This window comes from Schistocerca serialis, chromosome 2 (assembly GCF_023864345.2).
Source record: "Schistocerca serialis cubense isolate TAMUIC-IGC-003099 chromosome 2, iqSchSeri2.2, whole genome shotgun sequence".
Lineage (NCBI taxonomy): Eukaryota > Metazoa > Arthropoda > Insecta > Orthoptera > Acrididae > Schistocerca > Schistocerca serialis.
Genome location: NC_064639.1, coordinates 1091963995 through 1092454532, shown reverse-complemented (window position 1 = coordinate 1092454532; position 490538 = coordinate 1091963995). Strand labels below are relative to the sequence as shown.

General features: G+C 43.3%; 1 protein-coding gene and 2 non-coding genes across 3 annotated transcripts; all 3 read left to right on the top strand.

Moving 5' to 3' along the window:
- Positions 1 to 133706: 133706 nt before the first annotated feature.
- Positions 133707 to 133780, top strand: Trnat-ugu (transfer RNA threonine (anticodon UGU)). Its single transcript has one exon. It is a non-coding gene; the product is annotated as a tRNA-Thr (tRNA).
- Positions 133781 to 134144: 364 nt separating this feature from the next.
- On the top strand, positions 134145 to 134218 carry Trnat-ugu (transfer RNA threonine (anticodon UGU)). Its single transcript has one exon. It is a non-coding gene; the product is annotated as a tRNA-Thr (tRNA).
- Positions 134219 to 203534: 69316 nt separating this feature from the next.
- LOC126456641 (uncharacterized) lies at positions 203535 to 488337 on the top strand. Its single transcript, XM_050092385.1, has 4 exons — positions 203535 to 203597; positions 203709 to 203990; positions 331544 to 331590; positions 488091 to 488337. The coding sequence occupies exons 1-4, from the start codon at positions 203535 to 203537 to the stop codon at positions 488335 to 488337; spliced, it is 639 nt and encodes a 212-aa protein (XP_049948342.1).
- The last annotated feature ends 2201 nt before the right edge of the window (positions 488338 to 490538 follow it).

The window sequence follows — 490538 nt, the reverse complement described above, 5'->3', positions numbered from 1 at the left end:
ATTATTATTAATCTTTTTTCCCCTTCCCCGTCCGCCACTCGTGGTCTCATGGTAGCGTTCACGCTTCCCAAGCGCAGGGTCCCGGGTTTGATTCCCGTCGGGGTCAGGGATTTTCACCTGCCCCAAGATGACTAGGTGTTGTTGTGCCGTCTTCATCATCATCATTCATCCCCATTACGGTGGGGAAGGCAATAGCAAACCACCTCTATTAAGACCTTGCCTAGTACGGCAGTGCGGGTCTCCCACGTCATTCCCCTACGCTTCTGTCAAGGATCATGGGACTTCATTTCCATTTCCTCCCGCAATTCTTGAAGAGCACCAGGTTGATGTTGTGATCCCCATAGACATTCTTTCAGAACATGTACTTCAGTTTTATCATTTCTAAATTCGAGTGTTTCTTCACAGAAATATTTGCAGCAATATACACTTGAGTGCAAAACTTAAGGAAGAAACTAAGTTTCATATGAAATGTGTCTTGTCAAGTAACATAGCTCGCTGGCCACAAGGTTGGTATGGAGTTCTTGTGGTAGGGCGATCCATTACTCCACCAGCATGGTTGATAACTGCTGGATGTTCATTGGTGCATGCGGACATTGCGTAATACATCTCCCCAATGCACCCCACATGTGCCTGATGGGATTTAAGGTGGATGAATGGGCAGGCCAGTCCTTTCACTGAATATTCTCTCATTCAAAGAGCTGCTCCACCTGCTCTGTTTGATGTGGTGGTGAAGAGTCACCTATAAAAATGAAGTCATGGCCAAAAGCACCCTTAAAAAGATGCACATGGGGAAGGAGTACAGTGTCATAGTAATGTTTACTGATGAGTGTACTATGTTCAAAGGTTTGGAGGTGTGTACATCCATGCAACATTATGCTTCCCCGCACCATAACACCTGGATCACCAAAACAATCATGTTTGACAATGTTCGTGTGTTTGCTACATTTTCCCCTTTTCTCACCTCATGAAGAACATTGTCAAACACGATCGTTATGGTGTCACAAGGTGCTTAATGCGAGAAAGAAAGACAACAATAAGCATCACTGTGAGTCCCTTCACACCGCACAGTTTTGGTGAGCTGGACAACAGTGCAAGGAAGCAACTCATTGTGACACTGAAGGGTAACAAGTAATTTTGAGACAGGAAAAAGTCATGACATAGACCTCCTGCCTGTACTTCAAAGGCATTAAAATTAATTACTACGTGTTTCAGGCAATTAATTGTAGAGTGCTGATGATGAGCAATATTCAACTGATATGGCATTATGAACAGTTTACGAGGTTGCACAAGTGGTGCATCATTTTCAGGAGTGCCCCTGTTCAAATCGTATTTGCAGACCACCATAGTACACTTAACTCCGGGAGAGGGAAAGAATTTTGAAGGAGAGTGTCTCTCGAAGCAAACAGTTTCTCATTGGATCCAAGATATAGGTGCAGATCTGGAAAATCAACTGAAGAAAAAGGTCAGACTTTTGTTGCTTATTCATTACTGATTATAATCCACTGATATAACAGACTAAGGGCAGCTTGCAATATTTGTGCAGGTTGTTGACTTGGAAATAAATGTTTTTGAGGATCTATTAAATATGATACCTATGGATTACAAAATCACAGTTTGCAATATACTGGAGGTGGTGTGTAAATCCACTGAAAATGTGCTTGCTATGGGACAGGCTCTGTTCTGTGGTGACAGATGGAGCACCACAGGTAGTTGTGAGTCAGCAAGATTTTGTGTCTCGTATAAGAGGGGGGAAAAAATCAAGACCAAATTTGGGAAGACATATTAAGTATACAGTGTTTTGTCCATCAGGTGGCCCTTTGCACAGAAAATGTGCAGTATGGCAATATCATGGAGGTCATGGCGCAGTGTGTGAATTCTGTAAGGTGCCATGATTTCAGTCATCGCCAGTTCAAGGAATTTTTGCAAGATCTTGAAGCAATATACGGTGACATACATCACCATGGCTTATAAGAGGCAACATTTTTGACGTATTCTTGCAATTCAGGACAAGATCATCCTATGCAGGGAAATGGAAGGAGATATGCAGCCAGGAGTCAATGATGACGCATAGGTTTCGGACTTGGCCTTTCACACTATATAATGGGACACTTAAATTTGTCACTTAAAGATGTAAGGATCTGCTGCTTCCTAACATGTATGCTAAAATCATTGCATTCACGGACAAACGCTATTTATTTCAAAGGCAGCTTGCAACAGGAAGCCTGATGTTCACTGAAAGCCTTTCATTGCTACAATCACCTCAGACTCATGTTTTGCAGCTTATCAAGAAAATTTCATGCGAGTGCATCAGTCTTTTGAGGCAAAGTTTAAGGACTTACAAAATGAACTTAAACTATTTTGCATTCCATTTTCCGCTCCATCAGACACTGTATTTTTAGAAATGCAATTAGAACAGATGGATTTGCAAAACTACACTCTGCTCAAGGACAGATATTACAACACAACCAGTCTGTTAAGATGGTATCATGATGTTCATGTGGAAGGGTTTTGGAAATTATACAGGAATGCTGCTAATGCTATATCTATGTTTGGTAAAGTCATGAACTATTGTTTTTCATAATGGAGAGGATTAAAACTGCAGAAAGGTCCTAGCTCTATGACCATATACTGAAGAGCATTCTCTGTCTTAAAGCAGTAAGGGGTCTCACTCCAAATAATGTGTCACTCGTAATAAGAAAGAAACGTCTTGTTTCACAAATGCAATAAAATATTAGTATTTTTCCATTGGCTTGAATGCTTATGTTAAGCATATCCTGTTACAATGCATTTGCTTGGTCACGTTCTTAACATTACTCATTTTTGTTTAGTGCACAGTGTCGACTATCACACACGGTCCATTTGCCCCTCTCTGCCCACGTGCAGCAGACTCCCTGACTGTGCAGCAGACTCCCTGACTGCCCACATCTGAGCACTTTGCACACCCCTGCCCAGCTGTGCCTGTGGGTACACCACTGCTCACCAGTGGACATGTGTGCTGAAACAGCCTACTTGAGGGAAATGGCAGCAAGGGATGGGAAACATCACCTTGCCCACCCAGTGTATATGCCTAGAGGCCACATTCAGTATGCTATAGAGGCTGTTTGAGGAAACAGGTTTTAACCAACTTCAGGCTGTGATGCAAATTGTAACATACAATGCCTGTTGACTGGGCTCCGGGATTGTACTTGAATCATTCCAGCAACTCTCATGAAAGTTTAAGAAGACCAGACTCACTCATGGAATTTCAACAAACCTCACAATTTGCAAAATTGTCCACAGCATTGTTTGTAATCCCCTGGATCTGAACTGAGTGGAAGGCTTCAACCAGACACTTCAAAGGTCATAGGTTTCAGTACTGTAAGGCTCCTCTAAGTGAGTCACAGCTGGTACACAGGCAGTTGACTGTGTGTTGGATACACACCAACCTTTTTAAATGAGGCGACTCTCCAGCCAGTCCAGCTGTAGGAGACCTCAATGTATTAGTGTAAGGGTTAAAATCCTAATGATCAGCTGCTGAAGAATTCACAACAGAGTGCCAGAGTTTGATGCACTCCTAAAAAGCAGTGGAGCTTACATAATATTATGTACAGAAAAGTTGCTAACAGGTGAAATTGTCATCAGTAAGATTTTTGAGATAAATCTAACTCTACAGTAAGTGGATAGCTTAATGGGAAATGGAGATCATGTATTTGCTGCAGAAAATAAAAACTGAAATTTGCCAAGACAGAAATTTAAGCTTTAGGTCATTTAGATAAGAGGCAGTATGAAGGGTGGGCATAAACATATAATTTGGCCCTTCCATTGACCACCAGCTGTAACAGAATACTCACTTGCTGGTATGTGTGTTTCCAAATCAAATTGTTGTTACTGGAGGAGACTAATCATCCAGCAATCAATTGGGACAATTACATTTTTTAAGGGGCGGCACTCTAGGGAAAAAGAAAAAAAGTCTTCTCTGAAAAATACTGGTCAGTAATACCTCCAACTGATTCAGTCTAGAATCTTCATGAATTCCAGATAACATGGAGCATCTTGAAAATACTTAAAGATCACTGGCTGCAGATGGGCTGGGATGATAAGCAACCATTTCATCCCCGTTGGATCATATTTCCTCTTATACAATTTCCCATTAAGTAACTGGAATCCTCCTTTAGTACTTTCTGCATTCTTTAACGCTTCTATGGTTTTCAGCAATACTGGGTCTTCCCTCTGTTCAGCAGCAATGTCATTTAAGGCACTGACAACTAAGATTTCGTCCATGCTCCTGTGTTCTGTTAAAGGATTCCTTGAAAGGCAATCAACATCCTTGTGTTGCATTCATTTTTGTATACCACTGCACTCCTGAAGCCTCAGTGCCCATCTCGCCAGTTGACTTCACGGATCCTTCAGGCTAGCCAGCCAGCATAGAGAACGGGGATCCATCACAACCATAATTGTTTTGTTAAATAAATACAACCAGAACTTGTTGATGCCCCACAGAACTGCAAGGCTCTCTTTGTGTTAGTAATAGAGCAGTTCTTCATGGACTTTCTAGAGTATGGAAGCATAAGCTATCAATTTCTCAGCATCTTCCCGAATTTGTGCTAGAACTGCCCCTGCCCCTATCCCAAAACTGCTGGTGTCAGTGTGAAGTTTTTTCTTGGTGTTCTCATCATACAATGCTAGAACTGGAGAAAATGTTAGTGCCTCCTTAAGGACACTGGACAATCTTTCTTGCATCTCATTCCAGGGAAATTTGCCATCTCCGTACAGTAGCTCATTCATGGGACATGCCTTGGTACAGAACTCCTTTGTGGGGTTTTGCCCACTCGTTGCTTATAGGGTGCCTAGAAGATGCTGCATTCTCAGAATGCTATACAACAATTCAAATAATAACATTAGTAGTTTTATTTCCAGAAAACAAATTGACAATACTTAACTTGACTACTGCAAATGTCACTAGCAAGAGGCTACATGAAAACAGTACAGTTCTTGCTATACACCAAGTCCAAGGAAACCCTTGATACGGATTACGACAATCTGACAGCGTACCACTAATGTTGCAGACTCGGGCCGATCAGAGCCGCTGAGGCTAGCAGCAGTGGCGTAATATTCACGTCTTCTAGATGTCGCTCTTGGCTTGGTGCGGTCCAATTCCGTGTACCATTGGCCTATGTTTCCTCACCGCCTTCTCAGCATCTTCGTTCTGGAGCTTGTGGTTATGCCAGAACATTCTTTATGAATCACTGCGAGTGTGAGCACATTCTGAGAACATTTCTCACATGACGAACGCACTGAGGAGTTGAGAAAATCTGTGACTGCTCTTATTTTCTTTGAATTGAGAGGCGTACTCCATTGCCATTTACTAGGTACCCAAGATTTTTATTCCTTGGGTGATGGAGGCACTTTTTTGGATTCAAGTTGAGACCTACAATCTGAACATATTTAAACATAGTTGTCAGGTGGCTTAGATGTCTTCAAAAATTGACATTGTCATCCAGATAGCAAAGACAGTCATTCACTTAAGGTGCCGAACCAGGTTATCTGTCATATGTTTGAAGGTGACTGGAGCATTACATAGTCCAAGCAGCTTAACTTTGAACTCATGTAGGGCGTCAGGAGTTATGAAGGCAGTTTTTCCCAGGCAGCCTTATCAACTTTGACTTGCCAGTTGCATGTCTCGGCGCCCATATAAGAGAAATACTTTGCTCCTTTCAAGCATTCCAGGGTGTCATCAGTGCATGCAATGGACAGACATCTTTCTTTGTGATTTTCTTCATTCATCACTTGTCAATACTTAAATGCTGTGTGCCAACCTACCTCTTCATGAGGATCACCAAAGAGGGCCACAGACTCTCTCAAGGTTCAGTGATGTCATCTTGTAACATCTTCTCCAGTTCCTCATGAATTATTCGTCATTTAGCCAGCAATAATATATATGATCACTGGCTAATTGGTAGGTGATCCCCTGTCTTCATACAGTGCTGGATCATGGGTCACTTGGTCTGTCTTTTCTCCATTCCAGATTTGAAAGCACCCAAAAATTGATGCAAAATGGCTATTACTCGCTGACATTGTTCCTTGGTCAGGCCAATCCTGTTTGTAGTTTGACAGTAACTTCCTTCCCTACATTTATCTGTAATGGCTGTGGAGCACGATTCTTTATCGATGACACTAAGCTGCTCTTCCTGGACTGGTTCAGCTAGCTGTCCCTGCACACATACCTTTAGGAATGAGTTGTTGTTGCTCATGACAATTAGCAATCCAGAGTTCTCCTTGACCATCTACAGTGCTTATGATGATCGTTGGCACATAGATTTCTTTGTAAGCCTGAGTAACTTTTACATTTGACAGAAGCTTCACAGTTTAAAGGTACATGTCAATAACTCTTCTGCTTGATGATGTTATTGTTGTTGTTGTGGTCTTCAGTCCTGAGACTGGTTTGATGCAGCTCTCCATGCTACTCTATCCTGTACAAGCCTCTTCATCTCCCAGTACCTACCGCAACCTACATCCTTCTGAATCTGCTTAGTGTATTCATCTCTTGGTCTCCCTCTATGATTTTTACCCTCCATGCTGCCCTCCAATACTAAATTGGTGATCCCTTGATGCCTCAGAACATGTCCTACCAACCGATCCCTTCTTCTAGTCAAGTTGTGCCACAAACTTCTCTTCTCCCCAATCCTATTCAATACTTCCTCATTAGTTATGTGATCTACCCATCTAATCTTCAGCATTCCTCTGTAGCACCACATTTCAAAAGCTTCTATTCTCTTCTTGTCCAAACTATTTATCGTCCCTGTTTCACTTCCATACATGGCTACACTCCATACAAATACTTTCAGAAATGACTTCCTCACACTTAAATCTATATTCAATGTTAACAAATTTCTCTTCTTCAGAAACACTTTCCTTGCCATTGCAAGTCTACATTTTATATCCTCTCTACTTCGACCATCATCAGTTATTTTGCTCCCCAAATAGCAAAACTCCTTTACTACTTTAAGTGTCTCATTTCCTAATCTAATTCCCTCAGCATCACCCGACTTAATTCGACTACATTCCATTATCCTCGTTTTGCTTTTGTTGATGTTCATCTTATATCCTCCTTTCAAGACACTATCCATTCCGTTCAACTGCTCTTCCAAGTCCTTTGCTGTCTCTGATACAATTACAATGTCATCGGCGAACCACAAAGTTTTTTTCTCCATGGATTTTAATACCTACTCCGAATTTTTCTTTTATTTCCTTCACTGCTTGCTCAATATACAGATTGAATAACATCGGGGATAGGCTACAGCCCTGTCTCACTCCCTTCCCAACCACTGCTTCCCTTTCATGCCCCTTGACTCTTATAACTGCCATCTGCTTTCTGTACAAATTGTAAATAGCCTTTCGCTACCTGTATTTTACCCCTGCCACCTTCAGAATTTGAAAGAGAGTATTCCAGTCAACATTGTCAAAAGCTTTCTCTAAGTCTACAAATGCTAGAAATGTAGGTTTGCCTTTCCTTAATCTAGCTTCTAAGATAAGTCGTAGGGTCAGTATTGCCTCACGTGTTCCAATATTTCTACGGAATCCAAACTGATCTTCCCCTAGGTCGGCTTCTACTAGTTTTCCCATTCATCTGTAAAGAATTCACATTAGTATTTTGAAGTCGTGACTTATTAAACTGATAGTTCGGTAATTTTCACATCTGTCAACACCTGCTTTCTTTGGGATTGGAATTATTATATTCTTCTTGAAGTCTGAGGGTATTTCGCCTGTCTCATACATCTTGCTCACCAGATGGTAGAGTTTTGTCGGGACTGGCTCTCCCAAGGCCGTCAGTAGTTCTTATGGAATGTTGTCTACTCCCGGGGCCTTGTTTCGACTCAGGTCTTTCAGTGCTCTGTCAAACTCTTCACGCAGTATCGTACCTCCCACTTCATCTTCATCTACATCCTGTTCCATTTCCATATTGTCCTCAAGTAAATCGCCCTTGTATAGACCTTCTATATACTCCTTCCACCTTTCGGCTCTCCCTTCTTTGCTTAGAACTGGGTTTCCATCTGAGCTCTTGATGTTCATGCAAGTGGTTCTCTTATCTCCAAAGGTCTTTAATTTTCCTGTAGGCAGTATCTATCTTACCCCTAGTGAGATAAGCCTCTACATCCTTACATTTGTCCTCTAGCCATCCCTGCTTAGCCATTTTGCACTTCCTGTCGATCTCATTTTTGAGACGTTTGTATTCCTTTTTGCCTGCTTCATTTACTGCATTTTTATATTTTCTCCTTTCATCAATTAAATTCAATATATCTTCTGTTACCCAAGGATTTCTACTAGCCCTCATCTTTTTACCTACTCGATCCTCTGCTGCCTTCACTACTTCATCCCTCAAAGCTACCCATTCTTCTTCTACTTTATTTCTTTCCCCCATTCCTGTCAATTGTTCCCTTATGCTCTCCCTGGAACTCTGTACAACCTCTGGTTTAGTCAGTTTATCCAGGTCCCATCTCCTTAAATTCCCACCTTTTTGCAGTTTCTTTAGTTTTAATCTACAGGTCATAACCAATAGATTGTGGTCAGAGTCCACATCTGCCCCAGGAAATGTCTTACAATTTAAAACCTGGTTCCTAAATCTCTGTCTTAACATTAGATAATATATCTGAAACCTGGCTTCTTCCATGTATACAGCCTTCTTTTATGATTCTTGAACCAAGTGTTAGCTATGATTAAGTTGTGCTCTGTGCAAAATTCTACCAGGCGGCTTCCTCTTTCATTTCCTAGCCCCAATCCATATTCACCTACTACGTTCCCTTCTCTCCCTTTTCCTACTACCAAATTCCAGTCACCCATGACTATTAAATTTTCGTCACCCTTCACTATCTGAATAATTTCTCTTATTGCATCATACATTTCTTCAATTTCTTCGTCATCTGCAGAGCTAGTTGGCATATAAACTTGTACTACTGTAGTAGGCGTGGACTTCGTATCTATCTTGGCCACAATAATGCGTTCACTATGCTGTTTGTAGTAGCTTACCCGCATTCCTATTTTCCTATTCATTATTAAACCTACTCCTGCATTACCCCTATTTGATTTTGTGTTTATAACTCTGTAGTCACCTGACCAGAAGTCTTGTTCCTCCTGCCACCGAACTTCACTAATTCCCACTATATCTAACTTTAACCTATCCATTTCCCTTTTTAAATTTTCTAAACTACCTGCCCGATTAAGGGATCTGACATTCCACGCTCCGATCCGTAGAACGGAGATCCGAATGGGGGACTATTTTACCTCCGGAATATTTTACCCAAGAGGACGCCATCATCATTTAACCATACAGTAAAGCTGCATGCCCTCGGAAAAAATTACGGCCGTAGTTTCCCCTTGCTTTCAGCCGTTCGCAGTACCAGCACAGCAAGGCCGTTTTGGTTAGTGTTACAAGGCCATATCAGTCAATCATCCAAACTGTTGCCCCTGCAACTACTGAAAAGGCTGCTGCCCCTCTTCAGGAACCACATGTTTGTCTGGCCTGTCAACAGATACCCCTCCGTTGTGGTTGCACCTACGGTACGGCCACCTGTATCGCTGAGGCACGCAAGCCTCCCCACCAAAGGCAAGGTCCATGGTTCATGGGGGGGGGGGGGGGGGGCCTAGATGATGATGGGATAACAATGGCTTCAGTGGCAAAGAACTGCCCAGAGTAATGCTTTTTATGTATGCTTGTTGGAGTAACTTCATCAACTTGGAGCTCTGATCTGCCACAGACTATGATAGCTTGTGATGCCACAAGAAGTTCCATCCGGAAATAACATCATGACTATATTCTGTTAAAAGATAAATTCAAAGGGCTGCGTTCTTTCACTGATAGTTATTCTTGCAATACATGTTCCTGTCATCTGGACGTATTTCCCATGTGTGACATTCAGCACAGTTGCTTTCATAATATGGAACATAACATTAACTAACAATGATAAGCATTTGGCATTGCAGAAAAAATCTCCAGAGTTGATTAATACCCAGAATGGTTGACTGTCAATGGTGGCATCAATGAGATTTCCTGTCAGCTTGGTAACTACCATCTGGAGGATTTTCATTTGGGGTGACATCATCTCTGTAGATGGGAGCCTCATTTAGGTTTCCTGAATGAGGCAGCTAGGCAAATGGCTGCAGGGCAATGGGGAATGGGTATGACATGTTGGGGAGTGACCTTGTCCAGGATACGGCGATGAGCTTAGGACCACAAGTCAACTATAATCACCTGCAGACAACTAGCATGAAAATAGGAGTGTTGTGACAATTGACTACTTGAGGCATAACAGCTGGCAAACACTCATTTTCTTTCTCTACAGTAGTGCACAATGTGTCTATGGCATCCATAGTGAAAATAGACTCAATCTGTTGGCAACACTTGATGAATTCCTCCTTCATTGTGACATCCTTTACCAGAAGAGCTCAGTATGTGTCTTCTGAGACTGCTTTCATCAAGTGTGAGATTTTCTCAGTGTCTGTCACTTTAGGATTCATGATTTGGCATAGGGCCAATCATTTCTGTATGTACAACTGTGTAATTTCCCCATAATGTTGGACCCTGTTCCTAAATTATTCTTATGCTGTACAGACTTGCTGCTGTATCTCACCAAATGTTTTCTTCAGTTTAGCCTGCCATTTGTGCCAGGTATTGTGCTCCTTTTCATCATTCTTGAATTACTGCTTGGCTGTGCTATCCAATGAAAAGTACACATTTGCCAAATACATTGTGTCATCTCACCTGTTTTATTTGTGACTTATTCAAATTCTTTCAGTCATCTTGTTGGGCCTTGATCATCATCTCCAGAGAACACTGGTGCATGATTGATGTGCAGCTGACTTACTGCTGGCTTGGATTCCGTTGGTTTCCTGAATGCCGCACTGCATGTATTCTAGTTCCTGTCCATGTTGGTGACAATTTTTATATTGCCTAATTGGAGCCACAGCGATTTAAATGTTATGAAGAATCTGATGCCTCCACCAAAAAATATCCTTTCATAAGCACACTGAATGAATGTTTATTAAGAACACCAATATACAGCCAGAATATAACTGATCTCCAGGACAAAGAGGGCAGTTATTTATACCAACAGAGAATAATCCAGAAAGCTAGTATTTATGCACTCATCAAATAGTCAAGATGTACAAGCATTACAAACATAAGATATTCCAAGAATCTTGTAGAAATGATAAACACCAAATAATAAATAACTGTTGGTTGTACATTTTGAACCAGCAACCCATAGCATGCTGGTCAGTAACACTAACCACAGTACCACACTTATGGCACCAGAACTTGTGGCAATATAATGCGAACATTCTAGCTTAGGCTCTTCCTGACTGTTACTGATATAAATTGAAATTACAAGTTTATTGTTACCAATACCCCCTCCCTCCCTGCCCCATTTATGTTCTACCATAAATAAGACTGTTGTCTGTGATTCGGGCTCCTTAGGAAAAGGGAAGGCATGCCACTAGGTGTTAAATTTGATTAACCAATAACTGTATTAGTTTCAACATAATTACTGATATTGCCGGATTATCTTTGACAACACAACATATAGGAGCATTACATACAGTGTTTCTGATGTGGACCATAATACAATCAGAAAAGCACATTTCATGTTAAAAATTGATATTCTTGAAGTCTCTCTGTTTATGCCCTGGAAATTTGTGTTGAAATTCTAATGCAACCTGGATCAGATACTGCTTTTGTTTCTCTTTAATGAAATAAGTCCTCCATGAACTTGACACCTCTCTCACCTGTATAACTTTCAAATTCCAGTTTTTGGAATTAGGTGTTGATTATTGACAAAATCTTGAATTTTTTTTATGAGTATTAAAGATCTGTCGTAAGGAACTTGTCACTCAAGTCAGATTTTGTAAAGAATAGTCTTATTATGTTACAAACAAACAGTTCAGACCAGTTATTGACCATTTCTGATACTTGACTATTTACTACCTGAATCCTTTAAATGTCTTCATCTTGTCCTTCTGTCACATAATTCAATGCATTGGGCATGTTTATTTTCTATTCAGAGGGCAAATTTAGGTCACAGACCATGAAGGGAACAAATTCTTCAGTTGGATACCATAAATTACTTTCAGTTTTTGTGAAGCCACACAAGAAATGTCAAAATCAAAACCTTGATATTGAAGGAATTTTGAAAAAATAGTGAAATCCAAATATGGTGCTTTTGCTGCTGAAGCAACACAGAACCACATTTGGATACGTATGATGACAAGGAAAATGCCTATATTGCAAACTGCATGCTCATCTTGTGGTGATAATTCAAATTCATCATAGGACACAAACATTTTTGAGCAATAAATAGCTTTTATCGCCCACCTTGCATGATGCATTTCTCTGGAGCACAGAAATATACTCTAAGGAGATTTTGGTTTACCAAGAAGGTTTTGCAGTGAAATCTAAATATTCAGCACAATTTTATTGAGCCTCCATTGTTGAAACAAAATTTCTTATTCTGGTATCCAGTTTCTCAGCTTTTGTGTCTGAATTCCTACTTTTATAACAAATCATCACTTCACATGGAACTATAGTCCAACCCATGAACGATGGCAGTTTGCGCATGTCATGGCACTAATGGGGAATGCATTGTTGATGACTCCAAGTGACAGTTGCAGTATGCGCATGTGCATGTGTTCTGCTTGAAGAAAGCGTATATCCTGAAAATTATGTCCCTCACTTGTTTCTGCAGAATTTATTACTTACAACTCGCAATACGTGATATAGGTGTGCAGAACAAGCATAAAACTTGACCACCATCGTTCGCGACTCCAACTATAGTGTGTTACTTTGAAGCACAGTAAGTTTATAACCTCACAGACAGTAAAAGAAAACTACTAACAATTCATGTGGTCAGAAAAAAAAAAAAAAGTTGGCTCGGCCTGCTCTCCACTGGGTGTAGCCCAAGAAAGAAAATGAAAACTTTACAAAACACTTCCCCACTCTCTATCCATCTTCTCCGCCCTCTCTGTCCATCTTCTTCTCTCCACTCTGTCTCCTTAACACTGCTTTTATCTTTTCTTTGTCAATGTCCTTCTTCCTCCTCTCTCTCTCCATCTTTTCTTCCCTTTCTCTGCCCATTTTGTCCTCCCCATGTCTCTGTCCATCTTCGCCCGCACTTTCTTTCAGCCCACCTCCTCCTCTTCCCCTTCCCCTCCCTCTGTCCAACTTTTCCTCCTATCTCTCTCCGTCTCCTCCCCCTTCTCTCTCCATCTCCACCTTCCCACCTCTCTGTCCACCTCCTCTTCCCCACTATTTGTCCACCTCCCCCTCCCCCATCTGTATCCATGTCCTCCTTTCCCGTTCTCTATCTATCCAGATACTCTTCTCCCAATCTTCTCTGTACATTATCTCACCCCAAAAGGAGGCTGCTGGCTCTTCTCGCACAGTATTTCTTTCCAGATGGTAAGTATTACATGTACGAAGTTTGACTAAAATTGATCCTGGGGTTTAGACAGAGCTTTTTACTCATGGCTTTGCCCAATTAGGCACATATCACACATCTTTCGCACATATTTAACATACTTCACATACACATGTATTTCAACTGTATCTCTAGGAAATTTCACCCTGCAGTATTGTTTCCATGTAGCTCAATGTTTATGACATATCTCCCAAAATATGTCATACAGTGATATAATTTTGCCGGTACATTCAGTGGCAAATGTTCATTCATTTATTCACAAGTCCATAAAACAGCTTTCAAACTCATAAAAACCACCTAAAATTCCATACATATAGATGATGTGTTTTGAAGTAAAGATTGTATTGCACAGTATGCAACTGTACAATTTTATAACAATGGAAAATTTGGAATGGAATGTTGCAATATTAACGCTACTTTCTACTCACCATATAGCGGAGATACTGAGTCGCAGATAGGCACAACAAAGACTGTCACAAAATAAGCTTTCAGCCAAGAAGGCCTTTGTCAACAATAGATGACAGACACACAAACACAAATGCAACTCACACACACATGACCACAGTCTCTGGCAGCTGAAGCCAGACTGGTTTCAGCTGCCAGAGACTTTGGTTTGTGTGTGTGTGTGTAGAGAGGGGGGGGGGGGGGGGGAATTATTATGCATGGGACTGAACTGGGGGAGGGTAGATGAATACAGAAATCAAAGAGTGCATAGTGTTCAAGGATTTGGAGAATGGTAGAGTTATATGTAGAGAGGAAATCCAGGTGAAATTGGCAAAGGGAGGACAGTTTGGAACAAGGCTTTGTAGGTGTGGAGTTCATTACTCATATTTCATTGATTATTAGCCTACTCTAGTGTGTTTTAGTCGTAAGTTTAGTATGGAAGGCTTCCGTGTTAGTCCATAGCATTTTAATGTATTAGTTAGTCAAAAAGTATGGTTGTAAATGCTGAAGTATGAATTATGGAAATGGAATTTGTTGGTTGTTTTGGAAGGGTTGATCTTGAGGAACCACTGGTTGCACCAGGATGTAAAGTGGTTGAGATTTATTTGAGGGGATTGTTGGGATTTCTAGGAAGGCGGTGTTGTGGACATGGTGGAGTAGAGTGTAGGGGATGCAAGGGCACCCACACATGGGGGGCAATGGGGGGCCATGGACCAATATCCCCTACCTCTCAGGGAAAGCGAAAAATGTGTACGCAAGTGGTTTTTTTTTTTTTTTTTTTTTTTTTTTCAAGAAAATGATTTAAAGTAGATATGATGCATGCAGAGTGCTCTCGCTTCGGGAGTACTGGTTATTCTTCGAGTTTTACAGTCCCTGGTAATACATACCGATAAAACGAATACTGCGTTAGACTAATCTGGGACCGCTCTATCGAAAGGGCCTTTAAAATTCCACTTTCAAAATCATTTAGTTTGTAAAGGGAAAAACCGACATTGGGCGTCACATGAAACACGTAATTAATAATATTTGTTTCGGTAGACTCCAGCTACACAATGCAAAAACGAAATTGCGAATATCTGCTGTAACAACAGAGAAAATACGCCTGATGATTCTTAGAAGTACGTGTAACTACAAGATTGAAATGCGAAGTTGTAAACAAATAAGTGAAAAAATACTATATCATTGTGGCTCCGGACCTAAACAAGTGAAAATTTTTAGTTTAATTCGTTACAGCAAGAATCTTCTTCACTATAAACGTTCGAAACATCAAAGTGAGTTGTAAATACTCGGAGATTTTCCATTTCTCTTGGATACAAAAATTTATGCATTCGAATCAAGGGCAGCTTTTTAATCAAACTCGGATAGTTTTCACAAGGCCACCGAGAGATAACACGTGAGAATAGAAGTCGCACCTTGTGACGTGTTCGCCATGACTACATGGCGCACCGGGACTGTCATTTCCAGTAGAGGAAGTACATTTTTAAAGGCTTTTTGTTCTTTCACGACGCAAGGCCGTCTCATTGCAACACAGTAACAACGGCGACGAAGTGTACTGTGATGGGACAACTTGGTGGTAATGCTTTCGAAGAGATGAAGAACCAAATGACCTCTTGCCAAACACATTCCACAGACCAGCACAAACACACAGACAACTTCTGAATCACTTCCTTATTAATCTACCGGTAGGCGTAAATGACAGAAATGAGGTTTTAAACACAAATAAAAAATATATAAAATGAGAGAAGTTGAGTGGAAACTCGTCGAAGCACAGGGTGTTACATGCATCGGATTTCACAACATATATTTTCTACATAAATGAAGCCAGAAACACGGGATAAACTTTCATTTACGCAGTAGAACTCGTATGTTGTATTAGTTTTTTCCACAATTACGAGATCAAACAAAAAATTTCGTTTTTTTAGCAGGTCGGAATACCATCACCGAACTGCCTCTCAGCCGGTAGGGACGTAAGGCTATCGCATTGCACAACTATAATCTGTTCTCACCTTATGTTATTTTTTTCTTTTTAATAGGGGTTTGTGAAGGAAGACTATGTGCTCCTCCTCCAAAAACTTTGGGTCAGCAACGACGCCGCCATAACAAGGACAATAACTCTTAGACGTGCTAGCAAAAGTATGGGAAGAGTTTGGCGATAGTCTGGATGTTGGCTGCGTGCACAGTGGAGGGAATATTGAACATTTGTAGAAAGTAATGAAAACTTTGATCCCAAACGTAATTTTAAAAAGTACACCGAGGTTATTAAATGCATGCATACAAATGAAAGCTTTGCAGTTCTACACATAAGTTAGAATCGACCGAAGTTTCTATTTTCATTCATTTAGAAGACACAGTATTGTGATATTGAATGAATCTTTTCAAACATCTTGTATATTTCAAAATAACCACACATATCCGAATGTTCTGAAAGACATCGTAATCGCGATGCAACCATAATGCGAGGTGGCCTCTTACACACACTATAGCCATGCTTCTTGAACCTCTTACACAAACGCACACCCACACACTCACCCAGGCGTCGTTCGTATTTTATGATTCATGCTACCTTCTCAGATTCCCAGTACATAGAACCTACGGTCGTTGTGTACTGTCTCCCTGTCTGTCAATATCGTTGGAGTTGCTGGCGTTTTTTGCGATCTTTCGACATTGTAAACCATGCCTTGCTTATCTACAAATTAGATTAAGGGCAATACTCTCAAATGGCTTACATCGTACCTGCAGAACAGAAAACAAAGAGCAACTATCACTTCAAATGTAGTGAATTATTTTTCGAAGTGGAGTACTGTATCATAAGGTGTGCAAGGCTCCATTTTGGGGCTAATCTTGTTCCTATTCTATGTAAATGACATATCCACAAATATCAATTCCCCATCAGTTCTGTTTGCAGACGATACTTCTGTTTTAATTGAAGATGGTGATGCAGAAAAAATTCCAAGCTTCATTGTGAGCACAAAACTGGCTCCAGTTAAATGGATTGAAATTGAACATTGCAAAAAGCCATATGGTACATTTCCAAACAAAACACTCAAAATGTGCAGAGCTTAAAATACAGCGCAATAATCAACTTATAGAAGAAGTTGACACTGTCAAATTCCTGAGACTAAATGTTGACAAGAACTTGAACTGGAACACACATATTGACTCCTTATCAAATAAACGAAGCAGGTTTGCTTTGCAATGCAGATACTTGCCAGTTCTACCGACATGAGTACACGAAAAATAGCATACCATAGCCATTTTGAATGTGTCATTAGATATGGTATAATTTTCTGGGACGTTCAAGTAGAGTATCTCATATACTGAAACTTCAGGAAAAAAAAGTCAGATACATGTGAACTGCACAGAAAACAGAATCTTGTCGCCCATTATTTCGACAACTACAAATCCTATCTGTACGCTCCATATACATTTATGAAATTATTAGCTTTCTAAACAGCAGGCAAAAATTATTTGAGGAAAATCATTTAACCACACATACAACATAAGAAATAAAAATAATTTTATGCTTCCCATATAAAAATTGAAATTATATGAATGGCCTCCACAGTATATGGTGATGACAACATATAACAAATTAATGGGCAAAAATATATTTAATGTTAAGCCAGAGATCCTAAAAATAAGGCTACATCAGATTCTGGGGGGAGAAATTCTACTACTCAATAGGAGAATTTTTAGAGGATGACATGATAATTTGAGCTACGTTAATTTAGTGTTAGATTTGTAGATACTATTTTTATTATTGTTATTATTTTTATCTCTGCCAATTGTGTGTATAAAACAAAATTGTATTATTATTATGTTGCTGTATATAAACATCAGCTTTCTATGTTTATGGTAAATTTTACCAAACTTTTGACGTGTTTCCTGTACCTGAATCAAATGATTTTGATTATGTATTTTATGAGACTAATAAACCACAATTCAAATTCAATGCTTTCGCGAAACGTGCATGCTACTTATTCGAGTTGTAAATTTTCTACTCACTTAGAAATCACTATGTTCAACTGTATGGGATTCATGTGACTCTTTCTCAAGCGACACAGTTCCCATTGGACAGAATATTCGTAAAACAGCACAAAAATGATATAACGTGCTGATGAAGAGTAAACGACTTTCTCTATTTCTTGAGGGTGTTTTTGTTCTGTTGTTGCAACTACAAAAATGATTTTTTCACCAGAAGCGTTTCTCTTTATTGAAGTAAATCGTCATCAGTGGTGGTGATTTTCGCTTGATTTCTCGCTTCCATCGGGAAATGCCGTCTGCTAGCACTGGTGATGCTTTACCTCAATAAAGCGAAATGCGTCTGGTGGAAAAAAATCACGCATTTTTGTAGTTGCAACGACAGAACAAAAATACCTTCAAGAATTGTAAAGCAACTGCGGATAATGTGGCGAAACAAATGAAAACTTTTTTTTAGTTTACTAATTCATTTGCGTCAAACGCGTGTAGCACGTTGGCATAGAGATAGTAAAAATTTGGACAGCTCACTAGAGTCCTTACTGCAGACAATATGCTGTTGAAGGTAACTGTGAAAAAATTCACGTTAACCACCTACCCCTAAGGGATACTGTTAACTTGAAGAAACCCATTTCTAGCTATATACCCTAAATGGTAGGACTGTAGAAAAATGTAGAGACGACCACAAAATCCTCATTTGTGTAACTGATAGATGATATTGTGTTTACAATTGGTGTCGTATGACTTTTCGATTTTGAGAAAGATTGATATTAAATGCTTATTACTTAGGAATGCATCCCTTATGACTGCCTACAGTAGGGTTAGGTTATGAACGGAATGATACCTTCAGAATTCGTAGCGCTACGTGACTTGTGAGCTCTGTGACTTCTGGAGTTCATACCAGGAGGATGCTGAACATCTACTCTAGTGTCTTCTCTATGCAACTGAAGAAAGCGACGCTGCAATAGCTGGGTGTGCTCAGTCCTTCCCTGATTTAAGAAGTGGGGCCACTATTGATTTTTTACAAGGGTCATGGCACTGACCGTCATCGCATATCTTACCAAAAAATCGTAGAATGTGTCGTAGCATGCCAGAATGATTTCTGTTCAGCGAGCTGCAGTTGGTTCTGTGTCCAATTCGCACACAGAGAAGGGTAAGTTAAAGTTCTTTTCTCTACTGGAGACGAAATTAATTGATCCCCTCTCCCTAACTTCTCAATAGGTCCGAAAACCTCGAACTGTAGTCATGTATGAAGTTATGTCATACAAGTACCGTACCATGATCTGGACTGTCTCCATTGCTGTGACTTTCAGGACTCAACTCTCCCGTGTGGCACCTAATGGACATGATGCCCTTTTCCAAGACATATTCCTTACTAATTCCTATACTACATCAGCAAATGTCGATCGGTTAACGGACTTATGCTACTCATGCCACGATTGCTTTTTGCTCTCCTTAACTATCTGTTTGACTTTCTGTTGTGTCTGTTGGTTTAACAAGCTGGATGAGCACTCTAGAACACGTCAAACTCAACAGAAAGACTAAAACATAAATGTATTTATTTACAACATATAAAATATTAAGCACACATAATTGTATCCTGGAGTCTCTCTGCAGTCTCCCCCTGTCCCACTAGTATTGGATACAATATTCAATTGCAGTCAGAGTAGCAATACTTCATGCTAGGTTCGTCAAGTCTCACTGCACTGTCTTCCACAAGCTCGGTATAATCTGGAAGTGGTCAAATGATAATCTGAGGCGGCTTAAAAAGACAACTGCAGGCAGTGAGGTGATGTGAATTCGGCGTCCCCTGGTTGTGTGTGTAGCGCCATCTGGTGACATCTGCCGAACTCTGGATAACAGCTGGTCGCGGCGATTGGTTTAAATGTTTCTTCTGCGGAGATGTGAGTGGCGGATAATGCACCGTGTTCCACTGGTGAAGACACAGTCGATAACGCACTTTCACGGTCATTAGCCGAAATGCTTCAAGATTCTCTGCAGATGGACTGCACTTGAATCTTTGCAGCCCTGAGATATTGTCCCTCACTGCGGAACGACACTGATCTCTCCACCAAGGAACAGGTTGTTTCCTTTAATGGCTCGAAGATTTTGCCATAAGTACATCAGTGACAGAGTGTGTCACATTATAGCCTGATAAAAATTACTTGATAGTTGACATTTCACTTGTTGGGGGTGTCTTCCTCCAATCAGAGCGCTCAATGTCATGCCCGAAGTGTTCGTCATTGCCAAACTGCAACAGCAAATGGTCTATCACTTCCAATTCCTTGTATGGTTTCTTTCTTGATGTGTCTGGATCCCGAATCCTGGGTCAAGCTCTTTTATTTCGATTTCATCACAAATGGTAAACACACCCAAAATAACAAGCACAAAACTATGGAAAAGAAACAACACATACTTCGTGCATACCACTAATCAAAGACTGCTGGGTTCTTTCACACAAGTGGGGATTCGGCTTCACATATTCAGTTATGATCGATCAGCACAGAGATCGGCTTACAGTAGTTAAACTTCATACGACATGGCGTGAAACCGAACGTTTTGAAGGTAGCATCTGATCGTTGCAGCTGGTTCTGTAGATAAAAAAATATAACGATACGACATAAAGGTCTTTTGTAGTACAGTGGTAAATCTATAGATTGAGATGCAGAATATCGTGAGATTTGTATCAATACGACTCTGATTATTATTGCTTTCAGTTGACTGGTTTCAATGTAATTCCTATCATTTTTAATCTTTTATCGTATCATTTTCTGCATGGAATTGACTTTGTTATTTGCTCTTATTTTTCTTCCTACAATTCTTTTCTCGTCTGGAATCTGCCTGTGTCGCCTATAACCTGCAAATGAGTTTCAGTCAAGACTGCTCATCAGTTGGTACCGCGTAACAAACGCGAGATGTTATAGTTCTCTTTTAGCGCTGAAATTGATTTTTTTCTGCCTTGAGTTTGCTCATACAGGTCAGCTGTAATGGCCGTGAGCAAAGTTTGCCTCAGGTTGACGACCGCCGTTTTTCAGAGACATTGCACATCAAGTCTGCATCCATCCATTTATAATTTCCTTGTAAGTTAAATTTTTTCCACATCTTTTCTTTAAGTGTTCTATTAAATCTTTCAACAACAGATACTTTTAATTCAGTGAAAGTTGATCTTCATCTTTTTCTTGTGCCTTTGTCCAACATTTTCACAGGGCCGGAATGGTTATGGTCAGATGTGGCAGGGTTAATTTAAGGGTTGGCGGATGCCCTTCTTGTCGCCACCCTGTTACGCGAATGATGATGATGATGACAATGAAATGATGAGGACAACACAAACACCCAGTCCCAGGCAGAGAAAATCCCCAACTCGGCTGGAAATCGAACCCGGTATCCTGTGATCCAGAGGCAGCAACTCTACGGACAATTCAGTAAAAGTTGAATAATGATTAATGTTATATTTTTTCATCAATTCTTAAAAATCTTTATTTTAATTTTTTTACCATTATCTGTTTGTAAATTTTTGGTATTTCTATCTCTAAATATTTTTTTCAAAAGCATCAACTACATTCTTACCTGTTTTATCTTTGACTGGAATAGCCCAAGAAAATTTTGAAAAAACATTGTAACAGTTAATAAATTTCAGTAGCCTTTATTTATTTTTGAAGATCCTTTCAAATTACCTGTAACCATTTCCACTATATCTGCTTGCCATAAATCATCCATACTGAGAGAAATAACATCACATCTTTTAAAAATTTTCTCGTCGGTTTATGTAATTCATTAATAATTTCTACAAGGGTGAACGAATCGTTCACTCTAACACCTGCTGCAGCCTTTTTAAGGGCGTTTTGGGGATGCTGATCAGATTTTCATCAGGTACATTTACAAAATGTTGTTAACAAACTTACTCTTTTTAGTTTTACATGCTGTAAAAAGACCTTTGATTCTTTGTCTTCCATTTTTAGTTGTTAATCTAAGAGGATTATGTGTTTCAGTAATTTTTTTACACTTCAAACAGAAAATGTGATTCTCCAGTTATATAGATGAAAACTTTAAGGTTGAGATGCATGGTCTGCCTTAGTTCAGTCATCGGTCATTTAAAATCAGCTGTAGACAGAGCATCTCGCATTGCCTGATGACAGCAGCTTCCAGCATCGCTCTGCGTTACACGAGCAGCATTTCAGCACTTGTGAAGTGATCCGCCATGTTTGTGTGTCGCTTTTAACCGAGCAGTAGCCGATTGGCAACACTGCAGCGCCAAGTGATAGACATCGACTATCAAGTAATTTTAAATGGGCTATAGTAAAGTGATCAACCCAATTTTGGACACTGAGCCACTGCTCAAGTATGGATAACTCTCTGTACAGTGTCCAGCTTACCTTCATAAGCAACCACTTGGGTGATTTTTTTCCAGGCTCTTTTCTCTGTATAGACAAAGCTCTGCCATTCTGACCACAAATGAGCCAATTGGGTTCGACCAACTGCTGTGTCATCTGGATGGAGGGCGTTGGGCCTGCACACTGTTATCCAGACTGTTGTAGGACTAGCAGAACTGGAGCCGCTACTATTCGGTCGAGTAGCTGCTCAGCGGACATCACGAGGCTGAGTGAACCCCGTTCCAGTCCTGCCACCAAGGAAAAAACGGTGGCTGTACTGGAAATCGAACACTGGCCCTGTGCTTGACACGTACAGCACAGAAGTGTAGAGGCCGACCTCGTCTGTTGACTGACAGAGACCACCGACAGTTGAAGAGAATCGTAATATGTAATAGGCAGACGTCTATCCAGACCATGACACAGGAATTCCAAAGTGCATCAGGATCCACTGCAAGTACTATGACAGTTAGGCGGGAGGTGAGAAAACTTGGATTTCATGGTCGAGCGGCTGCTCATAAGCCACTCATTATGTCGATTAGCGGCAAACGACGCCTTGCTTGGTGTTAGGAGCGTAAATATTGGATGACTGAACAGTGGAAAAACGTTATATGGAGTGACGAATCACGGAACACAATGTGGCGATCCGATGGCAAGGTGTGGGTATGGCGAATGCCCGGTGAACGTCATCTGCCAGCGTGGGTCGTGCCAAAAGTAAATTTCGGAGGCGGTGGTGTTATGGTTGGTCGTGTTTTTCATGGATTCGGCTTGTACCCCTGTTGTTTTGCGTGGCACTATCTCAGCATAGACCTTCATAGATGTTTTAAGCACTTTCTTGCTTCCCACTGTTGAAGAGCAATTCGGGGATGGCGATTGAATCTTTTAGCACGATCGAGCACCTTTTCACAATGCACGGCCTGTGGCGTGGTGGTTACACGACAATAAGATCCTTGTAATGGAGCGACCTGCACAGAGTCCTGACCTGAATCCTATAGAACACCTTTGGGATGCTTTGGAACGCCGACTTCGTGCCAGGCCTCTTCGACCGACATCGATACCTCTCCCCATTGCAGCACTCTGTGAAGAATGGGCTGCCATTCCTGAAGAAACCTTCCAGCACTTGATTGAACGTATGCCTGCGAGAGTGGCATCTGTCATCAAGGCTAAGGGTGGGCCAACACCATACTGAATTCCAGCATTACCGATTGAGAACGCCACGAACTTGTAAGTCATTTTCAGCCAGGTATCCAGGTACTTTTGATCACATAGTGTATGAGATCTATAGTGGAGAAAGATACCTTTGCAGTGCAAAGTGTCTTTGCTACCGTGAAACATATCTCTTCGACTAAACAACTGCTCATAGCTCTTAAGTTATGCAATTTTTGAACCCATGTTTACTAGACTTTTTTCTTCCAATGGTCGTTACTGTCATGTCCCTGAGTATTGACTACTTCTCTTTCGACACCGTGTAAACAGGGGGCTGATATTTCCAACCATCGATCCTTGGGGCCGGTGGAGTTACAGCCGCATAAACCACTACGTACACTGAAGTCTCCTAAAAGGAGAAGCTGTGAGGGAAGCTGATTGGTCAGTTCGGAAAGTACTTTCGTATCTAGTGGTTCATATGGCGAGACATAATGGACACTTTGTTACCTGGAACATGCAAAATGTACTGTGATAACAATTGCTTGTAGCGCAGGCGTAGCTTGGACTAGGTTTCGTGTTTCGTGGGCGGGGGGAGGGGGGTTCAAATGGTTCAAATGGCTCTGAGCACTATGGGACTCAACTGCTGAGGTCATTAGTCCCCAAGAACTTAGAACTAGTTAAACCTAACTAACCTAAGGACATCACAAACATCCATGCCCGAGGCAGGATTCGAACCTGCGACCGTAGCGGTCTTGCGGTTCCAGACTGCAGCGCCTTTAACCGCACGGCCACTTAGGCCGGCGGGGAGGGGGGGGGGGGGGGCGTATGTCAACGTATGGAGTAGGACTTGTAATAGAACACAAAATTTAGTGATGGCAGTGAACATTTAATCATACATGCCGGCAGCCCAAATCTTTCCAACTAGTGGTATAGTTTCAAACAGTAAGCGGGAGAAGCATCGCTATGACTGTTACAAAGAAAGGAGAAGTACATCGTAAGGAATTTCTATCTTGCTCAATACTGACAACACACACGATTTCCCATCGATTATCTGCTATGGTAGAGGTAAGGAAGAAAGTATAGTGTTTATGTCTTACCGACAGCTAAGGTCACTAGGGACTGAGTTTTGCTCGGATTCTTCGTTATTGGAGGGAAGGAAGCGGCGTGTCCTTTGTGAGGGGAATCCCAGTATTGACCTAGAGTGAACTGCAGAACCACGGAAAACCCAGATGTGGATGGCTGGCTCTGGGGCTGAACCCGATTCTCCTAAATGCGAGTGTGGTGCATTAGGTGCTGCACGTCCCATCTCAGTGCTATGCTAGAAACGACAGATGAAATTTATAAGATTTCGTGAAAGCGCGGAGGAGGAACTTTAATATTCAAATGTGGTATTTATTAATAGTAATCAATATTAAATTAAATTAAGCATGTTGTAACAATGTCAGATCGCTAAGGTCGGCAATAGCCGGCTACTGCACAAAGTTTGACGGCTTTTGCCGACACATACGCCTACTGATTTTAACTACAGCTTGCAAGAGTTTTCTTGGAAGTTTAGTCCCCTATTTCTGATCGGTGCTTGTCGCTAGGAATCTTACGTCGTCATGCCGTTTGTTTTAGACCGAGATCAAATGGTTCAAATGGCTCTAAGCACTATGGTACTTAACATCTGTGGTAATCAGTTCCCTAGAACTTAGAACTACTTAAACCTAACTATCCTAAGGACATCACACACATCCATGACCGAGGCAGGATTCGAACCTGCGACCGTAGCAGCAGCGCGGTTCCGGACTGAAGCGCCTAGAACCGCTCGGCCACAGCGGTCGGCAGACCGAGATCCTCCGTTTCTGCTGCACAGCTACGTCTTGAGAAAATGATGTATAAAAACATGGATCAAGAGATTTTGTAGATATGCTGTCATTTTTTAATTAACCCTGTAATGATATCAGACAGTTTGAAGTATCCAATATGCAAAGAACAGTAGAAACTCTTAAGACAGTTCTTTTATACAATTTTTGTTCAACATGCGGATGCCCATATATATATAAAATTAATAATGAACACAACCAGTAACGATGTAGAAAAGCTTTTTGTCCTTTATTTTATGCTATTTACTTAATTTTATTTTTTCCGAAACTATTACCTTGATGGTTCAAAAAATGGTTCAAATGGCTCTGAGCACTATGGGACTTAACTTCTAAGGTCATCAGTCCCCTAGAACTTAGAACTACTTAAACCTAACTAACCCAAGGACATCACACACATCCATGCCCGAGGTAGGATTCGAACCTGCGACCGTAGCGGCCACGCGGTTCCAGACTGTAGCGCCTTTAACCGCTTGGCCACACCAGCCTTACCTTGATGCATTCGATTTCTGGTGAACTGATAAATGACGAAATATACTGACCAGCTAGGTTTTTCGTCACTTTTTTTTTTTACGTTTTGAAAACTCACTTTGATGCCCTACAGCTTTACTCTTACACAGTTTTGTGTCAAAATAGTCAGTTCTTAGAAAGTGCATGTATGATGTTGAGAGGGTACAAGATTTCGCGCTATTTTATTGTAAAGAATTTCAAACAAGGAAACAATTTCGTTAATGGAAAATCCCGTACTAACTTGATATATAAATGAAAAAGTGTCAAAAAAATGGTTCAAATGGCTCTGAGCACTATGGGACTTAACATCTGAGGTCATCAGTCCCCTAGGACTTAGAACTACTTAAACCTAAGTAACCTAAGGGCATCACACACATCCATGCCCGAGGCAGGAACGGAACCTGCGACCGCAGCAGTCGCGCGGTTTCGAGCTGAACCGCCTAGAACCGCTCGCCCACCGCGGCCGATAAACAGTGTCATAGTTGTGCGTTTTGATAAAGTTGATCAGATATATGAAGACAGTAACTGTCTTCATATATATATAGTTAAGGCTACCCAGCCATTGACCTTCATCTGTGCGAATGCTCACAGGTTGCCCAAACTCCTGCGGGAATCGCTAAAGCTTGCGCGAGTAATGAGTGAATGGGCAAATGTCTATAAGGTACATTACATATGTAGAATTGTGGACAGTTGGGAATGTGAGTCTCACGGGAAGCGTGCAAGGGATAAGTCCCTGCAGTCGCGCTATACGTCTGTGTCCTCGGTGGCTCAGATGGATAGAGCGCCTGCCATGTAAGCAGTAGGTCCCGGGTTCAACTCCCGGTCGGGGCACACATTTTCAGCTGTCCACATCGAGGTATATCAACAACACCTGTCGGCAGCTGAGGGTTTCAGTTAGTCATCATTTAAAGTTGATTAGAAAAGTCATTTCAATATGTATGTGGGTTTGCTACAGAGCGCGTTCTGTCGTGACTGTTCTATTTACTTGCTTGAGACATTCCTAATGGCCTTCGTGCGGAGGCGAGAACTGTAGTGTTGCGCTCGAAGTCATCACAAGTGCAGCGAAGAGACTGCTGTGCCGTGAGCAGCTCTAAGGAATATCAACGACTCTAATATGATACATAGCCACAATGTCGATATATGTTGAATCTTTTTGTAATAGCATTTTGTTTAATTGATCGAATGTTATAACCTGAATTGTATGTCAAACGTAAAGAAACATGCTAATATGGTCTCCCATGTATAGTCAACGTGTAATAATGTCCGATTGGAACTCCAAGTTGTCGGAGTACTGATTTAATAGACACTGAAGTTGAATCAAGATTTAAGAACATTTCATCTAGTCGGAAATTCGACGAATACAACAGGGCAAATACACTCCTGGAAATTGAAATAAGAACACCGTGAATTCATTGTCCCAGGAAGGGGAAACTTTATTGACACATTCCTGGGGTCAGATACATCACATGATCACACTGACAGAACCACAGGCACATAGACACAGGCAACAGAGCATGCACAATGTCGGCACTAGTACAGTGTATGTCCACCTTTCGCAGCAATGCAGGCTGCTATTCTCCCATGGAGACGATCGTAGAGATGCTGGATGTAGTCCTGTGGAACGGCTTGCCATGCCATTTCCACCTGGCGCCTCAGTTGGACCAGCGTTCGTGCTGGACGTGCAGACCGCGTGAGACGACGCTTCATCCAGTCCCAAACATGCTCAATGGGGGACAGATTCGGAGATCTTGCTGGCCAGGGTAGTTGACTTACACCTTCTAGAGCACGTTGGGTGGCACGGGATACATGCGGACGTGCATTGTCCTGTTGGAACAGCAAGTTCCCTTGCCGGTCTAGGAATGGTAGAACGATGGGTTGGATGACGGTTTGGATGTACCGTGCACTATTCAGTGTCCCCTCGACGATCACCAGTGGTGTACGGCCAGTGTAGGAGATCGCTCCCCACACCATGATGCCGGGTTTTGGCCCTGTGTGCCTCGGTCGTATGCAGTCCTGATTGTGGCGTTCACCTGCACGGCGCCAAACACGCATACGACCATCATTGGCACCAAGGCAGAAGCGACTCTCATCGCTGAAGACGACACGTCTCCATTCGTCCCTCCATTCACGCCTGTCGCGACACCACTGGAGGCGGGCTGCACGATGTTGGGGCGTGAGCGGAACGGTGTGCGGGACCGTAGCCCAGCTTCATGGAGACGGTTGCGAATGGTCCCCGCCGATACCCCAGGAGCAACAGTGTCCCTAATTTGCTGGGAAGTGGCGGTGCGGTCCCCTACGGCACTGCGTAGGATCCTACGGTCTTGGCGTGCATCCGTGCGTCGCTGCGGTCCGGTCCCAGGTCGACGGCCACGTGCACCTTCCGCCGACCACTGGCGACAACATCGATGTACTGTGGAGACCTCACGCCCCACGTGTTGAGAAATTCGGCGGTACGTCCACCCGGCCTCCCGCATGCCCACTATACGCCCTCGCTCAAAGTCCGTCAACTGCACATACGGTTCATGTCCACGCTGTCGCGGCATGCTACCAGTGTTAAAGACTGCGATGGAGCTCCGTATGCCACGGGAAACTGGCTGACACTGACGGCGGCGGTGCACAAATGCTGCGCAGCTAGCGCCATTCGACGGCCAACACCGCGGTTCCTGGTGTGTCCGCTGTGCCGTGCGTGTGATCATTGCTTGTACAGCCCTCTCGCAGTGTCCGGAGCAAGTATGGTGGGTCTGACACACCGGTGTCAATGTGTTCTTTTTTCCATTTCCAGGAGTGTATATGGTTTATTGGGGACACATATTGACTGAACTCTCGCGATCTAAATGTGGAAGAATAAGCGTAAAAAAAAAAAGATTTTATCATGTTGCACCCACCAGGTGTTCCTCTCTCGTACAAAACATTTCTAGGCAAAGCTATAGTTTACCGTGGACATGCTGACATTCAAACAAACACACGTTATGTAGTGAATTCTAATGCCACAGTGTTTCCCGTTGCATTCGGCTTTGATGAATCTTAAGTAAATTAAAAGTGGAGGGGGGAGAAAGGAAATGACGTCAGCTGCCTCGGGACTTTATGCGGTATCAGCGGCAATGAGTGAAAATGCGTGCCGGAGTGGGATTCGAACATGTGAGCTCCTGTTGACTAGCCAGTAGCGTCAACCACAACGCCAGCCGTACACAGTGTTTAGTGGCACTGCACAGACTAGCTCACCACACCTCTCGGCCACTCCCACCCAGAGCAACCTGTCCGCAGTTCTCGTCCGTGTCCTACATGCTCGCTACTTTGAGATTCCCACAGGAGGTCGGACATAATGGTGCATTCGCACTGTAAGTCGTAGGTTCATTGTCCATCGAGGCGAATAAATGAAATACCAATTTGTATTGTCAGTTCTTCCACACATTTTCGAAAGAAGAGACGCCACGCTTTCATATATAACCGCTAAATATGTTATTTAGTAGTAGTTGTTGTTGTGGTCTTCAGTCCTGAGACTGGTTTGATGCAGCTCTCCATGCTACTCTATCCTGTGCAAGCTTCTTCATCTCCCAGTACTTACTGCAACCTACATCCTTCTGAATCTGCTTAGTGTATTCATCTCCTGGTCTCCCTCTACAATTTTTCCCCTCCACGCTGCCCTCTAATGCTAAATTTGTGGCCCCTTGATGCCTCAGTATCATATACAATTATTTCTAGAACAGAATGAGAACTCTCTAATGAATAAGGAGTCTGTGACCCAGGTTGTAGGAAGGAGCAAATGTACGCTGGTGCCCCCTCCCTCTCATTCACGGGCATCCATGGTGGGCACATCAATATATCAATGTATATGCAAAGGTTACAGCAATGGATGATGTCCCAGGAACAAATGTCAGTTTCCAGGGATATAACAAGAAAGCTTATTTGAAGCAAAGAAACTTCATATGGACATATGCCCTATTCCGAATGGTTTCTGGGACAGAACACATTTAATGTACATTTGTTCTTGGGCTAGTGGCATCATCGTGCACATGTGTGTCTTACACACCAGCCTATTCAACGTTTTATTCTAGCTCAAGCTCCCTTGTTGCTTTCAACCTCTTTTTTCAGGATGTATTTCTGCGGTGAAACTAGCCTGTTGAACGCGCAGGCAAAGTGTCGGGTTCTCTAGCTCACTCTCATCTGTTACTGCTGCTACTGCTCGATAATTCCACCAACTGTCTTTCTGGGCAGAAATTTCGAATATTCTTCAGCCACCTGCGTATATATTCCATAAAGATAGCGTGGATAAAATTAGGCAAACAGCAGATCGCACAGGAGAGTCAAGTAGGCCTTCCTCCCACAATCAATGGAACGCGAAGAAACCGTGAGATATGGTTACAATAAAAAATAGCCTCTGCCATATGCTTCACAGTCATTCGCAAAGCATAGACACAGGAGTAGATACAGATGTACTGGTCTTCTAGTTTGTTTGTTTGTATAAATGCAAATGAGATTGGATCACTTCAAGTAATCCGTCGGGAAAGCTTATTGTACAGGCAGACGATTTGTGTTAACTTGTGTACAAATGAAACAAAAGCTACCTGTCGACCATTAGCTGCATCAGTGCGAGCGCAACAGGTAGCATCTGATTTAATAGTTGTGATGGTTAGGAGCATATGCTGATAAAGGTTTTTCTCCAATGATAAAATAAAATAGCGTATAGTACTGGTGTTTATAATTAAAGTGTAGCTAGTCACAGAAGTCCAATGTGTGCTTTAACTATCGTGTGGCAGCGAAACTTGGTAGAAATTGTAATGTGCTGATGGTGAACCAATTTACGCTGGAAAAAATTAGTTACAATTGTGGCCACCAGGTGCAAATCTATCGCTGTGAATGTAATATAGATGTGTAGAAAGGTTGGCTTAGGAATGAGATGTGGGCAGAAAAGATCAAGCAAGTAAGAACGACATAATGTTGATTTTATTATTGACCACCATCTACACAGTTTGTTCAATATGAGAACCGGAGACGTCGACGAGATGCTGTACACCTCGAGATTTGTACCTGGTGGCCAAAACTGAAACTACATTTTTCCAGCATTAATTGACTCTGTACTAACGCATTAGCATATCTACCAAGTTTCGCTGCCATACGATTATTACAGCCCACAGTGGACCTCTGTGAGTAACTGCACTCAAATTATAACCACTCGTACTTGATTCAAGCAGTTTAACTGAAATGGAAACTTGTGCATGCTTATGAGTCACAGTGATAGAAAGTGCCACATGTTTAAACGCTCACAGCCGTGTCTACATCTATTTACATGATATCAGTAGTGCAGCTATGTTCGTTCTGGGCCATTTTGATAGTGCGGGTTGCCTACATCAGGGGCAGGTATGCACTCAGGGGCAAACCTATTGTTCTCCTCTGATTAACGGGTACTTAACCTATTGTTCTCCTTTCATTGACAGGTCTTTAGCCTACTGTTCTGTTAAGTGGTTTTCCATGTCACTGCACTTAACCTATTGTTCCCCCACTCCCTCCCACTCCCCTCCCCCTCAGGATGGGAGTGCTGGGCCATTTTGTTAGTGCAGGTTGCCTACATCAGGGGCAGGTATGCACGCAGGAGGAAAACCTATTGTTCTCCTTTGATTGGCAGATACTTAACCTATTGTTCTGTTAACTGCTTTTCCATATCACTCCCATTTCCTTTTGATTGACGGGCACTTAACCTATTGTTCCCCTCTCCCGCTCTTCCTCCCCCAACTATTCCCCCCCCCCCCCCCCCCGTTGCTACAGGTACACTTTCAGGTCTGAGTTATTGGAATAGGTCCCCCTCTCACTCATCAATTTGACTGACTACTTAATTAAATTGATCAATTAGTTAATCTCTCTGGTGGTAAAATGCCATGCCCCCCTGCCACAACTCTCAGGAGGGAAATTCAAATTTTGTCAGAATTTCGCGAGTGCCACACCTACCTCTACTTGGAATCAATTTTCGCGAGTGCCACGCCCACCTGGACTTGGAAGGAAATAGTTAGTATCCACCATGATCCTCAACTGACTGAATGTCCCCCTACCAATCCATGTTGGTGGGCTAAAATGCACTAACGTGTACTAACATGCACAGCGCATGACATCATCCAAGATGGCGGCCGTGACGTCAGTTCATGACGCAAGTGCCACAACCCCCTGGCGTAGTTTGAATTTTGGCGGGAAGATAGGTCAGTTGGGCTACCTCTGCTACCCTAAGAAAATGGCGCGAAAGATAGGACACTTGGACTACCTCCACTAACCTAAGTCACCCAACTGCCACCTCCTCCAAGGCATTCGTGGGAGAAGAACTCAGCTTGGTCTGGGCTGCTGGGGAGAGGAAGGAGTGTACTTTATGTATTTTGGAGCAATTTATTTAGGGATGGAGTACATTTATCACACTGACACAAAACACTCGCCCTGATGTGCTTGGGGTCATAATACACAGTCCGCAGACATGCAAACTACTCGTAAATAACGCTACAGACACGCTTGCTAATTGTAGCCTACACACATGCAAACTACTACACCGAAATAATTTCACTACAGACCTGAAAACTCCTCCTAAATAATGCAGCACAGTGGTGTGCAGCCACGAAATCGTAAAATGTCCAAATAACACATAGCACAGCCTACAGATCTGCTCACAAAATAATGCAATCAATACACGCAAGCACCCTCCACCACCACCTGTCCACTAGACCACACAGGAGGTTAACGGTAGCCCCCACAATGTGACGTGGTCGTCAGCTGTCAAAACACACACAGACGCATGTTAAGGTCCTGCACACGTGAGGCGGTGGCGCCCCTTTCATACTTGACACCTGAGGAATTCCTCACAAAATACATGTTCACCTAGGCACCAGTGCTGACGTGACCCAACGCACACGCCGTCACAGTCACAAGCTGCCGCTGGACGCATGTGCAAGTTGCCTCTATTATCGAGTATAAAGTCACTGTTATACTGACGTCACAGAACTTCAAGGTGCGCTCATGCAGTCCACATATGCGAGACTCCTCCGGGCAGCACGTGTCTTTACCATTGATGACAGAGTAGCTACAAACCTTCGCAAACGAATCTAACAATATTCTCAATCTTATCCTCATGTCACGTGACTATGTAAAAAATAAGAACTGAGTCGACCTCGTGGAAATTTTATAGTGTCCCAGAAATAGTTAACGCTCGCTTTCTTGATGGCTCAGCTTGCATACATGAAAATTCTTGCCGTAACATAACCTATTTACGAAAATAACGCAGAATAAAGCCGAATGCAGTCTTCCTCGTGGACCTAACGCGGTACCCAGTCCATCATGTGTTACCCTTCCTGCTTTCAACACACACAAACGGTCCCTCTGCTATGTAGAGGCTCCTATGTCCCAGCACAAAGGATGTGAATGAATTGAGCATTATGATTGGCTCTTATCGAATTTACCCGCCGATGTACTGATGCCGCAGGTATCGAAGCACCATCCAATGGTGGTCTGGTGGGGGAAAATGGTGCGAAAATGACTCAACCTGCGCTGGGCTGCTGGGGAGAGTAAGGAAGGAGTGTACTCTATTTATTTTTGAACATTTTACTTAGAGATGGAGTATATTTATCACACTGACACAAAACACTCTCACTGATGTGCTTGGGGACACAATACACAGTCTGCAGACCTATAAACTACTTCTAAATAACAGTCTCCACACATACAAACAACTCCTAATTTTCGAAAAGAATTTCAGTACAGACCTGCAAACTGCTCCTAAATAATGCAGTACATGGATGTGCAGACGCGAAATCGAAAAACTGTCCAAATACCGCATACCACAGCCTACAGATCTGTTTGCAAAATAAGCCAACAGACACACAATCAGTGCGCGCAAGCACCGTCTGCCACCCCCCTGTCCACTAGACTGCACAGGAGGCTACAGGCAGCCCCAGTGAAGTGACGTGGCCATCAGCTGTCAAGCCACACACAGACGCCCGTTAGGGTCCTGCGCGCATGAGGCTGTGACATCCCTTTCAAACTTGACACCTGAGAAATTCCTCTCAAAATATGTGTTCACCTAGACACCGGTGCTGACGCGACCGGGCAGGAGATCAGACCCTCCAGGACCATGCACATCATCACAGATGCGAGCCACCACCAGATGCAGGTGAAAGTTGCATTTATTTTCAGGTATACAACCGGTGTTATACTGACATCACAGAACTCCAAGGCGCGCTCACGCAGCCCTCATATGCGAGACACCTCCAGGCAGCACTTGTCTTTACCGTTGATGACAGAGTAGCACAGAGCGCATTGTTCCTAGCATGACATTAGAGATGCATCTAACTGTGCTTAACCGCCCAGCGTGACTAACACCTCGCCACAAAACGTCCACATGGCGACTCACCATCTAAAAGGTTCTCAATGTTATTCTTATGTCACATGGCTTTGTAAAAAATAACAGCCAAGTCGATCTCTCGGGAGTTGTATAGTGTTCCAGAAATAGTTAACGCTCACTTTCTTGATGTCTCGGCTTGGATGCATGGAAATTCTTGCCCTAACAGAACCTGTTAACGAAAATAGCGAGGAATAACGCTGAATGCAGTCTTCCTCGTGGACCTAACGTGGTACCCAGTCCATCACGTGTTACCCTTCCTGCTTTCAACACACACAAACATTCCCACCACTATGTAGAGGCTCCTATATCCCAGCACAAAGAACGTGAATGAATCGAGCATTATGATTGGCTCTTATCGAATTTACCTGCTGAATTACTGATGCCGCCGGTATCGAAGCACCGTCAGCCTTTTTTTCCTTCTGCAGACGAGACTTTCAGTGGCAATAAACTATTTTACACTGATCACCATATTGCACTGACAATTAAACCTCACTAAGTGCTATACACATCGTCAAATATGGAAAGACTCTTAGTTATTTACACTGCTCTCCCACCAAGAACAGGAGCTTGAATATTAATCCCTGAAACCGATCTCCAACCCAGCAATATATCACTGCATATAGTGTCGATGTAGCAAATATACAATTTATATCCTCTGCCATACAAAATCATCTCTTTTACATAATTTGTACATATACCACAAAGACGGACAGTACCGTATATATACTCCTCCCAGCATTAGGCCATCTACGCCCGACGGGTGCCCACAGCACCTCAGTGGACCGAAGTTGCTCTCAGAACTGTTCTACAAATTCGGGATCGTTTCCCCTTGCCACAAACGCCTTACTGTTTCTGCTCCAAACCTGCTTCCTTGCTTGCTCGCTTTTCTACGCACGTCTCCAGACTTGGGGATTACAAGAACACATGTATTTTCGCATGGGTCGCCATAATATTATACCATTTTCAAGGTACTTCTCAATATCAAGCACTAGGCAGCATCCTATCGATCGCTAGCGGAACATAATTCCCAGGATATAGGATAGAAATTATTTCTCTACAAACCCCAAACTTTAGCCAGGTAACCACTGAGTAACTAGAAACATAGAGGAAAATGATATTTCCACTCTCGAATGGTTCAAATGCCTCTGAGCACTATGCAACTTAACTTCTGAGGTCATCAGTCGCCTATAACTTATAACTAATTAAGCCTAACTAACCTAAGGACATCACACACATCCATGCCCGAGGAAGGATTCGAATCTGCGACCGTAGCGGTCGCTCTGCTCCAGACTGTAGCGCCTAGAACCGCATGGCCACTCCGGCCGGCCCACTCTTGAATACCGATGTCGGAGATGTAACAGATTCCAAATCATTCCTGTAATTTATAACCCAAGTAAGGTCTTTCCGATGTCAAGAGAACAAGCAAACATGTCTTCCACAAGCTAGATGCACACACCACAGTCGATCTTCTCTCAACTAAATAAACGCATGAAATTTGCAGAAGCAGTCAACTGAACAATTTATATTGCCGGGAATAACGGTCCAGCACAAACTCAACTCCATACAGAATCTTGTCAAATTTCCACTTGATCACAAAAGCTGCCCAACACATACTTAGTATTAGTTCGCTATTCGGTCGTCTAGAGGACGGCAAAGTTAACTCAGATACATTCCTACACTCCAACAGGCCTCTGTATTCAGACGGATGCTGCCGTTAACAGGAAACATGAATCACTCCCACCACAGACCATGCACACACAGAATCATTCTAGAAAACCAGTCACATATCACTTTTATCATTATACTTACAATTAAACTTTATGATCGTGGTCTCAACTGAACAGCATTCGACAATGAGAGAAGTATCTGAAATACACCCTGCTGAAGGTTGTAGCTCTGGAAATGGAAACATCTGTACCTTCCTTACGACTGGACATAGTCATTTTCTTTCCACAAACACATACATTATAAACCTGATACTCAAATGCGAACATATCACACATACTCCCACTACTACTGAGTGTAATACTTCGTCAATAGCTGATTGCCTACAATACGAAATAATACTGGCCGAAAATCAACTATGGGTGGGCATGTCTCTTAGATTTTTCTTGCCAGTGCTACCTCTGTGTCTTAGAAAGAGAGACGTAATCGGGCAGATGTTAAAAAAACCCGATCGCAACAACTACTGCATGTTGCTGTCGCAAGCGATCTTCGTTCTACAGGTGCATACAAGTATCCATGTTAAAAGCTATACCTGCTTTACAAATCGAGGTATGACATTACCTCTGAATGAAGCGGTTTTTTTTTTCTGGACAAATACCGTGACAGTGATCGTAGGAATGTGTATCATCAGATCAACACATAGCCCACGATGCAACCTCATGATAAAATTAACGCATTGTAAAAGTGATTCAGCTATGGAACGTGGTATGTAAGCGGTATTTGCGACTCCCTCACACCGCCCCATAGTATTTGTAGCGCATTCTGTCTCGATACCATATCAGAGTTTCTGAGATATATCCACTGAGTTATAGGCGATGATGATTGAGAAGGAACACAAGCAGTAGTAGTAGATGATATGCTGATTGAGGTTGTAAGAAAAAAAATGTACACTAGCCTCTCAGATCTCTAGTGTTACGCTATCCGCTAGAAATGATGTCCATGATTTGGAATCGGGTCTTTCCATTCACGCACATACCTGTGTTGGATCCTATTGACAATTCCTTTAATGGTTACAACCACTACTCAGTCATATTTCTGGCACTCTCATATCTCGAAATGAGTCACCTTCCCTGAACCTAGCTGCTACAGTAAAATTCCAACGTGGTTCTAGTCAGCCCCTACGCATCTTGCAACTGCTCCCATTTGTACAGCTTTCCGCATGTGATCATTCCAACTTAAGTCGGAACTGAACAGAAGTCGGAGAAAGACATATCCACCACCTTCTGCAACTCATGTAGAAACAGAACGACCTGAGTTACTGCAACAGGACCGTGTTTTGACCATTCGGTGGAAATGCGCGCAGTGTGGTACGTCTCCAAACTAGATACAGATACTACAGTCCGAAGCAGATGCGCGTCCATTCAAATCAATCAGCCCAACATGCTATCATCGTCGTTATTCTCTACCCCCCCCCCCCCCACACACAGAGAAAAATTACGAACTATAAAAGCTCAACTAATTTCATCCGATATAGAAGTCACCTAGGCACTGATGCTGGGGTGATGACGCAAAGCTGTGATGTGGTTCCAGCACAGAGAAAGAGATTTCGCAATGCTCTCCAGAATAGCGCAGCGTGCAACCATCCAAGCATTCCTAACGGTATACACTGTCCCTCACCGAATTTTCTCCTCAAACTGCAGCTGCTACTGCCGGCTGTGTGGCATGATACTATTAAATATACAGGCAATGCAGAGGCCACTTTAAAGTTTGTTCACCTATACTCTAGGCGAATGATCGTATCCCAAAGACTACACTAAGTCGGAAATGACGCTCCCTCTGGTCCTGTTTAGTTGTTTGGAACACTGTTTTCTAACACGACTTCGAGGACTGTACCAGTTCTAAACTGACATTAAGAAGTTCTGATCCACAGCTTTTCGCAGGAAACTAGACGTTGCACAGTGTAAATCACGTTCTTATGGCGGATACCACAGCATGCAACACATTGGCAGATTTTAAATAAAAGACACTTACAACATAAGGAAACCGAAAGAGATTACTCAGGTTGTGTAGAGTCTTCAAACTACAGTCCAAACCTGATTCACGAGCTCTACATTTGGACTCGTCTCTCTCACTGACGGAATAGTTGATAACTCTACGTTCCGTTTCGACTGATTCCTCATATTGCAGCCATGTACGCGATCACTGTTTTGGTGCAATCCACCCCAGAAGATATAGCCCAGCCGCCAAAACTCTCTCTCCAACTCAAACAAGCGATGCCAGTTAATCATTATGTGATGACCAACAGCGCACCAGTGCACAGATGGGATGGAAAAGACAACATCGATGTACTCTAATAATAAACATCACAGTTGATAGTGCGAACAATTTTAGCAATTTTACACTAATTTCAACACCAACCAATGATGTGACAGCATGTTTCCCAATTTTAATGTCATAGCTAAAGCACCCATTCTCCACTTTACGAGTATCATTACGAATGTAGATAGATTACTGCTCAGTACGTCCATTCAGAGTTAATTCTCGAACACACAAATCATCAAAGTATACCAGACAGCACTCTACATATTTCTAATACCTCGAGCATAGCGCTTAGTTTACGATCTATCTCTCTGCACATGAGAGTCACAGAGCATTCTCGCTGTCTTAGGATAAAAATAGAGAGTGAAAGGCCGGCCCGAGTGGCCGAGCGGTTCTAGGCGCTACAGCCTGGAGCCGAGCGACCGCCTGCGGTCGCAGATTCGAATCCTGCATGGATGTATGTGATGTCCTTAGGTTAGTTAGGTTTAATTACACTCCTGGAAATGGAAAAAAGAACACATTGACACCGGTGTGTCAGACCCACCATACTTGCTCCGGACACTGCGAGAGGGCTGTACAAGCAATGATCACACGCACGGCACAGCGGACACACCAGGAACCGCGGTGTTGGCCGTCGAATGGCGCTAGCTGCGCAGCATTTGTGCACCGCCGCCGTCAGTGTCAGCCAGTTTGCCGTGGCATACGGAGCTTCATCGCAGTCTTTAACACTGGTAGTATGCCGCGACAGCGTGGACGTGAAACGTATGTGCAGTTGACGGACTTTGAGCGATGGCGTATAGTGGGCATGCGGGAGGCCGGGTGGACGTACCGCCGAATTGCTCAACACGTGGGGCGTGAGGTCTCCACAGTACATCGATGTTGTCGCCAGTGGTCGGCGGAAGGTGCACGTGCCTGTCGACCTGGGACCGGACCGCAGCGACGCACGGATGCACGCCAAGACCGTAGGATCCTACGCAGTGCCGTAGGAGACCGCACCGCCACTTCCCAGCAAATTAGGGACACTGTTGCTCCTGGGGTATCGGCGAGGACCATTCGCAACCGTCTCCATGAAGCTGGGCTACGGTCCCGCACACCGTTAGGCCGTCTTCCGCTCACGCCCCAACATCGTGCAGCCCGCCTCCAGTGGTGTCGCGACAGGCGTGAATGGAGGGACGAATGGAGACGTGTCGTCTTCAGCGATGAGAGTCGCTTCTGCCTTGGTGCCAATGATGGTCGTATGCGTGTTTGGCGCCGTGCAGGTGAGCGCCACAATCAGGACTGCATACGACCAAGGCACACAGGGCCAACACCCGGCATCATGGTGTGGGGAGCGATCTCCTACACTGGCCGTACACCACTGGTGATCGTCGAGGGGACACTGAATAGTGCACGGTACATCCAAACCGTCATCGAAACTATCGTTCTACCATTCCTAGACCGGCAAGGGAACTTGCTGTTCCAACAGGACAATGCACGTCGCATGTATCCCATGCCACCCAACGTGCTCTAGAAGGTGTAAGTCAACTACCCTGGCCAGCAAGATCTCCGGATCTGTCCCCCATTGAGCATGTTTGGGACTGGATGAAGCGTCGTCTCACGCGGTCTGCACGTCCAGCACGAACGCTGGTCCAAGTGAGGCGCCAGGTGGAAATGGCATGGCAAGCTGTTCCACAGGACTACATCCAGCATCTCTACGATCGTCTCCATGGGAGAATAGCAGCCTGCATTGCTGCGAAAGGTGGATATACACTGTACTAGTGCCGACATTGTGCATGCTCTGTTGCCTGTGTCTATGTGCCTGTGGTTCTGTCAGTGTGATCATGTGATGTATCTGACCCCAGGAATGTGTCAATAAAGTTTCCCCTTCCTGGGACAATGAATTCACGGTGTTCTTATTTCAATTTCCATGAGTGTAGTTCTAAGTTCTAGGCGACTGATGACCTCAGAAGTTAAGTCGCATAGTGCTCAGAGCCATTTGAACCATTTTTAGAGAGTGAAAGACCCTCCTCACACTGTCAGTGTCCAACCCATCCTGCAGCATCGTTACCGAATTAATCTGCAGCCGATCAGAAGAAGACCACTACACTCCACATCTCGTGAATGAATAGAGATTTCTGAGTCCTAACCCATCCAAGTGCCCGAGATTTCTCGAGATGTGCCCATGTCTAGGAGCTTAGCACTCCTTATCGATGTGTACTAACAGATTTCAAAGTGTCGTGATGTAATAACAGGCGTTTAAGAAGAACAAGAAACGAATGATTTTTATGCTCGATGGAGCTCCAGATGGATGGAGTTCGACACATTTTTATGTAAATCAACCCGGCTATCAACTCTAAAGTATTTCTCTAGAGTCTAGGATCGGTACCTGGAAGATATTGGTCGTCTGTGTGCGTTTTGACAGCTGACGACCACGTCACTTTGTGGGGGCTGCCGTTAACCTCCTGTGTGGTCTAGTGGACAGGTGGTGGTGGAGGGTGCTTGCGTGTATTGATTGCATTATTTTGTGAGCAGATCTGTAGGCTGTGCTATGTGTTATTTGGACATTTTACGATTTCGTGGCTACACACCGCTGTGCTGCATTATTTAGGAAGAGTTTTCAGGTCTGTACTGAAATTATTTCGGTGTAGTAGTTTGCATGTGTGTAGGCTACAATTATCAAGCGTGTCTGTAGCGTTATTTACGAGTAGTTTGCATGTCTGCAGACTGTACATTGTGAAAAATAGCTTCTACCTGAAACACAGTTACACCAAGCGGAGGAGTATGATTTGCTTTGACCATCTGCAATAAAAAAATAAACAGAAATGACAATATGATTTATTTAAAATATTGGAAGAGCATAGCCATGGCCTTGAAATTTTTATATCAGCCTTATTGAAATACGAGCAATGACTGGCTGAAAAACATCGCTTTGTTTCTGGACCCTTTGGAAACAGTCCTTGTGGTTTAAATGGGTCCAATTTAAAAACTGTTTTCCGTTCGCGCTCAGTAAGCCTATCACCAAAATTTTCTCTATCTGACGAAGATATATTATGAAGTTCCTCAGACTTATTAGGATCTTCGGTATGGGTTTAACTTCTATTTCCCGAACCTCTGGCAGACAATGTGTTCCAGATGAATCTAAAAATAAAATGAAGTAAAATTAATATTGAGAATTATTCAGAACTATAGGGTTAAAATATCAATGAAGCGAATTTTTAATTTTTCAAGAAGTCTTTTAACTAGGCTCGGCGAACCCAAATTGTTTCCCGGCCTGCTTGATGACGTGCAACGTCAAAGCGGACCATATTGTACGCTGCGGTGTGGGGGATGCGAGGTGCAGAAGGCGAATGAACAACGGTGCTGTCTCCTGCACTCATCTTTTGCTTTCCCCTCTTTGGGGAAGTGTGAGGGGGAGTCTGTAGCCTTTCGGCTTTTACTCCCCTGTGAACGTGTGTGTGTGATTTTTCTATAGTTTTTGGTGTCTGTGATTTGTGATGATTGTTGTGAGTGTGTCTGGTACTTGCCTGAGGTAGGCGAGAAGTTTGGTGTTATATGGGAAGGAACAGGATGATGGATTGGGTGTTGGGATTTTCTCTTCGACTTAGTCGTCGAAGATCGTCATAGGGCGCTTGTGCTTATCGCGGGACATGTCATACCGACCTAGGGAGTGGATGAGTGCGTTTCCGGATCTGGAAGAACCCTCGTAGAAGGCCCTTGCCAGATCCTGGAAACGCTCTCTCAGGAGTGGGATTTCGGCTGCGGCGTGCAAGTCGTCTGTAGGGAACCCAAGAGGTAAGTGTAGTGCCGTTCTGAGGGCACGGTTCTGCAGCCTCTGGAGTTTGTCCAGGTGCTGCTTTGCCGCGTATCCCCAGACAGGGCACGCATACTCCATTACTGGCCGGATCAGGGCCTGGTAGACATTTATTGCTACTGGGCAGGGAAGGGAGCTGGTTGTGTTCAGGATAGGATATAGGATGGACATTCTGGCGCAGGCCTTCCTGTGGACCTCGTCTATGTGGGGTTTCCACGTAAGACGAGAGTCCAAGGTTACGCCAAGGTACTTGGCGGTTCTGCGCCAGGGGAGTTGGGTTCCATTTAGGTGGAGGTGGAGGGGGGGACGTTGAGGAGGTTCGCGCCTTCCGAGCCTGCGGGTAATCAGCATTGCCTGCGTCTTCTCCGAATTGATGGTGATGCGCCAGCGACGGGCCCAGGTTTCTGTGTCGTCTAAAACCCTTTGTAGCCTACGAATGACCAGGTCCTTGTTCGCATTTCTCGTGTAGAAGGCTGTGTCGTCTGCGTACTGCGCGGTGTGCACCAGGGGGGCCGTCGGAGTGTCCGCAGTGTACAAGCTGTACAATACGGGCCCCAGGACCGATCCCTGTGGCACCCCCGCACGAATACGCCTTCTGGTGGAGGTGGCAGTTTCTGCTTTGACGGAGAAAGTCCTATTCGCGAGGTAGCTCTTGATTAGCTGAACTATGGTCCCTGGAAACCCTTGTGAGTACCACTTGTAGAGTAGCCCTCTATGCCATATTGAATCAACGGTGCTGTGGAAGGAGTGAAATATATAGGCCTAGCTTGCGTCATCTTATTCAGTGCAAGCAACACACACACACACACACACACACACACACACACACACACACACCATATTCCTGTCGTGCAGCACGACTGCTATGGTAAGATTCGACGAGTGGTATTTCGTGGAAGCACTTTCTTTGCAGAGTCATTGACATTCGTATGTGGTACATTTTTCCACCAAAGAATATAATATTAAAGTAAGCCGGTTCTGATACAGATATTTCATGAGTGAGAGAAGAGTGACATTTAAAATACGGTACTTGATAAACTTACACGATCCTGTTACGTGTCCTTGAGGCGTTGAAAAAGTAATAGATAATGTGCCAGGAAAACTTTCCTCGCCCATCTTAGTCCAGTCAAATAGTAGATATACCTTGCAAAAGGTGGGGTAGAAGAGTTTAGTTTTTCAACTCGTTCATATGGTTGGAAAGATTAGAAAACCGAGTTTTGCCAACAAAATTTAACTTGGGAAAACTTCCTGCAGTCAAAAAACTTCGAAAATTTCGGACTTTTTTCAGTTTTTTCAAAATATCTCAGTCTCATTTGCTCCTATCGCTTTAACGTCTATTTTCGTTTTTAAAGAGCACAAAATTCTCTACAAATTTGATTCTTGCCATTTTTTTCTACTCCCAATATCTAAGACGCTACAGCGCCTCAAAAAATACCAATTTTTCAAATTTTGAGCACAGTGGCAAGATACCTTATTTTTGAACACTATTTTTTCGGTTTCTGTTTGTGTAGTATAAATACATTATACATCATGTTATAAGTTGGAATTTACCACCTCACTTTCAGGTATTCAATTTCTCTGTATGCAACATGAGGATTGCTGGGCACCCAATTATTGTGATTCTTACATCACTACCTGCAGTTCACTATGGGCCACCTCAGCCCTGGTATTTGTAAAACTATAAATATAAAAATACATCATTAACACACACACACACACACACACACACACACACACACACACGCACACAAAATAAATTGTCTCAGGAAACTGAACTATTATTAGCTGCAATAGGCAACCTAATTAGGTAGGTAATAATTCTTGTGTATAAAAGCCACACAGTTGACATTAAAAATAAGTAGCTTTATTACAATTAAAATGCATTTTCAGTTACTAAAAAATGTTGACAGTTCTGGGTGTGTAATACTTGTAATATCGCACTTAAGGCACTTGAGACAGACATGAGCATCACTAACAACGTTTTGATGGGCCAGGTTCCTCAGTGTCACCAGAAATACCTTGAGTTACGGATTCAGGGTCTGTACATAGAGTTGATCCCAGATTGACCTCTTCTTTAAACAGCGAGTCAGCCTCAGCAAGTTCGTTGGTTTCGTCAGCGGTTTCCTCAACATCCTCCATAACATCTTCTACACTGTCTTCACATAAAACTTTTGGCACGTTTTCACAGTTGACCCCAATACATTTCTTGCAAATTGAAGAACATTTCAAACCCACTTTTCTGCAGGAGCACGCTCCGCCACAGTTCAGCTTGCATGAGCATGAAACAATGTGAAGAAGTGCTTCAGGTCCTGGATCTTGGCTCATTATAACGGGTATTGGACCGTGGTCACTGTGATTCCAGCCCCATTTCTCAGGAGGTTCCCAGTTTCCCATCCAACTTTGGACTTGTTGGTAAGTCCGCAACGAATGATGTTGTGCAGCATCTTGTGTAGGTGGAAACCGTGCAAGATTCAGTTTGCTTTTTGTGGCAGACTTGGCGAGTAACTGGTACCGCAAATGGTCTAGTGTGTGGGTACTGCTGACACCTCCACTATACACTGCGATAGTAACCTGTTCTCCAGCAGTTATTATTTCTTCACGGGTAGCACGTGGTTTATTGAACGTGCAAAGCGCTGAGGTTAGGTGTTCATTTTTCGCAACAATATTGCAGCACTTAATTTTTCCTTGACCAAAAAAAGCAGATGTATCACATCCGCTGAAGACGTGAGTGAACAGAATATATTCACTGTCAAACTTGTAAAATGCAGTGGAAAGCCACTTGTCTTCTAAATTTCCTCTTCCTGGCTTTAAGAAAAATAAGTTTTCAATGCCTTGCCCCAAACCGGTCATGAGCACAAGCAGGTCAACATCTTCTCCTACAATGACAACACTTCCCAAATCATTGGTTCTTGAAATGGCAGATGTTACAATTATAACGTCAGCATCTTCTTGTGCCTGGTGCACTTCCATGCTACACTCCAGAAATTCCATTTTAAGAAGTGTGATCAAACGCATCTTGTTTCGTTCGTTGTACAAGAACTTGTCCTGAGGGACTTGGTTCACCATCTCTGATTCAACCACAAAATCAACCGAAGAATGTTGTTTGGACCCACGAATCCTCTCAGCACTCTTTGTGCTACATTTGTCTCCCTCACATGGATACCCATCAAATACAATAGCAAATTGAGAACCAAAATGACGTTGCAGGTAAGAAACATAGCTTTGGGCTATTGACTTGAAGCAAACATTTCGAGTCCAAGTTACTTTGTGGATAAGGTATCCTCCATCAATGACAAAAAATTTACTCGGTCCACCTGACTTCACATCATCCACAGGAACGAAGGCATTGTAGAATGAAGATTTTGTTCCTTTTCGCATGCCTTTTTCTGAGAATAGCGACATTGGGTAAGGAGCAAGTTCATATTTCAGAAAGGCTTTTAACTCTTCTTCACTTTGTTTCATTAAACAAATCCTTTGGAAAAGAGTTAAAGGATCCACAGGAGTAATTTTAGTGCTCCCAGCTTTTAGAGAATTGAACGCAAAAAGGAGAGTCACATCTTTATCTTTTCTACGGAACTTTACATCGTGGAAATTGTCACCAACTATTCTTTGCTCGAAATTTGCAAAATTGGTATTTTTTGACGCGCTGTAGCGCCTGAGATACTGGGAGTAGAACCAAATTTGTAGAGAATTTTGTGGTCTTTAAAAATGAAAATAGACTCAAAGCGATAGGAGCAAATGAAAGTGAGATATTTTGAAAAAATTGAAAAAAGTCCGAAATTTTCGAAGTTTTTTGACTGCAAAAAGCTTTCCCAAGAGAAATTTTGTTGTCAAAACTCGGTTTTCTAACCTTTCCAACAATATGAACGAGTTAAAAAATAAAATCTTCTACCAACCTTTTGCAAGGTACCGGCTTTTTTTCTGACAGTTTCACTGGACTATCTGGTAATATTAGAAATTCAGCTTAGCGCTCAACAAAGCAATAATAACAACAATAAAACATAAACTGACACTGCAGCGCAACACAAATGATCACTACATAGATTGGCTGGTGTTTCAAAGCAGCACGAAAAGTTCTAAGCATCACGTGCGAGATTCCTTCAGGAGATAGGGGGATAGTCAAAATATGACGAAAATTGTGGAGAACAGGGCTTAATTTGGGCCTGAAAGGCGTTTCGGCATCTCCGAGGGAACATTTTTTTGGAACCAAGTGGACCATGTTCGCATCGAAGAAGGAAAGTAGTACATTTACTTTAAAACGTAACGCAAAATAGAATTCGCCGCTTCGCAGGCACCGGTGAACGTAAGTGATTGGCCTGTGTGATCCGAAAGAGTTTTACCGATTTGTATGCAAAACTACAATGTGCGATGACTGACCTCTCTGTATTTGTGCTCTTCCCATTTGTAATCCTCTGAGAGCTTGGTATATATCGAGAGATATTTCTGTTCGTTCATCTACCAACTTGAATACATAATAATGTTGGGTGGAGAGTTCACCACATGTCGAAAACACGCGTGGTCTAATTCAGATAACAAACACAAAGTAAAACACAGAACTCGTGAAAGATATTCATGTTAAATAAAATTACACTTACACGTAAAATTATTAAAAAGTTCTTCGTGAGAGAAGATGAATTAGCAGAGGTGAAGGCTGAGTACACCACATGATAAGCACGTGGTTGCGATCTCCACATAAGACGCTTTAAGGAACACGACACTCGCGAAATGAAATACAATGGGACCAAAGAAAATGAAGTCTAACACAAACATACGAAAAAAGCACAGCACATTCACACATAAGACACACACGCTGATTGAAATGAGATACAGATGGCTTAAAGCACTCTTCCATCGCTAAGACGCGTAGAAAAAAGAAACAAGTTAAAGAAATAAATTATCAAAAAACATTATGGTACTTCCTGACTGAAGTAAATGTTACTGTATAATTTACAATCGTTACACCTGAAGAAACGCATTAGAATCTCGAGCTAAACTAAGTCTTGTACACTCCGACTTCCTAACTTACATTATTAGAAATAACCTGAAAGGGCACCTTCGCTTACCATAGCCCAAGAACATAGCACCCACTCCACGCTACTGGACCAAAGTCCATATGTACACTCCTGGAAATTGAAATAAGAACACCGTGAATTCATTGTCCCAGGAAGAGGAAACTTTATTGACACATTCCTGGGGTCAGATACATCACATGATCACACTTACAGAACCACAGGCACATAGACACAGGCAACAGAGCATGCACAATGTCGGCACTAGTACAGTGTATATCCACCTTTCGCAGCAATGCAGGCTGCTATTCTCCCATGAAGACGATCGTAGAGATGCTGGATGTAGTCCTGTGGAACGGCTTGCCATGCCATTTCCACCTGGCGCCTCAGTTGGACCAGCGTTCGTGCTGGACGTACAGATCGCGTGAGACGACGCTTCATCCAGTCCCAAACATGCTCAATGGGGGACAGATCCGGAGATCTTGCTGGCCAGGGTAGTTGACTTACACCTTCTAGAGCACGTTGGGTGGCACGGGATACATGCGGACGTGCATTGTCCTGTTGGAACAGCAAGTTCCCTTGCCGGTCTAGGAATGGTAGAACGATGGGTTCGATGACGGTTTGGATGTACCGTGCACTATTCAGTGTCCCCTCGACGATCACCAGTGGTGTACGGCCAGTGTAGGAGATCGCTCCCCACACCATGATGCCGGGTGTTGGCCCTGTGTGCCTCGGTCGTATGCAGTCCTGATTGTGGCGCTCACCTGCACGGCGCCAAACACGCATACGACCATCATTGGCACCAAGGCAGAAGCGACTCTCATTGCTGAAGACGACACGTCTCCATTCGCCCCTCCATTCACGCCTGTCGCGACACCACTGGAGGCGAGCTGCACGATGTTGGGGCGTGAGCGGAAGACGGCCTAACGGTGTGCGGGACCGTAGCCCAGCTTCATGGAGACGGTTGCGAATGGTCCTCGCCGATACCCCAGGAGCAACAGTGTCCCTAATTTGCTGGGAAGTGGCGGTGCGGTCCCCTACGGCACTGCGTAGGATCCTACGGTCTTGGCGTGCATCCGTGCGTCGCTGCGGTCCGGTCCCAGGTCGACGGGCACGTGCACCTTCCGCCGACCACTGGCGACAACATCGATGTACTGTGGAGACCTCACGCCCCACGTGTTGAGCAATTCGGCGGTACGACCACCCGGCCTCCCGCATGCCCACTATACGCCCTCGCTCAAAGTCCGTCAACTGCACATACGGTTCACGTCCACGCTGTCGCGGCATGCTACCAGTGTTAAAGACTGCGATGGAGCTCCGTATGCCGCGGCAAACTGGCTGACACTGACGGCGGCGGTGCACAAATGCTGCGCAGCTAGCGCCATTCGACGGCCAACACCGCGGTTCCTGGTGTGTCCGCTGTGCCGTGCGTGTGATCATTGCTTGTACAGCCCTCTCGCAGTGTCCGGAGCAAGTATGGTGGGTCTGACACACCGGTGTCAATGTGTTCTTTTTTCCATTTCCAGGAGTGTATATAACAAATTTGCACCAAGCATTCCATAACTAAATTGTGTCAATATCAAAATAATCAGCATCCAGTTGCATAAAAGAAATTTAATTTCTTGGTCGGTTTCAGGCACTTAGTGTCATTCTTCAGAAGACTGTACAGAAAAATACACCACAAATATACAGAAGTTAGGAGAGAATATTAAAATTAATGACGAAAAGTTTAAAATATTTTGAAAATTCGAAGATAAAAATGATACATACTTATCCTATCTCATTATTTACAAGTGTCGACAATAAGATGTATACAGCATCTTGCCATGGTCCTAAAAAAATACAAGAGTAATAAGCAATACAATAATGAATCCATTAACACTATAAGAGATCGTAAATGCTTACATGTAGTTCATAGTTCTTGTGCACAAATGGTATAAAGAACCCAAATAACAAGTGCAGATTTCACGCCAGAACTGGAGCTAATCAGGTAATGACACGCATATCTGAAAGCTGGTCTCTGGGTGCGGGTGAAACTACGATAAAGTAGTAAAACAAAACCGTACACAACTAAAGCTATCATTAGGCATAATCAAAAGTGCACATAAGTAATATAAAAACCTAATGATAAATAAAATAAGTTAATATCAACGACATGTGGCGCAATGAATGGGAAATTTGGGAGCTAATCTCCAAACACCTGTAGTGAGGTTAGTAGCAGGCTAGTAGGGAAATTGTTAACAAAAAAAAAAGTGCGAAGCACAATCATGGGGCTGGAACCTGTGAATCGAGTAAGTGGAGAGACAATTAGTACACCTTTTACTATAGGTACCTTTGTTACATGTAGTCAGTTTCTTTTAACCTTTTTACACAATTTTTGGTTGTACATCTATAGCTACAGATTGTTAGAATCTACAGTTTTGAGTAGTGAAGCATTTTCATTTCTAAGTGGTTAGCAACTTATATTGCCAGGTAGTTTAACCATTTATTTTTGCGAATACTAAGCCATCTACAACCTACAGGTGGTGGTGTATTTTGGTGTAGATAGTAAGCTCTATGTAAACAGACGTAAATAGACGTTTTGTTATTAAAGTTACAGATGCTCTGCTCTACAGTTACGAGTAGTGTTTATGGTTATGAAGCACTTTTAGTCGTTCACGGTGAGGTAGTAAAATGCACTGCACTTATTTCATACACCTCATGTAAGTGTCGCTAATTATATTTACTTCAAGAAGCATATTTACACTGATGCGCCAAAGAAACTGGCATAGGCATGCGTATTCAAATACAGAGATATGTAAACAGGCAAAATATGGCGCTGCGGTCGGCGATGCCTATATAAGACAAGTGTCTGGCGTCAGCAAGATCGTTGAGAAGGTAATATTAAAACTACTCACCAGGCACTGTATCACAAACGACACCCTGAGACCGGAGCAATTCGGTTTCAGGAATCACCACTCAACAACACAACAACTCCTCCGCGTCGTTGAATACATAACACACGGATACAACACAAACAAAGCTACTGGGGCGGTGTTCCTGGACATCGAAAAGGCTTTCGATCGTCTATGGCACAACGGCCTAATACGCAAACTCAGTGACGCAGGGTTCCCCGACGGGCTCGTACGTCTCATACACTCATATCTCACGGACAGGAGTTTCAACACCGACGTGCAGGGCAAACAATCGACACGACATGGTATCAAGGCAGGAGTACCCCAAGGAAGCATCCTAGGGCCCTTACTGTTTAACCTCTACATTAACGACCTCCCAGCTACACACAACATGACGGTGGCAATCTACGCTGATGACACCGCCATCCTTGCGCAAGATTGGAAGCCGTCTAACATTAACTCACGACTACAGACTGCACTCAGAACGGCGGAGCCTTGGCTGGTGAAATGGTGTGTTAAAGTAAACGTCGACAAGTGCGAAGCCGTTCTGTTCACTAGAAGAACAAAGCAACTGCGCAAACATCAGCACTGCAACCCAATAACACTACACACACGCCCAATACGTTTCCGCGAGAAGGTCAAATACCTCGCTGTCTGGTTGGACAGGAAACTACTCTGGGGAGACCACATTCAACAAGTGACCAACAAAGCAAACGCGGGCTCAAACAACTCTACCCTATGCTTAACAGGCGTAGCACACTGAATAGGAGGGTGTCTAGGTCCATGTACATGACACTTATTCGACCCCTGATGACGTACGCAGCCCCTGTCTGGCGATACGCTGCGCCCACTCGCCTGCGCCGTCTGCAGCTCATACAGAACAAAGTACTCAGAATCATAAGCAACGCTCCGCGCCACACACGCATCGCGGACCTTCGCCGGGAATACCGGCTAGATACTATCTTACAGGTATTCCAAAAACTCTCCACACGACTGTACAATAACACGAGACACTCGCGCAACCCGTTTATCCTTTCTCTGGGTAACTACGACCACAACCATAGATGGAAGCATAACAGACCAAAGACACTATTGGCTAGGAACTACACATCTATGGTCCATAGCACGCTAACACGACAGTACTGGCGAGCCCCTGCAACACAGCTACTACTGGTAACCCCAGATGTTCGACCAGCCGAAAAACAGGCAACCGCAGGGAAACCGTACTGTACACAGCACGCAAACCAACCACACACACACCCCCTACACTGTCTGTGAGCCGATCTATGACCGATCGCCTACTAGTGTACGAGGTGCATTCAAGTTCTAAGGCCTCCGATTTTTTTTCTAATTAACTACTTACCCGAAATCGATGAAACTGGCGTTACTTCTCGACGTAATCGCCCTGCAGACGTACACATTTTTCACAACGCTGACGCCATGATTCCATGGCAGCGGCGAAGGCTTCTTTAGGAGTCTGCTTTGACCACTGGAAAATCGCTGAGGCAATAGCAGCACGGCTGGTGAATGTGCGGCCATGGAGAGTGTCTTTCATTGTTGGAAAAAGCCAAAAGTCACTAGGAGCCAGGTCAGGTGAATAGGGAGCATGAGGAATCACTTCAAAGTTGTTATCACGAAGAAACTGTTGTGTAACGTTAGCTCGATGTGCGGGTGCGTTGTCTTGGTGAAACAGCACACGCGCAGCCCTTCCCGGACGTTTTTGTTGCAGTGCAGGAAGGAATTTGTTCTTCAAAACATTTTCGTAGGATGCACCTGTTACCGTAGTGCCCTTTGGAACGCAATGGGTAAGGATTACGCCCTCGCTGTCCCAGAACATGGACACCATCATTTTTTCAGCACTGGCGGTTACCCGAAATTTTTTTGGTGGTGGTGAATCTGTGTGCTTCCATTGAGCTGACTGGCGCTTTGTTTCTGGATGGCATCAACGTCTCATCCATTGTCACAACCGATGAAAAGAAAGTCCCATTCATGCTGTCATTGCGCGTCAACATTACTTGGCAACATGCCACACGGGCAGCCATGTGGTCGTCCGTCAGCATTCATGGCACCCACCTGGTTGACACTTTTGGCATTTTCAGGTCGTCATGCAGGATTGTGTGCACAGAACCCACAGAAATGCCAACTCTGGAGGCGATCTGTTCAACAGTCATTCGGCGATCCCCCAAAACAATTCTCTCCACTTTCTCGATCATGTTGTCAGACCGGCTTGTGTGAGCCCGAGGTTGTTTCGGTTTGTTGTCACACGATGTTCTGCCTTCATTAAACTGTTGCACCCACGAACGCACTTTCGACACATCCATAACTCCATCACCACATGTCTCCTTCAACTGTCGATGAATTTCAATTGGTTTCACACCACGCAAATTCAGAAAACGAATGATTGCACGCTGTTCAAGTACGGAAAACGTCGCCATTTTAAGTATTTAAAACAGTTCTCATTCTCGCCGCTGGCAGTAAAATTCCATCTGCCATATAGTGCTGCCATCTCTGGGACGTATTGTCAATGAACGCGGCCTCATTTTAAAACAATGCGCATGTTTCTATCTCTTTCCAGTCCGGAGAAAAAAAATCGGAGGCCTTAGAACTTGAATGCACCTCGTACAACGACCTTGAACTGTTGCAGAGACGCAGCAACTGCAGCAAGCCCCACAACGAGCTCCAGCAACGACAAAGGTAACGATACACGATACCTCGCACTAACATAACCACACCTTGCATGCACTGTCGCAGATAGCAAGCCGTTACTGCCCTTACTACCCGTCCTACTGTCGCAGAGTTTTTTTTTTCCTTTGGCGCTTGCCTTGGCACTTTTTTCCTCTGCCCTTAAAACCGCCACCCTTCGATTGCTTTCGTCCACATTCTGTCTCCTGATGGACCATGTTAATGAGTAGTCTTACCCAGATGCATGGATAACATTGTACATTGTAGATTGCAGAACTTTTGGTTTGGTTACCACGTTGGTGTGGGCGTGGAGGGGCCCCATCCTTTGTAGTTGTTAGATCGGTTACTGCTGCTACAATGGCAGGTTGTCAAGATTTAACTGAGTTTGAACGTAGTGTTATAGTCGGCGCACGAGTGATGGTGTAAGTAGGCTGTTTAGGTTTTATGTTGGTAATGCCACATAGCGCTCTGTATGAAAATCACTGACTGCTGTGGGGAGTCTGGGGCTGATTGGCATTGTTGGAATATTCGCTATTGTGGTGTTGAGCAGTTGGATGTGAACAGCGCGTAGCGTTGCGCAGTTGGAGGTGAGCTGCCAGCAGTGGTGGATGTGGGGACAGAAATGCCAGAGTTTTGAGAGCGGACGATGTGGACGTGTGTCCGTCAGAAAGAGGAAATTTGTAAGACTGGATACCATGGACTGATATATATATATATATATATATATATATATATATATATATAATGACTTTTGAACACTATTAAGGTAAATACATTGTTTGTTCTCTATCAAAATCATTCATTTGCTAACTATGCCTATCAGTAGTTAGTGCCTTCAGTAATAAGAATCTTTTAAAAAAATGGTTCAAATGGCTCTGAGCACTATGGGACTTAACTGCTGTGGTCATCAGTCCCCTAGAACTTAGAACTACTTAAACCTAACTAACCTAAAGACATCACACCCATCCATGCCCGAGGCAGGATTCGAACCTGCGACCGTAGCGGTCACGCGGTTCCAGACTGAAGCGCCTTTAACTGCACGGCCACACCGGCCGGCTAGAATCTTTTATTTAGCTGGCAGTGTTGGCGCTCGCTGTATTGCAGTAGTTCGAGTAACGAAGATTTTTGTGAGGTAAGTGATTCATGAAAGGTATAGGTTATTGTTAGTCAGGGCCATTCTTTTGTAGGGATTATTGAAAGTCAGATTGCGTTGCGTTAAAAATATTGTGTGTCAGTTTAGTTCAAATGGTTCAAATGGCTCTGAGCACTATGCGACTTAACTTCTGAGGTCATCAGTCGCCTAGAACTTAGAACTACTTAAACCTGACTAACCTAAGGACTTCACACACATCCATGCCCGAGGCAGGATTCGAACCTGTGACCGTAGCGGTCGCTCGGTTCCAGACTGTAGCGCCTTGAACCGCACGGCCACTCCGGCCAGCGTCAGTTTAGTGACCAGAATAAGTAAAGAGAGAAATGTCTGAGTACGTTCAGTGTTGGTCAGCTGCTTGAAAATCAAATAACGTAGAAATTTATCAGCACAGTCATTCATAATTTTTCAAAGGGGACGTTTCAATGGGGCACAGCATCTCCGAGGTAGAGATGAAGTGGGGATTTTCCCGTACGATCATTCCACGAGTTTACCTTGATATCAGGAATCCGATAAAATTTCAAATCTCCGACATCGCTGTCGGCGGAAAAGATCCTGCAAGGACGGGACCAATGACGATTGAAGAGAAATCGTTCAACGTGCTACCTTTCCGCAAACTGCTGCAGATTTCATAGTTGGACCATTAACAAGTGTCAGCGTGGGAACCGTTCAACGAAACATCGTCGATATTGGCTTTGAGAGCCGAAGGCACGCTCGTGTACCCTTGATGACTGCAGACACAAAGCATCACGCCTCACCTGGACCCTCAACACCGACATTGTACTGTTGATGACTGGAAACATGTTGCCTGGTCGGACGAGTGTCGTTTAAAATTGCATCAAGTGGATGGACGTATACGGGTATGGAGACGCCCTCATGAATCCACGAACCCTGCTTGTCAGCAGTGTATTGTTCGCACTGGTGGAGGCTCTGTAATGGTGTGGGGCGTGTGCAGTTGGAGTGATATGAGTTCCCTGATTCGTCTAGATACGACTCTGGCGGGTGACACGTAGTCGTGTCCCACTGACGAGGCCTGAGAAGGAGTGGAAGGACTGCAAGAATGAGTGTCAAAGACCTTACTTGGCAGGAGGTCTAGTGGTCGTGGGCTGCCTTCTGTGCACTTGCTCCACTGAAAAGAGGGCTGTAGGGTGAGTCAGAATACGGAACACGGCTGGGATCTCAGGGTACACTGGATGAAATCATAAATCATTGCATGAGGGTATATACACTGGAAGCACCCCTGGTACATCCGTTTTAGAAACAGTTCTATACAGGGTGAAAAGTATGTAAACCGACAAACTTTGGGAGATTGTAGGGCACATCAAAACAAATATTTTTCCCTAATGTCATTTTTTCCTATGAGAATTATTTAAACCGGTGGAGGCCGTATTACGTACTACGTAGCGCACCACAACGGACGAGCTGCACAGCGAGTTTATCAACAACAATATCCTAATCGCCGTATCCGGAACCATACGACCCTTGCTGCTGTGTACCAAAGTCTGCGTGAGACCGGGTCATTTAGCAGATTACCTGGACAGGGACGCCGTCGGACGGTAAGAACGCTGCAATTTGAGGAAGCTGTCTTGCATCACTTCTATCAGCACTCGTGCAATTTCACGTAACATGGGGCGAACCAGACGAATGTAAGAACAGTCCTTCGAGAGCAAATGTTACGTCCATTTCACTTACAACGTGTTCACAACCTGGGACCAGTTGATTATCCACTCAGAGCACAGTTTTCGCAGTGGTACCTGGAACAGTGTGAAATGCATCCTTCAGTTACATCTTCTATGTTGTTTACCGATGAAGCAACGTTCGGGCATGATGGAGTCTTCAATATGCACAATTCGCATGTTTGGAGCGAGGATAACACACATGCCACAGTTACTAGCGCTCATCAAGTGCGGTTCTTCGTTAATGTGTGGGTCGGTGTTGTTGGGGACTGTTTAATTGGGCCGTATCTGCTAACTAGGCCATTAAATGGCAGGCACCATTACAATTTTCCCACCAGAGCATTGCCAGAATTGCTGGAAGACCTCTCGCTCCCTACAAGACAACGCAAGTGGTTCCAATACGACGGGCCGCCGGCACATTTCAGCCGTCGTGTGCGTCGATTCCTGGACCGACGGTTCCCAGAAACGTGGATTTGCAGAGGTGGTCCTGTAGCATGGCCTGCTCGATCCCCAGAAATGTCCCCTCTGGACCTTTTTTGTGGGAAGAGATGCGCAACCTTGTTTACGCAACTCCTGTTGCATCAGAAGAAGATCTGGTTGCCCGGATAGTAGCAGCAGCAGGAACAATTCAGGATACTCTACCCGTGTCAGACAGAACATGATTCGAAGGTGTATCCTTTGTTTACATGTCAATGGAGGCATTTCTGAAAATCTACTGTAATAGAAATTGGGTTGTGTTAATGTGTTGCCTCTTGGTCATAAAAAATGGGTTGGTTTAAATAACTTGCCGCCAGAGAAATCTTCCTCTACCGGTTTAAATACTCCTCATAGGAAAATTGACATTAGGGGAAAATATTTGTTTTGATGTCCCCTACAACCTCCCAGAGTTTGTCGGTTTAAATACTTTTCACCCTGTATACAAAGTCTACTAACTGCCTTCTTAGTAGCGTAACTTCTCATAGCTCCCTGAGTCTAAGTCCCACTATAGCAGAGGGGGGCGCACCAGACTAAGTGTTGACTAAATAGAAATGAGTCCCCTCGTGGTTACGCAGCACTACACTACAACCCCACAGCATCATAACTCAGCTAAGCCATATCTGACCGACTGACCAGCTGCTCCATCACTGCCATCACTGCCCCAACACTATGGCGGCTAGCCTTTTTATAGGCGGTAGTGCACCCGGCACCACTTGTTCTAGAAGTTTCCAGTACTCTCGATCATTGCGTATGTGTCATGCGGCAGCACGTGATGCCTACATGACGGACAGGCCGTATTCCGCTATGTTCGCTGTGTCCAACGGTTGCGGCTTGTAATGGCTGTCGAGCCTCGTGGAGTGGCATAGTCCGCTCTTGTTAGCAGAGTAAACATTACACATAAGCTACGTCCGGTCACGTCCGCCTCGCTGGTAGCAAAACTTTCCGAGCCTACATCTTACTTGATTTTTAACCCTGTTTTCTATCATTCGCGACAAAGTACTTAAGTATCCTGTCCGACCATCTGCATCCATTCATGTCCATTGTGCATTCCGACGGACCTGGTCAATTCCTGCAGGACAATGCGACACCCCACTCGACCAGAGTTGCTACAGAGTGGCTCCAGGAACACTCTTCTGAGTTTAAACACTTCCACTGGCAACCGAACTCCCCAGACATGAAGATTATTGAGCATATCTGGGATGCCTTGCAACGTGCTGTTCAGAGGAGATCTCCACCCCTCGTACTCTTACGGATTTATGGACAGCCCTGCAGGATTCATAGTGTCAGTTCCCTCCAGCACTGCTCCAGACATTAGTCGAGTCCATGCCACGTCGTATTGCGGCACTTCTGCGTGCTCACTGGGGCTCTACACGATATTAGGCAGTTGTACAAGTTTCTTTGGCTCTTTAGTGTAATTTAGGACATTCCAATATATCAAAAATATACAAGGATGCCCACGTTTCCTTTCTCCTATAATTAATTTTGAGTCTTCTTTTTAGCTATTGACCACGAAGTGTCTCTCCATTTGCTTCAGTATTGCTTTTCGCCCCTTGGTGCAACTAGCGCGTTTTTTTATCTAGAACAGAAGTTGTACACAAAGGTATGTCAGTCTTCATCACGCTTGGGAATGATGGATGCCGAAGTCTTCGCATCACTCCACTGGATTATGTCGTTTAAAAAACCGTATTTAATTAAGTATTCAGTCAGAAGGACTCAAGAATAATCAAACAGTTTAATATCGAGAGTGAGATTTTCACTCTGCAGCGGAGTGTGCGCTGATATGAAACTTCCTGGCAGATTAAAACTGTGTGCCGGACCGAGACTCGAACTCAGGACCTTTGCCTTTCGCGGGCAAGTGCTCTAGAGCACTGCTCTAGAGCCAGGAAGTTTCAGTTTAATATCGGTTAAAAGTCAGTACAAAAAACAAACATACAGACAAAATCTCTATTGGTAGGACTGACCTAAGTTCATCAAACACACGGCCAAAAAAATGTTAATGAAAACAGTCACAGATAATGAATAACCAGTCCTTCTGAAAGAGAAACGCACACAGACTCTTCCACATTCATAAGGAGTGTCCAGTCTCGCTGCAGTGTTATATTAATATCTATTTCTTCCACATTCACTACAGACCCGTTTCGGCTAACTTTGCCATTATCGAGTTACCTGCAGTACAATGTGGGTGACATTACACTGAGGTGACAAAAGTCACGTAATACTTCCTAATATCGTATCGGACCTCCCTTTGCGCGGCTTACGCAGCACTCTACGTGGCATGGACGCAAAAAGTCGTTGGAAGTCCCCTACAGAAATATTAAACCATGCTGCCTCTATAGCCGTCCAAAATTGCGAAATTGTTGCTGGTGCAGGAATTTGTGCACGAACTGACCTCTAGATTATGGCGACATAAATGTTCAATGGGATTCGTATCGGGCGATCTGGGTGGTCAGATCTGAAGAGCACTAAGAGAGTCGGAACAGACGAGAAATTCAGCAGACATGGTACATCTCATCTGCTCCATCATCCTCAAGATCGCAGATAGTTCGCCATCAAATACAGTGAACGCTGAAGGCAACCAAATCTTGAGGACACAGTCTGGGAAAACAGCAGACCAACCAACAGAGTCCCGCTATTTAGACCCATCCTTGAAGACAGCTACATAATTATCATGCTCATTTAAAATGCTGGAAAATATCACGTTAAAAACAGAAGCAAGAATGCAGTCTCTCTTGTGCTGCGCTAAATCTAGGGGACTGATGACCTCAGAAGTTAAGTCCCACAGTGCTCAGAGCCATTTGTACACGACGTTCAAAGTCGTCGACATGCAATTCCTGGTGCATAGAAATATAGTACGGGTGCAATCGATGTTGATGTAGCATTCTCAACACCGACGTTTTTGAAATTCCCGATTCTCGCGCAATTTGTCTGCTACTGATGTGCGGATTAGCCGCAACAGCAGCTAAAACACCTACTTGGGCATCATCATTTGTTGCAGGTCGTGGTTGACGTTTCACATGTGGCGAACACTTCCTGTTTCCTTAAATAACGTAACTATCCGGCGAACGGTCCGGACACTTGGATGATGTCGTCCAGGATGCCGAGCAGCATACATAGCACACGCCCGTTGGGCATTTTGATCACAATAGCCATACATCAACACGACATCGACCTTTTCCACAATTGGTAAACGGTCCATTTTAACACGGGTAATGTATCACGAAGCAAATACCGTCCGCACTGGCGGAATTTTACGTGATACCACGTACTCATACGTTTGTGACTATTACAGCGCCATCTATCACAAAGCGAAAAAAGTGGTCCAACTAAAACATTCGTATTTCTTCACGTACCACACGAATATGTAATAAAATGGGGGTTCCTACTAAAAAACGCAGCTGATATCCGTTTGACCTATGGCAGCGGCATCTAGTAGCGGGCCAAACATAGCGCCATTGGTTTCCCCCTTCAAGCTAGACAAGTTTCGTTCTTTGTAGTCTTTTCGTTTGACGCTTACTTCGTGAGATATTTGGCCTGGTCGCTATCAATGGACCACCCTGTATAGGCTCTTAGGAGAGGGGCGTAAGACACTTTCAAATGCGTTTGCTGCAAACACAAGAATATGGGGCGTTCCTGTGCTAGCAGTTGCAGTTCCTCCATAGGTGTCCTGAACCCGTTTATGTTCCACTGCAGTATGGAAGCCATTTTAACGGTGAGGTTGTACTCTGTCTTTCCCTTTCTCGTTCCGCCATGGTGGTGAAATGGCAGCAGAGAGTGGGTCACTTGAAGACTCGCTGTTACCCTCTGGCGAACTTCGACATCAATACCAGCGATGGTATGATCTTCATCAGATCCATTACACAGCAGTAATGTCGCATGGCCCGATGGCTTTGGAGCAGATCGTTTTGGCCATTTGGCCTTCAACCACCATCTTGGATTTTGGGGACGTTTGCAAGGCTGATGGAACAGAAGCACTCTGCAGCCTCTCTTCTGATGTCTGCCATGAGGGTTTGCTGTCTATGCTGACATTATGTTCAGCAACATTCAATACTTCAGTGATAGGATGACTGGTCTCCAGATCCAGCGGTGCAGGTTGGCAGCTGCATTTACAAGTGCAAGTAGATGTGCCTTGCTCAACAGTCATAGTTTGGGTGCTAACACTGACCTTCTGGACAGGCTGCTTCAACACCAAGACAAAAGACTTGACGCAACTTGGTGGCTTAGTGGCCTTACATTCCTTCTTTGCATCAGAGTATGAGATAGGTTGGGTGACTTAAATTTACTGAATTTTCTTTTCATCACTGAATACAGGACAATCCCTACTCCGAACCAGATTGGCCTGGGAGCAATTAACACACCTAGGAGGCACAGTGCACTGGAAACCCTATTTGTGTGCTCCACTGCCACAGCATCCACATGTAGCCTGACTGTCACAGCCCATAGGGGTGTGACCGAGGCGTTGGCACTTGAACCAGCGCATTGGATTTGGGACATACGGTCTTACATTAAGGCAGATAAATCCGTCTGCAATGTGGTCCAGCAACTTTGGCAGACTGAATGTTAGAATAAATTATGATGACTTTTGGAACTCCCCATGAAACATTTTCACAACATTTTGGACTTCAGTCACCAGTGCACTCTCCTATTCCTGTTGCAGTTTCTTTGTTTCTATATCCATAATGTCCCTGTATGTTACAACACCTTTAACACTATTCAACCCACTGCATAGCTCACTGTTGATGGGATAGTCTCCAAATAGCTTGAAATTCCACAGCTTCTGTACTTGGGGAGCCTTCATAGTCTCAAGCAGGAGAGTACCATTCCGTAGCCTCTTGATAAATTTGAGTTTCCCTGCAAGTCCCTCGAAAGCTTTATGGATATAGAACTGCGAGAATTAAAAAAAAAAAAAAAAACATCTACACCCTTCATCACAACAAAAACGTTATCCACCACAGGGTATGATCTATTACTTGCTTACTGTTGTTGACATCAGAGATGACCCAGGTGGATTAGCCACATGAGGCCTTTTAGGATTTTGGGTGTTAATACTACCCAATGGCCCACCTGAGGTGCCAGGGGTAGAAACATGAGATTTAAGCTTCAAGCTCCAAGTTGTTTCCTTGAGCAGCTAGGGAAGAAAGTCCACCCAGACCCCACTTGCCTGAGTAAGCCTTATACAAATGAGGTGCGACAGGTTCCCCAGAGGTTACCTGCTAACGACTATTCCACCTTAACAACCATGTATCTCATTGGCAAACAGCACATCTTGAGATTTAGCGCTTTTTTTATAGAGGTTTGTACCATCCTCACGATCTGGGTGGTCAGGCTAAGATCCACATTCCCAGTGGCACACACCGTTCCACTGCCGTGACACATAGTGGCTGCTGAAGCATGCCCAGAGCTTACGGTGACAGGGGTTGGTGGCGTTTACCAGTCCCCAGTCCAGGAAACCTACGGTCGCCGAGTCCATACTCAGCAAATGAATGCTGAACGCCTGAGGCTTCGTTATTTACAACTGCCAGCATAAAGTCGAAAATTCCAAATTCCCCTCAGTCCCACCATTACCAACAATGCCTTGCTTATAATGACCACATAACTCCTGATTGTAAGAATCACTCCACCTGTCCTCTCCAAAAGGTCTTCCAGTTACACAAACACTGTCCCAATCTCATCTCCCCTCCCACCTACAATGATGCACACCATACCTCCTCTGCCAAGTGCAAGGCTAAACCTCCCTCCCCCTCCATCAGAACAGAATTAACAGTATCTGCCCATGTTATTGATCATCCTATCCATTCCAATAATTCACTCCACCCAGCTCCCACTGCCAAAGACACCATCAGATTCCTCACCATTGTCCTCCAAAATATCCACCCCTTCCACTGACTGCATACCCTACAGCAAATTTTTTTTGCCACCTGCTCTATTTTCCATCTCAGCACCCAGGCAATCTACTCTCAAAACCAAGTCCATTTCATTTTCCCCCATCTTGATACTCTTGTTTAAACTTCTCCACCCCTCACCCACACAACACACTCTCTAAGCTCCCATCTTGGTGTGACAGCAATACAGCATCCTATACCACAACATCAGCTCCCTATCTATGAATAAGCCCCTTTTCATGCATAATCTCTCCCAACACAACATCGACGCCTTTGTCCTTAATGAAACATTCCTCCAACCACACCACATCATCCAAATTTCTCCCTATATCCTCCATCGTACCGACAACCCCCTTCCCCCCAGCCAGAGGTGGAGTTGCAGTTGGCCACAACAGAAACATTCCTGCTCGGTCACAACACATACTCAATAGTCCCACTGAACACCTTATCCTTAGTCTCTTCTTCAAAACTCTGACTGTTACCTGTGCTACTATCCACATCTGACCTAATGCCATCCACTATGATTTCCTCACCCATGTCGACCATATTTTTTCCACGTATATTTTGCTGCTAACCTTAACATCCATAGCAGATCCACTGCAGAACTCCGATGGTGGCACCAGTTTACAGACTCCTTCCAAGGTGTCATTGCCCCATCCCTAAGAACACCTGACCTGAAAGCAACACCACTGCAGATGTCATCCATGCATCTCCCAACCCCCTGGGATACATCACTGTAGAAGTACTTGACCCAATTGGAAGCAACTACCTATGTGTCCTCCTCACCATATCCTACACACTATCTTGTCCTTATGTGCCCCATCACTGTTTCTGTCTGAAAATGGTCCACAACTACACCCATGCCAACTGGAATGCCTACTGGGAATCCTATGATACTGAGATATGAAGTCATCCCTAACCTCCCAGCAATCCAACAATATCACCCAAACCACAGCCTTCCTGCAGCAGAGCTTGGCAGATGCTACCTTCCCCCATATCCATACTAAAGCCATACATCCACATTGCCCTACTCTCCCACAATAACTTGTACTCCTTCTCCATGAATCTCATTGTTTATATTGCTCCTTCCTCTGGACTAGTGACCAGAATACACTTACAAACCACTGGAAAATACAGCGACACATTAGAAATTTAATCCATGCCAAAATACGCTGGGACTGGCGCCAGACATGCACCAGACTTGATGCTACACTCCTATTTACCTTTTCCAAGTATTGGAAACCATTCAAATGACTTACTGGCAGCCATCCCATCCCTCACTATCCGATCCTTCACAAAACCTCCTATTACCTGACACCCTGAGCAAAGCGTATAGCTTTGCATCCTATCTCTCTCTCTCTCTCTCTCTCTCTCTCTCTCTCTCTCTCTCTCTCTCTCTCTGACATCTTCTCCATCCCTAACGACCCTCACTTTGACTACTCACAATTCCGTACTGTCCTTGAATGCACAGATATCACAGTCCCATTCCTGGCTCCCAGCTTCCAGTACTTAAAGAACATACCAGAAACAGAATTATACACCCCAATGACAGCACAGGACATAAAACAAACACTTCACAGGAAATGCAACACAGCCTCAGGACATGACCGTAATACCTATCACCACCTCAAAGAAAGCCCTGTTCCTTATTTCATTACCCTTGCAACCTGTATCACACTGTCCTCTCCTCATGCTGCTATCCTGACCTATTGAAAACCTCCAAAATTCTGCTTTTCCTCGAGCCAAATAACCCCTCTCCCCACCTGATCGCCTCATACTGCCCCATCTGCCTCATCTCAGTGTTTAGCAAAGGTCTTTATATTCATCCTCTCCAGTCACATCCACCACCATCTGCACCAACATCATCTGCTTACTATTACCCATTGTGACTTCTTTCCCTCTTTCTCTGCTGATGATTACCTCCCGAATCTCACCGATCTCCTATCCCATAAGTTCAACAACCAGAAGTCCGCCATCTTTGTCTCCCTTGATCTATAGAATGCATGTGGACATTTACGGCATTTTGGTCTCCTTTTCTAACTCCAGACTTATGAACTTCCCATCAACTATATCCAACTTATTTCATCCTTCCTCTCCAATCGCCCATCCTATGTCATTGTTAACAACACCAACCTTCCAACCCACTGCGTAAGTGTCCCAAGGTTCTGTTCTCCCCTCCATCCTTCACCTCTTATATGCTGCTGATATGCCCCAATTACCTCCTCTCAACCACCTCCTTCAATATGCTGATGACACTGCTTTCCTCGCCCCCCAACCTAGTATCCAGAAATTCCAATAATCCTCAGTCACTTCACTTCCTGGTGTAACCAATGGCTCTTTAATATTATTTCCTCCAAAATCCAGACAATAATTATAGGATGCACTAAGCACACTTTCCATCTACGTGATGTCTAGCTCATCGTTTATGACCATACCATCCACCTAACAAACTCACTAAAATATCTTGGACTAGCCTTTGACCAGCAACTAATGTGGAAACTCCACCCACGAACCATCCAACATAAAGCCCACAGTAGACTAAAACTACCAAAACAACTAAGTGGCTAACATGGGGACTACATCCCTCCACTGTCCCTCACACTTACAAATTCCTATTCCACCCTATTCTTTGCTATGCAAATGCTGCATGGATATCCACCCCTCCCAAGTTCTATAAGTCCCTCCAGATCCTCAAACACCATGCACTTCACCTTACTTTCTGCATCCGTTTACCTTCCCCCACAAGGATCCTCTACCACATTCCCACCTCTCCTCACTCACACTGAATACCTCTGAACAAACTACACCAGCCACAAACTCGACTCCAATAATCTTATCGCTTCTCCTCTACTTTCCAATCCTCATTTGCTGCCACCCCTTTACCAACACATTCCGCCAACCCTCCACAGACACACCCACCACATGCTGTCCCAAAGAAACCTCAACCATCTCTCCTTCCAGATCATAAACTCCACCATGACATTTAGCCATCCCACTAGCTATAGGCCCACCCCGTCAGGGCTTCCTCTCCCTCCACTTCCCACATACCCTTACCCTGTTTTTCCCTTCTATCGTTTTTTCCCCACATTCTATTCCCAACGACTGTCTGTGTCACCAGTTGCCCCTTCTACGCGACCCCCCCCCCCTTTCCCTTCTGTCTCAACAGCCACTCCCTCCCCATCGCTGCAATGCACCAGTCCTCCAGCCTAATACCACCGCATTCCTACCCTCTTAGCTGGCCAACCTTTTCCCCTTCAACAACTGACCCCCTGTCCCATGGCAGGTACTTCCAATTTCTAGTGATAGCGAAGTGCAGCCTTTACATATCACTGTTACATAAACACATTTTAAATGTTTTAAATGTGTGCTTATCGTATTTCATTTTACCTTGTATTATTACTGTTTTTGACTACAGGTGCAAAAAGTCAGATGGTTCAAATGGCTCTGAGCACTATGGGACTTAACATCTGTGGTCATCAGTCCCCTAGAACTTAGAACTACTTAAACCTTACTAACCTAAGGACATCACACACATCCATGCCTGAGGCAGTAGTCGAACCTGCGACTGTAGCAGTCGCGCGGTTCTGGAATGAAGCACCTAGAACCTCTCGGGCACCATGGCCGGCTGCAAAAAGTCATCAACCATATAACTGAAAATTTCCATTTCATTTTTCACCTTTAAAATCTTTTAAATTTAGTGTAAAATCTCCACTGTCTGTTTTTTACTTTTTCATCTACTTTACTGTTTTATTGTCCTTTGGCTGAACAGTGGGTTGCCTACATGGGGAACAGAGGGATGAAATAACAATAAAGAAAGATAAATATCCTCACTGAAGCAGTGGGTCACTGTTCTAATATTATTACCCATCCTTAACTTCCTCCAAGCAGTTATTCACTTGTAGATTGGCAGGAGCCACTGCCTTGTGCTTCAGTGATAGTTTGCTGTCCTATTATTATTATCCATCCTTCCCACTTAGGTCTGCTGCGTAGACTGGCCATAAAAACTCTCTAGTGCTAGACTAATAGCAAAAACATCATCTCTACAATCAGCAGTTATTGACAAGAGTGGCTCAAATGGTTGGTTCCAATGGCTCTGAGCACTATGTGACTTAACTTCAGAGGTCATCAGTCGCCTAGAACTTAGAACTAATTAAACCTAACTAACCTAAGGACATCACACACATCCATGCCTGAGGCAGGATTCGAACCTGCGACCGTAGCACAAGAGTGGATAGAGCTACTCTCTAGGGCTCCATCGATGTCAAACCCCTCCTCTGATGGGCTGGGGATTTCCCATAGTGGGAGATGGTAATTAATTGATCAATTTAATTATTTAGTCAATTAATTTGTTATCAAAAGTGAGCTCATATCAGTGAGGGGGAAGGGGGTTGGAGATTTTCCAGAGAGGTGGAAGTGGGGAAGGGTTAGGAGTGGGGTATTTCTTTGAAGGACAGATTAACTTCTTGGGGTCATAAATTAATTAACATAATAATAGGTTAAGGGGAGGGGGAGGGCTAATTAATTGATCGCTTTAATTAATTAGCATGTATCAAAAGTGGCACTGTTCTCTCTTTGCTCCACTACTAGTAGCATGCTGGCCCACCATAGGTAAACAATACAGCAGCTTGAAATGTGGCAATGTGAAGAGCACAAACACCCACACTGTAGTTAAGTACTACTTTTAATCTGTAATAACTGCAAGTAAAAGTAATCGACTGTTATAGAAGCAAACACAGTTGCTGTACGGGCAACGAAGCAGAAGTCGTAGTGAGTTTAACTAAGGGGGGTGAATCAGAATTCTGTTTCATATCGAGCGTGACGCGAGGCAGCGCGGCCGCGTGCCGGCCGTGCCGAATGCTTCTGGAGCGAGCCGAGTTGCGCGTCGGCGAGCGGTCGCAGTGACTCACACGAGCAAGGAGGCGGGGGAACACAGCCGCGGTGGAGGCGAGCGGAAACTGAAACGCAGTACCTATAGGCGGACACCCCTCCACATTGCGAAAGGTGGATTGGTCCTACCACTGACCTCCAGCCAAGACAAAATAGTTCTGTCGTTAAACAATTAAGGTACAGCAGGAGACAGTGACAGAAATTACACTACTGGCCATTAAAATTGCAACACCAAGAAGAAATGCAGATGATAAACGGGTATTCATTGGACAAATATATTATACTAGAACTGACATGTGATTACATTTTCACGCAATTTCAGTGCATAGATCCTGAGAAATCAGTACCCAGAGCAACCACCTCAGGCCGTAATAACGGCATTGAAACGCCTGTGCATTGAGTCAAACAGAGCTTGGATGGCGTGTACAGGTACAGCTGCCCATCCAGCTTCAACACGATACCACAGTTCATCAAGAGCAGTGACTGGCGTATTGTGACGACCCAGTTGCTCGGCCAACATTGACCAGACGTTTTCAATCGGTGAGACATCTGGAGAATGTGCTGGCCAGGGCAGCAGTCGAACATTTTCTGTATCCAGAAAGGCCCGTACAGGACCTGCAACATGCGGTCGTGCATTATCCCGCTGAAATGTAGGGTTTCGCAGGGACCGAATGAAGGGTAGAGTCACGGGTCGTAACACATCTGAAATGTAACGTCCACTGTTCAAAGTGCCGCCAATGCGAACAAGAGGTAACCGAGACGTGTAACCAATGGTACTCCATACCATCACGTCGGGTGACACGCCAGTACGGCGATGAAGAATAGACACTTCCAATGTGCGTTCACCGCGATGTCGCCAGACACGGATGGCTGCACGATCCGTTACAGCCATGTGGATAAGATGCCTGTCATCCCGACTGCTAGTGATACGAGGCCGTTGGGATCCAGCACGGCGTTCCGTATTACCCTCCTGAACCCACCGATTCCATATTCTGCTAACAGTCATTGGATCTCGACCAACGCGAGCAGCAATGTCGCGATACGATAAACCGCAATCGCGATAGGTTACAATCCGACCTTTATCAAAGTCGGAAACGTGATGGTACGCATTCCTCCTTCTTACACGAGGCATCAAAACAACGTTTCACCAGGCAACGCCGGTCAACTGCTGTTTGTGTATGAGAAATCGGTTGGAAACTTTCCTCACGTCAGCACGTTGTAGGTGCCGCCACCGGCGCCAACCTTGTGTGAATGCTCTGGAAAGCTAATCAATTGCATATCACAGCTTCTTCTTCCTGTCGGTTAAATTTCGCGTCTGTAGCACGTCATCTTCGTGGTGTAGCAAATTTCAATAGCCAGTAGTGGAGATAAAAGCATAATTTCGTGATTCGAGTGATAGATAATCAACAAGGGAGAGTTAAACTTGGCAAGTTCAATTTTAGTAGAAAGATGATGGCTGACGTCACAGTGGCGCAGAGAGAAGGAATGAGGTAAGAACGCCATTGTTAGGAGTTGGGAGTTCAGGCGGCGATAGGAACGAATGGGCGTCAGGGTCGCTCGCCCTAATCTCGTTAAATAAGCTTTGCGCTTTGCTCAAACAGAAATAAAGAGCGTGAAGTAATTTGTGTGTAGGTTGTGCAATTTTATAATACTGAATTATAGGCTGATTTGGACTGTGACGAACATAGTTCACTTAGCAAAGCTTATTCTACGCAACAACGTAGATGCCATCTGATATGGTAAGTCGACTGCCGTACTTCTCTTTTGCGGTCAAGCAGCTATCGACGATAACCTGTTGGTTGCTTTAGCTACTAATTTTAACTGTGGGACTTTAGTGGGGCATGACTCTGTTATTCTGTATCGTTCCTTTGGAAAAGATCCTGGCATTGTGTAGAGAAGACCCAAGTGGCAGAAAGAGCATTATACTCATGAGGGCGCATTTGGGATTAGCGTAATTGTGACACGATTTATTACAACTTTCACTCGATGGGTGGTTGCACCACCAGCGTAAGCGTCACACAAAGGGAGATAACCAAATGGCCGCCATCGTCCTGGGTTCTGAGTCGCACAGAAGGGGTGTGGTGGGGTTTGTAAAAACCTTGTAATAGGGTTTTATAGAGGTCAACACGTCTCAAGAATATACATCATTTTTACAAGGCCTTAGTTACTTTCTTTAGTCGTGGCAAACCTTCACTTCTGCATATGAACGTTATGGTTTTGTAGGAGTACAGAATTCACAGGGTGACGCACAACACGAGTGTATACTTATATGGATAGGGAGCACTACGAATGTAGTGTGTGGACATATACGGTGAGAATTTGGGTCTCGCAGGAGGCGTGCGCGAAACAGTCCCTGCAGTCATACTATCGTCTGTGCCCTCGATGGCTCAAAAAATGTGTGTGTGAAATCTTATGTGACTTAACTCCTAAGCTCATCAGTACCTAAGTTTACACACTACTTAACCTAAATTATCCTAAGGACAAACACACACACACACACACACACCCATGACCGAGGGAGGACTCGAACCTCTGCCGGGATCAGCCGCACAGTCTCTATGGCTCAGATGGATAGAGCGTCTGCCATGTAAGCAGGAGATCCCGGGTTCGAATCCCAGTCGGGGCACACATTTTCACCTGTCCCTGTTGATATATATCAACGCCCGTCAGGAGCTGAAGGTATTAATATATAATTCTAACACATGAGTGAGTCCAGTGCAGGTACAGCCAGGAAGTTTACAGGTCGAGAAAGTGCGGACGCTGACTATGCTGCTAATGTGATGTAGGTCATAGACAGGACGCACCACGCACCCCTGTAACGCTATCACTTACCATACCAGTCAGCCAGGTTGGTCTGGGTATGTTGTTATGCAGGGAGTGCCATTCATGGCTTCTCCTGTTGGGATACCGATGTTAGTTCTTATTTTGTTTTAGCTACCGAGGATGAGTAGGTGTTCTCCTTCAGAGCGCGGGCTGTGATGGGATGTTACAAGCGATTCTGCTCCGCATGGATTCGACATATCCTTGGTATGTTTCCGGAGGTATCTGGCACTAGATATTCGCGCACAAGTCACGCAATTCCCGTAAATTACGTGTCAGTGGTTTATTGGCGCGGAAGTGGCGCCCATTAGCATCCGAGATGTCTCCTGTTGGCTTCATAATAGAACAGGCGAATCTGGTGTCGAAAATATGAACATGAGTTCACTAACGTATTTGTCAAACCACTATAGCTCGTTTCTGGCTTTGTGACACACACACTTATCCTGCTGGAAGAATGCACCGCTGCTGAGTAAGACATAAGGCATGAGGGGATACAGGTGATCTGCAATAATGTTCGCGAAGTCCACAGTTGTTACAATGCCTTCGATTAGTACCGCATGTCCGACGGAATCAGAGATGAATGTCATCCATAGCACAGTATTCCCCCAGCAGCCTGCATACGTTGCACAGTGCATGTTTTAACCAGCCTGATTCATCCGACCAGGCCACACGTTTTCTGTGATCCACTGTCCAATCTCGGTGAATCCTGTCCACTACAATCGTAATTGATGATATTGTTGGGTCAAAATGTAGGTGTCGTCTTCTGTGGCGCCCTACATTCAGCAGTGTAAACTGAGTTGATAAAATTCATCTGATAACGATATGCACACATACAAATGGCGGTAGTACAGCGTACACAAGATATGAATGGACAGTGCATTGACAGAACTGCCATTTGTACTCAAGTGATTCATATGAAAAGGTTTTGGGCACCCAACAGGTATGGACAGTGCATTGACAGAACTGCCATTTGTACTCAAGTGATTCATATGAAAAGGTTTTGGGCACCCAACAGGTATTAACAGGCTTTGAATGCGGAATGCTTGTTGGAGCTCGACACATGGGACATTCCACATTGGAAATTGTTAAGGAATTCAATATCCGCAGACCAACACTGTCCAGGGTGTGCCAGATTTTAGGTATTACCTCGTACCACACACAATACAGTGCACGACGACCCTCACTTCACAACCGAGAGCAGCAGCATTTGCATAAAGTTGTCAGTGCTAACAGACAAGCAACACTGCATGAAATACTCCCAGAAATCAACACAGAACGTACGATGAATGTATCTGTTAGGACAGTGTGGCGGTGCTTGCTGTTAATGGGCCGTGGCAGCAGATGACTGACACAAGTGCCTTTGCTAACAGCACCACTTCGCCTGCAGCGCCCTCCTGAGCTCTTGACCATGTCGATTGGACCCTAGATTACTGGCGAATCGTTGTGTCGTGAGATGGGTCGCGATTTCAGGTGGTAAAAACTAATGGTATGGTACGAGTGTGTCGCAGACCCCACAAAGCCATGGACCAGTTCTCAATAAGGCACTGTGCAAACTGGTGGAGGCTCCTTAATGACGTGGGCTGTGTTTAGATGGAATTGATTGGGTCCTATGGACCAACTGAACCGACCATTGAGTAGAAATGGTTATGTTCGACTACTTGGAAACTATTTGCAGACACGGCGGAGTTTCGAGTCCTCCCTCGGGCATGGGTATGTGTATGTCCTTAGGATAATTTAGGTTAAATAGTGTGTAAACTTTGGGGCTGATGACCTTAGCAGTTAAGTCCCAAAATATTTCACACACATTTGAACATATCTGCAGACATTCATAGACTTCATGTTCCCAGACAACGATGTTATTCACTGGGCAAGAATTGTTCGTGATTGGTTTGAAGAACATTCTGGACAATTCGAGCTAATGATTTGACCACCAAATCGCCCGATATGAATCCCATCGAAGGTATATATGACATAATGGAGAGGTCAGTTAGTGAGCCGGCCGAGCAGTTCTAGGCGCTTCAGTCCGGAACCGCACTGCTGCTATGGTCCCAGGTTCGAATCCTCCCTCGGGCATGGATGAGTGTGATGTCCTTAGGTCAGTTAGGTTTAAGTAGTTCTAAGTCTAGGGGACTGATGATCTCAGGTGTTAAGTCCCGTAGTGCTCAGAGCCATTTGAACCATTTTTGTCAGTTAGTGCACAACTTTCGCAATTTTTTGGACGGCTATTTCTGCAGGAGGACTTCCGACGACTTGTTGAGTCCACTCCACGTCGAGTTGCTGCACTACGCCGGGAAAAAAAGGTGTCCGACACGATATTAGGAGGTATCCCACGTGTTTTGTCTCCCCGATGTGCGTTGAAAGGTGTGGTCCGAAACACTTGCACCTGCTCCAACAACATATTCTGTCGTTTGATCAGCCACGGACCACTATCTCTCGTGCTTTACAGAGCGGGCAAGCCTCCACGTTCTGTGATGAGGCGTGGACGTCCACCACCTTGTCACCTACTCGTGGCTGCACCGTCCTTCAACCACTTTCCATAGATGCTTAAGACAGTAGTACGCTAACAGCCGACCAGCTCCGCCATTTCAGAAACGCTCGTTCCCAGGCATCGGGCCATAATGATCCAACTTTGTCAAAATCGGTTTCAGACCATATCGTCGCTCAAATGGTTTCCGTTCGCCCTTGCGCCGCTTATAACCAGTGCTATCCAATCCTGTCACGTGCCCATAAAGCCACCAGGTGGCATTCACTTTCGCGGTGGGCAGTGGCCATAATGTGTGTGTGTGTGTGTGTGTGTGTGTGTGTGTGTGTGTGTGTGTGTTTTGCCAGCTCGTCACTGATACAAAGAGTACTGGACAAGACTTTTACTCTGTTACATAATCGACCAATATACAGAGCAGTTCTGTCATCACGCAGAATTCCAGAACATGCCGCATACTCATGTTATTTTTATCTGAAATATCACGTCACTTCCTTAGCCAAGGTCGAGTGACCGGTTAGACAAATAAATAACAAATTATGTGAGTGTACGCTTCTGCGGCACATGTTATCCTCAGTAAAGCGTTCGAGTTTGTGATCGCGTCGTAATGTTGTTTTGAAAACCGAAGTTTCGGCCACTAGTGCAAGTTGCCTTCTTCAGGGTGATGTTTTACTATTCATTAAGTACGTCACCCTCACTCACTCATTGTAATGCAGATACCGGCCCATTTCATCATGAGTGTCTTAGCTGAGCTTCAATTTAGTAAACCACCACTCTGTCGAAGGCCACGAGCGGCACTGGTCGAAACGTCGATTTATGAAACAACATGTCGCGCCCACATACCCGGAGAAGTTTTGTGAAGATGAAAGCTATTATAAAGAAGCGTAACACCAAAGACACCGCAAGATGATTAGTCCCCTCACCGAAGTAGAGGGAAACTGATGATACATCTGTCTTCTATCAGAGTACAGAATGCTACGTATTGTGTTCTGGTAAAGGACGTAAGCTCTTCTTCCGGCTTTTATCGGACAATAATTTACATCGTTCTATCAGCACTGGTTTCCTCTTCCCACTACTCATCGTTAGAAAACATCAATAAAACTATAAGATCATTCTACACTCAGTGAAAATACAATAGAAAAGGTAGGTTTGTGTGTAATGTCAGCGTCTTGCTAATGGAGTAGTTTATAGTTACTTTGAGGAATGGGAAGAAAATGGGGCACCCTCAGGCCAAAGAATAGTAACGCTATGCGTATGGAATTTTCAGGAACACATCAGAAGGACTATAGATGCGTGATTGACGTGATATGAGGTTCTGTGGAGTACGACCCCCGTTCATTAACCACAACTGAACCTACACCGTCCAGTCACATGAAAGTGACCACCTACTAAGAGATTGAATAATAACACTGAACATTGCATGATTTTGAGTTAGTTATTTCGGTATAAAATGATACGAAATCATCATCTTCATAAATATTTAGCTCTAGTTTTTTTTTTAAAAAAGTAATCCACATTTTTGTATAAATAACTTACTAACTAAAATATGCATTCATGTTCCAAGATTCAGCATAATAAATTTTAAGTGAATAATTACTTGAATTATGTTATGTGTTATGCATTGATAAATTTCAGTGCCATTCTGGAAGTACAAAAGTGAAATATTAAGAAAACGTGAAGATAACATTACATGAATGAAAATACTTTGTAAGTCTACTTTGTACCAGAACTATGTAAAGGACAAAAGAACATATATAAATCAACTGGTCACAAATGTATGTAAAGGATTACAAATTAATGTTAAATGTCCATATGTGTACAGTATATACAATTACACATTTTGTTCAGAGATAACTTCGGAAAATGACCGTTTTCGCTTGGCTTGACGTTTATACACATACTCGGGAACATCCCTTGTGACAGTCGAGCAATAATCTGCTAAAATAGTAGGGCTCCACTTTCCAGCATACTTCTCAAATGTGGCAATATCTTGATAAAATCGCTCCCTATGTTCATCACTTACTGCACCACGTGCTTTGGGAAAGAAGTCAAGATGACTATGTAAGAAATGCATTTTCAATGACATGTTGCAACCAAGTTTTTCATAAGATGACAACATGTTATCTACAATCTCCATGTTATTTATTGCTCGTTTGTTACCTAAGAACTGTAAACAGACTGTCTTAAAAAATAGTTCAAATGGCTCTGAGCACTAAGGGACTCAACTGCTGTGGTCATCAGTCCCCTAGAACTTAGAACTACTTAAACCTAACTAACCTAAGGACATCACACACATCCATGCCCGAGGCAGGATTCGAACCTGCGACCGTAGCGGTTGCGCGGTTCCAGACTGTAGCGCCTAGAACCTCTTGGCCACTCCGGCCGGCAGACTGTCTTAAAACATTCACATCCATGCTTCTCATCACCTTGTATGATTCCATCAAAACTATGGTCTCTAAAAAGTTCTCGGATCTGTGGGCCTACAGACATGTCCTCATTTACTTTGCCATCATTTAAATAAGGGAATTTTTGCCTTAAGTGTTTAAACGCGTCACCATCTTTGTTCATTCCCTTAACAAAGTTCTTCATGAGACCCAACTTGATGTGCAAGGGCGGGAGCAGTATCTTTTAAGTGTCTATTAGAGGTTCACTGTTAATGTTCTTTACACCTGGTTGAAGAGATTTTCTGGTGGGCCATTCACGTTTACTGTAATGAGAAGCACGAGCTCAGGTATCCCATTCACAGAGAAAGCAGCACTATTTGGTATACCCTAACTGCATACCAAAGAGCAGTGCAACCACTTTCAAGTCACCACAAATCTGCCATTGTGATGGCTTCTAGTAAAATTTTCATGTTTTGGTATGACTCTTTCATATGCACACTATGCCCAACTGGAATAGACGGATGCTCATTACCAATATATAAAAGCACTGCTTTTAAGCTCAACTTTGACGAATCAATGAAGAGCCTCCACTCATCAGGGTTGTAATTAATTCTGAGAGCCTTCATTAGACCATTTATGTCGACAAATGCCACAAGAAGGAGTGAATTCTTGTTCTTTTCTGCTGTAGAATGAAACATTTAAATTGCTTTCCAGAAAATTGCGCTGCTGCAATCTTGATGCAAATATCTCAGCCTTAGCTTTAGAGAGCTCCAAATCTCTAATGAGATCACTTAACTCATTTTGAGACAATTTTTGTGGATCATCTGTTGATGATATATTTGGAAGAAACTCTGCATCTTGTGCTGTACATGGTTCAGGACATTCTGAATCCCCATTAGAAATAATCTCTTACTCACTGAAGTCGACGAGGAGGGAGACAAAAAGATCACTAAAATTGGTATCAGAATGTTTATAGCCAAAATATTGCACACAAGTAAGACCAGGGACAATAATATAATCCATTGTTACTAGTTTTTATTATTCTGAAGGTGGCCGGGGTAAAATACAGGAAGCGGAAGGCTATTTACAATTTGTACAGAAACCAGAAGGCAGTTGTAGGAGTGGAGGGGCATGAAAGGTTCAAACGGCTCTAAGCACTATGGGACTTAACATCGGCATGAAAAGGAAGCAGTGGTTGGGAGGAGAGTGAGAAAGGGTTGTAGCCTCTCCCCGATGTTATTCAATCTGTATATTGAGCAAGCAGTAAAGGAAACAAAAGAGAAATTTGGAGTAGGAATTAAAATCCATGGAGAAGAAATAAAAACTTTGAGGTTCGCCGATGACATTGTAATTCTGTCAGAACAGCAGAGGACCTGGAAAAGCAGTTGAACGGAATGGGCAGTGTCTTGAAAGGAGGATATAAGATGAACATCAACAAAAGCAAAACGAGGATAGTGGAATGTAGTCGAATTAAATCAGGTGATGCTGAGGGAATTAGATTAGGAAATGAGACACTTGAAGTAGTAAATGAGTTTTGCTATTTGGGGAGCATAGTAACTGACGATGGTCAAAGTAGAGAGGATATAAAATGTAGACTGGCAATGGCAGGGAAAGCGTTTCTGAAGAAGAGAAATTTGTTAATATCGAGTATAGATTTAAGTCAGGAAGCCGTTTCTGAAAGTATTTGTGTGGAATGTAGCCATGTATGGGTGTAAAACATGGACAATAAATAGTTTGGACAAGAAGAGAATAGAGGCTTTCGAAATGTGGTGCTACAGAAGAATGCTGAAGATTAGATGGATGGACCAAATAACTAATGAGGAGGTACTGAATAGAATTGGGGAGAAGAGGAATTTGTGGCACAAGTTGACTAGAGGAAGGTATCGGTTGATAGGACATGTTCTGAGGCATCAAGGGATCACCAATTTAGTACTGGAGAGCAGCGTGGAGGGTAAAAATCGTAGAGGAAGACCAAGAGATGAATACACTAAGCAGATTCAGAAGGATGTAGGTTGCAGTAGGTACTGGGAGATGAAGAACCTTGCACAGGATAGAGTAGCATGGAGAGCTGCATCAAACCAGTCTCTGGACTGAAGACCACAACAACAACAACAACAACAACAACAACAACATGACTTTGACAAACCATTCTCATATTTGATTTTAACCTTAACATAAAGTGTTAAATGTAAAATGAAAATCAGAGGTAATTTTGAATTGTCTTTGTGATATTCGCCATCAGCACATTAGAATTGATAGGAGTTGGCTATTTTCATTCGATTTACATTTTCGTTGTTGCATCGCAGACCACTGCGAGGCGTGCAGGAAGAGAGGAGGCGAGGGCCTGGAAGGGACCGACAGGGCTGTGGCTCCATCCGACTTCACTGCCGTGGTCAGCTGCGCTATGTTTCACGGTTGAGGATCCATAACACGAACAGGCCGCTCAAGGTAGTCCCACAGATTCTCCATTAGGTTTAAATCCGAAGAGGTCAGTGGCTAGTGGAGTAAGTAAAATCATCGAGGTGCTCTTCGAACAACGCACGTACAGTGGGAGTTGTGTGACACGTTGCATTGTCCTGCTGGTAGATGCCGTCGTGCCGAGGAAAAACAAAATGCATGTAGGCATGGTTACGGTTCCCAAGGGTAGATGCGTACTTGCCTACCAGAATGACAAGATTACCCAGGGAATACCACGACACCATTCCCCAGACCATTACGCTCCGACGATTGTAGCAGAGTGTTTGCTTCCATACGTTGTACGCCATACACGTCAACGACCATCTACATCTATGTATATACTTCGCTACCCACCAAGCTGTGTGTGGCGGAGGGCACAATTCGCGCCCCTCTGTTCCACTTGCGGACCGCGCTAGGGAAAGACGACTGTCTGAACGCCTCAGTACGAGCTCTAATTTCCCCTATCTTTGAATGGTAATCATTGCGCGATTTGAAAGTTTGTGGTAATAATATATGCTCTACATCCTCGGTGAAGATCGAATTTCGGAATTTAGTGAGCAGCCCCTTACGTTTAGCGCGTCGTCTATCTGCAAGTGTGTCCCACTTCAAACTTTCTATGAGATTTGTAACGTTCTGGTGATGGCTAAATGTACCAGTCACGAATCTTGCCGCTCTTCTTTGGACCTTCTCAATCTCTTGAATCAGACCCAACTGGTAAGGGTCCCATACAGACGAACAATACTCCAAGACTAGACGAACTAACGTATTGTAAGCTATTTCCTTTGTTGAAGGACTGCATCGCTTCAGGATTCTACCAATAGACCGCAATCTAGAGTTCGCCTTACCCGTTACTTGTGTAATCTGATCATTCCATTTGAGATCATTTCGAATAGGCACACCCATATACTTGACGGACGTTACCGCTTCCAAAGACTGGGCATTGATTTTATACCCGTACATTAATGGGGATTTTCGCCTTGTTATACGCACTAGGTTACACTTACTAACATTGAGAGATAACTGCCAGTCATTATACCACGCATTAATTTTCCGCAAATCCTCACTGATTGTTCACAACTTTCGTGTGATACTACTTTCCTGTAGACTACAGCATCATCGGCAAACACTCTAATGCCGCTGTCAATACCATCAACCAGATCATTTACGTAAATCGTAAAAAACAGCGGACCTATTATGCTGCCCTGGGGCACACGCTTGTTTCTGTTGAAGACACCTCGTTCAGGACGACATACTGCTCCCTGTCTGTCAGAAAACTTTCTATCCAACCGCATATGTCATCGGATAGACAATAAGCGCGCGCTTTTTGGAGCAAGCGGCAGTGCGGAACTGAGTCGAACGCCTTTCGAAAGTCGAGGAATATGGCATCAACCTGGCAGCCTGTATCTAGAGCCTGTTGTATATAATGCACAAAGAGGGGCAGCTGTGTTTCGCACGACCGTCGTTACCTAAAACCGTGCTGGTTTCCGCAGATGAGCTTCTCAGAGTCTAGAAAGGTCCTTATGTCTGAACACAAAATATGCTCCACGATTCTGCAACAAGTCGATATCAGTGAAGTTGGCCAATAATTTTGTGCATCCGATTTTCTACCCTTTTTTTGTGCATCCGAGTTTCTACCCTTTTTATAGATTGCTAAGACCTGCGCCTTCTTCCAGTCCCGTGAAATTTTCCGATGTTCCAATGATCTCTGATAGATGATGGATAAGAATGGTGCTATACTTGTAGCATAGTCAACATATAATGTTACGGGGATACCGTCTGGGCCAAATGCCTTTCTGGCGTCTAAGGATCTTAACTGTTTTACAATCCCAGACACACTAAACACTATGTCAGCCATACTTGCGTTTGTTCGATAATTGAAAGGTGGAATGGTGCTGCAGTCCTGTACCGTAAACGAGTTTTTGAAAGCTAGGTTTAGAATATCTGGCTTCCGTTTATCAACATCAGTTACATTACCCGTACTGTCAGCAAGAGAAGGTATTGAATTATTTGTAGCGTTCTTAGATTTTTACGTACGACAAAAATTTTTGGGGTTATTTTTAGAATCTTCAGATAAAATATTGCTTTCAAATTCGTTAAAAGAACCTCTCATTGTCCTTCTGACAGCTGCTTTCATTTCGCATAATTTCTGTTTGTCAGCAATGCAGTGACTACGTTTAAAACGACGGTGCAAAATTCTCTGCTTTCTCAGTAACTTCCTAATATGTTGTACCAAGGTGGATACTTTCCCTCCCCTATGTTTTCGCCAGGCACATACTTCTCTAGCACTTGGTGGACAATACCTTTAAATTTCGACCAAAGATGCTCAAAATGTTTATGTCCCGCGGTGAATGCTTGGAGCTGACTATGAAGATATTCATTAATGACACTTTTATTTGCTTTCCTAAACAAGAAAAATCAACCTTTTTTTTTTTTGCAACTTCCACGACATAGAAGCCACGGCATTATGGCCGCTAATACCTTCTTCTAGATCAACTTCCTCAAAAACATCACGCGTATTTATCGACATGATATCTACACTACCGGCCATTAAAACTGCTACACCAAGAAGAAATGCAGATGATAAACGGGTATTCATTGGACGAATATATTATACTAGAACTGACATGTGATTACATTTTTACGCAATTTGGGTGCATAGATCCCGAGAAATCAGTACCCAGAACAACCACCTGTGGCCGTAATAACGGTCTTGATACGCCCAGGCATTGAGTCAAACAGAGCTTGGATGGCGTGTACAGGTACAGCTGCCCATGCAGCTTCAACACGATACCACAGTTCATCAAGAGTAGTGACTGGCGTATTGTTACGAGCCAGTTGCTCGGCCACCATTGGCCAGACGTTTTCAATTGGTGAGAGATCTGGAGAATGTGCTGGCCAGGGCAGCAGTCGAACATTTTCTGTATCCAGAAAGGCGCGTACAGGACCTGCAACATGCGGTCGTGCATTATCCTGCTGAAATGTAGGGTTTCGCAGGGATCGAAGGAAGGGTAGAGCCACGAGTCGTAACACATCTGCAACGTAAAGTCCACTGTTCAAAGTGCCGTCAGTGCGAACAAGGGGTGACCGAGACGTGTAACCAACGGCACCCCATACCATCACGCCGGGTGATACGCCAGTATGGCGATGACGAATACACGCTTCCAATGTGCGTTCACCGCGATGTCGCCAAACACGGATGTGACCATCATGATGCTGTAAACAGAACCTGGATTCATCCGAAAAAATGACGTTTTGCCATTCGTGGACGCAGGTTAGTCGTTGAGTACACCATCGCAGGCGCTCCTGTCTGTGATGCAGCGTCAAGGGTAACCGCAGCCAAGGTCTCCGAGCTGATAGTCCATGCTGCTGCAAACGTTGTCGAACTGTTCGTGCAGATGGTTGTGGTCTTGCAAACGTCCCATCAGCTGACCCAGGGATCGAGACGTGGCTGCACAATCCGTTACAGCCATGCGGATAAGATGCCTGTCATCTCGACTGCTAGTGATACGAGGCCGTTGGGATGCAGCACGGCGTTCCGTATTACCCTCCTGAACCCACCGATTCCATATTCTGCTAACAGTCATTGGATCTCGACCAACGTGAGCAGCAATGTCGCGATACGATAAACCGCAATCGCGATAGGCTACAATCCGACCTTTATCAAAGTCGGAAACGTGATGGTACACATTTCTCCTCCTTACACGAGGCATCGCAACAACGTTTCACCAGGCAAGGCCGGGTCAACTGCTGTTTGTGTATGAGAAATCGGTTGGAAACTTTCCTCATGTCAGCACGTTGTAGGTGTCGCCACCGGCGCTAACCTTGTGCGAGTGCTCTGAAAAGCTAATCATTTGCATATCACAGCACCTTCTTCCTGTCGGTTACATTTCGCGTCTCTATCACGTCATCTTCGTGGTGTAGCAATTTTAATGGCCAGTAGTGTAATATGTTCCCATCTCGAGTTTGTTTTTCTAACCAATTGCTCAAGGTTGTATGTTGAGAGCGCTCCTAGAATAACATCACACAGCCGGCCGCGGTGGTCTCGCGGTTAAGGCGCTCAGTCCGGAACCGCGCGACTGCTACGGTCGGAGGTTCGAATCCTGCCTCGGGCATGGATGTGTGTGATGTCTTTAGGTTAGTTATGTTTAAGTAGTTCTAAGTTCTAGGGGACTGATGACCACAGATGTTAAGTCCCATAGTGCTCAGAGCCATTTGAACCAATAACTTCACACGAATCTTTGCTTCTGCCCCCTGTGATAAACGTGTAATTTTCCCAGTCAATGGATATTTATTTCCTATGTTCTCAAGGCTTTCCCTGAAACGTTCTGTCCGACGGAGCATTAAACGTGATGCATCTGAAAAGGCCATCTGTCGCCACTGAGTGCACGTTTAGTTGCGCTGCTGGCGTACAGACTCCATCCTTATTCGCCGATGAACAGCAGACAAATGATCAGCAGTCAGCATGGGTGCATGAACCAGGCCTCTGTAACGGAGGCCCATATGCAGCCACATTCGCTGAACGGTCGACGAGGAGACACTGTTGCTGGCTCCTTGGTTCATCTGGGTTGTCAGCTGCTCAACAATTGCGCGTCTATTCACCTGTACATACGTCCACAGCCATCGTTCACCCCCCTCATCTTCGGTCCGTGGCGCATCATAGTCGCCTCGGCGCCGGTTTTGGATAGCTCTATTTTGCCGTGGACGGTATGCTTTACCCACGGTGGCACGCGAACAGTTTCCAAGCGTAGTCCTTTCGGAAATGATTTCATCCCTGGCCTTTTGAACGTCAGATAAATCGCTCCGTATCCGCATTACGACAACAACTGCATTGTTTTCCGCGTCCCACCCACGCTTTACATACCCTGCACCGCTAGTGCTGCCACTTGCCTTCTGTGACTGGTTATTGAACTCTGATGTCGAACATTCAACAACTTTGCACTGTCAAAGAATACGAGACTTTGCTCGACGATGTTCGCTCACAAAGATATGCACAAAAATACATGGTGCTCTCCAGATGGCAAAACAGTAAATCAGATTGATCATGTTATCACAGATCAACGTTTCACTTCATTTATAAGAGATGTCAGAACGTATAGAGGAGCTGAAATTGGCTCGGATCATTTCCTAGTGGCAGGAAAGATGAGAATCAAGATGATTTGGAATCAACAACCAAAAGCCACACCAAAACCTAATTCAGACATCGAACGACTGAAGGAACTGTCTGTTAAAGAAGCCTATGTGATTGAAATAAATAACCGATTTACAGCATTGCAAGAAGTTGAGGAGGAAAATAGGGTCGAGAAGGCTTGGGAAAGAATAAAGACTGTAGTAACAGATGCAGCTGAAAAAACACTGGGCAAGAAAAAGAAAACGAAGAAACAGGAATGGTTCAACGAAAAGTGTCAGAGAGCAGTAGAAAGGAGGAAAGAAGCCAGGATGCTGTGGCTGCATAATAGGGAGAGTGAGGACAGGAGGGACACGTTCAATGCGGTTAGAAGAGAAACAACAAGAGTTCCGCGAACAGAGAAAAGGAAATATCTAACTGGAGACCTAGAATCTATAGAAGTGGAAAGCAGGAATGGAAACTCAAAGAAGTTGCTTCAGTATACAAAGAAAAGTAAGAGAGGTTATCAAAGTGAAAACCTATTCATAAAAGATAAAAATCAAAATATGCTAACGCAGCTGGAAGGTATCCTAGAAAGATGGAAAGAGTGTTTCTCAGAAATGTTAAATTGCACTGATCCGCACATAACCTTCAATTACGCAATATCTGAGAGTGACAGCATTAATAATGACGAATGTAGAATCGGTAACAGGAAGTGATCCACTCCATTCAAAAGCTCAAAAACAACAAGGCAGCAGGCGAGGACCAGATATCAGCAGAGATGTTAAAAGAGAGCGGAGGCAAACTACACAAAGAAATTTATAACCTTATCACAATGATCTGGAAAACTGAAACGCTGCCTGAAGATTGGAAAACTGCAATAATTTGTCCCATACACAAGAAAGGAAGCAGAATGGAACGTGGAAATTATAGACGAATCAGTTTGCTGAACATAACATACAAAATCCTGTCAATGACCATTCTGGAAAAACTTAAACCTTAGGCGGAAAACATTATTCAAGATTACCAGGCTGGATTTAGAACAAACCGCTCCACAAATGATAATTTGTTTACTATACGACAGATCTTTGAGAAATACTGGGAAATTAACAAAAACATCCACTGTCTCTTCATTGACTTCCAGCGAGCCTACGACAGCATTCACAGAAGCAGCCTCTACAACACCTTACGAGAATTTATTATACCCAGTAAAATCATTAGGATGATGCAACTGTGCATGGATGGCTCCCAGGCAGCAGTGAAGTTCAGAGGATCCATATCCCCCACCTTTCCAATTAAAACAGGCTTACGACAGGGAGACGCTCTTTCATGTGTCCTCTTCAACCTTGCATTAGAGAAAGTGGTTCGGGAGAGTAATTTACACCTATACAACGGTCTCCGATTCGAACACAGTGAAGTAAAACTCCTGGCTTATGCAGATGATATAGTGTTGCTGAGTGAAACTGAAGAAGAACTGAAAGACATGTACAGATCTCTCAGGCCGAGTGCCAGCAAAATCGGGCTTTTGATTAACCAAGAGAAAACCGAATATATGGAAATAGGTCGAGTCATAAATTACTTTGAAATTGACCAACATATTAAATTAAAAAAAGTTCTCCAGTTTAAATGCCTTGGATCACGTTTCAACAGTAAAAATATCATAACAATGGACATAAATGAAAGAATAGCCTCAGGGTCAAGATGTCTGTACTCACTAATCAACCCACTGAAAAATTAAAGCTTTGTCAATCACCACAAAGACGAAGATATACAACACTATTATCTGCCCCATAGTACTGTACGGTTCAGAAAGCTGGACGCTTACAAAGAACGGAGGAGAAAAACTGAATGTTTTTGAAAGAAAAGTAATGAGAAAAATCTGGGGATCTGTGTTGGAAAATGGCGTACGGAGAATTCGAAAGAACAATGAAATTTATCAGTTAATGAAGCAACCCACTATCATACAGAAATTAAAAAGTAGGAGACTGCAATGGGCTGGACATGTGGCCAGAATGGAAAACAACAGAATCACCAATAAAACATTTGAAGGAACTCTCCAGGCAACAGGACCATTTGGCCGACCTCGTACAAGGCGGAAAGATAACATAGAGAAGGACATCGCAGCATTAGGAATTTCCGCAGGGTGGAGGCTGCGAGAGATAGAAGGCGGTGGAAGCAGATCGTTGATGCAGCGCGTAGTCTACAGGGCCTGTGATCGCTGAGAAGAGAGAAGAAGAGAGAGAGAGATGTCGAACATAGGTGGTGGTCACATTAACGTGACTGCACCGTATCGTTCCCCATATCAGTGAAGACAGAATGTAGTGCCGGCGGAAATTCAGTTATTACGACATATTGTACATGATCGGGAAACACACGAAAATGTGACGATCCTCCGTTTTCTCTACTTGAACGTGCCACTGCTTGCTCGGCAGGTGGATCAAGTTGATATTTTGAGGCTTCGGAGAGGTTTTCACTGCTGCAGTCGACACGCATGTGTCATCAAATTCCTCACGAGTATGCTGCGACAGAACGTCAGCTAATAGCTGGGCGTCCTTAGACGATAGGGTGTGTGGCGAGCGCTGTCGTTAAGGCCCACGCAACGCTCGGCTGATGTCACGAGCCATTAGAATGCCTTCAGTGTGTGGCGCGTCGTTAGCAGACGGACTGGCGCGTGACCTCAAGAATCTCTTATGCAACGCCACTCCACTTCGACAGCAGTGCCTTCGCTTGCCCTTGCTGGAAAGTGAAACACGATCCTCGAACACACACCGGTTGACTTATCGCTTCGCACAAGCTTATGACAGACCTGTGAACAAGTACAATAAAACGAGGCAGGAATATCGCCATTTTTTAATAACCGTTCAGGAGTGAATATAATTGCTTCATCTTCACGTTTACGACTGTGAAACATCATTCATTCAGTTCATCCAACAGATCGATTGCGGATTGAACCCCAGACACATTACATCTGACCTAGATTAGGGAGTTGCTGTATGGATGACACAGAAAGTAGTCGGTCCAAATAGTTGCCTTTTACGCTCAGATTTCTGTTTCTCTTTGTGGGACGAGAAGATACCTTCAGTAGAATTACACAGAAGTAGTTAGTTATTCACGGGTTTGTCCGTAAGCATACAATCATAGCAGTGCTTACCAATATAAAATTTCTAAACTCTGGCGAGAAATGTTCTAACACTCATTAAAGAGCGTAAAAAGTAAATATGATGATGCAGTGAGCACAAAATTCATCGTTTCGTTACTGGAACCCGTAACTATTTGAACAAAAGGCGCTTCAGCTATAGGAATTCTCCATAATTCAACCCTTTCATACTCCGATCTTGAGCCAAAGCCCAAGAACATAGCAAGAAAAACTGTGTGTTCTCTAGAACTATGAAACGCAGGTGGTATGCCATTATCGAGCCGTGTATCCCTCTGAAACCTTGGTTCACGCGCCGCAAGATTAGTAGAGTGTGAGATCGTGCCTTTGCTCATCTGTTATTTGGCTTTGTTGATCAATTGACACGTAGTCCTTGCCTTTACGATTAGATAAGCTGCAGTTTGTAATATTTGGATGCTAAATTATGGAGAATGCACTGGTATGCAAAACTTAAAGACGAAAGTAACTTTCGCGCGATGTGTGAGTGCCACAGTCACTGAAAGAAATACGCAATGAGATGAACAGAAGTGACACTTTTATTCAAAAACAATAATTGCTCTGTAGTCATCACGATTTATGAAGGTCCGCTGGACATAACAAACGGTGGGACATGGTTCTTAAGGGGGGACGTTGATGAAAAACGCACACTATTTCAAATGCACAAAATCCGCAGCTTTGGAGATATGGCAACGAAATTTTGTATCACGCTTTACATGAAAGTAACACATTTCCATATAAAATCCTTTGATTATATATATTCAACTCTTTTTTAATCAAATTTGAAGTTTTATTTTCAAAAAATAATGTATGTTCCTTTTTCTCAGAAAGTATTCAAGAGATTTCTACTAAAATTTCTCTGTTTCATGTCTTTATACGTTGTAAGCTTCTCTCATGAGGTTTTTGGAATAGGTCAAACAGAAGAATTTTCATAATTTTTTAATTATAATGCCACAAGTACGGTTCTAAATTCATGCAAAATTCCAAGCACTTTGCCGCATATCTCAGCTTGCAATTAGAATTTCAAAATTTTCTCTTGAGACAACGTTTCTTAGGTTTACAGAAATTTGTGTACAAAGTTTCATAATTCTAGCATTCATAGAATCTGAGGAAAAGGTACATAAACTTTAAAAAACAAACTTTTCAGGAAACGCAATTTAAAGTTCAACCTAACTTTTTTCCTTATGTCACTTCTTCAGAAGGCACCACATTTGTACTCTGGGTCGTCTTTCCCTTCAAGGCTTCTCTTCTTATTTCTTGTTGTCTGTCTTCTTTCCTTTCCCGGATCTTCAATTGACTTTTCAGCTGCAGAGACGCGCTGTAAATCTATTTTTCTGAGGATGTCTTGAGTAAAATTTCCTATCTTGAAGCCCATTCTTTCTAATGCCTTCATCCTCCCGTCGCTCCCATCATTAATAAATGCATCATAAGTTGCAATTCTGACAACTGTAGCAGATGCAAATGTGTTTTTAGGCCATCGTTTCCATATGAGTGAATTTAGAGTCATAGATGATCTATAAAACCAATGAGTACGTATCACGGCCTTCTAGATGTATCCCGCACACGTTTGGTTGAAAGTAATGCACAGAATCGTTGTTCACTGAGCTGGTATTGAGGTGCTGCTTCAAAACGTGGGCGTGGCAGGGAGGCCGCGTCACACTTTTAATTAATTTTCAGGCACTTCGGACGCGATTTCAACATTGAAACTTTGCGAACTTATTGTCCAGGAGTTGTACTAACAAATAAAAAATAAATCGAAAATTGACATTTTATTGTCAATTTCATCCACGTCCCCCCTTAATGGAGTGTGTGATCATCATGGAGGGCAGTGCATACTGTACAACGTACTCACATTGTGGCCAAAAGGTTGCTAAGGAATTCTTCTTGTAGAGCCTCCCCATTCTTCCACCACCAAGACTGACAGATGCTGGATGGTCGTTGCGGGATGTGGACGCGCTGTAATACGTCTACCCCAGCGCATCCCACATGTTCTGGATGGGATTTAAGTATGGGCAAACGGTAGGCCAGTCCGTTCCCCGGAAAAGACGTACACAGAGAAGGAGCAGAGGGTCACAATAACGTTGATCATTGATTGTACCATGTTCAAGGATTTGGAGGCCAGTACACCCATACAACATTACGCCTCCTTCACCGTAACACTAGACCTTCAAAACGATCTCATTTGATAATGTTGGAAGTACACTCACATGTCGAGAAGTGGGGACACATAATGCACCCAAGAACATCATCGAACAGGGTCGTCTCAGTGATCAAGGTATTATCGTATGGGGAGGCATGATGTTGCACGGGCGTACTAACCTCCAGATTTTTGAACACGGAACACTCGCCGGTAAACATTATTGTGACACCCTACTACTTCCCCATATGCGTCTTTTCGGGGGTGCATACGGCCATAACTACATTTTTATGGGTGACGCGAGGATATTGGGCGAATGGTCTGGCGTGCCTGTCACCCCGACTTGAATCCCACCGAGCACGTATGAGATGCGCTATGGAGGCGTATTACAACAAGTCCACATCCATCGATGACCATCCATTAGTTGTGAATCGCGCTGGTGAAGGAATGGAACACCTTGCCAGAACAATTCCTTACCAAACTTATGGCTACAAAGGGATTACGTTGCATAGCACGCATTGCCGACACATACCTCATGAGATCCACGCCCCGCTGTTCGTAATGTCCAGCGGACCACCATAAATCGCGGTGACTTCAGTATAAATATTGTCTTTGAAAAAGTTTCGTTTCTCTGTAGCCGAGCGGTTCTAGGCGCTTCAGTCTGGTTCAAGTCCCGCTTCGGGCATGATGTGTGTGATGTCCTTAGGTTAGTTAGGTTTATCTAGTTCTAAGTCTAGGGGACTGATGAAATTGTTCAAAGGGCTCTGAGCACTATGGTACTTAACAGCGGAGGTCATCAGTCCCCTAGAACTTAGAACTACTTAAACCTAACTAACCCAAGGACATCACACACATCCATTTCCGAGACAGGATTCGAACCTGCGACCGTAGCGGTTGCGCGGTTCCAGACTGAAGCGCCTAGAACCGCTCGACCACTCTGGCCGGCGGGGACTGATGACCTCAGATGTTAAGTCCCATAGTCCTCAGAGCCATTTGAACCATTTGAAGTGTCGTTTCTGTTCAACTTATAGCGTATTTATTTCAGTTACCTTCCACACGGTAGTGTAAGAGTTCTTTCTACACACGGTCTAAGTTACATAGAGCTATGTTACGTGGCATTGACAAGTCATGCGAAAGTTACTTTCGTCCATAAGTTTTGCACATCAGTGTATATATGTTTTGTTTGTAGTGTTAAACTGTCAAATTGTTCATTACACACTGAAGCACCAAAGACACTGGTATAGTCATGCGTATTCAAATACAGAGATATGTAAACAGGCAGAATGCATGGCCGCAGTCGGCAACGCCTATATAACACAAGTGACTGGCGCAGTTTTTAGATCAGTCACCGCTGCTACAATGGCAGGTTATCAAGATTTAAGTGAGATTGAACGTGGTGTTATAGTCGGCGCGCGAGCAATGGGACACAGCATCTCTGAGGTAGCGATAAAGTGGGGATTTTCCCATACGACCATTTTACGAGTGTACCGTGAATATCAGGAATCCAGTAAGACATCAAATGTCCGACATCGCTGTCGTCAGAAAAAGATCCTGCAAGAAAGGGACCAACGACGATTGAGGAGAAATCGTTCAACGTGACAGTAATGCAACCCTTCCGAAAATTTCTGCAGATTTCGGGTGTTGGGCCATCAACAAGTGTCAGCGTGCGAACCATTCAACGAAACATCATCGATATGGGCTTTCGGAGCCGAAGGCGCTCTCGTGTACCTTTGAAGACTGCACGACACAAAGCTTTACGCCTCGCCTGGGGCCGTCAACACCGACATTGAACTGTTGATGATTTTGAACATGTTGCCTGGTCGGACGAGTCTCATTCCAAACTGTATCGAGCGGATGGACGTGTATGGGTATGGAGACAACCTCATGAATCCATGAGTCCTGCTTGTCAGCAGGGGACTGTTCACGCTGGTGGAGATTCTGTAATGGTGTGGGACATGTGCAGTTGGAGTGATGTGGGACTCCTGATAGGTCTACATACGACTCTGACAAGTGACACGTAAGTATGCTGTCTGATCATCTGCAGCCATTCATGTTCATTGTGCATTCCGACGGACTTGGGAAATTCCAGCAGGACAATGCGACACCCCACACATTCATATTTGCTACAGAGTGGCTCCAGGAACACTCTTCTGAATTTAAACACTTCCGCTGGCCACCAAACTCCCCAGATATAAACATTATTGATCCTATCTGGGATGCCTTGCAACATGCTGTTCAGAAGAGATCCACACCCCCTCGTAATCTTACGGATTTATGGACAGCCCTGCAGGAGTCATGGTGTAAATTCCCTCCAGCACTACTTCAAACATAAGTCGAGTCCATGGCACGTCCTGTTGCGGCACTTCTGTGTGCTCGTGGGGCAGGTGTACCAGTTTCTTTGGCTTTTCGGTGTAAATTGTGAACTAAAATATTCACCTTATATTTGTAAATTCTGTCAGATGTGCTTCTCTGAGTCTGTAGTTGATTTCGAATTTGTTTGTCAGTGCCCACGAATCGTAGGGCATGCGGGATACAGTCGAGTTCCGTTCCATCAGGTCAACACCAACAGAGGTGAGCAAGTTTGCTGCGATGAACATACTGGAAACTCTCCTCGGTCTGTTAACAATGTCCAAGCCACTACAAAAACACATTCAAGATCGTTTAAATGACGGACGGCTTGCTCATAATTATTCACCACATCTGCATTGGTAACGCGTCAGCGTTGTTTGTGCAACTTCAGATAGGTCGTAACTTGCTTGCGAACCCAAACTTCTCGATTAGAATCAATGTTTCTGCATAAAGCAGATGATTTTAAGTAAAAGTCTTGTTCAGCCGTATTACTCTCTTCTTGTCCCAGATACTAAGCTCAGAGTAATTAAGTAGCGCCTAACCTTTAAAGAATGAAAATATTTGACAGTAATATTCTCTTATAAAAAGCACTTTGTTTAAATATGGTTCCGCCGTCCGTTGCACTGAACAGCTTATTTAAATTATTTTGATTATTTTGCGTATATGTGCTGATTGCCAATTGCAGAATCATGGCCGAGTTACCGTTATACGATTGCAGTGGTTGCTAAAACTTATGGCGATCCCCTTTATGAATCGGTCTTGTGGCTTCGGGAGTAGTTACTCTGTCCGCTGTCCGACCTAATTGAGACTCGAAGGCTTCTAGTTGTAGTTATCGCCTCAGGGGGAACACGTTCAACCAAGAGTTAAACACCAAGAGTTAAACAAACAAGTGCAGTCCCGTGCAGATTAACAATTCTTCGCTAATTGGGGACGGGCCCTGACTAACTCTAAGTAATTAGAAGAAGTCGAGTGTAGTACTTTCCTATTTGAACTACACGTGAGGGAAAATTCACAAAAGTCAAGGAATAATTTGCCTTCTCAGAATAAATCAAATACAGTTCGTAAATAATCACTAATTTCAGTATCATCACTAAATTCATCAGAACCGCACTGAATAATCCTAACGTAACAAATCACGCAATTCGTTCAGTCCAATGCGTCCAATTCATTTATTTTCACTCATATTAATATTCGCACTTACGAATATGTTATGTTCTCTGATAGATGGAGCACAGAATACTGAACTAAATCAAGAGTCAAAGTATAATACATAGAATTGGAGGGTAATGCTCCTTTCACACTACTTCCCGCAAACGTGATGCCATTTTGACGTCACATGCAATTATCTACGACCTCATGATCGGCTATCGACTTTCGTTACCGTTCGATACCCGCCTCTCACAAGACTTCATATGCGCGTACCGGAGATTTACAAAAATACATCATTCTTAGAATGATTTATTATAATTATTGCTATAATAAAATGTCACATAACGGTTTATCGACGGTTAATTCCTTCACATAAGAGCGTTCTCTCAGGAATGAGTTATTATCGTCAGTAATTTACAGACTAAGCACGACACACTCTTGTTTTATAATTTGCAGTATGCCGTTTCAAGGTAAATTTATCACAAGCACGTCACCATTATCATTAAACGTCGTCTAACAACGCATCAACGATATAAGCCTACAAGAGACAATACGATAACGAAGACAGGGGATTAAATATCACATGATTGAGTGCTAGCGGAATGTATAACGTCGTGCTTTCAGCAGTCAATAGTTGTGGATTCGCATCCTGTCATACACAATCTTTTTTCTTTGTTAACGTTGATAACACGTTCAGTGACTTTATTATGAATGTAATACAAGTATGTTCTGCAATATTCTATGTTATTTACAGTCAGTATGATCTGAGAAAGAAGGATGAAATAAATATTTAGCGATTTTCGGGTAGGTTGTTAGGCAGGAATCTAAGAGGACAGCTTAAATTGCTGCAGCTAAAACGAGCAACAATAAAATTCATGTTGTTCCTTCTCAAGAATATTTGGCCCTTTATTTATGAATATGTACTGCCTATCGCGTGTGTGATTAGACAGGAACATAAGAGAACAATTTAAATTGCTGTGATTGAAACGAGGAGCATTAACATTCGTATTCTTCCTTGTGACGAATGTTTCGCTGTTCATTTACGAATGAGCAGCGTTTTCCGAGGGTATACTTAGACAGGAACGGAAGATTACAGTTTTAATTGCTGCGACTGAAACGAGCAGCAGTAAAATTCATATTCTGCCTTTTCACTAATATTTGGCTCTTTATTTACGAATATGTGATGATTTTCGAGTGCATGGTTAAGCTGGAACCTAAGAGTACAGCTTTAAATGCTGCGACTAAAAGGAGCTGCAATAAAATTCGTATTTTTTCACAAATATTTTTCTCTTTATTTCAGAATATGTAGCTTCGGGAGTAGTTACTCTGTACGCCGTCCAACCTAATTGAAACTCTAGGGCTTCTAGTTGTAATTATCGCCTCAGACAGGAAACTAAGAGGACAGCTTAATTTGCTGCGAGTGAATTGAGGAGCAATAATATTCATGTTCTTCCTTGTCACAAAGTCGATAGCCGATACTGCGCGTAACGTCAAAATGAAGTCACGTTTGTGGGAATTGTTAAAGCGAGCATTACCTTCAATCAAGAGTCAAAGAATAGCGCATAGAATCAGAGGGTGACGCTCGTTTCTTACGTGGAGGTAAAACAAAGAAGCGAGGTGGCACTACAGACTGACGCTGTACGTTGTTTGGAAGCCAGAGTGAGCGGGGCCTGCCGGCGTTATAAGTAGCCCACAACATTAGCAGACTACTGTTTACGAGTGCTTCTTGTTCATCATTTCTGTCGTGTGCGCGCAACAACTGTTTTAAATACCAGAATTTATAAAGGTTATGTGAATAACATGGCGTCAGAAAGGCAATTTCGAACCTTTTTCTGTTCTTGAATGCGTTTTCACTCTAGCAATACAACACAGAGTTATCTCGCAAGGAACTGTCACCGCTGTGAATTGTGAGGGTATAAATGCTGTGAACCTAGTGTTTTGAGCTAGCTAAGAAGGCGGGCAACGGCTACCTCCTTTTTCTTTATCTCCATAGTTTCACACTATTTCCCGCAACGTGACGTCATTTTAATGTTACACGCAATGTCGACGACGACCTCATGATCGGCTATCGACTTTCGTTAGCGGTCGACGGGCCTCTCACAAGACTTCATGCGCGCGTACCGGAGATTTACAAAAACACATCTTTCTTGCACTCATTTATTATAATTATTGCTATAATAAAATGCCACACAATGATTTATCGACGGTTAATGGTTTCCAATAAGAGTGCTCTCTCAGGAATGATTTATTATCGTCAGTAATTTACAGATTAAGCATGAAACTGGCTTGTTTTATAATATGCAGTATGCCGTTTCAAGGTAACGGAGCACCGCAAATTTATCACAAAAAGTCACCATTACCATTAAATGTTACTTAATAACGCAACAACGATATAAGCCTTCAAGAAAGAATACGATAACGAAGACAGGAGATTAGGTATCACATGATTGAGTGCTTGCGTAATGGATAACGTCCTGCTTTCAGTTAATGGGTTCGCATCCTGTCAGGTGCAATTTTTTTCGTATTAGCGTTGTTAACGCTTTCTGTGACTTTATTATGAACGTAATACAAGTGTTTTTGCAATATTCGATGGTATTTACATTCAGTCGGCTCTGAGAACGAAGGATGAAATATATATTTAGCGATTTCCGAGTATGTTGCTAGGCAGGAACCTAAGAGGACAGCTCAAATTACTGCGATCGAAACGAGCAACAATAAAATTCATATTCTTCCTTCTCACAAATATTTGGCTCTTTATTTCCGAATATGTGCCGCCTATCGCGTGTGTGGTTAGGCAGGAACCTAAGAGGACAGTTTTAAATGCTGTGACTAAAGCGAGCTGCAACAAAATTCGCATTTTTTCTTCTCATCTTACCCTTTATTTCCGAATATGTGGCTACTTCCAAGTGTGTGTTTAGGCAGAAACCTGAGAGGATAGCTTAAATTGCTGCGAGTGAATCGAGGAGCAATAACATTCATATTCTACCCTAGCGTGACACCGAAGGGCTGACCTGAGTTGGCGATGCATGCGTTCTACAATTTAACTGTTGGATGACAAGCGGTGGCGCGAATGCGCTTAGTGCCCAACAAGCTTGTCAATGCTTTGAACAGGTACGCTTCGAACTGGTGTCCTGCATTTGCTGTAATGCGTATCTGTATAGGAAACCGGTCGATCCATCCGCGGAAAAACGTTTGTGCTACTGACTCAGCAGAAATGTCTTTCATAAGGAAAGCTTCAGGCCATCTTGGAAATCGATCCAAGACCGTGAGGCAGTAGTCTTCTGACATTGGAAGGGGGCCCATAATGTCTGTGTGCACGTATCCAAAGAAACTTGGTGGTAGGAATGTACCTAATGGTACCTTGACGTGAGAAGTGATTTTATTTTTCTGGCACGCCATGCAGTGTCTGACAAATGTCTTACAGTCTACATCCGATGCTGGCCAGACGAAAACCTGTTGGACTAATTTCACCGCGCCTCAGACCCCGGGATGAACCAGGTTGTGTACAGACGCAATTGCTTGTAATCGAAATTGGTGAGGTATGAATGGTCGCACTTTTGCTCCAGACATTTCATGGTACAATACGACATTTGTTTCTGGTACAGTCATGCGTTGTAACTTTAATCCCCTGGGTGATCTGATAACGTGCGTAACTCATCATCGTACTGCTGGGTTGGACGAGGACCTCAATCAGTTGCAGTGGTTAAAGTTTCAACACCTGAAAGAGCGTTTGCTGGTACATTAAACTTCCCTTGCACGTAGACTATGTGAGTCGTAAACTGACTGATACAGTCCAAATGTCGAAGTTGCCTTGGTGAAGCTTTCTTTGGTTTTGTATTGAAAGCGTATGTCAGTAGTTTACGGTCCGTGTTAATGGTGAAGTGTCGACCTTCGAACGCGTGCTGGTACTTCCTAACCGGAGCATATGCAGCGTACAGTTCTCGATTGCAAGTTGTCCAGCGTTGCTGCGACTGTGGTAGCTTGTGACTAAAGAACACGAGTGGTTGCCATCTATGTTCAACCTGTTGCTGAAGTACAGCACTGATAATAGTAGTAGATGCATCTAATATGAGCGCGAGTGGAGGCTGTGACATTGAGTGAGCCTTTGATGTTGCCGTTTTTAAAGCTTGGAAAGCAGTACCTGCCATTTGGCTTTTTCGGGCCCTTCGGAAGCTCATTCAGTGGGCACGATTGAATATGAATCGATGATAAAAATTAATGGTGCCGAGAAAAAGTCGCGACTCTCTAACTGTAACAGTAACTGCATACTTGACTATGGCTTCCACCTTATCTTTAGGAGGTCGGAGGCCATGGGCATCGATTGTATATTCTGATGCAGATATCACTAAAATGTCGCATACGTAGACGTAACAGTCCGAAAGGTATTCTCACAAACTCTAAAAGACCGATAGGCTTTGTTACAGCCATCTTGTGTATGTCGTCTTATGCGACAGGAATATGATATACACTCACACTAAATCACAATTAGAGAATTTTTTCTACCATGTACGAAAGTCACTCCAAAAGAAATGCACACTACTTTTTTTAAAAAAAATCCATCTTTTATTCTACATGTTTGAAAGTTTTACGGTGTGTAGATACAACCTTTAGGAACAATATTTTCATTTCTCCATATAATTTCCATCCCTCTCAACTGCATTACGCCATCTTGGAACCAGCGCCTGTATACCCACACGGTAAAATTCTGGATCAACCTGTTGGGGCCACTGTTTGGCAGCGTGCACAAGGGAGTCACCATCTTCAAACCTTGTTCCACGAAGAGGGACTTTCAGTTTCCCAAAGAGATGATAGTCACATGGAGATAGGTCAGGACTGTAAGGCGGGTGTTTCAGTGTTGCCCATCCGGGTTTTGTGATGGCTTCCATGGTTTTTTGACTGACATGTGGCCGTGCATTGTCGTGTAACACCAAAACATCCTGCTTTTACCGATGTGGTCGAACACGACTCACTCGAGCTTGAAGTTTCTTCAGTGTCGTCACATGTGCATCAGAATTTATGGTGGTTCCACTTGGCATGATGTCCACAAGCAAGAGTGCTTCGGAATCGAAAAACACAGTAGCCATAACTTTTCCAGCAGAAGGTGTGGTTTTGAATTTTTTTCTTGAGTGAATTTGCATGATGCCACTCCATTGATTTCCTCTTCGTCTCTGGTGAAAAATGATGGAGCCATGTTTCATCACCTGTCACAATTCTTCCAAGAAATTCATCCGCATCATTCTCGTACTGTTCAAAAAGTTCGCTGCATACCGTCTTTCGTGTTTCTTTGTGAGCCACTGTCAACATCCTGAGAACCCACCTATAACAAACCTTTTTTAACGTCAACAGTATTCTGCAAACACTTCCTTCCCTTGTCCCAACGTAGCGTGACAATTCGTTCACTGTGATATGTCTGTCAGCAGTCACCAATACGTTAACTCTCTGCACATTGTCTGGAGTGTGTGCACTACGAGGCCTGCCGCTGTGAGGACAATCCTCAATATTCCCGTGCCCGCTTTCATCACGTAACCTGCTTGACCACCGACTAACTGTACTGCGATCGACAGCAGCATCTCCATACACCTTTTTCAACCTCTTGTGAATGTTTCACACTGTCTCGTTTTCACAGTACAGGAATTCTATGACAGCACGTTGCTTCTGGCGAACGTCAAGTGTAGCAGCCATCTTGAAGACATGCTGTGACGGCGCCACTCACGGGAACAGGTTGAAATAAGTTTGAAAACAAGCGGGAAGGAAGTATCTACACACTGTAAAACTTTCACACATGCAGAATGAAAACTGTATTTTTACAAAAATAGTGTGCATTTCTTTTGGAGTGACCCACGTATGTTGAAAGCAGAGATTTCTATATGTGGCACCTAATACCCACCAAGATGGTCTTCGCATTGATTTGGTGATAATCGTCACATGGCCATCATCCATTATTCCTCTTCGGCACCACGTCTAACTGGGCTGGCCAACTGCTACGGGAAACTGAACAGATACCTTGTATCAGCACGCCACAGAATTCCTGTTTCACGACTTCTAATTTTTCTGGCATTAGATGCCTAGGACATACATAGACTGGTGTGGTAAGGATATCATGTTCTGTGGTGCGCTGCATTGGTTTTGGAACTTCCGTAACAGGTGTATGTACAGAATACTTCCCGAAATCGTGTGCAATGTCATCGGGGTGACACAACATACCTTTTCTCGGCTATCCAGGTTAGTGCTGGGATCTATCAGTCACTGATGTCGTAGATAGGGGACAAGCCCGTCGAAAGACAAGACATTACCTCCTAGAAGTGGCTGTGATAGATCTTCACCGTGAACTGCCATTCGAATCTGCTACGTAATATGAGCTTGAGCAATAGTGTCACGCGCCCATATGTGCAAATGGTTCAAATGGCTCTGAGTAGTATGGGACTTAACTTCTGAGGTCATTAGTCCCCTAGAAGCTAGAACTACTTAAACCTAACTAACCTAGGGACGTCACACACATCCATGCCCAAGGCAGGATTCGAACCTGCGACCGTAGCGGTAGTGCGGTTCCAGACTGTAGCGCCTAGAACCGCTAGGCCACCCCGGCCGGCCGCCCGTATGTCCTGATCTTGGAGTCGTTAGCGGCGAGTAGGTAGTAATCATCGCATCTGCAGTGTGGTAGTGTGGTACACTTCAGTTTCCGCCCCCATGTCTACTGTAGTATCCTCGTCGCCACTGTGGAGTCTTGCACTGTAAGGTAGCAAAGTAGAGGGTGTTGTTATGGGTCGTCAATATCCTCTTTCTACAACACAAATGCGCACGTGGATTAATACAGTTCATTACTTACAAGAAGATGCTATTTATCTTGAATAGAGTCCATGTGTCGTGGTACAAGCTCATCAGTAAAAGTCCTCTTGCAGACAATATCGGTAGTCTTGCTGTCACAAACTTTACTCACTAATCTCGTCCCTATGCAATGTCGCAGCCTGAGTGAGCCAGTGAGTCGGTGAGGCCCTCCGGTCAGAACCAGCGACCTAAATACATGCTGTCGAGAGGGCGTTGGTGGAATGTTGCTTGTCAGTGTGTCTCTGGCATCTCACATGATCCAGCGCCAACTATCGATCTTCGCGCTACATCTTTTGCGACCGGTGTGCTGGCGACGGCTTACGCCAGCACATCTACCAAATATTGAATTTTCGTGTCACGGTCTGTGACGAAAAGGTGATATGTGTTATTGGTAGAAGTAGCTACTGCCGATAAGGACTCTGGGTCATGCTTCCACTTGCATGGTGGTGTACACGTCCGGGTGTCGTTGGTGAATTTTTTATGATACCAAGAGATATTGGACGTAGCAGGTGATCGATTACGGCTTCGCAGTGATCGAATCGACGACGTTGCTGTTGACGAGTGTGCGTCATTTACGGTGCAGCGCTTTGTAGAGTCAGCTCAGCTAACTGCGACTGCAGGGATGGGAGACTCCCTGCGGGCACGTTACCTTGTAGTGAAACTAACGCTGACAAACTCGCTAAGAGGTACATTTCCACAGCTCTGTCTGCTGTCTATGCTAGCGCGTTTAGATCACCGGAGAAAATCGTTAAAATTTTCTGTGTATCGGAAGGTGGGAGGGACAACCACATGTTTCTTAGTTCGTCGCCCCTAACTGCAAGCTCGCCAACGTCCGTAGAAGTCGTAGAAGCTGCGATAGGGTGTGATCGCAGAGTTCTTTCGTTCGTAAAGTTTTTCCAATCGTTTCGTCTTTGACTAAGATTGGTGTGTCAAATGGTTCAAATGGCTCTGAGCACTATGGGACTTAACTTCTGTGGTCATCAGACCCCTAGAACTTAGAACTACTTTAACGTAACTAACCTAAGGACATCACAAACATCCATGCCCGAGGCAGGATTCGAACCTGCTACCGTAGCGGTCGCGCGGTTCCGGAATGCGTGTCACTGAAGCGTTTTTCCTGAGACATGTCGCTCGGTCTTGGGCGGTGCGGCGAGGGCGTCTTACACTTCTGCGGCTAAATCTTAATTTAGTGCTTCGACGACATAGCTGCATCTGGTTTCATATGACGATATCTGTGCTAACACGAACTGGCTTTAGAGTTGTGCAAACCAAACATCGGATTATGTAGCAATAACGGTGGCGGTTTGATCGTGATTCTGCTGACCCCAATGCTTGCAGCCGGTTCTGGGGAGTCTGTCATTTCCTACGCGAGAATAGCGCTTCGCGGCTGGCGCTGAAGGAACGAGGCGGTCTTCGTTGCGACGCAAGGCGAACGGTGCATCGGAGCTGGTGCGCTTGTGCTCAGGTAATGGCACGTCGGCAGTCACAAAATATGCGGTTATCTGTTGAGACTTAATAATTTGTTTTCACATATATTACTTTAATACTCGCACGTATGAATACGCTTCTTTCTCTAATACATGGAGCATAGAATATTAAACTTGAAGAGATGAAGAATAACACATAGAATCATGAGTGTCATGGAATATTTATGAACACTGCCACTGCGCTTGTCGTCGTGGTGTGACACCTTACGTACTAAATCATCTTCAAAGACGGTTCATAATAACAAGTTATATTTGCACGTAAGTCACACAATGATGCCATTAAATCCCTGACTATTTTGAAAGTAATTAATCTCAATCATAGTTCAGTTGAAGAAAACTCGTTGGTGTTAGGAATAACGATATAAAAGAACTGTCTCTGCATTTTCTGATGTTTTGTTATTCATTGTCAACGGCGGCCGTCGGTAATCTCTCATTTTGGCGTCTTTGGCATTCTCGAACGGCTGTCGGTTATACGCCACCAGCGTCCAGGTACTCAATCCACTGGTCGCAGCTGCTACCGCTGCTCAAAAATATCCAACCACTTTGTAACATATTTCATAACGTTATAACAAGGAAATTTCCTCTCTTGGACTGTATCTGTATACTCAGTTGCCCATTTGCCACTCACATCATTCAACCAGTCCCTTCATTAGAATGTTACGTAAAACGTAACAACGCGTCGGCAATGGGCGGACGCTCACAAACTATGTGCTATGATTTATGGCTACATGTCTGCAGTATGGGTGTGCTGGCACGCTTCTTTGAGTGAAACCGATGTTTTGCTATTCGCTGATTTCTAGGTGAAACCTGTATGTATGTGTGTGTGTGTGTGTGTGTGTGTGTGTGTGTGTGTGTGTGTCTGTAAGGGAGCATGGACTACTTTCATAGATAAACAAGCCCTTCTACTTAGAAGATATGCAGAATGTAAATTTCTGATGTCCAGAAGAACAGCCGGCCGTTGTCACCGAGCGGTTCTAGGCGCTTCAGTCCGGAACCGCGCTGCTGCTACGGCCGCAGGCTCGAATCTTGCCTCGAGTATGGATGTGTGTGATGTCCTGAGGTTAGTTAGCTTTAAGTAGTTCCAAGTCTAGGGGACTGATGACCTCAGCTGTTAAGTCCCATAGTGCTTAGAGCCATTTGAACCATCCAGAAGAACAAACTTAGTAACGCGATTTGACTCGAGAACAAGTAGTAATAGTCACATAGCACACACGTTCATAAATTTAGCGCAACGAAAACAAATGAGAGCCTGTATATCTAAGATGTGTAAAGAGTACATGATTCAGCAGGTCCGTGAATGTAGTAGATTAGTTTGAACATATGTTAGATTTCTGTCTACAGTGTTCAGCTGTGTTGCAACCTACATCCTTCTGAATCTGCTTAGTGTATTCATCTCTTGGTCTCCCTCTACGATTTTTACCCTCCACGCTGCCCTCCAAAGCTAAATTTGTGATCCCTTGATGCCTCAGAACATGTCCTACCAACCGGTCCCTTCTTCTTGTCAAGTTGTGCCACAAACTCCTCTTCTCCCCAATTCTATTCAATACCTCCTCATTAGTAATGTGATCTACCCATCTAATCTTCAGCATTCTTCTGTAGCACCACATTTCGAAAGCTTCTATTCTCTTCCTGTCCAAACTATTTATCGTCCATGTTTCACTTCCATACATGGCTACACTCCATACAAATACTTTCAGAAACGACTTCCTGACACTTAAATCTATACTCGATGTTAACAAATTTCTCTTCTTCAGAAACGCTTTCCTTGCCATTGCCAGTCTACATTTTATATCCTCTCTACTTCGACCATCATCAGTTATTTTGCTCCCCAGATAGCAAAACTCCTTTACTACTTTAAGTGTCTCATTTCCTAATCTAATTCCCTCAGCATCACCCGACTTAATTCGACTACATTCCATTATCCTCGTTTTGCTTTTGTTGATGTTCATCTTATATCCTCCTTTCAAGACACTGTCCATTCCGTTCAACTGCTCTTCCAAGTCCTTTGCTGTCTCTGACAGAATTACAATGTCATCGGCGAACCTCAACGTTTTTATTTCTTCTCCATGGACTTTAATACCTACACCGAACTTTTCTTTTGTTTCCTTTACTGCTTGCTCAATATACAGATTGAATAACATCGGGGACAGGCTACAACCCTGTCTCACTCCCTTCCCAACCACTGCTTCCCTTTCATGCCCCTCGTCTCTTCTTACTGCCATCTGGTTTCTGTACAAATTGTAAATAGCCTTTCGCTCCCTGTATTTTACCCCTGTCACCTTCAGAATTTGAAACAGAGTATTCCAGTCAACATTGTCAAAAGCTTTCTTTAAGTCTACAAATGCTAGAAATGTAGGTTTGCCTTTCCTTAATCTTTCTGCTAAGATAAGTAGTAGGTCAGTATTGCCTCACGTGTTCCAACATTTCTGCGGAATCCAAACTGATCTTCCCCGAGGCCGGCTTCTACCAGTTTTTCCATTCGTATGTAAAGAATTCGCGTTAGTATTTTGCAGCTGTGACTTATTAAGCTGATAGTACGGTTATTTTCACATCTGTCAACACCTGCTTTCTTTGGGATTGGAATTATTATATTCTTCTTGAAGTCTGAGGGTATTTCACCTGTCTCATACATCTTGCTCACCAGATGGTAGAGTTTTGTCAGGAGTGGCTCTCCCAAGGCCGTCAGTAGTTCCAATGGAATGTTGTCTACTCCCGGGGCCTTGTTTCGACTTAGGTCTTTCAGTGCTCTGTCAAACTCTTCACGCAGTGTCGTATCTCCCATTTCATCTTCATCTACATCCTCTTCCATTTCCATAATAATGTCCTCAAGTACATCGCCCTTGTATAGACCCTCTATATACTCCTTCCACCTTTCTGCTTTCCCTTCTTTGCTTAGAACTGGGTTTCCATCTGAGCTCTTGATATTCATACGCCGGCCGAAGTGGCCGTGCGGTTAAAGGCGCTGCGGTCTGGAACCGCAAGACCGCTACGGTCGCAGGTTCGAATGCTGCCTCGGGCATGGATGTTTGTGATGTCCTTAGGTTAGTTAGGTTTAACTAGTTCTAAGTTCTAGGGAACTAATGACCTCAGCAGTTGAGTCCCATAGTGCTCAGAGCCATTTGAACCAATTTTGATATTCATACAAGTGGCTCTCTTTTCTCCAAAGGTCTCTTTAATTTTCCTGTAGGCAGTATCTATCTTACCCCTAGTGAGATAAGCCTCTACATCCTTACATTTGTCCTCTAGCCATCCCTGCTTAGCCATTTTGCACTTCCTGTCGATCTCATTTTTGAGACGTTTGCATTCCTTTTTGACTGCTTCATTTACTGCGTTTTTATATTTTCTCCTTTCATCAATTAAATTCAATATCTCTTCTGTTACCCAAGGATTTCTACTAGCCCTCGTCTTTTTACCTACTTGATCCGCTGCTGCCTTCACTATTTCATCCCTCAGAGCTACCCATTCTTCTTCTTCTGTATTTCTTTCCCCCATTCCTGTCAATTGTTCCCTTATGCTCTCCCTGAAACTCTGTACAACCTCTGGTTCTTTCAGTTTATCCAGGTCCCATCTCCTTAAATTCCCACCTTTTTGCCGTTACATAGGTTAGTATTACTAGCTTTTTTTTTTTTTTTTTTTTTTCACGGCCACTTACGTGTTAGTGTTGGCCGGTGTGGCCGAGCGGTTCTAGGCGCTTCAGTCTGGAACCGCGCGACCGCTACGGTCGCAGGTTCGAATCCTGCCTCAGGCATGGATGTGGGTGATGTCCTTAGGTTAGTTAGGTTTACGTAGTTCTAAGTTCTAGGGGACTGATGACCTCAGATGTTAAGTCCCATAGTGCTCAGAGCCATTTGAACCAACCTCAACAGCGTGGACCTCGGCTGGACAAAAGTGGCTTCCTTCTCAACATCAGAAACACAGCACCAAGTGGTTCTTCTCCTATGCCGTACCAAGTCCAGGCAAGAAATGACCAAGAGAAAAGGAGAAATGCTGTCAGACAACCAAGCCCATGCGTTCCTCACTCATGGAATTATTACAATAGGTAGCCAAAGACTTAAGGTTGTCACAGTGATCACGCAAAGAGGTTACTAAAGAGCTGGTATCGATGTATCGAAACTGGTTAAAGGAAGAGCTCATTGATTACAGCCATTAAGTCAAAATGTTGCTCAAGTTTTCAGAACATTAATGGTGCCAAGACCCCAGCAGTGCCGAACGTCAAACCACATTTAGAGTTATTTTGTCAGCCACACTCAACAAATTAAGGGCAAATTTATCTTCTTCCAGCCCTCTGTGGAATATTTTTTATTCTATGTCATAAACCAAGCAATAACGTATTTTTAAACAATTTATGAGCAACTTCTTCTTATTCATGCCCACTGTTGATGTTTTAATCCACTGTTTTAATTACACTTCTCCAACGATAAATTTATCTACTTCAAGTAGTTTTTCTCAAGTATTGTTCTCGAATAAGAATATATTCGATCGGAATTTCAGCAGAGAGGATGGTTTGGGCAGTGTTCAAGTAGAAAAATACGCGTAGTAACTAATATATCGGTTGTTTGTATACGCTGTTGTAACAGTAAGTAGGGTTGTGGAGAAATATGCCTGTATGACAGACATCGCCGACGAAAATATTTGAGATGCTGTGGTTTACAATGAGTGAATTGTTGTGAAAAATTTTCATCTTATCAAATTTTTAAATGAAGTCGGTTTCATCTTCATATCTGTACTCTCGATCCAAAACAGATCACTGGATTAAAACATCTTTTCTCAGATACATAGTATCAAAGCCGGCCGGAGTGGCCGAGCGGTTCTAGTCGCTACAGTCTGGAACCGCGCGCCCGCTACGGTCACAGGTTCGAATCTTGCCTCGGGCATGGATGTGTGTGATGTTCTTAGGTTAGTTAGGTTTAAGTAGTTCTAAGTTCTAGGGGACTGATGACCTCAGAGGTTAAGTCCCATAGTGCTCAGAGCAATGTGAACCATTTATTATCAAAGACGACAAAAATAAATGATATGGATCGCAGTGTCGTTTGGCAGTGACAATCCCAAATATATGACTGGCCCCATTTCATCTCCTGTAAACGTCCGCCAAACGAGAACATGTCGATCACCAGCCTGAACTTTGTTCTTTGGCAAGCACATTGGTTTTCGAAATAACAGAAGACTATCAGCAGCGTATTCCAATATGTGCTGTGATTCCTCAATCCACACGAACTTTCTGCCCACTTCGGGGAAGGCTGTGTTTGTACACCCATGATAATCGTTGTCTCCTGTGATAGGCAGTGAGCAGAGGAGCATGGGCGGAGCAGTAGTTTCTGTATACCATACTAATGAAGTGGCTATGGATGCGCCGCGCGGTATTAGCCGAGCCGTCATGGACTGTGCGGCTGGTCCCGGCGGAGGTTCGAGTCCTCCCTCGGGCATGGGTGTGTGTGTTTGTACTTAGGATAATTTAGGTTAAGTAGTGTGTAAGCTTAGGGACTGATGACCTTAGCAGTTAAGTCCCATAAGATTTCACACACATTTGATATATTTTTTTTTTTTTTTTTTTTTTTTTGCTGGTCTGGCTACTCACTGGTAATTGTCCAGAATTGAATGGAACTAGGGAGTGGTTTGGTGCACGCTGGCGGCCCCTGCGAAAGGCATTAGACTCGGCTGCTGTTTTCTCGAAAACAAAAAAAAAAAAAACAAAAAAAGAGTTCAAATCTGTGTGAAATCTTGCGAGACTTAACTGCTAAGGTCATCAGTCTCTAAGCTTACACACTACTTCACCTAAATTATCCTAAGTACAAACACACACACCCATGCCCGAGGGAGGACACGAACCTCCGCCGGGACCAGCCGCACAGTCTATGACTGCAGCGCCCCTAGACCGCTCGGCTAATCCCGCGCGGCCAAAGTACAGCAGCGCGGGCTCACTTGGCAAGTCTGGAGCCTGCGTGACCTCAGCAGTGGACTGTCTCAAGTGTCGGGCACCTACAGTCTAGCGGTGATCAAACATGGCGGTGTCGTACATCTTCCCAGTTTTGTGCCTAACTGCCACTTCGACAGCCAGCACAAGGAGTGCTGACACCAGTATTCAGATGGGCAGAACACATTGTTATCAAAGCCATTTGACTCTGTGGTATGTACTGTACATGTTGGGAGTTAACGTTCTTTACTTACGAGGCATTCCTAGGCAAGCGCACGTTCCAAAATCAGTTCTTTCGAGGTGCTCTGTTTTGTTATGGCGTTCTTTTTTTGGGATGACAATTATTCTTCCTCAGTTTTCGGTATCTCAACCCTGTAGTTATTCACAGCAGTTTCTTCCATTTTCTCTGCCCATCTCCCTGTCTGTGTGGTCCAATGCGAAGTGTCTTCTGTTTCTTTTTGGCTCGTGATGATCTGACATTGTGCGTAGAGTTGGTCATCCGATCATGTCGGCAAGAGACTTTTGGTGAGAACTCATTGGGGGTGAATCTGTCACATCGACATCCATTGGATCTGACGCGTGTTGGCTCAAGTCAGAATTTTGAGAAGTTATCAGGATCGATTGCCTACTAATCCTCTTTGCTTTTTCTACAAATTAGCATGCTGGTGTGCCAGATCTCCGCTTCTTTTTAGAGGAGCTCCATTTTGAACTTTCCTTTTCTCCATTTTTCGAAGTGGACTGTTTTGTCGGGGATCATTCATCTGTAGTTGCTTGTCTGATTCTTCCTGGTTCCTGAAAAACTTGATCGTCATGAAAAATATCAATTGTTTCTGTTTTCTTTGGTTCGGAACCGTTGACTCTGCGTCATCATTCATTTCCATCAGAGTTTCCACGTTAATATCGTCACTTAAAGTGACATCTGTGGTTTCAGTACGGGTTTGAATCCAGTGTCTGCTGTTGCATATGTCGGAGGTAGTGTCATTGTCACAGGGCAGGGCTTGTGGCTTCACCAGTAGGTATATGTGTCACTCGCTATTGTATGCACTCAATGTGAACATGGCCTGGCGAGCCACGGGCAGCGCAAGACTGTGGTTGTACATCATATATTACTATAGGACGCTGTCTGCCAGCAGGAGTATAAGAAGGTACGTAATTCTGAATATCTATCTTAATCTTCTTCAACCTGGACAGCGCCTGCAATTTGTGGGAGTTAGACTATCTTTCCACAAAATTATTGGTTGCCTTGCCATAAAGCGATACTGCAGAATTTATCTGTTCTTGTGTAATTCGAAGAGCACTTCGAATACCCGGACTGAGCAGATGTCATGTCCCACATGCATAACTGCTACGTCACTAACATGATCTCTACGTTTAAATTTCAAATCCCTCAATAAGATTCTATTCTTCCATCACACGTTACAGCACTGCTCGCTATAGAGAAATTAATATCCACAATGTCAGTGAAGGTGAAACAACTTCTAGGCATGATAATACTTCATATGAGTTTGGCCCAGGAAAATGCTTGTCGCACATGAACTTCAAGGTATCTTTTCTGCAAGTCTGGACCATTATTCCATGTTAGTCCCTACAGGAGATGTCACAATTGCAGCTGAATGGCGCACCGACGCAAACTCTTCCTGCCCCAGAAAACTGCACACCAGGAAGTCTGCACACCACTGCTGCCGCAGGCAGACTGAGTCACTAAACCGCGAATGCACATCAACATAATGTGCCGTTTTTATTCACTAGATGCTACTAGAATTCTGAATCGTAGACAGACGAAGCTTAACAGATAAGACAATAATTGTCATTACCCTGGCCTGCCAACAGACCGCCGACGACTGTGCCGATCTTGGGCAGCGTACACAGCAACTGTTTCTGTTTAGGGCACTATAAGCTGTTTATAACTAATTCTTTCTTTGCAATTTGGTATTTACCACACTATACTACCATCTTTCCTAAACAATTTATGATTAAACAAAACCAACGTAGAACATAATAAAGGATGTACAGTACGTTTAATATACAGGGTGTCCTATTTTGTAGAAATAGTGATGGCACTTGCTACAGTATCAATTTATTTGTGATTGCTTTAAACATGTTCACTATCAGTATCACGACACACTTTCCATTTTTCAGCAGCGGCACGAAACACATTCTCAGTCATAATTAGTGATATGGCAGCAGCACCTTGTATAATGCAGTTCCTGAGCTCCTGCAATGTGGTAAAGCATCGGGTGAACACACGCCCTTTGATAAATCCCTACACAAAAAAGTCCTTCGACGTGAGGACAGGGGAACGTGCAGCCCACGGCAAGGGGCCTGCGAATCCAACCCTTCTCCCAGTTAACTGTGAATTCACCAACGTGCGAACACCTAAAGCACAATGACGTGGAACCCCATCTTGCTGAAAGCAAACAGTATCCCGTCGCCCATCCTGGATAAGCTGTGCCAACAGAAAATTTGTGAGCATGTGTAGGTACGTTACTCCATTTACGGTTTTTTCAGAAAAGACAAACGGTTCGTAAACCTTGTCACACGTGATACCCATCCACATGTTAATCTTGGGAGAGTCTCGCATGACTTAAACGTATCCCACTGATTGTGTGTTAGACCAGCTAACGCAGATATTTCTGTTAATCTTTCCACAAATGTGGAAGGTCGCTTCATCGCTGAATAAGATGTGATTCAGGATGTTGCGCCCGTCAAGTGCAACGAGCAGGCCGACACACATGCCTACACGTTCTGCAAAATCTTCTTCGTGCAGATGGTGCAGGTTCAAAATGGTTCAAATGGCTCTGAGCACTATGGGACTCAACTTCTGAGGTCATTAGTCCCCTAGAACTTAGAACTAGTTAAACCTAACTAACCTAAGGACATCACACACATCCATGCCCGAGGCAGGATTCGAACCTGCGACTGTAGCGGTCTCGTGGTTCCAGACTGCAGCGCCTAGAACCGCACGGCCACTTCGGCCGGCAGATGGTGCAGGACCAGCATATGGTACCGCTTCTTCTTTAGGGTAAACCGTAACTCCTTGTGTACCGTCGAATGGGGAATGTTCAGTTCCAATGACAGTAGCCGCACCGATTTTGTACTCCATTCAATGGATGTCCTGATGGCTTCAATCCTTTAATTGGAGGTTAACGGAAATCCTTGTCCGCCCCCGGTAGGTGAGTGGTCAGCGCCACAGAATGTCAATCCTACGGGCCCGGGTTCGATTCCCGGCTGGGCCGGAGATTTTCTCCACTCAGGGATTGGGTGTTGTGTTGTTCTAATCATCATCATTTCATCCCCATCGATGCGCAAGCCGCTGAAGTGGCGTCAGATCGAAAGACTTGCACCCGGCGAACGGTCCACCCGACGGGAGGCCCTAGTCACACAATATTTACATTTAACGGAAATCCTTGTCCGCGCCTCCTTACCAGCGATCCAGTGCGTCTGAACTCTTTTACCAATGTGCGGATTGTTTTATCAGTGGGAAAACAGTGATGGAATTTGCGGTGAAATCTCATCCGAATGTCATCGTATGACGACCTCTGTAACCACCTTCTCTTCTCCGGTAAGCATCATGCACATTCACCCTATAAACAATGAAGCACATGTTTAATTGTTAGCATGAAATTAACGTAAGATATCTGGCAACAAGGTATACTCAAAATACACACACCAAAAAACTTTTGCATCACCCCGGTTCCCAGAACTCCTGAGGATACATATTGACTGTGGATATTGTTTCACAGACACAGTACCTTTGACTGTTCAGAGATGTCACTAAACACGCCCAAAGATGAAAACAACCATGCATGAGCAGCGCCTATTAGACGGCGGGGCCGACAGCCAATCAGTTCCAGTCGTTCCACCAGGAAGGAGGTGCATTGCTCGCGTTGTCTGTAGTTCAACCATGCATAGACGGTCAATACCGCGGTTGGATCGGGTCCGCATTGTTACTTAGTGCCAGGAAGGGCTCTCAACAAGGGAAGTGTCCAGGCGTCTCGGAGTACCAAAGCGATGTTGTTCGGATACGGAGGAGATACAGAGAGACAGGAACTGTCGATTATATGCCTCACTCAGGCCGCCCAAGGGCTACCACTGCAGTGGATGACCGCTACCTACGGATTATGGATCCGAGAAACCCTGACAGCAACGCCATCACGCTGAATAATGCTTTTGGTGCAGCCACAGGACGTCGTGTTACGACTCAAACATTGCACAATAGGTTGCATGGTGCGCAACTTCACTCTCGACGTCCATGGCGAGGTCCATCTTTGCAACCACGACATCATGCAGCGCAGTACATATGGGACCAACAACATGCCGAATGGACCGCTCAGGATTGGCATCACGTTGTCTTCACCGATGAATGTCGCATATGCCTCAACCAGACAATCGTCGGAGATGTGTTTGGAGCAACCCGGTCAGGCTGAACGCCTTATACACACTGTCCAGCGAGTGCAGCAAGGTGGAGGTTCCCTGCTGTTTTGAGGTGGCATTATGTGAGGCCGATGTACGCAGCTGGTGGTCAGGGAAGGTGCCTTAACGGCTGTACGATACTTGAATGCCATCCTCCGACCGATAGTGCAACCATACCGGCAGCATATTGGCGTGGCATTCGTTTTCAAGGACGACAATTTGCGCCCCCATCGTGCACATCTTGTGAACGACTTCCTTAAGGATAACGACATCGCTCGAGTAGAGTAGCCAGCATGTTCTCCACACATGAACCCTATAGAACATGCCTGGGATAGATTGAAAAAGGCTGTTTATGGACAACGTGACCCACCAACCACTCTGAGGGATCTACGCCGAATTGCAGTTGAAGAGTTGGACCATCTGGACCAACAGTTCCTTGATGAACTTGTGGATAGTATGGCACGACGAATACAAGAATGCATCAATGCAAGAGGACGTTCTACTGGATATTAGAGGTACCGGTGTGTGCAGCAATTTGGACCACCACCTCTGATGGTCTCGCTGTACGACGATACAACATGCAATGTGTGGTTCTCATGAGCAATAAAAAGGGCGGAAATGATGTTTATGTTGGTCTCTATTCCACTTTTCTGTACAGGTTCCGGAACCGAGGTGATGCAAAACTTTTTTTGATGTGTGTATGTTAAATATACCAAAATGATCTATCATATATATCCTAGTCATAAAGTATTTACTTCTACCAAAGATACTGAACTTCTGGACTCGCCGTATACAACACAAACAAATATCATGAAATTCTCTCCACAATGCACATTTTAAAGTCACACAAGTGTAATTTCCGATTAGTTTTGTCGCAAAATGAGCAGCATAACTAGACTACAAAAACAGCTACAAGCTTAGTTGACATACGATGGTAACCTTGTATAACATTGGAAGGTACTGAATAACGTGAAGGTATGCCACAAAGAAATTGGATTTCTTGTGTATCTTCAAGTTTCGTGGCGCAATGACCACTCCATTAAATTTCGGGCGCGTAGACGCATAATTTCCGCTTCTTCTTCTAACGTTCGGGCTTTATTACAGAAAGCGCAGAACGCCAAGACTTATCCGGACTGAAGCCGCTACCTCTATTAATTAAATTCGTAGCCAAACGTATTTTAGTTGTTTCTTTAACTATCGAGTCCCAAAAAGATAAATACACGCTACAATTTCGACGTTTTCGTACAATACAGCGTGACCGGTATCAATACAGTGCTTTGTCACAGCCGATTTATTCGCTTGTAAGAGCCGAGTGTACCAGCAGTCTTCGTGCATCTTTCATAGACTACATGGATCATCTGTCCGATGTATGAAACGCCACATTCGCAGGGGATCTCGTAAACCCAGCCTTCTGGAGGTTCAAATCATGCTTAATAGAACCCAAGAGTGCTGCTGTCTTCAGTGGAGGGCGAAAAATCACTTTTACTTTGCTCTTGCTGAGCGTCCGTCCTATTTTTGACGATGGGCTTCCCGCATATAGCAGGAAAAAATGGTTCAAATGGCTCTGAACACTATGGGACTTAACTTCTGAGGTCATGAGTCCCCTAGAACATAGAACTACTTAAACCTAACTGACCTAAGGACATCACACACATCCATGCCCGAGGCAGGATTCGAACCTGCGACCGTATATAGCAGGAAAGCAAAATCTTTCTGTATCTTCATCTGTATTCATTGTACCTGCCTTTGGTTTCATTCGTAGCGCCTTATATATCTGCTGTGGAGAATATCCAAGGGCTTCAAAAACTCTCTAAGGGTAGGAGCTCGTTTTGAAGACTTCTCTCGTCAACAATGATGTGTGCACTGTGAACCAACGTCTTGGGAACACTCACCGACTGTGAGGAATGGTGGCAGCTATTTACTCATAACACTTCGCACGTATCAGTTTCCGGTATACCAAATGTCCGAAGGTGCCATCATGTATGCGTTATTCATGAAGGTTCCTCTCTCAGAATACTTTAAATTCCAAAAGTTTTGATAAAGAGATTTTCAGTCTTGTTCAGACTTGTTATGATTTCGACATACGTTTTATTTAATAACGAATTTTTTGAACAGAATGACGGTGTCACCATGGGTAGTCCCTTGTCGCCCCTGGTGATCACTTTCTTTATGGAGAAGTTCGAGGTAAAGGCGCTGGAATCTCTTAGATTGAAGCCCACAGTGTTTTGAAGATATGTTGAGTGTGACCCCACGGTAAAGATAAATTACAAGAATTTTCAAATCAGCTGACTTGCATCCATGGACAAATCTCGTTTACAATGGAAAAGGAAAAGGAGGGATGCTTTCCGTTTTTGGATGTTTTGGTTCAACAAAAGATGACGGCACCTTGGGACATGCAGTATGTCAGAAACTGACGCATACGGATTTATATTTACGTGTAAACAGCTGCCGCCATCCTTCACAGACGATGAGGTTCTCAGAACTTCGGTTCACAGAGCATGCTGATGAGGACAGTCTTCAGAACGAGCTCCTACACTTAAGGAGATTTTTTTAAGTCTATAAGTGTTATGCGCAACACGTAGATAAGGCGCTACGAATGGAACCAAAGGTGGGTATTAGGAATATAGAAAAAGACACAGAAAGATTTAAATCTGTGGCTTTTCTCCCATGTGTGGGAAGCTTATAGTCAAAAATGTGATGGATTCTGAGCAGGCATAAAGTAAATGTGATTTTTCGCTCTCCACCGAAAACAGTAGCACTTTTCGGTTCCATTCAAGATGATATGACGCTCCGGTGAGCTGGGATTCCATGCACCGAACAGACGACTTGTAAAGTTCATGAAACATACAGCCCAATAAATAGGCTGTGACAGAGCACTGTACTGATACTGATCATTCTATGTTGTAAGAAAACGTCAAAATTTTAGGGTCTGCTTCATATTTTTGGAACTCTGTGGCAAAAGAAGCAACTGAAATTCTGTAAATAAATGACACTGTCGGCTGGAGAGCGATCAATTAATTTAATGTAAAGAAAGCTCCTGATAATATGAAGTTTTTTATTGCCTTGACAGTGTGTATGTACACCGGATTACTAGTTTCGACAGAACTAAGCTGCCATCTTCAGATCCACAGAGTACAGGTTATGAAATCATGCTGTATGATAAACCACGCATTTGCATTTGTACCATCGTAATGGACTCATCATAATAAGAGAATAGAACACTAAAAAATGTAGTTTGTCTTTATGGCAAGACAGAGTCATACAAGTGTGGTACATCTTGCACCCGACTCATGCATCTCCCCCTCCTCCCCTCTCTCTGTTCATTTCCTTCTCTTCCTCACTCTCTCCATCCACCTCAACCTGTCCGCAGCCATACTCATCAGCACAATTAGCCCCTGCAATACAGTTCAGTAAAGCAGACTCTTCCCACAACATGCCTGTCATGCAGGGCAGGCTACAAATCAGGGACTTCAAAATCATTTATTTGCCCCTGATCCACAAGCTACCAGGAAAAACAGGTTGATAAAGCAGGCCAAGACTACTCCAGCAGCACAGGCCTGTCATGCAGAGCAGCCAACATTTCGCAGCCCAAATACTGTTTCTTGTCCCTGACATGTAGGCTGCCAAGTTGATTTTTCAGGCCAATACGCCAATACTATTCCCACACAATATGCCTATTGTGCAGAGCAGCCTGTACACCGGGGCAGGAAAAACACAGTTTTGCTCAAATCTCTGCTCCAGACAGATGTGACTACTTCCATTGACTCTCAGTCTGGTAAACATTCAATGACAGCTCTTTTGTGAAGTATGATATGTTTGTTTACATTGGGGATAAAACGTCAACCCCTCCCTGCATCAGGGGGGTCTTCTCACACTTCTCTACAATTTTCTAATTTGCAGCTTTTACCATCCACAACATTATCTACTTAGTCACTATTATCTACTTAGAACACTCTCTTGGGGTATGCCCGAACTTACTTTTATACCTGAGGACTTTTTGAGAATGATGTACTCGTAAACGAAAGCAGACGGAACACAGAGTGCTAAATTTAACAGACATGTTATAGGTAATTAAATTTTAAATGGTTCAAATTTATTGATACATTCAATAAAGACATTCTTTGGACACAATTTTCAAAGCTAAGTGTAGAAGTGTAGAATATCAGTCTGAAATCACACACAGCCTTTCGATTTCTATCGAAACAGCTACTCCCATCAGCTACTGCTCCGAGAGTCTTCTTAGCGTGAACTATTAACACTAGTTGTATCAAATCAGGGGCTACAGAGATTTCAAATTACACTTCTACAAATTACTTATTAGCGAAATGAAACACAGAATTAAACAATGAAGACTATAGTGCCAGGTCTGCTGCGCACAGTGTAATTTGCTCGTCAAAGTTGGCAGCGAGACGAATCAGCATATTAGCAGCTCGAATTATAATCTATCAATTCAGTACTACACATATGAGAAGCCAAGAAAATGTGGACGCACTGTACCGGAATTAAGGATACGAACTGCACTCGCACAAAGACGAAAACCAACCCACCTTATTTAATCACTTGTAAGCGGAAACAACTATTTTAACTCACATTTCATTCCGTTGATAAAAACTCATGACTTGAAAGTCAAATTTGTTTTCTGACAAAAATACAGCCTAATGTTTGAAATTCGTTTATGATCGTTAGGAATTCTTACAAAAATGTATCGTTTCTTGTGACACCCATATTTAAAAAGCGTATTTCAAGGCAGTATGCTGACATACTCCAATTGTTGAACAATGCCTACACAAGAGAATACAGAGGTCACTTGGCACGGAAACTTCATAGGAGAATTTAAATTCCGCAATATTCCCATTTTCCTGTAATTACAAAAGATATATACATATATAAAATTCGTGATTTTCCAACACAAACAGACGCAAAGCTTAATGAAGAGTCTGGCTGACTGGTTTACAGAATCAAATGACCCTGTACATAACTGCATTGTCAAAGAACCCCATGTTCATTAAATATATATGCCTGTGAGAATTTATGTCATGCGTCTCGAGAAAGGTGCAATCGTTTTAACGCATATGCTTTGGTTGCCACGGACGGGAGAAAAAGTGATGGTTTACCTTCTGACTGCTATCAGTGCAGTGTATATACATGTACAAGTAGTGTCTATTCTGTCAGACATGTCCAAGTGAACAGACGCGACTGGTGTATATATTGTATATGAAATACAGTGATGGGAAGGAAACGGAAACCGTGGGTGGGAAACTAGTGACTTCCAGCGACACAGGGCGTTGTGGAAATGCAATAACTGTAGTTGAAAATTTGTACCGGAGTACCGAACCGGGACCCGAACCCGAATTTACCGCGTCTTATGAGGGGTTCCTTAACCACTTCGACCATTTAGACACGAACCCTAGTCGACCATAATTTCCGATTTATGGGACTCTGCAATGCAGGCTTCTTCATCCATTAATCCCCTACTAGAAAAATATTGATGCCCATAGGAGTTCGGACAGTACTAGTATACCTGCAGTGAATCAAATATCGTGGAGCTGTCACGCTATCACAAAAATGTACACACATCAAAAAACGTTTTGCATCACCCCGGTTCCCAGAACTCCTGATGATAAACGTTAACTGTGGATATTGTATCACAAATACAGTCCCTTTGACTGCTCAGAGATGTCACTAAACCCGCCCAAAGATGTAAACAACCATGCATGAGCAGCGCCTATTAGACGGAGAGGGTCCGACAGCCGAACAGTTCCAGTCATTCCACCAGGAAGGTGGTACACGGCTCGTGTTGTCTGTAGTTCATCCATGCCTAGATGGTCAATACCGCGGTCCGATCGCGTCCGCATTGTTACTTTGTGCCAGGAAGGGCTCTCAACAAGCGAAATGTCCAGGCGTCTCGGAGTGAAGCAAAGCGATGTTGTTCGGACAGGGAGGAGATAGAGACAGGAACTGTCGATGACATGCCTCGCTCAGGCCGCCCAAGGGCTACTACTGCAGTAGATGACCGCTACCTACGGATTATGGCTCGGAGGAACCCTAACGGTAACGCCACCATGTTAAATGATGCTTTTCGTGCAGCCACGACTCAAACTGTGCGCAAACGGCTGTGTGATGCGCAACTTCACTCCCGACGTTCATAGCGAGGTCTGTCTTTGCAACTACACCATGCAGCGCGGTACAGAAGGGCCCAACAACATGCCGAATGGAGGATTGGCATCAATTTATCTTCACCGATGAGTGTCGCATATGCCTTCAACCAGACAATCGTCAGAGACGTGTTTGGTGGCAACCCGGTCAGGCTGAACGCCTTCGACACACGGTCTAGCGTGCGCAGCAAGGTGGAGGTTCTCTGCTGTTTTGGGGTGGCATTATGTGCGGCCGACGTACGCCGCTGGCGGTCATAGATGGTGCCGTAACGGCTGTGCGATAAGTGAATGCCATCCTCCGACTGATAGTGCAACCATATCGGCAGCGTATTCGCGAGGCGTTCGCCTTCATGGACAACAATTCGCGCCCCCATCATGCACATCTTGTGAATGACTTCCTTCAGGATAACGATATCGCTCGACTAGAGTGGCCAACATGTTTTCCTGACATGAACCCTATCGAACAAGCCTGAGATAGATTAAAAAGGGCTGTTTATGGACGACATGTCCCATCAACCACTCCGGGGGATCTACGCCGATTCGTCGTGTTGGACCAACAGTGCCCTGATGAACTTGTGGATTAGATTAGATTAGATTAGATTAATACTAGTTCCATGGATCATGAACACGATATTCCGTAATGATGTGGAACGAGTCAAATTTTCCAGTACATGACATAATTAAGTTAATTTAACAACATACTTGAGTTAATATAACAGCTTTTTATTTTTTGTTATTTATTTTATTTTTTTATTTTTTATTTGTTTAAATTTTTTTCTTTTTTTCTTAATTTATATCTAAAAATTCCTCTATGGAGTAGAAGGAGTTGTCATTCAGAAATTCTTTTAATTTCTTCTGAAATACTTTTTGGTTATCTGTCAGACTTTTGATACTATTTGGTAAGTGACCAAAGACTTTAGTGCCAGTATGATTCACCCCTTTCTGTGTCAAAGTTAGATTTAATCCTGAATAGTGAAGATCATCCTTTCTCCTAGTATTGTAGTTATGCACACTGCTATTACTTTTGAATTGGGTTTGGTTGATAATAACAAATTTCATAAGAGAGTATATATACTGAGAAGCTACTGTGAATATCCCTAGATCCTTAAATAAATGTCTGCAGGATGATCTTGGGTGGACTCCAGCTATTATTCTGATTACACGCTTTTGTGCAGTAAATACTTTATTCCTCAGTGATGAATTCCCCCAAAATATGATGCCATATGAAAGCAATGAGTGAAAATAGGCGTAGTAAGCTAATTTACTAAGATGTTTATCACCAAAATTTGCAATGACCCTTTTTGCATAAGTAGCTGAACTCAAACGTTTCAGCAGATCATCAATGTGTTTCTTCCAATTTAATCGCTCATCAATTGACACACCTAAAAATTTGGAATATTCTACCTTAGCTATACGCTTCTGTTTAAGGTCTATATTTATTAATGGCGTCATACCATTCACTGTACGGAACTGTATGTACTGTGTCTTATCAAAATTCAGTGAGAGTCCGTTTACAAGGAACCACTTAGTAATTTTCTGAAAGACAGTATTGACAATTTCATCAGTTAATTCTTGTTTGTCAGGTGTGATTACTATACTTGTATCATCAGCAAAGAGAACTAACTTTGCCTTTTCATGAATATAGAATGGCAAGTCATTAATATATATTAAGAACAACAAAGGACCCAAGACTGACCCTTGTGGAACCCCATTCTTGATAGTTCTCCGGTTTGAGGAATGTGCTGATCTTTGCATATTATGAGAACTACTTATTTCAACTTTCTGCACTCTTCCAGTTAGGTACGAATTAAACCATTTGTGCACTGTCCCACTCATGCCACAATACTTGAGCTTGTCTAGCAGAATTTCATGATTTACACAATCAAAAGCCTTTGAGAGATCACAAAAAATCCCAATGGGTGGTGTTCGGTTATTCAGATCATTCAAAATTTGACTGGTGAAAGCATATATGGCATTTTCTGTTGAAAAACCTTTCTGGAAACCAAACTGACATTTTGTTAGTACTTCATTTTTACAGATACGTGAAGCTACTCTTGAATACATTACTTTCTCAAAATTTTTGGATAGATCTGTTAGAAGGGAGATTGGACGGTAATTGTTGACATCAGATCTATCCCCCTTTTTATGCAAAGGTATAACAATAGCATATTTCAGTCTATCAGGGAAAATGCCCTGTTCCAGAGAGCTATTACACAGGTGGCTGAGAATCTTACTTATCTGTTGAGAACAAGCTTTTAGTATTTTGCTGGAAATGCCATCAATTCCATGTGAGTTTTTGCTTTTAAGCAAGTTTATTATTTTCCTAATTTCAGAGGGAGAAGTGGGTGAGATTTCAATTGTATCAAATTGCATAGGTATGGCCTCTTCCATTAACAGCCTAGCATCTTCTAATGAACACCTGGATCCTACTACATCCACAACATTTAGAAAATGATTATTAAAAATATTTTCAACTTCTAACTTTTTGTTCGTAAAGTTTTCATTCAATTTGATGGTGATACTGTCTTCCTGTGCTCTTGGTTGACCTGTTTCTCTTTTAATAATATTCCAAATTGTTTTAATTTTATTATCAGAGTTGCTGATTTCAGACATGATACACATACTTCTGGATTTTTTAATAACTTTTCTTAATATAACACAGTAGTTTTTATAATGTTTGATAGTTTCTGGGTCACTACTCTTTCTTGCTGTCACATACATTTCCCTTTTCCAGTTACAAGATATTTTTATACCCATAGTAAGCCATGGTTTGTTACAAGGTTCACGATAAAGGATGACAGCCAAAAACAGTTGCAGGATAAAAATTTATTAAAATTCTTGACCAAGGTTTCGGTACATATAAATATACCTTCATCAGAAGTAAAAAATCTAAAATTACATCATGCAATGGAGATTAATAAAACAATTGTGCCAAAGGCGTCGTCAATAATTAAGACATCTTCTCCATTTCTACAACATGACGAGAGACGCTGCGTAGGAAGTCCGCGTGTGAAGGAATAGCGACTTTTCACTGCATGCAATTAGAGAGGAAAATCATAAGATAGAAATATGAAAGGGGGCTCATGCCACCTCTCAATGCAGAGAGCTTATATCCACTTACATTTACCTTATCCATATCAGTAACAATGTGATGCTCAGACAGGCATAGTATATCTATTTCATCCTAAGCTTCTAAATCTTCTAAACAAACCAGAAGCTCATCTATTTTATTCTTTAAACTCCCAATATTTTGATGAAATATACTTACATTATTTTTAATTATATTTTTATGAGACCCTTTCCTTATTCTAACATTTGCAGTACTCTCCTGTCTGAGTTTCTCATTGTGCTTAGGCCTAGTTCCTATACCAGTGGTCACATGGTGTTCAGAGAGGCAGATTATGTCAACTGGGTTGGGTGACTTTAATTCATCAATGCAATTACCTAGGACTGAGATACAACTTGGTGGAGATAAAATTTCTGGTGATTGGTGAAAATTTATAATTGACAGCTGTGATTGGTGATCCAATGTGCTAGAATTGTGTTGTTTAATTTCTTTCCTAAACTGAAGATTTGTTTCAATCCTGACCTCTCGTAGAACTTGACATCTTTCTGTCTTACTTATCCTAAAAAAGGTGCTGCTCCAACACCTGTAACCTCTGGTATTTTACCATTCATGGCAGTGCCTCCCCCCCTTAAATTTCCTGCTAATACCCCAGCCAGTTTCCCCTTCCCTTTCCTGTTGAGATGTAGGCCGTGCCTGGTATAGTCCCACCTACTGAGAGAACCAACAGGAACCACACCAATATGAGCCCCCACACCCGACCCAAGCAGCCGTTCCAACTCCAAATTAACTCTCCCAACAGAAGAGTTCAAATGAGGCCAGTCATGGCGTCTCAGGACAGATACAAACTCAACATTGGTGTGTCTCGATGCCGACGCAATCTTTACCAGGTCACACTCTATACTGTACCCAGGATCTCTGTTGATGCTGTTCCCTGGCCCTCCCACAATAACCACGGTGTCTTCCCTGGTAAATCCTTTACAGAGTGAACCTAAATCCTCTGCTACCCGATCCAGACTAGCACTTGGTTTGAAAAAATTTGTGACCTTGTATTCTGGTCCTAATTCCTCCTGCAGAAGTTGTCCTACACCTCTGGCATGAGAACTGCCTAACAACAAAACTTTCTTCCTTTTCGATGACTTTCCTACATTCTTTTTCAATTTACTATTGAAAGTTTGTTGTGTCCTGTCTACACCTACCTCTGCTTGAGGCTCATCAGTTTCTAACTGAAGCAACAGGTCAAACTTATTTTTGACATTCACCACAAAACTGTCAGACTTAGTTCTAGTCCTGTTCCTTCTGCTACCTGTTGCCACTTCCCACCTCTCTTTGCCCTTCTCCCTCCTTAACCTGTCCAGATCTTCCCTAGCCTGATAGGATGCCACGATGAATACAAGCATGCATCAATCCAAGAGGACGTGCTACTGGGTATTAGAGGTACCGATGTGTACAGCAATCTGGACCACCACCTCTGAAGGTCTCGCTGTATGGTGGTACAACATACAATGTGTGGTTTTCATGAGCAATAAAAAGGGTGGAAATGATGTTTATGTTGATCTCTATTCCAGTTTTCTGTACAGGTTCCGGAACTCTCGGAACCGAGATGATGCAAAACTTTTTTTGATATGTGTATATATACCGAGTGATATACAGGTATAAACCTGAATCAGCGACGTAGATATTGCTGCGACAGGCAGTTTAAGACACACGGGGTCGCAGATATCACGAAATACGCCAAAAATGGATGGCTGATGATGATCATATCACTACATGACTTACCTCGCCACACATGCAGCGGTTGGACTTGCTATGCATCGCTGCACACTGGTGTAAATTTCGATTATCTTTTGTAAATGTGATCTTTTGTAAAGGCAGCAGTTAAAAAAGTGCAATCGGCGCTGTAATCAAATAAAAGTTGTTCTTACTTTGTGTTTCTTTCCTTTTGTCCCTTCTTTTTTTGTTTACAGATATTATTTACTCGTAGTAAAGAAAAGGTCATTTACTGGTAACGACGAAATTCGAAAGCTTATACTCATTTACTTGTGACGCAATACGGTAGGTTTTTGTTGTATTGTACTTTCCAATAAGCTGGCGTAGGCCGTGAGACAAGTAAATAAAATAACAAATCTTACCTAAATGTAAACAAATATCTGTCTACCACAATGAAAAAACAATACTTCCTGCCAGACGCAAGACTTGAACCTGAGACCCACGCCCTAAAATCGCGCAAGTAGGCCCGGAGTCACACCGAAGTGAATACTTGACTTGGATTGGGATAATCAGGTGCGACAGACCATTAGGCTCAACCACTGCATGTGTGCCGAGGTATGTCACTGGTGACATCACATGTTCAACATTTGTCATCCACTTTTGGTAAATTTTGCGACATTTGCGGCCCCATGTGTCTTGTATTAAATTACTTGTCTCTGCGTCATCTACGTCCTTCAGAGGTTTTTAAACGTTAACGAGAATCACTCGATATATGAGTAGTATCTGTTCTGTCGGACGTTCCTTGAAGTAGACTGATGACATATTCTTTCGAATTGTTCCAATAAATTATTGGAAGAAGTTGACTGTGAGCTCTGATCAGTAGATGTTGTTTCCTGAGATTCATTCTTTGAATTAGAGTGATAGCTGCCTGTAGGGGAAGGTAGTTCAGAATGCACTGGTATAAAATGACTTGAAAAGCGAAACGACTCCGGAAATTTCCGGCGGCCCATACATATTTTAAACGCATATTTTTGAACGGCAGGAAATACAAGTGCTTTAGCATAATACCATTTACGTGGGGACAAGCTTTCAAAGCTGGAACTATCCAGATAAAAAAAGGCGTCAACGGGATGGTGGCGTGAAGACCAGCTCATACTTTCTTTTTAATGAGATACTCCGTTGCAGTAGCAGCGGCGGTTTTTGTGAGAGTAGTGTTTGCCACCAGCTGTTTTGTTGATGAATGACGGTTGGTGAATGAACCATCCAGCCACAACTACTTTTTAATTTTTTTATTTTAGTGCCATAACTGGTTTCAGGGTACCATGCCCATCTTCAGATGGCTAATATTTTTCATTACGTAAATGTTTTGAACAACAGCATGTCGTATACTCCACAATGCGTTCCCACAGGTGGCGATTTGTTTTGTTGTTGTCCATGTGGTTTTCTAGCTCTACGTATATGTTCTTGAATTCCACGACAGATTACGTTATGTAAATAAATTACAGTGGCGCACTTCATAATATTCTTCAAATGCGCGTTGATCATCGCACATGTTTTTTTCTTTACAATTTTGTTTTCTTTAGGGGCACAACACACTGAATTGAGGCTGTTGGTTTTCGACTGTGCGGAATGAGACTTTGTGATTCTACAGTTTCAGGATTATTGGCTGCTGTTGTGCAATCTTGTGCGTTGTTTTCATCATTTTCGCACGATATTGGTTCATTGCCCCTAATACCAGCTGTGAAACCTTCGTTCGCGATTTAGACACCAATGTTAGTCTTGATCTTCCGCTCTTCTCCTGAAAACAGCTGCTCCAAATGTTTCTAAAGCTTCACTTGTTTGCTCCTTCGGTCACTTTAAAATTTTCTCCAATATTTTCCCGTCTGGTTTTACACAACGTTCCGGAAACATAAAAAAGCCTTTTTAGGTATCAGAAGTTTCTGTATTTTCAATTTGTCATTAAAATCAAGTATTTACCTCTACAGTCCTGTTTTTGAAGATATTTGGCCATTGGAGACGCGCTAAACCCGTTTTCATTTAGATATCACATTGGGCACAGAGCAGTTCACAAGACGTACGACAGAACGTAAACTCCGTCCACAGGGCCTAGTACGACCATCGGTACCGACCGACCCCTTGTCATCCTCTGCCAATGGCATCATAGACGCGGTACGGAGGAGCCTGGGATCAAAACACCGCTCTCCGGGCCGTTGTCAGTTTTCGTGACCTGGAGCGGTTGCTGCTCGGACAAGCAGCTCCCCAGGAGGCTGAGTGCATACTATTCCAACCCCCCCCCCCTCCCCCCCCCCCCACACCGAGGTAACATCCCTGGAAATACAAGGAATCGAACCTGGGTCCTCTCCATAGCAATCAGCCAAGCTGACCACTCACCTATGGAGGAGATCGCACGAGATACCTGCAAGATAATTACAGACATTGTGATGGACGGTTGGGGAAAGTATTGGCATGGAAATGGGCCGTATCCTTTTCAAAGGAACCATGCCAACATTTGAGGAGATACCACGGAAAATCTCCATCTGGAAGGATGGACTGGGGTTTGAATCGGAGTCCTCCCGAATGCGAGTCCAGTGTCTGTGTTACTACTGCGATATATTGCTCGGTTGCTGTCGAAATATCTGGAATCAGCGAATCAAGCGACAAACTACTTGACAAAACTTTCAACATCTGTGAAACGTGGACCACTGAGTGCTAATTAGCTAACAAACGCATTAAAACAGTAATGAAACGCTTCGAAGAACTTATGCGTTGATGAGATGCTGACAGAGCATCTCGTAACTGTGTTGAAAGTAACACCTTTTTTCCAATGACTGGCACCATTTATATCCAGCTAAATACTTGGTTTTAAGGAATGATGTAGGTTAGATGCATGGCAATACAACTTTTTTCACATCTAACGCCTAAAAAGAATATTTTAAATGAGATGCACTTAAGTCTTTCTTACGACATTTCCTTCTGTTTCCAGCACAGCTAACGCTGGTAAGAATTTTATCTAAAGAACGAATATAAAAATGCCAAGTGCACAAGACTTACAGTTAGCAGAGCTGATGTCGAGTAAGTGTCACCTATGCACAGCCGTCTTGATGTGTGAACAAAAGCTACGGTTGTTGGAAAAACTGAGCGTTCTTTCACGCTAAATGTTATTTCTTTAAAATTCTTATGTTCTGCAGTGTATCAGGTTTGGCAGTAGTATCATTAAGAGAAGGGTGGCGCAAATGGTCCTGTTTGACTGGTAAGAGACTGTGACAGTAATGCTAGCAGGATTCGAAAGAAGCCGTCGTACATATCTCAAGAACGTGCTTCGAAGACCTCAAACACATGTTTTAGCGCACAGACAACGAATGTTTAGCCTTCTATCTAGTTTTTCCGTAGAGGTTGTGCAGATGAAAATAGGCTCGCACAGAGGCAATCGTTCTTCACACGACCCTCACACGAATGGAACAGGAACAGGCTTCAGTCTATGGTTCAATGGAAATGGAAATGTCGTGTGGCTAGGGCCTCCCGTCGGGTAGACCGTTCGCCTGGTGCAGGTCTTTCGATTTGACGCCACTTCGGCGACCTGCGCGTCGATGGGGATGAAATGATGATGATTAGGACAACACAACACCCAGTCCCTGAGCGGAGAAAATCTCCGACCCAGCCGGGAATCGAACCCGGGCCCTTAGGATTGACAGTCTGTTACGCTGACCACTCAGCTACCGGGGCGGACTATGGTTCAATAAAAAGCCTCCTCCACCGCGCAGTTTAGAATGCTCCACAGAGTAAAGATGAAAATGTAGGTGTATACATTTGTGTTGAAAATGACAGAGCACGAAATATTGTTTTATCTAAAATAATTGATTGCTTTGCACAAAACACGAGAACGAAGAAAAACTCTTCAGGCTTAGTTTTTAGTACTGATACAGAACTTTCTATTATATGTTCTAAGCTTTTTAATATCTGATGATAACGCTAACCGAAATGTCATAACAACGAAAGAAAGTTTAATTAGCTATTTAGACGGTTTTATTTACAAAAATCTCATTCACGTGATTTTTGTTTTACGTGCATTACGCTGTGATCCAAGGTATGCTTCAGTGCACAGGATTTGGTCTCCTAATGCTGGGGACATACTCAAAGGGTATGAAGACCCGAGCTGCAGTTCCATCCTCAAACAAGCTCAGGAAGCTGAAATGTTACGCTCATGTAATCGCGCCGACGTGTTTTACGGCTTTGGCAGTGAGGAATGGCGCTGTTTGCTTTATTTAGCGCTATGGTCCAGAATTCGTCTAATTTCAGTTCTTCAAAATGCACGAAACCACCTGAACAGAAAAGAATTCTTCAAAAGCACAAAAAACTTTAATAAAGAAAAGGAGGACAGTTTGTGGGCCTTAGCACTAAATAAAGCCAAGAGCAGCAACTCTTCCCCACTATAAGCCCCGTAACACACATCGGCGCGACTCCGCGTTCTGATGACGCCACGATCCTAAATTTGCTCGGATTCGTACGAACAGTTCGGCTTGCTGAGGTTGATTACGTATGAATCTGTTATCTGAGTCTTTATAGCTTCTAATGGTGTCTATGGTGTCTCTAGCATTAGGAGGTGAAATGCTAGACACAGAAATGCCTTGAGCCACGGTCTAATACGCATAAAACAAAAGCCACAAGGACGCAAATTCCGGCCGTGAAATCCTGTATTATACGATCGTTTAAGAAAGAAATCAATTAGGATCACTAATTACGTACATTTCATTAGCACGAATGATACGACCCCCTGCAGTTTAATTTTTTTTTTTTTTATTTCGCAAAGGAAAGCACAGCCCGATTTCGGGACCTGTGCCCAACATCAGGTGCACATTAAACGTGAGTCCATAAAAGTAGAATAACAGAGGTTAACTCGTTACACAATGAGTATTCACGCATGCCTGTAGATGCACAGAGTATATACCAACCCCCCCCCCCCTTTTCTTTGTTCATTTCAGTGTTTGAGAGACGGCCGGTCTGCCTTATACGGGTCTATGTTTGGCATGCTCTTAAACCCGGACCTTTGCACTCGATTGCGAGAAGGTTTCCGGCAGTCTTAGGAATTGAGAGGACCACCTGATCTATGCCAAGCACCACCCCTCACGTATAACGTCTGTTATTCGGCTTTTATGGACTCGCATTTTATGTGCACCGGAAGATGGAACACAGGTACCGAAACCAGGTTGTGCTTTCCTTTTAGGAAATAAAAGTTGTACAACTGTTGCTCATCTTATCATTCGCGATGAATATCAACAGTTGCGGATGTCCAGTCAAGAAAAATACGTGTAAAAGGTTTCATTGGCAGTTTACATTTTTATGTAGACATACAAATTTACGCACTCCTTTGAAATTATCTATTCGTTCTTGTTTTGTTCTGCAGTACAGTATTAGATGTTGTTTCTCATTATGTGGCATTATTAGGAGTTTAGTTAATTAATTGTTGATATTTCTTATTTCTAACGTAATACGATCGTCTAGCTAGCTAAATATAGGTTCTTGTAAGAAACGGTTTGATTTAGTATTTAATTAGTAAACCGGCCAGCGTGTATATTTGTCATGTACGATGCAGGAAAGAATAAGAGTTCCAGATGTGGATAGATCAGGCAAAAATTGCTGATCAGTTGATACCACGCGTTGCGAAATCGCACCATAACCTACCAAAATGAGGATAATAAATGGAAGCTTAATGGTTTCTGAATGCCAGTGACGGTAGGTGCAGATTCTACTCGGAGCTACCGACGCCTCTGACATGTGCTTTCGTCTCCTGAGTGTGTTGGATATTTCTAGAGCGCCTTTCTTTCCGCGTCTTTGTTCACGACACACACACGAGATGTGATGTAAATCACAATTTGATGTAATAAACTAGTTGCACATGCATGTCAATTCGAAAATACTGTCTGTATAAAATACACCTTTGCGGGCACGTGCAACAGATGAAATCAAGTGAAGTGAAAGCAAATGTTTCCGATGATTTGTGGCAACAAAATACTTCAGTGACGAATAGTGTTCATTTACGCATATATATTGGGTTGGCGCTTATGTTCGTAGTGTTTTTTCCATAAGTTTAATGAAATCACCACACACACATAACAGAGACTTCAGTAATCAATAATACATGCTCCTACAATGGCTCTGAGCACTATGGGACTTAACATCGGTGGTCATCAGTCCCCTAGAACTTAGAACTACTTAAACCTAACTAACCTAAGGACATCACACACATCGATGCCCGAGGCACGATTCGAACCTGCGACCGTAGCGGTCACGCGGTTCCAGACTGAAGCGCCTAGAACCGCACGGCCACACCGGCACACCGGCATTCTCCTACACTACTTACAACAGTCTGCCATCGCTGGGGTAACTTTACGAATCCACAACTATGCGAATTATGTGGCTTTGAGGCGAAGAACTCGTCGAGCGATTTTCAGAGCACATTTTCATCCTGAAAGGAGGTTCCTTGAATGTTCTTTTATAGAGAGCGGAAAATGTGAAAATCTGAGGGCGCAAGATCAGGTGAATAAGTGGGTGCGGAATGACTTCCCAACCCAACTTTTTGCCAGTCCAGAAGAATGCTGCCGAGAGCTATCGTGGAGTAGCATCACTTCTCGTTGTCTTCCTGGTTTTTCTTGGATTGCGCCTGCAAGACGTCTGAGCTGATGACGATAGATGTCAGCAGTGATGTTACACCTCGGGGAAGCAATTCGTAGTACACCACAACCGTCGCAGTTCCACCAGATGCATAGCATTATCTTTTGTGGATGTGCACAGGTGTTTGAAGTGGGAAGTAATACTTTGCTTGGGCTCAACCATTCGTTTCTCTTCCTTAAGCCGTTGGCACACGGACCGTGCATCCGAACGTTGAGCGTAGAGCGTGCCGAGTTTCTGACGTCATAGCGCGGAATAGCACGTTCGGGAGTCTTTCTGAACGTGCAGAGCAATACCTGGCATGTAAGATATTCTGAGCGTGCGTCTGAGCGTTGACCAATGAGATGGCACAACGCCACCTACGTCACACGCACGCCGTCTCCCTTCAGTACAGAGTTGTGAGGCGCCATATTGGCATCCATTTCAAGCCTATATGTATATATGCCGTTTCTGACCACCAGCAAATTGAGAATCACTGGAAAACCCGTTGTTAATTGTGTGATTCGATCCAATAAATTAATGAGAAACATCATATTCGAAGCCAAAGAATTATTGTAACTTGTGTATTATGAGAGTAGGCTATTTGAAGGCAGCGACACACTGAAGATCCACCCAAAACACATTGTTCTTGGTACAATTTGTATTAATTAAATTTCAATTAGTTACATAATTACCTACGATTAACATTTTTAACAATGACTAAGATAAAATGATGAAGCACAGGGGTATTGTTGGTTTAGCATAGTGAGTAGCGTCTCTGTCCAATAATGGGTTTATAATGGGGCGGTGGTTCGCGTCAAAACACTTCAAAATTTTTTTCCTAACATTCGCGTTTTTATTAGGTTCTGATGCTTTATTATTAGTTTAATATAAGTATATACTATAATATTTGATTTTATGTAAATATAAGTTCACCTTTTTTTGAGGGGTGACTTTGTCCGATTGGCTTAATCTATAGGACAGCTTGCACTGCTTGTATAAAGATATTTTGCTCCTTTTACGCTTCGTAATTCACATGCTGCAAAGATTCTGCTACTGGGTAGGAACAGTGATCAAGTAAGACTGAGCTTGGTGTTTTACTAAAATGTGGGAATGATGAAATAATGTTTATCTTATGCAGAGAAGTATTCCAAATTTGTACCACACTGTTTGTAATGGAACTTTTATAAGCCTGTGTCCTTATTGATTGGACATGGTACTTTCCTTTCCGTGGACGATGAAGGAAATGTGCGTTTTAATAGAGCTAACGCGGGAATTTTACGCGCACCCATTGAGTAAACAGTGTGATTTACGAACTAGAAACGTCCCTCAACTGCCACTGGGGTGCGTTGCGATCGCGTATATCACGTTGGGACTCACGTACCGTATGCACAAGTCGCATCGTTCCTGAGCATTCAGCAGCACGTTGAACTTGGCACGCTCAACGTTAACGTTCGACAGCACGGTCCGTGTTGCGACGGCTTTACGTTAGCAGAAAGATCCCATTTCTTGTCACCAGTAACCATGCGGGGTAGGAATGGTCGCTGTTGTTCACGAGCCAATTGATGACAAGTAAGCAGAGATGCACATATGGCTACCCGCTGACCTTAGTGATTTTTGGCTTAGGGCATGCGGTACTCGTACACCCCATTGCATGCACATGTCGCAAGATGGCGGAATCATCACAGTTCATCACATTTGCCAGTTCTCGAGTAGACTGACGTGGCTCATTGTGGATTAATGCGTTTAAACTATTTTCATCAAACTCTGAATGTCTTCCTACCCATGGAGAGTCCGCCTTAAATCGAGAAAATCATTTTTTGCCGTGCTCTATCCAATGGAATTATCCTCATATACGGAGTAGATGTTTCTGACTGCCTCGAACAGAAGAATATGTTGGAAATGTTCCGATTTTTCCACTTGGCACTCCATTTTCTAGCGTCCTCAGCTCCATTCACTATTTCCGAAGGACAAAATGGCAATATGTAAAATCAAACAGCAAAAGTGGACTACAAATAAAAAATGACAATCGATAAATAAACTCAAGGCAATCGGAATACAAACATGTAAAACAAAAACGCTATGAACTTATGCACAAACCCAATACTTTAAATGATTGCAAGTTTCCCGTGATAAATATGAACATTGCAGTCACCACTGTTTTGACTAATTACATTCCAGCTTAATTGCTATGAGAAAATTCTAATTAACTGCTAATACTCTACTTCTTTTATTTTATTAGCTATGGACCTCCGAGGTTTTACACACCACGAAAAGCAAATGGGAATTTTAAGGCTCATGCATCACCTATGAAGAGGAATATAACAGTTTCAAAATTGAAATGATAGTTAAATCGACACCCTATCTGCAAACAGGCATTAATATACATCATTTGGGACATGTTGAAAATGTGTGCCCCGACCGAGACTCGAACCTGGGATCTCCTGCTTGAATGGCAGATGCTCTATCCATTTGAGGATAGTGCGCCTGCAGGGACTTATCCCTAGCACACTCCCTGTGAGACCCACATTCCCAACATGTCCACACCACTGCATTCGTAGTGTGCCTAATAGATGTTTGCCCATCACACTAATTACTCGTGGCAGATTAATCTACTAAGCCCTGTATGCATTGGGGTATAGCGTGTGCGTTTGCACGAGAAGGTCAGTGGGCGGGTAGCCATAATTTAACTATATATGAAGGTAGTATCTGTTCCCGAAGGAGCAGACACTCTGTACCCTCGTTGGCTCAGATGGATAGAGCGTCTGCCATGTAAGCAGGAGATCCCGGATTCGAGTCCCGATCGGGGCACACATTTTCAACATGTCTTCAATTATGTATATCAATGCCTGTTTGCTGCTAGGGTGTCGATTTCACTATCATTTCAGTCTAGAGAAGGTGCACGGTCATCAATGGTATATGTTCTTTCGGGAACAGATACTACCTTCATATATACTTTCAAAATTCCCTGTAATAAACAAAATGATTGACAAGAATTCAAATCCAGAATACGAGGGTTGTTTTTTAAGTAAGGGCCGTTTTTATTTTTAAAAAAATATACAAATACTTTTGTAAAAAAACTTTTATTTTCTGATTCTACACATTTTTACCTATTTTTCTACATAGTTCCCTTGTTTATTTAAGCACTTGTCATATCGTACAACTAAGTTTTTAATTCCCTCTTCAAAGAATTCGGCCGCCTGCTCTGACAGCCAAGAGTTCACGGCCGCTTTCACTTCATCGTCGTCATTGAAGAGCTGCCCGCCAAGATGGTGTTTCAGGTACCAGAAAAGGTGAAAATCGCTAGGAGCAAGGTCGGGGCTGTATGGTGCATGGTCCAAAACTTCCCAGCCAAAAGAATCAATCAAATCGCGAGTCTTTTGAGAGGTGTGAGGCCTAGCGTTATCATGCAGGAGCAAAACTCCTTTTGTCAGCATGCCGCGCCTTTTGTTTTGAATTGCTCTGCGGAGCTTCTTTAGAGTTGCACAGTAGGCATCTGAGTTGATTGTCGTTCCTCATGGCATAAAGTCCACTAGCAAAACACCGCGCCGGTCCCAGAACACAGTTGCCATAATCTTGCGCTTTGACAGCGTCTGTTTGGCTTTGACCTTGACGGGTGAGGTTGTGTGTCGCCATTCCATCGATTGTCGCTTGCTTTCGGGAGTGATATGGGATACCCATGTTTCATCTCCAGTTGCAATTTGACTCAACGTGTCATCCCCTTCTTCCTCGTAGCGAATCAAAAAGTCCAATGAAGTGGCAAATCTCTTCCCTTTGTGGTCCTCTGTGAGGAGTCTGGGTACCCACCGAGAACACAATTTCTTAAAGTTTAGGTTTTCAGACACAATTTTGTACAAAACCGATCTTGAAACTTGTGGAAATTCCAAAGAAAGAGTGGAAATTGTGAATCTTCTGTCCTCACGAATCTTTGTTTCGACTGCAGCCACCAAATCATCAGTGATCACAGAGGACCGGCCTGAGCGTTCTTCGTCATGGACGTTTTGACGGCCATTTTTAAACTCTCTAACCCATTGACGCACTTTACCTTCACTCATTGCATTCAAGCCATAAACTTCTGTTAACTGACGATGAATTTCTGCAGCTGATAGGCTTCTCGTGGTCAAAAAACGTATCACTGACCGTATCTCACACGCAGCGGGCGATTCAACAATCGTAAACATTATAAAGTAGCACAGCGATGCGTACACGTCAGCTACAGAGCTGCAACTTGCATGAGTGTGAACGGGAAGGTTGCCGGCAAGTGGCGCGGTGGCTTGTTGCGGCGTCCGCGCGAACTACGGGACTATACGCGCGAACGGCCCTTACTTAAAAAACAACCCTCGTAGTAGAGCACTCTGGAAGCAGAGGAAAAAAACATGGCAAATAATGACATAGGCCTTCAGCCAATATAGAGGAAGAATTACTATGCAAGAAGTATTAGGGTCCACCAAAACTGCTTCCAGATAAGTTTACCCGAACTGATGCCGTAGGTCTTTAGTCTCAGCTTACACACACAAGACAACGATGTAAAAGATCAGATCGTAGAGGACAGACAGTATTCATGAGTAGTAGGTATATCGTCCATCTGTGTCTAAACAAGAGATAAACTGTTTCCAAGAATTTCACAAATAAAACTATATTACATTATATACAATTATTTGGAATTTGTGGCACCACGTATTTTTCCCTTTTAATCATGTAAATCCTATCAATACGCCATGAAAATATTACATAAAATATTTTATTGAATGAAGTGAAACAAGTATTAAACCTCTCAATGTTGTCACAAGTATGCGTCATACCCTATTATACCTGACAGGTAGAGCATATAGTGACGGAAAAAATTGCAATAAAAAGAAGGAGTTGTGCGACATTAACGAAAGTTGGTAGGAGTGCTTTAACAGCTGAAAGATGACGTCTATTCAGATTTTGTGCGTCTCGCATAACAGTGACGCTAGCAGCGCCATTATGAGGAGGCAAATCAGGTTTGCTTTAAATACACGCCGTAACGATCGAGAGCATTAGCTGGAGCCCACGCAGAATGCAGTGGCCGATGCCCAGCGATAAGCTTTCGACCAAAGCACTGAGAGAGTTTGTTTGTTCGGAAGGGTAGGCCGACACTGTCTGCCGCCTTTCAGCCCGTCGGTGAGGACAGAATCGAGGCGCAATGCCTACGATCTGTCTCAACCGATTTTACAGAAACTATTTGGTAAAAAACTTTCATTTTAGTTTTACTTGTAGCTTCATATGTCAAGTTCATTATACCGTGCCCATCACTTCGTTAATGGTCATAATTACTGTGGTATTTATGTGGAAGTCAGACATTGCGCGAAATTCGAAAAAAAGTTTGCCATGAAAAATACGGATCGCTATGGTTTTGCGTTTGGTGCATATTTAATATGTTCCTGCATATGAAATATAGCTAACATATTGAATTTTTCTTTAGACTTAGGCGGAGGTCTCTATCTGTCACAAGTCTCGAGAACATTGATCTGATGTAGCACACTCATTTGTATCGCGCCGCGCCAGCGATAAAGCTAGCATGAAAATCCACACATTCCTCATATTTCATAAACGATTTGAAATATCGAAACGATATTTTGCCAAATGATCGCACGTAAAGAGGACATTATTTTGCCATATGGTTATTATGCAAAACTTCATTGTCTGCCGTGTTACGCCAATAACTATAGACTTTTTTGATGAAAGAATGTAATTTTTAAGGGCCATCGGTAGCTGGTGGAACTAGAAATGCTATTGGTTTTGGAATAACATAAGTGAAGGCAATACATGATCATTTTATACCGAAAATGTGCTTTTTCATAAATACTGCCCTAACTTTTCTCAATAAACGTAATAAAGCACTGTTTCAGAATTCTCTCTCAATTGCGTCTGCACAACGTGTTAGTGCGGTGAGGCTGTGTAGACTCTGCTATGTTTTGGCAAAAGAAGCAAAGTTTGATATGGCAACAAGATAAATGTGGCGGTTTTACTCAAAATTCGCCGTTCAGGACACTTCTCTAAGAAACATGAATGCTTAACGAGCCAAGCGAAAATAAATCTCTGCGTTTTCGGCGAAATTCTTTTTACATACTAACCAAAGCAGAGGTGACAGATCTTTTTGAATGCTCACCGTGAAAGTGTGGGCTTGGAGGGGTCCCAGTTAATATTTACAAAAAATGTGAGTGTAGAGTTCAGTTTAGAACGGCACTTCCCCTCTCGCACTCGGTATTTCCCCTACAGCACCCATCTGCAGCCCTCACCACTACTGCTCTCTCCACATGTGCCTTGCCATGTGCACACCTACCAGCCATGGTATTCTGCGCGGACTCTACCTTTGAGGTCTGACATTGTGAATTGATGTTACTCAAAAATGCTTTTAAGGTGACAAAGATTCCATTATCAACACCTCACTGAGTTTGAACAAAGCTGTGTAATAGGGCTACAAGATATTGGATGTTTCGACTGCGATACTGCAGCAAGACTTGGTAGAAATGTAGCTACTGTGTACGTCTGATGGTAGCAGTGGTCACAAGAATGTACGGTTGCATGAAGACTGGGCTCCAGACAGCCCGTGGCACTACTCAGGGGGAAGACCACCGTGTTCGGCGAATAGCCCTGGCGCATTGAACTGCATCTGCGGCAATAGTTGGAGCACCAGTTGGCATCACAGTGATACAAATAACTATATATACGAAACAAGTAACTTGTTCTTGAAAGAACAGTTACTGTTGATGACATTTGCCCAGGTTGCCCAAACTCTTACGGGAATCGCCAAAGCGTGCGCGAGTAATGAGTGGTTGGGCAAATGTCTGTAAGGTACAATACATATGTAGAATTGTGGACAGTTGGGAATGTGAGTCTCACGGGAAGCGTGCAAGGGATAAGTCCCTGCAGTCGCGCTATTCGTCTGTGTCCTCGGTGGCTCAGATGGTTAGAGCGTCTGCCATGTAAGCAAGAGATCCCGGGTTCGAGTCCCGGTCGGGGCACACATTTTCAGCTGTCCACATCGAGTTATATCAACAACACCTGTCGGCAGCTGAGGTTGTCAGTTAGTTATCGTTTATTCCAGGGAAAAGCTGCACGGTCATCACCAGTAACTGTTCTTTCGAGAACAAGTTACTGTCTTCGTATATATAGTTAAAGGCTATCCAGCCATTGACCTTCGTCTGTGCGAATGCGCACAGGTTGCCCAAACTCTTACGGGAATCGCCAAAGCGTGCGCGAGTAATGAGTGGTTGGGCAAATGTCTGTAAGGTACAATACATATGTAGAATTGTGGACAGTTGGGAATGTGAGTCTCACGGGAAGGGTGCAAGGGATAAGTCCCTGCAGTCGCGCTATTCGTCTGTGTCCTCGGTGGCTCAGATGGTTAGAGCGTCTGCCATGTAAGCAAGAGATCCCGGGTTCGAGTCCCGGTCGGGGCACACATTTTCAGCTGTCCACATCGAGTTATATCAACAACACCTGTCGGCAGCTGAGGTTGTCAGTTAGTTATCGTTTATTCCAGGGAAAAGCTGCACGGTCATCACCAGTAACTGTTCTTTCGAGAACAAGTTACTGTCTTCGTATATATAGTTAAAGGCTATCCAGCCATTGACCTTCGTCTGTGCGAATGCGCACAGGTTGCCCAAACTCTTACGGGAATCGCCAAAGCGTGCGCGAGTAATGAGTGGTTGGGCAAATGTCTGTAAGGTACAATACATATGTAGAATTGTGGACAGTTGGGAATGTGAGTCTCACGGGAAGGGTGCAAGGGATAAGTCCCTGCAGTCGCGCTATTCGTCTGTGTCCCCGGTGGCTCAGATGCTTAGAGCGTCTGCCATGTAAGCAAGAGATCCCGGGTTCGAGTCCCGGTTGGGGCACACATTTTCAGCTGTCCATATCGAGGTACATCAACAACACCTGTCCGCAGCTGAGGTTTTCAGTTAGTCATCGTTTATACAAATAACTGTTACAAATCGGTTATTTAAAGGACAGCTCCAAGCCAGACATCCTGACACGTGCCTTCCGCTGATTCTAAACCACCGCCAGTTACGACTTCAGTAGTGTCAAGCGACAGCTCATTGGAGGGCAGCCGGCCGGGGTGGTTCAAATGGCTCTGAGCACTATGGAACTCAACTGCTGTGGTCATAATTCCCCTAGAACTTAGAACTACTTAAACCTAACTAACCTAAGGACATCACACACATCCACGCCCGAGGCAGGATTCGAACCTGCGACCGTAGCGGTCGCGCGGTTCCAGACTGTAGCGACTAGAACCGCTCGGCCACTCCGGCCGGCCGGAAAAAAATTTTTCGTGGTACCATTTTCAATACCGAATTCATATGGGCGTGTAGGTAATAACAGAAAAGCTGCACCGAGAACGAAATAAGAATTAGAGGAAAAGCTAATGCTAGGACCTAAACTGGATTACATGGCAAAACAGGGTAAGTGTTAAATACGCTGATAAACATGGAGATTAATAATACCAGATTACGGGTATCATGGTTTGTGAAAGTTAATAAAAATAAAACTTCACACATTCATTCTGTCATTAAGTATCAACTGATGCACAACTTTGACTTTAATACACTACTGGCCACTAAAATTGCTACACCAAGAAGAAATGCAGATGATAAACGGGTATTCATTGGAAAAATATATTATACTAGAACTGACATGTGATTACATTTTCACGCAATTTGGGTGCATAGAGCCTGAGAAATCAGTACGCAGAAAAACCACCTCAGGCCGTACTAACGGCCTTAATACGCCTGGGCATTGAGTCAAATAGAGCTTGGATGGCATGTACAGGTGCAGCTGCCCATGCAGCTTCAACACGATACCACAGTTCATCAAGAGTAGTGACTGGCGTATTGTGACGAGCCAGTTGCTCGGGCAACATTGACCAGACGTTTTCAATTGGTGAGAGGTCTGGAGAATGCGCTGGCCAGAGCAGCAGTCGAACATTTTCTGTATCCAGGAAGGCCTGTACAGGATCTGCAACATGCGGTCGTGCATTATCCTGCTGAAATGTAGGGTTTCGCAGGGATCAAGTGAAGGGTAGAGCCACGGGTCGTAACACATCTGAAATGTAGCATCCACTGTTTAAAGTGTCGTCAATGCGAACAAGAGGTGACCGAGACGTGTAACCAATTGCAGCCCATACCATCACGCCGGGTGATACGCCAGTACGGCGCTGACGAATACACGCTTCCAATGTGCGTTCACCGGGATGTCGCCAAACACGGATGCGACCATCATGATGCTGTAAACAGAACCTGGATTCATCTGAAAAAATGACGTTTTGCCATTCATGCACCCAGGTTCGTCGTTGAGTACACCATCGCAGGCGCTCCTGTCTGTGATGCAGCGTCAAGGGTAACCACAGCCATGGTCTCCGAGCTGATAGTCCATAATGCTGCAAACGTCGTCGAACTGTTCGTGCAGATGGTTGTTGTCTTGCAAACGTCTCTATCTGCTGCCTCAGGGATCGAGACGTGGCTGCACGATCCGTTACAGCCATGAGGATAAGATGCCTGTCATCTCGACTGCTAGTGATACGAGGCCGTTGGGATCCAGCACGGCGTTCCGTATTACCCTCCTGAACCCGCCGATTCCATATTCTGCTAACAGTGATTGTATCTCGACCAACGCGAGCAGCAATGTCGCGATACGATAAACCGCAATCGCGATAGGCTACAATCCGACCTTTATCAAAGTCGGAAACGTGATGGTACGCATTTCGCCTCTTTACACGAGGCATCACAACAACGTTTCACCAACCACGCCAATCAACTGCTGTTTGTGTATGAGAAATCGGTTGGAAACTTTCCTCGTGTCAGCACGTTGTAGGTGTCACCACCGGCGACAACCTTGTGTGAATGCTCTGGAAAGCTAATCAGTTGCATATCACTGCATCTTCTTACTGTCGGTTAAATTTCACGTCTGTAGCACGTCATCTTCGTGGTGTAGCAATTTTAATGGCCAGTAGTGTACGTTCATTTCGTAATAACAAGAAAACAAAATTTATTGAGATGTTCGGTTTTTTCCAAAATAATAACTGCTTCAAACATCTTTCGAGCGATGCGACGGGCGCTGCATCTGACGCCACGCCTGAGAACCCTTCAAGCACATTCATTGAGCCTATAACCTACAGAAATTCGCTCCTGTAGCTAACACACGCCTGTCCGTGGCACTCGACTCGGAGGGAACTCAGTACGAATTCTAGTGGTGGAAAATTTTTCACCGCCATTATTTAGCCGTCAAGCGGAGGAGAGGTGGTGAGATAAGGTTCGTAATCATCAGTGTTTGCGCTGATGTCACAGGTTAACTTCCGAACCTCATCGGAGCGCCTCGCGAGGTAAGGACATGTGACACTGTTGATGGTAATTCGCCCATCCGGATCTTTTCGAGAGGAGTTCGCTTTCTTTCTTTCCTTCATTCACAACTACACAAATCCGACACCACACCGTACGAGCACTCATCACAATATCCACACGACACAGACACATCTTGACACTTCATAACAGGCCGGGGGAAGGCAAAAGCAAACCGCCTCCATTAGGAGCTTGCCTATAATGGCGATTCAGGATCCCTACATACATTTCCTTGCTCTAATTCCTTGAGTATTGGACTGTCAGAACGATTCAACTGCCCCTACCTATGGGTTTTATGCAACCTGCAACACCTTCAAGAACCATAAGATTTTCACAATCTCTCGTTCGCTAAGCGCAAACTATTATCCCTACAGTAAAAATGAACAGGACCTTTTTTTGTAGGAAATTTAATGCAGTTAAATTTTGTGCTGGGATACGTTTTCCCTGAGGCAATGGTTCTCGAGTTATTCAAGAAAAACGTGTTTGAAGGTGATTGTTGTAAGTTTCTCTTGAATAACTCGAGAACTATGATCCCAGCGAAAACGTATCCCAGTACAAAATTTAACTACATAAAGTTTCCTACGAAAAGATGCTGTTCATTTTCTCGTATAACTAATAGGCCGCTTGCACGGTACATAAAATCCATAAGTAGGGGCAGCTGAATCACCTCCAGTTTTAAGGCATTTAAATGCAATTATAAAAAGATTATGCTGTCATTGCTAGGATCTGAATAAGCTACTATTGGTGAACATAGTTTCTCATCAATCTCAGATCCTTCGTTTTTTCCATTTTAAGTATGAAGTACGCAGCCGGAAAACTAACCCTCTATTATTAATTAATTGGCTATACTACACGTAAAAAGTAATTGACAGACAAAGGAAACGAACAAGTATCAGATAAGAAGAACCTCGTGCACTTTCAGTGTATAAACGTGTAATTGAGCGCTCATACGATAATGATAAAACTCGTAACTATCATCAGTTTGTAAATACTATGTTCATAGGTAGTAGCATAGATATGTAAACATACACTCTATTATTTTGTTATCATGATTATTGGGATTTTTTTTTCTTTATTGAATTTCAATTCCCCCCGAAGGGGGGCGGGCTGGCAGCAGCGTAGTATGCCGCTCTTCAGCCTACAGACTTTGTGAGAAAGATGAAGAGAATAAATAATGAAAACAGGCGATAAAATCGGAGACTTAAAGAGTAACATGGCGAAAAGAAATCGTGGGACTTCAAACAAAGAACAGAGGGATGATGAAGCTAATAAAATACATACGAAGCAGACAGGGAAAACAATAGACAGACAATTAAAAAACACGGCGACAGTCTGGATTCTGTTCGCAAAAGACATAAAATTCACACCTAGCGACAGCATGGTTTCTGTTCGCAACATGAGAAAGACGAACAACACTGAATAGTCACTGAAACACTGCACGAAAAAGTTGGCAAATGCGACATACCACAGCCGAGTGCAGGTGGGGGGAAACTGGACAGAGGATGGGAAAACAAAAATGGGGGGAAAGGAGAGTAAAAGCGAAGGGGAGAAGCCGGCGGAAGTGGCCGTGCGGTTAAAGGCGCTGCAGTCTGGAACCGCAAGACCGCTATGGTCGCAGGTTCGAATCCTGCCTTGGGCATGGATGTTTGTGATGACCTTAGGTTAGTTAGGTTTAACTAGTTCTAAGTTCTAGGGGACTAATGACCTCAGCAGTTGAGTCCCATAGTGCTCCGAGCCATTTGAACCATCTTTTGAAGGGGAGAACCGGGAAAGGAGCTGATGGAGGAGGAGGACCCATAAGAGGGGTGGGGGGCAGATGCGACAGGGAGTGGGGTAGGCAGAGGAGGGGAATACAAAATGACTTGGGGGGGGGAAGGGAGGTTGGGAGAGGTTTAGTGGGGAGAAAACAGGACGGAAGGGGGGGAAGAGGGAGCCCAGGGAAAGGACAGAGGAAAGGAGGGGGAGTGAGGATCAGGGTTGATAGGAGGGATAAATGGAGGGAGAGAGGGCATCATCCAGGAGGGGGAGTTGACGGAAGCCACGATTATTGGGATATTGTAATGCAACAATACAACGTCAAATACTCGCATTAAGTAATGAGAACGACTACAGCAACAACAAATTAAATGATTATCCAACTCATGTAAATTATCTCACTTGTACACTAATGGCCATTAAAATTGCTACACCACGAAGATGACGTGCTACAGACGTGAAATTTAACCGACAAGAAGAAGATGCGGTGATATGCAAATGATGAGCTTTTCAGAGCATTCACAAGTTTGGCGCCGGTGGCGACACCTACAACGTGCTGACGTGAGTAGAGTTTCCAACCGATTACTCATACACAAACAGCAGTTGATCGGCGTTGCCTGGTGAATCGTTGTTGTGATGCCTCGTGTAAGGAGGCGAAATGCGTACCATCACGTTTCTGACTTTGATAAAGGTCGGATTGTAGCCCATCGCGATTGCGGTAAATCGCATCGCGACATTGCTGCTCGCGTTGGTCGAGATCCAATGACTGTTAGCAGAATATGGAATCGATGGGTTCAGGAGGGTAATACGGAACGCCGTGCTGGATCCCAACGGCCTCGTATCACTAGCAGTCGAGATGACAAGCATCTTATCCGCATGGCTGTAACGGATCGTGCAGCCACGTCTCGATCCCTGAGTCAACAGTTGGGGCCGTTTGCAAGACAACAACCATCTGCACGAACAGTTCGACGACGTTTGCAGCAGCATGGACTATCAGCTCGGAGACCATGGCTGCGGTTACCCTTGACGCTGCATCACAGACAGGAGCGCCTGCGATGGTGTACTCAACGACGAACCTGGGTGCACGAATGGCAAAACGTCATTTTTTCGGATGAATCCAGGTTCTGTTTACAGCATCATGATGGTCGCATCCGTGTTTGGCGACATCGTGGTGAACGCACATTGGAAGCATGTATTCGTAATCGCCATAGTGGCGTATCACCCGGCGTGATGGTACGGGGTTCCATTGGTTACACGTCTCGGTCACCTCCTGTTCTCATTGACGGCACTTTGAACAGTGGACGTTACATTTCAAATGTGTTACGACCCGTGGCTCTACCCTTCATTCGATCCCTGCGAAACCCTACATTTCAGCAGGATAATACACGACCGCATGTTGCAGGTCCTATAGGGGCCTTTCTGGATACAGAAAATAATCTACTGCTGCCCTGGCCAGCACATTCTCGAGATCTCTCACCAACTGAAAACTTCTGGTCAATGGTGGTCGAGCAACTGGCTCATCACAATACGTCAGTCACTACTCTTGACGAACTGTGGTATCGTGTTGAAGCTGCATGGGCAGCTGTACTTGTGCACGCCATCCAAGCTCTGTTTGACTCAATGCCCAGGCGTACCATGGCCGTTATTACGGCCAGAGGTGGTTTTTCTGGGTACTGATTTCTCAGGATCTATGCACACAAATTGCGTGAAAATGTAATCACATGTCAGTTCTAGTATAATATATTTGTCCAATGAATACCCGTTTATCATCTGCATTTCTTCTTGGTGTAGCAATTTTAATGACCAGTAGTGTATTTTAATAATCTGCTAATACATGTCGAAGAAAGAGTGTAATACAAGCTTCCCTGAAAGTATAATCTATTCTGTATACAACGTTGCGTAACAGAACGTTTAGATTGTCTCATGCCAGCCGCAAGTAATATTCGTTTTCCGTGACTGTTGTGCTGCCCAGCAAAAACATAAGCAAATTGGTTTTATTTTGAAATGCACACGCGAGCGCAAATCGGCAGTGGAGGAAGACTGGTTGATACGACTTTAACTTTTATTGGCGTGGCAAAATGTGGCGTCACCCGAGTAACGATACCGGAATTTGGATGTCTCCACAAGCAACTTCTGTGACAATTGAATGAGGAAAGTCAGGTGAATCGTCTGGAGATTGATTTTACGTCTTAGTGAGTCCGCCAACCAGTAGATGAAGTTGAATAAAATGTTCTCGGACTTCCAGCCGCGTCAAGTGGTTAAAATACCACGAGATTTCGACCAGGCACTCGTTGGCCACTTTTGGTACACCCTTATACGAGCAATAGCGTATAAAATAGCTGCCGCCTGCGGTGTTAAGCCCGAGAACATTTTATACAATGAAACCGCAGCGAGACGGTGCGTTCTAACAGTATGCGGTATCGCTGTCTTCGACTACGCTGCAGGGTGATTTTTAACGTTTTTGTTGTGGTGTCAGTGTTTCTCCAGTGCTGTGTGCAGTGTTACGTTTCATCGCCACCAACGGTGTCGCCAGTGTCACTCATGTGCGTTCCCACTGTGGTGCTTCTTTGTTTTCGCTTCAGTCTACAGCGATCATTCTCTGCACGTGTGTGTGGCTCTCATCTATGTTTTTTTTAACCTACCTTTTATAATCATCTGTTTTTGCCATCGTTTATTTACCCATTTTTACCATTTCTGTTTATGTATGCTTTTCTCATGTGCTTATGCTTTTTGTGACTCCCTTGGCTGAATTTATTATGGGAAGTGAAATGACAATAAAGAAAAAAAAATTACACTGCAGGCTTGATCCCCCACTCCATCCCACTTCCTCTCCATCCCCCCCCCCCCCCACGCCTGTTGCCGCGCCTCTATCGCTGTATCCCTCCCTCTCTCCACCTCGACATCCTCCATCTCCTTCATCAGGGCAATTTCCAGCACCTCCCCCTCCGAGAACTTGAACATCACCGTGACATCTACCCTTCCTTCCAAATGTAACCTGGCCTTGTTCCCCTCCCCGTCCTAAAGGCCCCCCTTTTCCTCTCCCCTCCTTCTCCCAGAGCGGATTTTCCTCCTTTCCCCCCTTAGTCCCCGCACCCTCTCCTCGACTGTTTCCCTCCCGCGTTCTTCCCTCTGCGGCCCTCTTCGGCGCCGCCCCCCCCCCCCCGGGCTGTCTCCCCCCTTCCACCCCTCCCTTCCTTCTTCCCTTCTCCCTCATCTCCATGCCTCTGGCAGATCTTCTGTTTCTTCATCATCATCAGTGTTGTGTTTGGTGCTGTTCTCTCGTGCATCAAGAGCTGTGATTTTATTTGTGTGCTGGACTTGTACATAGTGCTACAGTCAGTGACTGTTATGTGCTACGCCATCCGTCGATCCTTTCATGCACCAGTCATACTTTTCTTTGTGTTCTTTAATGGCCTCAGTGTGTGTTTTTTTGTGTGCACTACTTTTTTACAGTTTTTCTCCATTTTACAGTAGCCCCCCTATCCGCCTGTTCTCTTCCGTACTGTTCCCCCTTTTTATATCCATGTACGCCATATTTTCTCCATTCTGTTATTTTAAATCTCTTCTTTTGTATGATTACTGTCTTTTGGCTGAGGAGCTGCGCATATGCTGCTGCCATCCTGCCCCAGTTGGGGCACTGAAATACAATAAAGGAAAAAAATCGATTACGACAGATCTCAGCCTTAATAGCTCAGCTCGCTTTGCGTTGTTGAGATGTACACATAGCTGTGCCGTCCTTGGTTTGCGCCAAGGAAGAACAACTTTTGTTACTTTGAATCTAGTTTTTATGGTCTGTGGTAATTCACAGACGACAATATGAGGGCAACGCTTTCCTTGGCGAAATGTTTTCCAGTGGATTGAACAGCTCAAAAGTCGAACTAGCACGGAAAACGAGAAAAGAGCTGGACACCCTCCCACATTCACTACTGTTGCCTACGGGTAGCAATCCCATATTCTGAAGCTGGGTGGCTGATGAGTGGCCGCTGATGAAGTAGCAAACCGTCTGTACAGTAGACATAACTCAGCATGTCACTTCATTGCCAACCCTCATGAAGTCTGGACGATCTGCGTGCCACAACACCTCAGTGTAATGCACATGAGTGATCCACTGAGAGTGCGTGAGAACTTGAGCATCACGCAAACGAAGTTGAAAATTATCTTGAATGAATGATCACTGTAGATAAGACGTGGAATCATCACTTCGAACCAGAGAGCAACCGCATGAGCGTGGAATGGAAATATAACTCCAGCTGTAAAGAAATTTAGGAGCCAACTCTCTGTGGGAAAAGTGATGTTCACATTTTTTGGAGCTCACATGTGTATGATTTCGTACACGATGATAAGAGCAAGTGGGCTACAGAGCGGTGTGGCATCTGTCGCCGTAGGAAAGCTGGACGGGAGCAGCAATGACTAATGAACAAGTAACACAGCAAACAGAAGATTTACTTAAATTGTATTTCTCCAGGTGAACGAAGACATTATAAATAACGCAGTCAGAAACAGAGTCCAGCTATTACAACAGCAACAGTGATGGAGTCGGAGCAACGACTAGGTGGCTTCTGCGTAACGCCCCAAAGTGATGTGACTCCAAGTGCGTTGGGGCAACGTCGCTGCCGCCGGCCGTCCTATATTGTAGCGGCAGAGGGCGCTCTTAATCCAGAGTTACTGGAGTCGTGGATCAATGGGGATGCTCTATTGGTCTCCTGGATCCCGCATGACCGCTATCGGTATCTAATGGAAACTTGCTATTCCATTATCAACTGTGGGGCGTCCGTGAGATGATATCGGTGCATGCTACCACATCATAGGAGAATTCTATCGCCTGGAAACAGAAGAGATTGTAAGTTGCAGTGATTTGCGTTGCTCTGCAAAATGGTTCAAATGGCTCTGAGCACTATGGGACTCAACTGCTGATGTCATTAGTCCCCTAGAACTTAGAACTAGTGAAACCTAACTAACCTCAGGACATCACAAACATCCATGCCCGAGGCAGGATTCGAACCTGCGACCGTAGCGGTCTTGCGGTTCCAGACTGCAGCGCCTTTAACCGCACGGCCACTTCGGCCGGCGTTGCTCTGCAAGCTGACGTCGATTATGGGAACGATAGTCCCGGAACTGTTGCGACAAACTTCGGGGGGTTCTAGATGATGTCTTGAGGAACAAATGGAGGATAGGAACCAGTGTCCAGAAGCGTCACCCAACGACACAACAGAGTGTCTAAGTTATAAGCACTGGCGCCTGCAAGGCCACCCCTCCAGTAGCAAACATGATTTTGTGGACTGATGGACTGTAGGGGAAACATCTCACGATGTTGTTTGCTAGCCAATGATCGTGACTGATTGCCATGGTCATCAATGGAGAAGATGCAGCTCTGCTGTGTGGACAAGCCTCGTCTGTTATGAATGATGCTCTGTTGCCTCGATGGATGACAGTTTCGGACACAGTTTATTTTTCTCCTATGTACCGGAAAACACTGGAGATTTTAGAGGTTTTCAGGAGAAAAATAAACTGCGTATTGAAACCTGTGTCCGAAACCGTCATCCAACGAGGCAACAGATCATCAAATTCATAGCACACGAGGCCTTTCTACGCAGCAGGTAGCTCCATCTCCTCCAGTGGCGATCGTAGCAGTCAGTCGAGATCAGAGAATAACAAACATCATTGCGAGACGTTCCGCCTGTGATCCGTCGGTGAACAAAGTTACGATTCCTGCCGAAGCGATGGCCTAGCGGCAGGCGCCGGCGCCCGTAAATTCGACGTTCTGTGGCGTCATTGGATGACTTTTACGGACACGGGTTCCTATTCTAGATATGTTCCCCAAGACACCCTGTACAACACCTAGAAGATTGTCGCAACATTTCTGGGACAGCCTGTCTACGCCGCTCACGCTCTTCGCAATTTCATTCATAGGTGTTGGAGCATCCTCCACACATTCCCTATCTCGTTCTATCGAATTACCATTTATGTGGCACATTCAAATTTGCGTTAAGAGGCCAAGAATTCGCCTCCGATTTAGCTGATTAGGAAGTGGTGCCCGTATGGCTTTCCGATCATCAGAATTTTTTTTTTCCTCTGTGCAATCATCGACCGCATACATTGAAAAACAGGGTGACTGTCGAAAAATAACGTCATTTTTAATTTTGTACTGTTGTTGTAATAAATTACAAAAACTGAATGCAGATACTTACTTATACCCAATTATTCCTCTTTGTGCTTAGTGTTTACAACAGTAAAGCACAGTTCATTTATTTATTTAAAGTCAACACCGCCATTAGACTGTTTTTTATTTGCAGTGTTACATTTACACGATCATGATTTCGGCTTCAAAGTGTCATTATCAAGTGTTTTCTGAAAGCATATTAGACAATAACAGTGAAATAGATAACAAGTGATATAACCATAAGAATCCATATTTGTAATACTTACTTACAAATGTTTTACAGTGCCTAAGATGGCATACTGTCATATTTAAAATACACTATTAGACACATTGTCTAAGGGTCGATATATCTGGTAAAGCCAACTGCTTTGTTTTATCACTGAGTATACCACACAGAACACCAATATAGTAGAAGTGCAAAGACCAAATTATTATACGGAAACACAGAACGACACCAGCGCTACTTGTGGCCTGGCTGTGAACTTCAATACGAAAAAATATGGTCCGAAAATCTCTTATGTTTATTTCTAAATACGCGAATTAGAGGACAATATTTTTCATTTAATCTTTGAATGTGGGCCGCATAGTGCAGTAATAAAGGTTTTTGAGATCTTGCAAAGTAATATATAAAAGAAATCTCAACCAAAAACGAACATTAACTACTCGTAGCTGCAGTTTACATTGTGAAAATTTTCGTAAATTACGTCACCTTTTGACTGTGAAATTTTTTTGTAAAACTCAATATTGCGATTTTGGCCGTGTGGCCATTATCATGTGGAAATAAACGAGCTTCAGCACATGGCAGACAAAAATCATCTGACATTGCATGCATATATAAATGATTTTTACGTTTCCACATATCATAAAGCACATTATGTCCACTCGCATGATCGAAAGTGGAATAGTAGGTTACACAAATAAATAACTACACAGCTAATGGATAACCAAGAGGTCATTTACAAAAAAATCTGTGCTACAAACCAAGGATGTACTGTAAAGTCCACAAAATCCGATTTATTATTTTTTCTGTTGATTGTTATTTATGGATATTCAGTCATCTGAAATTGAACTTCTGCACAGTTCAAATAAATTTATGAAACACAAAATACTACTTTACAAAACTGAAAAACAAATTGGGAGCAGAGCAGGTAGACACTCCATGAATGTAGCCAAAATGTTTTTGCCAATGAGACATACAAAGAAAATGAACTGCAACACAACATTTTTTTTCTTTTTTTCACAACTTGGCTGTTATTTTGGCAACACCCATCATGTTTAAATAATGAAAGAAGACACTGGTACAACATTTATTTTTAACATTTTTATTTATTTACTTCCTCTTTGAAAACACTGTTTGGTACACTACTGAAAATTAACACAAATTCCCCGAATGAGATTTTCACTCTGCAGCGGAGTGTGCGCTGATATGAAACTTCCTGGCAGATTAAAACTGTGTGCGCGACCGAGACTCGAACTCGGGACCCTTGCCTTCCGCGGGCAAGTGCTCTACCACTGAGCTACCGAAGCACGACTCACGCCCGGTACTCACAGCTTTACTTCTGCCAGTACCTCGTCTCCTACCTTCCAAACTTTACAGAAGCTCTCCTGCGAACCTTGCAGAACTAGCACTCCTGAAGGAAAGGATATTGCGGAGACATGGCTTAGCCACAGTCTGGGGGATGTTTCCAGAATGAGATTTTCACTCTGCAGCGGAGTGTGCGCTGATATGAAACTTCCTGGCAGATTAAAACTGTGTGCCCGACCGAGACTCGACCGAGACTCGAACTCGGGTCCCAAAATGAGACAGAACAAATGTTTTTTTTTTAATTATCATGTAGTTTTGTTGTGTGACCATGACTATTTAGATACTCATACAGCTGATCATGGAGTGCCCTTAGGAAAATCATGACTCTTTCACTTGCATATTTCAAATGAGAATGCTCCTCACTATTCTCTTTAAATGAGGTAAACAAATGATTTTCAGTCACAACAGAGGAGTAGAGACTGGTATTACATGTTTCACAATCATCTGGTACATCTATGGCTTTTAGTACATAGCCTGCTACATAGGCTAAGGATTGTTGATCTTTTACATACTTGATGATACCATCTGAGTAAGAATAAATTTGCTCAGGTGTATCAGTGTCTTTCATCTCACAGTCACTTAAATGTTCACTCCTACCACTAGCTGCCAAAAAGTGACACAAACTGCTCAAGGGAGTGTAATCATCATTTTCACAGTTACTTACACTCATGGCTTTGAAAGGCAAAGTCATATGATTGACAACACAAGTCTTCAGAGCTTGTACAAACTGAAAACAAGGTGGGTTTGTATTAGCAATACCATGTTGTCTTATACAACAAAAGAAATTTTCTAAAGCATCTTGATTGAGCGCCTTTAAATTTAAGTACTTAAAGCCAACCACTTTCAAGGTCTTCCACAAGAAAATAATAGACTGTAATGTAATCTGCCAACCTTTTATGAAGCCAAACATATTAGTCTTGTTTCTTCACGTTTTTAAAACTATTATTTGCCAGCTGCCTATTTCCCTCAATATGCTATACCACATTTCTAAATGTGGCGAATTTTCTGATAAAGCACACCTAAATTGTTTTCCATCCCTGGGATATTGCTCATTACTGTTGAGTGAATCAAAGAGATTATCTACCTTTTCCACAAACTCTGCTGTGTGTATAGCTTCAGATGGTAATGTGTGAGTAGAAACATATGTTTCAATTGCAGCTGCAACAGTATGGCTCATTTGTGCAGCAGCAACTTTTACCTTCATTTTGACATGGGAATCAGAAAAGTTAAAGTGTTCTGCTTTTAATTTGGGCAGAGTTTTGAACCGTTTTTTTATCCAAAAAGAACACTGTACTGATGTACTCAAACTTTGCTGCTTTGTGAGGTTCAAATTGAATTTTATTATCTATCAAAGCATTTCTAGTGTTTTTGAGCAGATGTGGTACATCATAAATGGTAACAATTGGTTGATTATTGACGACAAAATGAAATATACTGGGCTTCAACAAATTTGCTTCACACAGTTGCTTAAGGGCCTTTCGGTTTGTTGCATTCTGGTCACATACAGTACAAACCACTTTGAACCCAATATTCTGTAGTTCACTTATGATGTGAACAATGAGTGATTTCAAATGGGTGTAGTGGAAAGTGGTTGCAGTAAAGTAATATGCTAGAACTTTTTTCCAAGTTCTGTGAATGCCTTTCAGCATAAAAACCAATGCTTGACTTGCAGCTACAGGTGAACGTCCTAAATGACCCAAGTCCTGATTCCCATAGATTAGCTGTTTGTGTGCATCATAGTACATACCATCATCCAGAGACATTTCATCAAAAAGTAGAGCACAATACTTGTCATTTTCATGCATATTACTTATTTCCCTTGCTAAAAAGTTTAATAAACCTGGATTAAGTCCTGTATCAAATGGTATGTGGGAAAGCACTCCCTTGAGCAGCCTGGCAGATGGAAGGGAGAAGTATGCGGCCAAATATCTGTACAACCGGGGACTACGCTTATAAATAGATAAAGCAAATGCCGTATCTTGTATAGACCACCGTACTGCTGTGGGCTGCATATTGGCATTTCTTAACTGACTATTAATAAAAGTTTTAGTCACATCATTCAACTCTTCTTCAATTAACTGAAATTTCCTGTCATTATACAACTCTTTTAGAATTTTCAATTTATTCCTCTCATTCTGTAGCTGTTTTTTCAATTTACACACTCTGGAAACTGTAATTCTATGCAATTTATACATTTTGTGTTTTCTTGGAGTTAAATCACGTTTAGAAACGCCAGATCCCATTACACCTGCACTACTTTCAACATCATAAACAGGTGAGGATAAAAAGCTGTACTCACCATCATCTGTGCTCTGTAAAGGGGGACTACTTCGTTGTATTACTGTAGATTTTGCATTGTGACCTGTCTCTTGCACACTTATACGAGGGCCGTTCAGAAAGTAACCTCCAGTTGATTTAAAAAAATACACCAAGTGAAATAAAAATATTTTAATATATACATCTTACAACTACATCTTTGCACTATTTTTCTACATAGTCTCCATAGCGATTGAGGCACTTATCGTATCTCTTCACAAGCTTTGAAATTCCTTCTGCATAAAAATCACCCGCTTGTGCCTGGAGCCAGCCTGTGACCGCATCTTTGAGCTCTTCGTCGTCATCAAACCGCTGTGACCCGAGCCATTTCTTCAAATGCATGAAGAGGTGATAATCACTTGGCGCCAGGTCTGGGCTGTAAGGTGGATGGTTGATAACGTCCCACTTGAAGGACTCAAGAAGGGCCGTTGTTCTGCGAGCAGAGTGAGGACGGGCGTTATCGTGCAAAAAAACGATACCGGAAGTCAGCATACCACGGCGTTTGTTCTGTATAGCCCGTCGTAACTTTTTTATTGTTTCACAGTACACGTCTTGATTAATGGTCGTACCACGTTCCATGAATTCAACCAACAACACCCCTTTGGCATCCCAAAACACCGTTGCCATCAGTTTTCTGGCAGAAAAATCTTGCGAGGCTTTTCTTGGTTTGGTAGGCGAATTTGAATGTGCCCACATCTTTGATTGTTCTTTTGTCTCAGGGTTCACGTACTTAATCCAGGTTTCATCACCGGTCACGATTCTGTTTAACAATGGTTCTCCTTCGTCCTCATAACGTGACAGAAAGTCTAATGCAGAGGCCATTCTTTGAGTTTTGTGGTGGTCGGTAAGAATTTTGGGCACCCATTGTGCACAGAACTTACGGTAACCCAATCTTGCTGTCACTATCTCGTACAAGAGAGTCTTAGAAATCTGTGGAAAACCAATAGACAACTCCGACATTGAGAAACGTCGATTTTCACGAACTTTTGCATCAACTGTCTGAACGAGTTCGTCAGTCACCAATGATGGTCTACCACTCCTCTCTTCATCATGAACGTTTTCTCGTCCACTTTTAAATAAACGTACCCATTCACGGACAACTCCTTCACTCATAACTCTTGGTCCGTACACGGCACAAGGCTCACGATGAATAGCTGCTGCAGAATATCCTTTGGCTGTAAAAAACCTTATGACAGCATGCACTTCACATTTGGCGGGGTTTTCTATTGCAGCACACATTTCAAACGGCCACAAAAACTAAACTAGCGCAGGTACGACGTTCACTCGACCACGGCTTGATGCCGACTGACCTGTTGAGTGCGTGAACGCACACATGGCGTCGCTACTCCCCCCACAACCCGCACTGTGACCAATTGGAGGTTACTTTCTGAACTGCCCTCGTATTTGCACCCGATGTGGTGAAACCGCCGCCACCACCACCAGTGTAACACAGATGGGTGGGGGGAGGATGATACAACACCAATTCCATGTGCTTTGGTATAACACCAGGATTTAGCCTGTGTCTAGTAAAGTTCACAAAATCTCCTTCACAGAAATTACCCCCACACACATAATAACTACAGTTGACACCTTCATCTATATTACAGATCAATTTCCACTTCTTTAAAGTCTCACTTTTTGATGCAGCTGGAAATTTATAGAAATGTTTATTCTTGTGTTTGGAATTTATTTTTACATAATAACTACTCCTGCATCCAGGAAACTTGCACGAGTATTTCAATTTCAATCTCAAACTGGATTTTTCTCTTCCTGTATGATCCATCCTCATGTGTCTGAAATGTTATTCAAACCAAAAATTAGGAACGAGAAAAAAGATCAGTTATGGTTTACATTGATTAATGTTAAAGAAAATTCAATGTGAAATTAATTTCACTATCAAAAATCATATTAGCTTATGTCTAAATGCAGCTATCCTGTACTGAAGTATTGATAACTGCTATCATGGCTTGTAATCTGATGTGTTATTGCTACAAAATAGTGAAAAAACGAAACAAATTCTCATTTCTACTACGGATATGCACATCACTCTATATATAACTGCGTGAGCGTAGTTGCACTATATTCTATATTCAACACTACTTCGCTAAACAGTGCTATCAGGTGGTAGAAACACTGCTTATTGTACCATTTCAGTATATTTCAGCATCTAGATACCATGGTAGATACCAAATTCAACTGTACATTATCAGTAACAGTTACAGCTGTAAATCTGTATTACATTGTGTTGAGCATTAAAGTGCGAGAAGATTTCTACTGCATTGGATATTGCCACAATAATACGTGTAAATATTCAACTGCTTGAAGGACCTGCTTTGTGTGACTTAGAAACAAATGTCTTATTATGTGAGAACACAACCTTTGTCGATACAACAGCAACAAACACTTTTTACCTGGATAGAGTGTTATGTACCGTACAGAATATTTACTGTCGAAAATGGGAAATAGAACACACTCAAGGCATTACGAATCAATTGTAACACGTCCAATATTTGGTATGTAGTAAACGGCACAATAAATGATACTTATTATGTCACTTTGTGGCAAAAAGGAAGATGAATCAAAGCCAGAATTATATTCCATTACAGGATTCGGAAAGTTGAATACAAACTATGTCAAAAGCTGCTAGCATGGGATTCTCTATGAAATACAAGGAAATATTAACAGAAATAAGAAATATACTTACCCTTTAAGGAAACTGAGCAACGGAAATTGTATTTCTTTGCAGGAACAAATATACAAGAGTCCACAGAACGTAATGTGATGATACAACCTCGTGTTTTATATGAAACAAAAGTAAAAAAGTAAATACTGAATCATCACACCATCAAATATTACGAATGCATCCAAAAATTAAGCAGAATAATAGCAACATACTTACACTGCAATTTAAACGAAAAATCACGATCACGTTGCTATGATACCAAAACAATTATGGAAGACTACGTCATCCAATAGGAACACAAGACTATAAATTGCTAAACTTGCAGCGCTCCAAGTGGCCTGGGACCAAACCAACGTCGTGTTACCGGGAATCCCTATATGAGTTTCACGCCCCTGGTATACCATCTTGACTGAATGACAGTTGCCTAAGTGTCAAATTGTCTTGGTCAAAGAAATTCCTGTTACAATCAGGTGACTTTTAATCTTTGGACTCAGTATCCGGTAGGATAGGAAAGGTTAGGAGCAATTTATTTTCTTTGGTAGTCGTTACATCTTTGCAGTACCTGTTTATCTTAGTATACAATAAAGTTGTCTGCTCATAAACATAAACAGTAACAATCCTCTCGATAATATTAGCTGCGTCCATAAATATAACAGTCCAGCTACTCACTGACGTTGTTTAAAGTACATTTTAGTAGGTAAATATACAGCTTTGTACGTGAAATTAACACATGGCCAACTCTAAGTTGTGTCATTTTGCCTCAATTCAGAATTAATATAATACAGTGTAATTACTTATTCTACTCACTCATTAATTAACCAGTGAGGTTTGAGGCGATATTTATGATGTACACATCATCAGGCATGTAAATCCTGTTATATGTGGTAGAACATTACTGTGGAATAAGTGCAAATAACACAGGTATGTGAACCATGTCTTGTACTTAAAAGCATTTAACGAAACAAAAGAATCAAACGATTTCATGTTAAACAGCACATTTAAATATAACATAATACAAAGGATAGAGATAGCCTAATATTTGTTAATGGTTGGCAAAATACAATTACAAACTTGAGTGCACCGTGGTGTTGAGACATATGGCTGCAATCTTGGTGCTATAAATCTTATTTACATGTTATAGTTGTGGCATCTTACTTATATGATTTAAAGATGACATAGTAATGTTAACAACTTAATCAGCTACCACATATGAAAGCACCATTCCTATTTCTTAACAACAAAGATAAAGGTAACATTATTGCTCATAGTTACTTCTTAGAGAGGTAATAAACAATTAAGAAGAAACACAAGGTCAAGAATACTATGAATCAATCACTGAAGACTGTAGACATATGGAGTGGAAGTGTAAGGCAGGGGGAGGGGGGGGAGAGATTGTAGAAGGATGGATGGGGAGGGGGGTTACAAAACGACTAATAAAAAGAAGAAGAAGACATTATAGTTGGGGGGGGGGGGACAAAAGGGTAACTAAAAAAGGAACAAGAATAGACATGTGAAGTCTATGACTTTTTTATGTTAAAGCTAGGACCAAATATAGCATATATTAGGGCATTGTGTGGGAATGATGTGTCCATTTCGCGATAATACGAAACGTGCTGTCCTTCTTTGAACTTTTTCTATGTACTCCGTCAACTCTATCTGGTAAGGATCCCACATCGTGCAGCAGTAGTCTAAAAGAGGACGGACAAGCGTAGTGTAGACAGCCTCCTTAGCAGGTCCGTTACATTTTCTAAGTTCCTGCCGATAAAACGCAATCTTTGATTCTATGTTCCTACCAGTTTAAGTTGTTCATAATTGTAATTCCTAGGTATTTAGTTGAATTAACGGCCTTTAGATTTGAATGATTTATCGTGCAACCGAAGTTTGATGGATTCCTTTTAGTACTTATGTGGAACACCTCACACTTTTCGTTATTTAGGGACAAATGCCAATTTTCGCACAGGACACTGGGAATACTATTCACAAGTATCAAGTACACATTCGTAACACTTTACCGTACAACGAACACACCTCCAACAGAAAGTACCTACCTGCAACTTTCCGACTTCTCTGAGGTGTCTCTCAATGGCCGCTAACGCGGAGTGATGTCGACTACGTCTGTTTGGAAAATGTCCCACATACAATCATGCAGCAGCTCTCTCACTGGAATCCTTTTTGCTGTATTCAAGCACCATATCGGTCATTTACGCAGCTGTGTGTGCACTGGTATATTTCGCACTGCTGTCAACAACGACACTGCACTGAAAGACCGCACATGGTCCGCACCAGGATGCGCATAAGGGCTGTGTGGAGGAACGTAGCGCTTGCGCAGAAATGTTACTGGGCTAGGTCGTCCATGTGCAGTTCAAATGGTTCAAATGGCTCTGAGCACTATGGGACTTAACATCTATGGTCATCAGTTCCCTAGAACTTAGAACTACTTAAACCTAACTAACCTAAGGACATCACAAAACAACCAGTCATCACGAGGCAGAGAAAATCCCTGACCCCGCCGGGAATCGAACCCGGGAACCCGGGCGCGAGAAGCGAGAACGCTACTGCACAACCACGAGCTGCGGACAATTCGCCATGTGCAGTATGCAGACAGCTAAAGGGTTGCATATACCAAAACGAATAGGAGCTAACCGTCACAACCGTTCATTCTCAGACTACGACAGCCGGCCGCTGTGGCCAAGCGGTTCTAAGCGCTTCAGTCCGGAAGTGCGCTGCTGCTACGATCGAATCCTGCCTCGGGCAATGGTGTGTGTGATGTCCTTAGGTTAGTTAGGTTTAAGTAGTTTTAAGTCTAGGGGACTGATGACCTCAGATGTTAAGTCCCATAGTGCTCAGAGCCATTTGAACCAGACTACGAAGCACGCCGCAGTGACCGAGCGGTTCTAGGAGCTTCAGTCTGGAACCGCGCGACCGCTACGGCCGCAGGTTCGAATCCTGCCTCGGCCATGGATGTGTGTGATGTTCTTAGGTTTGTTAGGTTTAAGTAGTTCTAAGTTCTAGGGGACTGATGACCTCAGATGTTCAGTCCCACAGTGCTCAGAGCCATTTGAACCAGCCAGACTACGACGCTCTCCAGAACACAAGCAGTACGTTTCGAGATACGGGTTTCCTCAGCGTAGCCGATCATTTTGCCTTTCCGCGCAACGTACTAAGCATTGTCGCTTTTGGGGGTGATGGATCACATCATGAGGAACACCTTCTGTTAGAGACAACATGTCCACTGACCCTTCCCGGCGACGCTAGGTGTCTGTTTGCACTGGTTATGCCCCTCAGAGGCGGCAGGATACTGTCACCTTCAGCGGGCTATGCAATGTGTGTTGCCTGTAAGCCAATCATCTGCTCTGCGTTGAAGGGCTTTGATCGAGTCAAACAGAGCACCTCATTCGCTTCTAAAATATCTTTCTTCGCTTAGAAGTATTCATTCTTAAGGGTTTCTTGTTGAAAATCTCTCTATCACTTTACTGGGGTACGTAGAATGCAAATGGTTCAAATGGCTCTGAGCACTATGGGACTTAACTTCTGAGGTCATCAGTCCCCCAGAACTTAGAACGACTTAAACCTAACTAACCTAAGGACATCGCACACATCCATGCCCGAGGCAGGATTCGAACCTGCGACCGTAGCGGTCGCGCGCTTCCAGACTGTAGCGCCTAGAACCGCTCGGCCACCCTGGCCGGCACGTAGAATGCATCGCAGCTTGTTAGTAGCCCAATCAGTTCGGTGAAATTCCTTAGTTCCAGGGCCGGCAAATACTAAAGGACGCCTAGCATCGCCGGGAAGCGTCAGAGGACGTTTTGTCTCTAACAGATGATATTCCTCAGGATGTGATATCTCACCCCTCAGATGCTTGGTGCAGAGACATTGAAACAGCCTGTATTTTATTTACAAAGTGAATCAATAGTTATGCCGGCCGGTGTGGCCGTGCGGTTGTAGGCGCTTCAGTCTGGAACCGCGTGACCGTTATGGTCGCAGGTTCGAATCCTGCCTCGGGCATGGATGTGTGTGATGTCCTTAGGTTAGTTAGGTTTAAGTAGTTCTAAGTTCTCGGGGACTGATGACCACAGATGTTAAGTCCCATAGTGCTCAGAGCCATTTGAACCATTTCAATAGTTATATGGCTACATGCTGGCCATTTACAGGTTTTTTCTCTAAAAATGACTGATTATTTCAATGAAAGATTTTCGTGTTGGTATAGAAGGTATTGTTAAGGACAAAAATCTTTAACCTATATTTCAAAACATGTCTGCTGCTACCCAGACTTTTTATTCCCATGGGCATATTGTCAAAGAGTTTTATAGCAGCTTATTGCTCCCCCTTCTGCACCAAAGTTAGGTTATTAAAGGGTAATGCAGATCATTTTTCGTTCATAAGTTGTACTAGTGAATAGATCTGTTCCTTTCAGATTCAGATGGACTGTTGATAACATAAATGAATAAATACATTGCGACGCTGTAGTTAATATTTTCAGCTAGCTAAATACTTTCATACAAGGTGTACGTACCTATGCGAATCCTAGACATAACTGTATCTCACTTTCTTTTGTGCCATGAATACTTTTTGTCTGATGGCGTGTCGCAAAATATAAAGTATGAGAGTTTTACTTTCTTGTTTTGTAGTGCCATGTCCCTGACAAGCTCGTCACACATCAGAAAGAGTACGTGTGCGTTCGCGCAGGCCATTAAAACAGAAAGAAACTCCAGATAATGAAAAATCAGTCATTGCAGATTCCGTACCCATTTTTAACGATTGACTCACTGGTGAACTTGCCATTATGTTATCAGTTTTTTAGAAGTTTCCCAATCATTAATTACAAATTTACGCCATTTAAAAATTTATGGGCTGTGCCACATTGTTTCCTGTCATACTGCGAAACAGTGTGCCGGAATCTAAATTCAGATGCAATATTTCTGAAAAGATGTGGTTATTTGCTCAAGATGGTGGCAACTCTAATTCAGACGAAAATTTCGATGGTTCTTCTTCGTACAGGAGGCGCAGTGCTGCAAAAACGACTGTTTCGACTGCTGAAATCAAGGCAGGAGGGCAAACCTCTGGTTACAAAGACGGTGTGTGTTATTTAAGTCCCAGCTGGAGGCCTTGACCACGGCCCGTCACAGCAGTTGGTACTAGCCCTACTTTTTGAGGTCAGAAGCGCACCGGTGTATGGACGTTCAGAAACCATGGAACTTCAGAGCACAGGCGCCCCAAGCCCCAGTTCGACAGCTTCTCGTCGGACCAATGGTGGCAGCAGGACGACGCCGACGCTCACGCGATATACTCTCGACACTTGCTACCTTGAGTCAGAGTAATGTCTGCCTACTCATTATCTTGAGCAGACTTATAGGAGCCACCGCTTTCAATCGGCGAGGGTGACTATGTCGTGTCCTTGGAGTGAGACGATACACTCTGCCATGTTGCAAAACGTCATCACAAAGACCTCCGTTTCATCACTTGGATCGCTGCGGCATGGATTTACGATTCTCACATTAATACAGCCCTCTTTTACTATTTATGGGGACGTTTAAATTATTTTCATAATACAGGAATATTCAAAATGATCTAGACACTTTCAAGTGATCGTAATTTTATTTTTTAATTTTTTTGAAGTGAGGTATTATGATTACATATATGGATATAGCAGTTCAAGAGGTTTTTTTTTTTTTTACAATGGTCGGCAGCAACATGGCTCCCAGACCAACGGAGAAGCCGTTATTCGTAATGGAGTTCTGCAAGAGCGAGCTCGTAACTGAAATGCATCAGGAAAATTCAGAACGACATTTAACAAGGCTCCACTTACCAGACAATACATTTACGAGAGGATACACAAGCTTAACTAAACAAGACGTCTCTGTGAAAGCGGATGTGTCAGGGCCTCTGTGACTGATACCTATGCGAACATTTTAGGGCGAGTGTGGGCCGAAACAGCAAATATATTGGACGTATGTCGTTCGACTAACGGTTCACGAACAGAACATTTGCTAACATGACACAAAATACTCCTTCAGTTGCTATCATGTAATACTTTACATCAGTAGAATATTTCTACAATCACTTGAAAGTCTCTTCAGTCTTCATTATTGTGAATAACAATCTATTATAAATATTGATTTTGGTATTCACTGATTACTGTCTCTGTATGTCAGTAGTTTGCCTGGACATTGATGACTGCTGTCGGAGATATGATTGCGCGTATTTTAGTCCCTAAGTAACTGACATTTCTTGCATACCGGATCAATGTTGATTTTCTTCCACAGCGAGGACTGATTTACACAGTAAACACGACTCTAGGATTAGGCCTTATGCTTGTTACGACTGGCCGACTGCCTCTTACAAGACAGTACAAGGAGTGGTGTATGGTCGTGGGATATGTGATAAGCATGTCGCCAATCCCTCCAGCCATTACAGCTAGGAGATGAATCCTGAGGATGATGCTGTTTCTTTATTTCTTTATTCAAGCAGGTCCTCGTTTTGTCTAAAAAAAAAAACTGAGAAGGTAACAGCAATCGAACTCAGGTCCTTCCACATCGATGGCAGCGACGCTAACCGCTCGGTTGCGAAGGCAGTAGTAAAACTCCTGGCACTTTGTAAATACCCACTCGAGACGCAGTGTCAGTTTGCTATGGCAGGAGGATTCTGTGGCGAGCCATTTACGCACGGCTGCCCTGCATTTAAGTACACATCAGGGGAGGGAAAAAACATATCTTTGTAACTGACATTTCAGTGACTGATGTAGTAGGTGTGAGCGATCAGCTAGCCACCCTAGTTCTTTTTGATGGTCATATGTTCGCTGTGTTGCCTCTCGCTTACTGCTAACCACCATAGTTCTTTTTGATGGTCATATGTTCGCTGTGTTGCCTCTTTTGTAGATACATCTTTAGTCATAAAAGTGGTGACTGTTCATAACAAGAGTCTACTACATCGGCTTCCAAGATGGCAACAGTCCTGTTCACAGGGATGCAGCCATATGTTCCTGGTTTTATGAACACTCAGACAGCCTATCGAACATCTAATGGTCCGCAAAATCAGCCATCTCAATACCACAGGAAACGTCTGGAGCTTTTTGGAACAGTGTGTAAACGCAGCAATCGACATCATCTGAATTGGTAACTCTATGGCAGGGCTACCACGGCGTGCCAAACCCCACGCGTGCCCAATGTGCGGGCTGCATGCGACGCAAGGGTCCGTCTGTCTCGGATTCGCTCGGTCTTTCTCGGAAGTACTCGGTACAAATGGCTTGGCTCTGAGCACTATGGGACTTAACTGCTGTGGTCATCAGTCCCCTAGAACTTAGAACTACTTAAACCTAACTAACCTAAGGACATCACACACATCCATGCCCGAGGCAGGATTCGAACCTGCGACCGTAGCGGTCACGCGGTTCCGTAGTCGGTACAGCGCGACGTTTCATTTGGTATTACGGAGCGGCATTTTCCGTCTTGCGGAGCTCTCTTCGATTCGACAGAATCTTGGTGTCAGCATTGTTTATCCTTCATTGTTTGTTCAGAGTATGAAGAACGTTTTCAGGTGCAGCGGCAGTTCGCACAAAAAGAGGTAAGCTAACACTATATGGCCACATGTCTAAAAATGAATGGAAATGACGGAAGAGGGGCATGAGAATTTTCAATATGTATTACACAATCACATCATTGTTGGGTACTCCAGATTTGCTATGAAACAACGTTACATAGCCATGCAGAAAATATTTAAACATTTAACTGACGAAGAAAGAGCAAAAATTACTACGATTAACAGACGGAATTCATTTTTCAGTTTTATCAAGAAGCACTTTGTGCTAAATTTGCAGGCATGGAGCTGTGATGAAATTGGCGGTACGAACAGTAAAATGCAAGTGTTTTCGACGTAATTCAATGAAAAGTACGGAGGAGGAGGAGGAGGATATTAGTGTTTAACGTCCCGTCGACAACGAGGTCATTAGAGACGGAGCGCAAACTCGGGTGAGGGAAGGATGGGGAAGGAAATCGGCCGTGCCCTTTCAAAGGAACCATCCCGGCATTTGCCTGAAGCGATTTAGGGATATCACGGAAAACCTAAATCAGGATGGCCGGAGACGGGATTGAACCGTCGTCCTCCCGAATGCGAGTCCAGTGTGCTAACCACTGCGCCACCTCGCTCGGTAAAAGTACGGAGACTTTATATGTTACTTCGAGATGCGTTGATTAAGTCAAGAGGCACGCCTGGTACGATTTTTCGATTTAAAAGACACAACTGTTGAATTTATGAAAGAAGAAGTAGCGCAAGAACAAAAATTAGAAAATCAGGAATGGATTGCAGACTTCGCATTTTAAGTTGACTTGACTGCACACTGCCCACAATAAGACACTGCAAGGTGAGAATTTCTGATTTGGTAGAGATGCATTTAAACGGAGAATCACATTGCAGAAGGCAAATATTCTGAAAAATACAGCTCTCTTCTCTAAGCTCACTGGCGTTAAAGAAAACGCGAGATCTGAAGAATTCATTATGATCCTAAAAGAATTACAAGGATAGTTTCCTAAACGTTTTGAGAACACTCAAAATCCCACATCTATTTTCGAGGGCGTTTGCTGTTACAGTTGAAAGCACTCATTTGTATGTGCGAATGTAACTGATTGATGTGCAGTGTAATTCCCATTTTAAAGACAAATATTTTTACGTAAAACTGTCCATGACTTCTATTTTGTTTTCCTCAGCTAGAGCTTCCATATCTATGTAGTGAGGTTGCAAAAGCGCTACAGTATTTCTATCATCATATGTCTGTGAAGGACACTTTTTCGATTATGAAACGTCTGTGTCTGTCCGTATGCCGAAATTTTATGCTACATAAAAATTACCTAACGCCTTCAACGCGCACAAAGTTACTAAATAGTATCGACAATTCGTTTTGTTTGTGGTACTTGTTGTTCATAAATGTGCAATATAAAATCAAGTCGTATGCAGTGTAACTGCATTGCAGTTTAAATGCGGCACGTTCGCATTTCCCTCTCTTCAACCTCCAGACAGCGTGTCATGGCGGTGGGGGAAATGCGCAGTCTCATTGAACTCTGTGGCACTCATGCCAGGGCAAGGCTTGTGAGCCGAATTCTTGGCCGCCCCTGCTTTTTGGGATTTAAACATCAATGAGTGGCTACAGATGGATATTGCATAACTGATACAGCTTGTCGGCTCTGTTCCTGATCGAAGTGAGGTACCCATCAAAGCTAGGGATGCTATTACACGATTAGAGCGTGATGGCTCTAGTCAGTAGCTAAGTTTTTTATTGGTTGATTGGTTTGGGGGAGAGCACCAGACAGCGACGTCATCGGTCCCATTGAAACGTCCCCCTTGAACAATTATACAAGACTGTGCTTAAACTGACATACAATATTTTTAGCGAAACGCAATCTGACTTTCAAAAATCCCTACAAAAGAATGGCCCTGACTAACATTAAACTATACCTTTCAGAAATCACTTACCTCACAAAAATCTTCATTACTCGAACTACTGCAATACAGCGAGCGCCATATTGCCAGCTAAATAAAAGATTCAAACTACGGAAGGCACTAACTACTGATAGGGATAGTTAGCAAATGAAAGATATTAATAGAGAACAAACAATGTATTTATCTTAATAGTCATAATATATGTAGCAGTTCATGACAAATTATGCACACAGCACAGCCAGTGATTCTCACACAGAGCGCTATGTAACGTTGCCAATAGGAAAACATAAACAGCCTACTTACATAGCCCCCATGCTCCCCACAAAAAATTTTACAAATTGTTTTGGGCAGTGGCCAAGAATGATTTGATAAAATTTTTCATAATTACAATAACAAAGATATCAAATGCACACACTTATTGATACAATGTTGGTCAAAAGCTAAAATTTTCTCACAGTCCATAAAGATAGTCCTGATTCATCACAGTAAAATAGCAGTGTTTTTCTCAAAGTCTGAGCAGTAAAAGAAAATGCACACAGAAGTAGTGGATTTCCATGCAATCTTGAAGAAGCAGTGTTCTCCTTCCAACGGAAAGACAGTGCTGACTCTTGACATGCTGACAGGTAATGGGCCACAACAGAGCAAACCCACAGCAGAGTCAGTCGAAGTTTTGAAGAATATTGGTAGGTAGTTCATCACAGAGCAGACCACTGTAGTCCTGGTAGAGACTGTGGTATTGGTGGGCCACCAGAGGTGCAGACCCACTGCAGTCCTTGTAGAAATAATGGTATTGGTGAGTCAGCAAAGGTGTAGACCCACTGTAGTCCTTGTAGAAATAATGGTATTGGTGGGTCACCAAAGGTGCAGACCCACTGTAGTCCTTGTAGAGACGGCCAGCAGCCATCTGTTGCAAATGTGCAGGTGCACAATCACCATCGAAGAGTCTTGCGGACAATATAGCAAGTCCATAAACCACCACTTGTGCACTCACAAAGTTTCTGGAATTGTCCTTAGAACCAGCAATGCTGTTATCCAGTCCCTTGCTGAATCATTAACACACATGCAAACACTATCAGTCCCTACTTCTCACATATTGTCCATGTACTATGACCAACAGAAACGTGTGCAGTGAAATGTATCTTAATTTGAAGAACTGGTGTCTATACAATTATAAATTTACAACATGAAAATACAATTACAAAGGTACAAAATACACCATTAAAGAACATAATAGTACAGATAACATTTGTAGTAATATGGGCTTTACAAAAGAATCGAAATAACATATACATCAGTGTTACAGGATTTATGAGATAAGTAGATACATAAAAGATCAGAATAAATTTTGAAACATCAACTTCACACATGAGCATTAAAACAAAACAGAACAAATAATGTCTAAGCATATTTACAAGGTAAATAACATATTATTAATGCCAATTATATTTGAGGATAACAGTATTCCTCATCATAGTGAATGTAGCTTAGTACTAGAAAAATTCTACAACATAAGTCTTATCAGATAAACACATAAAGACAGGAAGTACACAAATACACAAGGGTACACAAACACATAGCATAATAATACAAAAGGAAAGGACAGGGTTTGTTTTACTGCAGTATTTTGCAAACAAAACTTTCTTTACTTCTTGGAGATCTCCCTTCATTCATCATTATTCCCAAAAGTCCTATCTATACCTGCTTTCTGCATTCTATTCATATTTCTTTCAAAATAATTATTTCTCAGTGTACAATACTCATTTTGGCCCAAATCTTTTTCATATAACTTCTCAATGCATTTTTTTCCTATTGTCCATAGTCAGTTTCTTATGTAGTCTACCTCCACTTAAGCTAACTTAAATCTACTGAGCTCAGATGCTAAACTAAGGGACGAGGCAATGCGGCAGCACAAAACAATTAACACAAAAATCAATGACAAAAAATTCAAACTGGCAAAGCAATTGCAATATTACCACTAATATAAGGCACTGTGCAGCAAACAAGAAAAATAAATGGGTAGTAAACTTGCTTAACAGCGTAATACAAAGTCAAATTCAGTAACATTATGCCTGGCAAACAGCAGCAGCAAATAAAAAAAACATATATCTAAACATGACATAGCTCAAGCACAAAAAAATAGTACACTAAAAATGGCCATGTCTAATACCTATGTCACATCTTAACACTAGAGTGCTGCATCACAATTTATTCTACAAAAGAAATTACCAAGTACTTGAAAAGAAAATTATGAATGCAGTTCCTGTGAAGGTAAATGTCTTTTTGTGCTCCCTCATTTTTTTGAAAAAATTATTATTTACTCGATCTGTAGACAGAAAATATTTATATTAGTACATCTATAAAATTCTATTTTAACCAATGCTGCAGTGCAGCTAGAAACTAGATATTAAACAAAATGGGCAAAGCAAGGCGTCAAACGTCATTCACTAGCCATATGGCATTTCATAATGCAGTAAACAATCTTTCAACTAGCAAGACAATAGACATAAAATGTTTCTCAACATTTCATTTCAGTAAATATCATAAATTAAGAACTCCACAGTGTAATCACATGTTTTCAAGTTCGAGCGTGTCATATTTGCGATGCTTTCTACAAAGGAATGTCAATAGCGAGGAAATGGCCTCCCTTTTTCTTTTTTTTCTCCACCTAATGGCTTTCTTTTGTCAGGTGACACCCTCTCAGCTGGGCGCCCAAAACGCATTACGTCAAGGTCACTTACCTTTCTTACTGAAATATTTACGACAGCAGTTTCCGCTACAGTGACAGTCTCATATAAAAATTTCACAGGTCGAAAATTCGCGTTACAAATGTGTAGAAACAAAATCCTGTAAATATAACAGCGTCCAAAAAATTTTCGCCAGCATTGTGATACATTCACGCATATACACACATTTCATAACTCTTAAAGTACGATTCTTGGTTTCCAACAACCTTTTTCACAAACCAGAGTCACCACTACTCATTATTCCTTACCTTATTCGTCGACACTTCTTCAATATTTCATGATAACAGATACATAGCATACTCAAATAACTCATATAGCATCAGCTTATTGATCATAAACATACCTCAACAGCATAATACACATCGTCGTCATAATAATAACATCATAACAGATCAATCACATCTCAAAATCGTCGTAGCTTTCTGAATATTTTAAACCTACAAAAAAAATCTCTGCTCATTTCAAAAGTGTCATCTACCTCAAATGTACTTTAAAAATCATGATCCCATACCAAATACATAGTATCACAATGTTTCCGGAAAAATATGAACAGTTCACAAAGTACAGACAAAATACAATTTCGTAAGTGTGAAGTTATCCAACGGTCTAATTACGTAAACATCTGTCACTGCCGTAGTAAAGAGGTTTGTCTCTCTCAGTTAAATGATCAGATAGCTGTGTAATTATGTGTTAGAGAAATATGGTACCGATGTGTAAAGTTGTGCAAGCATATACCATATTAGCTAGGGCTCCTTGTGCTTGCCAAACACATGATACACAAAGTAAGCGTGTACCCCCCTGAGGATTAATGTAATTATACCCTCAGGTGTTACAGATTACAACAATGGAATGAAATGTATCACGGAAAACTTTCTTTGTAATTCAAAAATCTTGAAAAATAAATGGTTTAAGTACAAAATTGATCACTCAAATGCGTGTTCTGTAGCGCTAAATGTGCGTCTTGCTGTAAGATAATTCTGTGGAAGTGTCGTAGTTATCGTCCTCTGTAAGCAAAGTTCTGCTGAAGTCAATGTACTTACCTCATCATAAACGAAAGTGAAATGCTTTGCAAATAGATATCGTAGTTATTATGTTTATTGGCGTGATGAAGAAATTACTGTACAGTAACGTATTGTTGTGCCACGAAAAAGGCTGTCTCATTGTTGCTGTACCACAAAAGTTACTACTAAAACATGTTTTACTTTCCAGAAGAATTCAGAAAAACTGTGCAGATATAAAACAGATACACCGCAAAAGCAACGAGGTAAATTGTGTCACACATTAGTAACATCGTGATATAGTCGTGTAGCTGTCACATAAACTAACCACTGTGTCATCTGGTATCTCACAGAAAGTACTTTAAATCCAGAATGTATTTTCAAGTAAACCAAAATGTTGCATTAAAATCTCATTAGCAGTACCAGTATATGTTTTAAGTATGTGAGCCTTATGGTTGTTACGTAATCGTGCCACTAACAAGCAAGAATGTACACACACAATAACGCTGTGTCGTCAGTTCACAATAACAATGCATTCATAATTTCTGTTTAAATAAGTTCTCTTGGTTCTTGATTGGATATTTAACTTCAAACATTGTTGCATATTAACAGATTCTAAGTATGACAAAGCATACTAGTAATGTAAAGTGAAAAGTTATATGGCAAAGACAAAGTTAAAAAGCAGATTATCTTTCAATAAACGGTTTTACACGTTAAATGTGGTGTAAACCTTTACTCTTCCTAGTACGCAGAGTTTCAACTTCAACGCAATTATCATGTGGTATACGTCGGTAAAGAATACTGGAATTTTTCTCAAGGTTAGCGTCTATGTAATTTTTCTCTGAGCCAGCTGGCGCACGCGGCTGCCTGCTGTGCGAGTCATTGTCTGTCTCTTTGTTGGCGCACGTCGTTATTGGGATTAGGAGACCTAGCTTCTACAAATTCACGTTGTCGAAAGTGCCCTGCTCTGTTTGAATCCCGCCAGTTCTGATGAAATTCAGGTCTGTCGTTATGATTATCTCGTCTGTCGTCATGTCGGTAGATTTCATAATTTCTTTCATGTCGGTCATGTGGTGGAGAGTTTCTCCCTGAATCGTAACTGCGCGCTGAACTGTTGCGTCTGAAGTTATTCTGTCTCCCGTGATAATAATAGTTCTGGTTGCCATATTGTCTGTTTCTATGATTGTCTCTGTCATATTCATTACTACGGAAATGTGATCTTTCTTTGTAACTATTATTACTCTGCCAGTGGTTGTCATATGGGTGGTGTCTGTTTTGGTCACGATTTGCGTTGTAAGAATAGCCTTGTCGTGTCCAGTTATTGTTTCTGTCATCACGGAATTGTGACGTATGTGACCTGTAGTGATTGTTTTCCTGTTTTCGCATCCGGCGACTGCCTGTGTCAATTTCTAATTCTTGTAACAGTCCCTGAAAAGCTTCAATGTCGTCTTTGCAACGCCCTGCCAAAATAATATTTCTTAAATGTTCAGGCAATTTCATTAAGCAAATGCGGATGAGTTCTGAGGGGCCGTATGGGTTTGAAAGATACTGATTCTTATGCAACATGTCTTCAAAATATTTCATAAGACTGGAAAATTCAGATTGTTCGAAACGTTTCATCATTATGATGCTATGTTTTACTCGGTCTTGTGTAGCTTGAGACCAATATGCTGAGAGGACGGCATAGCAAAACTCTCCTTCACTGTGGCAATCGTGAATGACCGATCGCATTCTTACAGCTGGTTCATTCTCTAAGTAGCCACACATAAATTCTAATCTGTGCTCTAATGAGCAGTTCGGAGGAAAACAATGAGAGAATTGATGGAGCCACGCTTGTGGATGAATGTCGTTGCCAGAATTCTTAAATGTTTTGAATTTACGTGTAGTAATGAACAGCTTATAGTCAAAGTCATCATGTCGGCGAGTCGCATATCGGTTATTGTTACGTCGTTTCGGCGGTTCCATTTCAAAATTCGGTGCACCTTGCCAATTTCTTTCATAATTTCCGAAATGCGCTGTGTTATTATTTTGTGGCTGTTCCGTATTTGTGTGTCCCTCTTCCCGTATTGGGCCGCGAGTGTCCTCTGAAATACGTAATTCTTGTATTACCTGTGTCAGCTGATCTTGTACTTCCTGGATTTCTCTTTCGTGTTGCGTATTAATTTGATTCTGATTTTGTTTGAATTTCCTAATTTGTTTGCACTCTTCTGTGTCATTCAGATTATCATCTACCTTCGTAGATAAATTAGTGACCTGATCCGAAAGTTCGGCTACTTTCTCCGATAGTGAACGCATTTCCTCAGTGTGTTTTTCTGAACCAAGTTTCAGAGTGTCCATTTGTGTTGAAATCGAATCTACTGTGTCCTTTAAGTTTTCTTGAGTTTTTGCAAGTTGCGTAACCGAATCGGTAGATGCAACTGAGTCAATTTTAGCTTGCAAGGTGTCGTGATTTTCATGAACAATAGTTTGCAGTTCTTTTATGGCTGCTTTGTGATTCTGTAATGCATTTTCATGACGCGAAAAAATAGGTTGGAAATGCTCACAAATTTGTGTTTTTACGTCATTACAGACTTTTTGACATTTCGATTCGATGTTATGTAACTCAGTAGTTAAATCTTCACGTGTGTGTTCAAGCGTGGTGTCTAACTTTTTAAGATTTTGTTCCACTGTGTCTAACTTTTGAAGCTTTTGCTGTGTTTGTCTCTGATTTTGTTCCATTGTGTCTAACTTTTGAAGATTTTGTTCCATTATGTCTAACTTTTGAAGATTTTGTTCCATAGTGTCTAACTGTAGCTGTGTTTGTCTCTGATTTTGTTTCATTTGTTGCATTAATTGCAATAATAATGTATTAGTGTCTGGAAACTTTTCCTCTATGCTTTTCGGCAGTGCATTTGCACCGGCAACATTCACATTTTGACAAACAGAAAATGTGTCTTGACTTATATGAGAAAACGGTGAGGACCCAAAACCTGAATCTACAGTATTTGCGAGATTGTTTCCTGTCATTTCGGATTCCTGAGGCGAGCTGTTGCCGACCGATCGATCGATAATGGTTCCCTGTTCACTAATTATTTCACTGTGTACACCATTGTTTGCAGCCCGCTCCATTTCCCTAATTACTACTTTGAGCATCAGTTAATTCATTACTCGGTGACGCTGACACACTGCTTTCGTTTTCACTGTCATTTCTCAGTTTACTTTGAAGCCTAGTATTACGTTTTTCACACGCCATTATTGTCACAATATTTCACACGATAACACAGAAAAGCACAATTTGAAGAGCAAAATAAAATAACATAGCAATGGAAATAATGTCTACTTAATTACAAGCGCAGCTGCGAAATACTTGGTGCAAATCTACATGCATGCCACAACTGTTTTACTGTACAACAATGAAAAACTACAACTACAATGGAAACTCTCTCTATAATTACGCGCTAGCAATAAAAAAAAGCTACACTAATTCTAATTACACAAACTACAAGAAAAAAATCAGAAGATTCCAGTGAGGTATCCTCGGCTAAGGGTCGACATATGAAACGTCCCCTTTGAACAATTATACAGGACTGTGCTTAACCTGACATACAATATTTTTAGTTCAACGCAATCTGACTTTCAAAAATCCCTACAAAAGAATGGCCCTGACTAACATTAAACTATACCTTTCAGAAATCACTTACCTCACAAAAATCTTCATTACTCGAACTACTGCAATACAGCGAGCGCCACTATTGCCAGCTAAATAAAAGATTCAAACTACGGAAGGCACTAACTACTGATAGGGATAGTTAGCAAATGAAAGATATTAATAGAGAACAAACAATGTATTTACCTTAATAGTCATAATATATGTAGCAGTTCATGACAAATTACAAAACTCCGCCATTTCTCTCCCCACATCCACCACTGCTGGCGCCTCACCTCCAACTGCGCAATGCTACGCGCTGTTCACATCCAGCTGCCGCTGCTCAACACTACAATGGCAGACAACAATGCAAACCAGCCACAGACTGCTCACAGCACAGCCAGTGATTCTCACACAGAGCGCTATGTAACGTTGCCAATAAGAAAACATAAACAGCCTACTTACACCATCGGGTGAAGGAAGGATGGGGAAGGGGAAGGAAATTGGACGTGCCCTTTCAAAGGAACCATCCTGGCATTTGCCTGAAGCGATTTAGGGAAATCACAGAAAACCTAATTCAGGGTGACTGCAAAATACTAGGTTAGAGTTTGCAACGTAATTCGTACTAGCCGCCTAGTAGAGAACAGCCTCTTCCAGCCCCGTTTCTTAGTGCAGGGGAGGATCATGGAACCGTTTTTCCCATGAGGTTACAAACGGTCTGGCATTTTTCGTCGAATTTTAACATTTGAAACTGGGTACAGTCAACTAGATTGTTAAAATCATAGGTATATGTAGCATATACAGTCACAGACTGACATTAAGATATACTTGGGGAGGCGGGGAGGGGGGGGGGGGGGGGGCAACACCAAGAATCTTAAAATTGATTCATAATCTGCACGAGATTTACAAAAAGCCACAAATGCTATTTTTTTGTAAAAATCAGGGGTTATGTATTCAAACGGTTGTACTAATTTCAGATAACAGCATGAAAAACACTACATTTATTTATGAGGAACTGTTTGAAAACGAAATGCTCCAAACCAAACAGTTTTATATATTTATCGCAGAGCTGTCTGACATATTAAAAATATTCATATATCATAGCAATAACAGACCGTAGAATGTAGTACATATACTATTGAATATCACAAACGAACATTTACGGTATTTATGTAGTGTGTCCACTCTGGGGTCGCCAGTCAGAAATCTTCTGTTCTGCCATCGAATGATTTTGTGCGGATTCTTCTGTAATGTGTCTGATGGTCTGTGATTGTCCTCCATTAAAGAGTGAGAATGCTTGCTCACCTCATTTGTATTTTTAAAAAATGCACATTTGCCATCTTAGGTTCTTATTCATTTTCTGCATTGCTCATTTTTTGCGTGGTATTTCAAAGCGGGGTTACTTCTCGGTGAAAAAGGGCGTGTTATTATTTTGTTGTCTATTCCATTCTCGAGTCCATGCGTGGGTAAGGTTTAATTTGTAGGTAGTGGGAAGCGGGCGTGGTAAATAATAATCACTCGCACTCACGTCACTCAATATAAATACTTTTATTCTCGTAGCGTACACACAACGCGTGTAGCATAGAGCGCGTACTAAAGAGAACTGATCTGGCAAAGACATAGCTGTTCTTGCTGCGGTAGTGCAGCGATATTATTGCGAGGGGATGAGGTGGGGGAGGTAGAGCCAGTGATTCTACATCCCCGCAAACTTTTCTTCCACAGCGATCCTTGCTGTTTTTGTAGTTGGTCGTCTAGAGGGGGTCGATTGTGATTAGCATCATCGAAATGTTGATGGATTGGTAGATTTCTATTATCCACGATCTTTTTGTAGTTGTTGGTGAGAGAATTTATGCGTTGTATTTGAGGGTATTTGAGGGAGTAGAATGCGTCTTAGTATTGTAGCCATACGTTGGAGTTGATTTGGTACCACCGTGCTAGTCTGCTTGTGACTGTTACGTAAGCATCTTGTAACCTTTGTATCTACGTGCAGCATGCTGCTCTGAAGGTGACTCATTCCGAAACGCGTTATATTACGAGCAATAATGTAATTCTATTTCTGAAGCTTGACTTTTTGATTAGCGTTCAATCCAGCTTTATGTCTTCGCGAATGTCGAGAGAAAGGGAATCACATATTCTGATTAACCCACATTAATGAATCTGAAGGCGTGTTGAGGAGCTCCGTACTTCTGTGTGAAACCTGCAGTGATAAATACCAAGCAAACTGATCGAGAAATGACTTACGAATTATCAAATAATTACGGACTTGTACACTATAATCACGACACTAATACAAATGAACAACACGCACATTCTGTTTACACTGCAAAGAATTACACAGTTTTCTAGAGAAAGTACCAGAACCTGTGTTTCTCAGTATTTGAGGAGACCTTGTGAGCCTTTGTACACTGTTGGTCCTTAGGTGCTAGTTTATTGGTGTTTAAGGTTGTCATTTGTAGCTCTTGTAAGTCGTAACAAGGAAAATTCGCTGTGGAAGACAGGAAATTGAAGTGTTCAAATGGCTCTGAGCACTATGGGACTTAACTTCAAAGGTCATCAGTCCCCTAGAACTTAGAACTACTTAAACCTAACTAACCTAAGGACATCACACTCATCCATGCCCGAGGCAGGATTCGAACCTGCGACCGTAGCGGTCGCGTGGTTTCAGACTGTAGCGCCTAGAACCGCTCGGCCACATCGCCCGACAAAAATTAAAGTGTCTCGCAGCTAATGCTATGTGCATTGTATGGTATAAATGCAGAAGATATTGTTTGAATTTCGAAACAATATAACATGAATTTGTAAACGCAGTAAGATGCTCTTGAGAATAAAATTAGAACACTTGCAGACGACTGCGCAAGAGGAATGCCCGTGATTACTTTTCAACGAGATAGCTGACAATTGGCAGCACACTGCATAGTTGCCTCCGCTGCACCGCGCCCATCCTTTGGCAAGAAATCACTTTAAGGAGTATCTGAATTTTCCACTGTGTTCAGAAGTTTTCTGAACTCTTTGTTGTATGTTTTAATAATGCCCCAATATTTATCATACTACAAAGTGGATTAACGTGACGAAATAATGTTTGTTGCCACTATGCTCTTCTGACACTGGACCTAACTTCCTGTTTGGAATAATATGACACACATGCGAAAACAGAAGAACTGCCCCTCCCGGATAATGCCCTCTCTTCCCTCCATTTATCCCTCCTATCAACTACGATCCTCACCTCCCCCTCCCTCCCTCTGTCCTTTCCCGGGCTCCCTCTCCCCCTCCTCCCTTCCATCCTGTTTGTTCTCCACCTACCCACTCCTTGACTCCATTCTCTCCCACTGAGTCCTTTTTATTTCCCCTCCACTGACTTTCCCACTCCTTTCTCGCGTCCGCCCTCTCCCTCCCTCCCTCTTTCTGTGCCCTCTCCCTCCATCGGCTCCCCCCTCCCCCCCCCCCCCCATCTGTCCGAGTCCTCTATAGTGCAGTGTTTTCCACGAGTGTTCAGTGTTGTGCGTCTCTTAAGTGCTGCAAACACAAACAAGACTGTCGCCGTATTTTTTAATTGTGCCTGTCTATTTCCTAAGTGTTTTTAATCAGCATCACTGACCTCTTTGTTTTTTTATGTTTTCTTCACAACTTTTTCGCCATGTGCCAGTTTTAAACAGTCACCATTTTATCACCTCTTTCTATTGTTATATCTCCTCATTATGTTTTTTAGCTTTATCTCTAAGCTGCAGAGCGGCGTATTATGCTGCTGCAGAAAAAAACAGAAGAACTGTTACAGGCAGATACAGAGAAATGAAATTTGATACAAACATTTTTACTGAAGTATAAAACAGATGACAAAAAAATTTATTTATGAAACAGAATTTAATATGCCTGGAGACACTGGACAAGTTTCAGATTGATTATACACTGGTAAGACAGAGATATAAGAACCAGGTTTTAATTTTTAAACATTTCCAGGGGCACATGTGGTCTATGGCCACCATTTATTGGTTATGAACTGTAGATTAAAACTGAAGAAACTGCAAAAAGGTAAGAATTTAAGGAGCTGGAGCCTGGATAAACTAAAAGAACTAGAGGTTGTAGAGAGTTTCAGATGGAGCTTTAGGGAATGATTGACAAGAACAGCGAAAAGGAATACAGTAGAAGAAGAACGGGTAGCTTTGAGAGATGAAATAGAGAACGCAGCAGAGGATCAAGTAGGTGAAAAGACGAGGGCTAGTAGAAATCCTTGGGTAACACAAGAAATACTGAATTTAATTGATTAAAGGAAAAAAAATATATATAAATGCAATAAATGAAGCAGGCGAAAGGGAATGCAAACGTCGCAAAAATGAGATCGACAGGAAGTGCAAAATGGCTAAGCAGGGATGGCTAGAGGACAAATGTAAGGATGTAGAAGCATACATCACTAGGGGTAAGGTAGATGCCACCTACAGAAAAATTAATGAGACCTTTGGAGAAATATCAAGAGCTCAGACGGTAAACCAGTCCCAAGCAGATAAGGGAAATCCGAAAGGTGGAAGGAGTATATAGAGGATCCATACAATGGCGATGTACTTGAGGGTAATATTATGGAACTGGAAGAGGACGTAGATGAAGGTGAGATGGGAGATATGATTCTGCGTGAAGAATCTGACAGAACACTGACAGACCTAAGGAGAAACAAAGCCCTAGGAGTAGACGACATTCCGTTAGAACTACTGATAGCCTTGGGAGAGCCAACCATGACCAAACTCTTCCGTCTGGTGGGCAAGATGTGAGACAGCCGAAATACTTCAAGAAGAGTATAATAATTCCAATCCCAAAGGAAGCAGGTGCCGACAGGTGTGAAAATTGGTGAACTATCAGTTTAAGAAGTCACGGTTGCAAAATACTAACACGAATTCTTTACAGACGAGTGGAAAAACTGGTAGAAGCCGACCTAGGGGAAGATCAGTTTGAATTCCGCAGAAATGTAGGCGAGCCAACACTGACCCTACGACTTATCTTCGAAGCTAAGTTAAGGAAAGGCAAACATACGTCTATATCATTTGTAGGCTTACTGTTAGAGAAAGCTTTTGACAATCCTGACTGGAATACTCCCTTCCAAATTCTGGAGGTGGCAAGAAAAAAATACAGGGAACGAAAGACTATTTATAATTTGTACTGATACCAGACGGCAGTTACAGAAGTCAAGGGGCATGAAAGGGAAACAATGGTTGAGAAGAGAGTGAGACAGGATTGTAGCTTATCCTTGGTGCTATTCAATCTGTACATTGAACAAGCATTAAAGGAAACCAAAGAAAAATTTGAAGTGGGTTTAAAATCTAGGGAGAAGAATTGAAAACCTTGAGGTTTCTCGATGACATTGTAATTCTGTCAGAGACTGCAAAGGACTTGGAAGAACAGTTGAACGGGATGGACCATCTCTTGAACGGTGGATGTAAGATGAACAACAACAAAAGCAAAATGAGGATAATGGAATGTAGTCGAATTTAATCGGGCGATGCTGTGGGAATTAGATTAGAAAATGAGGCACTTAAAGTAGTAAATAAGTTTTGCTATTTGGGAAGCGAAATAACTAAGGATGGTCGAAGTAGAGAGGATATAAAATATAGACTGGCGAGGGCAAAGAAAGCGTTTCTGAAGAAGAGAGATTTGTTAACATCGAGTATAGATTTAAGTGTCAGGAAGTCTTTTCTGAAAGTATTTGTGTGGAGTGTAGCTATTTATGGATGTGAAGCATGAACGATAAACAGTTTAGTCAAGAAGAGAATAGAAGCTTTTGAAATGTGGTGCTACATAAGAAAGCTGAGGATTAGATGGGTAGATCACTTAACTAATGAGTTGGTACTGAATAGAATTGGGGAGAATAGGTAATTTGTGGCACAACTTAACTAGAAGAAGGGATTGGTTGGTAGGATACGTTCTGAGCCATAAAGGGATTACCAATTTAGTACTGGAAGGTAGCGTGAAGGGTAAAAATCGTAGAGGGAGACCAAGAGATGAATACACTAAGTAGATTCAGAAGGATGTAGGTTGCAGTAGTTACTGGGAGATGCAGAAGCTTGCACAGGATAGAGTAGCATGGAGAGCTGCATCAAACCAGCCTTTCGACTGAAGACCACAACAACATGTATTTTTAGAAACTAATACAGGTGTAGAAATACAGTAATGTTTGACACTGTGTGTGTGTGTTTAGTAAATATTTTGCCACTTCACGAGAACTTGTCACTTCCACACATCGGTTTATTCCTACATTGTGTCTGGCTGGAGAGGAACAGGGGAAGGCAGAAAGCAGGTATGGCTTTTTTTTTAATTTTCACACTAGCACAGTTGGATTAGTTCTACCATGCCACATTTTTCATCGGTTGTCTTAACTTATTCCTATGCTCTGATTGGCTGGAGGGAGAGGGGAGGAGAAGGGAGGGGAACGAGTGGCAGAAAGGGGGTGGGGCTTGGTCACATCGTAGATCGTAATGTCATCATCGAGAAGTCGGTGACCTTGGACACATGATGTGAAGAAATTCTGGGGAATTCCCTGTGTGAGTGTTAGTGTGTGTGTGTGTGTGTGTGTGCGCGTGTGTGCGTGTGTATTAGAATGAGATAAGAAGTTTTAAGAATTCCTTGTGATGATGTCAACAAAAGGTCAGTGACCTAGACAAAATGTAAACAAAGTCGGCCAAGATCCAAGTCAAGGTCATTGGCGTAGGTCACAAATGTAAACAAAGTGATCCAGGAGCCCCACAGCCATATTACTTCTGGATCATAGTATAACTACGAAGACTGTCTTCAGACATAACCTGTTTTGCAATAGACATAAGATCATGTTGCTACCGATAAATAAATGTGATTATTGATTTTATTACATCTGATGTTATCATTACCGTCACCTTAGGAACCCACCGAACATCCATCTGCTCATTCCGGTGTGATCAAGGTGACAGAAATTTGGAAGTGTTAATCTAATGTCGATAGTTTGCTGTCCATCATCCAACTCACGGAATTCCATGTGATGTACGCACTGTTTCTTTTCAGTGTGTCATAAATGTTAGGTAATGTGTCTCAATTGCAGTATCTCGAGTCATATTGCAGAATCTCAAGTCATATAGCAGTCTCCATTCACAACGATTGTTGCAGATACTTATTGTTCAAAAATGATTCAAATGGCTCTAATCACTATGGGACTTAACAGCTGAGGCCATCAGTCCCCTAGAGTTAGAACTACTCAAACCTAACTAACCTAAGGACAGCACACACATCCATGCCCGAGGCAGAATTCGAAGCTGCGACCGTAGCAGCAGTGCGGTTCCGGGCTGTAGCGCCTAGAACCGCTCGGCCAGAGCGGCCGGCATACTTATTGTTCTTCCACTTTTTATGACTGAGAAAAACGTGCCTTTTCATTAAACCTTTTACTGCTTAAAATTCGATTTTTCTTAACTTCTATCTTCGGTCCAGCTGGCATCTTAATTTTTGTTTGCTATACACTATATACTCATGTGTCTCCTTGAACGTCACTCTGTGCAACAGACAGTAAAGCTTTGCATTTCGGCATAAGGAAAAGACGAGGGGTTGCAAAATCCCACTGTGTGTGGATGTCAAATCGTACCAGAATAATGGAACTGTCCAGACTTCGTCACTTATCCCTTAAGAACCGATGATAAGTTTTAATTGTCAACAGTATCGCTATCTCAGAAATGACCCTAACATGGAATCCTAAGGCGGGGAACTGCTATGAAATCCTACTGAATCACAATTTTTAGTCAGACGACAAATAATAATGATAATGAACTGAAGGAAACTACAAGCTACTCCAAATGAATTTCAAATAAAATTAAGCTGAATTTTCATTATATTAAAAGCAATGACGTAGCATGAGATTCAGTGACAGGACTATTAGAAAAAGTGATTGCAATAAAGGTATTAAGCGACTGGGGGGTTGGGGTTGTTTTGGGGGGGGGGGGGGGGGGAAGAGACCAAACAGCGAGGTCATCGGTCTCATCGGATTAGGGAAGGACGGGGAAGGAAGTCGGCTGTGCCATTTGAAAGGAACCATACGGGCATTTGGCTGGAGCGATTTACGGAAATCACGGAAAACCTAAATCAGGATGGCCGGACGCGGAATTGAATGGTATCCTAGCTGCACACTCAATCACTAATACGATTGCAACCTACCAAATGTTTCAGTCGCTCCAGTGGTTGACTGAATAATAAATGAAAACGATACTACCACTGGCAACGGTACGTACCCTTTGCGAAAATCAGCGCCCACGTATCGATGATGCTGATGCATACTCTCACCAATCTGCAGCGGCTGTAACTCAGCCATTCGTGGTCGTACGTGAAGATCCAGCATCACGCCCGTCAGGACACGGATACCATGAAGTAACTGTGGCGGAGCCCAATCCACCGTCTGGACTCAGAGTCCTCAACGTCTAAAACCAGTGACCTTCCAATCTCCACATCCAAACCAAGAGTGTGTATCTTCGCGTGTCCCTGATCCCCACTCTGCTGTTTGCTTAGTTCTAGACGCAACTACCAATCAGGAAAAATATTCCTCTTTTACGCCAATAGCGAGAAAACAGCCACGTTTATTAAATTCCCCTCTCAGAATATCTTCAGTTGCGGGTCAATGAGAGCACATCTTCGTCGCCAGTTTGCTCTAGAAATTCTCGTATGGCGTCATTAGGCGATGGTGGGTCAGGGCGCTGTTGACACACTTCTGAATTTCCAGAAGCCTAACCAGCGTGAAGGGAACTCCGTGAGGCTCCTCTACCCACCGCGCAGGCCCAGACATCCCAAGACTCACCAGGAGTTACTAGGTGCCAGACTGCACTTGAGACTACCCCCCCCCCCCCCCTCGGTCTTCTAAAGAGCCGAACCCCGTCTTAGCTTGATTGACAGGGAAGTTCCATGACCCCCCTCAAGTGGATACTTGACTCGCGTACGGCGAAAACAAAGCCTCTGAATGCCGTGTGGTCTCCCCTGTCGCTCTCACAGTTCTCTGTGGACTGAACGGTTCTTCTCACGCATTGTTAGAATAAAACTGCAAGCTTTGAGACTTTTAGCATGGCGAAGCTAAAGTATCGTGCCCATGGTCGGTCGTGACAAGGGGCAGATGAATTTAGCATATAAATGGAAGGAGGGAAGAAAGATGGCCAGTAACCTTTCAGTGCGTCGCAAGATCTGTCCACTATTGAACGTCTTTGCTGTTTCATATAATTAATCAAATAATCGCACCAAGGCCTTGAGAGTTATTTTCTGCACACATTGTGAAGATAACAGTACGACGCTATACAGGGTGGTCCATTGATACTGACCGGGCCAAATATCTCACGAAATAATCATCAAGCGAAAAAACTACAAAGAACGAAACTTGTCTAGCTTGAAGGCGGAAACCAGATGGTGCTATGGTTGGCCCGCTAGATGGCGCTGCCATAGGTCAAACGAATATAAACTGCAGTTTTTTCAATAGGAACCCCCATTTTTTATTGCATATTCGTGTAGTACGTAAAGAAATATGAATGTTTTAGTTGGACCACTTTTTTCGCTTTGTGATAGATGGCGCTGTAATAGTTGCAAACATGTAAGTACGTGGTAGCACGTAACATTCCACCAGTGCGGACGGTATTTGCTTCGTGATACGTTACCCGTATTAAAATGGACCGTTTACCAATTGCGGAAAAGGTCGATATCGTGTTGATGTATGGCTATTGTGATCAAAACGCCCAACGGGCGTGTGCTATGTATGCTGCTCGGTATCCTGGACATCATCCAAGTGTCTGGACCGTTCGCCGGATAGTTACTTTATTTAAGGAAACAGGAAGTGTTCATCCACATGTGAAACGTCAACCGCGACCTATAACAAATGATGATGCCCAAGTAGGTGTTTTAGCTGCTGTCGGGGCTAATCCGCGCATCAGTAGCAGACAAATAGCGCGAGAATCGGGAATCTCAAAAACGTCGGTGCTGAGAATGCTACATCAACATCGATTGTACCCGTACCATATTTCTATGCACCAGGAAATGCATGGCGACGATTTTTACCGTGGTGTACGGTTCTTCCACTGGGCACAAGAGAAATTACGGGACGATGACAGACTTTTTGCACGCGTTCTATTTAGCGACGAAGCGTCATTCACCGGCAGCGGTAACGTAAACCGGCATATTATGCACTATTGCTCAACGGAAAATCCACGATGGCTGCGACAAGTGGAACATCAGCGACCGTGGCGGGTTAATGTATGGTGCGGCATTATGGGAGGAAGGATAATTGGCCCCCATTTTATCGATGGCAACCTCAATGGTGCAATGTGTGCTGATTTCCTACGCAATGTTCTACCGATGCTACTACAAGATGTTTCACTGCAAGACAGAATGGCGATGTACTTCCAACATGATGGATGTCCAGCACATAGCTTGCATGCGGTTGAAGCGGTATTCAATAGCATGTTTCATGACAGGTGGATTGGTCGTCGGAGCACCATACCATGGTCCGCACGTTCACCGGATCTGACGTCCCCGGATCTTTCTGTGGGGAAAGTTGAATGATGTTTGCTATCGTGATCCACCGATAACGCCTGCCAACATGCGTCAGCGCATTGTCAATGCATGTGCGAACACTACGGAAGGCGAACGTCTCGCTGTTGAGAGGAATATCGTTACACGTATTGCCAAATGCACTGAAGTTAACGGATATCATTTTGAGCATTTGTTTCATTAATGTGGTATTTACAGGTAATCACTCTGTAACAGCATGCGTTTTCAGAAATGATAAGTTCACAAAGGTACATGTATCACATTGGAACAACCGAAATAAAATGTTCAAACGTACCTACGTTCTGTATTTCAATTTAAAAAACCTACCTGTTACCAACTGTTTGTCTAAAATTGTGAGCCATATGTTTGTGACTATTACAGCGCCATCTATCACAAAGCGAAAAAAGTGGTCCAATTAAAACCTTCATATTTCTTTACGTACTACACGAATATGTAATAAAAATGGGGGTTCCTGTTTAAAAAAAAAACGCAGTTGATATCCGTTTGACCTATGGCAACGCCATCTAGCGGGCCAACCATAGCGCCATCTGGTTTCCCCCTTCAAGCTAGACAAGTTTCGTTCTTTGTAGTTTTTTCGTTTGACGCTTATTTCGTGAGATACTTGTCCCGGTCACGATCAATGGACCACCCTGAACAGATATATTTCCTTTTAATTTTATGAAATCCGTAATGCCTTTTGTTGTATTTGTTTTCTTTTTACAATTGGCGTATTTTATTCGTTTTCAAGTTGTAACATTTACCAATTATGCACGTTACATTTGAAACTGTTTGTACATTATTGCAAATCTGTACAATGATGCCGAAGCGATCAATGGACCACCCTGTATAATACCGTTTTCGTGTACTTTCTTTTTCCTTATTTCCGTTTTATTTTCTTGATACATCGAAACAGTTACTTTGGAATGTATTTTGTGAATTTACTTCTTCGTAGGAATTTGTTTCCGTTTATGTGATGTCGGGTGTAATGAATGCAATTTTTATTTTCATTTTTCTGAATGCTTGGCCAAGCGGTTATAGGCGCTTCAGTGTGGAACCGCGCGACCACTACGGTCGCAGGTTCGAATCCTGCCTAGGGCATGGATGTGTGTGATGTCTTTAGGCTAGTTAGGCTTAAGTAGTTCTAAGTTCTAGGGGACTGATGACCTCAGATGTTAAGTCCCCTAGTGCTCAGAGCCATTTGAACCATTTTTTTTTTTCTGAATGCTGCATGTTCTTGCGTTTAATTACATGTTCTTTGAAATCATTGTTCATTAACAGAATAATGTGATGTAATTTTGAATGAAACTGTAAATCGTCGCATTCGGCATAGTGCTGAGCAGCATGTGTTGAGTGGTCCAGAAATACACTGCAGCGCCAAAGAAACTGGTATAGGCATGCGTGTTCAAATACAGAGATACGTAAACAGGCAGAATACGGCGCTGCGGTCGGCAACGCCCATATAGGACAACATGTGTCTGGCGCAGTTGTTAGATCGGTTGCTGCTGCTATAGTGGCAGGTTATCAAGATTTAAGTGGGTTTGAACGCACGAGCACGATGGGACACAGCATCTCCGAGGTGGCGATAAAGTGGGGATTTTCCCGTACGACCATTTCACGAGTGTACCGTGGATATCAGAAATGCGGTAAAACATCAAATCTCCAGCACTGCTGCGGCCGGGAAGAGATCCTTCAAGAACGGGACCAACGACGACTGAAGAGAATCGTTCAACGTGACACAAGTGCAACCCTTCTGCAAATTGCTGGAGATTTCAATGCTTGGCCATCAACAAGTGTCAGCGTACGAAACATTCAACGAAACACCATCGATGTGGGCTTTCGGAGCCGAAGGCCCACTCGTGTACCCTTGATGACTGCACGACACAAAGCTTTACGCCTCGCCTGGGCCCGTCAACACCGACATTGAACTATTGATGACTGGAAACATGTTGCCTGGTCGGACGAGTTTCGCTTCAAAGTGTATCGAGTGGATAGACGTGTACAGGTATGGAGACAGCCTCACGAATCATGGACGCCGCATGTCAGCAGGGGACTGTTCAAGCTGGTGTAGGCTCTGTAATGTTGCGGGGCGTGTGCAGTTGGAGTGACATGGGCTCCTGATACGTCTAGTTATGACTCTGATAGCTGACGCGTACGTAAGCATCCTGCCTGATCACCTGCATCCATTCATGCCCAGTGTGCGTTACGACGAACTTGTGGAATTCCAGAAGGACAATGCGACACCCCAGACGTCCAGAATTGCTACAGAGTGGCTCCAGGAACACTCTTCTGAGTTTAAAGACTTCCGCTGGCCACCAAACTCCCAAGACTTGAACATTGTTGAGCATATCTGGGATGCCTTGCAACGTGCTGTTCAGAAGAGATCTCCACCCCCTCGTACTCTCACCGATTTATGGACAGCCCTGCAGGATTAATGGTGTCAATTCCCTCCAGCACTACTTCAGACAGTAGTCGAGTCCATGCCACGTCGTGTTGCGGCACTTCTGCGTGCTCGTGGGGACGCTACCGATATTGGGCAGGTGTACCAGTTTCTTTGGCTCTTCAGTGTATATCGATAGGTCGACAGAGAGAAGCAACAGCAAAGAGTCTGGACCGAGAACAAGAAAGTGAATGTCCTGTTGCGTAAGTGCGAATGTACTGTGTCGTGACCGATGTAAAATAATTATTTGGTCAGTAATGCTCATTGGTGGTTTCGACGTGTATTGCGGAAAAGGAATTAATGACCATAAGTGCCGCGTTGCTTTCATCGGAGCTACTACTCGACACGTTAATCTTAAAAACTACGATGTGCAGATCGCCAAGCTGCGTGAACGTTGTTAAGTGCACGGTTTTGATTATAACAGCACAGACTGTTTAGAGCATACCGCGGAATATACAGATTTAACAGAAATATGGTAACACATTTTTTGTCGTGAACTGATATTTAGAACATTAATCTTGAGCGTACGGTGCATGGATCGCGGTGAGATTGATCTGGATGGACGGTGACTACTGTGCGTAGTACGGATTGTTTGATGCCCCGCAGACTTTTAATTCAAATTATATACGTATATTAACGAACTTTCTTATTGCGGACGGTAGTACTGTGAAATATGCCGATACGCGGTCAAACGTAAAACCATAGATCTAAAACTGTAACTCGTAACATTTAACCGAACCTTATGACGTCGGGATACGTCACGCTTTAATTGAATGAAGCGTGTCTTATTTTCGTTATCGCATGTAGACGCGCTAAAGGCGGTAGTTCTACAGACTTCGAGCGTTCTTGATGCAATCACAACGGGTACTTAACGATCAAGAGGAACAGCAAGGCGACTGTAATTACTTAACTACACGGTGAAGGATTATGGATCAACAAAGCGGACATCTACGACTCACCGACACCAACAGCTAAGCGAAGATTAAACGACCACAAAAGCTCAACCCACGCGCATGCGCTGAAAAGAACTTTACATTCAAATTATTAACTGTATTAAAACTACGTTAAATATTTTTAGTCACTGTCTTTGAGTAAATTTCACTCAGTTCTGAACTGCATTTCTCAGTATGGTGCAGAATAATGATTAACAGTTATTTCGTTCATTAAACAACTTTTTTATATAAGCACTATAATTTTAAAAGCTGTTATTCTCCGACATATCCTCATCATTATAAATAACTACTACTATTGTCAGTGAGACGTATGGCATACAGTCTTTATTTTTTATTTGCCTTTAACCGCTTCTGCATAATTTGTTTATTTGCTAGTGTTACTTTTGCATTTGAATGTCAGTTTGTTGTTGTGCCACATTCTCAAATGCATTATTCGCGTGTGTTGAGCAAATTCGCACGCTGTGCAGTGTCCGCCATTAACCTATCAGGTAGCAGCCAGCTAGATACATCTGGTGTGTTCACATCAGTGAAGTATTTTGGTATGGGGAAACTTTTGATGTTGGCTGGCGTGCGATGATTTGTGTGTGTGGGTGTAAATTCGGTTAATCCTGGGAGAAGTTATATATTCTTGGTTTCAGTTATCTTTAAACTTGCATACAATAGATATCGGGCGGTTCCCGTCAGTTCACCAAAGTTAAGCGCTGTTGGGCTTGACTAGCACATGGATGGGTGACCGTCCGGGTCTGGCGAACGTTGTTGGCAAGCGGACTGCTCTCAGCCCCTCTGAGGCCAATTCGGGAACTACCTGACTGTGAAGCGTTGGCTCAGGTCACAAAAACCCTCAACGACCAGGAGAGCGGTGTGCTGATCACATGTCCCTCCAAATCCGCATCCACTGACGCCTAACAGCAGAGGATGACACGGCGGTCGGTCCGTACCGTTGTACCTACCGGGGCCTGTTTGGACCAAGTTTAGTTTTAATACATGCAAGGGAGACTTATCAGGATAGATGAACACGGTCACTTCCAGTTAGATTAACATTAGAGGGGGTCCTATTTCTGCACAGCATTCGTCTGGTCACAATACAGCTTACATTAATTATCTTTACTTGTATGTTGCTGTAAATCTGTGACATGTCATTTGAATATCTCATTGTGTAGTATGACTGAGAAAGAGTGTATGCGTTTTATGTGTGCAAGATATGCTTAGCTTTGTTAGGTAGAAAGTGAATCCATCATTAGGCTTTACTTGAAGTGCTGTAACACACTAGATAGTACAGCAAGTACATTAGGAGGGAGGATCGAAATATCAGTGACTTACGCTCTGATAGCGAGGGAAGGCTGTCAGTACTAGTCGAGAGTCTTGGATTTGTTTCGGTTAAGCTAGTTCCAAAAGATACCATATCCAATGTTTTCAGGAAGCGCGCAAAAAGTAAAAAATGGTTCAAATTGCTCTGAGCACTATGGGACTTAACATCTTAGGTCATCAGTCCCCTAGAACTTAGAACTACGTAAAGCTAACTAACCTAAGGACATCACACACATCCATTTCCGAGGCAGGATTCGAACCTGCGACCGTAGCAGTCCCGCGGTTCCGGACTGCAGCGCCTAGAAGCGGCAAAAAGTAAACTGGCTCTTCCAGATGACGAACGTTTTTGCTAGACTAGGTCATTATAAAACATGACGAATTTTTTTATACCTTTGGACCCTTTCAGATTCTTTTTATGCTCTTGTCTTTGAAATCAAGTTCACAACAACTTTCATTGCAACGAGAGCAAGGTCCAGTTCATAAAAAAAGGGGCGAAGCATCAAGAAAGAGAGGAAGAAATGAAAATAAGCTTCACAAGTTCAGAGGGTGTGTGATATTACGTCAGTGATTAGGATGTCGTGTCAGATTTACAAAGTATTTGGTAGTGTGAGCCCAATTATCAATATGACGTTGCAACCCCTCTGGTCTTGATGTGTATACTTATTCGATTGGGAAGGGTATCACTGAGTCTTTGTATCCTTTCCTGATGCAAGCTGGTGCACAGCTGTTGTAAATGGCCCTTGATATCCAGGTACACACACTATGATGGAGTGTACGTCCGAGTTGATTCCACACTTGCTCAACTGAAGAACGATCAGGGGATCATGCCGGCGACAGGAGTATCTCAACATCACGCAGATAGTTCTGTGATTCATCGCTGAACACAATGCGACGTCATTCATCAGCATTCTATGTTTCCTGGTACCAGCACCGCTCCATACTCAGCCGTTTGCGTTGTATTGCTAACGACAGCTCATGCATAGGGTGGTAATTGCTTACTCCTGCTGCTGCTAATCTCCAAGCAATGGTAAGGGATTTCGCAGGGAGTCTATTACCAGCCGCAGATGTGAAGGGTTACGATGTTCTTGGTACACGTTACTGGCAATCTTCCTTTGTGGTGGGCAGACGCGGTCGACCGGAACCTTGATAACGAGTATGTATGCACCCACTTTCCCAAGCAGTTCACCATCAGGTTACTGTCACAACCAGAAGCCCTCCACAAATTTGGACATCGCACTATTCGACCAGCCGGCCAAAATGAGACACCAACGAGGTCCCTTTGAAACTCTATCAGGTGCTGATAGTGCTGCCTCACACAAATACATGGCAATTCCGTGTCCTTCACTCTGGTAACACCTGACTCTATTTAAGCCCTGGTAACAACACTAAACACGAACAACACAAATACTCTCCAGGGCAGGCTCTACGGGTATTGCCGTCCAGTGCACAATTTTCAAGCTCCGACTCCCCCTCTCCACGCCTCCACTCCCCCCCCCCCCCACCGATTTTCCCCTGCCCCTGCGCCTGCTCCCCTCCTTGCATTTTCAGACACTGCCAGCCTTTTTTATGTCATTCCTCCATGACATCTCATTTTCACATACCACACTCAGTCACAAGTATTTTTAATGCGAATATGCCTGTCAGTGAAACAGAAGTGAAAGCTTTACAGTGTAACATATATTGAATTATGACTCCAAAATTACATACGCAACCAAAATTAAGTTATGTCACTAGCAAAGTACATAACTACAGTATGCCAACTTTTTTTTCGTTCTCTGAGCAGAGCGGAGAGGGCGAGACCTGTAGCAACCAGAAAATCTGAGTACTGTTGCGGGGTGTCGGTGGTCGAACCCGGGACTCCAGTGGGCCGAGCCGAAGCCGGGGCCCATTGCATCGCTTCTCTTCAGAAGGTCAAGCAAGTTCAATAACGTGAAGGGGCAGTGCAGAGTGATACAACAGTATTCGGAAGTATTCCTTCATTCACATAATTTACAATACTACAATGGATTCAGCGTAGTGTCGATGTACCACTCGCAGCGCTCTTCCGCGAGTCCAGGTATGCCGACGCCGCTTCTCTGTCATCAAAGCCGCTCAGCTGGGAGTCGGCCGCGCTCTGCCCGGTCGACTCTCGACTGACCTGGCACACCCCTCAAGCTAAAAGTGCCTGACTATTTGTAATGTTTTTCCCCTCACTTCTGACATAGTGTCAGAGAGAGACAGAAACTGTGTATGGCAGGGGTAAATTACCATACATCTACATCTACATTTATACTCCGCAAGCCACCCAACGGTGTGTGGCGGAGGGCATTTTACGTGCCACTGTCATTACATCCCTTTCCTGTTCCAGTCACGTATGGTTCGCGGGAAGAACGACTGCCTGAAAGCCTCCGTGCGCGCTCTAATCTCTCTAATTTTACATTCGTGATCTCCTCGGGAGGTAGAAGTAGGGGGAAGCACTATATTTGATACCTCATCCAGAAACGCACCCTCTCGAAACCTGGACAGCAAGCTACACCGCGATGCAGAGCGCCTTTCTTGCAGAGTCTGCCACTTGAGTTTGCTAAACATCTCTGTAACGCTATCACGCTTACCAAATAACCCTGTGACGAAACGCGCCGCTCTTCTTTGGATCTTCTCTATCTCCTCTGTCAATCCGACCTGGTACGGATCCCACACTGATGAGTAATACTCAAGAATAGGTCGAATGAGTGTTTTGTAAGCCACCTCCTTAGTTGATGGACTACATTTTCTAAGGACTCTCCCAATGAATCTCAACCTGGCACCCGCCTTACCAATAATTAATTTTATATGATCATTCCACTTCAAATCGTTCCATACGAATACTCCCAGATATTTTACAGAAGAAACTGCTAACAGTGTTTGTTCCGCTATCATATAATCATACAATAAAGGATCCTTCTTTCTATGTGTTCGCAATACATTACATTTGTCTATGTTAAGGTTCACCTGCCACTCCCTGTACCAAGTGCCTATCCGCTGCAGATCTTCCTGCATTTCGCTGCAATTTTCTAATGCTGCAACTTCTCTGTATACTACAGCATCATCCGCGAAAAGCCGCATGGAACTTCCGACACTATCTACTAGGTCATTTATATATGTTATGAAAAGCAATAGTCCCATAACACTCCGCTGGGGCACGCCAGAGGTTACTTTAACGTTTATACGACAGCCATTTACACATCGCCACTCCCGGCTCTGGCCTACTGCCTCGCCTCATACATCGCAATAACTTAAAGCAATGCTGTAGTTCCCTGCCTCGCTGTTGCTTCATACCAAACAAATCGTACACGCAATACGCCGCTACAGTTCCGTGGCATGTCTATCCTGTCTGGCCTACTGGCTGCCCATTATTACCACACACTGCCAGCGGCCCCAAACTTCATCGCCAAACCTCGCCTTTACTAAATGTTAAGGGGATACGGAATCGGATTTTGGGTTAAAAAATCGAATTTTTTTTTTATTGGCGTATTATATTCTGCCATGTTTCCTCTTTAAAATGACGTATCATACATAGCTCTACTACAATTATAACTATTTTATTTTTATATATTTGTGAGATCGGGTATTGCGCTTTAGTTATACACGTCTCTCGTGGCTGACCATGAACTTTTTGGCAGTACCTTTAAAGTGACATGAATTCAAATATCCCGGTTTCCAGCGACTATTTATACACTAGTTGCCCGAAAATGTTTCTCTCTGGTTTCCTCAAGTTACTCTTTGACTTTGTGGCGGGACTGTTTTGTAAACAGTGTGATATAAGAAAGTAGTTGTTGTTAAGTTATTTCGTATTTAGTGCTTCATTTTTCGCAGTGAAAATGCCTAGAGCTAAAGCAAAAGTATTTAAAAAGCGTGTGAACTGGCAAAAGAAAAGAAATAATGATTCATTAGCAAAGCAAAGCAGTTCATCATCATCACTGTTGGAAAATGTGAATCCACTTATTACTGATTTGCCGAACGAACTTACACCAAATGAAAACAGTGCTTCTCATAAAAAACTAAGAGATTTGGAAGAGAAATATAATTTACTTGATAGAGGGAATGAAGTTTTTGAACTCATTGATACGAATATATTGTGTGAAGCTCTTGAAAACAGTTTGTGCTGCAAAAAATGTCATGGAAACGTTTCTCTGAAAGTAGAATCCCATGTTGGCCTGGCTGCCCAGTTTAATTTAATATGCAGTGTTTGTAAATACAGCTGTAAGTTTCCAAGTTCGGTTTCAGTAACTGTAAATAATGGATACAAGAAAACTGAACTTTATAGTGTAAATATTAGGTTAGTTTATGGATTGCGAGCAATTGGTAAGGGCAAAGCAGCTGGTGATATGCTATGTGGTGTTCTAAATCTTCCAAGTGCACCTTCAAAGTTTGAAGCTTACAATTATGTACTAGGATCTGCAGTTGAAGATGTAGCACAGAAGTCAATGCAGGTTGCTGTGGAAGAAGCAGTGGAAGAAAATGACGGCAGTCGTGACCTCACAGTGGCGTTTGATGGCACGTGGCAGAAAAGGGGCCACACCTCCAACAATGGTGTTGTAACAGCAACTAGTGTTGATACTGGCAAGGTTATTGATGTTGCAATAATGTCTAAATACTGTAGGTGCACAGGCAGGCTGAAAAATGAACACAGTGATGACTGTATTGCTAATTATTATGGTAGTAGTGGTGGCATGGAGGTTGCTGGGGTGAAGAAAATTTTTCATCGCTCTTCACAGTGGTATAATGTTCGCTATGTCAAATATCTGGGAGATGGTGACTCTAAAGCATTCAAAGAAGTTTTGGAAAGCAAACCATATGGGAACAGTGTAAATATAAGCAAACTTGAATGTATAGGACATGTGCAGAAGAGAATGGGTGCCAGGCTGAGAAGGTTAAAATCAGTTATGAAAGGGAAAAAACTAGATGATGGGAAAACCTTGGATGGCAGAGGAAGATTGACTGATTCCATAATAGACCACATTCAGAACTGCTATGGCCTTGCAATCAGGCAAAATACAGGCAATCTTGAAGAAATGAGGAGAGCTATATGGGCTTTATATTTCCACACCGCATCCACGGATGAGCATCCACAACATGGTTTGTGCCCCAAAGGTGAAAACAGCTGGTGTAAATACAATAGGGGACTAACAACAGGAGAGAAATACATTCACCACCACAGTCTACCATCAGCCATCATGGCAGAAATAAAGCCCATTTTCAGAGATCTGGCTGACAGAAGTCTTCTGATGAAATGTCTTCACGGAAAAACGCAGAACCCCAACGAGTGCTTGAATAGTGTGATATGGCATCGTCTCCCAAAAACAGTGTTTGTCGGAATTAATACACTACATTTTGGTGTGTATGATGCTGTGGCAACCTTCAATCTTGGAAATATAACTAAATGCCAGGTCCTTCAAAAGTTAGGTATGTGTGTTGGTTCCCGTACGGTACGTGCTATGTTCTTTTTAGATCAGCACAGACTAAGGCATGCTGATAATATAATCAAGACATTAGTGAAAAAAGCAAGACAGGTGCAGAGGGGTGCCAAAAGAAGACTTGAAGATGATTATGAAGACTGTGAAGGGGGTATTAGCTACGGATCAGGAATGTTTTAATCTTCTTTCTCCGTTTCCCGTAAGTTTACTTTTTACTTCATCTAGGAACATTATCTCAGGTACTGGTCAACCTAGAAGTCTGAAATTTTTATGACGTAGTGACATAGGTCCCTATTACATACTGAAACAATGATTTTTTAATTACTTGATTTACAAAAGACTTAGGGGTGATAGTCTAGTAAAAAGCGATGGAAAAAATTTACTTAAAAATAAATGTACAATATCTCTGTAAGAAAATACTTTGACAATAAACTGTTGTTTCAGTATTGTTGTAACATATGAATGCACATACAGTAAAATTTTTACCTCTCTGTCTCCAGTAGTTTGTGAGAAAATGTTCCCTATAGTAGGCATATATTAACATTGCGGGGATAGGTGATTCCGTATCCCCTTACAAAATTCCCCTTTTCTACGACTAAGACTAATACTTGCGCAGCAGTACTGCATTGTCGGCGATATCGTCGTCGCTTCTGCTGTACAAAGTGGAAGGACGTAGGACAGCGAGTGACTTACATATAAAAGCTTTATTTGTTGAAAAAAGTTTATAAATCGCCAGTGCCTGTTTAGTGTGTCCACAGTACGTAAAGGATAAACGGCCATGGTCGAATATCGATAAGGCATGCTTTCCGAAATGCAATGGTCATAGTTTATGGCACGAAACAAGCATTTCTGAAAGTACTTCCATTTATTGGTGCGAAAAGTAAGCGTTATTTGCAAAATAAAGTTGCCGGAACGCAAACAGTCTGAAAAATGACGAAACTGGACAAATGGTTCGTGCATTTTAGTTGCATAAACTCCAACATAAGATTAGACAGATTTTTTCCGTGTTATCTTACATATTAATATCTATTGATTATGCCCTTAATACCGAGAAAAAAGGGGAATGTGTGGAAAACTTAAAACAAGTTACAGACAAAGCAGAAAAAATTAGCTTAGGGGACCGTGAGAAGAAGAAGAGCAATGTAAATAACATAGTACTAATGATAGATCCAAAGGAGAGTGGTGGGGGGAGGTTCAAAAATGGCTCTGAGCACTATGGGACTTAACATCTGTGGTCATCAGTCCCCTAGAACTTAGAACTACTTAAACCTAACTAACCTAAGGACACCACACACATCCATGCCCGAGGCAGGATTCGAACCTGCGACCGTAGCAGTCCCGCGGTTCCGGACTGAGCGCCTGAACCGCTAGACCACCGCGGCCGGCGGTGGGGGGAGGATAACATAAATTTTTCCACATGTAAATGTTCCTTAATCACAACATCTGGATTCAAAAGACTATGGTATGTGACGGGCAATGCATAGGTTACTTATGTTTTCTCTTTATATTAAAAAGTGTTTCTCTCGGCGGTACCCCTTAGTGTGTTTAAGAATTTGTTAGGTCATCATACGCTGACACTCATCTTTCTTTCTTTATTACGAAGTTTTTCCCTCCTTACGGGATTTCAAATTGAGGTAGTTACATTTCAAGTGTTCCGTAGACGCGTGGTACATTCATGTTCAGAAGAAACAGAACACCTTGAATGACTAAAGACAGAACATTTCACTACTGTACGGCTACACTATTGATGACAAACAGCTGGAGACAGTGTCTGCCGTAAAATATCTAGGCGGAACTATCCAGAGCGACCTTAAGTGGAATGACCATATAAAACAGACATTGGGAAAAGTAGACAGCACACTCAGATTCGATGGAAGAATCTTGAGGAAATGTAACTCATCCACGAAAGAATTGGCTTATAAGGCGCTTGTTCGCCCGATTCTTTAGAATTGTTCATCTATCAGGGATCCCTATCAGGTAGGACAGATAGACGAGATGGAGAAGATCCAACGAACAACGGCCCGCTTCGTCACGCGATCCTTTAGCTGGCGAGAGAACGTTACGGAGATGCTAAACAAACTCCGCTGGCAGACGTTACAAGAGACGCGTTATGCATCACGGAGAGATTTAGTATAGAAATTTCGGAACAGCACTTTTCAGGACGAGTCAGACAACATATTACTCCCCCCCACATACATCTCGCGTATTGACCGCGAGGAGAAAATTCGAGAAATTAGAGCCAATACAGAGGCTTACCGGCAATCATTCTCCTCACGCACTATTCGCGGGTGGATCAGGGTTGGAGGGATCAGATGATGGTACCGAAAGTACCCTCCGCCACACACCATTAGGTGGCTTGAGGAATATGATGTAGTTGTAGATTCATAGGACATGTATAGTAGTATGTTCTGCAGAAATGATTAGCATTTCAGTCACTTCGGTTCAGTATGTGTCCTGTTGCCAAGAAGGCATAGGGTCCGCTATGGGCCCTGATAACTTGATCCTTGCGTGATGGCATCGAAGCGAACAAGGCGCGAATGGCGCGTCCTATGGCATAGCCACCCACGTTACATTCACCTGGTTCCAAAATTCATCTGTGCTGGTCGACATTGCGTCACAGCGTTGCCCCAGTCATTTCTCCATATCCCAAATGGACAGGTCTGGTGATTTGGCGGGTCAGGGAAAAAAACTGACATCCTTTGACACCAAGAAGGCACGTGTTCGTGCAGCAACTGGTGGTCGTGCATTGTCCTGCTGAAAAATGACGTTGTGGAAAGGGTATGGCTACAGGACACAGGATATCATTCATGTAGGTCACATTGGTCACAGTTCCTTGGAAACGCACCAGCTGTGATTTGTAGTTGTACCCAATAGCACCGCACATCATAAGGCAACGAGTTGGCGCTTTATGGCTTGTGGGGATGCAGTCACCGTGACGCCACTCACCCTGTCTGAAGCACACCAAAATGTGGGTATCATTTTCAAACAAGCAGAACCCGGATTCGTCCGAAAATACTATCTGATGCCATTCCTATCCACAGTGAGGTCGTTCCACATACAACTGCTGTCTATCAGGTTTCTGCGCACTCGTCAAAGGTAGGAGAAGAGGTGGACGACGAGCAAGTAACCTGTGCCATAATAAACGGCGACGGTCTGTCACCCCTGATGGCGTACGATGTGTTACACTTCTCCACCGCTGCGCCAGAGTCAAGGAGAACGCAGATCTGTCCTGCAATGCCATTAAAATGAGGTGTCGATCTTCACTGGGGGTGGTCTAGGTGGTGCGACCTGACCCATCTCGTCGTGTTCTACGGCCTTCCGTGAACCATTCTGCACACACCCGTTGCACTGCCACAACACTTGTTCCTACACGAGCAGTAATTTCCCGGATGGATGCATCACATTCTCTCATGCCAACAACGCTCCCTCTTTCAAACTCACTGATTTGACGATATGGTTTGGGCATACATCTGCGGGGCATCCTGCACGTCTGCTCAACTCACACTGATCCGTTACCTTCGTTTTAAAGCGACAACGAGAGCAGCAGGCACATTTTATCGGTTGATGGCATTGTGCTGCGATATCGATGTTGAGCTTGAACCCGCGGATCGACATGGTTCAATGCGAGACATTTCCGCAGAACATACTAATGTACATGTCCTGTGAATATGAACGTCCTATCTCTTGCCGTTCAAGGTGTTCAGTTTTTTCTGAACATGAGTGTTGAAATGGTGTTTCCAACACTGTCAGCTGCAGTCTTTGCCATATTGGAGGACGCAGACAAGTTGATAAACTCCATAGCTTCACAATAACGTTGAAAATTTCTAACGAGACACTAGAATTTGTGAATACTTTATATTTACAATTTATACTCACACTTCTTGATTTACTCATATCTTTCACTGTCTTGTTTAATTCGTCCTTTTGGAACCATATTAAAAGTTTAGATTTTGCCGCTGCCAGAATTCTGCCGCCCTGGTCAGTGGCACTGTTCTAGCCACTGTGTAGGTGTGGGGTTTTCTTTTTGCTTATTCTTGAATTGAGAACGACTGTGTGAGGTGAAATGACAAGTTTAATATCGCAATATTTCTCACCAAATTATATCTTTTCACACAGTCTTCAACTCGCCAACATAAAAACAGCGCAATGGATAACGCATCTTGCCAACATCAAAAAGTTAAGTAAGTTCATACAGAACAATGTTAAATATTAACTCTCTGAAAGCACATTAATCCTAAACACAATATTATGAAAGTTTAATTGAAAGTTTCCTTTATATTAATCCTAAGCACAATAATATAAACGTTTAATTGGAAGTTTCTTTACAAAATTGCTCCTACACATACATTATGATGTTGGTCAGTACTACGAAAATCGTCCGACTCCGGTTCAAAGTTCGGTACTGTTTAGGGTGACAATCAAGTCTACGGTGGAAGGTTAGTCAGGTGACAAATTTGAGCGCAATATTAACCTAGGCCATTCGAGTTTACAGTGGACGCAAGCTGGTGAATGAACAAAGTTTACGCCTCTGCACGCGGTATTTACCTTCAGCTGTGACGTGCTGCTGTTTGCAAGGACGCTCTCTCCCACTGAATTTCCTGCAAAACTAATCTGCCCTTTCCTGAACTTTCCAGCAGAAACTTTCCCTACGATTCTCGTTATGCGAGAAAAGATGTACTCAGCCCTAGTCTTATTATGTGGTAGTATACATGCGCATGGTTGGAGCAGCGTGCATATTATAGTGCCCTTTCAGTTCTCGCAAGAACAAGTAACTAATATGGCTGATTTCGAGAACATACCTTTACCGAAGAGCCAAGCAGTATATTGCTCCCACCTACGTATTTCTAGCGAAGAGACCATGAGGATAAAATCAGAGAGATTAGAGCCGACACAGAAGCATACCGACAATCCTTCTTTCCACGAACAATACGAGACTGGAATAGAAGGGAGAGCCGATAGAGGTACTCAGGGTACCCTCCACCACACACCGTCAGCTGGCTTGCGGAGTATGGTTGTAGATGTAGATTCGTTTCTCCACAGTTGGAGCTAAACGTTGCTACAGCTAATTTTTTAGCTGGAGTGCAGCCGGTGTGAATGCAGTGTCCACACAAATTTCTTCTCTGCGCCGTACGGGGCGTTAAGCGCTCCGTTCTGCACTTGACGCCAGTTCAGAGAAGAATCCCCACTCAATTTCTCTCTTGTCCTACTCATGGTAGAACTGCCTATCTCCAATTGGGTTCCTTTTTCACGCCACAGCTTTTTTCGACCAATAGGAGCGTTCTTCTTATTTTGTAGAAACTCTCTCTACCAATCACAATGTCCCTTCTATTAAACTGCGTCGAAACTTAAGTATTTTTCTCCTTCCTAGTGCGTTTCCGGCAATCGGACGTCTTGTGCCCGTTCTAGACGCCTAAAGTACGTTGACCTTTCCGTGCGTCGCACTTGCTGCACGAAAATGCGTCACTCTTTTGTTCGTATCCCATTAGAACTCCGAAATGCAGTTTTCTAAAGCTTCTTCTCCGCTCTTGTGCAGATGCCCCACTACAGGCTGTGCTCCGGCTTGTATCATCTGGCCCGGGGGCGCTGTCCTCCCTCCTGCCACCCCTTTAAGTGGTTGCCAGCATAACTCCTGCAGTGCGGCTTCGCTAGGCCATTGTGGAGCTGGCTTTTCAGAACTAAAAGCGACTCGACTCACATTCAATGTTCTACCTTCCGCTCAAAGACATGCATTGTATAGGAATGGTGTGTTAATTAATGTCAATTGACTGTCATCCCTTTCTGCATCACATATTGAAAGGCAAATGTTCTCATAACTGTCAATTTACATTAGGTGTCATCTTCACCTTCTCATTATGATTTGTATAGGTCTCATGTAAGGTGCGAATCTGACCATTTACTCTACCACCTTACAACTGGACCAGCACCTTCCCCCCGGCCCCCCTGATGCTCTCTGGTGGCCACTCTACTGATCATGGAAAATTTCAGCTCTGACCATTTACATTCCCACTGATGACGTGTAGTTGTACAAAGTGAAAATGACATCTGACTATGTCTTCTGGGTGCTTCACATTTTTGTCAGGCAGTACAGATTGTTATATTTCCTTGTTGGAGCTGTCATATCACTTTATCTGTCTGGCTGTTCCTATTAGTAGTTGAAGCATGAAGTATTTTCCTCAGACTTGGGGGCTAAAGGTTCTTAACCTGCTGCAAAGGCCCGGGGGGGGGGGGGCTAATTTCCAAGTTTTTCATTTACAAGAAAATGCCTTCACTATGGCTGACAAATCCTCTTCTAGAGGGATAGGTTTTACCACATCCCTGTTCTCCTCTCTTTTCATTTCGAGCTGCTCTCTTCCTCCCTCCTGCCACTTGACTGGTTTACAAGAAACCTCTTGAGTCCGAGGTTGCAAAGCGCCAATGATGTTTACGGAATTCGACTCGCTCCATATCGTCTATTATGCAACCACAATATTGGCTGCTAAGGGCAACAAGAGGCGGGCTGGAGGCATCCAATTGTGAGCACAGCATGAGAGTACTGAGAGTAATTGAACTGCTTAGTCGACGAGTGACACACAACAGTGCTGCAGTGTTAGTGGTGTTGACTCAAAGCAGAGCAATGGCAATGATAAACAAAGCCAACATTGCATTATAATCTACAACAACAGCTGTTGAAGTTCGCATTTTGTCAGAAAGGAACCCAAGGAATTTTGCAGAGTGAGAAAGAAGTGGCAGATGACACATAAGCATTTCTGCGAGATGAGTCAGTGGAATGTGTGGTGTCGTATACGCTCGACAGTGCGGGCATTGTACATGAGGAGTACAATAATAACGATACGTGCTTAACAAGTGAAAGTGATACCGAAGTAGTTGTCGAGCCGTGAAGTTCATCGTCTTATCGGACAGGGAGCCACAAACCTGTCTCCAGTGAAACGTAGTAAAGGACAATCGTTGTCCAAGGAGCGGATACTGAACATAATTACGTGCATGGAAGATCATCCGCAGCATAGTAAAAAAACAATTGTGAACAGATTTCGAATAAGTTCGCAGCAATATGACTGTGTAGTGCATAAAGGAAACTACAAATATTCAAGGGAGGATAAGGCGCACATTTTACAAAAACTGGTGTTTGCGCGTTTCAAGGATGTTAGACACAATTTACAAGATCTGCATGATGGTGACCTACTACGTCACGCACATCCAACTGCGCGCAACATAGATACAGTGATTTCAACGGAAGCAGTGGATGGCGGCATAACTTCCAACAGTGCTACAGAACTGGAAGACATTGGATATCGAAAATTCCATCAGAGCATCAACCTGATGATACACAGAAAAACTGCGGAATCGGCCCGAAAATCTGTAGATGAGATAGACAAATTTACTCCATCGTTCAGTAAGGAATTTGTTTTCAACTCCGACCAATCGGGATTTGAAGAGGAAATGCATATGGAAGGTATCAAGAGAGTTGTATCAAGATCAACTAACAACAGTGCGTTGACACGTTCGTAGACAAATATAAAGACAGTTAATCTGGATGGTAAATTGGCTGGAAAGTTATTTATTGTGCTGCGAGAAGTTGGAGGTGCTCTACCCTCTACGATTCTCTCTCGTGTGCGTGATCTTGCAAGGGTAGTAGGGAATATTTACGTCATAGCAAGCAATAGTGGGAAAATGAGTGTAAGAGAACTACAACTATGGTATGAGCACTGCTTTTGGCCAATAGATGGTCAAAATAACTCGCTTTTGCTTCCTTCCTGGTCTGCGAATAAAAATCATACTCCCTTAAAGCAAACTGTGTTGTTGTGGTCTTCAGTCTAGAAACTAGTTTGATGCAGCTCTCCATGCTTCTCTATCCTGTGCAAGCCTGTTCATCTCCGAATAACTACTGCAACTCACATCCTTCTGAATCTGCTTAGTGTATTCATCTCTTGGTCTCCTTTTACGATTTTTACCCTTCACGCTGCCCTCCAATGCTAAATTTGTGATCCCTTGATGCCTCAGAACATGTCCTACCAACCGACCCCTTCTTCTAGTTAAGTTGTGCCACAAACTTATCTTCTCCCCAATCCTATTCAATACCTCCTCATTAGTTATATGATCTACCCATCTAATCTTCAGCATTCTTCCGTAGTAACACATTTCGAAAGCTTCTATTCTCTTCTTGTCTAAACTGTTTATCGTCCATGTTTAACTTCCATGCATGACAAATTTCTCTTCTTCAGAAACTATTCCAATGCCATAGCCAGTCTACGTTTTATATCCTCTCTAACTCCGACCATTATCAGTTATATTGCTCCCCAAATAACAAAACTAATCTGCTACTTTAAGTGTCTCATTTCCTAATATGATACCCTCAGCATCACCCGACTTCATTCGACTACATGACGTTATCCTCGTTTTGCTTTTGTTGATGTTCATTTTACGTCCTTCTTTCAAGACACTGTCCATTCCGTTCAGCTGCTCGTCCAGATCTTTCGCTGTCTCTGACAGAATTCCAATGTCACGGCGAACCTCAAAATTTTCATTTTTTCTCTATGGATTTTAATTCCTACTCCAAATTTTTCTTTTGTTTCCTTTACTGCTTGCTCAATATACAGATTGCATAACATCGGGAATAGGTTACAACCCTGTCTCACTCCCTTCTCAACACTGCTTCCTTTTCATCCCCTCTTCTCTTATGACTGCCATCTGGTTTCTGTGCAATTTGTAAATAGCCTTCCGCTCTCTGTGTTTTACACCTGCCACCTTCAGAATTTGAAAGGGAGTATTCCAGTCTACATTGTCAAAAGCTTTCCCTTAAGTCTACAAATGGTATAAATGTAGGTTTTCCTTTCCTTAACCTATCCTCTAAGATAAGTCGTAGGGCCAGTATTGCCTCACGTGTTCCAAAATTTCTACGGAATCCAAATTGATCTTCCCCGAGGTCGCCTTCTACCAGTTTTTCCATTCGTCTGTAAGGAATTCGTATTAGTATTTTGCAGGCGTGACTTATTAAACTGATAGTTCGGTAATTTTCACACTTGTTGACACCTGCTTTCTTTGGGATTAGAATTATTATACTCTTCTTGAAGTCTGAGGGTATTTCGCCTGACTCATACATCTTGCTCACCAGATGGAAGAGTTTTGTCAAAACTACCTCTCCCAAGGCTATCAGTAGTTCTAATGGAATGTTATGTATTCCTGGCACCTTGTTTCGACTTAGGTTTTTCAGTGCTCTGTCAGATAATCCAGACAGTAACATATCTCCCATTTCATCTTCATCTACGTCCTCTTCCATTTCCATAATATTGCTCTCAAGTACATCGCCCCTGTATAGACGCCCTATATACTCCTTCCACCTTCCTGCTTTCCCTTCTTTGCCTAGGACGGGTTATACATCTGAGCTTTTGATACTCTTACAGGTGATTCTCTTCTCTCCAAACTAAAAGCTCCGTCCGAACAGGCCATAGATCTCTTTAATATTCCTATACGTAGTATCTATCTTAACTCTACTGATACATGCTTCTACATCCTTACATTTGTCCTCTTGGCATCCCTGCTTAGCCATTTTGCACGCCGGCCGCGGTGGTCTAGCGGTTCTGGCGCTGCAGTACGGAACCGCGGGACTGCTACGGGCGCAGGTTCGAATCCTGCCTCGGGCATGGGTGTGTGTGATGTCCTTAGGTTAGTTCGGTTTAAGTAGTTCTAAGTTCTAGGGGACTTATGACCTAAGATGTTGGGTCCCATAGTGCTCAGAGCCATTTGAACCATTTTGCACTTCCTGTCGATCTCACTTTTGAGACGTTTGTATTCCTTTTCGCCTGCTTCATTTACTGCACGTTTATATTTTCTCCTTTCATCAATTCAATTCAATATCTCTTCTGTTACCCAAGGATTTCTACTAGACCTCTTCTTTTTACCTACTTGATCCTCTGCTGCCTTCACTACTTCATCTCCCAAAGCTATCTATTCTTCTTCTACTGTATTTCTTTTCCCTGTTCTTGTCAGTCGTTCCCTAATACTCTCTCTGAAACTCTCTATAACCTCTGGGTCTTTCAGTTTATCCAGGTCCCATCTTAAATTCCTACCTTATTCCGTTTCTTCAGTTTCAATCTAACCTTCACGATCAATAAACTGTGGTCAGAGTTCACATCTGCCCCTGGAAATGTCTTACAATTTAAAACCCGGTTCGTAAATCTCTGTCTTACCATTATATAATCTATCTAAAACCTTCCAGTGCCTCCAGGCCTTCTTTCATGATTCTTAAACCAATTGTTACCTATGATTAAGTTATTCTCTGTGCAAAATTCCATCAGGCGGCTTCCCCTTTCATTCCTTACCCCCCGTCCATGTTCACCCACTACTTTTCCTTCTCTTCCTTTTCCTACAGTCGCATTCCAGTCCCCCATGACTATTAAATTTTCGTCTCCCGTCACTATCTGAATAATTTCTTTTATCGCATCGTACATTTATTCAATCTCGTCATCATCTGTGGAGCTATTTGGCATATAAATTTGTAATACTGTGGTAGGCGTGGGCCTCGTATCTATCTTGGCCACAATAATGCGTTCACTATGCTGTTTGTAGTAGCTAACCCGCACTCCTATTTTTTTATTCATTATTAAACCTATTCCTGCATTACCCCTGTTTGATTTTGTATTTATAACCCTGTAATCACCTGACCAAAAGTCTTGTTCCTCCTTCCACCGAACGTCACTAATTCCCACTACATCTAACTTTAACCTATCCATTTTCCTTTTTAAATTTTCTAACCTACCTGCCCGATTAAGGAATCTGACATTCCACGCTCCGATCCGTAGAACACCAGTTTTCTTTGTCCTGATAACGACGCCCTCCTGGGTAGTCCCCGCCCGGAGATCCAAATGGGGGACTATTTTACCTCCGGAATATTTTACCCAAGAGGACGCCATCACCATTTAACCATACAATAAAGCTGCATGGCCTCGGGAAAAATTACGGCAGTAATTTCCCCTTGCTTTCAGCCGTTCGCAGTGCCAGCACAGTAAGGCCGTTTTGGTTAGTGTTACAAGGCCAGATCAGTCAATCATCCAGAATGTCCCCCTGCAACTACTCAAAAGGCTGCTGCCCCTCTTCAGGAACCACACGTTTGTCTGGCCTCTTCACAGGTACCCCTCCATTGTGGTTGCAGTTACGGTAAGGCAATCTGTATCTCTGAGGCACGCAAGTCTCCCCATCAACGACAAGGTCCATGGTTCATGGAGCAAACTATCCTTCCTGAAAAGAGTGTGATATTGCAATTTATACTACCTGGAACTACTGGATAAATTCAGCCTCTGGATATTTGGTTTTTTTCATGCCAACAAAATATATTATCGCACTTTAATTATTTATTTCAAGTTTCTGCTACCAGTCACTTTATATTTTATGCTTAATCTAACATAATGCAACGCGTTTCCAGCATGTTCTGTTTATCTTCAGGCGTTTATACATACATACATACATATAGAGAAATGTTACTTAAAAATAAACAGTCTTAAACTAGATTAATCTAGAATTCTTTGTCCTTTGTTTACCAAATGCCACACCAGCAGCTACAGTAAAAAACAATGGACAAAGAGTTCTAGATTAATCAAGTTTAAGATTGTTTATTTTTAAGTAACATTTCTCTATATGTATGTATAAACGCCTGAAGATGAACAGAACATGTTGGAAACGCGTTGCATTATGTTAGATTATGTATAAAGTAAAAAGTGACTGGTAGCAGAAACTTGAAATAAATAATTATCCCACAGAGTCACGGTGCACAAACATAGCCATTATGGCTGAAAATAATTATTATCGCACTGTCTGCAGCTACTTCTTAAAGGATAGCCTCTTTCATGTTAAACTCCACGACAGACTGTTTCCCACGCGGTTGCATGTGATCACAGTCTGCCAGTTCTCATCATCCCATTACACCAATATGATTGTATATGCACTCTTTAAGAGTGGATAGCTGACCGTCCTGCTCGGTTTGTTATCTCCCAATGTGTTCGCCTTCGATCTTAAGGGTGCGAAACTTTGTGATCAGTGTGGCGCACCATTTCTCATTCGTTGTCCTTGGTGTAAGTTAGTGGTTTCTTTCGAACATTTCTTGAATGTCGACGATGTCCGTTTTATGAACTGTAATAAAGACACTACTGGCCATTAAAATTGCTACACCACGAAGATGACGTGCTACAGACGCGAAATTTAACCGACAGGAAGAAGATGCTGTGATATGCAAATGATTAGCTTTTCAGAGCATTCACACAAGGTTGGCGCCGGGGGCGACACCTACAATGTGCTGACATGAGGAAAGCTTCCAACCGATTTCTCATACACAAACAGCAGTTGACCTGCGTTGCCTGGTGAAACGTTATTGTGTAAGGAGGAGAAATGCGTATCATCACGTTTCCGACTTTGATAAAGATCGGATTGTAGTCTATCGCGATTGCGGTTTATCGTATCGCGACATTGCTGCTCGCGTTGGTCGAGATCCAATGACTGTTAGCAGAATATGGAATCGGTGGGTTCAGAAGGGTAATACGGAACGCTGTGCTCAATCCCAATGGCCTCGTATCACTAGCAGTCGAGATGACAGGCATCTTATCCGCATGGCTGTAACGGATCGTGCAGCCACGTCTCGATCCCTGAGTCAGCAGATGGGGACGTTTGCAAGACAACAACCATCTGCACGAACAGTTCGACAACGTTTGCAGCAACATGGACTATCAGCTCGGAGACCATGGCTGCGGTTACCCTTGACGCTGCATCACAGACAGGAGCGCCTGCGATGGTGTACTCAACGACGGACCTGGGTGCACGAATGGCAAAACGTGGTTTTTTCGGATGAATCCAGGTTCTGTTTACAGCATCATGATGGTCGCATCCGTGTTTGGCGACATCGCGGTGAACGCACATCGGAAGCGTGTATTCGTCATTGCCATACTGGCGTATCATCCGCCGTGATGGTATGGGGTGCCATTGGTTACACGTCTCGGTCACCTCTTGTTCGCATTCACGGCACTTTGAACAGTGGATGTTACATTTCAGATGTGTTACGACCCGTGGCTCTACCCTTGATTCGATCCCTGTGAATCCCTACATTTCAGCAGGATAATGCACGACCGCATGTTGCAGGTCCTGTACGGGATTGAGAAAATGTTCTACTGCTGCCCTGGCCAGCACATTCTCCAGATCTCTCACCAATTGAAAACGTCCGGTCAATGGTGGCCGAGCAACTGGCTCGTCACAATACGCCAGTCACTACTCTTGATGAACTGTGGTATCGTGTTGAAGCTGCATGGGCAGCTGTACCTGTACACGCCATCCAATCTCTGTTTGACTCAATGCCCAGGCGTATCAAGGCCGTTATTACGGCCAGAGGTGGTTGTTGTGGGTACTGATTTCTCAGGATCTGTGCACTCAAATTACGTGAAAATGTAATCGCATGTCAGTTCTAGTATGATATGTTTGTCCAATGAATGCGCGTTTATCATCTGCATTTCTTCTTGGTGTGGCAATTTCAATGGCCAATAGTGTATATACCATAGAAGGTCGATCTCTGCACCTCCCGGACACTCATTTTCTGTCGCCCTCGTGATTCACATGGTGAGTCATCAGCAGCTATAATTTTCGCTGCCATAATTTTTAATGTGGTGTCACCGCCAGGCACCACACTTGCTAGGTGGTAGCCTTTAAATCGGCCGCGGTCCATTAGTACATGTCGGACCCGCGTGTCGCCACTTTCAGTGATAGCAGACCGAGCGCCACCACACGGCAGGTCTAGAGAGACGGACTAGCACTCGCCCCAGTTGTAAGGACGACGTAGCTAGCGATACACACTGACGAAGCCTCGCTCATTTGCAGAGCAGATAGTTAGAATAGCCTTCAGCTAAGTCAATGGCTACGACCTAGCAAGGCGCCATTAGCAGTATATTGTCTGAAACTATAGAGTCTCACTTGTATCGTATGAAGCATGTCTCATCAAGAACGATGTATACAAAGGATGGATTAAAGTTAAGTATTCCAGAAGCTACGTACTTTTCTTTATAGCATTCATTACGTATCCTGTTTCAGACCTCACTCCATCCTTTGAGAGTTAGCGCGTGCATCTTGGCCGCCTCTTTCAATTAGTGTGCGTAGTGTTGGCAAGTCTGCCGACCTGCATCATTTAACACAACATTTTCAATTGAGTATTATTAAAGATTGAACTTGCGACCTCGCAGTCAAGGAATTCCATGTTAGACGGTTGCGTCGAGAGTTTGTGTTCCTGTTTGCATAACTCTCAGGGTCATAGAGCATGCACGTCTCCGCCCGGGTGGAGGGGGGGGGGGGGAGTATTGGTGAGATAGACTATTAATTAAAGAATAAACAGACGACGCGTCATGACAGACGACCTTGCCAGCAAAGGGCACACTACAACACCTCCAAACAAGCCGCCCGCCTCACTAAGTGGCGGGAATGAATAGTGAAAAAAAAGTGTCATCGCAGACGAGCGCGCCGGCTTTTCGGCAGACGGGCCCCGTTTCCCCGGGAGGCGGTGTCCTTGCGATGCGGCCGTGATTCGGCAGGTCTGGCGACCACCGGCAGTGTGCAGCAAACCGTCGAGCCCCCGCCCAGCCGCCGCCTCATTAGCATACTAACGCGCCGTGTTCTCCTCGCGGACGCCGGCAGGCCGAGTCGCTACGATTGCCCTCCTCGCGGAGCTTTCTCACTTTATTCGCCTTTCTCTGCGAAGCAAGTCGTCGGTGCCGGATCGCGCCGGCTCTCGATCGGTCGCGAGGCAAAGCGCGCGCCGCCAACGGGGACTCCAGGCGCCGGCAGCGGCCGTGTTTCGCGCAACGCGAGGAGAAGAGGAGGAGAAGGAAGGCGCGCCGAGCACATGGCCGGCCACGTGCGCATGCGCGGCAGGAGGGGGTGAGTACTGGCGCCACGCAACCCCTACTGGCGCCACCGGCGTCTGCCCGCCGCCGCCGCCGTTTCCAAAGCCCGTGCCGCACACGCAGCACATAATGCGAATAGGAACAGGAAAAAAATATATTACTTTATGGACACCTTAGGTTATTTTTTGTACATTTCTGGTGTCTTTTTTGCCATTATTTTTTTTTGTCGATTTTCATGTTATTTTTCGCCAGTTCCTTATTTTCCCCTTAATTTATAGTTTTTCAGTGTTACGTTCAAATGAAAATAAGCCTATCAGTTGCATGAAATTTATTGATATCACAGATCACATTTATTTAGATTACTGAACGAAACGTTGTTGTTGTTGTGGTCTTCAGTCTTGAGACTGGTTTGATGCAGCTATCCATGCTACTCTACCCCGTGCAAGCTTCTTCATCTCCCAGTACCTACTGCAACCTACATCCTTCTGAATCTGCTTAGTGTATTCATCTCTTGGTCTCCCTCTACGATTTTTACCCTCCACGCTGCCCTCCAGTACTAAATTGGTGATCCCTTGACGCCTCAGAATCCGCCCTACCAACCGATCCCTTCTTCTAGTCAAGTTATGCCACAAATTCCTCTTCTCCCCAATTCTATTCAACACCTCATCATTAGTTACGTGATCGGCCCATCTAATCTTCAGCATTCTTCTGTAGCACCACATTTCGAAAGCTTCTATTCTCTTCTCGTCCAAACTATTTATCGTCCATGTTTCACTTCCATACATGGCTACACTCCATACAAATACTTTCAAAAACGACTACCTGACACTTAAGTCTATACTCGATGTTAACAAATTTTTCTTCTTCAGAAACGCTTTCCTTGCCCTCACCAGTCTACATGTTATATCCTCTCTACTTCGACCACCATCAGTTATTTTGCTCCCCAAATAGCAAAACTCCTTTACTACTTTAAGTGCCTCGTTTCTTAATCTAATTCCCTCAGCATCACCCGACTTAATTCGACTACGTTCCATTATCCTCGTTTTGCTTTTGTTGATGTTCATCTTATATCCTCCTTTCAAGACACTGTCCATTCCGTTCAATTGCTCTTCCAGATCCTTTGCTGTCTCTGATAGAATTACAATGTCACTGGCGAACCTCAAAGTTTTTATTTCTTCTCCATGGATTTTAATACCTACTCCGAACTCTTCTTTTGTTTCCTTTACTGCTTCCTCAATATGTAGATTGAATAGCATCGGAGAGAGGCTACAACCCTGTCTCACTCCCTTCCCAACCTCTGCTTCCCTTTCATGTCCCTCGACTCTTATAACTGCCATCTGCTTTCTGTACAAATTGTGAATAGCCTTTCGCTCCCTGTGTTTTACCCCTGCCACCTTTGGAATTTGAAAGAGAGTATTCCACTCAACATTGTCAAAAGCTTTCTCTAAGTCTACAAATGCTAGAAACGTAGGTTTGCCTTTCCTGAATCTTTCTTCTAAGATTAGTCGTAAAGCCAGTATTGCCTCACGTATTCCAAGATTTCTACGGAATGTAAACTGATGTTCCCCGAGGTCGGTTTCTACCAGTTTTTCTATTCGTCTGTAAAGAATTCGCGTTAGTATTTTGCAGCTGTGACTTATTAAACTGATAGTTCGGTAATTTTCACATCTGTCAACACCTGCTTTCTTTGGGATTGGAATTATTATAAAAAAATTATTACTTTATGCGCAACTTAGGTTATTTTTTGTTCATTCTTGGTGTCGTTTTTGCCATTATTTTTTTGTCAATTTTGATGTTATTTTTCGCCAGTTCCTTATTTTCGCCTTAATTTATTGTTTTTCAGTATTACGTTCAAAATGAAAATAAGCCTATCAGTTACATGAAATTTTTGATATCACAATTCACATTTGTTTAGACTATTGATCGAAACGTTAAACGCACTAAATACAGACGGGTCCAAAAAAATTTATCCACTGTTTAAAAGTCCATAACCTGCGAACTAATTGACGGAGTTGTCTCATTTTTGGTGAAAGTGTAGCGTAAAGTCCAACTTAAAGATATCACTGTAGGTGTTCGAAATAGTCACCATTAACATCCACACACAAACAATGCCGCCGAACTGCAGCACGAACTACTGACTGGAACGTGTTCAGCTGGATATTTGCACATTAATGTACGATGGATTCTCGAAGTTCATCCAATGTGCGTGGCTTTAGTCGGTAAACGACGACCTTTAGTGTTCTCCTTAGATAAAAGTCCAGAGGAGTTAGGTCTGGGGAACGTGGTGGATGCTCCAGCAGCTCTACGGCGTATCCATCTTCCTGCTAGATTTTCGTCGAGATACGCCTTAACACGATTTTGGTAGTGGGCTGGGCACCATCTTGTTGAAAGTAAACTCTTCCGTGTCCATACAAGTGTCGGATGGCAGGTAAAATGGATGTCTGAGGCTTCTGAAGGTTCACCTCACCGGTAACTGTGCCGTCAAAGAAGAACGGCCCAATCAAGCCCCGGTAAGATAACCCACACCACACATTTACTTCTGGCAAATTCGCGGCTTTGTCTACATGGACGTTCGGATTTTCGGCGGCCCAGTAGACGCAACTGTGGCGATTTTCTGTACCATTGAGTTTGAACTGTGCCTCATCAGACCACACAATCATCTCTGCAAACTCTTCATCGTTGCGCACCATGTTAGTAAACCACTCACAGTACTCCATTCTACGATCTGGGTCGTCCTCGTTCATTGCTTGTAGCAGTTGTGGGATGTAGCACTTCCACGTTGCTGCCTTCAAAATTCGCCGAACACTTGAGCGACTCACTCCAGTTTCACGGGCACACTGTCTCACAGACTTCTGTGGTGAGCGAGTGAATTGTTGTAACACACGACGGGAGTTAGCTGGACTTCTTACTGTTACAGGTCGTCCAGATCGTTGTTTGTGTATATCTTTAACACAGCCTTCCGCTTCAAATTTGTCTCGAATGCGACGAATCGTTAAACGTGTCGGTGACTCTGTATGATACTCATTTCGCCATTGCCGTTGAACCTCATTAATGTTTTCGTGCTTAAAATACTACTTCAGAACTGACTTCCTTTCATCGAAAGTAAGCCTTGCGCCCGTCCTGTTTACTCGAGTAACTAGGTGCAACTAAGAACAAAACACTGACTATCTGGCGACTGTCATCCGACAAAACAAAACAACGCAATACAACGCTTGTGTGGCGATTGCCGGAACTATTACATTACCAAAGATGAGACAGCTCCGTCAATTAGTTAGCCAGTTATGGACTTTTAAACAGTGGATACATTTTTTTGGACCCCTCTGTGTATTGGGTTGGTGTATAAGTTCGTAGCGCTTCTCTGTAAGTTTAATGACCACAGCAGATACACATAACAGAGATCTTAATCATCAATAACATATTCTCCTTCACTATTTACAACAGTCTGTCGACGGCAGGATAACTTTACGATTCCACGACAATAGAAGTCACGTTGTTTTGAGGCAAAGATCTCGTCAAGCCTGTTCGGAGCGCATTTTCATCCGGAAAGAAAGTTCGACAGAGAGTGAAAACGGTGGAAATCTGAGGGCGCAAGATCATGTGAATAAGGTGCGTGCGGAATGACTTCCAAACACAACTCGCGTATAGTGTTTCTTGTCAGTTTCGTCAGAGCTCTTTGCGGGCACGTTAGGGACATGTGATTGCATTGGAGACAACACTGTATCGAATATAGACTCCTGATGTAACCTAAACCACGTGTGCTAGTGGACCCCACAGTAAATGCGCCAAGGAAATCAAATACTCTTTTGGTAGTGGTGAGGCCTCAGGATGGCGGTAATATGCTGCCGAAACTAGTCGTATGATAGAATAAAAAGAGTCTCAAGATAAAGCTGTGGTGGTACTTTTTCACACTTATAAAATTATCTTTTGTAGACGCGCTCAGGTCCTTGTACGGGGACTTAACACTTTGTTTGGGCTCAGCCATTCCTTTCTTTTCCTTCTGTCAGCATAAAAATGTTGTTTCTCGTCACTAGTAATGATGCAGGATAGGTATCATCGGTGTCATTCACGAGCAAGATTTTGGCTTAGAACATGCGGTACCCATTCGCTCGATTTTTGAACCTTCCCCATTGCATGTAAATGTTGCACGCTGGTAGAATAACCACACTTCTTCACATCTGCCAGTTCTCAAGTACAACGACGTGGACCATTGTCGATTAATGTGGTTAAAAGATCTACATCAAACCCCCAAGGTCCTCCTGAACGTGACGAGTCACTAATGTAAAACAATTCTCTTTAAAACGAGAAAACCATTTTCTTGCCTTGCTCTGTCGAATGGCATTATTCCCATACAAGTCGCAGATGTTTTTTGTCTGCCTCCACTGTTGTCACCCCCTGCTGAACTCAAACTGAAGAATATGTCGGCAAGTGTTTCATTTCTCCACTTGGCACTCCATTTTATAGCGCCCTCAGCTCCACTCACTATCTCCAAATGACAGAACGACGATATCTAAATTGAAATTAGCAACAGTGAACTAGAAACAAAAAATGACAATCCATAAATAAACCCATAGCAACCGGAATACCAACGTGCAAAGCAAAAACGCTACGAATTAATCACCAACTTAATAAATTAAAGAAAAAAATGACTGTGCAACGATACACTCACAAAAGTTTTCACAAAGTTCTGTTCTAGGACACTATTCCGCTGATCCTTCAAAGCTCAAATCTAGTGTAAAAGCATCTGGCCAGAAGTTTACTGTTATCAGTCGCTATTTATTCACATCCAAGACGCATTTCGGATGCTTAAACGTCCATCATCAGGTTCATTTATGTCGACTAATGTGGCATAGACTTGTGTTAACGACTGTGAATGGCTGTTAGAGAAAAACAAAATAAAACACTTTTTAAGTACATGGCTCATTGTTTTGTGGAGGGCTGTGACTCAAAGGGTGTACGAAAATACATGGTATCCCACATGAAACCGGTACACTTCAGACCCGAGATTCAAGTAACAATGAACTAACTAAAAAGGAATGGACAGTAGTAATGTTAAAAATATGTAGTTACCTGTTTATAGGAGATGCTGGAACTGGTGAGCATCGGCATTTCTAGGTAATGTTGCCACTTCATAAGCAATTCGACTAGATTTAATTGGTCCGCGAGTACCGGTTTTATGTGGGGCACTCTGTGTAAATACGACAGTAAAAATAAAAGTAAAACTACCTCCAGTGATTGGGAACGGTAAACTGTTGTTTTATTCGATATCAATAAGTCATAATGTGTGTGTGCGTGTGTGTGTGTGTGTGTGTGAATTCATAAGGGACCAAACTGCTGAGGTCATCGGTCCCTAGACTTACACACTACTTAAACTAGCTTATGGTAAGAACAACACACACACACGCCCATGCCCGAGGGAGGACTCGAACCTCCGACGGGAGGGGCCGCGCAATCCGTGACATGGCGCCTCAAACCGCCCGGCCACCCCGCTCGACAACAGTCACAGTAAAGCGTGAACAAAAATGTTCGCATTTAAAGCTCCTTTTGCACTAATTTGTGAAACGATCATTAAAGTATATCCACATGGCTGAGACCTGCCACTGTAGATGCACCCAATAGTTTCTGTGCCATGTCAACATTAATGGAGTTCGTTATTATGATCCTATGGGCAAAAGAAGAACCTATGGTTGTGAAGTTTGAATGCGTAATTCCGTGCGTTTCGGAATTCCCTTCACCTTTGCCTGAGGATCTGCCGTTTTACATTTCTGAAAGGCTTGCTGGTTTCGTTACCGAAAATTACTGTTCCCTCAATAAAGAAACAATCTTACGGCTCTTTTAACTTAGAAAAGAGTTAATAGTTTTATCAGGCTAGTACAATTATTACCAGAATACAGTGTATTGTAAGTAGCATGTTTTCCTTTGACAGCACATCTAGAGCCATATTTCTTTACCCTGGAAATGAACTCTCATTTTAAAATTATACACGTACGTCAACGGTGAGAGAAAAAACTGTAAATTCAATGTTTTAATGTTCAGTAACTATCAGTTACCAACATAAGTAAACTGCTGCTCTCAGATCAATGACATTCATACATGGGAACGAGGGAAACGCAAATTTTCACGATATTTTTGAAGACAGCCGAATTTGCGTTAGCTCACTATTTTTTGCATAATTGTTATCGCGAATAGCTGCGAGGCCCTAGCTGTGAGGTGCCCCGCAACACTAAGCTACCAATTTTGCGGGTAGGGGGGGATGGGAATTCAAGGGTTAGTAGCAGCATTCAACAGAAAATAATAGAAAATAATAATGCTATGAATTATGAGTGCATGATCGTGGAATTTATTTATTTTATTTAGCGTATGGCAAGTACAAATCACGTATGAAAAATCATCGTGGAATATTATTAAAACACGTAATAGACGACAGTTAAAATAATGTAAATTTCACACATTTCAAGAATTCCATCGTTGGAGTTGTACTTTATTAAACAATATTTCACGTATTACGAATTGGCACTTTTTATTTACGCCTTTTGTTCCTCTTTGTTCTGCTGCGCATTTTTATAAATTTGCGACACAATATTGTCGATAGAGAGTCGTTGCTTTACATTGTTAACAAAGCTCTCCTAGAAACGGATTACTGATATATCCCAGCACCAAACGACGTAGGCTGAGAAATATTCTGAAAAACAGAACACTTCCAAAGCCCGACAGTTATTCGTCTGGCTTGAGGCAAGTGATGATTTAGTTCGCTTAGCGATTTTAACTTTATATTAGTTGTTATATCGCCAACAGCTTTGCTGCAGTGGTAACAGTAATTCCCGTGGGATAACAGCAGCGAAGCGGTGTCGGGCTCGGCTAGTGCTTGGATTGGTAACCGTCCAGCTCCACCGAGCGCTGTTGGTCAGCGGGCTGCTCTCAGCCCCTATGAGACCAATGAAGGACCTACTCGATCTGATGCACTGACAGCAGCCGGGAGAGAAGTGTGCTGACCCGCCGGCCGTTGGTGGCCGAGCAGTTCTAGGCGCTTCAGTCCAGAACCGCGCGACGGTTGCTACAATCTTATTAACTTTCATTTTAATTGAATCCATCTGATTTTAAGTGTTAAGTTCCCCCGTACTTGAAGGATCAGATTCAGAAGTGTCTGCAGTTTGTTTTGTTATATTGTTGACTCCTACTTCAGAGCCAGAGAACTGTTGGTTTCCAGTCGTCCTTAGGTTAGTTAGGTTTAAGTAGTTCTAAGTTCTAGGGGACTGATGACCTCCGATGTGAAGTCCCATAGTGCTCAGAGCCATTTGAACCATTTTTGTGTTGACCCCATGCCCTTCTTTATCCGCAACTTGCGACGCCTATGAGCTGAGAATGACACGGCGTTCGGTGGGTACCGTTGGCGCTTTCGTGCCTGTTCGAATGGACTTAAGTTTTTTTTTTATTGGCATACACTGAAGAGCCAAATACGCTGGTACACGTGCCTAATACTGTGTATGCCCCCCCCCCCCCACCGCCCCCGAGCACGAAGAAGTACCGCAATACTCGAGTAATGTCTGAAGTAGTGCAGGAGGGAATTGACACCATGAATCCTGCAGGGCTGTCCACAAATCTGTAAGAGTACGATGGGGTGGAGGTCTCTTCTGAACAGCACGTTGCAAGGCATCCCAGATATATTCAATAATGTTCATGTCTCGGGAATTTGGTGGGCAGCGGAAGTGTTTAAACTCAGAAGAGTGTTCCTGGAGGCACTCTTTAGCAATTCTGGACGTCTTGGGCGTCGCATTGTCCTGCTGGAATTGCCAAAGTCCGTCGGAATGCACAATGGACATGAATGGATGCAGGTGATTACACAGGATGCTTACGTGCGTGTCATCTGTCGGAATCGTATCCAGACGTATCATCGGTTCCAAATCACTCCAACTGCACACGCCCCATATCATTACAGAGCCTCCATCAGCTTGAACAGTCCCCTGCTGACATGCAGGGTTCATGGTTTCATGAGGTTGTCTCCATACCCGTACTCGTCCATCCACTCAATGCAATTTGAAACGAGACATCCGACTAGGCAACGTGATTCCGGTCACAAACAGTCCAATGTCGGCGTTGACGGGCCCAGGCGAGACGTAAAGCTTTATGTGGTGTAGTCATCAAGGGTACACCTGTGGGCCTTCGGTTCCGAAAGCCCACACCGATGATAGTTCGCACGCTGACACTTGTTGATGGCCCAGCAGTGAAATCTGCAGCAGTTTGCAGAAGGGTTGGTTGCACCTTTGTCACGCTGAACGATCCTCTCCAGTCGTTGTTGGTGCCGTTCTTGCAGAATCTTTTTCCGACCGCAGCGATGTCGGAGATTTGATGTTTTACCGGATTCATGATATTCGCGGTACAATCGTGAAACGCTCGTACGGGAAACACCACGTTCAAACTCACTCAAATCTTGATAACTTGCCATTGCAGCAGCTGTACCCGATCCAACAACTGTCATATAGGCGATGCCGACCGCAGCGCCGTATTCTGTTTACATATCTCTGTATTTAAATACGCAAGCCTATACCAGTTCTTTGGCGCTTCAGTGTGTAAACGACGTTGAAGCTTGTTCCGCACGCGGCTTCATAATTTTAAACGTTTATTTCAATGAAATATTTGGGGGCGCTACAAGGGAGAGGAGGCGGATACTTAGCAGAGTGCTGACAAGGGAACCTCCCCATCGCACCCCCCTCAGATTTGGTTATACGTTGGCACAGTGGATAGGCCTTGAAAAACTGAACACAGATCAATCGAGAAAACAGGAAGAAGTTGTGTGGAACTATGAAGAAATTAGCAAAATATACAAACTGAGTAGTCCATGTGCAAGATATGCAACATCAAGGACAATATTATTCCACGTGCACAGTGGTCCCGTGGTTAGCGTAAGCAGATGTGGAACGAGAGGTCCTTGGTTCAAGTCTTCCCTCAAGTGACAACTTTAATTTTTTATTTTCAGTTTATGTGACAAACTCTTATGTTTTCATCACTTTTTTGGGAGTGATTATCACATCCACAAGAAAACGTAAATCGGGCAAGGTAGAAGAATCTTTATACCCATTCGCCAAGTGTACAAGTTAGGTGGGTCGACAACATATTACTGTCATGTGACGCACATGCCGTCACCGGTATCGTATAGAATATATCAGATGTGTTTTCCTGTGGAGGAATCGGTTGACCTATGACCTTGCAATGAAATGTTTTAGGTTCCCATTGGAGAGGCACGTCATTTCGTCTAATAATCGCACGGTTTTGCGGTGCGGTCGCAAAACACAGACACTAAACTTATTGCAGTGAACAGAGACGTCAATGAACGAACGGACAGATCATAACTTTGCGAAAATAAAGAAAGTAAAAGTTTCAGTTGAGGGAAGACTTGAACCAAGGACCTCTCGTTCTGTAGCTACTCACGCTAAACACGGGACCACGGCGCTCCTGAGCTCACTTTTGCCTTGAAGTTGCCTATCTTGCACATGGACTACTCAGTTTGTATATTTTACTAATTTTTTTCACGGTTCCACACAACTTCTTCCTGTTTTCCCGATTGATCTGTGTTCAGTTTTTCAAGGCCTATCCACTGAGCCAACTTATAACTAAATCTGAGGGGGGCGGGGGGGTGCGATGGGGAGGTTCCCTTGTGAGAAACATGGCGCAAACAATATGTGGTCTGGCGAAGTTCAGTAGCTAGTGCGACCAATTACAGAGCATTGTGCCTCTACTTGGAGTCCTTAGCAAGAGCGTACGAAAACACGCATCAGAGGAATTCAGGGAAGCGCTGCCAGGGTCGTAATGGGTCGGTGTAGCCCTTGCGAAGGGGTGAGAGAAATGCTTGAAGAACATAAATGGGAGGCTTTGGAAGAAGCACGATGTAGTTCTCGCGAAACCCTGCTCGGCAAACAGCCAAAGAAGAGTGCGCGACCATCGTGGTGCCACCATCGTATATCTTGCATAGGTATAAGAGACATAAGTGCGCACTCAGAGGTACGTAGACCGTTTTTTTTTCCTTTGCTGAATACTCGAGTAGAACAGGAAAGAAAATCGATAATATTGGTACAGTGGCTTGCGGAGTGTACATAATATTTGTTTTAACTTGGCACAACCTTACTCATAGCAGAAAATAGAAGTTTTAGGTGAAAAGTTAATATTAGTAAAGGGAACGTATGTGTGCTAAAATTGGCCAACCCCTAGCCACCCCTCCTGCGTGAGCGGGGTCAACGTACTGTTTTCAAACGGGGAACCCCCATTTTTATTGCATATTCGAATACTACGCCAAAAACTACTTACGCTTTTCTCAAACCATTGTTTCCCATTAGTGGTAGATAGCGCAGTAATCGACAAGCGTCAAGTGTGCCTGTTTTTGCACTTACTGAACCGACGCATTTGATTCTACATTTCATTTACCATGTAAGTGTAAACCTTTGCGTTCGAACGGTTGACATTTATGTTCGAGATTTACTTTAGTGTTGCAGATTGATTGTACACTACAAATAAAATGGCTATACGTGACATTTCTGGCAAATTGGCTACTTGTGTGGTAATTTAGTCTTCTGTTCCTTACGAGGTTGATTGCGTTCAGTCCCCAAATCATCGGAATACTTGATTCCTGTGGCCGTCCTGGAACCCCACCATTAGGGTGACTGATTTTGGTGCGTTTCCAGCCAACTGCCGTTAACTCTCGCTCTGGCCGCTTCGTGGCTACCTGCGGAATGCAAACCACAGCCACTGTACGAGGGTGGTTTGAAAAGTTCTCGTAATCACGACCAGAGGTCAGCGCTAGCGCAACGAGTTGTTCTCATGATATTCATTTGAATGTTGCCTGTAAACACGTGCCACGTCAGTGCACTTGGAAGAGAGGTGTGGCGGTGACGTGGCTCTGTTGTTGTTCCCGCGTAGTGGTTTACGAAGATGGAAAAAAATCGAGATTCGAGCAGTGATTAAGTACTTCGTAAAGAAAGGTTTGAAAGCAAAGGACATTCATGCCGATTTCCAGAATACACTGGGGGACTCTGCTCCTTCATATTCAATTGTTGCCAAGGAGACAAATGAATTTAAATTTGGTCAGGGCAGCTTAGATGATGATCCGCGCAGTGGTCGGCCAAGATGTGTCACTACTCCAGGAATCTTTGCAAAAGTGCACAAAATGGTCATGGAGGATCGCCGATTGAAAGTGCAGGAAATTGCTCACGCTTGCCAGATGTCATCTGAAAGGGTATATCACATTTTAACTGAAGAATTAGAAATGAAAAAATTATCTGCAAGATGGGTGCCGCGACTCTTGTCGCTGGATGAAAAACACATGAGAATGGGCATATCGGAACAATGTTTGGCCCGTTTTAGGAGAAACGAACAAGGTTTCTTGCGCCGGTTTGTAACCACAGATGAAACTTGGGTGCGCTACTATACCCCAGCGACAAAACAACAGTCAGAGCAGTGGAAACATGCTGATTCTCCGCCACCAAAGAAGCAAAGACAATTTCTTCGGCGGTTAAGATCATGGCATCAAATGGTTCAAATGGCTCTGAGCACTATGGGACTCAACTGCTGTGGTCATAAGTCCCCTAGAACTTAGAACTACTTAAACCTAACTAACCTAAGGACATCACACACATCCATGCCCGAGGCAGGATTCGAACCTGCGACCATAGCGGTCGTGCGGTTCCAGACTGTAGCGCCTTTAACCGCTCGGCCACTCCGGCCGGCCATGGCATCAGTGTTCTGGGATGCGAAGGGGATTCTGTTTGTAGATTATCTCCCCACTGTGAAAACAATTATTGGAGAATACTATGCTAACGTCTTGGACAAATTACAACAAAAGATACGCGAGAAGAGGCCAGGTTTAGCAGGGAAGAAAGTCATCTTCCACCACGACAATGAGCGCCCGCACACACGTGTCGTCGCCATAGCAAAATTACACAAACTAAGGTATGAATTGTTGCCACATCCGCCTTGTTCACCTGATATGGCTCCGTCAGACTCCAATTTCTTCCCAAAACTGAAAATGTTTCTTGGTGGACGAAGATTCACTTCAAACGAAGAATTGATAGCTGGAGATGACATCTATTTTGCAGGCCTGGAGGAAACTCATTTTCGAGATGGGATCAAGGCACTGGAACATCGTTGGTCCGAGTGCATTAATCTACAAGGAGACTATATTGAAAAATAAAAGAAGTATCAGTGATGTAAGTACATTTTTTCTATTCCGTTCCGAGAACTTTTCAAACCACCCTCGTAATAAGGTGAAATGACCATGAACTGATATTGACAGTCACACGTGCCCTGGATATTCACCGAAATCAAGCACCCTAATGGTGGGAGGCAAGGGGAGTCACAGAAATCAAGTACCTCAAAGGCAAAATGGATCAAATGGCTCTGAGCACTATGGGACTTAACTTCTAAGGTCATCAGTCCCCTAGAACTACTTAAACCTAACTAACCTAAGGACATCACACACATCCATGCCCGAGGCAGGATTCGAACCTGCGACCGTAGCGGCCGCGCGGTTCCAGACTGTAGCGCTCAAAGGCAAAAAGCAAGAGGACTATTATATCCACACTGTTGTTCCTCGATCACGCTTAACGTTGTTTCTAACCAGACACTGAAACAGCTAACCATACTGTACTGCACAATAATATTTGCAACACTGAAGTAAATTTCCAACATAAATATCAACGGTTCGAACACAAAGGTTTACATTTACATCGTAAATGAAATGTAGAATCAAATTCGTCAGTTCTTAATTGCAACAGCAAGCATACTTGACATGTGTCGATTGCAGTGATATTTACCAAGCATGGAGAACATTAGTTTGGTAAACCGTAAGTATTTTTTGCCATAAAATCCGAGTATGCAATAAAAATGGGGGATTTACATTTGAAAATAAAAATTTGACCCGGCCCAGGCAAGAGGTGTGGTTAGAAGGTGGCCAGCTGCAGCAAAGACAGGTGTTCTCTTTACTAATGTTAACTTTTCACCTGGAACATTTATCTCGTACTGTGCCTAGTTTTCGAGATATTTATTTGTCTCAAGTAAAAATAAATACTCTGTTTATGGTAGATGTAGTTGCAGACACAAGACAGCGTGCATGATAATCTGACAGTCCTGACACGTTACTGATTAGCCACCTCATTGAATAAACGTTTTCCTTATTAAAAAGGGAGAAAAACGACGCAGTGTCATTCACTATTTTCTAGTATGTGAATAGACACAATAAAAGTCAACTATGCTGACTAGTTTTAGTGCCTTGACTAATTATAATTTTGTAGATCGGATCTACATTTGCATCTACATCTACATGGATACTCTGCAAAACACATTTAAGTGCTTGACAGAGGGTTCATCGAACCACCTTCACAATTCTCTATTACCCATATCTCGTATAGTGCACGGAAAGAACGAACACGTGTATCATTCTGTGCGAGCTCTGATTTCGCTCATTTTATCATGGTGAGCGTTTCGCCCTATGTAGGTCGGTGTCAACAAAATATTTTCGTATTCGGGGAAGAAAGTTGGGGATTGAAATTTCGTGAGAAGATTCCGTCGCAACGAAAAACGCCTTTGTTTTAAAGATGTCCACCTCCAAATCCTGTATGATTTCAGTGACACTCTCTCCCCTATTTCGCGGTAAAACAAAACGTGCTGCCCTTTTCTGACCTTTTCCGATGCTTCCGTCAATCCCATCTGGTAAGGACCCCTTACACCGCGCAGTAGTATTCTAAGAGGACAGACAAGCGTAGTGTAGGCTTTCTCTTTAGTAGATCTATTACATTTTATAAGTGTCATGCCAATAAAAGGCATTCTGTGGTTAGCCTTCCCCACAGCATTTTCTATGTGTTCCATCCAATTTTCTTTATTGACTACCAGTTTCGACCCACTGACGAGCCATGTTCAGGTCAATCTAAAGTGTTGTTCAGTATGTGACAATCATTACACATCGTCGTACCTTTAGAGCAAAGTCGCCCGAAAATGAAATATCGTAGTTGGTCAATTTACGTAACCAACAACGATTTTTCGTTTTAGATCGACTTAGCTCTAAGAATATGACGATGTGTAATGATTGTCGCACTCTGAAAAACATTTTATATTGATTTGAAGATGGCTCGTCAATGAGCCGAAACCAACAATCAACAAAGAAAAGTTACTATCTTGGTGTAGGATTTTTACCCACACGTATTTTATTTCACGCAAGGCTGAGAAAAGGTTAATTTACGTTCAACACGCTGTACACTATCTCATCAAATGTATCTGGTTCAAATAGCTCTGAGCACTACGGGACTTAACATCTGAGGTCATCAGTCCCCTAGAACTTAGAACTACTTAAAACTAACTATCCTAAAGACATCACACACATCCATGCCCGAGGAAGGATTCGAACCTGCGACCGTAGCGGTCGCGCGGATCGAGACTGAAGAGCCTAGAACCGCTCGGCCACACCGGCCGGCCAAAAGTATCTGGACACCTATTAGTGGACACCAATCAGTGTGTGTCGACCTTTCGCCTCTATGACGGCTTGAACTAAACTGGGAAAATTTTCAGCGAACTGTCTTAATTGTCTATGGAGGAATGACAGCCCGTTCTTCTTCAAGGACGCGAAACCAGAGAAGGTTTGTTGGACACTGGGATCCGGAAGGAAGTCGACGTTCCAAATCATTCCAAACGTGTTCCGTCGGGATCAGGTCGTTACTCTCGGCAGGCCAGTCCATTTCTGATATGTCCTTGTCCACAACCACTGCCTTACTGATGGTGCTTTATGACTGGCTGCAATGTCATGCTGATGCAGTCATCGTCTCCGAACTGTTCCTCTACTGTAAGCAGTGCACACTGCCGTAAAATGTCTTTATATCTTTCTGCATTTTGCGTTTTCTTAAGCGCAATAAGGGGACTACAGCGTACTTGACTGCAGACAACGTTCTCCAGGCATCCACCAAACAAAACCCTTTCCATCTGATTGTCGCAGGACATAGCGTGAGCCATCACTCCAAATCACTCGTTCCCAGTCATCCATTGTAAATTGGAGTGTCTTTCACACCACTACAAGTGTCCCTTAGCTCGACCATCGTACCCCGTTCTTTTTATCTCCCTGCGCACAGTCTTTGCGCTAGCTAGATCGCTGGTAGCAAATTGAAACTCACGAGTGATTGCTTCCACATATTTCATACGAATTATCACAACTACCTTCCGCAATCCCTGTTCGTCAGTACCGAGATCTGCCTGGCGTTGGTTTATCTGTGGTTTTTTCTTCCGCTTCACCAACAGACGACTTGGGTAACTTTAGAAAGGTTGAAATGGCGCTGGTGGACCTGTTACTCAGGTGACATCCAACGACCAGCTCATGTTCGAAGTCACTGACTCTCCTGCCGACACCTTCTGCTGATGCATGTTCTCTGCTGACAACACCACACTCCCTGCTCCTTTTAGACTAACACGTCCACCACTTGCGACATCTACACTACTGGCCATTAAAATTGCTACGCCAAGAAGAAATGCAGATGATAAACGGGTATTCATTGGACAAATATATTACACTAGAACTGACATGTGATAACATTTTCACGCAATTTGGGTGCATAGATCCTGAGAAATCAGTACAAAGAACAACCACCTCTGGCCGTAATAACGGCCTTGATACGCCTGGGCATTGAGTCAAACAGAGCTTGGATGGCGTGTACAGGTACAGCTGCCCATGCAGCTTCAATACGATACCACAGTTCATCAAGAGTAGTGACTGGCGTAATATGACGAGCCAGTTGTTCGGCCACCATTGACCAGACGTTTTCAATTGGTGAGAGCTCTGGAGAATGTGCTGGCCAGGGCATCAGTCGAACATTTTCTGTATGCAGAAAGGCCCGTACAGGACCTGAAACATGCGGTCGTCCATCACCCTGCTGAAATGTAGGGTTTCGCAGGGATCGAATGAAGGGTACCGCTACGGGTCGTAACACATCTGAAATGTAACGTCCACTGTTCAAAGTGGCGTCAATGCGAACAAGAGGTGACCGAGACGTGTAACCAAGGGCGCCCCATACCATCACGCCGGATGATACGCCAGTATGGCGATGACGAATACACGCTTCCAATGTGCGTTCACCGCGATGTCGCCAAACACGGATGCGACCATCATGATGCTGTAAACAGAACCTGGATTCATCTGAAAAAACCACGTTTTGCCATTCGTGCACCCAGGTTCGTCGTTGAGTACACTATCGCAGGCGCTCTTGTCTGTGATGCAGCGTCAAGCGTAACCGCAGCCATGGTCTCCGAGCTGATAGTCCATGCTGCTGCAAGCGTCGTCGAACTGTTCGTACATATGGTTGTTGTCTTGCAAACGTCCCCATCTGTTGACTCAGGGATCGAGACGTGGCTGCACGATAGGTTACAGCCATGCGGATAAGATGCTTGTCATCTCGACTGCTAGTGATACGAGGCCGTTGGGATGCAGCACGGCGTTCCGTATTACCCTCCTGAACCCACCGATTCCATATTCTGCTAACAGTCATTGGATCTCGACCAACGCTAGCAGCAATGTCGTGATACCACAAACCGCAATCGCGACAAGCTACAATCCGACCTTTATCAAAGTCGGGAACGTGATGGTGCGCATTTCTCGTCCTTACACGAGGCATCACAACAACGTTTCACCAGGCAACGCCGGTCAACTGCTGTTTGTGTATGAGAAATCGGTTGGAAACTTTCCTAGTGTCAGCACGTTGTAGGTTTCGCCACCGGCGCCAACCTTGTGTGAATGCTCTGAAAGCTAATCATTTGCATATCACAGCATCTTCTTCCTGTCGGTTAAATTTCGTGTCTCTAGCACGTCATCTTCGTGGTGTAACAATTTTAATGACCAGTAATGTAGTAACCAATCCCGCATTATACAGAGGTTGGAAGTTTAGTGTAATGTTTCTAAACTCGTGTTTGTAACTTTCCAGTTGGTATCTGAGAAATGTGTAAAATTCATCTTGATATCAAAAGATGTAATAATCAGTGCGTCAGAACTGTGTTAAAACTAAATTTTGAACGGAAGTATGTGAAGCTCACGCTACACGAAGCGGAATTCAGCCTAGCAGGTACATCAAACAATTCGGCTACGAGGGAGCAATCCGTGTTCAACGAAATTTACATATGCTGCCTGACAGCAAAACAAATGAATCAGATTACAATATTGGCCCTGAATATAGCTAATCTTTATCTTTGTCTTGTAAGTAATCACTGTACCAGAACGGTTACTGTAATTACACAGCAAATGAAGATAAAAATTAACGCTTCTGACACTCTGATAAAACTGCTTGAAACTTCACACGATAGCACTTTATTGAGCTCTTCTACTGGTATTAAGCATCTGAATTTATATTTTTTTCACAGATAAGTCTGATAATCACTGTATGTTACAATGGACATGAATTTTGATGGGAATTAAATCTATTGGCATACCTGTACTCACGGAATGCTCGTATGCTCTGCAACCTCTCACTACGAAGAATATCCTGAGACTGTAAAAAATCGAGTTGCATTTCCCGTACTTGCGATGTGCAGTGCACGACGGTATCTTACCTCTTTTCATAAAATTACTTTTCAGTACGTAACTCGCGATGTGAAATGCGAGGATGTAAAGACAGTCATGAAAGTAAATGAACACTGGGAACGAATCTTAACGACTGATAAAAGAGAACAAAGACTCCCAAGTTTAACTATCCTTCTCTAGGCCATGACAACAATACACCCTTTTCATAAAGTTCTCACACCTAGACAAATTAGCAAAATATTTCTTAATGACTTTCTTGTATACAAGTGCTTTCCTTGACACTAGTTTCAACTATAAGACAATACTATATGTTACAATATAAAATTTATACCGCAAACTTCAGCCGTACGCAATGTTCTATCAATAAGAAAATATACAGTTACAAAAATACAAAAAAACTGGATTATCTTAAAAAATTCCCATTTGACATTCTTGAATCCATGTTATCTCATTTCCAGAAAATTTTTCCTCAAAACATATTATTATGAATTCATTGTTCTGCTTTCTCCTACATGGCAGGCCAGCTTCCTACCTTTGCAAACTAAGCACACAGCAAATTGACCACACACACTATGCGCTGCTACTCTCTTCAAAATTGAGTAACCTCTCTGACCAACATCTGTGGTCTCAACCTCAAAAACAGACTTACGAAGAATATGATTATATCGATACTACAGAGTTTAGTACATTTATCAGATTCACAACCCACTCACAATGATAGCGAAAATTACCTGAAAATCGTCGTGGCAAATAGGGCAGTCCCCTTTCAAGGTGATCGGATAATTTTGATCAGATAGTGTATGTGACTGCTTCCTCTGCAAAACAGCTCGAAGTGTGATGTAACGTCCATCACTGCTCGTCGCAAGGCACTTTCGTTGTTCTGCAGCCTTGGGTGATCTTTTGATTTAATGGACACTAGTATTCAAAATGATGAATTACACAATTAAGAAGTAGCAAAGTGGCCGAAGAACTATCATTCCAAAATCTGACAGTATTAGAAATTCTCTCTGAGCACCAAGGAAAAATCTGTTCAAGACTTTTCCTGAAAATTAAAGTTTCTGGTTTGACTCGAAGGACAGTTCTATAAATTCTCCTGAGATGTAAGCGAGTACCATTACAACGCAAAAGAATCCTGAGTCCAATGTAACCGATTACTGTGGTTTTCCAAAGAGGCAAGGGAGTGGCAAACGCCACAACTAACGAACATGAACGTTTGTCGCTACTGACGACTCTTATTGTTTGCAATAAAATATGAAAACTGCTACCTATAACTGTTGCCAGCTTGGCAGCGTGTGGTTACAGTTATTCATCATTTACAGCCCCACAAACAGTATTGTCGAAAACGAATAATAAGATGAAAAACCACGAAAAGTGTTTCTTCCAAAACATCACGCGACCCACAAAAATGTTCATCCAATCCTAAAACCCTCCACACCCGGAGCGACTCAAAGGAAACCCGCTGGCGATGCCAGTTGGTCACCGGTCGATTGCGAATCACTTCCTGCATACGGCTCCTAGGATGGCGCGACTGTATATGACTTCTCAGTAAATCGTTTGCAACGTGCCAGCGACTCGAAGTCTGCGTTGCCAAGCGATCTGAGTTGTGTCGTGTCTTGTAACACAGGTCTATATTGGTTTAATTTAAATGGAACAATTAGATTATGAATACTAACTTTATTCTGGAGGACTACGGTTCAGTCCCGCGTCCGGCCATCCTGATTTAGGTTTTCCGTGATTTCCCTAAATCGCTCCAGACAATTGCCGGGACGGTTCCTTCGAAAGGGCACAACCGACTTCCTTCCGCGTTCTTCCCTAATCCGATGAGACCGATGACCTCGCTGTTTGGTCTCTTCCCCCAAACAACCCAGCCCCAACCCCTTTATCGGGGAAGGGGAAAACATTTCATTTCATTCGACTGCAATCTTCCAGGCTACTGCAAGAGGGGTTTAATAGAGAAAGTGTGATGTAAAGTTGGAAAGGAATTCATATGACATGTATGTTGTTGTTGTTGTGGTCTTCAGCACTGAGACTGGTTTGATGCAGCTCTCCATGCTACTCTATCCTGTGCAAGCTTCTTCATCTCCCAGTACCTACTGCAACCTATATCCTTCTGAACCTGTTTAGTGTATTCATCTCTTGGTCTCCCTCTACGATTTTTACCCTCCACGTTTCCCTCCAATACTAAACTGGTGATCCCTTGATGCCTCAGAACATGTCCTACCAACCGATCCCTTCTTCTAGTCAAGTTGTGCCACAAACTCCTCTTCTCCCCAATCCTATTCAATACGTCCTCATCTAATCTTCAATACGTCCTCATCTAATCTTCAGCATTATTCTGTAGCACCACATTTCGAAAGCTTCTGTTCTCTTCTTGTCCAAACTAGTTATCGTCCACGTTTCACTTCCATACATGGCTACACTCCATACAAATACTTTCAGAAACGACTTCCTGACATCTGAAATTTTCCCGGCGTATTTATTCTTCTAATAATTTCCGGGTATGCAGCCGGATCCCGTCGACATTCTGCCACGATATTTCGGCCCAGAGACGTCAGGCCATCATCAGGTGAGTACACAACTACTGAAGAGCCCAGGTGCAGTCGCGGTATTTATGCCGAATCTCACCTGATGATGGCCGGACGTCTCTGGGCCGAAATATCGTGGCAGAATGTCGACGGGATCCGGCTGCATACCCGGAAATTATTAGAAGACTTCCTGACACTTAAATCTATACTCGATTTTAACAAATTTCTCTTCTTCAGAAACGCTTTCCTTGCTATTGCCAGTCTACATTTTATATCCTCTCTGCTTCGACAATCATCAGTTATTTTGCTCCCCAAATAGCAAAACTCCTTTACTACTTTAAGTGTCTCATTTCCTAATCTAACTCCCTCAGCATCACCCGACTTAATTCGACTACATTCCATTATCCTCGTCTTGCTTTTGTTGATGTTTATCTTATATCCTCCTTTCAAGACACTTTCCATTCCGTTCAACTGCTCTTCCAAGTCCTTTGCTGTCTCTGACAGAATTACAATATCATCGGCGAACCTCAAAGTTTTTATTTCTTCTCCATGGATTTTAATACCTACTCCGAATTTTTCTTTTGTTTTCTTCACTGCTTGCTCAATATACAGATTGAATAACATCGGGGAGAGGCTACAACCACGTCTCACTCCCTTCCCAATCACTGCTTCCCTTTCATGCCCTTCGACTCTTATAACTGCCATCTATGACATGTGTAGTGCATCCATAATTAAAGTTTTAGTTTCAAAACACTGAAGAAACAGAACCACCTCTCAGAGTGACGTCAAATTTGAACAGCATATTATTGACGCAGGGGGAAACGTCCCAAAAAAAAAAAATTAAAATTTCTCCAATAGTTGATGCTTTAAGCTTCAGAATATGCACACAGACAAACGAATGGCACAAGGCTGTTCCTCAGTTTGTGACCGAGAAACATCATAACTGTCTCCATGAAGGATCACGTGCTAGTAACCCTGTTAAAAGTTCCGGACACTCAGCGGTATGAAAAAAAGCATTGGTCCAATGTCTCCTAACGGTCTAGAGAAAATGATTACAAAATTCGAAAGGAGAGGTTCGTTTGAAATGCAATGTGGCAGAGGGAGCAAAACAGTTGATCCGGCGTCTGTCGAAGATGTAGCCACAGCATTGCAGGAGGGGTTGAGCGGTGGTGTGCAAATATGCAGATATGCAGTACACGGGTAACTGCCCGAACGTTGGATGTACCTGCGAGCACGGTACATAAGATCCTACGAAACATTCTGCAGTGCTATCCACAAAAAATTACCCAGTTTCAGGAGTTGCTTCCTGCTGAACTGCCAGCAAGACAGATGTTGGCTCTGGAATTTCTTGCTCGCTTGGAAGAGAAAAACGAATGGCCATGTAACATTCTGCCTACAGACGAAGTCCATATCCATCACTATGGACATGTCAATACGCAGAATAGAGGAATAGGGACAACGGAAAACCCGCACGTACATCAACCGGTATTATTTCACTCAGCCGACCCCATTTACGTTAACACGCTTACAGCTCTTTCTATTGGTCAAATTTTCGTTAACTTTTTTCTTTTGTTCCATGACGCTTCCCCTTGCTTCAATAGTATGCTGTTCAAATTTGGCGTCATTCCGAGCAGCAATTCTCTTTCTACAGCGTTTTTGAAATTGGAATTTTAATTATGGGTGCCCTGTATGTAGCGTACATACATCTATTGTTTGAAATAAAATTTCCGGTACGTCAGTGGGAGCACACGTACAAAAAATTTAAATCATACGGAAAAATTCTCTTGTGTACCTAGCAGCGTGTGTCCTTTTGTAGAATTAAAGCCACAAATCTCCGATACGCGTAAACACAGTTGTGTTCACATACAAATGATTTAACGAACGCAAACCACCATCACCACATGTCCATGTACATAAATCTCAAGACATTTGTGTTTTCAAAACAAAAGTAACGCTGCGCTGTGACGCAAGAAATCAAGTGTGCCAAATCATTGTGTAACTGTTTAGTCGTTCTATAAAAAGCTACGAATTTCGAATCTGCTCGTTACAACTCCTCGGCAGCAACATACAGCCTACAGTTTATGTTTCTTTGGATCTACGCATGAATCCAGAATTTTCTTCGTCTGTAGTACTAATCAGAGAACCACATCTTCCTCTGAGCTTCAATCTGTGTTCTCGACACGCAGAATGTAACAAGAAGGTGCTCGGTCGCGACAAAGCCATGACGGATTGTTCTATCGCCGTCTATCGATCGTTGCTGCCGTTCCAGCAGTAGTACACTGAAGTAAATTGGAGCTTGCACATTAAGCGGAAAAAACACGAGCGGTAAATTTGCCGTCGGCAGTAGCTATGCGACCAATGTTAGCTTTACCGTACTACTGGCGCTCGTGACTAAATGCGCGTGTACACATACAGCGGGTTTTCGACCGTAGAGAATTGTTTTGTCCAGTATCAGTTGAGCTTTCATGAGAGTACACAGTTGTTAACTGTTTTTTTTTCTTTCGCGTACATGAATAATCTAAATAGAGCTAATAAAATTTTAATTATATTAATTCAAGAAACGCCTCTGTTTTGGGATAAAACCCTCGACATATTCGAGGACCGAGACGCTACCGGAAACGCTTGGTGTGTAGTATACCTGCTAATTCCTAGCGACATCGATGTGTTGGACGAAAGAGAAAGAAATGATTTTGGTAAGTACGCACTTTTTGATATAAATTCAGAGCTTCTAGAAGTTGTAGGGCTCACACTCTGTTGTGGTAAGGATTTTTACACTGCAGGTTTTTCCTAATTTAATTAATTGTTTATTTACCTACTTATTTTTGTGTTATCGTAACAACCAAGGTAGGCTATGATTAATGAATGTTTCATTGTAGGAATATAAACATTATTGGTAAATTTAACAATGTTACATTTTTCAAGAAGTTTTATTGCACTTGCAGCCTTGTTACAGTAATAGAAGACAAAAAGTTCTGTATTGGAATATTTGTCTCCAATAAGAAAGCGGCCAATTCGTCAGGCATCTGTTGTCGAAATTTATTTTTGTAGAAATTTGTGGTAAGTTTCTATGGAACCAAACTGCTCAGGTCATCGGTCCCTAGGCTTACACACTACTTAATCTAACTTAAACTAACTTACGCTAAGGACAACACACACACCCATACCCGAGGGACGATTCGAACCTTAGCGGGGGGAGGGAGAGGGGGGGGGACCACGCGAACCGTGGCAAGGCGCCGAAGACCGCGCGTCCTTTTGTCGACGTCCTGCGTTAGAAATGTTCCTATATCCTGAATATCAACCAAGAAAGGCCACCCATAAGTAAAAAAATATTTACATAAAACGTTTCTCACGTTGTTTCCTCCGAGGCCTCCACCTGTGTGTGGTATTCTCTCCTTGAATAACTCCCAGCCCCGTAATTGACGTTGGCCGAGCGGTTCTAGGCGCTTCAGTACGGAACCGCGCTGCTGCTACGGTCGCAGGTTCGAATCCTGCCTCGGGCATTGATGTGTGTGATGTCCTTAGGTTGGTTAGGTTTAAGTAGTTCTAAGTTCTAGGGGACTGATGACCTAAGGTGTTAAATCCCATACTGCTCAGAGCCATTTGAACCATATCCCTAACATAACTATGAGAATAATGCGGTCTTCAACAACATCTTTAGCAAGTTGTGTATTAAAGTGTATATTTATTTAAAAAAAGGTCTGATAGTACAGGTGTTTTGTATGTTCTTACAGAACTGTATCTATGAATACCTGTACCTTTAAAACTAGTTTGAAAACGATTATCCCACACTTATCTCAGCGATATTGCGCGCATTAGTACAGGCTGAAAACAATTTCTAATTCTGGTATTTTTGCGCTTAATGGTATCTTTCAACGGTCCTTGGAGTGTGTCAAAGGAAGTCGCCGACATTCTGAAGTAATTGAAGAATTTTTTGCATCCTGCGTCAGCTGTTCCAGACGTGTAGAAAGCTACAGCTCACCTTTTCTTTCATTAATTGCATGGACACAAATTAGTCGAGATTTGAAACATACTGGCAGATTACAACTATGTGCCGGACCGAGACTCGAAATCGGGACCTTTGCCTTTCACGGGCAAGTGCTCTACCGCGGGTCGTGAGTCGTGCTTGGGTACCTCAGTTGGTAGAGCACTTGCCCGCGAAAGGCAAAGGTCCCGAGTTCGAGTCTCGGTCCGGCACACAGTTTTAATGTGCCAGGAAGCTTCATATCAGCGCACACTCCGCTGCAGAGTGAAAATTTCATTATTGTCGAGATTTCTTGGAAAAATTTGCAAATTTGTGGTAAGGTCTTATGGGACCAAACTGGTCAGGTCATCGTTCCGTAAGCCTACACACTACTTAATCTAACTTACCCTATGGACAACACACACACACCCATGCCCAAGGGAGGACTCGAACCTCCGACGTGGGGAGCCGCACGGACCGTGGCAAGGCGCCCCAGACCGCTCGGCTACTCCGCGCGGCCGAGATTTCTTCTTCTCTTCATTCGTCGACGTTATGCAATAGACCTAGAATTTGCTCTCTGTTCGTTTCAGACAATACTGTGCGCTTAAAGGGAAAAATAACTTAAATAAAACAGCAAAATTAAGTGAACTGATGAAAGTACACTGCCAGTAATCGGCTGACTCGTACGACACCGACGGAGATTTTGCCGGCGTGAGTGCAAACGCTACATTTCTGCGGGCGGTGACGGCCAGTTGACCGCTCCGAGAAAAAATCCGTCGTGTGTGCGACTTAATTCGACTACATTCCATTATCCTCGTTTTGCTTTTGTTGATGTTCATCTTATATCCTCCTTTCAAGAGACTGTCCATTCCGTTCAACTGCTCTTCCAAGTCCTTTGCTGTCTCTGATAGAATTACAATGTCATCGGCGAACCTCAAAGTTTTTGTTTCTTCTCCATGGATTTTAATACATACTCCGAGCTTTTCTTTTGTTTCCTTTACCGCTTGCTCAATATACAGATTGTATAACATCGGGGAGAGGCTACAACCCTGTCTCACTCCCTTCCCAACCAATGCTTCCCTTTCATGCCCCTCGAATCTTATAACTGCCATCTGGTTTCTGTACAAATTGTAAATAGCCTTTCGCTCCCTGTATTTGCCCCTGCCACCTTAAGAATTTGAAAGAGAGTATTCCAGTCAACATTGTCAAAAGCTTTCTCTAAGTCTACAAATGCTAGAAACGTAGGTTTACCTTTCCTTAATCTTTCTTCTAAGATAAGTCGTAAGGTCAGTATTGCCTCACGTGTTCCAATATTTCTACGGAATCCAAACTGATCTTCCCCGAGGTTGGCGTCTACCAGTTTTTACATTCGTCTGTAAAGAATTCGTGTTAGTATTTTGCAACCATGGCTTATTAAAGTGACAGTTCGGTAATTTTCACATCTGTCAACACCTGCTTTCTTTGGGATTGGAATTATTATATTCTTCTTGAAATCTGAGGGTATTTCGCCTGTCTCGTACATCCTGCTCACCAGATGGTAGAGTTTTGTCAGGACTGGCTCTCCCAAGGCCGTCAGTAGTTCTAATGGAATGTTGTCTACTCCCGGGGCCTTGTTTTGACTCAGGTCTTTCAGTGCTCTGTCAAACTCTTCACGCAGTATCGTATCTCCCATTTCATCTTCATCTACATCCTCTTCCATTTCCATAATATTGTCCTCAAGTACATTGCCCATGTATAGACCCTCTATATACTCCTTCCACTTTTCTGCTTTCCCTTCTTTGTTTAGGACTGGGTTTCCATCTGAGCTTTTGATATTCTTACAAGTGGATGTCTTTTCTCCAAAGGTCTCTTTAATTTTCCTGTAGGCAGTATCTATCTTACCCCTAGTGAGATAAGCCTCTACACCCTTACATTTGTCCTCTAGCCATCCCTGCTTAGCCATTTTGGACTTCCTGTCGATCTCATTTTTGAGACGTTTGTATGCTTTGAGATTCTCTGAAATTCATTTTTTTTAATTTACTGTGGAAAATATGATTTAGTCTCAACACCAAAGTCAAATTTTAAATCTCACAGGCACCCAGGAGAAGTAATAGAACACTCATCTCTCCTCCTATTGGGTTACCACTCAGATTCTCTCTTCTTCGACTATGGCGGGCTCCTGAGTTTGGGGCTGCCGTTGCTAGGACACTATTGACGCGCGTCCGTCACTTTCGACCAGCGCCGCATGTAGCCAGTGTTTTTTTTTATTTTTATTTTAATTTATTAGCTTCCGGGTCGTACCCATTCAGCCTTCTCCGTACTGGAAAGACGATAAGACAGCGTATTGGAGACGATTTTCTTGTCAGTTACGACGATATGAACGCTAGGACAACACTCCGATGCGGCCGGGAATTGAGCCCGGGTCCCTTCGTTTAGCAATCTATCGTGCTGACCGCGCGTCTGTCTAGGCGGGATGGCGAGTGCTTGCGGCGCCGGAGCGGGAGAGGGGGGGGGGGGGGGAAGAGAAGGGGGGGGGTCGAGCTACCACCCTACCTCCCTAGCGCTCATGCAAAACACGGGTTCCCAGGTAGATGCCGTGTTTCTTAACTTCCGCAAGGCGTTCGATACAGTTCCCCACAGTCGTTTAATGAACAAAGTAAGAGCATATGGACTATCAGACCAATTGTGTGATTGGATTGAAGAGTTCCTAGACAATAGAACGCAGAATGTCATTCTCAATGGAGAGACGTCATCCGAAGTAAGAGTGATTTCGGGTGTGCCGCAGGGGAGTGTCGTGGGACCGTTGCTATTCACAATACATGTAAATGACCTTGTGGATAACATCGGAAGTTCACTGAGACTTTTTGCGGATGATTCTGTGGTATATCGAGAGGTTGTAACAATGGAAAATTGTACTGAAATGCAGGAGGATCTGCATTCAGCGAATTGACGCATGGTGCAGGGAATGGCAATTGAATCTCAATGTAGACAAGTGTAACGTGCTGCGAATACATAGAAAGAAAGATCCCTTATCATTTAGCTACAATATAGCAGGTCAGCAACTGGAAGCAGTTAATTCCATAAATTATCTTGGAGTACGCATTAGGAGTGATTTAAGATGGAATGATCATATAAAGTTGCTCGTCGGTAAAGCAGATGCCAGACTGAGATTCATTGGAAGAATCCTAAGGAAATACAGTCCGAAAACAAAGGAAGTAGGTTACAGTACACTTGTTCGCCCACTGCTTGAATACTGCTCAACAGTGTGGGATCGGTACCAGATAGGGTCGATAGAAGATATAGAGAAGATCCAACGGAGAGCAGCGCGCTTCGTTACAGGATCATTTAGTAATCGCGAAAGCGTTACGGAGATGATAGATAAACTCCAGTGGAAGACTCTGCAGGAGAGACGCTCAGTAGCTCGGTACGGGCTTTTGTTGAAGTTTCGAGAACATACCTTCACCGAGGAGTCAAGCAGTATATTGCTCCCTCCTACGTATATCTCACGAAGAGACCGTGAGGATAAAATCAGAGAGATTAGAGCCCACACAGAGGTACACCGACAATCTTTCTTTCCACGAACAGTACGAGACTCGAATAGAAGGGAGAACAGATAGAGGTTTCCATCAAGGAACTCTCCGCCACACACCGTCAGGTGGCTTGCGGAGTATGGTTGTGGATGTAGATGTAGAAATATGTAGTCAGGTGTTTTACTTTCACGAGAATGATTTAAATGTCGGTTTTACGTCTGTTTTTAACTGGATCATTAATGGAACTTTTTATAGCTACTTACAAGTCGGCATTTGTCTTCCCGAATATTAGAATACTCCGTATCTCCAGGTCTAGCGCCCCCCCCCCCCCCCCTCGCCCTCCTCTACAAACTATCGTATGGGCGCCCTTGCTACCAAGAGTAATACCTTCAAATTATGCTTCTCAAGAGCAAAAAATTTTAACGACACAAAAGGACAGAGGACACAGCTTTTTTTAAATTTACTCCCCCCGCCCCCAATTTTAGGCATTCTAGGCGACTCCCTAGTTTCCTAACTTAAGAGTCGACCGTGGAGGAGAAAACATATTTATTTAATAACTTTATGTTATCATTCAGTCCATTCGTAGTGTGTAATTTTTAAAATCAACGTAATTTACGTTGCATTTATTGCCACCTACATAATACTAACATTAGTACAAGTGTTTATGGCTGACACCACTAACAAAGGAAGCAACATAAAGTATCTCTATCTGTACCAAACGAAGAAGCACACAGTCCCATGAACTCGTGAGCGATGGACTCGCAGGACGTCTTCCTCAACGCTTGTGAGATGGTGGATAGTTGTCTTGCTCCATTGCTGTTGGTTTTCTCTACCGAGGAACAGTTCGCGGCATAATCGTTTTAATACAAACCACTAAACTCCTAATCCTGATTCTTTAAAGAACTGAGCTTCCATGTATAAAACGTTATATCTCCGGAACTATGTACCGTACATTGAGATAATTTTGTAGGTACATATAGTGATATATTTGGATACTGTCTGCAAATTCAGTTGCGAATAGAGCTGGTTGAATAAAATAAATAAATTTTAGCGCCGTACCTGGTGCAGCAGTTGTACTGCACGAACAGCAAGTGTAGCAAGCGAGAAACTTCTTTCCTTTCGTCATTTTGTGGGAAGGGGCCGGGAGGTATTAGCGAGAAAAAGTTTCCGTAAGTTTTGACATTATGTGTAAAGTTTATTGCAAGTCGCTAAGTGTTCTCCGTTTCCAATACTGAATGAATATAATCCGGGTAATTTGCACCTTTGCACTGAGTAAACAAATCTCTTCTGTCAGTCAAAGGATCAATCAGAGGAACGAGACTCAAGTATCGTGAGTTTAGTAAGCGTCCTCCAACGTGAATGAATCTCACTTCTGTAGGAGCTCCCATTGTTATGTCGTTCATTACGTACTTTTCCCAAAATTTTATTTATGCGGTCTTGCCAGCTCCGTCGGTCTGAATGTATATTTCCAGATAACTGAAGGCTGTGACTGATTTTATTAATTTGCCGGCTATGGTTTAGTCAAACAATGTCACACTTTTCACAAACTTGGACGCGGAATATCGCATTTATAATTTAGCGTTTCTCCTCATCGCTCGTAGATCAATTTGAAGCATTCTCACATGACAATCAAGGATATGTTGGCTCAAAATGATTCACTGTATCTAATGGTAGTATCCATACTTTTATATCTCCAAATATTCTAAGCGCCAGACCGTAAATAACCTCTTTGCCTACCCTGGCAGTAGTCGCAGACTGTTCTCTCTCGTGTACAGAGAAGCTATTCTTATCTCGCTATGAGAATATTTTTCTCTTGGAATGTTGCCTTGGTCGTGTAATCGTTACGTAATGTAACCTGTCGTTTCGCTCTCGGTTCTGACTTCGTTCGCCTATTCCTCTGCTTGGTTTCTTTTGGAACAAATACAATGAAAAAAATCCTTACAGTGACATTTAGTTGTCACTTCAGCCCATAAGACCGAAAAGCGCCAAGTTCCCAGTTTCGATCTAACACCACATGGGTAAGAGTCAAGTTTTGCAGATAAATCCCACCAGCTAAAAGCACGTGTGTGAACTGTTTTTAGATATTAACATCATTCTTACTTTTTTACGCTCAGATTTCTTGTCCTGCGAATTCAAAAAGCACGTATGTCGCTACTAAGAACCATCACATTCTTAGGTTAAGTGACCACGGCACATTTTGCTCAACAATTTTCGAATCCTGAAATGCTGTTACAGGATGCCTACAAATACCCATAAATGACTCCCATAACAGTTTTGTTGAACTTAAAAGATAGTCTGCGTACGAATTTGTTCAAATGTGGGAGCGTGCGGAAATCGAAAGGTGAACAGAGTGAACGTTTCATCAGTTCGTACTTCAAATACCACAGTTTTCATGTTACCCAAGTGATTTTGTGCGTAGGTACACTGTCTCGAAGAATTGACGATATTTTCCCAATCGAAGCATATAACAGTGTGGTTTCAGGTCTTCAGGCTGGATGTCAATTTCATGTATTATGAATGGCTAACATATTATTTGCAAGTTATTGTTTCACTTTTGCAAGCTAATGAATCTAATCAATAAGAATTGGTTTTGCATTCAACGAAACGTTTAATATAATATTTCCTACAATTGAAATCGACTTTGCCTTTTTTATATAAGCGGGTGCAGGCAATTCACTATCTGCTTCAGATTCTTAACTGGCTTGTTTTTCTCTGTAGTTAGGTGCGACGCGCGCAGCTGTTTTTTGTCACTAAGACTGCGGAGGACTGTGGCTATCAAGAATGATTCCCTGATGTCGTTAGCAAAGAACACATCCTATGTTAAGTTCGGAAATACTTGGGGTGTCTTTTCCCTAATGCGATTATAGAGCCTTCAGACATATTCCAAGTGATGACAGCATTTTGTAGACTGGTCTACATGTCAGACGGTTTGCCATTACGCCATGATCCAAGTCTAGTGCATCACGTTAGAAACTCCATGAGAGCCATCACAGATGATGCGATTGTCTATAAGAATTCGGCAACGCCAAAACGCATTGGCGAAGTGTAGTGGCCTGAGTATTTGTGCAGGGATTGGCCATTGACCTTGAACGTAAATAGATGTAACATATTGCGCATAACAGGCGAAAAAACAAATCCACTACGGTACGATTCCGCTGTTATTGTGGTCTTCAGAACAACTGGTTTGAAGCAGCTCTCCACGCTACTCTGTCCAGTGCAAGCCTCTTCATTCCTGAATAACTACTGCAACCTATATCCTTCTGAATCTGCTTAGTGTATACATCTTTTTGAATCTGCTTACGGTGCTCATCTCTTGCTTTCTCTCTACGATTTTTACCCTCCACACCTAAATAGGTGATCCCTTGATATATGAGAGTGTATCCTGTCAACTTATCGCTTCTTTTGGTCAAGTTGTGCCACAAATTTCCTGTCTCCCCAATTCAATTCAGAGTTTCCTCATTAGTTATGTGATCTACCCATCCAATCTTCAGCATTCTTCTGTAGTACCACATTTCGAAAGCTTCTGTGCTCCTTTTAACTAAATCCTTTATCGTCTACGTTTCAAACCCCTGCATGGCTGCACTCCAGGCATCTCCAGATAAGACTTCCTAACACTTAACTCTATATTCGAAATTCTTACTGAGCAATTTTGCACTTTCTGTCAATCCCATTTTTCAAGGGTTTGTATTCCCTTTCGTCTGCTTCATTTGCTGTGTAATGTTGTAACTTTAATTTTCTTAGCTGCTGTGTAATGTTGTAACTTTAATTTGGTATGCTGATATCGGTGCTAATTGACAATGAAAGTGGGTTAAAAGCCGTGATCTGTCTGGGGACGTTAACCGTGGATTACTGGGCAACTGTTTCATCAGATATTTAGTCTAGGTTTACCAAGCAGACTAACATTAATGATAATCTTTTAATAGTCATACAAAACCGGTAATATATATATATAAAAAGAGAATTTAAATAAAAAGAAAGAAATCAGTTTATATTTGGAAATTTATTTTAAGATTGTTCATTGAAATCTCAGCATATTATACGTGAGTTATAACTCAGCTGGTGCCTTATTTACGATTGAAAAATGTGAGATTGTAATCTTACGGAACACATAAAATATGGAGCCAAGATTGGGAGACTGCATACGACACTGCATTCATAAAATAACTCACGAAGAACATTGAAACATAAGCAAGAAGAAATTAACCACAACCAACAGATTCAGTTTTTACCCAAAGAAATTACGTTCATACCACAATCCTGTCCGTCATGTAATTACCACACACTGGTATACTAAATTCATATTAACTCTTTGTGAAGTCTTCGCAAAAAGAATAGCTGAGGGCTACTTTGATGATTACACCACATGCTCCACGTGGTCAACTTGGTTTACACAAAGCGTACAACTCCACAATAATTTTGATAGTTAAAATACATTAGATCGAAAAGCAATTGACAAAAGCAAAACCTTGAACTGGTTACTAACGTCTTACTATTAACCTGATGGGTCAAACAGTTATATAAGCACGTGGTAGTGGTCTCGCAAAGTACACCCCACGTGGGCTGAACATAAAGAAAAGTTGCTATATTGAAAATATAGTCAAGACGAGACGTTATAATCACACAAGCATTCGCATTTAAGATTGATGAACTTAGTTAGAGTTACTGATCAACACGTGGTTCCACTTTACTCACAAAGTAGTAACAAAGCAACAACCGGAAAATAATATGAACTTCACATGAGAATTACACTACGCTGCAATTTAAGATAACCTTAGATATTTTAGAGTTAAAACCGAAATAAAGATGATTAAATTTTCAGTTAGGCTGAACTTAACAAATCCATTGTCCTATGGACTTAGCAGACACGCGCTTAGCCGGAGATCTTACCACTTCAGACGCTCGCCACGGCCACCCTGCAACTGCCCTACTACCGAGTGTGCTTCCTGAGGGTGGCTCACAAAGACAAACGGAAGTGGCCAGAGGGGCAGCTTCCTATACCAACATGACAACGGACGGACAGAACCATACGAAGGACATAAACCTCTTTGCTTTTAGGAAGCGTAGCTACCTGTTCCGACGTTGGTCCTACTGTTCTCTAGCAGACAGCCTTGTCTGCTACCCTCAAGCATGCAACTACAAACACATTTGATCATTCATCCTCTCACACAGAAGGGAAGGGGGATGACAGTATCTTATCATATACAGTATATAACAGAACGCGGATGTAGGTTCCGTATGAGACTGTGTGACATGAATTACATATAAACTGTGTTTTAAAGTGTCGTAGTGTGACAGATCGTTCTTGTTTACGTGTAAAGGTAACACGTTCCACTACTCAGTCTCCTCCCAGATAGTCAGAAACGCCACAGTAAATTTAGAAGAGGAATTTATTCCTTAAATGACAACAGATTTAAGAAATCAAACATGAAAGGAATCCAACAGAGACCTTTCATAACCCCAACGCTCCGGGAAAAGACTGTGCAGGGAATTTTCTGGCCATGCTAGGACATTCCCAAGCAGGCTTCTCACACCCTACTTAAACCAAAAGTGTAAAGAAAAGGCAAAAGGTCACCAGCTACTTGCTAAAACACAATAATTTCAACAAATCTTTAAAATCTACTAATTTCAAACAGAAAAAAAGAACACAATCTGTGACACCTATTTAAAAGATAGTGTAGACCTAATTCGGTCAGCAAGTAAAAACAATGGTTCCTGTGTCATTAACATGAAAACAATTTCTGGTTGTTACCCTTATGGAGTTCACCAGTATTTGCTCATTGCAAGAGCCAACTGATCACAGGCAAATTTATGACTGTTTATTAACAAGCAAAATTTATGAAAATAGCAAAGGTGCCACAGCAATTAATAAAGAACATGAAATAACATCAGTATTATAAAGCAGAACATTACAATGCACAATCCGCAAAAGCAAAAATTGATAAGAAAAAAAAACATGTTTTACAAAGTGGTTATCAAAAAAAAATTCTATATCTTATAAAACTAATAATTTGTAGAATTAACATAACTATGTGGCATTAATTTAATCACTCTACTATATTTCAGTTAGTTAGCAAACAATGAGCACTGTGTCATTATACTGAAAATACAATTAATTATGTGATTGTTTCCCTTAAGGGGTTCCTCACTATAAATATGCCCCATGCAAAGGCTAATCGATCACAGTCCAATGAGAATGAATAGCAATCTGACTGATAAACGAAGCAATGCCACATGAATGAATTTACGAAACAAAATAACACAAATCTAATACATCACACAAGAACAAACATTGAACAATAAAACAGTACAATAGTCAATATCTAATAAAAAAACACCAATAAATAAAACACCTGCAAAATACAAGAGTCAAAGTCTAAAAAAAACAATAAATAGAACACCTGCAAAATACGAGAGTCAAAGTCTAATAAACACCAATAAATCGAACTCCTGCAAAACACACGAGTCAGAGTTTCTCCGACAGAAACACAGGTATATGCACTGGACTAAGAACCGTATAATCACTGTTCACTGACACACTCAGTAGTTCCACTGTTCCGAGGCACAATATAGGGGAAAGAGGGGGGGTTCGTCGCCGCAGCTGTCAGTAGGGATTTTTTTTTTTTACATCTGTTGCGTGCGATCCGGCCGTCTCTGCCCTCTCATGAAGTTTCTCCCGTGTCACGTCATCTCGATTTGGTTCCATGTTTGTGTTGTCAAATTCGTGCGGTATCCTCGTTTGACACGCCAGGTTGATATTCCTGGGCAAGGATGACACTTAATGGCTCTTCTTTTGTGCCACCCTTAGCGACCAGAGAACATCGAACCATGATTTACTGTCGCTTGACAGTGGGCATCCGTCAGGAGATGTTGATAGGCGTCATTGAAGTCTGCCAGTTACTCTGGACAGTATGTGTCAAAAGGCTACACGCTCTTTGTGTTGTTACCTTCTTGGGTTATCCTCAATTGGCTCGCCGGTTTTATATTCCTGGGCAAGGATGACACTTAATGGCTCTTCTTTTGTGCCACCCTTAGCGACCAGAGAACATCGAACCATGATTTACTGTCGCTTGACAGTAGGCATCCGTCAGGAAATGTCGATAGGCGTCGTTGACGTCTGCAAGTTTCTCTGGACAGTATGTGTCAAAAGGCTCCACGCCCCTTGTGTTGTTTCTCCGCGGCCGTCTCGTCACGGTCGCGTGCGTGTGGTGCGTTGCCAGCAGATGGATTTCCGCGCGGTGGACCGCTCGCCCATCTCAGGTCATCGCCTCGAGGAAGGGTCGCCCGGGGCGGCCGCCCATTAGCTCCAGGTGCAAGGGAAAGTGTTTGCCGCATGCCCTTCTTTTGTTGTCGACCGCGCTCCCGAAGTGGCCCGGCTGACAGCGTCCCCCGCTGGGAAACCCGCCAGTTTACAACTAGTCCGGCTGCTCCCGCTGTCTCTTAAGAGTTTTGCCGGTTCGCTTTCACGTTCTCAACTGCATTCACAGAAATTTTTCATCATCCTTATGTGATTACACAATATCATACATATTACCACTTAGTATTGTCTTTCACAATTTTTAAGAACAAAGTGAGACTTAATTTTTTTTTTTAAATAATTAGATGAATCGACAATATAAAATAAAATTTAAATGACTTGACAATGTAAAAAAATAAAAGTGAAATGACTTTACAATGTAAAAAAAATAAAAAATTAAATGAACTGACAATATAATATTTAAATCCACATCACTAATGTGGTTCACTTACGTTTTAATAAATCCAATGCTACTTATTAATTCACTAAAATGAATAGAATTATGCCTTGTGCAAGTATAGGTCAGGACAGCATAGGGTTCACATGTTACTTACACACACATACATGCACACCTGTTGTCTATTCTACAAACTAACTACCCATAAACATGCATTACTCAATATTCTACTTCACTCCACTACTAGTTAAGCCCACAAGCTACTTCAATGCTATTTCAACACCGTGTATATACCACTACAACATTGTTCTAATTCGTCCTCTTCTTGACGCTCGTGGCATACGTCTTGTCACATGATAAATATGGAGAAACTTTCCTTAAACATACACAGTAAAAAGAACAATGGTTATTTACACGCCAAAACATTTATACCAGTTCGCACACCTGAAAAGAGACTCGCAATTATACATTTATCATACTCATATATTCACACATAAAACAGTAAGAAAATTTCATCTAAAATTACGTTATCACAAGAATTAATCACACAGATGGCTCTGAGAAGGGTACAAATATTTTAATTATACAGGTTATACTACATTTTCTTACCCATTTAGTCCCTTCTTTAAGTTACCTCTCGCTTCCAAATCAGTCATTTCGCCTGTGGTGGTTATTCTGGACTCATTTCTCATGAATGGCAAAATTGTGGTCACCTCTATTCTGTAAAACAGTGTCATCTTAACATATTGAACTTACAACAGACACAAAAGATCCGAATCCTCCTGCAGTTTAAATGACAAATGTTTTGCTTCATCCTTATTACCTTAAACCAAGCTTTCCTTCGTTCCCATAATCAAAATTATTTAATCATCCTCTACCTTCAAGAGGGAAATTTCCTCAGTACAAATCATATAGGCTGCAGTGCATCCCGCACCAGCGAAAACGGTAAGCTGTAATGCTCACAGCATCAGCAAAAATACATAAACGTCGCTTTTCTAGGACAAGTATTAACGTAGAATAAGTTTTCAGGCTCTGGCTCAACATCAATCAAGAGTACAGAAAGGATCCATATTTCTGTTCCATTCTCCATTTGCTGAAAAACTGCTCGTATTTGACTACCACAATAATATTTCAGGGCCACGTAAATTACACAAACCACAATTCTTCTTTCACCTTGAAGGGAATCAATACACTTACGAAATTCACAGACAGCACTTTACGTACTCAGCTATAAAGAACAAAAAAAACATATATCATCAATATTAACATATCATCGCATATTGGGAAGCCAATGGTTAAACAATCGTATTATCGCGTCCTGTTTTCAAGATTCCAGATTTACTCATTCCTTTCTCAGAGTTCTCCTGTCTTAAAATATTCATACAGCACGCATACTATAGTAAGAGATCCTCATTTATACTGACAGATATAGAATAGTAATAGATAGATAGTAGCACTGAAAGCAGAAAATCGGAAACAAGGCTACTAACAGCTGGGGACCTGGGTTTGCCAGACCCATAATACCCACAGATCGGATATTCCCCTGAGTTTTTCATTAATTCAACACAGATCTTGCTTCCCTCAGGAGCGACTCTTTTCAATTAACACAAAAAAAAAACAGCATTTCACTCGTTCACAAGGAAACCTTTTATGTTCACATTAGAACCAACCTAAATCCTAATTGCACAAGGAAAAAAAAAAAGCTAGAAACATCACATAGAAACATCTTTATCATTATTTTTACCAACGTATTATTCAAAATGCATATGTCACAAATTTAAACTAATCAATTGTTTCGCTTCACTATAAACCCTATGTACTCATTTGCCATGTCGCTCATTTGTTCCGATTGGCGCCTTCTGGGCTGATCATTTGTCATTGCCGGTTTCGTTCATTTCCATTTACTGGATTATGTCTAGGGTTGGCCGGCCGAATTTCAACATCATGAGGTGATCCGCCTACAATCCTATTCCCACCGTGTTCACCGTAGTATCGATTCTGGTTGCCGTACCTGTAGCGTTCACGATCCTGTCCACGTCCTCGATCATTTCTGTTGTTCCACCTGTGTTCGCGACTGTTACCCCAGTTTCTATACGGCCTGTCCCGATTATTGTTTCGTTCGCGTCGCGACGACCAGTCACGCCGTTGATTAGTAATACGGCCACGACTGCGATCGCGCTGCTGTGCCCCGTAATAACTTTGTGCCTGATTAGGCGGGCATTCTGCTGTATTATATTCCAACTCTTGGAGAAGTGTTTTAAACGTTTCCACGTCCTCTTTGCATCGTCCCGCAAGAATGACGTGCCGCAAGTGCATCGGCAATTTGGTGATGCATATCCTAATGAGTTCCGCAGGCCCGTATGGATCGTATAAAAATTGATTTGCCTGCAGCATGTGGTCGAATAGGCGTGCAGGGCTGCCGAAACCAGACTGGTTCAAATTTGGCAGCATAATTATGCCATGTTTGACCCTATCTTGTGCCGCTTCCGACCAATAGGCGGACCTCATGCGAATCGCCGGTTCGCCTTCCAAATAGCCACACATATATTCTATCTTATGTGAACTTGCCCAGTCGGGAGGAAGACAGAACTCAAATTGCTCGAGCCATGCTCGTGGATGTATTCCTTTTTGCGAATTTCGGAATATCTCAAACTTTCTCACCGTAAGGAAATGTTTGAAATCAAATCGCCGCATTTCCTCCTGGCGAGGCCGTTGAATGTTTCTATTATTCTCATGTCTGCCCCTCAAATTACATTCTTCCCTGTCGTCAAAATCTCCCTCGTGGCCGGAGTCCCTCTCTGCACTGTTCGTACGGCTATTTTTAATGCTATTGACGAGTTCGGAATCACACGCCATGCGGTTTTCCAGATGCGCCACGCGTTCTTTTAATTCGCCTGTTACAGCTCTGTTTTGCCTGTTCACTTCGAACTGTCCCTTCTGAAATCTCAGAAGCGAACGCACTTCTTCGGTCTCTGCGGCCGCTACCGGTGTAGTATTGTTCTCGTTTTCCGTCAGCTTCATCGTGCCTACAATGTCCGCTAATGCCGCAATCTTATCATCAATTTGTCTCTTGTCCTCCGCCCCAGTCTGCTTCAATTGTTCTATTTGCTGTTCCAGCGCGTGGATCGCTAAACTGTTGTCCGCTATTGTGTTGCTAACGGACGTGGGACAATGCGTTTCTGCCTCTTGGACCCTCGAGAGTACCTGCTGGTGCTCCCTTTGGCATTCTTCCCTCAGCTCTTGGAAATTCCTAAGTAGCCGTTCTTCGCTTTCTTTAGATTCGGCATCGCCCCTCCGCTTGCTCTGTTCTAAGGCTTGCAGACGATCATCGATTTGTTCAAATGTACGGCCTAATTCTTTCATAATATCACTTTTTATCTCACTTGCCAGATTGTTTATTCTTTGTGAGATATCATCGGACACTCTCTGCATCGACTTGTCGACTTTATTTGTCTGCTGGATTAGTTTTTCGTCTATTTGTTCGGCTAGCTCTCGGATCGATTTTTCGGATGATTCTTTTTGTTCTCGGAACGATTTTTCTGATTTCTGCGTCATTTGTTCGAACGATTTTTCTGATTTCTGCGTCATTTGTTCCCCTAGCTCGCGGATCGATTTCTCTGTGTTTTCTTTATTTTGTTGCAATAAGGCTTTCATGAGTTCTGCTAAATCAATTTGGTTAGTTGGAGGCAAATTAATTTCTGGCTCTGCTGTGAGCCCGTTCGTGCTGTTTTGCATTTCGTCTGAAGTATTCCCCATTGCATTTTCGGAACCGCCCGACGCGTTAATATTGGAAATCAAATTATCCCCTTGGTCCATGTTGCTTAAGTTGTTGGACCGCTTACTTTTAGCTTGGTTACGTGTTTGCATTAGTGCAATTTATACTCAGTACGCAACACACTAATCACAATAAATGTGTCCCCCAAAAATTACGACAGTCACACGAAAGATACCCAACCTAGTACACACTTTTTCACACGCAAAACAAATTTTTATCTTTGATCTAAACAGTGGAATATACAAGCGAGAATAAAAAACACACAGACATATAAAACACACAAATATAAAAAACAAAACAAGACAAACAACGCAACGCCGATCAACAACGCCGTGAATCTTTTGAAAGTCTGCTCGGAAACAACACAGAAGTTGTTTGAGCGCTGTAGGAAAAAAATTAAGATTATAACACGCTCGCAATCTAACGTTTCAGAGATTCCAGAGTCTAGCGGAATCACAGAACAGGGTCGCCATGTGTAATGTTGTAACTTTAATTTTCTTAGCTGCTGTGTAATGTTGTAACTTTAATTTGGTATGCTGATATCGGTGCTAATTGACAATGAAAGTGGGTTAAAAGCCGTGATCTGTCTGGGGACGTTAACCGTGGATTACTGGGCAACTGTTTCATCAGATATTTAGTCTAGGTTTACCAAGCAGACTAACATTAATGATAATCTTTTAATAGTCATACAAAACCGGTAATATATATATATAAAAAGAGAATTTAAATAAAAAGAAAGAAATCAGTTTATATTTGGAAATTTATTTTAAGATTGTTCATTGAAATCTCAGCATATTATACGTGAGTTATAACTCAGCTGGTGCCTTATTTACGATTGAAAAATGTGAGATTGTAATCTTACGGAACACATAAAATATGGAGCCAAGATTGGGAGACTGCATACGACACTGCATTCATAAAATAACTCACGAAGAACATTGAAACATAAGCAAGAAGAAATTAACTACAACCAACAGATTCAGTTTTTACCCAAAGAAATTACGTTCATACCACAATCCTGTCCGTCATGTAATTACCACACACTGGTATACTAAATTCATATTAACTCTTTGTGAAGTCTTCGCAAAAAGAATAGCTGAGGGCTACTTTGATGATTACACCACATGCTCCACGTGGTCAACTTGGTTTACACAAAGCGTACAACTCCACAATAATTTTGATAGTTAAAATACATTAGATCGAAAAGCAATTGACAAAAGCAAAACCTTGAACTGGTTACTAACGTCTTACTATTAACCTGATGGGTCAAACAGTTATATAAGCACGTGGTAGTGGTCTCGCAAAGTACACCCCACGTGGGCTGAACATAAAGAAAAGTTGCTATATTGAAAATATAGTCAAGACGAGACGTTATAATCACACAAGCATTCGCATTTAAGATTGATGAACTTAGTTAGAGTTACTGATCAACACGTGGTTCCACTTTACTCACAAAGTAGTAACAAAGCAACAACCGGAAAATAATATGAACTTCACACGAGAATTACGCTACGCTGCAATTTAAGATAACCTTAGATATTTTAGAGTTAAAACCGAAATAAAGATGATTAAATTTTCAGTTAGGCTGAACTTAACAAATCCATTGTCCTATGGACTTAGCAGACACGCGCTTAGCCGGAGATCTTACCACTTCAGACGCTCGCCACGGCCACCCTGCAACTGCCCTACTACCGAGTGTGCTTCCTGAGGGTGGCTCACAAAGACAAACGGAAGTGGCCAGAGGGGCAGCTTCCTATACCAACATGACAACGGACGGACAGAACCATACGAAGGACATAAACCTCTTTGCTTTTAGGAAGCGTAGCTACCTGTTCCGACGTTGGTCCTACTGTTCTCTAGCAGACAGCCTTGTCTGCTACCCTCAAGCATGCAACTACAAACACATTTGATCATTCATCCTCTCACACAGAAGGGAAGGGGGATGACAGTATCTTATTATATACAGTATATAACAGAACGCGGATGTAGGTTCCGTATGAGACTGTGTGACATGAATTACATATAAACTGTGTTTTAAAGTGTCGTAGTGTGACAGATCGTTCTTGTTTACGTGTAAAGGTAACACGTTCCACTACTCAGTCTCCTCCCAGATAGTCAGAAACGCCACAGTAAATTTAGAAGAGGAATTTATTCCTTAAATGACAACAGATTTAAGAAATCAAACATGAAAGGAATCCAACAGAGACCTTTCAGCTGCATTTTTAAATTTTCCCCTTTTATAAATGAAATTCATATCTCTTGTGTTATCAAAGGATGTCTATTAGGTCTTGTCTTTTTACCCATTTGGTCCTCTATTGCCTTCATTATTTCATTCTTAAAACTACTCATTCGTCTTTCACTGTATCCCTTTCTCCTGTTACAGTCAACCGTTGCCTAATGGTCACTCTAAAGCTCTCAACAACTTCTGGCTCTTTCAACTTATCCAGGTCCCATCTCCTTAATAACCAACCTTCTTCCAATTTCTTAACTTTTAATCTACAGTTCATTCCATTGTTGGTGGCAGATCAGTCGATACAGTAACTACCGTAAGTACCTAGGAGTAATCATCTAGAGCGAGCTCAGGTGGAATGACTACGTATAACAAATGGTAGGATAAGCAGATGCCAGGCTGAGATTTAGAGGACGAATGTTAAGGAAGTAAATTAATTCACGAAAGTTGCGGCTTACCAAATGCTTGTTCGAGCGACAGCGGTACTTGAGCATTGCTGACGCCTGGGACCCTTACAAGGATGGATTCATTGAACAGGTAGAGAAGATCCAACGAAGAGCGACGTGTTTCGTGGAGCGATCGTTTCGTCGGCGCAAGAGCACTGCGGACGTCCTCAACAAACGACAGTGGCACACGCTACAAGAGAGGCGTTGTGCATCGTGGAGAAGTTAACTGCTGAAGTTCCGAGAGAGTGCACTCCGGGAGGGGTCGTACAACACATTACTTCCTCCCATATACCCCTCGCTAAATGACCACGACTAGAAAATCGCAGAGATCAGAGCTAATACGGCGGTTTACCGATAATCACTCGCCAGCCGGAGTGGCCTAGCGGTGCTAGGCGCTTCAGTCTGGAACCGCGCGACCGCTACAGTCGCAGTTTCGAATCCTGCCTCGGTCATGGATGTGTGTGCCGTCCTTAGGTTAGTTAGGTTTAAGTAGTTCTAGGGGACTGATGACCTCAGAAGTTAAGTCCCATAGTGCTCAGAGCCATTTGATAATCACTCTTCTCATGCGTGATTTGTAAATAGGGCAAGGAAGGGGGAAGCAGAGTGTGGTGTCAGGTGTACTCTCTTCCACACACCGAAAGGTGCCTTGCGGAATATTGGCGTGGATGTAGATTAGAAACTTATTCTACACTCCTGCAAATTGAAATAAGAACACCGTGAATTCATTGTCCCAGGAAGGGGAAACTTTATTGACACATTCCTGGGGTCCGATACATCACATGATCACACTGACAGAACCACAGGCACATAGACACAGGCAACAGAGCATGCACAATGTCGGCACTAGTACAGTGTATATCCACCTTTCGCAGCAATGCAGGCTGCTATTCTCCCATGGAGACGATCGTAGAGATGCTGGATGTAGTCCTGTGGAACGGCTTGCCATGCCATTTCCACCTGGCGCCTCAGTTGGACCAGCGTTCGTGCTGGACGTGCAGACCGCGTGAGACGACGCTTCATCCGGTCCCAAACATGCTCAATGGGGGACAGATCCGGAGATCTTGCTGGCCAGGGTAGTTGACTTACACCTTCTAGAGCACGTTGGGTGGCACGGGATACATGCGGACGTGCATTGTCCTGTTGGAACAGCAAGTTCCCTTGCCGGTCTAGGAATGGTAGAACGATGGGTTCGATGACGGTTTGGATGTACCGTGCACTATTCAGTGTCCCCTCGACGATCACCAGTGGTGTACGGCCAGTGTAGGAGATCGCTCCCCACACCATGATGCCGGGTGTTGGCCCTGTGTGCCTCGGTCGTATGCAGTCCTGATTGTGGCGCTCACCTGCACGGCGCCAAACACGCATACGACCATCATTGGCACCAAGGCAGAAGCGACTCTCATCGCTGAAGACGACACGTCTCCATTCGTCCCTCCATTCACGCCTGTCGCGACACCACTGGAGGCGGGCTGCACGATGTTGGGGCGTGAGCAGAAGACGGCCTAACGGTGTGCGGGATCGTAGCCCAGCTTCATGGAGACGGTTGCGAATGGTCCTCGCCGATACACCAGGAGCAACAGTGTCCCTAATTTGCTGGGAAGTGGCGGTGCGGTCCCCTACGGCACTGCGTAGGATCCTACGGTCTTGGCGTGCATCCGTGCGTCGCTGCGGTCCGGTCCCAGGTCGACGGGCACGTGCACCTTCCGCCGACCACTGGCGACAACATCGATGTACTGTGGAGACCTCACGCCCCACGTGTTGAGCAATTCGGCGGTACGTCCACCCGGCCTCCCGCATGCCCACTATACGCCCTCGCTCAAAGTCCGTCAACTGCACATACGGTTCACGTCCACGCTGTCGCGGCATGCTACCAGTGTTAAAGACTGCGATGGAGCTCCGTATGCCACGGCAAACAGGCTGACACTGACGGCGGCGGTGCACAAATGCTGCGCAGCTAGCGCCATTCGACGGCCAACACCGCGGTTCCTGGTGTGTCCGCTGTGCCGTGCGTGTGATCATTGCTTGTACAGCCCTCTCGCAGTGTCCGGAGCAAGTATGGTGGGTCTGACACACCGGTGTCAATGTGTTCTTTTTTCCATTTCCAGGAGTGTATAATGGAATGAGTTATTATCTGTCCTACCAAACGGCTAAAATGGTCACCCAGTCACCTGGGAACCATATCCCTGTTTCAGGTTGTCTATCTAACGGCATCCAGGGCAATAAAATTTTGATTCTCTTCATCCAGTCAAATTATAAAGGTGTGTGTATGTATGTGTGTATCTTCCATATCACCTCCTAAACCACTTTACCGATTTCAACTAAACATGGTACACATATCACTTACTGTCGGACAACAATCGCTGTGCGGGTAAGAACCACCCACCTATCACAGTTCAGGAGATACGACGTCGTAAACAGTTAGATGTGTGAGAAACTGCAGTATCATGCATGACGTTTAAATTTATTACTTCTTTGATACTACCTCCGTTCGCAACACATTTTGCAGACAGTATCCACATATGCCGCTCATTGTACTTACAAAATTACATAATTGTATGACACATAGATCAGGTGATATGACGTCATAAACACTGACATGCGTGAGAAAATGCCGCATCAAGCATGAAGTTTTAATATCTTTATTCTTTACTACTAAAATACAGTCGTCTATAGGAAACCCCGACAGTTGCCACCACTTATGACAGCTTGCAATGGCGAAGCGCAAACGGCTGTATGCGAAAACAGTAGCCTCTTACACAACTATGAAGAGGGGTTCTCATATAGACGTTTACAAAACCGCGTCGTAGACACGCGAAGTAGCTCTTCTCCGCGTACAGAAACTTTACTATGAAACCGCGATCCGCCATAACTATGCAGTGGCACAGGGCTGTGTATTAGGAAGATGTTGGGTAATGTACTTGAGGCTATCACCTTAACAGGAAAAGGAGAGAATAAAACTGTGCCCATTCCTCGGATGCCCCTAATAACTCCAACAGATCTCCCCTTTCGCTTCAAGACACTGCAGTTTCCAGTAAGCGTTGCATTTCCAATTAAAATTAATAAGACGCAGGGGCAGTCTATTGGTCTTACGTCTCCATGTTTTTCTCAGGGACAACTTTATGTCGCTTGCTCAAAGGTGGGCTCAGACAAGAATTTGTTCATCGTAGCTCCTGCACATGTAACCAGAAATATTGTTTATAATGAAGTTGTGAGTTAAATAAACATTACGAAGAATTTCTATTTTGCATACTATGTTTCTTAATTTGGATACTGTACTTACACATTTGTCCAGTATGCATTTTTCTTCGTGCGACTGTTTCATAATTTCAAAGGTGTTCCTCATGAATACTTGAAATTGAAATTTTTTCAGTATTACACTACAAACGCAGTTCTTCTTCTGTTTTCGTTTCTAATAGAAAATTGGCAGAATGAATACCCGGGCAATACCGGGTTTGGCAGCTCGTTTCATATAATTATTGGGTCAATTTAAAATTTTAAAATGTGGTTATAATTTATTAAGATTATAATTTTGCGTTATAAAGATTTAACACAATAAGTCAAGTATTAAGTTAGAAACTGTGTACCAGGTGTAGAAGTATGAAACCGGAATTTGGTTGCAATAATTACGTATCTATTATTTGAAACTGATAACCAATATTTTATTCAAAATAATCTCCATTGCTACTAGTACATTTCTTCCGCCTCTCCGAAAGGCTATGAATGCCACGCAAAAAAAAAAAAAAAAAAAAAAAAAAAAAAAAAAAAAAAAAAAAAAAAAAAGGTTCTTCTTCTGAAGCGAACCCGTCAGCGAGACATTTCCGTACATTTTCATACGAACTGAAGCGTTGTTCAGCGAGAGCGTGTCTCAGTGATGCAAATAGATGACAATCGGACGGAATGAAGTCTGGAAAATAAGCCGCATGCCCTAGTATTTTCCAACTGAACGCCTCGATCGTTTTCCTGGCCAGTTTTGCTGTGTGTGATAGGGCGTTATCATGGAGCAATACGACTTTGTGTTGTCTTTTCCCATATTCCGGTCGTTTTTCACGTAATGCTCGATTTAAGTAGGTCATTTGCTGTTGGTAGCGATCAGTGTTAACGGTTTCACCAGGTTTTAGCAGCTCATGATAGATGACACCCTTCTGGTCCCACCAAATACAGAACATTATCTTCTTTCCAAAGCGATTTGGTCTTGCAGTGGATGTCGATGGTTTGTCTGGATACACCCATGATATACGACGCTTAGGATCCATTTTTCATCACCTGTCACTATTCGATGGAGAAACGACTTTCTTTTGAATCTGGCGAGCAGCGTTTCACAAGTGGTCTTTCGAGTTGCTTGCTGTCTTTCATTCACTTCATGCGGAACCCTTTTTCCCACTTTCTGCACTTTTACGATAGCATTCAACCGAAGAGAAACGGCTTTCTGCGTCACATTCCATGGTTCCGCGAGGTCCTGTTGAGTTCGAGTATCAGCTTCATCCAATAAGGCCTGCAATTCGTTGTCTTGGAATTTTTTCGGTGGTTTCCCGCGCTCCTCGTTTCCCACGTCGAAATCACCACTTTTAAATTTTTTGAACCACTCGAAACACTGTGATTTCCCAAGAGCATGTTCGCCGAAAGCTTCGACAAGCATTCGATGCGATTCTGCAGCAGCTTTCTTCAAATGGTAACAGAAAAACAATGCTGTCCGCGTCCGCAGCTCGTGGTCTAGTGGATGGCGTTGCTGCCTCTGGATCATTGGGTCCCGGGTTCGATTCCCGGCCGGGTTGGGGATTTTCTCTGCCCGCGGACTGGGTGTTTGTGTTGTCCTCAACATTTCATCATCATCATCATAATTCGTGAGGTTCGGTAGATTAGACTATGTAAAAAATTGGCCTGTGTAAAAATTGGGACTTTGTCCGGGTGCTGATGACCGGCGCAGTTGAGCGCCCCACAAACCAAACATCACCATCATCATCATCATCATCATCATCAGTGCTGCCCGCAAATCGTAGTTTGTAGGCACTAAACTCGACAAGTTTACGGGTTTGAAAGAGATACCGATGTATGGGACTTGAGTTACTGTGTGTTGACATTCGTCGCCAGCCGTTAGAGGAAGCAGATGGCGCTGCAGACGCAATCTTACGGACTCTTTAGACAGGTAACACCGTCTATAGTGAAATTCTGGTTTCATACCTCAACGTCTGGTATATGTCTCGGGGCAGTGTAACTCACAGTGCTTATATTACCAAGACTATATTCATCTAATATTTGAGAATGAGAGCACTCAGCGCCTTCCAACAAACTTTACACATAATTTCAAACCTTTTCGAAATTCATTCTCGCTTCATCCCTCAAAAAGCAATGAGAGGAAAAAAGTTTATCGCTTACTACATTTCCGCTGTTCACTGAGTACAACTTCAGCATCGGGCATAACATTTTAATTTAGTACTCTTTATTGCTGACTCTGTTCGCAACAAGATAGTATCCACATATGTTGCTGAATGTACGAGCGAAATTATATCATTGCAAGACACATGGTTCAGGATGTATGACATCATAAACATTAAAATGCATTAAAAATTAGCTTTTCTAAACATAGAGTACAAATTACCCATACTACACTCATTTAGTTTTCGATTCTTTAAACAATCTGATTTGGAGAGCGGGGGAAAGGGGGGGGGGGAGTTGGTGGAGGAGGATACTGGTTACTGGTTGTAACTACAAGTCGTACCAGCAGGTAGCATCACTTCACAGAGTTGCATAATTAGCGGCAGAAGGGCATAACCAATGAGAATGCCGATGAGCTAAGGAAGAGCCAGTCATTCTGTGATAACTGTGACTCGCTTTTTACACAGTCGGTCGTGGACATCCGTCGACGTTATGAGTTTTATCTTCGCGTCATGCAGGATTTTAGAATTGAGGACATAATTTCCTCAAGACGAAGATTGTAGATGGCAGAGATCAGATGGTTTTACGTTTCACAAGCAGTGAGTTGAGATGAAAATGATTTTAGATGTCCTTTAGCGACAGCGTAGTTTTACTAGCAGTTCTAAATTTTGAAGTCTAGTATTGTGATTTAGACTAGGTAGTCTTGTGTTACGAGGCACACTGACAGCTAACTATTTACGTTCCTGGTTAAAGAAAAGAACTTTTGCATGTACGGATACACAGTCGCTGTAAAATTCTTAACAGAAGATATTTTCCTGTGTAGGTTGTTCCATTGAACATTGTATGTTGAAATAAATATTGTAAGTGATCGACTGTCATATAAAAGCCTTGCACATTATTTTCATAACACATAACTGATGCAAATCTGTCTGCATCCGATACAGGTTGTGATACACATAGTCAACCACAAAGAAGAAAACCAGCAGAAGACGTCACGATTTCTAGCCATACACTGCCCCCCCCCCTCCTGCCCCCCAAATGCCACACCAGCAGCTACAGTAAAAAACAAAGTGTTCTAGATTAATCTAGTTTAAGACTGTTTATTTTTAAGTAACATTTCTCTATGTATGTATGTATTTATAAACGCTTGAAGACGAACAGAAAATGTTCGAAACGCATTGCATTATGTTAGATTCAGCATAAAATAAAAAGTGACTGGTAGCAGAAACTTGAAACAAATAATTATCCCACACAGTCACGGTTCACAAACATAGCCATTATGGCTGAAAATAAGAATATAACACAGTTTATCCATTAGAGAATTTCGCCCCATTGAGCATGAACAAGCAGCCTAGTGGCAAAACAATACTAAAGTTACAAAAAAATTTAAAATATAAGAAATATACGTCTCAGTTACTTACATCACAACAAAAATTATTATGCTTATATCATCTTATATTTCACACGTCAATGTGGAGGAAAACAACATTGTTATTTTTAGCATAACTTTCATACTCTGCGTAGAGTCAAGGACTTTTCACCTGAATAAAAGGCAAACTAGTAGTGGGGCAGAGTAAATCCCAGTGGTGAATGTTTGGGAGAGGGTTTCCACTTCTGGCACTTAACTTACAACCAAGTCAAACCCAAACCAAATCTTGGTAGATCTGCAGGGATGGGAACTATTTATAATTGAATTTTGGGACAGTAAGTTATAGACACAAGACTGAAAGCCCAATTAATGTGAAAACGTCTTTTTTTCATGAATATCCAGGGTAAGGTCGATGACTTGGTCGACATGTGCTGCGTGCCTGTGTCCGTATGAATACCAGGCGATGCGAACACAAGTGTCGAACAGCCACACGACTACGGCTTTTACAAGGAATGCAACGAAAGGTAGGAAAATATTTTTTTCTTAGCAACAGTGACAGGGTACAAACTGCAGAGTTTCTGAGAGGTCAGCATCAAATATTCAGTGCGGCGGACGATGATGTGGACACAAATGGGAAAAATTCAAAAGCGTCTTTCAAATATGCCTTAGACAAGTATGTTCCGAGCAAGGATGGTAAAGACCCACCGTGGTTTAGTAAAGAAAACTGTTACGTAAACAAAGTGAGCTTCATCGCAGATTCAAGAGAAATCAAAACCTAGCAGACTAACAAAAGCCGAACGAAGCGAAAATATCCGCAAGGAGAGCAATGAAGGAAGCATTCAATGACTCTGAAAGTAAAATTTTGTCACCTGAACTACAATCGCTTAGTAACGGGAAGGCATCAGGACCAGATGAGATACGTATACGATTTTACAAAGATTATCCGAAAGAAGTCGCTCTCCTAATAGGAGCAGTTTATCATAGATCGTTGGAACAACGAAAGGCCTCTAGCGACTAGAATAAACCGCAGGTCACTCCCCTTTTCAAGAAGGGTCGTAAGCCAGGTGCACATAATTATAGGTCTATATCGTTCAGATCAATCTGTTGCAGACTTAATGGAAGATACTTTACGCTTATGACGTCCTTGGAGAATGAAAATATCTATAAAAATCAATATGGATTCTGCAAACAGAGGTCTTGCGAAAATCAGCACGCTTTGTCCCTCCATGAGATCCATGACGCTGCAGACAACGGTGCTCATCTTGATACGGTGTCCCTTGACTTCCGGAAGGCATCTGACACCAACCTGCACCGTCGTTTAGTGAAAAAAAAAAGGCTTCTCGAGTATCGGACCACATTTGCTATTGGATTCAAGACTTCACTGCAGCTAGATCTCAACACGTCGCTCTTAACGGAACAAAATCGACAGATGTAAATATAATTTCCGCAGTACTCCAAGGAAGTGTGTGACACAGTACTGTCGAAATAGTTCACGGGTGAACTGCTGAATGAATGAAGGAATTTACTGACGGTTTTTTTTTCAATTTTTTTATTTTAATTTTTTTTATACTTTGCATTCCCGCCCCTGTAGGGTGACAGCTGGCTGCTTGAGAGCAGGGCACGATATTTCAGCAAACTACCATGTTGCCATCATCAGGTGCGCTGAGTAATTTACTGACGTTTTTTTTCAATTTTTTAATTTTAATTTCTTTTATACTTTGCATTCCCGCCCCTGTAGGGTGACCTGGCTGCTTGAGAGCAGGGCACGATATTTCAGCAAACTACCATGTTGCCATCATCAGGTGCGCTGAGGAATTTACTGACGGTTTTTTTTTTCAATTTTTTAATTTTAATTTTTTTTATACTTTGCATTCCCGCCCCTGTAGGGTGACAGCTGGCTGCTTGAGAGCATCTAGCTCTATTGGGCCTTAGCTTAACATCTTTTATTGTTTTTTATTTAATTTTCTTTAGTGACAGTTATCTTACATCTAATTTATATTTTACAACACTTCATATACACTTTAGTATTTTTCTCCAGGTTTCCATGATTAACACAGTACAATGAAATATAAGAACATAGAAATATTTAAGTGTGCAGTCATTAGCACTTTTGTGGGTATAAAAGTATACGGGGCATGATGTATGCTATGCCGATGATTTTTATAATGTTTGGGGGGGGGCCTTTGTTGGTCAATCCTAGTAACAAAAATATTTGGGTTTTCTTAACAAAATAATTGTGTTAATTCTACACAACTTAAAGTAACTGGACAAATTTGTATTGAAAATACGAGTTTAAATAGTACGAGGGTGAGTCAAATAAAAACATTAAATATTTTTTAAATATTATTTATTGTGCAGAAGTGGTACAAAGCTGTATCACTTTTCAACATAATCTCCCCCACCCTCAATGCAAGTCTTCCAGCGCTTACAAAGTGCACAAATTCCTTTAGAAAAAAATTCTTTTGGTAGTCCGCGCAACCACTCATGCACTGCATGGCGTACCTCTTCATCAGAACGGAATTTCTTTCCCCCCCTTGCGTCTTTGAGTGGTCCAAACATATGGAAATCACTTGGGGCAGGGTCTGGTGAGTATGGTGGATGAGGAAGACACTCAAAATGCAGGTCTGTGATTGTTGCAACTGTTGTACGGTCAGTGTGGGGCCTTGCATTGTCATGTTGCAAAAGGACACCTGCTGAGAGCAATCCGCGTCGCTTTGATCTGATTGCAGGCCGCAGATGATTTTTTAGGAGATCTGTGTAACAACTCGTTATGCCTGACCTGGACGAGGAGCATCTCCCACTGAAGCCACACCATTTGCGAACTTCCATTCGTAGACTTAATGCTGTGACAAACATGCGTCACCGTACTGAGCCTTCATTCGTCGATGAATTTCAATAGGTTTTACACCTTCACTACGCAAAAACCGAATAACAAAACGCTGTTCTTCTCTGGTGCAAGTCGCAAGCGGGGCGGCCATCTTTATACTGATACTGCGACGGTATGTGTGCATCTGCACTATGCTGCCACCTACAGGCCATTCTGCACGCTGTTTGTAGCACCGTTACCAACTTACAGGATAGTGTCGCGAAATTTCGATTTGTTACTACAAATTTAAGGTTTTCATTTGACTCACCCTCGTATAAAAATGTGGATGACAGGATGTGGATAATAGTAACCTGAAGCTACACAGTTTCTTTGGTGTTTGGAAACTCCGGTATACAGTTTCTTGGAGTTTGGAGACTCTTTGTTTGGTGATGTAAGTTTGGTGCTGCATACAAGCTCATGCGACTGAGGATCGTTGTGAAACAAAACCATTATGGTATTTTGTACTTTTCTTTGTATTTTCTGTGAGGCGGGAGATAACGCTGGGTAGGGATCCGGCTCCAGTGCGGTGGCGTTGGTATTTCCTGTGCTACGATCATAATCTGTGCTGAAAGTTCATGGTTGTGTACCGTGTCTGGGTGCGTTGTTAGTGTGTTGTGTATTATTGTTCGAGAGGGGAATGTGTATTTGAATTTGAGTTTGTTGTTGTGTTTTGGTTTGTTTGTGAGAATCTGTGTGAGGTCAGGGCGACTTGCTACTGTGCGCCGGTCATAAAGAGCACGGAGGGTGGCGAGTCTCGTCGGTGGGGGGGGGTGACTTTCGCTTCATCGTGTGCTTCTTGTCTGGGGGTTGTGGGTCGGAGTCTTAGTAGGCTTCATAATATTCGTCTTTCAGTCTGATAAAGTCTTTCGGTTTTTGTTTGTGACATATAGGCTAAGGGGGCAGCCGCATACTCGAAAAGGGGTCGTACAAAATTGTTGTGTTTATATACATCGCTGTTTTATCATTGTAGCTTTGGAATTTCCCCTGAACCTGTCTTATTAGGGATTGACGTTGCCTAACTTTGTTTAACGTTTGTCTGATGTGTTCGTCCAGGTTTAAGTACTTATTTAGAGTCACCCCTAGGTATTTCGCTTTGTTAGTCATGTTTACTCTGGTTCTCCACAGCGCGAGTGTGATGTTTTCTGTGTGTTGTTTCGTCTTTTTGGGTATGTTGCTATGTTTAAACAGGATTCGCTGTGTTTATTTCGGGTTTGGTTTTATACGCCATTTCTGCATTCACTCTTTTAGTTTCGTCGTGTATGTCATTGTTCCTCGGTTGATGGAGGTTGTTGAGGGCCATGAATTCTCGTAGGCAGCGTCGTCCGCGTAGAGTGGAACTTATTTGTTAGGTCTGCTGGTGGTTGGTATGTATGTGGTGTATAGTGAGTAGAGCAGGGGAGATATTATACCATCCTGCGCTACTATGTCTGGTAGTAGGGGTTGTATGAGTCTTACTGTTTTGGAAGGAAATCCTAATTTTATTAATTTGTATAATAGTCCGTTTACAGTAGCTCAAAACACCTCCAAAATATTCCCCGATGTAGCATCAACAATGAAACAACTGACTCATCCTGAAACAACCCCACCTCACCTAGACGAAAGACCATAACAAAAGCCCATGACATGAAGTATGACGCACCAAACCCCATATCCAAAACACCGCAACGGCTCCACACCGCACAAAACACACAAGTATCGCACAGAAAAGCACAACATCAACACACATAAAACATGACAAAAGAGAACAAAAACAATCATAGACTAAGGAAAATATTGTAATACCCAACTCCGAGTACTGTAGTAACAGGAAAGGAGAACCTGTAACGTAGAAGTAAGCGAAAACACAAAAGTACGAACACCACAACACATACCACTCCTGCACAAGATACCAGGGGAAAAAAAACTATGTAAACCATTACTCGATGATACATCACTTATCTATTTTTATTTATATTTCAATTATTTTATTTTATAATGTTACCAATCACTTATTTATATGTTAATGAACAAAAAACAATATTATGTATAGCATGTATTCAAAAATATAAGGTATGTACAATAAATAAAATAAAGATGTAAACCTCTGGCTGATGAAGGGCACTGAGATAAGCCTTAAAACAGCCCGCCCTCTCCCCTCAGGAGAAGGAATGAAACGGGCTAAAAAAAATTTAAAAAAAAATAAATAAAAAAGTCCGTTATGTCAAATCTTATCGAATGCACACTCAATGTGTAGAAAGACCGCGATCGTGCATTGTCCCAGATTCTGATGCCTTATTATGTCTGTGGATAGTCTTAGTAGAGTGGTTTTTTCTGAAGCCTGGCAGGAGATGGAAGATTATTTGTAGTTTGTCTGTGTAGTTGGTTAGTCTGTCGGTAATTATTCTTTCGAAGGTCTTTCTGAGTACGTCTATTAAGGATATGGGACGGTAGGACTTCGTGCCTGTTTCCGGTTTTCTCGGGTTGTGTATCATTATTGTTTTTGTTTTATCCACTCTGCGTGGATGATTTCGTGACTGGAGACCGGAGCTGATGGGGGGAGGGGGGCGGCGCCGTTCTTTTATCTCCTCCCCCTATCCCTCTCCCTCTGATCGTCCGCTCCATCGGCAGTCCGCGCACAGCATCCCCAGCCACACTGCTCCCGCCGACACCCAGAGTTCCGTCCTAGGTTCGTGCCCAGCTGCCCTCTGCTATTCCTCCGCGTGCCCCTGAAGTCAGTTTGTTGCCTAGTATTTCATTCCTCTTCTTGACTATTCTAATAGCGGGTCCCATGCCTTGCTAAGTACGTACCCACTATCACGATTTATCAGCGGTTCCTTTACTCAAATCTCAATAGATTCCTTAATGACACAGTCCCAGAATTTGACGTCTATGTCAGAACATTGATGTGGTTATAGTCTATTCCATTCCGTCAGGCAATATTCCCCGACAGTCGACTTGTTATGTATGTTTATCCTTTTAGCAGGAGGTCTCTGGGACGACGGCCGTTTACTATCGTGACAAGTAAATAGAAACACCTACAGCCGTCCTTATGATTTTATCTTATTTTGTCGCTACCAGTTTCAACGCTTCATTGAGTCATCTTCAGGCTGTTTTTGATGCGACACAAGTTGATATGGTCCCCTTGCATACCACATCTGTTGCCAGCATTACTGGATACGCAGATAATGTGTCAGCACCACAACCATCAACCGTCAGTTGTAGCTCACAATAATTTTTTTCCCCTGGTATTGCAGCAGGAACGTTAGTATTTCACGACGATATATTTTGATGTTTGCTCAATAAACAGTATTTCGTTTTCATGTGCAACTCTAGAGAGAAAAGCCTGAACTACGAATCAAACATCGCGCGCATTTTACTGTTGTCAGCTTGTGAAGAGCAGCGAAGTGTAATTCGGTATTTGTGCGCCAAAGGGCATAAACCAGGTGAAATGCACAGGGATATACGTGGCGTGTATGTACGGCCCGCAGTAATCTGTCTAGGTGGTGGGCATTTTTCCAAGAGGCTCGTGTGAACCTCAGCGATTCGCCACGCTCCGGCCAGCCGGTAACACCAGCAACTCCGCAGGCTGTCGGTGCCATTGAGGGACCAATTTTGAACGCTCGTCGTGTGCAACTGGGAACCTCATCGCAGTAGTTCAACGTTTCCTACGGTGCTGTGTACGATACTGTTCATGATACGTTAAAATTTCTTAAAGTTAGTGCTTGTTGCGTGCCTAAGAAGCTGACAGACAACCAGCGAATAATGACAGGTTTGAATCACTTTACGCGCTACGCCGCAGAAGGCGTGACTTTCTGCAAGGTATCGTCAGTGTGTTGAGTCGTCAGCGTACCACTATACGCCCGAAACTAAACAGGCCTCTATGGGGTGTTAGGTTAGGTTAGACATTCTGGTAACAAAGAAATTAAAAGTGACTCAACCTGCTAGGAAAGGGCTTGTGACAATGTTCTGGTGTGTTATTGGTGGACTTTGGTGAGCCGGCCGCGGTGACCGAGCGGTTCTAGGCGCTACAGTCTGGAACCGCGTGACCGCTACGGTCGCAGGTTCGAATCCTGCCTCGGGCATGGATGTGTGTGATGTCCTTAGGTTGGTTAGGTTTAAGTAGTTCTAAGTTCTAGGGGACTCATGACCTTCGGAGTTAAGTCCCATTGTGCTCAGAGCCATTTGAACCATTTGACTTTGGTGAACACGGGACCATTGTGAATGCTGCAGCCTACATTGAAACTTTGGTTAAGTTGCGTCGTCCGCCTCGTGATAAACGCCACAACATTAGTGTTGACGGTGTCAAACTTCTTCATTACAATGCTTGCCCCCATGTTGCTGCTCCTGTTCGTGAGAAAATAGCCAAATTTATGTGGGACGAGCTCCAGCATCCACCATACAGTACGGACCTTGCACCATCGGACTTCCATCTCTTTGTTCCCACGAAGAAATTCTCGGCCGGCCAACGCTTTGCGACGGGTGCGGAAGTGAAATGGACTTCTACGAACAGTGCATACTGAAACTGGTATCACGATGGGAGAAGTGTGTTGAGAACGTTGGTGACTATGTAGAAAAGTAGATAAAAGATGTTTTGTTACCTATTAAACTTTTTGGTAGTAAAATTATTATGCATTATTTTACAATCTTCTCTCATAACTAACCAACTAACATTTCTTTTCCTCTTCCATTTTCGAATAGAGAGAGTGCAACTTGGCAGTCTGTACGCCTTCTTGCACACCTTAGCCTAACTGGTACCTCCGCCCTGACCGACCTTGCGATGGAACGCACTGCGCCGTGTGTCGTTCACAGGATCCCGGTCGGGGGGGGGGGTGGGGAGATTTTTTGGTACCTGCCTTCCAAAAAATTAATTCCAAATAAAAGCATAAATACCCTATATACGCACACACACACACACACACACACACACACACACACACATATATATATATATATATATATATATATATATATATATATATATATATATATATCAGGGTGTTTCAAAAATGACCGGTATATTTGAAACGGCAATAAAAACTAAACGAGCATCGATAGAAATACACCGTTTGTTGCAATATGCTTGGGACAACAGTACATTTTCAGGCGGACAAACTTTCGAAATTACAGTAGTTACAATTTTCAACAACAGATGGCGCTGCAAGTGATGTGAAAGATATAGAAGACAACGCAGTCTGTGGGTGCGCCATTCTGTACGTCGTCTTTCTGCTGTAAGCGTGTGCTGTTCACAACATGCAAGTGTGCTGTGGACAACATGGTTTATTCCTTAGAACAGAGGATTTTTCTGGTGTTGGAATTCCACCGCCTAGAACACAGTGTTGTTGCAACAAGACGAAGTTTTCAACGGAGGTTTAATGTAACCAAAGGACCGAAAAACGATACAATAAAGGATCTGTTTGAAAAATTTCAACGGACTGGGAACGTGACGGATGAACGTGCTGGAAAGGTAGGGCGACCGCGTACGGCAACCACAGAGGGCAATGCGCAGCTAGTGCAGCAGGTGATCCAACAGCGGCCTCGGGTTTCCGTTCGTCGTGTTGCAGCTGCGGTGCAAATGACGCCAACGTCCACATATCGTCTCATGCGCCAGAGTTTACACCTCTATCCATACAAAATTCAAACGCGGCAAACCCTCAGCGCCGCTACCATTGCTGCACGAGAGACATTCGCTAACGATATAGTGCACAGGATTGATGACAGCGATATGCATGTGGGCAGCATTTGGTTTACTGACGAAGCTTATTTTTACCTGGACGGCTTCGTCAATAAACAGAACTGGTGCATATGGGGAACCGAAAAGCCCCATGTTGCAGTCCCATCGTCCCTGCATCCTCAAAAAGTACTGGTCTGGGCCGCCATTTCTTCCAAAGGAATCATTGGCCCATTTTTCAGATCCGAAACGATTACCGCATCACGCTATCTGGACATTCTTCGTGAATTTGTGGCGGTACAAACTGCCTTAGACGACACTGCGAACACCTCGTGGTTTATGCAAGATGGTGCCCGGCCACATCGCACGGCCGACGTCTTTAATTTCCTGAATGAATATTTCGATGATCGTGTGATTGCTTTGGGCTATCCGAAACGTACAGGACGCGGCGTGGATTGGCCTCCCTATTCGCCAGACATGAACCCCTGTGACTTCTTTCTGTGGGGACACTTGAAAGACCAGGTGTACCGTCAGAATCCAGAAACAATTGAACAGCTGAAGCAGTACATCTCATCTGCATGTGAAGCCATTCCGCCAGACACGTTGTCAAAGGTTTCGGGTAATTTCATTCAGAGACTACGCCATATTATTGCTACGCATGGTGGATATGTGGAAAATATCGTACTATAGAGTTTCCCAGACCGCAGCGCCATCTGTTGTTGAAAATTGTAACTACTGCAATTTCGAAAGTTTTTCTGCCTGAAAATGTACTGTTGTCCCAAGCATATTGCAACAAACGGTGTATTTCTATCGCTGCTCGTTTAGTTTTTATTGCCGTTTCAAATATACCGGTCATTTTTGAAACACCCTATATATATATATATATATATATATATATATATATATATATATTTTTTCTGCTTTTAGTTTAATTGTGTATCGCTATGTGTTAAGTGTGTTTAATGAAATAACTTACGGCATTACCTAAAAAATATTCTTCAAATACGACACGTGCACTTGGAAAACTCCGTGTTTGTCTGCTAATGTAAAATAATCTATAAAAATGCTAATGTTCGTTCCATTCTTAAATCTTCGAAATTAGTTCACCAATCGCTTTCATATGACAAAATGTTGCCATCGAATTCGCGCATGTGTTTATACGCAGAAATGACGATACGACTGCGAAAAGTTATAATAGGGTATTTGAGTGTGTTCAGGAAATCATCTTATATTGTTAATTACGTCAGTATCTGTTTGAATCTGCTGACCGTAACATTTATATTCTTACTGTATGAGAGAATGGATTGTGAATGAATCCATAGGCGTTATTTTCGTGTACATTATTACAGTTGGCTAATTAATGTTTGTTCAATTCCGCACATCAAAAGTGAGAAGAAAGCCAAAATGGGGGAGAAGCGTTCATCCAGATCGAAAACGTGCAATTGCAGAATGAAAGGGACTGTCGTAAGGTTCTCACTATTTGCAACTAATGAGAATATTTTCAAGTATTCCTTCGGTGTTCATCGCTTAATTATCAACACCATCTCTTTGCAAATTGCCACTAGAAACAAAATCTTACATACGCACTGCAGGGAAAGTGCTAAAAATGGGACACAGATCGCTCATGCCTCAGTGAATATTATCATTTTATACGTACGTATAGTAGTTTATTCACTAAATGGAAGAGGCTTCAAGGTCTGTTTTTGAATTGTTACATCAAACTGCGTGCCATTGTTTACATCTTCGACTTCAAGTAAAACATACTAGATTGTTGTTATGTTGTTGTTGTGGTCTTCAGTCCCGACACTGGTTTGATGCAGCTCTCCATGCTACTCTATCCTGTGCAAGCTTCTTCATCTCCCAGTACCTACATCCTTCTGAATGTGCTTAGTGTATTCAACTCTTGGTCTCCCTCTACGATTTTTACCCTCCACGCTGCCCTCCGGTACTAAACTGGTGATCCCTTGATGCCTCAGAACATGTCCTACCAACCGATCCCTTCTTCTACTCAAGTTGTGCCACAAACTTATCTTCTCCCCAATCCTATTCAGTACTTCCTCATTAGCTATGTCATCTATCCACCTAATCTTCAGCATTCTTCTGTAACACCACATTTCGAAAGCTTCTATTCTCTCCTTGTCCAAACTGTTTATCGTCCATGTTTCACATCCATACATGGCTACACTCCATACAAATACTTTCAGAAACGACTTCCTGACACTTAAATCTATACTCGATGTTAACAAATTTCTCTTCTTCAGAAACGCTTTCCTTGCTATTGCCAGTCTACATTTTATATCCTCTCTACTTCGACCATCATCAGTTATTTTGCTCCTCAAATAGCAAAACTCGTTTACTACTTTAAGTGTCTCATTTCCTTAACTAATTCCCTCAGCATCACCCGAATTAATTCGACTACATTCCATTATCCTTGTTTTACTTTTGTTGATGCTCATCTTATATCCTCCTTTCAAGACACTATCCATTCCGTTCAACTGCTCTTCCAAGTCCTTTGCTGTCTCTGACAGAATTACAATGTCATCGGCGAACCTCAAAGTTTTTTTTTCTTCTCCATGGATTTTAATAGCTACTCCGAATTTTTCTTTTGTTTCCTTCACTGCTTGCTCGATATACAGATTGAATAACATCGGCGAGAGACTACAACCCTGTCTCACTCCCTTCCCAACCACTGCTTCCCTTTCATGTCCCTCGACTCTTATAACTGCCATCTGGTTTCTGTACAAATTGTAAATAGCCTTTCGCTGCCTGTATTTTACCCCTGCCACCTTCAGAATTGGAAAGAGAGTATTCCAGTCAACATTGTCAAAAGCTTTCTCTAAGTCAACAAATGCTAGAAATGTAGGTTTGCTTTTTCTTAATCTTTCTTCTAAGATAAGTCGTAGGGTCAGTATTGCCTCACGTGTTCCAACATTTCTACGGAATCCAAACTGATCTTCCCTGAGGTCGGCTTCTACTAGTTTTTCCATTCGTCTGTAGAGAATTCGCGTTAGTATTTTGCAGCTGTGACTTATTAAACTGATAGTTCGGTAATTTTCACATCTGTCCACACCTGCTTTCTCTGGGATTGGAATTGTTATATTGTTCTTGAAGTCTGAGGGTATTCCGCCTGTCTCATACATCTTGCTCACCACATGGTAGAGTTTTGTCAGGACTGGCTCTCCCAAAAGGCCGTCAGTAGTTCTAATGGAATGTTGTCTACTCCCGGGGCTCTGTTTCGACTCAGGTCTTTCAGTGCTCTGTCAAACTCGTACATACTAGATAGGCCGACGTAATCAGCCCCTAAAGCAGTCGAAAAAAAAAAGATCGGTCACGCACCAGGGGAGCGGGGCGGCAATTGCCCCCACTGCCCCCCCCCCCCCCCCCCCCCCCCCGCCGCCCACCGCCTGGATCGCCCCTGGCCGTTCATTAGCCATTACGTCGAGTGCCCGGCGGCTGACGGCAGCGCGGGAAGGGAGCGGCCTGCCGCCGGCGTGAACACACAGTGGGCACCCACTACGTCACGGTGGCCGCGCCCGCGCCGCCACAACACCGACACCTGTGGCCCTGGAAGGAGGCTCGCCGGCCGCCCAGCCCAGCGCGGGTCACGTGCCCTGCCTCGTGGGCCTCCTTCCAGCTGCCGTCGAGCCCTGCACTTACTCCCACTGCACTGCGCCGCGCTTTCCACTCCTCGAAAAACCATTACGATCCTTCTTTGCTCTTTGTAAAAACGATTGTGAAATCTTAGAATACATTCTGAGCTCCAACATATTGAGATGTCTCGAACAGAACTACGTCCACCGTGCCAACTACCGTGGATTTCGAAAACGCAGATCATGTGAAACCCAACTCGCACGTTTCTCTCCCAGCCTCCTGAAAGCCATGGGTCACGGCAGTCAAGTAGGTGCAGTATTTCTTGATTTCAGAAAAGCATTTGACTCACAACTAACCTACCCAAGGGATGGCCTTTAATATTGATCGGCTTTGCATATATCGCAGTGTAGAGCAAAATAAGAGACACATAGTTCTTTATGCGTGCCCATACGACCATTAAAGCGGTGGAACACTTCCTTAAAAGAAACTGAGTTTCGTATTTTGAAAGGTAACTCTGATGGGACTATTTAAATGATTGCGAATGTAGGCAAAATTTAGTGTACTAATAACATTTTTTTTTTTTTAACCATGTAACCTTCCCGTCTCCTCTATACCTCTTTTGTTAATGATAACCTTCCCTTTTACAGTAACTTATGTAACCTTCCCTTAGCATTTCTTTCTCATGCTTAATAATAACAAATGAAATCTTCCCTTTGAAATTTATTCTCTTTCTCTACCTTCGCATATACATTTAATTGCTGCTTATTAAAAGTGATTTTCTGATATTTCGACGAAACATAGAATGTGTCGTCGTCGTGGCCCTCAGTCGTTACCTGCAATAACCCAAAACTGTTCCTTGCCGTTTTTACTGTTACTGGATCGCCATCTGACTGCTACATCGAACTGCGACATGAATATACTTATTCTATTAGCTGCTGGTGGGCTTTCATAATAAGTGGCTGTATTTATTACCAAAGCTGACGTTATTCTTTAATTAATTTCACTGAGGTTACGTAATTCATAGTTAAACTTTTTCTTGACAACAATAAAATTTTGCAAAGTTTTGCGTTGATGGTTTTTGGGATGGATTATAATTAGAAATGCAATATGGCTGGCAAAAGTTAATTATATTCTGAATGAAATGATTTTACAGACATTCAAATGGGACTTACTTTTGACAATAATCTTACAACTAGCAATGCGCAAACATACCTTCAGTAGCCTTGAGTTTCTCAAAAAAATTAATCCAATAATATTAGTTCCTCTTATTATAATAGTTAGCTGATGTCTCTGTACATCCGTTTATAATCTCTTGTAAATCATAGCTCGTGGCTGGCAGGCACACCGCTCCTCTCAACCTCTCGCTTCAGACCTGCTACCGACTCGCTTCACTTCTCGCTTACTACTGACTTCCTACGAACGCCAAAGTGCGGTCTCTCCTGCCAACAATGCTTTCTGGTGCAGACAATCCCTGCTAACATTACAAAATGTATCAATGCGCGGTCTTTCCCGCTCTTTTTTTAAAATGTATCCATAGGCGGTCTCTTCCGCCCTTTTTAAAATTATATCAATTTGCGGTCTCTCTTGCCAACAATACTTTGGTGCAGACATTCCCAGCTACCACAATTATTTCCAACATGGCAAATATTAATTATTCCTACTTAATCCTATTAATAAAATATAAACATCTTTCATAAATGGTGATTTGACAATAAACAATAGAAATATACACGTCTTACAACCAGACATAAATTTTGCTGAACAAGTTATAGATTGAATACCATAAACAACTAAAGGAAGAGATAAGATGAACATCAACAAAAGCAAAACGAGGATAATGGAATGTAGTCGAATTAAGTCGGGCGAAGCTGAGGGAATTAGATTGGGAAATGAGACACTTAAAATAGTAAAGGAGTTTTGCTATTTGGGTAGCAAAATAACTGATGATGGTCGAAGTAGAGAGGATGTAAAATGTAGACTGGCAATGGGAAGGAAAGCGTTTCTGAAGAAGAGAAATTTGTTAACATCGAGTATAGATTTAAGTGTCAGGAAGTCGTTTCTGAAAGTATTTGTATGGAGCGTAGCCATGTATGGAAGTGAAACATGGACGATAAATACTTTGGACAAGGAGAGAATAGAAGCTTTCGAAATGTGGTGCTACAGAAGAATGCTGAAGATTAGATGGGTAGATCATATAACTAAAGAGGAGGTATTCAATAGAATTGGGGAGAAGAGAAATTTGTGGTACAACTTGACTAGAAGAAGGGATCGTTTGGTAGTACATATTCTGAGGCATCAAGGGATCACCAATTTAGTATTGGAGGGCAACGTGAAGGGTAAAAATCGTAGAGGGAGACCAAGAGATGAATACACTAAGGAGATTCAGAAGACTGTAGGTTGCAGTAGGTACTGGGAGATGAAGAAGCTTGCACAGGATAGAGTAGCATGGAGAGCTGCATCAAACCAGTCTCTGGACTGAAGCCCACAACAACAACATATGTTATATGTGAAACTGTTTGTACAGTACTGTTAATCTGTACAATAATGTGGAAGCGCAAAATTATTCCGGCCAAAAAAATGCTTAATGCACATTGATTTTGCGCACCGAGCACTTTGGACAATGGCAGTTTCATGATAGGAGTCACAAACAGGATAACAGTTTTTAAAGCGGAAGTGAACAGATGTCTCACATTTAGGTGGTTGCTGTTGAACGTTAACACAGTACATTGCGTGTCTAACGCTCGGCCTGTCGGCGTCACAATCAGTTATTCGTGTGAACCAGGCTTACCGGCCTGCAGGGCCCCCTCCTCCATTCACACACAGCTCGTCCCTGCCCCGGGGGACTGATGACCTTCGCTGTTTAGTCCCCCTTAAACATACCAACAACCACCACCACCACCGTCCCTGCCCTGCCGCCCGTGTGCTTGGGTAATGATGGGCGAGGGAAACACACGAGGAATTGTCTCTTCTTTCGCGCTACTGTGTTGAAATTGTAACTGTCCGATGTGCTCGGTGCACAAAGTCGAAGTGCATCCGGCATTTTTTGACACGAACCATTCTGCACTTCCTCATTATCGTACAGATTTGCAACAATGTTAAAACAATAATGAACGATCTACGCATATAATCTTCAGCATTCTTCTATACCACCACATTTCGAAAGCTTCTATTCTCTTCTTGTCCAAACTATGTATCGTCCATGTTTCACTTCCATACATGGCTACACTCCATACAAATACTTTCAGAAACGACTTCCTGACACTTAAATCTATACTCGATGTTAACAAATTTCTCTTCTTCAGAAACGATTTCTGCCAGTCTACATTTTATATCCTCTCTACTTCGACCATCATCAGTTATTTTGCACCCCAAATAGCAAAACGCATTTACTACTTTAAGCCTCTCATTTCCTAATCTAATTCCCTCAGCATCACCTGATTTAATTCGACTACATTCCATTATCCTCGTTTTGCTTTTGTTGATGTTCATCTTATATCCTCCTTTCAAGACACTGTCCATTCCGTTCAGCTGCTCTGCCAGGTCCTTTGCTGTCTCTGAAAGAATTACAATGTCATCGGCGAACCTCAAAGTTTTTATTTCTTCTCCACGGATTTTAATTACTACCCCGAATTTTTCTTCTATTTCCTTTACTGCTTGCTCGATATAGAGATTGAATAACATCGGGGACAGGCTACAACCCTGTCTCACTCCCTTCCCAACCGCTGCTTCCCTTCCATGCCCCTCGACTCTTATAAATGCCATCTGGTTTCTGTACAAATTGTAAATAGCCTTTCGCTCCCTGTATTTTACCCCTGCCACCTTCAGAATTTGAAAGAGAGTATTCCAGTCAATATTGTCATAAGCTTTCTCTAAGTCTACAAATGCTAGAAACGTAGGTTTGCCTTTCCTTAACCTATTTTCTAAGGTAAGTCGTAGGGTCAGTACTGCCTTACGTGTTCCAACATTTCTACGGAATCCAAACTGATCTTCCCCGAGGTCGGCTTTTACCAGTTTTTCCATTCGTCTGTAAAGAATTCGTGTTAGTATTTTGCAACCATGGCTTATTAAAGTGACAGTTCGGTAATTTTCACATCTGTCAACACCTGCTTTCTTTGGGATTGGAATTATTATATTGTTCTTGAAGTCTGAGGATATTTCGCCTCTCTCATACATCTTGCCCACTAGATGGTAGAGTATTGCTAGGCCTTGCTCTTCCAAGACTCTCAGTAGTTCTAATGGAATGTTGTCTACTCCCGGGGCCTTTTTTCGACTCAGGTGTTTCAGTGCTCTGTCAAACTCTTCACGCAGTATCGTATCTCCCATTTCATCTTCATCTGTGTTCTCTTCCATTTCTATAATATTGTCCTCAAGGACATTGCCCTTGCATAGACCCTTCCACCTTTCTGCTTTCCCTTCTTTACTTAGAACTCGGTTTCCATCTGATCTCTTGATATTCAAGTGGATCTCTTTTCTCCAAAGGTCTCTTTAATTTTCCTGTAGGCAGTATCTATCTTACCCCTACTGATATGCGCCTCTACATCCTTATATTTGTCCTCTAGCCATCCTTGCTTAGCCATTTTGCACTTCCTGTCAATATCACTTTTGAGATGTTTGTATTCCTTTTTGCTTGCTTCATTTACTGCATTTTTGTATTTTCTCCTTTCATCAATTAAATTCATTATCTCTTCTGTTACCGAAGGATTTCTAGCAGCCCTCGTCTTTATGCCCACTTGATCCTCTGCTACCTTCACTATTTCGTCTCTCAAGGCTACCCATTCTTCTTCTACTGTATTTCTTTCCCCGATGTTGTCAATCTTGTCCTAATGCTCTTCCTGAAGCTCTCTACAACTTCTGGTTATTTCAGTTTATCCAGGTCCCATCTCCTCAATTCCCCATTTTCTTGCAGTTTCTTCACTTTTAATCTACAATTCATAACCAATAGATTGTGGTCAGAGTCCACATCTGCCCCTGGAAATGTCTTAAAATATAAAACCTGATTCCTAAATCTCTGTCTTACCATTATATAATCTATCTGAAACCTGTCAGTATCTCCAGGCTTCTTCCATGTATACAACCTTCTTTTATGATTCTTGAACCAAGTGTTAGCTATGATTAAGTTATGCTCTGTGCAAAATTCTACCAGGCGGCTTCCTCTTTCATTTCTTAGCGCCAATCCATATTCACCTACTACGTTTCCTTCTCTTCCTTTTCCTACCATCGAGTTCCAGTCACCCATTACAATTAAATTTTCGTCTCCCTTCACTATCTGAATAATTTCTTTTATCTCATCGCCGGCCGCGGTGGTCTCGCGGTTAAGGCGCTCAGTCCGGAACCGCGCGACTGCTACGGTCGCAGGTTCGAATCCTGCCTCAGGCATGGATGTGTGTGATGTCCTTAGGTTGGTTAGGTTTAAGTAGTTCTAAGTTCTAGGGGACTGATGACCACAGATGTTAAGTCCCATAGTGCTCAGAGTCATTTTTATCTCATCATACATTTCATCACTGCGCGTATCCGTAGTTATTACGCTGGCCTTTCTTTGCTCTGAGATTTCTATGACTTTCCTGGTTTGCCGAAAGAGGCTATGATCGAGGAATGTGATTTATTCGGTTCTACTGGCGAGAGGTAGAAAGTTGCCAACTGCAGTGACTATGTATAGTTTTCCTCGTGGCTGCTGGCTGGTCACAACACGAGACTTCGGCATAGCTAATGACTGCGTGTGAGGCATCCTACATTCGTGTTGATTTTCAAGCGGCCCGGTTATATGGAACTGTCTCTCAGAGAGGCTGGCAGCCTGGAATTATGAATTAGGTTAGCTTCTGTAGCGAAGGCCGGATTGTCGGCGAGACAAGATTTCATACTGCGCAATGAGTGAACTTTATACTCCTCTGTGTCGAAGATGGTTAACGAGGCTGATAAGTAATATTCGGCACGCAAGAGGGGGTTGGGATGTTTTGGGGAAGGAGACCAGACAGCGAGGTCATCGGTCTCATCGGATTAGGGAAGGACGGGGAAGGAAGTCGGCCGTGCCCTTTGAAAGGAACCATCCCGGCATTTGCCTGGAGCGATTTAGGGAAATCACCGAAAACCTAAATCAGGATGGCCGGACGCGGGATTGAACCGTCGTCTTCCCGAATACGAGTCCAGTGGCACGCAAGACAGTAGTAGTTACCGTCAGGTGAAGAGCAGTTGACTCACCTTCAATATCGAGTGCTAAGGCAAAGTAATACTGCAGTTCGGCTATTCTGATAGTACTATTTTCTTCTGGGTGGACTTAATAAAATTTGCGTACTTAGTGGATATACAGGGTGATTATGATTAAAGTTAAACTTTCAAACCTCTGTAAAAATAACAGCTCTGGTCAGAATGACGTCAAATAGCAACTAGATATTATCGGACAAGGGGGAAAACGTATGGCAGAAGAAAAATAAATAGTTACAAAATGTAGCAATAGATGGCGCTGTAACCATCATAATTTAATAGTGGGCGACTACAAATGACAAATGAATCATCCATCCAACAATGCCTAAGTTGTACGTCTGACGTTAAACAAACTGTACTACTCAGTGTGCATGGGTGTACAGGTGTGATACTGCTAGTTACGTAAGCCCATCTACGACGGCAAGGTCGTATCACATCGGACGGGAAAAATCGGTTTTTAATTGTCCTGAGGCCAAAAACCGCATAAAAAGCATCAATCAAAATCAAATCCGATTATTAATTTCCGTGTGACCGGCGCAAAACATGTTCAATATGCTGTCCACCGTTTTCTGCAACAAGTTGAAATCGAGAAACAGCATGTTCCACAACTGGCCGAAGTGTTTCCGGGGTCACGTTCAGAATGTGTTGCGCAATGCGTGGCTTCAATGCAGCTAAGTTTGGAATCGGAACACTGAACACAACATCTTTCAGATAGCCCCACAGCCAGAAGTCACACGTATTAAGATCAGATGATCGGGACGGTAAGGCTGTAAGGAAGTGGCGGCTGATAATTGTAGCTTTTCCGAAATGATGCTTCAGCATCTGCTTAACTGGATTTGCAATGTGCGGAGGTGCGCCATCTTGCATAAAAATGATCCCATCCACACATCAACGGTGTTGGAGAGCTGGAATGAAGTGGTTGCGCAAAAGACACTCATAGCGCTTAGCAGTGACGGTACAGGTAACAGGACCGGAAGCACCTGTCACTTCGAAAAAATATGGCCCTATGATAAATGATGCCGTAAATCCGCACTACACAGTGTCCTTTTCAGGATGAAATGGTACTGGTTGATTTCCGTGTTGAGTTTCCGGTTACCTATATTTGACAATTCTGTGTATTGACATATCCTGTCAGATGGAAGTGGACTTCGTCTGTCCACAAAATCTTCCACGGCCAATCATTATTCACTTCCATGCGAGAAAGAAATTCTAAATCAAAGGTCTCTCTTGCTGGCAGGACAACAGGAAGCAACTCGTGCACATGGGCAATTTTGAATGGATAGCAAAGAAGGATGTTTCATAGGATTTTACGCATCATGCTCACGAGTATGTCCAATGTTCGGGCAATTGTCCATGCACTATACGTTTGCACACCACCCCTCGTCTCCTCCTGCATTGCTGTGGCCACTGCTTGCACTAACTTCGAATCAATTCGTTTCCTCCCTCTACCAGGTTGCACACCAAAAGATCCCGTCTTTTCGAATTTCCGAATCATTTTCTACAGATCCACAGCAGTGATCGGACTAACGCCTTTTTTCAAACCCTTCAGTGTCCGGAACTCCTGCAGAGCGACGTGTGCCCAGTCATCATTCTTGTAATGCAGCTTTACAAGCAGAGCGCGAGCCTCACAGTCATGGCGAACGCCGCAGATGCGAAAGGAGGAAAAACCGTGTACCCGGCATGTTTATACCAACTTCAATGGGTCGTGCGCATGACAAGCGTTTTCATTTACGTATTCTGACACATACAGCGCCATCTGTTGATCAATTTTCACACTATTTTTTTTCTTCTGCCATACGCTTTCCCCCTTCTCCGACAATATTCCGTTGCAATTTTATGTCATTCTGACCACTGCTGTTATTTCCACAGCGTTTTGAAAGTTTAATTATAATCACCCTGTATATACAGGGTGGTCCATTGATCGAGACTGGGCCAAATATCACACGAAATTAGCGTCAAACGAAAAAACTACAAAGAACGAAACTTGTCTAGCTTGAAGGGGGAAACCAGATGGCGCTATGGTTGGCCCACTAGATGGTGCTGCCATAGGTCAAACGGATATCAACTGCGTTTTTTAAAATAGGAACCTCCATTTTTATTACATATTCGCGCAGTACGTGAAGAAATATGAATGTTTTAGTTGGACCACTTTTTTAGCTTTGTGACAGATGGCGCTGTAATAGTCACAAACATACGGCTCACAATTTTAGACGAGCAGCTGGTAAAAGGTAGGTTTTTTAAATTAAAATACAGAACGTAGGAACGTTTGAACATTTTATTTCCGTTGTTCCAATATGACACATGTACCTTTGTGAACTTATCCTTTCTGAGAACGCATGCTGTTACAGCGTGATTACCTGTAAATACCACATTAATGCAACAAATGCTAAAAATAATGTCCGTCAACCTCAATGCATTCGGCAATACGTGTAACGACATTCCTCTCAACAGCGAGTAGTTCGCCTTCCGTAATGCTAGCACATGCATTGACAATGCACTGACGCATGTTGTCAGGCATTGTCGGTGGATCACGATAGCAAATATCCTTCAACTTTCCCCACAGAAAGAAATCCGGGGACATCAGAACGTGCGGGCCATGGTATGGTGCTTCGACGACCAATCCAACTGTCATTAAATATGCTATTCAATAACGCTTCAACCGCACATACATCATGTTGGAAGTACATCGCCATTCTCACATACAGTGAAACATCTTGTAGTAACATCGGTAGAACATTACGTAGGAAATCAGCATACATTGCACCATTTAGATTGCCATCGATAAAATGGAGGCCAATTATCCTTCCTCCCATAATGCCGCACCATACATTAACACGCCAAGGTCGCTGATGTTCCACTTGTTGCAGCCATCGTGGATTTTCCGTTGCCCAATAGTGCATATTATGCCGGTTTACTTTACCGCTGTTGGTGAATTACGCTTCGTCGCTAAACAGAACACGCGCAAAAAATCTGTCATCGTCCCGTAATTTCTCTTGTGCCCAATGGCAGAACTGTACACGAGGTTCAAAGACGCCGCCATGCAATTCCTGGTGCATAGAAATATGGTACGGGTGCAATGGATGTTGTAGCATTCTCAACATCGACGTTTTTGAGATTCCCGGTTCTCGCGCAATTTGTCTGCTACTGATGTGCAGATTAGCCGCGACAGCACCTAAAACACCTACTTGGGCATCATCATTTGTTGCAGGTCGTGGCTGACGTTTCACATGTGGCTGAACACTTCCAGTTTCCTTAAATAACGTAATTACCGGCGAACGGTCCGGACACTTAGATGATGTCGTCCAGGATACCGAGCAGCATACATAGCACACGCCCGTTGGTCATTTTGATCACAATAGTCATACATCAACACGATATCGACCTTTTCCGCAATTGGTAAACGGTGCATTTTAGCGCGGATAAACGTATCACGAAGCAAATACAGTCCGCACTGGTGGAATGTTACGTGATACCACGTACTTATACGTTTGTGACTATTACAGGGCTATCTATCACAAAGCTAAAAAAGTGGTACAACTAAAACATTCATATTTCTTTACGTACTACACGAATGTGTAATAAAAAACGAGGGTTCCTATTTTAAAAAACCCAGTTGATATCCGTTTGACCTTTGGCAGTGCCATCTAGCGGGCCAACCATAACGCCATCTAGTTTCCCTCTTCAAGCGAGACGAGTTTCGTTTTTTCTAGTTTTTTCGTTTGATGCTTATTTCGTGAGATATTTGGCCCGGTCACTATCAATGGACCACCCTGTACTTCCCCGGATTTGCTGTCTTAATTCTACAGAGTATAATGGTCTCTGTTGTAAGTCTGTGTGTGTGTTTTTATCTCTTGTAGTACTGGCCACTGTTATGTGGCCTGTAATTATGATATTGAGGGTTTTGCTAGCCAGCCATTTCAACCACAGTTAAACTGATGTTACTGGAGCGGAGAAGCGCGTGAAAGGGTATCAGCTGGGGGCCAGATGCTTGATTCAATTGTCGTCAATTAGCGGAAGCAATCTATGATGACTGCGTTTTGAACGTCCTTGCAGCTAAAATAAAATTAATTTTATGTAAGATATTCAACATTCAGTTCGCTGAAACTTGGCATTTCGTCAGATTTGGTATTTCTGTTTTATTCCTTACGAAATAACATAATTTCTTAGTGCTGTAAGTTGGCTTCTGCGCAATTCGAGCAATCTCACATTTCAGCGAAATGAATTACAGAGTAGTAAAGCCTTCACCTGATCAGTCGCTGTGTTTTCTTTTCATCGACTTGCAAGTTTGTTAAATTGTTTAGTTATTATGGATGCACGTTGACTAAAATTGTATAAGCGTATTAATCTACAAATGCAATAAGTCGACTTCTGCGCAGTCTTGCCAAATACTGATGGAATGTTAATTCCATTGCCTTTGGGCTCCTGATCACCTTCCGCGAATTCTGTTTTGCTGTTTTTGAATTTTACTGTTTTTATTAAAACAAATTTTGCAACTTGTGTTAAAACTCCTTCTACGTCTTCTGTTATCATTTTGGAATTTTCAGTGATTTTAAGAAATGGGGAATCTGTTGATCTTTGGATTAAAAACATTTTGCAACTGCATGTTAATGAACTATCAATAAAATCCTGTGGGACATTCCTGCCGAATAAATTTAGCCTTGGCAATTTCCAATCAATTTCTGCACCCCCCTTCCCCCCATTTTTAATATTCATAGTTCAGATAACTTAAAAAATAACTTTAAAACATCACTTTCAATACTAAGTGAAGCCAAAATGTTGAGATTTGAAACCTATTCTTAATCTTCAGTTTTGAAAGTGACTTTTAGACACTTACTATTTGTGATCCCGTCATTGATATTAGGTACGTTAGAAATCGACTATCCACGAAATCGGACTCATTGCAAGCAGTCAAAATTTCACTAAGCATGCTATTAAAAGTCTTACCGATTTTGCCACCTGTAATGTCGCACGTTGGCGGGATGCCACAGGGAATCTGATGCGACGGAGCGCGCGGTTTGTGATATGAATGCTGTCTTAATCACATCACATCTCCATTGAAAATACAGCTAATTAAATCCATTCAAAAAAGATACGTCTGTGTTTTAATAGTAAAGATGTGATTGCTTATCACACTTTTCGAGTGAACGAGATGTGCAACCGGGACACCGGTCGTCCGTATTTCACGTCTACGATGCCATTTGGTTTTAGGGCCAGGAATCGTAAAATAAATGACTATGAGTCCGTTGCTGTATGGTTTAAACTGCAGGGGCCTCCAAACGTTTTAGTCCGCGGGCCACATTGACTCCTCCACGAAGTCATAAGGGCCAAGATCTACCTAGTGGGATTAAAGCACGCTAGCACTCTACGATCATCGTCATGTAAGGCTAAAGAGAAGTTACAGTTACATAAAAGTCACTAATTATCACTAACATGTTAAATTTCTTTACGTGAATACTCTGTGGCTTTTCAAGACATAAATTAATTACAGTTATTTTTATATATCAGTTACAACTAAAATATCCAATAGCATTATGTACACCAGGTATTGTATTTTCTTTAAATTGCCTTTAAATAAAAGTATTTTATACGATTTACTTGCTATGTGTATTTTACGGCGTAATCAAAAGAAAGTGAAACTTCGCTTAGGAAGCATCTTCCATAATGTTTGATTACTAAGGCTAGTCGCCCAAGTAGCGTCCATTTGAAAGACTTGCACCAGAGTCGTGAGTAGAATAAAATGCAAAGAATTTTTTTAGTTAAAATGTTTTCGCCAAACTTGTCAGTTAACCGATTTTTTTTTTTTTCACTATCGCACGGTGAATGGTCTGCCTGTTTATTGTGGATAGCCACAAGTTTAACCATGACCTTCTGCTTTGTAAAGATAGAGCTCCGACAATGTCGTGGTGTACTGGTCGCGATAGGCCTCGAAACCCAATTGTTGGCAGTATGGGTAACACCTCAAATATTTGGCCGGCCGGATACTGGGGATGTCCGGCCAGCTAACGCGGGCCGGTTTGCCGGCCCTCGCGGGCCCGCGGGCAGTAGTTTGGAGACCCCTGGTTTAAAGGAGATGCAGTTTGTGTCCAAACGCCTGGAACACTGGCTTTTTGGGGGCCAAGGATGGAAGTATTTCCCAAACGGCTAAATTTGTAAATTATTCGTGTCCCGATGTGGTTAAACTATACTTTTCATGGCGAAATAGTGCTATCCAAAACCGGCGTCGAGGCAACTGTGGTGCAAATTGGACCATAAATGACAGGGCTGAACGAAGGCTGCAGGGATGTACAGGCAAACAGACGTACAACCTGTAACGCCGGAAATGCATATCCTCCTATTTCCGTCTATTGTACTATAATTTTTTTCCTTATTTTGTTACCGGAAGATATAACATTTCTATGTCTTTATATATTGTAATTGTTTTGTTATTTGTATATTTATGCATTTATGTCGATGTATAATTGGTTTATTTTGTAAATATTATTTGTAATTTTACGCTGGGGGTGGTCTAGGGAAAACTATGCTATCGAACGATTACATCGATAGGTCGTGTAGAGAACCAAAGTGTTTAGGATCTTTGGTACTGTTAACTCTGCCGCAAGGAGCGCGGGCAGAGCTGAGTGCGGCTGGAGTAGGGCGGTGGAGCAGGTGTGTGGTGTGACGCTCCCGCGAGTTGCCGCGCTTTCGGGGTTTGGCAGCATGTAATTGCGCTCGACATGCTATGATAGTTTCTGAGACGGTGTCGCGGACGGGAAGCATTAGCTGGCGCACATCAAGAATCCGTTTCGCATGGTGACCGTGTCGAGAAGAAGGCGCGCCAACATCCAGCTTCTGCAACAGCGACGGCCGACAATGAGTGATTGTCGCCGCCTCCTCGATCGACGAGTTCAAACCTTCAATCAACCAACAAGGAAGACTAAAAGCACGTAAAGTTTTAGAACTGTATGGCAGACCTCAGCTTTTCAAACTGTTCCATTTGCGTCACTAAAAATACAGCAACTTAGCATGAACCTTTGTTGCTCATTGTCCCAATTGCATTACCAAGCAGGCTCCCTTCCTTTTCTGGAATGAACCCGAGTGTCGTTGAAATTCATACGCCAGCATTAAAGTAATATCATTCGATTTCACTGCTTTAATTTCAAAGTTCAGTTAAGGTATTCATAGCTGGCTACAGTATTTAGATTACACAAGCACAAATTAAGAGTGCGAGTTTGTTACCGTATTTTAGCTTACCTGTGACTGCAGCTCAGCTTGGTACGTACTAAATTTTATTATTGTTAATTGTTCAGACTCATTTAATTCAAGTTCAAAGTTAAATCTCTTATTTCTAAATTGCGTAGATTGAAGTAGTTTTTGAAATGATTGTTGAGGTAGCCCAAGACTAACCTTATTTTATTGAATTTCGTAGTGCTTCAGAAACAAAGTTCACTATTAATTTCAGTCACTAAATTAACTTTCAATTTTCCGGTTTTATTAATTCTTTTGCTAAATTAAGTCAGAGTGTAGCGAAATTTATTGCTTCTGACAAACATTCAGTTTTCACACAATACGTGTCAACCTTCAGTTGCCACGCCTTTAGTGCTACTTATATGTGCGTTAATCTTTCATTTTCAGTTATTACAGTAGTTGTCCATAGGACTGGCGACCGTAATTTTCTCCTAGTCTCAAATATTTAATTAACGCCAATTAATTGTTAACGTAACGACCGCAAATTTACTTTCTTTATTAACTTTACCCTTTTCAAAATTAATTTCCACCAATTTCATTTGCATTTTTCCTTTAATTTAGATGTAACCCTTTCCTCCCTCTTTACCGACAGATTAACTTCGGTGACGATTGCTTTTCTCAAATTTCCATTAGGTACACGCGGTTTAATTTTTCACTGTCATTAAGGTCGATAAGTGAGGGGGACGTTACAAACCCTTGAGCGAATGACCAACGAGATGAACCAAGAGGCTACCAACGGTGTCTCCTGAACGACTGTTCACAAACATTGCCACGTATGGGCCTCCGTAGCAGGCGCCTCGTTCATGCACCCGTACTGACTGCTGTTCATTGGCGACGAAGACTGGAATTTGCTCGCCATACCGCAGCTGGACGTCCACCGAGAGGCGACAGGTGGCCTTTTCAGACGAATCACGTTTTATGCTCCATTGGACAAATGGCCGTTGGCGTGTATCTCGTGAAATATCTGAAAGCAAAGTCCCTGGACAACTGTCGAAAGGGTCCATACGAGACGGAATTCCCTGGGCGATCTCGATATTTTGAACGGCACAATGGATCAATCTAAATATACATCTATCCTTGGCGACCATGTCCACCCCTTTTTGTTTTTCCATGGCACGATGGCATCTACCATCAACCCGCCAGGGTAGCCGAGAGCGCTAATGCGCTGCTTCCTGGACTCGGGTAGGCGCGCCGGCCCCGGATCGAATCCGCCCGGCGGATTAACGACGAGGGCCGGTATACTGGCCAGCCTGGATGTGGTTTTTAGGCGCTTTTCCACATCCCACTAGGTGAATACTGGGCTGGTCCCCAAGTTCCGCCTCAGTTCCACGACTCACAGACATTTGATAGCGTTCGCACTATTTCGTGACTTACACTAGATGCAGACAGCTGGGGTACCCTACTTCCGTCCCGTGTGGATCGAGGAGGTGTCAGGAAGGGCAACCAGCCACCCTCTGCAATTAACACTGCCAAGCCCGTACTAGCAACGCCGACCCCACGTTGGAGCGGGATAAAGGCCCCGGGAAAGAAAGAAAGAAAGATGGCATCTAGCATCAGATCAATGCAATGTTTCACACAGCTTGCGGTGTACATGCGTGGTTCTAAGAGTACCAGGATGAATTCACGGTACTCTCCTGCCCATCAAACTCCCAGGATTTAAACCCAACGAAAATCTGTGGCGCTACCTCGATCAGGATGTTAGCGCCATGGATCCTGAAGCAGGAACCTAGCGTAGCTAGACACGGTATTAAGGTTTGAAAATGAGTTTGTAATTCTGTCAGAGACGGTAAAGGACTTGGAAAGGCACTACACCGGAATGTATAGTATCTGCAAAAGTGGTTCTAAAATATAATCTTAGATCTCCTGATTGCAAAAAGGCCAGAACATTCCGAATCAGTTAACGTGTACAAGGAGTCAGTAATCTGAAGGCTGTTATACCATCACTGATTATGGATATCAACAGGGATGTAAATACACTACTGGCCATTAAAATTGCTACACCACGAAGATGACGTGCTACAGACGCGAAATTTAGCCGACAGGAAGAAGATGCTGTGATATGCAAATGATTAGCTTTTCAGAGCATTCACACAAGGTTGGCGCCGGTGGTGACACCTACAACGTGCTGACATGAGCAAAGTTTCCAACCGATTTCTCATACACAAACAGCAGTTGACCGGCGTTGCCTGGTGAAACATTGTTGTGATGCCTCATGTAAGGAGGAGAAATGCGTACCATCACGTTTCCGACTTTGATAAAGGCCGGATTGTAGCCTATCGCGATTGGGGTTTATCGTATGGCGACATTGCTGCTCGCGTTGGTCGAGATCCAGTGACTGTTAGCAGAATATGGAATCGGTGGGTTCAGGAGGGTAATACGGAACGCCATGCTGGATCCCAACGGCCTCGTATCACTAGCAGTCGAGATGACAGGCATCTTATCCGTATGGCTGTAACGGATCGCGCAGCCACGTCTCGATCCCTGAGTCAGCAGATGGGGACGTTTGCAAGACAACAACCATCTACACGAACCGTTCGACGACGTTTGCAGCAGCATGGACTATCAGCTCGGAGACCATGGCTGCAGTTACCCTTAACGCTGCATCACAGACAGGAGCGCCTGCAATGGTGTACTCAACGACGAACCTGGGTGCACGAATGGCAAAACGTCATTTTTTCGGATGAATCCAGGTTCTGTTTACAGCATCATGATGGTCGCATCCGTGTTTGGCGACATCGCGGTGAACGCACATTGGAAGAGTGTATTCGTCATCGCCATACTGGCGTATTACCAAGCGTGATGAAATGGGGTGCCATTGGTTACACGTCTCGGCCACCTATTGTTCGCATTGACGGCACTTTGAACAGTGGACGTTACATTTCAGATGTGTTACGACCCGCGTCTCTACCCTTCATTCGATCCCTGCGAAACCCTACATTTCAGCAGGATAATGCCCGACCGCATATTGCAGGTCCTGTACGGGCCTTTCTGGATACAGAAAACGTTCGACTGTTGCCCTGACCAGCACATTCTACAGATCTCTCACCAACTGAAAACGTCTGATCAATGGTGGCCGAGCAACTGGCTCATCACAATACGCCAGCCACTACTCTTGATGAACTGTGGTATCGTGTTGAAGCTGCATGGGCAGCTGTACCTGTACACGCCATCCAAGCTCTGTTTGACTCAATGCCCAGGCATATCATGGCCGTTATTACGGCCAGAGACAGTGTTCTGGGTACTGATTTCTCAGGATCTGTACACCCAAATTGCGTAAAAATGTAATCACATGTCAGTTCTAGTATATTTGTCCAATGAATACCTGTTTATCATCTGCATTTGTTCTTGGTGTAGAAATTTTAATGGCCAGTAGTGTAAAGCTAGGAGGATATTTTGACTTTGTTAGTACGACAAGAAACAGAAGTAAGATTAACCGAACTATCAACATGAAACATTTATCTGTGAGACTGCAAATGTTGGGTGTGAATGGCCAGATTTCAAAAGTATTGCTCAGTACATCTTGTGATGGATGGGAAACACTCAGTGTAGTACAACAGACCTGTTAAAAGTTGCTCCGAATGCAAAATGACCTTTGCCGCAGTTTTAAACGTAACCAAAACCTTTTGGAGAAACAAAAGCTGAACGACACCAAAATGAGTATAAGACACACATGTGTGAAGCATTCAACAAATTCGAAAGTAAAATTATTCTGTCCACCGATCTTATGGAAAACCCTAACAAATTTTGGTCTTACGTAAATTCAGTAAACGGTACAAATCCGTCTGTCGAAACACTGTTTGACCATAATGGCACTGAGGCACAGAGGATGAGAGAGCGAAGACCGAAACACGTTAAGTCCTTCGTACAGAATTGTTTCACTGAACAAGATCGTAATTTGGTCTCACATTTAAATCGCCACACGAATTCAAAATTACGGAAATCGAAATAACTGACCAGGGTTTACAAAATCAATTGAACCCGTTCAGTGGAGGAACCTGATAGGGTACTCATACGATTATACATAAAATATACGAAAGAACTTGCTCCTCTTCCAACAGCAGTGTACCGTGGGTCGCTGCAAGAACGATGCGTCCCTAATGGTTGCAAAAATGGGCAGTTTGTCTGCCAAACCCAGAACGCAGTAAATATCAGCTCTCAGAATGATGCCGTGTTCCCTGACTTCCAGAACGCGTTCGGTACAGTCCCGCAATGCAGCCTAATCAACAAAAGAGCAGCGTACGGAATATGGGACCAACTTTGTGATTAGGCTGAACCGTTCCTAACAATTAGAACACTTCATATCATTCTTAATGGAGAGAAACCTTCAGACGTTAAAGTAACTTCGAGTGTCCCCTAAGGGAAGAGTATGGCGTGGTCTGGTGTTCCAAATTCTGAGAGCGTACATACCTAAAGAAGTAAACCATCATCTTACTTCCTCCTCCGTATATCCCGTGAAAAGATCAAAACACTAAAATTAGAGCGATTAGGACAAACACGGAAATTTACCAATAACCGTTCTTCCCGCGCGCCATTTATTACTTGAACAAGAAAAAACAATGGTGTACACGGTTCCCTCCGCCACGCATCTTAAGGTGACGTGCGGCACACAGATGTTGATATACACTCCTGGAAATGGAAAAAAGAACACATTGACACCGGTGTGTCAGACCCACCATACTTGCTCCGGACACTGCGAGAGGGCTGTACAAGCAATGATCACACGCACGGCACAGCGGACACACCAGGAACCGCGGTGTTGGCCGTCGAATGGCGCTAGCTGCGCAGCATTTGTGCACCGCCGCCGTCAGTGTCAGCCAGTTTGCCGTGGCATACGGAGCTCCATCGCAGTCTTTAACACTGGTAGCATGCCGCGACAGCGTGGACGTGAACCGTATGTGCAGTTGACGGACTTTGAGCGAGGGCGTATAGTGGGCATGCGGGAGGCCGGGTGGACGTACCGCCGAATTGCTCAACACGTGGGGCGTGAGGTCTCCACAGTACATCGATGTTGTCGCCAGTGGTCGGCGGAAGGTGCACGTGCCCGTCGACCTGGGACCGGACCGCAGCGACGCACAGATGCACGCCAAGACCGTAGGATCCTACGCAGTGCCGTAGGGGACCGCACCGCCACTTCCCAGCAAATTAGGGACACTGTTGCTCCTGGGGTATCGGCGAGGACCATTCGCAACCGTCTCCATGAAGCTGGGCTACGGTCCCGCACACTGTTAGGCCGTCTTCTGCTCACGCCCCAACATCGTGCAGCCCGCCTCCAGTGGTGTCGCGACAGGTGTGAATGGAGGGACGAATGGAGACGTGTCGTCTTCAGCGATGAGAGTCGCTTCTGCCTTGGTGCCAATGATGGTCGTATGCGTGTTTGGCGCCGTGCAGGTGAGCGCCACAATCAGGACTGCATACGACCGAGGCACACAGGGCCAACACCCGGCATCATGGTGTGGGGAGCGATCTCCTACACTGGCCGTACACCACTGGTGATCGTCGAGGGGACACTGAATAGTGCACGGTACATCCAAACCGTCATCGAACCAATAGTTCTACCATTCCTAGACCGGCAAGGGAACTTGCTGTTCCAACAGGACAATGCACGTCCGCATGTATCCCGTGCCACCCAACGTGCTCTAGAAGGTGTAAGTCAACTACCCTGGCCAGCAAGATCTCCGGATCTGTCCCCAATTGAGCATGTTTGGGACTGGATGAAGCGTCGTCTCACGCGGTCTGCACGTCCAGCACGAACGCTGGTCCAACTGAGGCGCCAGGTGGAAATGGCATGGCAAGCCGTTCCACAGGACTACATCCAGCATCTCTACGATCGTCTCCATGGGAGAATAGCAGCCTGCATTGCTGCGAAAGGTGGATATACACTGTACTAGTGCCGACATTGTGCGTGCTCTGTTGCCTGTGTCTATGTGCCTGTGGTTCTGTCAGTGTGATCATGTGATGTATCTGACCCCAGGAATGTGTCAATAAAGTTTCCCCTTCCTGGGACAATGAATTCACGGTGTTCTTATTTCAATTTCCAGGAGTGTAGATGTAACTCATGCTTTGGAAACTGTACCTCTTTTTAGTTTCCGCTCTTTCTACGAAGGATTATGCCGAACATTACGTCTTATGTAAGACATGTTATTTCTTTTACCCATACAGACCTCATGACTATTTGTGTTACTGTCCATTACGTGTAAAACAGTGACTCGTCCACTTTTTATACACACCATGAACAGTCACCTGAAGGGGGATGTGAACAAGTAACAACACAAGTGTTTGCTTACCTGTTACAATTGGAAATACCTCAGCCTCCGTAAAAAAAAAAAAAATGTGTTTACGAACAAACTGTGTTGCGTAACTGAAAGCACGATGCGTATCTGGAAAACATAGACAGGCGCCAACCTTAGAGGCCTACCTCCTAACGACTTGTGCGTCAGCAGTAACTACCCAGCTGCTTGTAAACACTGGCCAGACAGCAATACATACAGACGAAACGAACTGCTGTAATAGATTAAGACGGCATAATATTACGTGTAAGTGTAGACAGATTTATTCTGCGGAAAACATAGATGTAATGAGGCACCAGATGATTTTCAGAATGAATTTCAAAACAGTCAAATACAAATATAACCGGTAAAAATACACACTAAGACAGAAAACGACGCACCACGAAGGGATTATCCGAATGGGACGAAAACTGCAAGGCAATGCCAGCCCGCATACGGCGACAGTTTCTGCTGCTTGTCTTCTTGCTTGCCAAACCCTTCTTTAGCCAATAAGGTCGCCGGATCTCTCCCCAATTGAGAACGTTTAGAGCATTATGGACACGTCCATCCAACCATCTTGGGATCTTGACGATCTGACGCTCCAGTTGAACAGAATTGGGCACGATATTCCTCAGGACGACGTCCAACTACTCCATCAATCAATGCCAAGCCAAATAACTGTTTGAATGAGGGCCAGAGGTGGAGCAACGCGTTAGTGACTTACTCAGTTTGTGAAGCACTTACTCTTGAATAAATCATCCAATTTTTCTGAAACTGTAATAATTTGCTTGTATGTATTTGTACATTAGATCTACAGAATCCCATCCCATTCGATAATTCCTTCGTGATGTGTTGTGTTTTTTATCTTAGAGTGTATATCAAACAATAAGCAATGAATATTTATTAAGTTGTTCCAGGCTCAAGTGTAAGCACATTCGAGACAACATTTTAGGTTCAAATGGTTCAAATGGCTCTGAGCACTATGGGACTTAACAGCGGAGGCCATCAGTCCCCTAGAACTTAGAACTACTTAAACCTAACTAACCTAAGGACATCACACACATCCATGCCCGAGGCAGGATTCGAACCTGCGACCGTAGCGGTCGCGCGGATCCAGACTGTAGCGCCTAGAACCGCTCAGCCACTCCGGCCGGCCAACATTTTGGGGTTGAGGTGTTAAACTACGTGTTGCTACCGTTCGTTTCATATCATACATTTCTTGTAATACGTTATTTCGAACGTGAATATAGCATCTCAATTGTTCTGGCAACGCCAAAGGGTGCACTTTAATAGCTTCTCACGTGCAACAAGAAATATGTTTTCTTTTTCCGTCAGGCTGAACTGCTGTTGCACATTAGTGTATGACCAAAAGTGCTAACGTGTCACTGCTTAGGCTGTAGTACATAAATAAACTAAAAATCCTGTGGATTATTCATTTGCTAAACCATAGATTGCATGATTCACCACGTGATATGGAAACAGGCGTGTAAAAAATCGGATGAACGACTACAAAGCCATTATTACTGAATGAAAATACTGTGTCTTCTCACTGTCGCATACTTTAATTCTACACATGTTAGACAATTACAAATTTATCCTATGGTGTAAAAATATCTGAGGTCTAATTTTGAAAATACACTAAAATCGTGCAAATACACCAAAATCGTAGCATATCTATCATTTCAGTGAATAAGCTAAGCTACTGTTAAAAGCATGGGGGAAATTGAATGAAATACAGTAGGAAAATACTTTGCTATCACTATTTACATTTCAGAACGTCATCTATTCTACCCAGCGTTTTATAGGGGATCTCTGCTTCGAGCCAGTTGTATATGCAGGAACTGTGATAAGGGGCGGGAGGCCTGGGAATGGCAGCTGTTTGTTACTTTCGCGATGAATGACGAAATACTTTTTGAGACGTCACGACATCATGTACACTTCCTCTTACTTGTTAGTCAATATCCATTACTGGTTATGGTTTTCTTAAAAAAATAACTGTTTGTAAGGCGGGGGTAGGATGCAAGTTCGGTTTGCGAATATATTTTGTTTTTTTCGAGAGAGAGAGAGAGAGAGCGGGGCAAAGGGGTCAGCTGTCCTTCTCTGGGTACGCCCTTGCCTCCACTCATGTGGTACGTCTGGCTTATCGAATGCCACGGATATGACGAACATAATACTTTGCCCTTCACGCAACTGATCATGAATGTTGTTCCTTTGAAAACAAATTGAATGTGGGACGCATGACTAGAGAATGAAACGATGTAGCAGTACCCATGAAATATCAATATTTTGTGGAAATAATGTCGGCATTCATGACATTATACTATTGATATGTCGACGACATGGATACATTTCCCCGACATTAACCTTTCATAATTCTACTTTATAAATACTTTTACTGTTTATTGCTTGTAAGTAATCACTAGTTTTCACGGATCCTGTCATACAAAATTAAAAAAAAAAAAACGAAGATTCATTAAGTATTTCTAGTATCACCTTGACACTGGATACTTAATAAAGAAGATTTAGCGTAGTATAAAATTCATGAAACGCTCATTAAATGCCAGTGACCATGTTGGACAAAAGCAAAAAGTGAGGTGTTCTTGAAGATGCAGATTCGAAAATTCGCTGTGTGTGAGGATGCGTTGGAACTCCAAATTCTACATGATTCAGTCAAACATTCTCAGCAGCGTTCTTGTTTCTAGATTGTAGTCCCTGCCTGGTCTGCCTCGATATGGAGCTGGAAAGAGCTAAAGAGGTAGTGATGGGAACAATCGAATGAATGAATTTATTGCCGTTTTACGGAGCGTCGCCATGACTATTCATTCGTTCTTTTGAGTGAAATCAGTCTGTGGGAGCAACCGAGAAGAAAAAGTCTGTGCAGTCAGTTCTGAGCGGAAACATTCAATCGTTTTGCGTTTGTTAAATCACTATTGTTGACTTCACTCTGTTGTCGAGTGTAATAACTGTTACTACCGGTCTGAAATTTTCTCTTCATTGAATGCCAATAAGTAACTTTTAGCTCAGTTTTTCGCCGATGTTTATGGATAGGTTTTTTCTTAATAGTGAACTTTGTGGCTGGTTGAGAATACCGAAATGCTCAATGGAGTGGGAATGGAAGAAATAGATGACTGGATAAAAAGTGATCCTTAAGATAAATTCAATGTGATATACAGCATCAGCAAGGATGATTCGTATAATGAAACGATATCAATTAAGGAAATTCAAAGAAAATTCTCGAATGATAAGCTTCGCAACAAAAAGAATTCAAAAGGTGACAGTAAATTCTTAAAAAGCAAATGATTAAGTCACGAACAGTTAAACAAGTGTATGGTAGATGCTTTCTGTTCACGTCATTTCAGCATTTAAGGAAACAGAATTATTGGTGAAGGGCGCAGACCAGCGGGAAGAGAGAGAGAGCTTCAATAAATTTAAATAAAAAAGTAACTGTTCATTTATTTAAAAATAAATTTACAGTGCAGCGACACTTATTGGCCTTTTAAAAACAAGCAAAAATCCGTATTTAATTCCAAAAGTACGAGAAATTCGTATTTAAGTAAATAAATATATAAATTTTAAAAATATTTAATGTTTAGAAATATACTTCTTATTCGCCTCACCTTGAAATAAGGTACGTTATTTGTCAATAAAAAAAGTTGGCAACACTAGTCTCATGTATAACCGTAAAGGCTTAATATCTAAATGAAATCACTCGCACCTGGAGACTGAGTGAAAGCATTAATACAACTGCCGTGGCTGTTAGAGTTGGGTCAGTCTTATTGTTTCACATTAAGTATCAAGCCGGGAAAGTGAGTGAAAACGTTCATACAGCGACATGGCCGTAGAGACTACTTTCATTCGGTTGTTTTTCTTCCACTGATGAAACCGACTGAATGAAGAAAACAATCGACTGACTAATCGGTTGTTAAAACCCGTCGCTTGTTGCATCACTATAAAGAGAAGAACGTATCATGGTAAGAGAGTTTGACAAGAGAATTATCAGGAGAAACCTTTGTCTGAGCTATTAAATTGTTACCTCCAGTTAGTAAATTAATAGTCTTCTAAATTAAGCTCTGTCATGAGATCGAAATCTGAGTTACTGAAAGAATTTTACAGGAGATATGAAGACAGAGCCGACTCATTCTCTAAGACCCAAGGCTCTTAAACATACATTTTTTTGTTCCAAATTCATCACCATGAGCTCTTAACAAAATCAAAACCCTGTCCTCAGGGTTGTCAGAAAAGGAATCACCATCGAAGTCAGAGACTGAATTGGACACAAAACAGATTCTTCGTATGATAACACCACAATATGCACCGAACACAACCTAGAAAAAGGAGCACATGAAATGTATTCGCAGTTGTGGATATTGACAACCATCAGCTATGTAATGGTATAACGACAATGAAAATTTATGCCAGAGACTGGACTCGAACCCGGATTTCCCGCTTATCGCGAGTGGCCACCTTCTCAGTTTTTTTAAATCTCATTTTGTTCGTTGTTAGTCATTGCATTTGTTCAGGGTGGACATCCTATGACCCCTGTTCAAATTCATCGTTGATCCATTAACTCAGTTTTTTATTTATTTATTTATTTTTTTTTATTACAGAGGGTAGCTAAACCCTCTGACCGAACACGCCGAGCCACTTTGCTGGCTATTATTTGGCCATCTGACCTCGACTCACGGCCACACCTAAACTTCCACATGTCAAACATGCGTCTACAACCTATACTCGTACATCCATAACTTATATCCCCCGTATAGGGGACACATTTTACTGGAAGTCGCTTTACCGATGCCGGCGGGTAAATACCGTATTGCAATACTTGAGTTGTTCCGAATTACGATGCAATGCATGTCCGAAGGAACAGGCACTGCGACGACTACATCCGTTATGAAATACGTTAAATGTATTCGCAGCTGTCGTTATCATACAGCTGATGATTATCCATATGCATGAATGTCCGAAGGAACATTGCATCGTATTTTGGAATAACAAAGGCACTGCAATATGGTGTAAAAAAAGGAGAGCCTTTGAACTGCGCTACGAAACTTAACTCAGCTGTAATATCCCTATATTTGTCACCAGCTATAACCGCCAATCAAAGATCTAGTGCTTTAGACATATTTAAAAATTTCAAACATTTGTACAATTTTTTTCTCACTGTTGAAAAACAGTTAACAATTTCTTAGAACTAGAGTCCACAACTGATACGAAATTATTAAATAACATTATTTTTCCTTATTTACAATGTATTTTTAGTTCATCCCGATCAATGGCATCCATGGCTGTTATTAATATGTAGAAAAATGCGTATGGAACACAATTTAAATCACTCTGCGCGTACTGTCAAAAAAAAAGTGAAGATCGTAATATTGTTTGGAGAAAATTGGGCATATATCTTCTATCCCATTAGTACAGTCTCGTCAGGAAAAAATGACGCCGTGTAGTAAATCAAAGAGAGTGCTAGACGATTTTTATGCATATCTTGAAATTTTTTAGAGTGAACGTATTCTTGAACTGATGATTGCTGTTAATGTTTAAATTTACATCATTTTTGACTGGTATTTCTTTGAGCCAACAAAACTAAGATAGGACGTTGTAATCTTCCCCTTCCTTCCTAATTCCAAGGAAAGGCTTTTATGAAAAATTTGAGAGGAGCGAAGATTACAATAAACTTTCTAATTTACAGGCTTTTCGTATAGATTTGGCTCCAGTTCTTCTTGTCTAGGGGTCTGATTCTTGAAGCTGAAATTCTCAAATTTTAGATCCTCATGGTTGAACTGATGTAAATAATTTTGACGGTTGTTGTTACAAAATTTTTATTGTTACATTAACGTATTTTGTCACATTTTAGTATTATCATACAGACTTTTGAATTTTCATAATAACAAAGCCGAAATTACATTGTTGGCCCAAAATACAAGAATACGTCCAATCACATCAGAGGCATGCTTACACTCTGCGGTAATAACCATATTCAAAAGGTTTTACAGCTTTTCTTGACAAATGAATTTCTGTTAATTTCGATTATTACTTCATAAATGAATCCAGAAATAAAGCCGGCTGGAGTGGCCGAGCGGTTCTAGGTGCTTCAGTCTGGAATCGCGCGACCGCTACGGTCGCAGGTTCGAATCCTGCCTCGGGCATGGATGTGTGTGTTGTCCTTAGGTTAGTTAGGTTTAAGTAGTTTTAAGTTCTAGGGGACTGATGACCTCAGATGTTAAGTCCCATAGTGCTCAGAGCCATTTGAACCTTTTTTTTACAATAAACATAGTAAACAGTACTAGACTGCATAATTAATAGCAGAAATTTTAAGAGTGACAAATAACTCGTAATTTCAAATATTTCTAAAAAAAAAAAAAAAAAAAAAAAAAAAAACCTTCTACTGTACATTCACAGCTAGTACTTATCGATTGTAACATCGAAAATAAAGTAACTCCTTTTCATAAATTTTAGCTTGAAATATAACGTATTGTGCATAAAATTATATGAAAGTTTGCAGAAAGGCAGATGAGACAATACTGACCTATCCAAAATTCGAAAAATAATACTGGTATCGATAACTACTGTTGAGGAAAAGTAATACTAGAGGAGGATGTCCCGTTACAACGTGAAAGAATATTAATGTTCCTGATTTCTAAATATTATAGGCTATACAGTTTAGAACAAATATTTTCTCACTGATGTCTACGAGTATAGTAAAATATACTTATTATTAACAACTTTATAAATATTATTTTACTGGTAATGAAAATGTTAAACTGTTTACCTGTAAAATTTAATCAAATTTCTTGACAAAACCTGAATGTAAATAAACTATAACAAACCTAAATAATAACAGTTTCTTGTAACAACTTTTTTCGAATAAGAATCATTTCGACATTTCGGAAATCTTACAAATCGAAAATACTGATATTTTACCTCCGAAATATTATAGTCATCATCAGTGTCACTCAGTGGAACTATCGAATTTCTCAAGTCAGACAGTCATATATGGACGTTAATGTAGATTACGTCTTAAACTCGGTATGTTGTAGGTATCAGCCGTGCTTATGCTGTTTTTTTTGCATTTATTTATTATTTATATAGAAACTCGCATCCACCATGTTCACTTATTCCACAAGCTTAATGAAGCGTATGGGGGAATAAGAATGATATCGATATGGAATGAAATCGTCTGTTTGTTTTTCTGTTTAGCGAGTCAGTCAGTTATGCCCAACGACAAGTAAATAGCACAAAATTTAAATTCGCAGTAGTGCCAAAATATTTGATTATCATTCAAATTGCTTATCCAACGGCTTCCAGGGGCAACAAAAATTTTCACGTAAAAATAGACCGAATTTAAAATTTTAAAATGCTGTTATAATCTACTCATGAAACGCTATAATCTTATGTTTGTATCTGAACGCAGTATGCCAAGTGTTGCAGTTAGGAGCTGTGTCTTTGTCTTGAAGCACCGTAACTCACAGTGTGCAAATGTCTGGACTTGGTTCATCTAGTATTTGAGAATGAGAGCACTTATAAACTTCTGTCAAACTTTGCATGTAACTTCAAACTTTTTCTCGCAGACTCCAAAAGTTTATTGCCTACTACATTTTCGCTGTGCATGCACTCAAGCTTCGGCTGAGGCATAATGTTTTAACTTATTACTTATTTACTACCGACTCTATTAGCAATACAGTTTGCAGTCAGTATCCACGTATACCACTGAAAGTACCTCAAAATTGCGTATATCGTTTTACGATACCTATTTCAAGAGATATAACGTCATAGATGCGTGTAAAACTAGCTTCTGCGTAAACTGGAGCGCAGTAAAATTTCAGCATCAGGCTTTATTTTTCAATTTATTACTTCTTTACTATTAACTTTATTCTCAACATATTTTGTAGACAAATGTAGGTACATTACTGAATTTAGCTCCACAATTATACCATTGCACAACAAATAGTTCAGGAGATATGACTCCATAAACATTGAGATGCGTAAAAAACTACCTCCTGATTGAAATAGAGCGCAAACTACCGACACTATATTCATCCAGTGTTTCATTACGAGACACGTAGCGACTTCCATCAAACTTCAAGCAATAATTCAGATCTTTCCTAAACTTTTTCTCGCTTGCATGATTAAAGTCAAATATTTAATACATTGACTCATTTGTAAAGGACTCAGACGTTTGAAGCTGTTTTACAAACAGGAGTTCGATTCTTTAAAGAACTGAGGTTTATTGGCGCTATACGAAGCCAGTTTCTTTATCACTACACCACCTCATTTCATGCATCACATCTCTTACGTTTCCTCGGTATGATGACATCTTCAGCATAGAAATCTCATAATAAAAAGTAGTTAGTGAAATGGGCCGATGTAGAATGTAATCTCTATACATAACTTATGCCGGGCGTATGTAAGCAGTACGAATCGAGCAACGCAAGTCGCTAACATGAGACCAATAAACCAACTTGTTAGTGGAGCACCATAAGACTGTTAAAAAATACATTGTGTAAATACTCTGATGCTACTTATGCCTGATTTGTCGACGGCTTTTTTATACAGGTCTCTGGACTATAATATCCAGCGATACTATGTACAACAGGCTATGATGCATTTTTATGTGTGTAGCAGATATTTACAAGAAGTAACAAGAAAGCAATTTCTGTTTCTGTTCTTAATTTGTACCGCAGACGGGTTTGAAAAACAAGTGAGCACATTTATGCCTCTTTATTATGGTGTACAGTCAGGATCGCAAATAAATTGCACAACTTTCCTAAATTACTAGTTTTTGTCAGTAGTCATTTTCAGATTTAAGTCGATAATATACATCTTTGACACAAACTATTTTGTCAGTCGTATGCTACAGATACGATACTCAAGCACTCAAGTTAATTCGATATTTCTGTTAAATATTACCACGTACTCTTATGCAGGCTTGATATCTCCAAAGGGTACATCTGTGCAGGAGATGCACCAAAATTGCTGAGTGTCAGACAAGCTGAAAGATAGCTTGTTACAGCTCTTTGAGAATGTGTAATAATTCGCAGCCAACTATTAAAGTAAATCTGAATACACATGCGATCTCAGAAAAACGAGGTGCATCCAATAACACAGCGATATTTCCAATATCTTTGTAACTACAGAAGTTGACATTTCACAGTGAATAAACATTTTCACAATGAACTTCTCAATTAACAACTTTTAAATGCTTCATGCCATTTCAACGAACAATACTTCAGATGATGGAATTGCATGATAGCTACCATCTCAGAAAGCTGCTCATCTCCATCTATTTCATTTATTGACTTGTGACGTCTTTAGTACCTTTTTTATTACGCATATGTTTGTCAGGACATCATTTTCTTCACAATTACACAGTAAATGAACATAGCATGAGTACCTCACAAATTTCCATACTTGTGCAGTTATTTAATGAACAGTTTACTACTTTGCCAGTACCTTTATTTCAATGTTGCTTGTAACTGCTATTACGAAACTGTACTAATTTAAAAGTAGTCGGTCTCATGTGTTATCGAACATCACAAATGAAAAGAGAACCAAAAGACGCTTCAAGAAGGCGTAAAAAACTGTTTAAAAAATATTTAACGACAATTTGTTGTAGTTTAACGCGAGCAACCGTGCACAAGAACATTGGCTTAATTATTTATGATTGCCCTTTATTTGTAATTATGGTGAAAGATATGAGTGTGGCCAAATATTTATATATTACTTTATTTAAATATTGTTGTAACATGTTAGTTTAGTCCAGGAAGTGGTAAAGTTGAGGCAAATCATGTCTGCAGAACTTAAGAAAGATGTATTTTTGAAGGAGACGGCCTTCAGCCAATGGAAAAGCAGACAATAGTGGAACAACACGTGAGTCAAGTGGAGTCCGAGACATTCCAAATGAAGAGCTCAAAGGAGCGATTCTGAACGGTTGGATGTTCGTTTTGGAAGAGGGCAGAGCCTGCCTGTGGTATTCTGTGGTTTCTGATGGAGTGGGTGATAGATTCTGTGTCATGAAAGTCTGCTACCGTACTTTAATTTCTCAAGGGACTTTATACACTCCTGGAAATTGAAATAAGAACACCGTGAATTCATTGTCCCAGGAAGGGGAAACTTTATTGACACATTCCTGGGGTCATATACATCACATGATCACACAGACAGAACCACAGGTACATAGACACAGGCAACAGAGCATGCACAATGTCGGCACTAGTACAGTGCATATCCACCTTTCGCAGCAATGCAGGCTGCTATTCTCCCATGGAGACGATCGTAGAGATGCTGGATGTAGTCCCGTGGAACGGCTTGCCATGCCATTTCCACCTGGCGCCTCCGTTGGACCAGCGTTCGTGCTGGACGTGCAGACCGTATGAGACGACGCTTCATCCAGTCCCAAACATGCTCAATGGGGGACAGATCCGGAGATCTTGCTTGCCAGGGTAGTTGACTTACACCTTCTAGAGCACGTTGGGTGGCACGGGATACATGCGGACGTGCATTGTCCTGTTGGAACAGCAAGTTCCCTTGCCGGTCTAGGAATGGTAGAACGATGGGTTCGATGACGGTTTGGATGTACCGTGCACTATTCAGTGTCCCCTCGACGATCACCAGTGGTGTACGGCCAGTGTAGGAGATCGCTCCCCACACCATGATGCCGGGTGTTAGCCCTGTGTGCCTCGGTCGTATGCAGTCCTGATTGTGGCGCTCACCTGCACGGCGCCAAACACGCATACGACCATCATTGGCACCAAGGCAGAAGCGACTCATCGCTGAAGACGACACGTCTCCATTCGTCCCTCCATTCACGCCTGTCGCGACACCACTGGAGGCGGGCTGCACGATGTTGGGGCGTGAGCGGAAGACGGCCTAACGGTGTGCGGGACCGTAGCCCAGCTTCATGGAGACGGTTGCGAATGGTCCTCGCCGATACCCCAGGAGCAACAGTGTCCCTAATTTGCTGGGAAGTGGCGGTGCGGTCCCCTACGGCACTGCGTAGGATCCTACGGTCTTGGCGTGCATCCGTGCGTCGCTGCGGTCCGGTCCCAGGTCGACGGGCACGTGCGCCTTCCGCCGACCACTGGCGACAACATCGATGTACTGTGGAGACCTCACGCCCCACATGTTGAGCAATTCGGCGGTACGTCCACCCGGCCTCCCGCATGCCCACTATACGCCCTCGCTCAAAGTCCGTCAACTGCACATACGGTTCACGTCCACGCTGTCGCGGCATGCTACCAGTGTTAAAGACTGCGATGGAGCTCCGTATGTCACGGCAAACTGGCTGACACTGACGGCGGCGGTGCACAAATGCTGCGCAGCTAGCGCCATTCTACGGCCAACACCGCGGTTCCTGGTGTGTCCGCTGCGCCGTGCGTGTGATCATTGCTTGTACAGCCCTCTCGCAGTGTCCGGAGCAAGTATGGTGGGTCTGACACACCGGTGTCAATGTGTTCTTTTTTCCATTTCCAGGAGTGTATTTCGAGAGATCTCAGTGTGCTCCAGAGTTGGAATAACTTTTTCTGCTTGCATTATGCAAATTAACATAGACAGAGTATGAGTTGCCACGTCTCATCTCGGGTTTGTTAATTTGTAAACCGTGTTGAACTCTGAACTGTTTTGAGCTGGTGTATATTTCGTGTATTGTCGTTGTGAAATGACTTACTCTTCGAGTGATCTGGAGTGTTTTATTTATAAAATAATAACAATGCTTTTTTTAGAAATATAGTAGCCACTACAGCAGATAAAGAATGTCACGTTGTGATATCAGACTTATTAGTTGCAAAATGTATGATGAAACAGTTCTAGGGTCATCGTGAGAGCTACTAAGATCGCACAGAGGTTTGTTAGAATAAAAAGTGAAGCGATGAAAACAATCAAGAATACTGACGAATGCTGCTCTTGACAACTGATACGAAATTTGGACCAATAAATGTAATTAGGGAAAGAAAGATTTAACTTCTTCCTCTTCAATCTAACACTTCTTCGTTGGTACTGACTTTCGGTGCGCAATAAGCACATAGGACAAAAAAACTAGTCAGTCCCCAGGAGATATCACATTAACAACACCGTCTCTAGTTCTAATAATGACCAAAATTTGACAGGGAAGAGAGTTCACAAATATCTTCAGTTATGCTACATCCAGCTCATCAAAGACAAGATCGCATAGAGCTGCCAAATTACGCGGATGTTGATTGATAAATGTCACCTGCTGTTCCAATTAGTCTCAGCCATTTTCAGCGGGATTAAGAGCGAGTGATTTTGCGGGCCAGTCGAGATGCGAAACATTGCCTTGCGATTCGTCAAACCAGAAACACGTGCGGACAGCCTTGTGAACACGGCTCTTGCTCTGTTGGAAGATGGGAGTATTCACAATATACTCATCATGAAGATGTGGAAGAAAAAGTAACACATCGTTATCGAGACTCTTTAAATAAACATCCACATTCATATTGCTAATATTTGCAGCCAGTGTTCTTCAACTGCTACTTCAATTTTGCTTTATCATACAAAGAAAAAAATGTGAATCTTTTTTTTGTGGCTACCAAACATGTTTCCCCTATTCATGCAACTAATCATCTGTGGTATTCGTTTCTACGTACTTTTCATAACATGTTTCACCTATTCATGCAACTAATCATCTGTGGTATTCGTTTCTACGTCCTTTTCATATATCTATGTGTTTTTTGTATGTACTTGATGTCCAGGCTCACAGAAAGACTGCACGTAGTGCACAACAAGATATGTTAGTACAATCAAATGTTTAAATGTGGCCTATCAGATAGAAGCAGGTACTAAGTGCACCTAGTACGTACAGAAGAACACGTAGAAACATGAAAAGGACATTGTGCAATAACCACTCACACACAGCGGGTGGCACCAGTAACAGTGGGGGGTATATATGGCATGGCGGGGGGGGGGGGGGGGGGGGCAGCAGAGCAGCCGGAAACAATGCATTGATGATGGTTAAAAACGAATACCACTAATGATACCTAATGTGAATAAACGAAACACGTTTGGTAGACACATCATGCAATTCCAAAAGACGAAATTTTTCTTATCCACATCAATATTATAAATGCGAAAGTAGGGCTGTCTTTTCATAACTAAACTGTTGAAATGAGTTGCCACGTGTCATCTCGGGTTTGTTAATTTGTAAATCGTGTTGAACTCTGAACTGTTTTGAGCTGGTGTATATTTCGTTTATTGTCGTTGTGAAATGACTTACTCTTCGAGTGTCTTTGATGACTATTTAGTTTGGGATTTTGTTGCCATTCTCATAATGTTCTCAACGTAACTACTGCATTTGAGATGGGTAGTTTTTGAACCCATGTTATTAAATTGTTCATTCAACTTTTATGTGTATTTCTGTGCATTTTATTAACTCGCTGTTCTAGCCAATGCCTAGAGTATTTGACTGCGGGATCACAGCTACAGTTTATTCTTTGCAGCGAATTAGCTGCAGGGCATGAAGGCAGACGTGCGCATCTTGACTCAGTGACTACATCGAGATATTCTTTTTAAACAGAGCCGTGCATAGCCCAAGTACATATAATGTACGTAACTGCACGAAAAGACGCAACTGGTTTCCTCGCTTGGGATGCTGTTTCGAAGAACGACTACACTAGCAATAACCAATAGGTACCGTCGCAATACAAAGGAGCAAATTTGGAGGGGGGAGGGAGTTGCAGCACTGTTTTTGGCACGAGTCTGTAGCGAGAATAATATCTCTCTGACTCGAAATGCGGTAGGGAACGGGACAAGATTGTTACATGAGACGTCTGAAATTAAACACCAGGCAGTGTAGTAGAGGTTCACGCCCTCTCCACAACGTCAACGCCAGAGGGGTTCGCTCTGTTCATAGCGATTTGTGAGGAGAGGTACACTGTCTTTTCAAAAGCAGGTGTAATCGTCAACGCCAACACCTGTTATGCAACACAGCGCAAATTTCGTTGCGGCATCCAATACAAGCGACTCAACATTCTGAGAAGACTGGTTGTTTTCGTCTATGTCAATGCTCATTCACGTACTGCAGATTCAACGCAGCGATTCATTACAACCTTGCCTGGAATATATGTGCTGATGTTCCCCGCACTCCTTCACCACCTCGCCCCTACTGTCGGAAGATGCCAGCATGACAGTTCTCAAAGGCAACTGTCACGACTCCGTTATTATTGCAGGGAATATTGTTCCATGGCATGGGGTACAAAATGTTATGTCTTTACATGACAAGTGTTTCAAGGCGGGTGGTAATTCTGTTAAAACATAGTCAAAGGCCAGTACTTCAGTTTACAATGATTTTTTCTTTACCTACTTTTGTCTTTTAACTGGATAATAAAACCACAGTCTAACATAGCAGTCGCGACACTCACTGCTGTAAAAGTTGTTACCGTCTGACAGATGGAGCGACACTAGCGCTCCAAGCGGCGAGTAAGGGGAACGTCAGACGCATCGTAATCATAATGTTTGTTTTGCATCCATTCTCTACTTAATTTACAAAATATTTTAGTTATTTTCTTGTCTCCAAGGGTTTGTGTAGTATCAGAAGGCATGTATGTTTCGAAAAATGATTCTAAAATAAGCGCAAGTATGGACAAAAACCATGAATCGAGTGGCAAGCTACAACACATTCGTGAAGAAACACTTGTGACGTTGGATAGAATTGCAGCTTACCACGTTGATATCAAAAGAATATAAACATACAGATTCACGCGTAAGAAGCACAGACGTGTTCCTCTACATACAAAAGCGATCGACAGCTCATTTATCGTCCTGTAGGCCTACTGTGTTTGTCATTGCCGCCTGTTGCCACAAGTACGACCCTCATCTTTTATTATTAGAAGTGGGACAAGCAACTGCCAAATAGTGGGAAAAATATGCTGAAAACATTATAATCAGCTGATTACATTACATTTCATGCAAAACCAAATATTTGAATAATTTTCAAACAATCTGTCAGTGAACAAAGTGCTAACAAAATAATGTCATCACACGAAGGAAGCAAGGAAAATTATGTGACTAACAACAGAAGTGAATGAAATACATAACAAACATTACACTTTTGTAAGACACGAATAATTGCACTTAATCTAACCACTTTATCGTCAGAGCAGGTCTGTGTTGACGATTCACACGAATTTGGCACTGATACATGGAGAGTTGAACTGGCTGCTTCTGTGTCATAGGACTGTTTTACAGCTTAAGATGGAATGTCGAATCTTTGTGGCAGTTTCCTCTTCATCGTCAGTTAAATTGGCTTATTTGGGATGTCAAATAGTGTGGGTACTGCAATCCACAAAAGTTTATTATTGTCTGCGCTCATGAACTGGTTTTGTTCGAAATGTAGCGAACAAAACCTAATATTATTATACAAGTAAACTGCGTCTTTTTTCAAAATGTCTTCTCGTCTGCTATTAACTAGCCATTTTCTGCTTTTAAAACGTAACATTAATCATTACACACAAGTAGTTTGCAAGTGAATCCCGTCGATACAGTTTAGTAACGTGATGGTATATATCTCTCAGGATCCTTAGGAAACCTAAAAAAGACAGCTGCGGTGTCTTCTAACTGTTGCTGCCGCAATTTATTGTGCTACAAACGCTCCCGCTTGTAAAAACCATTGTAGAAATCAAAATACACAACCACTATTCACTATCACTATCGCGCCGAACTCACGCGCCGGCACGGTAGCTCAGCGTGTTCGGTCAGAGAGCTGTGCGCTCTCTGTAATAAAAGAACTGAGTCAAGGAATCAACGATCAACTTGAACAGATGTCTTGTGACGTCCGCCCAGAACAAACGCAACGAACTATATCGAACAAAATGAATTAATAAAAAAAAACAAATCATAGTTTAAGTTGCTGGCCGCTTGGAGCGCTGTTGGCGCGGTAGGCAACAAAATCGAGGCGAAGTGTCGTGACTGTTATGTTAAACTGTGGTAAAACTTACATTTCATTTCTGCCAACATAACAAGTGTCTCAAGCCGTGTAGTAACCCTGTTAAAACATAGTCCAAGGCCAGTACTTCAGTTTACAGTGCTTTTTTCCATTACGCACTGCGCTACTTTAATTGGTTAGCGAAACTTAACTTCTTTCGACATCTGTTGCATTTCATTTCTGTCAGCGTTTCAGAGTTCCTGCAGCAATTATGGTTCTGATTCCTAGTCTAGCAATCAGTTTAAGCGATTGCTGAAAACTGATTTAATTATCGCCTAGACGAACAGTTCGTGTGATAAGGAATAGTTATCATCTTCCAGTGCCTCTTTGTCGTAGAAACAGAAGAAAGCCTAGCCACATTTTAGATGTGAGTAATAAAGATTTCAAGCTAATGTTATAATGTCTATATAACACGTAAAACCATAACCTACACAAAGTAACAAAAGTTACAAGAAACCTCTGCCATTGTAATTATTTAGCTCGTCAGAGAATATCCATTGTAATGTTGTAAATGGATACATTACCGCGTTTGCTTGTTGTGAGAAAATTTACCGTGTCCTACCAGGCTTTTGGCTTCAGATCAATAAGAAAACTTACCTCTTTAGAAAATATGACTTTAATAAAGTCTTTCAGCAATCACCTCTAGAAAATTACTGACTACTGACGACGCCATCAACTTTCTCCAGGTGTTGTTGCTGTTGTTATTTTGTGTGTATGTGTGTGTGTGTGTGTGTGTGTGGAGCTAGTTAAGTGTGTTATGTCATGAATAAGTGTTGCTTATTGGTTTTTTTATTTTTAACACTTAACTTCTGCAGCTGAGTCTCATAATTGCTTATTATTCGTCTTTAGACGACAGGAATGGCTGCACGGAAAAGACAGGTTCTGAGACAACCTGTGTGAATCACTCCTCACGATATGAGCTTTGCAGAAATGCTTAGTAAACACCAGTGGAAGAACTTTCAAGTATGTCATCATGCACAGGCTGTTTTATAGCTCAAGAACCAATCTACTCTGAGCACTCGAAGGAAATAAAATTGTCACCCTACAAACCAATGCGCAGAACACACATTAAAATTTAATACAACGTAAGAACAATCTTAAACCATTTTTTACGCTGTTGAGGTTGGGGCTGTGAGAGAATGATAATACTTTTCGTAGACTTTTTCTCGATTCCTTGGTTCCCTAGTCGTCGATCGTCAAACTTATGATGACTGGGTTCCCTAGTCCTGAACCGGTAGAAGTCAAAAGACTTCGGGCTGCTTGTGTTTTGCGTACAGCCACTGTCAATGTTGGGTTTCTAACAGTACGGTAACGTTATTACAGAAAGGCAGCATTGTGTCGCAAGAGACTTCTGTGATCTTCTTCATTATTTTCTGAAGAAAACTGTCTAGATGAAGTTATTAATCAACTGTTACGACCGGTTTCGGCGGAATTACGCCTACTTCAGACGGTTAAATTCTAACGACGCACACTAGCTGGAAACGGTTTAACAGTTAAGTGAAAGGTGATCTGGAGTGTTTTATTTATAAAATAATAACAATGCTTTTTTTAGAAATATAGTAGCCACTACAGCAGATAAAGAATGTCACGTTGTGATATCAGACTTATTAGTTGCAAAATGTGTGATGAAACAGTTGTAGGGTCATCGTGAGAGCTACTAAGATCGCACAGAGGTTTGTTAGAATAAAAAGTGAAGCGATGAAAACAATCAAGAATACTGACGAATGCTGCTCTTGACAACTGATACGAAATTTGGACCAATAAATGTAATTAGGGAAAGAAAGATTTAACTTCTTCCTCTTCAATCTAACACTTCTTCGTTGGTACTGACTTTCGGTGCGCAATAAGCACATAGGACAAAAAAACTAGTCAGTCCCCAGAAGATATCACGTTAACAACACCGTCTCTAGTTCTAATAATGACCAAAATTTGACAGGGAAGAGAGTTCACAAATATCTTCAGTTATGCTACATCCAGCTCATCAAAGACAAGATCGCATAGAGCTGCCAAATTACGCGGATGTTGATTGATAAATGTCACCTGCTGTTCCAATTAGTCTCAGCCATTTTCAGCGGGATTAAGAGCGAGTGATTTTGCGGGCCAGTCGAGATGCGAAACATTGCCTTACGATTCGTCAAACCAGAAACACGTGCGGACAGCCTTGTGAACACGGCTCTTGCTCTGTTGGAAGATGGGAGTATCCACAATATACTCATCATGAAGATGTGGAAGAAAAAGTAACATATCGTTGTCGAGAATCTTTAAATAAACATCCTCATTCATATTGCTAATATTTGCAGCCAGTGTTCTTCAACTGCTACTTCAATTTTGCTTTATCATACAAAGAAAAAAATGTCAATCTTTTATTTGTGGCTACCAAATATGTTTCACCTATTCATGCAACTAATCATCTGTGGTATTCGTTTCTACGTCTTTTTCATCAACTAATCATCTGTGGTATTTGTTTCTACGTCCTTTTCATATATCTACGTGTTTTGATGTCCAGGCTTACAGAAAGACTGCATGTAGTGTACAACAAGATATGTTAAGTACAATCAAATGTTTAAATGTGGCCTATCAGATAGAAGCAGGTACTAAGTGCACCTAGTACGTACAGAAGAACACGTAGGAACATGAAAAGGACATTGTGCAATAACCACTCACACACAGCGGGTGGCACCAGTAACGGTGGGGGGGGGGGGGGGGGTATATATGTATATATGACATGTCGGGGCGGGGGGGGGGGGGCGGAAGCCGGAAACAATGCATTGATGATGGTTAAAAACGAATACCACTAATGATACCTAATGTGAATAAACGAAACACGTTTGGTAGACACATCATGCAATTCCAAAAGACGGAATTTTTCTTATCCACATCAATATTGTAAATGCGAAAGTATGGCTGTCTTTTCATAAGTAAACCGTTGAACTGACGCACTTTAGAAAGTGTGTAGCATATTTATTGATTTGAAGAACGTAATTGTGATGTAATGTGAATTATGGACAAGCTACTTACTCTTTGAAAAAGCTATTTATCCTCTCACTTTTGAACTTTGTCATATATATGAAAATCGTTTTATTGGTTGAGATGTACGTATTATGCTATCCAACCATATTAATGTGACCATCTGTCAAAAGCCTCAATAACCACGTTTCGCAGCGCAGACCACTGAGAGATTCGCAGGAAGAGGCTCAGTAAGGTTCTGGTAGGCATGTGGAACCGTGCCGACACCAATGCTGTGGCCAGCTGTTGAGGATTCATGGCGCAACAGCCCGATCGAGATAATCCCACAGATTTTCGATTGGGTTTAAATCTGTGAAGTTTATGGGCCAGGGGAGTACGGTAATCTCCTCTCAGTACTGTTTGAGCTGCACATGTACACTGCAAGCTGTGTGACATGTTTCATTGTCCTCCTGGTAGATGCTACCGCGCCGAGGAAAAACAAATCGCATGCAGCGCTGGAATTGGTCTCCAAGGATAGATGCATAATTGTGTTGATCCATTACGCCTTCCAGAATGACGAGATCACCCATAGAATACGACATAAACATTCTCCAGACCATGTTAGCTCCCTCCTCCGGCCCAGATCCTTCCAACGATTGTTGGAGGATATTTGCCTTCGAAGTTTCATGCTGTACACGTCAACGGCCATCTGTCTGATGAAGCGTAAAACGTGATTCATCTGAAAAGGCCACCTGTCGCCAATCAGTGGACATCCAGTTGTGGACATCGCCTATGGACAGCAGTCAGCATAGGTGCATGACCCAGGCAGCTGCTGCAGAGGCCCATAGGCAGCAATGTTCGCTGAACCGTCGTTGAGGAGATACCGTTGTTAGCCCCTTGGTTCATCTGGGCAGTCAGTTGCTCAACAGTCGCATGTCTATTCACCTGTACACACCTCTGCAACAACTGTTCACTCTTGTCATCAGGGCCCATGGAGCTGCACGGGTTTAGCCAAGCAGTCTAGGGCGCTGCAGTCATGGACTGTGCAGCTGGTCCCAGCTGAGGTTCGAGTCCTCCCTCGGGCATGGGTGTGTGTGTTTGTCCTTAGGATAATTTAGCTTAAGTAGTATGTAAGCTTAGGGACTGATGACCTTAGCAGTTAAGTCCCATAAGATTTCACACACATTTGAACATTTTTAGGGTCCGTGGCGCATCAAAGTTGCCCTGGCGCCAGTTCTGGATAGCACCATATTGCCATGCACGATATATTTCAACAATGGTACTATGCGAAAACTTTACAAACTTAGCCATTTCGTAAATCCTTCCATCCTTAGCCCAAAGGCCAATGCTCATGCCATATTGGACTTTCTGAATTACGACAACGACTGCACTGTTTCCCGCGTCCCCCCGGTATGTTATATACGAGCTGTGACAATAAAGTAATGAGACTGTTGATGTGAAATAAATGTTGCTTACCGCTTTAGTCAAGTTTAGTGTTGTCTCCTTCAAAGTAGTTCCCTTCTGATTGCACACACTTTTTCCAGCGCTTCTGCCATGGATGGTAAGTCATCTTCTGTAATATCCTCCAAGACCCTCGTCACAGCTTTTCGGACATCTTGTGTTGTTTGAAAATGGTGTGCCTTGACCGCCGTTTTGACTCTTCGAAACAGAAAAAAGTCGCACGGAGCGATATGTGGTGAATAAGGTGGCTGTGGTAGTACTGAAATTTGTTTTGAGGTTAAAAATTGCTGTACTGACAGAGCAGTATGGGATGGCACATGATCGTGATGCAGAATCCAATTATCAGCAATGTTGGCACGGACACGAAGAACTCTTTTACGAAGTCTTTCTACAATTTCTTTGTAGTAATATTGGCTAACTGTTTGTCCAGGAGGCACCCACTTTTCATGAACAATTCCCTTGGAATCAAAGAAGCACACAAGCAACCATTTCACTTTTGACTTTGACATGCGAGCTTTTTTTAGCCTGGGTGATCACTTTGAGCACCATTGCGAACTTTGGCGTTTTGTCTCTGGATCGTACTGAAAAACAAACTTCCATCACCAGTGATAACACAGCTCAACAATTCTGGACTGATTTCCGATTGCTCTAACATATAGGCTGCCATATTTTTCCGTGTTTCTTGCTGCTGTGGTGTGAGATTTTTGGGGACCATTTTTGCACAAATCTTTCTCATACCAAGATCTTCAGTTATTATTAGACGAACCGTTTCTCAATTGATGTTCAGTTCTTCTGCAATCATTTTCATGGATAATCTTCGATCAGATCATACGAGCTCACGCACCCTGGCCAAGTAGACATCCGTCCGTGAGGTTGATGGTCGTCCACTGCGGTCTTCATCTTCAACATTCGTTCTGCCTTCATTAAACATTTTATGCCAACGAAAAACTTGAGCCCTTGACATAACCTCCTCTCCAAAAGCCTTCTGAAGCTTACCGTAAGTTGTCTTCGCGTTTTCACCCAATTTAACGCAAAAATAAATGGCATACTGTTGCACAATATTATGTGGTTCCATTTCCGTGACGAGAGACGCAAACACTAATTAACTTATTACAGCACAACTCACGACTGAGCAGTTGCATCGATGTGCCGCTTGGACTAGAAGGAGCTTATAGACCAAGGTCAAAGATATTGGGCCTATGCAAGCCTGCAGGATTGCCACATCTTGCAAAGAAAGTCAGTCTCATTACTTTATTGTCACACCTCGTATAAGCTCCACTGCTACTACTGCCACCCGCTGTGTGTGAGAGGTTACTGCACATTGACGATGAACAATGTGACTGGACCATGTACGATTCAATGTATTGAATACAATGCTAATACAACCTAAATGTGTTTAATGCATACCAATATTACAACTCTCTCTGTTACGTTTTCACGACTAAACCGCTGAACCTATTTCGATGAAATTTGGTGTGCAGATAACTTGAACCACGAGGAAGAATATAGCCTACTTTAGAAAAAAATCTGACCCTAAGAGGGCAACGTATGGGACGGAACATCTTTTTGTACATAAATTATGGAAAAAATATTAAACTGTTGCATAATGTACACATTGTAAAACGCTCCTGCCCATGCCCTTCCACATGCACTGCACAGCAGTTACACTGCACATGTTGTGTCGTAGTGCACTGGTGCAGTTAGAGGGTATGGGTGAGGGGGAAAGGGGGGGGGGGGGTGCACGTCACGAGCTATGCTTAGCCAAACAGGCTGCCACGTGAGGGTAGCTGATATTATTGTGTGTACCAGGTGGCTAAAATTCAAGTGCAGCTACTCACAGAGATCCAGTGTGGGCTCTAATCATTCTATAGGAGCGAAACCTGATAGGTATGCCAAATGCATTAATGTGGAACCGATTTATGCTGGAAAAAAATTAGCTTGAGTTTTGGCCACCAATCGCAAATCTGGCGTTATACAGCATCTCGTCAACGTCTCTGGTGCTCGCATTGAACAAATTATGTGAGTGGTGGTTAATAACAAAATCAACATTATGCCTTTCTCACGGTTACAGTTTCGTCCACATTTAGGTCCACACAGTTGTTATGTGATTGGAGTCTCTGTTTTTCACGTAGTGTATAATAGCTTTCGTGATGTTTTCCCGTAGTTTGGTATTCTTTTAATTATTCAAGTTTAATTTTTGATTTAAGGATCATTTCTGCTGCTTGTGAGCGACGGAGTTTTGTAGGTGGATGCGACTATGTAAGAATCATCTTTCCCTTTCTTTTAGTGTATGGCACCACTAATTATTTTCCACTGAAATATAATTAGAAACTCGCCCCTATGCTATCTTTCTATCCACGTCCTATTCCTAATCCATTACATATGGAAACGTTTCTGTACATCTTTCTTGCATTCACAGTGCCGTATTCGCACCTTGTGACCAAAACTGGAACCAATTTTTTCCAGCGTAAATCGGTTTAGCATTAATGCATTAGAATATCTACCAAGTTTCGCAGCACTACGATAATTGCAGCTCACACTGGACCTCTATGAGTAGCTTCATTTTAATTACAACCACTCGGTACAATAGCTTACTACTCGCCATCACTCATCATAAAAAAATAGTGATATGCGAGCGCAACCGCAGGTAACAGCTAATCTATGTCATAAAGCATACTCTTGATTGACGTTCACGGTAACCCGAAGAAGCGAAACCTGTCGTGGTACGAAAAACATCCCAAAAATATCTCAGATCCACCTCTGTCTTCAGTTACGCCCTTCACGATCTACGGGTTAAATTCGTCATTGTGTCAACGAAGCGCTCGACACCTAGCGTTATGTGAAAACAGCCAAAATCGCCAGTCGTCGGACCCCAGTAAGCCACTGCCCAGTTTTCGTGTTGTTTGGCCCACTGCAGAGGCTCAGTTTTATATGCTGTTGCGGCCTCTTGCGAGGTATCCGACGTCACATGTACAATGCGTGCAGTTCTCTTCACAATTTTCGCCCAGGAACTGGTTGAGTTGTGTTTGCATTCACTGATATCACCAATTTCTGTCGAGTTTCAAACTAGGTTCTTGTTACAGCTGGTCTTACGCCATGCTACATTGCTGCGAGCGGTATGCCATTCATTGTAGACACGCTGGGCACGAACATATAGACCAGTTACGTTCACGATGTGGTCATGGGCACGTCCATTCCGTTACGTCATCAGGGCGATTCATCTTACTGCGCTGATTCCGTCCAACCGACTGGTAACAACATATCACTTCACTCTCATCAACGGTGAAGGGGCCATGTCCATCTATCATCGGTTTTACATTATTTACAGTATTTCAATGCGACCACTGTGGTATTTTTAAAAAAGTGACTAATATTTTGCCTGGGGAGCCTGCATAACACATATTTGCCCACCCTAGCAACCAAGAACAGTACAACAAATTATAACTCTATAGCTGAACTGCACAAAGTTATTTGTGTGTGGGATAACTTTCCAGAAAATCTCTTTCTTTTGAGCCAATGTTATGTATTATTCATGTTTATAGCACATGAATAACTATAGAGAAGAGTCAGACGGGTAGTATATGGCCAAACACTATAATTCACCGGTCTTTCCGATGCCATTCGCGTGTAGTGCACGGGTAGAAACACCATCAGGCTCCCTTCGAATGTGCTCGATATTTTCTAATATTTCTTTCATGTAAGAACGACGCAGTAGGTTCTATGTATTTGGAAGTTTTCAATCTAGTCACATACCTGTTCTCCTTCCTGTGACTCTTTTAATTGGGCCTCAAGAAAAAATTCGCTCCCAGTAGCACATACCACCATATACCACACCTCATGAGAAGGTACACACAGACTTTATTACGTTAACTTGGTTAAATACTGAGGCAGAGGAATCTGTCACTATATTGCTTCCTTGGAGACTTTACTTCTGTGACAGTATAGGGGCGAGTTTCTTATTATATTTCAGTGGAAAATACTCAGTGATGCCACACACTAAAAGGAAGAAAAAGCTGATTGTTCCATAGTCACTACCAGCTGCAAAATTCCGTCGCCGAAAAGCAACAGAAATGATTCTTAAACCAAAAATTAACACTGCATGATTAAAAGAAGACCAAACTACTATGTTATATTAAAACGGGAAAACATCGCGAAAGTTATTATACACTACGTAAAAAACGGTGGCTCCAATCACATAATAATTGTGTGACACTAAATATGAACGAAACTGTCACTGTGAAATGTGCCTTACGGTCAGTAGACTATTCCAAAATGCATCTTGTTAAAATCTATATTTCATTGTCTCTTTTTCACAACAGCTCTTTACATCTGTCATCTCGAGCGTTTTCCAGATTCACGGAGCGTAAAAAGTATCATAAAATACATTATCAGTTCATCCTGAAACTTTACTAACGCATTTGTTCTGATCAAGAGTTACGTTAATGTGGGAAAGAGAAAGTCAAAAGCGATGAGATAAGGCACAACGAAACGCAATTAATAATTTGATTAACACTAAATATTCACACCATATCGTACAACAAGAAAAATAAAACAAAATATGAAAAATAATACACATCGGAGCATTAATCAGACTGTTGGCGTATACTTTATACATGAAAAGCCTGTCAGCATCAAACATTATAGAAGGCTCATTTACTCACTGAAACTGTAGCAAAACTGCAAAGCAAAAAATTACGCTGATACATTAATCATGGATGAATGAAGTTAAATTTATGTATTCTACAATTTGTACAATCTATATGAACGTAGGGTCACACACATCTACACTACTGGCCATTAAAATTGCTACACCAAGGAGAAACGCTGATGATAAACGGGCATTCATTGGACAGATATATTATACTAGAACTGACATGTGATTACATTTTCACGCAATTTGGGTGCAGAGATCCTGAGGAATCAGTACCCAGAACAACCACCTCTGGCCGTAATAACGGCCTTCATTCGCCTGGGCGTTGAGTCAAACAGAGCTTGGATGCCGTGTACAGGTAGAGCTGCCCATGCAGCTTCAACACGATACCACAGTTCATCAACAGTAGTGACTGGCGTTTTGTAACGAGCCAGTTGCTCGGCCACCATTGACTAGACATTTTCAGTTGGTGAGAGATCTGGAGAATGTGCTGGCCAGGGCAGCAGTCGAACATTTTCTGTATCCCGTACAGGACCTGCAAAATGCGGTCGTGCATTATCCTGCCGAAATGTAGGGTTTCACAGGGATCGAATGAAGCTTAGAGCCACTGGTCGTAACACATATGAAATGTAAAGTCCACTGTTCAAAGTGCCATCAGTGCTAACAAGAGGTGACCGAGACGTGTAACCAATGGCACCCCATACCATCACGCCGGGTGATACGCCAGTATGGCGATGACGAATACACGCTTCCAATGTGCGTTCACCGCGATGTCGCCGACCACGGATGCGACCATCATGATGCCGTAAACAGAACCTGGATTCATCCGAAATAATGACGTTTTGCCATTCGTGTCCCCAGGTACGTCGTTGAGTACACCATCGCTGGCGCTCCTGTCTGTGATGCAAGGTCAAGGGTAATCGCAGCCATGGTCTCCGAGCTGATAGTCCATGCTGCTGCAAACGTCGTCGAACTGTTCGTGCAGGTGGTTGTTGTCTTGCAAACGTCCCCATCTGCTGACTCCGAGATCGAGACGTGGCTGCACGATCCGTTACAGGCATGCGGATAAGATGCCTATCATCTCGACTGCTAGTGATACGAGGCCGTTGGGATGCAGTACGGCATTCCGTATTACCCTGCTGAACCCACCGATTCCTTATTCTGCTAACAGTCACTGGATCTCGACCAACGTGAGCAGCAGTGTTGCGATACGATAAACTGCAATCGCGACAGGCTACAATCCGACTTTTATCAAAGTCGGAAACGTGATGGTACGCATTTCTCCTCCTTACACGAAGCATCACAACAACGTTTCACCAGGCAACGCCGGTCAACTGCTGTTTGTGTATGAGAAATCGGTTGGAAACTTTCCTCATGTCAGCACGTTGTAGGTGTCGCCACCGGCGCCAACCTTGTGTGACTGCTCTGAAAAGCTAATCATTTGCACATCACAACATCTCCTTCCTGTCGGTTAAGTTTCGCGTCTGTAGCACGTCATCTTCGTGGTGTAGCAATTTGAATGGCTAGTAGTGTACATCTAAAAACAGACTGGCCTGACAACTGTTCCCTGCGTAGATTCGTTGAGCTACAATGTAGTCGCATAGTGTTGTATTGTGGCGATGATACAGACGTTTTATAACTACTCGGAGATAGTATTCCATGGTTCTGTCAACAGTGGTGGGCGTGGTTTGCATTGTTACCAGATTTCTGATGACATCACCCAATGATATCTTGCGCTGTTGCCAGGTTTCTCCTCACAATCCTTTGATGTCACAGTAGACCTATGCCAATTGTCCTATGAATAAAATGGCAGGAAATTCAAAACACATCAGTTGTCCTTACCGTAATTTGGCGCGAAATTAAAAAGAACCTGTTTTTCAACATTCCTATGATGTACAGAACACTTGGGATAGGTATAAAATCCAAGATGGAGGACGTATGCCACTTGTCCTGCTGGTTTCTCCCTGGGTCTCTGTTGTCACAATCGAGGATGGTCACCTGTCGAATCCAAGAGGGATGACCTGAGAATACTGGCAAACTTTCATGATTGGCCGATCATGTGTCCTGAGTTTAAAACTGTGACATCACAGCTCACTGGTGCAGCCTGTATGGTTTCCAGATCACGTCAGCTAGGTTTAGAATCCAATATGGCCACATCTGATAAGTAGAAAATCTAAGAGGCCACTTATCCTAAGTTAAAAACTGTGGGAGACCCAAAATCCAACAAGTAGTTCCAATTTCCACCACTAGTATTCCATTTGTGATAGATCTCGAGTTACCTCCTCCACTCCTCTGACTTCGCAATTCAAATGTCCTAATTCAAAGAGGCACGGAAATTTGCAAATGCAAGAAGCACTTTTATGCTTTAGCCCATACTGAAACATAGCGGGTAATGGCGGCAGCTGTGCAATGGATCGCCCTTATATCCTATAGCACAGTATTATTTCAGTTGCTTTTGTTAGAATTCCAGATGCACACACGTCCTGTCGAATGGACTTGCGCTGTGTCTCTGGAACTGGAAGATTTACATGATTTTTAAAAGATTCTACATCTACATACATACTCCGCAATCCACCATACGGTGCGTGGCGGAGGGTACCACGTATCACAACAACCATCTTCTCTCCCTGTTCCACTCCCAAACAGAACGAGGGACAAATGACTGCCTATATGCCTCTGTACGAGCCCTTATCTCTCTTATCTTATCTTTGAGGTCTTTCCGCGAAATATAAGTTGGCGGCAGTAAAATTGTACTGCAGTCAGCCTCAAATGCTGGTTCTCTAAATTTCCTCAGTAGCGATTCACGAAAAGAACGCCTCCTTTCCTCCAGGGACTCCCACCCGAGTTCCTGAAGCATTTCCGTAACACTCATGTGATGATAAACCTACCAGTAACAAATCTAGCAGCCCGCCTCTGAATTGCTTCTATGTCCTCCCTCAATCCGACCTGATAGGGATCCCAAATGCCCGAGCAGTACTCAAGAATAGGTCGTATTAGTGTTTTATAAGCTGTCTCCTTTACAGATGAACCACATCTTCCCAAAATTCTACCAATGAACCGAAGATGAGTATCCGCCTTCCCTACAACTGCCATTACATGCTTGTCCCACTTCATATCACTCTGCAGTGTTGTTGTTGACAGTGAAACATTAAACCGCGTGTACCTAATGGAAATTTGGGAAAAGCAATCGTCACCGAAGTTAATCAGTCGGTAAAGAGGGAGGAAAGGGTTACATCTAAATGAAAGGAAAAATGCAAATGAAACTTTTGGAAATTAATTTTGAAAAGGGGTAAAGTTAATAAAGAAAGTAAATGTGCGGTCGTCATGTTAACAATTAATTGGCGTTAATTAGATATTTGAGATTTGGGGAAAATTACGATCGCCAGTCCTATGGTCAACTACTGTAATAACTGAAAAAGAAAGGTTATTGCACATATAATTAGCACTAAAAGCGTGGCAACTGAAGGTTGACACGTGTTGTGTGAAAACTGAAAGTTTGTCAGAAGTAATAGATTTAGCTACACTCTGACTTAATTTAGCAAAAGAATTAATAAAACCGGAAAATTGGAAGTTAATTTAGTGACTGAAATTAATAGTGAGCTTTGTTTCTGAAGAACATCGAAATTCAGTAAAATACGGTTAGTCTTGGCCTACCTCAACAATCATTTCAAAAGCTACTTGAATCTACGCAATTTAGAAATAAGAGATTTAACTTTGAACTTGGATTAAATGATTCTGAACAATTAACAATAGTAAAATTTAATACGTACCAAGCTGAGCTGCAGTCACAGGTAAGCTAAAATACGTTAACAAAACTCGCACTCTTAATTTGTGCTCGTGTAATCTAAATATTGTAGCCAGCTTGAATACCTTAACTGAACTTTGAAATTAAACCAGTGAAATGGAATGATATTACTTTAATGCTGGCGTTTGAATTTCAACGACACTCGGGTTCATTCCGGAAAAGGAAGGGACCCTGCTTGGTAATGCAATTGGGACAATGAGCAACAAATGTTCATGCTAAGTTGCTGTAATTATAGTTACGAAAATGGAACAGTTTGAAAAGCTGAGCTCTGCCATACAGTTCTAAAACTTTACGTGCTCCCAGTCTTCCTTGTTGGTTGATTGAAGGTTTGAAATCGTCGATCGAGGAGGTGGCGACAATCACTCACTGTCGGCCGTCGCTGTTGCAGAAGCTGGATGTTGGAGCGCCTTCTTCTCGACACGGTCACCAGGCGAAACGGGCTCTCGATGTGCGCCAGCTAATGCTTCCCGTCCGCGACACCGTGTTAGAAACTATCATCGCAAGTCGAGCGCAATTACATGCTGCCAAACCCCGAAAGCGCGGCAACTCGCGGGAGCTTCTCACAACACACCTGCTCCACCGCCCTACTCCAGCCAGACTCTCTCTGCTCTGCCCGAGATCCACGCGACAGCGTTAACACTGCCACCCCATTTCTACGGCATAAATCGCCAAATACATTGGATGTACTTCTACTTCCGGCCTAAGTTTAGGAAACTGCTAAGTGCAACTAACTCAATTTCCTGTTTGTAATTCTTCTAATAATTTTGGTGATAATCCTATGTTAGGAGCAGCTGTTTTGCTTCTAAGTCCCTGTTTAGCCTGTTATAATTATTTCCATAATTTCTGTAACCCACTCTTATTACTAACCGTATCGTCCATGGAACTAGAAATAGCGCTGTTGGTATCTACTTTTTCGTGTACTTTTTGCTCTAGCATTTCTTCTAGACGTTTCTCCAAATAAGTTTAAGTATTTGGAACGCTAGAAATTTCAATAAGTTTTTTTAATTTAGTTCTAATATTTCTACCCAATCTTGAGTCTTGGATTTGACTGCGTAGATTTTCATAACTGCTCGAAGATGATTTCTCTAACTGTGTCGTCTTATCATTTACATTCTTAAACTGTATTTTCACTTCTTGTCTACGTATATCACAATGCTGGACTATTTTCGTTTCGAACTCCTTAGGTAATTAGCTCAGATTTCCCATAATCTAGAAGTTTTATCTAATTTTGTAGCCAAATCTACAAATTTTTTTATTATATTGAGATAGTTCCTGCAGTTTACCTGCTTGACTTTTGCTGTTTTCAGACAGTTCATGTAATTATTCTAATGCTTTAAGTTTATCTATAATTTCCGCTAAAACCATACTATCCACACTTCTGGCTGTGATAGGCATCTAATCTACACTACTGCACAACTTAAGGCTTAGATCAATTTAAGAACCTTCGTTGTTTATCAACGTGTTTACACCATCACCGAATGTTATTGAATGTCGTTCACAATCAGTTCTTTCAGATTAAATAACTACACACAAATTCTGAGGCGGTACACAGTACATCTCACCAACTGTGCGGCGCCAGCTGCTGTGGCGGACAGCGCATGCCGTCGTGTGTGTAGCGCAGTCTCCGACAGTCGCCGTGTAGCCGATGCCGTAAACAGCTGCTCTGCCACCGACTGCGCAGCGATGGAGTGTTGCCGCCGGAAGTCGTCGCAGCACTCGACAACCGCTTGCCGAAAATCTTCTCTGTAGTCGGCTTATCCTCTCGTGATTTGCGTACCTAGAACGCATTCCAACACCTGAATAATATTCGTTGTTGACCTGGCTGCTATGACCAACTGGTATGCCCTTTGTTAAAGATCGCGACAATCTAAATTGTTTGGGTTTGATAAAAGCAACAATCCATTTAGTTTGAATAATGTTGCTGTTGTTTGTACCGTTCTAGCGTGATTACGATACAGTTCTTGATAGCTTGTTTACTTCTGTCGCCCTAGACAACGACGTACATCTTCCCGTTTTTCGTAAAATTTTAGTTTTAATTTGTTGTTATAAATCTCTTGTTCCGGCTCCTCTCTTCAGTGTCCTTCACTTAGGACGCCACACGAGGTATTTTTCACCTTGTGGGTTGATTTTCAGTGATCGATATATTTCGTATTGCCAAGTCTTTATTCGTTCCTTGTAATAATAGTTACCTTGTTGTTGTTGTTGTTGTTGTGGTCTTCAGTCCTGAGACTGGTTTGATGCAGCTCTCCATGCTACTCTATCCTGTGCAAGCTTCTTCATCTCCCAGTACCTACTGCAACCTACACCCTTCTGAATCTGCTTAGTGTATTCATCTCTTGGTCTCCCTCTACGATTTTTACCCTCCACGCTGCCCTCCAATGCTAAATTTGTGATCCCTTGATGCCGCAAAACATGTCCTACCAACCGATCCCTTCTTCTAGTCAAGTTGTGCCACAAACTTCTCTTCTCCCCAATCCTATTCAATACCTCCTCATTAGTTACGTGATCTACCCACCTTATCTTCAGCATTCTTATGTAGCACCACATTTCGAAAGCTTCTATTCTCTTCTTGTCCAAACTGGTTATCGGCCATGTTTCACTTCCATACATGGCTACACTCCATACAAATACTTTCAGAAACGACTTCCTGACACTTAAATCTATACTCGATGTTAACAAATTTCTCTTCTTCAGAAACGATTTCCTTGCCATTGCCAGTCTACATTTTATATCCTCTATACTTCGACCATCATCAGTTATTTTGCTCCCCAAATAGCAAAACTCCTTTACTACTTTAAGTGTCTCATTTCCTAATCTAATCCCCTCAGCATCACCCGATTTAATTTGACTACATTCCATTATCCTCGTTTTGCTTTTGTTGATTTTCATCTTATATCCTCCTTTCAAGACACTGTCCATTCCGTTCAACTGCTCTTCCAAGTCCTTTGCTGTCTCTGACAGAATTACAATGTCATCGGCGAACCTCAAAGTTTTTACTTCTTCTCCATGAATTTTAATACCTACTCCGAATTTTTCTTTTGTTTCCTTTACTGCTTGCTCATATATTGAATAACATCGGGGAGAGGCTACAACCCTGTCTCACTCCCTTCCCAACCACTGCTTCCCTTTCATGCCCCTCGACTCTTATAACTGCCATCTGGTTTCTGTACAAATTGTAAATAGCCTTTCGCTGCCTGTATTTTACCCCTGCCACCTTCAGAATTTGAAAGAGAGTATTCCAGTTAACGTTGTCAAAAGCTTTCTCTAAGTCTACAAATGCTAGAAACGTAGGTTTGCCTTTTCTTAATCTTTCTTCTAAGATAAGTCGTAAGGTTAGTATTGCCTCACGTGTTCCAACATTTCTACGGAATCCAAACTGATCTTCCCCGAGGTCCGCTTCTACCAGTTTTTCCATTCGTCTGTAAAGAATTCGCGTTAGTGTTTTGCAGCTGTGACTTATTAAACTGATAGTTCGGTAATTTTCACATCTGTCAACACCTGCTTTTTTGGGATTGGAATTATTATATTCTTCTTGAAGTCTGTGGGTCTTTCGCCTGTCTCATACATCTTGCTCACCAGATGGTAGAGTTTTGTCATGACTGGTTCTCCCAAGGCCATCAGTAGTTCTAATGGAATGTTGTCTACTCCCGGGGCCTTGTTTCGACTCAGGTCTTTCAGTGCTCTGTCAAACTCTTCACGCCGTATCTTATCCCCCATTTCATCTTCATCTACATCCTCTTCCATTTCCATAATATTGTCCTCAAGTACATCGCCCTTGTATAAACCCTCTATATACTCCTTCCACCTTTCTGCCTTCCCTTCTTTGCTTAGAACTGGGTTTCCATCTGAGCTCTTGATATTCATACAAGTGGTTCTCTTCTCTCCAAAGGTCTCTTTAATTTTCCTGTAGGCAGTATCTATCTTACCCCTAGTGAGACAAGCCTCCACATCCTTACATTTGTCCTCTAGCCATCCCTGCTTAGCCATTTTGCACTTCCTGTCGATCTCATTTTTGAGACGTTTGTATTCCTTTTTGCCTGCTTCACTTACTGCATTCTTATATTTTCTCCTTTCATCAATTAAATTCAATATTTCTTCTGTTACCCAAGGATTTCTATTAGCCCTCGTCTTTTTACCTACTTGATCCTCTGCTGCCTTCACTACTTCATCCCTCAGAGCTACCCATTCTTCTTCTACTGTATTTATTTCCCCCATTCCTGTCAATTTTTCCCTTATGCGCTCCCTGAAACTCTCTACAACCTCTGGTTCTTTCAGTTTATCCAGGTCCCATCTCCTTAAATTCCCACCTTTTTGCAGTTTCTTCAGTTTCAATCTGCAGTTCATAACCAATAGATTGTTGTCAGAATCCACATCTGCCCCTGGAAATGTCTTACAATTTAAAACCTGGTTCCTAAATCTCTGTCTTACCATTATATAATCTATCTGATACCTTTTGGTATCTCCAGGATTCTTCCAGGTATACAACCTTCTTTTATGATTCTTGAACCAAGTGTTAGCTATGATTAAGTTATGCTCTGTGCAAAATTCTACAAGGCGGCTTCCTCTTTCATTTCTTGCCCCCAATCCATATTCACCTACTATGTTTCCTTCTCTCCCTTTTCCTACTGACGAATTCCAGTCACCCATGACTATTAAATTTTCGTCTCCCTTCACTACCTGAATAATTTCTTTTATCTCGTCATACATTTCATCAATTTCTTCATCATCTGCAGAGCTAGTTGGCATATAAACTTGTACTACTGTAGTAGGCATGGGCTTTGTGTCTATCTTGGCCACAATAATGCGTTCACTATGCTGTTTGTAGTAGCTAACCCGCACTCCTATTTTTTTATTCATTATTAAACCTACTCCTGCATTACCCCTATTTGATTTTGTATTTATAACCCTGTAATCACTTGACCAAAAGTCTTGTTCCTCCTGCCACCGAACTTCACTAATTCCCACTATACCTAACTTTAACCTATCCATTTCCCTTTTTAAATTTTCTAACCTACCTGCCCGATTAAGGGATCTGACATTCCACGCTCCGATCCGTAGAATGCCAGTTTTCTTTCTCCTGATAACGACGTCCTCTTGAGTAGTCCCCGCCCGGAGATCCGAATGGGGGACTATTTTACCTCCGGAATATTTTACCCAAGAGGACGCCATCATCATTTAATCATACAGTAAAGCTGCATGTCCTCGGGAAAAATTACGGCCGTAGTTTCCCCTTGCTTTCAGCCGTTCGCAGTACCAGCACAGCAAGGCCGTTTTGGTTAGTTACCTTATTTTCCGAATTTCCCGGTCATGCAGAGGGGTGAGAGCTTTAAGAGAGCTTCTGATTTAAACCGAGCCCGAAACCACTAAACACGGATTCCGTAATTCTTCTATATTCAAATAAGTTCTCAACTCACAACTGATAATTAGCAAAGCTTTTCAGACAAAATGTTCATCACCCGTCATGCTTCAATGCTTGACCAAAACTGTAAGTTGATACTTAACTCGACACAGCATAGCACACAGTCTATGTAACAACAAACATTTTTCTTTAGTGCTCCGCCATTGGCGTCAGGCCCCTTCTTTCTTTGTAGTCCACAGGACTCCAAAAGCACGACTGCAAAGTGCAAGTGAACCCTCACTGGTTACTCCAAATTACACATCCGCCGTCGCTTTCTGCGCTGTTCAAAAAATTGTGTGTGAAATCTTATGGTAATTAACTGCTAAGGTCATCAGTCCCTAAGCTTACACACTACTTAACCTAAATTATCCCAAGGACAAACACACACACCCATGCCCGAGGGAGGACTCGAACCCCGCCGGGACCAGCCACACAGTCCATGACTGCAGCGTCCTAGACCGCTCGGCTAATCCCGCGCGGCTCTGCGCTGTGGCCACATTATTCTTTCTGATAATTGCACATAAATTCCAACAAACCTGGGCGCAGTAGGTGCTCCGTATGCTACTACTGATTAACACACATGTTTCATCGGAGAAGTAAAAGCGAAGTGAGACGTTTTGCTGTCCTTTATAGCAATATGACCACTAAAACTCCGAATCTACAAATGATAAGTGGTACACAGATCATGGTGCAAAAAGTTAAGTTACAAATGACAGAAATTTTTTGAAGACTTTGCAGTCTTTTTCATGAAGACACTCAGTAACTACAGATAATGGTGACATAATTGAAGCAACTGGGAAAGATGCAATAGGCATTGACGCAGCAGCTGGAGGAAAATGGCACACAACTACTTTGTCAGCTGTAAGATATGTATCTCGTATTCACAAGACCCTTTTCCTTGTTCTTGCACCACAGGATAACCATCGAGAAAGCAAATTCATATCAACTACAGAAATTTGTAATTCCAAGATTGATAAAGTAGTTGTCCGTGGTCATTTTGGAGAACTTTTTCAACTGGCTGTGAAAAATATGAAACATAGCTCCCTCAGTGAAGTCAGTGTGACTAGCACAGACAAACTTTTGCAGCTTCATCATGAGAAATTTGGACACCAGAACAAGAGTTATGTGAAGTCCTTACTTAGCAGTGAGCTAATATCAAGGTGGAAATGGACAGTGAACTATGTCAAGCCTGTATTTATGGCAAGGCTCATAGTTTACCATTTGGCACCAGGACAGTGGAGCCGGGTGTGGTCCGCTACACGATTCAGTGTTGGAGTATAGGTATTTTGTACTTTTTATACAAAGTTTAATGCAGCATATTTCGTCAAAGAAAAATCTAGAGTTGCAGAAAAATGAAGTCAGCTGATAGTTGCAGCAAAAGCTGCTGGACATACTACCAAGGAACTTCTCAGTGACAATGGAAAATTGATAACAAATTCTCCGGAAAGACGATATAATACAGCGCCTCACAATCACTATGTTTACATGAGACTCATCTTCAGAAAGACGAAAACCGAATTTGGGAAACCGTTTTCCGCTGTCGTGTTTACACGCTAAGGTCTGAAGCGGATTTGCTATCACTATTAAATATGGCATAGGGAAAACAGCTGTTCCAGTTTCTGATTTAATCAGCACAATCGTTATTTCTCTTCACTGAAATATAAGAGGTTAGCAGTTTCATGCTCAGCCTAATATTTCTGCTTCTCCTTCACTGCACAATACGTCACCCCGTCCATATTAATTAAATGTTTTCAAAACAAGACGAAGTCTGACAGTCCAAGCACGTCTCAAAAACATTTATACGGTTACATGGAGCGAAAATCGATTGTGGAACTGGAAAACCGGCAGCTAGAAACGGATTTCCAGTATCGATTTTAGACTGTTTACATGATAGACCAGAAACGGTATTGTGAAATCGGTTTACAAAATCGAGTTGGGGGAGCCCCATGTAAATATAATGAATGCTGTACACCCTGAAACAGAATGAATGCAGTGAAAGAGAGAACTAAGCAGCAGTGGGAACTGAATGCATGCACATGGAAGTATTCCTCGAAAAGTTTTCGTGGAGATGGAGAACACTGCAACCTACACTCTGCACCGAACAGGGCCTTCCAATATTCCAGGACCAGCTTCATATGAAGTGCCGTAAGGCAAGACGCCAAAGACTGAAACATTTGCGGGTGGATATTATATTCAGAAAAACAGAGAAGGAAGATGGTTCGGAAAGCAGTGAAAGGAATTCTTACTAGGTATGGTCACAATGATGATTACAGAATTTATTGTGAAAAGAAGTGAAAACTCATTAGATGACGAAATGTCATCTTTCAGGAGAGGCCACTGAGAGCGATAAAAGTTCAGTTTTTCCAATGCACGTTTTTAAAGCATCAGCACTTCAGATTGTGGGCCAGTCTGTCATCTGAGAGTGATGAAGATAACAGTTTCTTGATGGAGATCGATATCCTCAGGATGAAAATAAGGAAGAGACAAGAGAAGAAGCCTTACCAAGTCTACGTGATCCATTAACTCTCAAAGTTTCACAAAGATTTAGAGATTATGTGATATATTTCTCAACATTTTTCCAGGAACCAGTGAGTCCATGAAGTCTGTTCAGAAGGATTTCTGAAAGGGAGCCATGGATTGTGAAGTAAAGGCTCTTCAAGAAATATCACCTAGAAAGCGGGCCACATCCAACAAAGTGAAAACAAATGCTGATGGCTCAGTTAATAAATTCAGGGCAAGATTGGTGGTTAAATGCTAGGCAGCTCGCAGTGCGGAGGAGTTTACTATGACCAAATTTTTGCAGTTCCAGCACCACTTAGTGTTGTCGCAAGTAAGAGCATGAAATTTGCACAGATTAATGTTTCAACTGTTGTTCTTTAGATGGTGTGAGATAAAACATATATAGGCAGCAACCTGGAGGATTTTATGATGGGTCTGGGAGAGTACGTAGCTTCAAGAAATGTTCGTACGAGCTGAAGCAGGCTCCTCACTATCGGAATGACAAGTTCAATAATCATCTCACTAAGAGGGGCTTCCAGAGGAGCGAAGGTGATCTTTGTCTTTTCATGAGACAGAAAAGGTGTAAGGAAATATTCTTCATGCTTTATGTTGATGATGGTTTGATTGCAGCTCACACTGGAAAAGAACTTCGAGAATTTATCAGTGACGAAATTACTTCAACGCCTGCATCATTTCTCTTTGGTGTTAAAACTGATCGACAAGAAGATGGAATTGTATGTGCAAGTCAAAATCACTGCACAGAGAAAATATCTGACCAGTTCAGCACGAGTAACTGTAATACTGTCGTTACTCCTGCTATAAAGGACAATGATACAGAAGAACGTACTCGCAGCTCTGCATTTCCACACAGGCAAGCCATTGGAGCACAAATATTTGTGATGTGTGAGCCCGTCCTGATGTTGCATATCTTGTCAGTGTTGTATTTAGAAGTCTTCAAAACCCAAGAGATCATAATACAGTCAGACATGAAAGGAGCCTACTATACCTGAGAGGAACTACTAATTTTGCACTTGTTTACAAAAATAGTACTAAAGAGGTGATTTTAGAACGCTGATCATGCTAGTGATTCTGCCTAAGGGCCCTCAAAATCAGGTGTTCTTTTGTCTGTATTCTGGAGAACCTATTTCCTGGGTTTGTCAAAGGCAATCGTCTGTTACCACATCCACGACTGAAGCGGGGTTGTGGCTGCCAGCGAAGATGCTCGAGAAATTGTCAGGATCAAGAACTTTTTGACAGAATTGGACCAGTTGAAAGCAACGCCAAATTTACAGATCGACAATGAAGCTACTGCCCGACTTGCACAACATCCTGAGTTTCATACATAACATAATATATTACCGGGTGATCAAAAAGTCAGTATAAATTTGAAAACTTAATAAACCACGGAATAATGTAGATAGAGAGGTAAAAATTGACACACATGCTTGGAATGACATGGGGTTTTACTGGAACAAAAAAAAAATTGCTAGACGCGTGAAAGATCTCTTGCGCGCGTCGTTTGGTGATGATCGTGTGCTCAGCCGCCACTTTCGTCAATGCTTGGCCTCCCAGGTCCCCAGACCTCAGTCCGTGCGATTATTGGCTTTCGGGTTACTTGAAGTCGCAAGTGTATCGTGATCGACCGACATCTCTAGGGATGCTGAAAGACAACATCCGACGCCAATGTCTCACCATAACTCCGGACATGCTTTACAGTGCTGTTCACAACATTATTCTTCGACTACAGCTATTGTTGAGGAATGATGGTCGACATATTGAGCATTTCCTGTAAAGAACATCATCTTTGCTTGGCCTTACTTTGTTATGCTAATTATTGCTATTCTGATCAGATGAAGCGCCATCTGTCAGACATTTTTTGAACGTTTGTATTTTTTTGGTTCTAATAAAACCCCATGTCATTCCAAGCATGTGTGTCAATTTGTACCTCTCTATCTACATTATTCCGTGATTTATTCAGTTTTCAAATTTATACTGACTTTTTGATTACCCAGTATATAATATATTCGTAAAAGACATTACTTTACTTGTAAATTAGGGAATGTTGGTGAAATTACAGTTTCAAAAGTAGACTCTGAAGAACAATTTGCTGGTATTCTAACAAAACCATTGTTTTCCATTAGATTTCAGTATTTGCGTTATAATATTGGAAATTGCTAGTTATTAAAAAAGGGAGAGAGTTAATGTACTTGACATCTTTGGTGTCATTTAATAACGGAAGCAATTTTTTTGTTATTCAGCGGTTGGCAATACGTATGTGTGTAGTCTTTAAGAATCTGTGGTGTGCAGTTTGTGTTATTTAATGAAGTGAGTGTTTTTCAGGTGTGTAAAATGTTCGTCTTTTACTAAATCCCAGCACATTATGGTTAAATCTCAGCGATCTAAAAATTGAAGACATTGTGTTAGGTGAGTGGCTTACGTCCGAAGACCAAAAAAATGTGATACGCCCTTGGAAAAGAAAGCAATTTACTCTTTTTTTAAATTGCATAACATATAGGAAGTCAAGAAAAATCGTTATGAGATCATGGAGAATGGTTCCTTTAGCTCTAGGATAAATGTTTTATGTGCACATGCTCCTGTAGCATTTAGTAAGTGTACGTTCCTGCTATACCTCACAGAAGTAGTTGTCCTTGAGGAAAGGCACCCAAAGATGCCAGAGCGCGCAGTTACTTATTCTGTGAGATCCTACGCTTTCCGGATTCCTCAAGGTCGTGGGCAGTGCGCCGTAGAAGCACTACACCACTGCGTTTCTTCTACATGAATACCGCATTTCCTAACCTACAGGTCACATAGCCATAGAACACTGAAACAAGCTGAGCTTCAATAATTCTTGGTTGCTCAACTAAAAACAACATGATTTCACTGGTGTGAAAGTTCATGACTGTTGAGATCACCCACAGAGAAATGATACCTTAGCTGATTTGTGCGCAATACTAATTATGTCACACAAAAAGAGTGATTATTTGTTGTTAGTTCTCAGACTCACAGACAATGATTTTCATGACGTGCCTCTGGCTCGGTGTCACTTGGCATCAGCGGTCAGTCGCTTAACTTCACCTCATCAGTAAGTCACTGCACCTATACAGGAGAAAACTGATTTATTTACGTACAGTTCAAATTAATAGACCACATTTACTCCACTTCTGAAAATAAATGAGGTAGCGAAATACTGAATACACTGAAATCGTCTTCGGAAGGAAATTGTTCGTTTTCCTGTTCGCTTATCAAGATTCAAGCTTTTGTTGTTTCCGAAAACAACTTTAGGAGAATGCTGTGATGATTTCCTCAATACAGGGATGCAGCCGAATTCCAGAAACGACTAGAGCCTTTGTTTATTCCGAGTCTGCTCTCCGTTTCTCACGTTACTGATTTCGATTGGATATAAAGCCACATAATTCTTTTCTGCTGTTGACAGCGACAGCTGTGATATTTCGTACCAGCGAAACCTCATATTCTTAAGCATACCTAATTAGCTTTGTTAAGGATATGTATCTTGTCAGCCATAAATGCCGAAATGGAACGATGTTTTGCCGTTAGATCGAGGCACTATAATTAGACGCTCTGATACCTAAATCCACAGAGACGTTTCAGAACGTTCTGTTCAAGATATGAGTCCAGGAGTACAACACTCTCTTATAATAGCTAACTTTGAGATCTATTTTTGTTCGTATTTATCTGAACAACTGAAAGTAAATAACATATTTGAAACATGTGATTAATGATGACTAAAATTACAGGGTGGGGTGCTGACCTATACAAATAATAAACCTCCATTATAGGTCCTGATTAGGAAGTGGATGTAGATGAGACGTGCAGAGTAACACTGCGAGAAGAATTTGACAGAGCACTGAAAGATCTGAGTCAAAACGAGGCACCTGGAGAAGCCACATTACCAAAGGACTATTAAAATTTTTGGGAGAACCAATAAAGAAAAATCTGTTCCACCTTCCGTGCAGGAAACATGGAACAGGTGAAATAGCCTGAGGCTTAAAGAACAGTGCAATAATACCGACACCAAACAGCGTAGGTGCTGACAGGTGTGAGCCAATTTATTAAGTTGTGGTTGCAAAGTGTTAACACAAATTATCTACAAAAGGAGGAAACGAGTGGTAGAACCCGACTCTGGGGACATTAGTTTCGGTTCTGAAGAAATGTAGGAACACGTGAGGCAATTCAGACGACCTAATTACAAAACAGGTAGAAGAAAAGCAAACCCTCATTTATAGCATTTGTATATTTAGAAAAAGCTTTTCTCAATATTAATCCTTTAAGTCTCTGAAGTTACAGGGCATAAAATGCATAAAGCGAAATGTTATTTACATCTCATGCAGAAATCAGACTTCAGTTATAGAACTCGAATGAGGTGGAGGCGTATTTGAGAGGTGAGTGCGGGAAGATTGTAGCCTATTCGTCATGTTATTCGCTGTGTACACAGAGAAAGCAATAAAAAAGCCAAGATGAAATTTGGAAAAGGAATCGTAGTTCAGGGGCAAGAAATTAAAAAAAGAAACTGTATGGTTTGTCGAACATATTGTAAATCTGTCAGAGACGGTAAGCGCTTACAGAACAGATATTGTCTTAAAATGTCTCTTATCTTTAGTGCCTTTAGAATTTGAAACAGTGTATTCCAGTCAGCACTTTCAATAGCTTTTTCGAAGTCCTCAACTGAGATGAGTGTATGTTTGCCTATTTTCGATCTGTCTAAGTCTTAGAGTCAGTTTAAATGCGAACATTTTTAGGTTAGGCTTTACCGTGACTGTTACTGACATTAAATGAAACAACAATTTCACTGTTACCAGTCACCGTTTTTTATTTCCACGACGCGTTTCGAAGGTTTAAACCTCCATCATCGGGTGGGTTTACATTAGTAAGTATTACATTTGTGTGTGTGTTGTGTTACGATTTTTGGGGGAACTTGTGGCACTGCCTAGTGGAGAAACGAGACACTATTTCAGAATATGGTTTAGGATAACTTTTATGAAAAATTAAACTGATATCTAATGGTAAACATGAAATAAGTAAACTACAGTACCTTCAGTGATCACAGGTTCCTTTTGCTGTCGTAACACATCACATGTATACTGCCACATTTGTAAACAAATATGGCGTCTGGAATCAGCTGGGTGCAAAGTTCGTATAGCAGAAGTGAAGACATAATCGCAAAGCGCAAAGAATATACATCATAACAATATAATAACAGAATGATTGCTTTAAGCATTTGGCGGTGTTTGTTTTCAGGTGTCAAATATATGTGTGTGTACTTCAGGTGGTATATAAATCCAATTCTGACAAGTTAAAACAGCAAACATTCGTACTTGTTTATGCAAACAGGTGAAATGTTAAAATGGCTTAAACATCATACTTATTGATAACAATTAGGTGAAATGTTACAGACTATAATTTCAATGACCATATTGGCTACAACAGTAAAATCATACATACATTACACTCTTTGATTGGGGTTAATAAACAGGTGTGAAGTGAGGGGCTGGAGGCAGAAGGAGAGGTAGAGAGAGAAAAAGTGTGTGTGTGTGTGTGTGTGTGTTTGTGAAATGGTGAGGGAGAGGGGGGGGAGAGAGGGAGAGAGGGAGAGGGAGAGAGAGAGAGAGAGAGAGAGAGAGAGAGAGAGGAAAGAGTGATTATTAAGAGGAAACATTTACATGGCAAGGAGTCTTATGATTGCATGTTGCATATAGTAGTTGCCTAAAGGTTGGGGAATACATTGGTTAATGCTATGAAATATGCAGATAGATATACATTTGTGCCATTAGTTGATGTACATACAGTTTTAAGCTGACAAGGGGTACAAGCTGTTGGTGTGATGAATTATCTTTGAATGAGGTCAGTCTCTTGTACTCTTGGCAGCTGTCAATATTTATGGTAAATATTAGGTGTGTGTGTGTGTGTAAGTGTGTGTGTGCATTTTTATGAGTGTAGGCAGTTGCTGAAAACGGAGATGATACTATTGTAAATATTGTCATTTTTGTCATTTAAGATAGATTCTGGTTGTTTCATTTGATGTTTGTATATTTGGAGTGTTTCAAGGATGTCTAGTTTTCTGCCTTTTGGTTGGGTGTGTAGGATGCTAATGCTTGTGTTGTTAACATGGTGTTTTGTTTCATGCAAGTGTGTAGCTATTGCTGATGTGTGATATTTTTTGTTTTTTAGTGCTGCCATGTGTTCCTTGAACCTAATCTCAAATGATCTGCCTGTCTGGCCTATGTAGAAGCAGTCACAGTCCAAACATTCAATTTTGTACACACCTGTGTGATGAAGTGGGTTTCGTGTGCCAATGTTGTGGGGTAACTTCTGTCCAATCTTGTTGTCTGTTGTAAAGGATATGCTTATGCCTTTCCGTTTGAAGACATTGGCAATCTGGTATGAAATGTTACCCAGAAAGGGGATTGTATGGAAGACGTTATTTTCTTTTTGTTTTTTGTGTTGTGATTCCTTTGCCATTATTGAGTGTTTTAGGGTGTCTACTATGGAGCTGTTATAATCATTTTCAATAGCTGTTTGTTTTATTATTTCAATTTCTTGATCACATTTATCTTCTGAGAGTGGTAGTTGGATAGCTCTATTAATCATGTACCGGAATGCTGCCATTTTGTGTGCTGCGGGGTGGCAAGAGGAGTTGTGGATTGTGGTATGTGTTGTGGTAGGCTTCCGATAAATTTCAAATTGATGTCTGTTATTCTTTATTCTAATGGTAAGGTCTAGGAAATTTATACTGTCGTCTTTTTGGTGTTCAACTGTGAATTTTATGTTTTCATGGAAGTTGTTGAAAAACTGATTCAACTCACTGATGTCATCTTTAGTGCCTTTGATTAAAATGATGGTATCATCTACATATCTGTAGTAGTAGATGATATTTTTGAGGAGATGGTGATTGGAATTCAGGATTTTGTCTTCTAGGTTACTTATAAATATTTCTGCTAGCAACCCGGAAAGATTTGAGCCCATTGCCAGACCATCTGTTTGTTGGTAGATTTTATTGTAAATTTAAAATAGTTGTGTGAAAGTGTGAATTCAAGTAGGTCCATTAGTTCATTAATGTGAGTTGAAGGGATATTTTTGTGTTTATGTAGGTTGGCATTAATTATCTGTAGTGTGGGATCTATTGGCACAGAGGAATATAGGTTTTGTATGTCAAATGAGGCAAGTGTGGCTCCCTCAGGTACTTGTATGTTTTTGACATATTGTGTAAATTCTGTTGTGTTTCTAAGTGTTCTCTCATTATTGAATGTGTATGCTTGTTTGAGAATTCTGAAGAGTATTTTATTGAGCTTGAATGTTGGGCTGTTGCTACAGTTCACTATGGGCCTGATGGGGGTCCCGTTTTTGTGGATCTTTGGTTGTGATCTAAGGCAAGGTGGTTGTGGGCTCATTGTTACAATGTTTCTTGCTTCTTGGATGGTGAGTAGAAAGTTAATGTTGTTTGAAATGTGTTTAATCTCCTTTTGTATTCTGGCTGTTGGATCTTTGTGTATTTCAGTTATGTTGCTGGTTTGGAAGAAGTCTAAAGTTTTTTCTATGTATGTTGTTCTGTCCATTACAACAGTTGTGTTGCCCTTGTCAGCTTTTACAATTATAGCATTATTCACATTTAATTTAGTCTTAATGGTACGTGTAAGGGCTTCTTCTCTTTTCTTGTATGCTGGGAAAGGTTTTGCAATCTCCTTTTCAATGATTTCGTTAATTTTGTGGCAGGCTGATATTCTGTCAGTTTGCTTCTTAAGGGCGATGGTCGAGATCTGTGTTGCACAAGCGATGAGCTTTTCTTGGTTCTTTTGATCCAGCGGAGCTTGAACATTGTGCTTTAAGCCTTTGCAGAGTAGTGCCTCTTCTTCTGCAGTGAATGTTATGTTCGTGTTGTTGAGGAAGGGTGTGTAGAATGTGTGTTTCTTTTGGCTGTTTTGGTTCGGTTTGGGAGGTAGTTGTTGCTTTATAAGACTGGCTAGTTTTTTCTTCTGTGTAGTTTTCGTTTTCTGTACGATGAACTCGGTGTACTCTTTGACTTTTTTGGTTATGGAATCATATTCTAATCTATGAAGCAACTTTCCCAACTGTAATTCTGCATTATAAAGCTGTGTATTGAACATTTGTTTTTTAATATAAAGCTCTTTCAGTTCATTTTTCACCCAGAGTTTTCGTGCGATTTCCAGTGTTTTCTTCGCAGTTGTTGTGTTTGTTTTGATGTCAATCTTGACATAATTTGGGATGACGTTATTCTTGAGACAATTCCTATTGAAGTGTATGTGTTGTGTCGTCATTGCGACCTTTTCTGCACTGTTTTTGTACTCGAAAATAGCCTTGATTGCCTGACTGGGCAGATTAACTTTAAATGCGAACATTTTTAGGTTAGGCTTTACCGTGACTGTTACTGACATTAAATGAAACAACAATTTCACTGTTACCAGTCACCGTTTTTTATTTCCACGACGCGTTTCGAAGGTTTAAACCTCCATCATCGGGTGGGTTTACATTAGTAAGTATTACATTTGTGTGTGTGTTGTGTTACGATTTTTGGGGGAACTTGTGGCACTGCCTAGTGGAGAAACGAGACACTATTTCAGAATATGGTTTAGGATAACTTTTATGAAAAATTAAACTGATATCTAATGGTAAACATGAAATAAGTAAACTACAGTACCTTCAGTGATCACAGGTTCCTTTTGCTGTCGTAACACATCACATGTATACTGCCACATTTGTAAACAAATATGGCGTCTGGAATCAGCTGGGTGCAAAGTTCGTATAGCAGAAGTGAAGACATAATCGCAAAGCGCAAAGAATATACATCATAACAATATAATAACAGAATGATTGCTTTAAGCATTTGGCGGTGTTTGTTTTCAGGTGTCAAATATATGTGTGTGTACTTCAGGTGGTATATAAATCCAATTCTGACAAGTTAAAACAGCAAACATTCGTACTTGTTTATACAAACAGGTGAAATGTTAAAATGGCTTAAACATCATACTTATTGATAACAATTAGGTGAAATGTTACAGACTATAATTTCAATGACCATATTGGCTACAACAGTAAAATCATACATACATTACACTCTTTGATTGGGGTTAAACGGTGACTGGTAACAGTGAAATTGTTGTTTCATTTAATCTTAGAGTCAGCCTCGTGTTTTCCTGCGTTTCTCCAGAGTGCGAATAGATCTTTCCTCAAGAAGGGCTTTTACTAGTCTTTCCCTTCTTCCACAAATAAATTAAGGTCGAATTTTTCAACCATGACTTAAACTCATGATTGGGTTATGTCTACACCTTTCAGCACCTGTCTGTCCGCCCGCGGTAGCTGAGAGGTCAGCCGGCACGGTAGCTCAGCGTGTTCGGTCAGAGGGTTAGCTACCCTCTGTAATAAAAAAAAACTGAGTTAATCGATGAGCAACGAACTTAAATGGATGTCTTACTACGTCTGCCCCGAGAAGATGCAACGAACGAAACCGAAAAAAATGAGATTTAAAAAAAAAAAAAAAAGGCGTGTTCGGTCAGAGGGTAACGTACCCTCTGTAATAAAAAAACTGAGTTAATCGATCATCAACGAGCTTAATCGGATGTTTTACGACGTCCGCCCCGAGCAGATACAACGAACAAAAGCGAACAAAATGAGATTTAAAAAAAAAAAAGAAAAAAAAAGAAAAAAAGTGGTCAGCGCGACAGAATGTCAATCCTAAGGGCTCGGGTTCCATTCCCGGCTGGATCAGAGATTTTTCTCCGCTCGGGGACTGGGTGTTGTGTTGTCTTAATCATCATCATTTGATCCCCATCGACGCGCAAGTCGCCGAAGTGGCGTCAAATCGAAAGACTTGCACCCGGCGAACGGTCTATCCGACGGGAGGCCCTAGTCACACGAAATTTTTTTTAGCACATATCTTCTTTGGAAATGGGACTTTTATGTTCCTGAAGTCGGAGGATATATGTTTTGTGTAATAGGCGGAATAGATTTGTCATTCTGAGGGAATGTCACTTACTCCAGGTGCCTTATTTAGAATTAAGTCATTCAGTTTGGGATCTTCGATATCATCTTCATCCTTTTCCATTTCTATACTATAACCAGCAAATTTCTTTCCTTTGCAGCACTATTGATTGTACACAGGGTGTTAACTTCTGTAATAAGGGGGAAATACTATAACCAGCAAATTTCTTTCCTTTGCAGCACTATTGCTTGTACACAGAGTGTTAACTTCTGTAATAAGGGGGAAACCTCTAGGAAATGGAGAGAGGACTTTAAAAGAAGCAAAAATGTTCGTATATATATATATGATCACTTTTTATTTTCTTAGTTACAGAAACATTTTTTTTTCAAATTTACAGCTTGGTTCTACAGGTATTTTTTTTTTCAATTGTGTCTACTGATAACTGTATGAAGTGCTCAAAGTGTCTACCATTAGTTCCAACACGACATTATAAACGCAGCGTCATGTATTGTCTTACTCGCTCCCATATTTCAGGTGTTTGTTGTATCTGCTTAAATCTTTCCTGAACACGCTGGCGAAGAAGGTCAACATTTGTATGAATGCTCTACGTTGTTTAAAAGCCCCCAGAAATAAAAATCCAATGGATTGAGATCAGGACATCGAGCATGCAAAGATGTTTCTGTTCCACGGCCTATTCTTTTATTTGGGAAACGCTGATTTAAAATTGTTCTTTCTTGCAGGGCAAAATGTGGCGGAGCGCCATCGTGCATGAACCACATGTTCTGGTGTAAGTGTACTGGAACGTTTACATGTTCCGTAAAAAATTCGCTGTATGATGCTCAAGTAAATGTTCCATGCGAGCGGTCTAAGGCGCTGCAGTCATGGACTGTGCGGCTGGTCCCGGCGGAGGTTCGAGTCCTCCCTCGGGCATGGGTGTGTGTGTTTGTCCTTAGGATAATTTAGGTTAAGTAGTGTGTAAGCTTAGGGACTGATGACCTTAGCAGTTAAGTCCCATAACATTTCACACACATTTGAACAATGTTCCATGCAAAATAAAAGGTCCAGTTACTCTGTCTCCAATAATACCAACCCAGACATTAATGCTAAACTGTTGATAATGTCTTGTTTCCAAAATTACAAAGGGATTCTCACCCGCTTTTAGGGAGGTGCAAAGAATCTGCATTCCATTACTGGTAAACTTTGCTTCATCAGTGAGTAATGTGCTAAACAAAAAGTGTGCGTCGTGAGCACACATCCCCAGCAACCAATTACAAAAAAGCTTTTCTGGACTGTATATCTGTTTCAGTAAGACTTTGCACTCTCTGAAGATGGTATGGATAAAAGAACTGCTCTCGCAACACTTTCCATCCTGTCATATGACTCACATTCTGGGTGTACTCTTTCTCTGGCTTGCTGCCATTATTGATCTCGATATGATGAAGTATTCGATCTTCTAAACGAAGTGTTCTAGCACTATTTAGTCTTCATCTTTTCCCAAAAGAGCCTGTCTTCAAAAATGTTCGTTTGTTCTTTGAAAGGTCTTATTGTTTGGTAAATGTCTAGTGAGAAATCTTTCAGCATACAAATATCTGGCTTCAGATCTTCAGACGCATTGCAGACTGCAAGCCCACCGTCAGGTGCATCTCCGCCGTGCGCTGATTAGCGTACATTTTCGCCAGAAATGTACAGCAGACACTAGCCCAAAAAGATTTCGGCCGATCAGGCATCACGCTCGTGACTGGAGGTCAGACACAACACGTCGCTCTCCGGCTGAGTAGGTCGCTAAAGCAAGCTTACTCTGTGGAGCACCTCTCCGAAATCGCCGATTCGATTCCTGGTAGGGGAAGAACACTACTCTGGTCTAATAAAAACTGTAGAGTAAGCTTCCCCTACTGATTGTGTATTCAATACTAAAAAGATTTGTTCACTTACTAGTACCACGGCAACTACGATAAGCATAAGAACGCCTTGACTGGACACTTCCCGAAACAAACAACATTTGAAAACAAAAAATACCTGTAGAACTAAGCTGGAAATTCGAAAACAAAAAGATACAAACAAAACAAATGTGTTATAAGATAAAAGTGTTACTACGAAAATAAAAAAAATGAGCATATGTGCATATGAACTTTCTTGCACCTTGTTAAGTCCTATCCACTCCCCAGAGGTTTCTTACACATTAGTTAACAGCCTGTATATTTCTTCGACCTTTCAGCCTTCGTTTTAAAGAACGCCATCATAAAGCTATCAACAGGTGTTGCAATGTGCATTTATTTGCGGAGGCCCAGTTTCGGTGAAGAGACCATATTCATGTAACGGATACCATACCATTACATCGGGTCAAAGGAAGGTTCATTGGTGTCAACTACACAATTAATGTCGGCTCCAGCATCTACCAGTTGTACATGCAGCAACCATCTAATATATTTTTCTGTTAACGGCTAAATATCAAACTGACTGAGCATTGCACTGGCAACATACTACGTCACCAAAGTTGCATCACAATGCAAACAGTGCGGAAGGAGAACGATTGTCGGTAAGACTCGAAAGAGCTCTAATTTCGCTGGGGTTTCCCGGCTTAATGTCGCCAGCCATTTGAAGGAGGAAGTAATGTGCTGCCTGACACTTACTCAAACGAACGCTCTCTGAATTTTAATAACAAGCCTCCCCGTGCTGCTCAAAGCTTTCGTCCTTTTTGCCTCTGCAGCTTGATGAACATCTCCGTGATGCTCTTTCGCGAACAAACTGACTCATTAGGAAACGTGCTGCTCTTCTCTGGTTCTTTTCAATCGCCCCTATTAACTCTACTTGTTACCTACCCTAGACTGGCGAGCTGGGTTTTGTAAGGTACCTCTTTCCTGGGTGAACTCCATTTCTTTGCGTTTCTTCTAGTATATCTCAATTTGGATTTTGCTTTTCCTAGTTTTACCTAGTCATTCCATTTTATGTTGCTCCCGACGCAAACGCGTAGATATTTTAATCTCGCCACTTTTCCAGTGGCTGAGCATCAATCGTAGAGTCTAGCAATAAACAGCTGAAGCGCCTAGAACCGCCCGGCCACAGCGGCCGGCCCGTTCAACATAACTAGATTTTAGAACTCTTACAGTTGTCACTATCAAATGAGCATTGATGTTACTGATCTTCTCACGATGTGGTTGGTGGCTGATTTACACTCTGCTCGCACCATTTGTAGTCGATTTTGACCAGAAATTCATTCCTGTATGTAGGGCTTTAGTCCACTTTTACAAGAGGGGCTTTCTGCTCAAAATCGACTACTCGTTTTGTGTGCACTTCACGAGCTTCCCAGTAAATCTGCTGCTAACCACGTCGCATGTGGAACATGGATGTCAGTGTTCAATTGACTGTGACGAGTGCGGAGTTCTGCATATGCTGCAGACTGCGCAAGCGCAGAAACAGGGGACGGTGAGTTAGCTGTCATCGGAAATTCAGCTATTCTCGCAGAGCTCAGTTCTGTTATAGTAGATGCACTATAACAGGACTGAGCTACCCGATTACTCCGTAATTCACAAGTAAGTGCCTGGCAGGGGGTTCATCTAACAACTTTCGAGCTATTTCTCTACCGTTCTACTCTCGAACAGAGCACGGGAAAAACAAACACTTACGTCTTTCTGTGTGGGCTCTGATTTCTCTTATTTTATTATGACTACCATTTCTCCCTATGTATATGGCCGCCAACAAAATATTTTCACACACTGAGGTGAGTGATAATTCATGAGAAGATCATGCTGCAAAGAAAAACGTCTTTGTTTTAATGATTGCTGCCCCAATTCACGGGTCGCTCTCTCCCCTATTCCAACAAATTACAAAACGAGCTACCCTTCCTTGTACTTTCTCGATATCCGCCGGTGATCCTATCTAATGCAGATCCCACACTGCATAGCAGTACTCCAGAAGAGGACGTACAGGCGTAGTGTTGGCAGTCTCTTTAGTTGACCTGTTGCATTTTTTCAGTGTTATGCCAATAAATCGCAGTCTTAGATTTGCCTTACCCACAACATTATCTACGTGATCGTTCCAACTTACTCGTAACTGTAGCACCTGAGTATTTAGTCGAGTTTACAGCTCTTAGATTTGTTTGATTTATAGTGTAACCGAAATTTAACGGATTCCTTTTGGTACTCATGTGGATGGCTTCTCACTTTTCATTACTTAGAGTCAATTGCCACATTTCGCACCATACAGATATCTTGTCTAAATCGTTTTGCAATTTCTTTTCATCATCTGATGACTTTATAAGATGGTAAATGACAGCATCATATCCAATCTTAAAGTGCTACTCAGATTGTCTCCTAAATTTTTTATGTAGATCGTGAGCAGGAGAAGGCCTACAACACTTCCTAGGCGAACGCCAGATATTACTTATGTTTTACTCGATGACTTTCCGTCAATTAATGCGAACTGTGATCTTTCTGACGGAAATCACGAATCCTGTCGCACAACGGTGACGATACTCCATAAAAGAAATCGCTCGTGAGGTACCGCGTCAAAAGCCTTCTGGAAATCTAAAAATATGGAATCAGTTTGGCATCTCCTGTCAATAGCACTCACTATTTCGCGAGAATAAAGAGCTAGTTGTGTTTCACAAGGACGATATTTTCTGAATCCGTGTGGGCTGCTTGTCACAAATGTTCGAATACAGTATACGTTTCAAAACCCTACTGCATATCGACGTTAACGATATGAGTCTGTAATTCAGTGGATTACTCCCATTTCCTTTCTTGGGTACTGGCGTGACTTACGCAACTTTCCAGTCTTTAGGTAGGTATCTTTCAACGAGCGATCGGTTGTATGCGACTGCTAAATATGGAGCTATTGTATCAGCACAATCTGAGAGAAACCTAACTGGTATATAATCAGGACCGGAAGTCTTGTCTTTATTAAATGATTTAAGCTGCTTTGCTGTACAAATGATATTTACTTCTAAGTTACTCATGTTGGCAGTTGTTCTTGGGTCGAATTCTGGAATATTTACTTTGTATTCTTTAGTGAAGGAATTTCGGAAAACCATATTTGGTAACTCTGCTTTAGTGGCACTGTCGTCAGTAACAGTACTGTTGTTACCGCTTAGTGTAGGTCTTGATAGTGTCTTTCCGCTGGTGTACTTTACACACAACCAGAATGCCTACGAATTTTCTGCCAGATTTCGAGACAGAGTTTCACCTTGGAAAGTATGAAAAGTATCTCGCTCTACATTTCGAGCTTCTGTAAAATTTCTCCAATCTTGAGAACTTTGCGTTCTTCTAACTTTGGCATGCTTTTTTCTTTGCTTCTGTAAAATTGTTCTGACCTGCTTAGTGTACTACGGGGGATCAGTTCCATCTCTTATTAATTTATTTGGAATATGTCTCTCAATAGCCGTCGATACTATTCCTTTGAAATGAAATCACATTCGGTGAACGCTTATGTATGAAAATTGGAAGGAGTGGAGACTGTGTCTTAGGAAGGCCTCAGGCGAATTTTTTTTTATTTTATTTTTTTTAACAGCTATATTTTTCGTTTATTTTTGTTGGGTTCCGATGTTCAGATGTTCAGTTTTATATCCACCTTCACTAATCCCCGTGTTCGTCATGAAGCTCACTATTTGTTCAGGATTATTTGTTGCTAGGAGGTCAAGTATGTTTTCGCAGCCATTTACACTTCGAATGGGCCCCTGAACTAATTGTTCAAAATAATTTTCCAAGAACGCATTCAGAACCATTTCGGACGACATTTTTTGCCTAACTCCGGCTTTAAACAGGCATTTTCGTTAACATATCAAGGGTAGACTGAAGTCACCACCAACTATAAATGTATAAGTGGGGTATCGATTTGAAATGAGACCTAAGTTTTCTTTGAACTGCTCAGCAACTGTATCGTCTGATTCGGAATGTCGGTAAAAGGAACAAATTGTTAATTTATTCCAGTTGCCAAGTATAACCTCTACCCATACTAACTGACAGGAACTATCTACTTCGATTCCACTTCAAGGTAAACTACTTCTACAGCAATAAACTTTCCTCCACCGCCAAATGTATTTAATCTGCCCTTTCTGAAGAAGGTTAGGTCTTTTGTAAAAATCTCGGCTGGACTTACTTCCAGCTTTAGACAGCTTTCCGTACCTATAACGATTTTAGCGTCAGTGCTTTTTGTTGGCATTTCGGGCGCTGGTTCTTTTCCGACACGGCTATGATAATTTACAACAATACCGATTGTTTCTAGGTCTACATTCCTGCACCCTTTTAGACTGGTGCCCTTTCTGCAGTTTCCTGAGACCCTTTAACCTAAAAAAAAATGGATCTTCTGTATTCCTGATATTTATTTTGTTGTTTGTTTTGCTTTTGTGCCGGTCGCGGTGGCCGAGCGGTTCTAGGCGCTTCAGTCCGGAACAGAGCGACTGCTACGGTCGCAGGTTCGAATCCTACCTCGGACATGGATGTGTGTGATGTCCTTAGGTTAGATAGGTTTAAGTAGTTCTAAGTTCTAGGGGACTGATGACCTCAGATGTCAAGTCCCATAGTGCTCAGAGCCATTTGAAGCATTTTGCTTTTGTGACAAATTACAAATATTGCACGAGGGCCTGCTACCTTTTCTAATAGTGGTCTTCCACAAGGGAGACGAAATACTTGAAAGCGAAAAACGTATTTAATGTTTTGCAGTACCTGGCCAAAGAAAATTCCAGCACTTTGCAAAAATGAGAATGAAAATGCTTAAGAAGAAAAATAAATTTCGGCGTTATTTGGCACTCAGAAGGAAACCATGGTACAAAGGATAAAGTAAAAAAGCACTATGAATGAAAAATCACAAGACACTAATGTAATATTCTAGAATATTAACTATGTTACAAGACGGTTTTTGGGTGTTACATTGCTAGCCGGCCGTGGCGGCCAGCGGTTCTAGGCGCTACAGTCTGGAAGAGCGCGACCGCTACGGTCGCAGGTTCGAATCCTGCCTCGGGCATGGATGTGTGTGATGTCGTTCGGTTAGTTAGGTTTAAGTAGTTCTAAGTTCTAGGAGATTGATGACCTCACAAGTTAAGTCCGATAGTGCTCAGAGCCATTTGAACCATGTGTTACATTACCATTTGTTATCTTTCAAAAACAGTTGAGATAATCTGTAGATGCATCATGTTTAAAATCTTTGATCCGACAAAAATGAAGAAATATTTATCACTCTACCTGACGATGGCGTAACAGTCGGAAACTGGTTTGTAAAATAATTATTAGTGCGGAATTCTTCATAATGTATGAAATATTCTACCAAGAAGAAACGAAACAGTCAATTACTGTAAAAAAGCGCAATTTATTCCCTTCTGAATGTTATTTGATGCGTTTGTACATACACTCCTGGAAATTGAAATAAGAACACCGTGAATTCATTGTTCCAGGAAGGGGAAACTTTATTGACACATTCCTGGGGTCAGATACATCACATGATCACACTGACAGAACCACAGGCACATAGACACAGGCAACAGAGCATGCACAATGTCGGCACTAGTACAGTGTATATCCACCTTTCGCAGCAATGCAGGCTGCTATTCTCCCATGGAGACGATCGTAGAGATGCTGGATGTAGTCCTGTGGAACGGCTTGCCATGCCATTTCCACCTGGCGCCTCAGTTGGACCAGCGTTCGTGCTGGACGTGCAGACCGCGTGAGACGACGCTTCATCCAGTCCCAAACATGCTCAATGGGGGACAGATCCGGAGATCTTGCTGGCCAGGGTAGTTGACTTACACCTTCTAGAGCACGTTGGGTGGCACGGGATACATGCGGACGTGCATTGTCCTGTTGGAACAGCAAGTTCCCTTGCCGGTCTAGGAATGGTAGAACGATGGGTTCGATGACGGTTTGGATGTACCGTGCACTATTCAGTGTCCCCTCGACGATCACCAGTGGTGTACGGCCAGTGTAGGAGATCGCTCCCCACACCATGATGCCGGGTGTTGGCCCTGTGTGCCTCGGTCGTATGCAGTCCTGATTGTGGCGCTCACCTGCACGGCGCCAAACACGCATACGACCATCATTGGCACCAAGGCAGAAGCGACTCTCATCGCTGAAGACGACACGTCTCCATTCGTCCCTCCATTCACGCCTGTCGCGACACCACTGGAGGCGGGCTGCACGATGTTGGGGCGTGAGCGGAAGACGGCCTAACGGTGTGCGGGACCGTAGCCCAGCTTCATGGAGACGGTTGCGAATGGTCCTCGCCGATACCCCAGGAGCAACAGTGTCCCTAATTTGCTGGGAAGTGGCGGTGTGGTCCCCAACGGCACTGCGTAGGATCCTACGGTCTTGGCGTGCATCCGTGCGTCGCTGCGGTCCGGTCCCAGGTCGAGGGGCACATGCACCTTCCGCCGACCACTGGCGACAACATCGATGTACTGTGGAGACCTCACGCCGCACGTGTTGAGCAATTCGGCGGTACGTCCACCCGGCCTCCCGCATGCCCACTATACGCCTTCGCTCAAAGTCCGTCAACTGCACATACGGTTCACGTCCACGCTGTCGCGGCATGCTACCAGTGTTAAAGACTGCGATGGAGCTCCGTATGCCACGGCAAACTGGCTGACACTGACGGCGGCGGTGCACAAATGCTGCGCAGCTAGCGCCATTCGACGGCCAACACCGCGGTTCCTGGTGTGTCCGCTGTGCCGTGCGTGTGATCATTGCTTGTACAGCCCTCTCGCAGAGTCCGGAGCAAGTATGGTGGGTCTGACACACCGGTGTCAATGTGTTCTTTTTTCCATTTCCAGGAGTGTATATATGTTCTCGAGGAGTTAATTGTAGATGCTTCAAAATGTTCAGACGATACTTTTCCTATTCTTTCAGGAGTACAGAGAATCTAACGTATGACCTTTATCAAGAACATCCACCACTAATTGTATTATCACTGATTGTTTCTACATTCTGATACTATATTTCCATTTTTTCGTAAAAAGGATGTTCCCCCAAATCTGTGCCACCGTTCAGGTGCCAAGCTCCACAACAGATGGCTTTCACAAAACGTGGAATTTTGGTGTTGACGTGTAAACGAATACGACCATTCGCCGTGCTAGTAAAGGAATAGGACTCCAGGAGCGCTGCAGTAGACTCACTCATCATAAGTAGTCGATTGAGACAAGGAAGTCACTTGGGTGTGAGCATACCCTGCGGCGCGTATTCTCAACGTTAAAACTGGGTTAGTCACGTGACTTTGGGACGACGCTGTTGTCTACAGTTTGCGGCAATAACGAAATTTGGATAGTACACGTAAAATGTTCCGTTGCAAAATCACGTTACTTGAGCTCCAGGAGGTGTTGCGGACAGAATCGCCATTCTATGCATCCGAATACTCGCTCCCTAGGTATTTGTAGTCTACGGTGTATTGAGGTGTGACGTCTCGGCACGCCTTCGCGCCAGTGCAGCGCCGCCGCCGGCTGCCATGTTTACGGGCAGGATGTGGTGCGCAACAGGCGGTAGTCCGCGTGCGAGTCAAGGTCGCGACCTCGAGCGCTGTGAGCCGCGACGGCGCGCCAGCCCCGTCTACTTCTGGCCGCGGCTGCTGCGGCAGTTCCGCAGCGCGGGCTGCGGCCCGCAAGCCAATCTACCTACCACTGCTCGGGGGGCATGCGTATCGCCGCGGTCTGGGACTGAGATCTCGCGATTTCGCAGCCGGAACACATTTAAAAAAAGAAAGAAATGCATCACGAAGGAATGGAAATGGAAATGTCGTGTGGTTAGAGCCTCCCGTTGAGTACACCGTTCGCCTGGTGCAAGTCTTTCGAGTTGACGCCACTTCGGCGACTTGCGTGTCAATGGGGATGAAATGATGATGGTAAGGACAACACAACACGCAGTCCGTGATCGGAGAAAATCTCCGACCCAGCCGGGAATCGAACCCGGGCCGTTAGGTATGACAAAAAGCTGGCATACTACGCTTACTTTCATTCCATAATGTCATATGGGAGTATTTTTTTGTATCAAGGCAAGCTAAACTTTTCCGGGCACAAAAAAATGGTTCAAATGGCACTGAGCACTATTCGACTTAACTTCTGAGGTCATCAGTCGCCTAGAACTTAGAACTAATTAAACCTAACTAACCTAGGGACATCACACACATCCATTCCCGAGGCAGGATTCGAACCTGCGACCGTAGCGGTCGCTCGGCTCCAGACTGTAGCGCCTAGAACCGCACGGCCACTCCGGCCCGGGCACAAAAAGGAGCAGTAAGAGTTATATGTGGTGTGAACTCGAGAACATCCTGCAGAAGCCTGTTTAGGGAACTAGGGATACTAACTACTGCTTCCCAACATATTTATTCCTTAACGAAATTTGTCATTAAAAATATATCACTTTTTCAAACCAGCAGCTCAATTCATAGAATCAATACTAGAAATAAGAATAATCTTCACAAGGATTTAAAGTCACTTAGTCATGTACAGAAAGGTGTGAATTATTCAGGAACACACATTTTCAATAACTTGCCAGCAGCCATAAGAAGCTTCACAACCAATGAAATTCAGTTTAAGAGAAGCCTAAAGGATTTGTTGGTGGCCAACTCCTTCTACTCCATTGACGAATTTCTCAGTAGAACCAACTGATTTGTGTGCATTTCACAATTTCAGTGCAGTAATGTGTACATTGTAAATAAGTGTGTGTGTGTGTGTGTGTGTGTGTGTGTGTGTGTGTGTGTGTGTGTGTGTGTAAGTACAATCTAACTTCTGCACCAGTTCAGTGAAGTAATGTGTCATTGTAAATAAGTATTTAGTAGATATATTACACATTTATTACCTTATAAATAAATAAAAAACTTTTTTATTTTAAATTCAGGGCATTAGTATTTGTAAAATGATTCTTTCACATAGTGTTCAGTAAAAATTGACGACCATGCCACTTGGGACCTGTGGAATGGTACATTACCTTATATAAGAATATACAACCTACAGTTGCATAACCTGCAACTGTAGGCTGTATATTCTTATATAAACAATACCAGTTGCTCTCACTGCATAAAAATGTTAAAAATTATGTACATTAGCTTATTTGTTTGAGTTGTAAATATTTGTCATGTATTGTTGTTTTTCTGACATGTTCTACATCCTGGAGGACCTCCTCACTACGGATCAATTGGAATGAAAGTAAATCTAATCTAATCTAATTCCGTCGCGCTGGCCAATCAGTTACCAGGGGCGGACACGAAGGAATCATTCGAATGGGACGAAGGTGGGTCGATGTAAGCAAATGATTACAATTGCAGGAAAAGTGGTCGATTTCTTCAAGAGAAAGGGTTTAACAAATCAAGCAAGTCAATAACGCGCTGGTCCACCTCTGCCTGTTATGCAAGCAGTTACCCGGCGAGGCACTGATTGACATAATTGTTGGATGTCCTTCTGAGCAATATCGTGCTGAATTCTCTCCGATTGGCGCGTTAGATCGTCAAAATTCCGAGTGGGTTGGAGGGTCCTACCTATTACAGGGTGGTCCATTGATCGTGGCCGGGCCAAATATCTCACGAAATAAGCGTCAAACGAGAAGACTACAAACAACGAAACTTGTCTAGCTTTGGTTGGCCCGCTAGAGGGCGCTGCCATAGGTCAAACGGATATCAACTGCGTTTATTTTTTACATAGGAACCCTCATTTTTTATTACATATTCGTCTAGTACGTAAAGAAATACGAATGTTTTAGTTGGACCACTTTTTTCGCTTTATGATAGATGGCGCTGTAATAGTCACAAACATGTGGCTCACAATTTTAGACGAACAGTTGGTAACAGGTAGGTCTTTTAAATTAAAATACAGAACGTAGGTACGTTTGAACATTTTATTTCGGTTGTTCCAATGTGATACATGTACCTTTGTGAACTTATCATTTCTGAGAACGCATACGATTACAGCGTGATTACCTGTAAATACCACATTAATGCAATAAATGCTCAAAATGATGCCCGTCAACCTCAATGCATTTGACAATACGTTCAACGACATTCCTCTCAACAGCGAGTAGTTCGCCTTCCGTAATGTTCGCACATGCATTGACATGCGCTGATGCATGTTGTCAGGCGTTGTCGGTGCATCACGATAGCAAATATCCTTCAACTATCCCCACAGAAAGAAATCCGTGGACGTCAGATCCGATGGACGTGCGGGCCATGGTATGGTGCTTCGACGACCAATCCACCCGTCATGAAATATGCAATTCGATACCGCTTCAATCGCACGCGAGCTATGTGCCGGACATCCATCATGTTGGAAGTACATCGCCATTCTGTCTTGCAGTGAAACATCTTGTAGTAGCATCGGTAGAACATTACGTAGGAAATCAGCATGCACCATGCACCATTTAGATTGCCATCGATAAAATGGGGGCCAATTATCTTTCCTCCTATAATGCCGCACCATACATTAACCAGCCGGCCGGTGTGGCCGTGCGGTTAAAGGCGCTTCAGTCTGGAACCGCGTGACCGCTACGGTCGCAGGTTCGGATCCTGCCTCGGGCATGGATGTGTGTGATGTCCTTAGGTTGGTTAGGTTTAATTAGTTCTAAGTTCTAGGCGACTGATGACCTCAGAAGTTAAGTCGCATAGTGCTCAGAGCCAAGCCATACATTAACCCGCCAAGGTCGCTGATGTTCCACTTGTCGCACCCATCGTGGATTTTCCGTTGCCCAATAGTGCGTACTATGCCAGTTTACGTTACTGCTGTTGGAGAAAGACGGTTCGTCGCTAAATAGAACGCGTGCAAAAAGTCTGTCATCGTCCCGTAATTTCTCTTGTGCCCAGTGGCAAAACTGTACACGACGCTCAAAATCGTCGCCATGCATTTCCTGGTGCATAGAAATATGGTACGCGTGCAATTGATGTTGATGTAGCATTCTCATCACCGACGTTTTTGAGATTCCCGATTCTCGCGCAATTTGTCTGCTACTGATGTGCAGATTAGCCGAGACAGCAGCTAAAACACCTACTTGGGCATCATCATATGTTGCAGGCCGTGGTTGACGTTTCACATGTGGCTGAACACTACCTGTTTCCTTAAGTAACGTAACTATCCGGCGAACGGTCCGGACACTTGGATGATGTCCAGGATACCGAGCAGCATACATAGCACACGCCCGTTGGGCGTTTTGATCACAATATCCATACATCAACACGATATCGACCTTTTCCACAATTGGTGAACGGTCCATTTTAACACGGGTAATGTATCACGAAGCAAATACCGTCCGCACTGGCGGAATGTTACGTGATACCACGTACTTATGCGTTTGCAACTATTACAGCGCCATCTATCACAAAACGAAAAAAATGGTCCAACTAAAACATTCATATTTCTTTACGTACTACACGCATATGTAATAAAAATGGGTTTCCTATTTTAAAAAATGCAGTTGATATCCGTTTGACCTATGGCAGCGCCATCTAGCGGGCCAACCACAGCGCCATCTGGTTTCCCCCTTCAAGCTAGACGAGTTTCGTTCTTTGCAGTTTTTTCGTTTGATGCTTATTTCGTGAGATATTTAGCCCGGTCACTATCAATGGACCACCCTGTACGCTCCAAACAATCTCAACTGGGAGCGATACGACGACGTTGATGGCCAAGGACGTTTTGGCTGTGTGCAGGTGGACATCAATTTACTGAAATGTAAGCCTAGGATGGCATGTCACGAAGGGCAACAAAACGGTGCATAGAATGTCGACGACGTGCCGGTTTGCTGTAGGGATACCGCGAATGACAACAAGAGAGGTCCTGCTATGAAAAGAAATGGCATCCCAGATCACTCCTGGCTGTAAGTCCATATGGTGGTCGACAGTCAGGCTGGTATCCCATCAACGTTCGTCGCGTCTCCAGACACGTCCTTGCTTGACGCCGGGGCTCAGTTCGAAGTGAGACTCATCACTGAAGACAGTTCTATTCCCGTCAATGAGATTCCAGGCTGGAGACGATTCAGAATCGGACACCAACCTGATCGTCACCCGCGATACGGCCCGACAACCAGGAGTGATGGATGGCCTGGGATGCCGTTTCTATTCATAGCAGGACCCCTTTGGTTGCCAACCGCTTACAGCACTGTGGTACGTCGACGATATTCTACGCCACATTTTGTTGCCCTTCGTGGCAAGCCATTTCGGGCTTATATTTCAGCAAGGTAATGTCCGCCACTACATGAAGAGGGTATCTACTTCTTGTCTTCGTGGTTGCCAAACCCTACCTTGGCTAGCACGGTCGCCGAATCTTTCCCCAACTGAGAACATTTGGAGCATTATGGGCACGTCCAACTAACCATCCCGGGATGACTATCTAACGCGCCAGTTGGACAGAATTTGGCACTGTATCCCTCAAGATCATGTCCAACAACTGTCAGTCAATGCCAAGCAGAATAACTGCTTGCATAAGGGCCAGAGGTCGACCAACGTGTTATTGATTTGCTTAATTTGTGGAGCTCATTTTCTTGAATAAAACATCCACTTTTTCTGAAATTTTATTCATTAGCTTGTCTGTACATGCACATCACATCTACCGATTTCCGTCCGATTCGGATATTTCCTCTGTGATGCGTCGTCTTTTTTGTCTTAGAGTCTATATCAAATAATAAGCAATAATTATTTATTAAATTGTTCCAGGCCTAAATGTAACCATGTCTGTGACAACATTTTGGGGTTGTGGTGTTGAGCTACACACTACTCTTAGATGTAAACACATATGGTACACAGATCTGGTGGGACGGGGGGCGGTGAATAAGAGACTGATGACAGTTCCTTCAAACTCTTATCAGCAACAGCAGCGCATTGTTAAAATATTATCGTTTTGGACACCCGCACACCGTCAGCCCAACTAAAGCCACCTCCAAAAACGGTGGAAACATTTGAGTACGTTAAACCGTGACATGGTCTGTCGTTCTGCTTCAGAGTGCTTGCTAAGGATATGACACTACTTTTGTTTAAGGGGAGACTCCACCCTAAAACTTCAATTTTTTTCAAAAAAATTTTAATAGCTCTTTCACATTTTTGGCGTGTACTCTTACATGCCAAAACGAATTGGCTCTATTCGAACTACAAGTACGTCTAAGAAATATTTGAAATATGGAGTGTGTGAGGGGCTGTCGCACCCTGACAACTGTCAAAGTAGTTAAGATTGTAACGGTCAATAAGAGACTTACATCTGATGCGCTATTGGCAAAATGCACCGATGGCAAGACAAAAAATACAAATGAAAGTTTGCACAGTGTTATTTGGTCCGAGTATCCCAAAGAAGAAGACAAATGAAAAAAAATATTTTTTTGGGCCTGGAGAAGCCGTTTCTCAGTTCAGTGTGGGATGTCTGAAGACTGAAGAAAGCAGGTGTCCCAGAATACCCTTATCACCCTCGCAGAAAAAGATATGCTTATATAGATATCAACGACGAAACAAGCAGTCCACAAAATGCTTACTGGAGAAGAAAAAATTCAAGAAAAATGCTGGTCTTGTTATTACAAGAAGTTCAAGCTATACACGAGCAGGAAGGGAAAACGTATGGTGCTGTTAAATTTAGATGGGTGTGTTCTTGTATAAGTACTCATTTTTTTATAAAATTACAAAAGTCTTTTTCTCATAAGGTTGCTTTTCTAAATACGATATCAGTTTTTTATCCTAAATATTAAATTTAAATTCAAAACTTGAAAATAATTCTGAAAAGAAATTAATAACATGTCTTGTGAATCTACCTAAAGCTCTGGAATGTGAAACTGAGGTCTGAGTACCCAAAATTGGTTTTCAGAAATACCGTTGAAATCATTACAGTTCGAAACTCTGAAACCAATGAGGTTCTGGACGTCAGAGCTTGGGTATCTTTACGTGACAGACATGATTTTAAAATTCGACTGAAACTGGTAAAGTAGAAGAAAAGTTAAATTTTTGAATAGAGTCTCTCCTTAAACGCCGCACCAAACATTTGTGAGTGGCTGCTGAGCAAGCATCTTCCAGAGCACTGACAGTTTTTGGGAGTAAGTCCATGTCACGTTAGCTTCCATAAAGATACATCGATCACTGACGCTACGAACCAGCCTCTCCAACTTTTAGACAGGCCACATAATAAGTGCTGAATAGCAATTATGATAGACATCGCAGGTGCCTATGACGATTTATGGTGGCCCTGTGATGTTCGGTCACCTAAGAAGTCTCCGGAACCCAAATGCTTGTGATTTAGATATTTTGAGAACTTTGTTATCTGCTCGTGATTTTCTCCTATTTGTTTCTACAGAGCAGTTTTTAGTGCCTGCTCAATATTATAAACAAACTTATAGTATAAATACAGAAAAAAACTATTTTTAAATCCCCAGGTTTTACATTTTCCCATCATTTACGTTACTTTCTATTGGTTCCGTCTTAATTCCTATTCTCACAATCAACCGTTTCCTTACTATTAAAAATTTCGTATATATAACATTTTCCACATTATGTGCTTTTGTATTACTACCACAACCTTCAAATCGATTTATGTGGGCACTATACCATGTTCGCGCTCGCACACAATCTATAGGATAATGTTAAACATAAAACTATACAATTTGTTTCGGAACCGAAGTAATTTTGGTTTTTTATGAGAAATATGTAAGGGGCAGTTAAATAAAAACGAGATAGATGGAAAAAGTCAGTAAATTGTTTACTATTTCAAAAGCAATCGTCGTAACTGTTAATACATTTATCCCACTGGTCACACCGTCACGGAAGAATGTTTCCGGTTTGCGTGTACATCATCGTCCGAAGCAAGTTGACAGTCATGGATGTCTTTCTTCAGGGCTCCAAAAATACGAAAACCGTATGGGGAGAGATGTGTAAGGGCTTCCAAGCGAAACTTCTGTAGCGTACTCGAAATAACCTTCCAAGTTTGTTTAGAGTACGCTTCAGAAGTTTCGCTGGGAACCCTTACACATCCTTCATACAGTGCCGATTTGTCTCCATGCGATTTCCGTTTTTTTGGAGCCCTGAAGAAAGACGTTCGTGACTGTTGATGTGCTTCGGATGAAAAGGCGCGCGCCTGGGTTCACCCATAGTTCCGTAGGCAACCGCAAACATTTTCCATGGAGGCAATGACCATCTTGTCTCACTGTGGGTCAAATGCATTAGCGTTATGGCGATTACTTTTGAAATGTTGGTGTTGTGGTCTTCAGTCCAGAGACTGGTTTGATGCAGCACTCCATGCTACTCTATCCTCTACAAGCTTCTTCATCTCCCAGTACCTACTGCAACCTACATCCTTCTGCATCGGTTTATTGTATTCATCCCTTGATTTCCCTCTACGATTTTTACCATTGACGCTGCCCTCCAATACTAAATTGGTGATCCCTTGATGCCTCAGAACTTGTCCTACCAACCGATCCCTTCTTCTCAAGTTGTGCCACAAATTTCTCTTCTCCTCAACCCTATTCAATACCTCCTCATTAGTTGTGTGATCTACCCGTCTAATCTTCAAAATTCTTCTGTAGCTCCACATTTTGAAAGCTTCTATTCTCTTCTTGTATAAACTATTTATTGTCCATGTTTCACATCCCTACATGGCTACACTCCATACAAATACTTTCAGAAACGACTTCCTGACGCTTAAATCTATACTCGATGTTAACAAATTTCTCTTCTTCAGAAACGCTTTCCTTGCCATTGCCAGTCGACATTTTATATCCTCTCTACTTCGACCATCATCAGTTATTTTGCTCCCCAAATAGCAAAACTCATTTACTGCTTTAAGTGTCTCATTTCCTAATCTAATTCCCTCAGCATCACCCGACTTAATTTGACTACATTCCATTATCCTCGTTTTGCTTTTGTTGATGTTCATCTTATATCCTCCTTTCAAGACACCATCCATTCCGTTCAACTGCTCTTCTAGGTCCTTTGCTGTCTCTGACAGAATCACAATGTCATCGGTGAACCTTAAAGTTTTTATTTCTTCCCCATGGATTTTAATACCTACTCCGAATTTTTCTTTTGTTTTCTTTACTGCTTGCTCAATATACAGATTGAATAACATCAGGGATAGGCTGCAACCCTGTCTCACTCCCTTCCCAACCACTGCTTCCCTATCGTGCCCCTCGACTCTTATAACTGCCATCTGGTTTCTGTACAAATTGTAAATAGCTTTCCGCTCCCTGTATTTGACCTCTGCCAACTTCAGAATTTGAAAGAGAGTATTCCAGTTAACATTGTCAAAAGCTTTCTCTGTGTCTACAAATGCTAGAAACGTAGGTATGCCTTTCCTTAATCTATATTCTAAGGTAAGTCATAGGGTCAGTATTGCCTCACGTATTCCAATATTTCTACAGAATCCAAACTGATCTTCCCCGAGGTCTGCTTCTACCACTTTTTCCATTCGTCTGTAGAGAATTCGCGTTAGTATTTTGCAGCCGTGACTTATTAAACTGATAGTTCGGTAATTTTCACATCACTTTTGAAATAATAAATAGTTTACTTACTTGTTTCCATCTGCCTCATTTTCATTTGTCTGTCCCTTGTGGGTGGCAATTTCAGGGACAGTTTCAAAACGTTCACATCACGTGACTGAACTTTAAACTGCAATAAATCATCAAAAAAACTAATTCAGTTTGTTTTCCCTCTTATAGGCAAGTCATATAATGCATAAAATAATGTACAAGGAACTAATGATTACAAGTTATTGTGATTAGTTTATGTAAAGTCGCAAGATTGTAATTAATGAGTTCTTCTTCACTCTTAGTTTTGTTTGACATAATATTAACGTTACTTGACTTTTCAACTGCATCTTTATGCCATTCCAAATTAATATGCTTTTCTGCAGATTCATGAAACTTTTTGAAACTGATGAATGGCTGGCTAACGAATGCACCATGATAGCTGCCATGAATTATACATGGACGTAAAAACACAGAACTTACAAAACGCACCTTTCATAGCTTTAAAATACATCAGCCATGAATATAATGACAGCCTGTCCAATCGAAATGTTCCCTTTATGGCGCCTACATTATTCTTGAAATTATAAGTCCTGTTAGGTATGAAGGACAGGAGCGTGGTGCAGGCAATGAAATACTTAACGAACCACATACAAGACACATTAAGACACCAAAGGGGAACGTACTGTGCAGTCTTCGAAGATCTTAAGGAAGTATTCGACTAACTATTAGGTCGACAACTATGCTTCTGCCGTTTTGCGATAGATGGCAGTAGCGGCAAGTGGGGGTCAGGTGGTTGGTCATAGGTGTAATACAATAAGCTTAGGCATCTATAAACATAATGCCATAAAAATATTAGTCGATTTGTGATTGCATCATAAGGTTATTCTCGGTTACGTGCAACTTACGTACCCATTTCTCACCATTTGCGGGAAGTTTTAATTTTCTGCTTTAACGTAAAGATATCTGCGGCTGTGGCTCTTAAAATGCTGCTTAAGACAAATGGTGAGGGAACTATTATTGGAAGAACGTGCAGAGAATTTTTTTCAACGCCTTAAGAACGGTGATTTTGATTTCGAAGACCGGCATGGCGTGAGAAGACAGAACGTTTTCGTAGGTACTGAAACAGACGAAGACAGTCACAGGACATCATTATCGAAAGCAACTGACGCGTTCGAGCCCAGCACTGAAACACAAACGGCCACAATACAGCGTTAGACACGTAAAGGTAATTTTGCAGTAGGTCAGTGCTCGACCCCATGTATAAAACCCTTCAAAATATACATGGAAACGTTGAAATGAGAAGTCCTATCCCTCCCGCAGTATTCTCCATACGTTGCTCTCTCTGAATACCAACTTTTTCAATCAGAGGCATACAGTCTGGCTGACCAGTACTTCCGATCATATGAACAAGTGAAAAATTGAATCGATTCATGGATCCCCACAAAAGACGCCCAGTTCTTCCTCCACGGTATTCGTATGCTACCCGAAAGATGGGATAATGTAGTGACCACTGATGAGCATTACTATGAATCATAATTTTTTGTAAGTTTTTCACAATAAATTCCTGAACTTCGAGAAAAAACGGCGGAAGCAAAGTTATAGACCCAGTAATCACAGGAAAATTAGTGGTGAAACTGAAAGCAATGGCCAGAGAAGCAGACACGCTGTGATAGCATATAAAATTATACGGACAAATTGAGTTCTCCAAGGAGACTGCATGAGTCCAAAGGTCTTCAACATCTGTACATCAGATATGAAAAACACAACAGAGCAAGGCTCAATAGCAGAAATGATTCTGTATGCAGACAGCACGATGATAGGATCAGCAGTAAGGGAGGAAATACAAAAGGCATTACTAGAAACTTGGGCAAAGGAAAATGACCTAAAAGTAAACCAAGAGGAGACAGTTTAAATGAGATTCAGGAAGGGAGGAAAAATAACAAAGAGACAGTGTAACTACATACAATGAACCACTACAAGTAGTATATGAATATAAATACCTGGGAATTCATTACAGACAACGGTAACATCTATCAGTTTGCATATTCTGCAAAGACCAACAGCAGTCACCAAAGGCTCATAAAATATCCCAAACATAATCTATCGACAAGCAGAGCGATGAGACTTTTGAAAGTGGCAGTGGTACCAAACGTAATGCACGCAACAGAGATCGTATGGGAAAATCTTCAGATCGTCAATATGAAAAGTATGGAAAAAGTCAAGACGATGTTCTTGAAACGGATACTAGGAGTGGGAAAAACATTGTCATCCTGACTTACATATGAACTCATGGAAGAGACGTGTTTCACAGAGGACGTCATATCACAACACTGGGTACCTGCCACAGAACCATATTAGGAACTGATTAACGTCATGGGCTGGAAGGAGAATGAGACAGGCCTAGAGATTTGTAACACACCAGCCGTACTCGATGACGTCTAAACCAGAGAATTTAGGAAATTGAGTAATATAACAACAAGCTTCACTATGCAAGGGTTTCATCATAGAGTACGTGCCACCAACAAATTCCAAGAACCGATTGAAGAGTGTAAATACGTGCTATGTGGACTTGTGTATTAACGATCTGAGCGCACTTTTCTCGTTAATAATAATAAAGTTTTTCATTACTCTAGTTCATTTTATAACTCACTTTATATTATAAGTCATTTTATCGGTATGGCCGGCCGGAGTGCACCAGCGGTTCTAGGCTCGACAGTCTGGAACCGCGAGACCGCTACGGTCGCAGGTTCGAATCCTGCCTCGGACATGGGTGTGTGTGATGTCCTTAGGCTAGTTAGGTTTAAGTAGTTCTAACTTCTAGGGGACTGATGACCTCAGAAGGTAAGTCCCATAATGCTCAGAGCCATTTGAACCATTTTTATCGGTATCTACAGGTCATTTCAACGATAATTTTCGAGATACTTTAGGTCACAAAAATCTGGGTCCTACGGCTACAGGTCCTTTTTGATATTCAAGAATAAATGAACTCTCACTACAGGCAGCTGTTTGAATAATGTAAATAAGGAAATTTGTGTAGCTTATAAAACTGTCGAATAGCTCTTACACACAGTACATTGTGTAACATTTTCCGGTCGAATCTTCAATGGCGCGAATCTTCAATGGCGCGAATCTTCAATGGCGTGATTGGCCAACATATTCAGGTGCTAACGAGGTACCGAAATCTTCCACAGACTGATGCTGCCAGGTAAAGAGATATGTTTCTATACGTTCCAACAGAGTTTTTGAGTCTCACTTCTCTCTCATCGTCGTCCTCAACAGCGCAAACACAAATCTAATCACCATAATCTACACTACGAGTAGAAAGTTATATTGAAGACACAGCATAGTTCCCCTTTGGAACAAATGGTAAGCGTCAATTCTGCTTGTTAGTCCTCCTGAAGCAATATCACACGACTTTATCTCCGCATAATATCTTGACACATAAATCATAGTAGTATACAAAGCTCTAGAAAAGATGGCTTCTGAGCAACGAAGCCTTTGATGAAATTCACTATGCCCATATCGTTCAAGTTACGTCATAGTTTTTCTTATAAGTTATCGGGTCATTAATTAATACCATTTTCCTTGGAATGAGTGATGAAGCAAACTACCGTATACGTTACGTGTCACTCATAAGATAGCTGTTTCTTTTTCCCCAGGTTCAAATAACTTCAAGCCTTGCAACTGAGACAACGATTTCTTCAGATTTTTTTACTGCTCCGAGAAAATATCAGCTAGCCGATGCATTATCACTTGTAGATATAAATCTTTCTCAGTCTCCACGATCAGTGTATCTGCTTATAGATATCAGCCACTCTGATTAGATTATAATTTCTGATGAACGAAGGTATTACGCCCCCACTGCCACAAGCAGGCCAAAAATCCCTGTCCGAATTACCGAGAAAAGTGACACATTGATAAGACGTTGGACTTGAACTCGTGAGGATGGCAGTTCAAACTTTTACCCGGCCATCCAGTGTTAGATTTTGCGTGATTTTCCTTGAGGCAAAAGCCGGGATGGTTCCTTTGATAGGGCACTGCCTACTTTCTTCCCTATTCTCCCCACTACGATCTTGTGCTTTCTCTCTGATGACCTCATCGCCTATGAGATGTTAAATTCTAATCTTCCTTCCTTCCCACGGGGTTTGAAATAGAATCTTCAGACGAATAAATCGCACAGAACGGAACTATTGTATTTTAAACGCAAAAACACAAATCGTTATTTATGAATGTTCCATATTTTCTGACTTAAGAACATACGTACCAGTTCAAAATGAATATAGCGATTATAGACAGCTGTAACTATGTAATGCATAGAGGTACATCTGTAAGGATTACAGAGAATATAAAACAAAGTTCAAAGTTTTTTCCATACTTTCTTTATACGTGTACTGTATGACTCGTCTTTGTCACAAGGAAAATATATAAGCGATAATTCTTTTCACTCCAAACGGTCTATAGTACGTGGAGTCGCCGAAGCACATGTTGAGTTTTTGATTTGTTTTCGGCAAAGAAGGCACATACACCACATCTTTCACATAACCCCATAAAAAGAAATCCGTGGGCTTCCAGTCCGGAGATTAGATGCTCAAGAGCAGAACACGGCATTGTAATGTCCAGTAAGACCAATCCAACGGTTTGGAAAATGTTGATTTAAAAATACACGGACCCTCATATTCCAATGTGGCTGTGTTCCATCATGCACAAAGATGCAAGCCGTTGCTTGTGACATATGTACGAGGGCAGTTCAATAAGTAATGCAACACATTTTTTTTCTCGGCCAATTTTGGTTGAAAAAACCGGAAATTTCTTGTGGAATATTTTCAAACATTCCCGCTTCGTCTCGTGTAGTTTCATTGACTTCCGACAGGTGGCAGCGCTGTACGGAGCTGTTAAAATGGCGTCTGTAACGGATGTGCGTTGCAAACAACGGGCAGTGATCGAGTTTCTTTTGGCGGAAAACCAGGGCATCTCAGATATTGATAGGCGCTTGCAGAATGTCTACGGTGATCTGGCAGTGGACAAAAGCACGGTGAGTCGTTGGGCAAAGCGTGTGTCATCATCGCCGCAAGGTCAAGCAAGACTGTCTGATCTCCCGCGTGCGGGCCGGCCGTGCACAGCTGTGACTCCTGCAATGGCGGAGCGTGCGAACACACTTGTTCGAGATGATCGACGGATCACCATCAAACAACTCAGTGCTCAACTAGACATCTCTGTTGGTAGTGCTGTCACAATTGTTCACCAGTTGGGATATTCAAAGGTTTGTTCCCGCTGGGTCCCTCGTTGTCTAACCGAACACCATAAAGAGCAAAGGAGAACCATCTGTGCGGAATTGCTTGCTCGTCATGTGGCTGAGGGTGACAATTTCTTGTCAAAGATTGTTACAGGCGATGAAACATGGGTTCATCACTTCGAACCTGAAACAAAACGGCAATCAATGGAGTGGCGCCACACCCACTCCCCTACCAAGAAAAAGTTTAAAGCCATACCCTCAGCCGGTAAAGTCATGGTTACAGTCTTCTGGGACGCTGAAGGGGTTATTCTGTTCGATGTCCTTCCCCATGGTCAAACGATCAACTCTGAAGTGTATTGTGCTACTCTTCAGAAATTGAAGAAACGACTTCAGCGTGTTCGTAGGCACAAAAATCTGAACGAACTTCTCCTTCTTCATGACAACGCAAGACCTCACACAAGTCTTCGCACCCGAGAGGAGCTCACAAAACTTCAGTGGACTGTTCTTCCTCATGCACCCTACAGCCCCGATCTCGCACCGTCGGATTTCCATATGTTTGGCCCAATGAAGGACGCAATCCGTGGGAGGCACTACGCGGATGATGAAGACGCTATTGATGCAGTACGACGTTGGCTCCGACATCGACCAGTGGAATGGTACCGTGCAGGCATACAGGCCCTCATTTCAAGGTGGCGTAAGGCCGTAGCACTGAATGGAGATTACGTTGAAAAATAGTGTTGTGTAGCTAAAAGACTGGGGAATAACCTGGTGTATTTCAATGCTGAATAAAACAATCCCTGTTTCAGAAAAAAAATATGTTGCATTACTTATTGCACTGCCCTCTTAGTTCCCTAGTGGCTTTGTACGTGGATTTCAGTCGACTACATTAAAACTAAAGGCGAATTCTTTCAACGTTTTGTTCTGAAACACGGGGCCTGCTACTGTGTTTTCCTTGGCACAAATTTCCTATTTCTTCAAGCTGCTGATAGCCCACGCCAGTGTTGGTGGCATTTTCAGGTGCGTGATTGTATCACTGACGAAAACTGCTCTGCGCTATGTTGACGGAACGGCAATTGCTAAATCCTCCTGCACGAGATCCGCCATTTTCATTAATGATACGAAACTTTTCTCTTATGCACTGCCGCGTATGCGTGTGCTTCCTATTCACTGCGCTTGCGCAATAATTGGTATTTTGAATTTTCTTTTACACACTACGTAATTCTTGTCGATGTGCAGTATTACTATGCATTTGATAGCTGGAGCCGTTTGTAATCAGTATATTTACTCTGAACTGCCCTGGACAATGACGGAGTTACATCAGTCTTCTTGCGTCAGCCTTTATTGGAAGACGGGGCGTCCTGGATGCAGGCTGGCTGAGGCGGGATGGGAATGCTTCAGCCTCTGAATCACACTCGCCCTTTTGAATTCATAATTTTAGAGATCCTGTGGAATGCTGGAAAGGGACGAAAATTTTCCGACCGGTCCCCAGCGTTAACAAAGTAGTAGTACAAAAATGACATTGAGTGACTCGGTAAACTAAATAGAGTTTTCGCAGTTAAGCTTCTGGTAACGCCTGTATATAAGAAGGGTAGAAGGACGGATCCTCAAAATTACACACCAATATCCTTAACATCGGTTTGTAGCACAATTCTCGAACATATTCTCAGTTCGAATATAATGAATTTCCTTGAGACAGAGAAGTTGCTGTCCATGCATCAGAACGGCTTTAGAAAGCATCGCTCCTGCGAAACGTAACTCGCCCTTTTTTCACATGATATCATGCGAACCATGGATGAAGGGTATCAGACGGATACCATATTCCTTGATTTCCGGAAAGCGTTTGACTCGGTGCCCCACTGCAGTCTCCTAATTAAGGTACGAGCATATGGCATTGGTTCCCAAGTATGTGAGTGGCTCGAAGACTTCTTAAGTAATAGAACCCTGTACGTTGTCCTCGATGGTGAGTGTTCATCGGAGGTGAGGGTATCATCTGGAGTGCCTCAGGGAAGTGTGGTAGGTCCGATGTTGTTTTCTATCTACATAAATGATCTTTTGGATACGGTGGATAGCAATGTGCGGCTGTTTGCTGATGATGCTGTAGTGTACGGGAAGGTGTCGTCGTTGAGTGACTATAGGAGGATACAAGATGACTTGGACAGGATTTGTGATTGGTGTAAAGAATGGCAGTTAACTCTAAATATAGATAAATATAAATTAATGCAGATGAATAGGAAAAGGACACAGTCACGTAGATTACATAGTTGGGCGTAACATTGCAGAGCGATATGAAGTGGGACAAGCATGTAATGGCAGTTGTGGGGAAGACGGATAGTCGTCTTCGGTTCATTGGTAGAATTTTGGGAAGATGTGGTTCATATGTAAAGGAGACCGCTTATAAAACACTAATACGACCAATTCTTGAGTACTGCTCGAGCGTTTGGGATCCCTATCAGGTCGGATTGAGGGAGGACATAGAAGCAATTCAGAGGTTTAATCATCACGCGAGTGTTACGGAAATGCTTCGGGAACTCGGGTGGGAGTCTCTGGAGGAAAGAAGGCGTTCTTTTCGTGAATCGCTACTGAGTAAATTTAGAGAACCAGCATTTGAGGCTGACTACAGTACAATTTTACTGCCGCCAACTTACATTTCACGGAAAGACCAGAAAGATAAGAGAGATTAGGGCTCGTACAGAGGCATATAGGCAGTCACTTGTCCCTCGTTCTGTTTGGGAGTGGAACAGGGAGACAAGACGCTAGTTGTGGTACGAGGTACCCTCCGCCACGCACCGTATGGTGGATTGCGGAGTATGTATGTAGATGTAGATGTAGATGTCTGAAATGGAAAGTTTACTCTGTGTATTACCAGTTTGGACCTTAGGGAAGTGAGACGTGGACTTTAATCGCGAAAGAATTTCGAAAACTGGTAGTTGCTCACCGGAAAATGCAGAGATATGCGCTAGAATTTACTAGGACAGAAAAAAAACAAACACACAGACAAACAAACAAACAAACAACAAATGGTTCAGGTAACAGATGGGAGCGAAAAGCATAATTATGGCAGCAATTACAATGAATTGGAAATAGGTAGAACGTGGGTCCGACGAAATTCTTTGCTGGATTTGAAGATCTAAGCGGAGGCCTAGAGGACGGCCTAATGAAAGTGGGCGGATAACAATAAACAATCTGCAGGAGCAAAGCTAAGGACAACAGGCCTAATGTGGGGGAAAGTGTGGAGGAGACCTTTACCAGAATGGGTGCCGGATAACTGTCGATGATGGTGATGATGATGAAAGAGTTGATTCTGAGGTTGGTTCCATCATATTTTGGACATAAAATAAAAGTAAAAATTGACCTTATTCACTACCGCAGTTTTAGAATCTGGGGAAAATCTCTCAGAGATTTTAGCGTTTCCAAAGAGTAAATCTCATACATCGCTCATATTGATTTGTCCCTCAGTGAAATAACACTGTTCACTACTAAAGTTCAAATAAGTGATCACTTCCCAGTACGAAATCTAAAAGTTTAAGTTCTCTCCGAATATTTACAACATCCATAGAATAAATAGCTTTCTCTTCTCGTAATTGATTTTTCACGTTAAATAGATCTCACATTGCACATTAAAGTGCAAATCAATGCTCACATTTCCAACTAACACATAACTACGTTCAAACTTATCCTCTCTTCCTTGTGCCTTTTTCCAGCACATACAAGGTGCATTCAAGTTCTAAGGCCTCCGATTTTTTTCCTCCAGACTGGAAAGAGATAGAAGCATGCGCATAGTTTTAAAATGAGGCCGCGTTCATTGTCAATACGTCCCAGAGATGGCAGCACCGTATGGCAGATGGAATTTTACCACCAGCGGCGAGAATGAGAACTGTTTTAAATACTTAAAATGGCGACGTTTTCCTTACTTTAACAGCGTGCAGTCATTCGTTTTCTGAATTTGCGTGGTGTGAAACCAATTGAAATTCATCAACAGTTGAAGGAGACATGTGGTGATGGAGTTACGGATGTGTCGAAAGTGCGTTCGTGGGTGCGACAGTTTAATGAAGGCAGAACATCGTGTGACAACAAACCGAAACAACCTTGGGCTCACACAAGCCGGTCTGACGACATGATCGAGAAAGTGGAGAGAATTGTTTTGGGGGATCGCCGAATGACTGTTGAACAGATTGCCTCCAGAGTTGGCATTTCTGTGGGTTCTGTGCACACAATCCTGCATGACGACCTGAAAATGCGAAAAGTGTCATCCAGGTGGGTGCCACGAATGCTGACGGACGACCACATGGCTGCCCGTGTGGCATGTTGCCAAGCAATGTTGACGCGCAACGACAGCATGAATGGGACTTTCTTTTCATCGGTTGTGACAATGGATGAGACGTGGATACCATTTTTCAATCCAGAAACAAAGCGCCAGTCAGTTCAATGGAAGCACACAGATTCACCGCCACCAAAAAAATTTCGGGTAACCGCCAGTGCTGAAAAAATGATGGTGTCCATGTTCTGGGACAGCGAGGGCGTAATCCTTACCCATTGCGTTCCAAAGGGCACTACGGTAACAGGTGCATCCTATGAAAATGTTTTGAAGAACAAATTCCTTCCTGCACTGCAACAAAAACGTCTGGGAAGGGCTGCGCGTTTGCTGTTTCACCAAGACAACGCACCCGCACATCGAGCTAACATTACGCAACAGTTTCTTCGTGATAACAACTTTGAAGTGATTCCTCATGCTCCCTACTCACCTGACCTGGCTCCTAGTGACTTTTGGCTTTTTCCAACAATGAAAGACACCCTCCGTGGCCGCACATTCACCAGCCGTGCTGCTATTGCCTCAGCGATTTTCCAGTGGTCAAAGCAGACTCCTAAAGAAGCCTTCGCCGCTGCCATGGAATCATGGCGTCAGCGTTGTGAAAAATGTGTACGCCTGCAGGGCGATTACGTCGAGAAGTAACGCCAGTTTCATCGATTTCGGGTGAGTAGTTAATTAGAAAAACAATCGGAGGCCTTAGAACTTGAATGCACCTCGTACTCATGGTCAGCGTGGCTATTTACGGATTTGGCACGGTTAGTGGCCCTTCCTGTCGCTACCCCGTTACCCTCTGGGGCGGGATATGTGTACCACGACTGTCTGTGTGTTGTGTTGTTCATGCGATAGTGGCCGAGAGTTTTCTAAATGTATGCGAATAGTGTAACTGAGGCGGGATTTGTATACCAACCTGGTATTCACGTGGTGAGATGTGTGTTACCGCCTAAAAACCACATTCAGGCTGGCCGGCACACCGACCCTCATCGTTAATCCATCGTGTGGATACGATTCGGCGTCGGTGCATCTCCCCGTCCCGGAAGCGGCTGTTTAACGCGCACGGCTATCCGGGCGGTAGACAACTAACAACGGAAACTCCCCATCGCATTAAGCGGTAAGAGGGTCCATGGACAGCCGGTCAAAAACTGAATACAGACTGTGGCAGTGATATTTTTCATGTCTGGTGCAAAGTGATATCAAAAGTGAGCGAGAGTTTTTTTCTAGTCATGTGTTGTTTTTTTATCTTTGCCGTAAGGCTATAGAGTCTCCTACTTTTTGTTACTTCTCTGTTGTTTTTTTAGTTTCTTCTCATTGTGAGTTTTTGCGAATAAATATTTTTTCGTTAACACATTATACCGGACGGCTATGCAATTATTTGTTGTAGGCAAGTCGCCTACATAATTGGTGACCTCCGATTAAGGAACTTTAAACCTTTCGTTAGCTACGTCGAACATTAACTGCAAAAGCAATGAACGACGGCGGCTAACGATACGGTTCGATAACGGAAGAAATCCATAGCCTTCAGAATGAGATAGAAACTTTACAGTTGCACATTTCGAAAGATATGAATTTCAAACATATACCGGACCAAAGTAATGACGTTGGTTCAACAACCGTGGCACACACCAGCAAGGCAACATCATCGGAAACTGGGACTACTGCAGCACAACCACAGCAAGTAACAGCAATGGAACTACCCGCTGGTTTCAACGCTTCACCAACTCAACGGTTGCAATTACGAGCGCCCCCATTCATGCCTTCTCAGCCACACACATGGTTCGCGGTAATGGAAGATATATTTCTACAACAAAGAATAGTCAGTGATCACGAGAAGTTCACCTTGGTGATAAGTAATTTGGGCCATCAGACCTCGGCTATGATATCTGACATTATAGTGAACCCGCCCACAGAAGGAGCACACTGTAGACTGAAAGAAGAATTAATTTCTCGGTGTGTGAAGTCAGTCGACATCAGAGTCAAACAAGTACTGTACCAAGAGAAACGGGGAGATAGGATCCCGTCAGGATACTGGCCCCATTTACGCAGCCTGGTAGATAGTTCGACAGTCTCTGATAGACTGTTACTCCACGTATGGCAACAACAACTACCAACGCAAGTAAGAACTACACTAGCTATATACGACGAAAGATCAGTTGACAAACTGCTGCTCGCTACAGACAGAATCTACGAGACGCACGAGCGTACTGCAACAGTCGCAATGACGTCGACAGATGCCACGTACGGTAACTAATATTACCAGCAAGACCAAACTGACGATATAACAGTAAACTGTGCCACGGTCGCAACGCGACAAACAACAAAAAGTTCAAACGAAATTAGAGATTTAAAAACTGCAATAGAGGATTTGCGAACGCAGCTACGCACGCTACAGCGACCACAAGTTATCTTCAAGCGCAAGAGAGGCCGGGCTGGGCGTGAAACACGAAGTCAACAAGAGGACGAGCGTAAGGTGTGTTGGTACCATAAACGTTTTGGGAGAGATGCTACAAGATGTACATCACCGTGCGCCTACTCAGACAACCAAGGTATGTACAGAAACAGTGCTGTCAGCGACAGCAATCGTCAGTAAACATGCCTCCTCCTTCGAAAGGATTGCATGTATCAGACGTACTTACGGGTACAAGGTTTTTGGTGGTTACCGGGTCAGACATTAGTTCGCTTCCTGTCAGCCATGCGCCACACAACGAAAAAGACATACAGCCACGTTTCAAGGCAGTGAATAACTCGGTGATTAGCACGTACGGATGTAAAGCGTGCAAGATTGATGTGGGTTTTTCCAAACAGTTTACCTGGTCTTTTGTGATAGCTGGTATATCAGAACCTATTTTGGGCGCTGATTTTCTGGCACATTTCGAGTTGGCGGTCGACTTACAAGGAAAACGTTTGTTAAATCTGACAGACAACAGTGCAATATCAAGCACTAAAGGGCATACAATTTGTGAGAAGCTACAGGCGATTGGCAACTCTGTAGCCGAAAAGCTACATGACAAAGGGAAGAATCGGAGATGTTCTGACAGACAGACAAAAGAAGTTAAACATAGTACGGTTCACTATATTCGTACCACGCCAGGACAACCAGTTTCACGACGAGCACGTAGAATCGCACCAGAGAGACTGACAGAAACAAAGGCGATATTCGAGGAAATGTTACAGTCGGGAATAATTCGCCGGTCAGACAGTCCGTGGTCTTCACCCCTACACTTAGTACGTAAGAAAGATGGATCATGGAGACCGTTTGGGGATTACCGAGCATTAAACTCAAGAACCATTCCAGATACATACCCAGTACCTAATATACAGGACTTCACATGTGCTTTGGCCGGCGCGAAAATTTTTAGCGTCCTCGATTGCAAGAAAGCATACAACCAGATACCGGTGGCTCCAAGAGATGTTCAGAAGACAGCAGTGATTACACCATTTGGATTATTCGAGTTTTTATTTATGCCTTTTGGCTTTAAGAACGCAGCACAGACTTGGCAGCGATTTATCGACGAGGTGATAAAGGGATTAACATTTTGGATTGCTTATCTTGATGACATCTTGGTTTTCTCTCCGGATAGTCAAACACATGAACAGCATCTGTGTCAACTTCGCAAGCGTCTATCTAACTACGGAGTCGTTTTAAACGAAAATAAATGCGTCATGCACAAGAACCAAGTCACTTTCCTCGGCCATACTGTGTCATCAGAAGGTCTATTGCCTCTGCCAGGGAAGATCGCGGCGATCAGGCCCTTCCGAAACCGACAAACTACGAAGAGCTACGACGATACATGGGAGTAATAAATTTTTATAGACGCCATCTGCCAGCAACGGCTACGGTGCAAGCACCACTCAAGAGACGCGACGCCAAAGGTCGAGGAATAATTAAGTGGACACAAGAAATGGACAAAGCATTTAATGATCTTCAAGCAAGCCTCAGCAAAGCAGTGTTGCTCGCTCACCCAGTTCACTACGCACAGCTAGCTATTGTTCTAGACGCGAGCCAGTCAGCAATTGGGGCGGCGCTGCACCAGCGTGTAGAAGGGCAATGGCAACCACTACGGTTTTTCTCTAAAAAGTTACAGACTGCACAGCAGAAGTGGAGCGCATATGACAGAGAATTGCTCGCGATCTACGAAGCAATTCGATACTTCCGCCCACAAATAGAGGTTAGACCAGTGACTGTTTACAGACCACAAACCCATAACATCGGCTTTTAAAAACACCAGTGATAAGTGCTCACCAAGACAGTTCCGTTATATTGAGTTCGTAAGTCAGTTCACGACCGATATACGCCATTTAAGAGGCGCAGAAAATTTTGTGGGTTACTATTTTTCACATATTTGCGGGATTTCAGAAACTATAGACTTTGGTAAACTTGCAGTGGAACAGACCAAGGATGCAGAGCTACGACAGCTGTTAAACGACCCGTCTACAGATCTGAAGTTCGAGCAAATTCTGGTGCCTAACTCCAAGCTGAAGCTGTGGTGCGACTTTTCTCAAGGCAGACCAAGACCATTCATTTCAGAAATGTTGCGCAAGTCGGCATTCGGCAGTGTCCACACACTATCGCACCCAGGAGCCAACGCTACAATAAAGCTGCTGAGAGACCGCTATGTGTGGCCTTCTATGAAAAGAGACGCGCGCCTTTGGGTACGTTCCCGCATTCCTTGTCAACAAAGTAAAGTAGGACGACATGTGCGTGCTGATATTGGAGATTTTCAAGGTACCTCTGCTAGATTCGCACACGTTCACGTGGACCTCGTTGGACCTCTCCCACAGTCAGAGGGTTACAGATATTTGTTTACGGCCATAGATAGGTGCACAAGATGGGCAGAAGCAACTGCAATAGACGATATTTCAGCCGAAACTACTGCGAAGACGTTTCTGTGTACGTGGGTTGCCCGTTTTGGATGCCCCCTTCATGTCACAACTGACCAAGGACGTCAGTTCGAATCCTGCCTCGGGCATGGTTGTGTGTGATGTCCGTAGGTTAGTTAGGTTTAAGTAGTTCTAAGTTCTAGGGGACTGCTGACCACAGAAGTTAAGTCCCATAGTGCTCAGAGCCATTTTTGATTCTACGTGGTTCCTCGAGCTATCCAAAATGTGCGGTTTCCAACGCCACCACACGACTGCCTATCACCCTGCCAGTAATGGTATGGTCGAACGATGGCACAGAACACTCAAAGCAGCATTGTTGTGTCATCAAGAGAGATGGAAGGAAGCATTACCATTAGTGTTGTTAGGCCTGCGGACAGCTCATAAACCCGATATTGGTGCATTAGTTGCCGAGATGGTTTACGGCGAGCCGCTACGGATTCCTGCAGATTATTTAGTACCAACTTCACTACCTGGATCATAGAGCCTCACACACTGGGTGCAGCAGCTAAAGACGTCACTGCACAAATATACGTTGCCCGCCACCTTCTCGCCATGGCAACCGTGAGGTGTTTCTACACAAAGATTTATACGATTGCTCTCACGTAATGTTGCGAACAGACTCTGCCAAATCGCCTTTACAACCACCATATACGGGCCCATTTCAGGTGCTGAGTAGAATTAGCATACCTTGGACATAATGTACAATGGTGTTCCGACAAAGGTATCGATTGAACGTGTCAAGCCAGCATGGGTTTTACCCTCTCCGACCTCTGACACCACGCCTGTGCATCAACACATGATGGACGCAGAGCATACCGAAACACCGCTCAGTACATCGTCCGAGACACGTGAAACACCACCACAAACAACAACGTCACCGCCCGCGAGACACCCGACGCACACCAGAGCTGGACGTCGAATAAAATTCAAGTATCAAGATATCCCTGGGGCTCCGCACTCCGCACTTTAAGAGGGGAAGGGGGGGGGGGCTGTGTGGCAGTAATATTTTTCATGTCTGGTGCAAAATGATATCAAAAGTGCGCGAGAGTTTTTTTCTAGTCATGTGTTGTTTTTTTTAATCTTTTCCGTATGGCTGTAGAGTCTCCTAGTTTTTGTTACTCCTCTGTTGTTTTTTTAGTTTCTTCTCATTGTGAGTTTTTGTGAATAAATATTTTTTCGTTACCACATTATACCGGACGGCTATGCAGTTATTTGTTGTAAGCAAGTCGCCTACAAATCAAGCATAAAAACAGGAAAAAAGTGCCAGAATGAGATTTTCACTCTGCAGCGGAGTGTGCGCTGATATGAAACTTCCTGGCAGATTAAAACTGTGTGCCCGACCGAGACTCGAACTCGGGACCTTTGCCTTTCGCGGGCAAGTGCTCTACCATCTTTTTTTTCTTTTTTTTTTCAATGTCAGGCTTACCACCTTTGCTGACATACATTTTGTTGTACTACCGCATAAATAGTGTCTACAATGTTCATATGTTGACAAGTAGTGCCTAAATAGAAAATTAATGAATTAAGGAAATGAATAAAACTGAAAATGCCCAAATGAAAGACATGAGGACATTGCGGATAGTACAAATGCAAAAGAAACATGCTCCTGTAGCAATGAAATTCAATTCGTGTCGGGGGCGACACCTGCTCACGACCCGACGTTCGGTAGAGCAAGAGAGCCATCTATCGACTCGTTCTCCAGACGTTGGTGTAAGACTGGGTCGTCTTCTCGAAATTAACTAAGGGTCCGTAAGTGTGATCGATGTCTATTTCGGCTTCTTCGTCTATCTCATCTCTCACCCGTCACACCCCATCTGGCCGGCGGGTCGGTAAATGTAAGTCGCAAGTAATTAGCGAAGTCTTGCCCATATTTCTTATGCTGTTGCAGCTTCGTGTGTCGATCCAGGAGAAAATGCCAAAAATCAATTTTGTCCTTTTCCGATTCGTTATACACGTAGCCCACCACCATTCCCCGTACCCATGTCACTGCATTGGTTGTTTGGACCGTAAAATAAGATTCTTGAGGAAAAAAAAGTGTGTCTGATGAAATTGTGTGAGGGGCGGAGCGTAACAGGAACGCCAATATCTGTTGTGCCAAGTTCCACACTGGAGCCGTCCCACTACATGCTAAACGATGTTCATCAGTGTCCTCTGTTGCGCAGCCTAAACATAGTGGAGTGTCTGCCAAATGAATCGCGTGCCGCCGCTGATTCGTTGCGAACTCCCTATTTACCACCACATACCATGCTGAGCGTACCGGCGTTGGGAGGTAAACGTTCCGTATAACGCGCCATATCTGTCGCCAGTTCTTGTCTGGGTACTTCTTTTCCAGGGTATTCCTGGGACACCGGCGCAGTAAGAGTTGGTATACATCTCGCGTCGTCGGTAGTCGTGTTGTTGGGAAGGAATCTCTGACATAGCTAACCTCCAAAAAAAAAAAAAAAAAAAAAAAAAAAGACTTGAAATGTGACAGCTTCGGTGAAATATGGTCCACATTGACTGGGGGCAGCATTGAAGTGGGAGCTAGTACATCGGCCAACGCACCCGAGATATTGCGAAATTGACCGCGCCACTGTCGGAAAATCGTGCTGACGAATAACGCCCGTGCCTTTTCATATACGTTCACTAGACCAAGTCCACCCTCTCCAGGTGGTAGCGGAAGCGTTGTGTTTTGGATCTTAAACAGGTGTCCCACACTGACGTAGGTTCCGAAAGTTGCTTGTATCCGTGATGCCATTGTGCGCGTTAAAGGCAGGACATGCGCTACGTGAGTGAGTCTCGGTGCTAGGTATACGTTAACATAGGTCACCCTCTGAATCATATCCAACGCTCTTAATTTCTGTTACAGCACCATTGTCCGCATCAGCTTCAATATGCGTCGGTAGTTATCCGCTGCTGTCCGCTGCACATCCGTGTGGAACGTAATACCTAGGCATTTTATGGTCTTAACTAACATGAGCGGGCCTTCCTCCCCCGGTTGTAATCCTCGACCGACATTCATGCAGCGTGATTTTTGTAGATTAAGCACGCTTCCCGCCGCCATCCCGTATCGCTGTATCCATGCCAACGCCGTACGTACTTCTTCGCCTGTTCGTGCCACCAGCATCACATCGTCAGTATAAGCGCGGCAATGAAAGGTCAGTTGTGGCAACGGCACTCCCTCCAACCGTCTTCGGAGACCATATATACAGGGTTCCAAAGCCATTGCATACAAAAATATCGAAAGGGGGCAACCTTGACGAACTGACCTTGAAATAACAATGTAGTCAGTGCCCCGCCCATTCATCGAGACCTTTGATCGCACGCCGTGTAACAGTCGCATGATCACTAGAACGAAGGCCTGTGGGATTCCCAATCTAACCATCACCGCATGCAAAAAGTTATGATCCACTATGTCGAACGCATGATCGAAGTCAATAGCGACGAGTGCCCCACGCACTCGGCATGCCGCTGCTAATGCGATGATATTTCGGTAGTCACCGAGCGCCGTATGTACGTTACTCTTACCGCCAAGGCAAGTTTGATCGATGAGGAGTCCATCAGAAATTGAAGACCGCAGGCGAGCCCCAAGGACGCGCACGAAAATCTTATAGTCGCAGTTCAAGAGAGTGAGTGGTCTATAATCTCCTGGCCTTCTGCCACCGCGTGGTTTGTGTATTGGGATGATGATACCCTCCGTGAATTCGGCAGGTATCTCAGTCTGCGGTAACAGGAGTTCGTTGTACATCTGAATCCAGGTCCGTCCCATGAGGTATGCAAAGGCGCGGTAGAATTCAATTGGGAAGCCGTCCTGTCCTGGGGACTTGTTCGGAGCCCCCCTGGCAATTGCATCCGTCAGCTCGTCCTCTGTTATCGCTGTGATGAAAGTCTCTGCATCCAGTGGTGGTCCTCTATCTGGCATTTCCGAGATGACATCATGTAGTGTCTCATGGTTCACTTGTACTGGTCCATATAACTAGCGGAAATAGTCAGTAAACACATGCGCAATATCACGCTGGTGCACAACTTGCTGGCCAGTTTCAGAGATTAGTTCCCTGATCAATGTCCTGCGTCGTCGTTGGCGTTCACGTACTACGTGGTACATGGAGGGGGTTTCGGCAGCAACTGTGTCCGCCAATCTCGCCGGGACCATTATATCTTCCATTCTTAGTCTCGTCAGCTGTAATAACTTGGCTTTTATCCTGCGCATGGCCCTGTGCCTTTCCGGCGATGGTTGTTGGGTCATCAGCTCCCTCAGGGCTGTAAAATAAAAATCAGCCGTCGTGCGGTTCCACTGCGATTTGTCCTGCCCGTATCGTATCAACGTTCTCCATAACGTTGGTTTTTCGCATTTAATCCACCACTGGAGAAACGAGGTGTATGCTCGTTGGCGGCGAACGCAGGTCTCCCAGGCCGCCTCTATCGTCCGGCGACATTCAGTATCACGTAAAAGTGCACAATTCATTTTCCAGTGACCCTTACTCCGCCATATCTTCTGACGCGTTAGTGAAATCGTACAGACGTACGCCATATGATCCGTAAAAGCCGCTGGCCAGATTTCGGCATCCAGTATCGCCGTCCGTAGAGCTCGTGTCACGTACACTCTATCAAGTCTACTCGCCGAGTGTCCCGTTACAAACGTATAACCCGGTCTGTCCCCATGCTGCAGTTCCCAGGTATCCAGAGGCGCCATTTCGGTAATCAACGCACGCAGTTCCATTCATGGCACGTAATGAGGTACTTGGTCCTTTTTGTCGACGGCACAATTAAAGTCGCCGCCCACTATATAGTTATCATAGCGTCCAGCGAACAACGGTGCTATCTCTTCGGTGTAAAAGGTCGCCCTTTCTCTTCGTTTTGTGGAGCCAGATGGCGCGTATAAATTGATGAAACGAACGCCGTCGACAGTGATCGCTATGCCACGTGCCGAAGGGAGAGACATGACGTCCTCCAGTCCTATTGCTTCCCTGGTGAGAATCGCCACACCGCATCCACTTTCATCGTGCACTGAATAATGTGCCTCGTAGCCGTAGAACTCTGGCGGCGATGTGAAACGCACTTCTTGTAGGAATACAATATCCACGTCCGCAGCGCGTAACATATCTTTCAGCATTTGAATTTTAAGCGGTGTCCGAATGCCATTAATGTTTATCGTGGCAATGCGGTACGCCTGGCGTGTGTTCATCAGTTGTAGGGCGGTGTCATTAAGCGTCTATCTGCACCCCCGGCGCTCCTCACCACACTAAGTTGTTCAACATTTCCCGACCCCTCCCGGCCTCTGGCCAGGACTATCCTCAATCGTCGCGTTCGTAGTTTCATTCTGTTCCTGCTGGTCCATTTCTTGCGCCCAGTGCCCCAGCATATTTCCGGAACTGGTCGAAGGATGGGAGGCAACGTCGTCACCGCTCTGATGTTGGACAGTTGTCATCCCCACTTCTGCCTTCCGGTCACCAGAAGGAGAGTTCAAGTTATCGTCGCTGTGAAATTCCTGCATCGTCATCTCGTTATCTGTTGAATCCACTGGTCTCAGGTCGATACTGTCGTTGTCGTCCACTGTCCCCTCGGGACTATGGCTATCGTCAGCAGAAGTCAGTCGACGCTTCTTTCTTCTCTTCGGTGAACGCTGTTTCCGTTGCCTTGCTTCCGCATCGGCTGTTTGGGTTGCGTGTCCTCCGTCTTGGGCCTGGCCTATCACGCTCTCGGTGGAAGCACTGGCAGCCACCTCGGATGAGCCTGGAGCGGCCGTCAGCTGCATCTCTTGTATGGTGTCCTGTGGTGGAACCGGTGGTCGGAGTTCCAGTCCGTTGGTGTCCATGTTCTCTATAGGGGGCAGCTGCTGGTGCCCATCGGAAATCTCCCTCAAATCGCCTCTCAAGGCTTCCACAAAGGTCAACGGTAAGACAGTCATCTGTTGTGACGCCTGAACGTCATCCCATGGAGTTTGCACTAAACGTCGCTGGAGGCATTCCGAGCGGACGTGACCTTCTTTCCCGCACCCCGAGCAAGTGCGAGGTTGCCCATCATAGATTATAATCGCTCGACAACCTCCTATGTACAAATAAGAGGGGACGTGCTTTCGCAGTTCTATCCGTATTTGTCTCACCCCATTTAAAACGGGGTACGTGGTAAAACTCGTCCATTTTTCGGCCACATGGGATAGAACTGTACCGTATGGTCGAAAGGCATCGGTAACAAGTTCAGACGGGACCTCAAACGGAAGTTCGAAGACTCGTATAGTGCGGATCCCCATTCCCGCGTGATCGACCGTAACTGCACCAACATTCCCGTTGGCATGACAGAAACGATACCCGTTCGGTGATCGTTGTAGAAGTCTTTCGCAAGCAGCCTCGTCAACAAGTTTGACATAGACGACGCTAGAAACGATCGATAAATTGATTCCCACGATTTCCTGTGGATCGATTTTTAACTCTTCTTTTAAGAAACGTTCAATCTCGTGTGCCTTTGGTCGTGTGTAGTCGTTCGCAAAACTGAACTTCAAAGTCGTTTATCTGTGCGAGTATGCCATCTCGTTCTAGACTCACAACACCGCACACGCGAAGCTGCTCCGGCGTAAAAAAACAGGCGCGCACCACAGCGCGGCCGGCAGGCAACACGGTCCGCACTGTGTCACTGCCGAAGGCAGACTGCCCAACTGAGCTACCGAAGCACGACTCAGGACCGGTACTCACAGCTTTACTTCTGCAAGTACCTCGTCTCCTAACTTCCAAACTTTACAGAAGCTCTCCTGCGAATGTTGCAGAACTAGCACACCTGAAAGGAAAGATATTGCAGAGACCTGGCTTAGCCACAGCCTGGGGGATGTTTCCAGAATGAGATTTTCACTCTGCAACGGAGTGTGCGCTGATATGAAACTTCCTGGCAGATTAAAACTGTGTGCCTGGCCGAGACTCGAACTCGGGACCTTTGCCTTTCGCGGGCAAGTGCTCTACCATCTGAGCTACCGAAGCACGATTCACGCCCGGTCCTCACAGCTTTACTTCTGCCAGTATCTCGTCTCCTAACTTCCAAACTTTACAGAAGCTCTCCTGCGAACCTTGCAGAACTAGCACTCCTGAAAGGAAGGATATTGCAGAGACCTGGCTTAGCCACAGACTGGGGGATGTTTCCAGAATGAGATTTTTACTCTGCAACGGAGTGTGCGCTGATATGAAACTTCCTGGCAGATTAAAACTGTGTGCCTGACCGAGACTCGAACTCGGGACCTTTGCCTTTCGCGGGCAAGTGCTCTACCATCTGAGCTACCGAAGCACGACTCACTCTCAGATAGTGCATGTGAAACTTTCCTGACAGATTAAAACTGTGTGCCCGCGAATGGCAAAGGTCCCATCGAGTCTCGGTTCGGCACACAGTTTTAATCTGCCAGGAAGTTTCATATCAGCGCACACTCCACTGCAGAGTGAAAATCTCATTCTGGAAACATCCCCCAGGCTGTGGCAAGGCCATGTCCCTGCAATATCCTTTCTTTCAGGAATGCTAGTTCTGCAACATTCGCAGGAGAGCTTCTGTAAAGTTTGGAAGGTAGGAGACAAGATACTGGCAGAAGTAAAGCTGTGAGGACCGGGCGTGAGTCGTGCTTCGGTAGGTCAGATGGTAGAGCACTATGCCCGCGAAAGGCAAAAGTCCCGAGTTCGAGTCTCAGTCGGGCACACAGTTTTAATCGGCCAGGAAGTTTCAGGAAGAAACTGTATTGGACTGTGAAAAAAAAAAAAAAATGATACGGTGAACGGTCCAAGAAAAAGAAGTGCAATATAGAGCAACCTGAAGTAGGAATGATGGCGTGGTAATGTGGTTACGGTGTTGAGCTGCTAAGCGACTGAGCTGTGTTCAAGCAGATAAAGGCATCTTATCTAGACACAAGCAACATATCAACGATATTCTGTTTTTCTTGTACGTTATAAATGAATTGTTGCAAAATTTTTAATTTTTTATTGATACCATAATTTCCTTCCTCTTCTTTCATAGAAATGGCAGACGAATCTTTAATCCCTTAAAGCAAATGAAGCATTGTACTTCGTTGCTACGTCACTTCATAAAAATGTTTCCAGACTAGGGTTGGTGCCGATCTGTAATGGAACGGGTGTCCGGTGACGACAGCGATAAACTGTCGTATAGGCCGGGTGGGGGCAAATACTGCACATTGCTTAACAGGCATACCACACCCACGACACACGGCAACAGGGATATCGTTTACTTAGCAGTGCCGTACCAATTTGTCACGTGTTTCTGGCTCGTTTCTGTCGACGTTGCCACTGAAGTAGCACTGGGGTGATCGCTTATCCCATTTTCATATTTCAAACGAATGCAAAAAAACAGATGTTAAAAACGAAAAGTTTTAGCACTTCTACTATGGCTAACGATATTTCGCTTATTTTACTGGGATAGCAGTAAAAAAATAGAAAACGCCCGTTATTAACTGAGACCACACAGGTACCCAAAATACCGGTTATTCAGAACTAAAGTATCTGTATCGGCTTTAACCGGTCGGTTTTTCCCATCCCTAGGCGGATCTGCCACATCCGCGAGCGCTACCGTTGCCGGCCGCGGCGCCACACACCGTTCTGGCGGCCAATCACAGCTCGTAGCCGCCTTATAATGTATGCCGCGCAGCGACACCGTGGTGCGATTATGTCGCTGTCGTCTGATTGTGGGAACGCACTGTCGGTTCCTGGTCTCCCGCTTTCGATACGGCTCAATTTTCTCTCTCTCCGCGTTACCCGTTAAGCTTTGTTTACCAGTAGTGGCGTTTCCACTTGGCAGCTGCCTCATTGCTTGTCTTTCTGCTCGTCCTCGCAGGTGGACTGCTGATAGCCTCAGACCGGTCGAACCAGTCTCAGTGGGTTTGTATTGAGTCGTTTCTGACATTCGGTCGAATTCCGGTCACAATACCAACAAACACTGTCTACATCTACATCTACGTGAGTACTCTGCTTTTCACAATAAAGTACCTGGCAGAGGGTTCAGTGAACCACCTTCAAGCTGTCTCTCTACCGTTCCACTCTCGAACGGCACGCGGGAGAAACGAGCACTTAAATTTTTCTGTGCGAGCCCTGATTTCTCTTATTTTATCGCGATAATCATTTCTCCTTACGTAGGTGTGTGCCAATAGAATGTCTTCGCAATCAGAGGAGAAAACTGGTGATTGAAATTTCATGAGAAGATCCCGTCACAACGAAAAAGTCTTTGTTTTAATGATTGCCACTCCAATTCACGTATCATGTCTGTGACACTACCTCCCCTATTTCGCGATAATACAAAACAAGCTGCTCTTCTTTGTCCTTTTTCGATGTCATCCGGCACTCTCATCTGATGCGGATACTCCAGAATAGGGCGGACAAGCGTGGTGTAAGCAGTCTCTTTAGTAGACCTGTTGCACCTTCTAGGTGTTCTGCCAATGAATCACAGTCTTTGGTTTGCTCTACCCACAATATTATCTATGTGATCGTTCCAATTTAGTTTATTTGTAATTGTAATCCCTAGATATTTTGTTGAATTTACAGCATTCAGATTTGTGTGACTTATCGCGTAATCGAAATTTAGGTGATTTCTTTTAGTAGTCATCTGAATAGCTTCAAATGCTCAAATGTGTGTGAAATCTTATGGGACTTAACTGCTACGGTCATCAGTCCCTAAGCTTACACACTAGTTAACCTAAATTATCCTACGGACAAAAACACACACCCATGCCCAAGAGAGGACTCGAACCTCCGCCTGGTACCAGCCGCATGAGTAACTTCACACTTTTCCTTCTTCAGGGTCAATTGCCACTTTTCGCACCATACATATTTCTTATCTAAATCATTTTGCAAGGCGTTTTGATCATCTGATGACTTAACAAGACGGTAAATGAGAGCATCATCTGCAAACAATCTAAGACAGCTACTCAGATTGTCTCCTATGTCGTTAATATAGATCAGGAACAATAGAGGGCCTATAACACTTCCTTGGGGAACGCCGGATATTATTTCTGTTTTACTCCATGACTTTCCGTCTATTACTACCAACTATGACCTTTCTGACAGGAAATTTCGAATCCAGTCGCACAACGGAGGCGATACTTTGTAGGCACGCAGTATGGTTAGAAGACGCTTGTGAGGAACGGTGTCGAAAGCCTTCTGGAAATCTAAAAATGTGGAATCAATTTGACATTTCTGTCGGTAGCACTTATTACTTCATGAGTATAAAGAGCTACTTGTATTTCACAAGAACGATATTTTCTGAAACCGTGCTGACTATGTGTCAATAATCGTAGACAGAGTTGCACTCGTTGTCATATCAAAATAATTTCAAACTGAATCGCTAGGCCACTGCCACACACAAGCCACTACAGGCAAGACATGGCAATTCTGCCATATCGGTCGCCGGATGTCAGAAGCTGTGTTCCGGCCATACCGAGGAAACCGTAGCGGGTGACAAGAAGAAGCTGGAGGGTTACGAATACTGCCGAGTCCGCCCGAGGTGGACACGATTTGCATCCAGGGAATACAATATTTCAGCCTCGGCGGAGCACGTCATTAGTGAAACCGAGTGCCGAATACATTTTGTCACTCGCCATAAGAAACTGCATTAATGCGAAAAGTACCGCGTCTACACCACCGTGCGAGAAAGGAGGTACATCTACATCTACATGGATACTCTGCAAATCACATTTAAGTGCCTGGCAGAGGGTTCATCGAACCACCTTCACAATTCTCTATTATTCCAATCTCATATAGCGCGCGGAAATAATGAACAACTATATCTTTCCGTACGAGCTCTGATTTCCCTTGTTTTATCGTGGTGATCGTTCCTCCCTATGTAGGTCGGTGTCAACAAAATAGTTTCGCATTCGGAGGACAAAGTTGGTGATTGGAATTTCGTGGGAAGATTCCGTCGCAAGGAAAAACGCCTTTCTTTTAATGATGTCCAGCCCAAATCCTGTATCATTTCTGTGACACTCTCTCCCATATTTCGTGATAATACAATACCTGCTGTCTTTCTTTGAAGTTTTTCGATGTACTCCGTCAGTCCTATCTGGTAGGGATCCCACACCGCGCAGCAGTATTCTAAAAGAGGACGGACAAGCGTAGTGTAGGCAGTCTCCTTAGTAGGTCTAAGCGTCCTGCCAATAAAACGCAGTCTTTGGTTAGCCTTCCCAACAACATTTTCTATGTGTTCCTTCCAATGTAAGTTGTTCGTAATTGTAATAGCTAGGTATTTAGTTGAATTTACGTCTTTTAGATTAGACTGATTTATCGTGTAACCGAAGTTAAAGAGTTCGTTTTAGCACTCATGTGGATGACCTCACACTTTTCGTTAATTAGGGTCAACTGCCACTTTTCGCACCATTCAGATATTTTTCGAAATCGTTTTGCAGTTTGTTTTGATCTTCTTATGACTTTATTAGTCGGTTAACGACAGCGTCATCTGCAAACAACCGAAGACGGCTGCTCAGATTGTCTCCCAAATCGTTTATATAGATAAGGAACAGCAAAGGGCCTATAACACTACCTTGGGGAACGCCAGAAATAACTTCTGTTTTCGTCGATGACTTTCCGTCAGTTACTACGAACTGTGACCTCTCTGACAGGAAATCACAAATCCAGTCACATAACTGAGATGATATTTCGTAAGCACGCAATTTCACTACGAGCCGTGTCAGACAGTGTCAGAAGCCTTCCGGAAATCTAGAAATAAGGGAGACGATTAACGAAACGTTTCCTTCACTACGGTTCCTCTGAGGGTAACGAACTGCAGGAATAATATAACTACTAACTCGGCGTTAGTCGAGCACGATAAGCGAGAGTGAATGAAAACATGCGCATAACGAAGTGTGTCAGCTGCAACAAAACGGTACTTCGATTTCGTGGATTACTCGTTACTCAGTAACGACTACATAGGATATGCAGACCAGACATAGTCTCCTAGACAGTGTGTTACTGCACTATGTTGACTCATTAGAGGCTAACTAATTCGCATCTGTGATGGCAGAAATAGACACATTTCAATGGCGTCAGTATACCTGAGATTAAAAAGCAACCGTAGCAGCTGCAATGTTTCCCGCGCCTCTGCTATGAGTACTGGTCCCTTGGGTGGGTCTCGCCTGACATACAGTTCTGAAACAAGACAGGATGTTTCATTTCCGCTTGATTAAGCAAGCAACTGTTATGCTTTGCAGGCGTAATTAGACAGTGCGACTATTGACATACAATGTTCTCCCGCTTGTAACTAGACGAGTACAGGCCTCTTTCACGCTCCAACAGCAGCTTGGGGAAAAAATAATCCTTTGTAACTTCCCCTTTGTATGTAAATAATGACAGTGCTGGAAAAACTCTTACGTTATTTCATTTTCAAACAGCTGAGCAAAACTCAACGTACTCACACAGTTTTCTCTTTACTTATTCAGATCATCACTAAACTGACACACAATATTTTTAGCTCAACGCAATCTGACTTTCAATAATCCCTACAAAAGAATGGCCCCGACTAACAATAACCCATACCTTTCATGAAGAACTTACCTTACAAAAATCATCGTTACACGAAGTACTGCAATACAACGAGCGCCAATACTGCCAGCTAAATAAAAGATTCTAACTACTAGACTTGGCCACTGTTTCTATGTTTCGATACAGTGTATCGATACGTGGAACTGTTTCAGTGTTTCGGAACGGCTGTGGTTCACTGTTTCGAAACAGCGGTGTTTCATTCCGCCCTTGTCTCGATCTCGAGCCAGACACAGAAACTGTATCGTTGTTTCAAAATAAGGCTGTTTCAGTCCACCTGTGCTTGGAACGGACTGATTGTATCGAAACAGTGATGTTTCATTCCGCTCTGTGTCGGACGAGATTCGGGCTCGGCACAGGTACTGAAACACAACATACCACTTCGTGAAACACTTTCAAGAGTGTCGAAATCTTTTTGACAAGCAATAGCATGAAGCTTAAGATGTCCGAAAATAAAGCTTCGTTTCTAGCTGACTGTCCTATTCCGAAATGGCGTAACATCTGCTTAATAAACACTAACCAAACAATAAAACAACGCGTACTATTAACATTCAAAATACTAAAATATGTGAAAATCTTTCAGTTAAATTACACTTTTTTATAACATATCCTTCTCTGTTCATGTACTGTAATCATATTAAGAAACGCAAGTAAGCCTACAACATTTTGAATAAAAAAGGCATAGAGTGACAGTTATTAGACATATACATAAATTTGATGTAGGTATAATAGCAAGCACCTGTTTGACATATCACTGATAGTGTAATGGTGAACGGGAAGGACTAGGATGCATGGTGAATGTATAGTAACGGTTCGAAACACCTTGAAAGACAAAATTTTTTTGTTATATTTTGTTATTTATTCGAATTATTTGGCGTTATTTGTGAGTCTATAGTGACTGTGCCTATTATCCTCAATGATTCCCTTTGTGTGCATGGAAATAAGCAGGATGGGTATATTACCCATACTAATGGAATGTGGGAACCCCAGTAGCATATCCGTTGTTTCTGCAGTTTGCTCCCACTTCCAGTTCCGTTCGTGGTGGTTCTTCTGTCTTCAGCTATGGCTGTCCTCAGCCAATTGAAAAGTATGAAAGTCACACGACACGAAAGCAGCGCATTTGCTGCAGGAAATACGAAACTGCCAAGACGCCTAAGTGATAGTTTCATACTTTCTGCGACATGATTACTGCTCTCGCACCTCATTTGTGTTTATATGGACATTCTTATACAGTAGACATTCAAGGTGATAAAATGTGTAGGTTTATTAGATTACAAAACACAAATTGTTTCACTGTTTCGAAACATCGTATCGAAACATTACATTGTACTGTTTCATTTGTTTCGAAACAGTTACGTGTTTCAGTTTGCCTATCTCTACTAACTACTGAAGGCACTAACTACCGATAGGCATAGTTAGCAAATGAAAGATTTTGATAGAGAACAAACAATGTATTTACGTTAATAGCGTTCAAAAGCCATATATAATTTTGTGACATCCAATTAAACAAATTTACTTTTTCTGACGGACACACGTCCAGATCGTCCGCTCAAAACTCTTGCATCTCTCTCCCCACCTCCACCACTGGTAGCGCACCTCCAACTGCCCAACACTACAAATGTTCCAACAATGAGTCCAACCAGCCACAGACTGCACACCAACGAGTTGAAATTTTAACTCGTTGCTGCACACAGCGCAGTCAGCGATTTTCATACACAGCACTACATGGCATTACCAACATAAAACCTAAACAGCCTACTTACACCTTCTACCATTTCCATACTCTTACCTAACATACGTGGAGTCTTACCTACATGCACACATGCGACAGTGGACGGGTTTGACGAAGTTGTCTAGATAGCCTACAAATTTTATCTGTATTCTGTTTAGGGAGAAACGCTGCATTAATTCAGTTATCAATTTATTCATTCATTCAGTCAGTCAGTCTTTTTTTCACCGGGTCCGGTATAACCTTCAGGAAAGTGAAATGAGCCAAGGTGTACTTAAAAAAAAAAAGACAAGATGCCACGTTAAGCCATATTGAAAATATGAGAACGAACTCTCTCGCGATGGCACTGTTGTATAAAACATTCTCTGCCTTTATGCTGCGTCAGTTCAGTGTAAAACCTCAAGCTTTCATCGAGTACCTCCATCGTTTGACTGCCAAAACTACTCCTGTGGTGGCCTTATACAGTCCATAGACGGCTTCTGATTGGTTGGATATTCCATAACACTGCTGCAAATAGTGTCAACGCTTGCGTTGGTTGCGCCTCCGCTTCCGTAGTGGCGTAATATAACGACGAATATCTCTGCCTCTTCTCTGCACCGAGAGCTCGCCTTCATGCGCCGCTAAGATTACATCCTGTCGTACATTCTGCTCATTTCTACAGCGTCTTTAATTACAGAATCCGGATATGTAGTAGCCTGGGACAAAGCTTTTGTTTCGTCAACGTGTTAAAAATAGCCAGCCACTTTACTGCTTAGTGCTGTTCGTGCTTATGGCAGCCAAATTTAAATTTAATCAAGTAAATTTGGGAGAAAGTTGCTACCCTGAAAAAGCTGCTGCTTCGTCAGTTATACTACGTAGCTCCTATTTATCTGCTATTGGTGGCTTAATATTTACTTAATTACTATGGTATTTTTCAAAGAAAATAACACCTCCCTCTGTAAATACTGAGTCCTACTTACATTAGAACTTACTTAAACTGTTAGCTGTGAATCATTTGTAGGCGAGCTGAGCCGCCATCTCAGCTGTCTCCAAATTTGAGGTTGTACCATTGAGTAATATACTTGCAATATCAGTAAACGGTACAGCTTTTGAACCACCTTCTAAAGTCGTTGGAGGATATTTCTTTGGGTTAAGAATTAGAATGGGTCCAGTGCAGATTCTTGAGGGACCTCGTGAGTTACGTTCTTCCATCCTGAGGTGACTTTCAGCCCTGGAACGTGATCTGTCGATGAAACCTTCAGTTTTCTGTTATGAAGCTAAGATTCTATCCATAAAAAGGGAGTTGACATTACTGTCACAACATTTTGGTTTGCCAGGTAGAATTTTGTGATCCACACTGTCAAAGGCTTTGACAAGTACATAGATCATAATAAATGGGGACTTTTTCTTGTTTAGCTCTGCCAGGGCTTCATTTGTGAGGTTTTGTACCGCTTTTCTGCTTTTACTGTGTTCAATCTTCCATGAAAACCAAACTAAGAGATACGTAACAATTTCCGGTTTGTTAAACGAGTCAGTAATCTACCACAGACCTCTTTACGCACTCATTTCAACAATCTGGAAGGAATGGAATAGGTTAGAAATTGGGGTGAGTTGCTTTTCTCCAGTTTAATAAATGAGTAATCCTTTCAGTACAAGATTTTAATATGCCGCTGGAAACACCGTAACAGTCAGCAGTACTGGTATTTTGTAGATATTAGTTGAATTTTGCCACTTCCCTGGGGTTGAGTGTTTGAGACTAATGTCTGTTAGTGGTCAATGCAGTGTCTGTGAAATAAAATGTATTTGTTTGTTTCTTACAAGGGAACCTCCCCATCGCACCCCCCTCAGATTTAGTTATAAGTTGGCACAGTGGATAGGCCTTGAAAAACTGAACACAGATCATTTGAGAAAACAGGAAGAAGTTGTGTGGAACTGTGAAAAAATAAGCAAAATATGCAAACTGAGTAGTTCAAGGGAAGATAGGCAACATCAATGACGATGGGAACGCGGGAGCGACGTGGTCTTGTGGTAACGTGAGCAGCTGCGGAACGAAAGGTCCTTGGTTCAAATCTTCCATCGAGTGAGAAGTTTAACGTTTTATTTTCAGTTTATGTGACAAACTCTTACGTTTTCATCACTTTTTTGGGAGTGATTATCACATCCACAAGAAAACCTAAATCGGGCAAGGTAGAAGAATCTTTTTACCCATTCGCCAAGTGTACAAGTTAGGTGGGTCGACAACATATTCCTGTCATGTGACGCACATGCCGTCACCAGTGTCGTATAGAATATATCAGATGTGTTTTCCTGTGGAGGAATCGGTTGACCTATGACCTTACGATCAAATGTTTTCTGTTCCCATTGGAGAGGCACGTCCTTTCGTCTGCGGTCGCAAAACACAGACACTAAACTTATTACAGTGAACAGAGATGTCAATGAACGAACGGACAGATAATAACTATGCAAAAATAAAGAAAGTAAAATTTTCAGTCGAGGGGAGACTTGAACCAAGGACCTCTCGTTCCACAGCTGCTCACGTTACCACGGGACCACAACGCTCCTTACCTCACACACTCCAATATACGAGGGTTATTCCAAAAGTAAGGTCCGATTCGCCGTAACTATTGAAATTTGGCGCCAATGACAAAACACGCATGCGCGCCGACTCCCGGCAAGCCTTGCGCGTCAAACGCCGCCATTCGCTTTGTTACTGTTGCTGAGTGTAGTTCACAGTGTCACTTTACAATGTTTAAGACAATTGATCAGCCCGCCGATTGTGAAGTAAGGGCAGTGATACGGTTTTTGTCTGCAAGAAACAATTCAGCGGCGGAAATCCATCGGCAGATTACTGAAGTGTACGGTCCTAACATAATGAGCGACAGTAAAGTGCGCAAGTGGGTGCGAGCTTTTAATGAAGGACGGGATAATGTGCACGATGAACCACGGTGTGGCCGACCATCAGTGATTTCAGACGATTTGGTCAATGCGGTTGACAAAAAAATTCGTGAAGATCGCCGATTCACTATTACAGACGTAGACATGCATTTTCCGAATGTGAGTAGAACAACTTTGTACAGAATTGTGTCTGAACATTTGAAGTTTCACAAATTGTGTGCCCGTTGGGTTCCCAGGCTGCTTACTGAGCCCCAACGAATGAAAAGAATGGCTTTTGCTCTTGATTTTTTGGAGCGATATCATAAGGAAGGTGACAGTCTTTTAGACAGTGTTGTCACAGGGGATGAGACATGGGTTTCTCACATCACTCCAGAGTCTAAACGTCAGTCAATGCAATGGCGTCACACGTCATCGCCAGTAAAGGTCAAGGCAAAGCAGACAATCTCAACACGTAAGGTTATGGCGACTGTGTTCTGGGATAGACGTGGAGTATTGTTAGTCGACTTTATGGAGAGAGGAACAACGATTAATAAAGCCGCCTACTGCGCTACCCTGACTAAACTTCGACGTGCAATCCAGAATAAGCGACGTGGTCTTTTGTCGTCTGGAATCTTGTTGTTGCATGACAATGCCAGACCCCACACTGCAAATGAAACGCAAGCTCTGATCAAGAAATTTGGATGGGAACAGATGGACCATCCTCCTTACAGTCCGGACCTGGCGCCAAGTGATTTCCACCTGTTCCGTTACTTAAAGGAGTTTCTCGGCGGAAAGCGCTTCGACACAGATGATGAAGTGAAAGAAGCAGTTAAGGACTGGTTATCGTCACAGGCGGCCGATTTCTATAACATGGGCATTCAAAAGCTTGTTGAACGATGTGACAAATGTTTAAATAAGTATGGAAGTTATGTAGAAAAATAGATAAAGATGTAAGGAATGTAAATAAAACAATTGTTTTGAAAAAACATTTTAGTTTGGATTTTTTTTTTTATAACCGGACCTTACTTTTGGAATAACCCTCGTATTACTTATGTTGCGCATGGACTACTCAGTTTGTATATTTTGCTTATTTTTTCACAGTTCCACGCAACTTCTTCCTGTTTTCTCAATTGATCTGTGTTCAGTTTATCAAGGCCTATCCACTGTGCCAACCTATAACTAAATCTGAGTGGGGTGCGATGGGGAGGTTCCCTTGTTAGTGGGTGCATTTTTGCTACCACTTCTAGGAAGTAATCATACACTCACAAAAAAAGTCGCAACACTAAAAAATAATTAATTTAGAGTAATGAAATTTCTGGAATACATTTGTCTACATAACTGAATAACATTGCAAGTTCACAGGTTAATGTAAGCGCTAGGTAAGCCATTGCAAATGTGAAATGCTGGTACATTAATGACCGGTGTAACCGCCAGAATATTGAACGCAAGCACGCAAACGTACATGCAATGTGTTGTATAGGTGCCGGATGAGAGTTTGTGGAATGGAGTTCTACGACTGCTGCACTTTGTCGCTTGGTCGGTCAGTAGAGGGACCGTTAATGCTTTTTCTGGATGACGATGATGTCCCATATGTGCTCGATTGGAGACAGTTCTGGTGATCGAGCAGGCGAAGGCTACTTGTCGACTCTCTGCAGACCATGTTAGGTTACAACAGCGGTACGTGGGCGGGAGTTATCCTGTTGGAAAATACCTTTCGGAATGCTGTTCATGAGTGGCAGCACAACAGGTCGAAATACCAGACTGAAGTAAAATTTTGCTGTCGGTGTGCGTGGGATAACCACGAGAGTGCTACTGCTGTGATACGAAATCACAGCCTGGACCGTAACTCCAGGTGTAGGGCCAGTGTGTCTAGCACCCAGAGAGGGTGGTTACAGGCCCCCAACTGGCCCACTCCTAACTAACATACAGTCATCACTGGCACCGCGGCACAACCAGCTTACATCAGAAAACACAGGAGACCCACACCTTGCCCTCCACTGAGCTCTCGTTTGACACCATTGACGTCGCATACGGCGTTGGTTTGGGGTCAGTGGAGTGCACGCTACACGACATCTGGTTCGGATCTATCCTTGCAGTAACAGATTTGTAACAGTTCGTTGTGTCACTGTGGTGCCAACTGATGCTCAGATTGCTGCTGCAGATGCAGTACAGTGCGCCGGAGCCATACGCCCAACACGATTATCTTACCTGTTGGTAATGTCACGTAGTTGTCCGGAGTCCGGTCTTCTTGCGACCGTACATTCTTGTGGTGATCACTACCAGCCATCATACACATTGACAAAATTCCTGCCAAGTCTTTCTACAATATCGCAGAAGAAACATCCAGCTTCTCGTAGTCCTATTACACGACCTTTTTCAATGTAATGTCACGTAGTTGTCCGGAGTCCGGTCTTCTTGCGACCGTACATTCTTGTGGTGATCACTACCAGCCATCATATACATTGGCAATATTCCTGCCAACTCTTTCTACAATATCACAGAAGAAACATCCAGCTTCTCGTAGTCCTATTACACGACCTTTTTCAATGTAATGTCACGTAGTTGTCCGGAGTCCGGTCTTCTTGCGACCGTACATTCTTGTGATGATCACTACCAGCCATCATATACATTGACAAAATTCCTGCCAAGTCTTTCTACAATATCGCAGAAGAAACATCCAGCTTCTCGTAGTCCTATTACACGACCTTTTTCAATGTAATGTCACGTAGTTGTCCGGAGTCCGGTCTTCTTGCGACCGTACATTCTTGTGATGATCACTACCAGCCATCATATACATTGACAAAATTCCTGCCAAGTCTTTCTACAATATCGCAGAAGAAATATCCAGCTTCTCGTAGTCCTATTACACGACGTTTTTCAATGTAATGTCGCGTAGTTGTCCGGAGTCTGGTCTTCTTGCGACCGTACATTCTTGTGATGATCACTACCAGCCATCATATACATTGACAAAATTCCTGCCAAGTCTTTCTACAATATCGCAGAAGAAACATCCAGCTTCTCGTAGTCCTATCACACGACCTTTTTCAATGTAATGTCACGTAGTTGTTCGGAGTCCGGTCTTCTTGCGACCGTACATTCTTGTGATGATCACTACCAGCCATCATATACGTTGACAAAATTCCTGCCAAGTCTTTCTACAATATCGCAGAAGAAACACCCAGCTTCTCGTAGTCCTATTACACGACCTTTTTCAAACTCAGTGAGGTGTGTTAATAACGGCGTCTTTGTCGCCTTAAAGCCATTCTAGACTAACATCAGCTCACCCCGTCCAATTTCAAAGGTAACTGACGCTCACGACCGTTAGTGCGTGTGTCAGTCCGGAACCGCGAGACTGCTACGGTCGCAGGTTCGAATCGTGCCTCGGGCATGGATGTATGTGATGTCCTTACGTTAGTTAGGTTTAACTAGTTCTGCGTTCTAGGGGACTGATGACCTCAGAAGTTAACGCCCATAGTGCTCAGAGCCATTTGAACCATTTTTTCGTTAGAGCGTGTATTTAAAACAAACCTGATTTGAATCCTCATAGTGGAGCTGCCAGCTCCATTCTGACGCGACTGGCACGAAATTTGAATATGTATGATATTTCAGATGTAGAAACACCGCTATCAACTTTCGTTTACGTCGTACAGTTCCTTCTTGATGCTGCGATTTTTTTCCGTCAGTGTAGAATTTGGTACCCCAATAATTTGAATGTGTCATAAATTCTGGCAGAACTATTTTCTAGGAATTCAGTTTCATTTGGATAGCTATTTAATAGCTGTTGTTGTTGTGGTCTTGAGTCCAGAGACTGGTTTGGTGCAGCTCTCCATGCTACTCTATCCCGTGTAAACATCTTCATCTCCCAGTACCTACTGCAACCTACATCCTTCTGAATCTATTTAGTGTATTCATCTCTTGGTCTCCCTCTACGATTTTTACCTTCCAAGCTGCCCACCAATACTAAAGTGGTGGTCCCTTGATGCTTCAGAATATATCCTACCAACCGATCCCTTCTTCTAGTCAAGTTTTGCCACAAATTTCTCTTCACCTCAATTCTATTTAATACCTCCTCATTAGTTATGTGATTTACCCATATAATCTTCAGCATTCTTCTGTAGCACCACATTTCGAAAGCTTCTATTCTCTTCTTGTCTAAACTATTTATTGTCCACGTTTCACTTCCATACATGGCTACACTCCATACAAATACTTTCAGAAACGGCTTCCTGACACTCAAATATATACTCGATGTTAACAAATTTCTCTTCTTCAGAAACGCTTTCCTTGCCATTGCCAGTCTATATATTATGTCCTCTCTACTTCGACCATCACCAGTTATTTTGCTCCCCAAATAGCAAAACTCATTTACTACTTTAAGCGGGTTTTGTTGATGTTCATCTTATATCCTCCTTTGAAGACATTGTCCATTCCGTTCATCTGCTCTTCCAGGTCCTTTGCTCTCTCTGACAGAATTACAATGTCATCGGCGAACCTCGAAGTTTTTATTTCTTCTCCATGTATTTTAATTCCTAATCGGAATTTTTCTTTTGTTTCCTTTACTGCTTGCTCAATATACAGATCGAATAACACCGGGGATAGGCTACAACCCTGTCTCACTCCCCTCCTAAACACTGCTTCCCTTTCACGCCCCTCGACTCTTATAACTGCCATCTGGTTTCTGTACAAATTGTAAATGGCCTTTCGCTGCCTGTATTTTACCCCTGCCACCTTCAGAATTTGAAATAGAGTATTCCAGTCAGCATTGTCAAAAGCTTTCTCTAAGTCTACAAATGCTAGAAATGTAGGTTTGCCTTTCCTTAATCTATTTTCTAAGATAAGTCGTAGGGTCAGTATTGTCTCACGTGTTCCAACATTTCTACGGAATCCAAACTGATCTTTCCCGAGGTGGTCTTCTACCAGTTTAGCTGTTTAGCTATTTAATAATATACAAAATTGTTTTTCACTTATCTTGGAGTGTTTTGCTTTTTGAGCATAGTAGATGTATTTCACCTTTTTTCTTTTTTATATTACAGACAGGAGCATTTTACAATACGGATGGTAGGGTCTAATACAATTTCATCTCTTGACTATAGCTGACATTCTGATTTAGTTTCTGTTCTATTTTCCTAGGAGATTGTACTTCAGTCCTTTGCAGGGAACATATTAGTGTCAAAGATACTGTGCCAGACAAAAAATACCCAGAAGGGGAAAAGGAAGCAAAACGTAATTTTACAAATTGAAAGGCTATACGATGTCATTTCAGTGATTACAGAATCGAACCAAATTTACAAAGAACTTGGCAGTAAGAGCCCACCCCATGTGGCCCGGATGAATGTAGCAGTTCTGTAAGAAACGGTACCGCAAAGCCTTTGTGTCTTCTCCTGAGGCAATATGACCCACAACAGTTCTAAATGGCCTCTGATATGCCGGACACAGGCACTGGAGTGAGACGGACGCCCGAGCTAGAACCACACATATTCCATCGGGGACAGATCTGGGGATCTTGTTGGCCACGAGGGTACCTCAAAATCAGACGGACAGTTCATAGAGACACATCCACGTATGGACAAGCGCCGTCCTGTCGAGGAAAGTCAACACGTTACGGTCGGCTGAGTGATAACACACGAGAGTACAAAATGTACTTGGCATACCGTTGCGCCATCTTGAGTTCCATTAGTCGCTACCAGCCGCGACCTGAAATCATACCCGACGGTTCACCCCAACATGACACCACGCGTAGTACTACTCACAAGGAAACCTCCCCATCGCACCCCCCCCATCAGATTTAGTTATAAGTTGGCGCAGTGGATAGGCCTTGAAAAACTGAACACAGATTAATCGAGAAAGTCGAGGAATATGGCATCAACCTGGGAGCCGGTATCTAGAGCCTGTTGTATATCATGCACAAAGAGGGCCAGCTGTCTCGCAGCCGGCCGGGTGGCCGAGCGGTTCAGTCTGGAACCGCGCTACCGCTACGGTCACAGGTTCGAATCCTGCCTCGGGCATGGATGGGTGTGATGTCCTTAGGTTAGGTTAGGTTTAAGTAGTTCTAAGTTCTAGGGGACTGATGACCTCAGAAGTTAAGTCCCATAGCGCTCAGAGCCATTTGAACCATTTGTGTCTCGCATGACCGCTGTTTCCTAAAACTGTGCTGGTTTCTGGAGCTTGTCTGAGTCTAGAAAGGTTATTATATCTGAACACAAAATATGTTCCATGAGTCTCCAACAAATCGATGTCATTGAAATTGGCTGGTAATTATGTGCATCCGATTTCCTATCCTTTTTATAGATTGCTATGACCTGGCCCTTCATCCAGTCTCGTGGAACTTTCCGCTGTTCCAATGATCTCTGATAGATGATGGATAAGAATGGTGCTATATTTGTAGCATAGTAAACATAAAATCTTACGGGGATACCGTCTGGGCCAGGTGCCTTCCTGGCGTCTAACAAGGGAACTTCCCCATCGCACCCCCCTTAGATTTAGTTATAAGTTGGCACAGTGGATAGGCCTTGAAAACCTGAACACAGATCAATCGAGAAAACAGGAAGAAGTTGTGTGGAGCTATGAAAAAATAAGCAAAATATACAAACTGAGTAGTTCATGGGCAACATCAAGGATGATGCGAACACAGGAGCGCCGTGGTCCCGTGGTTAGCGTGAGCAGCTGCGGAATGAGAGGTCCTTGGTTCAAGTCTTCCCTCGAGTGAAAAGTTTAATTTTTTATTTTCAGACAATTATCAAAGTTCAGGCACTCACACGTAATCAACTTCGCTCTCCAAAATTCCAGGAGATGTTCACATTTGCTTGGACATAAGTAGGATTTGACGGTCTACACACGGAAAAATTTGAAAACGTTAAAAACATATGTTTTGACAGAGCACAGGGAAAACTGTGCGACTGTGAAACTGTTGCATTCATTTGTCGCAGTTTATGTGACACACTCTTATGTTTTAATCACTTTTTTGGGAGTGATTATCACATCCACAAGAAAACCTAAATCGGGCAAGGTAGAAGAGTTTTTTTACCCATTCGCCAAGTGTACAAGTTGGGTGGGTCGACAACATATTCCTGTCATGTGACGCACATGCCGTCACCTGTGTCGTATAGAATATATCAGACGTGTTTTCCTGGATCAAATGTTTTCGGTTCCCATTGGAGAGGCACGTCCTTTCGTCTACTAATCGCACGGTTTTGCAGTGCGGTCGCAAAACACAGACACTAAACTTATTACAGTGAACAGAGACGTCAATGAACGAACGGACAGATCATAACTTTGCAAAAATAAAGTACGTAAACTTTTCTCTCGAGGGAAGACTTGAACCAAGGACCTCTCGCTCGGGAGCTGCTCACGCTTACCACGGGACTACGGCGCTCCTGAGCTCACCATCTCCTTGATGTTGATTATCTTGCGCATGGACTACTCAGTTTGTATATTTTGCTTATTTTTTCACAGTTCCACACAACTTCTTCCTGTTTTCTCGATTGATCTGTGTTCAGTTTTTCAAGGCCTATCCACTGCGCCAACTTATAACTAAATATGGGGGGGGGGGGGGGGGGTGCGATGGGGAGGTTCCCTTGTGAGTCTCTCCAAACATTAGAAGAACAGGACATCTCTGCAGGTCGCCATCATACTCGCTGATGGCGGTCATCCGGGGAAGTGAAGAGCCGCGATTCATAACTGAAAACAATACGACGCCATTCGTCAGCAGTCGATGTTTCCCGGTCGCAGCGCCACTCCAAACGCAGCCTGTGATATCCAAGCCTATGCATGAGACGGTAATTCTCTTGTCTAGTCTCCGACCAATGGAGCGGGATTACACGGAATGTTGCAGGAAGTCCATTATTTGTTCTCGGATGGCAGGTGCATATGCTAAAGGGTTACGATGTGATTGGTGCACAATATGGCGATCTTCCCTCGTGCTAGACAAGAATCCTGCCCTCACATCCCATGCAATCCAATATATGGTCATTGTCACATCCAACAGCCCCACAGATCTAGACGTTGTACTATTCGACCAGCCAACCAAACGGAGACCGAAAATGAGGCCGCTTCAACCTCTATCAGATGGTGATGACGCTGTCTAACACGGGTATGCCTCAAATCCGCGTCCTTCACAGTGACAACTGACGCTGCTCACGCGCCTCAGGTACTCTAGCAGGCCTAGTAACAGCACCAAACACGAACAACACTAATGCACTCTGGTGGCCATTCCGCCCGTCACAGAGAATTGCAGCTCGAACAATTTAGCTTTACTCGCCGACGGTGTGTACGCCTACATCCGACATGTCTTCTGGGTTCTTCACATTTTTTGTGGGGCAGCGTACAGTTAAGACTATAGTGAAAGTGAAATGGAGTTGGGTGTGACATGTAGCCAGGCGTATAGATGGTATATATACCATAGAAGGTCTCTGGCCTCGAAATAGAAAAAAAAGTTAGAAGACCTAATGGAGGATGGGCGTTGATAGCAGGACACATGGAAGAACAACAATGACGCGTATAGCTGAAGACTGTAATGCATTTAAAAGTCTAGAGCAGACCTTTATCTAGAGGTGGATGTCAAATTTGTGATGAAGATATATCTCGATTTCGATGGAACTAACATTTTTCATAACGTTTCCAACATCTTTTCGAGGAATGACTACAACGTAAAAACACGTTTATACAGGGTTAGCCGTAACTCCAGAAACAAACTTTCAGAGGTGGCAATATCGACCAAGCCAGAAAATAATGTGTGGTAAACATGAGTCCTACGATCCATAGCTTGGAGCACTTGTACATCTTCGCTACTGTAAGATACACTACTCGCCATTAAAATTGCTACACCAAGAAGAAATGCAGATGATAAACGGGTATTCATTGGACAAATATATTATACTAGAGCTGACATTCGATTACATTTTCGCGAAATTTGGGTGCATAGATCCTGATAAATCAGTACCCAGAACAACCACCTCTGGCCGTAATAACGGCCTTGATACGCCTAGGCATTGAGTCAAACAGAGCTTGAATGGCGTGTACTGGTACAGCTCACCATGCAGCTTCAACACGATACCACAGTTCATCAAGAGTAGTGACTGGCGTATTGTGACGAGCCAGTTGCTCGGCCACCATTGACCAGATGTTTTCAATTGGTGATAGATCTGGAGAATGTGCCGGCCAGGGCAGCAGTCGAACATTTTCTGTATCCAGAAAGGCCCGTACAGGACCTGCAACATTCGGTCGTGCATTATCCTGCTGAAATGTAGGGTTTTGCAGGGATCGAATGAAGGGTAGAGCCACGGGTCGTAACACATCTGAAATGTAACGTCCACTATTCAAAGTGCCGTCAGTGCGAACAAGAGGTAACAGAGACGTGTAACCAATGGCACCCCATACCACCACGCTCGGTGATACCCCAGTGTGGCGATGACGAATACACGCTTCCAATGTGCATTCACCGCGATGTCGCCAAACACGGATGCGACCATCATGATGCTGTAAACAGAACCTGGATTCATCCGAAAAAATGACGTTTTGCCATTCGTGCCGCCAGGTTCGTCGTTGAGTACACCATCGCAGGCGCTACTGTCTGTGATGCAGCGTCAAGGGTAACCGCAGCCATGGTCTCCGAGCTGATAGTCCATGCTGCTGCAAACGTCGTCTGTTGACTCAGGGATCGAGATGTGTCTGCTTGGGATCCAGCACGGCGTTCCGTATTACCCTCCTGAATCCACCGATTCCATATTCTGCTAACAGTCATTGGATCTCGACCAACGCGAGCAGCAATGTCGCGATACGATAAACAGCAATCGCTATACGCAACAGTTCGACCTTTATCAAAGTCGGAAACATGATAGTACGCATTTCTCCACCTTACACGAGGCATCACAACAATGTTTCACCAGGCAACGCTGGTCAACTGCTGTTTGTGTATGAGAAATCGGTTGGAAACTTTCCTCATGTCAACCTTGTGTGAAAGCTCTGAAAAGCTAATCATTTGCATATCACAGCATTTTCTTCCTGTCGGTTAAATTTCGCGTCTGTAGCACGTCATCTTCGTGGTGTAGCAATTTTAATGGTCGGTAGTGCAAATTTCTTCTACTGGAAGCTCTTTGTTTTCCGTATTCTGAGAAGTGCTAGAATGAATCAAAAGAAGGAGAAAATGTTCAGTAAACATGAACTCCAAAGTACATGCCTTAAGAACTATGAGCAGTTGTTCGTCTATTCTACTGTCAAACACATCTCTTCTGCTGAACAACAGCTCACAGCTATTAAGGTAGGCATTTTAGAGCCGATGTCTCCTGTACATTTGTTTGTTGTTTTGATCCATTCTACCATGCAGTAGAACAGATGTGTTTCACAGTATCGAACGTGAACAAGTGCTCATAGCTCCTCAGGTACGCATTATCGAGCACATGTGTTGTGTACATGGTTCCGCGTAGTCAGCGCGTACACAACTTTCCCACTAGAGCGCGCCCCGCTAAGCACAACAGCGCAGGCGCAGCGCCTGCCCGTCTCCGCACTACGAGATGGCGCTGCCTTAGAGATGAACCAAATACTGCTTCCGCCGATCCGCGTATTAATATGTAACGCAGCCAATGAGATTGCTGCTAACGTAGAAGCTTTTCTCCTCACGGATCACACTCGCGCAGTGATACCTGAACACGCGAGGTATTATAACGAGTGTACAGACTTCTGATTAGTCAGTCTGCATTTTGTCAATTATCAGAGATATGTGAGAATAAGATTAACGTACCAAGACCAAAGGAACTTCAGATTGTCAATTGTAAACAGCATCCAGAATCAATTTACGCAATATCTATGATTTTTATTATTTTAATAAATGTGTGTGAAAATTAATCAAGTTCTGTTTAAAGTTGGTCACCGTCAATCTGCTACTCTAAGCGTGCAGGTGGTATTTCTATCGTCTGACCTAACGGCAGAAGATAAACACGCCACGATAAGACCACGAGACCTATTGCTGACACTCGCCTACTTCGTTAGAGCGACAACTCAAATAATCAGATGGTGTGTGTACCGAAGGTCTTACAGTACGCATACCACAACATGTTCTCGAGACAATTTTTTCGCCGGACGGAATGGACGTGCGGTTCTAGGCGCTGCAGTCTGGAACCGAGCGACCGCTACGGTCGCAGGTTCGTATCCTGCCTCGGGCATGGATGTGTGTGATGTCCCTAGGTTAGTTAGGTTTAATTAGTTCTAAGTTCTAGGCGACTGATGACGTCAGAAGTTAAGTCGCATAATGCTCAGAGCCAGTGAACCATTTGAATAATTTTTTCTTGTATAGGTTCATACTATCACGTCTGAATGTTTGTCGGTGTTCTGCGTCACCCTGTATAGCGATGAGAATGTACAGTATCGCAAGTTATCCGTGAATCGTAAAAGCAACGGTGGTTAACAAATTAACATGGCACAGCCATCGCACTGAACAGCTGCACTACGTGAAGGCCGCCAGCAACGTGTAACGCTCCTGCAGCTGGTACCGCCAGGCAGCAGGTATCACACACGTGTCTACACCGAGAGCTGACTCTGCTCTTATCGGTCACCGTCCCTGCTGCTTGGCGTTTCAGATGTCGCGACTTTTCTTTTTGCCTAAAACTCGTATGACGTCACTCACCTCAAAAACACTGTACTCACACACAGTTCTGGTTACGGCTCAGGAATGTCAGGATTATACAGAGAAATGTGGTGATACAGAACTTCCCGATGATAAGCAAAGTGCTCATAAATTTGATTTCGTTTAGAAACAGCTCTCACCGAACTGATTACTCTGTGACAGTAACTCGTCGAATTCGAAATATTTCCAACTTAAATAAATAAAAGTAATAGAAATTAATAAATGAAAAGCACTAGCTCGCTTATGTTCTACAATATTACTTTTATTGCTAACCGGTTTTCGGCTTACAAGGCCATCTTCAGACATTTACTGAGTATTATCACCAAAGAAGTTAAATGTTAGCAGACAACATTGGAAGAGAAGTAACACATCTAGACTGAAGTAGAAACATACAGTAAGTAACATCTTTGCAATGAAATAGCAAAAAGTGAACAGTACATAAATAACAATGGAGTTGACAGGAAAACCTTTAGCACAAAATAGGAATAGCATGCCTACATAACAGTTTCTATTAATAAACAAAACTAATAAAATAAGATAAAATTAGTACTAGACAAGGCTGCATCAAGAGGTATGAAACATTGAGAGTGATACACAACCAATTAAAAAAGAAGAGACAGTTGTCAATGTAAATACATATTACATTAGAAACTTATGCAATATCAATAAGATAAACAGAAATTAATAAATGCAGGAAAATGGAGGTGTTTGAGGGAACCTACAGTTTGAGAGTGTGGTGGTACATTATAATCAAAGCAGTGGCTGTGTACCGGTTTTCATTAAATAAATGAGCAAAGTAAAATATGAACAGTATTTGATGAGACAACTAAAAGGGGAGTTAAACATGGACAGTAATACAAGTTAAAAGGAAACCCTTAACTATTAAAACTACAGCTTGTGTGGAATACAAAGACAACTGCAACAAATAAAACAACTTAATGAATACGGGAAAATAGGAATATGTAGGAAGAGAGAGTGTGGGAAGTAAGGAACAACAAAGATGATTATATGAAGTTTAGGAGAGGGGAAGTGTTGATTTGTGCCTGGTCATTTAGGATGAGATCTGGACTATGAGCAAGATGTTTGTTAATTTCCAGGGCTTCCAGCAGGTTGAGTTTATGGCCTTTGTTTGCTAAGTGAAGTACATGGGACACTGGCTGGTAGTTGTGACCCTCACTCAGTACATGCTCAGCAAATGCAGAGTCTGAATTCTGCAACCTCCAGCTGCGTTCATGTTCAGCCAGCCTAGTTGATATGTCTCTGCCTGACTGACCAATGTAAAATTTGTCACAATCAGAACAGGTGATTTTGTATACCCCAATGTCGGCTAATAGCTGGATCTTGTCTTTGCTATTAGAAACACACTGGGCTGTCGTGTTCCTGACATAGTAGGAAACCCTATACTTGCAGGATTTCAGTGCTTTGGCTACAATCTGTGATACCTGACCTAGAAATGGTACTGTACACCATTTCTTGCAGACAGTGGATGGGGAAGCAGGTGGGGCATAGAGGAGGGGTATAATTTTCCGTTTTTGTTTCCTGTGCAAGATGTGATCAATAAGAACTTGATTGTAGCCATTGGCTGTGGCAATAAATTTTATTGTATCTAACTCTGCTTTAAAATCATCTTTGGACATGGGGATAGATATGAGACAATGTACCATTCAGTGGAAAGCTGCATGTTTGTGAGCTATGGGGTGTTGTGAGCAAGAAGGTATTACTGTCTCTTCTTTTTTAATTGGTTCTTTATCACTCTCCATGTTTCATACCTCTTGATGCAGCCTTGTCTAGTACTAATTTTATCTTATTTTATTAGTTTTGTTTATTAATAGAAACTGTTATGTAGGCATGCTATTCCTATTTTGTGCTAAAGGTTTTCCTGTCAACTCCATTGTTATTTATGTACTGTTCACTTTTTACTATTTCATTGCAAAGATGTTACTTACTGTATGTTTCTACTTCAGTCTAGATGTGTTACTTCTCTTCCAATGTTGTCTGCTAACATTTAACTTCTTTGGTGATAATACTCAGTAAATATCTGAAGATGGTCTTGTAAGCCGAAAACCGGTTAGCAATAAAAGTAATGATGTAGAACAAAAGCAAACTAGTGCTTTTCATTTATTATAATGTTGTTCTACCAAGAACCGACGGAAGATTCTGTTAATATAATGTAATAGAAATTGTCTACCTTCTTTGATAACGGTGGTTTTTCAGTTCCTTGTCGATGCAGTGGGCCTTGAATTTGTCACCAAGCCCTTCAGAGTGTATGGAATGATCGGTATCTCTTAAAACAGCAGTATTAACTTTTTGTATTGTTGTGGCATACTTTGAACCGCGTCGAAGCAGAGAGGCAGTTATGTAATGACCTTTACATCTTATCAGCTGTTTTTAATGCTTGCTTGGCGCCAGACAGCTAAATGTAAACCAACTACGATTAACAGTGTGGGATTGGGTACAGATTACACAAAAGGAATGAGGCTAGTGCGAAATCGCATACATAATACATTAAAACAAACAAAGGCGTTATTCATTTATACAATCAATCAGTCATAGAAATCTAACAATTGCCACTTACATGACAGGGTCGGTTTGTCTGATTGGGAAGTATATTATACATTAATTATTCTTGTACGGTCCTGAATGCATCTGCGATAGTACATTACGAATGTTTATCGAAATTCTTGTTGAGATTTTAGAAACAGTTGAATGCAGTGGGGCTAATGAACACCACTGAAACCTAAATGTAAGTCAGGAGTTTAAAATAGACACCTGGATGTGGGAGTAAAGTCTTAGATTCCAGACGTAAGTTCAGATTAACAGAATTCGTACACTAGAAGTAGACAATGGTGCTAGTTGGCAGCCTATGAAGCCAGTGTGCAAAATAACAAGTTTACGGTGCGATAATGTCCGGTTATAAGACTGACATTAGTTTTAAGGCGAGAATATGCCAGCCAGTCGAGCTCTGTAACAAGTAAGTCACGTAGATAAAACGATATAGCTACGCTAGTGTCTCTACATATTTACACTACTGACGATTAAAATTGCTACACCAAGAAGAAATGCAGATGATAAACGGGTATTCATTGGACAAATATATTATACTAGAACTGACATGTGATTACATTTTCACGTAATTTGGTTGCATATATCCTGAGAAATCAATACCCAGAACAACCACCTCTGGCCGTAATAACGGCCTTGATACGCCTGGGCATTGAGTCAAACAGAGCTTGGATGGCGTGTACAGGTACAGCTGCCCATGCAGCTTCAACACGATACCGCAGTTCATCAAGAGTAGTGACTGGCGTATTGTGACGAGCCAGTTGCTCGGCCACCATTGAACAGACGTTTTCAATTGGTGAGAGATCTGGAGAATGTGCTGGCCAGGGCAGCAGTCGAACATTTTCTGTATCCAGAAAGGCCCGTACAGGACCTGCAACATGCGGTCATCCATTATCCTGCTGAAATGTAGGGTTTCGCAGGGATCGAATGAAGGGTAGAGCCACGGGTCGTAACACATCTGAAATGTAACGTCCACTGTTCAAAGCGCCGTCAATGCGAGCAAGAGGTGACCGAGACGTGTAACCAATGGCACCCAACACCATCACGCCGGGTGATACGCCAGTATGGCGATGACGAATACACGCTTCCAATGTGCGTTCACCGCGATGTCGCCGACAACGGATGCGACCATCATGATGCTGTATACAGAACCTGGCTTCATCCGAAAAAATTACATTTTGCCATTCGTGCACCCAGGTTAGTCGCTGAGTACACCATAGCAGGCCCTCCTGTCTGTGATGCAGCGTCGAGGGTAACCGCAGCCATGGTCTCCGAGCTGATAGTCCATGTTGCTGCAAACGTCGTCGAACTGTTCGTGCAGATGGTTGTTGTCTTGCAAACGTCCCCATCTGTTGACTCGAGGATCGAGACGTGGCTGCACGATCCGTTACAGCCATGCGGATAAGATGCCTGTCGTCTCGACTGCTACTGATACGAGGCCGTTGGGATCCAGCACGGGGTTCCGTATTACCCTCCTGAACCCACCGATTCCATATTCTGCTAACAGTCATTGGATCTCGACCAACGCGAGCAGCAATGTCGCGATACGATAAACTGCAATCGCGATAGGCTACAACCCGACCTTTATCAAAGTCAGAAACGTGATGGTACGCATTGCTCCTCCTTACACGAGGCATCGCAACAACGTTTGACCAGGCAACGCCGGTCAACTGCCGTTTGTGTATGAGTAATCGGTTGGAAACTTTCCTCGTGTCAGCATGTCGTAGGTGTCGCCACCGGCGCCAACCTTGTGTGAATGCTCTGAAAAGCTAATCATTTACATGTCACAGCATCTTCTTCCTGTCGGTTAAATTTCGCGTCTGTAGCACGTCATCTTCGTGGTGTAGCAATTTTAATGGCCAGTAGTGTAGAACATTACTGCTTCTTTGTAAAGGTGGCTGGCGTGAAGAGTACTTTTAAGGAGAACAATTAGTCTGTGTACTTAGGTGGACTAGATAAGCTGAGAAAGTCAGAATCATTGCACTCTAAACTGAAGTGATACTCCTCATGAGTGCAAATGGAGTGTTTTTTTTTCACTGCTAGGTGATAACCATGGAATTCCCATTCGTTCCCTAAGAGTGCTCTACACCTGTCCCCTGTACCGGACCAGGAAGGCTTGCCACTCGAAAAAGTTGCAAGGCTACCTGTACCCCTACGCTTTGTAGCCACTGGATAGTCGTTTCTATTGCACTACAAATTAAGATTTTTCCTGATTCACACTCAGAAATAACGTAGGAACAATTAAAGATTATATGTCTCTGTACGGCCTGTTATAGGCGTAACTTTATCTTAACTGTCCCTGTGGGGGTATTATTTAGGGAGCCGAAAACGGTCCTAGATTCCATATCGTGAACCGTTCCTTGGAAGCACCTACGTGGGTCTTTGCGAATTATTTTGTGTTTGCCAGTTGAGCTTTTGAGTATTTCTGTTCACTCCCGTTCATGGAAAACGACGTTTTTCTGGTTTACGTTACCATCCGATCCTGAAAGCATTTAAAATGAAAAATTCCGTAGCTTTGTTCCTAGTTCCATCTACCCCTGTTCCTAACATCGACTTCCAGCTGAAACCTGGGTACAACTGTTACAGTGACACATGCATCAGGTGTAAAGTCAAGATTTTCCTCGGTTATATGATGTAAATTGGATTTAAAGACTACATAAAGATGTTTAGTGAAATTACTGAAAATTATTGAGACTTTTGAAAAGAACGTAATCTAATTTGTCTAAATATAGTAATGGTAGAGCACTTGCCCCCGAAAGGCAAAGGTCCCGAGTTCGAGTCTCGGCCGGGCACACAGTTTTAATCTGCCAGGAAGTTTCAAGTGTAATAAAAATATAAGGAAATGATTTAATGTTTAAAACAGGTACCTAGGTATTATCATATACTAATTTGTATCATAATATTCATAGATACCAATTGCATATTGGTATATATGTCACGTATTTATATCAGGGCAATTGCATAAGGAAACCTGAATTAAAATTAATCTCTGGGACACCAACAACAAAAAAATACATTTGTTTCTTTCGGCAGTGGTTGCATCACAAAATTTTGGTTTCTAGTTTTTGTGTCCGTATCCGCCTGCTGAAATCGTACAACTATTTTTCTCGGCAAAACATGAAGGTATAGCGTCCAGTTCGACGTTATCGTCTGACTCGCCAAGAGGATGTTCTTCTTCAACATCTTCGGTACTTTAAAAACTTGCAGCCTTGCCCTCTGTTCCTCTAGCTTGCATTTGATTTTTGGTGCACAGGTTTGTTGAGTTGATGAGCATTACTTGTCAGGTGACGAGCAGAATTTTTTGTGTCATAAAAAATCATCCAGCTGGTCAATACTGAGCTGGTCAATACTGAGCTTTCTCCTCATTTCCGTTACCTGTCAGTTCTTGCACTTTAGCTACCGGCCGTATGTCCATGGATGAGATGCAGATGAAAACATCACTGGGCTGGAAACAGAAGCCGGAGAAGAGCGCAGCATTATCATAAGAATATCAAAACAATTGCAAGACAGAAGCGTAGATAGGTACATGATCTACGATGTGAATGTCGCCTATGTACAGGGTGTTACGAAACCATTCGTTCAGATGAATATAGGAGGCAGAAGACATCCAAATAAATATATCTCGATGAGGGACATGTGGTCTCTGAAGTCAGCTTGTAATGTTATGGAACATCTTGTTAGTGGTGTTGACGTAAGCAGTTGTGTCGGTATCGCTGCCTGGGAATGTGTACTGACATTCAAACTGCTCTCTGTAGGCCGGCTGGGGTGGCCGAGCGGTTCTAGGCGCTACAGTCTGGAACCACCCGACCGCTACGGTCGCAGGTTCGAATCCTGCCTCGGGCATGGATGTGTGTGATGTCCTTAGGTTAGTTAGGTTTAAGTAGTTCTAAGTTCTAGGGGACTGATGACCTCAGAAGTTAAGTCCCATAGTGCTCAGAGCCATTTGAACCATTTTTTTGCTCTGTGTACGGGTGGTTGGAAACACACCGTTCCATTGGGAAGCATAAGCGCTGTGTGACAACAACAGTGACTTCCTTGCAAACGCACCGATTTAGTCGCAATCGTTACCGCCTTATGACAACAACTGTGATCATGGGGCGTGTTACGTATGAAGAAAGGCTGACATGCATTTGGTACACGGGTCTGGAAATGGAAATGGACGAGCTGCAGTAAGAGAGTATCGATAGCGCTTTCCCAGCTGACGGGTTCCACAACAGCAAACATTCGCACGACTGCATCGTCTACTACGTGAAACAGGCACTTTCCTTGCCAGTATGCATGATACAGGTCGGAATCGAACAACGCCAGCTCCGGAAACAGAAGACGAGATTCTGCGACATGTTGAAGACTCTGTATCTGCAAGTACACGATGTAACAGCACACATCCTTGGCGTCAAAGATAGCCTTGCGTGGAATGTGATAAACGACCAGCACCTTCATCCTTTCCATCTTCAGCGTGTGGCAGCACTAGCACCTGACGGTTTTCCCCAACGCATGCAGGTCGCAACAATGATTTTTATAACACTGCCCCACACGCCTTATTTCCAGCCGAAGTCCTGTACAACAAAGAAACTTCGATGGCTCATGAATGCTGTTTCAGTATCCACGGTTCGCAACCGACATTCATGTTCTGTGATGAAGTGTGGACGTCCGGCACCTCGTCGCCCTCTCTTGCACGGCGACGCAGTTGGGGGGTTGCTGTCCGCCGCTTCCTGATGTAAAGTAAATGCGCTTGTAACAAGCCAGTTTTTCAACTGGTCAATTTGAACAATGAGGCCCTGTCTGTTGCGGGTAACAGTACTTTATTTTGAGATGGTGGAGTCCCCCTCCTTCCCGTATCAGGGCTTAAATGTTTTACTGATCTATGAGTATTTCATTTTGGTTGTCATAGAGCATAGATAATTAGGATATATATCTGTTTTTCTATTATAATGTCGATTGTACGTTCCCTATCTTGTAGATGAGCGCCTGAAGGTGTGATATGGCATCACGAAACCGGTAGTGTTCCTGTAAAAGCGGTTTACTTCAGAGATATGGATTACTTCAGTTGCGGTTGCCCTCAATAGAAAACTATTTGCCCGTAATCGGTGCTTTTTTATTATAGAGTACGCGGTATGAATATAGACTTGTTTCAGAGCATTAGCATATTCAGGATCTCTCGAAAAGATCTCGTTTTACGTACGGTTTCTTATAATAAACTGACAGGAAACTACACATCGGTAGTTAAATGCTTCCCGTATTTTGATGTTTTTACGCTATAACCTGTGTGCCGCGAAAGTATACCGTTTCAGTGCTAAGCGCGTCGTTTTTGGTTCAATTTGCCGTAGTTAAATATCAAATAATGACTTTGCAGACACACTGCTACACATTGTAGACCGTATAACTGAGGTACGGCTACACGATTGAAGCGGTATAGTTCAGAGCGTCGTTAACCGTAAAGAGAAAAGTAGCAATTTCGCATCAGCTGCTGCCAAAGTCTTGGTAACCTTTTGTTTTCTAAAACATTCTGGGTCTTTCTTATTAACCTAATAGAAGTATTATCTGCAGTGGTCTATACAATATATTATAAAGAATGTATCTGCCATAATTCTTGTTGCTTAGGCCAAAGAATGGGATGTTTCCCCAGTGGCTACAAATCTTAACTTTGACTGTTTTTGTTATTAGGAAACTTGGCGTACAATATATATATATATATATATATATATATATATATATATATATATATATATATATATATCTTGATTTCATGGACTGCCTCATGTTTGTATCTTGCAGGTAAATATCTTTTTCAATCATAATGAGCAGCTTCGTAAAAAATTTCCTCTTGCATTCGAATTAAATTACAAAAGAAATCACTACCTTGAAATCAGTATAAAGTACGTTACTTCAGAGCGATGGTAATCAAAACGACATCGAGAATATGGATATTATGCAATCGCAAACTGACGTTAGATGCTTTACTTCAAGTACATTCATTTTAAAACCGAAAATGAGGTGGAAGTTCAATTGAGATAACGAATAACGCCTACTAGTACGTATCTCAGTTCGCTGTACAGCATTATGTAGTGTTCGAGCCATCGACGAATCCAGAATATTCTTCGCAATTTTCTGCGCTCTTCTTCGACAATCACAGAGTTAGCATTGCCGTGTTAGGGGCGCCCCTTTCGTAAGGGAACGGTGTTATTTAAGCGCTAGATGCAACCGAAAACTGCCGCTGGGAGCGCTGTTGTTACAAATCACGACGAAGAATACATTCTGTGAGACGTAGGAGGCCGTTTCAGAGCACGCAGCAACCACGTCAGACACAGCGCGTGCTTCGCAATGAGAAACACCTCCCGTGTGAGGATAGTTCAAGCAAGCTGATTGCTTTTCCTGCAGATTTGACGCCTGCTGATATTGATTTGGGTCCTGACTGGATGGATGTTCAGCAGTGGAGAGAGCCGACCAAAGGGAGATCATCGGATACTGCAGGCCGTTCACGCCCGCTGCAAGTCAGGCCATCGCGAGGTCCCCCGAAAATGAACCTGGTGTCCGACGTCGTCATGAAGCTGGCGGGTGGTGTAGTCTCGCGAGAGGTGCAGGGCAAGGCTCAGGGCCCGGTTCTGCACTGGCTGGACACGTTGGATGTGAGCCGGAGCAGTGTTGCCCCACACAGCGGCAGCATACCCCAGCACCAAGTGGAAGAGGATGACACCACAGTGCAGAGAAAGCGTTGACGCCGGATTGAGGAGCGGATACAAGACATGGAGGCACCCCATCGCCTTGTTTCTGATGTCCCACATGTGGCGTTAAGAGATTAAACGTCAATCCAAGGTTACCCCAGATACGTTTTTGACCATCTTGGACCCCTGGGTGGGGCCTCCCAATGCAGTGACAAGCCAGCAAGCCTATCGGAAGTACTCGAGCGGCTGGCTCTTGACAGCTCTCAATTCTCGCTCCACTTTGTCGACCAAGAACCAAGAGCATCATAGGCGAGGTGCAGGTGGCGGCGAAGTATCTCCACGTCCATGCTCCAGGTGAAGAGCGAGTTGTGACCTTCGTACAGCGCCAGTTGGGCGCGCCCCACCATCTGGACGTCGGCTGCTGTGTACAAGGAGTATAGCAGGAGGCCGTGACTGACGACACAATACCCCCCTCCCCCGGGCTCCATTTGTATAAGTGACTCCGCGTCTCGTGACGCCTAGCGGTCATTCGTCATTGCATAGGTGTGCCCTGAAACATTTGATCCGATGGTGTACACTTTTCTTACCGTGTCTCGTGCCCACAATGCCTCCAGGCGCCATTCAATCTCGATTGGTAGTCGTCATAATGTTTTGAGTCATCAATGTAAATGTGAAAAGTGAAACTTACAGACGATAAAGTTTTTGGTTGACGAAGATATAAATATATTACATAATAATGAACTCACAAATTGCGATTTACATAAAGGCCTGAGAGGGCCAAAGAGAGCAGGGGTCGTCTTCTTAGGCCTGGCCTCAACGTCCCGTTCCCGCCCTCCCAGCGGCAAGGAAGGAAAGGGGTTCGATAGGATCTAGAGAACTTTATTGGATCAAATTCACTTACTTATAAGTATAAATCTCTCTATATACAGGGTGAGTGACCTAACGTTACCGCTGGATATATTTCGTAAACCACATCAAATACTGACGAACCGATTCCACAGACCGAACGTGAGGAGAGGGGCTAGTGTAATTCTTTAATATAAACCACACAAAAATGCACGGAAGTGTGTTTTTTAACACAAACCTACGTTTTTTTAAATGGAATCCCGTTAGTTTTGTTAGCACATCTGAACATATAAACAAATACGTAATCAGTGCCATTTGTTGCATTGTAAAATGTTAATTACATCCGGAGATATTGTAACCTGAAGTTGACGCTTGAGTACCACTCCTCCGCTGTTCGATCGTGTGCATCGGAGAGCACCGAATTACGTAGGGATCCAAAGGGAATGGTGATGGACCTTAGGTACAGAAGAGACTGGAACAACACATTACGTCCACATGCTAACACCTTTTTATTGGTCTTTTTCACTGACGCACATGTACATTACCATGAGGGCTGAGGTACACGTACACACGTGGTTTCCGTTTTCAATTACGGAGTGGAATAGAGTGTGTCCCGACCTGTCAGGCCAATAGATGTTCAATGTGGTGGCCATCATTTGCTGCACACAGCTGCAATCTCTGGCGTAATGAATATCGTACACGCCGCAGTACATCTGGTGTAATGTCGCCGCAGGCTGCCACAATACGTTGTTTCATATCCTCTGGGGTTGTAGGTACATCACGGTACTCATTCTCCTTCAAGGTACCCCACAGAAAGAAGTCCAAAGGTGTAAGATCAGGAGAAAGGGGTGGCCAATGTATGCGTTTCATAGGACGTGAAGGACGCATAAACATTATACCAGATGTACTGCGGCGTGTACGACATTCACTACGCCAGAGATTGCAATTGTGTGCAGCAAATGATGGCCACCACATTGAACATCTATTGGCCTGACATGTCGGGACACACTCTATTCCACTCCGTAACTGAAAACGGAAACCACGTGTGTACGTGTACCTCACCCCTCATGGTAATGTACATGTGCGTCAGTGAAAAAGACCAATAAAAAGGTGTTAGCATGTGGACGTAATGTGCTGTTCCAGTCTCTTCTGTACCTAAGGTCCATCACCGTTCCCTTTGGATCCCTACGTAATTCGGTGCTCTCCGATACACACGATCGAACAGCGGAGGAGTGGTACTCAAGCGTCAACTTTAGGTTACAATATCTCCGGATGTAATTAACATTTTACAATGCATCAAACGGCACTGATTACGTATTTGTTTATATGTTCAGATGTGCTAACAAAACTAACGGGGTTCCATTTAAAAAAACGTAGGTTTGTGTTAAAAAAACATACTTCCGTGCATTTTTTTATGGTTTGTATTAACCAATTACACTAGCCCCTCTCCTCACGTTCGGTCTGTGGGATCGATTCGTCAGTATTTGATGTGGTTCACGAAATATATCCAGCGGTAATGTTAGGTGACTCACCCTGTATATACACTCCTGGAAATTGAAATAAGAACACCGTGAATTCATTGTCCCAGGAAGGGGAAACTTTATTGACACATTCCTGGGGTCAGATACATCACATGATCACACTGACAGAACCACAGGCACATAGACACAGGCAACAGAGCATGCACAATGTCGGCACTAGTACAGTGTATATCCACCTTTCGCAGCAATGCAGGCTGCTATTCTCCCATGGAGACGATCGTAGAGATGCTGGATGTAGTCCTGTGGAACGGCTTGCCATGCCATTTCCACCTGGCTTCTCAGTTGGACCAGCGTTCGTGCTGGACGTGCAGACCGCGTGAGACGACGCTTCATCCAGTCCCAAACATGCTCAATGGGGGACAGATCCGGAGATCTTGCTGGCCAGGGTAGCTGACTTACACCTTCTAGAGCACGTTGGGTGGCACGGGATACATGCGGACGTGCATTGTCCTTTTGGAACAGCAAGTTCCCTTGCCGGTCTAGGAATGGTAGAACGATGGGTCCGATGACGGTTTGGATGTACCGTGCACTATTCAGTGTCCCCTCGACGATCACCAGTGGTGTACGGCCAGTGTAGGAGATCGCTCCCCACACCATGATGCCGGGTGTTGGCCCTGTGTGCCTCGGTCGTATGCAGTCCTGATTGTGGCGCTCACCTGCACGGCGCCAAACACGCATACGACCATCATTGGCACCAAGGCAGAAGCGACTCTCATCGCTGAAGACGACACGTCTCCATTCGTCCCTCCATTCACGCCTGTCGCGACACCACTGGAGGCGGGCTGCACGATGTTGGGGCGTGAGCGGAAGACGGCCTAACGGTGTGCGGGACCGTAGCCCAGCTTCATGGAGACGGTTGCGAATGGTCCTCGCCGATACCCCAGGAGCAACAGTGTCCCTAATTTGCTGGGAAGTGGCGGTGCGGTCCCCTACGGCACTGCGTAGGATCCTACGGTCTTGGCGTGCATCCGTGCGTCGCTGCGGTCCGGTCCCAGGTCGACGGGCACGTGCACCTTCCGCCGACCACTGGCGACAGCATCGATGTACTGTGGAGACCTCACGCCCCACGTGTTGAACAATTCGGCGGTACGTCCACCCGGCCTCCCGCATGCCCACTATACGCCCTCGCTCAAAGTCCGTCAACTGCACATACGGTTCACGTCCACGCTGTCGCGGCATGCTACCAGTGTTAAAGACTGCGATGGAGCTCCGTATGCCACGGCAAACTGGCTGACACTGACGGCGGCGGTGCACAAATGCTGCGCAGCTAGCGCCATTCGACGGCCAACACCGCGGTTCCTGGTGTGTCCGCTGTGCCTTGCGTGTGATCATTGCTTGTACAGCCCTCTCGCAGTGTCCGGAGCAAGTATGGTGGGTCTGACACACCGGTGTCAATGTGTTCTTTTTTCCATTTCCAGGAGTGTATATATTTCCCCTGTATTTATTTAACAGGAACTACTACCGCCACCAGAGCATCCGAGTCGTCTTCGCGTAATGAATGTAAAGGGGACTCCCTTTAAACCGTTTGCTCTGAGGATCAATCGTGTGCCGTGAATCATTTTTAGGCGTGCGATCTAGTATTCGGAACGCCCCAATGGGCAGGAGGATCCTCGAATAATGCACCTAAATAGTTCGATAGTCGTGTGCGGTACAAAGCATGGTGACGGAACGCCTCATGAGTCGTTGTCAGGTGGACCCACAAGTCCAGAGCGTTTTCGGGAGCGGCTTACAAAATGTAATACAGCACCATGCCCTTCAGCCAGTTGACGCCGTTCGTTCTTGTAGTGGGAAAGTAAGTGGTGTCTGGGTGTAGGAGTTCTTCCGGCGTGACAGACTCTGGCTGTCGACGCAACAGGAGCGCCAGCAAACGTTGTAAAAGATCCCAGCATCTGCATGTCAGGCGGTGCGCATCCGAATCGACGACGGCACAGTGAGGACACAAAGTGTCGTCGGTGAGATGGATGGAATGGAGGCGCTGGCGTGTGGCTAATTTGCCGTTCACCACCACATACCATAGGGAACGAGCGTACGTGGGCAGGTATGGGGTGTGGACGGCTCGCCACACCCTGGTCCAGCGGATGGTTGGGTGTCGTTGTTCGACGTTGTTACGGGGTTGTCGTGCCTGATAGATACGGTAGTAATTTCTCGTGCTCGGCGTCTAGCTGTCCAAGCACGCTTCCAGGAGCGGCCCAAATCCCCATTTGTCTGTTGTCTACTCTCCCTTGTGCTTGAACTATGTTACCATGACTCCCACAGAGGGTAACATACTGTCTTCTCTTGTCTTTGCCTTACTATGGCATGAAACACTGTATTACCATGTCTGAGACACAGCGTCGACGATTAATAACCGCAATCAGCTAACAATGAACTCGTAAACTGCGGTTATGTTTCCGCATCAGAGGAAGACTATTTTTACAGCTCAATATTCCTACAGCTGATGCGGGACCATAATCGTAGTTTACCAGTCCATTCTTAGTTGAATGCTGTTGTTGATTGCCAACGAAGTGTCTCAGATACGGCACTGCAGTACTGCATGCTGTAGGAAGGCAACGACGAGGGAAAACAGTGCCTCGCCCTGTGCGGGAATCACGTTAGTATACAGCGAGAGCCGGCCGCGGTGGCCATGCGGTTCTAGGCGCTGTAATCCGGAACCGCGTGACTGCTACGGTCGCAGGTTCGAATCCTGCCTCGGGCATGGATGTGTGTGATGTCCTTAGGTTAGTTAGGTTTAAGTAGTTCTAAGTTCTAGGGGACTGACGACCACAGATCGTAAGTCCCATAGTGCTCAGAGCCATTTGAACCATTTTTTTTTTATATACAGCGAGCGCAAGGCAGACACCAAGACAAATGTAAATTTGGTTGGTTCCTAGAAGCATGTCCGGATAGTCGAAGTTGTTGCTGGCACTGTAGTTCAGCGTGTTTGGTCAGAGGTTTAGCTACCGTCTGTAAAAAAATCAATAAGTAAATAAATAAAATGAATGCATCGATCAACGATGACATTGAACGGGTGACATGGGACGTCCGCCCCGATCAAGTGCAACGAATAACAACGTACAAAATAAGATTGAAAAAAAGTGCTGCTCGCAACAACCAGGAATTATAGGCTCGAGACCTGGTCCAGCACAAATTTTTATTTGTTCTGAAAAATTCTACAGCTGATGTAGAACCATAATGTTAATTCTCAAGTGAATGCGGCTGTTGAGCATCAATGCAGTGTCTGAGACGCTGCACAGCAGTGATATATTACTCCTATTGAAGTTATGTGAAAGCGTGAAAAGCGTCCTGGTATTATACAGCCTGTTATGATTCATAGCCGTTGAAGCATTATCTTGTAGAAATCATTCTAAAATAATTCCTCGCTTATGAAATACTGATGCAAGACCTCACCGAGCATAAAGTTCTTTTTGTTTTCGTTTGTTGATTAAAACCATGTAGTTTTCACTGCCTTCTGTACATTATTTTCCAAACTGAGTAGCGTATCAGAGATATCATAGGATTTGATAGTGTTAATTCTAGATTTATGGTTTAATATTTACAGTCACAATTAAAGTGAACTGACAATGTATTCTGCTAGACGCGATGGTTCTTTTACGCTATAAACCGATCAAAGAGTTTGACAACGTTAAAGATTGTAAAACCAGTGCAAAAATTTTATCTTTTCAATATATATATATATATATATATATATATATATATATATATATATATATATATAATTATTAATTTTTTTATTGTGAACAGAGATACAGCAAAAATTGTCTAATATTCAACTCTATAAAGTAGCAAGTATAATAAATAACTTTTAATGCTGTCTTTATTGTTAAGGTTGCCATAAAAATCGACAACTATGATGTAGATGAAGATTCTTCACTTCAACAGTCGTGATCCTCACAAGCGACTCCTCCAAAACAGGAAATACATGGCTGGTTTCAATTTAGCACATTATTAGTATGAAATGACCGGATTCTTTCAAGATCGCAGAATTTTGCCCAACAGTTCTTTTCTTTAGATTTCACGACTTTACACCGTCTATTGTAGTTTATGGTGTCGGGTAATTCCAACAGTGGAGGTTAGGTGATCGGGGGTTTCAGACGGAGTACATACAACATCTGTACAATGGCTTGTATTAGACACAACAAATTTATAAACATTTACAACTCATTCGTATGAAACAATGCCGTAAAGCAATTAACACTGCAGTCACTTCGCACGGGGCGAATGTTGCCTCTCCTAAACACCCTTTCGATCTGCGTCCAGCTGGTGACACAGTGTCAAAATTGCGCCCATGACCTGCAGTTGGCGTCCATATCGTTCTGGGCGACCAGTGGAAGCTGGCAGGAGTTCGGTGCTGACGGTGGGGCTCAAAGTTGCTGACCTACCGACACAGAGGCTTTATCGCGTGCATCGGCGTGGAGGTAACGATTATAGAAACTTCAGATCGTGATAAGATTGTTGAACAAATAACGCCGTAATCACTGTTTTATCAGTAGCCGTGACAGGGCAACGACGTTTGACTTAGACCATGCACTGCAAAGTCAACAAAAGTGTTTACTCGGCCGGCTCCGATAATTAGTAGCACTTAACATCGACACTGTACGTCCCAGGTAAAATCACGTGGCAGCTGCGGAACGCGTGTCCGTCGCATTGTCTCTCTCGGGTCTAGGCACTGAGAAAATGCAACAGATAGTAAATGATATCTCTGAACCAAGCGAGAGAGTACTCTCAAGAAATTTCCTGATTTGACAAGTTCGTGGCTACATATTTCGTCGTGTCATGGAAGAGAGCAGTCTCTCTTGGTCATCAACGGTCATATGATTCAAGCATTTTTAATTTCGTCAATTCCTACTTTTTACAAGGGATCACATCTTTTGTGATTGCAACCAGACGCTGATGAGAGCTTCATAAAAGAAATATCGATTATTGCTTTGATGACTATTCGATAACTTGTTACCTCAGTTTTTGTTGCCAACGACCTTGTGACAATGGTACCACTGGTTTCCGTCATATCACCGAAATTAAGGGTTGTCGAATTTGGCTCGCACTTGGATGGGTCATCGTCTGGGTCTGCCGAGCACTGATGGCAACCAGGGTGCGCTCAGCCCTTGAGACGCCAACTGAGGAGCTACTTGACTGAAAAGTAGCAGCTCTGGTCACGAAAACCGACGACGGCTGAGAGAGCGGTGTGCTGACCACACGCCTCTCCATATCCACGTCCAGTGACCCTTATAGTCTGATGATGACACGACCGTCGGTCGGTACCATTGGGGCTTGAGAGGCGTGTTTGGGCGGAGTTTTGTAACTTCTTTTTGTCACTAACAAAAATTATAATGTTTTAGTTGCAAAGTATTTGTCCGTCAGCAATGCAGTATCTTCAGTATTCATTCACTTCTTTGTCAAGCGTTTAAGGCGGCTATGAAAATAATAGTGACAATCAGGAGCGAGATATGAAAAAATCAGAACGTAGTGTTAAAACTTTGAGCAAACAAATGACAATTCATCCTACATGACGATTTCCTCGTGGATATGTGTAGATACACGGTTGTTCGGTTACCACATGTCAAATGTCGATTCAGTTCATCGATATGTACCACGAACATAACAACTTTTGCAAGTCATGTGAATGACGTAGGTAAAAATACCCCAAGATTATCTTATCTAAAAAATTTGTGGATCACTATAAAATCAGATTTTCGTCAAACAAATATGTCTGAAAATTAATCGATATGGGAATTTTTCCGGTATAAGTTATTGTGAACGAAATACTTACTCATTTATGTTCTACCTGTAAAATTTCGATTGTCCACCTTACTCCCATTATATTTGAAAAGATCTGTTAGCACGTCAGCAGTTCTAAATTTCATACTATTGTTAACTCATTTTCGAAGCCTTCTTTTCTGAAAGAAACCCCAAATTATAAGACCTATGCGATATTTTATTTTTAATGTGGATCTTACCGATGGCAAATAGACAGTATCCTATGCTCTTTATATTCTCGTTTGAAACGCTGCGTTGGTGATTCACTTAAAAAGTAAAGCAGTTATACGCGTGAAAGTTGGTTTGAACAGGTATGGAAGCAATAATCGTGGTAACGCCCTTGCCTTCCTCTGATTTGAGAGCCTGCTGCCCTGGGCAGTTATTGGGGTACCTACAGTTTAACGTGGAATCCGAACCACAGAGCACTTTTTTTTCTTTTTTGTTTTGTTTTTGTTTTGCAGTACAAGGCACCGCAGCAAATTATTAAACTGACGTATAAAGTTAATGCAAGATCAAAAGTAGATCTAACCCCAGACATTTTGATTTGTAGTCTGGAAGGTACCCCTCACATCCTCAAAGTCGTACCATAGAAAGACAAATTCCCACTAAGCCACAAAATCTAAATTACTTCTCGATCGTCTTTAATATTATTGTCGAAAGGCTGTGTTAGCAACGTAGTAAACGTAATTCCCCAATGGACATATCACTGCATTAGTTTCCGTTACAAGATAAAATTCCTTGTCAGGCAAGATTAGAATCGCAGATATGGTTTCTTTTCGCCGTCCTTGCGAGCAGTGCTGGTCTCTTTCTGGCTAATTTACGGATACAAGATACACATCTAAGTAGATCTCTGGAGTAGAACTTCTACTAGTACATATATGAGACTTTTTTGGTGTTACTGAGTCCACTGTGTCATTGTTTGTGTCTGCATTGTTCACATTATACCATGTCTACGCGATTTTTATTCGTTTTGCTTTCAGACAGACTTTTCTCTTCAGTTTCCCATTTCGTGGCCTGCAGTTTGTTTTCCATACCGTTTCGGTGTCTTCCAAGTTTCTAATAATTCAGTACAATATTAGGTACTGCCTATTGGGTTTCGTCCTGGGATCTACGGGCGACAATTGTTTAATGACTTTTCTGATGATACTCGAGCACATGCGTCAGCCATCCATGCTGGCGAAAAATCAGAAAATCGTTAAACAAACGCCGGCCGACGATCCCGACACAAAAGACAACAGGTAGTGCGTCAACAAGTGAGCACGAAAACCTATACAATTTTGTCAGTAAAATACTAGCATCTTCGTAGACTGTGAGAAACGGCCTTGGAGCGAGCCACTCCTTTATTATCAGCTGCGATATCTTTCGTCGCTGATAATACGCCACTGCAAATCAGGCCTTATCAGTCACGTACAAATGTAAGCATTATTTAATTTTCAGCACTCCCCTTATCAGAAACAACTTGTTTTTATGATAGGGACCAGAATTTCCATACTATTCGTGGAAACACAATAGTCTTAGGGTCTTCATGTTTATTCTACTTATTTCTATTATAATATCACATCGTATCAATGGTAAGTTTACAATGGGATCCTTTACTGTCACAGCAATCGCATAAAAGGATAGGATATTTGAACGGAATTACATGTCACTCAAGATTCGATCTCTAGACGCATGGGAAACGAGTACGTACGTGGTTTCACAACTACGGTTATTTACTTAAATCCAGTAGAGCAAACGTTCCGTGCAACGGCCTGTCAACAGCTCCAACTGCGTCTCCCACCTTGACCTGTTTGATACCCACTCCTTCTGTATTTAAGCTATACGTCTTTGGAATTAACAAGCGTGCAACCTGCGTCTGACCCTACATCACGCTGCATCCAACAGGAGATTAAAGTTTTACCTGTTATCGTCAGCGTAGCTTTCCTCTCAACATATCCCAGCTGTCTTCATTCTGTCCAACAGTGAACCACAGTTTATGTCACATTGTCAAGACTATCGTTCCTTTACCCACATCTGTTTCTGTTTTTTACTTCTATATCAACACTTTGTCTTATTATTTCTCGCTCTGCCCCAGACCAGCCAACTTCTCCAGATTCAGTTCCTTCTGTAGAGCTAGCAGCGATTTCTTTTAGTATTCTGTTATTCATATTCTAAAGGAAAGATATATTATGAGAAAATAATTACCATTACTATGTAAAATCTATAACCTTATAATAACTGTTACTATTATTGTTATGTACATTGTTATTATTATTATTATTGTTATTATGCACACTTCGTTCCCTCCTTTAGAATGTCTGGTTAGATGTAAGAGAAAACTTGTAGGACGTAATGTTTCCCGGTAAAATAATCCATGAACAAATATGTAAAAATGTGACAATGACAAATGAATGTTGATCCCAGCGCTTTAACTTTAGAAAGATAATCTTTTCTCGCTGACACGTTTTTCTTTTGATAAACACTACTGCAGTTTTCATGTCAGATGGAAACACTGTCCAGTCTCTGCGCTGTAGACCATTAGCACAATCACGTAGTTTTCTTAATTCATAACTCTCTTTAAATAACCTGTTTTTCCTGGAATCAAAAAATGGTTCAAATGGCTCTGAGCACTATGCGACTTAACTTCTGAGGTCATCAGTCGCCTAGAACTTAGAACTAATTAAACCTAACTAACCTAAGAACATCACACACATCCATGCCCGAGGCCGGATTCGAACCTGCGACCGTAGCGGTCGCTCGGCTCCAGACTGTAGCACCTAGAACCGCACGGCCACTCCGGCCGGCGTTTCCTGGAATCACCCACAATATTTACGCAAATATTTTAATATTTTATCCATCTTCAGCAAATGTATTTCTGTCAGTCAAAATAATCAGCGGCCAGTTGCACAAAAGAAATTTTATTCTATTACTGGTTTCAGGCATTTAGTGCTCTTCTTCAGAAAATTATAACTATCCCATTATTAGCGAGTATCAAAAGAAAGTAGCTGTATGCAACATACTACTATAGTCATGTGGACCTTACAATGTCCGTACAAATATGGTATAATGGAACCAAACAACACGTGCCGATCTCATGGCAGAACTGGATCTAATCAGCTAATTAGCTTTTTCCGCGAAGCTTCTTCCGCGTATGCGTTTGACAGATGTATTGAACGCACCTCCTCCTCCCCCTCCCGCTCTCTGTGCCCACCTATTCCTTCCTCTGTCTGTCCAACTCAGCCTCCCACCTCTATCTGTCTATCTCCTGTCTCTTCTTCTCCGTCTCCCTCTCTCTTCGTCCATTTGCTCCACCCCTCTTCCTGGCCACATCTTCCCCCTCTTCCTCTGATCATATCCTCCTCCTCCTCCGCTCTCTTTCCATTTCTAGTCCTCCTTTTCCTTTTCCACCTGCCCTCTGCCTCCTCTATAAAAACTGCAAAACCCGCCATGTTTGTAAATGGCAAGAAAACGGGATTGTAATTTTTAGTTGACAGATGGGCTAGTGCTTTTTTAATTCCAATTATCTCACGGGTTAACGTTGAATAACTAAATAAATTGTATGCTGCTACTGGTACCGAAGCTCGTACATTCGGGGTCGAACTTCGTACCACCGATTTAGGATTGCGACATCAATTTCAATGGCTGTTCGTGGTTGCAAAAATCAATAAAACTATATTGGGAACCGATGATTTTTTTATTTATTCCAATTATTAGTAGGTGCCTTTAATAAGAGAGTAATAGGGGACGTATCCAACCTTTGATCTGAGGGTAAAGTTATGTCAGTCTCAGAGGAAAATGTCTACATCTACATCTACATACATACTCCGCAATCCACCATACGGTGCGTGGCGGAGGGTACCTCGTACCACAACTAGCATCTTCTCTCCCTGTTCCACTCCCAAACAGAGCGAGGGAAAAAATGACTGCCTATATGCCTCTGTACGAGCCCTAATCTCTCTTATCTTTGTGGTCTTTCCGCGAATTGTAAGTTGGCGGCAGTAAAATTGTACTTCAGTCAGCCTCAAATGCTGGTTCTCTAAATTTCTTCAGTAGCGATTCACGAAAAGAAAGCCTCCTTTCCTCTAGAGACTCCCACCCGAGTTCCTGAAGCATTTCCGTAACACTCGCTCGATGATCAAACCTGCCAGTAACAAATCTAGCAGCCCGCCTCTGAATTGTTTCTATGTCCTCCCTCAATCCGACCTGATAGGGTCTTAAGTACTATGAATCAAATTACAAAATTCATAGACCTGTTGTTGCAAAATGCAAATATAGCAAAAACTAATTTGGTATCCAGCGAAATTAAACATGGTGGCAAACACTACATTACCACTGAAGGTCTACCTGTGTTTTCTAGGGAAAGACGGTCAGACCCAAGCGCATCGGAGTGGCAAAACAATGAGTTAAATTCATGTTAAACGATGGCATCATTAGACCATCTAAATCTGCATGGCTAGTCCTCTTCGCATGGTACCCCTGGAGGACGGCTCGTTATGTCCGTGTACAGATTACAGACGGTTAAATGAAATAACGATTCCCGACCGTTGTCCTGTACCTCAAATAGAAGATTTTCGCTGTATTCCGCAAAACAAAAACATATTTCCTAAAATCGATCTGTTTGAGGCTTATTATCAGATACCCACTGCCGAAGAAGGTAAGCACAAGACAGCTGTAATCACACTATTTGGAGTGTATAAATTTAATGTAATGAGTTTCTGCCTGCAGAATGCACCTTCACCATACCAGCGGTTGATTAATGAGGTCATGTTTGGACGACATTTTTATCACCTCATCCAGAATTGAAGAAAGCCAAGCACAAATCAAACTAGACCTAGACCGATTGTATAATTACAGACTTCGAATCAACATCCCAAAATCAGTCTTAGAAATAAATTAAATAGAATGCCTGGGGTACTGGGTAACACCAGAGGGATCCCGACCATGACCTGAGAAAGTGCAAGCAGTTTGGATACGAATTACCTGGCAAACTCCATGAGCTTCCTACATTTCTTGGAATTATCAACTACTATCGTTGCCAATTTAAAGATGCGGCTTAAACTCAGGCTGTATTGCATGACTATCTTAAGGGAGATAAAAGAAAAAGTAACAGACAAATTAAATGGACTGAGGAAGCGAAGAAAATGTTCGGGAAATGTAATAATGATATTACAAATGCTGCGTCACTGGTTTTTCCTAATTCGGAGTTACCGTAGCGCAATGCACAGACGTATCAGATGTTGCTTTTGGTTCTGTACTCGAACAACTAAAAAAGGGAAATAGGAAGCCTGTTGTACTCTTTTCACAGAAACCGAGTCACTCACAGATTGTGCACAGTACTTACGACCGAGAACTGTAAGGAATTTATCTTTCTGTAAAAACGTTTAAGCGTTTACTGAAAGGAGGAGACTTCATAATCTTCACTGACCATAAGCTACTTTTAAGCAAAGCAGCAAACATGCATCTCTCGACAAATGACACACATTTCACAATTTTCGTCTGATATTCGTCATGTCAGTGCCCATGACAATCTTGTTGAGGATGCCCCATCCAGAGTTGATGAAGTAACAATAATGAACTAAGAGCCAGCTGCAAGATAACGAATTCCTTGAACTTCCAGTCACATCAACAGTGATACGACACGTCAACTGCAAATATGAGTATCACACCTTAACATTTCCCAAGATTTTCGTTATCAAATATTTTCCATTTTCATGGTTATGCTCATTCTGGCATAAAGATTGCAGTGGAACTGGTCGCTAGAAAAGTTACTTGGTCAAATATAACAGTGATGTGTGACAATGTACTAAATCCTGTTTCAGATGCCAGAAAGCCAATCTCAGTCGCCACATAAAATCGCAACGCAAAAAATTTTTAGAACCTGATAAACGTACCAGTGTTGTAAGTTGCGGCCTCATTGGACCTTTGCCTCATTATAATGGCATGATTTACTGCTTGGTGTCGGCGATGCTGAACAACTGCTTCTTTCCACATCCTGGATGGAAGTCATATCACTCGAAGATATCAGCTGAAAAAGTAGCCAAGGCCTCCAACCAGCGCTGGATGATCCATAATTTGGGCGCAGTATGGGGAATGAAAACTCAACGCACAATGCTGAATCATCCTCAATGCAATGGCGGAGTTGAGCAACTACATAGAACTTTGAAATCTGCAATCGCGATTCCAATCGTCGTTTTTCTGTTTTCCGTCTTTCATTGGTTGCTTCAAAATTCGTGTAGGTATATTCCGTCTACACAACTAACTGAAGGCAGTTTGTTTATTGTCGTACGAGTTTCGCTTCTTTTATTTGTGAGGCATCTTCAGTGGCCTGTAATACATGATTAGGCTAGAATCAACTTTTGTAGCACAAATTACGTGATGTGAAATTATCGTTCGGTGTTACAATTTCCAGCGCCTGTCCTGGCTATGTGTTCATTTTCTCCATGTTCCAGTTGGCCGATTGTGTTTTTTCACCCACATTTGACTTAACATATTGCATGCATCTCTTGCACTTCACATTTGTACACAAAATGTAAAGTGATGTATGCGATGTGTTAAGTCAAATGTGGGCGAATGAACGCCGGAAATCTGCCGACTGGAGCATGGAGAATAATGAACACATCCCCAGGACCACCCATAAGGGCTAACAGCGCTGAAAATCGTAACACCCAACGATAATTTCACATCACGAAATTTGTGATACAAAAGATGATTCTAACCCAAAAAAACAAGACACAAACATGACAAAATGTAACACTGTAACATATTGTAACTACCAGATAATACATTTATTATATGTATAAAAAGAAGCGTATATTAATTGCCACTGAAGACGCTTCACAAATAAAAGAAGCGAAACGAGTATGGCAATAAACAAACTGCCTTCAATTGGTTGCATAGACAGAATACGCCTCCACGACTCATAATATTTCTAACTGGGCAGAAACCCTACCAATTGTTTTGTTACCCTGCATCCATGTAGGAATGTCCGAGCTGTTTCTTTGGTGACTCTTTACTGTGCTCATGCAGTTTCTTTCGATTTGCACAAACGCTTGCTAAAATTGTACTTTAAACTTCAAGAAAGCAGCATATTGCTTAGAATGGTTTCCGTTCCTTTCGATTCCTCGGCCAGTAAGTTTGTTTGACCATATTTTCGAGAAGCCGTCACGCCACATTTCTGTAAATACTACAAGGCGCAGTTTCCCTTTACTTTCCCTTTGTGACACAACTTGAATTCACTAAAATTATGTTCGCTAATGCTTACGATTTGTAATCGTACTGTAAACCCTTCTTCCTGCACTTTCTTTTCCATGGACGCCAGCTCAATTTTCGTTTACTCTGTTTCCCATTCTGTGCTTTAATGTACCTCTTACAAATGCATTTAACGTTTCTTCTTTTGCCTCACATGATTTATCTTCTTCTTTCTACCCGTGATCAGCAACTTTAACGTGTTCCAACGTGGGGTTTTGATTAAATTATTCCTCAAATATATTCTTTGAATTTATTCCTTAAACCATCTGAAAACCCATATGTCCTTCTTTTACACTTAGAACTTAATTGTTTAATTATTAGTAATTTCGAATCCCTTCCTCTCTACACAAACATCAGATTCTCCTTTGACGGTCTCGTTTGACGGTATCAGTTTCCAGTTCCCTGTGGGGAGTGAAAACGGCGACTGAAGGCAGTTACGTTCTGTAGGCAGATAATACGGAAGTTGTCCAATATCACGCTACTGGAGATTGCTCTGTGACCTTATTCCAGAATGTCAGGAAAATGTCAGCCCCTTCAGTGACCTTATTTGCGAAAATAACTTCAGTTTTGGTCTCGTACTGGGGCGCTCCGTTAACACCGACAAAAGCTGCGAATTTCCATCTACATTGCCTTTATAACCTGTTTAAAACCAAGACTTAGTTACGTGAGATTAATGCATGAATAGCGATATTACAGTTCAGATCAAAGCTCAGGTCGGTGATCCGGAAGGGTGCACCAGTTAATATCGACAACTGCATAAAGTTGGGGCTGTGTCGTGCTCGTTACGCCTCACAAGTTGCGACATAGCAAACGCTATTCGTGCGTAAACTCGTGTATAAGTATTTGATAAAGTACTGCGCAAAAATAAATTTTTACTATGCAGCGAGCATGCGGCACTGTTAAAGGCGTTGTTTTAAGCAGAATTTGTTAATGTCTATTCACTCATTCTATCTTCCGCGAAATTTCTATCCGTACTACAAAACACTGCTCAATTTATCCTTTAAATTCCTACTCTCGTACTTGTTAAAATGATGTGTCATCGTAGGTTCATTATTATGTAAGTTGAAAGATATATTACGATTAAAGTCTGGAAAAACGGTTGACTGTCACTCAAATTTACTCTCTCATTATATGCCGAATAGCTGTTAACCGCCGTTTCACTCGCGTGTCAGTAGTTAGGGTAAGTAAGCTAGTAATTTTACAAGATGTGTGTATAGACACTGATGTAGAGACGTATGTATAAAAAATGTATACAGTGCCAGTATGTAGGTACATGATGAATGTGTTTCTATTACTTTACTGTATGTCGAATCTGAAAACATGCACTGTATTTTCCAATTATATTTTTAAAAATGTAGAAGTAGTGCTTTTAGGGGCTGCTCTGGCTTATCTAATACTAAACGTGAGATTTTGGGACCAGAGAGATACATACCAATAGTTTTTAACTTTCATTTTAATGCATTATAGTGTCTACATTTTTGATCCCCTATGATGACTAGCTTATGATTAACACAGTCCATTAATATATCACAATCAAATGCCGCCTCATCAAAAGCCTCACACGCTCCATGTGTAAAGGTACGACCTTCTGTTTGTCGTACAGCCGTTGGTGTGAGTCTTCAAGCATCTCGGAAACTGTAAGAGACGCGTGACGCTCAGGACCTAAAATGCGACGGGCCTGCGACTGTTCTGGTTTCTGTGTAGCACTTACCGCCGCCTGACGTTCTGCACCCAGGTTTCGGCAGACATGACACTGCTCTGAGGTTTGCTAGAATTCGAGTAACTTTCCGCAGCTTGAGCTCTCTTAGAACTATGCGCTAAATCAGACACGTTTGCGAGGCATATTGTAATAGTTTGAAATATCGTTCTTGGGCTTATCGTCTGATTGTATTCTTGCACCTCTACCAAAACTCTCCAGCAATGCAGGTAGTGTAGCAATTCGATATCACAAACTACATGCAGATTAACATTTAATTTTTCACTGTCACGGAATAATCTATAAACACGAAGAGCCGCAGACCATCCTGCGAGCGTCGTCTCCACCCCACTCACGTATATCTAAAAATGTTAACAATGCCCGAAAAGATACAAATTTTAAAGTAGCCTACGCTTTTCCTCAGGGTTCAAACTATCTCTATGCCAAATTTCATCGGAATAGGTTCCACGGTACAGTGTCGAAAACGTAACAGAGTTAATTACTTTTGAATACATTATGGAAGTAGCAGTGATCAATGAGTTACAAATATTTACTATTAAAAACAGTCTTTATCGCGATTTATTTATTAAGGTGGCCGGTTTCGACCACTACTGTGGTCATCTTCTGAAGATAAATAAATCGTGATCAAGACTGTTTTTAATAGTAAATATTTGTAACAGAGTTACTTTCGCAATTTTATAATACTCGTGTTAGAATGGATTAAACACGTAGAGAATTGTATAAGCGTTGCACTCATTACATTGAATCGTATTACGTAGAACATATCAAACAATAAAAACATTTTCACAATTAAAATGATTAAGTTCTAAAGCCAAAGAGTAAAAGGGTTTTTCCAAAGAGTTCCATATTTCGCGTTACGAATGGCCGGCCGCAGTTACGAACGGCCGGCCGTGGAGACCGAGCGGTTCTAGGTGCTTCAGTCTGGAGTCACGCGACCGCTACGGTCGCAGGTTCGAATCCTGCCTCGGGCATGGATGTGTGTGATGTCCTTGGGTTAGTTTGGTTTAAGTAGTTCCAAGTTCTAGGAGACTGATGATCTCAGATGTTAAGTTCCATAGTACTCAGATCCAGTTAAGAATGAACAACTTGTAAAAATGCAGGGAACACGCCTAATGCACTGGTGTGCAAAACATAAGGACGAAAGTTAATTTCGCATAATGTGTCACTGCCAAGTAACACAGCTGGACGAAACTTGGACCATACATAGAAAGAACTGCTGCAGCAGAGTACAGCAGGTAATTGAAAAAAAAAGAAAAACGCTATGGGACCTAACAGAAATGACACTTTCATTCAAAGACAACAATTACACTGAAGTCATTGCGATTTATAATGGTCCCCTGGACATTACAAAATGCAGAACATGGCTCTTAATAGGGTGTATGATCACCACGGATGGCAGTACATGGTCAGCAATGTGTTCCCACGCTGGCCGTAAGGTTGGTAAAGAGTTCTTGTGGGAGGGTGACCCATTCCTCCATCGGAGCGCTTGACAACCGCTGGGTGATTGTTAGTGCATGTGGACATGTTGCAATATGTTTCCCCCAATGCATCCCACACGTGCTCAATGAGATTCAAGCCGGGAGAACGGGTAGGTCAGTCCACTCGTCGAATATCTTCTCGTTCTGAGTTCCTCCACCTGCGCAGTTCGATGTGGTCGCGCATTGTCATCGCTTGAAAGATGCACGTGCGGAAGGAGTACAGCCTCACATAATGTTGATCTGTGAATGTACCGTGTGTACTTAGATGAGTCCATGCAACATTACGGCTCTCCACACCATAACATCTCGACCACTAAAACGATCGTGTTCGACAATGCTGGACGTAGGTTCATACGGCGAGACGCGGAAACATAATGCACCCAGGAACATATATATTTCGTATGCGTACTACAAACAAAATGGTTCAGATGGCTGAGCACTATGGGACTTAACATCTGAGGTCATCAGTCCCCTAGAACTTAGAACTTCTTAAACCTGACTAACCTATGGACATCACACACATCCATGCCCGAGGCAGGATTCGAACCTGAACAGTTACCATACGCTACCAACATATGGTAGCGTGGAAATAATTACGGGCTACCTATGTGAGCCTAAGGCAACGGCCTTGTCGCAGTGGATACACCGGTTCCCGTCAGATCACCGAAGTTAAGCGCTGTCGGGCGTGGCTGGCACTTGGATGGATAGCCATCCGAGCCGCCATGCGCTGTTACCATTTTTCGGGGTGCACTCAGCCTCGTGATGCCAATTGAGAAGCTACTCGACCGAGTAGTAGCGGCTCCGGTCAAAGAAAACCATCGTAACGACCGGGAGAGCGGTGTGCTGACCCCACGCACCTCCTATCCGCATCCTCAGCTGAGGATGACACGGCGGTCGGATGGTCCCGATGGGCCACTTGTGGCCTGCTGAGGGTGTGTTTATGTGAGCCTACGTTTTATGATTTACCAAACAAACTGTAGTCCGTGTGTCCACTTGGAAAATGACATTTTTATTCCTAATTGTGAAGTTTATAAATAGCATAGGGATCGCTTGGGGTAACTATTGCCTAAAGTTCATGCATCGCCCACTGACGCACGCGGGGAACTGGATCTAATTACCCTGACGATTTATGGCAGGGTATTTGGAGATGGCCATCTTTTCCACAACGGGTACAGTGGGCCCAGCGATCTGGACTCTCTGCAAGTGCGTGTACTGTGAAGCAGTCTGGACATGGCGGAAGTTCTTGCTCTATGCACGAAGGGGAGCGACTGACTGTTCAGAGGGCACTGACACATACAATATGTTATCAAACGTATCTGGACACCTGGCTGAAAATGATTTACAAGTTCGTGGCGCCCTTCATCGGTAATGCTGGAATTCAAAGTGGTGTTGGCCCACCCTTAGCCTTGATGACAGCTTCCACTCTCGCAGGCATACGTTCAATCAGGTGCTGGAAGGTTTCTCGGAGAATAGCAGCCTATTCTTCACGGAGTGCTGCACTGAGGAGAGGTATCGATGTCGGTCGGTGAGGCCTGGCACGAAGTCGGCGTTCCAAAACATCCCAAAAGTATTCAGGTCAGGACTCTGTGCAGGCCAGTCCATTACAGGGATGTTATTGTCGTGTAACCACTCTGCCACAAGCCGTGCATTATGAACAGGTGCTCGATCGTGTTGAAAGACGCAATCGACATCGCCGAATTGCTCTTCAACAGTGGGAACCAAGAAGCTGCTTAAAACATCAATGTAGGCCTGTGCTGTGATAGTGCCACGCAAAACAACAAGGGGTGCAAGCCGAATCCATGAAAAACACGACCAACCACAACACCACCGCCTCCGAATCTTACTGTTGGCACTACACACCCTGGCAGATGACGTTAACCGGGCATTCACCCTGTCACCGCATCGCCACATTGTGTACCGTGATTCGTCACTCCACACAACGTTTTTCCACTGTTAAATCATCCAATGTGTACGCTCCTTACACCAAGCGAGGCGTTGTTTGGCTTATGAGCAGCCGTAGATCCTGACGCAGTTTGAAATTCCCGTGTGATCGTCTGGATAGATGTCTGTCTATTGCACGTTACGACCCTCTTCAACTGTCGGCCGTCTCTGTTAGTCAACAGACGAGTTCGGCCTGTATGCTTTTGTGGTGCACGTGTCCCTCCAAGTTTCCACTTCACTATCACATCTGAAACTGTGGACCTAGGGATGTTTAGGAGTGTGGAAATCTCGCAATCAGACGTATGACACAAGTGACACCCAATCACCTGACTACGTACGAAGTCCGTGAGTTCCAAGGAGCGTCCCATTCTGCTCTCTCACTATGTCTAATGCCTGCTAAGGTCGCAGACATGGAGTACCTGGCAGTAGGTGGCAGCACAATGCACCTAATATGAAAAACGTATGTTTGGGGTGTGTCAGGATACGTTTGATCACATACTGTATGATGTTGATGAATCACGACGCCACCAAATGATTTAGGGATACTTCGCGTTCCTGGGCCGGATGTGAAAAACGTCTCTGGGATAGCCCAAGACAGGAACAGTGACCGTTGGAGACTGCCTTCAGTCACCTGAAAGACGTGGAAGTACTGTTTCTGCCGCTTTAAATTCGGCTCCCAATCCTCTTTGGCATCGTTAAATGGCGAACGCAAGGAACCTTCTCCTCGTGGGAAGTGATCATTGCTTGTATTGGATGGGTACTGTGTATCTGCGGTTTGCACTTCAGGAGCTGAATTTCTTGATGGAACAACTCATTTTGCTGTTGATGTTGTCGTTACTGTTGCTGAAACTACTGCTACTTCAATGGCCGTCGCAGTTGCAAATGCTGCTATTCCAAGCGTCTTACAAGATTTGCTTCCATTATACTCTGCTAAACTGCAAAATGTAGTCTTTCACGGCCGGAATTGTCACAATTAATGAAACATTTCGGGCTATTATGCCGTGGTCGAAGGGATTTCACTTTAAAAAATGGTTCAAATGGCTCTGAGCACTATGGGACTTGACATCTGAGGTCATGTGTCCCCTAGAACTTAGAACTACTTAAACCTAACTAACCTAAGGACATCACACACATCCATGCCCGAGACAGGATTCGAACCTGCGACCGTAACAGACGTGCGGATCCGGACTGAAGTGCCTAGAATCGCTCGGCCACCGCGGCCGGCGCCCAGTAACAAGGAACTCTGTACTCGAGTCGACGTACGACGAATCCTTAACAGCTAACAGCGCTGTTGTCACCATTCAATTGTGAAAGTGGCTGCAGGCGAAAACAATAGCCGTGTACAGAGCTGTGATAACACTGAAACGTTACCATGTTCCTGGGCTAGATGGTATATCTGCATGTACACCAGGCTTTGTTGGCGTTACAGAAAATCAAATAGCTTCCCAATTGCTGAAAAACGGTAAAGCGGAACACAGACTGAGGAAAGGGTATACGAGAAAACTAAATGCTTCCCAGGAAGAAAATAATGAAACACTCGATCACACATTTACATTATCAGAACTGAACGAAGCAGTCAAAAGTTTAAAGACTGGGAAGGCAGCGGGCATAGATGATATTAAAAATGAACAGCTGATATATCTTGGTGTTCGCTCTAAATTGTGGCTGTTGGAGTTTATGAAATGCTGTTGGGGAAGTGGACGAATCCCTAAAATCTGGAGGCAGGCAAAAATAATTGCAATTCTTAAGCCTGGTAAGGACCCAAAAGATCCTAAGCGTTATTGACCGATCTCTCTGTTGTGTACAACTTACAAACTGTTTGAAAGACCGATACTAAACAGATTCAAGGAGCTGATTGAGGGCATCCTAATAAAAGAGCAAGCAGGATTTCGGCCTGGCAAATCTGTACCAGTCAAGTTCTCAGCCTAACCCAGTATATTGAAGATGGGTTTGAGAAAAGACTAGCTACATGGGTGGTGTTTATAGATTTGACGGCAGGATATGATACCATGAACCTCAGAAATCTCATTGCAAAAAAAAAAAAAAAAAGCCCTCAACTCACTTCTGTACTCAAATCAGTTCTATTTAACAGAAGATATTTTGTTGAGTTCCAGAGTAACAAGAGCAGATGGCGACTACAAAAAAATGGGCTTCCCCAGGGAAGTGTTCGTGCCCCCATGTTATTCAATATTTATACAAATTACCAGCCTATTAGTCCCCGGTCAAGATCTTTCATTTCTGCTGATGATAGGGCAATAGCTGTTCAGGCATCAAACTACAAGGATATTGAGGAAATACTAGCTGAGAAACTGGAAAATCTCACCAACTATTACATTAAAAATCAGCTGAAACCCAATCCAAGTAAGACCCAGACTTGCCTATTCCATCATAACAACAGAGAGGCGAAGCGAAAACAGAATATTTGGTGGAATGACACAAGATTAACACACTGCCCTTTCCCAGTGTACTTGGGAGTTATTCTCAATAGGACACTGTCATTCAAGCGGTACATTGAGAAGAGCGGGGCAAGAGTCCAGTACGGAATAAATTACTTGGTAAGCTAACAACATCAAAATGGCGAGCAGATCCAAAAGTTTTACGCACCGTCGCAATGACACTCTGTTACTCTTCTGCTCAGTTTGCAAGTCCTGTCTGGGAGCGGTCATGCCACACAAACAAAGTGGACACTGTCCTGAACCAGGCGTTCAATACAGAGCAGAACTGAACGAACAAAACAGGTTCAAGTTCAACGTCATCCGCTACATGGTACCAAATGGCACCAAAACGCCATAAGCCAAGAAGTAGTTTTCTCCACTCAATCGAACCACTCACAGATCCACCAAAAACTTCTAGAAAAAGACTGTGGCAGGAGCAACAAGAATCTGGTCACGATTCTGAGGAAGTGCTGCCAACTTGAGTGGGAGAGATGGAAAATCCTGAACAGGCTGCGTTCAGGAATGGGCAGATATAACAAAAATCTGCACAAGTGGGGAATTAGTGAAAGTGCTTTTTTGCTGCGTGGGAACATCCAGACCATGAGGCACCTGCTTCAATGTCCGCTAGTAAACCATCGAAGAGCGTGCATGGCCCGAGACCTGATGGCGTGCAGCGAAACAGCGAGGGCATGTGTGGACTTCTGGAAGAATGAGACATGAAGCAAAGACTGCATAATATTTTACTATATTGTACATAATGTTCCATGTATTTTATTTTATAAATTAGCGTTGTAATATTGTAAATTTTATAAAGGCCAAATTATTCTATAATGTGTGAATTTATTGTCAATTGTTTGTAGTAGCCGGCCGAAGTGGCCGAGCGGTTCTAGGCCTTTCAACCATCGCAGCCTACAAGATCAAAAGGCTGGTGACGCCACTTGTTGACAATACGTACTCATCTGCAATTATTTTCGGCCTGACTGGTTTCTCGTTGTTTGTATTATCCATCGTCCGCAGCTCGTGGTCGTGCGGTAGCGTTCTCGCTTCCTGCGCCCGGGTTCCCGGGTTCGATTCCCGGCGGGGTCAGGGATTTTCTCTGCCTCGTGATGACTGGGTGTTGTGTGATGTCCTTAGGTTAGTTAGGTTCAAGTAGTTCTAAGTTCTAGGGGACTGATGACCATAGATGTTAAGTCCCATAGTGCTCAGAGCCATTTGAACCATTTGTATTATCGATCAATGATGGATTCCCCATGAACCATGGACCTTACCGTTGGTGGGGAGGCTTGCGTGCCTCAGCGATACAGATAGCCGTACCGTAGGTGCAACCACAACGGAGGGGTATCTGTTGAGAGGCCAGACAAACGTGTGGTTCCTGAAGAGGGGCAGCAGCCTTTTCAGTAGTTGCAAGGGCAACAGTCTGGATGATTGACTGATCTGGCCTTGTAACAATAACCAAATCGGCCTTGCTGTGCTGGTACTGCGAACGGCTGAAAGCAAGGGGAAACTACGGCCGTAATTTTTCCCGAGGGCATGCAGCTTTACTGTATGATTAAATGATGATGGCGTCCTCTTGGGTAAAATATTCCGGAGGTAAAATAGTCCCCCATTCGGATCTCCGGGCGGGGACTACTCAAGAGGATGTCGTTATCAGGAGAAAGAAAACTGGCGTTCTACGGATCGGAGCGTGGAATGTCAGATCCCTTAATCGGGCAGGTAGGTTAGAAAATTTAAAAAGGGAAATGGATAGGTTGAAGTTAGATATAGTGGGAATTAGCGAAGTTCGGTGGCAGGAGGAACAAGACTTCTGGTCAGGTGACTACAGGGTTATAAACACAAAATCAAATAGGGGTAATGCAGGAGTAGGTTTAATAATGAATAGGAAAATAGGAATGCTGGTAAGCTACTACAAACAGCATAGTGAACGCATTATTGTGGCCAAGATAGATACGAAGCCCACACCCACTACAGTAGTACAAGTTTATATGCCAACTGGCTCTGCAGATGACGAAGAAATTGAAGAAATGTATGATGAAATAAAAGAAATTATTCAGATTATGAAGGGAGACGAAAATTTAATAGTCATGGGTGACTGGAATTCGAGTGTAGGAAAAGGGAGAGAAGGAAACATAGTAGGTGAATATGGACTGGGGCTAAGAAATGAAAGAGGAAGCCGCCTGGTAGAATTTTGCACAGAGCACAACATAATCATAACTAACACTTGGTTTAAGAATCATGAAAGAAGGTTGTATACATGGAAGAACCCTGGAGATACTAAAATGTATCAGATAGATTATATAATGGTAAGACAGAGATTTAGGAACCAGGTTTTAAATTGTAAGACATTTCCAGGGGCAGATGTGGACTCTGACCACAATCTATTGGTTATGAACTGTAGATTAAAACTGAAGAAACTGCAAAAAGGCGGGAATTTAAGGAGATGGGACCTGGATAAACTGACTAAACCAGAGGTTGTACAGAGTTTCAGGGAGACCATAAGCGAACAAATGGCAGGAATGGGGGAAAGAAATACAGTAGAAGAAGAATGGGTAGCTTTGAGGGATGAAGTAGTGAAGGCAGCAGAGGATCAAGTAGGTAAAAAGACGAGGGCTAGTAGAAAACCTTGGGTAACAGAAGAAATATTGAATTTAATTGATGAAAGGAGAAAATATAAAAATGCAGTAAATGAAGCAGGCAAAAGGGAATACAAACGTCTCAAAAATGAGATCGACAGGAAGTGCAAAATGGCTAAGCAGAGGGCTAGAGGACAAATGTAAGCAGGCAGAGGCTTATCTCACTAGGGGTAAGATAAATACTGCCTACAGGAAAATTAAAGAGACCTTTGGAGAAGAGAGAGCCACTTGTATGAATATCAAGAGCTCAGATGGAAACCCAGTTCTAAGCAAAGAACGGAAAGCAGAAAGGTGGAAGGAGGATATAGAGGATCTATACAAGGGCGATGTACTTGAGGACAATATTATGAAAATGGAAGAGGATGTAGATGAAGATGAAATGGGAGATACGATACTGAGTGAAGAGTTTGACAGAGCACTGAAAGACCTGAGTCAAAACAAGGCCCCGGGAGTAGACAACATTCCATTGGAACTACTGACGGCCTTGGGAGAGACAGTCCTGACAAAACTCTACCATCTGGTGAGCAAGATGTATGAGACAGGTGAAATACCCTCAGACTTCAAGAAGAATATAATAATTCCAATCCCAAAGAAAGCAGGTGTTGACAGATGTGAAAATTACCGAACTATCAGTTTAATAAGTCACAGCTGCAAAATACTAACAGGAATTCTTTACAGACGAATGGAAAAACTAGTAGAAGCCAACCTCGGGGAAGATCAGTTTGGATTCCGTAGAAACACTGGAACACGTGAGGCAATACTGACCTTACGACTTATCTTAGAAGAAAGATTAAGGAAAGGCAAACCTACATTTCTAGCATTTGTAGACTTAGAGAAAGCTTTTGACAATATTGACTGGAATACTCTCTTTCAAATTCTAAAGGTGGCAGGGGTAAAATACAGGGAGCGAAAGGCTATTTACAATTTGTACAGAAACCAGATGACAGTTATAAGAGTCGAGGGACATGAAAGGGAAGCAGTGGTTGGGAAGGGAGTAAGACAGGGTTGTAGCCTCTCCCCGATGTTGTTCAATCTGTATATTGAGCAAGCAGTAAAGGAAATAAAAGAAAAATTCGGAGTAGGTATTAAAATCCATGGAGAAAAAAACTTTGTGGTTCGCCGATGACATTGTAATTGTATCAGAGACAGCAAAGGACTTGGAAGAGCAGTTGAACGGAATGGATAGTGTCTTGAAAGGAGGATATAAGATGAACATCAACAAAAGCAAAACGAGGATAATGGAATGTAGTCGAATTAAGTCGGGTGATGCTGAGGGAATTAGATTAGGAAATGAGGCACTTAAAGTAGTAAAGGAGTTTTGCTATTTGGGGAGCAAAATAACTGATGATGGTCGAAGTAGAGAGGATATAAAATGTAGGCTGGCAATGGCAAGGAAAGCGTTTCTGAAGAAGAGAAATTTGTTAACATCCAGTATTGATTTAAGTGTCAGGAAGTCATTTCTGAAAGTATTCGTATGGAGTGTAGCCTTGTATGGAAGTGAAACATGGACGATAAATAGTTTGGACAAGAAGAGAATAGAAGCATTCGAAATGTGGTGCTACAGAAGAATGCTGAAGATTAGATGGGTAGATCACATAACTAATGAGGAAGTATTGAATAGGATTGGGGAGAAGAGAAGTTTGTGGCACAACTTGACCAGAAGAAGGGATCGGTTGGCAGGACATGTTCTGAGGCATCAAGGGATCACCAATTTAGTATTGGAGGGCAGCGTGGAGGGTAAAAATCGTAGAGGGAGACCAAGAGATGAATACACTAAGCAGATTCAGAAGGATGTAGGTTGCAGTAGGTACTGGGAGATGAAAAAGCTTGCACAGGATAGAGTAGCATGGAGAGCTGCATCAAACCAGTCTCAGGACTGAAGACCACAACAACAACATCAATGATGAAGCTCAGTTCGTCTCTGATACGGTTCCCTTGCAGGAACTTGACGGCCTCTGCACCGCATTCGCATCCCTGTTCGAATCTGGCATGGAGTGTGTCACAGACTTCCAGCCTCATTTCTCTTGACACAGTGCCCCTTATCTACCGAACACGGTCCACTCCTGTCTTCTTACAGACGGCCTTTAAACAGGGAGTCAATCGACTCCACGAGGCTGGGATGGTCGGAAAAGTTAAAAGGAAAAGCGCGTAGGCCACGCCCTTGATAGCAGTCAAGAAACCCAATGGCTCTCTCCGATTATGCGTAGATTTTGAAACAACAATCAGTGCCCAAGTAGGAACCTACTCATTTTAGGTCCAGAAGACCTCCTCACAAAACTTGTCGCAGGAGAATATTTTTTTAAGGTCGACTTTCAAATGGCTCTGAGCACTATGGGACTTAACATCTGTGGTCATCAGTCCCCTAGAACTTAGAACTACTTAAACCTAACTAACCTAAGGACATCACACACATCCATGCCCGAGGCAGGATTCGAACCTGCGACCGTAGCAGTCCCGCGGTTCCGGACTGCGCGCCTAGAACCACTAGACCACCGCGGCCGGCTAAGGTCGACTTTGCCGACTCATATTTTTAGTTCCACTAGATGAACAGTCGCAAAACATCTCGTTCAGTTTTGTCAAATACAAGCGCCTGTCTCTTGGGCTCTCTTTCGGTCCTGAAATCTTCCAGAGATAGCTGGAATAGTTAATAATGTTCATCCCTGTTTGCACTATCTACACGATTCAATAGTCACGGGAGGTAAGCGACAAGAGCATCTCTGAAATCTTTTGCTACTATTTACTACATTAAATGGTGCAAGGCTGAAGTGCTACTTACACTTTTCAGGAGCAAGCTGAACACCTCAGGCATTTGGTAAGCAAATAAGAGATCCAGATCCAGCCCACTAATCGTACGGTAGCAGCTATTGGCTTCCAACTCTGTCATCACATCTTACCATAGATTAGATTAGATTAGATTAATACTAGTTCCATGGATCATGAATACGATATTTCGTAATGATGTGGAACGAGTCGAATTTTCCAATAAATGACATAATTAGGTTAATTTAACAACATACTTCAGTTAATATAACAACTTTATTTTTTGTGTTTTTTGTTTTTCTTAATTTTTTATTTTTATTTTTTTCTTAATTTATATCTAAAAATTCCTCTATGGAGTAGAAGGAGTTGTCATTCAGAAATTCTTTTAATTTCTTCTTAAATACTTGTTGGTTATCTGTCAGACTTTTGATACTATTTGGTAAGTGACCAAAGACTTTAGTGCCAGTATAATTCACCCCTTTCTGTGCCAAAGTTAGATTTACTCTTGAATACTGAAGATCATCCTTTCTCCTAGTATTGTAGTTATGCACACTGCTATTACTTTTGAATTGGGTTAGGTTGTTAATAACAAATTTCATAAGAGAGTATATATACTGAGAAGCTACTGCGAATATCCCTAGATCCTTAAATAAATGTCTGCAGGATGATCTTGGGTGGACTCCAGCTATTATTCTGATTACACGCTTTTGTGCAATAAATACTTTATTCCTCAGTGATGAATTCCCCCAAAATATGATGCCATATGAAAGCAATGAGTGAAAATAGGCGTAGTAAGCTAATTTACTAACATGTTTATCACCAACATTTGCAATGACCCTTATTGTATAAGTAGCTGAAAGCTGTATAAGTAGCTGCAAGCTTTCTGGGAAATGTGAATTACACTACTGGCCATTAAAAACAGTTCGACGACGTTTGCAGCAGCATGGACTATCTGCTCGGAGACCATGGCTGCGGTTACCCTTGACGCAGAATCACAGGCAGGAGCGCCTGCGATGGTGTACTCAACGACGAACCTGGGTGCACGAATGGCAAAACGTCATTTTTTCGGATGAATCCAGGTTCTCTTTACAGCATCATGATGGTCCCATCCGTGTTTGGGGACATCGCGGTGAACGCACATTGGAAGCGTGTATTCGTCATGGCCATACTGGCGTATAACTCGGCGGGATGGTATGGGGTGCCATTGGTTACACGTCTCGGTCACCTCTTGTTCGCATTGACGACACTTTGAACAGTGGACGTTACATTTCAGATGTGTTACGACCAGTGGCTCTAACCTTCATTCGATCCCTGCGAAACCTTACATTTCAGCAGGATAATGCACGACCGCATGTTGCAGGTCCTGTACGGGCATTTCTGGAAACATAAAATGTTCGACTGCTGCCCTGGCCAGCACATGCTCCAGATCTCTCACCAATTGAAAGTGTCTGGTCAATGGTGGCCGAGCAACTGGCTCGTCACAATACGCCAGTCAGTACTCTTGAAGAACTGTGATATCGTCTTGAAGCTGCATGGGCAGCTGTACCTGTACACGCCATCCAATCTCTGTCTGACTCAATGCGCAGGCGTATCAAGGCCGTTATTACGGCCAGAGGTGGTTGTTCTGGGTACCGATTTCTCGGGATCTGTGCACCCAAATTGCGTGAAAATGTAATCACACGTCAGTTCTAGTATAATATATTTGTCCAATGAATACCCGTTTATCATCTGCATTTCTTCTTGGTGTAGCAATTTTAATGGCCAGTAGTGCATTACTCAAAGTCCCTCCCAGAAGCGGCACCTATAATGCAACCACTAAACCAGTTGCGAAAGAAACGTGTTCAGAGCCTGTGAACACGATTTCACACAGTTAGTATTTGCTGTGCTCTGAACCCTATGTTACACCACCACTCTCACCATTCTTTGTAAGTCACTGTTGGCATACAGAAACAATGACGGCAGTGAACAACCCATCCGGTACGCGTAAAGGACACTGACATCCGCACAAAGTAACTTCATACAGATAGAAGGTATCTGCGAATGTGCAAACCGCAGTCAAGTGAAAACGAGACAGGTGGAAAAAAGTAAGTAAACTGTTTATTATTTCAGGAGTAATCGCCATAACTTTTAATATATTTATCCCACTGCGAGACAAGACGGTCAATGCCTTCATGGAAAAACGTTTGCGGTTGCCGACGGAACAGCGATTGTACCCAGGAGTACACCTCTTCGTCTGAAACAAATCGAAGGCCACGAATGTCTTCCTTCAGGGCTCCAAAAATGAGGAAATCGCATGGGGAGAGATCGGGACTGTGTGGAGAATGAGAGAGGACTTCCCAGCGAAACTTCTGCAGCCCAGTCGAAGCAACCTTCGAGACGTCGGCCCACACACTCACGTTCTCTCCACAAGCGATTTCCATATTTTTGGAGCCCTGAAAAAAGACATTCGTGGCTGTCGATTTGCTTTGGACGAAGAGGTGCACGCTTGGGTACCTGTGGTTCCGTAAGCAATCGAAACATTTTTACATGAAGGCATTAACCGTCGTATCTCACAGTGAGTTAGTGTATTAACCGTTAAGGCAATTAACTTTGAAATAATAAACAGTTTTCTTAACTTTTTTCCACCTGTCTCGTTTTCGCTTGACTGCCTCTTGTATTTGCAATTAAGAAGTTCCATGCCTACCTATTCGGGACTAAGTTCATTTTAACCGTAGACTATATGAGGTGCGACAATAAAGTAATGAGACTGATGTGAAAAAAAATGTTGCTTACCGTTTTAGTCAAGTTTAGTGTTGTCTCCATAGTAGCTCCCTTCTGATTGCACACACTTTTTCCAGCGCTTCTGCCATTGATGGTAACATATCTGAAATTCATCTTCTGTAATATCCTCCAAGGCCCTCGTCACAGCTTTTTGGACATCTTGTGTTGTTTGAAAATTGTGTGCCTTGACCGCTGTTTTGACTCTTGGAAATAGAAAAAAGTCGCATGGAGCGATATATTGTGAATAAGGTGGCTGCAGTAGTACTGAAATTTGTTTTGAGGTTAAAAATTGCTGTACTGACATTATCGTGATGCAGAATCCATCTTTCTCATAGTAAGATCTTCAGTTATTATTAGACGAACCACTTCTCGACTGATGTTCAGTTCTTCTGCAATCATTTTCACGGATAATCTTTGATCAGATCGTACGAGTTCATGCACCCTGGCCAAGTTGACATCTGTCCATGAGGTTGATGGTCGTCCAGTGCGGTCTTCATCATCAACATTCGTCCTTCCTTCACTACACATTTTATGCCAACGAAAAACTTGAACTCTTGACATAACCTCCTCTCCAAAAGCCTTCTGAAGCTTACCGTAAGCTGTCGTTGCGTTTTCACTCAATTTAATGCAAAAAGAAATGGCATACCGTTGCGCAGTATTATGCGGTTCCATTTCCGTGACGAGAGACTCAAACAGGTGTTAACTTATTACAGTACAACTCACGACTGAGCAGTTGCATCGATGTGCCGCTTGGACTAGAAGCAGCTTATAGACCAAGGTCAAAGACTTTCTGCCTACGCAAGCCTGCAGGGTTGCCACATCTTGCAAAGAAAATCAGTCTCATTACTTTATTGTCGCATCCTGTAAACCGCTAGTGGCGCTATTCGGGCCACACTCATGTCTCCCATTAACGAACAGCATAATAAGTCCAATTTTGGGAACTTTTCTTGAGCTCCAATACTTAGCCGATTAAGTACAAGCCAACAGTGCAACACGCAAATATGGATTCTCCATCTGGCTTTCCCATGGCATCAGACCTTTCCTTTGACAAGCAGTAAATCTTATGTTTTCACACCGATATACACTGACAAGCCAAAACGTTATGACCACTGCCCACCGTGACGCCGGATGCCGCCTGGTGACCTTGGATACACGTGACACGGTAACAAAGGTATATAAGCAGAGCAGACACGGACGGGGGATTACCCCAGCGAAGATATGGCCTGCAAATGGAGAAATCCATCGAGATAAGCGACTTTGGCAAAGTGCAGATTATTATTACGCACAGCCTGAGAACGAGTATCTCGAAAACGCGAAGCTGGTTGAATGTTCACGTGCAACTGTCGCGAGCATCAACGGAAACGGGGAAAAGAACAGTGAAATAAACAGTAGGCACTAAATAGTTGGACGTCCAGGCCCTTAATAGAACGTAGTGTTCAGAGGATTGGCTGCTCTGTAAAATAGGCTACATGGTGATTGTGACATCTCTACCGAAAGAGCACAATGGTGGTGCGCACACAAATGTTTCGGAGCACACCGTTCATCGTACATTGTTTAACATGGAGCTCCGCAGAAGACCACCCCTAGGTGTTCGCATGTTCACCCAACGACATCTTGAATTACGATTGCACTTGGCACGGGAATATCGAAATTCGACCGGCTGTCAATGGAAATGTGTCGGCTCTTCAGGTGAATCACACTTTTGCTACACTAGGTCGATGGTCGTCTCCACAAACGACGTCATCGAGGTGAACAGCGGCTCGAAACGTGCAGCGCGCCACGGACGCAGTCTGGCGTGAGCAGTTATTATGCTGAGCGAGGCATTCTCCTTCGCTTCATGGGACCTTCGGTAGTAACCGAAAACACGGTTTGGTTTGGTTTGGTTGTTTGGGGAAGGAGACCAGACAGCGTGGTCATCGGTCTCATCGGATTAGAGAAGGATGGGGAAGGAAGTCGGCCGTGCCCTTTCAGAGGAAACATCCCGGCATTTGCCTGGAGTGATTTAGGGAAATCACGGAAAACCTAAATCAGGAAGGCCGGACGCGGGATTGAACTGTCGTCCTCCCGAATGCGAGTCCAGTGTCTAACCACTGCGCCACCTCGCTCGGTCCGAAAACACGCTGGTAGTTGCTAACCACCTGCGTCCTTTGCAAAACGGTTCAAATGGCTCTGAGCACTATGGGACTTTACATCTGAGGTCATCAGTCCCCTAGAACTTAGAACGACTTAAACCTAAGGACATCACACACATCCATGCCCGAGGCAGGATTCGAACCTGCGACCGTAGCGGTCGCGCGGTTCCAGACTGAAGCGCCTAGAATGGCTCGGCCACCACGGTCGGCCATCCTTTGCATCTGCATCTACACAGGTACTCCAAAAGCCACCTTACGGCGCGTGGCGGAGGGTACCCTGTACCACCACTTGTCACTTTCTTTTCCGTTGCGCTTGCATAATGAGCGAGGGGAAAACGACTGTCTATATGCGTCCGTATGAGCTCTAATTTCTTGTGCCCTATCTTCGTGCTCCTTACGCGTATTGTTTGTTGGCGACAGTAGAATCGTTCGGCAGTCAGTTTCTGCTGCTGGTTCCCTCCAGGAATTCCCATTTGCGTTCCCAAAGCATATCCATAACACTTACGTGTTGTTCGAACCTACCGGTAATAAACCTAGCAGCAAGCCTCTGAACTGCTTCGACGTCTCCCTTCAATCCGACCTGGTACGAATCCCAAACACTTGAGCAGTACTCAAGAACAGGTGGCACCAGAGTCCTATAAGCAGTCTCATATACAGGTGATGCACTCTTTCCTAAAATTCTCCCAATAGACCGAAGTCGGCCATTCGGCTTCCCTACCACGTTCTCACATGCTCGTTTAATTCCATATCGCTTTGCAACGTTACAAGATATTGAAACGGACTGACTGTGTCAAGCAGGCCAATGGTAATACTGTACCCAACATTACAGGTTTGTTCTTCCTACTTATCCGCATTTATTTACATTTTTCCACATTCAGAGCTATCTGTCATTCATCATTGTGGCTAGAATGGTTCAAATGGCTCTAAGCACTATAGAACCTAACATGTGAAGTGATCAGTCCCCTAGACATAGAAATACTCAAACCTAATCGGCCCAAGGACATCACATACACCCATGACCGAGGCAGGATTCGAACCTGCGACCGTAACTGCAAATGGTTCCAATGGCTCTGTGCACTATGGGACTTAACATCTGAGGTCATTAGTCCCCTAGAACTTAGAACTACTTAAAGCTAAGGACATCGCACACATCCATGCCCGAGGCAGGATTCGAACCTGCGACCGTAGCAGCAAATGGTTCAAATGGCTCTGAGCACTATGGGACTTAACATCCGAGGTCATCAGTCCGCTATAACTTAGAACTACTTAAACCTAAGGACATCACATACATCCATGCCCGAGGCAGGGTACGAACCTGTGCCCGTAGCGGTCGCGCGGTTCCGGACTGTAGCGCCTAGAACCGCTCGGCCACAGCGGCCGGCACAGTAGCTAGAAATTTTGTCCAAGTCGTCTTGTATCTTCCTACAGTCACTCAATTTCGACACCTCACCGTACACCACGGCATCATCAGCAAACAACCGCAGATTGTTGCCCACCGTGTCCGCCAAATAATTTATATTCATTGAGAACAACAGCGGTTCTATCACACTTGCCTGGCGTCGTCCTGACGACACCCTCGCCTCTGATGAACACTCGCCGTCGAGGACAACGTTCTATTACTTAAGAAATCTTCGAGCCATTCACATATCTGTGAACTTATTCCATATGCTCGTACTTTCGTAAACAGTCTGCAATGGGACACAATGTCAAATGCTTTCCGGAAATCTAGAAACATGGAGTTTCCCTGTTGCTCTTCATCCATAGTTCGCAGTATATCATTTGAGAAAAGGGCAAGCAGAGTTTCGCATGAGCGGTGCTTTCTAAAACCGTGCTGATTCGTGGATATAAGCGTCTCAGTCTCAATAAAGATTATATTTTCGAACTGAAAATATGTTCAACGATTCTGCAGCAAGTTAGGGATACTGGTCTGTATTTCTGCTTGATGTCTTCCCCGACGGCGATGTCATCTTTTAGCAATATAATTGTCTGTGTCTCGGAGCCAGAACCGTGCTACAGTGGTTGGAGAAGCTTTATAGTGAACTCACGCTGATGTCTTGGCGAACAAATTCGTCTGATGCAAATGCTGTGTAACCCATCTGGGTCGCTATCGTGCGCCATCACCCCGTATGCATATCAGCGACCCGTTATTTACGTGAATTACACGGCCTGATCGTAGACATCTAATGCCACATACCTCCGCCAACATTTCCAAAATCAGTGACGTATTTCGTTCCAAAGACGGACAAACAAGCTATTAAGCAGTTGGTCATAATGTTTTGGCTCTTCATTACATAAAGGAGACAGATATTCCAAAAATTTCCCATTTTGCACGAGTCGCAGCAAACACATGTCGCTACCCAAACTTACGACATGTCGTATACTCGATGGGTAGTACAGATACGTTTCGAAAAACATAAATCACGAGCTGCAGACTTGGCCCTTCATCTATCACCATCTATCAGTCATCAACGATGTCCTCATTATAAATGCTAAGGAAATGGGAAATACAGAAGCGTCCGATCTTACCCGTCGGCTTTGACCCATGACGTCACAAATGTAGCGGAAACGACTATAAACGACAATTCCAATATGGCGGATATAAAAACATCGCATACGTATTATCCAATATGGCGGATATAAAAACATCGCATACGTATTATAAACACTGAAATACACAAGTTTCACAAAAAGCCTAATGACTCTAACGGGACAAGCGTGGGAAATTGGGGGTTTTCGGGTGGGGACAAACTAAATATACACAAATGTAGCCACCGACCGCCATACAAAACCACGCAAAACAACGAAATAAATCAACATCACAAAACTGACCAAATACCAAAAAACACATTCCTATCCAGAATCGGACACTTCCCTTGACCTATATAGCTCAACAGAACCTACCGATCACATCCTCCAATACAAAAAAAAAACGAACACTTCCCTTACACCTACATACATCTACAACAGCTCCCAATCACATAAATTACGATCGAACACTTCCGTTGACCTATATAGCTCAACAGAACCTACCGATCACATCCTCCAATACAAAAAAAAAAAAAAACGAACACTTCCCTTACACCTACATACATCTACAACAGCTCCCAATCACATCAATTACGATCGAACAAAGATAATAATAAACAAGTGGTACTCGAGGCCAGGCAGGGGGGGGGGGCTGCCCCCCCCCTGACCCCCCACCCCCCCCGCCAAAAAAAAACCTCCCAACCTAACCTCGTATTCAGGGCTACGCTACAGATCAATGTGTTGGTCCCTAACGTCGCGGGTCAAAGCCGACGCGTGAGATCGGATGTTTCTGTTGACACAAAACATACATCAAAAACAAAAAAAAAAGGAACTTACCTCAAAAAAGTTCCAGCCCCACAAACTAGATTGGCCACCACAATCACACACAAATGCATACGCGCACGCACGCATGCGGGAAATACAGAAGCGTCCGATCAACAACTTCGGCGATTAAACCGAATAGTTGTAAGAACTTGATAACTTCTAACGGTGTCTTTCATATCCATTCCTGAACAAAAAACCACAACCAAATACACTCAATAACAAACTCACCCGACGTACAGCAATGAGCATTAAATTAAAACAAACGAAAACCATGAACACACCACCAGAGAGCACCACAAACAAAAACAAGACATCTACAAACACGCCACAATCGCAAAACAAACTCCGCGCCGTAATGACGTCACATACCACAACACGCTTACGTCACGGGTCAAAGCCGACGAGTAAGATCGAAGGTTTCTGTTGACCCAGGAAATGTCATGGATGATAGTCCTAGCGAAATGACACACTTACCGGCCAGACTTAAATAGGGACGTAGGAGCCATGGTGTGCAGCTGTTCAGCTTGTGCCCGGCGTCAAGTAGCACCACACAGTACTTGCCCCCTGGCCAATCCACCCGCCAACCTTAGTACAACATTCATTCGGACTTTTTGGGCCCATTTCTTGGCTCCATTGGCTAACAGTAGCGAGCGCCTACTCCAACCAATCATATGTCGTAACCATGGAGCGCACCCCAACAGAGACCACAATAAACGCGCTAGCCCACATTCTAGTGCTCGGAAGGTCTCCCAAACTGTAGTATGGGACACTGGGCCCAATTTACTGTTATGTCTTTCGTGCAATTCTACACATCAATCGGCATAAAACACCTTTTTAGTCTGCCATTTCACCCATCCTCCAAAGGCGAAGAGAAGCGTATGGTGCAGACGTTTAAGCAGCAAACGCTGAAAGCAGTGGGAACCACCACAACAACAGAAACGTTCACACTGTTCCTGAGCACATCAGAGCCACTTCCACTGCGGAGCATAGCCCGGCGGAGCTTCTCCAGGGGTGACAATTACGAACGCTTCTTCTTATCCTCATCTCACAGACCCTGCAACCTTAGATCCGGCACTCAAGGTGATAACCTCTGTGAACAGTGCTTTGGGCACGATTGCTGGAGCAAAAGACGCGTGGCCACTAACTACAGAGCTGAACAACCACGGCCGGCTAATCATATCAGCCTATCCTCTAAAGCAGGCTATTCCAGCTCGTGGGCTCCGTTGTGAGCCGCGGAGCGCTCCCTGCTCCAGGGAGCCGTGTCGCTCGCTGCGACCAGTCAAGTGGGCCGGCACGCCGGCACGTGGCACGGCTGGCTGAGGCAGGCGGCAAGGCAAGCGTTTTAATGTGCCAGCTGCGTCTTACAAGATCGACAACCTCATACACTTAGCCGCAAAGACGTGGTGACGTGCTACACCAGGAAATACGATCTTCAGGAAATAAATAAGAAACAAATGTTTTACAAGAAATTGCATACTAAATTTATTGGGCCTCTGTAGTTTGAAATTTTCTTTTCATTGCAAGATCGGAAATGTCAGGCGTCAAAGTGTTCGTAGCGTTAATGCGGAGGATGGCCTTCATTGTTGCATCCTGAAGAAGTGATCGTTCCTTACTTTATAACTGTTTTCATTGCTCAGAAAAGCTGCTCACATCAAAACGTAGATCCAAACATGCACATGATCTGAGCGGCATTGTTGTGAAGTTTGGGAAATGTTTTTTCTGTAATGAACACTACCATCGTGACAAATACAACGTGTTGTAGTACCTCTCTTTCAACAAAGTTGAATTTTGCAAATCAATAATCTCCAATTGAAGTGACGATGACAAGTCATCGGTGGAAACTGAAAAAGGAGTGCTGAACACCTTAAGTTCCATTTCCAAACTAGTGAGGTCTCGGAATTGTGTTTCAAACGACGTGATGAGCTGCTTTAAGTTTGCTTGGTAATCGCCGAAAGTAGTGCCTTCAGGTAGTTTTAAAGAAGCAAGATGATTGAAGAACGTTAGATGTTCATTACTCATCTGCCTCTCAAATAAACGTAACTTTTCCATAAACACTTTGATCTGGTCGTGCATGTCAACGATTAGCTGCCCTTTGCCCTGCAATGACAGATTTAAATTATTCAGATGCATAGTTATGTCAGCTAGGAACGCCAAGTCTGATATACATTTTATATCTTTCAGACAACGCATTCTTCCCCTTTCATTTCGAGAAAAGGGGTATTTCCTCACTAATGGCAAAGAAAACATCAAGAACTTTTCCCCGACTCAGCCAACGAACTGTACTGTGGTAAGATATATCCCCATACTCCGCTTCCACATCTTTCAGGAATCCTTTGACGACGCACAAAATTCACACACTTCACGACATCTTTCATTACGCTACCTAGCTCTACTGTTTCAGCACACAGTGCCTCTTGGTGCATTACAGAACACGAACTATTTTGCATGTTTTGACACCCTCTGTATTACGAATCCGTTTTTAAACATACGTCTACTGGTATGTCTTTCTTAAGCCTGGCTACCAGTTCTCTGCGTGCAACGCCTTCTACCTGACTGTATTTAATTCTGTATATTGTACCTCTTCGCAGAATTAAATACTTTATGACATACAAAACACTGCGGTCGACCATCCCTCTCAATGAATAGAAAGGTATTCTCCAATAGAGGTACAGAACTCCCGCGGCTAGTCATAGCTGTCATTGAGCACGGATTATTACGGCTGCATGCGGCCAGGGGGCAGTGTGTTCGCTTTCCCCCTCCACGCGGGCTCCGAGCTGCCGCAGTGAGCGCTCCGGAGCGCTCCTGCTCCCTGGAGCTCGGTTGGAACAGCCTGCTCTAAAGCATTTTGAGTGCTCTCATATAAACGGCCCAAGAAAACCAACTGCATCACCACCACTTGTACACCCTGAACTAGAAAGCACATCATTGCCAGTCCCACAATCTCACACATATAGCATGCACCGAAGAAAACCAGTTTCATTGAACGCAGACGTAGAGATGGAGATCTACACGCAGCCTTCGCAACCACGACCAGCAACGCTCACATCGCTGTGTCCCAGCATAACACCAAACGTTGCCAACGCCTCGTACCAGTCGGCGGAATTAATTACTGTGACACCAATAATACCACTAGTTCACCTTCCGAAACATCGTTCAGGAAGCTTCCGGACATACTCGTCAACTTCGGGGAGGAGAGATCTGGTAAACAAAATGGAGAAGTTAGAAAGCCTTTCGGAGAGCATGGATCTCGGCTGCTAGGCAAAGCTGTGAAAACCACCAGCAATAGCGTCGCTTTGGCGTGTCGCCACACACCATTCTGCCGGTCAATAAGCGTTCGCTGCTCCGCTGAAAGTTTCGCACCGCTTCGACAAGGGATTCGCAAGAGAACGTTCAGATTTCTCATTTCGAAACCTGCTCCGATTTTTCTGCCATCGTAGTTAACGCCAGTTAAAACCCACATGTTAAATTTCAGCTTCCCACATTAAATGGAAGTTACTGAAAAGCAGTTACAAAATGTAACATTTTTCATATGGTTTCTACACTAGAAACTGCCTGGCGTACAGCCTAGATTTCTATCACTTCACGATGCGGTGTTCTCTTGTACTGCTTCTGTTGGTCTGCGAGGTGAGCACTGAATAGCCAATTGAAAGCGATCGTAACATAACTAAATATCGATAGAGAAATACAAGTAATTTATTATCAGTAAAATTCCTTCCAAATCGGTACAGCGCGAACACAAATAAATACAAGGTCTTCAGCGTATCAACATAAGTTTTATCCATTGTACTGTAACTACACTCCTGGAAATGGAAAAAAGAACACATTGACACCGGTGTGTCAGACCCACCATACTTGCTCCGGACACTGCGAGAGGGCTGTACAAGCAATGATCACACGCACGGCACAGCGGACACACCAGGAACCGCGGTGTTGGCCGTCGAATGGCGCTAGCTGCGCAGCATTTGTGCGCCGCCGCCGTCAGTGTCAGCCAGTTTGCCGTGGCATACGGAGCTCCAGCGCAGTCTTTAAACACTGGTAGCATGCCGCGACAGCGTGGACGTGAACCGTATGTGCAGTTGACGGACTTTGAGCGAGGGCGTATAGTGGGCATGCGGGAGGCCGGGTGGACGTACCGCCGAATTGCTCAACACGTGGGGCGTGAGGTCTCCACAGTACATCGATGTTGTCGCCAGTGGTCGGCGGAAGGTGCACGTGCCCGTCGACCTGGGACCGGACCGCAGCGACGCACGGTTGCACGCCAAGACCGTAGGATCCTACGCAGTGCCGTAGGGGACCGCACCGCCACTTCCCAGCAAATTAGGGACGCTGTTGCTCCTGGGGTATCGGCGAGGACCATTCGCAACCGTCTCCATGAAGCTGGGCTACGGTCCCGCACACCGTTAGGCCGTCTTCCGCTCACGCCCCAACATCGTGCAGCCCGCCTCCAGTGGTGTCGCGACAGGCGTGAATGGAGGGACGAATGGAGACGTGTCGTCTTCAGCGATGAGAGTCGCTTCTGCCTTGGTGCCAATGATGGTCGTAAGAGTGTTTGGCGCCGTGCAGGTGAGCGCCACAATCAGGACTGCATACGACCGAGGCACACAAGGGAGCGATCTTCTACACTGGCCGTACACCACTGGTGATCGTCGAGGGGACACTGAATAGTGCACGGTACATCCAAACCGTCATCGAACCCATCGTTCTACCATTCCTAGACCGGCAAGGGAACTTGCTGTTCCAACAGGACAATGCACGTCCGCATGTATCCCGTGCCACCCAACGTGCTCTAGAAGGTGTAAGTCAACTACCCTGGCCAGCAAGATCTCCGGATCTGTCCCCCATTGGGCATGTTTGGGACTGGATGAAGCGTCGTCTCACGCGGTCTGCACGTCCAGCACGAACGCTGGTCCAACTGAGGCGCCAGGTGGAAATGGCATGGCAAGCCGTTCCACAGGACTACATCCAGCATCTCTACGATCGTCTCCATGGGAGAATAGCAGCCTGCATTGCTGCGAAAGGTGGATATACACTGTACTAGTGCCGACATTGTGCATGCTCTGTTGCCTGTGTCTATGTGCCTGTGGTTGTGTCAGTGTGATCATGTGATGTATCTGACCCCAGGAATGTGTCAATAAAGTTTCCCCTTCCTGGGACAATGAATTCACGGTGTTCTTATTTCAATTTCCAGGAGTGTGTTATAAAAAAGATTGGGACGTTCCAAATTTATATTTTCTGTCCACCATGATCATATAATTTAGGACAAAATTTGACAGTCCCACAAGTCGCAAGTAGGTGTAGTCGTTTTTAGACGAAAGTGAACCAAGGTTATGAATGAATCTGGTATAATATCTACACTAAACGATCAAAAGTATCCGGACACATGACTGAAAGAGACTTACAAGTTCGTCGCCCCCTCCATCGGTAATGCTGGATTTCAGTACGGTATTGGTCCACCCTTAGCCTTGATGACAGCTTCCACTCTTGCAGGAATACGTTCAATCAGGTGCTGGAAGGTTTCTTGAGGAATGGCAGCCCATTATTCACGGAGTGCTTCACTGGGGAGAGGTATCGATGTCGATCGTTGAGGCCTGGCACGAAGTCAGCGTTCCAAAACATCCCAAAGGTGTTCTATAGGATTCAGGTCAGGACTCTGTGCAGGCCAGTCCATTACAGGGATGTTATTGTCGTGTAACCACTCCTCCACAGGCTGTGCATTATGAACAGGTGCTCGATCGTGTTGAAAGATGCAGTTGCCATACTCGAATTGCTCTTGCAAGAAGGTACTTAAAACATCAATGTAGGCCTATGCTGTGATACTTCCATGCAAAACAACAAGGGGTGCAAACCCCTCCATGAAAAACACGACCACACCATAACACCACGGCCTCTGAATTTTACTGTTGGCACTACACACGCTGGCATATGACGTTCACCGGGCATTCACCCTGTCACCGAATCGCCACATTCTGTACCGTGATTCATCACTCCACACAACGTTTTTTCACTGTTCAATCTTCCAATGTTTACGCTCCTTACACCAAGCGAGGCGTCGTTTGGCATTTACCGGCGTGAAGTGTTGTTTTATGAGCAGCCGATCGACCATGAAATTCATGATTTCTCACCCCCCCCCCCCCCCCGCCTAACTTTCATAGTACTTGCAGTGGATCCTGATGCAGTTTGGAATTACTGTGTGATGGTCTGGATAGATGTCTGCCTATTATACATTACGACCCTCTTCAACTGTTGACGGTCAACAGAGGAGGTAGTCCTGTACGCTTCTGTGCTATACGTGTCCCTTCACGTTTCCACTTCACTATCACATCGGAAACTGTGGACCTAGGGATTTTTAGGATTGCGGAAATCTCGCGTACAGACATGTGACACAAGTGACACCCAATCACCTGACCACGTTCAAGTCCGTGAGTTCCGCGGAGCGCCCCATTCTGCTCTCTCACAGTGTCTAATGACTACTGAGGTCGCAGACATGGAGTGCATGGCAGCAGGTGGCAGCACAATGCAACTAATATGAAAAACGTGTGTTTCTGGGGGTGTCCGGATACTTGTGATCACATAGTGTATACCCACTGAAAGACAAACAAAACGACGCACCACTAAGGATTGTCCGGATGGGATGGTAATTGGTAGATATGATGAACATGTACAAACAAATGATTACAATTTCAGAATAAATCTATGATCTATTTAAGAGCACGGGCTTAACAAATTGAGCAAGTCAAAGACGCTTCCGCCCACCTCTGGCCGTTATGCAGAGAAGGCGACTATTGGTGAGTGTCACATTTCTTCCCACTTGTGTTGGAAGTCATGTAACACACAAGTACTCAAAGTGTCTTCAGATCCGTATGTGCCTCAACCCCCAAGAAACTTTGCAACACAGAGCAAGTTTTTATAATATTTTCAGCGAATCTGCAGGTAATCCGAAGGACAAACAAAAGTTCTTCACTCTTTAGCAAGAATACCAAAAACACATTCAACATAATATCTTCTGGCCCTACACAGACTGTATCTGAAAACTCTTTGAAAAGAAATCATCTCGGTATTAAAGCAGTAAGAAAGGCGACATACCGAAATCTTAAACACCAACGATTACACGAGGAAATTAATCGCAGCCTTCACAGAAGTGCGTGCTTTGAGGAAATTTAATCTCATTGTCAATTAATTTCTTATGAAGTAGGTAGTTCTTGAACGCAGATCAATCTGGTGGTCTTCTTTTTGCTCCAGCGTTAATGTGGTGGGAATCACGCATGGGCAGCAACGATATCGATAAAATGTTTGCCCGCATCTCGTGGTCGTGCGGTAGCGTTCTCGCTTCCCACGCCCGGGTTCCCGGGTTCGATTCCCGGCGGGGTCAGGGATTTTCTCTGCCTCGTGATGGCTGGGTGTTGTGTGCTGTCCTTAGGTTAGTTAGGTTTAAGTAGTTCTAAGTTCTAGGAGACTGATGACCATAGATTTAAGTCCCATAGTGCTCAGAGCCATTTGAACCATTTGATAAAATGTTTGTATTGTTATAGTAGAGAGACCCACAGTCGGCTGCCTTGGTGACACGTATGTTTACCATTTGTGGCCGCGACACTGATGGGTAAATAAATCAGCTTCATTTTCAGTAAACCTTTAACTACTACTCTTTGGAGAGATAAGGGCACCCAGGATTTACTTTTGAGTTACGTCTTTTTGATCTTATTCAGTAAGAGAAGTAAAAGAGAGACAGCCTGCTCATCATACTGCACGACGGAATCGAAAAATGGCGGCGCGGCAGCAGCGGCAGATCAAAGCGACGTCAGGGGAACCGCTTCTCTTTCCAGTAATGGCAGCGTCACGCCGCGCAGAGGGGAAATGGATCAAAGTTAATCGTTGAATCCGAGCCACGAGTCACTTCTGACGAATCTTCACATCATTAAGAGCAGAAAGCTATGTGAAAGACATATTGAATTATTCTGTGCTGCGACAGGATCGAATACTGGTTTGCAAGCCCAAGTGTTTCCACTTCATTAAACTGGATATCAATTGGGACAGTAGTTGTACTGGTGCAGCACAGAATTAACTGTCCAAACATTAGGCATTCAGATCTGTGTGTGACTTTCAAGTGGAGCGAATAGAGCACGTACCTATTTAGCGCTTTGAACATGTCGCGTTTTGTGACTAGAAAACAGCATTTGTAGGTAATGTTCCTCCTCTGTTTTCATCTCAAGAAATCTGCTACGGAAAGTCATCGTTTGCTTGTGAAAGCGTAGAGAGAACACGCTGGGCAGGAAACAACGTGCAGAAATTGGTTTCGACGGCTGAAAGACAACGATTTTGAGGTCATAGACAAAATGCGTCCTGGTCGGTGTGGTGTAGCATGTGCTACAGCAACCGAGTCAAAACGCGAATGGTACAGCTACGAAACAGAGTTACTCCATTTGAATCGTGCACTTAACGACAAATGCGTGCATTATGCTTTGAGACATGACAAAGTCATTCTGCTTCATGACAGTGTCAAATTGTCTGTTGCAAACTCAATTACGGAAACTATGAATGGACTTCGATGGCATGTATTACCCCATCCGCCATATTCATCAGATATCGCCCCTTCCGGTTACTATTTGTTTAGATCCATGCAACATGGCCTTTCTGAACAACACCTCACATCTTTTAATGATCTCTAAGAGTGGTTCCATGCGTGGATCACCTAAAAGAAACTGAATCTGTTTATTGCTGAGTCTGTTATTTTGTTACTCGAAATGCAGGAAAGGATGTAGCTGCCGTATGGCCCCACTACCACTAATTTATAGCGGTTCTAGGCGCTCAGTCCGGAGCCGCGCGACTGCTACGGTCGCAGGTTCGAATCCTGCCTCGGGCATGGATGTGTGTGATGTCCTTAGGTTAGTTAGGTTTAAGTAGTTCTAAGTTCTAAGGGACTGATGACCATAGATGTCAAGTCCCATAGTGCTCAGAGCCATTTGAACCATTTTGAACCACTAATTTATCTTCTACCATTCTATTAAAATAAACAAATGTTTTCTGTCCAGCAAACAGTGAGGATTAACTTAAGTAACAAGGTGTTTCATTAACCTGGACGTTATAACTCGCACCCGAATCCAAATACTCTATCGTCTTGAGGAACTTCATAAACTCGTGTTATCTAACTGAATTCAGTTCGTCGAATACTCAGCAAAACATTTTGCCTGTTCTTGAGTCGGTTTCCGTTTGCAGACGGAGTGAAAAATTGAAAACTGCTGACCTTAGAGACGCTGTGACTCGTAACTAGCATAACGAGTGTTTCGCGTTGCTTTAATTTGCCGCCCCTGCCAATCTTCTCAAGTTACTAACTGCAGTACACTCACGCGTTGCGCAACATCCTGCTTGCAGTCGGTGTTATGCAGTACTGTGTTCGTAGTGGCTCCGAACAATAACGCTTGCAGGCACTAAATCGTTTATATTTTGATAATAGCTCCAGGTCTGCCACACACAATATCGTTGTCATATACAAATCCGTGGAATCAAGAACTCACTAAAGTGCATTAATTTTTTCCCGTATAAATATTTCAAGATGCGATCGGGATAATAATCCAATAATAATCAGAAATACAGCCTGCGTGTGGATTCAATATTGCTGGAAGACATACATATTAGAAATTGCAATCTCTTCTTTACTTGAATATTGATTCACAATTTATGTTATAAACAATACAACATTTATCACAATCGAGAAATAAAGCTTAAAAGCAGTGGTGCCTGCAGAAAGGTTAGTGGTTCGAGTCACGTGCAGGAAGCTCAAATGTATTTTCCTTTAATTCTTTTAATTTTTCTAATTTCTCCTGACCAACTGCATTTCAAGCAGCTTAACGCCCTCTTCTCTCTCTCCTACCCTGCACTAATCTTTTCATATACGTCTATTACAATCAGCGTCATGTTTCACGCATTAAATTATCTTTGTCTCCACCTGCAATAATTCCCTACAGTTTACCCACGAGCGCTTTACTGATGGCTTATTTAAGCCCCTATCAACATCCCCAGTCTTTTAATAAAGATTTACACAGACACTTCTAATACCCATTGGTGTCCGCAGTCGGTGGTGAGGGGAAAGAAGCGACTCTGGGCACAGGTTTTCTATTCATTACAGAATTCTCACGAATTTATAGCAATGACTGTCAACAGCTGTATTAAACTACAGATTTAGCATTGCCGAGCGCCATGGGAAACTGTCAGCACTCACTGTAAAGGGTGATTCACCTCCCCTACCGATGGGTTTTATGTAACCCTCAATACCTTCAGAAGCCACATGTAAGATTTTCATATTCTCTCCCTCGCTACGCGCAAGCTGTTAGTCCTACCCAAAAAATGAACGGGGCCTTTTTATAGTTAAATTTTGTGCTGAGATAGGTTTTCGCCGATTACTTGATAAGCGGATTTGGTGATCTGCAGCCAAAATGACTGCAAACCTTTAGAGAATCGTGGTGAAATAGCGTTCTCGCTCTTTTGTATGTTTCCCTGATACAGCACTCACCGAGCTGCAGAAAGGGATCCTGACGTGAAGATTTCTTGCACAACATACAAAGGAGATAAGAGATAACTGTTAGTCGTTTTAGATATAGTAAGTTTTATGTTCTTCTCAAATTTTGTTCTTGAGGACTAACCGAATAAGTTATATAAAAAGTGGAAATTTTAGAATCTTGATCCTTCTTGAGAAAATTTCTATGGACACCCAATTTCGGCTGCATTCCACAATTTTGTGTCAACATTTAATACCAGAAGTAATGTTTTATTAAACGAAAATTTCTCTAACTGCCTCAGTCCTTGACTGTGGGGTCATTCTTACGCCATCAATCTTTTGGTGCCTCGTTTCCTAGATAACAATCTTCCTGGGATAAAGAGTACATTTGACTTCCACTCAAAAAGCCTGATCCTTAATGAAATTATCAGAACTCGTTCACATTTATTGTATATTCTCCAGTTTAAATATTTTACAAAACTACTATTCTCTCATCCATACTTCTTCATTACTTTCGTCTTTTCTTTGTTTATGCTGTACCAGAATTTTTCGCTAAGTGGTTCGTCCGTTCAACAGTTCTAAATTTACTCATCTTCGGCTAGAAAGCCTCTCTTCGTCCACTCTCAGCATTATCATCTGCTAATCCTTCACTTTTCTTTCTTGCCCACAAACGTTTTCCCTTTTCTGTCGCTACTCCTTCGACTAACGAGTTAAGCTACATTGCCTGCAACTCTGCCTTAAACACTTTTTAACTCGAACTTGGCTTTCCCCACTTCGCATTTTTAGGTCTCGCACTTAGTTTTTATCGATGTTGTTGATTACTAACATGATCCACAAAACTACCATACTATCTCATAGTTGTCCATCTGTTGTAGAATCTTACAACACATTCTGAGCTCAAAAATAATGAAATATCTCGAACAAAATTGCTTGCTAAGCTGGCCACCACGGATTACGAATACATCGGTCATGCGAAACCCATCTCACACTTCTCCCTCAGGATACCCTGAAAGTCAGGGATCAAGGCAATACCACGGATACAGTATTTCTTGACTTACAAAGACCATTTCAGTCAGTACCACATCAGCGATTATTAATGAATATAACATCATATGCGGTAGCAAAAGAAATAATTTACGATTTCTTGGTAGGAAGGACGAAACACGTTATCTTGGATGAAAAGACATCGACAGACGTAGAAATAACTTTAGGCATGTACCACGAAAGTGTATTGATGAATGTTATTTGTACCTTGGGAGCCACGAGCCTCTACTGACAAGTCTGGCTTCAGTGAACGCGCTGGTGATGTGGGCCATACTTTGGTTGGATGTGTGTGCAGTTGTTACATCTTCTTGGAATACTGCATGCAGCTTCTTTGCATCTGTTAATTGTGTATTGAAAAAGTCGAAGATGTCTAGATATCCGGCACTGTTTAAGCTGCGACTGGAAAATATTAGGCCAATGATGCACATGTCGGACACAGCTCACCAAATACACTGCTGGCCACCGTAAATGCAACACCAAGAAAGACAAGAGGTAGCACAACAAGATTTATTTTGTAGATAACATGTTGACCAAGTATCAAATGATTACATTTACAGACGTCTGTGACATGTGGTTCCTGCCAGAATCAGTAGCCAGAGTAGCCGCCATTGTTGGAGATCACCGCTGCCACACGTCTCGGCATTGAGTCAAAGAGACGTTGGATGTGTTCCTGGGGTACAGCAGCCCAAGCAGCTTCCACACGTTGCCAAAGATCATCTGGTGTGGCAGCTGGGGATGTAATCTGGGTCACTCGTTGAGCAACCATGGACCACATGTTTTCTATCGGCGAAAGATCCGGAGAGCGAGCCGGCCAGGGAAGCAATTCAATCTGGTTATTGACGAAGAACCTTTGGACAATGCGTGCCACGTGTGGTCGCGCATTATCCTGTTGAAATATGGCTGTGGCCGAGCCCTGAAGGTAAGGAAGGACAACTGGCTCCAGCACCTCGGATATGTAGCGCCGGCTATTTAAAGTACCGGCAATGCGTACTAGAGGCGTGCGAGAGTAATATCCAATACCGCCCCATACCATAATACCCGGTGCAAGACCAGTGTGGCGGTGCATAATGCAGCTGTCCAGCATCCTCTCTCCACGGTGTCTCCACACTAGAATCCGACCATCGTGGTGCTGCAGACAGAAGCGTGCCTCGTCAGTAAAGACAACGTCATTCCATTCTGCCGTCCACATCCGTCTGTCATCACACCATTGGCGACGGAGACGTCTGTGGTTCTGCGTCAATGGTAGACGAAGCAATGGACGTCTTGCGGACAGACCACTCTGCTGTAAACGGCGTCGAATGGTACGCGCAGACACTGGATGATGCGTTACAGACGCAATGTGCTGTGCTATGGTTCGGGATGTCACTGAGCGATCCGTCACTGCCATGCGCACAATTTGCCTATCAGCACGTGCAGTGGTGCACCGAGGTGAATGCGATCGACCACGTCGGTCCGTCGTACCCTCCTGCATCCAACGGTCACATATCCGCATTACAGTTGTTTGGTTTCGTCCAACACGACTAGCGATTTCTCTGTATGATAATCCACAATCTCGGTAAGCCACTATCCTTCCTCTGTCGAACTCGGATACTTGATCAAACGATGTTCGCTGTTGTCTACGAGGCATAACTGATCGTCTTGTGAAACAACCACAAGGTAAACACACGTGTCGAACGTACACTCGTCGAAATCGCCAAGCCTTAAATGGCGCTATGAGGTGGCGCCACAGGCGCGCGTGATGTGCGTCTGCGCTGAAATTCTAATCAGTTGCATATCTCATCGCTGCAAACCCATGGTGTAAATTTCACTTGATTCGGATGCTTCCTTCAGGGTGTTGCATTTACGGTGGCCAGCAGTGTACATATCTTCTGTGAATGGAGAGGTCCTTCATGCAGAATATGCGGGTTGTCCTGCGAACAGTATCCGCAATTATGGGAGTTTGCATAACATCAGAAATGAAACCAGGCCTCATGTGGCATGAAGTAAAGTAAGGAGTCCAAGTAACCATTAGCAGTTGATGTTAAGAGCCAATTATAATAATGAACTCTTTTTTGCTGATCCTCAAGTTTCAGCTCTTGCGCCTCACTCATACGATAGGCTTTTAGTTTCACATCTTTTAGTACACGATGACACAATGTACGAGATACACCAACCTGCTGCGATAATATCCTTACCTACTTGCGGGGACTTGGCGTAATATCTATAAGAATTTTGTCTGCAGTTTCAGAGATCTTCAATGTCGATTTCTGTTCCTGTTTAGGTTTCTTACAACGACAGATGCCACACCAACGACAGTTGTCGTGCCATTCTGTAGTCCATCTCTCCTTGCTCTTGTGTATGAAGTCATAGACAACGTAACTGAAGCGTTCAACAGGGCTGTACTCAACGCCATACAGAATCTCAATGGCCCCAAGTGACTAGCGCATGAGTAGGTAGACAGTGCGTAAGTGGTCAGACATATTGATCACCTAGCCGTCCAGGATCTACAGCCACCTCACACACTTTTAGTCAGATAACCCGCTTATTTGCGAAGAGACAGGTATCCATGTGAACAGTGCTGGGACGTCTGGAGCAGCACACATTGTCAGCATGGTGACCACCATTCTGGCTTCCCTTGACGTGGTAGATGAGAGAAGTATGCAGACAGTGGTTCGTCCAATGACAACGCTCGACACAGGAGTGGCAGCACATACTCTTTTCAGACGACGGTTCTGCATACAGCGTCATGATGGACGAAACCGTGTGTGGAGGCTCCAAGGGAACGAACATTACCAGAGTGCATTCGTCATCGTTGTACGGCTGCAACATCTTGGATGATGGTATAGGGTGTCATTGGGTACATGATGCAGTCCCTCTGGTTCGCATAGCCATTAATGTGGACAGCAGGCGCTACATTACTAACGTGTCCGATAGCTCTGTCCTACCTTCGCGCTCTCTGTGACGTTATCCTTCAACAAAATGCATTTTCCCGCGCAGTCGTGACCCAACCGGTGCACCCCAATAATCACTCCGCCACCAGGCCACATGTGGCCCACCGGGACCATCCGACCGCCGTGTCATCCTCAGATGAGGATGCAGATAGGAGGGGCGTGTGGTCAGCACACTGCTCTCCCGGTCGTTATGATAGTTTTCTTTGACAGGAGCCGCTACTATCCTGTCGAGTAGCTCCTCAATTGGCATCACGAGGCTGAGTGCACCCGGAAAAATGGCAAGTGCGCATGGAGGCCTGGATGATCACCCATCCAAGTGCCGGCCTCTCCCGACAGCGCTTAACTTCGGTGATCTGACGCGAACCGGTGTATCCACTGCGGCAAGGCCGTTGCCTCGTACCATAATAGCCTTCAACTTGAATAATCTCTTCTTCTTACTATGCTCTTACGCCCAGTAGCTAAAATTTCGTTGTTTTACTTCCTAGTGTTGAAATTTTATTGGTCAGTAATGTACACACTAAGAAAAAGAAAGAACAACGCACCACAATGGAATTATCTGAATGGGATGGAAATTGGTAAAGGTAATGTACATCTACAGACAAACAAATGATTACAATTTCAGACAAACTGGATGATTTATTCGAGAGAAAGAGCTTCACAAATTGAGCATGTTCAAATGGTTCAAATGGTTCTAAGTATTATGGGACTTAACACCTGAGGTCATCAGTCCCCTAAACTTAGAACTACTTAAACCTAACTAACCTAAGGACATCACACACATCCATGCCTGAGGCAGGATTCGAACCTGCGACCGTAGCAGCCGCGTGGTTCCGGACTGAAGCGCCTAGAACCTCTCGGCCACCGCGGCCGGCTACTGTGCAAGTCAATAAAGCATTGGCCCACCTGTGGTCCTTATGCAGGCAGTTATACGGTTTGGCATTGATTGATAGAGTTACTCTATGTCCTCTTGAGGGACATCGTGCCAAATTCTGTCCAACTGGCACGTTAGATCGTCAAAATCCTGGGCTGGTTGGAGAACCCTGTCCGTAATACTCCAAACATTCTCAATTGGGGATAGATCTGGCGACCTTGCTGACCAAGGTAGGGTTTGCCAAGCACGAAAACAAGAGCAGCATTGTGAGGAAGGAATGTAAGCCTAGGATGGCATGCCATGTTGGACAACAAAATGGGGCATAGAAAATCGTACTGTCGTGCCGTAAGGATGCTGGGGGTGACAGTCGGGTTGATATCCAACTGCTGTCCAGGGTTTCTCCATACACGTCTTCACTGGACATCGGGGCTCATTTCAAAGTGGTGCTCATCACTGAAGACGTTTCTACGCCACTCAATCACATTTCAGGCCCCGACGACAAGTGAAGGCATGTCTGGAGACGCCACAGAAAGCAGTGCGATATCAACTTGATTGTCGCCCGCCATATGCTCCAACAACCAGGGGTGATGGTTTGGTTTCTTTTGATAGCAGGACCCCTTCGTCGTCATCTGCGGCACCCTTACAGCACAGCGGCATTTGGGAGATAATGCATTTCATGGCAAGGCATCCTGGGCTTACATTTGAAAAAGATGATGCCCGCTCACACGCGGCGAGAGTTTCTACAGCTTTTGTTCGCGCTGGCCAAACCCTACCTTGGCCAGTGAGGTCTACGGAATTGTCCCCAATTGAGAGCGTTGGTGTATTATGAGCGGAGCCCTCCAACCAGCTCGGGATTTTAGCAATCTAACGAGCCAACTGGACAGTATTCGGCACGATATCCCTCACGAGGACATCCAGTAACTCTAGCAATCAATGTCAAGCAGAGTAACTGCTTGCATAAGGATGATGGTGCAAATGGCTCTAAGCACTATGGGACTTAACATCGGAAGTCATCAGTCCCCTAGACTTAGAACCACTTAAACCTAACTAACCTAAGGACATCACACTCATCCATGTCCGAGGCAGGATTGGAACCTGCGACCATAGCGTCCGCGCGGTTCCGGACTGAAGCGCCTAGAACCGATCGGCCACAGCGGCCGGCTTGCATAAGAACCAGCGGTGGACCAACGTCTTACTGGCGTGCTCAGTTTGTGAAGCTCTTTCTCTTAAATAAATCATCCGTTTTTTTCTGAAATTGTAGTCATCTATTTGTCTGTACATGCATGCCACGCCCACCGATATCCCTCCCAGTCGGATAATTGCTTCGTGGTTCGTCGTTTTCTTTTTCCAGCAAGATGGAATACCAGCAGAGGAATTTCACCTTTATTTTTAACTGTTGCTCGACTGTGTAACACAAGAGGCCATAGTGGCTGTCCTATCTAAGTTTTCAGGGAAGTAATATCAGGGATGTAAAGTCCCGGTGACGAGAAAGTCATTAGAGACGAAGGAAAAACTTAGTTTTGAAAAATGGTTCAAATGGCTCTGAGCACTATGGAACTTAACTGCTGTGGTCATCAGTCCCCTAGAACTTAGAACTACTTAAACCTAACTAACCTAAGGACATCACACACATCCATGCCCGAGGCAGGATTCGAACCTGCGACCGTAGCGGTCACGCGGCTCCAGACTGTAGCGCCTAGAACCTCACGGCCACTCTGGCTGCCACTTAGTTTTAAGGAGGGATGTGGAAAGAAATGGGCCTTGTTCTTTTCAGAGGAACTGTCCCCGAATTTACATTAAGAAATTAAGACAAATCATGGAAAACATAAATATGGATGGCCAGGAGGGGATTTGAACCGCTGTCCTTCGGAATGTGAGTTCAGCGCCTTGCCACCGCGGCATCACATTCGGCATCATTTTCCGACATTGCTTGTTGCTGTCTTTGGAACTTTTGAGTTTTAGTACAAGTTGTCGATCGAACTTGCAGTTAATCTACCACTGTAACGACCAAAGATCGAGTCATTTCCTTCTTTTTTTAGGTAATTCGTTCCTATTGTTAAATTTAGCTGCGTTGCCTTTTGACACACATTTTACTCAAGAACCCTGAAATACTCAGACAGAGCAAGCAAAACAAAACAAAAAAGCCGTTATATACTGGTTTCGAGTAGCAAGAAAAACATGTCGTCGTCGCAAAATGACTCTGTCTAGTTACGAGAACCGGTCTTGGTCGGTCACGGAAAAGTACTTACGTAAGAATATAACGCGGAAGTGATGTTAGTACGGAGTGCTCAACTGCAGCTTCGTCCCATTACAGCTTGACGTTTCCATATTTGTGAGACTTTACAACGGCAACGTAAGCAAACATATGACTAATAGGGGATGGGGAATTCGTAAAACCCGTAACTCATACAAGGCTGAGACGTACAAATGCTGAAAATTACAGAAAAATAATGAATATAGAATGATAGTTAATGCTTAACTAGTATGCATTTTACAAGGTATATTTTATGTTAAAATCTCGCATTTTTGTTCTATTCGATTCATTTACTCGGAGAAAACCGATTACGTAAGTGATAATAAAACTGTGACTAAAATTCAATATTAAATGCTGGATTATACACAGAAACTAAGTTTGGAAGTAGTTAAAACTTTGTGCTGCCTTTTCTTTGGTGATACAGAAGCTACAAGAGAACTATAAAATTAAAGAGATAATCATATTTTGGCCAGTCATTTGTTGGCGGATACTGAACACTGGCAAGTAAAATTAATTTCAGAAATAAAAACATCGCTAATAATGAACACTGGCAAGTAAAATTAATTTCAGAAATAAAAACATCGCTAATAATGAAGTAACGAACACAAGGGAAAGGCTATAGCTATCGAATAGGCAAATTCAATTATTTGTTTATCTGGTAGATTTGATAATAAATAACGGAACTGAATTGCATTTAGAACTGAGATTTTCTGTTGTTCTTGCGATCCGTTGGTTGACACACAATCTTGGACGTGCGTGCCTCTATCAATAGTGAAATGCTGCGCCAAGAAAGCTGACTGAGCAACTGAGGACAGTTTTCACGAAAGTCAACATCTACAAAAACAAAGTTTTCGAGAAACACGTTTTATTGAATTACTTGAATAGTATACATTGCTGATGTCTTACGAAATTATATTTCACAAAGAAACTCTAGATACATAGTACGACGGTGGAAAAACAATTCCATGTGCTTTCAGATGCAAATAAAAAATATGTAAGAATCATGAATTATCAAAAACTAAACATCTACAGTTTAGGTATTTTATAACAGTAATTTCTAGTTTATTTTAACCTACTGAACAAATAATAATATACTAACTTGGTTCATCAAGCTGCTGCACTTCATTATTTTCATTGTAATGATCATCGCAACACTCTAGGGCCTTCCCACAGAACTCACGGGTTTCTTCTGATAAAATATCAAAAAAATCTCTTTAGTTTCTTTGCATCGTCGGCTTTTTTTGACACTTTTCTAGGTTTTATTACTGCTGATTGGTCAATGTCCTTGAAACTATCCTTGTTAGTTTCCTTCACTTCAACAATGATCGGAGAGGCAAAATTATGTTTATACGACTTTGCAGGTGGCAGTACCTTGGTTTGCTTCTTTGCTTTTTTTCTTTTTTGACAAGAACTCTGGCTTCAGACATTTTCAATTACAGCTTCTTTTTAACCACTTTGTTAGCAGTGGCCTTGAAATCGTACACATGCCAGTCTTTGCACAGGCTGACCAGACGTCCCGGTTTTCCAGGGACAGTCCCGGTTTTCACATAAATGTTTTGGTGCCCCGAGAAAATCATTCGGGACACATAATTGTCCCGGTTTTTAATCGAGAAACAAAATGCGATAACGTTTCTCGTTTAATTAAATATATGTGAAAAACAAGTTTCATAGAAGTAGAGCGTTATAGAATTATATATTTTCACAATATCCCCGAAAGTCCTGCCGCATTTGGTTTAAATCGTCTTATGCCTTAAGAAAGAGTACGAGGTGTTGAAAAGAAAAGCAGGTTTTACCTACCCTCCCCTCGCCCCATATCTGTCTTGCCGACCCTGCACTTTATGGACCTCCAGGCAAGTAACACAAAAGGAGATACAAAGGAGCATCACGTTAATAATTTCTCCTAACGGGACTGCAGTCTTAATTTTGTGAAGAATGTGAGCTATGCGGCGTGTGTTAACCCTAACGATCTAGTCAAACGAAATCTTAAATTTTAGTACGAAATATATAATTTATATGTGATACTGATTAGTAGTCTTACGCACTTTTTAGTATTAAAATATTGTGTTTAAGTACCTAGTAAATGACTAAATATTGTAGGAACCGTTTGGATGAGGACAATGATTTCTTGAAGCGTGTTTTTCCGATGAGGTCACATTTCATGTTTGTGGGTCAGTTGACCGCCATAATGTCCGGATCTGAGGATCAGAAAAACCGAATGTCGCGCGAGAACACGTTCCGGACAGTGCAAAGGTTAATGTGTGGTGTGGGTTACTGTGTGATCTAGTGATTTTTCTACCTTGAAAGCAATATAAGTCGGTTTGTTTACCAAGACACGCTGGTGAATTATGCCGTTCCCCAGCTACAGGATATGCAAGACACTATCATCTTACAACAAGACGGCGCTCCACCTCATTGGGCCCTAGAAGTCCGCGATTTTCTTAAAATAAAAAAATAAAAAAAAGGTATATTGCTGGAGACGGCCCAGTACCATAACCTCCATGATCACATGACATTATCCCGTAAGATTTCTTTATTTGGGGATATGTGAAAGATACTGTGTACAACACAGCAGTTGCTGATATTGTGACAGTGCAACAACGCGCCAGAGATGCTAGTGATGCAACCACACTAGACATACTGCAGGATGTGTGGCAAGAGATTGAATACTGGCTTGCCGGCCGGTGCGGCCGTGCGGTTAAAGGCGCTTCAGTCTGGAACCGCGTGACCGCTACTGTCGCAGGTTTAAATCCTGCTTCGGGCATGGATGTGTGTGATGTCCTTAGGTTAGTTAGGTTTAAGTAGTTCTAAGTTCTAGGGGACTGATGACCACAGAAGTCCCATAGTGCTCAGAGTCATTTGAACCATTTTTTTGAATACTGGCTTGATATTTTGCCTTTTATCCAGGGTGCACATGTGAAAATGATTGAAATGTTGAAGTGTCTTACCTGTATTAAATGTTTATGTGGATTTAAAACTAAATGAGTAGAGGCATTCGTGGTATAACGCATGTTCCATTTATTGAATCCAGTAAAGAGTTACATTGTACTGTTACAGGCTAAACATTTATGGCCACCCTGCCCATACGATTCTGAAATTGAAGCTTCCTGGCAGATTAAAACTGTGTGCCGGACCGAGACTCGAACTCGGGACCTTTGCCTTTCGCGGGCAAGTGCTCTACCAACTGAGCTACCCAAGCATGACTCACGACCCGTCCTCACAGCTTTAATTCCGCCAATACCTCGTCCCTACCTTCCAAACTTCGCAGAAGCTCTCCTGCATACCTTGCAGAACTAGCACTCGTAGAAGAAAGGAGTCTCTGTCCGGCACACAGTTTTAATCTGTAGGAAGTTTCATATCAGCGCACACTCCGCTGCAGAGTGAAAATTTCATTCTGGACTCTGAAATTATCACTTCAAATTTAGTAGTTGAGTTTGTTCTTGCACATTCTTCTGAGAACTCACACCACCATTACCATGTGATGTTTTCATACGGGTTGCATTTCTGACATTAGAAATATAGATACGCATGTGTCGTCATCTCCTGGCACATCAATTTGACACCGCTAAGGCATCGGCAGCAGCTCGACAAACGCTTGGGGAGAGTGTATTCTAGTATGGGAGTAATAGATTCCACGGGAATTGGCTGAGAACCTTCGTTAATCTGTGATCTTCTAAATTTATCCATGTTTAATGGATGTTGTTTGAGGTCTGCGACTGTATTATAAGATTACGTGGAATAATTTATACTGCTGCAGTCAATTTTTACTAATATTTTATTAGCACAATGCATTTCGGCAGCATGCTGCCACCACCATCAGGTGCATTATACAGTTACTTATACATCAGCTGATAGGTTATGTACATTAGCTGTGTGTGCCAGTGATCGAAAGTGGGTATGTCTAAGACGTACCTTGGGTTTGTACTAACTGCGCGGATGCTTCGGAGGCGCTGCTTCTGCCTCGGTTCCCTTGGGTGCTGGACGCGATTTTGTTGCCGTTGGCTAAAGATTCACTCTTTAGAGGTCCCACCCTTTGACAGAATGATTTTTTCTGAACTATGTTCCGAGACGGAAGGTAATGCAAACTTGACTGCCAGCCAACTAAGTAATAACTAACTGACGAAAGATTCTCTTTAACTATAACCAGTTTAGTTCCTAACTACAACTCACGACGAACAAAGGCCCTGTGAAAATGGACAACATTGCTAGAATATCCATCACTACGTTTGGTTCTTTTAATCACAGCATAACTTTTCACACAAACAAGCGGCCATTGCCATTGTCAATACAATTCTTCAGGTTATGTGAGCGCCATTGTCAATATGTAAAATTCCCCGACGTTTCGACCACTGTTGCAGATGGCCTTCTTCAGGATCAGCAAAACACCCTGAGGAAGGGCATTTGGAACGGTGGGTAAAACGTCGGAGAATTTTAGTTATTGACAATTCGCTTATACACACTGAACAGTTTTATTGCCTAATACCCATACACTGAGGGTACAAAAGTCATTTGATAACGACTTGTACATATACAGGTGGCGGTAGTATCGCATGCGCAAGGTACAAAAGGGCAGTGCATTGACGTACTTCAAAATGGTTCAAATGGCTCTGAGCACTATGCGACTTAACTTCTGAGGTCATCAGTCGCTTAGAACTTAGAACTAATTAAAACTAACTAACCTAAGGACATCACACACATCCATGCCCGAGGCAGGATTCGAACCTGCGACCGTAGCGGTCGCTCGGCTCCAGACTGTAGCGCCTAGAACCGCACGGTCACTCCGGCCGGCCAGTGACGTACTCAGGTGATTCATGTGGAAGGGTTCCCGGTGTGATTATGGCCACACGAAGAGAATCAACAGACTTTGAACGTCTAATGGTACGTTCAGAGTCTGTTAACTCCCTTCGTGTGGCCATAATCACACCGGGAACTTTTCCACATGAATCACCTGAGTACGCCAATGCACTGCCCTTTTGTACCTTGCTAGACGCATGGAATATTCCATTTCGGAAATCTTTAGGGAATTCAGTATTCTGAGATCCACAGTGTCAAGAGTGTGCCGAGAATACCACATTTCAGACATTATGTCTGACCACGGACAACGCAATGGCCGATGGCCTTCACTTAACGACCGAGAGCAGTGTTGTTTCCGTGGAGTTGTCAGCGCTAACAAACACGTAACACTGCGTGAAATAACTGCAGAAATCAATGTGGGACGTATGACGAACGTATCCGTTATGACTGTGCGGCGAAATTTGCCGTTAATGGGTTATGGCAGCGGGCGATCGACGTTAGTGCCTTTGCCAAGAGCAGGACATCGCCTGCAACGCCTCTCCTGGGCTCTGACCACATCGGTTAGACTCTAGAAAATTGGAAAAGCGTGGCCTGGTCAGATGAGTCGCGGTCTCAGCTGGTAAGGGCTGATGGTAGGGTAGAGTGTGGCGCAGACCCCACGAAGCCACTGACCCAGGCGCTGTGCAAGCTGAAGGTGGCTGCGCGATGGTCCAACTAAGCCGATCGTTGACTGGAAAAAGTTCGGCTGCTTGGAGGCCGTTTGGAGCTATTCATAGATTTCATGTTTCCAAACAATGCTGTCATGTCACCGGGCCGCAATTGTTCACGATTGGTTCGAAGAACATTTTGGACAGTTCGAGTGAGTGATATCGCCACCCAGATCGACATGTGTCCCATAGAAAATTTTGTGGGACATAATCGAGAGGTCAGTTCGTGCACAACATCCTGCTCCGGCACACTTTCATAATTATGGAAGGCTATAGAGGCAGCATGGCTCAATATTTCAGCAGCGAAATTCCAGCGACTTGTTGAACCCTTGCCATTTCGAGTTGCAGCACTATACCTGCCAATAGGAGGTCTGCCATGATATTAGGAGGTATCCCATGACATTTGCCGTTTCATTGTATACCACACTCGGTGAACGTCAGGTCCATGCCTCTTCGGGTGGAACAGCTAGATTACGTCTTCAGGCAATGAGGTTCTTGGTTCTTGATGTAGCTACATTAATTTATCCATGCCAATGGTAGTTGATCCCTAACGCTGGTTATTACAGTGCTTTAAGAAATACATGTATACGAGGGTAATCCCAAAAGTAAGAGCCGGCCGAAGTGGCCGTGCGGTTAAAGGCGCTGCAGTCTGGAACCGCAAGATCGCTACGGTCGCAGGTTCGAATCCTGCCTCGGGCATGGATGTTTGTGATGTCCTTAGGTTAGTTAGGTTTAACTAGTTCTAAGTTCTAGGGGACTTATGACCACAGCAGTTGAGTCCTATAGTGCTCAGAGCCATTTTAGCCAAAAGTAAGGTCTCCTATTTCTTTATAAGTACATGGACCTGTTTATTTCTACAGTAGTTTACATCAGTTTAGAGCTTGAACATTTAGCTATTTTTCGACATAATCACCATTTCTGTCGATGCATTTTTGTAGTCGCTGTGGCAGTTTTTGTATGCCCATGTCATATCAGCTCACCTCCATGCTGTTCAGAAAGTTATGAACCTCTTCTTTCACCTCGTCGTCGGAGCTGAATCGCTTTCCGGCCAAATGTTCTTTTATACTCAGGGAACAGGTGATAGTCACTGGGTGCCAAGTCAGAACTATTGGGTGGGTGGGTGATTGTGTTCCACTGAAACTGTTGCATGAGAGCAACGGTATGCCGAGCGATGTGTGGGCGAGCGTTGTCATGGAGAATGCGTACGCCCTTGCTCAACATTCCTCTTCTCCGGTTCTGAATTGCCTGTTTGAGCTTTTTCAGAGTCTCACAGTGCCTGTCAGCATTAATTGTGGTCCCAGTGATTCAGCTCCGCTGACGAGCTGAAAGAAGAGGTTCATAACTTTCTGAACAGCATGGCGGCGAGCTGGTATGACATGGACATACAAAAAATGCGACAGCGTCTACAAAAATGCATCGACAGAAATGGTGATTATGTCGAAAAATAGGTAAATGTTCAAGCTGTAAACTGATGTAAACCACTGTAGAAATAAACAGGTCTATGTACTTATAAAAAAAGGAGACCTTACTTTTGGGATTAGCCTCGTAGTTTTATTTATGCCGAGGCGCTTTTCGGGGTTTCACTCGTCTCCAATTGACGTAATACATTTATATCCCTGTCAACCAAAGTTTTTATCGACTGCGTTTGACGCTACACCTGCCTTTTATTCCGTAAATTGTAGCATAATAATAATGAACCAAAATATAATGACCAACAGCGGTCTCCAGATTGAATGCCGCCTGATGACTTTACGGGCACTTGACGCGGAAAGTAAGGTGTGAGAGGGGAGTAGATGCGAATGGGAAGCAACCCAGGACCATCAGGAAATGATGTATAGAAACACGAAAACAAAATCAATAAGGAAAAGATAGCTAGCAGTAACAGTGAAAACTGGCGCCAACAGGTACAGTAAAAGGACATCCACAACTACACTACCCCACGAACAAGATAAAGAATTTAGATGACATAGAACGAAATACCCATTTCCGTCGAAGTCATCAGAACCTGCATTAAAACAGCTGATACACTTACAACAGCCACATTAATCGTCGCAGACGCAGACGAAAACAAGACAAAACACCTACTAGTAGATCAAACACAAGATGAGGACGGTAACTAAAAGTACCGGTACTAAACGAAAACAAAACAACATAGTAAGAGACCCTTGATGAGGCTTACCTCAGCACTAGGGCAAATTCCATGGTCGGCAAACAATCCTCGCACGCGAAAAGTAGCGATAACAGAAGAGTGGAAATAAAATATAACATAAGAAAATAAAACGACACCTGGCATTGTCAGGAGGAGACTGATCTCTCATTATGAAAAATATAATCTTCTCGTTACAGAAGTTTTATTTGCACAGATCGCAATGGTTAAACATATAGATAAGTAGTTTCTGCAAATTTTAATTGTCACCTCCAGATCATCTACATACATCAAATATTGTGCCACTCTATGTGCCGGCCGGAGTGGCCGTGCGGTTCTAGGCGCTACAGTCTGGAACCGAGCGACCGCTACGGTCGCAGGTTCGAATCCTGCCTCGGGCATGGATGTGTGTGATGTCCTTAGTTTGGTTAGGTTTAATTAGTTCTAAGTTCTAGGCGACTGATGACCTGAGAAGTTAAGTCGCTTAGTTGAGAAGTTAACTCGCATAGTGCTCAGAGCCATTTGAACCACTCTATGTAGCGCACTTTCATCTAGTTATGAACACATAGGAGGTGCACTTGCTGGGGCAGATGCATATATCAAGCACTAAAAACATAACTGTGGTAACCACTCACAAACGCTTCTAATGAAATAGGTTTGGTACATTTAAGGTATTAGTTTCTCGGTCCGTGATGACAGCTGACGGGACTCTTTAAGTAATAAAACCATAATTGTGGTAACCACTCACAAATGTCATTTAATACCTTATGTACCAAATGTATTTGTTTATTAATAACGTTTGTGATTGATTACCACAATTATGTCTGTATTACTTGGTATATGATGCTACGCTGATGCATCTGCTCCAGCAATTTGATCTCCTATTTGTCCATGACTAGATGACAGTTCACAACATGGATCAGTACGATGGGGACGACGACGATGATGATGATGATTATGATGATCATTGTGGTGTCACCGCCAGACACCACACTTGCTACGTGGTAGCCTTTAAATCGGCCGCGGTCCATTAGTATACGTCGGACCCGCGTGTCTCACTGTCAGTGATTGCAGACCGAGCGCCACCACACGGCAGGTCTAGAGAGACTTACTAGCACTCGCCCCAGTTGTACAGCCGACTTTGCTAGGAAAGGTTCACTGACAATTACGCTCTCATTTGCCGAGACGATAGTTACCATAGCCTTCAGCTACGTCATTTGCTACGACCTAGCAAGGCGCCATAGCATTTGATAATTATTTTATATTGTGGTTATAACATGTACCGTCAAGAGAGATGTTCTACAATTGTGGATTAAAGTTAAGTATTATATCCACTACGTACTTTATTTGCTACTATTAATTCCCTTAACTGTTCCAGACCTCGCGCCGCCTGCGTGAGCTTAAGCGCGTGCCTTCCGGCTTCCTCTCATTGTGACTTGGCTGTCTTGCCAAGTCACAACAATCATCATCATCATCATCACCATCTGAATTACTGCGATCTGGGCAAATAAAACTTCTCTAACAAGAAGATGAACAGCTATGGCCCGGAGACAAGGCGCCTTGTCACCCATAAATGATCAATCGACGTTTGGGAACATGATGTCCGTGAATGGCTACAAATGATCTCCAAGTAGCTGAACATACAGAGGACCTTTACAGTGCAATCACCAGCTTGCACAGAGCATTGTTGACAACTTCGGACATTTCTTTCGCGGGGTCTGCGCCACACTCGAACCCTATCATCAGTTCTTACCAACTGAAGTCGAGACTCATCTGGCCAGACCACGGTTTTCAAGTCGTCTAGGGTCCAATCGATACGGTCTCAACCCCAGGAGAGGCGCTGCCGGCGATGATGTCGTGGTGTTAGCAAAGGCACTCGCATCAGTTGTCTTCTGCCATAGCCCGTTAAAAGCCACATTTCACTGCACTGGCCTAACGGATACGTTCGTCGTACGTCGCACATTGATTTCTACGAGTATTTCACGCAGTGTTGCTTATCTGTTAGCACTGATAACTCGACGCAAACGCCGCTGCTCTCGGTCGTTAAGTGAAAGCTGTCGGCCAGTGCGTTGTCAGTGGTAAGACGTAATGCCTGAAATAGGGTAATCTCGGCACGGTCTCGGCACTGTGGATCTCGGAATACCGAATTCTCTATCGATTTCCGAAACTGAATATCCCATGCGTCTACCTACAACTACATTCCGCGTTCAGTCTGTTAATTCCCTTCATGCGACCACAATCACGTCCGAAACCTGCTAACATGAATCACCTGAGATATCTGTACCCATGACTTTTGTAACCTCATTGTTTTCTGTGATTTCCCTGTACCGGTTTAGGCTACAGATATGGTGCAGTATATGGCAATCACAAGTAGACAGTGACAGTGACAAGATTTGTCTCAAGACGAGTATCACGAACAGCAGAGAGCTCAATAGCTGGAGTAGTCCGGTTGATTTCCCGAACCATATCCTATAGAACATGTTAGGGAAGAAGCTTCCTGGAGGCTTCGAATGTGGCGGCGCAGTGGTTAGTAAAGTAGGTCTATATTCGAAAGCACTGGGTGTACAATAAAAGTAATAGAGTGTAGTCGAATTAAATCAGTTGATGCTGGTGGAATGGGATTAGGAAATGAGACACAGAAAGCAATGGATAACTTTTGTTATTAGGATAGCAAAATAGCAGACAATAGCAAAATTAAAGATACACTACTGGCCATTAAAACTGCTACAGCAAGAAGAAATGCATATGATAAACGGGTACTCATTGGACAAATGTATTATACTAGAACTGACATGTGATTACATTTTCACGCAATTTGTGTGCATAGATCCTGAGAAATCAGCACCCAGAACAACCACCTCTGCCCGTAAAAACGGCTTTGATACGCCTGGGCATTGAGTCAAACAGAGCTTGGATGGCGTGTACAGGTACAGCTGCCCATGCAGCTTCAACACGATACCACAGTTCATTAAGAGTAGTGACTGGCGTATTGTGACGAGCCAGTTGCTCGGCCACCATTGACCGGACGTTTTCAATTGGTGAGAGATCTCGAGAATGTGCTGGCCAGGACAGCAGTCGAACATTTTCTGTATCCAGAATGGCTCGTACAGGACCTGCATCATGCGGTCGTGCATTATCCTGCTGAAATGTAGGGTTTCGCAGGGATCGAATGAAGGGTAGAGTCACGGGTCGTAACACATCTGAAATGTAACGTCCACTGTTCAAAGTGCCCTCAATGTGAACAAGAGGTGACCGAGACGTGTAACCAATGGCACCCCATACGCCAGTATGGCGATGACGAATGCACGATTCCAATGTGCGTTCACCGTGATGTCGCCAAACACGGATGCGACCATCATGATGCTGTAAACAGAATCTGGATTCATCCGAAAAAATGACGTTTTGCCATTCGTGCACCCAGGTTTGTCGTTGAGTACACCATCGCAGGCGCCCCTGTCTGTGATGCAGCGTCGAGGGTAACCGCAGCCATGGTCTCCGAGCTGATAGTCCATGCTGCTGCAAACGTCGTCGAACTGTTCGTGCAGATGGTTGTTGTCTTGCAAACGTCCCCATCTGTTGACTCAGGGATCGAGACGGGGCTCCACGATCCGTTACAGCCATGCGGATAAGATGCCTGTCATCTCGACTGCTAGTGGTACGAGGCCGTTGGGATCCAGCACGGCGTTCCGTATTACCCTCCTGAACCCACCGATTCCATATTCTGCAAAGTCATTGGATCTCGACCAACGCGAGCAGCAATGTCGCGATACGATGAACCGCAATCGCGATAGGCTACAATCCGACCTTTCTCAAAGTCGGAAACGTGATGGTACGCATTTCTCCTCCCTACACGAGGCATCACAACAACGTTTCACCAGGCAACGCCGGTCAACTGCTGTTTGTGTATGAGAAATCGGTTGGAAGCTTTCCTCATGTCAGCATGTTGTAGGTGTCGCCACCGGCGGCGACCTTGTGTGAATGCTCTGAAAAGCTAATCATGTGCATATCACAGCATCTTCTTCCTGTCGGTTAAATTTCGCGTCTGTAGCACGTCATCTTCGTGGTGTAGCAATTTTAATGGCCAGTAGTGTATAAAACTTAGACTGAAAATAGAAAGCTAAGTTTTTGCTCGGAAAGAAAGAAATGTTAACATCAAATATAAATGTTTTAAGAGGTCTTTTCTGAAAGTAATTGGAGTGTAGCCTTATATGGAAGTTAAATGCTGATTATAAAATTTTGAAATTTGGGCAATTAACTTTTGAAATGAGGTGTTGGAGAATAATGTTGAAGATTAGATGGGGAGATAGAGTAAATAATGAAAAGACACTGGATCTATTTGGAGGGGGGAGGCAGGACGGGGGACAGTAAGGAGGTAGAGCTTTACGGAACAATTTAACATAAAAAATATATGTTGATACGAAACACGCTGTGATTTCTGGGAATAGTTAATTTGGTAATGGAGGGAAATGTGCGGAGTAATAATTATAGATGGGGATTAAGACTTGACTACAGTACACAGATTCAGTTGCATGTAGGTTGCAGTAGTTACGTACAGAGAGGACGAGACTTAACGCCAGATAACACCAGTGAGGAGAGGTGCAGCAAAGCGGCCTTGAAACCGACGCCTACAATAACAACTGAAAGAAGCATAGACCAGAGAACATGGGATATCTGTCGGTAAGAATTTAACAACGCACTAAACTGTGTGGGCGATGAATGAAAGCGTGGAAGTCCTCGGTAAGCGCGAGACAGAGACGTGACGTTGCGTCTAGCAAAGGTAGCAACTTGGTTAATGTCCAGAGAGACTTCCGCAAGCCGTCTACATTTCACTATTTTTCTGTTGCGCGTCTGCGTACCGCCTCTGCATTCACGCACAGCTTCAGTGCGCGTTAGGCGCGGTACTCACTGAGGCGACACGATACGTTGCGATAGAGGTCGCGCGACGCGACGACTATCGGTGCCCGCTCCTGACCCCACTGGGGCAATACGATGTGCGATGCGATTCGCGATACAAGTAGCAACAAGACAGATCGAATCACGTGTCTGTTCCAGTTTCACTGGCTATCATGAGTTCTCCAGAAGAGGATTTTATTGTAGCTTATCACTATTTAAATCTCAAAAAACTGGAAAGGAAATATTGGGTGCACCTCTACAACGCTATAAATATGAAACATAGTTCGGCTGTGATTTCTGGTGAGGTCTCTCTGCACGAGCACAAACTGCACGAATTCTGCAGAATGAGTCCAGAGAGATCCCCCTTTCTGGAGCAACTGCTATCAGCTACTCTGAAAAAGCAGGACTCATATTTTCTACCTGCTATTTCTGCTGCTGTAAAGCTACTTATTACAATAAGGTAAGTTGGTGAATATAATTCAAGAAGAATATAATAATTCCAATCCCAAAGAAAGCAGGTGTTGACAGATGTGAAAATTGCCGAACAATCAGTTTAATAAGCCACAGCTGCAAAATACTAACACGAATTCTTTACAGACGAATGAAAAAACTAGTAGAAGCCGACCTCGGGGAAGATCAGTTTGGATTCCGTAGGAATACTGGAACACGTGAGGCAATACTGACCTTACGACTTATCTTAGAAGAAAGATTAAGGAAAGGCAAACCTACGTTTCTAGCATTTGTAGACTTAGAGAAAGCTTTTGACAATGTTGACTGGAATACTCTCTTTCAAATTCTAAAGGTGGCAGGGGTAAAATACAGGGAGCGTAAGGCTATTTACAATTTGTACAGAAACCAGATGGCAGTTATAAGAGTCGAGGGACATGAAAGGGAAGCAGTGGTTGGGAAGGGAGTAAGACAGGGTTGTAGCCTCTCCCCGATGTTATTCAATCTGTATATTGAGCAAGCAGTAAAGGATACAAAAGAAAAATTCGGAGTAGGTATTAAAATCCATGGAGGAGAAATAAAAACTTTGAGGTTCGCCGATGACATTGAAATTCTGTCAGAGACTGCAAAGGACTTGGAAGAGCAGTTGAACGGAATGGATGGTGTCTTGAAAGGAGGATCTAAGATGAACATCAACAAAAGCAAAACGAGGATAATGGAATGTAGTCGAATTAAGTCGGGTGATGTTGAGGGTATTAGATTAGGAAATGAGACACTTAAAGTAGTAAAGGAGTTTTTCTATTTGGGGAGCAAAATAACTGATGATGGTCGAAGTAGAGAGGATATAAAATGTAGACTGGCAATGGCAAGGAAAGCGTTTCTGAAGAAGAGAAATTTGTTAACATCGAGTATAGATTTAAGTGTCAGGAAGTCATTTCTGAAAGTATTTGTATGGAGTGTAGCCATGTATGGAAGTGAAACATGGACGGTTAATAGTTTGGGCAAGAAGAGAATAGAAGCTTTCGAAATGTGGTGCTACAGAAGAATGCTGAAGATTAGATGGGTAGATCACATAACTAATGAGGAAGTATTGAATAGGATTGGGGAGAAGAGAAGTTTGTGGCACAACTTGACCAGAAGAAGGGATCGGTTGGTAGGACATGTTCTGAGGCATCAAGGGATCACCAATTTAGTGTTGGAGGGCAGCGTGGAGGGTAAAAATCGTAGGGGAAGACCAAGAGATGAATACACTAAGCAGATTCAGAAGGATGTAGGTTGCAGTAGGTACTGGGTGATGAAGAAGCTCGCACAGGATAGATTAGCATGGAGAGCTGCATCAAACCAGTCTCGGGACTGAAGACCACAACAACAACAACAAGTTGGTGAAAGGTGTTAATGACGTTAAAAACGTCATCATGGAAAGTTTATTAGTTGTAAGACCATCTAGCACGGTACTTTATTCAATGTGGTGCATATGAACGGTCTAGTGACATTAATGCGACCACCTGTCAAAAGCCTTTTGCAGTGCGGACATTCAGGGAGAGAGTCACTGATGTAGGTACTGGCAGGGATGTGAAGCCAACTTCAACACCAGTGCCGTGGTTTTTCGGTTGAGGATGCGCGACGCGTACACCCTGATCGAGGTGGTCCCATAGATTCTCGATTGGGTTTTAATCGGCGGAGCTAGGTGGCCAGGGGAGGTGATAACCTCATCCTGGTGACACGTTTCATTGTTCTGCTAGCAGACTGCTGAGGAAAAAGCAAACTGCATGAGGTGTGAACATGGTCCCCAACGACAGATGCATATTTGTGGTGATCCATTGTACCTTCCAGAATCACTGTATCGCCCATGCAATGCTACGAAAACATTCCCCCGACCATAACGCTTCTTCCTCCAGAATCGACCCTTACAAAGATTGTTGCACGATGTTTCACGCTGTGCGCGCCAACGACCTTCTGTCCGATGGAGTATAAAATGTGATTCGTGTGAAAAAGCCACCTGTCTCTTCTCAGTGCACGTCAAGTTGCGGTGTTGGCGTGCATATTCCAGCCTTCATCGCCCGTGAACAGCAGGCAGCCAGGGTACATCTACTAGGCGCCTGTTAACCCGTCGGCACACGGAGCGTGCATCCGAAAGTTGAGCGTTGAGCGTGCCGTGTTTCTGACGTCAAGGCGTGGAGTAGCAGGTTCGGGAATCTTTCCGAACGTGCAGAGCAACATCTCGCATGTCAGATTTTCTGAGCGTGCGTCTGAGCGTTGACCAATGAGATGGCACAATGCCACCTACGTCACACGCACGCCGTCTCCCTTCAGTACAGGGTTATTACAAATGATTGAAGCGATTTCACAGCTCTACAATAACTTTATTATTTGAGATATTTTCACAATGCTTTACACACACATACAAAAACTCAAAAAGTTTTTTTAGGCATTCACAAATGTTCGATATGTACCCATTTAGTGATTCGGCAGACATCAAGCCAATAATCAAGTTCCTCCCACACTCGGCGCAGCATGTCCCCATCAATGAGTTCGAAAGCATCGTTGATGCTTTAAACTGCGCATATCATCGCCGAATGGAGTTAGCAGTTGGTGGATCTTTGTTGAACTTCGTCCTGGAGTGTCGTTGCACTGTTATGACTGACTGATGTGAGTGCATTTCAAGCACGACATACGCTTTCTCGGCTCCTGTCGCCATTTTGTGTCACTACGCTCTCGAGCGCTCTGGCGGCAGAAACCTGAAGTGCGGCTTCAGCCGAACAAAACTTTATGAGTTTTTCTACGTATCTGTAGTGTGTCGTGACGATATGTCAATAAATGGAGCTACAGTGAATTTATGAAATCGCTTCAATCATTTGTAATAGCCCTGTACATAGTTTGTAGGGCGCCATATTGGCATTCATTTCAAGACTATATGTAGATATGCCGTTTCTGAGCACCAGCAAATTGAGAATCACTGGAAAACCCGTTGTTAGTTGTGTGATTCGCTCCAATAAAAAAATGAGAAACATCATATTCGTGGCAAAAGAATTATTGTTACTTGCGTATTATGAGAGTAGGCTATTTGAAGGCGAGACACACTGAAAAGCCACCCAAAACGCGTTGTTCTTGGTATACTTTGTTATAATTAAATTTCAATTAGTAATATAACTATGTACGATTAATGTTTATAGCAATGCCTAATAAAATATGTCTAATTATAAGAATTGTGTTGTCGGTGCAGCGTAATGAGTAGCGTCTTTGTCTAGCAACGAGATTGTGTTGGGGCGGTGGTTCGCGTCTTGAGAGTTCTAAACTATTTTTTCCTAACATTTGCGTTTTTATGAGGTTCTGTTACTTTATTATTAGTTTAATGTAAGTATATACTATAATATTTGATGTCATGTAAAAAGTTCACCTTTTTTTGAAGGGTGACTTTGTTCGTTTGGCTTAATCTATAGGACAGCTTGGGCTACTTGTATAAAGATATTTTGCTCCTTTTTCTTTTACGCTTCGTAATTCACATGTTGCCAAGATTCTGCTACTGGGTAGGAACAGTGATCAAGTAAGACTGACCTTGGTGTTTTACTAAAATGTGGGAATGATGAAATAATGTTTATCTTATGCGCAGAAGTATTCCAAATTTGTACCGCACTGTTTGTAATGGAACTTTTATAAGCCTGTGTCCTTATTGACTGGACATGGTACTTTCCTCTTCGTGCACGATGAAGGAAATGTGCATTTTAATAGAGCTAACGTGGGAATTTTACGCGAGCCCGTTGCGTAAAAGTGTGATTTACGAAATAGAAACGTCCCTCAACTGCCGCAGGAGCGCGTTGCGATCACGTATACCGTATGCACAAGTCGCATCGTTCCTGAGCGTTCAGCAGCACGCTGAACTTGGCACGCTCAAAGGCTACCTACACTATGCTTGTCCGTCCTGTTTTAGAATACTGCTGCGCGGTGTGGGATGCTTACCATATAGGACTGACGGAGTACATCGAGAAATATCAAAGAAGGGCAGGATGTTTATCATCGCATAATAGGGGAGAGAGTGTCACGGAAATGATACAGGATTTGGGATGGACATCATTAAAAGAAAGGCGTTTTTTGTTGCGGCAGAATCTTCTCACGAAATTTTAATCACCAACTTTCTCCTCCGAATGCAAAAATATTTTGTTGACGCCGAGCTATATACGGAGAAGCGGTCATCATAATGAAATAAAGGAAATCAGTGCTCGCACGGAAAGCTATAGGTGTTCGTTTTTTCCGCGCGCTGTACGAGATTGGAATGATAGAGAATTATTGTGAGGTGGTTCGATGAACCCTCTGCCAAGCACTTACATGTGATTTGCAGAGTATCCATGTAGATGTAGATGTTTAACTGAGTCTGCAGTCGACTGTTAAGTGGAGTTGTGCTTAAATTTTAATCATGCGAGACACAATAATTATCATCAAGCGTGAAGCCAAGGCAATTTAAGCCTGCAGTAGGATAGGAATCTAATGCTTTAGACAATAGGCAAAAGAGAGAGAGAGAGAGAGAGAGAGAGAGAGAGAGAGAGAGAGAGAGAGAGAGAGGCGGGAGAGAGAGGAGGGGGAGAGAGGAGGGGGAGAGAGGAGGGAGGGGGAGAGGGGGAGGGCGGGGGAGAGGGGGAGGGAGAGGGGGAGGGAGAGAGTTGGAATTATGAGGTGATCGTTTCAAGCGACTCCAGTGGACACAGGCCGCGTTTTCACAGTTTCAGAAACCATATCTCCTTTGTACCGATAGCCAATGATCACTCACTTTTACAGTTATCGTAATTTACTTACTTTATTAATTAAAACAATGAGCGAAATGCGAATAGACAGTTAATCGTGTACTGAGTAAATTCATATATAAGACATTCGTATTAAACTATCGAAATTCAAGATTATACTTTCTGATCTTCAGATCCAAATCGATAATGCAATATCAATACTTTAAATAAAAGGTAGCGAAGTGGAAATTTATCGAGTATACGAAAAACAGCTGGAAACTCCACCAGATCGACCTGCAAAAACAGTGCAAAAAGAAAACAAAAAAACGAACAGAGAATATTTTTGTGTGTTATTTTGCAGGCCGGGGTGGCCGAGCGGTTCTAGGCGCTGCAGTCTGGAACCGCGCGATCGCTACGGTCGCAGGTTCGAATCCTGCCTCGGGAATGGATGTGTGTACTGTCCTTAGGTTAGTTAGGTTTAAGTTGTTCTAAGTTCTAGAGGACTGATGACCTCAGAAGTTAAGTCCCATAGTGCTCAGAGGCATTTGAACCATTTTTGTGTGTTATTTCATTAATGCTCCCAAGTGGGGAGAGTCGGGATGGCTGCAGTCACGTTGATGCATTTCAGCCTAATTTGATTACAGTGGACTGCTTGCACGCCTTAACACACAGCGCACTAACGCCAGACCCGGATCGAATCTTCAAGGTGGTTTGACGGGCGCTGTTACGATACACCAGACATACTGAATATGGTTTTTTTGTTTGCGGTTTTTAACTGTTGTTTAGGCAAATAAAGCTAGACAGGTCCCCAATCTCAGTCTAAAGAAAATACAAGCTATTGATACCGCACTGACAACTCGCAAGCTTTCACTATTGAGAGAGATGTTTTTAATATGGAGAGGGCAGTAGCCGAAAGTTCGCAACGACTGAGCTGAGTCTGAAGTTTTGGAATTTGTTATAAGCAGTTTCAGTCAACTTATGCTCACAAGATGTGAAGATGACATGTTGCTACATCATGAAATACGTGCTGTAGATATCATGCCTGGGAAAACACCACAGGAATCTGACTGCATAGCTTTTGAAAAAAATCTGGTGTTTCAGTTTGTTTTTTTTTCTATTAATTTTCATATTCTCTATCCTCACTGAACCGCCATAGCGTCACACAAGTCCCAGTGTCCACAGCCCCACCTGGGGTCGCACGAAAAAGACTTACGGCAAGTGTGGCTCGTTCTTAAGGGCCAGAGTGCCCCAGCCCCACATGAAATTTTGTGATATTTTATTGTGTGTATTTTTTCAGTATAGTATGAAACAGTTTGAGTAAGACTTAATTGTGATGTAGTGCGAGTGACAGAGCCCAGATGTAATCAGACCCAGTTTCGACCGCTCCACTGCAGAGACACACGATGTTAACTCTGAGCTGCCAGTAGTTGGACCACGTCTTGTCGCTACTTCTTCCTCACACCTCCTCTCAGTGCATCCTTCCGGAGTGACGAACCTGTTTCCCTTTACCCACCCCAATCAGCAAACGCCGAGGGCCAGCATCAGGTGTTCCTTACGGACTCCTTACCCCCTGCTCCGAAAACTGCATCGCAGTGACGTGCCCAAGCTGTTTACCTTCTCCACATCGCCCCTCGCCACAGCATAGCTTAGAGACACACAGGGCGGACCCAGTCAACAGACCACCCTCTTTCCCCACACCCCAGCGAATCCTACTGTCGCCGCACGGGATTAGCCAAGCGGTCTGAGGTGCTGCAGTCATGGACTTTGCGGCTGGTCCCGGCGGAGGTTCGAGTCCTCCCTCGTGCATGGTTGTGTGTGTGTTTGTCCTTAGGGTAATTTAGGTTAAGTAGTGTGTAAGCTTAGGGACTGATGATCTTAGCAGTTAAGTCCCATAATATTTCACACACAATCCTGCTGTCTCTGTCACGTTATCACTCTTTCACCTGTCTGCCCGTCTCCACTATTTTGGGGCCAGTCAGGTTAGGCCTGCAGCCCTAATTTACGCCCACATCAAGTAACACACCTGCCTGTAGTCTGTCACGTGCCTTACTGCATTCTGGCCCCCCCCCCCCCTCCTGTCCCCCAAGTATTCCATTCGTCAATGGGAAATGTCGCTAGCATCAAATAGGCTCATCCCTCAGTAGTGTTCCAGATTATTGAGTCGTGGTAGAAACTCGAGTATTCTTACAGTCATTGTAAAACTAATCAATTAAATTGAATCTTCTCATGTTGACGAATCAGAACGAGCGATCTGGTTTACTTAGTAAAATCTTTCTAAAGCCAAGATCTCATAAATATTTCTTTATTTACAACAACTGGTTTCGACAGACATTGCTGCCATCTTCAGGTCTCCAAAAATTTTTGTTGTAAAAAGTACTCATTTTGTGTTGGAACCTCACATGGAGTTGTCATGTTAGTGGATAAAATGTAGTACATTAAACAAAGGGTTGTGATAAGCAAAACATTTAAAATCAAAAGGTACCTTGTGCACGTGGTACATCCATGTATGTATTGCACACGGATGATTGTCATGTCATAAAAATCACAGTACACAATCAAATGCACAGTAGCACATATGTTTACGTTATGTGTACATATTCTAATTACTGAAGATACACGTTACACGGCGTATAAGATACAACTCAATACATGAAGATGACAGCAAAGTCAATCGAAATCGGCTGTTGTAAATAAAGAAATATTTATGCGATCTTGGCTTTAGAAAGTTTTTACCGAACACAGCAGATTTTTGCTACAAACGTAATTTAATTTATCAGGTATGGAAGAAAAGCCAGAAATCAAGCGGTGCATATCAATCAAAAGATTTCTTATGTCTCAACTCGGTGCAAAGAAGAGCAGAACTTTCTGAGATACGTGGTGCTGCAAACAGTCGTAGTTAACAGTGAGTGTACAGAAACAGAAGTTGTTTTGTTTCTATTGTGTTATTTGGTGGTGGAGAATTGTGGACAAGAGCTGTCTGTAAGTATCTAGTGCATTTAAGTGATCGAATTAAGAAACATGAGGAACGTGACTACATTTAGAAATTGGTCGTAAATACAAAATATTTTGCTCCATTGACATTGGTTCAAATGGCTCTAAGTACTATGCGACTTAACATACGAGGTTATCAGTCCCCTAGACTTAGAACTACTTAAACCTAACTAACCTAAGGACATCAGACACATCCATGCTCGAGGCAGGATCCGAACCTGCGACCGTAGCAGCAGCGCGTTTCCGGACTGAATCGCCTAGAACCGCTCGGCCACGCGGCCAGCCTCTATTAACATTAATGCCCAGACTGTCTAACCCTATAAAATGTCAGTACAGAAAAATAATTAAGTAGTTACGAAGAATAGACACATATTAAGCAGGATAATAGTCTGCTTCACGTTTTGTGGAACTCTTGAGTTAGCACTAAGGGCTCCCAATAAAAAACTGAGTCACCTAGCTGGAGCAATTTCTTAGATTTGTTATGTCTCCTAGTAAACCTTCACAGCTAGTACACTTAAACGGCTCTAGTACTTCCGTCTGTAAACATACGTCACACACTATGCAAAATGAACTTTTAGACTATGTGTATCAAGTTTACATTGAAGAACCGATTAAAGACATTAATTCTGCCAGTCTTGTTTCTGTGTGGGCAGACGAAACAACAGATATTAAATGCAAAAGTCGGTTTGCCCTTTGCAATATATAAGGGGAACAAGCCTGTTGAAAGATTCCTTTCCTTTGAAAGAAATGACAGAAATGAAGGCTCTATAACAACTACCCGGAACAATTCCTTTATACACTGAGGTGACAAAAGTCATGGGATATCTCCTAACATCTTGTCGGACATCCTTTTGCACGGCACGGCATGAAATCAACAACTCGTTGGAAGTCCCATGCAGAAATATTGAGCCGTACTATTTCTATAGCAGTCCATAATAGCTGAAGTGTTGCCAGTGCAGGATTTCGTGCACGAACTGACCTCACGATTATGTCCCATACATGTTCAATGGAATTCATGCTGGACGATCTGGGTGGCCACATCATTCGCTCGAATTGTCCAGAATGTTCTTCAAACCAATCGCGAACAATTGTGCTCCAGTGACGTGGTGCATCGTCATCCACAAAAATTCCATCGCAGTTCGGGAACATGAAGTTCATGAATGGTTGCAAATGGTCTCCAAGTAGCCGAGCATAACGATTTCCATCAGCGGACCCATTTCATTCCACGTAAATACAACCCACACCGTTGTGGAGCCACCATCGATTTGCACACTGTCTTGCCGCAACTTGGGTCCACAGATTCGTGGGCTCTATGCCACCTCGACACCTACCATCAGCTATTACCAACTGAAATCTGCACTCATCTAACCAGGCCATGGTTTTCCAGTCTTTTGGGGTCCAACCGATGTGGCCACAAACCCAGGAAAGGCCCTGCAGGTGATGTCGTGCTATTACAAAGACACTAACGTGTGTCGTCTGTTCCCATCGCCCGTTAACGCCAAATTTCGCCGCGCTGTCCTAATGGACACGTTCGTCATACGTCCCACATTTATTCCTGCGATTATTTCACGCAGTGTTGCTTGTCTGTTAATACTGACAACTCTATGCAAACGCCACTGCTCTCGGTCAATAAGTGAAGGCCTTAGGGCACTGCGTTGTCTGTGGTGAAAGGCAATGCCTGAAATTTGGTACTCTTGGCACATTCTTGACACTGTGGATCTCCGGATATTGTATTCCCTAACGACTCCCGAAATGAAATGTCCCATGCGTCTACCATTTCGCGATCAAAGTCTTAATTCTCGTCGTGAGGTCATAATCGGGTCGGAAACCTTCTCCCATGAATCGCCTGAGTGCGAATGACAGCTCCGCCAAAGCAAAAATGGTTCAAATGGCTCTGAGCACTATAGGACTTCTGAGGTCATCAGTCCCCTAGAACTTAGAACTACTTAAACCTAACTAACCTAAGGACATCACACACACCCATGCCCGAGGCAGTATTCGAACCTGTGACCATAGCGGTAGCGCGGTTCCAGACTGAAGCGCCTAGAACCGCTCGACCACACCGGCCGGCTCCGCCAATGCACTATCCTTTTATATCTTGTGTACCCGATACTACTGCCATCGGTATATGTGCATATCGCTGTACCATGACTTCTGTCTCCTCAGTGTAAAGTTTACTGATTTTTTTTATCTGTGCCCCACCAATGAAAATGAGCACCGGCTGGCAGTGACTCTACATCTACATACATACTCCGCTAGCCACCAAGCGATGTGTGGCGGAGGGCACAATTAGCACCAAATTCATATTCCCCCCCCCCCCCCCCCCCCTCTGTTCCACTCGCTGATCGCGCGAGGGAAAAACGACTGTCTGAACGCCTCAGTACGAGCTCTATTTGCCCTTATCTTTGAATGGTAGTCATTGCGCGATTTGAAAGTTGGCGGTAATAACACATGCTCTACATTCTCGGTGTAGATCGGATTTCAGAATTTAGTTAGCAGCCCCTTCCGTTTAGCGCGCCGTCTATCTGCAAGTGTGTCCCACTTAAAACTTTCTGTGAAATTTGTAACGCTCTCGCGATGGCTAATTGTACCAGTCACGAATCTTGCCGCTCTCTCTTTGGACCTTCTCAATCTCTTGAATCAGAACCAACTGGTAAGGGTCCCATACAGACGAACAATACTCCAAGATTGGGCGAACTAACGTATTGAAAGTTACGCTATTGTAAGCATCGCTTCAGGATTCTACCAATAAACCTCAACCTAGAGTTCGCCTTACCCGTTACTTGAGTAATTTGATCATTCCATTTGAGATCATTTCGAGTAGTCACACCCAGATACTTGTCGGATGTTACCGCTTCCAAAGACTGGGCATTTATTTTGTACTCGTACATGAATGAGGATTTTCGCCTTGTTATACGCAGTAGGTTACACTTACTAATATTGAGAGATAACTGCCAGTCATTACACCACGCATTTATTTTCTGCAAATCCTCATTGATTTGTTCACAACTTTCGTGTGATACTACTTTCCTGTAGACTACAGCATCATCAGTAAACACTCTAATGCCACTGTCAATACCATCAACCAGATCGTTTATGTAAATTGTAAAAAGCAGCGGACCTATTACGCTGCCCTGGGGCACACCTGAAGTTACGCTTGTTTCTCTTGAAGTCACCCCGTTCAGGACGACATACTGCTCCCTATCTGTTAGAAAACTTTCTATCCAACCGCATGTCATCGGATAGACCGTAAGCGCGCAATTTTTGGAGCAAGCGACAGTGCGGAACTGAGTCGAACGCCTTCCGAACGTCGAGAAATATGGCATCAACCTGGGAGCCGGTATCTAGAGCCTGTTGTATATCATGCACAAAGAGGGTCAGCTGTGTCTCGCATGACCGCCGTTTCCTAAAACCGTGCTGGTTTCTGCAGATGAGCTTCTCAGAGTCTAGAAAGGTCATTATGACTGAACACAAAATATGTTCCATGATTCCACAACAAATCGATGTCAGTGAAATTGGTCGGTAATTATGTGCATCCGATTTTCTACCCTTTTTATAGATTGCTATGACCTGATCCTTCTTCCAGTCCGGTGGAACTTCCCGCCGTTCCAATGATCTGTGATAGATGATGGATAAGAATGGTGTTATATTTGTAGCATGTTGTTGTTGTTGTGGTCTTTAGTCCTCAGACTGGTTTGATGCAGCTCTCCATGCTACTCTATCCTGTGCAAGCTTCTTCATCTCCCAGTACCTACTGCAGCCTACATCCTTCTGAATCTGCTAAGTGTATTCATCTCTTGGTCTCCCTCTACGATTTTTACCCTCCACGCTTCCCTCCAATAGTAAACTGGTGATCCGCTGATGCCTCAGAACATGTCCTACCAACCGATCCCTTCTTCTAGTCAAGTTGTGCTAATTTGTAGCACAGTCAACATATAATCTTACGGGGATACCGTCTGGGCCAGACGCCTTCCTGGCGCCTAAGGATATTAACCGTTTTACAATCCCAGATACGATAAACACTATGTCAGCCATCCTTGCGTTTGTTCGGTAATTAAAAGGGAGAATGGTGCTGCAGTCCTCTACCGTAAACGAGTTTTTGAAAAGTAGGTTTAAAATTTCGGCCTTCTGTTTATCATCATCAGTTACATTACCCGTACTTTTTTTTGTGGTTTTAGGGCGCACAACTTCAATGGTAATTAGCGCCCAGACTACGTTAGGAATGCACCACAAGGCACAAGTTTACAACAGCAACTAAAAGGGAAAACACGATAAAAAACAGACTGACAGGCATAGGATTAAAAAAAAAAACTACATAATCAAATGTCCTTAGAGAGGTTTGTCAAGTTGATAAAACAAAGAACGCGAGCAGCTGCTCATGGGTCATCTGCTAAAATGGCATCTAGAGTACATGGCAGGCCAAGATCAAGACGCAGTGTGTTAAAATCCGGACAGGACGTTAAAATGTGGCGGACCGTCAGCAATTGCCCACATGGCCAGAACGGCACCGGCGCAGCCGTCAGCAGATGGCGATGGCTGAACCGGCAGTGTCCAATTCGTAACCGGGCCAAAACGACCTCCTCCCATCGAGAAGGGCGGGAGGAGGACATCCAAGCCGCAGGAAGAGGTTTCAAGGCCCGAAGCTTGTTGTCCATAAGTGCAGCCCAATCGGCATGCCACAGCGATAAAATGCGCCGACAAATGACCCTGCTACAATCTGATGAAGGGACACAACAAGAAGCTGTCCGAGGCTGGAGGACCGCAGCCTTGGCCGCGGCATCTGCAGCTTCGTTCCCAGGGATACCGACATGGCCAGGAACCCACATAAAGCTAACCGGAGAACCGACGTCCACCAGCTGCTGAAGAGAGCTTTGGATCCGGTGCACGAAAGGGTGAACCGGATACGGATCACTGAGGCTCTGGATGGCGCTCAGGGAATCGGAGCAGATGACATAAGCAGAATGTCGGTGGCGGCAGATGTAAAGAACAGTCTGGTAGAGGGCAAAGAGCTCAGCTGTGAAGACCGAACAATGGCCATGGAGCCGGTATTTGAAACTTTGTGCCCCGACAATAAAAGAACACCCAACCCCGTCATTGGTCTTAGAGCCATCTGTATAAATGAAGGTCTTATTAATGAACTTTGATCGAAGTTCGACAAAACGGGAGTGTAGACCGAACCGGGGGTAACCTCCTTTGGGAGCGAGCTGAGGTCAAGGTGAACGCGAACCTGAGCCTGTAGCCAAGATGGCGTGTGGCTCTCGCCCACTCGAAAGGTTGCAGGGAGTGAAAAATTAAGGTGTTGAAGGAGGCGACGAAAGCGAACTCCAGGGGGTAGCAGGGCAGACACATACAACCCGTATTGACGGTCGAGAGAGTCGTCAAAAAAGGAACGATAAGACGGGTGGTCGGGCATTGACAGTAGCCGAAAGGCATACCGACAAAGCAGTATATCGCGCCGGTAGGTGAGTGGCAATTCACCAGCGTCAGCATGAAGACTCTCGACGGGACTAGTATAAAACGCTCCGATCGCAAGTCGTAAACCCCGATGTTGTATGGAGTTGAGGTGGCGTAAGATGGATGGCCGTGCAGAGGAGTATACGAAGCTCCCATAATCCAGCTTGGAGCGGACGATCGACCAATATAGACGAAGTAGGACGGTTCGATCCGCTCCCCACGACATACCACTGAGAACAGGGAGGACATTTAGAGAACAGGTACAATGGGCAGCCAAATATGACACATGTGGACACCAGCTAAGTTTCCTGTCAAATGTAAGACCTAAAAATTTTGTTGTCTCCACGAATGGGAGAGCAATGGGACCGAGTTGTAAGGACGGCGGGAGAAACTCTTTGTAGCGCCAGAAGTTAATACAGACCATCTTCTCGGCAGAAAAACGGAAGCCATTGGCGACACTCCAGGAGTGAAGACGGTCAAGAGAACGCTGAAGACAGCGCTCGCGTCCGGCCATCCTGATTTAGGTTTTCCGTGATTTCCCTAAATCGCTCCAGGCAAATGCCGGGATGGTTCCTTTCAAAGGGCACGGCCGACTTCCTTCCCCATCTTTCCCTAATCTGATGAGACCGATGACCTCGCTGTCTGGTCTCCTTCCCCGAAACAACCAACCAATCAAGACAGCGCTCCAAGAAACATGTACGCTGCGCGCTGCAATAGATGGTAAAATCGTCCACGAAAAGGGAGCCTGATACATCAACTGGGAGGCAATCCATTATTGGATTGATCGCTATGGCGAAGAGAGTGATGCTCAAAACTGAGCCCTGTGGCACCCCATTCTCCTGGCGAAAGGTGTCTGACAGGACAGAACCCACACGTACCCTAAACTGTCGATCCATTAAAAAGGAACGAATAAAAAGAGAGAGGCGACCGCAAAGGCCCCATGTATGCATGGTGCGGAGAATGCCCGCCCTCCAACAGGTGTCGTAAGCCTTCTCCAAATCAAAGAACGCAGCCGCGGTCGGGCGCTTCCGCAAGAAGTTATTCGTAATGAAGGTTGACAAGGTAACCAGATGGTCAACAGCAGAGCGGCGCCTACCAAATCCACATTGTACATTGGTAAGTAGGCGTCGAGACTCGAGCAGCCAAACCAAACGAGAGTTAACCATTCGCTCCATCACTTTACAGACACAGCTGGTAAGCGAGATGGGTCGATAACTGGAAGGCAAGTGCTTGTCCTTCCCCGGCTTAGGAATCGGGACAACAATAGACTCGCGCCAGCATGCGGGAACATGTCCTTCAATCCAGATGCGATTGTAACAACGAAGAAGAAAACCTTTACCCGCAGGAGAAAGGTTCTTCAGCATCTGAATATGAATAGAATCAGGCCCTGGAGCGGAGGACCGTGACCGGGCAAGCGCGTTTTCGAGTTCCCGCATGGTGAATGGGGCATTATAACTTTCACGATTCGAGGAGCAGAAGTTAGGTGGCCTAGCCTCCTCTGCCTGTTTGCGGGGGAGGAAGGCAGGGTGGTAATGAGCGGAGCTCGAAACCTCTGCGAAAAAGCGGCATTGGAGACATCCTCAGGGGCCACAAGGACGTCATTCGCGACCGTCAAGCCAGAAACTGGTGAGTGGACCTTAGTGCCAGATAGCCGGCGCAGGCTACCCCAGACAACAAAAGAAGGAGTAAAACTGTTGAAGGTGCTTGTGAAAGCAGCCCAGCTGGCTTTCTTGCTTTCTTTAATAATACGACGACACAGTGCACGTAATCGTTTATAATTTATACAATTCGCCACTGTAGGGTGGCGTTTAAAGGTGCGTAAAGCACGTCGACGAGCACGTAAAGCGTCTCTACATGCTGCGGTCCACCAGGGGACTGGTACGCGACGTGGAGAAGAAGTAGGGTGAGGGATGGAATATTCAGCAGCAGTGAGAATCACTTCCGTGAGGTGTGCGACCTGACGATCGCAGCTTGTGAAGGTTTGATCCTGAAAGGTCGTCCTGGAAGAGAAGAGCCCCCAGTCTGCTTTGGAGATGGTCCAACTAGATGAGCACGGAGAGGGGGTATGCTGCAGGAGATGGATAACACATGGGAAGTGGTCGCTCGCATATGTATCAGAAAGTGCATACCACTCAAACCGGCGTGCAGGCTGGGTAGTACATATAGAGAGGTCTAAATGGGAATAGGTGTGAGATGTGTCTGAAAGAAAAGTAGGGGCGCCAGTATTGAGGCAGACAAGATTGAGCTGGTTGAAAAGGTCTGCTAACAGGGAGCCCCTCGGGCATGAAGCTGGAGAGCCCCAAAGGGGTTGATGGGCATTGAAGTCTCCAGTTAACAAAAATGGTGCAGGTAGCTGAGCAATAATTTGCATCATGTCTGCCCTGGTAACGGCAGACGACGATGGAGTGTAAACGGTACAAATGGAAAATGTAAAAGTGGGGAGAATAATTTGGACGGCAACCGCCTGCAGGCCGGTGTGCAACGTGATGGGATCGTAGTAAATATCATCCCGGACCAGCAACATAACCCCTCCATGAGCCGGAATACCTACCACAAGGGGTAGGTCAAAACGCACAGAGGTGTAGTGTGCCAAGGCAATTTGATCGCATGGGCGTAGCTTCGTTTCCTGGAGGGCTACGATGAGCGGACGGTGCAAACGGAGCAGCAACTGTAAGTCCTCTCGGTTGGAGCGAATGCTGCGAATACTCCAGTGAATAAGTGCCATCGTAAGAAGAAAAGGAAGATGAAAGAAGGGGTCACCTCGAAGGCCGCTGAGGGCCTGGCTTCGAGCTAGCACTGCCGCCGCTATCAGTAGGCGGACAGTCATCGCCCATTGGTTCTATAGGTTCATCGGCCATCTTGGTAAGATGGCCGGGAGGGGGAGCTTCCTCTGCCGCTGAACGGCCAGATGTTCGGCTACCAGCGGTGCGGCCAGGCGAAACGGATGACGGCCTGGGGCGGCAACCACTGGGTGGCGCAGGAGAAGAAATGCGCCGTGGCGGAGGAGGAGAACTGTGCTTCCTATGAGCCTTCTTGGAAGGTCGTTTGGTGGAAGTACTGGTCGATGGCTGGGAGGTCGAGGTACGTAGGAAGTCTGCACGGGACGGTTCCTTCTTGAAGGCCCGTGCATCTGACTTCTGGGTCTTCGTCTTACAAGGGGAGGCCGCCAATTGTGAAATTCAGATTCGATTCATACTGCGCATAACAAAAGCTCATGGCCAGAGGTGTAATGTGGCAAAGCACCAAGATGCACTTCTCAGCCTTTGTCGAGAAAATTGACAATTAAAAGAAACCGTTGCGGTGAAATACTCTCTACGATTAATAATTTTCTACTGCGTCGTGGCGCAGCGGTAAGCGCTCAGGTTCGTAATCCGAAGGACGCCGGATCGAATCTCGCGCCATGCAATTTCTTTTATTATTAGTTTTTTGTAATTCAATATATATATATATATATATATATATATATATATATATTAATGAATTGCTTATGCATGTTGGTGAAGGCGGATCGCTCTCCAATTGTACCGCCTCCATTTTTCCGTTTGTTTAACAGGGTGTACCAAAGCTCTCCCGTCCGCACTGATTTTCGACGACGTTACAAGTTGCGCTAGGGACCGCATCTACCTTTTTTCGAAGTTAGCACGCAACTACGCTGTTATGCGGCGGCTCGTTTCGGCCCATTCAACATCTGTCCTTCAAGTGTAACGAGCGAGTAACGGAGTTTATATTTCATACCTGCCACAGCAAATTTGTGTTCGTGGGGTCTCTATTCTAATTCGAACGTTTGACTTACGCTATACGTATTCGTTTCGGAATATCGTTTCTACGTCTTCCGTTAACTATACGTGGTTAACATTATGAAGACAATTAATAACATTTGTGAAATACAACTTTGTTTGCGGAAAACAGAATGATGTTCGAAGTCGCTAGTTTTTCCACGACAGACGACTTTCAACAACTTATTATATGCATAATTGTTGCAACTGATTGCCGGGAATTTTTATATATATATATATATATATATATATATATATATATATATATATATATATATATATATATATATATATGAATTACAAAAAACAAATACTAAAAAAAAGGTTGCATGGCGCGAGATTCGATCCGGCGACCTTCGGATTACGAACCCGAGCGCTTACCGCTGCGCCACGACCCTGTAGAAAATTATTAATCGTAGAGAGTATTTCACCGCAACGGTTTCTTTTAACTGTCGAGTTTCTCGACAACGGCTGAGAAGTGCATCTTGGTGCTTTGCCACATTACACCTCTGGCCATGAGCTTTTATTATGCGCAATATGAATCGAATCTGAATTTCACAATTGGCGTCCTCCCCTTGTTAGCAGAAGCTGATGAAGGGGCTTGTGTCTGTGGGGTGATGGGAGGAAGAGGAGACGTCGACCGCGCGATCTTAGCACTGGCCGAACGGACGACCGTGGTGCTGAAGGTCAGATCGCATGTCTGGGTTGCCACCTCCCTGGTAGTCCGAGGAGAGGCGAGGACAGTACTGTATTTCCCCGCTGGGAGCAGCGTGGGCTTCCTACTAGCTAATAGCTTGCGAGCAGCCGAGATGGACACTTTCTCTTTGACCCGAATTTCTTGGATACAGCGTTCTTCCTTATAGATGGGACAGTCGCGGGAGGACGCTGCATGGTCACCCTGACAGTTCACACAACGAGGAGACGGAGGTGGGCAGTCACCCTCATGGGCATCCCTGACACAAGTGACACATTTAGCCGCATTGGAACAAGACTGGCGAGTGTGATTAAAACGCTGACACTGGTAGCAGCGCGTAGGTGTCGGGACATAGGGGGGCGAACAGAAATAACCTCGTAGCCCGCTTTGATACGCGACGGCAGGTGAACACTATCAAAGGTCAAGAAAAGTGTCCGGGTCGGTACAAGGTCATTGTTGACCTTTTTCATGACCCTATGGACAGCCGTCACGCCCTGCTCAGCGAGGAAAGACTGAATCTCCTCGTCAGTCAATCCGTCGAGGGATCTAGTATAGACCACACCACGAGACGAATTCAAAGTTCGGTGAGCCTCCACCCGGACAGGGATCGTGTACAGGAGTGTGGCTCGAAGCAGTTTCTGTGCCTGAAAGGCGCTCTCAGTTTCTAGTAACAAGGTACCATTACGCAACCTTGTACAAGACTTAACAGTACCGGCTATGGCATCTACGCCCTTCTGGATAACGAAAGGGTTGACACAGGAAAAATCCTTTCCGTCCTCAGATCGAGAAACGAGGAGGAACTGTGGGGCAGGCGGTAGTACTTTTGTCACTGGTGGCTGGTCATGTTTCCGTTTGTGGGCAGAAGTCGAGAGAGAAGAAGAGAAATCCATTGCGGAGGAATCCCCCATGATTGCCAGCGTCTCCGATGGCGCGCTCCTTCCTTATGGGGACCCTCTCAGAGGGCACTCCCGCCTTAGGTGAATGTTTACACCTCAGGTCACACCTCCCGAGAAACAGACGGAGGGACCAATCGGCATGGTCAGAAGGTATCAGCTCAGGCAATCACCCCTCCCTGGGCCTGGCCTTTACTAGGGGGTACGTGCGTGCCTTACTTGTCTACCCAGGGCGGGGAATTACGCGTTACCCCGTCACCGGCTACGCGTGCGAACGCGTGGGTCGGTCTTCAGGCGCGCACAGGGAGGAAGGAAGGAAGAAGAGGAAAAGGAAGAGAGAGAGGACAGACTGTCTCAAACGCCGAGGCAGAGACCAGAGAAGGCAAGGAGAAGAAGGCAAGGAGAAGAAGGCAAGGGAAAGAGTAAGGAAGACAGTGAGATGGAGAAGAACAAAGAAAGGAACCAACCAAAGGAAGGAAGAAACGAGAAGAAGTGAAAAACCAAAAAGACCACAAATATAGGTCGTGGAACCGTCCGTCTCCGGACGCAGGCGCTAACTACCCCCTTGAGGGGGATGGACTCCTTTTAGTCGCCTCTTACGACAGGCAGGAATACCTCGGGCCTTTTCTAACCCCCGGACCCGCAGGGGGGATTACTCGTACTGTCAGCAAGAGAAGGTATTGAATTATTTGTAGCGTTCATAGATTTTACGTACGACCAAAATTTTTTTGTGTTATTTTTAGAATCTGTAGATAAAATATTGCTTTCAAATTCGTTAAAAGAATGATTATGCGATTTGCTGACACCGTCAACAGTGTTTAGTGTAAAGTTGTATTTTGTTGACAAGTAAGGGTGTTACGCTGAAGCATAAAGGTTGAGTGACTACAGCTGGCAGGTTTCGTGTGTTCGCAGACGTTGGCGCTGGCGGCTGTTGTGGCGGCGACGGGTGTGCGCTTTGAGAGCGGCGCTGCAGCGTGGCCGGCGTCTGCCGGTGACTCCAGAGGACGCGGCGGCGGCGGAGGCCACGGGGGCTGTGGGGGCGGAGGCGGTGGCGAGGGCGGAGGCGGCCAAGGCGCCCGCCGGCGTCTGGCTGCTGCTCTGCGGACGCTGCGCGCCTGCCTGTCCCAGGCTGCACGGTGGGCACCTCTTCCCTAACTAACGCGACACTCTGATGCTGTCTCCATGTGGACACGTAACGTCACCGGACAAAATACACAGTCCAGCCACATTAATGTGACCACCTGTCAAAAATTTCAACAACCAGAATGAGATGATAATTAAATCGACACTCTAGTTGCAAACAGGCGTTGATATACATCACTGGGGACATGTTGAAAATGTGTGCCCCGACCGGGACTCGAACCCGGGTTCTCCTGCTTACATAGCAGACACACTATCCATCTGAGCCACCGAGGGCACAGAGGATAGTGCGCCTGCAGGGACTTATCCCTTGCACGCTCCCCGTGAGACCCACATTCCCAACATGTCCACACCACTGCATTCTCAGTGCGCCTAATAGATGTTTGCCCACCACACTCATTACTCATGGCAAATTAATCGACCATGTCCTGTACAAGTTGGGGCAAAGTGTGTGCGTTTGCACAAGAAGGTCAATGGCCAGGTAGCCATATTTTAACTATATATGAAGATTGTATCTTTTCTTTCGGGAACAGATGCTATTGATGACTGAGCAGCTTCTCTAGAATGAGATGCTAATTAAATCGACGCCCTAGCTGCAAACAGGCGTTGATATACATCATACATGTAAGCAGGAGATCCCGGGTTCGAGTCCTGGTCGGGGCACACATTTTCAACGTGTCCCCAATGATGTATATCAACTCCTGTTTGCAGCTAGGGTGTCGATTTAATTATCATCTCATTCTAGAGAAGCTGCACGGTGCTCAACTGTATCTGTCATTTCGAGAACAGATACTACCTTCATACAGGGTGATCAAAAAGTCAGTATAAATTTGAACACTGGATAACTCACGGAATAATGTAGATAGAGAGGTACAAATTGGCACAAATGCTTGGAATGACATGGGGTTTTATTAGAACCAAAAAAAATACAAACGTTCAAAAAATGTCCGACAGATGGTGCTTCATCTGATCAGAATAGCAATAATTAGCATAACAAAGTAAGACAAAGCAGGAAATGCTCAATATGTCCACCATCATTCCTCAACAATAGCTGTAGTCGAGGAATAATGTTGTGAACAGTACTGTAAAGAATGTCCGGAGTTATGGTGAGGCATTCGCGTCGGATGTTGTCTTTCAGCATCCCTAGAGATGTCGGTCGATCACGATACACTTGCGATTTCAAGTAACCCCAAAGCCAATAATTGCACGGACAGAGGTCTAGCTAGGGACCTGGGAGGCCAAGCATGACGAAAGTGGCGGCTGAGCACACGATCATCACCAAACGACGCGCGCAAGAGATCTTTCACGCGTCTAGCAATATGGGGTGTTTTTTTTGTTTTTTTTTCTAATAAAACCCCATGTCATTCCAAGCATGCGTGTCAATTTTTACCCCTCTATCTCCATTATTCCGTGGTTTATTAAGTTTTCAAATTTATACTGACTTTTTGATCACCCGGTACATCAATGGGGACATGTTGAAAATGTGTGCCTCGACCGGGACTCGAACACGGGATCTCCTGCTTACATGGCATCTGAGCCACCGAGGGCACAAAGGATAGTGCGCCTGCAGGGACTTATCCCTTGCACGCTCCCCGTGAGACCCACATTCCCATGTCCACATCACTACATTCGTAGTGCGCCTAATAGATGTTCGCCCATCACACTCATTACTCGTGGCAGATTAATCTACCAAGTCCCGTACAAGTTGGGGCAAAGTGTGCGCATTCGCACAAGAAGGTCAATGAACCGGGTAGCCATATTTTAACAATATATGAAGATGGTATCTTTTCCCGAAAGAAATGATACAATTGATGACCGTGCAGCTTCTCTAGAATGAGATGCTAATTAAATCGACACCCTAGCTGCAAACAGGCGTTGATATACATCATACATGTAAGCAGGAGATCCCGGGTTCGAGTCCTGGTCGGGGCACACATTTTCAACGTGTCCCCAATTATGTATATCAACGCCTGTTTGCAGCTAGGGTGTCGATTTGATTATCATCTCATTCTAGAGAAGCTGCACGATCATCAGCTGTATCTCTTATTTCAGGAACAGGTACTACCTTCATATATATACAACTGAAAAACCAACTTTTGCAGCTCAGACCGCTGCTAGATGTGCAGGAAGAGTGTCAGGGAGGTTCTGGAAGGTACCAACAAGGATGTGGAGTCATGCTAGCTCCAATGCCGTGGCCAGCTGCTGCACCAGGCTTCTCGG

What these genes read in the sequence shown, in the direction of transcription:
- LOC126456641 (XM_050092385.1), top strand. Translation starts at nt 203,535, where the DNA reads ATGAATAGTGAAAAAAAAGTGTCATCGCAGACGAGCGCGCCGGCTTTT. An exon ending in CGCATGCGCGGCAGGAGGGG is followed by an intron (nt 203,991 to 331,543) that starts GTGAGTACTGGC and finishes TCTTTCTTGCAG; the next exon opens with GGCAAAATGTGGCGGAGCGC. An exon ending in CATGAACCACATGTTCTGGT is followed by an intron (nt 331,591 to 488,090) that starts GTAAGTGTACTG and finishes GTGTGTTCGCAG; the next exon opens with ACGTTGGCGCTGGCGGCTGT.